The sequence below is a fragment of the Wyeomyia smithii genome, chromosome 1, assembly GCF_029784165.1.
Source record: "Wyeomyia smithii strain HCP4-BCI-WySm-NY-G18 chromosome 1, ASM2978416v1, whole genome shotgun sequence".
NCBI lineage: Eukaryota > Metazoa > Arthropoda > Insecta > Diptera > Culicidae > Wyeomyia > Wyeomyia smithii.
In genome coordinates, this window is record NC_073694.1 from 7247839 (window position 1) to 7824554 (window position 576716).

General features: G+C 38.7%; 6 protein-coding genes and 1 pseudogene across 12 annotated transcripts; 4 read left to right on the top strand and 3 right to left on the bottom strand.

Moving 5' to 3' along the window:
- Positions 1–21043: 21043 nt before the first annotated feature.
- LOC129721124 (protein scarlet-like) lies at positions 21044–33658 on the top strand (annotated as a pseudogene).
- A 5-nt stretch (positions 33659–33663) lies between these two features.
- On the bottom strand, positions 33664–35764 carry LOC129717832 (pre-mRNA-splicing factor Slu7). Its single transcript, XM_055668015.1, has 2 exons — positions 34947–35764; positions 33664–34893 (listed from the first exon to the last, which is right to left on the bottom strand). The coding sequence occupies exons 1-2, from the start codon at positions 35634–35636 to the stop codon at positions 33745–33747; spliced, it is 1839 nt and encodes a 612-aa protein (XP_055523990.1). The 5' UTR covers positions 35637–35764; the 3' UTR covers positions 33664–33744.
- Positions 35765–46159: 10395 nt separating this feature from the next.
- LOC129718254 (uncharacterized) lies at positions 46160–451594 on the top strand. Of its 7 annotated transcripts, none has more exons than XM_055668840.1 (19): positions 46160–46907; positions 47016–47579; positions 228448–229267; positions 373238–373360; positions 373416–373673; positions 373730–374913; positions 374969–375060; positions 375121–375363; positions 375524–376060; positions 386262–386610; positions 386850–387245; positions 387955–388165; positions 434852–435226; positions 435775–436749; positions 447006–447132; positions 447198–447343; positions 447415–447799; positions 448431–448769; positions 448830–451594. In XM_055668840.1, exons 3-19 carry the CDS (start codon positions 228902–228904, stop codon positions 449846–449848), a joined length of 7125 nt encoding a protein of 2374 aa, XP_055524815.1. In that variant the 5' UTR covers positions 46160–46907; positions 47016–47579; positions 228448–228901; the 3' UTR covers positions 449849–451594. The 7 variants fall into 7 exon arrangements, with proteins under 7 accessions (XP_055524815.1, XP_055524817.1, XP_055524818.1 ...); XM_055668839.1 differs by having other exon boundaries at positions 46174–46243; positions 46415–47579; XM_055668842.1 differs by lacking the exon at positions 47016–47579.
- Positions 193279–193932, top strand: LOC129718255 (uncharacterized). Its single transcript, XM_055668847.1, has one exon. It carries the CDS (start codon positions 193304–193306, stop codon positions 193793–193795), a length of 492 nt encoding a protein of 163 aa, XP_055524822.1. The 5' UTR covers positions 193279–193303; the 3' UTR covers positions 193796–193932.
- A 3237-nt stretch (positions 451595–454831) lies between the features above and the next one.
- On the top strand, positions 454832–465281 carry LOC129721141 (myeloid differentiation primary response protein MyD88-like). The gene is made up of 5 exons (XM_055673340.1): positions 454832–454968; positions 463704–463975; positions 464030–464070; positions 464498–464976; positions 465032–465281. Exons 1-5 carry the CDS (start codon positions 454832–454834, stop codon positions 465279–465281), a joined length of 1179 nt encoding a protein of 392 aa, XP_055529315.1.
- Positions 465282–465398: 117 nt separating this feature from the next.
- LOC129717931 (uncharacterized) lies at positions 465399–492330 on the bottom strand. Its single transcript, XM_055668221.1, has 6 exons — positions 492005–492330; positions 490780–491946; positions 467568–467719; positions 467296–467512; positions 466774–467240; positions 465399–466713 (listed from the first exon to the last, which is right to left on the bottom strand). Exons 1-6 carry the CDS (start codon positions 492302–492304, stop codon positions 465522–465524), a joined length of 3495 nt encoding a protein of 1164 aa, XP_055524196.1. The 5' UTR covers positions 492305–492330; the 3' UTR covers positions 465399–465521.
- A 139-nt stretch (positions 492331–492469) lies between these two features.
- On the bottom strand, positions 492470–509015 carry LOC129718115 (nuclear transcription factor Y subunit gamma). Its single transcript, XM_055668539.1, has 4 exons — positions 508734–509015; positions 493136–493759; positions 492901–493080; positions 492470–492834 (listed from the first exon to the last, which is right to left on the bottom strand). The coding sequence occupies exons 2-4, from the start codon at positions 493757–493759 to the stop codon at positions 492532–492534; spliced, it is 1107 nt and encodes a 368-aa protein (XP_055524514.1). The 5' UTR covers positions 508734–509015; the 3' UTR covers positions 492470–492531.
- Positions 509016–576716: the final 67701 nt, after the last annotated feature.

Below are 576716 nucleotides of genomic sequence, written 5' to 3' on the forward strand. Positions count from 1 at the left end.
TGTGGGAGAGCTAGCCGACCGACATCGCTTAACCACAGAGCCACGGGGACCACAGAGCCATACAAGATATGCGTTGGTAAAAAAAAACGGAGAACGTGAATTCTGGGCGGTCTATCCAACCGCGAGCACTTCTTTCAAATACCACATCTACTACAGTGACGGTGACAGAGCAGAACTGGGCGTCGGTTTCGTGCTACTAGGAAACCAAATGAAGCGTGTCGTTAGATGGAGGCCTATTAATGACTGTCCATTGTATTGAGGCTCAAGGGCAGATTCTTCAATCACAGCCTTATCAACGTGTGCGCGCCGACAAACGATAAAACTAACCGTATTATACCTGTTTACCCTAACAGATCATAAAGCTTCTTTGTAGAACTTAGAATACGCGTCCATTAAACTTCGGCGATTCTTCTTCCACGTCGACGATTCATGTCCGTAGAGCACATTTCGTGTGGAGTCATAGCTGGCTACACAATCCGTAATGGGCCTTTTCTCTGCCGTAATCCCTCTAAACATCTCGCGGCTTACCTCGTTATCAGACGTTTCGAGTGTCCAAGATAAACAAATTTATCAACCTCTCCGAAAGCAACTCCATCTGCAGAATCAAAGCCGTAGGATTTGTAGGGTCGTGCCCCTTGGCTAACACCTGACCTGAATCGGGAGAAGAACTTCGAGTAAGAGAGAAAGGGCAATTCGAGTACGGACGTGACAATTCGGGTTATTCGCGTTGAAAGAGATTTTGAAGGCTGTTCGCACCTATGTGAACACTCATATGTAATTGTCAAAATGTGCGTGATGACAAAAACAAAAATATTTCCTTCCTTCTTTTTCGCATGCAAAAACCAAACAAATATCAGCAACACCGTCAATGCGAATAGCAAGTTATGGTAGCTGCGTGATTCGACGGAAAATATAGTCAGTTGTGATAAATAGATTTTGTATGTCATTGAAATATTAAAGAAGGCCAACCTTACAACCTGGCGACGAGGATTACAAGGTACGTTTTAAATTTTTGGCGTTTTTTTTTTTTTATAACTCTAATATTTATTTAGGCCCAACCGCGAAGCATAACGGGGCCGAATGTCTTTTGGAGTAGGGAAAAGCCAGCTTGAGTAGAGCCTGTATCCCGACTGCTCCTCCTCAAACAGGCATAAAAACCCTCTCATCTTTTCTTTTTTATAAATACAATTTAAAAATACATGTCATTTAAACCTACGACTAACAATAACATTGAATTTCTTCTCTATGTTAAATATCAATTCTTAATACTATTCATTGAGGTGTGATGGTTCCTTATCTCTTCGAAATCTAAACTTATACCTAAGTTTGGTGGATCATGTCTCTCAGAAAGAAGCAATGATTCATGTTTCTCTAAAAAGAATAACACAAGAAAGAAGAAAAAAGGAACAGAATTAGTGTGAAACTTTTTGAGGGTAGTTGTGTTGGGAAAAATAAGCAGAAACAGCAAGGAGATAATCAAATTTGATATTTGATATCTTTTAAAAAGTCATAAATAGGTATTACAAGCGCGGGGTTGCGGCTAGCAAGCGCATCCCGTACCTGAATCGTAGACGTCACTTTCTGTTTTTTGAGAGAATCTTTAAGCTTGGTCCTTGCTCTATGATACTTTGGGCATACGAAAACTATGTGGTCGATGTCTTCGTATCCTCCACATTCGCACAGATTACTATCGACCAAGTTTATTCGATAGAGGTGTGCGTTTGCAACATAGTGATTGGACATTAGGCGCGAAATAACTCGAATGAAATCCCGAGTTAAATCTAACCCTTTGAACCAAGCTTTTGTAGACACTTTAGGCGAGATCGAGTGCATCCATCGCCCAAGGTCGTTTTTATCCCACCTTTCCTGCCAGTTTGCCAGGGCCATTTGTCGAGGCAGGTGAAGATACTCGGTATAGGATATCGGTCTATCATATAAATCTCCTTCTATGGCACCCCTTTTCGCTAATAGATCAGCTTCTTCATTGCCTGGGATTGAGCAATGAGAGGGGACCCACACAAAGCAGATAATGAAAGACCGATCAACCAGCACTTCTAATATCCGTCTAATTTCCGGAAGGAAATAGGACGGGTGCTTGACCGGTTTAATCGATCGGAGAGCTTCGATAGAACTGAGGCTGTCCGAAAAGATGAAATAATTACCTGGTGTCTTGAGCTCGATAATTCGCAGCGAATTGTGTATGGCAGCTAATTCAGCTACGTATATGGAGCAAGGCTGTGCCAGTTTGCGGGATATGTGATGATCTGTGTTAAAAATGCCATATCCGGATTGTCCATCCATCACAGATCCGTCCGTGAAAAAGGAGTTCTGTTCTGGGAGATGGCCGAATTTTGCCGAAAATATTGATGGCACAACTGTTGGTCTGAGCTGTTCGGGGATTCCATGGATTTCATGTTTCATCGTCAAATCAAATACAACAGAAGAATTGTTAAGCGATGGTGAAATCTCACGGTATGGAGCAACAGCCGAAGGGTTTATCTCCATAGACATGAACCGCTGGTATACTGACATACAGGGTTTTTGAACAATTTCCAAACATTTCTCATAGTTCTCGATTAGCATTGGGTTTGCTATCTCCGATCTGATGAGAAAACGGAGAGTCAGCTTGAAAAGCCTCTCTTTAAGTGGTAGTACTCCCGCAATGACCTCTAGAGACATGGTATGTGTCGATTGCATGCAACCTAGAGCGATACGCAAACAACGGTATTGTATCCTCTCTAGCTTCAGCATGTGTGAAGCTGCGACACCTCTGAAGCATATGCTGCCGTATTCTATTACTGGCAAAATCGTGGTTTGGTAGAGTCGTATCAAGTCCTCTGGATGAGCTCCCCATGTGGTTCCTGTTACCATCCTAAGAAAATTAATTCTCGGTTGGCATCTTTGTTTCAGGTAATTGATATGTTTTTCCCATGTGCACTTAGAGTCATACCATACTCCTAGATACTTGAAGCTAGGTGACTGAGTGATGGGTCTTCCGGACAGAAGTAGCTCGAAACGAGGCGGTGGTCGCTTCTTTGAAAAGACTACCATCTCCGTTTTTTCAAGCGAGAACTCGATTCCAAGACAAATGGCCCATCCGGTCAGATTATCTAGCGTATTTTGCAGGCTGTTTTTCATGTCTTCAGTTAGATTCGCCATGACTGATACAACGCAGTCGTCAGCTAACTGGCGCATTGTGCAGCCGTCCGTCAAGCATGTGTCGATGTCACTGATGTAGAAGCTGTACAACAGCGGACTCAGACAAGAGCCTTGGGGGAGACCCATGTAGCTTGTTCGTGTTATTGTTGAAGAACCGTGGTTGAAAAGTAAATGCTTTTCAGACAGCAGGTTGATCAAAAAGTTTGTCAATATAGGGGAGAATCATCTTTGATGCAGTTTCTCGGAAAGAATTTCGATTGAAACTGAATCAAATGCGCCTGTGATATCCAAGAAAACCGAAGTCATTTGTTGTTTGCTGCCAAGAGCCATTTCCGCTTCTGTGGCTAGCAATGCCAGGCAATCGTTAGGGCCCTTGCCCCTACGAAAGCCGAACTGGGTCTTTGACAGTTGGTTAGTTGATTCTGCCCAGTTGTCGAGCCTACGCAGGATAATTTTTTCCAGCAGTTTGCGTATGCATGAAAGCATTGCAATCGGCCTGTACGAGCGATGATCTGCAGCAGGTTTGTCTGGCTTTTTGATAGCGATAATCTTAACCTGTCTCCAACCTTTCGGGACCATATTGTTCCTGATAAGTGTATTGAACAGTTTAAGAAATCGTATCTTGGCCGAATCCGGCAGGTTTTTCATCAAATTAAATTTGATCCTGTCCGGTCCTGGAGCCTTGTTCCTGCAAGACGCGAGGGCAATTGAAAATTCCAGCATTGAAAATTCTGGTTCTTCAATCGCTGTTGTGTCTCTGAATTTCTGCTGTGATGGGACAGCATCTGGGCATACCTTTTTCGCGAAATCATATATCCAACGTTCAGAGTATTCATTAGCCTCATTGTTGTCGGACCTAATGCGCATTTTCCGAGCCGTATTCCAGAGGTAGCTCATAGAAGCATCTCTGGGTAACGTGCTTATGAAATTTTGCCAGTACGATCTTTTTTTCAGCTTGTGTAGTTCAGACTGTTCAAGTTGCAGCTCTCTAAACTGATCAAAAAGTTGAATGGAATGATCTTTCCTGAATGCTATGTATGCTGCTTTTAGAGTTTTTTTCATCTCGGTGCATTCTTTGTCCCACCATTGTTTGTTAGGACGAATTTTCAACTTGTTCTCAGGGGCGGGCCTCGTCTGAGATTGCAACGCGCTATCTAAAACTAATGTTGCAAGGAAGTTGTATTCGTCGGATGGAGAAAGCTCTTCGTTTGTTTCGAGCCCCTGGGATATTATGTTCGAGAATTTTTCCCAATCAATATTCCGGGTGAGATCATACTCTACTTCGACTGTGGTAGCAGACTGGAGCCTGCTCATAATCGAAATACTTATTGGCAAATGGTCGCTACCATGGGGATCTTGAATAATCTCCCATTTACAATCCAAAGCTATTGAGGAGGAACACATAGACAAGTCTAAAGTGCTCTCTCGTACTGGAGGCCTTGCTATTCTTGTAGCTAGCCCAGGTATATTCAATAGGGTCATATCGAACTCGTCTAGTAAGCTTTCAATATGAATAGCCCGGCTATCATCTCCAGGTGCTCCCCACGCCATACCGTGAGAATTGAAGTCTCCCAAAAGAAGGCGTGGTGTCGGAAGCAGTACCGTTATTTGTGTTAGCTGCAGCCGATTAATATTAGCTCTGGGTGGAATGTAGATTGATGCGACAGTGAGGCTCTCACCAGCAATTGTTATATGGCAAGCAACAATTTCTATACCATCAATTGCTGGAAGAGGAATTCGGAAGAATGGGTAGCATTTTTTGATACCAAGGAGCACTCCGCCATAAGAGTTTCCGCGGTCTAAACGGACGATATTGAAGTTTTGAACTGTTAGTGTTGTATCAGTTGATAACCAAGTTTCCGATAGCGCGAAAATATCGCATTTGCTATCGTGAAGCAGGAGTTTAAATTTATCTAGTTTGGGAACCAAGCTTCGACAGTTCCATTGAATGATCCTTGTTGTCGATTCGTCACTTCTGTTGTCTGGTTTAGACATCGAAGGATACGAACGCGAGGAGGGGCCATTTGGTGCTTAGTTGCTTACCCAACATGCAAATTGTTGGAAGCCAAGCCGAAATCATACTTTTAAGGGCATCGGATAGACCAAAAGTGGTGAATATCCATTCAACAATCATTTTGAATGAAATACGTCCATCAGAAGACGGTATTTCTGGTTCCGATGACAACTAAGCTGTGGGAGCAGCTCGTTTCCCTGGGAGTTTGGGAAATTTTTTTTCGCAATCAACCTTAAAACCTGGTGGTGGCGCTTTAGCATTTTGCTCAAGGGCGGGACCACGTGGGGTATCATTATGCGTCTTCTTCTGCTCCTTTCTAGGGAGTTTAGGAGAAGTTGCACTTGGCCGTTTTCGCACAGCTCCGGTTGACGGCAGAGGTTGATAGTCCTCTTCATCATCATTGGAATCAACGTTCTCCAAACTGGAGTAACGATTTTCCTCCTGCTGTAACGCAGTCTTCAGCATCTGTGCGAAGGACTGCTTACTGCGTAGTTTGGTCGATTTTTTTAGTGCGTCAGAGCGTTGTTTGTATTTTGCACAAGTTTCAATTTTGTGTGGGTCGCCACCACATAGAGAGCATTTTGCCTCCTGTTCGCTACAAGCGTGGTTACTTTCTTTAGTTTCCCCACACTTGCAGCATTTAGTTTTGTTGCTGCAGTAGGTTTTTGTGTGCCCTAGCTGCAGACAATTTGTACACGACATGACTTTTGGGATAAAAAGTCGTACCGGTAATCGAAGCTTGTACAGCTCGAAGAAATCGGGGAGCACTTTCCCTTCGAAAGTTACTCTAAAAGAGTCATTCGGGGAGTAGTTGCCCATGTTGTTCTTAGAGTACATTCTCCTGCACTCTAGAATTTTGATTTCCGGAAGATTTGGATTTTTAAAATACCCAAATCCTTTCATAACTTCTTCCTCTGTGAGATCGGGTTCTGTTATTACGCCCTCGATCTCGATTGCGCGTGCCGGATTATATACCCGGTATTCAATTGTAAAGTTTTGATCTTCGAAGACCGCATTTGCATGTCCGAGATCAGAAAAAGTCGCTTTTAATTTATCAGCTTTGACTTTATAAACCTCAATCAAGCTGCTGTATTTTGTGCGCAGAGCTTTACAGATCTGCACAACCTTGAGGGGTTTGTTTTTTGGCCGGAAAAATACTACCCAGCGGAGCCCGGGTTGACTCTCCTGGTACTTTTTAACTCGCGTTGGCGCATCAGTGGGTGTAGTAACCAAAGCTGTTTTGCGAGGTCTTTTGCGCTTTTTCACAACGCCAAAGAACTCACCATTGTTATTTTCGGGTATTTCCGAAAAGTCCATCCCGGACTCATCCACTTCAGAGGAAGATGAAAGGTCCGAAGTGATAGACAGTCCACCTACCGCCATTTACGGTCGGGAACTGTCTGTTCTCAAATGTTATCAAATGCACAGTTTTAATATGAATGTAAAGGTAATCACTTTATATAAAGAAAGAAATACAATGAGGGATCGGAATTTATATATATGTAAATATAAAATACTGCAGAATGTGTGAATGAATGTATATAAAGGAATAAGAGAGAGAATGAAAGCACTTATCTTGTATGTAGATGTAATTCGCTTGCACCGGTCGCGTTGCCGCTGCACTGAATGAACGCTGAGCGGCAGCGCCCCTTACTTTCCTTTGTTGGGGTTCCACCCCAGTTGAGTCGACTTTCACCGCTGCGGGACGGGCAATTTGAAGTCGAACCAGCGCGACACCTTTCAGCATTCGCGCCAAAAACAACCACGACGCCACTACCACTACTGCGCAGGCGAGCACTAAAACAAAACGGTATATGTATGAGCGTTAGCTGTAGAGCGACTAAGCAATGTAATTTTTGGCGTTGTAATGCTGAGAATAAAATGGGTAGATCACGAATAGCTAAAATGGCGGTCGAAAATAATTTAATTTCGCTTGCAGAGAGCGCACATGAGAGAATCTTGCGGCTGGAGTGTCTGCTCTCACAGTTATTTTCTTTTATTCTTTGTTTCCAAGTTGATTCAAGGGAAATGTATCGAGGTGTGAGTATTTGTTTATTAGTTGGTGTTATATAATGATTCCCGCGTACTAGTGTGCTCTCCCAAAATGCTCGCTGGCGTTTTTTTTTTATCTTTTCGTACTTTATATATTGCTATCGGTCTGTTCGCGGACCAGTGTTTGATAGTAACCTTGAACTTGGTTCTACCTTCGGATGCATGAGCTGACCCTGCGTCAAAGAAGAGCAACTTGTATTTGCATAAATTTGTATGTATATTTGGTATTATTGGCGTTCAATATGATTTGTTTTGTGAGTTAATCAGTATCGTGTTATAATCGCAGTAGTCACAGAAGAGGATATTGAAATAATATCCTAACAACTGGCAATGAAACACTGTGGAGCAGCGTACGAATTGATGCCAGTAGCGCATACAGAAGAAAAAATAAGTACCAGTAGCGTACTAAGGATGACAGAAACATGTATCAGTAGCGTACAATAGCTATATGTATGTTGATTTCAGAGAGTCATTAGTCACATGAAGAACGTACTAGTAGCGTACTAGCGATGTTGGAAACATGTACCAGTAGCGTACAATAGTTTTTTTTTTTTTTAACTCTAATATTTATTTAGGCCCAACCGCAAAGCATAACGGGGCCGAATATCTTTTGGAGTAGGGAAAAGCCAGCTTGAGTAGAGCCTGTATCCCGACTGCTCCTCCTCAAACAGGCATAAAAACCCTCTCATCTTTTCTCTTTTATAAATACAATTTAAAAATACATATCATTTAGACCTACGGCTAACAATAACAATAATAAATAAAGTTCTTCTCTGTATGAGTAAATATCAATTCTTAATACTATTCGTTAAGGTGTGATGGTTCCTTATATCTTTAGAAATCAAAACTTATATCTATGTTTGGTGGATCATGTCTCTCAGAAAGAAGCGATGATTCATGTGTCTCTAAAAAGATCAATAAAAGAAAAAAAAAAAGGAACAGAATTAGTGTGAAACTTTTTGATGGAGGTTGTGTTGGAAAAATAAGAAGAAGAAGCAAGGAGATAATCAAATTCGATACTTGATATCTCTTAAAAAGTCATAAATAGGTATTACAAGCGCTGGGTTGCGGCTAGCAAGCGCATCCCGTACTTGCATTGTAAATGTCACTTTCTGTTTTCGGAGAGAATCAATAAGCTTGGTCCTTGCTCTGTGGTACTTAGGGCATACGAAGACTATATGATCTATATCTTCGTACCCTCCACATTCGCACAGATTACTATCGACTAAGTTTATTCGATAAAGGTGTGCGTTTGCAACATAGTGATTGGACATTAGGCGCGAAATAACTCGAATGAAATCTCGAGTTAAATCTAACCCTTTGAACCAAGCTTTTGTAGACACTTTGGGCGAAATCGAGTGCATCCATCGCCCAAGATCGTCTTTATCCCATTTTTCCTGCCAGTTTGCCAGGGCCAGTTGTCGAGGCAGGTGAAAATACTCGGTATAGATGATCGGTCTATCAAATATATCTCCTTCTATGGCACCCCTTTTCGCTAATAAATCAGCTTCTTCATTGCCTGGGATTGAGCAATGAGAGGGGACCCACACAAAGCAGATAATGAAAGACCGATCAACCAGCACTTCTAATATCCGTCTAATTTCCGGAAGGAAATAGGACGGGTGCTTGACCGGTTTAATCGATCGGAGAGCTTCGATAGAACTGAGGCTGTCCGAGAAGATGAAATAATTGCCTGGTGTCTTGAGCTCGATAATTCGCAGTGAATTGTGTATGGCAGCTAATTCAGCTACATATATGGAGCAAGGCTGTGCCAGTTTGCGGGATATGTGATGATCTGTGTTAAAAACGCCATATCCGGATTGTCCATCCATCACAGATCCGTCCGTGAAACAGGAGTTCTGTACTGGGAGGTGGCCGAATTTTGCCGAAAATATTGATGGCACAACTGTTGGTTTAAGGTGTTCGGGAATTCCATGGATTTCTTGTTTCATCGTCAAATCAAATACAACAGAAGAATTGTTGAGCGATGTTGAAATCTCACGGGATGGAGCAACAACCGAAGGGTTTATCTCCATGGTCATGAACCGCTGGTATACTGACATACAGGGTTTCTGAACAACTTCCAAACACCTCTCATAGTTCTCGATTATCATTGGGTTTGCTATCTCCAATCTGATGAGGAAACGAAGAGCCAACTCGAATAGCCTCTCTTTGAGTGGTAGTACTCCCGCAATGACCTCTAGGGACATAGTATGTGTCGATTGCATGCAGCCTAGAGCGATACGCAAACAACGGTATTGTATCCTCTCTAGCTTCAGCATGTGTGAGGCTGCGACTCCTCTGAAGCATATGCTGCCGTATTCTATTACGGGGAGAATAGTGGTTTGGTAGAGTCGTATTAAATCCTCTGGATGCGCTCCCCATGATGTTCCTGTTACCATCCGAAGAAAATTAATTCTCGGTTGGCATCTTTGCTTCAGGTAATTGGCATGTTTTTCCCATGTGCACTTAGAGTCATACCATACTCCTAGATACTTGAAGCTAGGTGACTGAGTGATGGGTATTCCGGACAGAACTAGCTCGAAGCGAGGTGGTGGTCGCTTTTTTGAAAAGACTACCATCTCCGTTTTTTCAAGCGAGAATTCGATTCCAAGACAACTGGCCCAACCGGTCAGATTATCTAGCGTATTTTGCAGGCTGTTTTTCATGTCTACAGCTAGAGTCGCCGTGACTGATACAACGCAGTCGTCAGCTAACTGGCGCATTATACAGCCGTCCGTCAAGCATGTGTCGATGTCACTGATGTAGAAGTTGTACAACAGCGGACTCAGACAAGAGCCTTGGGGGAGACCCATGTAGCTTGTTCGTGTTATTGTTGAAGAACCGTGGTTGAAAAGTAAATGCTTTTCAGACAGCAGGTTGATCAAAAAGTTTGTTAATATAGGGGAGAATCCTCTCTGATGCAGTTTCTCGGAAAGAATTTCGATTGAAACTGAATCAAATGCGCCTGTGATATCCAGGAAAACCGAGGTCATTTGTTGTTTGCTGCCAAGAGCCATTTCCGCTTCTGTGGCTAGCAATGCCAGGCAATCGTTAGGGCCCTTGCCCCTACGGAAGCCGAACTGGGTCTCTGATAGTTGGTTAGTTGTTTCTGCCCAGTTGTCAAGTCTACGCAGGATCATTTTTTCAAGCAATTTGCGTATGCATGAGAGCATCGCAATCGGCCTGTACGAGCGGTGATCTGCGGCAGGTTTGTCTGGCTTTTTGATTGCGATAATCTTAACCTGTCTCCAAGCTTCCGGAATCATATTGTTCCTGATAAGCTTATTAAACAGTTTAAGAAATCGTAGCTTGGCCGAGTCCGGCAGGTTTTTCATCAAATTAAATTTGATCCTGTCCGGTCCTGGAGCCTTGTTCTTGCAAGACGCGAGGGCAATTGAAAACTCCAACATGGTAAATTCTGATTCTTCAATAGCTGTTGTATCGCTAAATTTTTGCTGTGATGGGACAGCGTCTGGGCATACCTTTTTCGCGAAATCATAGATCCAACGTTCAGAGTATTCATTAGCCTCATTACTGTCCGACCTATTGCGCATTTTTCGAGCCGTATTCCAGAGATAGCTCATAGAAGCATCTCTGGGTAACGAGCTTATGAAATTTTGCCAGTATGATCTTTTTTTCAGTTTGTGTAGCTTAGACTGTTTTATTTCCAGCTCCCTAAACTGATCATAAAGCTCAATTGAACCACCATCCCTGAATGCTATGTATGATGCTTTTAGAGCTTTTTTTATCTCGGTGCATTCTTTGTCCCACCATTGCTTGTTGGGACGAATTTTCAACTTGTTCTCAGGGGCAGGTCTCTTCTGAGATTGCAACGCGCTATCTAGCACTAATGTTGCAAGGAAGTTGTATTCGTCGGATGAAGAAAGCTCATCCGTTGTTTCGAGACCCTGGGATATTGTGTTCGAGAATTTTTCCCAATCAATATTCCGGGTAAGATCATACTCTACTTCGACTGTGGTAGCAGAATGGAGCCTGCTCATAATCGAAATACTGATTGGCAAATGGTCGCTACCGTGGGGATCTTGAATAATCTCCCATTTGCAGTCCAAAGCCATTGAGGAGGAACACATCGACAAGTCTAATGTGCTCTCTCGTATTGGAGGCCTTGCAATTCTCGTAGCTAACCCAGGTATGTTCAATAAGGTCATATCGAAGTCATCGAGAAAGCTTTCAATAAGAACAGCGCGGCTATCATCCCTGGGTGCGCCCCACGCCGTACCGTGAGAATTGAAATCTCCCAGGATGAGGCGTGGAGACGGAAGCAGTTCCGTTATTTGTGACAGCTGCAACCGGTTAATAACCGCTCTAGGCGGAATGTAGACTGATGCGACAGTGAGGCCCTCCCCAGCAATTGTTATATGGCAAGCAACAATTTCTATTGCATCAATTGCTGGGAGAGGAATTCGGAAGAATGGGTAGCATTTTCTGATACCAAGGAGCACTCCGCCATAAGAGTTTCCTCGGTCTAAACGGATGACATTGAAGTCTTGAACGGCAAGTGTCGTATCAGTTGACAACCATGTTTCAGATAGCGCGAAAATATCGCATTTGCTATCGTGAAGCAGGAGTTTAAATTTATCTAATTTGGGGATCAAGCTTCTACAGTTCCATTGTATGATCCTTGTTGTCGATTCGTCACTTCGGCTGTCTGATTTAGACATCGAAGGATACGAACGCGAGGAGGGGCCATTTGGTGCTTAATTGCTTACCCAACATGCAAATTGTTGGAAGCCAAGCCGAAATCATACTCTTGAGGGAATCAGATAGACCAAAAGTGGTAAATATCCATTCAACGATCATTTTGAATGAGATACGTCCATCAGTGGTCGGTATTTCAGATTCCGATGTCTGTTTTTTGGCGGAAGCAGATTGTTTTCCTGGTAGTTTGGGAAACTCTTTATCGAAATTGTTACCCTCAGGATTAAGCTTGAATCCTGGAGGTGCCGGCTTAGCAATATTTTGCTTGGAAGGTGGACCACTTGGGGTATCTATATGTGTTTTCTTCTGCTCCTTTCTAGGAAGCTTGGGGGAAGATACGCTTGGTCGTTTACGCACGGCTCCACTTGACGAAAGAGGTTGATATACCTCTTCATCATCATTGGGATCGTCATGTTCCAAGCTGGAATATGGGTTTTCCTGTTGCTGTAAGGCAGTCTTAAGCATCTGTGCAAATGACTGCTTACAGCGTTGTTTTGTCGATTTTTTTAACGCTTCTGAGCGTTGTTTATATTTTGGACACGCCTCGACTTCATGTGGTTCACCACCACAAAGACAGCATTTTGTCTCTTGATCGCCGCAAGCGTGGTTAATCTCGGAGATTTCACCACACTTGGAGCATTTAGGTTTCTTGTTGCAGTAGGTCTTCGTGTGCCCTAACTGCAAACAATTCGTACACGTCATGACTTTTGGAAAGAAAAGTCTCACGGGTAGTCGAAGCTTGTGGAGCTCGACAAAATCCGGGAGTACTTTTCCCTCAAAAGTCACTCTAAACGAGTCATTTGGGGAATAATTGCCCGTATTATCCTTCGAATACATTCTCCTGCATTCGAGGATTTTTATTTCAGGAAGGGATGGATTTTTAAAGCATCCAATACCTTTCACAACATCCTCTTCGGTGAGGTCAGCCTCGGTTATAACACCCTCTATTTCAACTACGCGTGCCGGTATATAAACGCGGTACTCGATATTGAAATTTGGATCCTGGACGACAGCATTTACTTGTCGGGGATCCGAGAATGTTGCCTTGAGTCTATCCGCTTTGACCTTGTAGACCTCGGTCAAGCTCGAATACTTTTCCTTTAGAGTTTTGCATATCTGTAAAACTCTGAGAGGCTTGTTTTTGGGTCGGAAATACACGACCCAACGTAGACCAGGTTGGTTAACCTGATACATTTTAACCCGAGTTGACTCATCTTTACTGGATGGGATAACCGGGGCAGTTTTACGGGGTCTTTTACGCTTTTTAACGACATCGAAAAAAGCGTTATTTTCATTATTCGGGATGTCAGAAAAATCCATCCCGGGCTCGTCACCTTCTGAGCAAGATGAGATGTCCGGTGGAATAGGCAATCCACCTACCGCCATAGCGGTTGTGAACTATATGCCGCTACTAATTAATATATGGAATATATTGAAATACTTATATATTTAAAGCTAAAGAGTATGACTATATATAAATAGGAGAGGAAATACGAAATCGAAATATATCTGTATGTATATATGGAAATAAAAAGTTTAAAAAAAAAAATATATAAAGGTTGTGTCACTTATCTTTATATGTATGTGAATCAGCAGCACTGCTTGCGCTGTCTCTTCAACTGCAGAGCGGCGACGCCGTACGCTTTCCTCCCGTCAGGGTTCCACAGCACACGCGCCAACTAACCACTACCACAGCTCCGTACTCCTCTGCTGCGGGAATCGACCTACGCTGATGCTGGACCAGCACGACACCTTTCAGCACTCGCGCCAAAACAAGCACGACTCACCACCTTCACACGCGCACGCAGCAATCGCGCCGCTTAGCACCACTACCACTGGCGCTGTTCGGCAGTCGGGGCTCCCCCACCAATAACGACGCGTATTCGCACGCCACACAACACCAACGCTAGAAAGAAGCGAGATATTAATTTCGGTAATTCACAGAGCACTCAAGAAAAACGACTTTCCTGCTCGGCTGCCGAAAAGACTATCAGCGTACAATAGTTATACGGATGTTGAGTTTGAAGAGATACGACAGTCATATGAAGAATGTACCAGTAGCGTACCAAGGATGTCGCAAACATATACTAATAATATACAATAGTTAAAAGTTATAGTATATAAGAAACGCACTAGTACTATATGAATGAAGTATGCAAGATTATGTCGGAATATTTATTTTTATTTGAGGTATAAAGAGCGCCAAAGAACTCAATTATAAGCATTTTCGCTTCTTTGTTATGAAGAGTCGATTTGTAATTGGTTCATTCGTCTTTTGTTCAAAAAAAAAAATCACAAGAAGGTTGTATGCAAAGCCACGACCGCAAGGTTGAAGTAGAATACTTTTACAAGAAAGATAACCTGGCTGCTTGCGTGTCAGTCATTTTTTCTAGTACATAAATGTTGACCGTTCATTGGCAGTATTGTAATTTCTTTTTGTCTGATATATTGAATGAAGTTCATTGGATATTTTTAAATTTTGTGCAAATGAGAAGTTGAAGTGCTGCCGAATTGTAATATGCACATTTAATACGACATCATTAAATGGGAACGGAACAAAGGCTACGGTTATGCAGAACGCGAATGCCGGCGCGATGCGATTCGCCTTACCGTGGTGCAATGTACAGCTCTTTTCAAGGCGAAGTAGAGCTATACATTTCAACAGATTTCGTCTTGCCGAATCGCATCGCTCCGTTATTTGCGTTCTGCATGACCGTAGCCAATCACTAAGCGACGCAAACACGTCATAATAGTCAGAGTATGCATGTAGATGAAGATAATTAACTTTGGATTATAGCGCAAAACGAGAAAATATTAACTCTTCAAATAATCATTTGTGTTCTTCAAATTTCAGTTGTCCAATTTAATATCCGATGAAATGTTTGTTTATTATCTGATGAAGCTATTATATAGGCCAATTGATGCATTCCCAATTTACTAGGTCCATAACTCTGCCGATCGTGCTTGGGAAAGCGTGGTATAACGACCAATCAGAGGTCGAATTTTGTGTTTTGACAAGGCTTAAGAGTTTTCAATAGTACAATAGTTCGAATGATAAAATTGCAAATAAGTGTGTTATTTGTTCTCAAAAGAACAATTGTTCAACTCAAAATCGGATTTACGCAATCGCATCTCTGTAATATTACCGACAATAATATTCTTCTGAACAAACTGATACAACTTTCCCATTAGGCCTCTGCCATAATAGACGCAAAAAGCGACGCGAACCGATTCGCTCAGCTGTAGGTTAATGTACAGCCATCAGTAGAGCTGTGCATTAACCTACGGTCGAGCGAATCGGTTCGCGCCGCTTTTCGCGTCTACTATGGCAGAGGCCTTAGAGAAAGTTGCTGACTGATGTATTCACTTCATGCAAGCCTGCTGCTGATGCTTCCCGCTACCACACTGGAACAGCATTTTAGTGAAGGGAGTGTCGTTGCATTAGCTGACCCTGCTACTATCGATGCTGATATACCCACTGCAACAGCTACGCTATGCATAGCCATGCCACAGTTGTGGCCGCTATACGCTGGCCCAACTGCTGAGCACCTGCAACGTTATCCGTAGCCATGCCACAGTTGTGGCCGCCATTAGTATCCGCTGTACCTGCATCTGCTGGCCCTGCTGCTATCGATGGTGAGATCCGCTGAAACTGCTACGCTTATTCGCAGCCATGCCACAGTTGTGGCCGCTATCCGCTATCGATGGTACCCACTGCTCACTCCCGCTGCTGCTAAGAGAGGACTGCTGTCGTCGCTGTTCAGAACTACTATGAGTGGCTTCGACTAAAACAGGCTCTTATATAGGGATGAAAATAGGAATGAATTATTTTACGTATGTGGTGGAATGATATAACTTGAAAAATATGTGTGACCAAGGTTGCCACATTTATATCTGTATTTTTCTTTGAAAACATCTGTATATCTGTATCTCGGGCCAAAAAATCTGTATTAAAAATCTGTATCGAGCAAACTCAGAATGTTGGATGTAAAAATTTTTACTTGCAGAACATATTTAAACAAATTAATACTTCTCTACGTGATGTTTATACAGGTTTTCGTTAAATTTATTTTTTAAAGTTTTCGTTAACTTAATATTAGTATCACCTCCTTGGTCTGCAACGTAGCTTTCAGCTTTTATAGTTGAGATCATTAGCTTAGGGGCCATGCAATTTCTGGTTCAACTGTATATTAAAAGTATGCGTTTTAAACAAGCAGAAGAGTGTGGATTTATTTAAAAAATTCTCACGAATGATCTGTAATGGAAACTTGAAATTACCATCCCGCCTAATGGTGTTCAACAGCTCAGACCAAGTAAAGTCATTTGTTTCAATGAATCTTCCGGACAAAAAGTTTTTTTCAAGCGTGCGAAATTCGTTAGACAGCCCTTGTCAGTCAGTTACTGTTAGGAATTTGGGTAATTGTCGCATCAAATCGTTAAAATTTTCCAATTTCACGAACGATTTAAGATTACTTAAAGCTGTCATTTTTACAACGGGATCGGTGAAATCGCACCACTTTGCAATTTGTTCTACGAACTTTGAATAGAAATCCTTACAAATATTTCGAAACGTTCATTTTCGCGCTGCGTTCAAGTCACATTCCACTTCTTATTCATCGATACCTACATAATCCTCATGTTGTTTTTTTTACAAAACTTTGAAAATTGTATAATCGAATCGTACCTTTGAAATTGATTTCAGTTCGTCGGTATAACAAAAAAATCTGTAAAATCTGTTTTTTTTGCAATATTCTGTAATTCTGTAATACAGATTCTGTATTGCTTTTTCAGCTCAAAAATCTGTAAAACACAGAGAAATCTGTATATGTGGCATCCCTGTGTGTGACTTCATTCTGGTTCAGAGCGATCATTTGATAAGCTCCACCTCTTTTTTCAGTTTCTAAAGTTTTTCCTCAGTTTCGTAGCTCGGATGCACAAAAATGATTTCTTGTGAACATTCTGTCGAGCCGGACCGATAGCACTCTCATTGAAGCAACAAAATAACATGTTTTGTGTCGTGTTGTGCAGCTTGGATGAAGAAAATATTCCCGTCCCCATGTCGCATGTAAGCAGATTATTGCGATCAGTAGATAGTAGATAGTGTATCCAGCGAATAAACACCGATGGTGCTCTCACACACGCAACGGCTTTAACCCGTATCTTATTGCGGTTTGTAACATCAAGCGATTTCGTTTGCTCGCTGTTGCGTGTTGCATCATGTTGCAACTTGGCAGCTGGGAGACGACGAAATTCTGTTTATGCTGATTGATTGAATCGACTTCATATTAGCTCTGCATAGTCGAACTAACTGCTTTTGTGAATGCGTACTAACAGGGCAGTTTATTATTCAATGTCGGTTATGCTGATCGCAGCCTTTGCGCTGCCCCTACAGTGGGGAGTTTACTAAATAAAGTAAAAATTAGACAACTACAACAGAATTTGGTTGCATCCCGCACAGAATGTCTGCTTGTGTTGATGCCAGAAAATTATTAACCTTCAATTATTTGTTTATTTGCCTTCAAAAAAGCATTTTGCTGTTCAAAATCGGTTGCTAATTACAACCTTTGAGCTGCCCTAACATTGGGGGAATTAAGATACACGGACAACATGCACTGTGGAAGCTATTTCATATTCAGTAAATTAGACGGGTGCGACAAATTTAAATTGCTAGGATGCAACACAGAATGCTTGCTTGCGTTGACAAAAATGATTAACTTTCAATGACTTGTTTATTTGCCTTCAAAAAGGCATTTTGATTTCCAAAATTGGATTTCCTGATGGCAATCTTCATGCTGCCCCAACACGGGGGGAATAATGGCTGTCTGGCGACACACGCTGAGAAAACCGCGCTGCTCCTGAGACGTGGTGACCAATCACAGGGCTAGTGCTGCTATTAAGGAAGGACGTCTGCTGTTGTCGCTGTACACCCGCTGAGAAAAACCGCGCTGCTCCTGAGACGTGGTGACCAACCACAGAGCTAGTGCTGCTGCTAAGGAAGGACGACTGCTGTTGTCGCTGTCTAGAACTGTTATGAGCGGCTCCGGCTGAAACAGGCTCTTATATAGGCCAAATAGCATGTTTTCAATTGCAAGGTATATGATCCTGTCGACCGTGCTTGGGAAGCAAGCATATAACGACCAATCAGAGGTCGAATTTTTCGTTTTGACAAGGCTTGACTATTTTCAATAGTACAATAGTGTGAATAATAAAATTACAATTATCTTATTTTGGGAAGAATCTTAGAAGATTTTCCAATCTATTGCTGCAAGAACGAAGGAAATCCATCGAATACTAACCGATTTATTAGCATTTGAAATTGGACATATTTTTCACTTTTTTCGGTTTTAGATTTTCATTTCACATCCCTATGTAGCCGAACTTCCTGAGAGAAGTATTCTACTTCAAAAAAACAAAAAATTAAGATTTGTATTGAAGCGATTAGAAGCCTACGTTTTGTGTGTTGACTCGAATTTTTTAGTTCTGAAATTTAATACCTAAATCCAAGCTTATGTTTTTATTAAAATAATACAAATAACTATAAATGTCTGTTGACTTGACTGTTTTATTCACAGATGGAAGAAGCACGTCAAATACCATGTTTCAGATGGGAGTCCATTGAGAACCAGAAGTTGTCTCAGGAATGGGAGATTTGGAAATGCTCATTGGAGTGTTATTTCGAAGCATATGCTATTAATGACCAGAGAATGATGAAGGCAAAACTGTTGCATCTCGGTGGAGTTGAGCTTCAGCGAGTATTTCGAAGTTTGCCTGGTCATGACAAGGTGCCATTGGTTGCTGTTAATCCACGAGTGTATGATTTGGCAATAGAACTTTTAGATGGATATTTTCAGGCAGGCCGGCAATACGTGATCGAAAGAAGAAAATTACGACAGATCAAGCAACTAGAGTGTGAAAAGTTTTCACATTTTGTTATGAGACTACGACAGCAAGCTAAAAGCTGTGGATTCAAAAAACATAGTAGAGAAGTTAGTGAAATTTTACAGGAAATGAAACAGAAACAAATCTTCTTCGACTTTCCACACTGCATAAATTTACTGTAACCACTTTGCTGGTCACCGAATATTTCCCTCGCTTTCTTGCTGCTCCTCGCGACTTCTTGGCACTAGAACAATACCCCTCTCGGTGTCCCATTTGACCACAATCGGAACACTTATGGCTTCTGAAGGTACAATCTCGATCATAATGTAACGAACCACAAAACCAACACGGCGATTTTGGCTTGTTTTTGTTTTCACTTGCATCGGTTTTGGCTGCCACATATCCTGATTTCCTAAAACGTCGCCCATTGAATTGCTTCACTGCATTCACATGACCGAAATTAGAAGTACACTCAATCATTGCATTATCATGTCGCAAGTTGACCAATCTTTGACTTTCCTCCGATAACTGCTCGAGAGTAACGTTGTCTCGTTCTTCGATTTTGGAAAAAAGTCTGGTTCGTATTTCGGCATCACTTTCAGATTTAAGCCCACACACATATATCTGGCACTTAAACTCTTCTTCGGTGAGCTTTCCTAGTTCGAATTGGACACAGGATTTATTCACCCGGCAAGCGAAGGCAATGTGGTCCTCCGTTGGGTTTTTGGAAACTTGGAGACATCTATACCGTCGGCTGATAACAGATTCTTTGGCGCCAAAAAGTCCCTTTAGTTTTTCTACCGTTTGGCCGAAACTAAAATCTTTTGGTAGCTTCGGAAGTATGAAGCTGACATACCTCTCGTGTTCCATGGCACCCATTTTCCGTAAAAGTAGACGTACCTTGGCCTCGTCATCTAAACGAGAAGCATCCTTTTCAAATAGGTCGTCATACCGCGAATACCAACCTGCGAATGTTAAATTACTTTCTGCCTCATAGTGGAACTCTTTAATAATTCCCGCAAGAGAATCCAAAATTTGTTCGGGATTAGGTGGAACTTGCACGTTGATTGATGACGCTATATTATGGAATAATGCTTGTTGTCGTTCTTCGCTCTGAAGGAATCGTTCTTCTGACCGCTGTTAATTCTGCTGTTGTCGGAGAAAAAGCTGATTCAACTGCTGCTGGTACTGCAACTGTTGCTGCTGCATCATGTGCATCATCTGTGCGAGGAGGTTATCCGACGAAAGTGGTGCTTGCTGTTGATGGAAAGCCGACTGATTAAAATGTCCCGCAGGACCGCTCTGCTGCTGCTGGGTTCGTTGGTGGTCCGCATCGCGGTAATGCGGTTGGTCGTCTTCCATACTCTTCACTCTCCGTCTTTTACGCGTGGGTGACGGAATTGTTGGTTATCTTTCAAGAAACCAAGTTATCTCGCGAAAACCGTTAACAAAACCGACACGATCGTCGCCACTTTGGAGTCCTCCGTTGGGGCCTTCAAAATACGGTATGTCAAACGCGGATTTAACAAATTAAAATCAACATTTATTACTAAAATATCGTGACTCGACGACTGCTTAAAACGGAAGCCAACAACTAACAATGACCATTGTTCTTCTCCTCATATACGCGCCTACCAGCATCGTCGTAGTGACAGAAACTGTCTTTCAAGAGCTCAGCGTCGTGGGGAGTGCACTCACAAATGGGGGGCACTCCGACAGCTACAGTCGTCTCCAACACGAACAAAATCGAACAAAAATAAGCAAACTCCCGTGAACTAAAAACTCAATTTCAAGCTTACTTTTAGAAAGCCACGTTTCTAATATTTGATAAGAAAAATAATTTAAAGAAAAAAACAACTAAGATAATTACAATACCCCTTACACTTTACATTCACAAAATGGTATGAGATAACGACATATGTTCATCATCACGATTGTCAGGCCGTTTACATGCATGCACACTTGATATTTATGAGATAACGACAATTACGTTCATCAACACGATCATCGCAGCTAGTGATTATCCAAGGGGGATCTATCTGTCAAATATCGCGTAACCAACATTTTTGGCAACATGGCGTCTGATTGTTTTGGTTTTTGTCGTTTGCGATTTTGACCAAAACAATCAGACGCCATGTTGCCAAAAATGTTGGTTACACGATATTTGACAGATAGATCCCCCTTGACTCCATTAAAGTTACCACCCATTAAACGGTGATGACGCTCATCTCGTACCGTAAGTGTAGACAGACACCCAGGCTGTGGTGGGTTTCAGTCCCACTCCGATCATCAACCTTTCAGGATGTCGTCCTTTCCACTCCGTCGTCCTCGCTGCGAAGTTACACCGAGTGGTCTCCGACGAGGCAAGGTGCCACGCTGGTTTGGCGTGATTAATAATGTTAGCGGAGCGGTCACCCCCGGAACGTTAACTGCCCTGATGGGCGCGAGTGGAGCGGGCAAAAGTACGCTCATGTCAATGGCACTGGCTTACCGGACGCGGCGTAAAAATTTGATTCAAATTTTCCGTGGGTTTTTTCAATGTGATTTTGTATTTTAGCGGGAACCGTCGTACAGGGTGATGTGCTTGTGAATGGCCGCCCGATCGGTCCGTACATGTACCGGTTGAGTGGATTCGTGCACCAGGATGACCTTTTCGTAGGTACGCTCACCGTTGGTGAGCATCTGTACTTTATGGCGAAGCTGAAACTCGAACGAAGCGCCAACCGGATGCTGCTGAAAAGAACGGAGCTGACTAAGTGCGTCGACACGAGGATCGAGATGCTGTCCGGTGGGGAGAAAAAACGTCTGGCATTCGCTACGGAGTTGCTCACCAAGCCGGCGATTTTGTTTTGCGGTGAACCAACGACGGGGCTGGATTCGTTCAGTGCACAAAACCTCGTGTCGACGCTGCAACTGTTGGCGAAACAGGGCACTGCCATTATCTGTACGATCCACCAGCCCTCGAGTCAGCTGTTTTCGATGTTCGATCAGGTGATGCTTCTGGCCGATGGTCGTGTTGCCTACGCGGGGCATCCGAATGATGCGTTGGCGTTCTTTGAACAACACGGCTACAGTTGTCCTTCCAACTATAACCCGGCTGTGTTTCTGATTGGAGTACTGGCTACGGCACCGGGTTATGAGAAGGCATCACAGCGATCCGCCCAACGACTGTGCAACATGTTTGCGGTAAGTGAAGCGGCCCATCAGCGCGACGTTCTCATCAATCTAGAAATACATATCGCAGAAAGTTCCGATTTCAAGGTAAAGGATACGAAAAGTCTCCTCCGGAAACCGCTGTGGGTTTCGACTGTGTTCTGGTTGACCTATCGAGCTTTTTTGACGGTGGTTCGAGATCCCACGGTGCAGTATCTGAGGCTCCTGCAGAAAATTGTAAGTGGCGATCACAAAATTGAGTTCGTAGAAGATTCTCCGTTCGTTTTTAGGCAATCGCTCTCTAGAGATGGTCGGGTTTGATGTTTTTCAAACCCGTACCCGACCCGAACCCGAATTTTTTTTTCGGTCGAAACCCGAACCCGACCCGAACCCGAAAATTTTATTTCTTTGAAACCCGAACCCGACCCGAACCCGAAATTGTGAAACCCGAAACCAACCCGAACCCGAGATTTCATAGATTTTATAGTCGGGTTTCGGGTTTTCATACCCAAACCCGACCTGAACCCGACATTTTCAAACCCGAACCCGACCCGAACCCGAAAATATTTTTTGCACAAAACCCGAACCCGACCCGTACCCGACACTTTTAAAAATTTTCAAACCCGTCGGGTACGGGTCGGGCTCGGGTTTGAAAACCCTAAACCCGACCATCTCTATCGCTCTCATGGCAGGGCTCTGCTTCACCGGTGCCATCAAGCTAGACCAGCTCGGAGTTCAAGCCGTCCAAGGAATTCTGTTCATCTTCGTGTCGGAGAACACTTTCTCCCCGATGTACTCCGTACTGTCAGTGTTTCCGGAAACTTTCCCACTATTCATGCGTGAAACTAAATCCGGACTGTATCGAACCTTCCAGTCCATTACGTGGCCAACATGTTGGCGATGCTTCCGGGGTTGGTGCTGGAGCCGTTGATTTTCATCGTCATTGTTTACTGGCTGGCGGCACTGCGTCCCTCTTTAATGGCCTTCCTGGTGACGGTGATCGCATCCATTCTGGTTATAAATGTTTCCACCGCTTGCGGGTGCTTCTTCTCGACGGCCTTCAACTCTCTCCCGCTGGCTATGGCTTATCTGGTGCCCTTCGATTACATACTGATGATCACTCCCGGAGAGTTTATTCAACTGGGTTCGATGCCGGTTGCGATCTCCTGGATGCCGTACATATCCTGGATGATGTATGCCAACGAAGCGATGTCGATCGCTCAGTGGCAAGGAGTCACCAACATAAGTGAGTTCTATGATTAATTCTTAGTAGTTCAGCTTGAAAATGGGCAACAAATGGTGAGTTGACAACCTGGAAGGAGCGTCAAACATAGCTTCGGCCCTCACAAGTTCCTATCTCACACCTCCGCGAGTCATATGATTACACTAGACTACCGGTTGAAACATGGATACAACTGGTTGGTGTTGCCTGGGCAATGTTGTCATCCGACAATAGCTAAGTGAGAAGGTGCGACGCGATCATTGGCGCGTAAACCATATTCCGGCGGTAGAGGAAATGCTTCGCCAACCTGAGCGTCTGTTCACCAAGATGGTGCGGCTCAAAACAGCGTCTGATCTCCATGTTAGGAGCGGCTGATCAACGTCCTGGTGGCAGCGTGGGACTCTAAACAGAGCTGACACGATGGTCCCCCGGCGAGACAGGGGGTTGGGGAAGGTCCAACAAGCCGCCCCGGAAAACAACATGTTACAAACAACGTAAGAGATAATACGGATCGGAACAATCGGCATAGACCTAGGCAACGAAATAAGGACTACGATTGGAAACTTGGGACATGGAACTGCAAATCGCTCTGCTTTCCAGGATGCGACAGGATAAGCTTTGACGAGCTACATCCACGCAACTTCGAAGTCGTAGCGCTGCAGGAACTTTGTTGGACAGGACAGAAGGTATGGAGAAGCGGGCATCGGGCGGCTACTTTTTACCAGAGCTGTGGCACAACCAGCGAGCTGAGAACCGGCTTCATAGTACTGGGTAAGATGCGCCAACGCGTGATAAAGGGCTGGTTCTTCAATTACAGCATCATCAACATGCACTGCCCACATGAAGGAAGACCCGACGACGAGAAGGAAGCGTTCTACGCGCAGCTGGAGCAGGTCTACGATAGCTGCCCGCGACGGGACGTGAAAATCGTTATTGGGGACATGAATGCTAAGGTAGGCCGGGAGGCAATGTACAGACCGGTAATCGGACCAGATAGCCTGCATGCCGTGTCTAATGATAACGGCCATCGGTGCGTAAACTTTGCGGTCTCCCGTGGTATGGTAGTCCAAAATACCTTCTTCCCCCGCAAAGATATCCACAAATCCACCTGGAGATCACCCGACCAACAGACAGAGAACCAAATCGACCACGTTCTAATCGACGGCAGGTTCTTCTCCGACATCATCAACGTTCGCACCTACCGCAGTGCGAATATAGATTCGGACCACTACCTAGTAGCTGTGTGCATGCGCTCAAAACTATAGACGGTGTATAACACCCGCCGAAGTCGAACGCCGCGACCAAATATTGAACAACTGCGGGACGCCGAGGCTGCACAGGAATACGCGCAGCAGCTGGAGGCAGTGCTACCCACGGAAGAGCAGCTTGGCGCAGCTACCCTTGAAGATGGCTGGATGAGCATCCGATCCGCCATAGGTAGCACTGCTGTAGCGCTACTAGGTACAAGGGCCCCGAATCATAGAAATGACTGGTTTGACGGCGAATGCAAACGGTTAGTCGAGAAGAAGAATGCAGCACGGGCGAGAATGCTGCAACACCGCACGAGAGTGAACGTGGAACGATACCGACAGGCACGGAACAGCCAAAACTCAGTCCTCCGAAGGAAGAAGCGCCAGCAAGAGGACCGAGATCGCGTAGCGATGGAAGAGCTGTACCAAGCTAACGACACTCGGAAGTTCTACGAGAAGCTGAACAGCTCCCGTAAAGGCTTCGTGCCGCAAGCCGATATGTGCAGGAGCTTGGACGGCAACCTCCTTACTGACGAGTGTTTTTTTTTTTTTTTTTTTTTTTAAAGGTGGCGGGGAAATCTGCAAACAGACACCTGAGAAGAGAACTCAGGGTGTGGGGATGAGACTAGGGGAGAGATGCTGGGGTAGTTACACTCCCCCAGACACCTACTCATCCCTGTCCCGACCCACTAAAACCCCTCCAGTCTCCAGCCCTGGTCTTCCCGGAACGACGGTTAAGTATTACGTCGGGAAGTGGCTTTTGTGCGTGATGCACCCTCTTTACTCTTATAACCTCCTAGCTAACTACCTGGAGACTGGTAATTAGCTACCACTGGCGTGTTGGTGGTTGACCCGCCACACACGTTGCAGCTCCAGAACAATCTGAGAGGCGGCCGCACAGACCGCGTTCCAGATGTCCGGGTCGTCGCACATCCTCCGGACTAGATTGTCCGGAGTAGTGCCAGGCCCGCTCACAGCCATCATGTTGCTCCTCGCTTTTACGAAACGGGGGCATACGAAGAAGACGTGCTCAGCAGTCTCCTCCTCCTCCACGCACTCGGGACACATGGGGGACACCGCGTGTCCGAACCTGTGCAGATATTGCCTGAAACAACCATGGCCTGACAGGATTTGTGTCAGGTGGAAGTTCACTTCGCCATGTCGTCTCCCGACCCAGCCGGATATCTCCGGTATGAGTCGGTGCGTCCATCTGCCCTTTGTGGAATTAGACCATTCCCTCTGCCAACGGAGCATCGAGAATGACCTTCTGGTACCTCGTATGCCCCTTGTGTCACGTTGGTCGAAACACTCTCTGTCCTCCTTGATGGCGATGCTGATAGGCATCATGCCGGACAAGACACATATTGCATCGTATGACACCGTACGATACGCACTCGCAACTCTCAGGCACATGAGCCTGTAGGTACTTTCCAGTTTGCCACGGTAACTGTTAGTACCTAGCGCTCTGGACCACACTGGCCCACCATACCTAAGTATGGACGAAACCACGCTGGCAAGAAGTCTTCGCTTGCTGCCATAAACCGCTGAGCTATTGGACATCATACGAGATAGTGCTGCAATAGCCGATGAGGCCCTCTTACAGGCATAGTCGACGTGACTCCCGAACGTGAGCTTGTCGTCCACCATAACCCCCAAGAGCTTCAGGGATCGCTTCGAGGTGATGGTGCAGTCTCCGACTCTGACCACCGCCTGTTGCTCCGATTTACGGTTGTTCACAACCATGAGCTCCGTCTTATGATGCGCGAGCTCCAGTTTCCTGGAGCGCATCCAGTCCTCGACCTTGCGTATACAGTGCGCGGCCGTCAACTCGACCTCCTCGATAGACTCGCCGTAAACCTCCAGTGTTATGTCGTCTGCAAAGCCGACGATCACAACCCCTACAGGGAACTTGAGTTTTAACACTCCGTCATACATGACATTCCACAACACCGGGCCCAGGATAGAACCTTGCGGAACTCCTGCGGTAATTGGGACGCACTTCTGACCCTCCTCTGTGTCGTAAACAAGTACTCGATTCTGGAAATAATTTTCCAGAATCTTGTACAGCGACACCGGTACATGGATGCTCCTGAGCGCGAGCGCTATGGAGTCCCAACTGGCACTATTGAACGCATTCTTCACGTCGAGCGTGACGATTGCGCAGTAGCGTATTCCCCTTCTCTTGCGCTGGATTGCTACCTCCGCCGTCTTGATGACGGAAGAGATTGCGTCCAGCGTGGACCTGCCCTTCCGGAAGCCGAACTGGTTACTTGCCAGACCGTGTACACCCTCCGTGTACCTCACCAGTCTGTTGAGGATGATCCTCTCAAGCACCTTGCCCGCGGTGTCCAGCAGGCAGATAGGCCTATATGCCGATGGGTCCCCTGGCGGTTTCCCAGCCTTCGGCAATAAGACCAGTCTCTGCCGCTTCCACCTGTCCGGAAAGAGACAGTCATCCAGGCACCTCTGCATGACTGCCCTGAACAGCCCGGGGGCCGTTTTTATCGCCAGCCTGATCGCCAGGTTAGGGATACCATCCGGTCCCGGTGCCTTGCTCACCTTTAGGGATTTGGCGATCACGATGAGTTCCTCATTCGTAACCCTTGCCTCCTCCCCTGCCTCGACACGGCTGTCGTCGCTCACGGATTGGATGCTCGGCAGGTTGGCCGACCATCTCTGGTCTATGTCTGAGATACTGGAACGTCGGACGTGAGACTCGACCGCCGGAGGCCAAGGACTTGGCTCGTGGCGTGGAAAGAGTCCCTCGATGATACGCTCCAGCATCGCTGGTGATCGCTCTGCAGGCGCCAGCGGGCCTTTAGTCTTGGCCATTACGATCCTGTAGGCGTCACCCCACGGATTTGTATTGGCACTCGCACATAGCCTATCGAAGCAGGCCCTCTTGCTGGCCTTTATCGCACTCTTTAGCATCGATCTTGCCGAACTGAATGCTGCGCGGCGCTCTGTCCTCTCTTCTTCGTTTCGCGCACGCTGCATCCTCCGTCTTGCACGGAGGCACGCACTGCGAAGGTCGGCTATCGCGTCCGTCCACCAGTAAACCGGTGGCTTTCCATTCCTAGGTTGGCGAGTCCTAGGCATGGTGGCGTCGCACGCCCGCGATAGCATAGCAACTAGTTGGTCAGCAGTCGGGCGAAGCCAACTGCCCCCCTCGCGCTCCCTTCTCATTGCCTCTTCGAATACCTCGGCATCAAAGTGCGATGTCTTCCACCCGCGAACGGTCGGAGTGTTGGCTCTACCCGTTACTGACGAGTGTGAGGTGATGGAAAGGTGGAGGCAGCACTTCGACGAGCATCTAAACGTCGATGCAGTAGAGCGCGAGGACGGTATGGCAACTGATCTTGGTGCACGAGCAGAAGACATCAGAATTCCAGCCCCCGATCTTCTGTTGAACGCCGCCTACAAGGTACCCTCCCAAATACTTTGCCGTCGACTATCGCCATTTGCGAAGCGCCACCACGGATCAGATATTCGCGGTTCGGCAGGTTATGCAGAAATGCCGCGAATATAACGTGCCCACACATCATTTGTTCATCGATTTCAAATCGGCGTACGACACAATCGATCGGGACAAGCTATGGCAAATTATGCACGACTACGGATTTCCGGACAAACTGACGCGGTTGGTCAAAGCAACGATGGATCGAGTGATGTGTGTAGTTCGTGTTTCGGGGGCACTCTCGAGCCCCTTCGGAACCCGAAGAGGGCTGAGGCAAGGTGATGGTCTCTCGTGCCTACTGTTCAACATTGCCCTGGAAGGTGTCATTAGAAGAGCGGGGATTAACACGAGTGGCACGATTTTCCAAAAGTCGGTTCAACTGTTTGGTTTCGCCGACGATATTGACATTGTGGCTCGGACCTTTGTGAAGATGGCGGATACGTGCATCGGACTAAAGGCTGAAGCCAAACGGATTGGACTGGTCATCAATGCATCGAAGACGAAGTACATGAAAGGAAGGGGTTCACGTGAAGACAGTAACAGTATCAGTAACTGTTGAAGCTGAAGCAAGCCTTGAGTTTTAGCAATTATTATTACATGACAGAAATACAGTTATTCATATTCTAACCACTACCAAAGACAGACGTCTTAACTAACCCTCCAATAGGTTATGGGCTTAGTCAATGCTAGAAAATGACTACGAGTTCAAATAGCACTTCAAGTTCCAACGGAGTTTCCGGATCATCCAACATTCCAGCCATTGAACGTTTGAGAGGACGTGAAAACTGGTCGTCATGGAAGTTTGCTGCGAAAACTTTTCTTCAGCTGGAAGGCCTCTGGGATGCCATCAAGCCGAAGATAAAAGAAAACGGAACCATTGAAGCGGTAGATGAGCGAAAGGATTTACAAGCCCGATTGAAGCTAATCTTGCTCCTTGACCCTACAATCTATGTCCATATCGAAGACGCGGAGTCAGCGCGTACGGCGTGGGACAAATTGGAAACGGCGTTCGAGGACAAAGGACTCTCCCGGCAGATCGGATTACTCCATAAGCTCATCAAGACGAATTTGGATTTGTGCGACTCGATGGACGAATATGTAAATCAGGTGATTTCGACAGCGCATCAGCTGAATGGCATCGGGTTCAAATTGTCGGATCTCTGGGTTGGTATGATTCTGTTGGCTGGCCTTCCAGATGAATACCGTCCCATGATCATGGCCTTGGAAAATTCCGGGGTCGCCATAACGGGTGACTTCGTGAAAACCAAACTTCTTCAGGAGCAACCATTGCTTAGCAGCAAGAAAAACAGTCAGGCCTTCGCAACCAACAAACGAAATGAAAAATTTTCAAAGCAAGTGAAACGACCAACTTCTTCCAAGGGCCCGAAGTGCAGGAAATGTGCTCGATTTGGTCACATCGCCAGGGACTGCAAGGACGGAAGGAAAGGTGAAACATTTCACACGGTGCTTTCTACGATTTGTAAGGAGGACAAGAACGACTGGGTTTTCGATTCTGCGGCGTATGCACACATGACAAGCAATAGAGAGCTCCTAACAAATCTCGAACAAGCGCATGGCAAAGTTGTCGCGGCTAATGGTGGCACGATGGATATCGTTGCCTGCGGAATGGCAAATCTTAAACCATTGTGCAGGAATCTTCAGGACGGCGTTGTGGTGAGTGACGTGCAGCTTATTCCTGGGTTGACTGCGAATCTTCTGTCAATTAGCAAAATTGTGCAGAAGGGATATTCCGTGATGTTCAATAACAATGGCTGCAAGGTTTTCAATCTCAACGACGAGCTGGTGGCAACAGGAAGCCACTCCAACAATCAATTCAAGCTAGACCAAGCGGTGGATAGCAAACAGGTTTTGTCGTGCACCGTTGCTGGAAGTCTTGATCTCTGGCACAAACGGATGGGCCATCTTGGTATCAGAAATTTAAAGAAACTTGTTGGTGGCTTGGTGACTGGAATTTCATTGAATGATGAAACTGATGCTACGGACTGTCGTGTTTGTTCGATGGGTAAGCAATCGAAGCTGCCGTTCCCAAAAGGTGGATTTCGTGTGTCCGAGGTACTACAGCTGGTTCATTCAGATATTAGTGGACCGATGGAAATGAACTCGATCGGTGGTAACCGTTTTTACATCACATTTATCGATGATAAGACCAGACGCATCTTCGTGTACTTCCTAAAAACCAAATCAGAAGCGGAAGTGTTAGCAGTATTCAAAAACTTCCACGCCATGGCGGAGCGCCAAAGCGGAAAGAAGCTCAAAGTGATTCGGACTGACAACGGTAAGGAATACCTAAACAAAGGTTTCCAAGGTTACTTACAGAAGGAAGGTATCCGACACGAGAAGACCAACGATTACACACCCGAGCAAAACGGCTTGGCAGAGCGCGCTAATCGAACAATCGTAGAAAAAGCGAGGTGTCTCTTGTTCGAAAGCGGACTATCGAAATTTTGGGCAGAGGCTGTGTCCACAGCCGTTTATTTAATTAACCGATCGCCTACGTGTGGTCACGACCGAACCCCCGAGGAAGCATGGAATGGAAGGAAGCCCAACCTTTCACATGTTAGAGTTTTTGGGACTAAAGCTATGGTCCAGGTCCCAAAGCAAAAGCGGCGTAAGTGGGACCCCAAATCCCACGAGTGTATACTGATGGGATTCGATGAAGAAACCAAAGGCTATCGTCTGTACGATCTAAAAAGGAAGACTACAATCAAGAGCCGTGAAGTCGTTTTTCTGAACGAAGGCGTTCCATCCGAAGCAGCGTGCCCCGAAGCGCGGCGTGTCAAGCCATCATATGTTAGACTGGACATCGAAGATCCGGTTGAAACCGTGCTTGAGCCGACACTTTTGACTGCAACACCCTGCGAATCGGAATCAGAAGACGAACATGATGAAGGTGATTTAGAAGACGATAGCGAAACCAGTTCAAGTACCTTGACTGATCTTGTGCTCCCTTCGCGACAATTTTCACAACCACCTAGGTCAAAGGTGTCGAAGCGCAGCGAACGGGAGCACGTTCTTGCAGGCAAGTACAATAACATTTATGTTGATAGCACTGGCCTCCCTGGTACCTCACTTCCACAGTCAACCCCTGATAAAGACTCGAGCTCGGACTCAAGCGACTTCGCTGGTTTTTCCGATGATGAAGGCATCAACGATGGTTTCGTAGCAGTGATATCGGGCATGAATGGCGAATTCGGTAACGATCCAGTCTCACATCAGGAAGCGCTAGCCTGCGACGATAGTGATGCTTGGAAGCGTGCTATGCAGGAAGAATTTGACGCCTTGGTGGACAACAAAACTTGGACTATCACTTCGCTACCGAAAGGAAGGAAGGCAATCAAGTGCAAATGGGTCTACAAGACGAAGCGAAACGCTGAAGGCAATGTTCAACGGCACAAGGCACGTTTAGTCATCAAAGGTTACTCCCAGCGAAAGGGGGTAGACTACGATGAGACGTACGCTCCCGTCGTTCGGTATAGTTCGCTGCGGTACCTTTTCGCCCTGGCAATCAAACACGACCTTATGATTGACCAGATGGATGCAGTGACGGCTTTTCTACAAGGCGATCTCGATGAAGAGATTTACATGGAGCAGCCTCCATGTTTCACGGACAATAATCAAAAAAACGATGGTGTGCAAACTGAACAAGGCATTGTACGGCTTGAAGCAGTCAAGCCGAGTTTGGAACCAAAAACTCGATGCGGCTCTTCGACGTTTTGGCCTGAAACCAACACAGTACGATCCATGTGTATATATTGGTAACAAAGGAGGCAAAATGATGATTGTTGCAATATACGTCGACGATCTGATGATCTTCTGCAACGATCCAGCATGGAAGTACAAACTTAAGCAACATCTCTCTAGCTGCTTCCGGATGAAGGATCTTGGACAAGCGCAACACTGCCTTGGAATCCGAATCAGAAGAGCCAATGATTCCATCAGCTTGGATCAGGAAGCCTACACAGAGTCGATTCTGAAACGGTTCAACATGGAACGATGCAAACCAGTAAAGGTGCCGATGAACAGCAGTCAGAAGCTTACAAAAGAAGCGAGCCCGAAAGATAACAATGAATCCACTGCTATGAAGGACGTTCCCTATCAGGAAGCAGTCGGGTGTCTCATGTATTTGGCGCAGAGCACTCGACCGGATATTCTATTTGCAGTGAACACTCTTAGCCGGTTCAACAACAATCCCGGGGTCAAACATTGGAACGCAGTGAAGCATGTTTTGCGTTACCTACGTGGAACTTCCGGTATGAAGCTGATCTATAGAAAGGATGCAGATTCTAGCGTGGTCGGTTATTGCGATGCTGACTGGGGAGCGGATCCAGATGAAGGGAGTCCACAAGTGGCAACATCTTCATGGCACAGGGCGGTGCAATCTCGTGGATGTGCAAGAAGCAATCAACAGTGGCGCTCTCAACGTGTGAAGCCGAATACATGTCCGTTTCGACTGCCGTGCAGGAGGCATCTTGGTGGCGTGGTCTGTCAGAACTTTTCAATAAAAACAACGATGAACCGATTGAGACCCGATGCGACAACCAAAGCTGCATTGCGATCGCGAAAAATGGTGGTTATAACCCGCGCACGAAGCACATTGACATACGCCACCATTTCATAAAAGACGCTCTTCGCCGTGGTGTGGTAAACCTGACGTACATTAGCACAGAGGAGCAAATTGCGGATGGTCTCACCAAACCACTGCAACGAATAAAGTTTGAAGAAAGTTGCAAGTTGATGGGACTCTCTGCGGCTTGAGGAGGAGTGTTGAAGCTGAAGCAAGCCTTGAGTTTTAGCAATTATTATTACATGACAGAAATACAGTTATTCATATTCTAACCACTACCAAAGACAGACGTCTTAACTAACCCTCCAATAGTAACCTCCCACCTCGAGTTCAAATTGGTGGTGATGAAATCGAGGTGGTCGATGAGTTCGTGTACCTGGGCTCACTGGTAACTGCCGACAACGATACCAGCAGAGAAATTCAACGGCGCATTATGGCAGGAAATCGTGCATACTTTGGTCTCCGGAGGACGCTTCGATCGAGTAGAATTCGCCGCCGCACCAAGTTAACCACCTACAAGACGCTGATCAGACCGGTAGTCCTCTACGGGCATGAGACATGGACTATGCTTATGGAGGACCAACGCGCCCTTGCGGTGTTCGAGCGGAAGGTACTGCGTACCATTTTCGGTGGACTGAAGGCGAATGAACCACGAACTGCAGGAGCTGCTTGGGGAGCCATCTATCGTCCACACCGCTAAGATAGGCAGGCTGCGGTGGGCTGGGCATGTTGTAAGGATGTCAGACGACAGCCCGGTAAAGATGGTTCTTGAAACCAACCCGTCAGGGACGAGACGGAGAGGTGCACAGCGGCAAGGTGGATCGATCAGGTGGAAGACGACCTGCGGACCCTACGCAGACTGCAGAGCTGGCGAACTGCAGCCATGGACCGAGTGGAATGGAGACGACTCTTACGTACAGCAAAGGCCACACCACGGCTTGGGACTGTTTGGTAAGGTAAGTTCAGCTTGAACAAGTTTTGAATTTTTGCAGCATGTTACGACGAAGATCCCAACCTGCCGTGTCTGCGAACTGGCGACCAAGTTTTGGCACACTACAGCTTCGAAGAGGCGCACCTCTGGCGAAATATCTGGGCAATGGTGGTTATCTATTTCGGCTTCCACGTGCTCGGATGCTTGTTTTTGTTGCGCAGAACGAAACATTAGCGAAATTGATTACAATTAAAGTTTATTATTATCATAATTTTTAACCAACTTAATTTACAGATATGTATTCCTCCGACACTATTTTTCTACTCTCTGGAAAACTTTGCCATCGGATCCTCATCACGGCGACGCTTCATCTGATAGGCTTCCATCTCTTCCTCGGTTGGAGCTCGCACCTCAAACATACTGTTATAGGGTCGCTTCCGTTCGTCCATCCTCAGCAGCTCTTCGGCACGCCGCTGCTGCCGTTCCTCCGCCAGCAGTGCCAACTGCAGCTTGTCCTTGATCTTTTCCTTATCCTCCAATTTTTTTTCGTTCAGTTTCTGCTTGCGCTTTTCCTTGCGAACTTTTTTCTTCGACTGTCTAGATTTTTTATCCTCCTCGGAACCTGACTCGGACGAGGACGAATCACTACTACTGCTGTCACTGCTACTGCTACTGCTTCCGCTACTACTGTCACTGCTACTATCGCTGCTACTACCGCTACTACTGTCGCTACTCTCTTCCTTAACAGCAGCCGCTTTGCGCTGCTGCTTAGCGGAACGCTCCGCAGCAACAGTACGCGAAGGACCAGCTTCTGGAACCGGATCCAACAATTTAATCGCACCGGTGGTAGCCTTCCCATTTTCACCCACACAGTACGAATTTTTGATGTTCGATTCGCAGCACTTGTAGCCCCACTCGCCGTCCTTCCAGAAGGACCCCCAAACCGTGGTGTGATTATTCATCAAAACGTCCTCCTCATATCGGGATCGTATAATCGGCTTATCTTCGCCTTTGATAATCTTTCCAAACCGACTGTACTCAACGTAGTGTTCGGTTTGAGCCAACAGCAGCGCCTTGGGCGGTGCCTGCAGGTGCTCTTCTCCCCCGTACTTCTCCAGCACCGTATTCTTACTTTCGTCCTTGAACTGATCTTTCTTTTTCTCATACTCCTTCTGTAGTAGCTCCAACTTCGTTGGCTCAGCCAGCACGTGTACATCGACACCCTTTCCGTGCGCCTCCCAAGCAAACAGCTGAGCTTGGGCGTGCTTCTGAATGTCACCGGAATAACGTACGAAATTTTCCCCAGCAAAGTCTGTCTCCTCCGGATTCAACTGCGGGTTTGGATTATCACGCATGGAACGAGTCTTCGGATCGTAGTACGCCGAATTGGGATCTAGATTGCGCAGATATTTAGCAGTGTCTTCTCGAATGCGAAGATTACGCACTGTAATACGTTGTTTGGAATCAACCTGAAATAACAATTTCACCTTAATATAACATAGAAAAATAGAAAAAAAATTACCTTCGTTCCCGGCATGTCAACCTCATCCACGTACTTGTCCTCATCATCCTCCACATCATCCTCATTCGCCAAATCCGGATTCTCCTTCAGCTTCTGAGCGCGAAGCTCGCGCTTCGCCTGTTCAATTTTCTGATATTCCTCCACAATCTCGCGATGATTGGCCGGATCATATCCGGCCCACCGATCCCGCTTCCCATCATAATCCGAGTTAATCTTCGGCTGAACAAATTCATCGTGGGCAATTTTGGCCCCATTATATCTGGCCCCAATCTTGCGGGGCCTTTCCATGCAGTCCTTCTTTTTGTGCGTAACGGCGCCACAATTTTCACACGCCCCTTTGCGAAACTTCGTCACAACCCGACTCGTGTCCACACCCCGCTTGTACCACTCATCCACCCCCGAGAATTCTTTCTTGCGATCCTCCTGTGGACGCTGATGTTTCAGCGTGGGTCCAGCCGTGTTGTAGTACCACGGGGCAGAACTGATGTACTGCGGGATGTGCGGATTGATGTCCTTACCTTCCTCGTCGACGGCGGCCGGAGCGGTACCCGCTTTACGGGCCTCCTCCAGCTCTTTCGCTTTACGCCAGTCTTCACGGGATTTTTTCTTCGGTTCTTCATCGTCCTCTGCGTTGGCCGATTTGTCCTGCAGCAGCATGGAGATGGGAACGCGCGACGAACTGGCGGCCATCGTTGGAGCCGATTAAATTAGGCGTTTAGCACACAAATCAAAGTTAATTTTAGTTAATTATTGATTTTCTTCTGCTCGATACTGCGTAAATCAAAAACAAAACGATATTTACGTTTGGCGTTGAGTTTCGCTCTGCTTGACGTTTTTGAATTGACGACAGTGACATCTGGCTGTGGGAAAACTGCTCGATCGTTTGACTGGGGGTCGCGTTCATAAAGCATTAGATTTTCAACGCCACTCGAAGTAAGTTTAAGGTGGAGTGCCACCTTTACAGTTTTGTTAACTAAAAATTGTTTATTTCTTAAACTACCCTTTAAAGGGACTTAAATAGTTTACTACATTCATAGGTCCTCTTTTCACTCAATTATGGACTTCAAAAAATCGATTTGCGGTTTTCTTTAAATAACATTCAAACGCCCGTGCAGGATCACTCTTTTGACACAATTTTTTTTGTTACAGCCTAGGTTACAGCTTTGTTGTTGCATTTAAAAATTGCTTCATATATTTTTTTTCATCGTTTTATACGAGTTAACTTTTTTAATGTATTGCAAATTTCCGCTGAACCGCGAATTGCAGACAACTTGCAAGCAAAATGCAAACAACTTGTACGTCAGATTTATCGTATACCAGAATACGAGAGTGAACGCGATAGACTGTATAGATACGATTAACGAAGGCATTCTGTCACGTTCGCTCTAGTTGACTGGTATACGATCAATCTGGCGTGCACGTTATCTGCATTTTGCTTGTAAGTTGTCTGTAGTTCGCGTTTCAGATGCAATCAGCTATACATTTTATAGCTAATTTTGTATTATGGTTTGTAATATAAACCCTAGGGGCTAGACACCTTTATTTTCACGAAAAAGATTTCGATAATATTACTCGATATTGGTTGATATATTTTGATATTTATCGTTTATCTGTCAATTGACAACTCTCCAACGATAAATTAACGTCAATGAGCTAAGATATAAAGAGAAGGGTGCCCAAAAAAGCAACGATGAAAAGCAAATCAAAGCCTTGGTGCTACATTCCGATTCGGAACTTGACCTTCTGTTTATTATACACGGACTTCGCAGCCAACTGTTAGGTGTACAGGACAATTGCGGGGCTAGCGCTACGATCCTACTGACATTAACAGTCTCTCTCGAGCCGAGAATGGAACCTACGATGACTGGCTTGTTAGGCCAGTATCGTACCTCGAGACCAGCTGGGAGGGTCTGAAAAAAAAGCAACGAAAAATACTTTGTAATATTGAATATTGGGAATATTTCACAATATATCAATAGTGTCTTGCCCCAAGTATATACCTAAAAGCTAGAAAAATGCATTTTGTGTTTTGCTCTTTTTTATCTTTGTTTTTAATATCGAAAAAAATCCTTCTCTTACAAGTAGCATTTTAAGCCTGTCATTCTTCTTTAATTTGACACAGCGAGAAAAGCAAACAAACGCTTTTAAAATCCAAGAAAGAATATGATCAAAATTGAGCTCAAAATGGCCAAAAATGGTTTTCAGGCCTAACCTAGGGGCTAGACACCTTTATTTTTGTGAAAAATAGTTCGATAATATTACACGATGTTGGTTGATATTTTTTGATATTTATCGTTCATCTGTCAGTTGACATCCTCCAACAATAATGTAACGCTTGATGTAACGTCAATGAGCTATGTTATAAATAGAGGGGTGCCCGAAAATGGAACGGTAAATTCTTTTAATATTGAATATTTGAAATATTTCGCAATATATCAATAGTGTCTTACCCCTAGGGCCCATCCTCAAACATAGAAACTGAGCTTAGAATAGCGAGAAAACGATTCAAAGACCAGAATAAAAATAATTAAACTCAGCATAAGCAAAATGGAGAAACTATAAAGAAAGTTTCAGAAAAAAGGAAACAATTTCTATTTAAGCACAGAAGTGTGAACAGAAATATTTCCTTCCTCCTTTTTCGCATGCAAAAACCAAACAAATCTCGACTACTTTGTGTTAAGGTCGTATGTCTTAACGTCAACAAAACGAGTGAGTGTTATATTCCTTGTACTTCACAAGCACAAATCATCCCTCACTCGTTTTGTTTACGTTTAGACATACGACCTTATCACAAAGTATTCGAGAAATGTCAGCAACACCGTCAACGCGAATAGCTTCGCTCCATTGCTGCTGCTGCTGAATTGACATCAAGAGCGTCCCAAGTTTTTTGTTTTTTTTTTTTGTTGCTGCATCCTGGTTGTCCGTTTTTTTCCTGGCAAAGAAGTAGATTTCTACTTCTTTGCTTTCTCACCGCTTCCCATTGAAATAAAGCATTCTCCGCTTGCGACATTACCGGAATCACAATGGTCGAATAATTTCCCCTCTGCCGGAATTCCCCTCAAACGAATGACAGTCCTATTAGAATATGATATTTCACTCTGGCTATCAATGAGAACGGAAAGAGGAATTCTTTTCAAGGAAGTAAATGTGAACGTGCTAATTTCCCTGATTTATTTTCATTACCTACTCCTGTTATCTTGTCTCCCACACCTAATTTAGCTGAGAATAGTCAAAAGGAGGTTTTCAAATGACAGATCCCAAATTTAAGATTAAGCTAATCAAAAAACGCCTCTGAAGAAAAAAAAGATAAAATAGTAAAGTGAACCTAGATTTAACTCAGATTAGCAAGAAAAAAATTCAAAGACCAAAAATGATTCTAAATAAAAGACAAAATGACAAACGAAAAAACAAAAACAAACTGAGCTCAGAATGGAGAGAACGCTCCTAAAGGCCATATAATTAAATGATCGTAAATTTAACTCAGAATAGTTAAATCAAATGATTCCAAATTGACGAAGTAATTTTAATGGCCAACAAAGACAATCATGTTTGAATATAGCTTCGAATGAAGGAAAAAATACTTCTAAAGACTGAAATGATAAATGAAGGCACTCCAACAAACCAGAAAGGGCCAAATAAGAAAACGATCCCAAATTGAGCTGAAAATGGCGAAAATCTCTTACAAATGACCCACAAGTTGTGACCACAACTGACAATGATTCCGAGTTTAGTTGAGAATGACAATCACCTTCAAAAACTTTTGTAAATAATAAAAAACGAAAAACTCACAAAGGCTAGAAAATAGTTCTTAACACTCCCCCTTCAGAAAAAGGCTAACGCGAAAATAAGTGAGTTCAGAATAGCGCGAAAATGGACCAGAAAACTTAAACCAGTGGTAAAACGTTATTAGAATTTTTATGACTCATTACTGGTGATGATCCCAAGCTCAGTTTAGAATGGTGCTTTCAAGAACAGAAAAATATAAATGAGGCCAAAAAGGCCAAAAAAAATAATTCAAATTAAGCAGAAGAAATTGGGAAAAGCAAAAAAAATGTTTGAAGCCCAATAAATGAACCTAATTTAAGATCAGATTACCTAAAAAGGTTTCAAAAAGCAAGAAACAAGTCAAATCGAATGCAAGCCAGGCTCATAATAGCAAACCTAGCAAACAAACACTTTCCAGAAAAAAAACTAACAAGAAAATAAATGAGCTGAATATCGTAAATTAAGGAACGTTTGAAAATGGCAGAGTAGTTCCCAGAAACCCTTTAAAAGATTTTATTCATAAATGATTAAGCCACATCATTCATAATGCCGAATAAAACTTATTAAGACCACCAATTTGATCCCAAATGGTACAAAATGAAAATAAAGATATAGAAGAATAATTTGAGTGTTTGAAATAGACAGAAACATGAATCTAGCCAAATTATATAAAACCAAACCAACCATATTTAGTAAAAAACTGATAACAAATTGATCTCAAAAATGACGGAAAAGCGAAGAAGTTTTAAAAAAATATAAAGAAACTATCTGAGCTTCCAAAACCAAAAAAGGATACTAAAAAAATTAAACTTCAATCACAGACCAACAGACGAAACACTGAAACCTGGCTCTATCGACTCAAAATACGATCATTATTCCAATTTTGACAGTGTCGCCACTCTATATATTTACAGGCACTCTAGGCAGCATATGGTGCTAGTGTTACTATCATTAAGCATTGTCGCTGCAGCACTACTCTGAAATTCGCTGGTGAATCCAGCGACACGAAGATTTTTAGCGATGTCATTTTGTATGATTATTTATCGCACAGTACAATGCAGTTTGAATGTTTTTTCATTAAATTGACATAGTTTTGCGACTAGAGAACAATTGAACCTATTAGAAAATATTACAGTCGCATATTTCGGGACATTTTATGTTGAATCAAAGACTACATCATATTAAAATACTACGAAATTCGCTAGAAAATCCTTGTCAGACGAGCGACTCTTCGCTTCCGATTTTTCTCTGCATGCACAATACTGGTATCATCCAAACGATGATTTTATTGAAAATTTGTTCAAAGTGTTATATCTGTTAGTCTGTGCTTTAATCTTATAAAATAATCGTGTTTTAATCAAATATTCAAATCAAAATAGTACCAAACATTTACTGAATGCCAGGAGTGGCTACAAAAAATTACTCAGAACAGTAAGATATATTTCTGAAGGCCAGAAAAAGGCTTAGCAGAACTTACCACAACTAAGCAGAAAAAAATTTACATAGCAAAAAAAATGTTTAAAATACCGATAAAAAATTGTTATCAAATAAGATCAAAATAGCAGTAAAACGCGTCTTAAAGTCTGAAAAGACTGAAACAGAAAACGATTTCAAATTAGTCCTGAATAGTGAAAATGAAAGCTTCGAAGATGTGAATAATTCCAAATCAAGCTCAAAATTCACGGATTTCTGATTTTTATATATCAGCTGAAAGAGTGTAAATTTCTGAGTAAAAACGTGAATTTTATATCATTGTTTTTCGATTTTTATACGAAAAACAAAAATCGCGAACTGTCATTGTGGCGATTTCGAGAAAAATTCGAGCAATTTTAATTAGTGATTTAAAAACCGAAGGACGACGATAGAAATTTTTTGAAAATCAGGATTTGCTTAGAAAATGCAGATCTTTCAGATGATATAATAAGCTGATATAGCTAAACAACCCAATTGCAAAAAACGCTATTCAAGGGGTCATATACCTGTTTAGTTTTTAAAAAATCGAAAAAAAAAATTGTATTATCTTCGAGTAAAACTTCTTGAGAACATTATTTCAAGTTTTCATAAAGATTTGAGCAATAGAAAGAAAGTTAGAGCGATCTGAAGCGTGCCTCGTCGCGACCGCATAAGCTAAACTTGAAACTTTACACATGTTGATCTCGGAATGGTGTTTCTGAAAAAACGACTCCGTGATTGCGGTAAAACTACTGAACCGATTTTCTTCATCATTTTTATAATGTTCGTTATTAAATTCCCCGGTCGTTGAACGATCGTTTTTTGATACCCGAAGTTTAGCTTTGCAGAAAATTCTTTTTAAAGCAGTTTGCAGCACTCGAAACATGTATTTTTCGGGAAAAACCTTCCCGTTTGCAATGAAAACAAAATACTTATGAAAATGATCGTTCAGATACCCGCCATACTTGTAGACTAATTAAAAATTTTTTTATTCCAGGTAATCTGCTGGGTCTCTATCGTAAACTCCACAAACCTCTGCAATAAAAAACAGCATTTCGGGGGAAATGGCCATTACTTCACAAGTAATTGGTATTTCGTAAGAACAAATGTATTTTTCGTGGTTGATTAACAGAACTATTAAATTAAGCAGAAAGCTTTATCTGAACATCGAAAATGGCGAAAAAAAACGATTCTAGAGGCTAAAAAAGACCAGAGTGGATAATGATTCTAAATTGAGCCTAAAATTGGGTCTTAAGGTTTTACACGTTATTTTCTAATTTTTATATATCAGCTGAGAGAAGCAATTTGTTTGGGCTAACGCGATTTAAAAAAATGTTTTTCTGTACTCGCAAAAAGAATCACATTCATAAGTCCCATACATACATACGAGCTCACATCTGCAACACCGCTGCTTACTGTGGCGAGTCGTATTCTCCTTACACAACGCGCTCCTCTTATTTGTGGTATGTGTAAGATAAATATGACTTCTAGAACTACTTGGGGCCGCTGGATGCGGCGCGGCGTGAACTGCGCCTTTTCTCACGGTCAGAAATAATGACTATGAAAATGACTCTCAGCAGCAGTACCGTTGCGAACCACTTTTGTTACTCTTCAAAACCGCTCTTTAAAATTTTCTTTCATTTTCTATTATCCACGACACTCACACAAATTAGCAATCAAACATTTTTGACGGCAAAATGACGACTCTGGCTTCCTTCGATCAACCTTATGGTGGGAATGCCTAGAACTCGCACTTTGTTGTCGGTTTCTCTCAACACTCACTGTTGTGCGAGGATGGTCGACAAACAAGGTTAATAGTTTTACCAAATTCCGCGATTCGAAGAGAAAAATAAATTGAAGGTCGCCCACCAGCTTGAATTGGACACATTATAACATGTCATTTCTATCGAATTCGGTTCAATCAAATCATTCAGATAAAAATAGTTAAAAACGCTCCTGAAGGCCATCAATTGATCTTGAATTAAACCAGAACACCGAGAACACACACACCTTTGAATGCTTGAATTATTTAGTCTATATCTATGACGGCTGTGTTAGCAGAATGACTTTTCAGTGTAAGGAAAACTGAACGAATCGAGCAATGAACGCTGTGCAAACATCCGTTTGCAATAATACGTGAAACTGATGAAAATTCCACAGAACGAAGCGATACCGATGTGGAAATTTTGGCCGAATGTGATGATAAAAGTTGAAATTGAGTAAGGAAAAATGTGAATGATTTGAAATCTTCTTACAAAAAAGATTACAAGCTAAGCATAGGATGTTGAAAAAACTTTTCTAGGAGAAGAAGTACACAAAAAAGAAAATGACCACAAATTGTGCTCATCAAAAACAAAATGGCTAGAGAAGAAGGAATAAGTTTTAGAAAAAAAAGTAAAAATTATGCTTCAAGCCAGAGCCAGAAAAAAGCGAATAAAAAATTGAGCTCTGAAACTACATAAAAAATCCATAGTATGTAATACAGGCTTTTGAAAACGCAGTATTCTTAACAATTGGGCAGAAAAATTAGTGGATAGTGAACATTCAGTTTAAAGGCCTGGTATGAGAAAAGAATACAAAACTAAGCTCAAAATAGCGAAAAATTAGATAAAGACACTGAAGGAGAAGATCACAATTTAACCTGAGAAAAAGCAAAGTTAGTAAAAAATAAACATTCTGGAGATAAGAAAAGTAGAAAATAATAAAAATTAAGCCCAGAAAAGCGCAAAAAACTTTTAAAGGCATAAAAATGTTAATTATTTTGAAAATTTATTTTCAAATAGATCCCAAATTGACCTCAAAACAATTAAAAATCGCTTCCCATAACAGAAATGGACAAAAAAGAAAATGACAGCAAAATCAGCCCATGAAAAAGACCGAAAAAGTTTTATGAATTGCGAAAAAACATGTAAACTTGGAAAAGCAAAAAAATGTCAGAAAGGCAAAATAGAAAAATAGTTCAAATTCAACTCCAAATGACAGAAAATTGTTACCAAACGTCAAAAATGGTCAAAAAATATTCAGAGATCGAATAAGAAAATGATCCTAAATTGAGCTCAGAATGGTAAAAAAGGCTTTTAAGATGATTGCTTCTTGTGATCGACAGTTGTCGGCGGATCACGAGAAGCAAACAAGCAGATGCGGCGATTACCACGATAAAACGCTTTTAATGTGAGCTCAATTTTGGGTCATTTTTTACTTTGACCGAAAATGTGCAGTATTTTATGAGCTCAATTATAATTTTTATTTTTATTTTTAGCAAGAGTTTTCGCCATGCTAAATTCAAATTTGAGGCGTTATTAATTTTAATTTTTTCTGTCTTTCAGAAATTATGATTCATTATAAGTTATGAATCTCTTGAAATAATGTTCAATGTAATCTAATACCCCGTTCACACTACACCGCATATCACCTGATATCAGGCGATTCGTGCTATCGAGGCCATATCACCATCCATATTACCTGATATCCCATACAATCGAGCTGTCAACGGATATCACCTCGGCTACATGCTATCGCGGATATCATGTTCGAAAACCAATAATAACCACCATTCAAGCAGTTGGCAACACGGCCAAAAGACTTTTGACGCAACCCTACAAATTTCGAACTTCTCGTTGCATGCGAGAAAAAAGGAAGGAAATATTTTTGCTATTTTCATCCCGCACATGTTGACAATTGCATATGAGAGTTCGCGTTGGTGCGAGCCAACTCGCTGACATCTCTATCACAGAACGGAAGGTCAATTTCAGGTATATGATCGAACAGAAAGTGCACACAAAAAGGACTGAAAAATGACAATTGAATTTTCTGTGCTCTCGCGCAATATATATTTGTCGTGTACGTTTATGCCGCTTTGCCAGTGGTATAATGTGGCATAATTTATTCGATGTTTTGAATTGACGGTTATTTCAACAGTTTAACCCGTTTAATACAATCTATTAAGTTCGATGCAAAAACGTTTTGGGAAAAATTCGCAATTATTCACATTTGTGGAGTTTGTCATATTACAATAGTGTAACGAAGGTATTGTAATCGACAAGTGTTGATTTGAAACACGAGCAACAATCAATGTTATTGAAAAATCGTGCGTTTTAAACCGTTAATGTTGCAATTCTTCCATTTACAATTGTACCATGTGTTATAGATGGTTATTTTCGAAAATTGTTAAAATATAAAACGCAGCTCGTGAGTTTTTTTTCAACTCGAGAAAGTACTTTGAGTTTTTAAAAATCATGGCACAGATGGATTTTTGAACGCAAATTTTCCGAATATTTATAATAAATGAATCACATCTTTATTCGGAAATAAAATTTATGAACTAGTTTCATCCTCTTATTAGATTATATTAAATATTTTGCCGATTGACTCTAGTCCATTCTGGAGAATATAGATTTTCTACGCATTGATGCGACATGCGACATGCCATTTAAATAAAAATAAGCAGAATAAGGTTAAGTAAAATCAGGTTAGCTTCTAGGGCAACGAATAATGCGATTGTAAGAGGTACTGGTTTCATTGTGCAGTATTTTTTTTTGAAATCTGATAAAAATCTAATCGTGATTCGAAAAAATGCGCTCGAGCAGGCAGAAGTCTGTAAAAATCTGCACACATTTTGAGAAAGTCATAGAGAAAAAAATGTAGTTAATCATCCCGCATAATCAATAACCATAAAACGTGCCTAACAACTAGTTCGGGATATAGTTTCGACTGTATGGGGTATCGTTAAACCATATGGATTATCATCCGTTTATGGTTATTGATTATGCGGGATGGAGATTGAAAAAAAATCGCACATACCTGCGAATCAAAACAAATAAAAAATAAACAAATAATAAAAAATAGAAACATAGTAAAACGGTATGCCAAAAGTACTACCGGCTATATTGCAAAAAAAAAATGCCAAAGACTAAAGTTGTTTATTAAAACAACCGATGACCAAAATTCATCGCATCTTATAATATACTGTTTCGATGCATTCAAATTATAAACCCGGTAAAGCTACATTCCTTGCTACTGATATTCATTCATTTTAGAAGCAATTCACAACTTGAAACACATGAATTTGCGATTTTCATTTGCTTAGTTAGTAAGAATCTATTAACAAGTAGAAAAAAGTTATTTGCTGTCGTTTGGTGATGCTTCGTCTCCAACCGTACAAAAAAAAACGCTTCCCCGCTCGTGCCTACTTGTTGATCAAACCGTTTCAACATGTCGCTATGGTTGGGAAGTTAATGTAAATAAATAAATAAATTAATGATCGATATTAATAAATATATTAACCAATATCGTGTAATATTACCGAAATATTTTTCATGAAATAAAGTTGTCAAGCCCCTAGAAATAATGTGTTTTCCTTCTCACAGATGCTTAGCAGGGTTAACCTGTAGTGTTTTCGCCGACAGATTTATACCAGTGTGTTTGATTGATTTCGATAAAAGTAGTATAAATTCTGTTTATTTTCCGTGTAAAAAGCGTTCTTTCCACCCCTAGGGAGCGCTGCAAAATTCACTGAGCACTTACAGGTTTCCTATCACAGATGACCTTCCGTTCTGTGTCTCTATCCTAATCCCATTGCTCTTGTTGTCTTGTTTTAGCTTTGACCTGTTTTTCTTTTCTTCTCTTTTCAATTTCCAAAGCAAATGTCAAATCATATCAGCTCACTCCAATGTGAACGCTCGAGGTGATATCGGATATCATCTGGCGATATCAGGTGATATCCGGCGTAGTCTGAACAAGGCATAAAAAGTACGACCACATTAAATCATCACAGTGATGCCAGCTGGTTTAGAGTACGTTCATAGCTTTCACAGACTGCTCGAATCGCAACATACAACCAACACAAACGCGCAAACCAAACTGACGGCCAGCAAGCGACAAGCAAAAAGCATCCATCGTTGCATTCGTTTGCTACCTTACTGCTGTGTTGGTGTTTCGTTCAGTTTCTCCATCTGCTGCTGCTCTACGCTGCACTTCAAGCAGTCGTTTCAGCCCTTTCAGCCAGTTGCAGACAGTCGATCGACGTTGGTAGAAGTGTTGCGCGTGTGGTGAGAGGCACACTCGCGTTCGGCTTTCCTCTGGTGCGCTTCTTTTGTGTGTGCATTTTTTACTCGCGAGTGCGTTTTTTTTTTCTGTTCAACGAAGCAAAGCGAACCTCTGAATAGGAAACGGTGTGAACAGCAGCAGACAAAAAAAAAACGGACGGATGCACGGTTTTCTAAATAATGTTTTGTGATAACCATTTTTCCTAGCTATCGTCGTTTTTGGGGAAACAATTTTCCTCCTCGGCGGGGGCAGTGTTTGTGTGAGTGATTGCGAGTAGTGCGGGCGAACGAAACGAAATTCTCGCAGGTTAAAGCAAAAATACAGTTCCACGGGTTTTTCGGGAACTTGAATCAAAGGGGCAACAAGCAAGTGGTCGGTCTGAGGCGGCGTCGTGAAAAAAATTCGGTGTTTCTAGCAGTTGTTGTTTTTTTACGGTGTGTGGAAGAGAAATTGTTTTTTTGGTGGCTATCTTGGAAGCAAAGGCTGCTTGGTTGAGTGCGCGATCAACAAGAAGACCGACAACCAGCAGGAGGAACCTGACGAAAGTTCAACGAGACAAAAGTCTTCTGCCGAGAAAGGCGAAGACCCGAGCAAAAGAGGAAAAGATTTCACGGGTCCAGCGAGAAGCTGGAAAATTGTGAATCCAATTTTGCTCGCTTCAGGAATGGTGCAATCAAAGTGCTGAATTTTGTTTTGCCGGTAAGAAGCTGGAATAACGTGTGGTTTTGATTTGTTCGACTATTTTTGTGCTGTTTTCGCTGAAATTTCTGCGTGTTTCCGGGCGAAAAATTTATATACATTCTTCAGCTGTTGTTCGTAGAGTTCAGTGGCTGAAGGAGTTGAAAATAATAGGAAAAAAAACGTTGGATGCCTCCAATGAGGAACCAGCGGCTGCTGCTGATCGTGCAGAGTGTGAAGAATAGGCAGACGGAGGCAAAATAGCAACAAAAACAAAGAAGAAAACGGCTTCCGACGATTACGTTTTATACACACACACACAAACACGTTTCCGAGTGCTGTTGTGTTTGTTGGCCGGCCAAGTTCCAGCCCGGTACATACCGATGCAAGAAGTTGGCTAACGCAAGACGGTGGAAAACGGACGGAAATTAAATACTATTACCGACCGACCGGCCGACTGACGGACGGTGAGAAGAGGTGGCACAGAAGAGTTATTCTCCCCACAGGAAATAACAATTTTATTGTTCTCAACTTGAACGTGGATCGGATTAATACGCAACCGAAAGTAGCACTAGCAGCAGCAGCCCCAGTGTGGAGCAGAAGGCGCATCAAATCGATTCCCTCCTGCTTGTCCAGCTGGTGGATCGAACAGAGAAATTCGGCTGGTAGGCGGTTTCCAAGCGGATTATCAAGGTATGAATGGATTCCCTGACACCTGGAGTCAGTCTCACTGTGACTGGTTAAAAGCGCCCATTAAATCGTGTACTTGATAAGATTTAACATTGTCTGTAATGATATTGGAAATATATGAATATTCAATGAAAAATTGAGCCTTGTCCCAACAGGTCAACTAATGCTTGCTTCCTTGACCCCACTAGACTAATTAAAAAAAAAAATCTGATGTCTTTAAGAAAAATGTGCTTTTGAAAGTTATAACTTTATGTATTTGTTTTTTTTTTTCCGTTCCCATTTCTGGAGTTAGTTTATGCAACTGTGAAAACGAGAACAATTACAATTGCATTAGAATTTTACTACAAACCCTTTTTAAATTTAGCTTCGGTATGGTAAAGAGATACTCATTGGATTGAGGATAGAATTCTAAAAGTCTTGGATGGGATTCGAACTGAAATTGGATAATAAATAATCAGATACTAAGATCTCAAATTATCTAAATCCCAATGTCTTAGAAATTAAAAATAAAAGATTCTCAAATTCTGGGCTCCTGATCACCTGAACTCCTAAAGTCTTGAAACCACAAATATTTTGAAATCCCAAATCCCTGAAATTATGTAACCGCACAATCTTGAAACCACAAATTCCTAAAACTAAAAAATCCAAGAGCCATGAAGTCTCAAATTCGTGAAACATTGAAACCTCATGTTCTTACATTTCTGAAATTCTTCGTTCCTTAAATCTTGAGTCCTAATCCTAAACTTCAATATTTCAAAATTCTGAGATCCCGAACTCTCCAAATCTTGCAATCATGAAATTCTGAACCCTCAAATTCTGAATCAAAAAAAAATCCCATCTTCTAAAAACCTGGAATCCTGATACATGAAATCTTAAACTCTGGAAACTTTACAGTGCTGAAACGCTGACCGGATTTCGCTGGTTTTATTTGGTTAGGATGTTGAATTGCATCGGAGTTAACATCAACTTTAGGTTGCATTGCGCTTAAAAGAGACTCGATTTTTATTCCAAATGAATAATTAGATTCGATTTAGATATTTTATAGAATATGGATTTAGATTTAATTTGATTCGAATCGAAACTGGGTTGTATTGGATTAAAGTTGAAATGGGTAGAATTTGGTATGAACATGAATTGGACTGTTGAATTGATTTTTGCTGAAGTTTTAACGGCTTTGAATAAAGTTTTGGATACTGGAATACCTTGGGCCCTTGGGTTTTAATGGAGCTTGAATTTGCTTAGTTTTATAATGAATCTGAATTGGGATTAAATCACGTTGCAACTTGATTGATCGCTGCCAATATTGCCTCTCTTAATTAGAACCGTCCTAGTCGCCATCTACTAGTAAAATGATTGGTTTGAGAAAGGACTGGTTCTTATGTTGAACAAAGAGTGCACTCCCGGTTAACTAGGTATATAATTCTTTTGGCCATGCTAGGGAAAGCGACCAATCAGAGATCGAAATGTGCGTTTCAGCTAGGCCCGACAAATTTCAACACAAAACAGTTAAAACTGCAGCCCCCCATAAAAGCTAGAAAACTAAGGAGCAATACAATCAATAATGCACCCTGAAGTAACTGGAAGCGCTTCAAAAGCTTACGAGAGCAAAAAAAAAAATATATCAAATTAAATTTAGAATGCATGAAAACTCGCAGATGTAGCTTCAAACATCTCTGAACACGTCCCTGAAGGCTAGAAAAAGTCAATAATGGAAATAAAATTTGATCAAAACTTGGACAAAAAAAAACAAATAAAAAATTTCTAAAACTTAAGGAAAAAATTTTCGAAAAAATGGTTGAAGCAAACTAGGTATTTCGAACTAAATGAAAATGTCTGAGAACGCTCCCTAAAGCCAGAAGAAGCAAGGAGAATTATCTTAAATTTGGTTCAAACTAATAAAAGGGTAGTTCAGACCAAAAAAGGAGCCCAGAAGAAAAATGGTTCAAAGTTATTGCCAATTCATCTAAAAGCGGTTCCATACACGTATGAGACTGATGCTACATTTAGCTCACAGTTTAGTTAAGAGTAGCTCAAATAGTTTCAACAAAATTCATGATAAATGGTTTTAAATCATCCTAAAAAAAGTTAACGGAACAAAAAAAGAAATATAATCTATTCGACCTGAAATTTTCAGGAGATTCTCAACCTCCATTCTAAGAAAACGAAGAGGTGATGAAGAAAATTATTTCAAATTTATATAAAATATAGCTGACATTGACGCTAAATCAGAATATCTGTTGAATTTTATTATAATAATGAATTTATTAGACAGATATTCTTTTTTCTTGACGTAGGACTACGTCTTTGTTTTCTATACTAGATTACATTTTGTGAAATTGAAAGTGAAACTGGATAATGTTGCGTCAGATTTCAAACGATTATAGCAAGTGAACGGCTTAATGCATCTTAGTCATTTATATGTCGGTGGATAACTAAAATGTGTGACAATTGTTTGATACAATGTTTAACATTGTTGCTTTACTGCTTAATGGTGAAAAAAGGAGAAAAGTTCCAAGGTCAAGCTTTCCCATACATTTTCCTTGCTTCCCGAGCACGGATAACAATACCATGGACGGAATAAATTCCACTGCCTACATATTTTGACTCAACAAAGTGTTTTGTTCCGTTTCTCTTTCTCGAAACTGCGTTGCCACGCCCTCATGGCAAAAATCTACGCTAAGCTCGATACAAAAGACTGCGTGTAGAAAATTCAGTCTAGTTCGTCACACAATAGCAAGTGGAGTATAGTTGATAGAGGTACGCGAAATTGATAAACGAGAGCTGCATACTAGTCAACTTCCAGGCACTGCGGAACATGTTACTTTTATTTTGCATACGGCAGCAACAGTTACCATCGTACGCTACAGGATATTTTGCTCGCAAAGCTACTGGAGGGCACAGCGGAGAGCAAATTTATTACGTGCGGTCAAGCAAAATATTCAATGCTACCGATGGTGCGATCATCAGCGTTCTGTAGCACACATTTCGAGCTGAAGAATATGGAATCGGTTCTTTCCAGAACTATAAATGCTTGAAGATAAGAGTTATGAGAATTTCGCAACTACCTACTACTAGTGTGAAATTTTCATGTATTCATGCATTGTTATTTTTACAATAACGACCATCAAATATAAACGGTAGTGTTGCCTATAAACAGTTTATCGCAACATATATATTTAGTCCTACGTCACCATTTCATACAACCCGTAGGGCTGTATACCTTGTAGTATTTAAGGAAAAATATCGTGTCCACGTGGACATTACAATTACTGATACTGAATTTTTTTAATACAAGAAACTTCGTATTTTGAAATGTTGAACCTTAGGACTACCCAGACTAAAAACTCTTCTATAAACCTTAGAAAATTTCATTCACCCATAGCTGGTTATATGTACTTTCCAATAACTTGCCTAAGGTGATGATAAAGTCGATAAAGAAGGTTGAGCCTGGTGGAATACAAGCACTATGGGTGCTTGAAATTTCCAAAAGCTCGAACCCATGACCACTCGCTTGTGAAAGCGGACTCTGTAGTCTTTTCAAGCCTGGCCACCGTTTTTATCCGTGTGTAATTTTTTTGTCCGCAGGTAAAAAATTACGAAAAGCTGGATATTTATTTATTTGTAAAGTCATTTGACACAGGTATGGTCTTAATGATAAAGTAAATCTAAGTTACAAACACAATTACACTAAACATCTTAAAATTGTTGTCGTCTACAAGAGAGTCGTCGTTTGAAGGTACCAACCGAAATCGCAAACAGCATCGAATTGTGCGGCCATAAATCGAATTGGATTAAACAGCCCATAGTTCACTCTACTTGGCTCGAGGTACAGGAAGTCTCTCTCAGGTGCGTAAAGGTTCATCTGTTGTAGTATTGCAGGGCAGTCAATTTGTCCGGAAAGGATTTTAACAACAAAAACGCCTTGAGCAGTAGCTCGTTGCTGCTCGAGCGTCTCTAGTCCCGGTAGCTTACATCGAGCTTCATACGAGGGTAAGTCTAACGGGTTATTCCAGGGTAGCATGCGAAGTGCGTATCGAGGAAATTTTTTCTGGACAGACTCGATTCTAGCGATCCAGTTAGCTTGTGATGGGCACCAGACTAGCGAACAGTAGAGCGATCGAAAGCAGTAAGGATCCAGAAACTCATTAGCTATCATGAAAATAAATCCCAGCTGACGATTAGCCTTCGAGATCATTTCATCGAAGTGTGGACGAAATGTGAGCGCACAATCATGTTTTACACCGAGATCACGATAGTGAGCTACCCGTTGCAATGTATGATTAAGTACGTTGTAATCAAATAAGACTGGATTCAACTTGCGGTGGAATGTTATTACGTTGCACTTCTGAACGCTTAGTGTTAACAGATTCTTCGTACACCATGCCTCGAATTAGTTGATCCAACGTTGTAGTTCCAGGCAGTCGGATAAGGCTTTGATTATCGCGAATGTTTTTACATCATCTGCGTAAAATAGGCGACACCCAGGTGGCAGTAAAGAGGAGACTTCGTTGATGAAAATAGTGAAAAGCGAGGACCTAAATTGCTTCCTTGTGGGACGCCGGAAAGATTCGTGAAACATTCTGACTCTTCCGAACCAATTTTCACGCAGAGATCTCGGTCCGTCAGGTATGATTTCATCCATTTGATGAGATCAGCAGGAACCCCAAGTTTCTCGATCCTACTCAGTAGTATTCCGTGGTCGATCGAAAGCAGCCTTCTGGTCTGTGTAAACAGTGTCTACTTGTTCCCCGTCACCCAGACGGCTCAAACAAAAAGAGACAAATTGAGTCAAATTCGTTGCTACAGATCTTTTGGGATAGAAGCTATGCTGATCCACGGAAATGTCTTGGGAGCTACAAGACGCTTCATGGACGATGATTTCAAACACCTTCGAATAAGCAAAAAGTGACGTGATTCCGCGATAGTTTTCGATGTTTCGTTTGTCTCCTTATTCGTGTACTGGAAACATTATCGATTTCTTTCACATAGTTGGAAATGTTTTCTGCTGAAGGGAAAGATGCAGTATAGTAACTAGAGGTCGAATAAGCGCAGCCATGCATTTTTTGAGAACGCAAGAGGGAATCCCGTCAGGTCCAGCAGAACACGAATATTTCAGTTTTTTATAGCTTTTTCAACTAGATGATCGGTCACGTGGAAGATATTCAACTGAAGGAGATCACGTGGAGTGTTTTCGTTAGCAGCGTTTATCTGTGCGTCTGAAGCAATGACCGAATTAAACGTATTTTTTTAAATGCGCAGCAAAAAGTTCGCATTTTTCGCGCGATGTGTTGGTCTCTTCGTCTTTTAAGAACATGCATACTGGTAAACCTTCCTTTTTTTTTCTTAGAAGTCACAAACGACCAGAACAGTTTCAGGTTTTTACGAAGGCTTGCTTGCTTGTGCAATGTATATCGTCGGTACAAGAAACGATTGTAGAAGCGGTATTTACTACTGGCCAAGCTGAACTTCCGTTTAGAGAGTGGGCAGCGTAGTCTACTGTAAGCACGTAAAGCAGAAGATCTGAGACATTTCAAACGTCGCAAATGTGCATAGCACCAAGGTGGCTTTCGAGGAAGTTGGGGGACAGGTACCGAGTCTGATATCAGTTGTTTCAAAATATGTGTGGAGTGATTGCTCAGCAGCTTCCCGAACGCAGCAAACCGGGAACGTACATTCATTGACCAAGACTGAGTCAAGTAGGCGAGAATTTCTGTTTGTAACATGATTGATCTGCACGAAGCCCTGCTCACTAAAACCATCCAGGAGCGATGCACAAGCAACAGATATACGAGACTTCAAGCTGTCAACTGTTGGTGGCGCATTCAACGGAAAGCTCCAAACTAAACCAGATCACATAGACTAAGGTTAGAGGTAGTTGCTTCTACTGAAAGTATGTGGTCACTGATGCAAATTTGGTCACCTCTGCGGTTGGGAGGCAGATTAATGACGCCAACACTCAGTGATTGGTGCGGTAGCTCCACTCTGATCCTAATCTGCTCGAACGTGTTACAGATCTTCTATGTCTAGAAGAGCAGCTCCAGTTTGAATCATATATAAGTTACTCTGCGTAACTAATGACTACCGTGCTGGATCGAAATCCGTACACCTAAGCACATGATAATCTTCGACGGTCAATATAAAATCAAGAAATCACATATTGCTATAAACTGACATGATTACTTATAGGTCTACTTATATTTTATCACTATTTTCAAGCAAAATGATTAACATCACTGAATAACATCACTCCGAAACTCGAAAAAATCATGTTTAAATATAAAATGTTTTGAATCGAAATCCGTACACAGTTTTTGTCTGAATCAAAACCCGTACACGGTCCTTACAAAAAAAAATTTATATGGGCATTTGTCCACGCGGGAGGGGGGGGGTTAATATTCGTTAAAAATCTGTCCACGTGGTATGTGGATGGCCCCTTAATTGGTTTAACTTTAAAAACACATGTCGCAAGTAATTGAAGATGGGCTGGTGGCGCACAGGCTTCTTCCGTTCTCTTGATTTTTGCCCAAATTTCCTTTTCTACCTGCCAAACCCTTGGAGAACTAGACTTTCTCTCACACAGAGTGAGTAATTATCCACATTTAGGCTTATTTCAGTCGCAGAGTTACTTTTCACTCTTTATCATCACGTGTTAGGGATAAACATTTGCTCTCTCAGTTTAAGAGGGAGTAGTTGTCTTTAGCTTCTCTTTTACTAAAAGAGAAGCTGGCCAAATATTAAAACATTTAAGTTCACATTGAAGCCACATCCCAACCGTTTTCGAATTTAATATTATAGGAAGATTCACAACTCACCATGGGTGCGTATTCTGCAGAAAGTTCGATTTTATACTGTTTTTGCCGCACCCCAGAGCGATGAGAACGGTAACGCAATGCTCAGTTGAGTGCCGAGCAATTTATTTCATTTCTCTTGCGTGCGCGGATGCTCTGTCAAATTAGGAGCGTTTTTTCGTCAGAGAAACTAATACTCTGCGCTCTCTCTACAGCAGATGGTGTGATGCACATTGAATGTAAGCTCGCAGTTGTTAAGAGGGAAGAAAACTCTTTCTCTTTAAGATGAAGATGAGCAAAACAAAGCCTGGTGGCGCACTCATACTCTCCGGCAGTGCTGATAAAAGTCATTTTCCCCAGCAAAATTTTTCGAAAATTACAGCCAATCATTTTCAATTTTCACTTCCAATGATCGCAGCACTCTTTCAGATACACTAGATTTTCGTCCTAGTAACGTGCTGTTATACTCAGATGAAATAGATCGCGCGCATCGTTCACGGTTACGGAATAAAATTTGACGACAAATCCAACCAAATGATCTTCACTCCAAAGCGATAAAGAAAAACAAACAGTCCACTCTACCAAAATGAACCTCACCGAAACACCTTTTCACTGACACTGACCGATGCCTTGACAATCTTCGTTAACTGATAAACTGATTTTGTTGTCTTGCTTTCATCGCATCATTATATTTCAATGAGGTGTTTTGACAGTTCACTTCCATGCAAAAAGCGGGAAGGGAGAACTATGAAAGGATTGTAAAAAAATAACGTTTATGGATGCATTTTTTCACTTTCACTCAAGAGTGTCAACAAATATCAACCCTGCTCCGGTAGCGGACATGGCCATCATGGCTGTAGTATTTATTCCTCGCTCTGCAGAAACTGCTCCTGCTACTTGCCGTGCACTTTTCGTTGGAACTAATGAAAATGAAATAAGTTTTAACACTACCTGCCACACAAATTCTAAATAATTAACTAGATACTCACGGTACTGAAACCAGTCTCATCCGGGTTCCATCTTTGATTCGGGTGAACTGAACACTTCCATAAATCTTCTGGCGGAGATGAAAAAAGCGATCAACACTGGATCGATTGAATCCCTTCAAGCGAGCAAGAGATGTTGGCTCTGGGGATCTATCTATCTCGGGAATTTTCCGGATTTCTCTTCAGAAACCCCACCAGCCAATCACGCCATGCGAGTTTTTTCTTCCGACAAAAGGGATGAATTATTTTATTTTATTTTTCCGCTAGTTGAAATGCTAAGCTTCGCAGTTCCTCTCGTGTAATCACAACTAATTCGTCTCAGTGCGCCTTGAACTGTCCTACAGATCAGACGTTTTTTCGGTTTCTTGTGGACTGGTCTTCGACTGCCTATAGGTTCAAAGTTTGTGTTTTGTCAGTGTGTCTTTTAAAGACTACCTGAAAGTTATTTCCCATCAGTCTTTCTCAAGACTACCTACTTTTGAATTTAACATTTGTTTTTACTTTTTTCGTATCACCTGAAATGGCTGGACGGAAAAAGAAGCCTCGCATCGCGGGGAGGAAAAGAGAGGCATCTCTTTCTGACACTTCGAGTGTCTGTAGTGACAATCCTTTTGATATTTTGCCTGAGCAAGAAGCTGGTGAAATGGAAGTTATTAATACTGAAACTATACAAAATATAAAATCTTTAAAAAAGGAGAAAGTTCCACCTATTGTGGTAACTATTTCTTCTGAATTTAATATATTCAAAAAGGAACTTTCAACGTTTGTTTCTGACGTTAAAGTTACCTATCAAATTGGCCGTAGAGGTGAATGCCGCTTATTAGCCGACTCAGTAAAGGGTCGTGATCGTCTTGTTCAGTATTTAACTGACGAGATGTACAAATTTTTTACATATGACACCAAGAACGCCAAGCCGTTCAAGGTTGTCTTGAAAGGTCTCACCAACGATCAAACCGTTGATGAGATCAAACTTACTTTAACAGAATTACTTGGCATAGCCCCTACCCAAGTAATTCTAATGAAACAAAAATCACGAGGCGAAAACAGTCAGAGAACTGGAATTTCCCTCGTTAATTATTTAATTCATTTTAACCGCAATGAGGTTAACAACTTAAAATTTTTTGAAAAAGCACATGCTTTGTATAATGTGCGTGTAAAGTGGGAAATTTATAGGAAGTATGGCGGAGGTGAAAAGCATATCACCCAATGCCGTACTTGCCAACGTTATGGCCATGGTTCCAAATTCTGTAACATGGACCAAAAATGTCTTAATTGTGGAGACTCCTCTCACAAAAAGGACACATGTCCTGTGAAAGAGAGTAAAAATTTTCGCTGTGCGAATTGTAACGGCAACCATATGTCAAATTTTTATCAATGCCCAGTCCGTTTAGCAATTGTTAAGGCAAGGCAAGGTAAACAAAATTCAATTTCTCAATTAAAACCAACTTCAAAACAAAATTCTCCAAGCGTACCAGTGACGCATAGTTTACCTACTCCTTTGCATACCCGTTTAACTTATGCACAGGTTACAGGTGGTTCGAACATTATACCGCCTAGTGTTGGTAGTTCGAAAATGACCGTTAATATGGGTAAGCAAAACACGCTAGAAAATAATTGTACACCTATTACTCCAGCTAATATTGCTGCCGAAAATATGTTTTCTAATGTCAACTGCCTGGGGCCTATTACGGCAGGTAAACCTCCTTTTTTGCAACAGGCAATGTTCGATCTTATGAACGCCATGTTGCAGGCAAAATCAATGTTTGAAGCCATTCAAATAGGCACAAATTTTACTATTAAAATTGTTTCTAATTTAAAATTTAGCAATGATTTTAAATAAAACAATTAAATTGGAATGCTTGCTCATTGAAGGCCAATGAGAATGAGCTTTTTAATTTTTTAACTGTAAATAATGTGCATATTGCAATTATTACTGAAACATTTTTGAAACCTAACATAAAATTAAAATATGATCCCAATTACGTGGTTCATAGATATGATAGGATTCAGGGTTCCGGCGGTGGAGTTGCAATTGTTATTCATCGCCGAATCGAACTGAACTTGGGATTTTATTTATTGCCGCAGCATATTTACCATTTCAATGCACACGCGAGCTCAAAAATTATTTTAAAGGTGATTTACAGAAACTCACCAGAAATCGTTCGAAATTTTTCATAATCGGCGATTTTAACGCTAAACATTGTTCATGGAATAATTCTCAAAGTAATTCCAATGGCAAAATTTTATTCAATGATTGTTCTTCAGGATACTATTCTATTTTGTCTCCGAATAGTCCTACATGCTTTTCTTCTGTAAGAAACCCTTCAACAATTGATTTGGTGCTAACAGATCAAAGTCATGTATGTAGTGATTTGATCACACATGCTGACTTTGATTCTGACCATCTTCCAATAACTTTTTCTTTATCACATGAATCAGTTTTAAACCCTATGAGCTCTGTTTTTAATTATAACAAGGCTAATTGGGAAAGATACAAAACTCATATTGAGAGAAATTTCAATAATGAGCTTGATTTGCAAAACGAAGTGAATATTGATTCAGCTTTGGAAGCATTAAAATGTGCAATTGTTGATGCCAGGAATTATTCTGTTCCAAAGGCTCAAGTGAAATTTGATTCATCAGTAATTGACGAAAATCTTCAACTTCTAATTCGTTTGAAAAATGTCCGCAGACGTCAATATCAACGTTCTCGTGACCCTGTTTTTAAAACTATTTATAAAGATTTACAGAAAAAGATTAAACATAGATTTACTCTTCTGAGAAATCAAAATTTTAAGACTAAAGTTGAAAAATTGAAACCAAGCTGTCGAAGATTCTTAAGAAACCTTCAAAGCCTATTCCAGTTCTAAAAGATGGTGAACGTTTTCTTGTATCCAATGAACAAAAGGCTCAAAGACTTGCTCAGCAGTTTGAGAGTGTTCATAACTCAAATTTGAATTTTGTGAGTCCAATTGAAAATGAAGTCACACGTCAATTTGATTTAATTTCTTCCCAGAATTTTTTACCTGCAGAAATAATTGAAACTAACTTGAATGAGATTAAATCAATTATTAAAAATTTCAAAAATATGAAAGCACCTGGTGACGATGGAATCTTTAATATACTAATCAGACATCTCCCTGAGAGCACAATGGAATTTTTAGTGAAAATTTTCAATTGCTGCTTCAAAATTGCATATTTTCCCAAATTATGGAAAAATGCAAAAATTACTCCCATTTTAAAACCGGATAAGAACCCAGCTGAAGTTTCAAGTTATCGACCAATCAGTTTGCTTTCTTCAATGAGTAAACTGTTTGAGAGAGTTATTCTTAACAGAATGATGTCACACATCAACGAAAATTCAATTTTTGCAAATGAACAGTTTGGATTTCGCCATGGGCATTCCACAACTCATCAATTGCTCAGAGTTACTAATATGATACGAGCTAACAAATCTGAAGGTTATTCCACTGGAGCTGCTCTTTTAGACATAGAAAAAGCATTCGACAGTGTTTGGCATAAAGGTTTGATTGCGAAATTGCAAACTTTTAATTTTCCAATTTTCCTAATCAAAATTTTAAAAAATTATCTTACTGATCGAACTCTGCAGGTTGTCTATCAGAATTCAAAATCTGATAGAATTCCTGTCAGAGCAGGTGTACCTCAAGGTTCAGTCTTGGGTCCAGTCCTGTACAACATATTCACTTCAGATCTTCCTGATTTGCCTCCAGGATGCACAAAGTCATTGTTCTGCGATGACACAAGCATTTCCGTAAAAGGAAAAAGTCTTCGTGTCATATGCAGTCGATTGCAGAAGAGTTTAGATATTTTTTCTTCCTACTTGCAAAAGTGGAAAATCTCTCCCAATGCTTCTAAAACTCAAATGATAATTTTTCCGCATAAGCCTAGGGCTTCTTTCCTCAAGCCAAACAATAATCACATTGTCAAGATGAATGGGGTTATTTTAAGTTGGTCCGACAAGGTTAAGTACTTGGGACTAATTTATGATGAAAAACTTATTTTCAAAGAGCACATTGAGAGTATACAAGCCAAGTGCATCAAATATACGAGATGTTTATATCCTCTCATTAACAGGAATTCTAAACATTGTTTAAAGAACAAACTTTTGATTTACAAACAAATTTTTAGACCAGCAATGCTTTATGCTGTACCGATCTGGTCAAGTTGCTGTTCAACAAGGAAGAAAACGCTCCAAAGGATTCAGAATAAAATTCTGAAAATGATTTTGAAGCGTCCTCCTTGGTTTGGTACACTCGAATTACATAGACTTACTGGTGTTGAACCATTAGAAGCTATGTCAAATAAAATTATTAACAATTTTCGACAAAAATCGTTGCAATCCTCAATTGCTACGATAAGCTCTCTTTATAGCCAATAAGTTAGCAATTAAGTTAGTTGTAAGTTTACTTCCCCTTTTCTGACAAGAAGGTTTAAATCCCTACGAATGATAAGTCCTAATTGCGAAAGCAAACAAATCCTAACAATTAAAATTACAAATTTCTTACAGTGTTGAGAAGTCACCATTTGTGATTGGACACACATACTCATTATTTACTAAAATTTATCATAAATACTTAAGCTACTAACAAATCCCCCCCTAAAAAAAAAAAAAAAAAAAAAAACAACTAATTCGTCTTCCTGAACAGTAATAAACACAGGAGAAATACTTCCGAGTGGTAAGAAAGTGATGATGTTCATTTTCAGAGCAGCACGTGGCATTTAAGCTGGTTTTTCTGAAGCAAAACACAACTAAACTAACACTGCGTATTGAACTGCGAACGTTTTGACAATTGTGATGCGCGTGTAACCTATGCAAGAATGTATTGCTGCACCCAAGGCTACTAGATCGGCAATTGTTTTTATCAGTATAAACGTTTTGTTTAGTAAAATGGTGCTTCTTATGGCGCATTTTGACCCGCCTCGAGTAGTTTGATATAAGTCGCTTAAATAATTCGAATATTAAATAGATCAGGTAATTTTGCGTTGGCTACTGAATACCAAGACTTTTTTTCATAAGATGAGTAATTTACAGGTACGTAAAAATGTTAACTGGTAACGCAATGTCTTACGTAAAGAATTGTAAAAAAAAATAAAAAAAATAGGCCGCAGAATAAAATTTCCAATTTTCGTAGGATTTATATACCATAGAATGTTTATATGATCCACACGTGTTAAAAATGAGAAATATAAGCGATTGGTACCTGAATTACTGTTAAAATATGCATTTTTTTCTCATTATTGCAGTAGGGCGTTTTGCCCCGACATTTATCCACAGTTCCCCTACATGTAACTATCATATGAATTTTCATTTTTATAATGCTTAAAACTGAAGAAAAACATCAAGGTGTACGGATTTCGATCCAGCACGGTAGTGTTAGGGTTGGATTTAGATTATATTAAGCATAAATCTAGATTGAATTTTAATTGGATTCAGTTCAGTGGAAAGGCATATTTCAATTCAGTATAGTTTTGGATTGAAATTCGACTCTAAATTTTGAATGAAAATTTGAATATGCACGGCATCACAATAAGGAATGTAAAACTACAAATTGCAAGTAAAAAATTCTTCCGTTGCTTTCTACAACAGAAAACCAGTTTCAGGAATTTAGTAACAGAAAATAAAATCTCGGATCATGATTCAAAGGACAATTGCGCAAAATTTCAATACAAGAAAAAGTAAGAGTACATATCTTCAGCTCACGACGAAGACGATGTCCCTCGCCCTGTCACTTATCGTCACCACGGATGGTTGTGGCCCCGATGGTACACTCGAGGCTGGCGCTGCTGCACACTTCCCCGAATCCGCGACAAGGACGAACAAGATCGGTCCCCGTCCTTCTGCTTGCTGCACACAATCCTAAAAACCGTCGAAACCTTTTTTGTCGTTCCATATTTAGCCACGTTTTGTGCACAACACAGTTGTCGTCCTCTCCTCCGTTCGCCTCCATCCATTTCGGTAGCAGTAGCGCGGTGCAGCATATGATAATTTTTATCTCCGCACTCAGGCGAGAAGCTGGCAGGCAGACAGGGCATTGTTTCTGCTTGTTTTTTTTTTCAGGCGGACAGCAAAAAGCAGCTACTGCTGTTTTGCTGTGAATCGCGAGTCTCTGACTCGCGCGCGGTGGACAGTTTCAGACCAACTTTGGGGTTAGTGCGTGCATCAAGATAAGCAATCGATTTTTTTTTCGCTCGCTTGCTCACTCCGTTCTTGGTGTTTTGGAAATCGTGGCTGACACAAAAAGTCGGCCAGATTCGGAAGTCCACCAACCGGTAGCAATGGCAACACACGGAATGTTGTGTAAGCTATCTCTGAAAAAACTGGGGGACACACCTCATGATCTAAGTGGAATCACGGTGCAAGACGACGAATTTGTAATTAATACCCAACCCTAAAGTTATTACAAAACATTCGCTTTTATCTCAAAGCGGCCCAGAAAACATCGTCAATAAAAATTTGTTAGAATGGCTGCCTGTTCTATCTAGAATCATTTACGAGTTTTATAGTTTTGACCCCCAATCGATTTGATATGTTATAATTACAGCCCAACTAGGTTTGGGGCCGAGAACCAACCGGCCAGGTAAGAGCAGCGCCGACAGTTTAAAGTCGACCGCGCGTAGCATGAGCCATGAAAAAAAAAACACTAACATAGATTTTATTTCTAACGGCTTACGACGTAAACAAAGGCCACTCGAAGCCGCCTTAGCGACGAAGCAAAGAAAGCGACCCAAAGAAGATCCCAAGAAATGACGCTAAAAACTTCTTTGTACCCTCACCTCCTGCGGGAGTGGAGAAGAGGGGACGAAACCTGATACTATTACGACGGCGAGGACCAGTTCCCTCGGTGTCGGCCCCGAAGGTTTACATTTTATTTTAGAAGCCCCGTTGGCTCCGCGGATCGGTGAAGCGTGTTCGCTCGCACAACGGCAGGCTGGGAAATTGAATATTCTACCAGTCAGTCTGCTGGCTTGAGTTCTGGTTCGTCAACAGGAGCGAACCCGTACGAGGAAGAAAGAGAGGATAGAGTTGTCAAAGTCGTAAAATGAAGGTAATACGTCAAAAGCTGGCAAAACGGCTCAGATTCGCTGCCAAGCGGCGGTTGGACGGTCACCGAAAAAAGTAGGTTATGACCAGCCGGGCGAAAGGCGGCTACTTTAGGGTTGAAAACCACAAATCAAAAATTGTCACCCCTGTCCTGGAAGCAAACCCTGCACAGGAAAGGTATAACTTTACGACAATCGAAATCACGCTGCTGTTGATGGCCAACCAATCAACCGGATTATTTGCCGGGGAAGGAGCGTAAAAGTGAAACGACCCTTCGGGTCGGCAGAATGGTACCTAATTTAAAAGTCTGATGATCGATTGTGAATGCCCTCCACGGATCGGTGCCTGCACTGGTCAGGATTCTTCCATGAGCTGTTTCATGGCTGTTTCGTCTTCAGGCGACCTCCTTTTTTGGTTCGCCCGACCGACAGGGAGCGCAAGGCGAAGAAAAAAAAAAGATATCAGAACTGAAACCCCTTATCGATCACATCTGCCTGAGCTGAGCAGTCAGTGTCTTGCTGCCAAGTTCAAAACTTCACACACTGAACGGCTACTGAATTCTACTTTAAATCGAAGTAGTAAAAGATCGATCCGATAGAAAAGGGCCTTTTGCGAAGCAAAAGCAAAGCGGTGACACAAATAAAAGCGAACTATTCATTCCATTTAAAGAAAATCCTAATTGAAAAGCGAATGCCATATACCGACGACGCACAACACACAACGAACGCTGTGGTCCCAAAAAAGGGAACATCACAGATGATGACGGGGGACCGGCCGGCCGGTCGGTAGCTCAGTCGCAAGATTTCGGTCAAACCCTCCCGGAATGGCAGCTCGTCGATGCGCGGACTACTTACCGAAGGAGAATGTGGCGGAGATTTTGTCGCACGTTCCGACAAGGTCCGACCGATCGACCGACAAAAGCTTCTTCTCTTGACTGCACCCGCTTCCCTGGTCTGAAGCCCGGTTTTTTTACTACAGCAGGCTAATTGGAGTTTGCGATGGGTTGAAAAAAAAAGGAAGCCGTAACTACGACGTGATGTCCGTTGGAATGGGAGTCGGTTGAAAGTATAATTGGAAGTTTGTTGGATGATGATCTTTTTGATGGAGTCTTTTCTCTGTTTTATAATTTTGACTGTGTCAAATAACATGCTTAGCTTGGTAGTAATCATTTATTACAAAAGTTCACATCAATGGACAACGTAATTCGAATTCCCTAACAAAAAAAAATCCTAATGAAAAGCAAGTGAATTGATATCCAAAATCCACACTAGATCTACTTCACATCTATTGGCAAATTAACCTCAAATCTAGTCCGAAATTCAATTTGAACTCAGTTTCGTACTGAATTACTTAGTTAATATTAAATGTAATTCAGATCCAGTCTAAATCGAATTGTAGAAAATATAAACCAACTTAAAACCGATAAAATCCATCGAAATCCAACTCGATTCGAGGCTTACTGGAATCTCCTTCAAATGTCACTCAACTCTGAACCAAATCCGAGCCAAATCCTCTTCAAACCGAATTTCAAATCGAATGTGTTTTAACAAAGCTTTCTCAGCTATGATTATAGTATCCAATCCGATTCTTTTGCAAATCTAATACAAATCCAAATCGAAGACAATTCATCGTATGGAAGTAAAATTTAAATCCAACCATTTCCATAAAATTTGGTAATTGCTCGCCGGGCTCATCGCTTCAATTTAAGTATCACAGGAAAATGTTGGTTGCTTGGGTCAACAAAATTCACATATGCACTGTTAAAACGCTATTATGTTTCACATTTTTCCAATTCGAGCTCTAGGGCAAATGCACAGTAGGGTGTCCCAAAAAAATCGATGTTGAAAAAGTCAAGGTGCTCAGCCCTAAAATGAAAGATAATTTTATTTATAGCATTTTTGTAGAACATTTCGACTTTTTAAAAAATTGTTTTCAGGTTGCCCAAACGTGATTTATGAAAAAATGACTTTTTTCAGCTACAAACCCACTCTTTCGCACTTTTTTCAATTCTGTTCGATTCCTAAATTTTTCCATATATTTCTTTTATTTTTGTGGGGTTGTTTTTGAGTTTTTTGCATGGTTCAGTTCAGCATTGCATTCAGTTTTTCGACTCCCAGAGCCCATTCAACATCACAAAAAAAATAATTTTTCTAATAATTTTTAGATAAAACCCTACAAAACACAAACAAACAAAAAAAAAATTTTGATCAAGAACTGAAATTTTCATTGCAAAGCGGGATTTACCACGAAAGTTTACATGCAAAAAGATCCTTGATATCTTGTCAGGGATCTGAGTGTCGGCATTTTTATATGTTATGGAAAACTATGCATTTTAACAAATATGTTAAAAAAATGTTTTATTTTGGGAGATAAAAAATTACAATGTTCAGAAAACAAATGCATTTTTAGATGGCTGATAACTTAGTAGAAGATTTAAAAATTCGGAAAAATTTGCGAAAAAAGTTAAAACGGAAATTGTGATTTTTAGTGCCTTCTATTTGAAAACTAGAGATAGAAAGATGATGTCTTCGGTTTGTTGAACAAATAAAAATCTTTTCTTCATTCGGTACAAAGTTATAAAGTATATTATATGGAACTTACCTAAAATTAAATTTTTTGTACTTAACTTTTGTTAGTGCCATGTTACACGAAAATATTGTAAGGGCATACAAAACACACATTTTTGCCAAAGACCATACATCTCCAGGACTTTTCCTTACAAAATTATATCATATTGTAGCTTATTTTTTCGACAACTTCAAGAGTCTATAGGTTGAACAGAGGCAAATACTTATTCTTGAAGTTGAGCTGAAGTACTATAAACTCTTGTAGGTTCCATTTGTCTCAATCCACCCATATTAGAGTACGAGTAACATATGTTACAGTAGGTTTTCATATATTAAAAATACTAACTTTTTTGTGTTAAGAGAAAGAAGGATGGTTTATTCGGCAAAGTTTTAAAACGTTCAAAAATATGAAACTTTGCTGAACAAACGAAACTCCTATCATCATTTAGTACAGAGTTACAGAGTATTGTATATAAAAGTTACTTGAAAGTTAGTTTCTTGTACTTAACTTTTGTTAGTCACATTTTACAAGAAAACGTTGTATTTGGGCATACAAAACACACATTTTTGTCGAAGACCACATATCTCCAGGAGTTTTACTTACAAAGTTATATCATATTTGATCCCAAATTGAGCTCAGAAAGCCAAAAACGCCTTCTAAAGGCATAAAAAGAAAATGATCCCAAATTGAGCTCAGAATCGCCTAAAAGTGCTTCTAAAGGCCAAAAATGAAAATGATCCCAAATTGAGCTCAGAATCGCCAAAAACGCCTTCTTAAGGCCAGAAAAGAAAATAATCCCAAATTGAGCCCAGAATCGCCAAAAACGCCTTCTAAAGGCCAGAAAAGGCCAAAAAAGAAAATGATCCCAAATTGAGCTCACAATCGCCAGAAAAGTAATTGATCCCAAATCAAGCTCAGAATCGCCGAAAACGCCTTTTAAAGGCCAGAAAAGGCCAAAAAAGAAAATGATCCTAAATTGAGCTCAGAATCGCCAAAAACGTCTTCTAAAGGCCAGAAAAGAAAATAATCCCAAATTGAGCCCAGAATCGCCAAAAACGCCTTATAAAGGCCAAAAAAGAAAATGATCCCAAATTGAGCTCACAATCGCCAAAAAAGTAATTGATCCCAAATTAAGCTCAGAATCGCCGAAAACGCCTTCTAAACGCCAGAAAAGGTCAAAACAGAAAATGATCCTAAATTGCGCTCAGAAAGCCAAAAACGCCTTCTAAAGGCAAAAAAAGAAAATGATCCCAAATTGAGCTCAGAATCGCCTAAAAGTGCTTCTGAAGGCCAGAAAAGAAAATGATCCCAAATTTAGCTCAGAATCGTCAAAAACGCCTTCTAAAGGCCAGAAAAGGCCAAAAAAGAAAATGATCCCAAATTGAGCTAAGAATTGTCAAAAGCGCCTTCTAAAGGCCAGAAAAGGCCAAAAAGAAAATGATCCCAAATTGAGTTAAGAATCGCCTAAAAGTGCTTCTAAAGGCCAGAAAAGAAAATGATCCCAAATTGAGCTCAGAATCGTCAAAAACGCCTTCTAAAGGCAAAAAAAGAAAATGATCCCAAATTGAGCTCAGAATCGCCTAAAAGTGCTTCTAAAGGCCAGAAAAGAAAATGATTCCAAATTGAGCTCAGAATCGTCAAAAACGAAGAAAATGATCCCAAATTGAGCTCAGAATCGTCAAAAACGCCTTTCAAAGGCCAAAAAAGAAAATGATCCTAAATTGATCTCAGAATCGCCAAAAACGCCTTCTAAAGGCCAGAAAAGGCCAAAAAAGAAAATGATCCCAAATTGAGCTCACAATCGCCAAAAAAGTAATTGATCCCAAATTAAGCTCAGAATCGTCGAAAACGCCTTCTAAACGCCAGAAAAGGCCAAAACAGAAAATGATCCCAAATTAAGCTCAGAATCGCCAAAAACGCCTTCTAAAGGCCAGAAAAGAAAATAATCCCGAATTGAGCCCAGAATCGCCAAAAACGCCTTCTCAAGGCCAGAAAAGGCCGAAAAAGAAAATGATCCCAAATTCAGCTCACAATCGCCAAAAAAGTAATTGATCCCAAATCAAGCTCAAAATCGCCGAAAACGCCTTCTTAACGCCAGAAAAGGCCTGCACAGAAAATGATCCTAAATTGAGCCCAGAATCGCCGAAAACGCCTTCTAAACGCCAGAAAATGCCAAAAAGGAAAATGATCCCAAATTGAGCTCAGAATCGTCAAAAACGCCTTCTAAAGGCCAAAAAAGAAAATGATCCTAAATTGAGCTCAGAATCGCCAAAACCGCCTTCTAAAGGCCAAAAAAGAAAATGATCCCAAATTGAGCTCAGAATCGTCAAAAACGCCTTATATAGGCCAGAAAAGGCCAAAAAAGAAAATGATCCCAATTGAGCTCAGAATTGTCAAAAACGCCTTCTAAAGGCCAGAAAAGGCCAAAAAGAAAATGATCCCAAATTGAGTTAAGAATCGCCTAAAAGTGCTTCTAAAGGCCAGAAAAGAAAATGATCCCAAATTGAGCTCAGAATCGCCAAAAACGCCTTCTAAAGGCAAAAAAAGAAAATGATCCCAAATTGAGCTCAGAATCGCCTAAAAGTGCTTCTAAAGGCCAGAAAATGATTCCAAATTGAGCTCAGAATCGTCAAAAACGAAGAAAATGATCCCAAATTGAGCTCAGAATCGTCAAAAACGCCTTTTAAAGGCCAAAAAAGAAAATGATCCCAAATTGATCTCAGAATCGCCAAAAACGCCTTTTAAAGGCCAGAAAAGGCCAAAAAAGAAAATGATCCTAAATTGAGCTCAGAATCGCCAAAAACGCCTTCTAAAGGCCAGAAAAGAAAATGATCCCAAATTGAGCCCAGAATCGCCAAAAACGCCTTATAAAGGCCAGAAAAGGCCAAAAAAGAAAATGATCCCAAATTGAGCTCACAATCGCCAAAAAAGTAATTGATCCCAAATTAAGCTCAGAATCGTCGAAAACGCCTTCTAAACGCCAGAAAAGGCCAAAACAGAAAATGATCCCAAATTAAGCTCAGAATCGCCAAAAACGCCTTCTAAAGGCCAGAAAAGAAAATAATCCCGAATTGAGCCCAGAATCGCCAAAACGCCTTCTAAAGGCCAGAAAAGGCCGAAAAAGATCCCAAATTGAGCTCACAATCGCCAAAAAAGTAATTGATCCCAAATCAAGCTCAAAATCGCCGAAAACGCCTTCTTAACGCCAGAAAAGGCCTACACAGAAAATGATCCTAAATTGAGCCCAGAATCGCCGAAAACGCCTTCTAAACGCCAGAAAAGGCCAAAAAGGAAAATGATCCCAAATTGAGCTCAGAATCGTCAAAAACGCCTTCTAAAGGCCAAAAAAGAAAATGATCCCAAATTGAGCTCAGAATCGCCTAAAAGGGCTTCTAAAGGCCAGAAAAGGCCAAAAAAGAAAATGATCCTAAATTGAGCCCAGAATCGCCAAAAACGCCTTCTAAAGGCAAAAAAAGAAAATGATCCCAAATTGAGCTCAGAATCGTCAAAAACGCCTTCTATAGGCCAGAAAAGGCCAAAAAAGAAAATGATCCCCAATTGAGCTCAGAATTGTCAAAAACGCCTTCTAAAGGCCAAAAAGAAAATGATCCCAAATTGAGTTAAGAATCGCCTAAAAGTGCTTCTAAAGGCCAGAAAAGAAAATGATCCCAAATTGAGCTCAGAATCGTCAAAAACGCCTTTTAAAGGCCAAAAAAGAAAATGATCCCAAATTGAGCTCAGAATCGCCAAAAACGCCTTCTAAAGGCCAAAAAAGAAAATGATCCCAAATTGAGCTCAGAATCGTCAAAAACGCCTTCTAAAGGCCAGAAAAGGCCAAAAAGAAAATGATCCAAAATTTAGTTAAGAATCGCCTAAAAGTGCTTCTAAAGGCCAGAAAAGGCCAAAAAAGAAAATGATCCTAAATTGAGCTCAGAATCGCCAAAATCGCCTTCTAAAGGCCAGAAAAGGCTAAAAAAGAAAATGCTCCTAAATTGAGCTCAGAATCGCCAAAAACGCCTTTTAAAGGCAAAAAAAGAAAATGATCCCAAATTGAGCTCAGAATCGTCAAAAACGCCTTTTAAAGGCCAGAAAAGGCTAAAAAAGAAAATGATCCCATATTGAGCTCAGAATCGCCAAAAACGCCTTCTAAAGGCCAGAAAAGGCCAAAGAAGAAAATGATCCCAAATTGAGCTCACAATCGCCAAAAAAGTAATTGATCCCAAATTAAGGTCAGAATCGCCGAAAACGCCTTCTAAACGCCAGAAAAGGCCAAAAAGGAAAATGATCCCAAATTGAGCTCAGAATCGTCAAAAACGCCTTTTAAAGGCCAAAAAAGAAAATGATCCCAAATTGAGCTCAGAATCGCCTAAAAGTGCTTCTAAAGGCCAAAAAAGAAAATGATCCCAAATTGAGCTCAGAATCGCCAAAAACGCCTTCTACAGGCCAAAAAAGAAAATGATCCCAAATTGAGCTCAGAATTGTCAAAAACGCCTTCTAAAGGCCAGAAAAGGCCAAAAAGAAAATGATCCTAAATTGAGTTAAGAATCGCCTAAAAGTGTTTCTAAAGGCCAGAAAAGGCCAAAAAAGAAAATGATCCTTAATTGAGCTCAGAATCGCCAAAAACGCCTTCTAAAGGCCAAAAAAGAAAATGATCCCAAATTGAGCTCAGAATTGTCAAAAAGGCCAAAAAAGAAAATGATCCTAAATTGAGCTCAGAATCGCCAAAAACGCCTTCTAAAGGCCAGAAAAGAAAATAATCCCAAATTGAGCCCAAAATCGCCAAAAACGCCTTCTAAAGGCCAAAAAAGAAAATGATCCCAAATTGAGCTCACAATCGCCAAAAAAGTAATTGATCCCAAATTAAGGTCAGAATCGCCGAAAACGCCTTCTAAACGCCAGAAAAGGCCAAAAAGGAAAATGATCCCAAATTGAGCTCAGAATCGTCAAAAACGCCTTTTAAAGGCCAAAAAAGAAAATGATCCCAAATTGAGCTCAGAATCGCCTAAAAGTGCTTCTAAAGGCCAAAAAAGAAAATGGTCCCAAATTGAGCTCAGAATCGCCAAAAACGCCTTCTACAGGCCAAAAAAGAAAATGATCCCAAATTGAGCTCAGAATTGTCAAAAACGCCTTCTAAAGGCCAAAAAGAAAATGATCCTAAATTGAGTTAAGAATCGCCTAAAAGTGTTTCTAAAGGCCAGAAAAGGCCAAAAAAGAAAATGATCCTTAATTGAGCTCAGAATCGCCAAAAATGCCTTCTAAAGGCCAAAAAAGAAAATGATCCCAAATTGAGCTCAGAATAGTCAAAAAGGCCAGAAAAGGCCAAAAAAGAAAATGATCCCAAATAGAGCTCAGAATTGTCAAAAACGCCTTCTAAAGGCGAAAATGAAAATGATCCCAAATTGAGTTAAGAATCGCCTAAAAGTGCTTCTAAAGGCCAGAAAAGGCCAAAAAAGAAAATGCTCCTAAATTGAGCTCAGAATCGCCAAAAACGCCTTCTAAAGGCAAAAAAAGAAAATGATCCCAAATTGAGCTCAGAATCGTCAAAAACGCCTTTTAAAGGCCAAAAAAGAAAATGATCCCAAACTGAGCTCAGAATCGCCAAAATCGCCTTCTAAAGGCCAGAAAAGGCTAAAAAAGAAAATGATCCTAAATTGAGCTCAGAATCGCCAAAAAATTATCACGTGGAGTTAATTTTCAAAGTGTGATTTTTGCTCATAGTATCTTCGGGGAAGCCTCCAAGATAAATTTAAGCGATATCATTTCTCATCACGTGGTTTAATTTGCAACAGCAGCATACTGCAGCAGTATTGCTAGTAAAATTCAATGGTGAGCCGTTCGTCAGCTATTCAATCAGTCTGGGGTGAATATCTTTTTTCACAAGCAAGGTAGCGCCTTGCGGTCTTCAGAAGAGTTTTTCCCAGGAAAATCTCCTATAAATATCATGTATTGATATATTTTTAGGAGCCAACTGGACATCTCTATAGGAAAAGGTTTGAAAAAGTGGTTTTTCCCATATAAAATCGTATGGAAACTTTAAAAATCGGGCGTTTCACCGATCGATCTGAAAAGTTACACAGTTGTTATGGGACCCATAAGGAACACGAAAAGTGCATGGGAGCTAAAATTTATTTTTTGTCTCACCCTAATGAGTAATTCGAAGAGACCAAAAACATGAATGACAATCATTAGAAAACAGGGTGGAGCAAGGTCAGCTACAAGAGAATTACTCTAGAATCATTTGAGGATAATTTTGGAATCATTTCTCAACATTTTGAAGAATTTAAATCGATGCTATTGAACTCACAAAGTGTCACTTTAATCTGAGAGTTGTGATTGATATTTTGGAAAATCTCAAAAATGTCAAAAGAGAAAGTGAAAGGTATCACGTAGGTGTCCAGAATGAAGGTTAAAGTGAGAATATATTAAAAAGAGTAACCTATGTTCTTGATGTAAATCAGGTAATAAATATCAAAAAAGGAAAACATGTTTAAAAAAATTAAAATTGATAGATTATCTAAATTTTTTCAGTGTTTAAAAAGTTTTTTTTTTAAAGCGATTTCCAAACTCGAAGTTTTACTGAAATCAGTAATGTTACTTTCAACGGCCAGATAAATCGGCTCGAAATCCCCCCTTCTGCTTTCTTTCCACTTTTCACTATACATTGTTGCGCTAGCAACTTGCAAATTCATTGTTAATTTCACGCTGCACGACTGGACTAATCATTCGCTTCGATTATCGTCTCGGCCACGGACGGTGTGGCCGGCAAATGGACTTTGGTCGATTTGCTGCCAACATCCGAAGCAGCAGCACCAGCACCAACCAATGTAAACAGCCTTCCGCCTTCTTCCTGGTTCCACCGATCGACTGGAGCACGATATATCACTATTAGCCAGGGCCCCGCGCGCGTCCAATCTAATAACGAACTCAATTTCAAATCAATCGTGACTGCGGAGCAGACTTTCCTACCCCAACCCCTCCTTAGAGAATCCCGTCGACCGTATTGACTAGTGAGTGACTAAACCATAACTACCAGACGATTAGTGGTAGCACTTTTCCACGTCTCACATTTCACTCACATTGGCTGGTTGAACTAATCAACAACAATGTGCGCGCGTCCACCGGCTTCCACTACTCAACAACACTGTGCGCAATTTCACTAACAATCTAGCTAGAGACGTTGATAGGGGAGTACGGGGGAATGAGGTTGACAAGAAATTACGACCCGCAAGAGTCGCCCTCCCTCGGGTTGGGTTGCTGTTGGACGATTTCGTCCCAGCAGCAATCGCCCACTTTCTTTCTCTCTCGCTAGCGAGAAAACTGATCGCAAAGTGATTAGACTTACTGATTTCGATTTGACGGAAGCTGACTGACTGAGTAACCGACTGTTGGCCAGCCTAGTAGTGTATTGATCACCATGATGATGTTGATGATGATTTGGTTTCGCGCAGACTTCGATTAGATCCCCCCCCCCTTCCTTTTTCACTCAACAACAGATTGATTGCGATCCACTGCCGACAGCCGCTTGTTCGAGAAATTGATATACACATTTTTACATCGCAGCTATTTGTTGTTGGTCATTGAGTTTGTGCAACTCTTTCACTACTCACTGTTGTGGACGCTCTCCTTCTCCTCCTCCTTCTCATCCTCTGTCATGGATGGCTTCGGTGGAATGAATCGAAAGCGAAATGTGTAATAACAATAATTATCCGTCAATTATGAAATTGAATCGCAGCCGATACGTGGTGTAGTGGCGAAATTGAATATGGTAAATACAAGAGAAGTAGAAGAAAAAAATCACAGGAGGGTTGTGTGCAAAGCCACTACCGCAAGGATGAAGTAGAATACTTTTACAAGAAAACCCGGCTGCTTGCGTGTCAGCCATTTTTTAATTTCTTATTCAATTCATTATCGGATAAGATACCGATGACATCTTGGCGTTATCACTCACAGGGTGAATAAAGTATTCCTTATGATAAAATAAACAGTGAAAAGCTGATTTAACACTCAAAACTAGACGGCTCATGTGTTGTCAAAATGAGTCAACTTTTCATTGAATGCATTTACTAGTGCACGCTATCGCACAGAGACTGCATTTCACTAAATTGCCTCACTGCATCAGCTGCTATCGATGCTAAACCCGCTGCAACTGCTACGCTATCCGTAGCCATGTTAATGTTTTGGCCGCTATACGCTGCTATTGGTATCCGCTGTCCCTGCATCTATCTAGCTGGCCCAGCTGCTATCGATGCTGAGATCCGCTGCAACTAGTGCACTATCCATTGCCATGCCACAGCTGTGGCCGCTATCCGCCTGGTATTCACTACACTGCTACTGCTGCTGCTAAGGGAAGACTGCTGTTGTCGCAGTCTAGAATTATAATTAGCGGCTTCAGGTGGAACAGGCTCTTATATAGGGATGAAAACCCTATCGATAGTTATCGATAGTAATAAAAAATATCGATAAGTATCGATAGCATGAAGAAATTATCGATAACTATCGATAGCCATTTCAGTCGATATTTCCCATCCTTATTCTTAAAGACTGGAACGCCTTATTCGTCGCCAAACGCCAGCTAGATTTATTCTGTTGCTCGTTTTCGATGGATTTATTAATTTTTTTAATATTTCGTGTGACCAAGTCTCAATACTGTTCGAAAGGGCGGAAATCTGGGCTGTTAGTAGGGTTGTGGTCGTAGGGAACCACAACCACGTTGTTTGAATCGTACCGCTCGATCGCCTTGTTCCCACAGTGGCAGCTTGCCAAGTCCGACCAGGACAGCACAGGCGTGTTATGTTGCTCTAGGAATGGTAGCAGCTGATTTTCCAGGCTTTCCTGGACGTAAATCTTTTAATTGAAGGTTTCGTAGTGATGGAAATGACGCTTTTAGACCACATGTGCATATGGCCTGCCAGACGAGGTATTTTTTCGGAAATCTCGATAATTTGATGGTTTTGAAAATTTAGGCCACCGATAAGGTTCCCTGATACGTTATAAAATTCCTGTCCCGGAAGCTGCTCGAAATCAACCTTCACATAAGTTTCGTCACCCACGGTCGAACTTTGTTAGCAGATTACAGTTTTCCGGACCACCGCTTTGCCGAGGTGTTTTGATCGTAATCTGGGTTCGCCACATTCACCGCCTTAAACGTCGGCAACCCGGCTCGTTTCTTGGCCCGCTGCACATTAATATGGGAGACAATGACCTTGCCAGTGACGTACCTGATGGAGAGGTTAGGATCCCGCCTATAATTCGCTTCCACCTTCTTCATCGTCGCTGCCACGTCCGAATTACGATTGCCGCCGCTTCTAGGCTTCCTGGCGGTCGAGAGATGCGCCCTGAATACTTTTGAAATATTTGTTATGGTCGATTTGGCCACATCCAGTAATTTTGCCAATTTGGCGTGCGAGAACGTCGGATTCTCTTGCTGCGCGAGCAAAATTTGGACACGCTGTTCCTCTTGCTTGGACGCCATTTTGAAAACTGGATAGCAACCGGTGAAAACTCATTTTGGCAACCATTTTATATACAATGAACTTCCAAATGCAACCTTTCCTAAGTTTTTCAATGCATTTTCAACAGAAATACACCAATTTGAAGTCGACCAATTTTTGCGCGTTCCAGTCTTTATACAGACAAATAGCAAATTTAAAATGGCAAGGTCTATGATTCTGTCGATCGTGATTGGGAAGCAATCATATTAACGACTAATCAGATCAGTCGAATTTTGCGCTTCAACAAGGATTGGCCATTCTCAATAATATAGTTGCTTGTCATGATTTGGATTTGATAATTTTTTAATTTTGATTATGCGAAAAAAATAATTTTTATGCTGATAATGAAAGCTTTCCGGATGTTGTGCTCATGAAAAGATAATTCAGTACGTTCTGAGATACGGAGATGAGGCCAAATGTATATCTGTTCCGAATTTCTTGAAAGTGTGAATTGATTTAAGAGAAAATATTAACTCTTCAATAAGGTTTTTATTTCATCCTGAAAAGGACAATTTGTTGTTTAATTCAATGTCTGATAAGATGCCGATCACATTTTTGCGTTATCACTGGCAGTGCAAATAAAGTATTCCCTGGGGGGGAAAATAAACACTGAAAAGCTTTTCAGAACGTTCTTTCATTGTATGCATTTGCTAGTGTGCCTACTATCGCTCAGAGACATTTCACTAAAATGCCACACTGCATCAGCTGGCCCCGCTTATTAAGATGCTGAGACCAACGTCAACCGCTGCGCTATCCCCGTTGCCACAGTAGTGGACGCTTCCGTTGTCATTGGTATCCGCTGCCCTGCATCACCTGGTCCTGCTATCGATGCTGAGACGCGCTCCGTTATCCGTTGCCATACCACAGCTGTGGCCGTTATCCTCTGCACTGCTACTGCTGCTGTAGCCACTGCTGCTAAGGGAGAACTGCTGTTGTTGCAGTCTAGAATTATAATGAGGGGTTTCGGGTGAAACAGGCTCTTATATAGGCCAAATAGCACATTTCAAATGGCAAGGTCTATGATTCTGTCGACCGTGCTTGGGAAGCAATCATATAACGACCAATCAGTGGCCGAAGTTTTCGTTTCGACAAGGCTTCACTATTTTCAATAGTACAATAGTTTGAAAAATAAAATTACAATTATCTGCATTTGGGAAGAATCTTAGAAGATTTTCCAATCTATTGCTGCAAGAACGAAGGAAATCCATCGAATACTAACCGATATATTACCATTTGAAATTGGACATATTTTTCACTTTCTTCGGTTTTAGATTTTCATTTCACATCCCTATATAGCCGAACTTCCTGAGAGAAGTATTCTACTTCAAAAAATCGACTTCGACCTCATGTCTGGACGACGACGTGCAGGACGATCCGAAAGCATCTGGCGTGGCGTACAGTAACAGCAGCAAGCATGACTTCGTTTATCTCCAATTACTTCGTGAATGTGTGGTGGTGGCGGCGACGGCAACGGCTGTAGTCTTCTGTCCATCGTCGGTCGTCCGATCGTTTCCAACCCCTGGAGCCGGAGGACGTCGCGCGTGTGTGTAGCTCGGTAGCGCCCCGGATGTAATGAGATCGTGATTGTATCATTTCGATCGATACACGATGGGCGAGGTTTTTGTTTTCGGGGTGAAATTGAAAAAAGTGTTGGTTATCGCTAAGAGTTCCCAATCCTGGTGTGATTATTAGTTTTGAATTAGGTTTTCATTAAATACTCATAACACACGGACACTAGGGCTTAACAGTTGTTTTTAGATAGAAAGTTGCAGTAGTTAAGCGTCATCAGCATTTAAAGAAAAGTGGACCTGAAATAAATCCTTGAGGTACTACCATCTAAAAAGCCCATTTTTAACCATTGGTAACAACCTTTTTATCTACCTTTTTTCTTCGAAAATGTAAACTGTTTTTTTTATTTTGAATTTTGTTCGAGACATTTTTGCCACCTTTTCATGATATTTTCGTGCTATGTTACGCTTCGTCCATTTTTCTTTCAATAGCAATAGGGGCCGTTCAATAATTATGTAAGCATAATTTTCAATTTTTCTTATTTATGTTTCTAGGCACTTATTTTGATGCTTGTTTTTTTTTTTGCATTAATGATCTTATTCGACATGTTTTAATCTGTTTGACAATTTTGACGTTTTCGAACCGGCTTGATTTATTTTGAAAATTTCAACTTGTTTGTATCTGCTATGATTTTATATTTTTATTTGTCATTTATTTCATTTATCTCATTTTCTACCGTTATTGGTGTTGTTGCCCTTTTTTATAACAAAGTTTCTTGACAATGTCTTACTAAATTGCATAGACTCCTTCCAATAATGCTCTTTCTTAAACATCAATGAAATGAATCCAACAAAGGGAAACACTTTTCCGTCACTAAGCTTTAAATCCCCAGCAACTATCAGACTGTTATCATCATCATTCGCGACGAATGTGGCTAAATCCGAAATGCAAACCCGAGCAAACAACACACCGTCACACTTCGAATGAAAAAAGGGGGCAGCAAACAGCCAAGTACCCGGACTTAGCCCAAGCCGAACAATATTTAATTAAACAAATCTCTCACCCTTATCGGAAAGCGCCAGCGCCCTGTACAGTTACCACGAAAGGCCTGGCCATGAATCAAAAGAGATTTACTGACACAGTGTGTGCTGTCGTGTCGCGCTATATAATCTCTAAAATGGCGTGAAAATTCGCAGTTTGTGTCGTCGTAAAAACAAAGCCCAGGAAAAAACGAACCAACGTCGGGGCAAGGGGCTGGAATCAGCCCTGCAGCAGCCAGACAACGACGACGGGAAGGGAGACGGGACGGCCCATTGTAAACAACTCTCAAGTCTGAGTACCTACGCGAGATGCTCAAGTTTACTGGCTGCCACTGACGAAGAATACGTTGATAAGGACGAAATTATTGTATTTTACGCCATCATAATTGATGCTTGTTTCCATCGCGGCTCGTCAGCACGCTCGCTTTTTTCCTTCTTGTTTTTGGGGTGCTCGCTCTCTCGTTGTGAAGTGTACGAAAACCAGGCAAGAGGTTGCTTCTGTCCTAATCTAGTTGCTTACCAGGGAATGAAGTTGAAGGAACTCTTGTGCCCAAAAATGAAACACAGTGAGATGTGATGACATCACTTGGGCTCGTTTTTCGGCTGATTCACCACGTTCGAGTTTGCCTGGAAACGTAGAATTTGTAAAAGATTGGAATAGATAGACTGAGAAACAGACTCGTCAAGAGCTCTTGTGAAAGCATACATTTTCTAAGAGGAAAAAACCGTTCGGATGAGGCTAAAATTACTAGTTTGTGCTGCAGCAATGCGATGAAAACAATGATTATACTCCATAAAAAAATATTGCATGCATCATCAGGGCTCATGGTTGTGCCCATTCAGTATACTCAGATTTCGCAGCTGATTTCAAATGTACGGTTATAAAAGTTAGGTGTTATTATTGTTCAAGAAGAAATGGCTCGTAAAGTTATTCTAGAGGGGTAGCTTTCAAAAATGATTTCCAGACACAGTCCAATAAGACTAGTATAACATGTTTTTTGAATGATTAAATAGCAAAGGGAAAAATTTGTATAACGTAGATTACAGCGGTTCTACAAGAGATCCTTGTGGAGCTCGATGGACCCGATTTTTTAATATTATTTTAAAAATATTGTTTCGCAAGTTTTAAAATAAGAAAGTTAACAGAATAATCGTCAAAAACAGCAATTCCAACCACTGAATTGTTGTACAGTGGTCAACATAATTTAATTCTCACTGAAAATTGTTGAAAAATAAAAACTGATTCATTCGAGCATAAATTTAAAAAATTAACCCTTTTTTAGTGTTTTTTTTTTGTCATTCTGATCTTCTGGCCTTTAAAATTGTTTTGCAGCCACTCTCAGCTGAACTCATGATTATTACCATTTTTTGCCTCCAGAATTTTTTTTTATAATTTTGACCTGTTATCTTTTTTAACATTTGTTTCTCTTTTCTGATTTTTTTTTTGTCGATTTTAGTTTATGTGTACATAAATGAATTTTTTTATTTTGAACTGATTTTTTCTGGCTCTAAAAAGTGTATTTTTCGTCTTTTTGAGCTCAATTTGGGATCGTTTCTCTCATTCAAAGTTTTCTGGCATTTAAAAAAAATCAATTATTTGTGCTCAATTTGGCATTATTTTCGAATCTGGTATTTAAAACGTTATTTTTCGTTCTATGGTGATTTTTTGGATTTTTTAGATTTTTCTCAAATTTTGATTCGAAAAGCGTAATTTATATCGCAATATCAGTTTTTTTCTTTTATTCTAACTGTTTCGGATTTCTTTGGCCTTATTTTCCTACAGAAACATTCAGCTAACTTATTATTTTGGCTTTCCCAGGCCAAGCGGTCCGATCATGTGAAATTCGTTAGAATGCGAAACACGTAATTTGTGTACGACGCCTTAGTAGGAATCCTAATTTTAATGTACACCTAAAATCGAATATCGGACTAAATTTTACTTAATTATAGCTGGGAATATCAATTTCTCAAAATAATCGAAAGTACGAAGCATAAGATCTGTCTCAAATGTCGCCAGAATCACACAAGTTGAACACAATTTAGACACAAGAGTGATTATTTTCTATCTAATACCTCCTAAAAATCCTAAGAAACAGTATCTGAAAAATGAAGAAAAAGCAGGAAGCAGATAACTTGAATTCAATGGTTTCGCAAAATAATAACCAGAATTACAAAAAATCCAGCATCTGGAATCCAAAATTAGAGAACAGCCCTTAAACTAGGACTCTAGAATCACGGAATTTGGAACTCTGGAAGCAGAGTACGGAAGGACAGAGTTCCAAAATCCGTAAATTTCAAATTGCACGTCGTGAACCCGAAGTGGAAAACATTAAATCCCATATCTTATAACAAGATCCGAGATCTGGCGAGTCCCGAGTTCAAAACCTAAACCAAGTTCGAAAGCCACGATTCGAAATCCGAATATCAGGAATGTAAAAATTCGTGAAAATTTAAAATATGCAAAATATGAAACTAGATATCCACCAGATATATACAATTCGGTTCAAACAAGACCTATCCATAAATTACGTAACGCAAAAAAAAAACAATTTTTGGACCCTCACCCCCCACTTGTAACAAAACGTAACGCCAACACCTACCCCCTCCCCCATAAATATTACGTAACGCTGTAGAAGTATTTGCTCGATAAAAATGCTCATTTTTGTGGAGCCTCACCACAGGGCCGAATGGCATATATCACTCGACTCATCTCGACGAGCTGAGCATTTTCTGTGTGTGTGTGTGTGTGTGTATGTGCAAATTTTTATTCTCACTCACTTTTCTCAGAGATGGCTGGACCGATTATCATGAAATTAATTGCAAATGAAAGGTCTTGGTGCCCCATAAGACCCTAATCAATTTCATTGTGATCGGATTTTTAGTTTAGAGGTTATGTATCAAAATGTAAAAATCATGAAACATCATTATCTCTAAAACTACACTACCGATTTGAACAAAATTGAACGGGCTACCTGAAAAACCCTTAACTTTTGAATTTTATGAAGATTGAACTCGTGGTTCAAAAGTTATGCGAAGAAACGTGTTTTAAAGACTGTTTAATCTCACTCATGTTTCTCAGAGATGGCTGGATCGTTTCTCACAAAATCAGTGTCAAATGGAAGGTCTAATTGCCCCATAAGACCCTATTGATTTGTTCTGCAATCGGACTATTACTTTGCCTGTTATGTTTAAAAATGTGAAATCCAGCCATGAAAAGTAAAATATTCACAAGACTACTTAAACTCATTCACTTTTCTCAAAGATGATTAATATTATTATCAGATGAGCGGACTAGTTAAGGGTTAACTAATGAATTATGATTTAACACGTGGTTTCAAAGTTTGGCTGCCCTATACGTTCCCATTTCATTTAATTATAATCGAACTATAACAATTCGATATGTGGTTCAAAAGTTATGTAAAGAAAAGCAATTCAAAGGCTATTTAAAACTATACCTGCTTTGATCAATATATGTGGCCACAATATAATTTAAATGTGGTATCTTACCATTTGAATGTTCCCGGTATCGCTCGTGATTGAATTGTTCGAAATTAAGAGTCATTTCTTTTATTTCGCTATTTCTTGAGCATTTACATTACGTCAAGTTTCATATTTTATACTTCTATTACAACATCATTATTTTAGAACCCAAAAAGAGAATACACATTTTTTGGATTGAAGCGTTCATGTAAATCTATTTTTACAAATAATAAGTTTGAATGAGAAAGGCTGGGTCTGACCGCTAGGTGGATTAATTTAGGTTTTTTGCTTGGCACCCCGGTGTGCAATGTACAGGTTGAACTTATGGACGAGTCGCCCCTGCCTAATACTAAATTACATTCCATCTAGTTGGAGATAAATTAGGGTTATTTTCATACCAAAAGCCGGAAAACGGGATAGGACAATCCGGAAAGCGTTTAGGCCAATTAGTTTAACTTCCGTATTTTTGAAAATTATGAAAACTAATCGATCATCATATTAAAACAGTATATAAGAAATCCAATCCGTTAAGTAAATTTCAATTTACTTACAAAAACAACGTATCAATCACTGACGCGCTACATATGTTAGTGGGAAAAATCGAACAATCCATCCATGCCAAGGAAATTTCCCTGGCAGCCTTTCTTGATATTGAGGGAGCATTTGATAATGCGTCTCACAACTCAATGAAAACAGCGATGGAAAAGCATAGCATAGACAAAAACACAATAAAGTGGATTCATGCCATGCTAATAAGTCGCGAAATAACTGCTAAACTCGGTGGCACGTCCCTAACAAGAAAAACCACAAAAGTATGCCCTCACTCGAAAAAGGAAATACATTATTCCTAAACTGCGATTGGAAGGCACCGATATAAAGCTTTCCACTGAAGTCAAATATTTAGAAATCATACTTGACCAGAAACTAAGCGGGAACACTCAAATCGAACAAACAATAACCAAGGCCACAAACACCTTATGGGTATGCAGCAGAGCCATCGGAAAAAGCTGTGGTCTCAAACCCAGCATTGGATATATAAGAACGACAAAGTTGGCAACAAGGTGGACCCACAATTCGGAACGGCTCACTTTGCTTCTACACAGACGGTTCTAAAATGAATGGTTCCGCGGGTGCGGGATTTACAGGACCAGGAACAGTATTCCAGGCGGAAGTATGCGCGAGAATAGAGTGCACAAATTCGTGCCTGAAAAGAAATTATCGACCCGCAAATATTTGCATTTTCTGTGATAGTCAGGCAGCACTTAAAGCCCTGAATTCTCTTTTCTGCCACTCTAAACTAGTGTGGGAATGCATCCTGTCGCTCCGACAGTTTTCTATAAAAAAACAGGTTAACTTATACTGGGTTCCTGGTCATTGTGGAATCGAAGGAAACGTGAAGCCAGACAAGGGTCATCCACTAACTTTGTTGGCCCAGAACCATTCTGTGGAGTCGCCCCGAGCGCCCTAAAAGCTGAACTCGTTGAATGGTAGAAAGCGACCATCAAAGCAAACTGGGATGCCATAGGCGGATTATGACAATCGAAAAGATTCATGGAGCCAAATCGCGAGAAAAGCCTCATGCTGCTTAGGTTAAGTAGGAAAGACCTAAGGACATTCACAGGTCTTATAGGCAAATAAGGCAATAGATAGGAAAACTTGATGATGATAAATGTCGCCTGTGTGGCATAGAAGGCGAAACTTCAGAGTATTAATACAACGCAGATTGCGTGACTTCGGTAAGGGACACATAGAACCTACCAAAATTTGGAGGAAAAGCCCCGGTAATAAACTTCATACGAAGCTCGTTGCCCAACTGGGATAAATGTGCAATGTAGCAAGGACATCAACTCGCCAAATAGTGATGTACCTGTAGGGGTGTGCGAAACTGGCTTTTCTGGTGTCGAAACGAAACGAAACGAAATTAACCCTTAATTTCGGTTTCGCCAAATTAGTCGAAACGAAATCAAGGTGGATTTCGAGTTCTCGAGACGAAACGAAATTGGTCTCTAAATTTCGCGAAATTTCGCGAAATTTCGAAAAATAAAATAAATGTTTCTGAAACATAGCATTACAATATTCAGATATCGATAAACCCAAGTAACAATTCTATAGCTACTTGGTTTTCTAACGGTTATATCACAGCAATGAATATTTCCAACGGTTTTATGGCGATTAAACCCGTTGCCAAAAATAGCAAGTCGTAATGAACACTGATAGCTGTCAATAAAACTCTAATAAAACTTCCAATAAAACCGGCAAGAGTCAATGCGATTTTGCTTTATTATTGGTTTTATTATTACTATCTATTGCCCCATAAAACCACTCCAGCTTGCTGTCATATAACATAGAAACCAGTTTTATTGCGGTCATTCAAATGCCCAGTTTTAACCTGTCGTACTTGCAAACAAATATATGCAGGCAATGATATACATACAGGTGAGACAAAAGCGGCTGAGTTGGTTTAGTGTGATGCAGAATTCTGTCGCAGTCTCCGTAAGATGTGTGTAAAATGCTTTAGAGCATCTTGCAGCGCATTTGTGAACATTGATGACGTAGAACTCCAAAAATCTAATAAAGTAACACAGCAAACTTAGTACTTTTCGGTAGTTTTTTTTAAATTTTATCGCCAGTTTGTTTTGTTTTGGTTGAAAATAATTTCCTATGTCGTTAAATTATGCGTCCTTAAAAATAAGGTAGGGGCAAGACACTATTGATATGTTTCGAAATATATTCAATATTCAATTAAACTAAGTATGTATCGTTGCATTTTTCGTGCACCTCTCTATTTATATCAAAGTTTGTTGATTCCTCATTATCGTCGGTGTGATGTCAGATTTTTTATAAAAATAAAGTTGTCTAGGCCTCAGGGATTTACCATATTTTTCTCTAATAATGCAGGCATCCAACCTTTGCCGCACCTTACAACATATATATCATTGAACTAGGCTTATTGCGGCTACGATTAATGCCAACTAACTACCAACCGCGCCATATTGATATTTTTGAAACTTTTTATAATCTTGAAACGAAAATCAAATCGTCGTCTGACTAACAAATAAATTGAATATCCAAAGTTGATTTTGATCTATCTCTGTATTGAAGAACACGGCTAGATTTTTTTCTGAAAAACTGAGCTGAAACAATCCAATTCATTTTTGCTAACAATGAGATCATTTTTGTAAGCCCGTACTATTTTGATGGCGCATAAATTTTAAGCGCCTATGATCTCAAAATGCACGACAAAATTTCATGCGCATATCGTCCCCTTAATGCTAGAACTAGATAACTCGAAAGTTGACGTTTCGAGAAAAACGAGTTTGAAAATTTGACCGATTCTGGTGATGACGTATCAACTGCAATTATTAAAGGTTCAGATTTTATGAAACGCATCCATATCGTTTCAGGCCCGTTATAGCAACTGAAAAATCAACAAAAAACCGAGTTATTTAGTTTTATTACAAAATACGCTTGTTTTTCGTTAAGATATCTAGTTTTTTAATTGATGAATAACTTTTTTTCTTGTAATCGTTTTTCAACGAGTTTTAGATATGTTATAAAGCTCGACGCGATAAATATGATGGCATACTTAACTCAAAATCGACAAATTTCGAGTTATCTAGTTCTAGCATTAAGGGGACGATATGCTTGAGAGCTACAAAACCTACCAAAAACCCCTCCTTATTCCTTATCTTTCTACAATATCACCATCAAATAAAAACGATTGCACGTTGATAACCAACACAGGTGAAACATTTCTCCCGCGACGAGAGATTTCCTTGTTGAAAAAAGTGGCGTGATGTTCTGGTGTGTGTGCAGGAACGGTACAACAAATCAACTTATTACGGTTGCTGTCAAGCAATGAAAAGTTGATTTGGACTTATTGTGGCAAGTAGCAGAGCGCAATAATGCAACCAAACTTATTGCGCTCTTAAAGAGGTAATGCCAGCTGCTTATAGTATGCGGTACTCTTTACATGTGGTTTTAAAGCAGTTTTATTGCCATTCTTATAATTGATTCAATAAGCTTGGCAAGGGTGGGCCACCTGGCTGTAAAGCAAACTTATAGCGGTTATCAGGAGGTTCTGATAGTTAACAGCAATTTTACGAAATTGGTCATGAAAACCGCTAAAAGAATGCAATACGACTTAAATTGTTACTTGGGAACCGACAATGACGAGAAAATCAAAATTGTTAAAAACTAAAATCCTTATGCATTCATTTTTACAGATTATATTGCAGGTAATAGTAGCGTGATAGATACAAATGATATAAAGGTCAAACTCGAAATGTTTTTGTAAATAATAATTTAATAAATTTCTGAACTGATTCTTTTGGTTTGAATGCAACTATGTTTAAAATAGTAATCCTTCTTTCATAGCACTTTCATCATTCAAAATCCAAGTTTTGTCCTAGAGGTCGAACTGGAAAACATGAGAGATGGTAGGTAGGTTTTCAACCATTCCTGTGAGTTTTGGTGTCCCTAGCAAAAATAATTTTTCCAAAGAGTTTTTCCCTATGCAAACGTAAAAGCGACGAATCCGATAAGCAATTCCTCGGCGGCCTTCTGATGCATTTCTGCGTTCTCTAAAAGCAGCAAAATTCACAGGAATGGTTAAAAAGCTGTAAAACCTTTGGAGGGCAACCATTTTGAGCTTTAGGGCAACTTTTTTTCGCTTTTGCCGACCAGTGTTATTGATTTTTTTTAACACCGTTTAGTCAGACTAGACTAAGTGACATCTTCATCAATTCGAGGAAAACAAAATTTAAGTTAACTATTCTGTAAACTTTAAAGTTTTCAATATGTTTGCACATTTTTCAATATAACTTAAAATTGCTTTTTTACTGAGCAGTTCCACAAAAAAGGTCCCAGTTTCAATATTTTTTGTCATTTTAGATTTAGCTTAAACTTTGCATAAACGATTCTATAGGCTGAGAAGCTATTTAAAATACTATTTTGCAGTGGCGTCTCGTGGATTTGGATATTGACTGTGCACTCAAGGTTGTCCCATACAAACACCTACCCCCTTCCCTCCTCCTTCCCCAGTGGCCATCGCCAGAAATGTACATAATAAAACACATGCATTGCATTTATCTGATTTAGTATTCATATTTTCTGAAAATCTATCATTAGCTGTCATAAAAAGAATCAAATTTATTTATAAAAATATCGTCTTCAAACACCAGATTTATTCTTAGAAATTCTCAATTAAGCATTCATTTGTACAGCAGCGGAATTCTACGATCCGCTCTACGGGCGAATCTATCAATTATTTCATCACTGAAACCACTCTGATGTTGTAATTTGTGTAGCAAAGAACTTTCAACAGCCATCAGCATAAGCCATTTTAGCCTATTGTCTCCCATCGTTGATCGTAGATATGATTTGAGTCTTCTCAGGATTGAGAAGCTTCTTTCGACTGATGCTGTTGTGGAAGGGAGCGTCAAGACCAATCGGACAAGGCGTGAAATCTCCGAGAAGATGTCTTCAAGGTTTTTTTCCATTAGGATCTGCATGATTTCCGGTACTTTTTTTCCCGAAAATTCCTCTTTTGAGTAGAAAACTTTAAGTTCATTTCCCAGTTTCACTTTGTCAAAACCAGTGTACCGAGAACAGATAGCATCAACCTAATCCTTAGGGAACTGCTCGCAATATCCGCTAAACTTAGAACAGTCCAGCAAACTCAAATAGCTCCGCTTGTTTAAGTCAGCAAAACGTTGGTCAAATTCAGAAATTATACGTGTGATCACTGCGTTATATTTCTTGAAGTATTGGTCGTATCGATTTCCGTCGTATGTTTCACCAGTAATTTCCAAGCATTCCTGCCAGATCGCTTTGTACTTCTTGTCCGTCTGTAAATTACTAATGTTTTCACGAGTATTTCTCATGCTTTTGCCGCATTCAATGTAGTCAAGTTCCTTCGTTTGAAGAGTTTGATACAAAATATCAGTGAACGAAAATACTGCCGAAAATACTTTCAAATAAAAGATGGTGTCAAATTCAAGCATGAAACTGTGTAACCCCCTTGCTAGGGAACAAGTTTCGCCGTCCCATTTAACGTTTCCGAGATACATTTCGCCCAAACACGTGGTTAGTTCAGAATAGTGAGCTTCTACAATATTAACCATTCTGGATGTATATGCCCACTTCACTTTACAAACGTTTGGAATTTTACGCTGGATGTAGTTTTTCAATTCTGAATCTCTTTTAGGACTTTGAGTAAAGAACGAAGCCAGTGTAGACAGTGTAGTGAGAAACTTTCTTGTATCTTGGTAGTTGCAAGCGTGCAGCAAAACAAGATTTAAAACATGGGCCTTACAATGTATGTAGTCGGCATCACGGTATAATTTTTTGACGATCGCTTGCGTTCCGCCAGCAACACCCGACATAACATGAGCTCCATCGTATGTCTGTGCTACCAATTTTTCAGGGGTCACGCTGAATTTTTCCAACAACGAAACTACTTCTCTGGCAAGGGCTACAGCGGTTTTGTCGTTGCTTACATCACACAAATCCACGAATCTTTCAACGGGCGTACCTACAGACGGGTTTCACAAAGATAACAATGCATTTCAACTCAATCCTTTTCATTACACAAAAAATACTATTAATTTTACTTACCATCTTTCAAACAATATCGAAAAGTCGTAGCCAACTGAGATTTTCTCGCAACATCAGTGGTTTCATCGACCATCACAGAAATAAATTCAGCATTTTGCACTTCCCGGAAGATTTCTTCAATCATAAAAGATCCAATGACTTCTATAAGCTCGTTCTGAATGGAAGCGGATGTTCCCGAAAACACTGAATTGTTGTTGACGAAATCAGCGAAGGCCACGTCTCTGGATGCTATGAATTCACAGAGATCCTTATAGTTGCCTTTATTGACGGAATCGTGTTGTTCGTTATGACCTCGAAAGCTTAGACCATGCGAGCCAAGGAAACATGTTAAATCAATCAATGTTGTCATTCCTTCCCTATTTCTTTTCACTTGAGCGTTATGGTTTTTCCTTGCAATTTCGTGTGCATGATCCAGCGCCTCATCAATCCTCGTTCTTCCAAACGTGCGGTGTGCCATAGCGTTGTTAATATGCTCTTTAGTCGCTGCATGCCCCTTCATGGCCGAGGAAAGATGGTTCAAATCTCCATATCCATCCTTTATCCACACGCATTTATCACTAGGATTTTGAAACAAGAGACACGGCCAGCAAAATAGTTTACCACGTGTCTGTGAGCCGCACAGCCACGTTGCATCATAAGCGTTCACGTTAAATTTTCGTGTAATTGTCTTTCCACCTCTGACAAACGTTGACTTGAGATTTTCTAGCTTTGGTCGAGGAACTTGCATTTTTGTGATCAAGAGCTTTTCTTCAACAGATCGCCTTACGAATGGCTTGACTAGAAGGTCTTCAATAAGATCTAGCTCCATATTTATTTTAACGTACTGCACTTGCCTCTTAAAAAGTACTGAATGAAAATCATTTCATTCTACCACCCAGGCAATACAACATCGCGTGTGTGTTACATATATACAATGCCACCGAGCGTATTTTCAGTAGCCAATACTAACACCGGCCTTAGGCCCTTGTCATGCAGAATGCGGCGAGACGCGAATAGCGTCGAAACAGTTCGGGATTTTCATTGTTAATATTATTCCTCACCGTGAGAAAAGACACTTGTCGCGTATTGCCGCATACTGCATGGCGAGGGCCTCCCTCAGGCCTCTGTCATGCCGAGTGCGGCGCGGCGCGAGCTGCGTCTCTTCTCACGGTGAGGAATAATATCAGCAATGAAGACTCACGCGCGTCAGAGCAGATCCCGAACTGTTTTGCCGTAGTTCGCGCCGCGCCGCACTCGGCATGACAGAGGCCTCAGTTTCCCACCTATCCCTTCTCTGATGAAGCAGCATTCAATACTTGCGGAGAGTGTACAACGTTGTCAAATTTCAACGCTCTCCGTGTTTGCTCTCATCTCTTCAAGTTCACTGACGGGAGTGCACGGAATCAACACTAACACACCGGTCTTGAAACCAAAACCACTTGCCACACGCGTAAACGCTCGGTATGTAGATACATAACAATATTGTGTACATTGAAAAGTGCACTGCGCAGAGAGGTTTTGGGTCTGTTTTATGTCTCACGTTCTCATCACTCATTGATTTCCAGAGTTAACTTAAGGTAGAGTGGGTAAAGCATGGTCACATGTATTTTTTCATTTTGTGCACTAGAAATGGTACACAGCGAGCAATACTAGTTGATCATTGATACTGTTTGATGGATTTTTTTAGCTTTTGACTTTTGTTTGATATTCTTGAAATCGGCCCCCACCCACAACACCTGGTGTAGTGCACGTAGTGCACAATAGGACGAGACGCCACTGCTATTTTGGGAGGATTATTGTGATTATAAATATTTTCAGAGCCAAAAGTTTTTGATTAGTGTGACGTCTCTGGAAAATTTTTAGATAGTAATTTTATCTTTCCGATAAAAAAAACTCAAAAAATTCATTTTTTAATGTAAAAGAAACATTAAAATTAATATAAAAAAGCTTATTTTCAAAAATCTTTTTTTTTGTATAAAAATTACAAAAAAAAATACCGAAGCGATGAAGAAATCAAAAAAAGTTATATTGAAAAAAAAATTACAACATGGAAGGACAATATTTTTATCTACAACTTTGCCAAAGGCACTATGCCAATCAAACCAACTGTTTCGATTATAAAAATATTTTAATTACCCACAGAGTGCCCAATTGGAGATTAAATTATTTTTTCAGCTAAATCGGTTTGTTTGACTGGCATAACTAGTGTCTCTGGTAAGGTTGTAGAAAATAATTTTGTCCTAAAAAAATATGCCCTGTGAGTTTCTGCGACACCAAAAATAATAAAATGCATTTGGGACCATTCCTAAGCTACGTGGTCATATTTTGATCCCTTTCATACCCTCCTACTTCCCCCGTGGTCTTTCGTGGTCTTTCGTGGTCTTTTGTATTGTGATCTTATTCTGCAAATATATGTACAATAAAGTATGAAAAATTTATAAAAAAATGAAGGTTTAAGAAAACTGATTATTAGTTTTTGCGCAAATTGTAAATAGAATTTTCAGTAATATCATTTTCTCAAAACCAAAATAACAAATAGATAATGGTTGTTTAATTTTTAATAATATTTCATTGTCTTTAACAAATATAATAATTTTCTTACCTAAAAGTAATTTAAAATACTCTATTCTGTTGAGTATATTCAAAATGATTTTTAATTTGTTGTTGAGTATCAAAATAAATAAAATTTGTTTAGGCAGTTTGATCATCTACGATAAATTTTTCGCTTATAGTTATGGTAAATTGTATACTCATCTATAAATCATCAATATTTAGTTGATAATAAGTGAAACCTTACTTTTAGTGATTTTCAGGTATCGGATTTGTAACTTAGTTTTTTTTAATAAATTACAAAGTTTTGAATGTCGAACAAAATATAAACATCTTTCTTTCTTCCTACAGTTCACGAACATCCAGGTCTTATATATTGTTTTTAAGACCAAAACGTTGATTTTTTTACCGGTCGTTGAGTATTGAAATATACTTCCAGGAAAAATGTCATAAATTCCGACGCATTGCAAAATAGAACTATTCTGAAGAAGTAAATGCCATATAAGGCAAAGCCTGTTTAAAAAAAAATTCTTCGTTCGGATAAATTTGAAATACGTTTCACAAATTTGATTACAAATAATTGCTGACAACTCTCAATCTTTCCGTGACACTTATTAATTATCAAGTCGTGTCAAATAAATTTATTAATTAAAAAATTGCGAAAGCTTCGTCTTGACTTAGTGGCAATAATAAATTATAAGTCAGAAAAAAGACTACGTGGTCTATTCATTAACCCCCACACCCCCCGCGTGATTTTTTGTGGTTTTTTGATACAAAAATTACCGGCTGAGAGTTTATTCTTGTATGTCTGACTTAGTATACCAGATAACTGTTGATATATATTCAATTTAATTTATAGTCGCAATGAGCACAAACCAAAATAATGTAAGAATGTGCATCGGAAATTTGGTCCGAAATTTCACGAAATTTCGTAATCGTCGAAATTGGAAGTTTAATTTCGCGAAAGTTTAGGCGGAATTTAGCGAAATTCAACGAAATTTTTCGGCAATTTCGCGAAACCGAAATTTCGCGAAATTTCGGGAAAATTCGAGTTTTGCGAAATTATACGAAATCATTCGAAATTTCGCACAGCCTTATGTACCTGCTCGTACGCTCTTAGAGTATGTTGAAGCATACCACAACGGATCAAAGAATTATCGCAGTGGTTCAGTCTTCTACAAGGGAGAAAAGCTCTCTATTCTTAATCCTTAATTAAATTAAAGTTTATTGACAGGAGTGAGTTTAATATTTTCAATATCCTTAAACTCAAATATGACATCAAAAATCCAAAGTCTGAACTCAAAATCCGGAAGCACATCTGCTATAAAATCCGAAATGAGAAACTTCATTGAAATCCCAAACGATCCGGACCATCGAAAATTAAGAATGTTTCATCTGTAATTTTAATCAAAAAATCACAGCCAGATTTAAAATTGTAGTAAAAATTGATCCAAAATCCACTACTATCTGAAGATCATTGAAGTTCTCCAAGGGAGTCGTCAAGATTTTTCTGCAAAGTGAAACTGAGTTCAATTACGAAAAATACCACTTCAATTTTTTTTGTGTTGAACACTGCAGTTCAAAAACCTCCTACAAGCGTAGATTTTGTTATTTTTTCCTAAGCTCCTAAGCATACCGAATCTGCGATTTTGAAATCCGACATTCAGAACCTGAGATCCGAAAATTTCAAATCCGAAGGTGGGTTTTTGTCTAAATAAAATTCAGTTCTGAGTTTTTGACCATCGAAATTCAAAGCACAATCTGAAAACATTCTATTTTTCTTTGGCCTTTTCCAACATTTTGCACTGGAATTTGGATTATTTTCTCATTTTCACAACCTGATTTTTTGGTTTTTCGAAACGTTTTCTCGTTATTCCAAGGCAGCGTCGCCAGAACTATTTCGATAAAATCCGTAGATTCTACGGATTTCTACGGATTTCCCATATAAATGTTTTTCCGTAGAAGTGAAAAAATCCGTAGATCTGGCAAGCCTGTTCCCAGGACAGTCTATGATCATGCTTTTTATTCACCTTTAAAACTGTTCTACGCATTCTCAGCTAAATTTGGGATCATTTCAATGCTGGGCTTTTGGAATTTAAAATTCGAAAGCGAATTTGCTGCAAAATCCGAAATGTCGAAGAAGATTATTGGAGTTCCCCAAGGGAGTCATTTGGAATTATGAAACTTAGAGCAATTTACCCTAGAAAAAAATTGTTCCTCTTTTTTCAATTTAGAATCAGTCATGTGAAATCATTTTCCTCGTGTTTGTTCTTTTTTATGGAGAATGGATAAAATGAGCATAATTACGCAAAATACTTTTCCAATTTCTTTGGTCCAACACTCCAGTTCGAAAACCTCCTACAAGCGCATATTTTCTTTGACGTAACCAATTTGTTCAACTACTCATGGCGCTTTTATTGACTCAATCAAATACGAAAACGATCCCCCTTCTCTCTGAGTGGGGCGGCGGCTTCGTTAGTCAAATCAGCAACAAACGTGTTTCTTCAGCAAACACTGAACGCACGTTCAGGTCCGAAACAATCCGTCCGAACTCGGTCAAGTGCTGAACTCGTTCGACAATTAGGCGATTTCTGCGCGGCTTGTTTACACAAAGCTCTCGGTGAGTTTTTTTTTGCTCTATGAGCCTCTGCGAAAACTATCATCATATAATATTTTTTTCACACTTCACACGGTAAGCAATTCCGACTTATCCGTGTTGAGTACTACGCTAAATGTTTGCGGATGCCATTCCGATGGCTGTTAGAGCTTGCAAGCTAATTGCTAGCCGGTTTTTTTTTTGGTCGCCCCGGTTCGGAAGGTCAGCGCCTCTAGACTGTTGTAGCTTTATGCAGTGCGCCTTCGGCCTTTCCGTTTGAATTTTTTGTTGCTGCGAGTGGTTAAGAAATCTAGCACTTCCCATCGTTTCAACTATTTGGAAACGCACGAAACCATGCGGGTAATTACTTACCCTTTCACTGAGCGGACCCCGGTTTTCTTTGTTCTGCCCACATTTCCGCGCGCGGCAAGCAAGCAACAGGAGGAAAAAACGCGGCCCCAATTACCGAAATTTTGCTGGAACTGGGTCACTCCGGCGCATGAGACTCTCCACACGAATGTGTATCATCATCAGTTTTTGTCTGCTGTTCAACGTTTACGATTGGAATCGTTTTATGGCTTACGGTTGGGGCCACACAAAAAATCTCCCGAATCTAGTTCATAAGTGGTACCCCGGGTGTGGTTTTCATTGTTGATCACTTCTAGAAAAACAAGCCACGTGCTCCCCAATCAAATTGGAGCTAAGAGTAGGTTTTATTATGGTCGAAATTTTTCCACGATGTGGAAAGGACGGAAGTGAAGTCAAACCCTCACATTTCGGCTTCGGCAGCTTTCGAATTCGAACAATTATCGATGCAACGGCTCTACGATCCGTGGATTGTTGCGAAGCCCATGACCCCCAACAACAAACGCCGCGTGACCCCTTCGGATGGATGAAAAACAACAGAAAAAAGATGAAACACGCGAGGAAGCCCACCGTGTCAAGATCGTGCCGCTTCGCCGCAGCGATTTGTTCCGCCCCGCTAACCCCAACCCTGACGACGATGAACCCCGAGCTCCATTCCCATAACTTCGCGCTGAGGATGGGTGTGAAAATACAACAAGAAAAAAAATACACAACAGCACTAAAATGCCAGCAAATTATTAATATATGCAGTGGGAGATTTCACTTTCTTCCTGCTAGTGAGTGACCTTCAGCAACAGCAGCAGCGACGGCGAGAAGTGTAGAGACCATAAAACAAAAACAAAAAATATGCAAGCGACCATCATCATCATGGGAGAGTGCTGGAAATCGTGTAGATTACAGGGTCGAGGAGGTCGTTTTCCTCCTCCCCAGCTTCGTTCGGGTTCAAAGGTAAATATTTACGATCTTATGCATGCCCGTGTACGGCGTGTGAAAAAAAATGCGACTTTTAGCTCATCTTTGTACCCAATAATGTTGCGATAGGGAAAAATTTCGAAACGCCGCTCGCCCGATCTAAGTCACAATCTGTCACTCTAGAGGTATTCAGTTTAATTTTTGCTTCTGCTTCGCAATCGCAATCCCAAAAGCCTGGCTGGGCTGTGCAACGCCGCAGGGTTGGGTCGGAATTCGTCCCTTAAAATGAGGTCGAAACAGTCGAGTGAAATGGTGCAATCCACATCGAAAAGCGTGTTTCACCGCACCAACTTTGTTACTCTAGAGGCTGGACGATGAAAAACGAATGTAAAAACAAGACAGTTCTCGGGAATACAGGTCAGAATTGCACAATGAACGCCATATTAGGATTCAAAATTACGAAAATAAGCCTTTCTGGTCAAATTTCGAGAGAAAAATCCCAAGTTGAATTGAAAGAAAAAGATCTAAATTTAGCTCAGAACGGCAACGCGTTTTTCTGCGCTGAAAATATGATCCAAAAATGCCGAAAACGAAATAACATGATTTGTAGACGATGTCAAAATTTTGAAAGCAAGAAAGTTTCTAGAGATAAATAGATGAGCAATAAATGGATTCAGGAGAAAACTATCAAAATTTGAGCTCAAAATGTAAAATGGCATTTTACATTACATTACGATTCGGACCTCGACCTTCTGTTTTGTTTATGCACCGACTTCGCAGCCAACTGAATAGTGTACAGGACAATTACGGGGCTAGCGCTACGATCCTACTGACACTAACAGTCTCTCCCGAGCGGAGACTCTGACCTACGACGAGGAGGAGCTGCTTAGCCGCAAGGTTACAGAGTCCGCTTTGTGAAGCGAATGGTCGTAGGTTCGAATCTCAGTAGAATCGGGTCATTCGATGTCGAAACTGGACTTTTAGGTATGGGTCAATTCTCAGGCTCCCCACCACTTACCCCTTCTTTACGCTAAAATCTATAACACCTTTGCGTGACTTCCTCTTAACAAAAACATAAGTCCCTCTTATTATTAAAACTGGCCACAAGGACGCACGACGAAACTTCTCCAGGGAATTATAATTGGTGATATTTGGCAAGAGGAACAAGCATCGGTATAGTAGAACAGCTTGTAAAAGAAAGAGTATCACATTACACACAAGCACTGATAAACAATAATAATAAGCATACAGCAGACACCCGGGCATATCTCACAATGGATCTACGATTCTGGTCACAGTGAGGAAGTCCATACAGGAAAATGAAAAAATACGACAACTGGCTTGTTAGGTCAGCATCGTACCTCGAGACCATCTGGGAGATAATGTCGAAAAAGGTAATGATCCCAAATTGAGTTCCAAAAGAAAAAAAAACACGGTCTTTAGAACAACCGTTAAAAAAGTAATACTAAATACTATCGTAGAATGTTGAAAAAGCCTAATCAGAAAATGTTTCCAAATCTAACAAGGAATAGTAAAAAAACTCTTCTGAAGACTAGAAAAAAGCAGAAAATAATACCAAACAAACACGCTTTCAAAGCCTATAATCACAAAGTGTACAAATTGAAAACCATCATTTTTGCTTTTCACATTCTTATTCGTGAAAATATTGTCCATTGCTCAGTCATAAGTTTTCCCCATCTTATGTCACTATTCATGAGCTTTATCAGATAGGTTTTGACGACGTTAGCAATATGTGGCGGAGCGTTGTCGTGCTGGAGAACCCCTTTTTGTGTCTTTTGTTTTATTGTGGCTACTTTTTATCGCTTAGCTCAAACGCATCCTTCATTGTCAATAGAAGGCTTCTGTGAAGGTTTCATCTTCAGTTGTGATTATTCACAGTTGTTGTCACTGATATAAACGGTGGCTTCAAATTTGTGCACCCGATACTAGAAAAGACCAAAAATTGGGCTCAAAATGACGAGAAATCGTTTTCGAAGGTCAGAAAAAGGCCAAAACTGTCGAGAAAAAAAAACTCCTTAAGACCAAGGCAAAAAAAAATAGGAAAACGATTTCGAATTTAGCTCAGATTTAGAAAAAAATGATCGAAAGAGGAGCACAGAATGGCAAAAATGCCTTCTAAAGCCTAGAACAGATAAAAAAAAAGAAAATAATTCCAAATTTAGTCAAAACCGAAAAACGGCCAAAAATAAAAAAAAAGTTAGGAAGTTAGACAAAAAAAAAACAAATCGAGCTCAGAATAACGAAATAACACAAAACAACGTTAGTGCATGTCGGACTCGATTATCCGGAATTTTATTTTTTTGGTGTCCGGTTCCAATTTTTATTCCGACATTTTGCCTTTACCATCTTCTCTGGCATATTTGTTACCATTTAAGTCACTTCCGGCATGTTTGGGACATTTTCGAATTAAGTGAAAATAATCAATGTCCAATTTATTTTTTTTGCTTCTCAAGATTTTTCCCCCTTTCAAATAACTTCTGGTTACGCCACTGCATCATACAAGTTAAATAAAGAAAAGAAATATTTATTTTATGATCGTTAAACGCAAAATGTTAGTATTTTTTGTGTGATTCGATTATCCGGAATGAAAATTTTTTGGATGTTCCGGATAATCGAGTCCGACCTGTTAATAAAAAATACTTATTTTATCTGATGGCCAAAATAACGTCCATTCGAGTGTCATTAAAAACTCATCTAACTAATTGAAACCACAAGCAAAAAGAAGTGAATTAAATCCATTCAACTTATCTTAAAATGTAGAGAAAAGATGGCATGCTTAGAAAAGTAAACAGAAAAGACACAAAAAAATGAAAACTGAGCTCCGAATGACGAAAAATACCATAAAAGACCGACAAAGAAAATTATTCCAAATCGAGAATAGCAAAATTCTCAATGTTTGCTCAAAATGGTGAAAAAACGTTCTTGAAGAACTATTGGAAAGGAATAAAATGAACAAAAATCGAGATCAGAAAAGTAAAAAGATGCTTCTAATGGTCAAAAAGGACCAAAAAAGACGTCCAAAGTCAGTTTGGAAGATAGAAAAAATCCATATAAATCGTCAAAAAAAAACAAGCTGCGTTAATTGAAAAAAAAAAAAACGCGTTAGTTAAAAAATATCAGCGTGAAAAATAGACCACCATGAAAGTATTTAGAGAAAACCTGAGACGCTATATGACCATAATTTGAAAATGTCCTCTTTTACGCTCATTTCGGATCCTTCAGAGGGTGAGGTTTCTGGTTTCCATCCCGCGTTAATTAAAAAATCTGCGTAAAGAATTGCGAAAAAAGCGTAAAAACCTGACTGTATTTGCGCAAGAAAATTATGGTTTTAAAATAATTACATGAAAGTAAAACAAAAGGAAAAAAATAGTAAATAGAAAAAAAATGATAATAGAATGTTTCTAATGTATAGAAAAGGCTAAAAAAAGATCCAAAAAATATTCCATATTGAGTTCCAAACGACAAAAGAACGCTTTTCTAGACAATTCAATTCTGAGCGCCAGACAAGACTTAAACATGAATAAACGATAACAAATTGAGCTCAGAATGAAGAAAATACACACTTTTTTATGGTTCCAAATTGGGTTCAAAATATAGAATAACACTTTTGTATACCAAATTAAACCAACAAAGCAAATTATCCTGAATCGAGCACAGCATAACGAAAAAAGCTCCTAAAAGCCAGAAATATGCAAAAAAAAAACAACGTGATCCCAAGCTGAGGTTTAAATTATGAGAACAAGTTTTTAGAGGCAAACGATGAACATGATCATGAACTGATCTCAAAATGATGGGAAAACAATTTTAAAGCCCAAACCTTGGGGGACTCCCTAGCCACATGTTTACAGATGCCATTCTCAGTAGTTCAGGCCATTTCGATGTCAACGGACTTAAGCATGGTCTTATGCTCCCAACTAGCCCTTTCTTCATGTTGAACTCTACAAAACCTGGACAAATACTTCTCGTTAAGATTCTCACAATAAAACTGGCCAGAGGGACATTCAATTGACACCTTTCCAGGGAGTTGAAATTGGCGATAATATTGGCTTGAGGTAGCGAGGCTCGTAGTACTAAGCGTAAAAGGAGGGATGAAAAAGTAAACACATAAGCACGAATTAAAATAATCATGTCACTTACTCTCAATAGTAAAAACAATATCGCACGCTAGCCTGGGGGGCTTATGCGGTCTCGATCAACTAGATTAGTTGAGAGAATTCGTTATCGATATTGTTTTCGGCACATTTTGCATGTTGTAGGATAAGTACAACGATACACCGTGCCCCAGTGCTGAGTCGAGAAAATTTCCAGCTCGAAAAGATCCTCGACCTGATCGGGAATCGAACCCGATATCACAACCGTGTGGGAGAGCTAGCCGACCGACATCGCTAACCACAGAACCACGCAGACCACTCTCAATAGTGATAATGCTAATAATAGTGCGGAACACAGAAAATACCCAAGCGATATCACAAAATATTAATGTTTCTGGTCGCAGTTGTGAGTCCATACAGGAAAAAAAGATCAGAAGATCAGAAAGGCAGAAAAACGCATAAAAAGTCAGAAAAGGCTAGAAAAGAAAATGATCCAAATTTGAGTTCAATGCTTACAAACGTGCACCACTATATGATCCCAAACTCAGCTCCCCAAAATGACAAAATAGTGCTTCAATAGTCTTTCCAGCTGGTCTTGAGGTACGATGCTGGCCTAACAAGCCAGTTGTCGTAGTTTTAAATCCCGGCTCGGGGGAGACTGTTAGTGTCAGTAGGATCGTAGCGCTAGCCCCGCAATTGTCCTGTACACTAAACAGTTGGCTGCGAAGTCTGTGTATAGCAAACAGAGGCTTTGCTTTTAGTGCTTCAAAAATCTAATCAGAAAATGATCCCATATTAAACGCAGAATAGCAAAACTTTTCTGAAAATTAAGAGGAAAAAACGTACGTAAGCAAAATAAAAACAAACATAAATCACAGAAAAACCTACTCCAACAAGAATCGCTTTCAACGTTAAAAAATTATAAAAGGTATCCAAACTAAGCTCAGAATTGCGAGAAACCGTTCCTAAATGTAATAAAATCATGATCATAAATTTAACTCAAAAGCAAGCAAGAAAATGTTTTCAAATGCTAGACAAAGCCCAAGAGGAAGGTGGTTAGGACCTGTTCTTAGAAAAGGGATGAACGCTTCAAAGGTCAGAAAAAAATCTACAACCAATATGATCTAAAATTAAGTTCTAAAGGGTGTAAGAACGTCCAAAAAGATCGGAGGAGGCCCCACCAGGAAACTCTTCCAGACAGACGATCTTAAGTTGAGTTCCAAATGACAAAAAAAAACATCACCATTAAAGAAAAAAATCCGCACAGAATGAGCTTGAGTTTGACGACCACACATTTACAATGTCGCTTTGTATGGATCGATAATGGCGCCGGCCACGTCCTCACGATCTTTAGGGTAAGGAAGGATGTGTTAGAAGGAGCTAAATTGACGCTCCAAACATCCTTTTTGAAATCAACGTAAATGTGCCCTATAGAAATTTAAGAATGCAAAACTTTCTGCGTCTCTTATTTCATCGTACAGAATATAGGCATGTTAATACTCGATCGGAAGATGGTGGGGTTTTAACGCGCATTTGGGTGTTTCGCAGGGATTTTCTCAAATGGGTTTTTCCCTACCCTCCCTAAATTTATTTAAGACCAAAAAGGTCAGATGATATAACTCAATAAACATAAATACAAATAGAAACAGTCGTTGTTGTCGGAGACCGAATTCACTTCTGCATCTCCACGACTGCGACGGAAATGAAGGGTTGTATCACCGAGGTAAATGACTGAGTCGAATAACACTTCAGAGAATTATCCCAAATCGCGAGAAAAAAAAACAACTTAATACCCAAAAAAAACGATTTGAAACTTAGAAACTTAGAAATATGAAGCATTCATTTATTCAGCTCAAAATTATGACGTAAAGTCCAAAAATGTCCAGAAATTGAGATCAAAGTGACGAAAGGAGGAAATTGGAATGTACTCCCGCAAGAAAATAATGATTTTCAAAACAAAAGGCTGAAATACAAAACTGATAACAGATACTATGAGGTAATATAGCAAAAAAATCCAAAAATTGATAAAAGAGTTTCAATAGGGACAAAATGTTAAAAAAAAAACAACAATGATTACGTAGAGAAGGAATAAAAATCACATGATATAGGAACGAAAAAAACACAAACCGGTAACGAAAGAGGACATATTATACAGTCGTACCTCGATATAAGGCTACTTTATTTATATTTTCGTTACGTTATAGAATAGAATATAGATTCGATAGAAGCGAAAAAAAATTTTTATTTTAAATTTATGCAAGAATGTTAATGGTAATTTAAAGATGCGCGAAAACTTATTTTCCATAACCTATCAGTATTTTTAAACCTTTCTTTTGCCCCCATTTTCAGAAGCAAAAAAAAAATTTTTTTTTTTCAACTGATACAAGTTGATCAAAGATGCGTGAAAACCTATTTCCTATCACCTATCAGTAATTTTAAACCATTTTTATGCCCATTTAGGACAATTTTCAACAAGCAAAAAAAAATTTTTTTAATGATCCAAGACTGTTATGGTTACCCAAAAATGCGCGGAAACCTATTTCCCATCACCTATCAGCATTTTTAAATCTTTCTTATGCCGATTTAGAGGAAATTTCAACAAGCAAAAAAATTTTTTTTCTTTCAAATGATGCAAGACTGTGAATTGTTGCTGAAGGATGCATGAAAACCTATTTCCCATTACCTATTTATATTTTTAAACCTTTCTTATGCTCATTTAGGACAATTTTCGCAATGGTTTCATTGGTTTCAATGCTTACTACAAACAATTTTTTAAAGCAAACCCCAAAAACAGTTGCTGTATCAATTGTTTTCAGTTCCCATACATCTTAAAAAGTTGCGTTATATCAAGGTAAAAGTTACGTTATATCGAGGTTGCCTTATATCGAGGTATGACTGTATTATAAAGATTGTTTCAACTCATGCCTCATGAATTTGGCTTGTGGTTTTAAATTTGACTTTTTGGATTTGGAATTCAACTTGAAGGTTTGAAATTTGTTTCCAATTTTGAGATGCACCAGTTTACATTTCGGGCTTTTTATTTTATTCGCTCAGATTTGAAAAATTTTGAATGTTTTGAATTATGAATTTAAATTTAGAAAGCTTGGATTCTTGAACTTCAGATACCGGAACATAGATTTCAGATGCAGGATTGTTTACGTTTCAGTTATAGCCAGAGAGACTTTTAATTTTGAACCACAGACTCCACATTTTTCAGGAGGAGTTTTCTAGTGTAATTTTAACAGTCATGACCGAGTGTGTGTATTGAGATTCAAATGTTAGATCTCGTATTCTTGTTTTCGTTCTTCTATTTCTTGGATTTTCGGATTCAATAATTTTGAAAGTAAATTTTCAAATCCCTTTCGTGTCCAAAAAAGAGGATTTCTAGTTTTAGATTCCAGGTATTATATTCCAATTTTGATTTCGGATCGTTCAGAGGTTTCTATGAATTTGATAATGGACTCCGGTAATGGATGTAGTTTCATAAACCTTAATTCACTTAAGTCGCTTTTTACACGGGGGATACGTGCCGCGTCTGGTGTTCCCCGTGGTTCTGTGGTTAGCGATGTCGGTCGGCTAGCTCTCCCACACGGTTGTGATATCGGGTTCGATTCCCGATCAGGTCGAGGATCTTTTCGAGCTTGAAATTTTCTCGACTCAGCACTGGGGCACGGTGTATCGTTGTACTTATCCTACATATGCAAAATGTGCCAAAAACAATATCGATAACGAATTCTCTCAACTAATATGCGATATTGTTTACGTGTCGCGTTAAAAAAACGCGTAAATCCCGGAATACGTGTAAAAAAACGCGTAAATCCGGAATTCGCGTAGAAAAACCGCGTAAATTCTGAAATCCGTGTAAAACAAAAAACCTGCGTGAATTCTGCAATCCGAGTGAAGATAAACCGAAATCCGCGTAAAAAAGGAACCGCGTAAATTCCGGAATCCGCGTAAAAAATCGCGTAAAAAGCGTAGTGAATTGATCTTGAGACTTGGAATTAATTTTTAGACGGGAATGTTCCGATTCTTTCGAATTACGTGAACACTTTGAAAAAAAAAAATCATTAAAAAAGTAAACAACATTTAGCAAAGTTATTCAACGTTTCGGCTATTTGTGATGGTCTTTTTCGGAGAAAAAAATGTTTTTTGCGTGATGGCTACCATCATCCATTCGAGGCGTTTTTATTGCTACAATAAAAACACCTTGAACTTTACAACAGTTTTTTTTCTCTATATTATTACTTCATTTCACTAAAGCCTCTTGAACAATCGCAAATGGTCATAACCTTTTTAGTTTGACCACCACTTTCAAACTAAATTACCCCCACTCCAAATTGTTTGTTCCCATCGAAAAGTGGAATGGGCGCCAAATAGCGTGAACCCGAAATTAGTTTCCACAAAAAACACCCCGAAATTAGTTCTGTCAAGCCGTTCTCGGTAACGCCCGAGGAAGAAGAACCGGGCCGCAAGAATTCAGCCGACGCCGCCATCGCCTCACTAAACAGCTTGGAACGTGACGAAACATTTTCACCTTCATATCTCCAAAATAAAATTATCTTCATTTATGCTTTCCACACGATATCAAGCCCCACTAACTTCGCTTTCCTCGTCTTTCGACTATCTCAATTTCTTTCCTCACTCCGTCGTCGTCTCACGAATCGAGTGGTCCATCTTCCGTTGGAATGTGTGAATCGGCCGTCATCATCTCCTCTGTATGTGCATTATGACTGTTTCCGAAGCGCGTCCGCGCGCCAAGATCATGGCCTATCGCCCATCATCATCAACAACAGCGCGCCCAATCGTCGTTGTTTTGTTAATTGATTTCGTCGCCGTTTGTTTTTTTTTGTTTTGTTTGCTTCGTGGCGACGTTTCGAGCGTCTCGTTGAAGTTAACGAAAACCTTTTCGTTGTTTGTTGTGTACACGAAGGGGATGCTGCCGTGTGACAACGAGCGGCGGGCGCTTGTCCGATTGCAAGTCGTGCAAAGATGATATATTATTTTGACCAAAAATGGCAAAAGGTCATCCATATATTCAGCACTAAACTCTCGCGCTCGCGCGATCGTTCGTATGCAGCAGCGCGACTTTTTCGAACGGACGATTCCAAATAAAACTCAATGATGAAGGTGTCCGAATTGGGGGAGAGTTAAGGGACCCAGGGGGGGGAGGCTGTATGTCGTGTATAGGAATTGAAAGTCAAGGTATCTTGACTTGTACTGGCGGTTTTCAGCGAAACTAATATTTGCCTTCTTTTTTTTCTCTGTTTCTCTTCCAGGTATCTATCGCGGGGTCCAATTATCCCTGGAGCAAATTTTATGTAAATTTCGATCATTAGGGGAGGGTAGACCAAGACGACAACGACGGTAGTGCAGCAACGGATTGATGGTTGCCTGTCAGGAGCCCACTTATGGGCAGAGATTTCACTTTTTATTTCGTCAGCGACAGGCTCTCTTAATTAATGGTAAATAGTTCGATTGACATTTTGTGTGCTGCACGATGCGCTCACCAATGGGGACATGCATCAGGAGAAGGGTAGAAAGGGGTTGGTAGAAACCGATCATCGATTCCTCTAATAGGTCCAATCGATGCAGGGTTAATTGTGGAAATTAGTATAAAGTCGTGGTTGCTGCTGCCTTCGGCAGCGTGAGGCCGTAAAATTTTACGCTTATTAATATTGTCAGATTGCCGGTGCCTTTCTTGCCTTTCTTCTAGAAAGGTATAGCGATCACTGGGAAAGTCGAAAAAAAGTTCCCAAAAGAGCCGATTGTTACGTCTTGATGCGATTTTTTTTCTAACTCTACTTCATATTTTTCAGTTCGATTATTTTACTTATACTCTCCGATTCAATAAACTCGAAGTCCTTATAAAAATAGAAATTAGTTCATGAAGTGTTATAAATTCAGATTTTTTTTTAATGTGCCTGTCCAAAAGCAATCAAATTGATGAAAAAATCCAAAGAATGTTAGAAATTTCAATAATTGAGGTGTATGTGCTAATCTATTTAACAAACATTAAAATTCGTATGAGAAAAATCACAGGAGGGTTGTGTGCAAAGCCACTACCGCAAGGATGAAGTAGAATACTTTTACAAGAAAACCCGGCTGCTTGCGTGTCAGCCATTTTTTAATTTCTTATTCAATTCATTATCGGATAAGATACCGATGACATCTTGGCGTTATCACTCACAGGGTGAATAAAGTATTCCTTATGATAAAATAAACAGTGAAAAGCTGATTTAACACTCAAAACTAGACGGCTCATGTGTTGTCAAAATGAGTCAACTTTTCATTGAATGCATTTACTAGTGCACGCTATCGCACAGAGACTGCATTTCACTAAATTGCCTCACTGCATCAGCTGCTATCGATGCTAAACCCGCTGCAACTGCTACGCTATCCGTAGCCATGTTAATGTTTTGGCCGCTATACGCTGCTATTGGTATCCGCTGTCCCTGCATCTATCTAGCTGGCCCAGCTGCTATCGATGCTGAGATCCGCTGCAACTAGTGCACTATCCATTGCCATGCCACAGCTGTGGCCGCTATCCGCCTGGTATTCACTACACTGCTACTGCTGCTGCTAAGGGAAGACTGCTGTTGTCGCAGTCTAGAATTATAATTAGCGGCTTCAGGTGAAACAGGCTCTTATATAGGGATGAAAACCCTATCGATAGTTATCGATAGTAATAAAAAATATCGATAAGTATCGATAGCATGAAGAAATTATCGATAACTATCGATAGCCATTTCAGTCGATATTTCCCATCCTTATTCTTAAAGACTGGAACGCGCAAAAATTGGTCGACAAAAATCGTTTCTTTCAGTCAAAATTCATAATACAAAAAACTTCCTATGTTTATTTTGGTAGTTCAACTCACATATTAAAAGGAAAAAATGTACGTTTATTATTTTGGTTTGCCAAATCCAAACTGCCGTGCCTTCCGCTTCACCCCTTTCAATAAATTTTGTACAGTGATCTTATCGACCTTATTCGTCGCCAAACGCCAGCTAGATTTATTCTGTTGCTCGTTTTCGATGGATTTATTAATTTTTTTAATATTTCGTGTGACCAAGTCTCAATACTGTTCGAAAGGGCGGAAATCTGGGCTGTTAGTAGAGTTGTGGTCGTAGGGAACCACAACTACGTTGTTTGAATCGTACCGCTCGATCGCCTTGTTCCCACAGTGGCAGCTTGCCAAGTCCGACCAGGACAGCACTAGCGTGTTATGTTGCTCTAGGAATGGTAGCAGCTGGTTTTCCAGGCTTTCCTGGACGTAAATCTTTTAATTGAAGGTTTCGTAGTGATGGAAATGACGCTTTTAGACCACATGTGCTTATGGCCTGCCAGACGAGGTATTTTTTCGGAAATCTCGATAATTTGATGGTTTTGAAAATTTAGGCCACCGAGAAGGTTCCCTGATACGTTATAAAATTCCTGTCCCGGAAGCTGCTCGAAATCAACCTTCACATAAGTTTCGTCACCCACGGTCGAACTTTGTTAGCAGATTACAGTTTTCCGGACCACCGCTTTGCCGAGGTGTTTTGATCGTAATCTGGGTTCGCCACATTCACCGCCTTAAACGTCGGCAACCCGGCTCGTTTCTTGGCCCGCTGCACATTAATATGGGAGACAATGACCTTGCCAGTGACGTACCTGATGGAGAGGTTAGGATCCCGCCTATAATTCGCTTCCACCTTCTTCATCGTCGCTGCCACGTCCGAATTACGATTGCCGCCGCTTCTAGGCTTCCTGGCGGTCGAGAGATGCGCCCTGAATACTTTTGAAATATTTGTTATGGTCGATTTGGCCACATCCAGTAATTTTGCCAATTTGGCGTGCGAGAACGTCGGATTCTCTTGCTGCGCGAGCAAAATTTGGACACGCTGTTCCTCTTGCTTGGACGCCATTTTGAAAACTGGATAGCAACCGGTGAAAACTCATTTTGGCAACCATTTTATATACAATGAACTTCCAAATGCAACCTTTCCTAAGTTTTTCAATGCATTTTCAACAGAAATACACCAATTTGAAGTCGACCAATTTTTGCGCGTTCCAGTCTTTATACAGACAAATAGCAAATTTAAAATGGCAAGGTCTATGATTCTGTCGATCGTGATTGGGAAGCAATCATATTAACGACTAATCAGATCAGTCGAATTTTGCGCTTCAACAAGGATTGGCCATTCTCAATAATATAGTTGCTTGTCATGATTTGGATTTGATAATTTTTGAATTTTGATTATGCGAAAAAAATAATTTTTATGCTGATAATGAAAGCTTTCCGGATGTTGTGCTCATGAAAAGATAATTCAGTACGTTCTGAGATACGGAGATGAGGCCAAATGTATATCTGTTCCGAATTTCTTGAAAGTGTGAATTGATTTAAGAGAAAATATTAACTCTTCAATTAGGTTTTTATTTCATCCTGAAAAGGACAATTTGTTGTTTAATTCAATGTCTGATAAGATGCCGATCACATTTTTGCGTTATCACTGGCAGTGCAAATAAAGTATTCCCTGGGGGGGGAAAATAAACACTGAAAAGCTTTTCAGAACGTTCTTTCATTGTATGCATTTGCTAGTGTGCCTACTATCGCTCAGAGACGGCATTTCACTAAAATGCCACACTGCATCAGCTGGCCCCGCTTATTAAGATGCTGAGACCAACGTCAACCGCTGCGCTATCCCCGTTGCCACAGTAGTGGACGCTTCCGTTGTCATTGGTATCCGCTGCCCTGCATCACCTGGTCCTGCTATCGATGCTGAGACGCGCTCCGTTATCCGTTGCCATACCACAGCTGTGGCCGTTATCCTCTGCACTGCTACTGCTGCTGTAGCCACTGCTGCTAAGGGAGAACTGCTGTTGTTGCAGTCTAGAATTATAATGAGGGGTTTCGGGTGAAACAGGCTCTTATATAGGCCAAACAGCACATTTCAAATGGCAAGGTCTATGATTCTGTCGACCGTGCTTGGGAAGCAATCATATAACGACCAATCAGTGGCCGAAGTTTTCGTTTCGACAAGGCTTCGCTATTTTCAATAGTACAATAGTTTGAAAAATAAAATTACAATTATCTGCATTTGGGAAGAATCTTAGAAGATTTTCCAATCTATTGCTGCAAGAACGAAGGAAATCCATCGAATACTAACCGATATATTACCATTTGAAATTGGACATATTTTTCACTTTTTTCGGTTTTAGATTTTCATTTCACATCCCTATATAGCCGAACTTCCTGAGAGAAGTATTCTACTTCAAAAATATCACACACCGCTTGGTGGATTAATCAGGGCGCATGTGGGCTTGGGCGTCGTTCCCAGCGCCCGGGGTTTTAAAAGTTGGTTGCACAAACCGCAAACAGAAAGGGTCACTATCAAAGAGCCGTAAATTTTTACGTTTAGGGCTTTCCAGTAAACCCTGAGAACATATCTCAGCTTTTTACCGTTTGTGAAGGTTTCAGTTTTTTTTCTGTTGGTGGTTACGCGACGTTGCGAGCAAAGTTCACTCGCTCCCAAAGGGGCTAAAGGCTGCCTGGCTGTCTGTCTGTCCCTGTCCCTGTGTGTCAGTCGAATGTCGAATCTCGGTTGAGGTTTTTTTTTGTTTTAATCATTAAGTAGGTCGTTTCCTACATGGTAGGTACGATTAAACTTTGGTTGTTGGTTGCCTTTCGCTTTTCTCTTCGCTTCCTCTACAGATAAAACCGTCAAGCTTAACATGCAATTTATGAGGCCCTTTGAACCGTTTTTTTCTCTCCCCCTAAATCGGCATTAATCTCCCTCTGCTACAGCAGAGAAGTTTTTTTATAATTTGTCTGAAATTTTAGTACAATCAATCCAAATTCCACCCCGAAACCAATTTGTACCTCATTTCCGTTAGAAAATTCCATTATTTTCAATTACTGTCAGTTGGAGGTGAATCACCTCCACTCTCCTGCAGGCAGGATTCACACCGGCTTCGACCACGTTGACCCATTTTTCTTTCGAGTCCAGGCCATTATTTCGATTAAAACTCCCCACAACAAGTAAAAACGGAAGCCAAACCGACACGTGTTCTCTGTCCCTTCCGCGGGAAAGCTGGAAAAATGATTGTCGAGTTCAAAGGTGCGTTGGCTGTGTGTGCTACTTACAGTTTCCCTTCCTTCCAGGCCTCCGGCCCGAGAACCCTAATTCCTCCGTCAGAGTGCGCGTAATTGTTTTTCAGCGGAGCGCCCGCGCTCGGGACATGTAAAACTTTTGTCGAACAAGCAGACAGACAATAATATATGTGGCAGGGGTGAAAGGGAAGCCTCGTTTTTTTTCTCTCTCTCTGAAAAGGATCCCTTCTAACCACACTTCCTTTCTTCCCTCGTTCTTCATGCCAGGCTTTGTTCCGGACCGTTTGACTGTTGGATTCGTTCCGCGGGAGGAACGGATGACTTTCTCTTTTATTCACAATTCATATGTGCGATATTTCTGCTGCCCGCGCACCCGTCGTACTCGTTTGAGAAAAAATTAAAAGGGAAGGGGACTGAGGCGCGGGTCAATCCTCGCGAGGGTCATTAATCAATTGTGGTAGGATTTGCTTGCCAGAAGAAGGGTAGGGTCGCCTTCTGTTGCTGCTGCAGTTCTCTCCGTCAGATCTGATCGCATCAAGTATTTATGGTACAACCGTCGATTATTCGATTCTCGTAGACAGATAGTCTCGACGGATTGTGATTCCCAGCGAGGAGGGAAAGGAGGGAGCGCGTGCTCTGGAAGAGGGTTCCCTGTTCTTTTTTTTTTTGTCAATGCAGAAATTCGATCTCGGCGGAGGAAAAATTGAGCAATTATTATGTTTGAGATGACTTTATTCGGATAGTTTGGACATATGTCATGTTTTGTTAGTTGATCGGCCAGAACATGTCGTTACAGTGTGATTGACGGGCGGAAGGAAAGTAAAACATTCTTTTTTCAGGCACGAATTATGTAGGTACTACAGCTGACACTTTTTTGAATATTTTTTATTATGGAAGAAATTGTTTATTGACGGTTTACATTTTGGTTATAGAAGAACAGCTGTAACTCGGGACTTACAGGACGTTTTTCACGAGTGATGTTTTTTGCCCTGATTTGAAAAATAACGTTGTTTTCACGCGGATATAAGAATATAGGTGTTTGTTCGTAAATGGCATCGAAAGCAACTCCAGGGTGAATTCTATTCAGTTCTAATCTAATTTGAAACAAGTTCTATAAAAACTCAATCTTCATTCAGTTTTAAGTCAATTCAACTTAAATTGCATTACAATTTAACCGAATTCCATTTAAATCTAAAACAATTGAAATCCAACTCCAAAGCGAATTCCAACCTTAATCTATTCTAAAAGCAACTTAATCCAAAACTAATCTAATTTCGATTTATTTCAATACTTTCAATGCAATGCAAGCTTAATTTGGGATCATTTTCTATTTTGACATTTTCTGGCCTTCGGAAGGGGTTTTTGGCCATTCTGAGCTTAATTTGGGATCATTTTCTATTTTGGCCTTTTCTGGCCCTCGGAGGGGGTTTTTGGCCATTCTGAGCTTAATTTGGGATCATTTTCTATTTTGGCCTTTTCTGACCTTTAAAAGGGGTTTTCGGCCATTCCGAGATTAATTTGGGATCATTTTCTATTTTGGCCTTTTCTGGTCTTCAGAAAGGGTTTTTGGCAATTCTGAGCTTAGTTTGGGGTCATTTTCTATTTTGCCCTTTTCTGGCCTTTAAAAGGGGTTTTCGTCATCCTGAGCCTATTATGGGATCATTTTCTATTTTGGCCTTTTCTGGCCTTTAGAAGGGGTTTTTGGCCATTCTGAGCTAAATTTGGGATCATTTTCTATTTTGCCCTTTTCTGGCCTTTAGAAGGGGGTTTCGGCCATTCTGAGCTAAATTTGGGATCATTTTCTATTTTGGCCTTTTCTAGCCTTAAAAAGCGCTTTTCGGCCATTCTGAGCTTAATTTGGGATCATTTTCTATTTGGGCCTTTTCTGGCCTTTAGAAGGGGTTTTTGGCCATTCTGAGCTAAATTTGGGATCATTTTCTATTTTGCCCTTTTCTGGCCTTTAGAAGGGGGTTTCGGCCATTCTGAGCTAAATTTGGGATCATTTTCTATTTTGGCCTTTTCTAGCCTTTAAAAGCGCTTTTCGGCCATTCTGAGCTTAATTTGGGATCATTTTCTATTTGGGCCTTTTCTGGCCTTTAAAAGAGGTTTTCGGCCATTCTGAGCTTATTTTGGGATCATTTTCTATTTTGGCCTTTTCTGGCCTTTAGAAGTCGTTTTCGGCCATTCTGAGCTTATTTTTGGATCATTTTCTATTCTGGCCTTTTCTGGCCTTTAGAAAGGGTTTTTGGTCATTCTGAGCTAAATTTGGGGTCATTTTCTATTTTGGCCTTTTCTGGCCTTTAGAAGGGGTTTTCGGCAAATAGAAAATGATCCCAAATTAAGCTGCTTAATTTGGGATCATTTTCTATTTTGGCCTTTACTGGCCTTCGGAAGGGGTTTTTAGCCATTCTAAGCTTAATTCAGGATCATTTTCTATTTTGGCCTTCATAAAGGGTATTTGGCCATTCTGAGCATAATTTGGGATCATTTTTTGTTTTGCCCGTTTCTGGACTTTAAAAGGGATTTTTGGCCATTCTAAGCTTAATTTGGGATCATTTTCGATTTTGGCATTTACTAGCCTTTAGAAGGGGTTTTTAGCCATTCTGAGCTTAATTCAGGATCATTTTCTATTTTGGCCTTTTCTGGCCTTTATAAAGGGTTTTTGGCCATTCTGAGCATAATTTGGGATCATTTTCTATTTTGGCCTTTTCTGGCCTTCAGAAAGGGTTTTTGGCAATTCTGAGGTTAGTTTGGGATCATTTTCTATTTTGCCCTTTTCTGGCCTTTAAAAGGGGGTTTTGGCTATTTGAACTTAATTTGGGATCATTTTCTGTTTTAGTCTTTCCTGGCCTTCAGAAGGGGTTTTGACCATTCTGAGCTTATTTTGGGATCATTTTCTATTTTGGACTTTTCTCGCCTTTAGAAAGGACTTTTGGCCATTCTGAGCCTAATTTGGGATCATTTTCTATTTTGGCCTTTTCTGGCCTTTGAAGGGGTTTTTTGGCCATTCTGAGCTTAATTTGGGATCATTTTCAATTTTTGCCTTTTCTGGCCTTCAGAAAGGGTTTTTGGCAATTCTGAGCTTAGTTTGGGGTCATTTTCTATTTTTTCCTTTTCTAGCCTTTAAAAGGGGTTTTCGGCCATTCTAAGCTTATTTTGGGATCATTTTCTTCTTTGGCCTTTTCTGGCCTCCAGAAGGGGTTTTGACCATTCTGAGCTTATTTTGGGTTCATTTTTTGTTTTGCCCGTTTCTGGACTTTAAAAGGGATTTTTGGCCATTCTAAGCTTAATTTGGGATCTCTTTCTATTTTGTCCTCTTCTGGCCTTTAGAAAAGGTTTCTGGACTTAAGAAAAGGTTTCTGGCGATTCTGAGCTTAAATTGAGATCATTTTCTATTTAGCCTTTTCTGGCCTTTAGAAGGGGTTTTTGGCCATTCTGAGCTAAATTTGGGATCATTTTCTAATTTGACCTTTAAAAGGGGTTTTCGGCCATTCTGAGCTTAATTTGGGATCATTTTCTATTTTGGCCTTTAGAAGGGCTTTTTGGCGATTCTGAGCTTGATTTGGGATCATTTTCTATTTTGGCCTTTTCTGGCCTTTAGAAGGGGTTTTTGGCCATTCTGAGCCTTATTTGGGATCATTTTCTATTTTGGCCTTTTCTGGCCTAAGAAGGGGTTTTTGGCCATTCTTAGCTCAATTTGGGATCATTTTCTATTTTGGCCTTTTTTGGCCTTCAGAAAGGGTTTTTGGTCATTCTGAGCTAAATTTTGGATCATTTTCTGTTTTGGCCTTTTCTGGTTTTCGGAAGGGGTTTTCCATTCTGAGCTTAATTTGTAATCATTTTCTATTTTGGCCTTTTCTGGCCTGTAGAAGGAGTTTTCGGCGAATCTGAGCTAAATTTGGAATCATTTTTTGGCCTTTTCTGGCTTCAGAAAGGGTTTTTGGCTTTCAGAAAGGGTTTTTGGCTTTCAGAAAGGGTTTTTGGCTTTCAGAAAGGGTTTTTGGCCATTCTGAGCTTTATTTGGGATCATTTTCTATTTTGGCCTTTAAAGCGGTTTTCGGCGATACTGAGCTTAATTCGGGATCATTTAACACATTTTAATTTAATTTTCATTACAGTGAAGTCGAATTACATACAAGTTAAAGCTAAATCGAATAGGGATTTAAATCCAACTCGTATTCACCCCTGAGGCGTTTTACTTTTGCAATTTTGAGTTCAATTTTAAATCTTTTTTGGCCTTTAGAAACAATTTTGCGCTTTCCTGATTTCTCTTTTTCTCTTTTTACTAGGAATTTTTTTTTTTGGTTTTCCTGGTCGCCTTTGAAGGCTTTGTTTCATTTCGCTTCTATGAGCTAACTCTGGAATCATTTCAGTTCGATTTTTCAGCTTTCATAGGCGTTTTATTGCCTTTCTGAACTTGAGTTGGGAAGTCTTTCTTTTCTGCTTTTTTGACATTCAAAAACGTTTTATTGTTGTTTTGACCCAGACTGAACCTTTAGAAGCATTATTTCGCTATTATAAGTTCAATAGAGAATTATTTTTGTTTTTAGCCGGTTATTGAAATCTTAAACACTGAGACTCCAGACGTTTGCATTTTTGAGGTAGAACTATGTTTTTTTTCACCCTACCACATAAGGGTGCAAATTATAAATCTATTAACGGAAGGGGGACGAAATTTGTCCCTTTTTAAATGCTTATAAATCGACCAAATGCAGAAAAATGTTGTTTGATTATGCGAACAATTGTACTATTGATACTTGTCAAGCCTCGTTGAAACAACATATACGTCCTCTGATGGGTCGCTTGTCGGCTCTCTCTAAAAACTGCGGCAGCCTAGGATATCTAGTGATCCGTAGCGTTGCGGATCGCGACCAGTATCAGCTGGCTTTCCGAATTTGCTTTCGGCTTAAACAAATCACCTGCCGGTTGTAAATTCAGAAGTTGTTTAAAAACATTGGGCCTTTTCTGGGCTTCAAAAGTATGAACACAATTTTGTGTGATTTTTTCTGAATTTTTCAGGCTTTTGAAACATTTTCACACTTTTCTGAGGGCTCAACTTTTGCGGTTGTTTCGAATTTTATGACTTCTAGAAGCATTTTATTTGTCTCAGTGCGAGTTTAGCTTGGGAATTGATGGTCTTGGAAGGCGTGTTTTTGGCATTCTTAACTCAATCAATAAATCGTTTTCTATTTTAGATATGTTCTATGTTTGTGGAGGATTTTTTTCGCTGTTTTTTTTTTAGGCTTGCTCATAAATCGTTTTCTGGCTATTTCGAACTCAATTTGGAATCTTTGTTGTTTTTTTTCTGGTCTCCAGATGTAATTTTTTCTATTTTAAGCTTGATTTGGAATAATTTTTTTTTGTATTTACTGGTCTTCGAAAGTGTTTTTTGTTCGTTAAAAACCTGTCCTCGTGAAAAGTGGGTAGCCCTTTATATGAATTTATTTGTGATGATTTTAGTTTTGTTTGGCTTCTGCTAACATTGCTAAGTCTTTTTTCACCATTCCGAGCTAAATTTGGGTTTCTCTTTTAACGGTTCCCGGCCCTCAAAAGTGTATTTTGGTTATAATTTAGGATAGGCTCAATGTAGGAATTTATTTCCTTGTTAGTTTTTCTGGCTTTCAAATCCGTTGTTCAGTGGCATTGCTTCTCGATTCGGAGCTCAACTTGCGATCTATTTTCATATTTTCTTGTCTTTTGAATGTGGTTTATTCGCAATTTCGAGCTCAATCAAAAATAAGTTACTGGTTTAATCTTTTCTTGCCTTTAGCCTTCGGAGCATTTCTGAATCCAATTTTACATCATTTTATCAGGAGCGTTTTGAGCCAATCCTGTGATCAATTTGGTACTATTTTACTATTCAATTCAAATCCAAATCAAATTCAATCGAAATCCAGGTTAAGCTGAATTCAATTTTACTGTATATTCGATCAGTTTCCATTCAATCCTTGTCCAATAAAAAAATCTCAATACTACTCAAATCCATCAATCTAAATCCTATCTACATTAAAATCGAAATCTATTCTAAATCCAATCGAAATTGAATAGGCGTTTTTTAAAATTTTTCAATACTTGAGGTAACATGAAAATGTTGGGTTGACTAGAGATTTACTGTTCAAAACATTGGTGAAAAAACATCGCAGTTCCAATTTTCATATTCTCCATTCGCATGTTCTGTCTTATAGAAGCAGGGTTTTACAAAATTTCACACAGGCTTGTCACACTTCTATCTTCTGCTTTATGCTGTGCTTCTGCCGCTCGCATAAAAATTATATCATTTGCTGCTTACACAGACAAGTTGAGATTTCTCATGGAAGAATGTGATGCGGAATTGTGCCTGGATTTTTTTTTAGTTTCGAGATGCTAATCAAATTATACGACAAACGCAATCAACTTTTCTACCCAGATGCTCCTCTCATTTAATATATGCTCAAACTGTAAAAGTCTTGCAGTAAATTATTTTTAACTATTTCGTCAATTTAAATCCGTTTAATTCAAATATAATTCAATATGAATCTTATCGAAATTCAAATTTTATATAAATGCACATAGTTGTCAGAAATTGGACAAAAAATGATAATGCCTCGGTCATAAAGGGTTGAAATAGTTTTGGGAAAAGTTGAAATGTTAGTAATTCTTGATGTTTAATTTCGGTTATGGAAGCTAGTGCAATTGAAAAAATACGAAAATAGATTGCTTAACGGAACCTTTCTCAGGACCGCTAGTACAAAGTTGACCATTTTTCGCCGCTACAGGTAATAACATTGAGCGTTTTGCTTCACAAAAAGTTCAAAACCGAATAGGACGTGCTTTGCCAGGGTCAATCCGCTAAACTCGTGCGTGCTGCTGTTGTTCAATTTTATTTATTTTTTTTTTCTTAGCTTCATATGACTCCAACATGGTTGTTTTTCAACAAACCGTAACTGTACACATTCGAGCTTCTTCCGAGAACGTTACAAAACCTCGGTTGCGGTTACAAGTTTTCTCAAGTGTGACACTTCTAACGGGGGCTGCTTCCACAACCAGATCTGCCAATTTCGATTAGCGCTGCCCCGCAAAGAGCTGTCATTTCCTTTATGTGCAGCACCTCACAAATCAACAATGTTGTCACGGGGAAACACCGAGAGAGCGAAGAGGAAAAAAAAAAACGATCGCGATATGGTCCTATACTACAGCTGTAGCTAAGCCAAGCCTCGGAAGAGTGAATTGAAAGCGGATGCCTGTGACCTGATTTCAGCCTAAAACACCACTTCGATCAGGGGGGAACTTTCGCAACTTTGTTAGCCGGCGGCGCCCAAGGGTCTCTAACGCGCGCGCGCGCTCGGTTTCAAGCTACTGATCTCAGATCAGCCAGACAACATTGCAACATTGTTCCGAAAGGGAAGGTGTGAAGAAATGACGCCCAGTAAATCAAGCACCAGAATTCAAGCTTGAGACAGCCGAAGAAATTGAGGAAATGTTCCACAACCACCAACCAGATAAGGTCTTAGTTCTGCGAGAAATAGCTTGTAATAATAGTTATTGACACTTTCGGTCTCTCTCTATCCGTTGGCATAGGGTAAAACTGTTACGAAATTAGGAACTGTAACATGAGCCAACCAAACATAAAAAATATGCTTGGGTAGTGAGTGGATAGAACGGTGTTGCCAAAGGTGTTAATGATAAATAAGTTGTCGTTCGTTTGGAAATTCGTGAGCTTGCCTTGCATCCCTTTCCCGTTCGATTTCTGGTTGCATAAGTTATTGGTGTTGCATTTCTTCGCCTTCGGTCGAAGTTGGCACAGTGACACGGGAGATTTTACCCGGTCGATTCGAAAATAATTGTTCCACAACAACAATGCGGTTTTTTTTCTCTCTCTTCTAACTTATGCAACTCTAATGGCCCTTAGCGGGTGTTATTGGTAGGTTTTTTTTGTAGGTCCGAGGTTGTGGGACACCTTTTTCGCCACGTGGAAAGAGATTGCCTTTGCGGTTCGGTCCATCCGACCCAAACTAGAACAAACAAACATCAAACTGAAATACCTGAAATTCACAATCCCCTGTCCGAGTCCGAGTCCGACAGAGCTCAACCGGCCAAGATTGATGGTCGTGTGGAAAAGCTGTTATTTTTAGCCTGGTCTTCGCTGGTCAAGTTTCCACCATCCAACCACCGACCAGCGGACGAACGAACGAACGAACGAACGGACAAACAGTCGTTATTTTATTGTTGCCAATATTCGTTTGAACGGTTTTTCTTGTCTCTTGCTTTGAATCGTATCAAACGGCCGTCAAACGTTGTGCACGGTTCGTGTTTCGCTCCAAACGAATTACAGAGTACAGGGCGGCAAACATCGTGACAGAAACGGTCAGTTTTTCCGTTGGTTACGAGTGCACGCCCCACGGCAGGAAAAGACCTTGCCAACGGGGGTCATGTGTGACGTAAATCCGAATCCGACGACGACGCGACATCCTCCCGCAGTTGCTCGGATGATGATAATCTGTGCAGTTAGTTCTCACCCGCGAAGCGGGGGGTAGTTATGGGGGTGAACTTGATGTCGCTACGTTTGCTCTGCTGCCGCCGCTGCGGGAAGCCAAGGAAGACGAACACCGCCCCCGTGATGAGAGAGCACACACACGGTTCTCGGTGTGTGCGCGAAATCAGTGTGGGTGGGAGATTTCCCAGCCAGAAAAAAAAAGATGAAAAGCGAAACAAAAATGCTTGAGTGATGAAATTTTTTTTATGAATCACTTGTTAGTTGGTTCACCGTTTTCGATTTTTTTTTCTCCTACTTTTTCTTTCAAGCGTAATTTTTTGCTTGCGCTCAACTAACATTCGCTGCTATTGTGGTGTCGGTGAGTGTGAATAAGGTATTTTTGAGGCAATGAGTTGCACTTGAGTAATACGAGACCATTGATCATCGGGAGACAGATTTAGTGTCCGCGATGCGGCGACTCACATCTGATTGTACTGTTATTATGACTACTTTCAACCACAAATGAGCAATTATATGACTGAGATGGCTGCCAATTTATATACTTTTACTCTACCATCGAATTTGTCCTTTGCAACTCTTGATTTGTTATCCCAATTTATCATCTCGTTTTTCAGATGTGTATTTGTAAGAAGAATCAAAATCACTTTGAAGCCGTTAAAATCTAATGGTAATGAAAAGAAATCATGTATTTCATCAAATCATTTTATTCTACCACATCATACAACAACAATATCGCACGCTAGCCTGAAGGGCTGATAGCGGGCTCGATCAACTAGATTAGTTGAGAGAATTCAGAGTTGCTACTTTTTATGTGATCTAATTGGTTCCCCGTGAAGGAACTCTTTTTTCAAGTCCACCTCTACTACTGTAAGATGAAACAAACAAAAACTGGAGAGTGTAGAAGTTGAAATAGACCTTTTCCAGAATTTTTTTTTTAAAAAAACAGCTTTCTTGATTTTTCGTTCATGATTGCCGAAAACCTAATCGATTTTCTTGACCTTATTTTACATGGTTCAAAGACAGGAACACAGCTTGATTTCCTCGAGAGTGCCTATTTTGAGTTGTACGAAAAAGTTCTACGTCAACCATGGCTTTGCATACAACCTCTTTGTTATTTTAAACAAGTCATAGTACTCAGACAAACCTGTTTTGAACTGGAAGCATTTTTAAGCGAATGAACGTTGATCGTTTGACATTTTGAATGAAGTGTATTGAATATTTCTAAATTTTTAGGCGTTTTTATGAGTTGACGAAAGTTCTCCCTGTTCCGTTATAGCTTTTTAAATTCTGGGTTTGTCCCTGTTACCTATAGAAGAAAGTAAAACTTTGATGCTACTCTTTTTTTTGTGAATTGCCCACTTATTTAGCCGTCATGCAGCGTGTTCTTTTCCACAGGAAACAAGGTGTCAAGTATCAGTACTTTAGGACAGCGAAGAAATGTCGGGGAAATATACTGTTTCAAACTATGCAACGATAGGTTGCATCGAATGTCCATCTGCCTGTCTGTGTGAAGGGAATTTTGTGATTAAACCTAAATCTGAGAAAGAGGCTGCTGCACTAGGGTGTCCCAAAAAAATCGATGTTGAAAAAGTCAAGGTGCTCAGCCCTAAATTGAAAAATCATGTTATTTATAGCATTTTTGTAGAAAATTTCGACTTTCTAAAAAATTGTTTTCAGGTTGCCCAAACGTGAGCTACAAACCCACACTTTTGCATTTTTTCAATTCTGTTCGATTCTCAAATTTTTCCATTTTTTTTTGTTTTTTTGTGGTTGTTTTTGATGGTTTAGTTCAGCATTGCATTCAGTTTTTTGACTCCCAGAACCCATTAAACATCACAAAAAAATTGATTTTTCTAATAGTTTTTAGATAAAACCCTTCAAAACACAAATAAAAAAAAATTGATAAAGAACTGAAATTTTTATTGCAAAGCAGGATCAACGACGAGAATTTACATGAAAATCGGGGAGCTGAGATATTGGCATTTTTCTATGTGATGGAAAACTAAGCATTTTAACAAATTTGATAAATAACTGTTTTATTTTGGGAGATGAAAAATAACAATGTTCAGAGAACAAATGCATTTTTGGATGGCTGATAACTTAGTAAAGGTTTAAAAATTTGAAAAAATCTGCGAAAAAAGTTAGAACGCAAATTGTGATTTTTAGTGCCTTCTAATAGAAAACTCTATGTTGCTCGTAGTATGTAAGAGATAGAAACATGATGTCTTCAGTAAAGTTTTTTGTTTTAAGCCAATATAAAACTTTGTCGAAGACACCTTATTCTGATTAAAAAATATTTTTTTATCTCACTCATTGGTGGATTGATCACCCATCTTTCTACATTAAAAGATGCATTTTTGGATATCCTGAAACTTCTCCGAACATATTTTATGGCTATAGTCAACATTTGAATCACTAATTAGGAAAATATACGCACAAACGGCAAAAATAAAACACTGGGCAATGGAGATATTGAGTTTTAGTGGCATTTTTGACAAAATGCATAGTTTTCCATCACATGTAAAAATCCCCGATAAGATATCAAGGATCTTTTTGCATGTAAATTTTCGTCTTGAATCCTGCTTTACAGTAAAAATTTCAGTTCTTGATAAAAAAAAAATATGTTTAGAGGGGTTTTATCTGAAAATTACGAGAAAAATTCACTTATTTGTGATGTTCAATGGGCTCTGTGAGTTAAAAAATTGAATGCGATGCTGAACCAAACCATGCAAAATATTCAAAACAACCCCACAAAAATAAAAAAATCACAGGAAGGTTGTGTGCAAAGCCACGACCGCAAGGATGAAGTAGAATACTTTTACAAGAAAACCCAGCTGCTTGCGTGTCAGTCATTTTTTAATTTGTTGCTCAATTCAATATCGGATAAGATACCGATCACATCTTGGCTTTATCACTGACAGTGCGAATAGAGTACTTCTTGTGATAAAACAAACAGTGAAAAGCTGATTTAACACTTAAACTTGACGGCTCATGTGTTGTAAAGAAGAGTCAACTTTTTATTGAATGCATTTACTAGTGCCCGCTATCGCACAGAGACTGCATTTCACTAAAGTGCCTTACTGCATCAGCTGCTATCGATGCTTAACCCGCTGTAACTGCTACGCTATCCGTAGCCATGCTAATATATAACCTATCGATAGTTACCGATAGTAGTAGAAAATCATCGATAACTATCGATAGCCATTTCAGTTTATATTTCCCATCCTTACTCTTATACAGACAAATAGCAAATTTAAAATGGCAAAGTCTATGATTCTGTTGACCGTGCTTGGGAAGCAATCATATTAACGACTAATCAGATCAGTCAAATTTCGCGCTTCAACAAGGATTGACCATTCTCAATAATATAGTTGCTTGTCATGATTTGGACTTGATAATTTTTGAATTTTGATTATGCGAAAAATTATTTTTTATGCAGATAATAAAAGCTTTTCGGATGTTGTGCTCATGACTGAAGGAAAAGATAATTCAGTACGTTATGAGATACGGAGATGAAACCAAATATATATCTGTTCCGAATTACTTAAAAGTGAAAATTGATTTAAGAGAAAATATTAAATCTTCAATTAGGTTTTTATTTCATCCTGAAAAGGACAATTCGTTTTTTAATTCAATGTTTGATAAGATGCCGATCACATCTTTGCGTTATCACTGGCAGTGCGAATAAAGTATTCCTTGGGGGAGAATAAACACTGAAAAGCTTTCCAGAACATTCTTTTCATTGGGTGCATTTGCTAGTGTGCCTGCTATCGCTCAGAGACAGCATTTCACTAAAATGCCACACTGCATCAGCTGGCCCTGCTTATATAGATGCTGAGACCAACGTTAACCGCTGCGCTATCCCCGTTGCCACAGTAGTGGACGCTTCCGTTGCCATTGGTATCCGCTGCCCTGCATCACGTGGTCCTGCTATCGATGCTGAGACGCGCGTTGATATCCGTTGCCATACCACAGCTGTGGTCGTTATCCGCTGCACTGTTACTGCTGTTGTATCCACTGCTGCTGCTAAGGGAGGACTGCTGCTGTTGCAGTCTAGAATTATAATGAGCGGCTTCGGCTGAAACAGGCTCTTATATAGGCCAAATAGCATATTTTAAATTGCAAGGTATATGATTCTGTCGACCGTGCTTGGGAAGTAATCATACAACGACCAATCAGAGGTCGAATTTTTCATTCGACAAGGCTTGACTATTTTCAATAGTACAATAGTTTGAATAATAAATTTACAATTATCTTCATTTGGGAAGAATCTTAGAAAATTTTCCAATCTATTGCTGCAAGAACGAAGGAAATCCATCGAATACCAACCGATTTATTAGCATTTGAAATTGGACATATTTTTCACTTTTTTCGGTTTTAGATTTTCATTTCACATCCCTATGTAGCCGAACTTCCTGAGAGAAGTATTCTACTTCAAAAAAATATATGGAAAAATTTAGGAATCGAACAGATTTGAAAAAAGTGCAGAAGTGTGGTTTTATAGCTTGGAAAAGTCATTTTTTCATGTTTCACGTTTGGGCAACCTGAAGCATTTTTTTAGAAAGTCGAAATGCTCTACAAAATGCTATAAATATTATCTTTCGATTTAGGGCTGAGCTGTTTAAGTCAAACGAAAAACATTTAGAACGTTGTTGTCGAATCAACCATTGACTGAACTACGCGATTTATTTAAATAAAACGTGCGTTGCACGGTAATCGGTATCGCTGATGATAGCAGGAAAACACTCTAGCTTTTACATTGCTTGCATTTCATTTCATCCTCAAACTACAACGCAACTCGTACTAAAAGTGAGTTTTTGAGCGCGCCAAACCATTTCTTACTATCCCGTCTATAGAAGAGTTTGGATTATTTAGATACATTACTTGGAATTATTTTGTGAAACAATTTCCCTTTTGAAATTTCGCCAATTTTAGGTTAAATTTGAGCGTTTTTGACGTTTTAAAAATATCAACAGTTTCTTTCCTATTTTGAAATAATTCTATATTTTTCTTATCACTTTTTGAGATTCCAAGTCTCATTTGGAAACATTTTGCTATAGAATATTTACTTGGTTTCAAAATTATGTTGGAATATTTTTTTTTTATTCGGCCATCTTGGATCGCATAACTTTAGTGGATGTGGGTTTTGTTCACGCTTGGCACTTTGCTGTCACTAAAAATTAAAATTAAATTTTTTGGACTGATTTGGAAACTTTTTGTCACGTAGGACTCCGTCTCTCAGGAAGTTTGGCTACATAGCACAGTATCGCTGGTCATCGACCCAAAAATGAAAATGCGATTTTTCTTTTAATAATATTTTTCTTATAGTTGAATACTATTGAAGTGTCAGAATTCAAATTTTTAGAGTATTACCTTTAGGAGGCGATTTTGGCCATTCTGAGCTTAATTTGGGATCATTTTCTATTTTGGCCTTTTCTGGCCTTTAGAAGGCGATTTTGGCCATTCTGAGCTTAATTTGGGATCATTTTCTTTTTTCGCCTTTTCTGGCCTTTAGAAGGCGATTTTGGCCATTCTGAGCTCAATTTGGGATCATTTTCTATTTTGGCCTTTAGAAGGCGATTTTGGCCATTCTGAGCTTAATTTGGGATCATTTTCTATTTTGGCCTTTTCTGGCCTTTAGAAGGCGATTTTGGCCATTCTGAGCTTAATTTGGGATCATTTTCTATTTTGGCCTTTTCTGGCCTTTAGAAGGCGATTTTGGCCATTCTGAGCTTAATTTGGGATCATTTTCTATTTTGGCCTTTTCTGGCCTTTAGAAGGCGTTTTCGGCGATTCTGAGCTCAATTTGGGATCATTTTCTTTTTTCGCCTTTTCTGGCCTTTAGAAGGCGATTTTGGCCATTCTGAGCTTAATTTGGGATCATTTTCTTTTTTCGCCTTTTCTGGCCTTTAGAAGGCGATTTTGGCCATTCTGAGCTTAATTTGGGATCATTTTCTATTTTGGCCTTTTCTGGCCTTTAGAAGGCGATTTTGGCCATTCTGAGCTTAATTTGGGATCATTTTCTATTTTGGCCTTTTCTGGCCTTTAGAAGGCGATTTTGGCCATTCTGAGCTTAATTTGGGATCATTTTCTATTTTGGCCGTTTCTGGCCTTTAGAAGGCGATTTTGGCCATTCTGAGCTTAATTTGGGATCATTTTCTATTTTGGCCTTTTCTGGCCTTTAGAAGGCGATTTTGGCCATTCTGAGCTCAATTTGGGATCATTTTCTATTTTGGCCTTTTCTGGCCTTTAGAAGGCGATTTTGGCCATTCTGAGCTTAATTTGGGATCATTTTCTATTTTGGCCTTTTCTGGCCTTTAGAAGGCGATTTTGGCCAATCTGAGCTTAATTTGGGATCATTTTCTTTTTTCGCCTTTAGAAGGCGATTTTGGCCATTCTGAGCTTAATTTGGGATCATTTTCTTTTTTCGCCTTTTCTGGCCTTTAGAAGGCGATTTTGGCCATTCTGAGCTTAATTTGGGATCATTTTCTATTTTGGCCTTTTCTGGCCTTTAGAAGGCGATTTTGGCCATTCTGAGATTAATTTGGGATCATTTTCTATTTTGGCCTTTTCTGGCCTTTAGAAGGCGATTTTGGCCATTCTGAGCTTAATTTGGGATCATTTTCTATGTTGGCCTTTTCTGGCCTTTAGAAGGCGTTTTCGGCGATTCTGAGCTAACTGAAGCATATGAAAAATTAGTTAAAAAGATCAACGATAGTGCTAAAAAAGTATTAAAAACAAAAGGGAACCCAATAACACCTAAAAGAAAAGCAGCAAAAGAATCACTAATGAAAGCAAAAGCTAAAATTAGACGAGCAATAGAAAAAGGAATAGATACCCAGTTGTTTAGAAAAGAAATGGAAATTAAAAAACAAGAACTTAAAAAGAGAATAAACGATCATAACGAAACCGAAATCATAAAGTTTTTCAACGGATTGAACGATTTCGAAATAGGAGAACGAATAAAAAGAACATATCAATATTTGAAAAAATTTAAACAGACGAGAAAATCAAAAAACCCTATAATACCAATGTCAAAATGGATGAACGTGATGGAAAAATCAACAGGAAATCCGATGATAATACCAGCAGATAAAGAAAAACTAACTTCACATCCAACGAAAAATGAAATACTAAATATAATAAGAAATTTGGCTAATGGAAAAGCGGCAGGAAAAGATGGACTAAGAAATGAATATTTAAAATATGCTAATGAACAAACAATAGATGAAATGTGGCAAATAATGAAGAGGGTATGGGAAACGAATGTAATACCAGAACTTTGGAGAGAAACTTTACAGATACCGATACCGAAAAAGAAAAAGACAGAAAAAACATCTGACTTCAGGAGAATAACACTATGTAACCTTGGTTACAAAATATATGCAACATGGCTAGTAGGAAGACTTAGAGAGTACGCAGGAAACCCTGGATACCACCAAGCAGCATTCGTTAATAATAGGTCTACGGACGATCAGATGTACTATGCTAGAAGATATTTAGAAGCTTATTGGAATAGTGGTCAAACATTAATAGTAGGCTCATTAGACATAAACAAAGCATTCGATAATGTCAAATTAGAATCTATAGAACATATATTACAAGAATTGAAGGTACCGCAACATATTATCAATAGAGTTAGACAAGCGATAAATTTTGAGCGTACAAGTATTTTATGGGAAGGCATAGAAAGCAATCAAACAATAAAATCTAGAGGAATAAAACAAGGCTGTCCAATGTCCCCGTATATATTCACTTTGATTATTCAAAAAGTATTAAAACAGATTAAAGAAAAGATAGGAACATTAAATATCTTAGAATTGCATGACAAAGGTCTCCCAATTATCCTAGCCTATGCAGATGATTTATTACTGATAACTAAAAAATGTAGATGAACTTGAAAAAATAATTATATTATTAAAAGCAGAATTAAGTAAAGTAGGATTAGAATTAAATACAGTTAAAAGTAAAATATTAATAAGGGAGCCTAATTCAGACAGAAATATTCCTGACATTATTGAAATAGATAACGATAAATATGAAGTCATACAAACATTAAGATACCTTGGAACATATTTTACGGAGACATTGGATAGACCAAATACAACAAGAATTAGATGTAGACAAGCTCTCAACACCACAAGAGTAGTTTTAGAGTTTATGAAAAAATTTAAACCAAGCTGGTATATAGCAAAATTAATATACAAGACTGTTATATCACCGGCAATTACCTACGGCCTCAAATCAGCGGCATGGGTTAAAAAGAATAGAACATCGGTTGCTAGATACGAATTGCAAATTATTAGGGAATTATTAAAATTAGCTAGGGATAGGCCAAAAGGTAGAATAAGGGTTTCAAAATTATTAAATGGTAGAACAGCAGTGAATAGAGCAAGAGTAATGAGGCTGAAATACTGGGCACACATACAAAGAAGAGAACAAGGACACCCATTAAAATCAGCTGAAAGATTGGAATTTACGGGAAAAAAGAGAGGACGACCCGCGAAAACATGGAATGACACGATTAGGGAAGACATATCACCGGCAATAACCTACGGCCTCAAATCAGCGGCATGGGTTAAAAAGAATAGAACATCGGTTGCTAGATACGAATTGCAAATTATTAGGGAATTATTAAAATTAGCTAGGGATAGGCCAAAAGGTAGAATAAGGGTTTCAAAATTATTAAATGGTAGAACAGCAGTGAATAGAGCAAGAGTAATGAGGCTGAAATACTGGGCACACATACAAAGAAGAGAACAAGGACACCCATTAAAATCAGCTGAAAGATTGGAATTTACGGGAAAAAAGAGAGGACGACCCGCGAAAACATGGAATGACACGATTAGGGAAGACAAAAACAAACTAATGGAAATATCAGAAACAGAATGGCACGAACTAGCGAAAAATAAAACAGAATTTAAGAAAAAAGTGGAAGAAATTTACAATACTATAGGAAGTGAAGAAGAATCCAGCTCAGAAATCGAATAATAAACATGACATGAGATTTATACCAAGATGGCCGAATAAAAAAAATTAAAATAAAACAGATTAAATATACAGACAAAAATTAATGTGTATATAGATATAAAAAGAAATTGGAATAAATATAAATTTATGCAAGTGTGTATGTATACAATCTTAATACCTTAATCGAAGGACGTAAAACGCCCGTCGTTATTTATTCATCTAATTAAATTTCTATTTACTCAAAGATATTTTTACACTTTTCACTTCCATTTCAAAAAAGAAAACATATATATATATATATATATATATATATATATATATATATATATATATATATATATATATATATATATATATATATATATATATATATATATATATATATATATATATATATATATATATATATATATATATATATATATATATATATATATATATGTTTTCTTTTTTGAAATGGAAGTGAAAAGTGTAAAAATATCTTTGAGTAAATAGAAATTTAATTAGATGAATAAATAACGACGGGCGTTTTACGTCCTTCGATTAAGGTATTAAGATTGTATACATACACACTTGCATAAATTTATATTTATTCCAATTTCTTTTTATATCTATATACACATTAATTTTTGTCTGTATATTTAATCTGTTTTATTTTAATTTTTTTTATTCGGCCATCTTGGTATAAATCTCATGTCATGTTTATTATTCGATTTCTGAGCTGGATTCTTCTTCACTTCCTATAGTATTGTAAATTTCTTCCACTTTTTTCTTAAATTCTGTTTTATTTTTCGCTAGTTCGTGCCATTCTGTTTCTGATATTTCCATTAGTTTGTTTTTGTCTTCCCTAATCGTGTCATTCCATGTTTTCGCGGGTCGTCCTCTCTTTTTTCCCGTAAATTCCAATCTTTCAGCTGATTTTAATGGGTGTCCTTGTTCTCTTCTTTGTATGTGTGCCCAGTATTTCAGCCTCATTACTCTTGCTCTATTCACTGCTGTTCTACCATTTAATAATTTTGAAACCCTTATTCTACCTTTTGGCCTATCCCTAGCTAATTTTAATAATTCCCTAATAATTTGCAATTCGTATCTAGCAACCGATGTTCTATTCTTTTTAACCCATGCCGCTGATTTGAGGCCGTAGGTTATTGCCGGTGATATGTCTTCCCTAATCGTGTCATTCCATGTTTTCGCGGGTCGTCCTCTCTTTTTTCCCGTAAATTCCAATCTTTCAGCTGATTTTAATGGGTGTCCTTGTTCTCTTCTTTGTATGTGTGCCCAGTATTTCAGCCTCATTACTCTTGCTCTATTCACTGCTGTTCTACCATTTAATAATTTTGAAACCCTTATTCTACCTTTTGGCCTATCCCTAGCTAATTTTAATAATTCCCTAATAATTTGCAATTCGTATCTAGCAACCGATGTTCTATTCTTTTTAACCCATGCCGCTGATTTGAGGCCGTAGGTAATTGCCGGTGATATAACAGTCTTGTATATTAATTTTGCTATATACCAGCTTGGTTTAAATTTTTTCATAAACTCTAAAACTACTCTTGTGGTGTTGAGAGCTTGTCTACATCTAATTCTTGTTGTATTTGGTCTATCCAATGTCTCCGTAAAATATGTTCCAAGGTATCTTAATGTTTGTATGACTTCATATTTATCGTTATCTATTTCAATAATGTCAGGAATATTTCTGTCTGAATTAGGCTCCCTTATTAATATTTTACTTTTAACTGTATTTAATTCTAATCCTACTTTACTTAATTCTGCTTTTAATAATATAATTATTTTTTCAAGTTCATCTACATTTTTTAGTTATCAGTAATAAATCATCTGCATAGGCTAGGATAATTGGGAGACCTTTGTCATGCAATTCTAAGATATTTAATGTTCCTATCTTTTCTTTAATCTGTTTTAATACTTTTTGAATAATCAAAGTGAATATATACGGGGACATTGGACAGCCTTGTTTTATTCCTCTAGATTTTATTGTTTGATTGCTTTCTATGCCTTCCCATAAAATACTTGTACGCTCAAAATTTATCGCTTGTCTAACTCTATTGATAATATGTTGCGGTACCTTCAATTCTTGTAATATATGTTCTATAGATTCTAATTTGACATTATCGAATGCTTTGTTTATGTCTAATGAGCCTACTATTAATGTTTGACCACTATTCCAATAAGCTTCTAAATATCTTCTAGCATAGTACATCTGATCGTCCGTAGACCTATTATTAACGAATGCTGCTTGGTGGTATCCAGGGTTTCCTGCGTACTCTCTAAGTCTTCCTACTAGCCATGTTGCATATATTTTGTAACCAAGGTTACATAGTGTTATTCTCCTGAAGTCAGATGTTTTTTCTGTCTTTTTCTTTTTCGGTATCGGTATCTGTAAAGTTTCTCTCCAAAGTTCTGGTATTACATTCGTTTCCCATACCCTCTTCATTATTTGCCACATTTCATCTATTGTTTGTTCATTAGCATATTTTAAATATTCATTTCTTAGTCCATCTTTTCCTGCCGCTTTTCCATTAGCCAAATTTCTTATTATATTTAGTATTTCATTTTTCGTTGGATGTGAAGTTAGTTTTTCTTTATCTGCTGGTATTATCATCGGATTTCCTGTTGATTTTTCCATCACGTTCATCCATTTGGACATTGGTATTATAGGGTTTTTTGATTTTCTCGTCTGTTTAAATTTTTTCAAATATTGATATGTTCTTTTTATTCGTTCTCCTATTTCGAAATCGTTCAATCCGTTGAAAAACTTTATGATTTCGGTTTCGTTATGATCGTTTATTCTCTTTTTAAGTTCTTGTTTTTTAATTTCCATTTCTTTTCTAAACAACTGGGTATCTATTCCTTTTTCTATTGCTCGTCTAATTTTAGCTTTTGCTTTCATTAGTGATTCTTTTGCTGCTTTTCTTTTAGGTGTTATTGGGTTCCCTTTTGTTTTTAATACTTTTTTAGCACTATCGTTGATCTTTTTAACTAATTTTTCATATGCTTCAGTTAGCTCAGAATCGCCGAAAACGCCTTCTAAAGGCCAGAAAAGGCCAAAATAGAAAATGATCCCAAATTAAGCTCAGAATGGCCAAAATCGCCTTCTAAAGGCCAGAAAAGGCCAAAATAGAAAATGATCCCAAATTAATCTCAGAATGGCCAAAATCGCCTTCTAAAGGCCAGAAAAGGCCAAAATAGAAAATGATCCCAAATTAAGCTCAGAATGGCCAAAATCGCCTTCTAAAGGCCAGAAAAGGCGAAAAAAGAAAATGATCCCAAATTAAGCTCAGAATGGCCAAAATCGCCTTCTAAAGGCGAAAAAAGAAAATGATCCCAAATTAAGCTCAGATTGGCCAAAATCGCCTTCTAAAGGCCAGAAAAGGCCAAAATAGAAAATGATCCCAAATTAAGCTCAGAATGGCCAAAATCGCCTTCTAAAGGCCAGAAAAGGCCAAAATAGAAAATGATCCCAAATTGAGCTCAGAATGGCCAAAATCGCCTTCTAAAGGCCAGAAAAGGCCAAAATAGAAAATGATCCCAAATTAAGCTCAGAATGGCCAAAATCGGGAAAAAAGAGAGGACGACCCGCGAAAACATGGAATGACACGATTAGGGAAGACATATCACCGGCAATAACCTACGGCCTCAAATCAGCGGCATGGGTTAAAAAGAATAGAACATCGGTTGCTAGATACGAATTGCAAATTATTAGGGAATTATTAAAATTAGCTAGGGATAGGCCAAAAGGTAGAATAAGGGTTTCAAAATTATTAAATGGTAGAACAGCAGTGAATAGAGCAAGAGTAATGAGGCTGAAATACTGGGCACACATACAAAGAAGAGAACAAGGACACCCATTAAAATCAGCTGAAAGATTGGAATTTACGGGAAAAAAGAGAGGACGACCCGCGAAAACATGGAATGACACGATTAGGGAAGACAAAAACAAACTAATGGAAATATCAGAAACAGAATGGCACGAACTAGCGAAAAATAAAACAGAATTTAAGAAAAAAGTGGAAGAAATTTACAATACTATAGGAAGTGAAGAAGAATCCAGCTCAGAAATCGAATAATAAACATGACATGAGATTTATACCAAGATGGCCGAATAAAAAAAATTAAAATAAAACAGATTAAATATACAGACAAAAATTAATGTGTATATAGATATAAAAAGAAATTGGAATAAATATAAATTTATGCAAGTGTGTATGTATACAATCTTAATACCTTAATCGAAGGACGTAAAACGCCCGTCGTTATTTATTCATCTAATTAAATTTCTATTTACTCAAAGATATTTTTACACTTTTCACTTCCATTTCAAAAAAGAAAACATATATATATATATATATATATATATATATATATATATATATATATATATATATATATATATATATATATATATATATATATATATATATATATATATATATATATATATATATATATATATATATATATATATATATATATATATATATATATATATATATTTTTTTTTTTTTTTTTTTTTTTTTATTTTTTTATTTTTTTTTTTTTTTATTTTTTTTTTTTTTTTTTTGTTTCAGGTGAAGGGGAAATTTGCATCCAAACCCCTGAGGTGACCAACCTCAGGGAGTGTGGGGTTGGTTTGAATCAGTGACCGGACCCACTAAAACCCCTTCAGTCTCCAGCCCATAATACTCCCCGGGACCACCGCTAGGTATTGCTTCGGGGAGCGGCTTTTGTGCTCTGTGCACCCTCTTGGTTCTTTAGGTCTTTTTGCTAACTTAGCTAACTAACCTGGAGACTGGCCGTTAGCTAACACTGGCGTGTCGGTGGTCAACCTGTCGCCTGTTTTGCAATTCTAAAACTATTTGAGAGGCGGCTGTACAAACCGCCCTCCAAATGTTTGGGTCTTTACACATCCTCCGAACTAGGTTGTCCGGAGTGGTGTCTGGCCCGCTCACTACCATCATGTCGCTCCGCGCATGCACAAAACGAGGGCACACGAAGAAGACATGCTCAGCAGTCTCTTCCGCATCCGCGCACTCGGGACACATGGGGGACCCCGCATGCCCGAATCTGTGTAGATACTGCCTAAAGCAACCATGGCCTGACAGAATCTGTGTCAGATGGAAGTTCACTTCTCCATGGCGCCTCCCGACCCATCCGGATACATCCGGAATAAGTCGATGCGTCCATCTACCCTTCGCGGAATTGGACCACTCCTGCTGCCATCTGATCATCGAGAATGATCTTCTGGTACCTCGTATGCCCCTTGTGTCACGTTGATCGAAGCATTCTACGTCCTCCTTAATGGCTATGCTGATAGGCAACATGCCGGACAGGACGCAGATTGCGTCGTATGACACAGTTCGATACGCGCTCGCAACCCTCAGGCACATGAGCCTGTAGGTACTTTCCAACTTACTCCGATGTTTACTAGTACCTAATGCTTTGGACCACACTGGCCCGCCATATCTCAGTATGGACGAAGTCACGCTAGCTAGAAGTTTCCGCTTGCTGCCGTACACTGCTGAGCTATTGGACATCATGCGAGATAATGCTGCAATAGCCATTGAAGCCTTCTTGCAGGCATATTCGACATGGCTCCCGAAGGCGAGCTTGTCATCGATCATCACCCCCAGCAGCTTCAGGGAGCGCTTAGAGGCGATGGTGCAATTCCCGACACTGATCAACGCCTGTTGCTTCGACTTGCGGTTATTGACAACTGAAATCTCCGTCTTATGATGCGCCAGCTCCAGTTTTTTGGAGCGCATCCAGTCCTCGACGACGCTTATAGAGTGCGAAGCCGTCAACTCAACCTCCTCGATCGACTCGCCGTAGACCTCAAGTGTGATGTCGTCCGCAAATCCAACGATCACAACCCCTTGGGGGAGCTTTAGTTTCAGCACTTCATCGTACATGATATTCCACAGTACCGGGCCCAGGATGGAACCTTGTGGAACCCCTGCGGTAATTGGGACACATTTTTGACCCTCGTCTGTGCTGTAAACTAGCACACGATTCTGGAAATAATTTTCCAGAATCCTGTACAAAGACACCGGAATGTCTAGTTTCCGAAGCGAGTGGGCTATGGAATCCCAGCTAACACTATTGAACGCATTTTTCACGTCCAACGTGACGATTGCGCAATAGCGAATGCCCCATCTTTTACGCTGGAGTGCTACCTCTGCTGTTTTGGTGACGGACAGAATAGCATCCACCGTAGACTTGCCTTTTCGGAAGCCGAACTGGTTACTCGACAGACCGTTTGCACATTCGGTGTACCTAACCAGTCTATTGAGAATAACCTTCTCGAGCACCTTACCCGCCGTATCGAGCAGACATATCGGTCTGTATGCCGACGGGTCACCAGGTGGTTTCCCTGTCTTCGGCAATAAGACCAGCTTCTGTCGCTTCCATCTGTCTGGGAATGTACAGTCATCCAGGCACTTCTGCATGACTTCCCGAAATAGTCTGGGGGCCTCTTTGATGGCCTTCTTCACAGCCAGATTCGGAATCCCATCCAATCCCGGTGCCTTGCTCACCTTCAGGGAGTTGGCGATCGCGATGAGTTCCTCATTCGTAACCGTTTCCGCCTCCTCTGCCTCGGCACGGCTAACGCCGTCACTCATATATTGGGTGTTCGGCAGGTTGGCCGACCACCTCTGGTCTGAGTTTGAGATACTGGAACGTCGGTGAAGTGACTCGCCAGCCGGAGGCCAAGGATTTGGCTCGTGGCGTGGAAAGAGTCCCTCTATGATCCGCTCAAGCATCGCTGGTGATTTTTCTGCGGACGCCATCGCACCCTTAGTCTTGGCCATCACCATCCTATAGGCGTTACCCCACGGGTTAGTGTTGGCACTAGCGCACAGTCTTTCGAAGCACGCACGTTTACTAGCTTTTATTGCTCTCTTAAGCGCCGCTCTTGCGGAACTGAATTCCCCTCGACGATCTTCCCTTTCTTCGTCGGTTCGCGCACGTTGAATCCTTCTTCTCGCTTGAAGACACGCTCTGCGGAGGTCCGCTATCGCGTCGGTCCACCAGTAGACTGGTGGCCTTCCATGCCTAGGCTGGCGGTTCCTAGGCATAGTGGCGTCGCACGCCCGCGAAAGTATGGCAACAAGTTGATCAGCGCTCGGGTTACGAATTCTGCTTGCCTCGTGTTCTAGTCTAATTGCTTCCGCAAATACCTCTTCGTTGAAGTGTGGTATCCTCCACCCGCGAGGAGCTGGAGTGTTAATTCTACTCGCCACATGCGGTCTCGTTTTACAGTCTACGCTATAACAGACCGCCAGATGGTCGCTATGAGTGTAGCCATCGTCTACCCTCCAGTTCGTGATCAATCCTGGACTACAGAATGTCACATCGATGATCGACTCCGCGCCGTTTCTACTGAAGGTGCTCTTCAAGCCGACGTTGGCCAGATCTATGTTGAGCTTCGCCAAAGCCTCCAACAAGATCCGGCCTCTCTGGTTTGTGCGTCGACTTCCCCACTCAGTTGCCCATGCGTTGAAGTCGCCCGCCACTACCAACGGTGATAGACCGATCAGCTCCCCGGTGGCTCGGTCGATCATCCTTGCGAACTGCTCGGTAGACCAACGAGGCGGAGCATAGCAGCTGCAGTAGTACACTCCGTTCACCTTGGCAACCGCGTATCCTTCGTTTGAAGTTGACACTATCTCTTGAACCGGGAACCTGCTCGTCGTCCATATTGCCGCCATACCGGACCCGTCCGAAATCCAGTTACCGTTTCCGGAAGGAATTCGGTAGGGGTCCGAGATTATGGCGATGTCCGACAACGACTCAGTGACTGCTTGGTATAGCAGTTGCTGAGCCGCGAAGCAGTGGTTCAAATTTAGCTGTGTCACTCTCACGCCCGTGGCTTGCGCTATATGTGGCTATATATATATATATATATATATACAGGGTAATTTACCAATTCTCGTCAGTCATGTCATGTTTTAAACTGTCATCTTTCTCTAGTAAGCTGCCTAATTTCATCTATTAATTTTCTGGCATACTTTCCTACTTTGTGTCTTGTTGAGAGGATTGAGAAGGGACACAAGTGGTTCAGCAGAGCTTCTGAATTTAATTGTGAAAGGGCCACTCTTGCAGTTCCTTTTTGGTCAACCCATTTGCGAGGCGAGGATCTGCCATTGTAAGGTTGGGGATCTTCCACGAGGATGTATCAATGGGGACAGTTGGTGGGTTGACCGTAGGCCGTTGAGTGTGAGGGGCTCAGGCGCGGCGGTGTGCGTTTGGGATCGAGACCGTATGGTGGCAGTCGGTTGGCGCTTGATCTGCTTCGTGGCTTCACCGATGCCGGCTGCTGCAATATCTACTTTCGTGCGATGGATGTTCGGTACGTTTGCGGGCTTCTTGGTCATGAAGTTGCGCATGGATGCGGAGTCGAGCGGCGCTCGAGCGGAGTGCGTTCTGCCGTTCTGGTCTTCAACTGGCATAGGGGCAGTTTCCGGTAGGACTGTGCCTTGGCACGATTGCACCGATAGACGCGCTTGGGGGTTGGCATTCACTGATCCTAGTTTCATGGTGGTGGACGTGGATGGAGTTGCTTTTTGGTTTGGTTGGTTCAGCATAGTTAGTGGTTGCGTGGTGGTCTTCGTGGATGCCGATTCATGCAGCAGGGAGTGGTGTTTTTCATGGCATGTACGACAGTTGTATTTCGACGTGCAGTTCCTGGCTTAGTGTGCAGTACGGAGGCAGTTCCGGCGGAGGAAGCCAGCTCTCGTCGTTGGCGTACAGACATGTTGGAGGGCGTGGTGCGTTGAAGGAGGAAATGTTTGTCCGGACATGCAATGCATTGAAGGATTCGGAGGATTTTCTTCCGTATACGGAGACACGGCCCAGAAAGGCTTCAGACTGGTCTTTCACACCAGCGGTTCAAGCGCCACGGAATAGTATGGCCCTCTTCCCGCCAGGTTCAGATTGGCGATGGCAAGTGGAAGGAAACGCACAGGTCTTATAGAGTGCAGGGGTTTGATCCGTCTTCTTTTGGGATTTGTTCGGTGCTTACAGTTTATCAGTTGTAATCTGTCACCTATCCATCGATCGATCTTCGTGTGACGGCGCGGTCGTGTATCGGGGGGTTTGACTAATTCTCACTCTCACTCTCTTGTCACTGGATGAATTTTGGGTCCCAGACAGAGTGGAGAGTTCTGCTCATATGGATGTTTTCGAGGTGTGGTGTAATGTACCACACGCACCTGTGCGTGGCTCTAATAACACTCTATCGTTTGTTTCTGCTTTGAATCGGTTTCAAATCGGGAAATCGCTTTCCAGGAGCGGACGAACAGTTTACAAGAGGCGTCGTTGGTCGACCTGTTGGGCTCAAAGCCAGATGTCCGGGTCACCGAATATCTAGAGACTTCGCGTCGATACATTTCATGAGGTCGTATTTTCTATAGATTGGTTATAGCCGTGTTATGGTTTTTCGGTATAAAGAGGGTCACTTCACGAAGAGGTGATGGGAGCAGCGAGGCGTTGACGTAGGCTTAACTCTCGTAGCTTTCGTAACATTGTGTGGTCGACTGAGATGGGTCAGCGAGAGATGCGTTTCTGTAGTTGCATAGTGACTTCATGGACGGATGTTCGAGTGTTTGAATCTGTCTTGATTGAGTCATAGGTCCGGTATCCTCGCGTGCGCTTTATTTCTGCGGTGTTATGTCATCAACCGGAATGAGTTCGGATCGCGTTGTGATTTCCGTAAAAGATGTAATGAACTCGTACGCGCGATGTTTGTTGTTATGAGCCCGGTACTAGAAATCAGCGCATCGTTTACCAAAACGAGACCTGCTGTAAACCTTACCCTTCTCTCCAACAGTCCAATGAATTCTCGTGGCTGTGCAGAGGTGTTCTCGGCTTCCAATAAAGCGAGTGTCATGTCAACGTGTTCCTGTACACACTCCTCTTTGACCTGCATTCGGATGCGGCCGGCGTTGGTGTTGCCTAATATAAAGATTAAGATCACCAGTTTTTACACATTGAGGATGAATGTTGGTCCCAAGCACCATCCATTGGTTCTCGGTGTAATTGCAGCTGATCTGGCAATGGCGGAGTGGCGGCCGCGGGCGGTCAGTCATGCTCATGCTCATTGCTGTGTGAGTGTGTTGCACTCATCGCAAGAAGTCGCAACACAAAGCCATATGCGATGAAACACTTGGTTGCTCATACAGCTGGACGATAGTGAGGTGCCATAGAACTTAATATGAGGTAATCCGCGCAATCTTTTGCGACTTCTGGTTGTCTGGGATGTGTTTCGTTATAATCGTATCGTATCTTTAGGGTGATTCATTTAATTAATTTTAGTTATACTGTAGTGTAAGTAATTATGATAAATTTAAGAGATTAGGTTTAGGTTTAGATTAGGGTTTAGTTTAACTAAATCTAGATTTAATATTTAGCTTTAAGAGGTCGAAGCAAGCCATGACCGAAATCGGACGCAAAAATTTTTCGCTCGCATGTTATATCGGAAGCAAAATTGTTTAATTTAGTTGTGCATGTTCGTTATAGATGTAATCGCGGAGTGAGTTTATTTTCTAAATTTAAAATTGTTTTTTCTTGGAAAAGTTCGCGGACGGTTGTGCGAGGCCGTGATCAAGATTGGCCAGCTGGTTCCTGCTTTGAAATCATCACATTGTTTGGTGATTTTCGGTTATTTTACACCTAAAGAATTGTTAAACACATATACAGGTGTTCTATTGAAATGTGCTGAGTGCGAAAAGTGTGAAGTTCCACAAAAAAAAGTGAATTTAATTGTGAAAATTGAATATTATTGCGTTGCTTTTTAGATTCACCAAAGTGTTTATTTTTTCTTGTTCTTTTTTTCTATCGCTGTCTTGGCGACGGTTTGAAAGTGTGGAGTGTGTGGTGTTATTACATACAATAAGGAGAGTGTTTTTCGAGCAGCTGCTCCACATAGTTTTATAGTGATTGGATGCTCATTAGGGATTTATTCATTGGCATAGTGCAAATTATATTTGGCTTGTATCTAGTTAAACTTGAAGTGAAAATTTGCCAATAAGATCAAAACCATGCATCGACGTTTACAGTGTTTATGTGCTATCTCTTTTCAACGAATGAAATGTTATAAGGATTAAACGAGTGTGTGAAGACATACATGCATGTTGCCAATGTACTTCTATTTAAAGAAAAGTCCAAAAACGATGAAAACAACTGGAAAATGCAGAGATGAAAGCTAAGTATACGTTTTGTCTTGTCTGTATTGTAAAGTGATATGTTGATGCTTGTTACTAGTTTTACTTTATGTGAGAAAACAGATACAGAGAGATTTTGATCTCATCGTTGAAATTGTGTGCGCGGTATTTTTTTTCCGCAGAGTTTCAGTAACAAGTTTTAGTTTTGTCCACAAAGTGTTAGTGTGGTTTGTGGAGTTTGGAGTATGTGTTTCTCAGGAATCATATGCTTAGATTTTTTGATTGTTCTAGCTTTTGAACAGTTGTTTTACATAATTTGTTATATTTATGACTAGTTCGGCACTTTTACACATTGAGGATGCATGTTGGTCCCAAACATGATCTGTTGGTTCTTGTGTAATTACAGCTGATTTGGCAATAAAGGAGTAGCAACCGCGGGCAGTCAATCATGCTCATGCTCATGCTCATCTAGATTTAATATTTAGCTTTAAGCAAATAATATTTTAGATGCATTTTGAATGATTATGATACAGATTTTAGTTAGAATTTTTGGTTTATTTATGGTTAGAATTTTTGGTTTATTCTAGGTTCCGAAAACAAGACAGATGCAGAAACAAGAATCAACAGCATTGTCTTTTTAACCCTATCACTGCCAGACAGTGGAATCTAGAAGGTCATACATACACATACATTTATGGTTCAACAATAAATTTCAAAACCCTCTTTTGTATAATTTTGGTCACTATTTGGTCGTTATCCGGTCTCTAATTGGTCAATATTTAATGAAAAAAGTCACTAAAGTCACTATTATTTTGCTACTAGCCCTGATATTTCACGAGAAAATCGTAACCAAATATCGCTAGCGGCAAAGATGTGTTTCGTGGAAGTTTTCTTCGACCGGGAAAAATATCTAGATGTGTGAAAGTGGCAGTTTAAATTTTGTCAAAAAAACAATAAAAATGTTTGAGTTTTTTAATGGAGTGATTCATTCATGCGAACAGAAAAACTTCAACGTCAAAGGTAAGTTAATACACATTGAGTTTCTGAGTGGAATAAAAGCAGTAGAGCTTGGCAAACTGAATCCTGCCCACAATACATATCACATGATGAAGCCGTCAGTTACCCTATATATATATATATATATATATATATATATATATATATATATATATATATATATATATATATATATATATATATATATATATATATATATATATATATATATATATATATATATATATATATATATATATATATATATATATATATATATATATATATATATATATATATATATATATATATTAAATACGGGTCAATTCTTTTGATATTGATATGTCAAATGAATTGAAAGTCTGAGAATAATAATAGAATCTATTAGATTCTAATATTATTTTGAGGCGGGGCTTACCGAATGGAAATTGACTTCGGAATGCGCTGCAAGTACTCAGTCATTCTGCAAAGGGTCTTTGGAAGGTCGGTAGAGCTAACACCTTCTAGGTTCCGAAAACAAGACAGACGCAGAAACAAGAATCAACAGCATTGTCTTTTTTCACCCTATCACTGCCAGACAGTGGAATCTAGAAGGTCATACATACATACATACATACATTACGAAAAAATTAAAATTTTCTATGATTTTTCAAAGTGTATTGAATCAGCATTTTCTAGGGTTTAATTAAAAAAATTAAAAAAATGAAATGTTGCGAAATTCGCTGGAGCCTCAAGAGTAACCTGAATTTTGGTGACGTCTAAGAAAAAGTTGTCTGTTAAACAGTGGAGAACAAACCCTTATCATTGAATAAAGTATAATCAGATCGTAATACTCAAAAAAATGAGGTGGAATAAAAAAATTTCTTATTTTTTACATAAAACAGCGTTTAAAGTTTAGGCGGAAAAGTTTGGCACTATTGACACCAGTTTTAAAAGATAGCTTGTAAAAAATGCCAGCCCGGTCGACAGAATTATAAGAGCATGTTCCTGTTCGAACCAATTAATTATTTAGATGGCTACAAGGATGGTCCTTACTAAGTAGCAGCCGGCAGCTGTATGTACCGGCAGCGGATAGCAGCAACGGTAGTGGCAGCGTCAGCTGGAGTGGTAGCAACCTCAGCGGTAGGTGCAGCGGCACTTCCTTTATTAAGCCCTTTGTGCGGTAGCGGCAGCGTCGGTAGTAGATACATCGGCCAGCACTTCCTCCAATGGAAAGCTGGGATACTGGCAGATAAAATCCGTTGGCCTTTCAGAAGAATGCCTCATTCCCACTGTTGGGGATAGCACAGAGGTGCGATCAGCTTAGGGCAGAATTTTGAACTGTTAGATTTACTGGATAGCTTTAGAGGATTTTTTTACGATGTTATGTCTAATGTTTTTGACGTAGAACTACGTCTTTCAGGAAGCTCAGTTTCATAGGGGTGTAATATGAAAATCTAAAAAAACGAAAAACGAAAAAGAGGACGATTTTTTTTCAATGATTTCTGACCTGATTTTGGGTCGTTACTAAATTGTGAAACATCAACAAGAATTTCATACCATCAGGACATTATTTCACGTTGGAAAAATTGTCCAAACATCAGTCATCGGGTGCGTACTCACAGCTAGCAGGCAGCACTTCCAGACACCTTCATCCGTTAATGCGCTTATGAGGGTGCATTAGAAGCACACCAAGTGCGCGATACGGAGTGAAAAACAAATACGCGACGCAAAAAAATCCAAATAAACCACTGTAAGACCCTTAAAACCCGCATGGTAGCATAGCCACCGAGAATCGCGTGTTTTATTCCACTTTTGTTTACCCCGTAGTGTCGTGCAATTACTGGAATCACTTTTGTTTCGATGTCGCTCATTAGTTTGCTCGTACTGCTCGGCCACACATCATAAGCTGTTATGTTCAAGTGTTGAATTCTTACAGCAATCCCACCCCCTTCCTCCGCGGTCCTCCGTCGTCTTTCGGTCCGGTAATTGACTCGATTACCGCCAATCATTGCTACTCCGAGGAGCGGCTTTTTATTTGCGGCTGTTTTTCCTACCGTAATAGATGAAGTGATCGCAACTGTATTTTCCCGAATCAATTGTGTTACACAACAACTGGCAGGCAATAATAAGCGGAGTAACGAAGCGAAAAAAAAACGTTAACAAACAGTTTGTTGTTGGGTGCACAAAACCGGTCCTTTTCTTATGAGACGACTTGGTACCATCAAAAGTAAGTAAGCGTTCGGCAAGAATCTTCCATCCAGAAAGGCACGAAAACGGGGCCACCACTCATTAATTGCTCTTGCGATAAACTGTTTCATTTGCATTTCACGCTGCAAATTAAGAACTGCAGCAATTATAATTTAACCGTGTTTCCCATCGGGTCGATTCTTCTGAGTTGCAACGGCGACGTCAGTAACCGGCATGCCGGCAGAAAAACCACAACACGATCAGCGACGCCGCCGCCGCTCGGATCGGATCGAATCGAATTTCTCATCCCAGCAGGGCACGATTTAGATTGCCCGGTTTGAACAAAGGCATAATTAATCCCAGAAATATGCACGATTTTAAGCTTATAATTATACTCCGTGCCCATCACCGCGTGTTCGTTGTTGGTTTTCCCTCTTGGTGGAAACTGTTATTTATTTTTTTTGTACAAGTTAATGATGATAATGAAATGGCGCACCTACGCCACGATCGGGGCCGTCCCCAAACATCCACCGGGCACGAAAATCGTGTCTTCTTCAAAACTACCGTTTCATACGTTATTATGTTTGCTAGGCTTGGCACGATCGACCGCTCTGCGATGATGAAAGCATCCAGTGCCCAACATCGAAGGATGAAAGTAAAAGCTCTTCTTTTCAACCCGAATTGAGGGCCAAACCTGCCACGCCAATGTGGTTATTGCTCTGCTGCACCGCAAACATAAGAGACCAACAACCAGCAGATTGATTAAAGTCCCTGATTCCCCAGCTTATAGACTAACAGTCGCCAGTCAACAGGTTCTTCGGTTTATTTTTTTCGATTGTGGAAGGTAGAAATCAATCCAACGGAAAAAAAGAGGAAAAACGGTTCAATCAAGGCTCGCAATCACCGGCCAACAACTACAATAAACGTGAGTGAGGAAGGAAACGTCAATAAAAGTCAAGTGCTAGAACCTAACTAACATCGAACGAAAGGCGACTGTATGTATGTGTTTGTGTACTTTTCTCCCACAGCAGACGTAAATGTAGAAAAAGGAAATTGGACTGCCCCCTTCACAGGATATGCCGCGGCAACCCGTGAGGTTGGAACGTACAAAGATCTACGCCATGATTAGATGTACGAAGATCGATAAACGATAAATCAGTCGGAGGTAATTGAGTTTTATTTTCCCATTTTCCCGGGCACTCAACGGCGAAGTTTATTTAATTTAAAGTTTTTAATGTGAACGCTCCCGACGCTGCACTTTGCAGCTCGGGTTATTAACCTCGTCGCATGAAAAGAATATTTACGCAGGGGATTGAGGGGAGTCTGTCGTATTATTCCTGTTTACCATAATAAATTTCATACTAAATTAAGTGAAAATTGGAAGAGAGGCTGCATCATGACCACGACGATCACTAAAGAAGAGGTATACCAAAAACGATAAAAATAATGGTCGCAATGATTTAAATCTTACAGAAAAAGTGTACCACATCCCGTTATAATTTAGTATGAGATAATTATTACAAATTTGATTCGTAGGCAGGAATATTATTATAACCTTCACTATTTCATATCGAAGTATTTATAAAATCCGAATTCACTTTTCGCTGTGGTAAAAGAAAGAGGCAAAAGCACAAACCCGTTAATCTCGTGCCGGGTTTCAATTCTCGGTAAACCGAATTTATCGTCTACAGTGTGATTGTAAAAAACTAATTTTTACTACTTCAATTGAAAATCTGTGGTGGTCCTTAAAAGGACGGTTGGTTCTAGTTTTCACAAAGCTAGGGACATGCCTGTATGAGGGTGCTTCTCACACAGTCGGGAGATCCAAAAGTTAGCGCTGTGGAAGGTGATCCATTTCCAGAGCTCGGTCCACTTGTGCCCTCTATTGGTCCGTAGTAATTGGTCGTTTATTTTGTTTTAGACTAAGACTAATAGTTTCGTCTAATGTTTACAATAGTACAACAGTTCGTATGGCAAAATTTTCGTCATTTACGTGGACGCATAGCCAATTTTTCAATCGATTGCTGTAAGCATGAAGGAAATCCGTTTGAAACCGACTGAGTTCCAAGAAGGACAATTTTTATGACGCTCTAGACGTTTGCGGTTTTTCAATTTGCACCCCTAATCTGGCGTGAGACCTAATTCTACGTCAAAAAAAAAATTAAAATATTTCTCACGAAATGAGTTTAGACAAAAATATCGCAAATCGCTTTCGGATACCAACAAAGTTCAAATGAGGAACTAAAACCTGAAAATAGTGTCTTTAGCAAATTTGTAGATAATAATTTTGTTTTTCTTTTTTACTGTTTGTGCTGTTTTAATTTTTTTTGAGAAATTATAGTTTTTTTTTCCTGATTTTTCAATGATCGGACAGTCCTCAATGTTTAGGTAATCTTTTGTAGCTTTCAAAAGAAGAAATAGTTTTTTGAAAACTGAGCTTTAAAATTATTTTTTAATTTTTATTAAAACTTTTTTTCAAAAACAAAAAAAAAATGAAAGCCAATTGGAAAGTTGTTCAAACTTTATAAAAATCAAAAATGTCCAAAATATCAAACCAATAATAATCCAAAATATAAAAAATGTATATGAATACAAAAAAGCGAAAATGTCAAAAAAATTGAACTGTAAAAAGGATGAAAAATTATTTAAAAAAACTGGCAAAAAAATTCAAAATTCGAAACAGTCCAGAAACTAAAATACTATACACTTAGAGAGTTGTGCTTTTCAGCAAAGTTGTTCAGGTGCGAATTGATTGATTTGGAATTTAGCAGCTACGTGACACTAGTGTGTATACAGTTTTGAGTATTTTACATTTGCTATATTTTGCATTTATTTGCATTAAATATACTTGTATCGAAAATAAAAAAAATACTTGATGCTGAGAAAATTTTACCATGCACTTTTCTAGATATAGAAAGCGCTTCTGATAGTGCATCCCACAGTTCTATGTCGGCTCTGGTATATGTATCGTTACGTGGGTGAGTGAAATACTTTTGAAGGGTGAAATTTCAGCTGAGCTTAGTAGCGCATGTACAGTAGGGTGACAAGGACTGTATGAAAGAAAAAATCACCATCCAATTTCAAAAACCGACCATGTACCTACATTTGAAATGTCGAGATCTGGTACTGTTTCGGAATAAAAATTAAAATACAAAAAATCATATTTTTGTCGCTTGAAATTAGTATTATTACAAGATTCCTGGACGAATTTCTCAAAAACTTAACTAAAAAAAAGAGATAGAGAGAGATAGAGAGATACAGAGAGAGAGAGATAGAGAGAGACAGGGAGAGAGAAAGAGAGACAGAGAGATAGAGAGAGACAGAGAGAGACAGATAGAGATAGAGAGAGAGATAGAGAGAGAGAGAGAGAGAGATAGAGAGAGAGATATAAAGAGAGGTATAGAGAGAGATAGAGAGAGAAAGATAGAGAGAAAGATAGAGAGAGATTTATAGAGAGAGATAAAGAGAGATAGAGAGAGAGATAGAAATAGAAAGAGATAAAGAGAGATAGAAATAGAGAGAGATAAAGAAAGATAGATATAGAGAGAGATATATAGAGAGATAGAGAGATAGATAGGGAGATAGATAGAGAGAGAGATAGAGAGAGATAGAAAGAGAGCTGGAGAGAAAGATTGAGAGAGAGATAGAGAGTAAGATAGAGAGAGATAGAGAGAAAGATAAATAGAGAGATAGAGAGAGATACAGAGGGATAGAGAGAAAGATGAAGAGAGAGAAAGATGAAGAGAGAGATAGAGAGAAAGATGAAGAGAGAGATAGAGAGAAAGATAAAGAGAGAGATAGAGAGAAAGATAAAGAGAGAGATAAAGAGAGATAGAGAGAAAGATAAAGAGAGAGATAACGAGAGATAGAGAGGGATAAAGAGAGAGATGGAGAGAGATAGAGAGAGAGATAAAGAGAGATAGAGAGAGATAAAGAGAGATAGAGAGAGATAAAGAGAGATAGAGAGAGATAAAGAGAGATAGAGAGAGAGATAAAGAGAGAGATAGAGAGAGAGAGATAAAGAGAGAGATATAGGGAGAGAAATAGAGAGATAGAGAGAGAGACAGAGGCGCGCTCACGTTACTCACTCTTATTACAGGCTGCGTTGTAGTGCAGATATGAATGAGGGAGAGGGTTGTATAGAGGGGCTGAGAGAGAGCATCGTAAAAGATAAAGTGCTTTTTTGCTATCATGAGTGATACCGCTTACCGTGCAACGCACGTGCCTATTTGAATAAACCGTTGTGTAGTTCAGTCAATGGTCAATTCAAGAACAGCATTCTAATTGTTGTTTTTCGTATGAATTAAACAGTAGGGTGCCAATGGAAATCGATTCTTCCAATTCCGTTTAGCGATAGCAGTACTCGAAAAAACTTCCCATGCAAAATTGCAGCCCAATGATGCAGCAGCCTCTTTCTAAGAATCAAGTTAAGTCACAAAATTACCTTCCCACAGACATTCGATGCAACCTTCCGTCGCATTGTCTGAAATAGTCTATTTTCCCGAGATTTCTTTGAATTGAATGCTGATACTAGACACCTTGTTTCCCGTGAGCAAAACCACGGTGGCTGCATGATAGCGAAATAAGTAGGCCATTTGAAAGAAAGCAGCGTCAAAGTTTTCTTTTCTTGGTAACTATATCTGACAGGGACAAACCCGAGATTTAAAATGCAAGGAAAGAACAGGGAGAAAACTCGGTTTCCCTCCGAGGTTTCAATAGGTTAGGTTTTAGTAAATCTTTTTATTCTTCGTACATATGGGGATTTATAAATTACAGATCCTTGGCAGAGGTGCAAAAAATTAACTTAACCTCTGTAATCGGACTTTCGGAAGTCATACCTCAAAGCGGACTGACGAGCAACAGGATGTTTTCAAAACACCCGATTTTGAAACGATTCAACCCGGCATGTTACACTAATTGTTTAGGAACACACGCAATCAGCCGAGATGATGGCACATGATTAGGAAGTTGTCCAACTTAGCGTCGCTCTTCAACTTTTCTCACTTTCCACACGCCACAAATGTGCTGATTGGTTCCGAGCGGAAAGAAAACAATAAACTTGTCCATCGTCATCGTCGTCCGTCTACGACTGACGTTCACTTTCGCGGTAGGGCGGAAATTTGCCCGTATCGGTGGAAAATCGGTGAGTCACCACAACAGCAACAAGTTTGGGGATGAGTAGGTCTAGCTCAGCTAGCGACTACTTCTGATTGACAGCACCATAGTGTCGAGTGTTGACAATCACACAACCAGGTTGCTTACCTGTCCAAAAGCATCGGATGTGTGCTGCTGGATGAGAATGGTAGTGACTTCGTTTCCCAGGACGGAGAAATGGGGTCATCTCGGTGTCGACCGATCGACGACCGGCAGACGGCAGAAATCAAGATAACAAACTCCGGCAAATCAATCAGCCGCCGGAAAGGTTCGCAATGGACGGGGAGACTGACGACGCGGTTGTTATGTTGGGATTGGAACGATGCAATTTTTCGTGCTCTGTTTTGGAGCCCTGTTTCGGTCGTGGCTGTTCCAATTTTGCACCGGCTGTTGATCCAGATAGTCTGCTGCCTGAGGGAGAACAACTGAGAGGCTCGCGGCAAGACGATTTGCGTTCAATTACAACCGCTTTGGAGTTGATACTAGGGTCAACCCGGAGCAACCCTGCGCCGCCGCGTTGATTGGGCGCGCGATCGAATGGCTGATGCATTCCATCCATCAAGCTTTCAAATTGCGATGAATTTTAATTGCTTTCATAATGGGCCTCTCGTCGTGTGCTTGCTTGTGCCGCTGTCTATTTCCATGTGACGGCAGCAGAATATCAAATGGCATCACCATCATCGCTGTTGGTTCATGAAATAGTACGCATGATGTGCTTCATACGGAGCAGTGGACTTACGTACATACGAACGTACGTACGGTTCTCGGCGACGTCGACCTACATTTTATAAGCGACGCGGGTGAGGGTGGCAGGAACGCGAGGTGGCCATGTCACCAGGGTTATTGCTATAGTGTGCCCCGCGTTTGGTGGGAGGTGTCGGACGGTACAATGATATCGGTACCTATGGATAACGCAACACACGTGCTCAAAGGCATGAATTCGAGCCGTGAAGTGGCAGCAATTGCAGTGAGGCTACTTCCGGTGCGGGCGAATTTGCCAGGCATGCAATCGCGGATGATGGCGACGATGACGTAAGTCAGTCCCCACACTCCAGTGTGACATCAATTTGTACAGAGAGGGTCGCGTGGAGACATTTAAGTACAATTGAAGAAAGTACTTCAAGGGTTATTGGCGAGTCGGGGTATTATTAATACACTCGATACACGATGGAATGAAAGAAAAATATTACATAAATGCTACGATAAAACGTTACGAGCGCAGCAAAGGGGAGAGAAACAACATACGAAAGTGTGTTGTTGTTGTTGTTTTGCTGTTAGCAATTCTGGACCACACATTGTCAGCAGCATCTCGAGACAGTCAGTGCGACATATTCACAACAGTTGACGAACCTGACACTGTTATTTTTTTCTCCTGCTTATTTTTGTGTGCTGATTTGAGAAATATTCCAAGAATTTGTGACACACGAAACAAACGGCGGACATGCGAAATTGTGTTTTGAATTATTTGCGTGTGGCTTCTTTTTTTGACGTTCATATTAAAAGAATAGAATGTATACAGTATATTCTACTGCTTTTCAAAAAAATTATTTCTCTATCAGTTATAAACAATGATAGTAAAGAATCTTTAGTTATTGAGTTAACGTAAACCACTCTAGAGTTATTCGATGTTTCATCATATGAAACCTGAGCTACTTTTAATAACAGCGTTCAATTATCCGTCTACTATCGTTCCTGATTGTGAATTTGATGAGAAATTAAATAGGCACAAAATTCAAGCAAAAACAAACAATAACATCAACATAAAACCAGTGCGCGGGCGAAGAAAGCGAAAAGAAGTGACACATTTCGCCATTAAGTACAAGCATGTGTCTGTGTCTGTGTGTGGTATTGTGACTGAGTGATGGGCGATTACCGGTTTTAAATTATTTTCATCTCTTGTTGACTGGTTGGCGACAGAAGTAGAAACATGAAGGAGAAGTAAGAAATATCATACGTGCCATCAAGAGTTGATGCGCTTGCAAAAAAAAAAAAAATCGCGTAGTAAAGCTGCTCGACATGGCAACAGCAATCATGCTTTCGATAAATGTTACCACGCCTCATCCGTCTTTCCTATGCCACTAACAAGCTGCTCCACCAGCATTCAACATCCGAGACCGCAGAGGTCGAGAAGAGGAGGTTGCTTCTTCCTGGATTAACTTCGTGTTCGATTTCTATATCAAGGCGAAAGTGTGTTCAATTCATTATATGGAAGGAAAGTGATCAAGATCTGCGACGCGCAGTTGACGATCGGGGACAACTTCATCTTCTAGTCATCGTCAATTAGCTCCAACCTGGCAAAAGCTGTTGAAACTTTCTATTTGCTTGGTTTGAGTACGGATTTATGCATTAGAATGTTTGATTGATGACGTTGGCAAAACGGCTTGGAAATTGTAAATGTTGTGTATCGTATCGTATTAATACGATACATATGAAGTAACGGTGATTATACCAACAAATTGTAAATGTTCATAATTGAATTCTTATCAACTGCACTGTAGAAGACATCACCGACCATGGATGGTCCTAGGAGACTACCTTGTGGTACCTTTTTAGGTTACGAGATAGTCAAGCATGGACAATTGGACACTAGTTAGATCAAAATACATAATACGCAAATAATGATTCAATATTTTGGACAAATTTTTGACAGTTTGTTGAAGCTTCCTGAAAATTTTGAATTATATGATTTGTTAATTCTGGAAGAATTTTGGTTTTTGTCATTTTTTATGTTGATGGCTCTGAGTACTGGTCACGCAAAGTGCATTGTGCTCAAATTTGCAGGGATAGATTTTCGTCAGAAATAGGGTGACCATAAAAAACGACTATTTTATGTATATTATATTCGAAAATTCATAACTATTGAACCAGTTGATCGATTTTTGAATACACTAAGGTTTTTACGCATTTTTTTACGCAGTTTTTTTACGCGGATTCCGGAATTTACGCGGTTTTTTTACGCGGATTCCGGAATTTACGCGGTTTTTTTACGCGGCATGTATCTCCCGCGTAAAAAGCGACTTTAGTGTATATTGAACTATTTTTAGCTTTCTCATGTTTTCAAGTTGAAATTACTCGAATACACCATAGAAAACTTATTTTTAAAAAAATTCTGCATATATAGGATCAAATGTGCTCTTCAAATAAAAGGACCACGAACAAATGAAAAAGACATATTTTTCTAGCAAAAACATTAATAACTTTGAGTAGAATATTCAAGTTGTCGCCATTGATTCTCTTAAGGAGCTCTAAAAGTCGTTCAAAGACAGTTTAATGGTGAAAATTTGAATAAAAAAGTTAGAGCGGAAAATGTATTTTTTCAATATAAATCGGTTATTTCAAAGACAGAGTTGCCTAAAATTGCGGGGCTATAATATTTTAAAACTACTTTTTTTCTATCTACAGAGAAAAAAAATTTGCTATTTGATTTCATCGAAAATTTGGTTCACTCTAATTGTCGATAATTTTTCAATAAGCGCTTTATCATATGTGACAACTTTGTAGAAGAAAGTTTTCTCTAAAATACTGCTGTAGAGTTCCAGAACCAAATTTCCCTCTGAATTCGGTTTCTGAACCATTGTGCAATGTTCAATGCATGCAATTTTAACTAGCAATCAAAATATTTCAAAAACAAAAGCGCAGAAAGTGCGCTTGTGCACTAAAGAGATAAAAAATGCATGTGAAAACAAAAGATTCGCAAAATAAATGGCAAAAATTTCAAAATGCCTAGAATTTTACCGTCTAAAAAGGTTTAAATTACATAATTTCTAATGACAAAATGATAACATTTCATTTCTGTTATTTTCAAAAATTTGTTTTTATTTGTTCTGGCTGTTTTGTCAAACAAATGACAAATGCCTGTACGTTAACGGGAAGAAATTGGGTTGCCGTTACATCTGCCCCCACTTCAATACACGCTGTAAGTTTTCTTGAAGAGAAAGACCTATTTCGATCTGTTATACTGGCCTCTTGATATGAATTATGTTCTAAAAGCTCTCTATACAAATTTTACAGTTTTTTTGTGTCTCCATCTTCAGCAAAGTAGTAGATAACACTGTCACAAAAAACTTTGCTGAAGGCTTTTCTCTTCTAGCTCCTCTTGTTTTGGAAATAGTCCGTTTCGTATTAAGCTGGTCCTTAGAATTCGATTTTTTTCAATATCTAATAATCTTTCGCATTTAGAAGGTAACAATTTTCAGCATATATTTGCATATCATTGGAACACACAACTTTGTAGAAGACGTAAAAAGATAGCTACTACAAAGACCGAGTTATTGCCAAAAAAGGTAATGAATGATACACAAATATATGCTGACTTCTTAATATTACAGTTTTTCGAATATTTGAAAAAAAATTCTAACTTTAAGGCTTAGTCTTTTACAAAATGGTGTATCTCCAAAACAAGAGGATTGGGAAGGGAAAAGTCTTCAGCAAAGTTTTTTGTGACAATATTATCTACCACTTTTTCGAAGATTCCATTTCTCTAAAGTGTAAGTCTAAAAATCGAGATTTTGCAGCGCCACTAGCGGTGATAACAGTCAGTAAGCTTGTCACCCTTATCCGACTATTTCCATTTACATGGTTTCCAATTACTTGTATTTATGAGCGTATACATTTCACTCATTCCGCGTTTAGTTTTCTCTTCGAAACTCATAGTTCAGTCCTAGTATCCTTATATATTTCCGGCGCCTGTTACTTCGGTCGTATTATTTGTCGCTTCGTATTTGAACTATTGCGGAATTTGTGTCTGGCTTTCTTGTAGTCGTCTTTATTGCCATCAAAGTTTTACGTTACTCTAGTGCTGCTCCCGAACTCTTTCGACCGTCGACACCCGACCGTCCAATCACCCCCAACCGACTTCTGCTTTTTAGTGATATACCTGAGTTCTATCGTGTAACCCTGTCAGCCACCTTCTTGGTGGTTCTATTTAAATTGCTAACGCTCCTAAGCAAGCGGAGCATTCAAAAATTTAGTCAAAGCTTAAACGTTTGGGAAGGTTTTTTATGTTATTTTTGACGTAGAACTACGTCTCTCAGGAAGTTCGGCTGCATACTCAGCCACAAAGGGATGTAAAATAAAAATCTAAATCCAGAAAAAGTGAAAAATATGTCCAATTTCAAATGCTAAAAAACGGTTAGTTTTCGATGGATTTCTTTGTTCTTGCAGCAATAGATTGTAAAATCTTCTAATAAATCTTCTATTATTCGAACTATTGTACTATTTAAAATTGTCAAGCCTTGTCAAAACGCAAAATTCGACCTTTGATTAGTCGTTATATGATTGCTTTTCCAAGCACGGTCGACAGAATTATAGACATAGTCATTCGGAATGTACAATTCGGCCTATATAAGAGCCTGTTTCAGCCGAAACTGCTCATATTAGTTCTAGTCAGCAACGATAGTAGTAGAGCCAGCTTATGCAGCGGCACTTCCTTTTGTAAAATTCTCCTTTTGTGCGGTACTGGGCAGCATCAGTAGTAAATACATCAACCGGCCACTACTTCCAATGAAAAGTTGCCTCATTTTGACAAAACACCTACGTTTTAGAAAGCTGGCGTTCCAATACGTCTATAGAATTATAGACCTAGTAATTCCCCTCTGTTGGGGTAGCACACAGATGCGATCAACATTATATCCGATATGAAATTGAACAACAATTGTCCTTATTAGGACAACAAACAAATTATTGAAGATTTAACATTTTCTTGTTTTGCGATAAAATTAAAACAATATTTTAATCTACCTGCACACACTTTCGAAACTTGTTTGCGTTGTATATTGTTGTATTCCATTTCTATCCAATGATATACAGTTATACCTCGATATAAGGCAACCTCGATATAAAGCAACCTCGATATAATGTAACTCGATATAACGTAACTTTTACCTCGATATAACGTAACTGTTTAAAATGTATTGAAATCGAAAATAAATGATACAGTAACTGTTTTTGGGCTATAAATTGCTTCAAAAAAATTTAAACCAATGCGATTCCATTTAAACCAATGCGAGAATTGTCAAAAATGGGCATAAGGGAGGTTTAAAAATACTAATAGGTGATGGAAAATAGGTTTTCAAGCATCCTCCAGTAACAGTTCACAGTCTTGCATCAATCAAAAAAAAAATTTTTTTTTTGCTTGTTGAAATTTTCTCTAAATGGGCATAAGAAAGGTTTAAAAATACTGATAGGTAATGGGAAACAAGTTTTCGTGCATCTGTGAGTAACCACCAACAGTCTTGCATCAATTAAAAAAAATTTTTTGCTTGTTGAAAATTGTCCTAAATGGGCATAAAAATGGTTTAAAAATACTGATAGGTGATGGGAAATAGGTTTTTACGCAGCTTCGAGTAACCTCTTGTATCAATTGAAAAAAAAAAAAATTTTTTTGCTTCTAAAAAAATATTTCTAAATGGGTATAAGAAAGGTTAAAAAAAATACTGATAGGCTATGGAAAATAGGTTTTCGCGCAGCTTTGAGTAACCATTATCACTCTTGCATATAACGTAACTCGATATAACGTAACGAAAATAAGATGAAAGTTGCCTTATATCGAGGTATGACTGTACACTAAGGTCGCTTTTTACGCGGCTTTTTTACGCGGTTTCCGGAATTTACGCGTTTTTTTATCCTACGCGTAAAAAATAAAAAGTCGTAAAAAGCGACTTTAGTGTATGTGCAAACTGAAGTCCGGTAGCACTTCATCTTCTCTTTTGCACAAAATTTTAAACATATTCAATACAAGTAATTTAACAAACAACCTTATGTAGTTCTACGTCTACATTGCGGTCGTGGCTTTGCATACAACCCTTGTTTTTTTTTCAACTTAATTTATTCTATTTTTTACGCGGCTCAATACAAATTTGGAGCGCATCTCTCGCGTAAAATTAACCCAACTTTACCAAAAATAGTATATTCATACCAGAAAAAAAAGGGGGAGCTCCGTAGCCGCAAGGTTGCAGAGTCCGCTTTGGTAAGCGGGTGGTCGTGGGTTCGAATCTTAGTAGAATCAGACCATTTGGTTGTCAAAGGACTTTAGGCAAGGGTTTATTCTCAGGCTCCCCACCACGTACCCTTCCCTCAATCTGGATTCTACAGTACCCCTGTTGACTCTCCCCCTAACAAAAATAAGTCTCTATTATAATAAAACTGGTGTGAGTAACATATGAAAGTTCTCTCCAGGGAATTGTAAATAGGCGATATTGTTAGGATGGACAGAGGCTCGGTATAGTAGAGCAGTAAGGTTGAAACGGAAAGGTAATTACACACACAAGCACTGATATGAATGATAAGCGTATCATATACTGCTAATAATATGAAGTGCGGAGTACAGAAAACACCTGGACAATATCACAATAGATCTATGCTCTGGTCGCAGTGATGAGTCCACACAGAAAAAAAAATACCAGAAAAAAAAAACAAACAAAAAATTAATAATACTGAGATGAGATAACAAAAATGAAAATAAATCTGAAAAAATAATATTAAATATACAAAAAAAAAAAAAGAAAATAACATTAAAAACGTCAGAAATGTAAACAAACGCCAGAAATAATAAAAATGTGAAAAATCTAAAAAATGTTAAAAAAGCTCAAAATAATAAAAAAAATAGCCAAAACAGTAAAAAAGATGTCTTATATCAAAACAAATAATATTGCCCAAAACTATAAAAAAGCCAGGTTTGTGATTTCCCCCCAGAAAATCACTAGCGTGTAGAAGAGAATATCTCTGTTCTCTGCTCTCACACCGGTGGGCATAGCGACGCACTTGCTTGAAAAAAGCAGCGAATCGTGTGTATCTGAGTAGCTTGCAAAAAACATCGCGGTGGAATCTTTCTCACACGAAAGGACATTACTCGCAATAACTTTTACTGTGAGTCTCTTAGGCGTATATCAAATTAGGGGAGCATCTAGATAGGAATGGAGATTGCGCTGTTTGCTTTGTATCTCGAAACTGGAAAAAAAAATAATTAAGCCGCTCGTCCCGCACGTTTGCTCTTCGAAAGCCATCGAATTTAACTCAGCAGTTCACACCGCGCCGTACTTCTGTGTGTTTTCATTAGTGTGATTCATCACTCTAAAAACAAGCGCACTGGTATCACTGTGAGCTGTGGTGTCAGCAGCAAGTGTATAATTTTTCTGCGAGCGGCCGAAACATAGCACAAAGCAGAATGAAGAAGTTTTGTGCAGAAAAAATGCTATACGCAGCGCTAATGCTGCGTAAGAACTGAGCGGAGAATATTCGCTCTGCTCTTTCACATATTGAGAAGAATAAAAAGCCTCGTGGTGGCCCTACAAAGGGCTGTTTTTACTAATTAGAAAAGCATCTCCTGACAAAATGACAGCCATACCGGGAACATCGGAGGTTGCGGGTTTGAAGCCCGTTTAGATGAGGATGGTATTTTATAAGTCTAAGTCACACCTTCTGTTGTTCATTTTTGAGATTTTCGTAAAATAACATACATTGCTCGCTCTACAAAAAAAAATTAAAATGTAATGATAGGACAAAAAATTAAATTAGTACCTAAAAAATTTATTTTCGTTCTATAATTAGAATACTACCCAATGTTCTGCAAGGCAGTGCTTTGGGACCAATCGTTTTCAATAATAAATTTTGATTCAGTACTGTTTTTCCAGTAGCTGCAAATTTACTAGCTAAACGTCTACATTTTTGGATTATAGCTACTGTAACGGGGCCTTTTCTCAATCAGACGAGAAATACTCAAAAAAATATGCAGTCCGAGTAAACATCACAGTCGCGCTGGTCACGTGGGAAGATACAAGAAAAATCACGCAATTATTGTGCACACAACACTTTCGCCCAAAGGTGCGATGGGTTTAAGTACCGAGGGCTTAAGCTGATTTTATGCACAATTCAGAAACCTTCATTAAACGAAATGATGCCTCCAGTTGAGCGTAAATCTTTCTTTAAGCGAAGCGAAAAATAAAACGCACGACTTTCGTCAGTGATTTCTATGATTCCTTTTTTTTTTACTTTTTGCTCAACATCCTCTGGGTATTTAAAACTCGACGGTGAAAGGCATCCGGAATGGAACGGAAACGGAGACCTGCATTTCATCTTCGTGCGCTACCATTCTGACAAAAGTCGGCGGGCTAATGCTGCCAATAAAAATCTAAACTGCCAAGCGCCCAATTAAGGTTTCGAAAAGAGGCGGATCGTCGACACATCGATGCATTATTATACGGTTTGCCTCGGGGAACCAAAACTCACTCATCGCCTCATCGTCATCAATAGCAGCAGCAGCAGCGGCGGCATTGTGTAACTGGAGCGTGACAGCCGGTGGTTGTACGTCGCTGGTGCTCCAGAACCGACCGGGGCCAATAAGGAACTCAACTGGAATTCAAACCACAAGACGACCGGCTACGCTGATGCATCCCGGTGGTGCAGTGCGCGAAACTGGTTTCGCTTGCCTACCTTCCCCCGCGCGCAAATCAAGTGGCAGGAATCTTTAATTTCATCGCGGCGCGCGAAGCGCAAAAAAAAGTGCTTCATTAGCGACTTCATTACCGCGCGCGCACTTGCGGCCATATCTCAGTAACGACGACGAAGGCGAAAACTTTTATTCGTATACATAAAATATCCCCATACAAGCACGCACATCGGAGCCCGGGCAAGGAGCGGCCAATTCTCCATTCGCGCGCCAAGAGTGCGTTATGCAATGTTTCGAGTGAAGTAGGAAAAAAAAATGCCCGTGCGCTTGTTTTTAAATGCACTCGACACTGTTTGCAGTCGTTATTATTTTCAGCAGTACTGTAACACGGTGGGGTGAAATGGAATGGCCACAATGTTTTGGCCCACCGCCAACATTCCATACCGAGCGAGCGAACACAGAGATTATCGCCGGAACAATCATCTTCCTTTGAGTCATCGTCAAGCCAAAAAGTCAAAACCTTGGATAGAACACAAAGATTCCACTGCGGTTCTGTGCTGCAGCTGTTTGCCGTCAAAGAGTTTGGCGTAAATTGCCCGGCCCGAGACGGCGTTGCTTTGGTCATCCATCATATTGGCTAACCAAACAAGCGAGCGTGCGTATTTGTGACTGTCCCTTTTGGATGTGATTCATAAAAATTTACCTTCCCAGAGAAAGTGTCCGGAAAAAGTTAAAAGATTTAAATATTGACTTCGCATCCGCAGGCAGCGAAGGTAATGTCAGCGGACCCTCCGTTAGGGTCTACTATGGGACAGTTTGATCGATTTTTATAGCAATCACTGCGGCCTTCTAGCGCGACTGCAGATTACATGACCACCACCGGTCGAGGGCCCCTGAGGGAACCAAAATCAATAACAACCCGCCGCGGCCCAAGCTATGCTTGTTCCTCACCACAGTTGAGGGACTTAATTTCTATGATAATGACCATCATTAGCATAGTACAAGTTTATTTAAACGATGATTTATGCTATTGCTGGTGCTGCTGACTGAACCCACCACCGGATGCGGTGGTGCTGTGCGAAAAAAAAACTGCCGTCGTAACCTGCACCGATTGCCCTATGGGCAGAAGCAGCGGAAAACAGCGGTTATACGATAAACTGATTAGCTTTTCCCGTTTCCACACCCCCACAAACGCGCGATCGCGATGCGGTTGGATGCTGGTGGTGCCTGTGCCTCTCAGCAGCTCAGCGTGTGGACAATGATGACGAGATCGCGAAGCTGGTGGGTGGACTGCTTGAGTACACACACAAACCCGCGCCGACATTCATTATTGATGTAGGTGTCCGCAGTGGTAAATTAATGGTTTTTGTGACCGTAATGGATTGCAGGAGCGAACGGTGTGATCGTCATCGCAACGATTATCAGCGCGAGTTTATGGAAATGAATGTTTGTGAAGTACCCTTAATAGATACCTGTCGCAATGGCGTGGCCTGTCTTCTTATCGGATTCGAACATCGGCATTGATCTTTGCCGTGACGTGGACGCTCAGGGCTGACAGCAGGGAAGTTAAGCGAATTAATGTGCCAGTATATGTTTAATGATAAAAGCACGATAAAGTGATCCGGAACTGCACGCAACCCAAAGGGCAGCTGTCAAGAGAATTAGCTTCTAATGAAAATTATGTCTATTTGCATGCAATGTAAGATCGATTGCTTCACCAGGTTTACTCTCCTAACAAATTTTTCCGCGTGTTTTGTCATACGCAGACATTCAACTCGTTGCATGTATAGATTGAGTGCTCGCAATGATGATGCGTTGTATTCTACAAATGAACCGTCTTTTTCAAGTCGATTAAATTCTGAGTTAAGTTGAGTAATTTTCAAGGAAATTACAAGGTATACAAACAAACAACGAACTATAATTAAAAAAAAAATGGAAATAAAACTATCAATCAACCAATAGTGAATTGAAAAATATGTCCTAGAGGTTGTTGAAAATGGTGACGTAGGGCTAAACAGTGTAATTAGATTGCGTTTGAGTTACAAACTTACAGTGTCGACTTTGACAGAATCAGGCCATTTATCCAGTGACTTTTATTTACACTTGTCGATATTGTGCTTGTCGTGTATAAAACACATTGATGGCAAATTTGGCTAAATACTGTTTAGTTATATCCCACGAAGACCCATTTTAAAATTTTCAAACAAATTCTACAGTTATAAGTATCGTATCGACTTCGAGTTGTGCCAATCTTGAAATCAACTGACAATATAGTCTGCTGCATACACTACAACACGATGTAAAAAACAGCAAACGAACATCAGAATACAAGAAGACTTGAAAAGAAAGGAAACAAGTTATGTCTCAGAGCCGCTCTACGCTCCATGCAACTGTAGAAAAGAGCCCAGATAGAGTTATTTGCTGTGTGGTGCTGTTTTTCATTCGTTGCGTGCCGATCCAAAGACGAGCATCAAGCACTGAGTATATGCTAGTCATTTTTTCTATCAAAAAATCAAATCATGTTTCTTTGTCAAGTTCAATTTGTTCAGAATAGAGGAAAAATATTCACTCAAGCTTCCTTTTAAGCCAGTGCGAATTTGCGGGCCTTTCTCTTGACTCCTTCCGCCAAGTTTTGTATAACCTTCTTGGTTACTTTGTGAGCCGCAGAACGCCAGTTAGCCTTAAACTTCATCTCGTTGACTACTGTCTTTCGGGCGGAGCTCTGGTGTGTTGGGAGGGCTCATCTCCTTTTGCACCACCTGGTTGTTGTTCGCGGCATACCACTCCATAATCCGTAATTGCAAGATGTCAAATCCGGTCAAAACAGAACGGAACAATTGTGCCGTTTAAGGAGAGGCAACAGACCTTTTTTCAGGCACTCCGGCATATAAATTTACTGGTTGACGGAAGCTTTCGCGACGAAAATGTTGCTCTTCAAACCACAGGAACAGATGGCTTGCCACACCAGATATTTCTTTGCAAACTTCATGTGTTTGAACATCTCTGCCACCTTTCCTCCTGCAGTTGCCGCGCATAATAAGCAAATACAAAGGAAAATAAACACAGAAACTGTAAGTGAGTTTAGGAAACCATGTTTGTAAAACGTAAAAAAAAAAATTAATAATAGATTTAATCACCAGTGTTATAGTTATCAAATATGCGCAAAATTCGAAGAAACAGGCGAAATTATACACTATAATCACGATGAATAGAAGTCATTGATTTTCGATAGAATTAGCAAAAACCTGAAAATAAGAAGGGGTAAGTATAGTTACCCAAATTTAAATTAAAAAAAAATTTAGGTGAAAAACTAAAAGTTAAGTTACTTTGTGTTCAAAAAACAGGCAGAAACAATAAATGATGAAAAATAAGAGAATTGCAGAACAATACAATTAAAACAAATTCAAGATTAATAATTGTATAACTGAGTGAATACATTGAAGATGCGGTTTCGAAACTTAGGTAGGACTTCCAATTCGAGCATTTCTATGTGATACTTTGGCAGTATGATGTCGAGTGTTGTCATGCAGTAGGATCACTTTTCTTGTCTATGCTCGTATTGAGGCCGTTTTTCGCGCAGTGTTCGGTTTAATCGTATCAATTGATCTTGGCACTTATTTTTTCGCTTTTTTCCGACGCCCGGAAAGGCGACTCCACCCAGGATGCTGACTCAAGACCCGTTGATTGACGCATCGGCGCCAGCGGCTCTACTTTCTTCTACGATTTGTTGCTTCGTTTAGAGCAACATTTTCGTAAACTTTTTTAACTCTTGATGCGCTTCAGCCGCTGAATTCTTTGAATTTACTTTCCACAAATGACGATTACACTGGTACATTTTTTTCAGTTTGAGCTCTAGGGCCAAACCTTTTTGTCCAGTATTATTTGGCACAAAAGCAGACATCAAAAAACTGATCCAAAAATGTAGACATTCAGCTGGCAAAACTGCAATTACAATTAAACTAAACTGGTGTTGAAATAAAAATTCATTTCAAAAACATTCGGCCTCAAATAACTACCTTGTGGGTACTTGTGCTTAAAGAATATTCGTCGTCGAGTGTCAATAATTTTTTCACTTTTTTGACAAGAAAGTTCTCCTCTTTTTATTTTTGGCATTGGTTTTTGACATTTTTTGAACTTTAGATGTTTTAACAGCTTTTTTTATCCTCGCTTATTTTCCATCGGTCTGGTTCTGCCACTGGTTGTTGTACTAATAATCAACTTCCAGGACTTTCACTTACGACCCGTTGATTAACGGGCCGGCGCCAAGGCTCTGCTTCCTCATACGATTAGTAGTTTGACTTATTTAAGTTCTCGATGCTCTTTAGCCAACGTTTTCTTCGAATCAAATGAGAAAAGTAATACACTAAGGTCGCTTTTTACGAGGATTCCGGAATTTACGCGGTTTTTTTTACGCGGCACGTATCCCCCGCGTAAAAAGCGACTTTAGTGTATAACCCTTTCCGACCGAGCCCACACAATTGTGTAGGTAAAAAATGACGGATAACAAAACCTAAATCGGAGCAATTCCTATATAAAAACACTTGCTTGCTCTATTTTTTTAATTTTTCGTAGCAGCTGCGATGTTGACAATAGCGCTATGAGAAATAAAACAATGAATAGGACGTTCAGAAAGCGAGAGAGAAGATTTTGTTTGAGTCACCTTTTTCCTACGCAATCATCTCTACCACCCTACAAAATGCAGGTTCTCCTATATAATAATGATATCATACATGAAATCTCTTCAATATGAGTTACTATTAAGGGAAAAAAACTCAGATAGATAAGTATATCTTACCATGCCACGATTGAGCATAACGTTTCACACAGATAAAAACTCAATTTTTGCTAACTTCAAACATTTGAAAAAGTAATTTACCAGCGAGTACCATCTCTATATTCTTTTTGAATTCAAAGATTTCAGTCTCAGCTATTAAAAAACCAACTTTAGCTGCCGCTTTCTGCCGCTTCAAATGTTATTTGATTTTTGGTACAGCTTGTTTTACGTTAATCCATGCGTTTCGCAGCAGTGTTCTTTGACGACATCACATTTTCCAAAAATTCGTGATGCACACAGCCAAAAGTCCAGCAGAATGGAAACCATGCAAGATGTTTTAAATGGTATGTTGGTTACATCTGATCCCTTTTTGTCCAGTTTAGTAACAAACTTCGATTCAACTGTGTTTGAGCAAAAATATCGAATAGTATAGGAATTGTGAACATCTCTATTTAATCCAGAAGATAACAAATCTCCCATGTTGTGATAAATTGAGAGCCAACTGTGATTCATCCGTTAAGAGCAATTATTTGTAGAGAATTAGTAGGTAATCAGTTCGAAATACACTGGCATGCAGTACGCATGTCGATTCCTAACCGCATAAGCTCACATTTTATTTTGTAATTTTACCAAGGTGTTGAACTAAAGCAATAAAGCGCGCAAACAAACTGATACGCAAACAATGAAACAAGATGTCAGCAAAAGTTCTAAGCGTTGCAAGAATCCGCATTTTGAAGCACACTCCGAAAATCCAGATTTTTCTCGGTGTCCGTTGGTCCCGTCGAATTCCTTAGTGATTTTTGGAAACGAGAATAGTTTTCCAGTGAAATGAAACCGGTTTCATCAAAATTGATTCATTTTCCGTGCAGTTCTGGCTATTTAAAAATTGACAAAATTTTGCCTGTCTCAATCATTTTGTCTACCCCCTGTACATGTTGTACATGAATGTACAAGGAATCCTGCCAAAAAAAAATCCTGAGAATGCCAAACCTCCTTGTTTTCAATTTAAGAAGATAGGAATTATATTCCATTAAAATAAAGATTTCTAGATAAAAAAGTCCTCTAGATCAAAACATGATGTGCAAAATGGTAAATCGTATACAGTTGATCAACTTCGCGTGACATTTGAGACCAGAGATGCCAGATGTTTTTGAAAAATGTCTGCAACTGCTCGAAAAACCGGATAAATGTGCTCGAAATCTGAAAAAAATCTATCCGTGATCCGAAAAAATTTCGCTCGCGCAGGCAAAAGTCTGTAAAAATCTGCACACATTTTAAGAAAATCTGCGCAAATATAAGGAGACTCTTACAAAAATTTGCAGAAACCGAGGTAAAACTGCAAATCGATAAATATCTGCACACGTACTCCAAAAATCTGCGTTTTGCAGACAAATCTGCACATTTGGTATCACTGCTTGAGACCCCTATAACATGAGCTTAAAAAGTTGTTGGGCTTTTTTTTAAACAAAGTGATCTAGACAAGTTTAAACTGATTTAGATCAAACAATAAAGATAGTTCACAATCATTCGAACAACTTTGCCGAAGACACCAATATTCTATGACTTGAAGTCCTCAAGAGCTATCGGGTTTTGTTTTGTGAATAATGAAACTAGAAGCCATTGGTGAATGATGAACATGGTAGCTTGTGTACCACTAGTGCCAACATTAAAACGCTTTTTTGTGTGTGAAATCAAGTGCTTTAGGTGATCTAGTGCTAGTGATCCGACGGCCAAATTGGAAACCTAAACGGATAAGTAGAAGTGTATGTGCATGCTTTCGATTTATTCGTTTTTTATTGATTTAATTTGTGTCAGCGCCGATCAGCGCATCTATATCACATAGACGCTACGGCTGCTGGTTGAAACATTCATTGCTATATTTTTGCATTGTTCGTTGCCTTTAGCCTTTGCCGTTGCTGCTGGACGAGTCCGGCCGGCGGTTGTTTGTTTGTTTATTATGGACTGTGCAAAGTGTGGTAATGTAGTTCGTGTTAGCGACGATCCCGTAGTTTGTGTGGGCAAGTGCAATTCTCGATTTCATCGAGTTTGTACACCGCTCACTAAAATAGCGGCGAAAGTCGTTAACGATAATGAAAATATTGTTTTCAAATGTGCTTCATGTTTATCGGCCCAAGAAGACGGCGGGAAAGATGATGCTATGAGTAGTGAGCTGACGGAGATCAAGAGTGTATTGTCATCTTTGTCTCAGTCGCTTACAGATACTCAAAGCGGAATCGAAACCCAGATAAACAGCGCGATTGCTAACGGTATCGATAGTATTTTAAAATCGATCAGCAACTCTCTTCGTGAGAGTATGGCAAGCATTGAAGCCAATGTTGCCAGAAAGCTGGATGATTTTAAAATAAATGTTATTGGTAAAAATGATCGGAATAAACATGCTGCAATGAGTAGAAAGAGGTCTAGAACTGAGAGAACGATTCACTCTGAGTCGGACTCTATTCCCAACAAGAAAAAAATAATTTCGAATAAGCGGGACGAACCAATTGATGACTTAGCTAAGCAAAATAGCGAGGTTTTTGTTTCTGAAAATGCTTTGACATACGCGAACGTTTTAGCGGGGTCAAGTGGGAATGCAAATAAATTGAAGCGAGTGGAAAACCGTAAGACTCGGCCGGTCATTGTGATTAAACCAGTCGAGTCTTCTCAATCTAGTGAAGATACTAGAATTTTTTTGAAAAATAATTTGGATCCTAAAATACACAAAATTAGAAACTTTAGAAACGGGAAAGCAGGTTCGATAATTGCTGAGTGTGCAACAGGGGATAACATTGAAGTCGTGAAAAAGGACATTGAAAGCAATTTAGGTGAAAAATATAATGCTGTAATTCCTACAACCGCTAAGCCTAAGTTGAAAATTGTGGGAATGAGTGATCAATATTCCCCCGAAGTCTTTATTGACTTGTTAAAAAGTCAAAATGAAGACCTTGGTATCAATGAAGTCGAAGTTATTGCTCAATTTGTAAATTCAAGCTTCAAATATAATAAGTATAACACTATTATTGAAGTTGATAAGGACACTTTTAACCACTTGATGACTGCTGGTGAAGTAAACATTGGGTGGGATAGGTGTTCGATTCAAGAGGCCGTCAATGTTTAACGTTGCTTTAAATGTGGAGAATTTGGTCATAAAAGCACAGTGTGTGTTAATCCTGAAACATGCTCCAAGTGTAGCGGACTACATAAGACATCGGAATGCTCATCGACTGATTTTAACTGCGTAAATTATTTAAAATCTAAGAAAGAATTTCATTTGAACTTGGACGTAAAACATCCAGCATTTAGCACGCAGTGTCCGGTATATCGGAGACTGTTTGAAAAAAGAAAAAGCAACATGTTGTTAAGTAAATAGCAGCTGAAGCAAATGCAATGTGAGAGGAAGCGAGAGATAGTTCATCTAAATATTGCTGGTTTATCTACAAATTATGCCGCATTGCGGCATTTTGTGGAAACAACACGTCCGATGTTACTATTGCTGGCTGAAACTCATATAGTAGAAGCTGATGCATTCGATCAATATAACATACCGGGTTACAAAGTTGCTTTTTGCCTTTCACACTCCAGACATACTGGAGGGGTTGCTATTTACGCCAAGGAATCTGTTAAATTCAACACTCGGTTAAACGAATGTGTTGAAAACAATTGGTTCCTGGGTATATCAGTTGAAAGAGGCATGACGATGGGAAATTTCGGAATTGTATACCATTCCCCCAGTTCAAGTGACCAGCGTTTTTTGGAAATTTTAGATAACTGGTGGGAGAGTTTTGTAGATTTAAAAAAATAAACGTTATCGCTGGTAACTTTAATATTAATTGGCTTAATGAACCAAATTCGAATCAATTGAAGCAATTAGCAGATTTTTTCAATTTGCGACAAACTGTTTGTCAATATACAAGAATTTCCAGACAATCTCGTACATTAATAGATCACGTGTTTTCAAATTTTGATAATGTTCATTCCTTTACAGAGGCCGATTACAAAATTACAGATCATGAGACAATTTTTGTTTTTATTGAGAATGACCAAAACCGTGATGATAAAGTAAAGATAAAGTGCTGGAACAGATATTCGAAACAAGCAGTGTCTCAACTTGTTTCGAGAAGCTTGGATTTTCAACCAGTAACTGGTGATTTGGACAATAAAGCAGCTGTTCTTACCAACACGCTGTACCAATGTACCAATAGTTTAGTTTTAGAAAAACATGTAAACTTGCATAATGCAAACAGCTGGTACACTTTAGATCTTCTGCGTTTAAAACGAAAAAGAGATAAAAGGTACAAGCAGTTTTACAGAAGTAACAGTAACGATGATTGGTATAGGTACACCGCGGCGCGTAACATGTATTCACGTGCCTTGAAAAAGGCTCGGTGTGAATATATACAGCGGAAGATTGATCAACATCAAAATAACAGCAAACAGTTATGGAAAATTTTGAAGAAACTAATGAAAAGTAAAGATTGTAGCCCGCAATCCATAACTTTTAATGGCTTAGAAGAACAATCGGCGCCAGTAATAGTAAATAAATTTAACAATTATTTCGTTAACAGTGTTCAATCGATAAATCAAAGCATTGATTTGGTCAATGAGCCGGACGAGATAATACAGCCGATCAATAATAACTGTAGCTTTAATGGTTTTCATCCTATCACTTTTGCAGAGTTGAAAGATATTTGTTTTTCTTTGGAGAGATCGGCTGGTATCGACAATGTCAACGCAAAAGTAATACAAGATTGCTTTCATGTCATTGGACACGATCTGCTGGACCTTATTAATGAATCACTGCAAACAGGGCACGAATCACTTGTGGTTCCTATCCCCACGATTACTGGGACGGATAAAGCCGAAGAGTTCCGTCCCATTAACATGTTGCACACATTAGAGAAAATATTAGAACTTGTTGTAAAAGGCCAGCTGATGGATTATTTAAATCGTAATGATTTGCTAATTCCAGAGCAATCAGGTTATCGAGAGGGGCACTCTTGTGAGTCTGCATTGAATCTGGTGTTAGCAAAATGGAAAGAAAAAATCGAGACTAAAGAAACTATTCTTGCTGTATTTTTGGATCTAAAACGCGCTCTTGAAACAATTTCTAGGCCCTTATTGTTGCAAACATTGGAGCGCTTTGGTATCGTAGGGACAGCATATAAATGGTTTGAAAGCTATTTGTGTGCTAGAACTCAGAAGACTCGTTTTAATGATTTTGAATCGGGTTCCATTGCTAATACACTTGGTGTACCGCAAGGAAGTGTTTTGGGGCCCATTTTGTTCATAATTTATATTAATGACATGAAGCGAGTTTTACGGTTTTGCGATATAAATTTATTTGCCGATGACACTGTTCTGTTCATTGCAGCGAAAAATCCAAACGATATTGTTGCACTTTTGAATCAAGATTTACATTATCTGGCGAATTGGTTAAAGTTTAAACAGCTTAAATTGAATATTAGTAAAACACAGTACTTGATTATTTCTTCTTCCAACTCCAGACCAGACGTAAACATTGTAATTGATGGTGAGACGATTGATCGCGTAAATGAATTAAAGTATCTTGGAGTTATTATTGATGACAAATTAACTTTCAAGTCTCACATAGATAATGTCATCAAGAAAATGGCGAAAAAATACGGTATTTTGTGCCGTTTGAAAAATGAATTGACTGTTAGTAGTAAAATTAGTCTTTATAAGTCAATCATTTCACCACATATAGATTTTTGTTCATCCACAATATTTCTTGCAAACAATACCCAAATGTTGAGACTGCAGCGCTTACAAAATAAAATAATGCGATTAATATTAAGATGTAATAGATACACTTCCTCGAGTTTTATGCTGGACGCATTGCAATGGCTTTCTGTGAAGCAAAGAGTATATTTTTTGACAATGGTGTTTCTATATAAGATTTTGAATAATATGCTGCCTCGCTATTTGTGTGATCGAATTGATAGAGGAAGTGATTTTCATAGGTACAACACTAGAAACGCGGATGATGCTAGAACACCACATTTTTTATTCGGAAGATCACAGAACTCTCTGTTGTACAAAGGAATAAACTTTTTCAATTCGATGCCAAGACAAGTAAAACGTTCAGCAACAATGGCGGAGTTTGAAAGGCTTTGTATTTCACACATAAAGTCTGTCTTGTAGACGGATTATATAGAATTTTTTGTAAATTAATGACGAAGATTGTAAAATTTAAACTTTTTTTCTAATTTATTGGGTACATTAAGTTATTATGTTCATTGATGATGATGGATTTTTGTTTGAATATAGTTATATAATAATTAATATTAGAGTTAAAAAAAATGAGTGGGCTACACATGTTTGAGCCACGCGCGTAGACTGACATAGACAATCTGGATATTGAGTACATCAGGTTTAAACCCCTGAAATTGAAACAAAAAGCATAACGGGTTGATAAGTTGCTTTTTGGGTTGCTGTCACCTTTATTTTCTTAATTTATTTGCTTTTACGATTTAAAAAAAGGGTTCGGAGAAAAAAACTGAAAAGGCTTGGGTTTGCCAGTCCAGAGCTCGTTATCGGGAATTATAGTGTCATAGGATCTCTCTCGTAGTTCTGGATCGTTATCCAGAACCAATTCTGATTAGTTAACGCTCCTAAATGTTAGGTTCAATTCCTAACCAAGTCCAGATAATTTTCGGGTTGGAAACGTTCTGGATGAGCCTTGGATCAATGTTATTGAAAAATCGTTTATTTTTTATTTATTTTCAAATTATTGGTATTCTTTTGAAGGGTTACTATGTCTGTATTAATAACCAGTCCGTTATTTGTTTGTCAACTGGTTACATTTTATGACTCTATATAATATCTTACTTAGATAAATCGACCAGCTCAAACCGATGTAGGGGTATGAGGTGGGACCATCATCATCATCATCATCATTATATTTCGTTACCGGTCAATCCAACAATTTGATTGTTTTCGACAACTTTATGTCAATTGATGATATGAACAAGTTGTCCGAAGAAACAAAATGGCTAGCACCATTTATTCAGAAGATAGATGTAACCGCCATCTGTGGGAAGAAAATTAAGATACCTCAATACATTTTTATGAAGATATTTTTATGCTTAACAGCATTGCCAAAGACATGAATACTGTAGAAACAACCATTAAGGAGTTATGAGGTTTTGTCGCACCAACAGACCAATTTGCCCCACTGTGCCCCGTGGCCCAATGTCACCGCGTTAGCTGATACCCAATGTACCTTCTGAACCGTAGGTTGAGTGTCATTCCAGATTTTAAACCCCCACACCTTATGTAAAGATAAGTAACGTTCAATTTGAATGTTTCAACTACCCCACCACCCCTATATGCAACAATAAGTAACGCAAACTCAACCCCTTCCAACCCCCTTCATGCGTAAAGTAATTTGTGTACGACACCATACATTCATGTTTTAATTTCTTGGGCACCATTGATGTCACTCTCAAATTACAGTACTGGACGCACCCATTATCCTAATGTTGAACTCATTCGGATAAGTTGTAGTATTTCTAATATACCAACGGTTGGTATAATAGATTTGTCAAAGAATTGCATATTCAATTCATACTAAAGCATGATGGTAATCAAACTCTATTTTCGCTTGGACAAAATAAAGTACGCTATCATTATCAGATCACTATTTCTCAGGTCAGATAATTTTTTTTATTGTGTCCTACACCTCGCAAATCCAATAAGATGCCTATTGCTGCGAAGAACCGTCGGAAAAATGTGTTTGATTATTTGTTTATCATTATTAGTGCGCGGAAAAATCGGATAAGATGGGGAAAAAGCAAATTTCCATAGACAACTGTAAACTTATAGGTAAAAACCGTCAGGAAGGTCTTTCTTATAGAGAATTAGCTTGGAAATACGATTTAAGTGAAGCAAGATCTCGAAAAATATGCAAAAAGCATGTAGAACTAGGAAGCGTAGCATATTGACGGCAGACTATTACATCAGCATTTTGAAGAAGAATCTTAAAGAGTCGACGCGAAAAGTTGGCTTAGAGAAGAAGTTCACTTTTCAACAAGACAATGATCCTAAGCGTACCGCCCACAAAACCACTTCGCATCTCCGTGCTCCACGTATCAAGCTACTGGAATGGCCATCACAAAGCCCGGACTTAAATCCGATAGAAAATTTGTGGTCTATTTTGGATCAAAATCAATCGCGACAAACTGTCTGAAGCTTTGGAAAAAGCTTGGACAAATATCTACTCCCAACATATTAGGAACCTCGTTGAAAGTATGCCTCGACGCCTGCAATCCGTGATTAAAGCTAAAGGCGGCCAAACTTAATACTAAAATGAAGAAAAATCAGTTCGAACGTTAAATCACTGTAATGCGTACTTAATTTTGTCCACCATAAAAATAACAATTTCCGAATATAAGCTCATTTTGAGTTTATATATCGTTTTCATGTCACTTTAGCTAACATTTTCCGAAAGTACACCTCCAGTACTGTCTTTTGTTAGAACACCTGCCTTAGATTCTACCAAAAACAAGAAAGTTTGAAAATATCACAGGTGCGTACTTTTTTTTCCAGTAATGTATATTCAAGTAGATTTTCTGTACTCTGTTTGAAGTTTATGGGTTCAAAGATGGCAATTTCAACAACGGGTTTCTTTAAAACATTTTTTACTATGTCAAAGCCGACATTTCGAGGATACACGGTGACAGAAAAGTCCGGCCACACTTTTTTGGGGTCGCCTGTAGCCTACACGTTGCATCTCTCTGGTGTCATCTATATGTCAAATGAAAGGGTTAACTTTGCTGCCCAAAGTGGCAGAGTTTCGTTTCTGTGCAGTTTGTTTACATTGAGTTGTGAGCCATGGCAGAGTTAAGAGCAGCTGTTATCGCTGAATATGTGAAAGGGTACAAACCCGGACACATATTCAAACACCTAAAACCGCTCGGAATCAACCGGAAATTCATGTACCAGACCATAAATCGGTACTTAGAGACCGGAGACACCGAGGACAAGGCACGATCTGGACGACCATGATCTGTGAGAGCTCCAAGGCTGAAAAAGATTATACGAGACCGGATTCGCCAGAATCTCGTTTCTCGTCAAAAATTGGTGTGTGTAGTAAACCAAAAACAATTTTACATCAATGCACCATGCCATCATTGAACCCATTGACTATTTATTGGTAAAACACCGCTAATCTGTTTGAAGTTACTGCGACTCTTCGTTGGCTATTTCTGCACCATTTTTCGTTTTATTTTTCGCTTTTTATATCTTTACTAGCCCGAAAAATGAATTTGGATGGCATTTATTCATTTTCAGTTGTTTTTCAGACACAGTAAGTCGCCATCTAGGAGTTCGAAATGTTGTCTGGGCGCGATTTTTTGCTTCTGTACATCATACCACTTTTGGCTGTTTTCTAGAAACAGAAATCGTCATCTTGGGATTCCAAAAATAGTGGTATTTGGTCATTCTGGCCTTTTTTCCAGAATCCAAAAGTCGCCATCTTACAATTCAAAAATGGTTTCTGGGGTCGATTTTTTGCTCCTGTGCATCATCAAAGTTCCGATAAAAGATCTATAGTTAATGATAATCAATCATATTGGGCTGTTTCCGGAACCCGAAAGTCGATTTCTTTGTATTCAAAATTGTATCTTGGGTCGACTTTTTGCTTCTGTCATTTTCCCGATTTCGTAAATACCTGCGTTGGATTTTTTTTAGTCATTTCCGGTAATTTGCTTATTTTAGGCTGTTTTCGAGACGTCGGATCTTGGATGTTAAAATGGCATCTAGTGACGATTTTTGGTTTCGGTGCATTTCATTTTGGGCTGTTTCACGGAAAAATTGGTTTAAATATTTGTTTTATTTTTATGGTGGCCCCTCTTTCCCCCACCAGAATAGGGAGGGGTGTCAAACCATCATAGAAACATTCCTTACCCTCAAAAACCTCTGCATGCCAAATTTGGAGCCTGATTGAATCTCGCAGGGTGGCCACCCAACCGGGAAAAGCGGGAAAACCGGGAAAAAAACTGGAATCGTCTGGAACCGGGAAAAACCGGGAAAAAACCGGGAATTTCACTAAACATTACAAGCCGGGGTGAGATTGTGCCAGTAAGGGTGGGATTGCGCCATACAAACCCTTTTTTCGTCAGCCATCTAATGGCGATCACAAGACCAAAATTTCTTAAGTAAGTTTCCTCGAATACTTAACCAAAAAAAGACTAGTCCTGTGACCCGGAAAAGATGGCTGACATGTCTTACAGTGCATAAAACAGTTTTTGTTTTTATTCATCTTCCTCTTGGAAGCTAACTTGACGAAGATGAGCTCCCCGGAAGTAGCATTCAAATGGCTCGAATTTTGCCTAGAGCAAATGTCGCCTATAGATGTCGCCAAGAATACTCACAACTATTGAGTATGCATTCGACGAAGACATTGCTGACTTCCTACCTTGATGCTTTTTGTAGAGATCTGATAGCTGCTTCAGGCAAGAAACTTCTTAACTTTACTGTGGTTATTAAAAAGATTCTAATTCTATCGCAGGGCAATGCCACGTTGGAGTGAGGTTTCTCCATGAACAAGGAGTACGTAGTCATGAATTTGGAAAAAGACAGACTTGTAGGGCAGCGCTTGGTGTACGATACAGTACAGGTCGCCGGAGGAGGACACGAAATTGATATTGATGAGGAGATGCGTGAGCTGCTGAAGTAACGTGTTTTAAGTGTTATGAAAATACTCTTTTATATATTACTCTTTTATATATTGAATCTTATCTGGTTAAGGTAAAAACGATTCCTTCAAAATGATTCCTCTATTCCTCGGAAATGAGTATTATATGCGTTGTTTATAAGATACTTGTAGACATCTCCTCTCGGAAAGGTGACATCCGTCGCATTTTTCGATTTTTTTGCGACTATATCTCTTGATTTTAATAAGGCTGAACACGTCAAGGAGTGACTTAGAGCATATTGAGATGTAAATCGAAAGTCACGCTTTTTAAGCCTTAACTGCATGGAAAACTACAAAATTCAAAAGTACAATTAACCAGGAAAAATACTTGAACGAACCGGGAAAAACCGGGAATTTAATTTCGGGTTTTGAGTGGCCACCCTGATCTCGATTTACACTGTTATTTGTGTTTTGTATGGGTGTCCCTTCTAGAGCAGGGAGAGATGTCAAACCACCATAAAAATATTTTTTGTTTCTTAAAACATCCAAACACCAAATTTGGTTTCATTTGGTTGATTATTTCTCAAGTTATGCAGAAATTTATGTTTCATTTGTATGGGAACTCTCCCTTCCAGAGGAGGAAGGGGTCTTAAACTATCATAAAAACCTTCCCCGGGCTCAAAAACCCCTATATACAAATTATCACGCCGATTTATTCAATCTTTTTGAAGTCTATATGGATCAGACAGACAGGCAGACAGATAGAACTCCATTTTTAAATATATAGATTTGGAAGATATAAGATGCATACAATGACAAAAAAATCATTTTAACGCTGTTTTTAACTTATATCAGTAACCCACTTCTTTATGCTCCCCAATTATGTTGATAGTTATGAAGTTATTAATGATCAACTTCGTATCAGTGCTAAAATGCTTTTTTTGATATTTTTGTCCCTTTTTTTCAATTTCGGTGATAGTTTATATTCCCAAATTGCAAAGATTATTTCACGGTTCCACAATTTGGTCTCATTGCTAACTAGAACAAACAGCAGTGGTCTCATACGAATGCCTTGCGGTACAATTTTTAACACTCTATGCCCATTTCAAGATGGCTTGACAAAGTATTTTTTTTTTAATTCTTTTAGCACTAATATTTAGTGGTTAATTTGTGGTTTCGAAATCCAATTTGTGGTAATTTGTGGTTGAGTAATTTCTGAGTAATTTTCAGGAAACTGAGTCAAGCCATCTCTGAAAATGATTTCGCTTCAAATGAATCGGACAACGATGACATATACATCAATCGAAAGCTCTTAATTTGTGGTTCACGAAAATGTAGTTTTTGTAGACATACTTCATATTAAAATAATTGAAAAACTATTATTCAAATTTTTGAACATTGTTTACCTCTTGTTGTCAACACCGACCGTACGCGGCGTTGGATGATCGTAGTACTGGCACCTGCCGATGTTAGTGCTAGTGGGTTATCTAGAACATATCGACAGTCGTTCATATATACGACATACAGTTGTCGCTGCCGTTGAAAGCTTTTTTGTTTTATTATTCAGGGGGTAGTTGTAGTAGCATTGTTGCCTTTGCAACGTAAAGAAAGCGAGTTCCGAAATTTTACAACTGGTTTATCATCCAAGTTAAAGTTTCCTGCAAATTATCAGGGTATAGTATAGGATATAATATAAGGTTTTAATTAAGCTTACGCTTTGTAACTTTCTGGCTCGCTTTACTCGGAATACAATAATTTTATTTAATAACTAATTTTTCCTACAAACAAATTTCCAGTTTATTCAAATTTAGATCAAGTTTTAGTTTAGCTTACTCTACGATTTCAAGGTTTACAAATGAACAATTAACACGTTTGGCTTAATTATGAGTCGTACAGATATATAATTTTACGCGTGCGCACTCCTCGGCGATCTCCAAGCAAAAAGAAGTTTTTATCGTTAGGTTCGATCTGCTTCCCTCAATTCAGCAACCAACGACAGATCTGTCGTTATCAGTCGGCATGTAGGTTTCAAGGTGCGCTCACTGACGAGGGGCGTTCACAACAAGCATATTCCTGAGACGAGAAAATATCGAATTTTAATTCTAGTCAGGACTCACACCTTTGGGCATTTACCATGCGTTTCAACCGTTCCCTACAGTTCTAAGGCCCATTCCCGACCTTCAGGCATCATTCCGGTGTCTGAAATCCCAACAGTCGAATACAGTTGGGTAGTTGGTTACCAAAATATTATTATATTTATTGAAACAAAAAATTGTTCTTTATTATTATCAGGCTGTAATTTTTTCCAAGAGTTAAAACGTATGTGCTAATAGATTTTAACATATAATAGATTTTGTATGAGAAAGACCAGATCACACCCCTAGGTGTATTAATTTAGGTTTTTTTTTGCAAACAATCGGTAAACGGCACAACTACATTTCCGGAAATGATTCGACCGAAGATCGAGAAAACTACGCTCGCATGTCTACGTAAAACTACACTTATTTTGAGGAAATTTACGTAAAACACACGAAGGCTTGTCAACTACAAATATCTGCTAATTGATCAACATTTGCATTTCGCAGCAAATCTGCACATATAGTATCCCTGCTGTTTACATACTGTTTCGCCTAGAAATACTCAGAGAAAGAGATTCGCGGTGAAAAAAATCGCCAATTCGGCAACTGGGTTTCATATGTCAGAGGTGCCAGATCTCTTCTCAAAGCGCAATGTTGACTAACATTCGACTTGTATAATTGGTGGTGATGGTTAAAGTCCTTAAGAATAGTGAAGTGCTTCGCAAAATCTGTTAAGGTGATATATTTTATGTTTATGTTTAATTTTATACACCTTCACTTATTTTGTTACCTATACACAAGGTTTGTTGAACTCCGGGTAAAAATCACTCACAGCATTCTTAATTCATTCATTGGCAATAGAACAAAAATCGTATAGAAATAAACACGTTCTTTTTTGTACCTGATTGCAATACCTCTCAATGTGGTGTTACCTTTCTTGTTCGTTTGGCTCCAATTTTGACGGTTCGTTTGGCTCACCGCATATCTCTCCCTCTGAGTATCTCTAGTTTCACCACACTCAACGCTACACGAAAGCTTTCTGAGAAAAAATCATCTGTTTTACGTTACTCCAACAATACGCACTACACGAAAATGACGAATTGGAAAACGTTACGTGCAGATGGCGCAGGTAGATGATAGAATTCAAACAAAGCATTACAATAGCTTATTGAGAATAGGTTATGTTTCCATTTAATTCTACTACAAAATACTACAAGGTATACAGCCCTAGGGGTTGTATGAAATGGTGACGTAGGACCAAATATTTAATATATGCTAAACTAATTATTATTATATGCTGCGCTTAACTGTTCGTAGATAACACTACCGTTTATTTTTGATAGTCGTTATTTTAAAACTAACGATGCATGAATACATGAAAATTTTACACTAGTAGTAGTTGCGAAAATTCTCTTAACTCTTATCTTCAAGCATCTATAGTTCTGAAAAGAACCGATTCCATAATATTCAGTTAAAAATTCGTGCTACAGAACGCTGATAATCGCACCATGAATATTTTGAGTTGACTCGTATGCAGCTCTCGTTTCTCAATGTCGCGTACCTTTAACAACTGCACTGCTCTCGCTTATGTGTAACAAACTGAACTGAATCTGAATTTTCTACACGCAGTTTTTTGTATCGAGTTCAGAGCAGATTTTTGCAATTAAGGCGTGGCTACGTAGCTTCGAGAAAGAGGAACAAACCAAAACACCTTCGATACTACTGAGTGATTTTCATAAGCATCAAAAGAAAGGTTTTGTTTTCCCGATGCGCAAATCACTCTGGTTTTTAGATTAACTAATTTTCCTTTCTAACATTTGACTGATAACGGTGTTCGAGTGAACACAAACAAACAATTAAACCGGAAAATCACTCAATTTAGCAGTGCAAATTCTTGAAATGAGGGTTATATCGTGTTGTGATAAACTATCCATAAGTAACACTACCGTTTATATTTGGTGCGTCCTGGTCGTTATTGTAAAAATGATTATTTAGAAATAGATAAAAATTTCACACTAGTATTAGTTGTGAAAATTCTCATAACTCTTATCTTCATCATCTTATAGTTCTGAAAAGAACCGATTTCATAGTCTTCAGCTCGAAATGTAGCTACAGAATGCTGATGATCACACCACCACCGGTAGCATCGATTATTTTGTTGGCCGCGTATAAAATTTGCTCTCCGCTGTGCCCTCCAGCAGCTGTGCCAGCAAAATATCCTGCAGCGTACGATGGTTATTGTTGCTGCCGTGTGCAGAATACAGGTAACATGCTCCGCGGTGCCTGGAAGTTGACTCGTATGCAGCTCTCGTTTTTCAATGTCGCAAAGCTTTAACAGCTGCAAAACAAAGACGTAGTCCTACGTCAAAAATCGATTACCCTCTAATCGAATACCGTCCGCAGATACGTATTTCGGCTGCTACATGCAACCATCATCAGTGCTTATGTGGACTGTCCAAAAAAGAAATTTATTTGATTACAATAGCTAATTGTATTTCGGACGTCTCCGTAGTCGAAACTCTTTTATTTTTAGGTTGGAGTTTGCTCGAAACTATAAATTTATAATTTATTGATTTTAAAGGGGGAAAAAGGTATGATTGCATATGACTTACAATTTTAGTCCACTTTAGTTTTGTAATAGATCCGAATATGTAAATAATTTTATAAATGTTCAAGTAATTTTAGAAATTATTAAAGACTCAATTAACCCACGCGCTGCTCGCTGCCTAGTTTTAATTCGTCGTCTTACTTGTGGTCGTCTTCATCTTTAACAGGATAGCGCGATATGGATTGTCAAATGATAAGGCAGTTTCGGACAGGGACAGTTCGATTTTGTCACTTTTGCCACTATGGGAACATAAAGCTTTACCGGTTTTCGATATGCTCTAGATCTCTTAGCTCTTGATGGTCTACCAGCGCCGCGTACGGTCGGTGTTGACAACAAGAGGTAAACAATGTTCGAAAATTTAAATAATATTTTTTTAGTTATTTTATTATGAAGTATGCCTACAAAAACTGCATTTTCGTGAACCACAAATTAAGAGCTTTCGATTGATGTATATATCATCGTTTTCCGATTCATTTGAAGCGAAATCTTTTTCTGAGATGGCTTGACTCAGTTTTCTGAAAATTTCTCAGAAATTACTCAACCACAAATTGGATTTCGAAACCACAAATTAACCACTAAATATTGGTGCTATAAGAATTAAAAAAAAATACTTTGTCAAGCCATCTTAAAATGAGCACACTCTATTATCATATTTTCTAGCATTTCCTTTCAATTTAGTTTGAGTAAGTGGGTGTACATTTTTGATTCAATTATACTGCTGAATCTGGGTATATATTTTTTACTTCATTGATAAACAGAACAATTAGTAATGGTCCAATACGGCTATCTTGCGGCACAACACTTGTTACTCAGTTATTCGAGGGAGGTAATTAACAAAGCATTTTCAATACTCTAACGGGTCCTCGGAGAGGCCTAATCTAACCGTAACAAACATATTTGTAATCACGATACAGTAAGGTACAAGGCCTAGCAGCGCGTCATCCACCGTGAAACCGATAGAGCAAAGTAATATTGAACGATTTTGTTGCTTTCACACATATTTCAGTCAACACCACCGGTGCGCACTCATTGGAAGGAAGGCCATTCCCCTTTTGCCCACTTCGGATGGACATCAACCGCCCAGAAATAGTTGCAGAAACAGTAGCAGTAGCAGCGGTTAGGTCTTTCGAAGTTCATTGAAACTGAACCTCCGCCCAACAACATTGCGTAACGGCACGTGCTGCTAGTCACTCTATCTATCCATAGTCCATATCTATTTTCCCTTCGAACGATCGAACCAAACAAAAACGGTAGGAAAGGTGTTCGTGCTTAAAGCGCATACATTTTTCATTGCCGTGTCCAGTTTTCTTGTGTACACAGAGTAGTACGAGTAGCAGTCGCCGCGCACTGCACTGAAAGAAACCATAACACCCATTCCCCGCTTGGTGGGTAATTCAAATATTTACTTAAACTTTTATCAAGTTGAACATTTTGTCTTTAGAGCTTCTCAGCTTCTTCTGCAGTTGCTTGGCTGGGAAGATGCATTTCTGGTTGGGAGGTTGATTGACTTCGCCTACCCGACTGCCGGGTAGTGTAGTGCTGCTTGCTTGATGATTGATGTAGTGTGGGGAGGAAGTGCATTTACTCGGTGCAACAACCCGTGCGCCGACCGGCGTCGCCGCCCCCTCAGTGGGTGAATGATGATATAAACTGGTTAAGCAAACAAACAGACAGAAGCTCGGGCTCAGTTTTTGGTTTGGCCTGCGTGGTTGCGCGGCGGCGGCTACCTGTGCGACGACCGATCCAGATCACCGGGCCGGGCCGTTCGCCTTTGTTGGGGTGTTGGAATCTTATCTAGGTTTTTTTTTCACATTGTTATCAATCATCACCGCTGCCAGGATGTTTGAATAGTGATAACATGAAGTTCCACGTGTTACTGTTTTTTTTTGTATTCTTTGTCTTGTCAAAATCTAAAATGTACTAGGGCTTTGCAGAATGTATTTAAAATCGATAGGAAAAATCAAAGCTCGCCAGCCTTGAACAAGAGACGAAAGCGGCGTTACTCACTTGCTGTGCAGCAGCTCCTGCTGCTCCATTAGAGTTGTAAGATGTTTTTTTTTTGTGTTGCGAAAGTAAAATACGATAAGTGTCATCGTAAGATGCAAAGTTTTACTACTTCACCTGTTTTGTTTCCGGTCGTTTTTTTTTTGCTCGAGGAGCTCTCCAGGCGTCATGCGGAACGAGACCAGATGGTGGCGTCCGGTGAAAGTATAGCAATTCGTTCGGTTTCGCTAAAAGCCCCGGTTTTTTGTTTTTTTTTTTTAATAAACCTGCTTAATTAACCTGAACACATAGTCTGCCACGATAAAAGGTTTGTTGTTTCACGGTGATGTCATCGGGTGCGCGGATGCGCCACCATAAAGCGTTGTAAAACATTACATCCTTGATTCGGATTTTTTCTCTGCTATCTCGAAGGTGAAATAAAAAGCATCCAAGCATCGGATAAAATTTAATTAATCCAGTTTGACGACGGTCGCCTAGTGGTCGCCCCGTTCGGTTCATATAAACATCATAAAATCTCGACAAACTGAGTCGAGGCAGAGGCAGGCAAATGGTTTGAAAATTGAATCTTTCTCCACCCAACCAGTGGAAAATGGGAAAATGCTGAACTCTCGGGCGGTTCATTAGTCCGTACGTCAGAGCAGAGTGCGACGAAATTGGTGACTTCGAAAGCTGAGAGACGACGATGGGGTTACTAATTTTGGATCCATCCTGTTGCACACTGTGCACAGCGTATTGTAATGTTATTTGCGCCCCCACCATGGAAGGGTAGGCGAGTGGGGTCAGGATTTTTCCGTAAGCGATTGTTGTTTATTGAGTTTGATCGTTGGATCTTTGGCATAGTGTTTTTTTTTGTTCTCTCTTCTTGATACTATGTTAGATTCTAAAATTAATCACCCGCTCTCCGGAGTCAAGCAGATGTTGATTTTTTTCCGCTATCCCGTTCTTTACACTATAAAACCTAGCTCAAAGACCGTTTCGTTTAGATTTATGTGTTTTTGTTTTGTTTATTTTTATTCGCAGGTAAGCCATAGCGCAAGGTTAGAGGAGATACCGATCGTCGTTTGGTCAGCTTCGTTCGTAAACTTGCCCTGCTCCGGTTTACGGCTTAGCGAGGTGTGTGCACATCACTGGCCCTACAAGAAGACCGGCGGTGCCCGCCGTGTTTACAGTTCTCGGTACAAGTGAGTTGTTTATATATATGTTTGAGGTTTTGTCGAGTCATTGCAGCCATTGGTTGGTACTGGCATGGCAGAGCGTCTGTGCTCTTGTTGTTGCAGTGGAAAAATGGGGCCTTTGCATACTTACACACATGGCAATGGCGATAGAGAGATTATCAATTACCGGAATAGGGAACTGTACAGAAAGGGGAATCCTGCCTGCAGGGCTGTAGAGGAAAATTTCTTGTCTTGGGATTGCAAATTTTCAGAACTCATTAGTCAAAAGTTGTTTGATGTTTATTAGAAGTTAGTCTCTTCGTATGTCGTAGGATTTTCATGGAGTCCCACGGTGATTTTTAATTTGCAATACAGTCAAAATTGCAACAGCGATTCCAATGTTAGAAAGTCTAGACGACTTGAAGTCTAACAATTCAAGACTCAAGAGGATAGGTCCAGATGTCACGTATTTGGAAATTTTGGAGTTCAAAAGTCCAGGAGAGAGTCTAAAGTTCTTTAGTAGTTTAAAAAATTGGAAAAAATGATACCAGAAGTTTGAGAGACCAAGAGCCTCTAAAGTGAGCTTAAAACGTGTTTAAGGGTTCAAAAGTCGAAGCATTCATAAGCTCCAATGTTCAAGTTCTACGGGTTCGGGAGTTCCAAATCTAAAAATCTCGAGAATTCTATGTTTATTATCTCAGAAAACCAAGTTTCTAGGTATCCAAGAGCTTAAAAGTCCTTTAACCATATTCTAATGGACATTTATAGGCTCGGGAGCACTAGAATCTCACCTACCAAAACCAAAAGAACATCACGATTTTGTGGTTCTCAGGTGAAGAAACTAAATGTCTCGGATTCCAGAAGTGTAAGAGTGTAATTAGAAAAAAAAGCGCCTGAAAAAATTCAGCAGTCCAAGAGTTCAGAATCTAGTCTATTCAGAAGTGCACAACGTCGCTTCGACAGTTTAAGTAGCCCGGATTTGAGGCATCCACTACCTTTAAATCTGGAAATTTCAAGAATCCTCCAGTTGAACAAATTAAAATTTCAAGTATTTAACAGTGTACAGCTGGAAGTTTCAGAGACTGGGAGTAAAAAGCTTCAGGAGTCGAGAGAGAAAAACAAGTAAATGATGAGTTGAAAAACGAGCTGAAGACGAGCTGGAAACTCATAAATTTGTACAATTTCCGTAAAATCAAAAATTGTAGGAACATGTAACTTATTTTAATAATATAACTTCCCTGAGGAAGGTATCAACCAGTGTCGAAACGTTGGACAAATCCCGATATCAACAATACGATCGATTTCCATTTCACATTCAATATTCCTGTAGTTCAACAGGATCAGAAGATTTGTTTTCTATTTGCTAAGCCTCCAATGACAAGCGTCCAAGAATCCAAAATTTCAGGAAATCATTCGTCCAAAGTTATGTAATGCAAAAGTTATGAAATCCATCAACTTTTGGATATTCAAGAGTCTCAGAGTTTTGACATATAAAGGTCCAACATGTCAAGAATAAAAAAAAAATTAGGAGTTTAAATGAAGAGTTTGGGCAACCAAAAGTTCTGGAATCCATGAGTTCAGAGATAGAAATTGTTTCCTTCAAACTACTAATGTAACAATAGTTTAAAAATGACAGTATTCGGCTAAATGAAGAATATAAGAGATTTTCAGGATTATAAAAGCCAGAAATCTCTGTGACCGAGAAATTCCAGATGCTTAAAGGCTCCAAATTTTAGTATTTCGAGCTGTAGACTTACAAACAGTTCAAGAAGTTGAAAGTTTTAGATCCTAGGATCCGATTCAAAATAATATATAATCTTGTTATAAAATTGAGAGTAAAAAAAACGACAGTAAAGGATTAAAAAAAAATCCAGCATTTCAGTGATTCAACATGAGTCAAGAGCCCAAGACAATGTTCAAGAATCCAAAAGTGCAGAGAACAGCCATTGATGACCAAATATCATCTGATGTGGGTATTTTTCGAACCAGATAACTGATAACTAGAAGCCGAAAAGACACTCTAAACCCTCGTTTCAAAATTTCGTTTACTCGAAAAACAGTCTGAAATGGCCAAATCTGTCAAATATGAAGACTTCTGGAAGCGGAAGCCGAAATCGGAAAATAAACCGCAAATGTTATTTTCAAATCCAAAATAGCGATGGTTTCCGAAAAACAGCCCAAAAAGGCCACATACCCCACAATATGACTATTTCCTGAATAGGGATAGGGCCACCCAGAGGCCTTATATCATTTTTATATTTTATTTATTATTTATTTCAATTTTTATTTGTCTAATCTAATTTCGGAAATAAATCGATCATCGAAAATAGTACTTGAACATTACGAAAAATTTATTCGTTATGAGGTTTAATTTAAAAAAAAAGTAAAATAAAACGAAAAATTAAAAAAAAGAAGTATTAGGCAATGAAAAGTTCAAAAATTTTGAAACATACCAGTTAAATTTAGTATTACAGTCCAAAATATTCAAAATATTTATATAAGCTAGCACAAGTCAAAGCACTGTTAACATGTATTCAAATCAAGAGGTCCATCGAAAAATGTTTAGAATTTCCGTGTCATGTCTTGTAGACTAATTCGTGCTGTTACATTATTCTTCCCACAGGGGGGAATGTGTGGCATAATTATTTTATGCGACACTGTAAATGTCGTCGAAGGTACAGCGTTGTGTGCACATTTACTCAAGTACTAGGGCGTGTCAGCAAGATACATGAACGTTAGGGTGGCCAAGGAAATGGTCTTGAAAAAAAAGTCCACATACAAAACTTCTGCTCAATCGGACGTCGAACAATTTCGAAAAAATCGACTTACTGGGACTCAGAAGTTTTTTAGATGAGGGAGTTTCCCACCACAGAAACGTATTAACCGTTTCGTTAATTCCTGTTCTTCTGTGTAGTTTCCTTAATATGTTGTTTCGCCTCCCATAATTATTCAGATTCTGATATGATTATTGGTAGGGTTACCACTTGGTCGGAGAGGCATTCCATGGAAAATAAATAAAAATAAATATTTTTTTCAGGATGTCCTTTCCGATTTTGCTGAAACTTTGCACAGTTGTTCCCAGTTGATAAAGAGGTCATTCTACACTATCAGTTCTTTATGTAGACTCACGAGTGCTGTTTAATAAGGGCCTTCCAAAAATGTGACTGACGAATAAAATATTTTGTATCAGAAAAACGACTTGTTTGATTGAAATGGTGTCTTCAGCAAGGTTGTATTGTAAAAAAAATATATACACCGTAAATTTTTTTTTGTGAACCAAACATTCCAAATAGTCACAAAATCTAAAGTATCTTAAAAAAGTAGCTTTTTTAAAAATCTAATTTTTTACGCATTGAAGACGACAATATGTACTACTATCTGTCAAAATTTGGTGATGGTAAAATGAAAAAAGAAAAAGTTATGAACGTTTGATTATTTTATCATTTTCACTCAGATTTTATTTGGGGTGTTTCTTCTGTTATTATAATAAATTATCGCTAAGAGCATGATACAAATCCAACACACCAAACTTTTTTCAATATAGAGCATTGAAATATTGTCACTATAAAAAAAACATTTAAATATAAAATACTTTGCCGAACAAAATGGATTGTTATATGGGCCATTCCATACGAAGTGACCACGAAAAAGCACAAACTTGGACACGACCATCGAAAAATCCCAAATTTGGTGTCGATTGGAATACCCCCCGCTCTGTGGGACCACCCTGTTTATTGCAGTCACGCATTTTTTGTTCAAAATCTCTTTTTTTTTCTCGCAATTCATAGACGTAAGATGTCCGAAAATTACTGATAGATGATTTTTGAAGAAAATAAAGCAAGGGATCCAGAAAAAATATAACTTTCGACTGGAAGTGTTGCCAGATAAATTATTTATGTATTTGAAAACAAAATTTACATTTTTCTGTAAATTCAGCTAGCTTTATTTTAAATTTGATGATTTTATTGTATTTCTCGGAAAATTTTACGTTAGAAACACTTATCACCCCGTGGTAATATGAGCCAATCTCGAGATATAGCATTTTTACGAAAATAGTTTTGAATTTCGTCATTAATTTTTCGACGGTTTCAGTGTTATCTTCAGAATATCAAGGTCCGTTAAAGGATTCTGAGTCTGAAAATTAGAAATAAGAGAGTTTTGAACTTCAAAACAGGCGTTTCAAACGTTCCGTGCTATAAGAAGCCCAATCTGAATATTCTAGAGTTTTAGATTCCAAAAACTCAATGAGCAACACTGCAATAATCTAAAAGTTCGAAGGTTAAGCGATTCAAGAACCCTTCAGTGAAAAGTTTCAAACACTAGAATTCAAGTGACCAAAATTCAAAAATCCAAACTTGTGAGAGTTTAAGGACCCAAAGGCCAAAAGTCTCTCGCTTTTTGTTTCAAATTGTCGATTTTCAAAACCCATCAGCCTTGATAATTTCTCGTACAAGCCACAACTCGGGGTCCTCAGGCTTCTCTACCCAAGACGTTATAATATTGTTATGCCGATCCCTACCACACATCTTTGCCCGCACGACAGCGTTGGTTCGAGAAAGTGTGCTCGTCAGTCAGCCATCGGGTGCGTTCGCATATTCGTACTCGCACATGGTGCTCTATTCGCGAGTGCTCACGAGCACGGCATAGTAAAACACTACTCGCGAGTACTCGCCATGCAAAATGCATCTAATGTCATGCTGCCAGAGGAAGCGTAAAGACGGCCGGCGATTTTTTCTGGAAATAGAATCAGTTTTAACATGAAGCACGAAGCTCTTGCGGTACCATCCAGATACTCGCAAATATTCGCGAATAGAAGCGTTCATAAATCCGATACGCACAAGCGAGAATGTGTGCGAACTCGCATGTGGCGCAAGCAGCAGCTACTCGTGACATATTTCTTCCCTTCGAGAGCTGTTCATAGCGTTCGGAAGCGTTCAACAAATTAACAATTTAAAAAGAAAAGTTCTCAAGACCTCAGAGGTTAAAGAGACCGAACTCTTTAGTAACGTATGCGTGAAAAAATGGACTTTTTTCGGATGGTGATTAAAAAAATAACTAAGACAGACAGTTGAGTTTGACAAATTTCTCATGAAAGGGCGGACGAAAACATGCGTGTAGGCATGTTTTTTAAATTCTTTCGTCATTTTGTTTATCAATTCCTTCTCAGTTTTCGCGACAAAATTGTTGGAGTGGTCTTACGCTTCAGGCTTGGCCTGAAATCCTCGATGGGACGCAACTTGGGGACGTTGGGCGGTTTCGTCAACTTGGGTAGACTTCGAGTAGTGGGCCGACGCCAGATCTGGCCAAAATACCGCGTCTTCGGCCTTTTGGTATTTCTTGATGAACGACGCAACTTCCAGCAGACATAAATTTCCCCGTTCACAGCTAGTCGAAAGCGAAAAAAGAGCAACTTTGAAATCCCTTCCTCGCTGATTGTCAGCCACAGCAGCACCTTCTTGGGGAACTTGGTGTGTGAAATAAACTTCACCTCGGTGCTCACTTCCTTCGTAGGGGAATCAAAATACGCAGTGCCCTGCCAGTCGTTGCCATCCAGGGTGAGACAGGTCTTGTCGTCCTTCACCACCGCCAGGTCGTGATTCGCCTGGCACTTTTTCACTGTTTGGCCGGTTGCACCGACCTCCCGGCCAAGCGAACGCAGCGATTTAGCCTCTTTTCTCTCGGTTCTCCTGTTCAGCATATTTTGGCGCTTCTTGTCGCTCAGGGTCGTCGGCCGTCCGGAACCGAGCTTTCTAGCTGATTGTTGTCCAATAGTGCCAAGATGTTGTAGATGCCGGAACGAGCGTATCCGGTGTCCGAGAACTGCCGCACAATGTTTTTTTTTCGACGCAACGGGGTACCGTTCTTTGAACGCGCACAGTACGTGCAAAGGTAAACCAATGATAAATCGTCCAATTTTGTCCACTTTTTTTAACGCAAAAGTTAGTTAAAAAAATCTCAAATAAATTTGTGATTGCAAAATTGCAAGCATATGAAATGCAATTAAAAATGCAATACTTAAGAGTTCAATAACCCAAGAAATCGTTAGCTAAAACGTTGAGGAATTAAACAATTTGGAATTCCAACAACTCAAGTGTCTTTTCCTGTTTAGGATTCTGAAATCATCGACGGATCTTTTTGTGGCGTACTTTAAAAGTGTGTTTACCGTGAATACCGGTGGAAGTAACGAACCGATGTTTAATGACGGAGTAACACATCAGTTGTCACACATTAGCGTAGAGAATGGTATTCGAGAACTAGATACGAAAAAATCCACTGGCCCAGATCAATTATCCAACCAACTTTTAAAACAGTTTCAGCAGGAATTTGTGAGACCTCTTGCATGGTTATTCAACTCCTCGCTCGCTTCTGGTCATTTTCCGTCAATTTGGAAAATTTCGTAAATTACACAAGAATGGTTTATGCTGTGATGAAGAAAATTATCGTGAGATTGCAATACAATCAGCTGTCCCGAAGCTCTTTGAATCACTAGTGTATAAAAAGCTTTATGAAACAATCGCTCATCAGATTTCTCAGGTGCAGCATGGATTTTTGAAAACAGAAATTCGTCGTTATAAACCTATGTGTATTTACCACTTTGGTTACGGACTACATCTCCAAAGGGTTTCAAGTAGATTGCATATATACAGACATGAGCAAAGCCTTCGACGCTGTTAGCATTGATAGCATATTAAGGGCAGTAGCAGACGCAGGGATTCGTGGCTCGCTCTACAATTGGCTTAAGTCGTATCTTGAACATAGAGTGCAGTGTGTGAAGATCCGGAGGTGTAGATCGAACTCGTTTATTGTTCAGTCAGGAGTACCACAAGGCAGTCATCAAGGCCCATTGCTGTTCGTGCTTTTGGTGAATAAACTGCCTGATGTGATCTGCCATGCAATCCTTTTGATTAACGCAGATGATGTGAAATTGTTTCTCCCTATCAAACATAATGACGACTGCCAAAGATTGTAGAGTGATTTAGAAATCTTCGGAAGATTCTGTGCTAGTTGCGGACTACATGTGAATGCGAACAAATGCTCAGTACTGACAATTAATAGGAAGGCTCACCCCGTATTGTACAATTATGCTTATACAGATAATGTTGTACCAAGTGCTTTATATAAGAGTGAATACGCTGTGCTGAATAAGAGATGAGGAAGGATCACAAAGATCTAAAAGTTCAAGTGTTCAACCGTCAAGAACTAAAGAGTCAACAATTTGTGATAATCTGGAATTCAGGCGGCCAAAGTTCAAAAAACGGAAAGTTTGAGCTTCAATATTTTCTTGTACGAGCCGCATCATGGTTGAAGTTTTTCTACCCGAGACGTGATAATTTGGAGCCATCTTGAGCTCCCTTTTGTGTTCTATTCGGAACATGTTGTTTCAACAGTCCGAGAATTCAGTAAGAGTCCGTTAAAATAGTAAGATTCTGGTTGATTTTCACAAATTTTGGTTGATTTTCTAAGGTTCCCGTGTTTGCCATTTTCGATTTTTTTCATTTTCAAGACTTCTTACTTTAAAATTTAAATTCATCAACTGTTGGATTGAATTTTGGGATTCAAACGACTGCATTTGTTAAACCCAATAATACAATTGTGTTTGTGGTTGACGAATTGATTTTAAAGATAAATTTTTGAGGAATTCTTGATTTCATATTTTCTTAACAATCTTTGGTTGTTATGAACTTCAAACTTTTGAAAAATTCAAGTTTTATTCGCTTGTTGTCTATTTTTGATTTCAGAATTTTTTAGAGTTAGAATTAGATATGAAAATTTTTGGAATTGTCACAAACTATTCTTCGTTGTACTGGATTTTGAATTTTTAGTTCTTTGTTCATATAATCCTTAGTTATTTTTTCGGAAATTCCAGGTGATTCCGAAGATCTGGGAAACCGAGAAGAGAGATCCGTAAACCAAGGGCTCAACTGCTGAAGTATTTAAAAATATAGAAGCACAGCATAGGAGTCCAAGAATATCAGATCCAGGCAGGACTTTAAGATTAGCATTCAATGGAATCTGTGAGTTCATTATGCTCTCAAGGTTCAAGATTTCACAAGATATACTCACACACTCGAACTGTCACTTTTTTCATAATGTATAACCAGACAATGCGATGTTCTGTCAGTTTTCACAGATTTGTCTGTCATGTCGACCAACCCTAATAACAGCCTGTACAACCCGTGCTGACCCAGATCCACTATTCCACATGGGAGAATCCAACGGCATTATTTTTTACTCTCCATTGCTCACTCCAAATCCAATCTGTGTATCGTAAAATATCGGCCCTCTACACTTTTGCAGCGAAAGGGATTCTTACTGGATGGCCAGTGAATCTCGAACCGGTCACCTTGGCATATATTAAGTGGTGCCAGTCAACTGCTGACGCGGGACACAAACAAAACAATACCCCGTAATCCGTTTTAAATGTCGACCTTCGTGCATGCATGAATACGCAATTAAATAAAAGCTTTGCTGATTGTGACAACGTCAAACTCTGAGAGTTGAGAGCCTCACACATCAATCACAGAAGCAGCGGCGGCGGCGATGACGGCGGGGGATCCTTGATTATCTATCGACAACACGACAACCGACATCACTCGGAATTGATTAGATATTTCACCGGAAACAGCTTAATCTGCACACGCCCGGTGCGTTTGGCCAAGCTGTCAATCACCGATCCTGCTGACCGCGACATTCCTGCGACAGTCTCAGTAGCTAAGCTTAGAACAACAGTTGGGTTGACTCGCCTTATTTGGGCTTAAGCTCGGTGACCGATATAATTACGGCAAATTGTTTGTCGCCGCGGCGGTCGTTGGCAGTCCGTGCAGACTTCAAGCTACTGCACTGTATTTTTTGTTGCTGTTGCTGTTGTCGTAGGTACCTAGTTGCAAAATCAAAACCAATTACATGCTGCTGACCATAGAATTAAAAGCTCATGTAGTTATGCGCTAACGAACAGTTTTACACGTCCGTGTTTGCGGGGCTGGACACACGACCAGCTATCTTTTAAGTACATGCCACTCTCGGGCTGTAATTGTAGCCTCTGTCGTCGCCTGTTAGCTCGAACCAAGGGTACGCCACGATACGGTAATTTATGGGCTCGTATAACGGGAGCTCTGAAAAACTATGCAAACGGAGTGAAAGTAGCTCATTTAGGCAAGGCGTGAAAATTCTACAGAATGCTGCTGCTAATCCCGGAACACAAAGATATCGAATAACCCATGCTCCGATCGACTGGAATTACTCTCCGGTCAAGGTCACTGAATGCCCTCCGGGGATGGCTAATCATCTTGCGAAGCTGGTATAATCGCAAACAGCTCATCAGCAAATTGCATCCGCGTAAGCTGCGAACTGAGCTGAGCACGAAGAAGGCTGCGAGCGAGAAAAAAATAATTACCCAAAGTAGAGCAATTATTTTTGTTTTCCACTCTCGGAAGCTCGGAAGCTGCGCCCGAGAGAAGAACATGTAGTAGGAAGCCTCCGTTTGCTTTCCTTTTTTATCCACATCCGCATGAAATCGTGTTTCGTGTTTAATGGATTTAAATGAAATTTGTTAAAAGTAGTTTATTGCGCAACGTGTCGGCCGCGATAAAATTTGTATGATAAGTTGAACGTTATTGACAGCATCATTGCATTGGTCGGTCGGTCGATCCGCTCGGTGGTAACGTGGTTGGGTAACCTTTAAACTGCATTGCAATCGCCGTTGTTACATTTTCTCCCTGAAGCTGAAGTATTGCAATTTATGGCCGACGTTTCGATTTTTTTACTAGCAGATTCATCTTTGAGACTATTCGAGAGTAGTAGTCAAATCAAATGTTGCCTAAAATCTCAAACTGGGAAAAAATTGAAGATAAAGCTTTTTAAGTTTTCCTGTAAATTTTGGTACCCCTGGCCAACATTTTTTTAAGGGACCTAAATGAGCGAGCAATTACCATACGACACTTTGACGTAAGTTGTATTTAACTTCTAAATAAAAATGCTTTTTTTGAATTGAAGTTTGGGTTTAACGGCAAAAAAAAGTCAACTGGCAACAGATTTCTAGAGATAAAAAAAATGTAAACCCATAAATAATTAATATATCGATCCCTGAATTTTTAAACCAAAATAGAAACTCAATACAGATTCAGAACAACGAACTCAAAAGCTTAAATCTGTCAGAATTAGTACAGAGAATTTTGAAGATTCGAAATCAAATCAAAACGTGTAACTCAAAAATGCCAAACACGGTTGTTTCTCTCTCTCTGACAATTCTAGAGTTTGCAGTGAAAATCTATTCGAAATTCTGCCTGTGCAAGAGACCGGAGATATTGGGATTTGAATGACAAAAAGGAACCGGATTGTGGTTGCTATTATTTTGCATATTGAATTCTAATTTTTTTAACTGGGGTATTCATGAACTTTTACTGCTTTTAGACACACTGGTATTCTTCATATTCTTCATAAATTAAGCCTTGTTACTTCGATACTACTGCGCTTTTTGACGTAGGATTACGTCTTACTTCAGACGGGTGGCATTATATGGAAAGTGTAACGAGAATGCATATAGGGGAAGTTTTTTCTTACCTTTCAGTTTAATGATTAGTCTGTTTTTCAATTGAGAACTAGTAAAAAAATTAATTTCGCGAATTTTATTGTGAAGCCATGTTGTAAGAGACTACGCCTTTTTTCAAGTTTTGTCATTCCCTCAGTTTCGTGAAATACGAATATACGAAACATGAATCTCATTTCGTGTTGACCAACCGTGGATTCGGATCAACAGAGTTGTTAGCCACGCGACTACAGTAAGGTGTGTTTTTTACGGTACAACGAATGTTTGACCATCGGTTGGAGGAAAAAGTAGGAGAGTGGTATCGATGAAACCATATTTGTATTGGCATCTCCACTTCGCAGATATTCGAATTTGAAAAGCATTTGCTTGTAGCTTGTAATGACAAGACAAACATTTGAATTAGCGAATTCGGTAGATTCGCCCTTTCTCAGTAAACAGCAAATATCTACGAACCAATTCGATATTTGAGACCAGAACGATTCATTGCACCGGCTGCTGTCGAAAAATGAACACCAAGAAAAATATGTTTATTTTCAAAGCTTTTCCCGCTATCAGCAACGTTTTGTAAAAGAGAAAATTCAACAAGCCACTTCAATTACAAAACTTTGTGAGGCACCAAAAGGTGCCAGTTGCAGATGATTCTTGTTCTCTGGTTATTCCGGGCAGAATTCCAGCCATTCTAGTACTTTTGCAGTAGCCATGTACTACCAACAGCCGCCAGCATTACGATTAAAACCGGCACGAGATGACCGGTACTATTTTGTCTTTCCTCCTTTCAACGGCTAGCACTTAGCGTCCGTACGTCACTAGTACGGTTTTAGAATGAAAATGATGGGGTGAAATGTTCGAATGTACCTTTTATATCAAGGTTTCGTCAGTTAGTTGGAAAGAGGGAGGAGTTAAGAAGAGGAGAAAATGGCAGCGAAAGTAAAAAAGCAACGGAAAAAGAAAGTGACAACAACAACAACAACAAATCGTTTACAAAGTCAGATCGGTTGTATCCGTTAGTGTCGGCTGTGCTTGGGAAGAGAGGTACTGATTGGTTGCTCGGTATGATTTAGACAATCGATGTTATTTACCAATTTTTCAAAAGTGTATCTCAAACAATAGGTTGTTTTTGTTACATAAATTTAACCGTAAAAGAATTTCGGATCGATTGACGCCAGAACGTCGATAACCTGATTATAAATGACTAAAATATAAGAGCTCAAAACTTGACCACTTTTCCCTGGTTTTCGCTGGTTGAATGACTAGATTTAAAAATTAAGTATCTCGCTTCCAGATAGACGTAGTCCTACGTCAAAAAAGTGGCCAAAATGGAGTGTAAAGAATCACAAGCGCGTAATTCAAGCTTTCAAATGACATCCAAACAGTTCTGTTAGTTATGTGGTCAAAGTTTGCCAAAAAATGCATGGTTTGGCTAACAATTTCCCGCTGTGAAAAGCGATGCATCCTTTTCATGACTGCCGGTACGGTCAATGGGCAGGTGTACCTAATGCCTCCAATGCCTCATTTCTGAAGTCACATTAGGGTCTTACGCTCTTCTGGACCGGTTTACTCTCGCATCATGTCGCGAAAGATGTTTTATAGTGGTGCCAATACGTCTCAATTCTCCGAAAACACCGACACTTCAGTCAATTGAGAGGTACTGGGTCATAATGAAGCAGACACTTCGAAGAAATGAAAAATATTTGGTAAAAGTTGAATAATATTTGTCACTTTTGTACCCTAAAAATTGAAGAATGGGTTGAATGGGCGAATTTGCCAAACACTTTCTCGTAATGGTATTTGATTCCAGACGCTACTCATGCCAACCATTTTTATTTTGATAAAAATTATTCACTACCGTCTTCCGAATATGTGTAACCTTGCAAAAAAACGGTGATTGTAATTGCAAAAGTTATTAAATTATCGCATAAATACGTCGTGATCAGACCGCACTGACATAATGTCATTCTTTGTCTAGTCTTACTTTTGTTCTAGAGGGATTTCAATCCTAATATTATGTTGTAAGTGGACCCACCTTTTTTCAAATTACGTCATTTCCCCAGTTTCATAAGACACAAAAAGGTTTTATTCCGTCTGCTATACGGAACTAAAAAAATCGTATCAAAAACTCTGTAGTCCAACGTTAATCATGCGACCGTTTTTCGGATATACTCACATTTCACATTTTAACAACCCTCAAAACAACCCATGCGTGAAAAACACTCTATTTACTTAGCTAAGCACGTGTAAATTTTCTCATATTAAAAAATAGCTATCCGAGCAAAAAGAGTAAGCTCAGCATTTCTAATACATTTGGGACCAAACATTTTATGAACTAATATACTATATATGCTTTGAAGCACGTTTTCCCGAAGTTCAAATGAGCTGACATTTTGTATGAGGCCATTTTTCGAGAAGACGAAACTTTTGATTAGATATTCAAATTTTTACTCTTTTTTTTTTTAAAGATTTTTTGAAATAACATCAGATCTCGACGCTTCATGCATTTCTAGGACATCTGGCATCAAAAAATTTGTTTCGATATAGAAAATTTCATTTAAAATACTATTTGCGCTTTTCTTCATCAGTCGAAAAAATGAAACATTGACTATTCGTAGGCACGTGTTCCCGAAGTCCCATTGAACTGATGTTTTCCGTGAGGTCTTTTTTTTTAATAAGACGAAGCTTCTTCTTCTGCACAAAATTTGAACAGTCGATTTCCATCGCCACCTTAACGACACGTCTTGCTGTCGCGAATATTGCTGCAACCTAATAACAGAGCAAATGTGCACACAACGCTGCAACGTTTGGCGAAATTCACAGTGTCACAAAAAATAGTTATGCCACACCTTCCCCCTTTGGGAAGAATAATGTAGCAGCACGAATTACATAAATTCTCGTTTCTCGATAAACTTCTTGATTTGAATACATGATAACAATGCTTTTACCTATGCTAGCTCGTACAAAACGCGTGCATGGGTTATATTCGAAACTGTAATATTAAATTTAATTGAAATTTCTCATAAACATTGAATTTTTCGTGATGTTCAAATACTATCTTCGATTTTGATTTGTTTCCAAAATTAGATTAGACAAAAATAAAACGAATACAGAAAGAAACGAAAACAATCACCAGTAAATCAAAATTAAAGTAAAAAAAAACCTCAAATGTTATAGTTTAAACCGTGAGAAAGGCAGTAATTTTAAATAAGAATCTAGAAAAAATAAAGAGAGAGAGATAAAAATTCACACCAAAAATCGGTTTCAAAAGGCATCAAAATTAAAAATCGTATTTTTTTATAATTTTTTATTTTTTTATAATCACTGCTTTTTTGGGTTTGAAAATGGCGTCTGGAGTTGATTTCTGGCCTTGGGAAACTATCACTGTTCCAGAATTACCTTACATTGGATGTTATTTGACCACATAAGTCTGCTTGTGGAAAACGAAAATCGCTATTTTCGTTTTTAAAATAGCGCCTGGGGTTGATTTAAGGCTTCTGGGTAGTCCCGCGATTTAGGAAATATGGTGTGTGGCTTTTTTCGCCGGTTTGCGGCTCCAAAAGCATTCATAATGGGCGTTTTTTTGCCATTTTAGGTTTTCCAAAAATCATATATTGCCATCTTGGATTTTAGAACGGCATTTTGGGTCGAATTTCGGTTACGGCTTCCGATTCCAGAAGTATTCATATTTGACGGTATTTGGCCTTTTTTCTGAGGAAACGGAAGTCGCCCTTTTGGATTCATAAGAGGCGTTTTTAGTGGCTTCTCGATCTCTAGTCATCATCCTGGTTCCGAAAATATCCATATTACATCAAATATGGCCATTATTAAATTACTAAATTTTAAAATGACGTTTAGAGTTGATATTCCATATCTGGGTATCATTTAATTTTGAGATACCTTCATGGCGCGAAAGTTGAAATCACATCAGCAGCACTATTACCGGTCGTACGGTTGTCTATGCCCGAAGGAATCAATGCTGACCCGTACAGTTGTATGCGGAATTCGCAGCAAAATTTTCCCATTTAGCCAAAATAATTCCTCTATCTTCTGAAGTCCTACATGCTCGGAGACACAAATTCTTCTAATGTTTTTCTTAAGATTTTGGTCTTACATTTTTGGGTTTACTAATCAAGAATATGTAGGGTTTTTGATTCTGATTATTGTTCCTGTATTTTTAGATTGACTTTTTGGAATTTCAAAATATTATGTGATTATCAATTAAATTTTAATTTTGTTTCACCGACGTTACTAAGTTTCCTCAATTTTGCATTTAAAAAAATGTTGCTCAGTTATTTAACTCCTGGATACCTTATGTCATAATTTTTTTTCTTTTTTTCTGATTCTACAATAGGGTGGCAACGAAAAGTGTCATGTCAAATTTCTAAAACCGACCATGTACATTTTGTTCATTGGTCCAAAAAAAAATGATCTGTGCAAAATTTCAGCTCAATCGGACATGATTTAGGGATGCCTCAAAATGCTCAAAGTTGTGATTTTTCGACCTTCGAAAAGCTACCAAGGAAGGAGTTTAGGAAATTGGGAAAATCGAAATTATTTTTTCGATACCAAATGTCAACTTTTTTTTTTAAATTACACCAGATCCCGACGTTTTATGCATTTCTAAGACATTTGGAATCGAAAAGCTTCGAGCGCTTCGAGGCACCCCTAAATTATGTCCGATTGAGCTGAAATTTTGCATAGATCATTTCTTTTGGCCGATAAATAAAATGTACGTTGTCGGATTTTGAAATTTGAAGATGAAATTTTTTTCCTACGAGCATTGCCACCCTATTCTACATCTTCTATTAGTTCTGACTAAAATCCGATAAAAAGTATAAAGTGCTGCCACATTAAACTTTGTATCGAAGAGTCACCTCCCCATAAAAAAAATGTTATTAATTACCGTGCCGTCTTGGGTGGGCGGTAGCATGTATTGACAGCTTTACTCGCGCACCAAGCTCCCGCAAAGGTTGATCTAATTACGAGTGTATCAGACCTCCTGAACGGACACCCGGAGTGAGCTTTGAAAATTGTTACATGTTCGCGAGTTTTTTTTCCGGTTCGGTGCGGGAGCCATGCGCTGCTTAGTCAAGGATTGTAAATTTATCTACCCATTAACTACAAGCCCGAAGAAAGGCGCTGGCACAAATGGTCAGCGCACGAGATACGCGACCTTTCTCCTGGTCCCCATATGGATCTCGCGGTAATAATAATCGGTTCACGCTGGTAATGTCTAGCTTTCTAGCCCACACGAGTTAAAACCCAATCGCAGCAGGGCAAAAGGCGCGTGCCATAAATTTGGTCGTTGCAACAACAACAAAAAAACGCCGGCCGGCCGGTCTTTCTTTGAACCCAACAACAGTAGTAGGCGGTGGCGCGATCGGTGCCTTCGCTCAGTCCTTTCCAGTCAGCGAAAACTGTCACTAAGCTACCAACAATGAGTAACGAAAGCTGCTCGAGTTCGATAGTTAGCGAACCCGAACAAGCAGAGGTCAATCACTTCATCCCGGATGCGGAAAGCCAACTGCTGCGAACCTTTCGTAAATCGCTGGAAAATAGCGCCTACCTGCGGAAGGCTCGCTGTGAGATGCGCAAGAAAGTTCTAGAAACCATTCAGGCATCGGAAGAAAGCAATCTGTTCACGATTGGCCGCGGACAGCCACCCCGAGCGGTTCAGCTGATCAACCAACTGATCCTGGAGTACTTCGACTGGTACAATCTGCAGTACAGTGGAGAAATGTTCTCGGTGGAATCGGAAACTCCCCGGATGGCTGCCGCGGTTCGCCGGCAAACCCTGGTGGCCTCGCTGTGTCCTCGCCTCGATGAACCCCTTCAGTTCCAGTCCGATCTGCCCGTGCTGGCCGAGTTGGTTATGAAGATGGCCGTCGAGGAGAAAAACCACTCGCCAGCAGTGGAGTCGTCGCCGTGATGCTCGTTGGCAGTGTTTACAAACACACGTCACACACAGTCAATAGGACCGAGTCCCGGATCGTTGCAGTCTAGGTCTAGTCGTCGAAAAGGCCATCAAACAGCAGCAGCCAGCGGAGGAGGGGAAAGTAAACATAGTTTGTAACGATCAATAAAATTAATGAAGCGATGCTCCACTAAAATTGCGCTGTTGCGGCAATGCAGTCTGGAAGGAATGGGTAGATTGGGAACAAGAGGGTGGGGAGGAGATGCATGCAGTCGCGTGGTGCCAGTTTAGAAAACATTTTATCCGTATGCTATGTGTGGAACCATGGTAGAGAGGGTTTTTGCTTGTTACGTTAGTTCGCCTTTTTACATTGTTGGCGGCCTAATGGATTTAGGGCCGTTGCTTGCTGGCGGGGAATAAAATTAGCTTCTTCCAGGCCAGCTGCTGCGACGTCAGTTCTTTTTCCTCTCGCGCGGCTTAGGACAGACTTCCTGGTTTGTGTTTTATTCGATTGTGACATACACACGGATTGAGTGCGACTTTGTTGTATTTCGCATGGCGATGCTTATTAATAGCTTTCTGCAAGCGCACAAATATCGGTATAAGTATGAGCTACGGTTACGGTTGAGGGAAGAAACACGCTTGCGCTTCCGCTTAGGTAATCCCCGTTACGGTTCAGCAACGTGTAATAATCCTCCCTGTGTGTCACCTACGAACTCTTGAGACTAAAATATGGATCCGTTTTATTTAGTTTTTTTCGCGATCACAAGTTTTTTGATCACACAGCAGCCGGTCGCGTTCGCGCGTATTTTGCTGTTTACTCGAGCGTTCAACCAAAAAAAAAAAAACGAAACCATTTCGATGAAATATGGTTTTTTAAATTTTCCTAACGATGTTTTCCGGCGAATGGTGGTGGAAAAAATCGCCTTCGGCGCTGAGTAATTTGGACTGATTTATTTGCACACCTTTTAGCGGGAAAGCGCTGAAGGGAGCGGCGGTGAGTTCGGTGTTGGTCTAGTGCAAGCAGTTCAAGCCGTTTGCGAATTCGATATTTTAAGCTGCTCTTTTTGCCATCCAAATTCCTCATTCACCGGGAGAACATTTTTATTTACACTTGCTTTTTTCCAAAGAAATGCGCACGTATAAATTTCGATGGAGATCGCAATAGAGGGAGGAAGGTTGTCCTGGCTGGCACTTACAGTATTTACAAAAAAATATCAATATTAAAGCAAAGGTATAAATTAAGAGGTTTTAGACAAAAAATGACAATTGGGAATACTTAACCACAACAAGTAATTGAAAAAATAGAATGAATATACATTTTAGAAACCCTTGTGAGGTATCCAACTAGGTTCGAAACGTTGTAAAATACTAAAGGATCATAATTTAAATTTTCTGCAATTTTTAACTCATTCCAAGGTGTTTTTTCAATGACTTGAGATTATCATATAATATCACATTATCTTGGTCCTTTATTTTTTTTATGGTTTATTTAGACTTTGATAATTCTTGCCTTTTTTATTTTCAATTATTATTTTACCAATGATCATGTTTGATGTTCTGTCAAATTCGCATTTCTATATTACTTCTATTTGAATTTGAAATATTGGGCTTTTCAGTTTGATGCTCTTACTTGAAGTATGTTTATTGTTTTGTTAAATTCCTGCTTTACTTACTTTACTTTACTTTTTTGGCTAACGGACCGTTCACCGGTCTAGGGTCGAACGAATTAGAGATGTCCAGCTTCTTCTGTCTTGGGCAGCCGTTCTCCAGTCTCCCCGTACACCAGCAGATCGTTCATCTTCTTCCACCGCGCACATCCTGCTTTATTTTCATTTATTTCTTTTGCAACATTATATTTGATGTTTGAATTTTTTTGCTTAGTATTACTGTTTTTTCTAACCTTCAACTTTTTGAAATTTTTTTCTTTATAATGATTTTCATTTAGATATCTTTGTTTTGGGCGCAATTGAGCGCGTTTCTTGGACCTGTCTAAACTTATCTTCTATTTTTGCAACCTTCCTGCGTTATTTTTGACTTTATATAGATAATTCAAATGAGGTTCAATTGCCTCATGTTTTGCTATTCGCTATTCGCTTCTCCGCATTTGCTGTTCGGTTGTCCTTTAACTTGTTTCCAGTTTTTATACTTTCTGAATATTTATTGTTTGTGCATTTTATATCGTCGAATTTATGTGGTTTTAAATGATTTCTGATATTTTTTTCTTAATTTTTTATTTTAAAGGTGCTTTAGTTTTCGACTGTGGTGCGCCTTTGCCTTAAAAACTTTTTTTTTATTTTCTTAATTTAGCAATGTTTCGACTTATTTATGTTACGTTTCATACTTTGATCTGTTTAAAATTTCTAGTCATAATAATTCTTTCGTAATCCTTCACTCTTTCTCGTTTTCTCTTTCTCTCTCGCTCTCCCATCCTCTATTTTTTCATATTCTTTCTCTACTATCTCTCTATTTTCTCTACTCCTTCTCTGTTCTTACTTTACTCTCTCTATTCCTTTTCTATTCTTTCTCAAATCTTTATCTACTCGCTCACTCTCTATTCTCTTTTTCCTCTCTCTATATTCTGCCTTTCTCTACTCTATGCCTCTCTCTCTCTCTTGCTTTCTCTATTCTCTCTTGCTTTCTCTATTCTCTCTACTCTTTTTCTCTTTTTACTTTTCCAACATCTTTTTTTTTTCTAATCTCTCTACTCCACTCTTTCTCTACTCCTCTGTCTCTATAACTCTCCTCCTCTCCTCCTAAAGAACTCCACTCTCTCTCTCTACTCTAATCTTTTTCTTTCTTTCTATATTTTTTCTTTTCATATTCGCTGTCTCTTCTTTCTCTCTTTCTTTGTCTATACTTGCTTTCTCTCTAACTCTCTTTACCACTCTCTCTCGTTTTCCTTATCTAATTATACATTTATATAATTCAATTTTACTTTTTTCATTCCATTGTTTTGCAAATTTTCACGTGTCTTTTGAATTGATTTTGACTTGTTTTTGATTTTTTTTTATAAAATCTTTTGACCTAAGCACCACTTCTTTATTTAAATCATCTTTTAAACTAATTTCCTTCCATCACAAAAATCATTTTTCATTTAATTTTTTTTTTCATTTTTTAATCAATCCATTTTGTTTGTATCATTTAGGAATATTCTATTTTTTTGTCTATTGTTATTTGTATCTTTTTCTCCTTTCTCTCCATTTTACAGTTCCACTTTCTTCATTTTTTTACAATTTTACTACATTTTCGTATATTTTTGTGCTTCCGTCTGTTTTTTAGTTTTCACATATTTAACATCTTTGACACTTTCGAAATTTCAATTGTTTTAACGTTTTTTCGATTTCTGACCGATTGTGATAGTTTTGTTTATAGATTTTTTGCATTATAAACATTATGTTTTTTGAAAGCTTTTGAAATGTTAGATGTTTTTTGGATATTTTGCTTTCCCTTTGTATGTTGCGTTTCAGCAATTGTATTTTATCAATGTTGTTGATTTTTTGGAACTTTAGATATTTTTTGCCCTATTTAATATAAACGCTCTCAACAATTTTTGACTTAACATTCATTTTTTACTTTGAAAGTTTTCTCTACTATCTCTATACTCGCTCTATACTTTCTCTCTACTTTTTATAATTTCTCTCTCTACTCTCTATACTTTCTACTCTTTCTATACACTTTCTCTTTTTCTTACTATCGCTATACTCTCTCTCTCTTTGTGTCTCTTCTTACTATCTCTATACACTCTCTCTCTCTCTACTTTTTCTATACTCTCTCCACTCTCTTCGTACTCTCTCTTTATTCTCTCTCTCTGTCCTCTCTGTATATATTTTTTCTGCTCTGTATCGACTTTCTGTATTCTCTTTCTTTCCCTCTCTCTTTCTATCTCTCGCTATCTATTTCTTCATTCTCTTCATAATCTCTTTCTTTACTCACTTTCTTTTTCTCTCTAAATTTCTCTGTGTCACTCATTCTTTCTATCTATCCTTATCCAATTATCCATTTGTTTTATTCTTTTCTTGCAATTGTTTTGCTAAATATGACAAGTCTTCTTGAATCATTTTGTCTTGTTTTTGATTTGTATATATTCATTGTTCTTGGTTTCAGCCTAGCATCTCGGTTCTCAGTTTTGATGCTATTTTTATTTAAATTACACTGATCGTGAAAAAGTGAAAAAAATACTGCCCTTGAGCTTAAAATAGTTGCCCTTACTTTTAATCATTCTTGTGAATTTTGTTGCCTCTAGCTACTGTCAAAAAGCGTCTAAATACGTCAAAGTGTCGTATAGCAATTGCTAGCCGGGTTCGTCGCTTCAGCGTTATGTTTACGAGATAACTCATTTCTAAAAAATGTTGGTGGCTAGGGTCACAACAATTCCCAGGAATGGTTTAAAAACTATAATCTATTTTTTTTAGAATACTGCGACATTCAACTACAAGTTTTCATCTCTTTTTTGTTTCCTTTTTTCTCTATAACAATCTATTCATCTCTCTTCTCATCTAGTTCTCTAGTTATTTTTCTCTTCATTTGTTCTATTATTTCGCTCCCTCCTCGCTCTCTCTTTCTGTTTTTGTTTTTGTTTGTTATTGTACTGGTCTTTCTTTTTATTTTTCACATATGAGCTATTCCACAGAAAAACGGGCAAAAAAATTTTTTTTTCAATTCGAGGGACATTTTTTTTTTTTTGAAGGACAAAATTATTATCTGCAACTTTGCCGACTACACTATGCCAATCGAACAAACCGTTTTGGCTGTAGAAATATTTTAAATGTTTTTAATTTCCAATAAAGCGGGGATAGGGGAATCAAAAATATTTTTACAGTCAAAACGGTTCAGCAAAGTTGTAGATAATAATTTTGTCCTTCCATAAAAAATGTGTTATGTGAAGAAAACATTAACAATATTTTCAAAATATCATAATGTATTTTTCCCTGATTTCTCCATGATCGGACCGGTTCCATTGTTTAGGTAATCTCTTGTAGTTTTTATAAAAAAATAGATTTTTCACAAATGAGCCTTTCTAGATTACTCATTTTCAAGTTTTCTTAAAAAAAAATTTTAACAAAAAATATATTTTTATTGTGTTTATTTTTCTTTGGAAACAAAAAATTACTATCTACAACTCTGCCGAAGACGTCACAAACCGTTTTGGCTCTGAAAACATTTGTAATCATCAATACCTTCTCAGAATAGCATTTGCAATAGCTTCCTAAAAATGAGTCGTGTTTCAAAAAATTTAACTAATAGCACAAAATGGCATCTTTTGCCCATAGAAATGTCTATGCAAATATGTTCTCCTTTTTTGTTTTTTTTTTATGAGGAATATTCTGTTTTGCACTTTAATTTTTATCTCTTTTTTGCTTTCCTTTTCTCTCTAACTGTCTATGAATCTCTTTTGCTAGTTTTCTAGTAATTTTTCTCCATTATTTTGTTATTTCTATCTCTCTCCATTTCTCTCTCCAATTTTCGACATCAAATATACTTTGTTGGACCTGTATGTACCTGTCTTTTGTTTGATTTTTTACAAATCTAACATCTTTGACAAATTGTTAAGACATTTTTCAATTTCTGACTGTTTGCGAGTGCTGTTTTTTGTTCGTTTCATTTGTGGTTTCTATTATTTATTTGATGTTTTTAGATATATGGGACATTTCGGACGCTAATGTTTTTCGTTGTTTCATATTTTTGATTTATTTATGTTTCAGATGTTTTTTTATCATTTTTACTTACGACCCTTTTGTCAGTTTTGACATATTCGCATTCTTTTGTATTTGGCATTTGCGGACATTTGCAGTGTCGCATACCACAACTTCCCCCTTTGAGAGGAATAATGTAACAGCAAAATTTATACCACAATACACACAAGAATCTCTTGATTTGTTTTTTTTTTCATTCGATGTGCATGATTTTTGTATTCATAATCGAATCATTAATTATGCTATACAAATAATTTTCTTATATTCATGTATATGTTTAAGGATATGTTTTAGCTCATTTCAAGATGGCTTGACAAAGTATTTTTTTCTAATTCTTTTAGCACCAATATTTAGTGGTTACTTTGTGGTTTCGAAATCCAATTTGTGGTAATTTGTGGTTGAGTAATTTCTGAGAAATTTTCAGAAAACTGAGTCAAGCCATCTCTGAAAAAGATTTCGCTTCAAATGAATCGGACAACGATGATATATACATCAATCGAAAGCTCTTAATTTGTGGTTCACGAAAATGTAGTTTTTGTAGGCATACTTCATATTAAAATAATTAAAAAACTATTATTTAAATTTTTTAACATTGTTTACCTCTTATTGTCAACACCGACCGTACGGGTTCGCCACAGAAGGCAGAATCACGAAAGGCAGAAGCACGAAAGGCAGAATCATGAAAGGCAGAACTCTATGACCGTACACACAAGGCAGAATATTTCAATAGGCAGAATTTCAAAGGGCACGAAAGGCAGAATCACTGATAGCAGAACCTGACTCACGATAGCCAAGTGCGTGATGGCTAATTGGTGCGAATCTTGGTCACGGTACCAAAGCTGCTACTCTACATTTATTATTTGATATTATTTGGTAACCAGACATAATAACTGGTCACACAGCAATGATCAGTGTTGATGGAAGGTGCAATTCAAGCCTAATTATAGAATCCGAAACGCGCAAACTGCTTTGGCTCAGGTCCTCAAGACTCTCATGACATCGCGGAGAGTAATCTTTCGATGTTAGGCAACTTACACTAGTCTCAACGGCTTGTTGGTTATAATTAACATAAATCAATTCATGCGGTGAAGACGCATAATCGAGGGCAAGGAACCGAGGCGGCACAAAGCCGCCGTGGTTTCCGCGGTCCGAGCCGGCCGCCGACCCGCCGTCGGAAGCGGCGGCCTCTCGCATACAAACAACTGATCTATTGGTTTTCTAGGATTATTCAAACAGGTTTTCTTTCCCTTAGTTAAGTCCGAACGAGCGGTAGCGAGTAAGGACAGCATACACTTGGACAATAGAGTCGGCCAAAGGCCGCGAGTGTGTGTTGTTTAAAAGAAAATAGACCATCTTTTGATTCTGCCATTCGTGCTCTTCATGATTCTGCCATTCGTTATTTCGCCTTATGAAATATTCTGCCTTTCGTAATTCTGCTTTTCGTGTTTCTGCCTTTCGTGATTCTGCCTTTCGATTTTCTGCCTTTCGTAGGAGACCCGACCGTACGCGGCGTTGGATGAGCATAGTACTGGCACCTGCCGATGGTAGTGGGTTATCTAGAACATTTCGACAGTCGTTCATCTATACGACATACAGTTGTCGCTGCCGTTGAAAGCTTTTTTGTTTTATTATCCAGGGGGTAGTTGTAGTAGCATATTCCTGAGACGAGAAAATATCGAATTTTAATTCTAGTCAGGACTCACACCTTTGGGCATTTACCATGCGTTTCAACCGTTCCCTACCCATTCCCGACTTTCAGGCATCATTCCGGTTTCTAAAATACCCAACAGTCGAATACAGTTGCGTAGTTGGTTACCAAAATATTATATTTATCGAAACAAAAAATTGTTCTTTTTTATAATCAGGCTGTAATTTATTCCAAGAGTTAAAACGTATGTGCTAATAGACTTTAACATATAATAGATTTTGTATGCGAAAGACCAGATCACACCCCTAGATGTATTAATTTAGGTTTTTTTTTCAAACAATCGGTAAACGGCAAAACTACATTTCCGGAAATGATTCGACCGAAGATCGAGAAAATTACGCTCGATGTCTGCGTAAAACTTCACTTCTTTTGAGGAAATTTACGTAAAACACACGGAGGCTTGTCAACTACAAATATCTGCTAATTGATCAACATTTGCATTTCGCAGCAAATCTGCACATGTAGTATCCCTGCTGTTTACATACTGTTTCACCTAGAAATACTCAGAGGAAGAGATTCGCGGTGAAAAAATCGGCAATTCGGCAACTGGGTTTCATATGTCAGAGGTGCCAGATCTCTTCTCAAAGCGCAATGTTGACTAACATTCGACTTGTATAATCGGTGGTGACGGTGAAAGTCCTTAAGAATAGTGAAGTGCTTCGCAAAAACAATGTAAACAATGTTCAAAAATTTAAATAATTGATTTATAATTATTTTATTATGAAGTATGCCTACAAAAACTACATTTTCGTGAACCACAAATTAAGAGCTTTCGATTGATGTATATATCATCGTTGTCCGATTCATTTGAAGCGAAATCTTTTTCAGAGATGGCTTGACTCAGTTTTCTGAAAATTTCTCAGAAATTACTCAACCACAAATTACCACAAATTGGATTTCGAAACCACAAATTAACCACTAAATATTGGTGCTAAAAGAATTAAAAAAAATACTTTGTCAAGCCATCTTGAAATGAGCTATGTTTTAAGGCATATTTTCTGGTGATCGTTCATTATAATTTTTTCTCTTATTTTGAATGGTTTGTGAAACCATTTTTTCAGATGAATCTAATATTATTATTGTTTAAGTTGAAATTTAACTAAAAGGTTGTAGTTAAATGATAACAATATATTTACCAATTTTATTTGTGTTAGAAAATTTATTAAAAAATTTCATATTTTTATCACATTATACTCTAGGTATTGTTGGAATCAATATTATCAAGGTTTATGTTTCTTAAAATTTATTAGTTAATAGTTAAAGATTATGAAAAAAATTGTTATTTTCTTTGAATTAATTCAAGTTTAAAAAGTATATGAAACAACTGATGAAAATTGTGAAAAAACATAATTTATTCTGTTTTCAACAGAATCTGTTACTGTTTAAAATCTTTTGCTTGTTTATGTAATTTGTTGTTTCTCAATTTTCTTTTTCTTTTAAAAAAAATAAAGCTCAAGTGCTATGCATTGTGCCCCAATAAAATATCTTCCGTTATTATCTTGCGTTTCTAATCTGGCACAATTCCTATAAATCAGCGACTATAAACAAATCGGATTCATCGAATTTCTTTCTAAAGGGAAGCTAGAATAACAAAACCAATCCAGCAGCTGTACTTTTACCCATTCTAAATATAAATCGTACCGCTGACCTGCGGTACGTACTTTGCCACCAGTCACCCACATCCGACTCGTTGAATACAGGCGCAGGTGAGGTGAGATGTGTGTTATATAATACAAAAAATAACTCTATTTTTAGCCACGTGCCACATGGTCGAGGGGGCGAGACCCGTTCAGCATCATTGCTTGCGGAATGTCTCTATTAAACCGCTGGTAAACGGCACAATCGATTCGTTTGGCTTGACACCGTTTTGCATCATAATCAAAATGGTGACCCTTCGGTTCAATCAACTCAGTCCACCTCTTAGCTCGATATCCGTTTTGGTGGAAGTATTCTATTTTTAGCGCTTATTGATTGCCGCTTATCGTCGTACCTGGGGGCGGCGAACCAACGGACCGCGCATGATGTCACTCAGCTTCTCGGAACTTTTAGAGGCAGATAATAAATATAATAATCGACTGCACGGAGCGTGTTTGGATGTTGTCCATCACGGTCGCCATGTATGTGACCGTTATAAAGTGGTGCCGAAGGTGCCAAACCAATCGATCAACTTCAGCGCCAGCAGCACGGAGGGGGCACTAAAGGTAAAACCGTGAAATATCTTTTTCAGTTTTTCTTCTTACCGATGGCAATCACATATGCTACAGCATGTGTTATATAAACTTGGGTTCAACATTTTAAGTCTGACGTATGAGCGAGCATTCCCGTGCATGTTGTTGGACCCGAGAGTGCTCTTGATTTGTCTGTCCGCTTGACTTGCTGGCTGTCGGCTGGATAGTCAGTCAGTCATTCATTGCCAAATTAGGACACATCAAAAACATATTCATTCGCACCACCAAACCGACCATTTAGCAGGCCCCTCCATGGCACTTAACCATCGACTGTCGCGCCGCTGGCAATCGCAAACCGGACCGGAAATTGAGGCTTTTTAGCGCTGTCGCCGTTTCATTACGCAGCAAAACGAAACTTGCAAATCTGCTCAGTCCCAAACAAATGCACTCGCACATATTAGAGTGTAATCCCATTACTCTCTTTCTCGATCTCAGTTATGTGTGTTTATCGACTAAATTACAAAACGGAAGTCGGCAATTTAGCCTGCAGTGCAACCCATGCGTGCCGGTCATCCGAGACCCCAGATTGCAGTTCGACCGGAAAGCGTTGCTCCACGCGATTCACTTGAAGATAATCAGGCTTATTGAAGTTTCAATTGCGTGATAATAAACGATGACTTAAAGTCATCCAAAAAAAAAAATCCCCCTCACACAGAGGCACATTTTCTCTAAGATTAAAGTACCTAATAACCGTTGATGGGACGACGAGAGGCAACACAAAAAAAGAAGTTAAAGCTCCACAAATAATCCGCTTGCCGTGTGCTGATGACACCGTCGTCGATGGCTACCTGGCTGCTTCGTCCGGCAACCGCGCACTAAACCTAATCAACTTGACTAGTTTATGTTCACGACCGCGGGATCATGTGAAAATAGAAGTTAGGGAAAAAACACCAGGAAACGATATCTTGTCCGCAATCCGGTGGAGAGCTGTATATAGACACAATCATCGGTTACGACGGAAATCGAAAGTGTCGTCCCCGTAGTCCAACTCCGGAGAACCGAAGTCACGTTGCAATGTTAGCCAAGATAAGAAAGTGCATTCGGATTTTGCTTGTTTTGTGATAACGGCGACAAACGGCGGCGCGCCGATAGTGGTGAAAAGTGGAGCAAAAGTGGCTGCATTCGAGTCCATTTTCTAATCGCGCCAACAGGTCCATGGAGAGCATCGGGACATCGATTTCTCCCCGCTTCTTGGCAGTTGTCGTTTCGTCGGCACTGGCGGTATGATTGAAAGTTGTTTACACAGAGTTGACATTAGAAGTGAAGAGAAGAGAGAAAAAAAACTAGCAGCTTTGACCACTTGGAGTAAGCGGACGCAGGGGAGCGGAAGCGTTGGGAACTAAGCCAAACAGCATTAAATAGGGTATTACTAATTTGACGACAAGCTTCCACGAGAAACCTGAGGTTGGGTACAATGTTTTTCTTTTAATTGCTACTTATTTAATACAAATCGTCGTCGGAAAAACACTTGTTTAATCAAATTGTGAATCTGATCTTTATATTGGCTTAATGATAAAGCAAAAATTGAAACAGAAAAACTTGCCTGATAATTGCTTGCTATGCAAAAACAAGTTTATAAGTAGAGTCATATAGTACTAAATAAAGTAAAATACTGATATAAACTGGTCCAGACAGAGTCAAAGAAGGTGCCGGAATACAAACAAGTTTCCAAAAGGAATCAATCAAAAATGCAAATTTGGCAGAGCATGAAACATATTTATGGTTTTGTCAATAAATATAAAAAAATAACATGGAGTGACTTTTTGGTTTGTCGAAAAAAACAACAACTTCCATCGAGATACGGTAAGAAATTTCGCAGGAAATGGCAAGTATCAATGAAATGGTTTTCCCGGTGAGGTGAGTGGGGAATTCGGATGACTGAATAAGAGGCTTGAAGTATCAAAATCGCAAATAGCTTGGTCTGTTTGCGCTAGACCAACATCGACTTCGTCACTCCCTTCCACCTTTCTCACATGAACGTGTTTAGTTCATACAGCACAAAATTGGAGTTTATAAGTATAAACATAAGTATAAACTGAAAAAAATGAAAAGAAATGTAACTGCGAACAATTAAAAAACTGACAAAAAAAGAAAGAATAAAAGAACTCCAAAATTAATTCACCCACAACTCTCATATCCACAATTTGACAGATAGCTTTTATCTACCAGAAAAAACTTTTAATTAAAAGTTTTTAGAACATTGACTGCTTTGAACTTGATAAAAATATACGAATATTCAAAGATAACAAACAAAATATCGAGAAAAATGTTAAAGATGTTGAATGGAAAATGGTTTGGTTAAATTCGAAAGATCTAGACAAAATTTTGTAATCTGAACATTCTCGAATCAAAAGGTTTACTATGTTCAAATTATGAAAAATACAAAAAAAAATTTCGAAGTGATTATTCCTATATGGACCACTCGCTGCTACCAGAAACATTGATCCTCTGAGATACTGCCCGGATGTATGCTGTATTCCGCACTTCTTTTAATAGCGATGTGATTATTGAGAGTAAGTGCCACGCCTATAATATTATCAGTGCTTGTGTAATGTGTACACATATTTACACCCTGCTCTTGTGCTTTTAAAGCGGACTCTACAACCTTGCGACTACGAAGCGCTTCTCTTAAAATGAATGATAAATTTGATAAAGCAATAATAAATGTAAAAAGATTTAAAAAAAACCTTAATAATCACTCTTTCATGACGACAGATCGTCTCTGTCTCTGCTGAATATTATCTATGTTGGTTGCTCCTCCATCATACGTGCTACGTGGCGGATATGTATGCTGTAAGATCTGAGCTGACTTTGCAATGCGTAATAAACCCTGTACGCTGTCACAATTCTCCTGTCTCCTGTTACACAAACTTAGGCCGTTGCAAAAAGCCTTTGTGGGTGAATAGCAGTGCTGTTTTCGAGCGGGACGTCATCCGTTTAAAGACTTCAAGGCGACGTACGATTCAGTGAAACGCAACGAGTTGTGACAGACTATGCTTGAACATGGTTTCCCAACAACTGTTTGAGCTAATACATGCGACTTTCGATGGTGCGTAAGCTAGCGAATTTTTGGGCGCGATTATGACGTTGAATGGTCTGAAGCGGGGGAATGGGCTCTCGAACTTGCTGTCGAACATAGCTTTTCTCACATGTTTTCAGGCTCACAGGATGACATCGACATCACCGGTGTTAATCGTGAAGCTGTGATCTTTTCACTGTCAACATTATGTACAAGAAAACCTTAATACAGATGTCCGAAAACACAAGTAACTCAGAAGTAAAGAATCCTTAAATCCCATAAATTAAAATCTAGATTTTTCTACGTGAAAATTTACGTTACGTTAAATGAATTCGAGTAACCGTGGATTTTAATTCGTGGATTTGAGATTGTTGGAGTTTTAAACTCCTTCTTTTTTTTGACGTAGGACTACGTTTTACTTTAGCATTCCACACAGGGATGCAAACTGAAAAACTGGGACGAAATTTGTCCCTTTTCAAATGCTTATAGGTCGGTTGGTTTTCAACCGATTTTCATCATTCTTGCAGCAATTGATTGGAAAATTATACACGCATCTGCCCAAATGCAGAAAAATGTTGTTCCAATCTACGAACTATTGCACTATTGAAAATTGTCAAGCCTTGTTGAAATAAAAATAACGTCCTCTGATTGGTCGCTTGCTTGCTGTGTGTGTATGATATGGTATGATGTGTGTGTGTGTGTCTATGATATGAAATTATGTGTATGCGTCTGTATGATATGGTATGATGTGTGTGTCTATGATATGGTATGATTTGTGTGTGTGTAACGGCAACAATATCGCACGCTTAGCCTGGGGGCTAATAGCGGTCTCGATCAACTCGATTTTAGTTGAGAGAATTCATTATCAATATTGTTTTTGGCACATTTTGTATGTGTAGGATAAGTACAGCGATACACCGTGCCCCAGTGCTGAGTCGAGAAAATTTCCAGCTCGAAAAGATCCTCGACTCGATTGGGAATCGAACCCGATATCACAACCGTGTAGGAGAGCTAGCCGACCGACATCGCTAACCACAGAGCCACTGGGACCACACTGTGTGTGCTGTGTATGGTTTTTAACTCGGCACGTTCTGCTAACTGCTGAATCCGGTTCACGAAATTCAGAACCATTAGTAGACATTATAACTCATTACCCAAGTAAAAATATATATCAACGTTTTATAGCGCTCATTACAGTCAAAAAAGCTACAATTTTTCAATGTTCTATTAAAATGTTTGTTATAATAAAATAAACAATTTCTTACAAGGAAATGTATTTTTATCTCACATATTTTTTTAGTTATTGACGATTTCTACTTAAATAATGCACTAGTTCACACTAATTACTTTTTACTCAGGAAAAATTATTTTGGAGCCATAGTGTCTTCAGCAAAGTTGTTTTGTTAATTATTCTGCATTCTATGAAAGTTAGAATTTTGTGATTATTCTACCCAAAAGAGAGAAACGAATTTTGTTTTTTTTATTTCTGCATATAAAAATCCACTTTGCTAAGTGAAGTTTTAGCACATTTTATAGGAAACAACTTCGTCGAAGACATCATCTTTCTATCTGCCAATTTAAACGAACTATTGTAATGTTTTCTCTAGAATGCCCCTAAAATCATTTTTTTATATAACTTTTTATAGTGATTTTCTGAAATTTTTCAATGTCCCACATTTTTTTTGTATAATAAAACACATGAGTTCACCGAAGGAAGTTAATTTTTATTTCTTATAATTATTTAGTTATTGATGATTTCTGTTGAAATAATGCAGCAATTTACTGACAGAATTTTAGAGATTTTAGAGAATAATTATTGGAACAACTTTACTGAAGACACTGTGCCTTTAAAATAGATTTTTTTGTGTCGATCACGTTTTTACAGCTTTGGAAACAGTGTGCAATGCTTGTTTCAGATTGAAAATTGGTAGCAGCGAACATAACCCAAGATAGCGCCAAATCCAAGACGGTGGCCAAAATTTTAATCACTTCAAAAAAAAAAATTTACAAACATCATTAAGATGTCCAAAAAAAAAACCCGATGTAAAAAAAGTCAAGGTGGTCAACCCTACATCAAAAAATAATGTTCACAGTATTTTTGTGAAACATTTCGACTTTCTAAAAAATTATTCACAGGGTGCCCAAACGTAATTTATAAAAATTACTTTTTCAAGCTAAAAATACACCTTTTTGCACTTTGTGCAATTCTGTTGTATTCCAGTAATTTTCCGCATGTTTTCTTTTCTGTAGGGTCATTCTTGAACATTTTGCATGATTTAGCTCACCATCGCACTCAGTTACATGACTCACAAAGCCAATCAAACTTCGTAAAAAATTGATTTTTCCATAATTTTTAGATAAAACCCTTGAAGGGTTTTAAAAAAGAATCAGGCAAGAATTAGATCTTCTACTGCAAAGGGGGTTTATGACGAAAATTCACATAAAAAAGATCCTTGATATCCTATCGAGGATCTTTTCGGGCGGGATCGTTTGAGCTTGACGACCGCATATTTCGTAGTTGCTCCTCCGTGATTGATCTGAGCTAGTGAAGTTGCACAAAGAACCACGTATATGGCAACTTGGGATTAGCTTACCATCTTCAAAGTACAACAATTAAATAGCTTTCGGTTTTTATAGATCGATAACGTCGCCGGTTACGTCCTTACGGTCGTTAGGGTGAGAAAGGAGATATAACAGTCGTTGTTGTCGGAGACCGAGTTTACCTCTGCATCTTCACGACTGCGGCGAAAAGAAAGGGTTGTGTCACCGTGGTAAGTGACGGAATCGAACAGTGTTAGGCGAAGGCGAAAGATGATTATCTTTCTTTCAAATACCGCGAATCTATGCGATCGGAGCGCGAAACCGTCGCTCCCTACGAAAACGAAATCACCATAAGGTTTATAAAAGGTTAGTTCTAGCAAAGAGGCTACGGCACAGTTGAGCTGGAATTTCGCATGGGGACTTTTTCGAAAAGAGGAGACATTTGAGACCTACCGCTAAAAGAAATTCCAATAGTCGATTTACGATACAACAATTAGAATGCTGTTCTCGAATTGACCATTGACTGAACTACCCGAAGGTGTTATTTAAACAGTACGCGCGTTGCACGGTAAGTGGTATCGCTAATGATAGCAAGAAAACACTTAATCTTTTACGTTGTTCTCTGCTATTTTCTCTCCTCAAAACTCTCCTCATATTTCTTTTTAGTTTCTGGCATTGAAGGAACCTTTTCTTTGCCCTTTGGAAGTGTCTTTTTTCCATCCGGAATCGATCGTTTTCTTCTTATTCAAACATGAATTTTCATTCTTTTTCTTGAATGTCTTCTAGAGAAATTTTTAAGAAAACTCAGTAATTCGGATTTCGAAAGAGCTCAAACAAGGTGGAAATATCATACAGAAAAAATGTTTAGAGACGTTTAGAGATTTGATACCCGAAGTGTTCTGGATTCAAGGAACCCAAAGAACAGAGGTTAAAAAAATTTGCAAAACCAGCCAAAAAATTAAAAACCACGATTTAAAAGACTCAAAAAAGTCTAGTAGAAGCTGAAAATTGAAACAAAAACGCTTCAAATAAAAAAAAAAACATACTAAAGTGTACTCTCAAAAATTCCTGATCAAAAAATCCTTATTTTAGAACACTTAGGTAATGTTCACGCGTTCTCAGATACAACTTTTGTGAAATTTACCTACCCTTGAATTGCTCGGTACATTTTAATCTATTTTCATAAAACTCATAACTACGTCGAAACATATTCAACCAAGTCTCAAAATTACTTGAAGCAAACCTAATTTAGGCAAAAGTGACTTAAATTTGGAGAGCTGAGAAAAGTTCAACAGAATGATTTATTAGGAAATTACAAAAATTTGAATTAGAATTATTGTCGAATTCGTTTATCTGTGGTATTTCCTTCCAAAAAGGTAAGGAAAGTTATTCTAGGTAAGAATCATTTCTACTTCAGTTCTTAGTAAGCACTCGGTATTCCATAATATCATAACATTCCTTTAAAAAATTGGAGCATACTCGGAGGCCATCGATTAACCTAAGTTCAAGTCAAACCCGTTTAACTGAATCTGTAAGACACCCGCATGCATTGTTGTTACTTGATTGCCGCTTCCAGGCAAAACAATTAACTCACTTAACAAATTAGACACGTGTGAGTGCGGGCCAGACGCGATACGCGCTCACCCGAAGGGCTGTGCAATTAAATTAATCGATACGTGACCGACAAATCAGGACAGTGCGTAACGTACCATAATAATCTAACAAAGAGCCTCGTGCACAATGCAAACCAATGATCGCGCAATTGTATTATTAGTATTATGTCTTTTGATTGCACTTCTGTCGGCTCGAGGATGGCCTCAATCAAAAAATTACTCTCTCACACACACACACACACGACGACTGTTCATTCGATGTGGCGGCGGTGGCCCGGTTGTTGTTGTGCTGTAACCGAAGCCATCGGCGCTGTCCGATGTAACACCGGCTACTTGCCGGTGACGGATTAGAGGATTAGGACATCCATTCCGAGATCCGAGCGAGGTACGGTGTAACGATTTGTCCTCCGACAATAACAGTCGGGGAGATGTGTTTTGATGTTGTATATCATATCTCGCGCTAGATGGGTGCACAGATAATCCTGAACCAAGGCGTGAGTGAGAGCTGTAAGGTGTCACTCTGCAAGCTAAATAAAAATGACTGACTGTTTTACTGTCATGATGTTTTTACTACTATATTTTTCAACGGTGATTTTACGCTCGCTTATGAACGCGGGTAGCACTCTGTGTAATTATTTTCCTTGATGATAGGGCTATTTGTTGTTGTGTGCAAACACACACGCGAAGTGTGATAGCTGGATTGCAAGCGGGGAATAACGTTTGGACAGTTGGCTTGGCATATCGCTGTGTTGTGAAATGACGTGATAACGTCATTCGTTTGCTGTCTTGTCCCTTTTTCAACACCGTCAGTCTGTCGTCTTTCTGACAACATGTTGCCCTATTTGCGTCGTGCATGCTTTCATTCGAAACTCTGGATTACTCAGATGCTGAGTAAATCAATGAAAAAACTCTCACTTTTAAGGCTAGACAGATCGTGATAATGATGATCCGAATCCTGCTACAGGTCGGAATCGATTATCCGGAGACTCGATTATCCGGAAACTCGATTATCCGGAATTCAATTATCCGGAATTTTAGACTCGTTTATCCGGAATTTTATGTTTTTGGTGACTGTTTTCAATTTTTATTCTGAAATTTTGCCTTTACCATCCCTTTTGGCATATTTGTTACCATTTAAGTCACTTCCGGCATGTTTGGGACATGTTCAAATTAAGTGGAAATAATCAATGTCCAATTTATTTTTTTTTTTTGCTTCTAAAGATTTTACCCCTTTTCGCCTCAGAAAAAATTTTTGGTTACACCACTGCGTCATACAAGTAAAATAAAGAAAAAAAAATTATTTTATGTTCGTTAATCGCAAAATTTCAGTATTTTCTGTGTGGTTCGATTATCCGGAATGAAAAATTTTTTGATGTTCCGGATAATCGAGTCCGACCTGTAAACATTTTTTAAACACTAGCAAGGCATTGCGCACTGACAAAAGATACCGCCTTTTCCCGTTAATCACCGCTAATAACAGAAGTTTGAAAATTTTCCGAAATGCGATCACGTGACGAACATATGAAAGTCTGTTCCTTGAAGAAAGCTAAGAAGAAACCGCTTTTAACGCTCAACACTTCGTCTGGTTCATTCCCAGCCTGATAGCTGATCACTGTTAAATTTTAATGTGATGTCTAAAAGAAAGTTAAGGTTTCAGTGTGTTGTGAATTTCAGAAAAAAATCATTGAATTGCCGTCTCATTAATTATAAACGAAAAAAAACATAATTATTTTCGACATGCTAGCGGTTAGTGTTCAATAGATATTTTGAGGTACTGTCTCAGCGAAAAAATATTGGCAGTCCTTTAAGATAACTCATTAAAAATGAATAGCATGCACTCCCTTATTTGAAAGTCTGCATTGAAGCAAATGTGAACAGGATAGCAAACAATCAATACCTAAGAAAATATTTCGAAGTGTTTTGCATGTATCTAAAAAGCGCTCTGCAAATAATTTTTAGCAAACTTTGCAGCGCTTAGTTTTCGTTCGGATATCACACAAATGTTAAAACTTTTAGAAGAGATTTCGACTCAATTCAATTGATAATGCACTTGGTGCACCACAAGGAAGTATTTTGTGATCTATTTTGTTTAGGAGTTCGTTTGCGATTGACACTATTTTCTTCAATGCAGTTAAAACCGTCCAAGAATTACAGTACCTATAGAAGAATAACTGAATTGCTATCGATTTAAAATTTTACCCAGATTGTACCCTTTGAAAAAAAAATAAAATCTTTGTAGTCTATTTTTTTTTAAATCGCTCATTGCATAATTTGCGTCAGAGTATAATTTTACTATGAATTATGATCAGTAAAACACTACTAGCCACAACTTCCTAAAACTATAACTTTCTTGCGCTTTTACAAATCAACAGGGGCGTCGCGATGCTGATTTTGTCTCTTTCCTTAAATAAAGTTCTCTTTCCTCAAATGAAAGAAGAAAATCAAGCCAGAGTGTACGATGCTTTAACCCTTAAACGCGCAATGTTGTTTTAAAACAACACTACTAAAATCGTTTTAAAATATACGTATTTTAGTATTTTTTAGAAATTCATTAGAACAACTCTCTAGACTCTATCGAAGAAAACTTAACAGCTGGAAGTACTGTATTTGATCGTTTTGTTTTTCTTTTTGGTGTCAAAATTTCGGAAACGAAAAAAAACATGTCGAGATTCCCGACTGGTGCTGACTGTCTTTTAAAATAAATTTTAAAATAAGGTTAGTGGTTAGTGAAAATTTTTGAATTATCAGTAATTATACTAACAAAAGGTCAATTTTAAAGTTACTATTAACAAAAGTAATTGTTTCGACTTTATTCTGCGATAAAGTCACAGTGTTATTTAAAAATAACATGGTAATATTTGCACATTTAAAAGTAAATCTTTCAATTTTTTTATGCATATTGGTTAGTTTTAGAGCAGTTGACCTGTTGAACAAAGATTTTATGTTCTTAGATAATTTTTCAACATCGTGCGCATTTAAGGGTTAAATTAAAGGGTTTCGCTAGTACGCTTACTTGTTTTTACAGGTTATCATGCTTAGAAAATTGCATATGCCCGGATATTAGGGAATAGAGCTCCTGTGCAATGCACATGTTGCACATGTGGACCCAACGCCACTGCAGATAAAAAGCAAATACAGAGAACTACAAAATGTATGTTCAAATAAAGTAAAAAAAGTCATGAGTGGAAATACACACCAAAAAGGAATAAAATGTAAAAAGCTGTTATTAACACAAAGAGTTAAAGGATGAAAAATGTCATTATAAAACCTTCCGATTCGAAACAAGACCTTCTGTTTATATACACGGACTTCGCAGCCAATGAAAAATGTTATTGTAAGAAGATCAAAGTTGCCAAAAAGCAAATTGCCAAACAAATAATAATAATCGCTGAAAACGCCTTCTGAAGGCCAAAATAGAAAATGATCCCAAATTAGGCTCAGAATCCCCTAAAATGCCTCCTACAGGCCAGAAAAGGTCGAAATAGAAAATGATCCCAAATTAAGCTCAGAATCCCCGAAAACGCCTTCTAAAAGCCAGAAAACGCCAAAATAGTAAATGATCTCAAATTCAGCTCAGAATTGCCAATAACGCTTTTTAAACGCCAAAAAAGCAAATGAACCCTAATTAAGCTCGAAAACACCATCTAAAGGCCAGATAACGCCAAAATAGAAAATGATCCCAAATGAAGCTCAGAATCGCCGAAAACGCATTTTAAAGGCCAGAAAACACCAATATAGAAAATGATCCCAAATTGAGCTCAAAACCGCCGAAAACGCCTTCTAAAGGCCAGAAAAGGCGAAAATCAAAAATGATCTCAAATTGAGCTCAGAATCACCGAAAAAGCCTTTTAAAGGCCAGAAAACGCCTAGATAGAAAATGATCCCAAATTAAGCTCAGAATCGCCTAAAACACCTTTTAAAAACCAGAAAAGGCCGAAATAGAAAATGATCCCAAATTGAGCTCAGAATCGTCGAAAACACCTTTTAAAGGCCAGAAAACGCCAAAATAGAAAATGATCCTAAATTGAGCTCAGAATCGCCGAAAACGCCTTTTAAACGCCAAAATAGAAAATGATCCCAAATTAAACTCAGAATCACCGAAAACGCTTTTTAAAGGCCAGAAAACGCCAAAATCGAAAATGATCCCATATTAAGCTTAGAATCGCCGAAAAAGCCTTTTAAAGGCCAGAAAACGCCAAAAAAGAAAATGATTCCAAATTAAGCTTTTTAAAGGCCAGAAAACGCCAAAATCGAAAATGATCCCAAATTATGCTCAGAATCGCCGAAAACGCCTTTAAAACGCCCAAATAGAAATTGATCCCAAATTAAGCTCAGAATCGTCGAAAACACCTTTTAAAGGCCAGAAAACGCCAAAATAGAAAATGATCCCAAATTGAGCTCAGAATCGCCGAAAAAGCCTTTTAAACGCCAAAACAGAAATTGATCCCAAATTAAGCTCAGAATCGTCGAAAAAGCCTTTAAAAGGCAAGAAAAGGCGAAAATAGAGAATAATCCCGATTCGCCGAAAAAGCCTTTTGAAGGCCAGAAAACGCCAAAAAATAAAATGATCCCAAAATGAGCTCAGAATCGCCGAAAAAGCCTTTTAAAGGCCAGAAAACGCCAAAAAATAAAATGTTCCCAAATAAAGCTCAGAATCGCCGAAAAAGCCTTTTAAAGGCCAAAAAACGCCAAAATCGAAAATGATCCCAAATTAAGCTTAGAATCGCCGAAAAAGCCTTTCAAAGGCCAGAAAACGCCAAAAAAGAAAATGATCCCAAATTAAGCTCAGAATCGCCGAAAACGCCTTATAAAGGCCAAAATAGAAAATGATCCCAAATTGAGCTCAGAATCGCCGAAAACGCCTCTTAAACGCCAAAATAGAAATTGATCCCAAATTAGGCTCAGAAACGTCGAAATAGCCTTTTAAAGGCCAGAAAAGGCGAAAATAGAAAATGATCCCGATTTAAGCTCAGAATCGCCGAAAAAGCCTTTTAAAGGCCAGAAAACGCCAAAAAAGAAAATGATCCCAAATTGAGCTCCGAATCGCCGAAAAAGCCTTTTAAAGGCCAGAAAACGTCAAAATCGATAATGATCCCGAATTAAGCTAAGAATCGCCGAAAAAGCCTTTTAAAGGCCAGAAAACGCCAAAGAAGAAAATGATCCCAAATTAAGCTTCTTAAAGGCCAGAAAACGCCAAAATCGAAAATGATCCCAAATTAAGCTCCGAATCGCCGAAAAAGCCTTTTAAAGGCCAGGAAATGCCAAAATCGAAAATGATCCCAAATTAAGCTTAGAATCGCCGAAAAAGCCTTTTAAAGGCCAGAAAACGCCAAAAAAAGAAAATGATCCCAAATTAAGCTCAGAATCGCCGAAAACGCCTTTTATAAGCCAGAAAACGCCAAAATAGAAAATGATCCCAAATTAAGCTCAGAATCGCCGAAAAAGCCTTTTACAGGCCAGAAAACGCCAAAATCGAAAATGATCCCAAATTAAGCTCCGAATCGTCGAAAACGCCTTTTAAAGGCCAGAAAAGGCGAAAATAAATGATCCCGAATTAAGCTCAGAATCGCCGAAAAAGCCTTTTAAAAACCAGAAAAGGCTGAAATAGAAAATGATCCCAAATTGAGCTCAGAATCGTCGAAAACACTTTTTAAAGGCCAGGAAAGGCCGAATTAGAAAATGATCCCAAATTAAGCTCAGAATCGCCGAAAAGTCCTTCTAAGGGCCGGAAAAGGCCAAAATAGAAAATGATCCCAAATTGAGCTCAGAATCGCTGAAAACACCTTTTGTAGGCCAGAAAACGCCAAAATAGAAAATGATCCCAAATTGAGCTCAGAATCGCCGAAAACACTTTTCAAAGGCCAGAAAAGGCCGAAATAGAAAATGATCCCAAATTGAGCTCAGAATCGTCGAAAAGGCCTTCTAAAGGCCGGAAAATGCCGAAATAGAAAATGATCCCAAATTAAGCTCAGAATCGCCGAAAACGCCTTTTGAAGGTCAGAAAACGCCAAAATAAAAAATGATCCCAAATTAAGCTCAGAATGGCCGAAAAAGCCTATTAAATGCCAGAATACGCCAAAATCGGAAATGATCTCAAATTAAGCTCAGAATGGCCGAAAAAGCCTTTTAAAGGCGAGAAAACGCCAAAATCGAAAATGATCTCAAATTAAGCTCAGAATCGTCGAAAAAGCCTTTTAAAGGCCAGAAAACGCTAAAAGAGAAAATGATCCCAAATTAAGCTCAGAATCGCCAAAAAGCCTTTTAAAGGCCAAAAAACGCCAAAATCGGAAATGATCCCAAATTGAGCTCAGAATCGCCGAAAACGCCTTTTAAAGGCCAGAAAACGCCTAAATAGAAAATGATCTCAAATTGAGCTCAAAATCGCTGAAAACGCCTCTTTAAGGCCAGAGAAGGCGAAAATAGAAAATGATCGCAAATTAAGCTCAGAATGTTCAAAGAGATGAAAAACATACAAAAAAATATCAAAAAGCTAAAATGTGGAATAAGGTAAACGTAAATGAGATAGAAACAACTGAGAAGCATAGGGGCCATTCACATACCACGTGGACAGCTCGGGGGAGGGGGGGGGGTTCGGGGAATGTCCATGGTCCCTACAAAAAAAAAAAAGAATTTATAAGAGCATTTGTCCACGTTGTTAATAATCGTTAAAAATCTGTCCACGTGGTATGTGGGTGGCCCCATACAGAAACAGGTTTTAAAAATGATCAGAAATGTAAAAATGAAGCAAAAATTTCGGAAGAGACAAAAATTTTCAAAAAAGAATAAGGAAAACTAAACATGGCATGAAACTTAAAAGAGTACAGCGAGGGTAAAAATGTAAAAGAAAGTCAGAAACGCTATACGCAAGAATAACAAATAGGATCAAAAATGCTGTGAATCTGCGTGAGCAGTACTTGTTAACATAATACAGGCTGTTGATTGTTTTCCTTTTCGTAGATGACTGAAAAATCTAATGAAAATTATTCCTTATTCGGGCCACGGAGAAAATGACCTCAATTTAGACGCATTATCCTACCGCTTCCAATCACTTGCAAGCCCTACACTGAATCGGAATAACAAGATAAGTCGCCTTTTGGCGGTTGTTATATTGTACGCAGCACCACAAGTTTGACTCTTTTTTGCATCAAAGCTGTCACACAACATCGTGAATTGGTTTCAAAACAATGGAAGTTTTTTGTTGATAAAAAAAAGCCTACCAGCGAATTATCAGCAATTTGGCATGAAAAACTCCTAACCAGTGAGCGAGAAAAAAATCAGTCAAATTAACCGTGAAGGCTTGTGGCTGTGCTTGCCGTCAAATGATCACGTTTTCGCCGGAAGCATGCTACCACAGTAGGTCACACAGCCAGTCAATCGCCGTTTGGAGGTCGTCGTCGATCGTGTTGATTGATGCAGAAAAATAATCTGCAAGAATCTAACTTCACCTAAAAACTAGACAAAAAAAATAGTAGTCATATCCGGGCTACCATTGGTACTGATCATATCAGGTCCAGTCCAGACCGGAGTAACAACAACCGCACAACAGATTTTGCTGCCGTTTCCCAGCGATAAATTTCACGAGAACCTGCAATTTTCGACTGAATAAACAGTCGGTAAGCGCTCGTGCCGAACCTTTTTTTTCTTCGCTCTCAGCTGCCTGCCTGCCCAGTCCCGGCGGCTAATCTTGTCTGCTTGACAGGGGGCCAATTTTCCAGAGTGCCCCGTTGGCAGTAATTATCGTAAACAACAGCAGCAGAAGCAGCACCGGCAGCCTCCCCATTTTCGATCCGTGTATCGGCCACCGATTGCCGCGGTAAGGACCAACCAAAGTGGCTATGTTTAAAGCCGGAGATTTGTTGATCTGTTGATGTAATTTGATGTGTCATACAACACGAACGGTCGAACGGTGGGTCGTTCGGCACGAACAGTAGGTCAAAATTTCGCAATCCACATCCCAGGAAAAGTTGCAAGCGCTTACTTCACCGAAGAAAATTGCATTTATTACTCGACGGGCAAAATGGTGACTTTCGATTTATTTCTAGCCCTCCGAGATCGTCGATCGTCGCAAAGTGATGTAGGCAATAAAACTAACGGCCAAACCCCGTTCCACTACTGCCAGGTGAGATCACTCCCCATCACAATAGATTACTTGGGTTGTGTCGGCTTCATACAGCTAATTTTTTTCTTTTTTTTTCGCTCGACTCGATTCGATCGAACGTTCGTCAAACGGTGAGAAAAATCTGCACCTTCTGCCCTCGCGATTTGAACTCCTCCCGCGGGCACCGGGGCAAAGCGCGGCAAAACCGCGACGATCGCGTCAGACAGAGTGGCTAGCACAGCTGCGATTGATAGTTGCAGATTCGAAACAATCACCAACGCCGACTGCAATTATCGTGTAATTTGCACAAATTATGGAATGTTGTGCAAGTTTAATAAGTTTCAGCTGCCGATCTGCATGTATCGCAGAGAGTCGAACGGTGTTAATTTTACGATCAGTTTACATCTATATGTGCAGCACTAACTAACAGCACCGGACAGGGCTTGGCACGAATCGTGCCCAGAGAAAAGGTCAACTGCTCCACACGCTAATGGAAAAACGACTGATTGAAATAGACGGGGGGGGGGGGGGAAATCGCGATAAACGTATGTAAATTAGATTAGAATTACCGCACACCGTGACTCCGATAAAATGCGAACGATATTCTAGTTTGTTTTTGGCTTCACCGATTCTCGTTCTTACCAGCGATCAATCGCGGTTGCATGCTCGATGGCAAAGGTCGGCCTTAATCATTTCGAGATCGATCTCCGCGTGTGTGTGTGCCACTTCTAACGTGCGTCCTCCAGGTTTGAAAAGGCCAAAGCGATCCGAAGTGCCAGATTATGGTCGGATTTAGCTGCTCAATAAACTCAACGCGAACCAGGCGACGGCAGGCAGCGTTATGAGAGGAGCTAAAACTAATCCCCCGGTGCTGAGTCTATTTGGTGCTTAATCGCTGGTCACGATCTTTTTTGCGATCCTACCTTCCGGTTTGGAACCTCCGTTTGTTGTCTATTCCACATGTATATGGGCGGTTCTCTCCGCGCGTCATTCAAGGGACCTTCAATCGACAATAAAAACATCAACAGGCGCGTTAAGCGACATAGATTTTTAGTTTGCTCGTGATGACATTCAAACTGTTAAGTTGGTTCTTTCGAGTGGTGAGATCCACCGATTTGATGATCCATCGAATCAGATTTAACTGGTTCAGTCGATTTGGTTTGTTTCATAGTTAGATTTAGATATATCCCAATTTGACCCTTTTTTTTTCTTCACAAATCAACTTGACCCTTTTGTTCCTTCTTATTTTTTTTGGTTTTGGCCTTGAATTCTCAGAACGGTTCTTCTATTTTTTACAGATCCTTCGATTATTTGATAGATTTTTTTTGCGTCTACGATGCTTTTTGGATTCGTGGATTTTCTTAATTCATCGGTTGTTTTATTCTACCAGCCAGGGAATGATCCCAAATAGAGTTTAGAGTTGGTGGAAAATGCTTCTAAGAGTCAAACAAATGATCGAAAGTTGATTTAGGACCTAACTCGTGAATAGCGAACAATAATGTGAAGGTCCTAATGTGAAGAGACGAAAAAGGCAAACTGAGCTAAGAATAGCAAAAAACGCTCCTAAGGCTAGAAAAAGACAAAAAAAATTCGTATTGAGTCCAGTAAACGCAAAATAGTGAAATAACGAAGAATTTGATGGCTTAGGCCCTGTTAAATGAAGCTGCAACCCTTTCCCTGCCCATTTTTCTCTATTTATATAGTTTTTAACATTTACGATTCCACTTGTTTTTTTTTTTCTTTTCTAAACATTTGCGTCTTTTCCGATATTTTTTAGTAAATGAATGAAACTGTTTTCAAATTTGATTGTTTCGCTTGTAGACTAAATAAAGATGACGTTTTTCTTTTGTCGATATTGTAGCGAATTTGTGACATTAAATTATAAGGCAGACCAAAAAAAAAATTGGGAGGCAGATTACATCTATCGGATTTTCGGATCATTGCTAGCATACTACAAAAAAGCATACTACAAAAAAAAAAATAAAAACAATTCAATAACGAGGGCTCCAGCTAGAGCTGCCTCGGCGGGACAGATGTTTCTCGCTCTCTGACAAAGCTTACACACTCGATCTACGGCCAACGAAACAATCTAGGTAGAGGATAATCGCGGCTTATCTAACCGTAAACATTAATCCACAAATAGCGATTGGAAAATGATGCTTCGAGAAGACCACGTTCAAAAAATTCGTCGTACATTGTGGGGTGGAGAGAGGACCTTTATGGCGAGCGCTATACTATTGCATACTACTGCATCTCAATTAGGGATATTTTTGACGTAGAACTACGTTTTTCTTTAGCCACCACATAAAAGTGTAAATTGAAAATCTATTAACGGAAAGGGAAGGAAATTTCTGTTTCCGGTTTGTTTTCCACCGATATCCTTTATTATTGCAGCAATCGATTGGAAAAGTATACATGCATCTTCCTAACTGCAGCGAATAGTTGTTTGATTATGCGAATTATTGTATCACTAGTAAATGTTAAGTCTTGTTGAAACAAAAATTACGTCCTTTGATTGATCGCTTCCTGGCTTTCCCTAAAAAGATCGACAAAATAGTATACCTGGTTAGCCGGGACTCTTTGGGCTATAAAAGTGTCTGCCTCTGGTCAAATCATTTATATTCTTCAGGTAAATGGTGAGACGGACGGACAGTCCTGTATAAGCAGTAGTGTAGCGGGTTGTGGCATTAGCAACATCGAGTTGCGCCAATATCAGCTGGCTTTCCGAATTTGTTTTCGGCTTAAACAAATCACTTGCCGATTGGTGAAATATCTCAGCAGCAGCGCGGTAGCAGCAAACGTTTCGATTTGCCGGTTGAGGGTTTCGGCCTTCTTCCTTGCGATGATGCTTTGCCTTATATTGGCAACTGCAGTATTTGAAGTACTGTATTATCCTCATACAGTAGACTCCCAGCGTTTATTTAATGATTTCTTGATTTTAGCAAGCAATAGTCGGATTTATGACTCATCAACAAAACACTCTCAATAATGCGTTTGTTAACGGTGTTCGTAGTTATACATTAGTTATGCGGTCGTGTCTTGGATACAACCTCTTACTTTTTTTTTAATTCAGCCTTTTCTGGTTTTAATAAGCATTTTCGACTATTCTGTGCCACATTTGTGATCATTTTTCTATTTGTTTTTGAGTTCATTTCGTCCTTATCCTCAATTTCATCTGCAGAACATAGAACCTTTGTTTTTTGGCCTCAAGAAAATTTTTTTTTTCCACTGAATTATTCGAAAAAATTAAGACTTTTTGATTTGATTGTAACTTAGGGAACATTCATGTATCACGTAACGCAGAATTCCGAAATTTTCAATACCAATGTAACGCAATTTTGCATGATGGCCTTACGCAGTGTAACACTTCGTGTGAATTTTGGGAATATTGAAAAAAAGCTATTAAGTAGCAAAACGGGATAAGAAAAAAATTGGTTTAGTGCGCTCACGTCACTCATTCTCAATACGAGTTGCGTTGTAGTAGGGATAAAAGGAGAACTTCAAGAAGAGAGAATAGCAGAGAACAACGTAAAAGATCAAGTGTTTTCCTGCTATCATTAGCGATACCACTTACCGTGCAACGCGCATACTGTTCAAATAAGCCTTTGTGTAGCTCAGTCAATGGTCAATTCAAATTATTGTTTATCGCACGACATAAACAGTAGAGTGCCAATGGAAAACGATTATTCGAGTTTCGTTCAGCGGACGGTCTCAAAAGTTTCGTCTCTTCGAAAAAAAAATCCCCAAGCGAACTAGGTATAGTCACAAAAACACATTTCCACAGACAGACAGCCATGTGATGTAACCTTCCGTTGCATAGTTAGAAATAGTATTTATTCTCAATATTCCTCCGTCGGAATAAAATGCTATTGCTAGACACCTTGTTTCCCTTGGTAGTAACAGTGACGGCTGCATGGTAGCGCAATTGGTAGGCAATCAAAAAGAGTAGCGGAGTAATTCTCGCTGATAACAGCCCCTAGATGCCCAAGGTCCTTCAAATAGTTGTTAGAGAGTGAAAAAATGATTATGCCATTTTTGTTTGATCAAGTTTGTTGATCCCTTGGTTCCCTTGAGTAACATATTTTTAGAAAAGTTGTAAAAAGTATTTCTTGATGTTTTGTTTAAACTTTGACTCTGAAATTCGTTCTGGAACAATGAGGCTTCATTTAAAATGGTCAAAATTTTGGTCGCTTTCAATGCGTTTTTGATCGTGTTCGAAACTATCGAATTTCAAGCAAGCATTGGAAAGCTGAGAAATGAAAAATTTGGGTTAAACTAGAGTAATTCATCAAAAACGGGCAACTAATTTTAATCGACTATTTTTGATTTGGTTGAAACTCTGCATAGGGACCAAAACTTGATATCCTGAATTTTGTGCTAACATAAATCAAACGTCTGGACTATTTCCTACGCCGTGTAATGATAAAAATATTTTTAGCATCTAAACGGTTTGTTTGATCGGTAGAGTGTCTTCGGTGAAGTTGTAGGTATTATTTTTGTCTCTGCAAAAAATTGTGTGATAGGTTTTTTTTTTTTGAAATCTCTGATGGGTTATATTTTTTCTGAAAGGACAAAGTTACTGTCACCAACTTTGCAGAAGACGTTATACTATTCAAGTCAAACGTTCTGGCTTGATTTTTTTTGTTTTTCTGATAAATTTTTCAAGCTGTTTAGCTAATCTTTAGCAGTTTTCATAAAAAATCAGATTAAAAAAACTGTTTTATATAAACTTTTTATTCGAATTCTTAATTATTTTTTTAACTCTATTTCTTGAAAAAAAAAGAAACAGTTTTAGAGTGTATATTTCTTCAGAAAGACAAAATTATTTTCTACAACTTAGTCACACTGATCAACCTAACCGTTTTGGCTCTAAAAATATTTGTAATTATCAATACCTTTTTGAATAGAGTTTTTACATAGCTCCTGAAAAAAGAGTCGTGATAGAAAAAATAACCAAGAGAACAAAATGGCCTTTTTTGCCATACAAACATCAAAGTCTCAGCCGAATAAAAAATGACAATTAAAAAAAAATATTAGAATTGGGACATTTTTCGCGGGATTGCGAATTAGGTTTAACAATTTAAATATGCAAAGAAATGACTGTTTATATGCTGTGAACGCGCTAGTAAAGCAAAAGTGAAAGTATTCGAGAAACGTTTTGAATTTTTGAGTACTGTATTGAGGAATAACTCATGTCGTTACATTATTCCCCTGAAGGGGGAGGTGTGGTATAGTTATTTTATGCAACACAGTAAATGTCGCCAAACGTTGCAACATTGTGTACACGTTTGCTCCAGTATCAGGTTACAGTAATATTCGTGTCAGCAAGATACGTGTACGTTCTTATTTTAATTAGAATCTTGTTGTAGATTTTTCTGAACGCTTGAAGAATATCTGACTTGAAATGAACTTACGGCGACCAAGTTTGTGTCTCTCATTTTTTTTTCGAATACAGTCTCTATTCTAAGCACGAGTAGATCATTCACTTTTATGGTTAAAAAAACATAAAAGTGGATGATCAATCTAGTTTTCAGGTGTTTTTAGATATTTTTTTGCCATTTTGAGCTAAATTTGGTATCATTTGCTTATCCGTTATTCTGAACTTTATTTTGGGATGCTGTTCAGCATTTGCTGTGTTTCGAAAGCGTTTTGTTTTTTTCTCTCTTATGAGCTCAATTTGGGACCTTCTCATTTAGCTTTTTATGACATTTAGTAGCGTTTTGATCGCTATTTTGAGTTCATTTTGGGATACTCGTTTATGTTTGCTGATTTTGAGAAGCGTTTTTTCGCTCTTTTGTGCTCGAGCTTCTTTTGTTCTGCATTTTTGACGCAAAACTACGTCTGTCAGGAACTTCCGCTACATAGGGGTGTACAATAAAAACCTAAACACGGAACAGGGGAAAATTATATCCAATTTCAAATAGTCGGTTAGTTTCAACGGATTTCCTACGTTCTTGCAGTAATCCGCCAAATGTAATGGCCGCCCAAATGCAAAAAAATTTAATTTGATTATTCGAACTATTGTACTACAGGTATGTTTCGTTTTGGCAACACGCTCCTCAATTTTCAGTTGCCAGAAATGGAACAGTGCCAAAAACGGAACATTTTTTTTGAGCATATTTTTGTTTTTGCATCATTTTGAATATTGGTAAACAACACTTAAATATTAGTTAGACAATACATTCACCCTAAAGTGTCTTTAATTTTGTCTCACGAGTGAAAATTCAACTGATCACTCAAGGCGGAACGAAGGATTAGTCCCATATATTCTTCTTTTTCTTGTCCTATTGCTGAAGAATCATTGGATATTATTGAGTGAAGTGCTCAATTACGGTTGAGAGAGGTAGCTTTGTGAAAAAACTTTTGTTATTATTCAATCTCTTCAAGTAATTTATAACCAAATGAATTAAACAGAATGTTCCACGGAAAAGTGTCCAAAATATGTAGAAAGATAACAACGGGGAAAAACAGTGCTGTTTGTTCTTGTAGCATTTTTATCTTCAAAAAATGAAAATCGCTCAAAAAGCCATCATTGATAATTTGTTATAAAATTTTGAGTAAAGCTAGTCGATTACCTTTATCTTAAGAAATATTATTCACCAAATAAAATGTGAAGAAACATTTTTGTATTTTCGTGATTCAATGTTCGCAATGTTTCGCATCAATGTTGTTTTTTTTCGAAATTGAGGAAATTTGGTTGTAACAAATATTTTATAGCTTGCTTTTTTAATGATTTTTTTTTCGAAAAACAGTTCTTTCTTTGTCTTGTTCTACATTTTGTCAAGTAATTTATGTTTCTGAAGTTGGAGACAAAACTTTCATTATTCATATAAACAAGAAAAAAACATGGGAATTATCTTTTATTTACAAAAAATTGCATGCGTTTTTTTAAACATTTTTCACACTCTTGAATTGTCTATCTAAAAAACTAGTGTCTATAAAAATTTGAGATGACCTTTTTTTTAAATCATTTTTCGGTTTTTCATTATTTAGATATATCGATAAATGGAAAAGAGGTTTGAACTTCAGACCTTTTCAAATGATAGTCTGGATGAATTTTCAATAAAAAAAAAGTACGCAAAGTTTTCTAGTGTAGTAAGGCCTACACACTCACAAATGTTCATTAAATTTTAAAAGAACATTGCCAGCCTCTGAGTCGATTTGTCAAAAATGTGTCATATATTGTATGTATTTACACTAGTAGAGAACTATGAGGATTAGTTTTGAGCCGCCAATCAGTAAAAGATTAGAAAGAAATAGAAAAAAAAAATTGTGTTGCCAAAAACGGAACCAAAAGTTGCCAAAATCGGAACGTGCCAAAAACGGAACTTACCTGTATTGAAAATTTTCAAGCCTTGTTTGAAACGCTGAATTTACCTTCTTATTGATAGCTTAATGCTTGCTTCCTCTAACACGGTCGACACAATTTTATATCTAGTCAACCGGAAAGGCACGTTTTGGTCTTTATAAGAGTCAGCCTCTGTTAAAACCAATTAATTTACTAGTGGATGGTGGGAAGGACGATCCCAACTTAGTAACATCTGGTAGCATCAGCGACTAGCAACAGCGGTTGCGGTAACGGTAGCGACAGCAGGTATTAGCAGAATTGCATTTCTGGCCTTTAGAAAGAGTTTTTGGCGATTCTGAGCTTAATTTGAGATCATTTTCTTATTAGGTCTTTTTATCTCTTTTGTAGTTCTTGAGTATTTGTGAAATGTTTGTTTTTTTTTTTTTCATTTCACATTCAAATTTCTTTTGGAAATTATACCAGCATTTACCATTTTTACATTTTCGTCGATTTTAAATGTTCATGAACTTTTTTACCTGTTTTTATTTTCTTCAGCCCTTTATTTTTTTTGGCGGTTCTTCATGTGTTAATTGTTCGCCTGTTTCCGAATGTTGTTGTGACATTTTATTCTTTTTGTACTTATTTTCTGCTCAAGATTTTTTTTCTTTTGTTTGAAAATTTTGATTAATTTTTGCAATTTTTGACTATTTCAGTACTCTTTGACTATTTGTAACATTTGTTTTTTTTTTTTCACATATTCAAATTCCTTCTGGAAGATTACGCCTTTCTTACATTTACATCTTACATTTTTGATGTTCTTGAACGTTTATATATTATTTTGAATTGAAATTAGATTTTAAATTCAGCTTTTCAAAATTCTTCGAATTTTCCCAGTTTTTTAACCCTAATCTAGATATTTTTTATTTTTTTTTTCTTTTTGTATCTCTTAAGCTTCAACATTTTTTAACCGTTTTTCATATATTGTGTGTATTTTTCTAATATTTTTTTACATTTTTTTCTCTTTTTGGCTTTCTTTCGCTTTCGTAATATTTTGGAATTTCTAATATATATTCCATCCTTTTTTGATGTTGATTTTTTTTAATATTTTGATAATTTTTAATACTTCTAGCGTTTTTATCGATAAACACTTTATACCTTTTTAACATTTACAGTATATTTTTTTTTTGGAACAATCCTTGATTTACTTCCACTCCTTTTTTGGCTTTTTTGAATATTTTTTTACAGTTATCACAATATTCAGATCAACAACTTTGTGTATGTGTAGCGTTTTGTTTGTGTAATTTATTCCGATCCACAATTTCGTGTATGGGCAAGTCAACTCGCCAGCTGTCAGCAATCCGTATTTAGCATTCTCGGGAACGATCATTACGTGACAACGAACGTCGAACGATTACTGCGGCCAGATAACACGAAAACAAGATCCGATTTATGTCCAATTAATTCCCACCGAAAACAAAAACATCTAAACAATCGTACACAGCAGATCATTACTGCAAATCAGCTCATTTTCAGGAGTCACTTTATGCGCGAGACAAGCCAATGTAGCACACAGACTGACAAGCAGCCGGAGGAAGAAAGGGGGGTTTTGCCTCTTATCAGTACGTTCTCATCATCGACGCAGCCCCAACCGCAACTTGGCAGTGTTCTCAGCTGCAACAGCAGAGGCACACAATCGATCGCATTTAGCAAACACACGTCACTACTCCCTTCATCCACATTTCCCCATTACAGGGAACTTCCAGGCACTTAATGTTGTGGTGATCTTGAAAGTGTATATACATAGTTTGTAGGGAAAACAGCCGTCACTTTAACGATTATTGGCTCCGCTGCTGTACCCCGTTTTCTTTTCTCCCTTCCTCCCCCTTCGGAGAGGTTCGAGTAAAAACTTGACGCGTCACTTTGTGTCGTTCAACGACGCTGGAGGTCATCGCGTTTTGGTTGGATGGGAATCAGTATTTATCAGAACGGACGCGCGCGCGCGGGGGTGCAAATCCCATAAATCATTACCGACCGATTGTTGTGAGAATTTTCATGTGCTTCACTACGAGTCCGATTTCATTCGGGTTTAATTTATTTTTTCTAGAAATCAGATAATATCGGAAATCATAATTCGTCTTTCATGTGTCAACCGGCATCTCGCTGGCCTTGTGCAGTGAGAGGTTGTGTTTTTTTTATTTTTTATTGAAATTGGTACATAAAATCCGTCCCATTTTTACGAGCTTTTAATTGCTTTATGATCCCATGGACGCGCACTTCGTGGTCGTGCGTCAAGTAATTATTTAATTTTTACTCGTTTTCACGTCCGAAGTCGCCGCTTGACTTGTGGATGTGTTCGGATGGTGGAAAGCGAACGCGGGCACTTATCGGGACACCAGTAATAACTCGTCGGTTTTTATTGGTTTAGCCTTTTGCCGCTGACACTAATTAAATATTTTGTGTTTTCTTCCTTTTTCAGGCATCTTTCTTACCGCCCCAGCGAGAAAGAGAGGTCCGTATTTGGCGGCAATGCATTAAGTCCGAAAGGAAGACGGTGATAAGATTGACTTTCATATTTATATGGCAAAACGTGCTTCGAAGGTTGCGAAACTGCATCACTCCCACAAGGATGCTGCGCCGGGAAATGGGCAGCCGTGAATCGGTCAAGCCATAAAACCGTAACCCCGGATTCCCTTCTTCTTCGCAAAGACATAAGAATCGAACAAAAAAACAGAAACCCGCATGACTCTGCTGTCCAGTGTAAAATGTAGCCGTCAACCATCGGGTCAGCCCGAGATAGACAAACGCAGACTGAGTGTCCGTTTTATTACGTAATTATCTGCACGTCGCCAAAGTACGCGTGCGAAGAGCAATCGTCGAACCAGTCGGACCGGAAGTCGATCGTTCGGGGATCGTTGGACAACAAGCACACTATGGCAGAAATGAGCCCGAGCGCAGGAGGAACAGGAGCAGGAGGGGTACCTCCGGCGATAGTAGCGCAACAGCAACAAGGTCCTCCGGTTCCTGCGGTGCGAACTTCATCGCTGCAGCAACCGGTTCCACCGCCGAGAACGACAACGTTGCAAACGACAACGCAGGCCGTAGTGCACCACTCGGCTCCTACAACACAGTATCCCTCCGCTCCCAGTTTCCATCAGCAGCAGCAGCAACAGCAAATGGTTCATCAACAGCAACAACCGCATCTTCAGCCTCAAGTGATCATAGCGGCAGCTGCAGCCGTATCTGCTTCCGGGGGGCCGTCATCTCACACATCGATTCCAGCACCGAACAATAATCAGGTATGTTGTGTGTAAAATCTTTAATTTGCTAGCAAAGCTAGCTAGTGGCGCAGTGTGACACACACTTCGCGTTTTTTATAGCTTTACAATTCAGGTTGGCACAGATTAGTATTGGTTTTTTTTCGAGCAGAGTTGAATTTCGAAGATTCAGTTGAGAAAATCGAGTATCACAATTTTTTCGAGCACGTAAAAAAAGTTCGTTTGGAATATCATATTGAAGTCCAAAATAGTTTCCAACATCGGAGAACCTCAAAGTTCGAAACATAACTTTTACTACAGGTCGGACTCGATTATCCGGAACATGAAAAAAAGTTCATTCCGGATAATCTAGTTTTCCGAATAATCGAAACATAGCAAAAATATTCTAATTTGCTATTAACGAACATAAAATTATTGCTTCCTTTTTTATTGTACTCGTATGATGCAGTGGCGTAAACAGAAATTATTTCCGAAGCAAAATGATTATTTTCACTCAATTAGAACATTTCCTAAACATGCCGGAAGTGACATAAATGGTACCAAATATGCCAGAAGGAATGGTAAAGGTAAAATTTCGGAATGAAAATTATTAACGAACACAAAAAAATAAAATTCCGGATTATCGAGTCTAAAATTATTTGGATTCTGGAAGTCATCTTGAATTCGAAAATATACATATTGCAGAGCATATATTCGTTTTTCATAAAACTCTAAAACCGTAAGTCGCCATATTGAATTTAAAAAATGTCATGGGATTTTTAGTTCTGCTTTCTAAAAGATCCGGGTTCCGGAAATACCAATGTTTGGAGGTTTGTAAACGTTTTCTACAGTTGTATACAGCTTCCCAGCAACCAAAAGTCGCCGAAAACATCGGGAACCATATTCCGGTCCCTAGACATCAACTTCTGGCCATGACCGACCGTGGCCATGGAAGTTATCGTACCTCTTCAAAAAGTTTCCATAGGGCACTAAAAGACCTGATTTCCGGTCTCTGGAAATCAGTTTCCGGTCTCCAGATATGACCAAAGGTCTAAAAACCATCGTATTCATTCAGAAAGTTCCCATAATGCATGAAAATAGATTTTTCGATCAATTAAGACCCTCTCCTCCTTTGGGGGTTGCACCTCCTTCTTCACACTATTTCTATGACCACTTTCTCTGTACAAAGAACACGTATGTCAAGTTTGGTTAAAATCGGTACAATCATTCGAGAGTTATGCTTGAACATACATACATACATACAAAACTTTTTTTTAAATAAATAGCTGGATTGTAGGAGCTCTTATCTTATTTGATCGATGCCCTTAACTAAATTTTTATTCGGTAATAGTTGAGCTTCAGCAACTTTTCCTAACATATTTTTCATCCAAAATGCTAAATTGGACTCTCCGTTATCAAATTATGCAAGAAATATGTCAAGAAATCGTTCCAAAAACGGATCAAAGCAGGTTGGGTGTTTTGAAACACTTCTCTAGAAACATTTGCACGAAAGCCGATTTTCGGCTGCAAACAGACGTCACTACGTTTCAAAAAAGGCCATTATTTGGAAATATATGATCGATTTTCGTATGACGACGTCATTCCGATTCTGAAAATCCTCTTATTGCCAGGCATATAATTCAATTATTAATATTCGCAGATTTCCAGAAACCGGAAGTCGGCAACCCAAGTTTCAAAGTATCGTCAGATAACGATAACCGGTCCTTAAGAGTCATTTTTGCTCCGAAAACTGCAACATTGGGGGGTTTGTGAGTGTTTTCCACAGCTTTAAATGGCTTCCCAGAAACCGGAAGTCGCCATCTTGGATTGAAAATGGCATCGACCATCATGTTTCGGTCTCTGGACATCAACTTCCGGCCTCCATATATGACCAAGAACCCAAAAATCATCAAATTTCAATGAAAGGTTTCCATTATGTATGAAAATTTATTACTTTTGACCCCCTCCTTCTTCAAGGGTGACCCCTTCCCCTATCCAATATTTCTATGACCACTTCCTTTACACAAAGAACACGTATGCCAAGTTTGGTTGAAATCGGTTCAGGCCTTCGAGAGTTATGCTGGAACATACATACATACATACATACAAAACTTCTCCTTTATATAAATAGAAGTAGAAGAAGATAAATAATTCACGCGTATTGCTCACGGTCATGAAATAAAATCTTCTAAAAATCCAATCAATCGATACTCACCGTTCCTTCGGTAAAGTGAAAATGACGTTATCAATGTGACGCTTGCTTTCGTTATCATATTGAAACGCTTAATTTTTTGACGTAGAACTACGTTTTTCTTTAGCCTACCACATAGGGATGTTAATAGGAAAACTATTAACGAAAAGGGGACGAAATATGTCCCTTTTTAAATGCTTATAAATCGGTTTGTTTACAACCGATTTCCTTCATTTTTGCAGCAATTGTTTGGAAAATTATACACGCATCCACCCAAATATATAAAATTGTTGATTGATTATGCAAACTATTGTACTATTGATAATTGTCAAGCCTTGTTTAAACAAAAATTTCGTCCTCTGATTGGTCGTTATATGATTGCTTCCCAAGCACGGTCGACAGAATCATATACCTTGCAGTTGAAAACATGCTATTTGGCCTATATAAGAGCCTGTTTCAGCCGAAGCCGCTCATAATAGTTCTGGACAGCGACAAGTTATCAACAGCAGTCGTCCTTCCTTAGCAGCAGCACTAGCCCTGTGGTTGGTTACCACGTTCTCAGGAGCAGCGCGGTTTTTCTCAGCGTGTGTCGCCAGACTGCCATTATTCCCCCGTGTTAGGGCAGCATGAAGATCGTCATCACCAAATCCAATTTTGAACAGCAAAATGCCTTTTTTCAAGGCAAATAAACAAGTCATTGAAAGTTAATAATTTTTGACAACGTAAGCAAGCATTCTGTGCGGGTTCTAGCAGTTACATCTGTCGCGGCCGTCTAATTTACAGAAGGTGAAATAGCTTCCACAGTGCATGTTGTCCGTGTATCTTAACTCCCCCACTGTTGGGACAGCACAAAGGTTGCGATCAGCAACCGATTTTGAACAGCAAAATGCCTTTTTTCAAGGCAAATAAACAAGTAATTGAAGGGTGAAAATTTCCTAGCATCAACACAAGCAAACATTCTTCGCGGGATCCTAGCAATCAAATTCTGCTGTAGTTTATTTAGTTAATACCCCTACTGTTGGGACAGCACAAAGGCTGCGATCAACATGACCGATTTTGAATAACAAACTGCCCTGTTAGAGCGCATTCACAAAAGCAGTTAATTCGAATATGCAGTGTTAATTTGAAGTCGATTCAATCAATCAGCATTAACAGAATTTCGTCGTCTCCCAGCTGCCAAGTTGCAACATGATGCAACACGCAACAACGAGCAAACGGAATCGCTTGATGTTACAAACCGCAATAAAATACTGGTTAAAACCGTTGCGTGTGTGAGAGCACCATCGGTGTTTATGCGCTGGAAACAAATATCGAATGCGAATTGTGGAATAATTCGTCTAAAGAATATTAGAGAATTAGACAACTGAACAGAAAGGCGTAGCCTATTACGTAGCACCCTTCGGCTATAAAAAAATGTTTCTGGGAAAACTAGCTACATTCATTAGTCGGAAGGTGAGCTGGATGGACCGTCCACAACTTTGACAGCAGTAGAAGCAGATACAGCACTCAGAAAAAACAGCGCGTTGCGCCTGTGGCTGCCTTCAAATTCAATAAATCACTTGCGCTGTGGTTGGTCACCATGTCTCAGTAGCAGCGCGGTTCTTCTCAGCGTGCCTCGCCAGACTGCCATTATTCCCCCACTGTTGGGGCAGCATAGTGATCGTCATCACCAAATCCAATTTTGAACAGCAAAATGGCTTTTGACGTAGAACTACGTTTTACATTAGCATACCACACAGGGATGCAAACTGAAAAACTGGGACGTAATTTGTCCCTTTTCAAATGCTTATAGGTCGGTTGGTTTTCAACCGATTTTCTTCATGCTTGCAGCAATCGATTGGAAAATTATACACGCATCTGCCCAAATGCAGAAAAATGTTGTTTGAATCTATGAACTATTGCACTATTGAAAATTGTCAAGCCTTGTTGAAATAAAAATAACGTCCTCTGATTGGTCGCTTGCTTGCTGTGTGTGTATGATATGGTATCATGTGTGTATAGTATAATGATATGGTATGATGTGTGTGTGTCTATGATATGGTATGATTTGTGTGTGTGTGTGCTGTGTATGGTTTTTAACTCGGCACGATCTGCTAACTGCTGAATCCGGTTCACGAAATTCACAACCCTTCATTAGTAGACATTATAACTCATTACTCAAGTAAAAATATTGGTTTTATCAAAGTTTTATAGCGCTCAATACAGTCAAAAAAGCGCTATAAAGCTTTGATAAAAACAGTTTTGTTACTAGGGTAATGAAACACTCAATGCATTTGTTAATAGTGTACGTAGTTCTACGTTATTTATGCGGTCGTGTCTTGGATACAACCTCCTACTTTTTTTCGTGAAAGCATTTTTCTCATTCATCACTAGTGGCCTAATGTACAGCACACAAACCAAGTTTACAACATTACAGTTCACACAATGAAACTCAGAGAAATAAATTTTCAGAAAATTTGAAACAGTGAGTATCAAACGTGGCATATCGGGTGGCGCTCCTATCCAAATGAAACAGATATTTCAATCAATCAATTTTTTCGGAAAACAGCCTAAAATGATCGGAATGATGCACAGCTGCCATAAATCGACTCCAGACGCCATTTTTAATTCCAAGATGGCGACTTTCGGTGTCTGGAAAACTGTCAAAAGTGACCTTATACAACCCAATATGGGTATTTCCGGAATCGTAATGATTCACAGAAGCCAAAAGTCGACCTAAGACATCATTTTGAATTCTAAGATGGCGACTTTCGGTGTCATGAAAACAGCCGGAAAAAACCAAGTACCATCCAATATGGTAATTTCCGGGATCCGATTGATGCTCAGAGGCCAGAAATTGACTCCTCTGCATGCCATTTTGAAATCCAAGATGGCGACTTCCGGTTTTTGGAAATTCCACCCAATATGAGTATTATCAGAATCAAGGTGATGTACAGAAGCCAAAAGTCGATGATGTTCTCATTCCAATAGAACCAATCATTTCAAACGATCGCTCTTTCGAGTCTGAACGTATCCAATATTCGATTCGTCATGCATTTGCAGGCTATAAACGAAGACGAAGTCTGCGGTGTCAGATAGTTTCAATTTATTATTCTTTGACCTTTTCGAAGTTCGTTTAACATTTCCTATTTTTGTGCCTATTTTATTTTTCGTTCTGTTATGACATTTTCTACTTTTTGACCATCTTTAACATTTGTATCCTCTTTTTTGACAGTTGTTTTTCCCTTGATATTTTTGATTTTTTTTTGAAAATTATATCCCCTGAGATTTATTTTATATAATTTCGATTTCTTCCACATTTTAAAATCTTTTCTGATATTTTTTACCCCTTTTCAAGTTTTAAACTTTGTCTTAAAAATATTTATTTTACCTTTTTTTCGTATATCTGACGTTTTCTACGTCTTTTGTTATTTATTGACATCTCTTTTGACATCTTTTTTGACTTTTTTAACATCTATAATCTCATTCATTCTTCGCATCAATTGTTGATAATTTTAACTATTAATACTCGCCTCTATTAACCTTTTTACCTCTCACATTTTTTAAGATATTGCACATTTGTTTGCGACTTTTTCACTACTTTTGATCTTTTGCTGCCATTTTCTACCGTTGTAGTTTTTTTTCACATTTTGGCTATTTCTTATATTTTTGATTTATTTTGATCTAAACAGGTAATCATCTTCCAGAACACGTTTTACACATTTTTGTTATAACTTTCCTGACATTTGTTACCTTTTGTATTTATTTGGACTTTTATTTTTATTATTTTTGTGCATTATTTTCATATTTCTTTTCCTACAATTTCGACTTTTCCGACATTTGTAACTTATTCTGGCATTTTTTCTTCTGATATTTTCGAATTTCTCAACATTTTTTATCGATGTTTTTGGCCTTTTTTAATATGGAGAATGTTTGTTTTTAATATATTTTTGATGCAGAACTTTGAATTTTTTTGGGATTTTTTTTATTCCTTGCAACAATTGTTTACCTTTTGCAATTGTTGGTTTTTGTTAACATATTAAACCTTGCCTTCTCTTCTGACTATTACCTTTTTTACAAAAAACTTCTACTAAGCTTCTTAAAAATGAGTCGTGATTTTTAAAAAAAATAGCAAGATCTAACGAGAAAGATTTGGAATTCCTGTGTAATGTTATTTGCACAAGAATCCGCGCCACTACATTATTCCCCCGAAGGGGAAAGGTGTGGCATAGTCATTTTCTACGACACTGTAAAAGACGCCAAACTTTGTGAAATCGTGTGCACGTTTGCTCCGGTATCAAGTCACAGCGATATTCGCGTCAGCAAGATGAAACCGTGGGCCTCCTGGTTGGGATCAGCCGGAACCCAATAACTGCAATCTTATTTTGGGATTTGTTTTATTCCTTGCAAACAAAAAGAGTAAACAATTTTGTTATTGTTGATTTCTGTTAACATGTTAAACCTTGCCATCTTCTCTTAATTTTTGCCTTCGTAATATTTTTGTGACATTTCTTCACCATTTTTTCATTGTTCGGGACATATTTCACCTTCTCTTGCCTTTTTTAAACGTTTGCAATCTTGTTTTGTATTTTTAAATCATTTCTGGAACTATTGACCTATTCTGTAATCAATAAAACTCCCTTTTTTTAATTTCACCTATTTGTTTTATATTTTTGAATAAGTTTTACCTCAACAAGTTTTTAGTACATTTTACTTGATAACGGCCTTATTTTTTCTGATTTCTGACAATTTTATCTTTTAATTTGTGTTTGACTATTAGATTATTTTTACTTTCTTATAATTCCCAACGTGTAACAGGTGTAAACTTTTTTTAATTATTTTTTATAGGTTATCTATCCTCTCTCAACTTTTTTATTTGTTTCATCTCTTTTGACCTTTTCACTGGTTGCAGTGTTTTTGCAGTTTTTGATCTTTTTCACAACTCATGACCTTTTGTGTAAATTTCTTCTAACTTTCGACCGCATTGGTCGACTAAAGCGAAAAATATGCCACACCAAAGCTCGAAATAGTTCCCCTAGCAAGATTACAGCTTTTTAGCCATTCCCGTGAATTTCGGGGCACCTAGCCATAACCAAAGCGTGTCATCTTACGTGAGAATTCGCATAGTAAATGCTCGCCGGGTTCGTTGCTTCAACGTTATGTTTACGAGAAAATTTATTGACGTCTCTGAAAATTTCTCCTAGTTTGAGCTTTAAGGCTACACCTGTGTTGACCAGTGCTATTTTTAACAGCCTTCTAGTACATTTCTAGATATTTTTCGTGCACCATGGATTGACTTTTCTGTCTATTTGTTGACATTTTTTAACTCCGGGGCCATCCGCATACCACGTGGACAAATTTTCAACGATTTTGACCCCCCTCCCCCTACGTGGACAACTGCCAATATAAATTCTAAAAAAATTGTATGGACCGTGGACACTAGCCAACCCCCCCCCCCCAAAGCTGTCCACGTGGTATGTGGATGGCCCCTCCTATATTTTTCCTAATTTTGTAACCTTTTTCATTTTTTTCGCGTTCTACGCGTTTGTGTCTTTTATGGCGTTTTCTGCTTGTTGATCTTTAGCTTTCACGTATTTTTAAATTTTTTTTTTATTTTTGAAAATTTTTCCAACTTATTTTTTGTTCTACTTTTTTTATCTTTTCTGACATTTTTGATTCTGTGGGTGGGAGCTTCATGCCAATTTAAGGAAAATATCAAACAAAATCCGTTTCGTTCTAATGGACATTATAAATTTTCTTTAGACATTACCATTTTGAAAAAAAAATGGTCTAGAACTGTATCAAACACTTTTTACTGTAGAATTTGATTGATTTTGTCAGATTACTCACAGTTAAACCATTTTATATACTCCATAATTAGGATAATACTCTTTTAAAACCACTATAAAACATTCGTGGAACTTTCAAAAGTTTTCGAAAATATATAAAAAATCACTAAGGTTTCTCAAAAATTTCAAAACTCGTGGCGTGAATAGTAAAAATTTTAAAAGCGTTGAAAACATGCTCCAAACCAAGCTTACAAAAATGTTCCAAAATTGTCAAATATTTCAAATACGTCACAATATTGTTCCGAAACAGAAAAAATATTTCAGAAACGTCATAAAGATATTTCCTATGTGTCATCAATACGTTTAAATAATGTCACGAACACATTTTTTTGTCACGAAAATGTTTTTAAAACTATAACGGATGGTTCAAAAATAATTAAGAATCGTCAAATGAATAATTCAAATAATATTCCAAATATGTATAATAAACGTCAAGAGCATGTTTCATAACTTACCAAATATGTTTCAAGAATGTCACAAGCGTTTTGAAAGGTTGCAAATATATTCCGAACATGTCACAAACAAGTTTCAATATCATCAGAATGTTTCAAAAACGTCCCAAACATGTGAATTGTATTGGATTTGATTTAAATTCGAGTTGATACGGGGTTGAATTGAAAATGGAATCGAATTGATTTCGATTTCGATTTGGATTGGATTGAAACACAAGAATTTTGATTAAAATTTAATTGAATTTAGATTGGATTTCGAACTGATTTTTTTTAACTCACAATACAAATTCGTTGATTAACAAAAAAAAAAATACAAACAAGTAGCAGAAGGTCAAAAAAATATTCAAATACACAAAACAAAATATGACATAAGAGAATTACATGAAAGTGTAGTGTCACTAACATAAAACACAATAACACTAACACTAACTGATTTTTCTTGAAAGTTTCCAGAATATCTTTATTGACTATTCCTCAAATATATCTCAACTCCTTTTTCAAAATGCTTTGGAAATGTTACAGAAGCAAAGAAAAGCAGAACCTGAGAAGCAAAAATTTGACCGGAGATTGGAACTATATTTTTCGTAGTTTCTACTATCATATTGCCAGTTAATTTAATTTTCTATCTTCATCACTGCATTTACTCATTGAACCAAAAATTAAAAATAGCATGACTTTGCTTAGAGTCGAAAAAAGAAAAGTAGAAGAGCAGAACCTTGGTGCTACATTCCGAATTGGAGCTCAATCTTCTGTTCATTATACACAGACATCGCAGCCAACTGTTAAGTGTACAGGACAATTGCGGGACTAGCGCTACGATTATGCTGACACCAACAGTCCTTCCTGAGCCGGGACTCTGACCTACGACGACTCGCTTGTTAGGCCAGCATCGTACCTCAAGACCAGCTGGAAGGACTGTTACAGAAGAGATATTTTGAAAGTAAAAAACTTCAGGAATGCATCGAAAAGGTTTCGAAAATATATAAAAAATCACTAAGGTTTTTCAAAAATTTCAAAACTCGTGGCGTGAATAGTAAAATTTTTAAAAGCGTTGAAAACATGCTTCAAACCAAGCTTACAAAAATGTTCCAAAATTGTCAAATATTTTAAATACGTCACAATATTGTTCCAAAACAGAAAAAATATTTCAGAAACGTCATAAAGATATTTCCTATGTGTCATCAATACGTTTAAATAATGTCACGAACACATTTTTTCTGTCACGAAAATGTTTTTAAAACTATAACGGATGATTCAAAAATAATTAAAAATCGTCAAATGAATAATTCAAATAATATTCCAAATATGTATAATAAACGTCAAGAGCATGTTTCATAACTTACCAAATATTTTTCAAGAATGTCACAAGCGTTTTGAAAGGTTGCAAACATATTCCGAACATGTCACAAACAAGTTTCAATATCATCAGAATGTTTCAAAAACGTCCCAAACATGTTTTAAAAACATCTTAAACGGGTTTCAAATTACGTTTTTAATCATGAACGTGTTTCAAAATCGTCATTAAAGTGTTTTAAAAACATTGTGAACAAGTTTAAAAGACGTCACTATCATATATGTTTTAATAACGTCACCGAAAAGGCTTCGAAAACGTCATAAACGTGTTTCGTAAACGTCAAAAAAATGTTTCGATGGTCAGCAAATATTTCAAACACGTCACAATCATGTTTCAAAAACGTCACATGTTGGTTTCATGAATAAATGTCAGAAACGTCACAAGCATGTTTCAAAAATGTCAAATATTTGTTTCAAGAACATCACAAACATGTTCCAAAATGTCACAAACAAGTGTCAAAAACGTTATGAACGTATTTTAAAAACCTCCCAAACATGTTTCATAAACGTCTCAAATCGGAGACTATACAAAATCGAGTCCGACCTGTATCTGCATAGGAGACAGCGAGAGACAAATACCTATATCTGGACTAAATGATGTTTTTCTTATACTTTAATATAGAAAAGGTTTAATCTGCAAATATTTGCAGATTTTTAAGATACCTGTTAGTAAATTAGTGCATTGTTTCAATAAAAATCGTCAATAACCGATGAAACATGAAAGATAAAAATAAACTTTCTTGGATGAAATTGTGTGTTTTGTGATAGTAAACACCAATGTAGAACATTGGAAAATTGTAGAAAATCACCACTAAATGTTATATTTTAAAAAAAACTGATTTTCGGTGGCCATCTGTAGAAACTTCCACAAAAGTCCATTAAAAAGGCAGATAGAAGTATGTTACCTTTGAGAATGTTATTTTTTATAAAATATGCAACAAATTAGCCGAAAAAAGTGAATGTTTATATGCAAAAATGCAAAAAAATTAAAATTCGCTTCTCACTGTTAAGTGGATTAATCACAAAATTGCAACTTCTATAACATGGAGAATAATTAATGGATTCAACTTTTGGGTCAAAATAATTTCGATCACGTTGCTACAGTTTTGGAAACAGTGTGCGGTGGCCCTTTACGGACGTGAAGCATGGACGCTGGGGAAAGCTGATCGACGACTGCTCGGAGTTTTTGAGCGTAAAGATCTGCGATCAATACTAAGCGTTAAATTAGAAGATGGAGTGTGGCGCAGGCGCATGAATTACGAGTTGTACCAGGTATACAAACCTGCTGATATAGTGAAGCTAATACAGCGGGGCAGGCTTCAGTGGGCTGGACATGTAGCCAGAATGCCTAACGAGAGAGCCGCCAAAACTATATTCAGTAGAGAACCAGGAAAAGGCAGTCGACTCCGTGATAGGCCTCGCACGCGGTGGATGTGCGCGGTGTAAGAAGATGCACGATCTGCTGGTGTACGAGGAGACTGTATCAAGTGTGCATTGAAGAGTCAACTGAACCGAAGAAGTATTAAAGTACATGATTTCAAGGAGTCATAAAATTAAAAAACAAAAAAATAACGTTCAAACATGTCGAGCAGAAATTAAAAAAACTGAAAAAGCATTAGAATCTTAAAAAATTAGGAACAAATTCTGAAATAAATATTTTTTCTTCAAGAATAACCGAAAATGTTTTGCGGTTAGACAATAACATGAAATGATTGAAAATATCACGAAAAATATAAGAACAAGAGGAATTCAATAGCGAGTGCAATAAAATAATTGAACCGATAACCGGTTGTTTATTTTCCGTAGATTTCCTATTAAAACTATTTAAATTTTTGATTTTTGTTTTGTTTTTCACTTATGTAAGAATTTTTTTCAAATTTTCGATTTAAAAAAAATATTGTAAGGTACCGTAAACTGAGCTGACTTTGATCACTTTTTTTTAATATATCTTATTTTTTTTAAGAATATACGGAATACAAAATTGTTTGATATTTTTAAAATGAGCACTGGCATGCATTGATCAAGATCCAGTCATTATTTTGAAAGGTTTTTAAGCAATAATTGTGCTGTGTTTAAATATGCTTCAAAAACTTTACATCAATCATCATTCCGGGGTAACTTTGATTACTCTATGTTTTGATGAATTTGGAGTAAAGTCACCCCGCTGATCAAAGTCACCCTAGTTTACGGTACTTTTTGAGAATCTGCGCCATTCCTATGCGGTGTTTCTTAACTAATTTTTCTTTGAATTAACAAATTTAGCACATTTGATTTGACTGAGGAGGCCATTGTGACCGTTTTATTGATTATCTTTTGTGGCTGCTTCTTATATTTATATCTTCAATATCTTTGGTGCTAGTGATATTTTTGATAAACACAAACAATTATACTAGAACAATAAATATAGCCATATAAATGTTAAATTTTTAAAACTGTTGATGTCTTTGTAGTAAATTGATTGAAGTCTTGAGGGAAAAGACATGTTTTTGAAAAAAATCTCTTTTTACTTTGTAAGATCAAAATAAACTAAGAGCAGAGTGAATTGAAGGCTCTGTTAGCATTGCAAGAAGGTCATTCAAAAAGCAGTCTGAAAATTTCAAAAAGCACATACATCGAAAGTGAAAAATATCGAACAAAAGTGAACGTCTTTGAGCAATTAGGTGGATATTTAAACATGGATACAATACCCATACAATCTGGTTGTGAGCTTTGGTTTCGATATTCTCAACCATATTCTCCCCGTTCTCAAGATTGCTTTGGTCAAGCATCTCGTGCGCGGGTCTGGCGAACGTGTACTAATCCATAACCGCCGAACGACTTTACACGACAGTTTTCCATTAATATTTCCAGCTTCTACCTTTCCCCGCATCATACTCTCTTCTGACTCTCCCCGACGCTAGGTTACTGGAACGACTATTCGCGCCATGACTGTCAGAACATATATTATTCGGTTATTCCCCAAATCGTGAGCCCCGATGGCCATACTGTGCAAAGTGTTAATCGACCTCTACGCTTGAGGCATCAACCTACCCTCCTTCTCAACAACATCACGTGCTGACGATACTTGCTGCACGCTGTGGTTGCACTTCTCCACTAATCTCAGCACCCAATGAGTTAGATTATTTATGACTGTCTTAAATAACTGAAAAGCATTGCACGCTTAGGAGTTTGGCCATCACTGCAAACGACGACATGGGAAGCAGGTCGTCGTTCACAGCGGGATACCGAACGGGGAGGGCAACCCCTCCTTAACCTAATACCTTACCAACCAACAATAACAAAACGCAACCAGCAACCAAGCACAAGGCAGCCAGAATCCGGACAGTGCACATCATTATCCACACACTTGTGGGGCACTTGTCTTGCGTCTGTGTCTCGGACGCCGCCGCACCTCGGTCGGTACTCCCATCGGTCATCGGACCAAACCATCAAACGATCGCATCCAGCCGAGTTGAGTTTCGAATACCCAGCAGAACCCAGCGAACAGCAGAGAATGAGTCTCGAAATTGTTTCCAGCAGTAGGCAACCGACGCCGTTCCAACCAATCATATTGTCATAACGAATAAAAGTTTATGGTTCCAAGCCGCGAAGTGCAGAGAGAGAGAGAGAGAAAATTTATGGGACGTTATGGTGCAATTTGGCTCTAAATTTGTGCATGCTTCCGCGCGTTTCGCGCCCAGCATCGCCACTCGAATAACAATTCACGTACCCTCCTTCTGCTGGGGACTCCTCGGGTGATTTGTCGCGCCTGCCCGGTCGTGGCCTGTTTGCGTTTACGCGCGCATAGACGATTTGAATATAAAATATGACCATTTATTGTTGTTATTTTTATTGCAATGATACCAAGTCGTTAGGAATCCATTATCAATTTTGTAATAAAATGAACGTTGTTTGAATTAAAGGTTTCCGAGTCCGGGTACGATTCGGTAGCATTAACTGCAACAACAGGTGGGCAGACGGACATCAACCAAATTCGGAACCGACATCATAAACCATCTCCCACCGACCGCGCGATGGACAGTAACGAAATAAAATATTCGACCTGAGCTGAGCTGAGCGCGAACTTTCCTTCGAAAAAAAAAAAATTCAATAAAAAAAATAAACGCGGTTGACGAGTTGCACACCGGATCCTGAAGCTGAAGCTGAAACGCGCGCACGGATGCGCAACACAGCTTCACACGGTGGCACCGGGGGGTTTGTGTGCAATATCCGTGAGACGAGCGACAGCGCGAATACGGCCATATGAGATCACGATTGAATTTAGTCGTACATTATTTTCGGGACCGCCCGCCATCGCCGGGGGAAACCGGTCATTAATCTGTTGGATTTAGAGAGCAGCGTTTTTATATTCGCTTGTTTCTCTCCGGCTTGTTATGTCGGATTTTTTTTTCTGCATTCCGCTGGACCACAGCAGCTGTTTTCCTCCCCTCCCACGGGCACGCCGTTGCCACGCACCTGCTAAAAAGGTGCTGGCGTGACAACGATCCAAACACATGTTCAAATTAGAACGAATTCCTGCGCGCTGCTGCCAGCGGTGGTGGTCATTCGTTCTCGGGAAAGGAAGTTAGCAAATTGCTAAATTGGTTTCTGCGGCCTGTCCGACATATTGGCTTGTTCGACTAAAAAAAGTTAGATGGGGAGCGCAGCACGGGTTGAAGAAACTTTCCGAATCGTGCAATTCGTTCTAGCAATCGATCGTGGGAAGTGATTATTTGGGAAAAAAGAGTGGAACGCCTTTTTCCCATCTGCTTTTCCATCGTGTCCCAATATTTCACACGGTAATTTAGCAGATTTTCTGGTTTCTATCGAATCAAACAGGAATAGTTTATAGCTTTTTTCTTTAGTTTTAAATGTCCAAACAAGGTACAGGGTGTCTACGAATGTCTGGACTAAGTTTCAAAGCGCTATAATTATTTTTATTCTTCTGACATACAATCGAATCGCTGTATAGCGACATCGTAAGGGACCGTCGTTATAGAGAAATGTCGCAATAAAACGAATATTTTTTCTGAATATGAAGCAGAGGGACCATTGAGAATGTCGCTATAGAGCGATTTGTCGCTATACAAGTTGTCGTAATAAAGGGCTCCAACTGTAATTAGGATTACTTTATAGCAAATGTTTTTTTGGGGGCTTGTAAAAAATGAAAGAACTATAAAAAACTGATGGTAAAACATTTGTTAAAATGTCCAAGAAGTAAAAAAAAGGAAAAGATGCCATTTGTGTGTTTGCACTCATTCTTATCAAGTCCGCTGACGGGAGTGCACGGAATCAAAAATAACACATCGGTCTTGCAAACCAAATCCGCTAACCACATTCGTGCACGTTCTGTGTGTAAAAACATGATTATATTATGTACATTGAAAAGTGCGCTGCACTGAGAGGCTTTTGGTGTGTTTTATGCCTCTCTCTCGCATCACTCATTGATATCGAGAGAATATGGTAGTTGCTTTTGAGTAGAGTGATTTATCATTTTGTGCACTAGAAATGGTACACGGAGTATAAAACTGATGTTATACTGAGAGCAAACGGTGCAATAGGTGTTTTTTTCTAACGTGAGGAATAATATCAACAATGAGAGACTATATCAGGCTTATACTAGTTGATCATTAATACTGTTTGATATTTTGATGTTTTTTGAAACTAGTTTGTGACATTTTTTGAACATTTTTCAGTGATGCATTCGAAACTTTTTTATAACATTTATAAAACATATTCGAGACACTTTTGAAACATGTTAGTGACATTTATGAAACTTGTTTGTGACGTTCTTGGAACATGCATGTGACGTTTTTGACACTCGTTTATGAACTTTTTGGTACAACGTGTTTGAAACATCATTGTGAGATATTTGAAACATTCTTGTGCCGTTTTTAAAATATATGTGGGGTTTTTGTGACACGTTTGTGATGTTTTAAAAATCTATGATATTGATATTTTTGAAGCATTATTGTGAAAGATTTCGAAATTTTGTTTGTGACGTTATTAATACAGGTATATATTAAATTTTTTTTTTTAAGAGCCCAGAAATAATTTCCGTAATCGGAAAATTGCAAATAAACATGTAATGGAACATACAATTATTACGTAACGTCCAAAGAGGGGGTTGGAAAGTTTGACATTCCATATAAAAAAATTTTAAGGTCCGAAAAATAGTTACATAGCGGGAAGGGGAGTCGAAGAAGATAATCATTTGCGTTACGTAATTGATAGACGTTCTCTAATGGGCCGTTTATGGCAAGGAACTCATTCAGAATATCTGAAAGGAATTAAATGAAACAATGAATATGGGTGCGTGTGTATATGTGTATGTGTGGGTATGTAGGCCACACATTTTTACCCATACTTTCATTGAAAAAAGTCCATTCATCTTGCTTGGAATTTGATTCATGAATTGACTAGGCCGAGTGCCTAATAATGATAAAAATATTTTCAGAGCCAACACACGGTTTGTTTTATCGATAAACCATCTTCAGAAAAATTGTAGATATTAATTTCGTCCTTCAAAAAAAAAAAAAAAAAAAAAAAACACTAAAAAAATTTAAAAAATTAAATTCAAAGGTTAGTTGAGTATGATTGTTTCACTAGCAAAATGGAGTTCTCGTGGAAAAAATCAGTTTTTAAAGAGTATATTTTTGAAGATATTTAATTTAAGTTATTATTAAATGCTTGTGTTGTTTTTTATTTGTTTTTTTTTGTGTATATTTTTTTGTTGTGATCTTATTATAAAAATTACTGTTGTAAATTTTGCCATATACCAGCCAAGAAACCGTTTTGGCTTCAAAATTGTTTACTCTTAATGGAAAATCTAAATTTTCAGTTTCTTACTTGTTTTTTATTTCTCCATGATCAGATAACCATAAATGTTCAGCTGGGCTTTGGTAGTTGTTATAAAAAAGTATATAATTGAGCTTTTTGATATAATTAATTTTGGTAATTTTTTGTTCACGGTGTGTATCGTTTTCGGAAATATAAAATTATTGTCTATAACTTTGCCAAAGACACTTTATCGACCGAATAAACCGTTCTGGCTTTAAAAATGTTTGTAATCATCAAATGATTTAACGATTTTCACTAACTAGTACAGGTCGGACTCGATTATCCGGAACATCAAAAATTTTTTCGTTCCGGATAATCGAGTTTTCCGGATAATCGAATCACACAAAAAATACTGAAATTTTACGATTAACGATCATAAAATAACTATTTCTTTTCTTTATTTTACTTGTATGGTGCAGTGGCGTAACCAGAAGTTATTTCTGAGGCGAAAATGGGAAAAATTTTGAGAAGCAGAAAAAAAATTATTGGAAATTGGTTATTTTCACTTAATTCGAACATGTCCCAAACATGCCGGAAGTGACTTAAATGGTAACAAATATGCCAGAAGGTATGGTAAAGGCAATATTTCGGAATAAAAATTGAAAACGGACACCAAAAACAGGAGGGTTGTGTGCAAAGCCACGACCGCAAGGTTGAAGTAGAATACTTTTACAAGCAAGATAACCCCGATGCTTGCGTGCCAAGCATTTTTTCTAGTAAAAAAACGTTGACTAATCAGATCAATCGAATTTTGCGCTTCAACAAGGATTGACCATTTTCAAAAAATAGTAAGCTGCTTGTCATGATTGGGGCTTAACAATTTTAAAATTTTAAAATGAATTTTTTTCGGATGTCGTGCTCATGACTGAAGGAAAAGATAATTCATTACGTTTTGCGATACGGAGATGAAGTCAAATTTATAACTTTTACAAATTTAAAAATGTGAATTAACTCATTAGAAAATATTATCTCTTCAATCAAGTTTTTATTTCATCCTGAAAAGGACAATTTGTTGTTCATTTTAGTATCGGATAAGATGCCGATCACATCTTTGCGTTATGACTGACAGTGCGAATAAAGTATTCCTTGTGATAAAATAAACAGTGAAAAGCTGATTTAACACTCAAAACTAGACGGCTCACGTGTTGTCAAAATGAGTCAACTTTTCATTGAATGCATTTACTAGTGCCCACTATCGCACAGACACTGCATTTCACTAAAGTGCCTCACTGCATCAGCCGCTATCGATGCTGAGATCCGCTGCAACTATTGCGCTATCCATAGCCATGCCACAGTTGTGGCCGCTATACGCTGCCATTGGTATCCGCTGTCCCTGCATCAGCTGGCTCAGCTGCTATCGATGCTGAGATCCGCTGCAACTAGTGCGCTATCCATTGCTTTGTCACAGCTGTAGCCGCTATCCGCTATCGCGGGTATCCACTGCACTGCTCCTGCTGCTGTTAAGGGAGGACAACTGCTGTTGTCGCTTTCTAGAACTATTATGAGCGGCTTCGGCTGAGACAGGCTCTTATATAGGCCAAATAGCATGTTTTCAATTCCAAGGTATATGATTCTGTCGACCGTGCTTGGAAAGTAAGCATATAACGACCAATCAGAGGTCGAATTTTTCGTTTTGACAAGGCTTGACTATTTTCAATAGTACAATAGTGTGAATAATAAAATTACAATTATCTTCTTTTGGGAAGAATCTTAGAAGATTTTCCAATCTATTGCTGCAAGAACGATGGAAATCCCTTGAATACTAACCGATTTATTAGCATTTGAAATTGGACATATTTTTCACTTTTTTCGGTTTTAGATTTTCATTTCGCATCCCTATGTAGCCGAACTTCCTGAGAGAAATATTCTACTTCAAAAAATAAAATTCCGGATAATCGAGTCTAAAATTCCGGATAATTGAATTCCGGATAATCGAGTTTCCGGATAATCGAGTCTCCGGATAATCGAGTCTCCGGATAATCGAGTCCGACCTGTATGTGAAAATGGTTGATTTATTCAATGATTACAATTATTTTTACAGTGATTCGAAACACTAGTAGCACAAAATGATACTTCAGCCAATTAGTAGGGATGGGCGATACTAGCATCAATACCGGCGGTATCGATACTAGGGGTCGCGGCATCGAGTATTTTGGCATCGATACTCACCGCGAGAAATGAGTACCGGTATTGATACTTTCTAAACGACGCTTCTTGAAAAAAAATTGTAGGTCTGATACCGATACTATCGAAGCATCGATAATCGATACTCCTTCAACCGATACTTCGATACCTGGTATCGAAGCTCATTGAAGTATCGCGATACCAAAGTATCGATACGTTTGTCAGTATCGCCCATCCCTACCAATTAAAACATCTTTGCAAAATATCAAAATTGGGACGTTTTATATTGAAATACTCTTAGTTATTGAACGACTCCAAATCAAACAAGTTTTCGTTATCCATATCCATTATCCATAAAAACTGACCACTCTCATATATAGTTAAAGTTCAAACGTTTCGGGACGGTTTTTTACGTTATATTTCCAACTCAATTTAGTCTTTTTTACGCGGTCCCACACACATTTGGAACGTATTCCCCGCGTAACAAAACTGACATATTTGTGGACATATTTTGGATGATTTCAGACCTCTGTGGATGAACTTTTTCGAAAATGGACCGTGGACATCTTCCTACCTCTCCCCTAAGTTTCCACATGATATATGGACAGCCTCTTATTTGTGAACGATACCTAATTTATATAATCCTGCAATATGCACAATTCAAACAAAAAACATTTGAGTTAAAAATGTGTTTGAAAATAGTGTGCTTCAAATCGAGGTAAAATGTACGTAAAATCGATGGTGCGTATAATCGAGGATGTGTATAATCGAGGTATGCCTGTGTACTGTTTATTAACACTAAATGAGACTCATGCTTCGAAGAGGAGGAAACCTATCTCAAGCAGCTCATGGAGCTTTCTGTTTGTTGCGACGAAATACTCGAAATGTGTAACTTGAAATCCGAACATTAGTATAGCAATTTGTTCTCTACCTTACTCTCTGTCAGCATTTGTTTTCAAATTGTAAAAGTGTTATAGCTAACTTCAACAGCAATCAATTAAAATTCTCAATTGAGTGGCACTATTTAAATCACCCCAAACCTAATTTAAACAGTTTTCATCTGTAGCGGCTGCAATTTTGGTTGTTGTTTTTTTCAGTTGATGTTTTTTCAAAAATATTTCTGTGCTGAACAGTGTTTTATATATTCGTAAGACAGCTCACAGTTTCCGTTTACGTTATTAAAACTGTCGATGTTGATCAAAAATCGTAAGTTTGAGGCCCATTTTTCTCGACTGAATAAAATAGACGCCACTGCCCCAATCGTTCCTTACCCTACATTCATATGAAACTTAATCTAGTTGTGTGTCGCGAAACTGAGAAAATGGCATAAATTGAAAAAAAGGTGGGGCCACTTACAACATGGGTCTAAAACAAACACCGCGAAAACAAAAAGCGTGTTCGTTAGCCATTGCATTTCAAACTGATTTTTAGTTCATTTTTGCACTGGTTTGCAATTGAAAAGATATTCCAATTTTTATTCCAAAAGTGTATTTAAATCTCCATCTATTGATTAAGATCTGTTCAGTAAAATTAACAATGCAAGCATTTTGCAAACGGCAGATGGCACTTACGATGCTACGTTCTACCATCCTGTTCTCAGCTGTATATGCGAGCAAGCTTAATGTTGCGAAACCAAACAAAAAAATATTGATTTTCAACTTAAATTTTCATTGGTTTCCTATCGAAAAGAAATTCCAATTATTATACTACAAGTTTGAGGGAATCTTGACCTTTCAATTTAGACATTTGCGTACGAAATCCGTTCTGCAGTAGTAACATAATATACATTTTAAGAGGACACAGTTTCGTTCCATTTTCATCAGCATGGCACAGTGTGGTCCAATAAGGCAAAAAGTGAATCTTAATTCCATAGCGCTTTTCACCTTCATTCTAGCTTAATAGTATCTTCGAAACAATTGATCGTATGAATGACCCGCATAATCGCTAATTGTCAAAAAATATGAAAAGTTTACTATACTAAAAATAAAAAAAATTGCATTTTTTTGGTGACAAGAGATAGAAGAACAGTTTTTTCAGAAAAGTTGTAGAAGATTCAAAAATATGAAACTTTGTTGAACAAATGAATATCCTATCTTTTTTCGGTACAAAGTTATGAAGTATATTACATGGAACTTACTTAAAAGTTAGTTTTTTGTACTTAACTTTTGTTAGTTGCATTTTACACGAAAGTGTTGTTCAGAAGAAATGTTAGGGCACACAAAACACATATTTTGGCCAAAGACCATATATCTTCAGGACATTTCCTTACAAAGTTATATCGTATTTTAGCTTGTTTTTTTCGATAACTTCAAGAACGTTTAGGTTAAAAAGGGGCAAGTGGAATCATGATGTCAATACTCCTTCCTCGAAGTTAAGCTAAAGTATTATAAACTCCTCTAGGTTCCATTTGTCCCAATCCACCCATATTAGAATACGGCGATCACATGTAACAGTAGGTTTTCTTATATCAAATATACTAACTCTTTTGTGTTGAGAGATAGAGGAATGGTCAATTCGGCAGTTTTCGAACGTGCAAAAATATAAAACTTTTCTGAACAAACAAAATTCCTATCTTCATTGAGTACAGAGTTACAGAGTATTTTCTATAGAAGTTATTTGAAAGTTAGTTTTTTGTACTTAACTTTTGTTAGTTACATTTTACAAGAAAACTTTGTTGTTAAGAAGCATTTGAGCCTACAGACGTTTTTGTAGAAGGCCACATATCTCCAGGACTTTTCCTTACAAAGTTAAAGCACATTTTAGCATATTTCGATTTTTCGATAACTTTAACACCGTATCAAATAAAGATTGGGTGGATTGGGATGGATGGAATTTATAACAGTTTTGAGCACTCGAGCTAAACTTCGAGAAAAAGTATTGACGTCATGATTCCACTTGCCGTTTTTTACTTTATACGTTCTTGAAGTTATCGAAAAAATAAGCTACAATATGCTATAACTTTGTAAGGAAAAGTCCTGGAGATGTGTGGCCTTCTACAAAAACCTCTGTTCTGTAGGCTCAAATGCTTCTTTAGAACAATGTTTTCTTGTTAGATGTAACTAACAAAAGTTAAGTACAAAAAACTAACTTTCAAGTAACTTTTATAGGAAATACTCTATAACTTTGTACCCAATGAAGATAGAAATTTTGGTTGTTGAGCAAAGATTCATATTTTTGCACATTCTAAAACTTTGCCGAATAAGCCATTCCTCTATCTCTTAACACAAAAAAGTTGGTATATTTGATATAAGAAAACCTACTGTTACATGTGATCGCCGTATTCTAATATGGGTGGATTGGGACAAATGGAACCTAAAGGAGTTTATAGTACTTCAGCTTGACTTCAAGGAAAAGTATTGACATCATGATTCCACTTGCCCCTTTTTAACCTATACGTTCTTGAAGTTATCAAGAAAAAACAAGCTAAAATACGATATAACTTTGTAAGGAAAAGTCCAGGAGATATATGGTCCTTGGCCAAAATGTGTGTTTTGTGTGCCCTAACAATTCCTCCGAACAATACTTTCGTGTGAAAAGCCACTAACAAAAGTTGCATTCATAAATCTAACTTTTAGGTAAGTTCCATGTAATATATTTTATAACTTTGTACCGAAAAAAGATAGGATATTCATTTGTTCAACAAAGTTTCATATTTTTGAATCTTCTACAACTTTTCTGAATAAACTGTTTTTCTATCTCTTGACACACAAAAGTTATTTTATTTTATTTTTAGTATAGTCAACTTTTCATATTTTTTGACAATTTACGATTGTGCGGGTCATTCATACAAACAATTGTTTCGGAGACACTATTAAGCTAGGATGAAGGTCTGAGGCGCTATGGAATTAGGTTCCACTTCGTGCCTTACCACTGTGTACCCTACTAAAGTAAGACGTAATCTTACGTCAAAAAGAAGTTCAAAGAGCAAATAAATATAAAAAGGAATAACGATGTTTTCATCTGTAAATAAAAAAATATAAACTGCAAACAAATATAAAAGATAATCTGAAAAGAGGCGAGATAAACGTAACAAAATTAAAGAATACTGTATAAGGAGGAAAAACAACACAAAGACTACGGACGGATCATTATTCACGGATCATCATTAAAAATAAATAGAAACGAGGAAATATCGTATAGGAATAATAAAGTCAAAGACCGAAAAATCAAAAAAAAATATTAAGGTTAAGTTGGCAAAGTAATTCGTAAATAAAATTAAAGCACAAAATAAATTTCAACATGTCGCGAATAAGAATTATATAAATGCATAAATGAATACTAGAAATATCACTGAATTAGGAACAAAAAAGGACGAAAAGTGTTAAACGCAGGAAACTATTAGAAATGTTTACAAAATAAATTTAAAACATGAAAATAGGTAGAACCAAGAAAACATTGGGAAAAGTAAAAAATCGAGGAAGAATTTCAAAATTACACATGTTACCAAAACAAGAAAAACCAATCTTGAAAAATTACACTTTGAAAAAATAGCAGTTAAGTTAAGCATTGAAAAAATAGCAAACAAGAATTTTGGAATACTTAAAACAATTTAAAAAATATATTGAATTAAGAGGTGAGAGTGGGTAACTAGGCAGAATGAATAATAAATAAGAGTGGTTAACTAGGCAGAATGAATAAGAAAAACAAAAAAAAAAACACAAAAAGAGTTAATAAAAACTAAATTAAAGAAGTTAACTGGAAATAAAAAGAAAAAGTATCAAATAATGAAATATAAAAAATGACAAAATAGAAAAACAAAAAAAAGTGAACCCCAGAAAACTAAAAGAATGAATCAAAAATAAAATTAAATAGAATCGAGAATATAACGAATAAGCAATAAAACCACACCAAAAAAAGAAAGAATGTTTAGAAATAAAAACCTAAATATGAAAAGTAAAGAGTGAAAAAAAAATGCTAAGAAGTGATTTTTGACTAGAAGTTAAAAAAATTATTCGGATACAAAAAATAAACAAACAGCACTGAATTAAAAGGAAAACTAAAACAAAAACAAGAAGTGTAAAAGACCGGAAAGCACCGAAATTAAACAAAAAAAACGAATCAAATAAAAAAAATAGTTAGAACCAAGCAAATCAAAATTGTAGAACCACAAAATATTTATGAGACAAGTAATTTAAAAATTCAATGAAGACATAAATCAAACGAGGTAATTTTTATCCAGAAATCAAATGAATCAATCGAAAAGAAAAATGAAAAGTCTCGAAAAAGTAGCGAACATAAATTGTATCAAAACACAAAAAACCACTAGAGTTGAACAAAAAAAAAAAAACGAAACACCGAGGAAGTAGCAAATCAAAATAGGAGAATCAAAAAAGTATTCGAAGAAACAGAAATTTGAAGGATCAATATAAACAAAAGTTAGAAAAGTTAATTCTCATCCAGAAATGACTGAATCCAAAATGAAAATGAATAGTATAGTAAAAGTAGCAAATAAGCAGTAAGGATTAGGTAAATGCATCACATATTGAAAATAAACACTGAAAGAATAGAACAAAAATGAAAACTGAAAAATACAGGAAACCTCAAAAGTGAACAAAAAAAAAAACCTAAATTAATCCACCTAGCGGTCAGACTCAGCCTTTCTCATTCAAACTTATTATTTGTAAAAATAGATTTACATGAATGCTTAAATCCAATAAATGTTTATCCACTCTTTGGGTTCTAAAATATTGATGTTGTAATTAAAGTATAAAATATGAAATTTGACGTAATGTTAGTACTTAAGAAATAGCGAAATAAATGCAATGACTCTTAATTTCGAACAATTTAATCACGAGCGATGCCGGGAACGTTCAAATAGTACGATACCACATTTAAATCATGTTGAGGCCATATATATTGATCGAAGCAGGTAAAGTGTTGAATAGTCTTTGAATTTCTGTTTTTTCTAAAACTTCTAAACAGCATATCAAATTGTTATGAAGTTTGTTATTTGTAAGTTTGAGGGATGACTCATTTGTATGACACTAGCTATGTTCAAATAAGTCGTGTAATACTTGAGATAATAGACTTTCGTTGTTTTACAAATTGAAACATAACGCTTGCTTAAGTTTGATTACAATCAAATAGAAAGGTAACGTATGGGGCAGCCAAACTTTGAAACCACGTGTTCAATCATAATTCATCAGTTAACCCTTAACTAGCCCGTTCATCTGATATCAATATTGTTCAAATCAGTTGTGTAGTTTCTAAGATAATGAAGTTTCGTGATTTTCACATTTCGATACATTACAGACGAAGTAGGGTGTAGGGTCATTAGGGTCTTATGGGGCAACAAGACCATTCATATGACACTAATTTTATAAAAATCCGGCCAGCCATCTCTGAGAAACATGAGTGAGATTAAATAGTCTCCAGAACACGTTTCTTTCCATAACTTCTGAACCACCACATGTTCAATCTTCATAAATTTTTAAGGTAGCCCGTTCATTTGAAACTAATTTTAATCAAATCAGATGTGTGGTTCTGAGATATTGATTTTTCGTGATTTTTACACTTTGATACATAACCTCTAAACCAGAAATCAGATTACAAAAAAATTCAATAGGGTCTTATAGGGCAACTAGACCTTTCATTTACAATTAATATCATTGAAATCTGTTCGGTCAGACCATCTCTGAGAATAGTGAGTGCGAAAAAAGGTGCACATACACACGTACACACCCACACACAAACATATACACCTATACATGCTTATATGCAGGAAATGCTCGATTCGTCTAACTGAGTCGAGTAGTATATGACATTCGGCCATTTGGATCACTTTTCTACCTTTTAACTAGCCAGTGATCGTTAGGAGGAAGTCAATATGTTTACTTTCATTATGTGATTTCACATTTTCATGAACAACGGACAAAGTTACAATCCGATTGCAATGAAATTCAATAGCAACCTATGAGGCAACTAGACCTTTCATTTGACACTTATTATGTGAAAATCGGTTCAGCCATCTTTGAGAAAAATGAGTGAGTTTAAACAACCTCAGGATAACTTTCCTTTACATAACTTTTGAACCATATGTTCAATCATTACGAAATTCAAAAGTTAATGGTTCTGGAGACAGCCCAATCATTTGAAACCAGTTTTATTGAAATCGGTTGTGTGGTTTCTGAGATATTGATGTTTCGTGATTTTTACATTTTGATACATAACCTCTAAACTAAAAATCCGATTACAATGAAATTCAATAGCAACCTATGGCGCAACTAGACCTTTTATTTGCAATTAATTTCATGAAAATCGGTCCAGCCATCTCTAAGAAAAGTGAGTGAGAAAAAAAAGTTGCACATACATACACACACACACACACACACACACATACACACATACATACATACATACAGAAAATTCGTCGAAAGGGGTCGAGTGGTATATGACATTCGGCCTTTGGGACCACTTTAATACCTTTGGTTTTTCCAGTGATTGCTATACCTTTCTAGGAGAAAGGCAAAAACAAGCCAAAAGTAAAAATCAATAGAACCAAGAAGAATCTACAGGTCGAAAAAGCACTAGACAAGAAAAGTAATAAGGCTACTCATAAAAAAATTGCGACCTCCATATTTTTCATATTTTTCCAGAAACATTTTTATATGGGGCTTGATGTTGTATGTTGATGTTGATTTTTTAATCTTCTATTTCGTGATTTTTGTATCGAGTATTTATTGCTTCTTTTACAAATGTATAGAAATTTGAATATTTTATGATACAAACCAAGCACACGAATTTACACAGTTGTGCGTAACCCCAGGAATATTCTCTGTTTGTTGGTAAAACTGGATGAAAATATTACTTTTGTATTTCTTTCAACTAAACCACACACATTTGTGCGTGGCCCCAGCAGTCGTTATCTGGTATGTTAGTTTAAATTGGAACCACACCCTGTAGTATAATATTTTGCATTTTATTGATGTATATTAGCCATTAGGTGCACCATTGAGTTCTCACTGTTTTTTTTTTTTTTTCAAATAAAAAAATCAACTTAAAAAAAATAGTTTCCGAATTCAAAGTTGTGCCCGTCGCATTTTGTACCATCTAATTAGCTCAAATATCGATGAAATGTTCGTCCTTTGAGGCTATCAACAAATAAAACCATTTTTCGATGTCCATATGAGCTGAACTGCTGATCAGACAGACCATGTGCCATTGTACGGAACAAGTAATAATTGGGTGGCGCAAATTTCGAGGAATATGACAAGTGAAGTAGGATTTACCATTCGAGCGTTCCTATGTAATTTTTAATGATTTTGGCAGTATGACGCCGAGCGTTGTCATGCAGTAAAATCACTTTTTCGTGCCTTTGTCCGTATTGTGACCATTTTTTGCAATGCCCATTTTTCAGTGACGCTCTCGATCGTTCCAGTAGCTAGTTTTTGAACATTTCCAGGATTTTGTTCACAATTTTTTATTTATTTTTCTATTTGTTACATGAAAAACTTTTCGAAATTTTGCTTCGAAATGTCAGATTGTTGAACGGAACAATAATTCGTCCACCTACAGTGAAAAAGAAGACCTCATTAGTACTTCCAGCTCTAGAAATCTACTTCCAGTCAAGCACATAATTCATTACTGAACAAGTTTCTTCTTGCGCCCGTCAAATAACGGTGTTCCGTTGTTTGTAAACTGTCCTCAGTCTCCAGAGCACTAAAGGTTTTACCGTTAAACCCCAAAGACACAGAACTAATCAGAACGATAGTTCATCACAATTATCTTTCGACTGAAAATTTCAAACCGGGAGACACACACACGCGAGCATGCCTCCGGCAGGCCCCTTTTAAATCCAAATTTACGACAATCGTCGCCAGTCAGTTCCTCCAAATCAACTGAGCCGAATCCGGGCTCCAAGTTCAAATTCTATTACGCGACCCAAGCTGCTGAGTGTGAGTCAGACAACGTTAATCACCTTCCCGCGCGGGCCTTGGATCACCGCAAGCGCAAAGAGATAAATTATCGGTTTGCCGCGATTAGAACCCCAAATTTATTGTGGCCCTTTGTTACGCAACATCTATTTAAGGTTTTTTTTCCTGTTGTGTTCCAGCTATCATCATCTAGAGACATGGGTTTGATTTTTCCCAGTAACGGTTGTTTTTGTTAGTTTTGTTTTAACTTTCTCGCCACAAAGTAGTACCACACATTTCAGAAAGCATCGGAAGGCATACCTACTTATGCAATCCAACCCCTTGGATCGGGGAGGATGAAATCCACTCCGGCAGCGGTCACTGTAGGTAAATCGCTTTGACCGCTCTCCCCGGCAGTATTCGATCGGGTGATGATCATCGTTTGCCATTTGATTTTGCATTCGGCTCTAAAACACCCAGGTAGGTAGAGCAGCAGGAGAAGGAAAGGGAGGTTTGGGTTGTTTCCTATTTTCGCCATCGATAAGTGGTGTGTATGCCATTTTTGGGATGCTGCGCTGCGCATCATCGCCAGTCGACGATTGCCTAATCGATCCGTTGACTAATGTTTCCGCTAAGTGATGACGACCCTGTCTGGGATGTGGATGGCCACATTGTTGTGCAATCAAAGCCCGGAGCGTTTACACGGGACAGGATTCGATTAGTTGTTGTTTGGGAAACAATTTCGTTTCCGTTTATACTTTTTTTGGTTTCTGGACAAATGTTTAGTTGTTGTGAAACATCGGACGACTGGAGGTGTGTTTCTTTTCTAATCCACCCGAAGATCGCGTGTGTCACGATCGGCGACTTTGACACCGGTAATTATTGCGCACATTACGAAAAGAATTACGGTGGGACAAAGCGCGCGCGATCGTAGCGCTAGAGTCGCAATCAAGAAGTCACCTTGATACGATTGTCGAGTCAATGAAACGTAGAATGGAAAACGAAATACACACAACAGTGTAGAGTAGTAACCCGAATGGAGAGTCGATGAAGTGAGGAAGTCGAGGAAGAAGAAGAATAGCAGAGGTGCTGCTGCATAAATAATTCCGCCTAGTCGAGGCGATGCTCGGAATTTTATCACACTATTTTTTCTTCTTATTCACTGTGCTGCTGGTGGATCAATGAAAGTCAAGTGGGAGTGGGAGGGAGCGTTGGTTGGGGGGGAAGAAACGCTGAAGAAGAGGATCGCGAGTGTTGTGTTGTGTGTGTGTGTGTTTGCGGTTCTATGCGGTGATGGATTTCGTTTTGATGTTGTTGCTGCTGCTTTGCAGTTGAGGTCTCATTCGTGTTGTGATCACGTGCCGGGTAAATTCGCCTAGATGTAGACATCGCGGACGTCTCTCTGAGTTGTGGACACTGGCGAAGATTGTGAGTGATTGTGGGGTTCACAGCTGCGCCTAAATCTCGAACTTATTCACGCTCTTTTCGGTGTTTAATAAATGAAGCCGGATTTTAGCCGAAATTACTGAAATGCAATTTAATCGCTCAAGTAAATTTTTTTTTTTGTTGCGAATTGATCATAGCTGAACAGTAACTGGATGAGAAGAAAAGTGTAAGTTCCAATCAATGTAATTCACGGATATTCGATAATCAGTCCGTTGAAAACGAAAAATAACGAAATACGTAGCGATGCAATGTTTTTGAGACTTCTTTGTGACATTTTGAAAACATGTTTGAGACAATTTTAAAACATAGATGAAGGTTTTCTAAAACGTTTGAAACATATTCTTCAATCATTCGTGAAGCTTTTCGCTCCTATATATATTTGAAACCTTTTTGAACTGTTATCGAGATATATTCAAAATAATTTTTGATAAATGTTTCAAATCGTTTTTCTGACATTTCTCAATAGTTTAGGTATCCTTTTTAAATATTTTTTGACTTGTTTTGAGATTGGTTTCCTGATACATATCTACATTTCAACATTCTTGATACTTTCATGTGCATTTTGGAAATATTTTGAGGTTTTCAAAGATCTTTTTGACATTTTTGAGCTTTTCAGAAGTGTTTTGAGGCTCCTTCAAAAATTTTTGATACACCTTATCTGCTCTTTTTTAAACACATATCTAAACATTTTTAAACTTTTCCACAACCTTTTTTTATTTCGTTCTAGATTATTCGATGTTCTAGATTTTTTAAATCTTATTGGAATCATTCTTTTAGTTCTTTTTCGATTTATTAGTGGAAAAAAAATTTTTTTTTCAATTAATTTATAGGAATTTTAACTGCAGCGACAGTCATTCATCCCTGACAGTGGAATATATTTGGAACATTATTGAGACATTCTTGAGGCAGTTTAGAGTTATTTTTGGGAAACAATTTTTTAACAGTATTGTTGTGACATGTTGGACATATCTTAAGGCCTTTTAAGTCCATTTTTGGTAAATTTTTTGAGTCAATTTGAAATTATTTTTAAAACACTTTTTCAACCCTTTTTTCTGGGTTGATTCTCGGAAACATTTGTCTACATTCCAGAAACATCAAGAACAGTTGTAAGACATGTTTTTTTCTAGCGTTTTCTGTGAATTTTCCAAAAACAACTTCTCTGAAACAGCATTAAGATTCTTTAAATACATTCGAATATTTTTTCAAATATTTTCGAAACATGCTTAATATTTTCTGTAGTGTTCTGTTAGGCTTCCTCGAGACTTTTTTGTAACATTTTCGAAACATTTGGATAACGTTTTTGAACCATGTTTGCGATTTTTTTGTAACATTTCTGTATGATATTATTAAAATAAGTGTTTGCAGCGTTTTTTTGCAACGTTGTGTGACCTTTTATAATACATTTAAATTGTTTTTGTGACTTTTCAACATGATTATAACGTTTTCAAAACACCTGAAATTTTTTTTTGAGCGTTTTGAAACATACTTGTGACGTTGTTGTAACATATACTAGTGACTTTTTTGTAACATTATTTTGAAACTTCATTGTGACGTTTTTAAAACATTTAAAAAATTTATGCGACGGTTTTGAAACATGATTGTAACCTTTTTGAAACATGTTCATTTTTTTCAACATGTTCATGGCCGTCTCCGAACATGTTTGTGAAGTTTTCAAAACACATTCGAAAAGGTTTTGCATCAATTTCGATTTTCGATTTTGAATCCTTTTTCAATAGTTTTGAAACGTTTTTGTTACATTTTTAAAACATTTTTGTGACAAAAACATGTTTGTGATATTCTAGAAACATGTATGCGACATATTTGAAATATGTTTGTGATGGTTTTGATATTTGTTTGTGATGGTTTTGAAAAATAGCTGTTACATTTTTGAAACATTATTGTAACATATTTGAAACATTTCTGCGTCGTTTTCGGAATTTGTTCGTAACATTTTTAAAACGTGTTCGAGACGATTTTGGAAAACGTTTGTTACATTGTTGAAACGTTTTGTGATGTTTCTGTAACATGGTTGTGACAATCTTCACCCAGTTTTTGACATTGTTAAAACATGTTTGACGTTTTTGAAATATTATTGTGACAATTTTAAACATTTTTGTAACAGTAATGTTTCAATATTTTGTCGTTTTTGAAACATTTTTGTGTCGCTCTTGGAATTTGTAACATTTTTAAAACATGTTTTCGACACCGTTGAAATATGTTTGATATTTTTGGAACACATTTGTGACAGTTTTGAAACATGTTTTTACCTGTTTTGAAATATTGTCGCGATTTCTTTTAAAACGTGTCTGTGATGTTTTCAGAAAACGACGCATTTTAACTAAGAGTGTGATATTTTTAAGCATTTGTTCGACATTTTTATGACGTTGTATTTATACCATTGTGATATTTTAAAACATCTCTGTGACGTTTTTGAAACGTGTATGTAACATTTTTAGAACATATTCGTGACTTTTTTGAAACATTGTGACCTCTTTGGATGCATTTCTGTGTCGTTTTGGAACTTGATTGTGATTTTCTTGTAACATTGCTGCGATGTTTTTGAAGCGCTTTCTCAACAAATTTGTGACGCTTTTCAACCAAGAGTGCGTTAGTTTTGAAACACTTGTGCGATATTTTCTGCAACATTTTTGCGCAGTTGTTTGTGATGTTGAAGCACGTGCGTAACATTTTTAAATCATTGGAACTTTTTTGGGTCATTTTTGAAACTTGTTTGTGACATTATCGAAACATGCTTGTGACGTTATTGTAAAATGTTTGATACATTGTTGAAACATTTTGGGATGTTTCTGTAACAAATTTGTGCCACCTTTTACTCAACTTGTGACATTTTTGAAACGTGTGTCGTTTTTAAAACATTTTTCTGTGGCGGTTTCGAAACACGTTTTTGAATTTATTGAAACATTGTTGTGATGTTTTCTAAACATGTTTGTGACGTTTTCGAACATGTGTGATTTTTGATATTTTTTTCAGATGTTTTTGAAAGGTTGCTGTTACTTTTTCGAAACATTATTGTAACATATTTGAAACATTTCTGCGTCGTTTTTGTAATATGTTTGTAACATTTTTAGAACATGTTCGCTACGATTGTGAAAAATGTCTGTTACATTGTTGAAACATTTTGTTTTGTTTCTGAATCATGCTTGTGACATTCTTTACACAGTTTTTGACATTGTTTAAACATGTTTGGCATTTTTAAAACATTATTATGACGTTTTTGAAACATTTTGTGTCGATTTTGGAATTTGTTATATTTTTAAAACATGTTTGTGACACTGTTGAAACATTTTTTATGTTTTTGAAACACATTTGTGACAGTTTTGAAACATGTTTTTACCTTTTTTGAAACATTGTCGCGATTTCTTTTAAAACGTGTCTGTGATGTTTTTAGAAAAAAATTGTGACACTTTTCAACCAAGTTTGTGACGCTTTTTAACTAAGAGTGTGATATTTTTAAGCATTTGTTCGACATTTTTGTGACGTTTTTCTTACACATTTGTAATATTTCAAAAACATGTTTTTTTACGTTTTTGGAACATGTACGTGACATTTTTAGATCATGTTCCTGACCCCTTTGGCAACATTTCTGTGTCGTTCTGGATCTTGTTTGCGACTTTCTTGTACAATTGCTGCAATGTTTTTAAAGCGTGGCTGTGACGATTCTAAAAAAAGTTTGTACCGCTTTCTAACAAAATTTGTAACGCGTTTCAACCATGAGTATGATAGTTTTGAAACATTTGTGCGACATTTTTTTGCAACATTTTTGTGAAGTTTTTCTGTGGCGTTGAAGCACGTGCGTGACATTTTTGAAACATGCTTGTGACGCTTTTAAAACATTATTGTGTCACCATTGTTTATGACGTTTTCGAAACAAACGTGTCTGACGTTTTTAAAAAAAATGAGAAATTTTTCTACCAAGTTTGTGACGCTTTTCAACTAAGAGTGTGAAGCTTTTTAACTTAGCGTGCGATATCTTTGAAGCATTTGTTCAACATTTCTGTGACGTATTTGTTACACATTTGTGATATTTTGAAAACATGTTTGTGACGTTTTTGAAACATGTATGTAATATTTTTAGAACATATTCGTGACTTTTTTGAAACATTGTGACCTCTTTGGAAACATTTCTGTGTCGTTTTGGAACTTGAATGTGACTTTATTGTAACATTGTTGCGATGTTTTTGAAGCGTGTCTGTGACGTTACTAAATTAATGTTTGTACCGCTTTCTCACCAAATTTGTGACGCTTTTCAACCAAGAGTGTATTAGTTTTGTGCGATATTTTCTGCAACATTTTTGCGAAGTTTTTTGTGATGTTGAAGCACGTGCGTAACATTTTTAAATCATTGTTGTGATGCCATTAGAACTTTTTTGGGTCATTTTTGAAACTTGTTTGTGACATTATCGAAACATGCGTGTGACGTTGTTGTAAAATGTTTGGTACATTGTTGAAACATTTTGGGATGTTACTGTAACAAATTTGTGCCACTCTTTACTCAGCTTGTGAGATTTTTGAAACGTGTGTCGTTTCTAAAACATTTTTTGTGACGGTTCCGAAACACGTTTTTGAATTTATTGAAACATTGTTGTGATGTTTTCTAAACATGTGAGATTTTTGATATTTTTTTTGAGATGTTTTTGAAAGGTTGGTGTTACTTTTTCGAAACATTATTGTAACATATTTGAAACATTTCTGCGTCGTTTTTGTAATATGTTTGTAACATTTTTAGAACATGTTCGCTACGATTGTGAAAAATGTCTGTTACATTGTTGAAACATTTTGTTTTGTTTCTGAAACATGCTTGTGACATTCTTTACACAGTTTTTGACATTGTTTAAACATGTTTGGCATTTTTGAAACATTATTATGACGATTTCGAAACATTTTGTGTCGATTTTGGAATTTGTTATATTTTTAAAACATGTTTGTGACACTGTTGAAACATTTTTTATGTTTTTGAAACACATTTGTGACAGTTTTGAAACATGTTTTTACCTCTTTTGAAACATTGTCGCGATTTCTTTTAAAACGTGTCTGTGATGTTTTAAAAAAAAAAATTTTTGACACTTTTCAACCAAGTTTGTGACGCTTTTTAACTAAGAGTGCGATTTTTAAGCATTTGTTCGACGTTTTTGTGACTTTGTTACACATTTGTAATATTCCAAAAACATGTTTTTTTACGTTTTTGAAACATGTACGTGACATTTTTAGATCATGTTCCTGACCCCTTTGGCATCATTTCTGTGTCGTTTTGGATCTTGTTTGCGACTTTCTTGTACAATTGCTGCAATGTTTTTAAAGCGTGGCTGTGACGATTCTAAAAAAAAAGTTTGTACCGCTTTCTAACAAAATTTGTAACGCTTTTCAACCATGAGTATGATAGTTTTGAAACATTTGTGCGACATTTTTTTGCAACATTTTTGTAAAGTTTTTCTGTGACGTTGAAGCACGTGCGTGACATTTTTGAAACATGCTTGTGACGCTTTTAAAACATTATTGTGTCACCATTGGAACATTTCGGAGTCGTTTTTGGAACTTGTTTGTTACATTATTGAAACATGTTTGTGACGTAGTTGTAAAATGTTTTTTACTTTGTGAAACATATTGTGCGATGTTTCTGAAACAAATTTTTGTAGTCTTGACATTTTTGAAACTTGTATCGTTTTTTGAACATTTTATGTGAGGGTTTTGAAACACGTTCTTGATTGTATTGAAATTTTATTGTGATGTTTTCTAAACATGTTTATGACGTTTTCGAAACAAATATGTCTGACGTTTTTAAAAAAAAATGAGAAATTTTTCTACCAAGTTTGTGACGCTTTCCAACTAAGAGTGTGAAGCTTTTTAACTTAGCGTGCGATATCTTTGAAGCATTTGTTCAACATTTCTGTGACGTATTTGTTACACATTTGTGATATTTTGAAAACATGTTTGTGACGTTTTTGAAACATGTATGTAACATTTTTAGAACATATTCGTGACTTTTTTGAAACATTGTGACCTCTTTGGAAACATTTCTGTGTCGTTTTGGAACTTGAATGTGACTTTATTGTAACATTGTTGCGATGTTTTTGAAGCGTGTCTGTGACGTTACTAAATTAATGTTTGTACCGCTTTCTCACCCAATTTGTGACGCTCTAACCAAGAGTGTATTAGTTTTGTGCGATATTTTCTGCAACATTTTTGCAAAGTTTTTTGTGATGTTGAAGCACGTGCGTAACATTTTTAAATCATTGTAAAATGTTTGATACATTGTTGAAATATTTTGGGATGTTACTGTAACAAATTTGTGCCACTCTTTACTCAGCTTGTGACATTTTTGAAACGTGTGTCGTTTCTAAAACATTTTTTGTGGCGGTTTCGAAACACGTTTTTGTATTTATTGAAACATTGTTGTGATGTTTTCTAAACATGTGAGATTTTTGAAATTTGTTTGGGATGTTTTTGAAAGGTTGCTGTTACTTTTTCGAAACATTATTGTAACATATTTGAAACATTTCTGCGTCGTTTTTGTAATATGTTTGTAACATTTTTAGAACACGTTCGCTTCGATTGTGAAAAATGTTCGTTACATTGTTGAAACATTTTGTTTTGTTTCTGAAACATGCTTGTGACATTCTTTACACAGTTTTTGACATTGTTTAAACATTGTTTGGCATTTTTGAAACATTATTATGACGTTTTTGAAACATTTTGTGTCGATTTTGGAATTTGTTATATTTTTAAAACATGTTCGTGACACTGTTGAAACATTTTTTATGTTTTTGAAACACATTTGTGACAGTTTCAAAACTGTTTTTAACTTTTTTGAAAAGTTAACCGCGATTTTTTTAAAACGCGTCTGTGACGTTTTTAGAAAAAAATTGTGAAACTTTTCAACCAAGTTTGTGACGCTTTTCAATTAAGGGTGTGATATCTCTGAAGCATTTTTTCGACATTTTTGTGACTTTGTTACACGGTTGTGATATTTTAAAAACATGTTTATGACATTTTTGAAACATGTATGTAACAGTTTTAGTTCGTGACTTTTTTGAAACAGTATGGAAACATTTTTGTGTCGTTTTGGAACTTGTTTGTGATTTTCTTTGAACATTGCTGCGATGTTTTTGAAGCGTGTCTGTGACGTTTCTAAAAAAAAATTGTACCAATTCAACCAAGAGTGTGATAGTTTTAAAGCACTTGTGCGACATTTTTGGCAACATTTTGCGAAGTTTTTTGTGATGTTGAAGCATGTGCGTGACATTTCAAAATATGCTTGTGATGGTTTTAAAACATTGTGAGGCCATTAGAACATTTCTGGGTCGTTTTTGTAACTTGTATGAGATAATATTGAAGCATGTTTCTGACGTTGTTGTAAACGTTTGTTACATCAAAACATTGTTGACTTTCTCGTAACGTCGTTTTGATGTTTTTGAAACGTGTCACATACACCTTTTGACAAATGTTTGGTACACTTTTTAACCAAGTTTTTGGGGTATTTTGTACCAAGAGTGATATTTTTGAAGCACTTGTTCGACATTTTTGCAACATGCTGGTGGATTTTTTTATACCTGTTTATGACGTTTTCTAAACATGCTCGTAGCTTTTCGAAACATGTATGCATAATTTTTAAAACATATTTGTAACGTTTTGAAATATTGTAATGTTTTTGAAACATTTTTGTGATGTTTCTGAATCATGGCTGTGATTTTATTGGAACAATTATCTGCCGCCTTTTAAACTTGTTTGTGACGTTTTTGACACATATTTGTGAGGTTGATGGAAAATGTTCGTTACATTTGAACATTTTGCGATGTTTCTGAAACATGTTTGTGACATCATTTTCCCAGTTTGTGATATTTTCAAGCATGTTTGACAGTTTTGAAACATGTTTGTGTCTTTCTTGAGACATTGTTGTGATGTTTTTGAAGCGTATCTGTACGTTTTAAAAAAAATATTCGACACTTTTTAACCAAGTTTGTGATGCTCTTTAAAGGCATGTTTGTGGCATTTTTGAAACATTTTTGGGACAAAAACACATTTGTGCCATTTTTGAAACATATCTATGATGTTTTTAATAGTTTTTGAGGGATCGTAACATTTTTGGAACATTAGTTTGACCTTTTTGAAAGATTGTTGCACTCTAGAAACATTATTGTGACAGTTTGAAACAATAAGGTGATATTTTCGAAACATTTTTGTAATGGTTTAAAGCAATAGTGTGACGTTTCCAAAACATGTTTATGACGTTGTTGAAAAATGTTTGTTACGTTGTTGAAACATTCCGTGATGTTTCTGAAACATGATTGTGATACCTTTTACCTAGTTTGTGACATTTTCAAAACATGTTTGTGACGTTTTCAAAACATATTTGTGACGCTTTTACACCGAATTTGTGATATTGTGAAAAGGTTTCAACTTTTCGCGACACATTTTGCAACGTTTTTGGGGCGTTTCTGCAACGCGTTTGTGACCTTTTTGGAACGTGTGTTTGAAATTTTTAAAACATATTTGTGGCAGACAGAAACATGTTTGTGCTGTTTTGGAACATTTATACTTTGTTTATTAATCATGTTTGTTACGTTTCTGGAACATTTTCGTGGCGTTTTTAGAGCATGCTTGTGACATTTTTTAAACATGTTGTTGAACGATAATTGTGGCATGTTTGTTACGTTTTTGAAACATTTTATATGCATTCATTCAAAACATTTTCGATGGATTTCTGAGGCTTTTGTTCATTTTCAAAATATTTCTGAAATATTTTTGCATCATTTTCATAGCATTCCGGAAATGTTATTAAAAGATTTTTGAGGTAAAGTCACTGAATTTTTTTTGGAAACATTTAAAAAAAAACATTTTTGTGACACTTTGAAACTTATCCGTTACATTTTTCACATTGTATATGTTGACTTGTGTTGTTCATACATTTTTTCCACATTTTGAATTTTATATTATTTCTGACACTGTTGATATGTTTGTCGATTTTTTTTGCATTTCCTACATATTTCCTATGTTTGATAATATTCATTCATTTTTATTGTGACTATTTTCTGATGTGAGAAATTTTGAATTGCTGCTTTTTATATTTATAACCTTTTCGTCATGTTTAGGACTTCTCGATATATTAAACGGTCGTTCTCAATTTGACATTTGATTTCTTTTTTTTTATTGCTCAATACTTATATTTGATACTTTTGACCTTTCAATATTTCAACATATTTTGTATAATTTTTCTTATATTGACAGTTTCTTTTTCGTCGTTTTTGTATATCCATCATTTTCTGCCATTGTCATTCGTGAAATTTTTTCTTACATTTTCAAGATGTTTGACAGTTTTACCAAGTTTTACTATCCTGGTTGAGATGTTTTTTATACTTTGGACAATTTCATAATTCCATTTGTTTTTAGTATTCAATCAGGTGTTCCTCAAGGAAGCAATATAGGGTATTTGCTTTTACTTGTACTTTTTCCTTATGTGGTACCGCAGTCTACCGCGGAATTTTAATGAAATCAGTCGGATGAAACCGTATTTAGAAAGCATTTGGAAAGCTCCATCCCCACGAGGCTCATTCGAGGATTTGCTTTGTATTACAGATAAAGTTTTTGGTTAAGATAGTCACAAATCTTCCAACTAACATGTTTACAGCGCGCCTCTAGCCTGACCTGCGTGTATTCAAACAATCGAGATCACTTCACCATAAATCAAATCCGATTATGAATATGCGAATAGCAGCCCCCCGTACTAATGTTAGCAACAGAGCCCGCACTTCTTCGTGACATTTCATTAATTTGGCAGATTCATTTTGCAACGCACAGCTCATTCGCCATAACGCGCGCCTTTTATTATGCGTGGGAGATTTATGCCGCCTCCGTACCGTACCGATGATGAGCCAGACCGCCATCCGAGTGACCGCGAGGAGGTCCCGGCCGGGAGTTTCGATTTGCTAAGCAGCCTAGCGCAGAATCTGGGTTTCATTAGCATAGGCAGCGAGTGAAGTCCAGTCCAGCTATGATTAAGCGATTAGTTTTCTAGCACATATATACTGCAGCGCAACGTACGGATAATTTATTTTGGTTAAAATTTTATGGTTTTTAGATTAGCCTCATTTTTTTTTCGAGGGAAGCGACTGGCGCTAGTTAGACTAAACTTAATGGGTCCCCGTTGTGTTGACTTTCCGGGCAAGGAAAACCCATTATGGTTGTGGGTTTATCTTAATGGCGGTGTGGAATTTTATTGCCACTCCGGGTGTTGATGAGCAAATGTTGGGCCGTACCCCGGGAGGAAATAAAGAAAATTGTTTTGATTGTAAAATCAATTCACACGATTAATCAACCCTTTTTTAATGTCGATCGGTGTGAGTGTGTATATTTTCGCCAGGCCGATCTGAGGGCAATAGTTCTAGGTCAAGCGTGTAATACGTTCATGGATTCCGGGAAGTCTTTCAGAGGAAATTACAATGAAAGTCCATCCGATAGTTCCCAGCACAGCTTCTTAAATGCGAATGCGGGATTTATTGGACCGTTAAACTGCCGGGACAGAGCGAAGTGCTGCGGTATGCGAACAACGGATCCGTTTGTTTAACCCTTTTTCCACCGTTCCCTGGCTTCCGATGAAACTTGCACGCTGCAGCAACTCCCCAAAGGGCCATTATGTTTTATGACCAAGTCAGGCCTGCATTTCAACAGCATAAATGTGCGTCTTAGCGCTTTTCGCACCAATCCCGCCTGGGCTTTCCCGCTTGAATGTGATTAAAAAATAAGATGCGCCCCATCTCTGAGCACGCTTTACGACCTTCGGGAGCTGTGTTTTACGATCGGAGCCAAATGCGCGCCGAGAATCGCTCTCCACCGGGGGAATTTGGAGCCGAAATGGCCCTGACCCAGTCGGACTAATCCCACACTTTGTTTGCGGTGACCTGCTTTGTGTGACATTAGAGGTATGCAGCAGGACAAATGTGTTCACAAGTTTTTTTTATGACACCAATAACACGTATAAGCACAAAGACAAAACAGTTCTTTACTTAACTAATAAAAAATCTAGTTTTTACCTAAGGCTAGTGAAATTCTAATTTTTTTTTTCAGACATGAACATTTAAAAAGGGTCTAGAACTGTGGCAAAAGTATCTCACTGTCGAATTTAATTGATTTTGTCAGATGGCCCACAGTGAAACCTTCATTAGAGTAACCTAATTAGGATAATACTCCTCTAAAACCACCAGAATGTACAAAACTCTCAAACTTCATGCGCGGAATATTCAATTTAACTGATTGTTTTGAGTTTGTCTCAAAAGTGACATAAGTAGTGTCAAAAATAACTATTTTTTCTTGAAAGTTTCCAAAATTTCTTCATTGATTTTACCTACTTTACCAAATATGTCTCAACCAGTTTTCCAAAATGCTTTGAAAATGTTATAGAAGATATTCCAACACGTCACAAACAAGTTTCAATACCATCGCAATGTTTCAAAAATATCACGAATGGGTTTCAAAAACTATATCAAATATTATGAGCCTGTTTTACAAACATCAAGATTATGTTTCAAAAAACGTTCCAAACATGTTTAATAAACAAACATTTTTCGAACGGCTCATACGTCACAAAAATGTTCCCGAAACATCACAAACATGTTTCAAATACATCACAATTCTCATTAAAAGCGTTAAAAGTGCTTCAAAATGTCACCAACATGTTTTGAAAAGTGACAAAAATCACAAAAATGTATTTAAAAATTTGAAGAGGTTGTTTATAAGACACGACCGCAGAGGTAACGTAGAAAACGACAGCCTATCTTATGCCAATGTATTTCTTGGAATAGGTTTGGGAATACACTGAATTGGGGTTAATTCTTCAGATAAACTTTGAGGTTAATTGTGTTTGTCAATGCCATTTATTGACAAGTGAATATTTTTTCAACATGGCAAGTTTTTTATTTAGTTTTGAATGATTCACAGTGATAATCAAATTCTACATGAGGTGATTTGTTAGCAATTACACTACCCGTCATAAGTTTGGAATCGCTTTACTGAGTATTGCAACACCCAGTTTGAATATTGCAACGCCTCCCGAAAAGTTTAGCATCACCTGGAATAGGCGGATATCTCGTGTTTTTGACAACCTAGAAAGTTGCGGTTTTCAGCAAACTTGTTCCGAAGGTCAAAGGCTACTGTATGGTGGCCAATTCAGTGTGAAATTTTACCGCTATTCTGGTGCTAGTGGGCACACAATGAGTCGTATTTTGAACTTAACTAATCTCACGATTCCGACCTGCCAGAAAGTTGCGGTGTTCAGCAAACTTGTTCGGAAGGCTAAAGGCTTCTACATGGTAGACAATTTAATACTGAATTACCCCGCTATGCGGCGCTAGGGTGCATGCAGTTTTTCATATTTAGACTTCAACTTATCGCTTGATCATTACTACCCACAAAGTTGCGGTGTTCGGCTTGTGCCACCAGTTCTGGTCAAGCATATTACAATTACAGTTACAGAAATTTGCCCATTTTGAGTGATGCTAAACTTTTCGGGGTGTTGCAATATTCAAACTGGGTGTTGCAATACTCAGTAAAGCGATTCCAAACTTATAACGGGTAGTGTATATATGAAAATTTCAACCGCTATACTGCTAGCCACGCACGCTATATAGCAAGCCACACGCGCTATAAACATGCATACACGCCATAAACATACACACACGCTTTAAAGCAAGCCACACACACACACCTTATATATTAGGGACACACGCTTTAAATATTCACACGTTATGTGCATACACCCTGCATATACATACGCTGTCTCTTTCAGTTTCGGGTTGTTCGCTGTTGCTTGCTGCTGATCCACGCTGCCTTCGCCTACTGCCATCGGTGTTGATGTCCGATGCTGCTGCCTGCTGCTAGTCAACTGATTTGCTTGAGGAGAAACAGTCTCTTTTATAGCCCAAAGAGTGCATTCCCGGCTAACTAGGTACTCCATTCTGTCGTCCTATTTAGGGAAAGGCAGCAAGCGACCAATCAAAAATCGACATTTACGTTTCGACAATGTTAAACAATTGTCAATATTACAATAGTTTGAACAATCAGATTACAATTTTCTGCATTTGGACGGGTGCTTAAATGATTTTCCAATCGATTGCTGCAAAAATGACAGAAATCGGTTGGAAACTGACTGGGTGTAAAACGTTTGAAATTGGACAATTTTTGTGACGCTCTCGATGTTTTCGGTTTTGAAATTGGATCCCTGTATTTAAATTGGGTCCCTGTAATTGTTGCCGTAAGACGTATTCTACGTCAAAAATTTCACAATCATGTTTCAAAAGCGTCGTCAATATCATATATTTCAAAAACATCACAAAAAATGTTTCGAAAACGTCACATTTGTTTTGAAAACGACACACAAATATTTCAAAGGCTTCCTAATGTTTCATTTCGCAGTTTGTCTCGAGGTACAATGCTGGTCTAACAAGCCAGTCGTCGTAGGTTCGAAGAGACTGCTAGTGTCAGTAGGATCGTAGCGCTAGCCCCGCAATTGTCCTGTACACTAAACAGTCGGCTGCGAAGTCTGTGCATGAATAAACAGAAGGTCGAGTTCCGAATCGGAATGTAGCACCACGTCTTTGCTCTGCTTTGCCATGTTTTAAAAACGTCACATTGAAAAAAAATATTGAGAAGGTCATAAAAAGGTGTCAAAAACGTCACAAAAAACTGTCAAATACATGTTTAAAAAGTTACGAACATGTATTAAAAACGTTTAAAAACTTTAGAATTTTTCTAAACTGTTACACTTCTTTTTTTTTGGAAACTTCTACTAAAATCGTCAAAATAATTTCTCTAAATCGTCACAAACATGTTCCAAAAACATCGCAATAATGTTTCAAAAAAGTAAAAACGTTTTTGAAAAAAAGTCACTAACATATTACGGAAACGCTACAAACATGTTTCAAAGGTAACAAAAATGTTTCCAAAACGTCGCATAATATTTCTAAAACGTACGACATCAGCAATGTAGTGAAAATGTTTAGGAAAAGTCGAAACGAAAAAGCCTTTGAAATATGTCACAATCATGTTTCAAAAGTGTCAAAATCATAAACAGGTCGGACTCGATTATCCGGAACATCAAAAAAATTTTCATTCCGGATAATCGAGTTTTCCGGATAATCTAATCACAGAAAAAAAATTCAAATTTGCGATCAACGAATATGATGCAGTGGCGTATCCAGAATTTATTCCTGAGGCGAAAAGAGGTAAAAACTTTAGAACCAAAAAAAAAAATATTGGGCATTGATTGTTTTTACATAATTCGAACATGTCTCAAACATGCAGGAAGTAACATAAATGGTAATAAATATACCAGAAGGGATAGTAAAGGTAAATTTTTTCAATGAAAATTAAAAATGAACACCAAGAAAATAAAATTCCGGATAATCGAGTTTTCGGATAATCGAGTCCGACCTGTATTTCAAAAACCTCACACAAGGTATATTTCAAAGACATCACAAAAAGTGTGCAATAATGCTTCGAAAACGTCACATGGAAAACAAGCATTTAAACGGCCATAAACATATGTTAGAAACATTATAAGCGTGTTTCAAAAAAGCTGAAAACACGTCCAAACGTATTGCTGAAATATCACCAACATGTTGCAAAAGCGTCACGTATCTGATTCACGAATGTCACAAAATTTTTTCCAAAAGCATAATTTAAAAATGTTTCATTGTCACAAACTTGTTTCAAAAAGGTAACAACCTAGTTTCAAAAACTTCACCCAAATGTTCAAGAAACGTCACGAAAATGTGTCAAACACATCACAAAAATGTTGCATGCTTGGCTCAAAGGCGTCCAAATAACATTTTTAAAAAATGTCACAACCATGTTTCAAAAACTCATATATTTTCAAAAAAATCGAAAACTTTTCAAACGTGTTTCAAAAATGTCACAAAACTGTTTCAGAATCGTCACGAATGTTTTGAAAAAGGCACAGAAATGTTTCCGAAATTTCACAATGTTCCAAAAACGTTACATTGAAGCGAATATAAAAAAAAGTCTTGAACAAGTGACAAAAACGTCACAAACATGTTTCGAAAATGTCACAAACATGTTTCAAGAAGGTTACATACAATATATCAAACAATATCGCATGCTAGCCTGGGGGGCTAATGCGGTCTCGATCAACTAGATTAGTTAAGAGAATTCGTTATACAGTCTTACCTCGATATAAAGCAACCTCGATATAATTAACTTTTACCTCGATGTTACGTAACTTTTTTAGATATCTTAAAATTAAAGTACAAAAATTACTTCTGAGGTGTTTTATGTTCCGAATAAATGTTTTAGTACGTTTTGAAACCAAGAAGTACCGTTAAATTGGGTGAGATTGATCTTTTTTTCTCTCACTGTTATGTGACTGATTATGTATGTCAACGAAAATTGTCTTAAAGAGGCATGAGAAAGGTTTATATATACTAACAGGTGATAGGAAATAAATTTTTGCGCTCTTTAAGGCAACGTTTAACAATTTTGTATCGATAAAAATTTTTTTTTCGTGCTTCGATATAGTGTAACGAAAAAAAAGTTGCCTTATATTGAGGTATGACTGTATTGTTTTCAGCACATTTTGCATGTTGGAGGATAAGTACAACGATACGCCGTGCCCCAGTGCTGAGTCGAGAAAATTTCCAGCTTGAAAAGATCCTCGACCTGATCGGGAATCGAACCCGATATCACCGTGGGAGAGCTAGCTGACCGACATCGCTAACCATAGAACCACGAGGAGGTTACATACATGTTTCTTAAATGTCACTAAAATGTTTCGAAAGCATCGCTTAAAAATGTTTTGAAAATGTCACAAACTTGTTTGAAAAAAGCCACAATAATGTTTTCAAAATGGTAAAATTACATTTTGCACCCTATTTTATTTTACTGTTTTAAACGTTACTGTCTTTTTAAAACGTTTGAAACAAACTTGTTTTATAAACGTCATCAAAGCAATTCAGAAACGGCAACACTTATTTGTTAGATGCATCACACAAATCTATAATTCGTCGCAAAACAGTTTCAAAAATGTTACAGAAAAGTATTGAACAAGCTTATAAAACATTCCAGTTTTAGTTAAACTAAAATTTGAATAAGTTTCAAGTATGTCTCAAAACTGATTTTAAAAGTATCGACCATGTTATAAAAAACGTCAAAAATTTGTTTCGAAGAAGTTTCCAAAATCATTTTAAAATATTCCCTATAATGCTTCAGGATGTTCTCAGAATGTTTGACAAGTTTCTGAAATATCTCAATAACAGCTCCAAGTTGCCTCAAGAATATCTCAATAATATTTCGAAAACATTTCGAAAAAGAAAAGCTTAAAAAATCCTCCGGATGTGTTCCGCAAATTCACATTATGTCAAAAAAATTAGAAAAAAATCTAAAACATGTCTCGAAAATATCGATAAATTGTTTCGAAGTGCATCGAAAATTTTTCAATGAGTCCATAGAATATTTTCAACATATTAAACATATAATTCGAAAAAAAAAAGCTTAAGAAAGTTTTAGGAATAAGTTGAAAGTATTTCAAAGCTATCTTGAAATGTTTTGAATATTACCTTTAATTTCTCGAAAATGTCACTGAAAGTATCCCTAGAGTGCTTGAGACAAGTCCATAAACTGTCTCAAAGTGCATCAAAAATATTTTGAAAGAGCTTCAAAATTGTTTGAAAATGTTAGGAATCATGTTTCGAAAACATCCTAACCATGTTCATCTTTCTTTTTTCTCAAAAAGTAATGCCGCTTTTTAATGATTTCCCCATCATTGGACAGTCATCAATGTTTAAGTAGTCTTTTGTAGTTTTCATTAAAAAAATATTTTAAAAAATTAGCTTATTAAATTTTTAATTTTTATTTTTCCTTTAATTAAAATAAAACTTAGAGTGTAAATTTTTTCGGAAAGACACACCGATAAAACAAACCATCAATACCTCCCCAAAATAGCATTTTTAAATAGCTTTTCAAAAATAAGCCATGTTCCAAAAAATTTAACCAATAAAACAAAATGTCATTTTTTGCCCATAGAAACATCTACGCAAAGTTTCAGCCAAATCAAAAATGGTCGGTTCAATTGGTTGCTTGTTTTTTTGTGGAATTGCACTGTTGGGGTTTAACTGTGTGTCCCTCTGGCTAGTTTCATTATTAGAGGGCTTTTTAGAATCCTCAAGAAACTACAAAACTGTAACTCTTTTCTGCACAAAAATAACACTCTTTTACACAGGCACGAATTAACTGAAATCTGATCAAACTGAAACGTTCATGCATTCTAAACTGCTACAAAACACAAAATTGAGCCTCTCCGAGGTCATAGCACCGGGCATCCATCATGATTTGCTTCGCTCAAAAGCCGGCAAAACGATGCGATCTATGGACTGTGATGGCCTATATTCGCGGCAAGTTTGTGTTCTGCCACCGCCGCCACCGGTACGAATCGCACTCGCCACCCGTAGCCGGCAATCAACGGCCGGCATTGACCACGAAAATGAACCACCACCAACTGACACAATCCATCCCGGTCGTTATGATGCGGCTGCTGATCTGATGGTGATCATTAACTGTAACCCCGCAACACTCATCGGCTCCTTCAACGGACAGAAAATTATACGCTTTTTGTAAATCACCACAAGCGAAAATAAAAAATAGTCGTAACACATCAACCACAACAACAACAACAGCAACACTCGACAGAGATGTTCATATTCGTCGTACCCTTTCCTCTCCCCTCGTCGTGTTCCGTTTTGGTTGGAAGTTTGTTTGGCAGAGTGATCAAATTTTTTTCGGGTCACAGACCAATCAAACCCAATTGCGCGCTTTGGAAAGAAAGACAGAACGAGTGAAAAAAAGCGTAGGTCAATGGCAGTTTCATGTGTCGAAACTACTTGAGCTCTTGAAATACTAATCTAAGCTCGGAGGGTGATTATGAGCACACAACGCGTGTACTCGAAGCAATTGAAAGGATCAACGACGACGACGACGACGAAATTAAGATCATACATCAGCTCAGCAGTTGATGAGGACGGCGGTGACAAGAACCTTTACAGCAAGCTCTCCGTCGAGTTAAAAACGCAATGCCACGTTGACGCGTTCCAAATCGTTTCGGAAGGTGATTGATTGAATCGAAATTGGATATGCCTCGGACACAGCTCGGAGGGAGGTCCAGCTTAAGGTACCGACCGACCATTCGAACGGAGAGAACATTGCCTTCGTTGCAACCCACTTATTATGACAACAAATCGAACTCCGGCGAGCATTCGTTAGAGGTGCAAAGTGCTCCAAGGTCAACAATCCACCACTGCTGGAGCCCCCCCCCCCCCTCCCGATTATGCAGTAATTTATCGCTGTCCAGTAAGACCTAGAACCGTGCGCACCCGGCCCCGGGCTGATTGAAGGTAGCGTAGCGCGCAGCACCAGCAGCGGATGGATGAATGAATGATAAATAGCAAGTCACTTGTGACACGGTAATTTCGGACTTGCCCCTGCGCCATCCGATGGAATTATCCGGGCTTTTGTTGTGTTCTCACGAAAACAATTAGCCGTGTGACGGATTCCTACTGCGGTTGTTCGGCTGTCTGTGGTCTCTCGACCGATTTAACCTTATCGGGGGGGATTTGTTTTTTTTTTTCGACTACAAAAACATTGCGGGTCACCGAAATTTTTCTTTTGTTTTGGTTTTTGCTTTGTAGTTTGACAAGCACTTTAAACGCCAAAAATGCAGCTTGCGGCGTGTTCGATAAGTTTCGTTACGCGATGCGATTACAAGGTAAAATAGTGACTAACATAAACGTTTTAAATCTTCTCATTGTTGCTTCACAAAGAAGTATTTAGTTTATGGCACTAGCAAATTCAATTGTTTCGATTCCGCGAACTGCGTACTCGGCCGCAAGCTTTGTGCAAATTTTTACGACTGTTTTTAGTATCGTGCTGAAACGCGCCTACCAGTGCAGTAAAAATTATGCAAAATAAGTTCGCAATAAAAAAACGGAATTTCGGTCGTTCATAGATAGTCGTGTTTTAGATTTGATTCTTGCTTTTCGACTGAAACCCAATTTAGAATTCATTTTTGCGGTCACTCGCGCTTTGATCAACTTTATATACTGCTATATAAATGTTCTCAAGTAATCGGTTTATTTTGGTGAGCTTAAACTGGTTTCATCCAACAAACATTGGAACTGAATAAACTAATCAAATCTTCCGTCTCAATGCCAGGAATAGCTCCAATGATGACATTTAGAATTTGAACAAAAATTAAATTAGAAATTTTTAAACGGCAACATTTTTTCATTCACTTCCATCATTTGCTATTTAATCAAATCTATAAACTTTAGGTCTCGTTATTGGAACAGTTTCGCATCGTTTTGAAAACATTTTTGAAACTATTTTTTAACATATATGGAGTCGGGTTTCTGATACAGTTTTTCAATCATTTTTGAGATTTTATGGAAACATTTGAAACAGTTTTAATACTATTTTTAAACTTTGATTCATCACAGTTATAAGTGCTAAAGTTTCTTTGAGACTTGTTTGAATTATTTTTGGAATGTTTCGCTTGATATTTTCGAAGCATTTCAACAGAAGTTGATACACTTTGTAGCATTTCAAAGAAATTTTCGAAACACATTCGAGAAATCTTCTTATATTTTTTTTGTGATTCTATTTAATTTCTGAAATTGATACATTGAAACCCTTTTGATGCATTCCAGAAGATTTCCTGCACTTCGGAAATATTTCTGAAACATTTTCAAAACACTTTGGTAACATTTTTGTGACGTTTTTGAAACATTATGGTCATGTTTTTGAAACAAAATTTTGACCTTTTTGAAACATGTTTGTAAACTTTTTATGTGATAATCCGGGAACATAATAGTGACGATTTGAAACATGATTTTGACGTTTTTTATTTTTTTGACATTTTTGAAACACGATTGTAACGTTTTGAAACATAATTATGATGTGTTCGGGGTATGTTTTAGATTTCTTGTAATTTTTCCAACATTTCCTAAAGTTTGCGGAATATATTCGACGCATTTTTAAGATTTCTCTTTTTCGGAATATTTTTAAAACGTTTTTGAAATATTATTGAGACATTCTTGGAACATTTTTGAGCCATTTTTTCAAGACCTTTTAGTACCTTTTGAAAACATTTTGTGAACATTTTTTTAATGTTTTTGAAACATCATTGTGACGTTTTTTCAAACATTTGTGTGACGTTTTTGAAACATTTTAATGGCGATAATTGTGTCGTTTTTGGAATTTTGGTTTGACGTTTGTAAAGTCTTTTATTGCCGTTTTTGAAATTATGTTTCGACGTTTTCTGAACATCAATATAGCGTTTTTGAAACACTTTGGTTGTGAAATTTTTGAAAAATCTTGATGAAATTTTCAAAGCATTATCATGACTTTTTTGAATTTATTTTCGCTTTTCAAACCATGTTTGTGACGTTCTGAAAACTTATTTGAAACATAATTGTGACGTTTTTTAAACATGTTTGAAGTTTTTGAAACATAATTCTGTCATATTTAAAACATTCTCGTGACGTTTTTGAACCATGTTTGCGATGCTTTTGAAACATGATTGTGACCTTTTTGAAACATTTTTGTGACGTCTTCGAAACACAGTTGTAACGGTTTTGGAACCTGATTTGACGTTTTTGAAGTCTTGTTTTGGTGTTTTTGAAACAATATTGTGGCGTTTTTGATAGTTATTATTGAGACATTCCTGAGCCATTATAAAGATTTTTTCAAGATCTTTTGGTGCCTTTTTAAAACATTTCGTGAACATTTTAAAGAATTTTGAAGAATATTTTTAAAACACTTAGAAAACATACTGATACATTTTAAACCAGTGTTCGATAAGTTTCGTTACGAGATGCGATAACAAGGTAAAATAGTGACTAACATAAACGTTTTAAATCTTCACATTGTTGCTTCACAAAGAAGTATTTAGTTTATGGCACTAGCAAACTCAATTGTTTCGATTCCGCGAACTGCGTACTCGGCCGCAAGCTTTGTGCAAATTTTTACGACCGTTTTTAGTGTCGTGTTGAAACGCGCCTAGCAGTGCAGTAAAAATTATGCAAAATATGTTCGCAATAAAAAAATTTCGGTCGTTTATTTTTTCTAAACGAATCTCATAGATAGCCGTGTTTTAGATTTGATTCTCGCTCTCTGACTGGAACCCAATTTAGAATTCATTTTTGCGGTGATTCGCGCTTTGATCAACTTTATATACTGTTATATAAATATTCTGGAGTAATCGGTTTATTTTGGTGAGCTTAAACTAATTTCACCCAACAAACATTGGAACTGAATAAACTAGTCAAATCTTCCGTCTCAATGCTAGGAATAGTTCCAATGATGACATTTAGAATTTGAACAAGAATTAAATTAGAGAAATAAAATCGTCAATTTTTCTTTCATTCACTTCCATCATTTGCTATTTAATTAAATCTAACTATAGAATTCAGGTTTCATAATTGAAACAGTTTCAAATCGGTTTGAAAACATTTTTGAAACTATTTTTCAACATATATGGAGTCGAGTTTCTGATACAGTTTTTCAATCATTTTTGAGATTTTATAGAAACATTCGAAACAGTTTTAATACTATTTTAGAACTTTGATTTATTACAGTTATAAGTTTTAAAGTTTCTTCGAGACTTGTTTAAACTATTTTTCAAATGAAAGATAGAAATTGATACACTTTGTGGCATTTTATAGAAATTATCGAGACACATTAGAGACATCTATTTTTAAAATTGAAACATTGAAACATCTTTGATGCATTCCAGAAGGTTTTCTGCACTTTGTAAATATTTTTGAAACCTTTTCAAGACACTTTAGTAACATTTTTGTGGCGTTTTTGAAACATCGCCGTGATGTTTTTGAAACATAATTTTGATCTTTTCAAAACATGTTTCAATGTTTGTAAAATTTTTATGTGATAATTCGGGAACATAATAGTGACTATTTGAAACATGATTTCGACGTTTTTGTAACATAGTTTTGCCATTTTTGAAATACGATTGTAACGTTTTGAAACATAATTATGATGTGTTCAGGGGTATGTTTTAGATTTCTTGTGATTTTTCTAACATATTTTCAAATTTGCGAAATATATTCGAAGCATTTTTAAGATTTTTCTTTTTTAGAATATTTCTGAAACGTTTTTGGAATATTATTGAGTCATCTCTGAGGCAATTTTGAGCCGTCATAAAGATTTTTTCAAGACCTTCTGGTACATTTTTGAAACATTTTGTGAACATTTTAGAGAATTTTAAAGAATATTTTTAAAACACTTAGAAAACATACTGATACATTTTAAACCAGTTTTGGAGACATGTTAGAAACTTACTCAAAATTCAGTTTAAATAATTTTGCAATATTTTTCAAGCATCTTGGAGCCTCTTGTGACACTTTCAAAACATTTTTGCGACGTTTTTTAACAGTTTTGTGGTGTTTTTTATAGGATGCTGAGACGCTTTTGAAAAATTTATTATGACGTTTCTAACTAACTTTGGTGACGTTTACAAAACATTTTAGTCAAATTTTGAAAAATTGTTGCAACGTTTTTGAAATTAGTTTCTGGCGCTTTTAATAATTTTCCAGTTATGCTTTCGAAACGTATTTGTGACGACATGTTAGTAACTTTTCTGAAACATATTTGTGACGTTTTCGAATGTTAGTGACGTTCTTGACATTTTTAAAACATACTTGTAACTTTTTCGGCACTTGTTTATGTCCTTTTTTATAATTGTTTTTCATGGATTTTCGAAACATTATTGTGAGATATTTTAAACTTTTTGAGACGGTTTGTGAAACATGTTCTGTGATATTTTTTAAGCGGAGGTACGATCAGCTTTAAGTACAAAATATATCTTCCTAACCTCTCCAGGGTAGCTGTAATTTTACTCCAATGTAGAAGGTGAAGAAGAATAAGAAGTATCATAGGTGTCTGGTAATCTGGACTGATGAAGACACCGATTCAGACCACATAGGAAAGAAATTTAAAAAAACATTATCGAGAATTATTCGAGATTTGAGATTTAAAACATATCAAACTTATTCATTTTATCAGTTGAAATAATTATAAGACAAATTTTAAAGGTTTTTTATTATTTCTTCAGATATTTCAATTAAATATTCTAATTTTTTTCTAAGACATATTTGTGATACTTCCAAGCCATCCTTAAAACTTTTTTTTATGTTTTGAATATTTTCGGAATATTTGTTTATATTTTTAAACATGTTATAGACTTTGCAATATTTTTGATGCCCTTCTAGACAACTTATAGAAATAGAGGCACTTCCGATACATATTTTGAATGTCTTGTTAATTTCTTACTATTTTCTAAACATTTTAATCATATTCAAAGCATTCCTTAAGTTCTCCCTTTTTGAAACATTTCTTAGACGTTTTTGAAACATTATTGAGACAATTTAGAGCCATAAGTAAGATTTTTGACACCTTTTCAACCACCTTCAACCAAATCGGAAACATTATTGTGACGTTTTTAAAACATTTTTGTGACGTTTTTGAAACATTTTAAAGGCGATAATTGTGTCGTTTGCGAAATTTTGATTTGACGTTCGTGAAGTCTTTTATTGACGTTTTCTGAACATCAATATAGCGTTTTTGAAACAGTTTAGTTGTGAAATTTTTGAAAATTTTTGAAAATTTTCAATGACGTTTCCAAAGCATTTTTGTGATGTTTTTAAACCATTTTCGCTTTTTTTCAAACCATGTTTGTGACGTTCTGGAAACTTATTTGAAACATGATTGTGTCGTTTTTAAACATATTTGAAGTTTTTGAAACATAATTCTGTCATATTTAAAACATTTTCGTGACGTTGTCGTGACGTTTTTGAACCATGTTTGCGATGCTTTTGAAACATGTTTGTGACCTTTTTGAAACATGTTTGTGACGTTTTCGAAACAAAGTTGTAATGGTTTTGGAACCTTGATTTGACGTTTTTTGAATTCTTGTTTTGGTGTTTTTGAAACAATATTTTGGCGTTTTTGAAACATTGTGATAGTTTTTGATCATTTGAATGTTTTCGAGCCATTTCTGCGGTGTTCATGAAACATGTTTGTTACGTTTTTGGAACATGTTCGTGATTTTTTTTTATCAAACATATCTGTAACTTTCTATAAACATGTTTGTGTCGTTTTTTAAACCTAGTTGTCACGGTTCTGGAACATTATTGGGGCAATTTAGAGCCATTAGAAAGATTTTCTTCAAGATCTCTTTGATACATTTTTAAAACATTGTGGAAAAGACATTTTCTAACATTTTAAATCATTTCCAGGTTATTTTCGGAACAATTACAAATAATTTTGAGAACATCTTCGCAACAAATGACAAATCCTGATACATATTCTTAATCATATTTAATGTAATCTGAACCATTTGAAACAACTTAAAAACATGGATATTCTCTAAATCTTTTCGACACGTTATTTAAAATTTGGCTGAAGTATTTAATAAACATTGTTGAGACGTTTTTGAAGCATTTTGTAGTTTTGGCTCGTTGATAATTTATTATGACTTGATATCAGTGACGTTTATAAAACTGTTTTGTTTGTTAGGCTTTTTAACCATTATTGTAACGTTTTTGAAACGATATTCTAAAATCGTTGGGACCTCTTTGTGACGTTTATGGAATAGTGTGATTTTTAAAACATGATTCGAACATTTTTATGTGACATTTCTGCAACATGTTTATGACGTCTTTGAAACATATTTGAAAGGTTTTTTAACACAATTGTTCCGTTTTTAGAATCTTTTCTTTTTGTTTTTGGAACATTATTATGACATTTTTGGAATATTTATTATTACGTTACTAAAACACTTATGACGTTTTTACATAATGTTTGCGAATTTTCTGTAATCAGTTTTGGTTACTATTGTGACATTTTCAAAACATTTTTGTTCTTTTTTTGAAGCGTTGTGAGGTTTGTGAAACATTTTAAGGACGATCTCAAATAATTTTCATGATGTTTTTGAACTATGTTTGCGATGTTTTTGTAACATGTTTGAGACGATTTGTTTATTTTAGAGCACGTCTGTGACTTTGATTTTCTTGAAACATATCCATAATTTTTATGAAACATGGTTTTGACGTTTCTGAAACGTGGTTGTGAAGTTTTTGAAAAATGCTTGTAACGTTCATGGAAACATTATTGAGACGTTTTTGAAAGATTTTTGTGACTTTTTTGACACATTGTGACGTTTCGTAAACATTATTGTGATGTTTTTGAAACATTTTTGTATCGTTTTCAACCACCTTTGGGAGGGTTTTGAAACATGTTTGTAACGTTTTTGGAACACGTTTGTGCCATATTTGAAACATTTTTGTAAATTTTTCGAAGGATTTTTGTGACGTTTTTGAAACATTACGTTATTTGAACGTAATGTTTCAAATTCAATACGCTAAGGTCTTTTTTACGCGGATTTCAAAATTTTGTTTTCAGCAGTTTTTCATTTTCAAATCGCTTTATTAGAGTGTTCCATGAATCTACTTAATCCAATTACTGAATATTCACTAATTCGATCTAGCCTTTTTATATTTTTCCTTGATATTCAGCTCGATTCGCAGATGAAAATAACACTGCTATTGATTTTTCATCGAAAGTTTTTGGCAGAATCCAATCCTTTATCAAATTAAGGTTTTTTATGCGGCTTTTCTACGCGAGTTTTTTACGCACCACGTATCCCCGCGTAAAAAAGAGTTTAGTGTATTTCCAATATTTTTAAAACGAAATTAAGACAATTTTCTTAAAGTCATCTCTGCCAACCTATCTCTATCTCTTGTCTTTATTCAGGTGTATCGATTTGTAAAAAAATACCCCAGCCCTTTTCAAATAGCCTAGAGCAATTGTTGAACCATGAAGTATTCAAAGTTTCTCAGTTTAGTATACACCTACAAAAATTTTGTTAAATTCTGAGAAAGTGCTGCTCAGTCGAGTTGGCGCGAAAACCTTCTTTTGCAAGATTTGTTGTGAAGACTCTCGTTTTTACCTATTTAAACAAAAAGTTAAGTGCCATCCAACCGCAAGTCATACGTCAAAAAACCTGCGTCATAGTTGCGTACTCTAATTTTGTTTTCGCGCACACACTTAGTTCACCAGCCAGTTGGGAATGGTCAGGGCCTGCTGTGACCTGATTTTCTCTTGAGCAAAGTCGCGCCTCCTTCTCTAAGCAACCGTTATCCGTTGCGTGCGTGCGTGCGTCATTCATTGCGCAGTTCTAGAGCAAGCAAGACAAACTTTTTTTCTAGGTTATGTAACCAGTCCGGACGGACACAATGCAAACTTTCACTTTCGTTTCGGATCACCCTTCAAGATGATGCCCCACCCCAAGGGGTGGCTGGGCACAAGGGGGAGAACTAAAAATAGTAAACAACATAGTTTATCCTTTGTTTTTTCAGTGAAACATTTTCTGCGATCACAAATAATAGGGACAGAGATGGAGAGCGGGAGAAGGAGACTATCATTTCAACCGTACCATTTTAATTGTTTTGTTTGCCGTTCGTAGTGGCGATCTCTTTTTTTTGCCTTCGGGTTTTTTTTTCATGTTGGTTACAAAACATTGTATGCTAATGAAGCGCACGGGTTGATTGTCTACCCCGGATCTTTGTTGGAAAACTGGAGCTGCACGCACTGTTAATTGTACAGTCTATAGGAGACTTCAACCTCTGCGGCATTGTTAATGTCGACCGTGTCATGCACTCATTAGATCGTACGCTGGTGGCTTCCTCAGTTTTTCGACGAAGATGTTTTATTAGCAGAGCTGGTAATTGTCATGTTCTGCGTTTTGTTTTTCTTACGCTGCAGAACATATGAATTGCGAGTTTTGCCGAACAGTTTTACTTTTACATTGTTCATCGCTAAACGTAAACGTAAAATGTGAATACTAAAATGTTTCCTCCTTTTTGTTTTCAGGTAAGTTCACCGGAACAAAACATCTTCGAGGGATCAGCAACAGCAGCAGGTCAACATGCAGGATGTCATGAACGTGGTCACTTTTTAGCATACAATTGCGAACGCGAGTCTGCATTTCTGATTTAGCCTTCAGCATGGAGGTACTTCCTTGCTTGCTACCGCATTGTCGCTGCTTCGCAGCATCACAAACTCTTCTTAAGGTCTATAATCATAGCAGGCGCGCACAATGACAGCGTTTCAAAATTACCATGGTTACGCGTTCCGAGTGTCATTCCGTTGTAACCTGATAAGTACCTGTCACCGTGAATGCGTGCGCGTCCATCCCGCTGGATTTTTTGGAATGTCTCTCCTGCGAACATTCGAGGGGCGATTTTCCGACAACCGATCGCATCGCATCCGGCGGCCGAGACACCAAGTCGTCTCGGATTGCGCACCGCTCTCGCAGCAGCACAGCAGCTATAGTCTTTTTCAGTGGGTTTGCTGGTACTCACCGTGAACTCAGTCAACCGAGGGCACGCTTTCGTCCGGAACGCACTCAGCGGCAGCAGTCTGCCAGCCAGCCATGTGTGACGATCTACCGAAGGCTGTGAAGAAAAGGGTTAAATTTCGTCTCTTTCCCTATCGCTCGCTGCTTTCATTCAGCATGCTTTGTTATTTTGTTGCTACTCGTGAGAACCGAAAGCAGTGCACTTTCTGTGCTCTTCTCCCCCAAAATAATTACTTCTATCTAAACCACACCGGAATTTGTTGTTTATGTTTACGGTGCGTCGTCAGGAACGCATATAAACGTGAGTTCCCTCTCTTTTACATTTTTTTTCTCCCCGTCCGTTGTTTTTCGGAATGCTCCGGCATTCAGCGCACGCAGTTTGTTCGTTGTGCAGTCGCGCAGCATAATAAAAAGCCCGGCATAGGGTAAAGTAGTGTACTTTGAACCAGTTGAAAATTGATATCTGTTATCTCCATGAGAAATTTGATTTTAGTTACTGATTTTGAAATTTAGATTTAGATTTTGTTTCTCGAATTTTCAATTTCGAGTTCTGGATTTTATAATTTTTGCTTTCGTGTTTGAAGGAACTTTTTCATGGCGCGACATAGGGAATTTTTAGGACTGCAGTTATTATGTTTCCGATATCAGTCGCTGAATTTTTAACTTCGGAGTTCCTTATTTTGCATCATTGGGCTCTGTGTCATAAATTCGTGATGTCAAATGAAAGCGAAAATACGGATTTCAAGATTCGAGATTGCACATTTTAAGTTTCCCATGATAAAATTTTAATCTCGGATTTCAAATCAACATTTTAAGATTTCGTGCTCGATATGCAAAATTAAAACACTAATTTCCTTCGACCGTGGATTTGAAATTTCTTTTGTTTAAATTTTGGAATTTAAACCATAAGTTTGAGATCCACAAATTTGATCTTTGGAGTTCAAATTTCAGGTTTTTGATTGAAAAGGATAATGAATTTCGGACTCCCTCTGATTCTGATAACAAATTTATAGTTTCCAACGTCAGGCTACAGATATTAGCTTTGGAAAATAAAGTTCTTCGTTTTTGCATTTCTAATTAGTAGTGCTTGGGAACCTTGAAAACAAATAAGAGAAGTATAGTCATAGTATTTCCAGATAGATTATATTGTAGATTTGAACAGCTCTACATCAAACAGAGCGCGTTTTCTTAGGTTTCAACGGGGATGATTAACTTTTAGAGTATGGAAACGATTCACCAATTTTATGTGACAGAAAGGATTATTTATAGTTGATATATTCTGAAAGTTATCAATCAAATAAAAAAAACCACTTTTGATTGATTTGGATCCCATGAAACGAGTAAGTCACCAATAAAGATCAAACCTTTGTTTGTGAATTGAAAGGTGTGCGAATTTCTTGTTTTTAGCAGAAATGTTCCCAAATCCATAGTTTACAAACTGTTAAAGATTGGTAGGTTGCCGAAGATAACTAGAAACTTCAATTCTCCTGTATGCCGATGCAGCGATCGTGGCGTGGTTCTATTTATATCGTCTCCTGGTGGCCGGTTGCCCAGAGACCGAGAAGTAACCATATCGTGCGCGAATTTGTGTAGGAAAGATCGCACCATCAACCTCGATGGATCCAGATCAATTCCTTTCCATTAACACTAATTCCTTCCTTTGATACTTGTGGATGATGCAGAGGATTCCTCGGTCTCTAGTAGCAACAAGTGTTAAACTAACATTCCCGATATCCCTTCCTCGATTGATCTGCATTGGGCGTGGCCAGCTACGTTATTGATCAGTGAAAAGAAAGATCACCAGGAATTGTACACTGAAAATGGCTTGCTACTCCTAAGCACCATTTTGACGGTTCTTTGTGCAATTTCAGCTGATTCTGGTCAATCGCGGGCAACACACGGGCGATCAAATATGCTATGCTATGCTATGCTATGCTATGCTATGAAATGTTCCCAAATCCATAGAGCTCATAAAAGTCTTGAGAGCCTTTAAAAGATCCAACGCTCAAACGCTCATTTTCAGTGTGCAACTCCTGGTAATCTAACTTTTGGTTACAACGCTCAAATTGGTGCTGAAAATCTCTGAAAAACCAAAAAAAAAAACTAATTCAAATGACTTTGAAACACACACATTTGACATTTTTACATGACACCGTATCGAAAATTACTGTTGCCTCTCTTGCAGACTGCGACAGCAGCGTTCAACTGTACGCTTCTCTATTTGAGACAATCGTGTGACTAGAAGCCAACACGGATGGTTAACGTTTCTTTCTTGTGCCGATCTCCGGCCGCTTCGATATCTCGACTATCGCATAGTGCGAATGACAATAATTAGCAATCATGCGACAGTTTAGTACAATAATAAGATGAAAAATAAATAATTTCTATATATGTACTGCCGAAAACCACCACCAGAATATTTAAATTCCAGCATCTAAACTTTTTCTTACGAAAATAGTTCGCTGTAGCGAAAGTCTCATCCAAATGTAGCATATTTAAGCAAAGGCAGGACAATAAAAGCATGAATCTTGCAAATTCAATTAACGTCCTCGGACCCAAATAAAAATCGATGGTAAGTAAATTGATTCCACTTCAATTCGTAATAAATGCAATAAATAGCACAGACAGCTACAGCCAACAACACACGAGTCAGAGATTGTCTATACAATGACAACAATATAAAGAGAAGTGAGCGAGAGAATTGTTGTTCATATTGAATTCGTGACAAAATGCAAGAGATGAAGCAGATCGTATGAAACTTCGGTAGCGGCTACTGTCGCGTAGTGTTTCATTCCACAGTGGTAATTACAAAAATCTTGCTACTGTCGTGTGAATACTGTAGCGTACCAGTACATTTCCCCACCCTGCTTTGAAATGCTTAAAAAAGAATGAAAGTTTGAAATCTCAAACGAATTCGAATTCGATCAGAGATCTCAAAAATGTTCAGAAAAGATTCAAAGCTCTGAGGTGCTGGAAAAAGTTCTAGAAATAGAAAGTCTCGAAGATTTTCAAAACTCTAAAAAATCTAGATCTTCGGGAAGCCATAAAGTTTGAAAAACCAAAAAGCTTGATAGTCAAAAAACTCGAAATTCCAAAAGCTTTAAATGGCTCTAAAGCTTCAAAAAAGAGCAAGTTCTAGAAGGCTCAAGGCATTTAAAAGTTTTGAAGGACTCAAAAAAGTTCCAATGGTCGAGCTAGCCCTGAAAACCCATGAATAGCCAAAAAGAAATAAGCCTAAGAAAGCACTATAATGAAATTATATTGAAGGCAAATCGGCAACTTGGATTCATCTACAAGATAGCATCGGAATTTCGTGATCCACTATGTCTTCGTTCGATATTTTACTCTCTGGTACGATCAGTTCTGGAAACTAATTGTGTAGTGTGGTGTCCTTACAATGCAAACTGGATGCCCAGTGCCGCCTTTAGACGGTCTTTAGTTGAACCTCTTAAGAGTTTCATTAAGAACTTAAACATGTTTATAAAGCTTCATAGTGATTTTTTCGATGTCCGTCTAAAAACTAATTTGGGCACTATCGGGTTAAAGAGAACTCAGAAACTCTCAAAAAAGGTTTTCAAGAGCTCGTCAAAGCTTAACAAAACTCGGGATGATTTTATAACCTATGACTAAAAAGCCGAAAAAAAAATTAAAAGCTTAAGAAAACTTTGAAGCTTGAAAAAGTCTGTAAGAACTCTAATAGGCTTTTGAAAAAAATCGAAAAAATTCGACCGAAGCTCAAAAGCTCAAACAGGTTCTAATGAAAAAAAGTAAAAAAGTTAAATAGCTATAAAAAGCTGCAAAGAAAATTTAGGAAAATTATCAGTAGGATGATGAAACATTCGAAAAAAACTATATCTTGAATTCTCGTAATTTTAGTCTCCTAGTGGGATGATTTTGAGGCTGTTTTTTTTTTGTTTTCGAGAAACGCTCAGAAAGTAGCTACAGATCATTAGACAAGGATCAGTCTAGACATTAAAACGAACGAATTTTCAAGTAATTAGTGACTCCAAATTGCCTTTTTTTGCCACTAGATATTTGTTTTACGTGGCCACACAGTCCATCACATGATCCTCTGTCGTGTGACGTTGGGAAAAAATATCTTCCTGCTCTGATACTAGAGACTGTTACTCAAAACTTTTTACTCGTAATTATTCACGCATTACTTCGCAATTCATCCTCATGTTAGGGGCGGCATACAATAGCGTCTGACCCGGAGCGGGCGGCTGAATTACGAAACGCGGTGCAATTACGGAACGCGCAGTACAATCCAGATATAAATACGGAACGGATGACGACTTATTCTGGATTCGGCATTGGATCGATAATCGGTCTGTCGCCGTGAAAGTGTAAAGTGTATCTTTGCAGTTTCAATTTACCGTAACAACTGTGTTATTTCATCCAAATTACAGACCATACTTCATATACTAGGTTTTATTCTATGATGGACAGTTTCAAACTCAATTTCTTTTTACAAATTTTGGAGTTCAACTTTGTGGATTTTTAATTATAAGTAGGAATTTCAATTTAGGATTTTCGATCTCTGATTCCTGAGTACGAATTTCTAGTAAAATTCTTCCTTTGATATTCTACAAAATATTGCCAGCGATTCAAGGAAAATATAATTTGAGGAACAGATCCACAAGCGTTTTCATGGTAAAAAAAATTCAAAAAATGTCGCCAAAAACTATGACAGCATGATGAAAAGTATTCTTAATCTATTTTCTCCTTTCGCATGTTATATTTCAGCGGTCCAATTTTCAGACTCTTTTTTTCGTTTTCACATAATGCTCATAATGTTCTCGGTTCCAGGAAACGAAACATCATACTGTTATACTCTTTGATATAATATCGCCCAACTTGTTTGGCTCTTTTCCAATTCAATCGTTTTTTGTCATCGCCTATTCGATCACATAGACCAGTATCATGTGACGTTGAAAAAAAAATTACCAGCTTGAATATTGGATTTTTCTTCAGAATACTCAAGTACTCAACAGGACAGTTCTACTCAAAAAAAAAATGGTACAAATTTGGTTTAAAATTAATTCTAAAAAATGCACTGAAATATAGTTCAAAGCTAGCTCCATTACCCTACTCCACTGCTGAACGGGCTCTCACTCTCGCTCACGTGTCTCACCACCACCCATCGGCGCGGGGCAGCAGCCAGTGCCCAGCTAAGCCCAGGCCCACTGCGATCGCGCGCGCACTCGAGGGGTTCTCCAGCAGAACCCGACTCAACGTTTGCTCAGTTGCGTCGTTGTTGCGGTCGGTGCTTCGTGTGTGCTTTTTACCTCGCGACTTGCTGCGGTTAGTGCGTACATATCTCTCTAATGTTAGTTCTTCTTGCCGGACTGTGTTTTCAATGTTGTTGATGGACAATTTTTCGGGAACGGGGTCGAGAAGGGATCGCACTTAACAAGCTGCGTTTACATCAGAAAGTGTCGCCATCAGAAAGGCGTCATTGTTTGGATTGTTGTTTTGAAGTGTTGATTTGATTGTGCGCTGCCTGGCCCTACGTCAAGAATCATGCAGAGAGAAAAAAAAAGTGTCAAGTGAATAAATTAAGCCAAGACGCGACAGTTTGTTTAGAGGCAATTTAGAGCTGTGGCTGGTGATGAAACGCCACCAAAAGTCCAGCCCGAGGTTTTGATTTATCGTACAAAGTTGGAAATGCTCTTTTCATGTCTGTCTTCCTGATGCCGTGTGTGGGGCAGTTTTTTCTGTCGAGTACTAATTGGATTAGACCCGGACGGGTTTGCCTCAGCTCTTCGTGTGTGCCCCACCGGGGTAGGAAGCAGCAAGTGTGACGTTGCGTTTGCGCGGTGTTGTGTGTGCGATAATTCGTGCTGGAGGTCAATTAGATTTGGTCGAATACGAGAGTTGATGTTGTGTAGAACCAAAAATTAAGTTGTGAACCGCGACCACCGTTTGAATAGTTTTGTTCCAACTCAAGGACGGAAGAACGCGTACGGAACGGGGCGGAGGCTACTGAATTGTGTGTGCATTCAGACCGGAATAACGTTCGCAAAGCCGGTGTCACCAGTTTCACTGTTTCACAATTGACAGGTGAGTTACGACCGGATCTGCACCCGAAACCAGTAATCCACGGCACGCAATGAACCCCGGAGACCGATCCCCTTCTGAGTGTCTGGGTCGGCTTCTAATTGAGACATAAACGGTTGTTGTGATCTTATCGATCGATTTGCAAAATTCAATGGTTTCCGTCAGGGTGGGTTTCTATTTGTAGAAGGAGAGTTAGTTAGACGCTTATAGGGTGGTGTCAGATTACGGGTGCTGTCGCTCTCCCCTGTGGGGAGGTGATTCATTCTCGGACTGCTTTCGTGCTGTTCGCATTTGCATATTTGCGTTTCGGCTTAACGGTTTATTTGAAGTGCTATTCCGTTTCCTTATTGTGCTTTTTTTCTTGCTTGCAGTTCTCGTGTCCAGTCAAAGTATAGTTTTTTTTATTGTATAACATGTTAATTATACATGTCATATAAATTTTCATCCGCAACCAAAAATAGGTATTGACTTTTAAAATGTGACCTGTTGATGCACGAAAGGTTAACATTCAAGCTGTTCAAAATTTACCGACGTTTCGGCTCTTTGTTGAGTAACATGTTCGGACCTGGTTCCGGTGGGAATAAAAAATTACAACTTTTGACGACTTCGAATCTGAGATTTTTTAATGATATTTTTACTAGTTTTGACACTTGACCATTTTGGCATTTTTTGTTATTTGTGACATTTATCTAGTCATTTTGGTCTTTCGTTAAAATTTTTTCCACTTTTTTCATAACATCATCAATATACCTTCAAACTTACAAAATTGTGGTACCGTTTTGGAGTAATCTTTTAATTAGTAGACAGTTTTTAAAGTTTCTGAGGAAGATTTTAGTTGGGGTTTTCCGGTGAAATTTGAGATTTCTTCTATGTGTAATTTTAACTTTTTAACATTTCCAGTTTTTTACAGTCACGAGAATACTCGCTCAATTTGAGATCATTTGCCTGGGCCAGTAGAAGCATGCTTTTGTCATCCTAAGCTCATTTTGGAATAATTTTTGCTTCCATTAATGACTTACGTAGCACTTTTTTGTCACAATTCCGGGCTCAAGTTTAATTTATAATTTGGGATTATTTTCTTCTTTGGTTTCTCGGGCCTCTAGAAACGTTTTTCCGTAATTTTGAGCCCAATTTGGAAGCTATTTTTATTTGGCCGTTTATGGCGTTCAAAAACCTTTTTGAGTTCAATTTTTAGTCTCTTATTGAAGTGTTTTTATTGGCATTCGGAGCCCGGTTTGAGATTATAAATTTTTCCTGTTCCCGGCCTTCGAAAGCGTTTTATTGCATTTATACCTTAAGTAATTCGCAAATTTGTTCCATCCGACGTTTCATCCCTAGGTACATCCTGAGGTATGTGCCGTGTCAAATAAATGTTGTGTGAACAAAAAAAAAAACATCCTGAGGAGATAATGCTTTCATATAAACATAGACAATATAATCCCATAACCCATATTCACAAGTCGGATTTTGGTTTTACATCTAATTGTTGCCTAAAAAGCGTTTCGATGTTTTGACATCTTCAACATAGCGGAAATATTTTTGAGTATCGCAAAATTTCTGTATTGCTTTAGAGACGCTGTGAAGATTTTCAAATGCCTTTATTTCACATTAGTTTTATGTGATATATTTGTGATATTTGAATTGTTTTTTTAGACAAAATTTTTCCTTTTAGCTTTGACTTACTTAATACCTAAAAACATTTCTTAACAAACTTACACGTTTTTGAGTAAAATGTTTTGCCTTCCTTTGATTGAATAAAAAAAATAAAACTATGGAACGCTGCTTACAGAATTTAAACAAATACCTTTCCTATTTTTTCATTTTCGGTTCATATTTTAGTTGTTAATTGAATCCTTATCATCTTTAGTAGACTAGTCGAATATCTTTCATTAAACCTTACGATAATTGTTCGATAACCTTTTTATAATATTTGTTTTCGAAATATGTTGATAATTTCGAGAGTTTTTTGGAGCGGTTTTTGAATAAACTAAATGAATAAATTTCACAGAAAAAAAACGAATACTTCTACATTTGATACGTCTCAACAATTATTTGAAGTCATTTTCGCCATTTTTCTCATCTTTTTAAAGCTTTTAGCTCTTCTACCAATCCTAACACTTTTGACATTTTTACAGGCATTTTGTCAATGTAATTTCTGTTCAATTCCTGAATTCATTGCATTCACGAATATTATTCATATATTCAACATTTCATCGTTAGTGGGCAGGATATCTACAGGAGCTCCAGTTTAGATGTTAATGCAGACAATTATTCATTATTGTATATTCAGGGCATTACAAATTTGAAACATCATTGTGGAGTTTTTAAAACATTTTAGTGACACTTTTTGAGACGTTTTTGACTCAATGTTTTTGTGACGTTTTTGAAACATATTTGTGACGCTTTTGAACCGTGCCAGTGATATTTTCGAAACATGATTGTACGTTTTTGAAACATAATTGTGACTTTGTTGAAACATGTTTATTTTGGAACAAGCTTGTAACGCCTTTGAAACATGAATGTGACCATTTTTATGCTTCTTGTGACATTTTGAAACATGTTTATGACGATTTTTTCAAACATTTTAGTGACCTTTGAAAACATTTTTAAAACATACTCCAAAGTCGCGTTCACGCCCGGATACGTGCCGCGTAAAAAAACCACGTAAATTCAAGAAAACCGCGTAAAAAGCGACCTTAGTGTATTTTCAATTTTTTCAAAACATATTTTTTTTTGTTGTTAATTTTTTTTGGAACATGATTGTGACGTTTTCAAAACATATTTGTGACATTCTTGAAATATATTGTGAAACTTTTGAACAATTTTTATTCCATATCCAAAACAGTTTTATGACGTTTTTTCAACATTTGTAACGTTATTCAAACACTATTGTCATGTGTCGTTGTTAAATCCTGTTTGTAATGGTTTGAAACAACCTTGTGACGTTTTTGATACGGGTTTGTGACCTTTATATACCTGTTTGTGACATTTTGAAACACGTTTTGGCGATTCTTGCCTGCACGTTATTTTAAAACATTTACGTGACCTTTTGGAAACATTTTTGAAACACATTTCTGACATTTTTGAAACATGTTTTGACATTTTTAAAACATTGATGTGACGTTGTTGAAACATTTTTTGTGACGTAAATGAAACATTATAGTGACGTTTTCGAAACATATTTGTGATGCTTTTGAACCATGCCAGTGATGTTTTCGAAACATGATTGTGACGTTTTTGAAACATGTTTATGATGCTTTTGGGACAAGCTTGTAACGCCTTTGGAACATGATTGTGACCATTTTTACACTTTTTTGTGACATTTTGAAAGATGTTTTGATGATTTTTCCAAACATTTTCGTGACATTTGGAGTCATTTTTGTAACATTTTTGAAACATCTCTGACATTTTCGAAACATTGTTTTCAAACATTTATGTAGCGTTGTTGAAATTTGTTTCTAAACATGATTGTGACGTTTTCAAAACATACTTGTGACATTTTGAAACATTTGAGATTTTTTTAAATTTATTTTATGTTGTTGGTACATTACTGTGAAGCTTTTGTAACATTTTTATTACATGTCTTAAACAGTTTTATGACGTTTTTGTAACATTTGCAACGTTATTCAAACACTATTGTGTCGTCTTTGAAACATGTATGTGACATATTTGCACATGCATGCATGTGGCGTTGTTGAAACCTGTTTGTAATGGTTTAGAACAGCCTTGTGACGGTTTTGATATTAGTTTGTGACACTTATATACATGTTTGTGACATTTTGAAACATGTTTTGGCGATTCTTGCCTGCACGTTATTTTAAAACATTTTCGTGACATTTTGGAAACATTTTTGAAACACATTTCTGACATTTTTGAAACATTTTTTGACGTTTTTAAAACGTTGTGACGTTGAAACATTTTCTGTGACGTATTTGAAACATTATAGTGACGTTTTCGAAACATATTTGTGATGCTTTTGAACCATGCCAGTGATGTTTTCGAAACATGATTGTGACGTTTTTGAAACATGATTGTGACGTTGTTGAAACATGTTCATGATGCTTTTGGAACAGGCTTGTAACGCTTTTGGAACATGATTGTGACCATTTTTATACTCTTTTGTGACATTTTGAAACATGTTTTGATGATTTTTTCAAACATTTTCGTGACCTTTGGAAACATTTTTGTGACATTTCTGAAACATGTTTCGGACATTTTCTTTAAACATTTATGTGGCGTTGTTGAAAAGTTTTTTTCAAACATAATTGTGACGTTTTCAAAACATTTATGACATTTTTTGGGATTTTTTATATTTTTTGACGTTTTAGGTACATTACTGTGAAACTTTTGAAACAATTTTATTACATTTCTAAAACAGTTTTATGAAGTTTTTGTAACATTTGTAACGTTATTCAAACACTATTGTGTCGTTTTTGAAACATGTTTGTGTCATATTTGCAACATGCATGTGACGTTGTTGAAACCTGTTTGCAATGGTTTGGAACAACCTTGTGACGGTTTTGATACTAGTTTGGGACACTTATATACATGTTTGTGACATTTTGAAACATGTTTTGGCGCTTTTTGCCTGCACGTTATTTAACAACGTTTTTATGACCTTTCTGAAACATTTTTGAAACACGTTACTGACATTTCTGAAACATTTTTTGACGTTTTTGAAACGTTGATGTGACGTTGTTGAAACATTTTTTTGTGACGTAATTGAAACATAGTGACGGTTTTGAAACATATTTGTGACGCTTTTGAACCATGCCAGTGACGTTTTTGAAACATGATTGTGACGTTGTTGAAACATGTTTATGATGCTTTTGGAACAGGCTTGTAACGTTTTTGGAACATGATTGTGACCATTTTTATAGTTTGTGAGATTTTGAAACATGTTTTGATGGTTTTTTAAAACATTTCCGTGACCTTTGGAAACATTTTTGTGACATTTCTGAAACATGTTTCGGACATTTTCTTTAAACATTTACGTGGCGTTGTTGAAAAGTTTTTTTCAAACATAATTGTGACGTTTTCAAAACATTTATGAAATTTTTTGGGATTTTTTATATTTTTTGACGTTTTAGGTACATTACTGTGAAACTTTGGAACATTTTTATTACATTTCTAAAACAGTTTTATGAAGTTTTTGTAACATTTGTAACGTTATTCAAACACTATTGTGTCGTTTTTGAAACATGTTTGTGTCATATTTGCAACATGCATGTGACGTTGTTGAAACCTGTTTGCAATGGTTTGGAACAACCTTGTGACGGTTTTGATACTAGTTTGTGACACTTATATACATGTTTGTGACATTTTGAAACATGTTTTGGCGATTTTTGCCTGCACGGTATTTTAAAACGTTTTTGTGACCTTTTTGAAACATTTTTGAAACACGTTACTGACATTTTTGAAACATTTTTTGACGTTTTTAAACGTTGATGTGACGTTGTTGAAACATTTTTTTGTGACGTAACTGAAACATAGTGACGGTTTTGAAACATATTTGTGACGCTTTTGAACCATGCCAGTGATGTTTTCGAAACATGATAGTGACGTTGTTGAAACATGTTTGTGATGCTTTTAAAACAAGCTTGTAACGCCTTTGGAACATAATTGTGACCATTTTACAATTGTTTGTGACATTTTGAAACATGTTTTGATGATTTTCTCAAACATTTTCGAGACATTTTGAGTCAGTTTTGTAACATTTTCGAAACACATTTCTGACATTTCCGAAACCTTTTTTTCAAATATTTATGTGGCGTTGTTGAAAAGTTTTTCCAAACATGATTGTGACGTTTTCAAAACATATTTGTGACATTTTGAAACATTTGAGATTTTTAAAATATTTTTTATGTTTTTGGTACATTATTGTGCTTTTGAAACATTTTTATTACATTTCTAAAATATGCATGTGTCGTTGTTGAATCCTGTTTGTAATGGTTTGTAACAACCTTGTGACGGTTTTGATACTGGTTTGTGACACTTATATACATGTTTGTGACATTTTGAAACATGATTTGGCGATTTTTGCCTACGCGTTCTTTTAAAACATTTTCGTGACCTTACGTAAACATTTTTGAAACACATTTCTGACATTTTCGAAACATTTTTTGACGTTTTTGAAACATTTTTTGTGACGTAATTGAAACATTATAGTGACGTTTTTGAAACATATTTGTGATGCTTTTGAACCATGCCAGTGATGTTTTCGAAACATGATTGTGACGTTTTTAAAACATGACTGACGTTGAAACATGTTTATGATGCTTTTAGAACAACCTGGTACGCCATGGAACATGATTGTGACCATTTTTACACTTTTTTGTGACATTTTGAAACATGTTTTGATGATTTTTCCAAACATTTTCATGACATTTGGAGTCATTTTTGTAACATTTTCGAAACATATCTTTCATCTTTTTTGACGTTTTAGGTACATTATTGTAAAGTTTCAACATTTTTGTGACGTTTTTAAAACAGCTGTGTGACATTTATAAAACACTTTTAACATTTTTGAAACATGCTTGAAACATTTTTTTGTGACGGTTTCGCCCCGATTATGTCTGCCTCCGATTTTATCTGCCCCCAATTTTATCACTTTTTTCACCCGATTCTATCATCATATGACATTTCATTTAAAAAAATCCCAAAATCCCAAATTTCGTTCTAACTTTTTCCCGCATTTTTCCGAGTTTTTAAACATTCTACAGAGTTATCAGCCATCCCAAAATGCATGTTTTTGCTAAAAATTGCTTAGTTTTATCTATTAAAATTAACAAGCTATTTGACATAATTCCTCTGCATACAAATTTTCACGCCGATCAGTACAGTAGTTTCCACGTCTATAAGGATCATCATTTTTATCACCTTTCCTATTTTATCACCCCAAACATAATCAAGGGGGTAATATAATCGGGTGATCGCTGTAGGTATATATATAATGTTTTTGAAATATGATTGTGACGTTTTTTAAACATGGTCGGAACGTTTTTGAAACATAATTGTTGTTTGTATCTTTTCCTAACATATTAAGAACATTATTATGAACTTTTCAAAACCTTTTTCATGACGTTTCTATAAAACAGTTTTGTAGATTTTTTTCATACTGTTTTAAGTTATTTTTATTTCGACAATTTTAAAAGTATAAATAAGTATTTTCATTGTTCACGATATTTGTGCTAATCTTAACTCTTCTGGTATTTAAATACTGATTAGATACTTCAAACATTTTGAACATTATATATTTTTAACAGTTTTTCGTTTTTGATATTTTCGACTATTTAGAAATTTTAATTTTGTAGGAGTTATTTTTATTAATTTCAGAATTATTCATATGTTCAACGTTTTGTGCCTAGTAAGAAGACATCTTCAGGAGATCAAGTTATGATGTAAATGTAGAAAATTCGGGGATTTTTTTCTCTAAGTGTGTTCCAAAATCATTCGTATTTTCGGCTCCACTTAGAATTCTTTTGACATCGTTTACATTTTTGACAAATTTTCAACATTTTTTATGTTTTGAAATTTAGGCAGTCTTTGAAATTTGATTTTTTTCCACTTCTAATCAGCTGTGGAAATAAATATTGCTCGAAAAAGTTGTTTGTTTTATGAAAAATCCTTTTCTTCCTTTTCATCCAAGCGCTGCTTGAAATAAATTGAACTTTTTTTTCCAATTTTCAGTTCACATTGTATTTTGGTTTAACATCGAGCTCTTATCATCTTTAGTGGACTTGTCGAATGTCTTTTTTTAAAGTCTCCGGCAATATTCTGATACCGCTTGGATTTTTTTTTATTTATTTCGACAATTTTAAAAGTATTAGAGGTATCTCTAAATTAATGTTTTTACGAAATTTTCCAATTTTAGATACGTTTAACACGGTTTTTGACATTTTCATTATTCATGATATATTTGCCTTGAGTTCTGGCATCTGTTTTTCATCACATACTTAGAACATTCCTCACATTTTGACCTTTCAAGCTGGATTTTTTAACATATTTTCGATTTTGGTATTATTGATTATTGAAACATTGCACCCTAATTTCGTATAGATCACTACACTGTGCTACAGCAATTTAGAACGGAGTTGAAAAATTGAGTGAAGAAGTCTAAAAATTTAGATTTAAACTCAAATAACTCAACATGTTTTGGTGATATTGGTACAAATCTGTAAATATTTAAAAAAATATGTTTATCCCTTTTCCAAAACTGCTAAAATATTGAAAATCGGTCCAGAAATGACTGAGTTAAAAAAAGTTGTATGCACTGAGGTCCAAAAAACCGTATTTTGACCATAACTTTAGATTGTGGGGGTGTTTGAAAAATTTTTAGTGTGAGCGAATGAAACACTCAACAAGTCCTACAACCTACACCAGGTCACTTCAGAAGTTCTTGCATTTTTTTTTAATTTTTGGATATCTAATTGGTATAACCGACATGATTCATGTGTTCAACGTTTCGTTCCTAGTAGGAGGACATCTTCAGGAGATAAAGTTTTGATATCTTTTCGCATGTTTTAAACATTTTTCATATTTTGAAAATGGTTAATTTTCATCATTTCAGAGTTTTGTGATTTATTTAGCTCTTTTACATTTTGTCAAATATCTACTATACAGGTCGGACTCGATTATATATAGTCTCAGATTTTTTTACTATATATAATCGAATTTTAAGTCAGAAAACACATTTCGTACAAAAAAACACATTTCTTGTAGTTATTCCTGATGTAATTGCAGTCAAATGTAAAGAAAAATCATTTAAAAAAATTATAAAAGTACTTGTTTGTATCTAATTTCTCAAATTTTTAAAAATTAAATTTATTTTAAATTTTTTTTTTTTCATTTTTTTTTATTTTTGAAATTATTTTTATTCAGGTAATTTTGTTTAAATGTTTATAGTGTTTTTTTATTTTGAAATGTTTTTGTACAATTTTCAAAATTTAATTTTTTTCAATTTTTTCACTTTTTATCAAGCGTCACGTATTTTGTAGATGTTCTCTTACGATATATTAGCTCTAGACAAGTCATATTAGAGATTCAAAAATTTTTTTTTTGCTTCTGTATATAATCGAGTCTAAAATTATATATAATCGAATCATATATAAACGATTCAATATACAATATTGACTATTGAAACATTGCATCCAGTTTTTGTATGGGTTTATTATGAGTTTTAAACTAATTTTCGAATTTTTAGATATCTAATATATGAACGAACATGATTCATGTGTTCAACGTTTCGTCCCTAGTAGAAGGACATCTTCAGGAGATAAAGTTTTTATATCTTTTCGTCTGTTTTGAACATTTTTCATATTTGTGATATATTAAAGTTTCAGCATTTTAGAGTTTTGTGATTTATTCATCTCTTTTACATTTTGCCAAATATCTACTATATATCTAACCAAATTTTGTACCGGCTTACCGTGTTGTATTTTTTTTATTAATTCATTAACTGTTTTCTCATAACACTAGATGTGTTAACTAAATTGTTATCATTTGTATGGGATTTAATAACTCATAAATGTTTGGAAACATCTCACACAGCCAGGAAAAGGATTTCTAAACACTGTGAATTTTATTTGTTTGTTTCAATTATCATGCATACGCAATGTAACGTAATTTTGTTTGTAAGAAAATCCCTAAACTTGGAACCCAAACTGAAGGATCGTTTTTCGCCATTTTTTATTCAATTTGGGATAATTCTCTCTGAAAGAACTTAAAGAACAAAGCAAATGGATTAAGCCAAAAACACGTAAAAAATGTATTAAAATAAACGTCAGAACGTTAGTTTAAACCAAACGCAAAGTAATAAAAATGTAGAAACAACCAGGAATGACAGAGGAAAATGTCAACATTTAACAAAATGAAAATCTTTTAGCAAAAAAAAACAAACAGTGAATAAAAAGTGAAGCTTCTCCATAACCCAGTGATAAAAAATAAACACAACATAACATAAAAACATATTTCACTACACTGCGTTTTTTAAGCTCATGAATCTTCCCCTCGCCAGTGGCAAACACAAACAGAAAGATGCCAGCTCGGGGTCAGAGAAGGGCCCCCAGAGGAGATGGCTTCATTCCCCCGGGGGCGAGCGAGAGAAAATGCAGCCGAAATTCTAATCCTCATTTCCATAAAAAAGCAAGCATGATCTTCATCATCATCCTGACAACTTTATGCTGATTCGGTAATCAAGATCGATAATTTTTTCCCCTCGTGGAGTTAACAGATTGCTGCACCGCGCTTTCAGTTTCTTCCGAAAGTGCGCACACGCAGCAGCAGAGGAAGGAGGGAGCAGGGAGGGGAGAGAGAAATGCAGATCATTTTACACGGCAGCAACACGGCAGCAGCCCCAGCAATAACAGCTCCAACTGTTATCCGATCGTAAGCCGTTTATCATATCTCTCCACCGCCTCGGACTCCCACTCCGAAAGGTTCAGGCCAAACATTTGGGTAGGTTTCATAAGTCCATTCACGCATACACAGCACAGCACAGAGCCAGCAGCACCAGGTGGGAACTACTCTCCTGCGTTCGCTCTTCAGGTGGTGGGCAGACGCCCGAGACGAGGACGACTGAAATCAACAGCATTTTTCAACAGCGGCTATCGGCTGTTAATTTAATTTATTGCAGCCGCCGTTGTATCGGGCTCTGCTTTCCATAGCCAAGCCCGCGAGAGTAACAGAGAGACACCCGACTGGGCCCTCTAAACAAGTAAGTCGGATTTTAACAGCATCCGACGACGACGACTACGACGACGATCCACATTAAACCGTGTGCTAATGTAATACTAATGTTTTCTCTCCCCAGGGAAGAGCTCCCGCTGGGATTTACTCTTCCATCTTGGGATGCAACCGCCCGAACGTTGGGCCGCCCTAGGGAAACGTGTTTCTGCAGCCCAACTTCGACACTAAAACTAAGTGGAATTGACTGCTGCTGCTGCTGCTGCTGCTGGAACCTGCTCACTGGTTTGCTGCACTAAGCCGGAAATTTGTGACCCAGCTAATAGCGACATTCTAGCCAGGGCAGTTGGTGACAGTTTGACGGTGTGATTCTAACTGTAAGCATCAGTTAGGGTCACTTTCGACGTGATTGTCGAAACATGTTATCTGCTCCCTTCGAATGAAAAAAAAAAAAAAACCGAATCCGATATCCACCACCGAGGAGGCCAATAAGAACTCGATCACGTTCGATGGCATGCTGAGCGCTCACAGCCCGCAGTTTAAAACAAAACACGAGAGGCGAAAAAAAAAACAAAACCGAAACCTCGTGTCAATTAATTTCAATTAAGCCAAAAACTAAACCGCACCACCGGCGGGACATATCGATCGTCAACCGGGGGCGACGAGATTTGACGGTGGTCCCCGTCCGGTTTCGAGGTCGGTCGGCCGGCGTCAGTAAGTAGACTGTCTTGTGCGCCCCAGTGCATGTCGATCATCACCAACAGAAGTAGAAGCAGCATAAGGATGGAGGGAACCCGCGGTGGTGATAAATGATCGATATGAAAGCATTGTTTCCGACCTCTAGGTTTTTTTTAATGACATCAAGGAGCTGTCAGTTTAATGAAGTCAATTTGAGTGTGGTGACGCGTCGGCCTCGTGAATTCCGCTCAGCTCGGGCTGTTGGAGTTTTGTCCCATTCTAAGGTCAAAAAGTATCTAGTTTTTTGACCCAATTTAAAACGACAGAATATTCAATTCGAGGTTGGTGACCATCGAAATAGAATATTTTTTGCTGTATTTTTTTTAACATTTTTTCGAAACAAAATAGTTTTTGGGATAACAACAGATCTCGGAGTTTGAAGATTTAAGATACATTTGGACAAAACTTCTAAATACCAGAAAAACAACGGTAACAAAAGGGCAAAAACCTGTCCCAAATTGAGAAAAATCATAGAGACCAGAAAATGCCAGAAAATGAAAATGATTACAAATGAAGCTCAGAATAATGAAAAACTTTTGATGGCAAAAAAACTGGCTAGAAAAAAGCAAATTAAAACGCTCCTCATATATCGCATAGGATTACTAATGGTAAAAAAAAGTTGATCCCAAAATTTGACTTGAAAAGGTGAAAAAAAGTGGAAATTAAGCTTAGCATTTCGAAAAAAGGAAAAGGAAAAAAATCCCAGTTAGGCTGAGTTCAATCATGGCGAAAATTCCAGAGAAGGACGGAACTTTAAACTGTCCTAAAATGGTTTTGGAAATGCTGAACGCAAGAAAAGCATCTGATTCCAAAATATCCTCAGAATGACGATAAAAAAACCCTCTAGAGGCTAGAAAAAGTCAAAGCCTAAAATGATTCTGGATTTAGTTTGAAGTTGCGGAGCGCTTAAAAAATGATCCCGAAATGACTTTTAAATTGTGAAATAACACGAAAAAAACTATCAAAGTGAGCTCGGAATTCCGAAAGAAGGCCTGAAAGGTCACGAAATAATCCGCAATAAGCCCAGTACGATAAAAAAACACTTCTAAAGTCCCGAAAAGGGAAAAACTGACAATGATGCCAAATGGCCAATTTGCCAAAATAGATAAGGAACCATCCACATACCACGTGGACTGATTTTAAACGATTTTGACCCCCCCCCCCTTCCTTCATGGACAACTGCTCATATAAATTCCAAAAGTTTTGTATGGCCCGTGGACAATTACACCCCCCCCCCCCCCTCCCCTCAAAGCTCTCCACGTGGTATGTGGATGGCCTTTAATGAAACAGGTTCATCACGTTTAGCTCCCAGAAAAAAAATCCCAGATTAAGCTCGGAATAGGTAAGAAAGCGCAAGACGCGATTTTGAAAAAAATAGGATCCCAAAATCTGTTCGGAATTGCGGAAATGCTAGGCTGAGCTGAGAATATCAGAAACAAAAAAAAAAGATTGCAAAAATAATTTCAGAATATTTCAGAATTGCGTAAAAGAGTTTTAAAAGGCCAGAGAAGGCAACATTATAATCGTGAATTAAGCTGAGAATTTCGAAAAAACTTCCTAAGGTCAGAAAAGGCCACAAAAGCTGGCCATTGAGCTCTGAATGGTGGAAGAAAAGCCTCCAAGAAAAGGATAAAGCATCCTTTATTTAACTCAGAATTAATATAGGGTAAAAAACATCCAAATTTGGCTCAGAATTACGAAAAAATCAGAGCTAATTATTCCAAATTGACCTCAGAATTGCTGAGAAAGACTTCTAAAGACCTTAAAAAGGCCATAAATGAACTGAGAATTTTGGAAAAATGCAAGGAGGGGGTAAAAGAGTACTTATTCTAAATTAAAAATTCTATAAAGCGACCTCAGATTGAGCTGAGATTAACGAGAATATGCTTCTAATGTGGAAAAAAGAAAAATTAAACTCAGAGTGATGAATAATCGCCCAAAAGATAAAGGAGTGGGAAAAGAGAAGAATTTCAAATTGAACCTAGAACTGTGAAAAAGATCTTCAAAAAACCAGAGAAAAACTAGTACAAAAGTAATCCCAAACAGTGCTTTTGAAAGCCAGAAAAGTTTATAAAGGATTCCAAATTCAGAATGGCTCATAATTCCATAAAAAAATCAAAAATGGGTAATATTGAAGACGATCTCAAAACGCCCACAGAAATAACGAAAAAACGTTTCAAAAGGCCAGAAAAGTTAAAAAAAAAGATTTTGAGTTGAGCTCCGAATTACGAAAAAAGGCCAAAAATAGTCTAATAATCTGATTTCAATCCAAAGTTCGCGTATTCTGCTGAAAATGCTGGATTCGTTTTAGAAAATTCATTACACTGCATTCCAAATATTGAATCACCTTAAAACAGGGTTAATTCGATTTCACAGCACCATTTTGATCACAGAACAGAATTTTATTACCTCCCAGCCACAGCCACAGGATGAAACACGAATGCTCCATAAATCCTGTTTTGTTGGTTGCTAACATGAAATATTCATTTTTCGTATCTTCTTAATAAGAGCGAACTGTCTTTGCGTCTTGCGAAAATGAGAGAATGACATAGCTTGAGAAAAGGCGGGGCTAGAAAAGTAAAAACACAAAATGTTTTCAAATTGAGGTTAGAATCGCTAGTGGTTAACATAAGAGAAAATTATCTCAATGAGATCTCAGGATAGCGAAAAATGTCAAAATAGTAAAAAGATTTCAAAGAGCTCGCAATGGAAAAGAAATCCTTCCGACCTTCCAGTAAGGGTAAGAAATAGATCCGTAATTGAGTTGAAAAATCACTACTAGGATGATTTCAAGTTGAGTTTAGAATTGCAAAAACGTTTCTAAACATCAAAAAATAGGACAACAAGAACATGATGAAAAGCCCTAAAAGATCAAACTTCGAAATGGTTTTGAGTTGAACTTAAAATTGCAATGGGAAACCCTTTGAAAGTAAGTCAGAACGGGCCCAACAAAATGAAAATCCCAGGTTGAGCTCCAAATATCGAGATGCAAACATTTTTAGAGGTCAGAAAAAAGAAGAAACTTACTCCAAGTTGAACTCAGAATTGAGAAATATCATAGATGACAAAAAGGTCAAAAACGGACTTGACTTCAAATTGAGATCAGGGCAGCCAAGTTTTTTAAGACCTGGAAAAGATGTAAAAAAATTGAAATAAGCTCAAAATTCTTAAAAGCCGAGAAAAAAACTGCTCCCGAATTGACTCAATTATAAAGAAAAAAAAGCTTCTCTCTTCGATGAAAAATTAAAAAAAAAGGGCAAAGAAACCCAGACAAAAAAAGTTATCTAAAATTAAGCTCAAGATGGCAAAGAAACATACTCAAAGGATATAAACGCTAAAAAACGGAAGCAATCCTAAATTGAGTTCAAAATTACGAAAAGTTGCCTTTAGAAGAATGAAAAAATGATGAATGCACACTTAATTTATCTCGGCAAACTTCCCAACAGCTGGTGGAGCCCGGCGAAATTTTTAACAAATGTCAGCAATATATTTCGACGAACATTCAGCAAATATATCAATCTATCGTAAACAAGCAGGTATTAAATTTCGTTTGCTGAAGTTCTTGAAAATTCTGCCGAAAACTTTAGAACATTCCGCTGAATTTATCAGCTGGTGAGTTCTCGGCAATAAAATCTAAGTGTGTGAGTACAGCTCCTGCTATCTGCTTCCATCCGACACGAGCAGAACTTAAATTGGCCTCATTTCAAGCCCGCAACACATTACAATGTTTTATTTTGTAGCATGGCTGAGAGCTTCATCGGTCTTGTTCCACTGGTTGCCAACACTGAATGAAATTTTCCATATATTACGTATTACATGCGGAATTGAATCTTCTCTCGTCCTGCGAAACTGAGGAAATGGCATAACTAGAAAAACAGGCGGGGTCACTTACAACATGGGTCTATAATAAACATCGCGAACAGAAAGCGAGTTCGTGATTAGTAAGCCGTTGCTTTTCCCACTGATTTTGAGTCCATATTTAAAGTGGTTTGCAAATGAAAAGATATGCTTATTATTAAACTAAAAGTTTGGGGAAAACTTTCACCTATTGATTAAGATATTGGTGTTCAAAATCTCTTTAGTGAAAGTAATAGAGCGTGCATACGAAACGGCACATGTCACATACGATTTTACACTATTACTTACTCACTTTACTTTTAAGGCGACAGACCGATTATCGATCCAGTGCCGAATCCAGAATACGTCGCCATGTCCCTCGGTCTTGGGCTGCTATCCTCCAATCGCCCCTAACACCTATTTCGCCTGCATCCTCGTCGACAGCACACATCCAACGAGTGCGGGGTCTACCTCGAAGTCGTCGACCTCTATCGGGATTCCTGCTAAATAAAGCCTTCGCTTGACGATCATCCGGCATTCTCGCTACATGCCCAGCCCACTGAAGCCTGCCGTGTTTTATCTGCTTGGCTATATCCGCCGATTTGTATGCCTGGTACACTTCATGGTTCATGCGTCTGCGCCAAACACCATTTTCTAGTTTGCCGCCAAGGATTGAACGCAAAATCCTACGCTCAAAAACACCAAGAGCTCGCCGATCAGCCTCTTTCAGCGTCCATGATTCATGGCCGTAGAGAGCCACCGGAAGAATCAGTGTTTTATAGAGTGCAAGTTTAGTACTGATTTGCAGACTGCGGGACCTTAGCTGGTTACGTAATCCGTAAAAGGCTCTGTTTGCGGCTGCTATCCGCCTCTTTATCTCACGGCTAACCTCGTTGTCACATGTCACTAATGTTCCCAGGTAAATAAATTCGTCGACTACTTCAAATGTTTTCCCATCTAGCACCACCGCAGCACCCACCTCCGACGGACTACCACGCACTCTACCAGCCACCATGTATTTCGTTTTGGCAGAGTTTATGACAAGCCCTAATCTCGCAGCTTCTCTCCTGAGAAGTCCGAAGGCCTCTTCCGCAGCTCTACGGTTGATACCAATGATGTCGATATCGTCCGCAAAACCGAGAAGCATGTGCGACTTCGTAATGATGGTGCCGCTTCTCTGCACACCAGCCCTCCGTATAGCACCTTCCAATGCGATGTTGAACAATAAGTTCGACAGTCCGTCACCCTGCTTCAAACCATCTAACGTCACGAACGAGTCCGATATCTCACCGGCTATCCTGACGCTTGATGTAGAACCTTCAAGGGTGGCACGTATCAGCCTAATCAGCTTTGTTGGGAAGCCATGTTTGATCATAATCTGCCATAACTCGTTTCTTTTAACTGAATCGTACGCTGCCCTGAAGTCTATGAACAGATGGTGCGTCCGCAAGTTGAATTCTCGAAATTTATCGAGGATTTGTCTCAAGGTAAACATTTGGTCCGTCGTGGAGCGTCCCCCTCGAAAACCGCATTGGTACTCGCCAACAAAGGTCCCCTGCAACGGCCTCAGACTGTGGAACAGGATGCGGGAGAGAATTTCGTACACGGTATTGAGAAGAGTTATGCCCCGATAATTGCGATTTTACACTATACCAAATGCTTTCAGCTACATAAATGAGCTCAGGATTAGTTGAATGCTGAGAAATTAAACATAATTAAATATTGGTTTTTAGCTTGCTCACTCACTGGTTGCCAACACAATATATTCATTTTTCGTACTTTCTCAATACGAGTTACATGTCTTTGCGTCTTGCGAAACTGAGAGAATGATATAGCATGAAAAAAGGCGGGGCTAAAAAAGTAAAAGCACAAAATGTTTTTAAACTTAGGTTAGAATCGCTAGTGGTAAAAATAAAAGAAAATGGATAGCGAAAAATGTCAAAATAGAGAAAGATTTCAAATTGGGCTCAGAATAGAAAAGAAATCTTTTTGAAGGTTAAAAGGCTTAAAAAGGCAGTTCGAAATAGCGATCAAACATTTCAATAACCCGTAAAGGGTAGAAAATAAATTCTAAATTGAGTCGAAAAAAACACTTCCAGGGAACAAAAAAAAATGAAATGGTTTCAAGTTGAGCTTAGAATAGCAAAAAACGTTTCTGAATACCAAAGAATAATAACCAAACATAGCGAAAATAAACTTCAAAGTGCCAAAATTGGGCAACAAAAAAATAATAATGAAAAACACTAAAAGAACATGGTCTTAGGTTGAACTTAGAATAGTAAAAGAAAAACCTAATTGATCAGGTATGGCCCAAAAAGAAGATAATCTCAAATATAGTTGCCAATATCGAGTTATAAACTTGTTTGGAGGTCAGAAAAAAAAGAATTTACTTCAAATCAAACTTAGAATTATGAAAAATCAAAGTTGACAAAAATTTCAAAAACGGGCATGACTCCAAATTGAGTTCAGGACGGCGGTTTTGAAGGCCAGAAAAGATGAAATAATTCTAAATTGGCGAGAAAATGCTTTTAAAAATCAGTAAAAGTTTAAACTGTATACGATATTATAATAAGCTCAAAATTGTTAAACACCGAAAAAGACTGACGAACTATTCTCGAATCGATTTAATGATCAAGGAAAACAGCTTCCAAAGGTCTAAAATAGGACTCAAATTGAGTTAAAAAATATGAAAAAAGACCAAAGAAGATCCCAAATTGAGCGCAGAATACTGGAAAAGCCCAGAAAAGAAGTAAAATTAATCTAAAAATAAACTCAGAATGGCGAAGACGCGATTTTAGAGACAGAAAATATCAATAACGAAAATTATTTCAAGTTGAGTTATGAATTGCGGGAAAGTTGCTCTTGGAGGCTAGAACACTGTTGTGTGGCTGAGAGTACTGCACTCCTGCCAGCTGCTTCCATCCGACAAGAGACAAGTTTAATTGTGCTTTTTTTAACTTAACACCGCAACACAATGCAACGTTTTATTTTATTGCGTGGCTGAGAGCTCCATCGGTCAGGTTCCACTGTTTGTTAACACGGAATGACATTTTTCATACATTACAATTATATACAAAATAAATCTTTGTTGTAAATTTAAAAAAAAAACCTCACTGCATTTTTTGCTACGAACCATGCACACGTGTGCCTGGCACCAACAGTATCTTCTGTTGTTGGTTTGGGAGAATCTAATGCACTTCTGATAATTACTAGACAATCTACACAAATTTGTGTGTAGTCCCAACAACAGATTTAGTGTTTGTCGGTTTAATACGGTCGAAAAAATTAACAAAAATTAAAATATGATATGACGCATTCTTCCCAAGTAAACACCACAAATTTGTGAGTGGTACGAACGGCCTTTTGGTTGTACGTCGGTATAAATCAGAATCACATCTTGTAGCATAACATTTAGCAGAGCACTGAAATATACCACTCACTGGGAGTGGCCCAAACAGCATTTGTACGCTGGTTGGAATCGGTCTAAAATCGGGAAGTTGAGCAGTCTTGTGTTCTAGTGAAGTAAACCACACACACTCGCGCGTGGTCCCTTACTGCATTACTAATGTCTGCTAGTTTAAACCGTTACCAAATATAAATAAACCAAATTTGCATTTCTAATCAGCCGACTGAACGGAGAATAAACCGGTAATATTCCAAGAGTGACGGGTAAATCTATGATCGCATCACTCATCAAGGTGAATCCTGATCCAACTTACCCTTCCCAACTAACGAAACCTCCTTCCCGTGACCTTTGTGGAGATGCAGGGGTAAACACGGTCTCCAAATAGCAAGGGTCACACTAACACTCCTACCCTATTCCTTCCTGATTGCAAGGCCGTGGCCGGTGTCGTTATTGATCCTTTAAAGTATTGAGTGACTAAAACTCGAATAATGAGAATAGTCAGTGACTCCCAGCCCTATTCAGTTGATTCACTGTGCAATTTTACTGACTCGGATCAATCACGGAGTTCAACCATTGATATGTGCAGTCAGGCAAGCTAAGCTAAGCTAATTACGATTATATACGAAATAAAATCTCTGCATCTTGCGAAACTGAGAAAATGACATAATTTAAGAAAAAGGCGGAGCCACTTATTACATAGGTTCAAAATAAATATCACACACAGAATGCGAACTCGTGATTGGTTAGCCACTGCTTTTCTCATTGATTTTTGAGTGGTCAAAGATTGCTTAGTGAAAGTAACGATGCATTCATTAAAAGCGGCACATAGTCGTAGGGTTCAACACTACCGCCCTATTCTCAACTTCTTTTTATTATCAGTTCTTAAAATTTACTTGTGTTTTTGTTTTCAGTTTTTTTTTTTAGTAATTTTGTTTTCTTTTTACCAAAAAACATACAAAATCTTATTATTATCAACTATTTACTACACTTATTTTGTTATTAATTTTTCATATTCAGGCTTCACAAAGTTTTTTTGTTAGAAAGCTTGGAAGGATATTTTATTTTTCATTATTTCACCTTTAGTTGCTAGTTTGTCGTTTGTCCCACTTCTTATTTGTTTTTTTTTTGTCATTTTACTCTCTTTTAAGTTCTTTTTATTTTCATCGAAATCATGTTGTTCCGTGTGACGTTGTGTTCTGTTTCTGTTCCGGCTTTCCACCTTCTTTGCTAGTTTCATTTTTGCGAACTTTTTGTTTGCTTTCATTTGTCTGTTTCCTGTTTTTTGTTATCCACATTTGTTCAAGTTGTTCTTTTTAATTCTTTTCTGAACTCTATCGTTGTATTTATTTTATTTTTTTAAAATCAATTTATTCAGTTCACACAATGCTTTCCATTTATTTCGGTTCGGATATCTTAACAATTCTTTTCGGGTTTCCAAGTAAATACATCAAAAAAATATTATTTTCTAAATCTAGAAAATCTATAACGAGCGTCTTAGCAGAGTGATTGAGATCAATCAAAGAAATAGTTATCGGTTTCCGTTATACTCTACTGAATTTTTTGGAAATAAATATTGAAATTCAGTCCGCAAATGTATATTTCGACTGTGACGTACAGTCTTCCTCAGTGCTTATGTGGACTGGTAAAGAGCAAAGCGTAAATCCTGTTTTTTTATTTGTAGTAGGTAAAAATGTTTGTTTTTATTATACTTTTTGTGTCAATTTCAACTTTTACTCTTCTCTATCTTTTTTGTACCCTCTCTTGTTTTTTCTCTAGTTTCACGTTTTTGTTCCTGAACTTTTTTTTGAATGCTTCATTAAACTCACATTGTCGTCTATTTCTATATCTTGAACCAGTTTTTTGCTATTGTCAACGCTTGCTTTCATTTCTGCTTGAAAGTTTGCTTTTACTGCTCGTTTAACTTTGTTTCTACGCTGTGAAAAGGAAGATCAGAGTAATCATCATAAAAGCATCAAAAAATCAGACCAAATGTCATAAAAAATAAAGCTTGTAAAGCAAACGATCACTCATTGATACGATTTCCTGAACCTCTACAGGTTTGTAATTTTTATTTCGTAGAAAAAATCGAGCGTGAAATTCCTCCGCCAACCAGCGAACAGAAACCAGTTCTGGCCGAGAGTTCGATCACCATCGCACAGGCCTAGGAATCGAAACCGCCAACGGCGCAGAACATGACGGCGCTATTTGGTAACGCATTTCCTTCATAGATAATTGATAAAGCGCGAAAACCTGCGCCCGAGGCGGACCCGTCCACAGTCGGACGCCAGTCGAAAACCTGTGAAGGGCAGCCCCGATGCTCTGATGCAGTTGGTCATTGAACTAGTTTTTGCGTAGGATTCTCGCTTTTAACCGTAGCAGAATCAATCTTTATTTAGTTCCGAGCCTAGTTTTACCTAACATTTTCTCACGCAATTTTCCGAAGAAAGTTTCCTTGTTGTTGACGCTCGAACACAAAAATAAATTGCATTCGACACAGCGAACAGTAAGGCGGCGGCAATCATTCAATTTAATCGCAAAAATTGTATGTCACCAGACCAGACTGTGAGGGGTTTCGACGTGCGGCGAGAGAGTCCATTGTTCCGCATTCCGCGGGTCGATGCGACGCGACATCGTGGTCCAGTCCACCAGGCCGGGCCGAGTTCCAATCTAGGTCGGTTCGCGATCGTCATAGATTCAGATCAAACAACAACTAGCGGTGAGGCGGCGCACGCATACAAACACACACAATAGGCCCATAAATAAACTCAATGAGTTTTGATTAATCGAAAGAAATGGACAACCGATCGGAGCAATTGTTTACCGACTAGAGTCTCTTCCCACAGACCGAAGCCGAAGCCGGAGGTCCGATGAATGACAAATGGGCTACCCTTCGTCGAGTTCAACGGACGCAGCGAGGCGAGGCGCAAAACGCATCGGAATTTTTTAGATTGTCATCAGCCACTTTGCAAAAAAAAACTTTAAAGTACGAAGCAGAATCGTGACTGATGAAATGCGGGTCAACGAATAGAAAATTGTACACTGAATGACTTTATTCTAAGCGGGTGGATGAGTTCTAGTTTAGTTTTTTCTTTCGAGACATCAAAGGGGAAACAAGGCGCGCGCGTCGTGCGTTTAGAATCAATTACTCGTGCCAGCGATTCTAGGCGGAGCAGCGGCCATCTGTCAATCTGTCAAACTGTCAATAAAATTACATAAGTGCCAAGGCGAGTGTCATATCATAGCGTTCGCGTTTCCCGGAGAAAGCAACCTTCCGCAAGCCTGTGCGGTACTCTCTACATATACGTTGCTGCTGCTGCTGCACACACATGACATATCGCAGCAATTAATTATGACGCAACCGACCTGAGTGCATGCATGCCGGCATGCATATATGCGCGCGACTCTAAGATATTTATTGGTTCAATCCGGCGCGTGATTGAGTACTCGATCTGTCCCACAGCCATACAAGCCATACCAGCCGCTCTCTCCTCCCTCGCAAGAAAAAGCTCAGACTCAGGCACAACATGTTGTATCAACATTCGAACGTCATTATCGTCAATTTGTGCTGATCAATCACGACCGATTACGGAGAGACCGGCCCTTCGGGAGATGGCAAGAAGAAACAACACAACAATGTGGGATGACTGCTAAAGGGCAGCCGGGCCATGATATATTGGGACGCGTAAAAGTTTACACGGTCGATGGTCTGCCGCCTTGCGGCCGGGAATTCTAAATATTAATCTCATAAATGGATCTCATTATGACATTTTTTTCCTCCGAGAAGGAAAAATTACTGCGCGCAGCGCATTGCAAAAGTTCACACTCTTTCGTAACCGCGACGCACGGCGCGAGGCTGGATGTCACCACCGAAATAGTTCTTCATCCAGCAGCCAGCCCCGCCGGTTAACTTTCACTCTTTTCCGCCGCGACCATAAATCCGATCGGGTGCGATTTACACAACACCAGCAGCCGAACCAAGCCAAGCCATAACATAACAAATCCCCTTCCACGCACAGCAAATAATTCCTTTGGCTAAGCATTCGATTCTTCTGGTATTAACGAATCGTCTTATTTTTTTATTGTCACCACACACAGCAAAAATTGAATCGGACTACCAATCCAGTCCAGCCCAGTCATAAACACTGGAAGGAAAAATGTTACTCAACGTTTGCTTTTGTGCTTGCGTTTCTTTTATAATCGATTGTCTACCTTTTTGAATGACTCTTTCCCAGTTTGGTTAACACTTACCAACGCTAGAAGGAAGTAATCGTAATGGAGACAAAATAAGTTAAACCAAATTTCAAAATAAACTTAAATAATATCATTAATAAACCTGTCCGAAGCCAAATGATAAATGGGTAGTGGTACCTGTTAATCAAAGATTTAAAGGCATTTTCCCGCTATTCCTAGTCGAATTTGGAATCATTTTCTACCATTCTTAGCTCAATTTGAGATAATTTTTTTTATGGAATTTTTTGCGTTTTCTAGCTTTTTTATCCATTCTGGGCTTAATTTTTTTTATATGAAAAAGGTTTCAAGAGGAAAAAGGCTTTTACGTTGTTTCCGCTCCTCTGAATTCAATTTTTATATATTATTTTTACGTTTTTCCCTGAGCGCGATTTGGATTAATCTTTTTTTTCATGTACTTGTGTGATTTTTGAAAAAATTTTTTTTTTATAATTTTAAGCTTTATTTGGGATCATTTTCATTTTTGGTTTTTTTTTTTACTGACATTTGAATGTTTTTTTGTCGTTTTATATTAGCTCATTTTAAGATACTTCCATCTTTTTCCCTCTCTGGTCATACGCCACTTTAAACTAAATTCGAAATAATTTTCTGTTTCGATATTCAGCAATTCAGGGCGTTTTTCGAAGATTGTTTTTCCGTTTCGTCGCTTTTTGCTCAGTTTGGGATCTTTTGGGATCTTAATCACAATTTCGCCTACTCTTTCGATTTTTTCTTGTCCTTTTCTCACTTCACGAAGTGTTTTTTAACTTACTCATGGATTTTTTTTTTTTCTTCACATAACATTTATTTGACACGGCATTACTCATGGATGAATTTTCTTACCTGTAAAAATGCTTTTTGAAATTTATTTTTTACATTTGTAGTTTTCGGATATTTAGAAGCACTTTCACCGCTTTTTTTTTTGTTCGGTTTGAAATATTTTCACCACTCTGGGTGTAATTCTGAATCTTTTTTATGACGAATTTGCATGTGCTCAATTTTGCATCATTTTCCTTTTTTTCGGCATTTTATATCTGGGATCGAACCGTTTTTGTCATTCTGAGCATAATTTGGAATCATTTACTTCTTCGGCCTTTGAAAAGCGCGTTTTCTCTTCACCTTTCTGAGGTCAATTCAAGATCTGTTTTAGTTTTTTTCTAGCTTTGCGGTATTCTGAGCTTAATTCTAAAATCACTTTCCTGACTATTCCTAGCTGCTGAAGTATTTTTCACACTTTCGTCTTTATTTTGAGTTTTGCTCGTTTGAGACTTTTAACTCATCTTGAGATCATTTCTTTCCGCTGTTTATGGTGATTCTGAGCTCAGTTTCAAATTATTTTGTTGGCCGTCTTTAATGATTAAAGCTTATACCATTACAGCAACAAAATAAATCTATAAATCAAATGCCATGATCCTATTTTTCATAATTTTTATTAAAAATGATTTTTCACGCATCGATAAATTTATCAAACAATTGATCAACATCGGCGAAGAGCGGAAAAAAGAAGAAGAAAAAAGAAGACAAGAAAAGAAGAAGAAAGAGTAGAAGAAAAATCAGAAGAAGATAAGAAGGAAAAAAAAGAAAAAGAAAAAGAGAAGAAGAATAAAAGAAGAAAGAAGAAGAGGGAAGAGAATAAAAAGAAGGAAGAGAAGAATAAAAAGAAAGAGAAGAATAAAAACGGAAGAAGAACGAAGAGAAGAAGAAGAAAAAGAAGAAGAAAGAGAAAGAGAAGAAGGAGAAAGAGAAGAAGTAGAAACAGAATAAGAAGAAAGAGAAGAAGAAGAGGGAAAGGAGAGGAGAAAAAAGAACAAGAAGAGGAAGACGAAGAAGAGGAGAGGAGAGGAGAAAAAGGAAGAAGAAGTAAAAGAAGAAGGGGAAGACGGATAAGAAAAATGAGAGGGAGAAGAAAGAGAAGACGAGAGAGAAGGAGACGAAGAAGTAGACGCAGAAGAATAAGGAGAAGAATTAGGAAAAAGAGGAAGGAGAAGAAGAAGGAGAAGGTGGAGAAAACGGAGGAGAAAAGGAGAAGAAGAAAAAAGAGAAAAGGACGATGAAGAAGATAAAAGAAGACGATGAAGAAGAAAGAGAAGAATACAAAAAAGAAAAAGGAGACGAAGAAAAAGAAGAACGAGACGAAAAAGACGAAGAAGAAAGAGACGAAAAAGAAGGCGAAGAACAAAGAGGCAAAAAAGAAGACGAAGAAGAAGACTAAAAAAAGCCGATGACGAAGAAGAAAAGGAAAAAAGTAGATTCTTTTAGAATTAGGAGAAGAAAAAGATGAAGGAGACTAAGACAAATAAGAAGTAGAAGTAGAATGAGGAGAAGAGGAAGAAGAAGTAAAAGGAAAAGTAGAAGAAGAAGAACAAGAAGGAGAAGTAAAAGACGGATAAGAAAAAGCAGAAAGAGAAGAAAAAAAAGAAAAAGGAGAGAAAGAAGGAGAGGGAGACGAATAAGAAGACGTAGAAGAAAGAGAAGAAGACGAAGAAAAAGAAGAAAAAAAGGAAACGAACAAGTAGATGAAGGAGACGAAAAAGGAGAAAGAGACGAAGAAGAAGGAAATGAAGAAGACGAAGAAGGAGAAAGAGACGAAGAAGAAGAAGATGAAGGAGACGAAGAAGGAGACGAAGAAGAAAAAAGTGACCAAAGGAGACGAAGAAGAAGAGACTTAAAAGGAGAAAAAGAAGCAGGAGAAGGAGACGAAGAAGAATAAGGAGCAAAAAATGAAAGAAAAAGGAGAGAAATAAGAGAAAGAGAAAAAGAAGCAGAAGGAGAGAGAAGACGGAGAGAAAATGAGAAGGAGAGAGATAGAAGAAGGAGAGAAGTAGAAGAGAGAAAGAAATAGGAAAGGGAGAAAAAGATGAAAAAAAAGAGAGAAGAAAAAAAGAGAGAGGAAAAAAAGAGAGAAGAAAAGAAGAATGAGAGAGAGAGAGAGAAAATAAAATGAAGAAGAAGAAAATCATTCTGGTTTGTTTGTTAGTATTTTTGAATAACGTCGTGGATCAAAAAAATAAAATATTAGCATTATTTTAGCTAGATTTTAGCTAATTTAGAATTGCTCTTTATTAAAACATTTTATTTCACAATCTTTTGACTTTTTACAACATTTTCAAAGTTTGTGTCAATTTTGGAATTTTTGAGGAGCACGAAACATAAAATATTCGAAATCATTGCTTTCGAAGTACATAATACATAGCGATCCAATAGAAGAAAATAAAAAAAAACAAAAACAACATCACAAATGTTTATAAAAGAAAAACGAAACAATATATTTTTAATGATTAGCAGCTTCTTTTGCTGATTTTTCACGGTTGATTTGTTGAAGATTTCTTACAAAGTTTTTATATGACGACTTCCAAACAAGTTTTTACTGATATTTTATCGAGATATTTAAAGAGTTTTTTCATTGATATTGGACGATTTTTAACAGTTTTTTACGACAGCGTTTTGATGACTAATCAAAAAATGTTTTTTTTTATTTCTCGCATTTTCTTAACGTTTCAGGTCATTCAGACTTTAAGTCACTTTTGGATTTTTCTAGACTCTCATGCTCAGTTTTTCCTTTTCTGGTTTTTAGGGGCTTTTTCTCATCCTTTTGGAATCTTTTTCGACGTGGAACTACGTCTTATTCTAGTAGGATAACATGCTACGTAAAGTGTAAAGAAAATGTGCCCTGTCAAAATTCATATCATCAGGTTAATTCAAAAATGGCACAACTTTTTGAGCTTTTAATGGCAAACTATCAATCAAACTATACTATCAAGTTTCTTCTCGCAAAGATCCGTTTCAAGCTTTAAAAATCATCCAGAGTTTAAGTAGATGTGCCTTCATATTACGCATTCGATAGGTTCAACAAGAAAACTAGCTTCAAAATAGAAACCAAGTCTCTCAAAAGAGACCTGCTCTTGTCCTTGTAGACCCAAGTTGTAAGTGACCCCTCCTTTTTTGTGAAGTTATTATTCTCCCAGTTTTATAAGACACAAAGACAGTTTATCTCGTATGCAATAAGATAAACCAAAAATGAATCGTCTTGACTCAAAAAAAAATCTAAAAACAAAATAAGCAATACACAGCCAAAAGAAAAACGCAAAAAAAAACAAGATCGTAGAAATACAAAATTTAGGAAATTATAGGAAACAAAATGAATTGAGGAAATCAAATAAAAAACAAAAAAGTACACAAAAAGAGTACAAACATAGAAAAAAAAACTAAACAAATCATCAACAGAAACGTTGCGATACGACAAATTAGAAAAAAGGAGAAATTATGTACAGTTCGGTGTGTTACGAAACCTACCTGCGCGGCTCAATAATTCAATTTGGAATTTGTTAATTTTTGTTTCACAGTGTCGTACGAAAGAGTTAGTATACGACAATAGAGAAACAAGGATATTGAAGAAAAACCAAAAGAGACAAAATCAAAAGAGCGAAAAAGGTGAGAAAAAAGGCGAACAGGGGAAAAAAAGAAGAACAAAGAGAAGAAGAAGAAAAACAAAGTGAAAAAGAAGAATAACAAAGATAAGAAGAAGAAGAAGAAAAAGAGGAAATAGAAGAAGAAGAGGAAAGAGAAGAAGAAAAAAAGAGGAGAAGAAGAAAAGGAGGAAAGAGAAGAAGAAGAAAGAGAAGAAGAACAAGTAGTAGAAGAAGAGGGGCAAGTAGTAGTAGTAGAAGAAAAACAAGTATAAGAAGAGGAAGAACAAGTAGTAGTAGAAGGAAAACAAGTATAAGAAGAAGGACAACAAATAGTGGTAGAAGAAAAACAAGTATAAGAAGAGGAAAAACAAGTATAAGAAGAAGAAGAAGAAGAAAAAAAAAACAAGTATAAGAAGAAGAAGAAGAAACAAGTAACAAGTAAGAAAAAAAAGAAAAACCAATATAAGAAAAAAACCAACATAAGAAGAAGAAAAACAAATAGAAGAAGAAAGAAGAACGAGTAGAAGAAGAAAAAAACGGAAAAGAAGAAGTGGAAGAAAAAGTTATAGTAAAAGAAGAAGAAGGAGAAGGAGAAAGGGAGTAGAAAAAGAAGAAAAAGAAGAAAAAAGAAGTAGTAGTACAAGAAGAAGAAAAAAGTAGAAAAAGAATAAGAAAAAAAGAAGAAAAACAAGTAAGAGAAGAAGAAAACGTGCAGAAAAAGAAGAACAAGAAGTAGAAGAAATATAACAAGTTGTAGAAAAAGAAAAACAAGTAGTACTAGAAAAAATAAAACAAGTAGTAAGAAGAACAAGTAGAAAAAAAGGAAGAAGAAAAAAGTAGAAGAAAAAGAAATAGAAGAAGTAGAAGAAGAAGAAAAACAAGTACAGGTCGGACTCGATTATCCGGAACATCAAAAAAAATTCGTTCCGGATAATCGAGTTTTCCGGATAATCGAATCACACAAAACATACCGATTTTATGTTCGTTAAAATAAATATTTCTTTTCTTTATTCACTTGTATGATGCAATGGCGTAATCAGTAGTTATTTTTGAGGCAAAAAAGGGATAAAATCTTGAGAAGCAAAAAAAAAATTGGACCTTGATTATTTTCACTTAATTCGAATATGTGTCAAACATGCCGGAAGTGACTTAAATGGTTACAACTATGCCAGAAGGGATGGTAGAGACAAAATTTTGAAATAAAAATTGAAAACGGACACCAAAAAAAATAAAATTCCGGATAATCGAGTCTGACCTGTAGTATAAAACGAAAAAAGGAAAAAGAAGCAGTTGTATAATAGGAAGAAGAAGTAAAAGAAGAAGTGAAAGAAGAATAAGAAGAAGAAGTGAAAATTAAAAAGTGGGAGAAGAAAAAGAGAAAGTAAGAGAGAAAATAGAAAAAAAACAGAAGTAGAAGAAGAAGTAAAAGAAGTGCAATTAGAAGAAGAAGAACAACAACAACAAGTAGAAGAAGAAGTATAACAAGTATAAAAAGAAGATGATGGTGAAGAGGAAAAAAAGAAATAGAAGTAAGCGATGAAAAAGAATAGAAAAAGGAGTAGAAGAAGAAGAAGAAGAAAGAGAAGCTATTCTTTTTTTACGAAAAGACAAAATTATTATCTATAACTTTGCCGAAGACGTCACACTAATCTAATAAACTATTTTGGTTCTAAAATATTTGTAATCATCAATACCTTTCTCAACATTGCATTTTTAGTTTGAATATCAAACTAATTAAAAATTCACGGATTGTTCAAAACTAGAATGAACAAATCATGGAATAGATCCAATATCACACTCTAACTAAAACACGCTCATAACGAATTCGCCTCCGTTCCAGGCATATTCTAACCATCAAATTGTAATTCTCCGTCCATCCACCACAGGATGAAATTAAGAACGTAGCACGCAGGTTCCCTTTCTCCTCCAAGTAAACCGTAGCGAATTTGCAGAAACCATTTCCATTTCGCGCTGGAATTCCGAACATTCAACCTTGCCGCGTTCCGTGCCTTGCCATTCCACCTATAACAAATGATAACACCAGCCACTCCAGCCAGTCTGACGCAGTGAAAATGTTGTTCTTCGGACGATTTTTCTCTATCGTTGCCTGGTTTGCTTCTCTTGTTCCGACTGGAAGCGAAGCGGAATTTCGCCGGCAAAGAAAGAAGACGACGAAGAGAAGAACAACCAAAATGGGATCTGCAAAATGAGCCATTATATGGTAATTATCGGAGAATCGGTATCCGTCGAAATGATCCGACGTAATTGAAAAATGCCAATCGGTGTCGGTGCTGGTAGTGAGATTTGTGAGAATCTTTCTGAGGTGGATGTAGGAGATTCTCGAGATCTCGAGGGTTCGTTGTTTGACCAATAGCTTACACTGGCAGACGATGATGATACGCACTGTTTGTTGCCTTTTTCTTGTAAATCAGGATCGATTGCTTCTTTGTTGTCGCGCAAAATGCACGCTAACTCGTACGGCTCGATTGATTCATAAATTTAACCTGCGTAGGAACGCTCCTCTCTGGCCAGGGCCACAATGACGATCCCTTCTGCCGCGCTCGGAGTTCATCGAATTCGGCCAGGGTCAGAGCCACAGCCTGGTTGCGGTGTGAGACTCTAAAACTGCTGTAAATCAGTGTGTTTTGACGTGTTCGCTCGATCCAAGTTCGGGCCGCGGCGATCGAAGTTGCGCATCATCTCCGCCTTGCTTGCAGCTAACACAAAAGCCTTTGTTTCGTGACGGGAGGCCACAAATATCCCGCCGCAGGCTTCTGCCCCGATGCCGAGATGTTCGGATGTCGGTGGTACCCACCCCGATATATGGGAGAGGAAGTGTCAGCCACATTTAATATCAAATGAGCGCGCAACAACCCCCTGAGCCGAACTGAGTAATTTGAATAACGTCAGGCGAAAGGAAAGCACAACAAGGGTATCGACAGCAGGAGAGTCAAATGAATTACCGTTGCGTGACTTGCAGTGCCTCACCCTCACCCGTTGCGAGAGACGGTCGTTAGTTTGCAATAAATTATCGAACCTCAAAACATGTTATGATTGGGACTGCTTTCGTGAGCAGCTCCCAGAAGTGGAGGAAAATCGAAAGTGACCTGACAGCTGACAGTTTGACAAATTGACAGGTTTCACAGCAGCGCCGCCTCTCAGCACTTTTCGAAATGTCACTCGTCTGAAACCTTGAAACCCATCGCCGTCCTGAGAACGATCTAATCTCATAATTGACGTCGTGTCCAGCCGAGAAGTCACAAGTCTTCGCATCCGCTAATCGCGCTCAAATCGCAGAAACCTTTTATCTCGAAGCCCCATTCTTGGTTCTGACATGACTATGAGCGTCTGATGTTCGTGCACTGGCAACCTTGAGGTGTCGATCGGTGATTAACAAAGCTAGATACGTCTACGACGCCGACGTTTGTTTGTTTGGATTTCTCCGTTCCCCTGGCTGGAGTGGAAAAGCTTACGCGTTTACTGCGTAGGGTGAAGCCTCCAGGGACGACAGACATATCACTATCAGAGCAGGAGGCTCTCTCTCTCTCTAGGGAGACACTTATTAAGTGTCAATCGTACCACGCACCGCGGAAACCGATCCAATCCGACGTGATCCCGCGGGTAAGGTGTTGCCCTGCCAGGGGTTGAGCCTGTGCGACCTTGCGAGGATTTGCAATTATTTCGCCGCCGCCGCCGTCGTCGTTGTCATGTGACTGCGTGGACGGACAGAGGCTGGTCCGTGGATGACTGTCCTTATGCTGTGCGGTAATGGGACGATAAATTTACTCCAGTTGCCACCAGCCAGCCGTAGATCGTCGTAGATGACAAATTTTTCGAGCTGGGCAGAGGCGTCCGCGCGAGGCCACTGGCTGTGAATTTGCGAATTGAAAAAAACCCGGTTTCGCTGTGGTCTGTTTGTGGCTAGAGGTCCAACTCGATTTGGAATCGTAAAAGAAACAGTTCCAAATATGGGCTGATCGACGTTTGTATGAATTTGTGTACAAAAACAATTACTGTATGGGATTTGGAATTGTTTTTACTTCGGACGTGAACTGGGGATGGGATTTTTTGTTGAATTATTTGAAACATAATATAAAATCAAATTCTTTTATTCACTATTCATGCTTTTTCATCAAATTACTTTCATGATTTTGTCTCTTAACTTTTCATGGTTTTTATATTCGCTTGCAATTGCTCAACACTCCTAGTTTGCAAAATTTATTAGAAAATCGGTGATCAACCGTCCGAAAAGTTATTGAAACGTTGTTAGGAAGTCCGCAGAAGAAGAAAAACTGACTTAAAAATCATTCCAAAGTCAATTTTTCTAAAACTCTGTCCAAAGTTATTGAAGAGTGGTAGAAAAGTCGTGGAAAGGTTAAAAGAAAGTACAAATCGTAAAACGCGTGAGGAAATCGTCAGTCCTAATACGTTCTTGAAACGTCGCCACTCGAAAGTCATTAAGAAGTTATTTAAATTAACCTAAATTATCATCGAGAGTAATCAAGAAATTCACAGCTCAAAAAGAGAGCAAAAAGGTCCAGAATATAGTAATCAAAAATGTTAAGAAAATACATAATAAATAAGTTGCTATAGAGTTAATCCTTAATGTGTTGGTTGGCTCTTTAGAAAAAAATATGAAAAAAATATTATCAAAAGTTCAGCAACAACTTGTAAAAAATGTCATTAAAATGTTGCTAGAAATTATCAGAATATAGTATAAAAGTAAAACTATCCTCAGGAAATTGCTCAATGGCTTTGAAGGTGGAATTGGAGACGAAGATAGAAAGCATTACGTTATTCTTCGTGTTTTATCTTCCATTCGTTCGGAGCGTGAGCAGCAGATTGTTTATGATTTGGTGCTTGCGTAGTAAAAAGTACCTAAAAATTGGTTGCAATCTTTTAAAAAAGTCACCGCTATGAATCGTGAAAGACATTAGAAAGTCTTCGTTTAGTAATCAACACATCGGTCAAAAATCGTGAAAAAGTTACCATAACTATTAACAATCCAGTAAAACATTCTCGTCTAACCTGATTAATTTATGTTTCTTTATTGTTGATCATTAAAAATTCGTGAACAAATTTTTCCAATGTCATCAAAACGTTGTCCAAATTACCCTACAATGTTAATAACCAAAAACCACCCCAAAGTCAACTCCCTCATCACAAAGTTATTTAAATGTGGAAGAAACGTCCTGAAAATGTGGACGAAAAGTCCCATGAAACGGTCAACAAACCTTAACAAATCGTGATTGGCGTTAGAAAGTCAAAGAGAAATATACAATAAAATCGTTGACAGATTCTAAAAAAAATAAATTCAAAAAAAAAAAAATGCCGTACGACTCCGAAGGTGAAGTTGAAGAGTACAGCGGAAAGTACTGCCTAAAAATCATTCTTCGCGCTTTGTACTCTTCTCGTCTTCGATTCATTTGGAACGTGAGGAGCAGTTTTGGCATAAAAGAAAAACGATCGAAATAAATCGTGAAAGGTGTTTGAATGGTTGTCAAAGGTCCATTGTCTTGAAACTCTCGGTTAAAAATTTGTTGAATTTTGTTTGAAAGTCGTCCCAAATTCACCAATTCAACAAACCGTTTTCAAAAAATGTAGCAATTCAGAAAACCCGCAAAAATTCAAAAATCAACGAAAAATCTGTTAAAGATGCTAGTCGTACAAAATCGTTAAAAAATGACAAAAAATTATCATGAACTTCACAAAATATCGCTCAAAAGATGTCAAAAACTTAGCAAAAAATGCTCAAGATCTTATGCAAAAATCGCCAAACTTGTACTAAGGTCGTTGTTTTTATAATTTTATAAAAATAATGCAACTAAACCGTGAAAAGTCGATTTTATAGACAAAAAACGAATAGCGCAAAAATTCTTCAAAAATCTCCACAAGTTCTCCAAAAAGCTGTAAAACATTCATCAAAAACGTTTGAAAACGGTAATAAAATACTGACAAAAACCCGCCAAATCAGTTATCAAAAAGTTAATCATGAAGTCCATAAATTCATCCAGGCGTCAAACAGTCACCAGAATCTTGTTAAAAAGTCGTAATTAAGTAATCATTTAAAACTGGTCAGAACATTGTGGAATTGTCCTCAAAAAATTGTTAAAAGCCATCAGAATATAACTAGAAGAAACGACAGAAAATCGCTAAACAGTTTTAAAGACGAAATCGTAGAAAAATCTGTTTTAAATTGTTATTCTTCGTGATTTGTACTCTTCATCTTCGATTATTCCGAGTGAGGTGTGTGTTGTTCCTCGCTCTTCTTTAAATGTTTCTATCTTCATGAAAATACTTTATAACTTAAAATTCAAACCCAAATGTTGTAGAAATAACGTTAAAAAGTTGTCATAAATCGTGAGCGGAGTTCGTTGTCAAAGACCCGTTGTCATAAGAGCATGGAAATATAAGTAGAAAATCTTTCAAAAGTGGATAAAAAGCCATCGAAAAAGTTGCTAATCGTCAAAACCCGTTATAAAAACGATTGAGAATTTTCATAAACTCCACCATAAAATTTCGCACAAAGGAGGTTGGAGAATCATAAAAAAGTTGCTAAAAAGTCATTCACAAGTCCCCACAACCCGTATTAAGGTCATATTTTTAAAATTTTAATGAATAATTGTAGGAAAATCGTAAGAAAGTCGGCAAAATCTACAATAAACTAGTAACATTTCCGACAGATTTACTACCGGAAAATCTAAAGAGTTATATTTTTTGCCGATGAAAAACTGAACGATGAATACTAAACAGCTTGAAAGTAAAGATTAAAGATGACGGTAGAAATATTCTTCCCATGGAATCATGTCGTCATCTTCAATTCATTTGGAACGCCAGCAGCAGACTCTGCATATTCATTTCGAGTGTTGTTTCTTGTTCTTCGTTCTTCTGGTAGTGTTTATCTTCATGGAAAATAATTAAAAAAAAAACAATTGCTATAGAAAAGTTGTAAAAATTCGTCAAACATTGACGTTCGTTGCCAAAGATCCAATGTCATAAAATCATCAAAGTTATCAGAACGTAAAAGAATAGTCTTAAACCGTTGAAAAGCGACTACAAATTGTCATAAACTCCTCGAAATGTCGCACTAAGGAAGACAAAAACTAACAAGTAGTTGTTAAAAAGTCGTTAACAAAAAGTCAAACTCGTATTAAGACTTGATTTTTTAAACTTAATCAATCGATAGAAAAGGCCTTTAATTTCCATTAAGTAATGTTACATCAGATTCGGAAATATTAGCAGAAGAAGTAAATTACTCAAAAAGTTATCGAAATGTTGTAGGAAAGTTAGTTTTTCTAAAAAATTGTCAAAGATCCATTGTCATAAAATCAACTAAAGATCTATGGAAATTTGTTTAATATTCTTACAATGTTAAAAAGTTATCGCTAAAAGTAAAAAAGGCCTGAAAAATACGGAACATCTACAAAAAGCTCAGACACCACTTAAAATGGTATAAACTCCCCAATGGTTGCAAAAAAGTTGTTAAAACATGTTCGAAAAAATGCAAAAAAAAAATACCTTAAACTCGTCGGAAACTTGTGAAGAATGTCATCAAAAAATTCAAATTTTTATTAAAAAATCGTAAGGAAATCGTAAGAAAAGTCGAAAGAAATCTACAATAAACTAAATTCGTAACAGATCATGAAAAACGTTTGAAAAAAATCTCCGATAAAAGAGGTTAAAAAATCTCCGATTAAAAAGGTTAAAAAAGTTAGAAAATTCCTAAGAAATGACTAATCTTTAAAGAATCTTAAGTTTGAATCGAAAGATTGGTAAGCATAAACTCGGTCTTTATTTCTTACGATATCCTTCAGCAACGATTCTCAAAATCTCACGATAGATCTACTGCTAGGAAATCTACAGAGAAATGTGTTATGCCGATAAAAGTTATTAAACAGCTCTAATGAGAAAACTAGAAGAGAACTATCTAAAAACGTTATTCTTCATGCTTTGTACTCTTCATATTCGATACGCTAGGAACGTGAGCAGAAAATTCCGCATATTAAATATTTAAGTTCGAAAACCTTATTCTTCGTTTTTGTGCTCTTCATATTCGATGCGTTCGGAGCGACTGAAGCGACTGAAAGTTCTCAGATACTACTCAAGTTATCGCACAAAGGAGGTTGAAAAATCATCAAATAGTAGTCATTTACAAGTCATTAACAAATTGTGAAAAATGTTCTAATAAATCTTCGATGAAAGAGGTTGAAAAGTTAGAAGATTTCTAAAAAATGTGCGAAGTCACTAAAAGTTATAAATTTAGATCGAAAGACTGAAGAGCATGAACTCGCCCAGCAAACAAATTTTTTCATATAACTCGCCTTCTGTTAAGTGAACCCTTTTTTGGTAAAAAATTGCCGCCTATGTGTACATAGTAAAAAATGGGTTACGATTTTGGATAACTCCGCAGGCTATCTTAAATGGCATTATATACAACTTAGAGGAATGACGCATTTTAAATTTTATACGATATAAACAAATTTAATGTTGCATCTTATGTAATTTCAACCTAATATGCACATTTGAGCGTCTTAAAATTAATATCCTTATACGACTTTTGGTTTGCTGGGCGGCCTTTATTTCTTACGAAATCTTTCACTATCGATTCTCAAAATCTCTCCACAGATCTACTGCCAGGAAATCTAAAGAATTGCGCCAAATCTGGCCAGAACACCGTGTCTTAACCCTTATGGTATTTCTTGATGAACGACGCAACTTCTGGCAGGCACTTCATACTATAAATTTCCCCGTTCACGGCCAGCCCGGAGCGAAAGAAGAGCAACTTTGACATCCCTTTCTCGCTGATTGCCAGCCACAGCCGCACCTTCTTGGGGAACTTGGTTTGTGAAATAAACTTCACCTCGGTGCTCACTTCCTTCGTGGGAGAAATGAAATACGAAGTACCCTGCCAGTCGTTGCCATCCAGGGTGAGATAGGTCTCGTCGTCCATCACCACTGCCAAGTCGCGATTCGCCGGGAAAATGACTTGACCATCTTATTCAACCGCTGTCGCTGCGTCATTGCCTGCAGCTGCGAGACCAGTGGACGAGACTGCCGCTTTCTGACATTAAAGGGTGTCCACGATGAAATTTCCACACACAAAAATGATTCGCAAAATTCGAGTTTTCATCCGATTGCCATCAAATTTTCAGGGATTGAAAAATAACTATTAAACTTCATTTTACTATTTTACTCGTATTTTATTTACAGTCCATACGCAAATGCCCGCACCTTGGCCTTAACCCCGGCCGTAAGATTGTGCACAACCTGTGAATCAACCGTTTTTTGCATGTAAACCCATACTTTCTTCAGTTCACACCTGTCCGTTCATCGTGTCCTGGGTCACGAAAGGTACACTCCGCTTCCCGCACGTGCTGATGGCTTGCCAAACCAGCAATTTCTTCGCAACTTTGGACATCTTCTGAGTGCGGACATGCTCCGGGACGCTGAACTTATCCTTGGCCGTGAAAAACAGGTTGCCGGGGATCTGTTTGAAGTCGGCCTTCACATATGTTTCGTCGTCCATGATGCAGCATTCAACTTTCGTCTGCATGTTGAGGTACAACTTCCTGGCACGGGTTTTGGCGGACTTGTTCTGCTTCTCGTCGCGATTAGGGGCCTTTTGTACCTTGAACGTTCGAATCCCTGCCTTAGTTTTGGCCTTCTAGACAACACTCCGGCTTAGGTGCAGCTTCTTAGCCACATCCCGAACGGAGGCGTTCGGGTTTCGGTTGAAGGCCCCCGGTTGTGATTTTTGGTGTTGTACGGAATACTTTTTCCTTCACTTCTGGGCTTCCGATCGGTGGTCAATCGTTCCTCGAACCGCTTCATCACTCGCGACACAGTGGAATTCGCGATTCCCAACGTTTCAGTGATGGATCGATGTGAGAGATCCTTGTTCTCGTGATGAATGCGCAAGATTTTATCACGCACGAGCTGTTCTTTCGACTCCATTTCCGCGAGTTTTGATCACAGGACTTTAAAACTTGCAGGATGTAAATAATGCACTATGAACTAAATCCACCCAAATTTTCATTAAATTCTACCCAACGGTTCAAAAGTTAGAGCAATTTCATGGTGTGGCAATTTCATCGTGGACACCCTTTATGTCCATGTTCTCCAGATACTTTTTTACTGATTTACCGCATGCACCAACCTCCCGGCCAAGTGCACGCAGTGAGTTAGCCAGTTTTCCCTCGGTCTTCTTCTTCAGCATCCTTTGAAGCTTCTTGTCGCTCAGGGTCGTTGGCCGTCCGAAACCGGGCTCTCTTTTGATACTCTGATCGTTGTCCAATAGTGTCAAGATGTTGTAGATGCCGGAACGGGCCTACCCGGCGTCAGCAAAGTGCCGCACGATGTCCGTTTTTAACGCGGCGGGGTACCGTTCTTTTTCGCCATCACAGTTAGAGTTTGACTGATAGAGCTGTCAGTTTTTTTTTGCTAACTCATGGGTTACTATGATTGATGATGCATGAGTAGTTTCGATTAAAGGTAACCCCATGAAAATCGGCAATTTTTGTCGATTTTTTACCACAAACGTCATGAAATCATCGAAAAGTCCGTTCAAAATAGTTATAAAGTTATCAAAACGTAATAGAAAACGTTAAATATTCGAAAAGTCCACAAAAAGCTGCTTATCATCAAAAGTAATTAAAAAAAGATTGAAATGTTGTAGGAAAGTCGAAAAATATGGAAAATCGCCAAAAGTCACTGATATAAATCGTAAGTGTTCGAATGTTGTCAAAAATCAACTGTTATAATAACCTCGGTATAATATCGGTGAACTACATATTATTTAAAAGTCATCAGAGCTTTGTAAAAAAATTTCAAAAAGTCACTGTAACTATTGACAGTTCCAAAAAAAAATAATCGAAAAATTCAAAAATCACTGAGAAGTCAGCAGAAATCTGATGATCCAATCGTCAGAAACGACTGATAATAATCATAAAATTCTCAAAATTTCGTTCAAAAGAAGTTTATTTGACGCGGCACCGTATATAAAATGTTTAACGACCTTATGTTTAAGTGAGCCAAATACAATTGTTATTAATGCTAGACTAGCAAATCGTCGAACCTCAATAATTTTATTCAAAATTTGTGGAGAAGTCGTTTAAAATTCGGTAAAATTATCAAACAGTTGAGAATCGTGAAAAACATTTGAGAAAAGTCGTCATCGTAATGCTACGTTACGTTATTTTTTCTGAATTGTAGAACATAACATGATGAAAAAGGTTAAAAATGTTAAAAGATTACTTGGAAAAAGTTTAAAAATCTCTAAAAAGTTATTCATTTGGCTCGATGGACTATAAACCGTGAATGAATTTGGCCTTTATTTTTAACGGAACTGAACTTTTTTTAAATTCCATAAAGATCCACTGCCGGAAAACTGGAAGAGTGAAGTTTAATACCGATGAAAAAACTAAACAGCTTTGAAGGTAAAATTGGAGACGGTGATGAGTATAATTTTTCCATCTAAAAGCGTTAATCTTTGTGCTCTGTACTCTTCATTTTCGATTCGTACGGAATGTGACGTAAACGGCATTGGACATTTGTCAAAGAGCCTTAGACTAAATGAGCTTCGTCAGTAGTATGTCATAATGTCATTAAAATATTAAAATTCGTTCGAAAGTGGTCACAAAGTCATCAAAACGATGTTGAAAACTTGTCAAAAAATCACCGCAATTGTTACAAATCTAGAAAAAAATGTAAAAAAATAGCAAGGAAATTAATAACATACCGTGAAGGATTTCTGAAAAAAGTTCAGTGGCATTGAATTTGATAATGAACCCTCAAAGCAATAACACTTCTATAATAGAATTTTTCAATTATTGATTTTTAAACTGTTGTCATTGAACCTTTTTCTTCATTGTCAACTATCATTTTTTTATTATTTTGAGAAAACTTTTTAAAAGTAAATCCAAGTTTCTACGTTCAATTTTAAGAGGTAGCCACCTTAGTTCCATTATTAACCTGTCAATTTTTTTCTCGTCAATATTTCTTTTTCTTCGCCAAACTCAAGGTTCCATAGCTTTCCTTCTTTTATTTTTTTTTGTGTTCCTTGTCACTGCAACTGCATACTTCTTCATGTTGTTTCTTGTTTTTTTTTTCCAGTTGGTCTTTTCATTTTTTTTCTTGTTTTTTGTCAATTTCCTATATTTTTGTCCTGTGTTGTCTTTCTTTTTTTGTCTCCTCTTCGTGTCTTTTTTTAATTAATAGTACTAAGTTTGATTATATTTAAGGACTTTATCTAGCGATGAAATGTTTCTGACGTCTATTTTTTACTTTTGTTTCAAAACTTTGGTTTCGTATTTTTAGTAGTAAAAAGTTACGATTGACGTAATCGTTTGCGTTTATTTTTGTTACACCATGACACTATCAGACCAGATTAATAGGAGGAAGTAGACTAGATTCTAAAAACAAATCAAACAAAATTAATCGGTTGTAATCTGAGATTCCCAGATTAAAATTCGCAAGTCCACTTTCAGCTGGCATCCTACCTACGCTTCAACTGTGCGTGTTTCTACCAAACCTGGTGAAAACGCCTTTGGTCGTCTTACTTTTCGCAACACCGTCAGTCAGCCAATCTCACTTTTTTTTCGCAAGATTTATTTAGAAACGGGAGAAATAAGTTACAACAACAACAGAAAAAGAAGTGTGGAGGCTTGACCTTCAGCCACCGTCGTTCGTTTGGTTTGGTTTCTTCTGTGCGACGGTGACCTCATTTCGGTTTGCCGGTTTTTTTTTTCTTAATTAAGATCGTACCGATTTAATTTGTACTTGTTGTTGCTGCTTTTACGAGGAGGGCTACCGAAGATCGGATCGCGGCCAAGGGGGCCTGGCGCGCACGCTCTTGTTGTTCCCACGCATAACAAAAAAGCGTTTTTTTTTGTGGTGGCACACGACAACGACACTCCGGATGGGGAAATCCATCGTTAAAGGCCGTGGATTTTAATTGCGGTGTATTTTTTTCGGTGTGCTGGCACCACCGAAAGTGAGCGGCTAATTTGTGGTTTCTCTTTGTCTTTGGGGGGTTATTGTTTTTTGCTACGACATTTCGTCACGTTGTTGGGTGGGTCAAGTTTTCTTTCCCCCCAAACGGCAAAGCTTGTTTGTAGATTGAATTGTTGGGTTGTTAACGATCACTAAACTTTTTCGCATCTCGTAAAAATTTTGAGTGCGTTTTGACTAAAACATTTTTTTCTTTCTCTTTTTTTGCAGGTAAATTATCACCTACAACCTAGAGGAATTATCATTGAAGGTGGCTAATTTGGATCACATTTTGTCTTAAAATGCAAGTTTAATTCTATTCCTGCTGCGTGGGGAAACTGTAAATAATCAAACCGGCCTCTCATCCGTCAATGAAGAGAAGCACTTGCCAGCAGCGCGTCCACTCGAGTACGGGCGGTAAAAACAAACATTTGAATTGTTTCGCCCCTGATGAGCGTGTATCCATCTATTCATCGGTCCATTACATCTCCCCGCTTATTATACACCCGAGATAGGAGAAGAAATACAGACTGCCACAGCAGATGTGTGTATCTTCTGCGAAAAAAAAACACACGAACTGCCCAGCTGCCAAACAACGTTTCCCGCCCGCGTCAGAACCGGTCTCATTCATCTCGTCTCTTTCCGCTAATGGGAGATCTATTTCCGCGATAGGCACACTGGAATGTGTGCAAATGCGCGCTCGCGTTCCCCATTCATGCCTCACGCAAGTCCTATACGGCCCCGAATGCAGCAGCCATTCATGGGTTGTGGTGGCCTCTGGCATCGTGTGCGTTTGCAAACTTCAAACGGTGTCACGTTCCGGTGTGTTCGGGTGAATGCAAATTTCGACCTCACGCAGTGCGAAATTGCGTGCGTTTGTTTGTTGCAAATCGTGAGGAGGCGATGACCGAAGAAAAGTCGTCAATCTAATTCCGGCAGATGAAGCACGGCTTCAATTTGCGTGTGTGTGATGCAGCTTGCAAGTTCAGAATTTCGTTTAAAAATAGGGGTTCGTTTCTGCAGACCACTCAAATCTCCAATAACCCGATACAGACTGATAAACTACAAATTGTTCCTCGCGTGTGGCGGATATCAGCTTCACTATCAACGAATCCCACAGCCAATCGTTCGTTCCGCTCAAGTGGAAACATTTTTAAGTTAAGTGCTTTTTCCTTTGCTTCAAAGCGCATGTTCTACGAGTAGCCTGAGATAGAAAAAAAAACATAGAGAGACAGAAAGATAGACAGCAAACCTAAACAGCAGCCAAAGCAACATGAAAGCAAACATTAATCATAGAATTTTTTTCTTCATACAGAAATCAAACTGCGTGGGCAATTAGCACCTAGTTTTTTTTTCATTCGTCCGCTTATATATTCTGTACACTCAGACATGGGGGATAGAAAGTGTCCATGACGCAGAGACACGAAGCCAATAAATGGTCTCCGACTGCTTGTCATCGTCGTCTATAAATCACACCTATTCGATAAATCAAAGTTCGCGATCAGCAACGCAGTTGCGCAGCAACACCAGAACCCGCGAGTGACATAAGCGTATTCTTTTCCTCCATTTTCCACCGAGAAAAACGGTAAAATTTCGCCATCGAACGCACTCAAACATGTGTTTGCTTTTGCTGCTGCATTGAGTGGCAGAAGTACGCAAGTTAAATTACGGAGTCACGATCCACAAAAATAATGACAACTCGAAACCGAATGTAGCCCTGGAGCCGGTGAAAGGATGTTTTTCGTTGTGGTTGTGGATTGTGCTAAGTGACTGATAGCTGAGCTCTGCGGGAACATGTTTTATGGTAATTTCTCTGTTATTGTTTTCCTTCAACTGGGTCTGCGCGTGGTGTTATATAAAGCCTAAACTAATTTACGAGGGCGAACGAAACGACGAACCGTCGCAATTTTTCGAAACAAAAGAAAAACCGCCAATTTGATCAATTGGTCGCATGCGCATGTCACATGTCCGTGTCCATCACGAATCATGTGGAAATTGGACGAGAAATTACGAGTGAACGCTTGATAACCTCATCGGATTGACCTTTTTCCGTTCAGGGGTAAAAGAGATTATCGCTATTATCCGAGTCAAAGCTTGGCTTTCTTTTGCGAGATTTTATCGTCGAAAATAAAAACATCCAGCATATTTTACGGAGCTGGATTGATTATTTGAGAGCTGACAGCATAATTGGAAAACAACTTAAATCTGCAAAAAGTACCAAAAAAAAACACTACAAACTACAACCAACGATCACCAAAATCAGAACACAATGAGAGGAACAAATAAACAAGTTATGATGAAAATAATCAGAATCATGGAAAACGGGTAGAAATTAAATAACGTGAAAAATTGAAATCTTGCGAAAAAAAAATAGAAAATAAGAAAATGGTATATTTAAACTCCGTTATTAGCAAACACATCTTGGAAATTTAAAGAAAGCATGTAGAAATTGAGTATAGAACACTCAAAAACAGTTTTTTTTTATTCTCGCTCATTTTCCGTCGGTCTATTTCCGCCACTGTTGTGGCCAATTACCGACGCCCAGGGAGGCGACTCCACACCCAGGTCCCTAACTCACGAGCCGTTTATTAACGGACCGGCGCCAACGGCTTTACTTCCTCATGCGATGGAAGGCGTGATCCCAGAGATTTTTCGCCTCAGAAAATCTCCCGGTGTCGGCTAGGATTGAATCTAGAACAGTTGGGTTGGTAATGAGTGGATCACGCCACCTCACAACCATCGACACCTATGTCGGCGGTGGGATTCGAACCCAGGCGTCGAGCGTGGTTGGCGATCAAAAACAGTTGGTAAAAATATTAAAAAATAATAATTCTAAACGGTGTCAATACTGTCAAACATATTTTGATTATTGAAACAAAAATTAACACTGTCAAAAGTAGAGTCAAGAAACTAATTCACAAAATAATTCATTACACAAAAAAAAAAAAAACAGTAACAGCAGGAGCAAAAACAGGACAGCATACGTAAACGTTGACAAAAAAAGGAAAACAATTGGAATTTAAACAATGATAGTAAAAGACAAACGAGAAAAAAATGTATTTTTATTGCGAATAAAAGAAGAAAAATAAATAACATATGCACAAAAAAAGAAATTGAAAAAGAAAACGGAACAAGTGGAAAAGGACGAAAAAATAGAAAAACTAAAAAGCATAATATAAAAGAGAGAAAGAGGAAGTAAACAAACGAAAACTAAAGAGAAAAGAGAGGAGTAAAAAAAAAACACTGGTTATGCAAATTTACTGATAAAAACTTTGAAAGAAATCAGAAAGAGAACTTTCAGAGAAGAAAAAACTAAAGGGAGCGTAACTTTGCAGTGGGAGACTGTTAAGAGAAGATTTTAAAATGATAGAAAAATGATAGAGAGAGAACATTCTTGGAGAGATGAAGTTTGAAGAGAGAAAGCTAAAGTAGAGAGAAAGTTAGAGAAGTGAAAAAAGAGAAACTTTCACTGAGGAAATAGAAAATAAAAAAAATGTAGAGTAAGAAAGTTGATAGAGCGAGACAATTTATAAAAAAACTTAAAAATTGAATTTGGAATTGAAATTGGAAAATTAAGATAATATTCGCCGGAGTAATTTGAGAGAGTGACCGAGAAAAGAGAGCCAAAGAAGAAAAAAAACAAAACGAGGGAGAATAAACAAAGAAAGAGAAAAAAATAAAAACAGATTGTGAGAATGCGAAAAAAGGGGGAGGAGTATAGAAGATAAAAATAAAGTGAAAATAGATGGAGAAAAAAAGTAATAGTAAATGTAGAGAGAATAGGAGGAAGCGAGATTGAGAGAGAGTAAAAATAGAGAGTAAAAAAAGAAAAAGAAAGAGTAAAAACAACGAAAGAGAGAGAGAGTGTGTGTAAAAACAGAAAGAGAGTGTTTAAAACAGAAAGAGAGAGAGAGAGTGTAAAAACAGAAAGAGAGAGGGTAAAAACCTACTGACACAAACAACATCTCCCGAGCCGAGACTCGAACCTACGACGACTGGCTTGTTAGGCCAGTATCGTACCTCGAGTCCATCTGGGAAAAAGAAAAATAGTAAAAACAACGTGAGAAAAAGAGAGAGAGAGTATAAAAATAACAAGAGAGAGAGTAAAAACAACGAGAGAGAGAGAGCAAAAACAACGAGAGAGAGAGAGAGATAGTAAAAGCAACGAAAGAGAAAGAGAGAGAGAGTAAAAACAACGAGAGAGAGAGAGAGAGAGAATAAAAACAACGAGAGAGAGATAAAAAAACAACGAGAGAGAGAGAGAGAGTAAAAACAACGAGAGAGAGAGAGAGTAAAAGCAACCAGAGAGAGAAAGAGATAGTAAAAACAACGAGAGAGAGAGAGAGATAGAGATAGAGAGATAGAGAGAGATAGAGAGATAGAGAGAGATAGAGAGAGAGAGAGTAAAAACAACGAGAGAGAGAGAGAAAGAGAGAGTAAAAACAACGAGAGAGAGTAAAAACAACGGGAGAGACTAAAAACAACGAAAGAGAGAGAGTGACAACAATGAGAGAGAGAAAAAACAACGAGAGAAAGAGAAAAAACAACGAAAGAGATATAGAGAGAAAGAGAGATAGAGAGAGTAAAAAGAAAAAGAGAGAGAGAAAAGAGAAAGAGAAGAGAGTGTAATACGAGAAAGAGAGAATATAAAGAAAGTGGAAGAATAAAATCAGAGACAAAGAAAAAAGAGACAGTGTGAAACAGAGAGTATAAGACAGAGGAAAAACAAGAAGGAGAGAGAGACTAAAAGTAGGAGAGAGCAAAAGTAAAACAGTGAGAGTAAAAGTAAGACAGAGAGAGAGAGAGAGTAAAAGTAAGACAAAGAGAGTAAAAGTAAGAGAGATAGAGAGGGAGTAAAAGTAAGAGAGGCAAAGTAAAAGTAAAAGAGATAGAGAGAGAGAGTAAAGTAAGAGAGATGGAGAGAGAGTAAAAGTAAGAGAGAGTAAAAGTAGAACAGATAGAGTGGAAAAGAGAGAGAAAGAGTGAGTAAAAAAGAGAGTAATAGAAATAAAAAGTGTGAAAGAGAGAGTAAAAGAGACAGTATAAAAGAGTGTAATAAGTATAAAAGAGAGTTTAAAAGAGAGAGATAGAGATAAACTAAAAGATAGAGAGAGTAAACAAGAGGAAGTTAAAAAGAGAAAAAAGTAAAAGAAAGAAAGAGTGAAAAGAATTAAAAAGAGAAAGAGCAAGTGATAAGATGAGAGTAGAGAGTGAGAGTGTGAGAGAGTGAAAAGAGAGAAAGAGTGAAAAGGTTAAAGAGAGAGTTAAGAAATAAAGTATAGGAAGAGAAAGTACAATGATGAAGGGTAGAGAGAGACTGAAAAGTTGAAGAGTAAAGACAAAGAGATTAGAAAGATGAAGAGTAAAGATAGAAAGAGGGGGTTAAAAGATAAAGACCAACGAGAGAGATAAAGAGTTGAAAGATAGAAAGTAAAAAGAGAGAGTTAAGTTATAAAAAGTAGCGAGAGCGAGAGAGAGAGTTATAAGATATAAAAGATATGCATAGTTATATTTACAAAGAGTAAAAAGATATAGAGTAAAAAAAGTAAACAGAATGAGAGAGTAAAAAGAGAAAGAAAGTGTTGAAAGATAACGTGTAAAAAAAGATAGCGAGTGAAGAGTAAGAATAGAGCGAGTAAAAAGAAAAAATATAGCTAGTAAATAGTGAAAGGATAGCGAGTAAAGAAAATAAAGACAGCTTGTAAAAAGTAGAAAGATAGCGAGTAAAGAACAAAAAGAAAGCGAGTGAAGAAAAAAAAGATAGCGAGTAAAGAGTAAAAAGATAGCGAGTAAAGTATAAAAAAACAGCAAGTAAAGAGTACAAAGATAGCGAGAAAAGTAAAAAGATATAGCAAGTAAAGAGAAAAACGATAGCGAGTAAAAAAAAAAGATATCGAGTAAAGAGTAAAAAAGTAGCGATAGAAGTATAAAAAAACAGCTAGTAAAGGGTAAAAAGACAGCAGATAAAAGTAAAAAGATAGCGAGTAAAGGTAAAAAAGATACCAAGTAAAGAGTAAAAAGATAGCGAGTGAACAGTGAAAAGATAGCAAGTACAGAGTAAAAAGATAACGAGTAAAGAGAAATTAGATAGCGAGTAAAGAGTAAAAAGATAGCGAATAAAATATAAAAAAGACAGCTCGTAAAGAGTAAAAAGAAAGCGGGTAAAGAATGAAAAGATAGCGAGTAAAGAAATGAAGAAAGAGACAAAAAGAGAGAAGGAGAGAGAGACAAAAAGGGAGAGAGAGAGACAGAGAGAGGGAGAGAAAGAGGAATAGAGAGAAGGAGAGAGAGAAAGAGAGTACGGAAATAGCGAGTGAAAAGAGAAAGAAATTAAAAAGATAGCAAGTGAAGAGAGAGAGAGAGAGAGAATAAAAAGATAGCTAGTAACAAGCGAGAAAGTACAAAAATATCGAGTAAAAAGAATGAGAAATAAAATAAAAAGGCTGCAAGTAGAGAGAGAGAGAAAATAAAAAGTTAGCAAGTAACAAAGAAATTGAGAGAGCGTATAAAGATAGTGAGTAAAAAGAGAAAGAAAGAATATTAAAAGAGATCGAGTAAGGAGACAGAGAGAAAGTACAAAGATAGCTAGTTAAAGAGAGAGAGGAAGTAAAAATATAAGGCGAGTGAAAAGATTAAAAGAGTGGGAGATAAAAAAGAAAACGGGAGTGGGAGACTCAAAAGAAGGAGAGATTGAGAGAGTTTAAAGATAGAGAGAGTGATGGAGAGAAAAAAATAAACAGATAAGGAGAAAAAAGTATAGAGAAAAAAAGATGAAAAAAATAGTTGAAGAGAAGAGAGATGGAGAGAAAAAAGAATGAGCGAAAAAAGATAAAGAGCTGAAGAGTAAATGAGATGAAGATAAAAAGAGGTGAAAAGAAAAAGAGGCGAATAGAAGAGAGATGGAAAGAAAAATTAAATAAAAAAAAGACGCATAGAAAAAAAATATGGAAAGAAAAGGAGACAAAGAGAAAAAGAGATAAAGGCAAAAAGAGGTGAAGAGAAAAAGAGATGAAGAAAAAAAGTGAATAGAAAATGATGAAAAGTAAATAGAAAAAGAAAGAGACGACAGAAACGAAAAGACTAAGAAACGAAACTAGAGAAACTTTGGGAATTGCATTCAAAAACATATGACACGTGAAATAATTTACAAAAAAGGGATTGAATATCGAAAGTTCTAAAAATTCCTGAATGTCTTACTACTTCCAAAAATATTAGGTATCAAACTTTCAAACAAAAAAACTGTCAAGAGCATGTTGAATAAATTCACAAAACTGAGCAAACAAATCAATGTAAATGTACAAATCTAAAATAATTCACAAAACTGGACTAAAAAATCAATGTAGATCAGGAGAAATAAAAATAAACCGTAGCCTAAACTAAAGTAACAACAATGTTGATTTAGAATGTCATCTATAAAAAATAGTACGCAAAAAATAGATATATTCGAAACTTATAAAACAAATAGAAGTATAAAAATAAACACAAAATGAAGAAATTAGGCTCGCGAAAATATGAAAAATAATATTAGGAAAATTGATCTAGTAAAACGATGAAAGTTCGATTGTAGATTCCAAATCATAAATTAGAAGCAAAAAAATTGAAATATTAAAACCTTACATTCACTATGAATCAACATTCGCATTTTAATTGGAAAATTGAATTGTCGACACTTGAAATTTGGAATTATAAAAGAAGATCTAGAAATAGTGCATTGAAATCTTGAAAATGAATTGTAATGAAAACAAGTGAAGAAAATTGTTCGAGATAAGGAAAAATATTTTAAAATTGGGCATTTACTGACATTAACTAAAAACTAAATTTAATTAAAAAAGAAAACATTTTTCGTACCCCTGGTGACGTTGTCTGCATTAAAGAAAAAAAATCTGGATGGAAATTACAAAAACAAAATTGAATTATATTCAACGGTTAACATGATCTTTCCTAATAACATTAGAACCAGAGCGGACTCCCGGTCATCATGAAACCGGTCGCCTTTCCTATTCAGCAAACGGCAACGGATATCCAGTTTACAGCTGCTTCTGACACCGCCGTTAGCCTGCTGAAAACCGCACTGGCACCGAAACGAAACCGAAGGCCACAAACAAGCGAGATAAAAGGGTGCCCGTAGCACAGCACTTTCAAGATGCTAGCTGTCATCGTTATGTCGGTTCTGTTGTCAGTAATGGGTTTTGTCATCATGTAGCTCTCCACTTACATAATTCCACCTTTATGCTTCACCCTACCTACGTTTGGGCGCAGTTGCATTTTCTCCCAATGACACTTTATCACTCAGTGACGAGAAGTGGTTCTGCGAGAAAAGGGCTTCATCATCAAGTGCAATAGACGTCATAAAATTGCCCCGTTTGAACACAATTGAATCTTCAGGGCTCAGGGATGGTAAGGAAGCGCGCAACCTGAGCCAAGATAATCACATCGGATGATGATGATCTCCCCTCTGGGGCAGCATCCATATAATCAGACCGAAATTATTATGATTTTAATGTAGCAACTATAGCGGCGGAGAGAATATGCAACAACGACGACGACTCCTCCTTTCTAGTGTTCACTTCCTGCTTAAGAAACTCTTGCCATTAGGTCCAACAACTTGATTGTAAGTAGGAGCTCTCACATCGCGCTGCTTCCTGATCAACGTTGATCATTGACCGTAATCCCATAAACATACTAGCCAATTAGACAGCTGCAGTAATTAGATTAGAGTCTAAACCGGTCCCGGTCGGTCGGTACCTGACCTACCAGAATTTAGCCAACTCTCACTTCGACCATCTGCACAGCTCGCTGGAATGATCGCAAATGTTCGCAGGCAGACAAACAACCACCGAACCATATCAGTCAGCACACAGTGCAGCGGAACTGCATACCCTGCGGCACACACGCATCAGCGAGCGCCCGCCACAGAGATGAGGACGATACGCGCAATGCCCCCGAGGGGACGGAACTCAAGCAGAATGTGCGCACATGCGAGAGTCCAAGGCCGCAGCAGCAAGACGTTAGAACCATTGGGAGAGATAATCAAGTTGCCAGACTAGACGGTTTCGGTCGGTTCGTCGAGTCAAAGGAGAAGAGGGGGAAAGATCGATGCATGCATGTCATTAAGTGGTTATAGAGGCACGTCGAGAATGCAATAGAACACACCAGATGGAAGATGGGGGAAGGCGGTTGTTTATTTATAGAATTGTTATAAATATTGAGAGTCGATTGTGTTTGGTTGCGCGGTCGATCGCGGGTCGGTCGCCGGGTCGATCGACTTGACTGAAACTGGACTGGTTATTCTTACCAGTAAGCACCGATCGCGCAGAGGGCCCGACGAGACATACCGCGCCGGTTTGTGTGTGGAGTTCATTTATTTTCATTTTCTGCTATTTGAAAGCATAAATCATCACAGATGTCGCCTCCAGGCGCAGGAGCGTGCGCTGCGGATTCCATCGCCTTGGTAACTGCGAACCGAGCCGAGGAAAAGGGCACACACCGACAGGGACTGAGAAACCCAGCAAGTGCTCGACTGGTAGAATAAATCGGTTGGCTTGGTGCTGACCCTCACCTCGCCAGACTAGACAACAATGTCCAGTCAAAAGATTTACTTTCAACAGACATTTTTAGCTTAGATATTTGAACACCTTCAAACGATTTCTTCACGGTTTTAGTGTGTCTGCTTTCATCATTCGAAGTTTGTTCACTAAAAATGATATAGTTTCCAATGTTTTGATCGAAAATTGTTGAAACAATATCCTGAAAGTCGTCTAGAGTTTTACAGGAAAAGAATTTTCTGTTTCTTGTTATTTCCAAGCTTTTTTACCTGCGAAACAGTTTCCATTCAAAAATCAAAATCGGCTCTAACAATGTCTGGCTCAGTAATATTAAAATGAGAATAGAATAAATCGCGACTCTAAAACAAGGATGGATTTTTAGGTGGCGTACGATTCAGTCAAGCGACATGAGCTATGACTAATGCCTGAAAAAAGAACGCGTTGTAGAAGTTTTTAAATCTTTTTTTTTTTTTTTGAATCTGCAATCTACAATCAGGAGCTCGATTATGGACTGTAACATTTAACGCGCAATTCAAATTGCATAAACTTGATGAGCTCCTAATCGCCATATATAAATTACCCGACTAAGCGAAAACCGTCGTGATTTATGGCAATCCGAGCTCACACCTCGAAAGCCAACCGCAGCTTTCCCGAGCGCAAAATCCGCAACTCACGACGACGGCTTCAGCCAAGAACTGATTAATCATTGTCCACCAGAAGAACACAACACTAACTTTCGCTACTGCAGAGAGCCACGCGTTAAGGCAGAAAAGCCAATCTAGCAGACGTTTATCCTGAAACGCTGATCACTGCAACATCGCCCCTCGGGCTTATGTAATAGATTCTTTTGTGTATCGACGGAGACTCCATTAGGCTCATCATTCATCCCTCGGAAAAGATTGGTCACCACGCTCAACAACAGCCCATGCTGATGATGGTAATGAAGAAACTATTCCGCAATAGGTGCGCCCGCCCCTTAAGACTTTCGAGCTAGATTGCCCCAGCTTACCCTCTGGCGGCTTTAGAGGTTTGTAATTATCATCGCCATTCGTCTCCAAGCACACAGTCTCACAAAGAATAATCAAACAATTTTCTCCCGCCGCTCCCAGCAAGATGCAGCAGCATTCGCGCGGTTTGCGCCGGTTAGTGGTGTCTAATGACTCAATCAAAACTGACGGAATCCGATTGCAAGCGCCGGTAAATGTTGGTGGCGGCGCGTTGTTGATTCCATTTTACCGAATTTAACTTTCTGATTGGATCATACCGCGCTTAGGATTGAAGATTTGGAACGTGTGCTCGCGGGTGTGTTATGCAAATCAGTACAGCCCGAGAGAAGAAAAAGAACCGTTCATTTGTTCGCACGTGCTTCGTCTGCGTTGCACACTCAGGGAAGCGGATTAAGCGCTGCGCGCACATTGTGCAATGCAGCCACCCTTTGAATTCAGATCTGGCAGCTCTCTATTTGGCTAATATTCGTTTTGAAATAAGTAATACACGCGCAGAAACTAAGGAAAATTGTATTAAACCAGAAAAATAGTCATGAAGGAAGAAATAATTACTAACAGTTACGTTTTTGGTTAAAGTAAGACATGGTTTAAATATTTTCTGTAAATCTAAAACAACATAAAAACCGACACCCAAAATAAATGGAGAAGATTTAGTTGTTTTCAAGCAACTTGTTCTCCGATTGGGTTGAAATTTCCAGCGTTTGTTCGTCTATTCAAGGAAGATTTGCAAAATTTCAATTGGGGGGTAAAACGGCCCTTGAAAATGATATGTCCAAAAACGTCAAAATACTAAAAAATTGCAATAACTTTTGCTAGACTTCATGGATTTTTCTAAAAATTTGTGGTATTATTCTACACTAAGAGTACTTCAAAGCGCATGATTACAATATATGGCAAAGAGGTAAATTGACGAAAAAAACGCATTTTTCTTTTAAAAATGGTCAATTTTCAGGGTCATCCTACTCTTTTTAACATCGCTAGAAAAAAAATCTGAATATGGCGTTTTGTAGAGCAACTCAAGAGCTTTAATGTCATGTATAAGCCAAGTGTGCCAAATGGGGTAAAACGGCCCTTGAAGGTTTTTGTTTTTTCGAAAAACTGTCAAAATCACTAAAATCACTATATTTCCTGCTAGACCTAATAAATATTGCTGAAAATTTGGATAATCACTCTATCTTACCAGAACTACCTATTTATACGCCATTTGGGGTAAAACGTTCCTTGAAAAAAAAAATTTCTCGAAAAATGCCATCAAAATCACTAAAAATGCAAGAACTCGGGTAAGACTTGATAGATTTACTGAAAATTTAAATCATCACTCTAGTTAAATACTTACTTAAAGGCAAGATGACAGAAGTGACAAATAGATTTATATGTAACCAAGTGAAAAAGTCAAGAAAACATAAGTCCTCTTTAGTCAGTTTCCAAATGATGCATCTGTATTTTATATCAAATAAAAGCTCTTTAGTGGACTGTTTTCTGTAGAGAAAACTCGAATATGGCCAAATATTTTCTAAGAAAAATATTTTTTTTCGTCATGTAAATCTATCTGCCACTTTAGTTCGTATTTAACTAGAGTGATGATTTAAATTTTTGGTAAATCTGTCAAGTTAAACCCGAGTTTTTGAAGTTTTGGTGCTATTGTCGGCATTTTTCGAAAAAAAAAAAATCTTCAAGGATCGTTATACCCCAAATGGCGTATCTTCTAGTAAAGTAGGTAGTTCTGGTAAGGTAGAGTGATTGTCCAAATTTTCAACAAAATCTATTAAGTCTAGCAGGAAATATAGTGATTTTAGTGTTTTTGACAGTTTTTTGAAAAAACCTTCTAGGGCCGTTTCACCCCATTTGGCACACTTGGCTTATACATAACATTAAAGCTCTTGAGTTACTCTACAAAACGTTATACTCAGACATTTTTTTAGCGATGTTGAGAAGAGTAGGATGACCCTGAAAATTGACAATTTTTTAAGAAAAATGCATTTTCCGTCATGCTCCCTCTTTGCCATATATTGTGACCATGCGTTTTGAAGTACTCTTAGTGTGGAATAACACTACAAATTTTTAGAAAAATCTATCAAGTCTAGCAGGAGTTATTGCACTTTTTAGTATTTTGACGTTTTTGAACATATCCATCTTCAAGGGCCGTTTTACCCCACTTAACCTTAATGAAAAAAATTGAAATTTTGCAAAACTTCCTACCTTGAATAAACGAACAAACGCTGCAAATTTCAGCTTAATCGAAGAACATCAAAACAACATGCAGCGGTTGCGCCTCTCGCGAACTGGCTCTTAAGTAACAAATTTGTTACGAAAGGGAGATTTTTTCGTATTGCTTTTTGAGTAACAAGTGACAATGTTGCGTGCATGAGAATCACAATTTTTATTTTGTTTTTTTTTCAAATGTTGTGTTTTATACACTTACTAGCTGCCCCGAAAAACTTCGTCCCACCCATTTGTTTTGTTTAATTGAATAATTTCAAACATTCGAAATAAATTATTCCTTGCGATTTGTTTATAGTCTGCAAATGCACGACGAATCGGCCATAGGATATGTTCGAGGTCAAAAGACAAATCGTTTGAAATGATTGGTTTTATCGGAATGACAACATCCTAGACTTTTGGCTTCTGTACATCACTTCTATTCTGAAAATATCCATAGCATTTTCGGCTGTTTCCCAGAAGTTGCCTTCTTACAATTCACAATGGAGGTACTCATATTGGGTAGTATTTGGTCACTTTGGGCTCTTTTCCAGAAACCAAAAGTCGTCATCTTGGACTTGAATGGCATGTGGAATCAATTTCTGACCTCTGGGCGTTATTCTGGTTTGATCATTTTCGGCTGTTTGCCAGACACCGGAAGTCGCCATCTTTGAATTCAAAATGGTGTCTGTGATCGATTTTTAGTTTCTGTGCATCATTCTGGTTCAGGAGATACTCATATTGGATGGAAATCAGTCATTTTTGGCTGTTTTCCAGCAACCGAAAGTTGCCATCTTACAATTCAAAATGTTTTCTGAGGTCGATTTGTGGCTTCAGTGCATCATTGCGATTCTGGAAATACCCATATTGGGTGCTATTTGGTCACTTTCCGCTGTTTTTTAGAACCCGAAATTCGCCACCTTGGATTTCAAAATGACATTTTGAGGACATTTTCTAGCCTATGGGCGTCCTTCTGCTTCCGAAAACACCCATATTAGAAACCTGAAGTTTCCACCTTAAATTTAAAAATGGCATCTGGAGTTGAGTTTTCGCTCCTGTCCATCGACCCGACCAGGGAAACCTGGTTGAAATATCTGTTGAATTTGTATGGGAGACCTCCCTTCCTTTCCAGAGTATCTAGGAGTAGGCTGACCAGACGTACCGTTTTGAACGGGAAAGTACCGTTTTTTCGACTGTTTTTAATCGTCCCGTATTTTTTGTCATTTTGTACCGTTTTCGGATACTCCTTAAAAAAATCTTAATCAGAGCTTTGCATTGAAATTTTTCTAAATGCAAAATAAGTTTTCAAGCAGCCAGGATTTTCTTAATATCATTGAGTACGTTTTGTGCCTTCCTGACAGTACCGCACCATTGGAAGTACCTATCGTGAACTGACGAAAAAGTTGCGTTTGAAAGTTGAGACCATGATGATTGCTAGTCAAAATCTCGATCATCATGTGACAAATTTCAAGAACTCATTGCAAAAAATCAACCTCTTCAGGATCGGGTTAGTTCATCGAAGTAGTGAATAAATTTTTGCATGCTTTGGTTGGTAAAATTTTCAAAAATCAATTTCATCATGTGTCCCGTTTTTTCAACCCATTTGTCCCGTTTTTATCCCGAGAAAATCTGGTCAGCCTACCTAGGAGCGTCAAACCACCATAGAAATTAATGTTTGATTTTTATAAGAGCTCTCCCATCCAGAGTTGGGAGGGGTGTCGAACCAGCATGGAAATATTTTTTGCTCCCAAAAACCTCCACATGCCAAATTTCGTTCCATTTACTTGATTAGTTCTTGAGTTATGGAGAAATTTTAGTAACATTTGTATGAGCCCTCTCTTCCAGAAGAGGGAGGGGTGTCGACCCACCTTGAAAATTTTTCTTGCTCTATAAACCCTCAACATGTCAAATTTGGTTCTATCTACTTGACTATTACTCGAGATGTGCAGAAATTTGTGTTTCATTTGTAGGAAACCCTTCCCTACCTGAAGCAGGGGGGGGGGTCAAACTTTTTTTTCTGTATGTCTGTCTGTCTGTCTGTTTGTCTGTATCTGTGTAAAAAATGTGCGAAAATTTATCAGTTATCACGATGACAAAGTACCTTCAGAGATGTAGATGTGGTCTCGATCTCTGGCAAGAACGATTGTAACACTTCGTCAGAACAGTGCTGATTGCATCGTGTAAAAATTATACTTACAATCTGTCGCAGTTCTTCTCGTTGTGTTCTCGCTCAACGGACACGGATTTCAAGGCTGCGTTCAATCGTATAAATCGTGACATCCTTTCGTAAATCCGGATAAACTAGGGTATGCTCGTGAGATGGTTTCGTTCGTACCTGACCAGTAGTGTTGTATGTGTCAGTCTTGGTTCGTCACATTCTGAGTCATTTACAACTTCTTCTGGAGTACCGCAAGGAAGCAATCTGGGCCCACTTTTGTTCTCACTGTTCATTAACGACGTTGCTACTATTTTACAGTGAGGTACATGGCTCCTTTTCGCAGACAGTGTAAACATCTTTTTGATTATATCCTGCCATGGACACTGTCTGGAACTATAAAAGTTTCGTGAGTTGCTTTTTAGTGCGAGGCGTCCTTCGCTGACATTATTTTATCATTTAGGACCTCCCTGCATCGCATTGATGTAGTCCTACCGATAAGGATGAGTAGGAGGATGAGCAATGTCAACCTTTAACGAGTTCTAGGGTGATGTATTTCAACGACTGTAAATGTTATCTATTTCATTAGTGTGGCAAGAGGGGGGCAGCACATTTGGCTGTATCTCAGGAACGTAATGAGAAGAGGAGTGAGTGATGCTTAAAACGTCCGACAGAAATTGAGCAAGGTAGGAGATGGTCGAAAAATTGGAAAATGAATGATAAAAATCGGCAGATTTGTCCGTTCAAAGTAAAAAACCTTTTCAATCTAGTTTTCAATTGGATACAATGCATTTAAAAATTAGGGCTACTAAAAATGAAAAAAAAATCCCGAGGACTAATTTCACTTTCAAACAGTAATGGCAATATACACCGACCCGAAGCAGCAGGACAAAAAGTAGTATATTAATTTTTAATCCCGAGCAGATTGAAGGAGATATTGCTTCACCTCGAACAACAACCTACAATAAACTGGCTAACTCCTTACCTTACCATGGCGTGCCCCAGGGTGGAACTCATTTCCTACCCTCCAACAGCAACAGTGGAAACTAATTTCGCCGCACTTCCTGTAGGCAATTCGTGCCTCATTTTCACGCCGGCACTTTGCACATGAACACATGAGCTCGCATGAAAGAAAGAAAGACAGAGGAGAAGGTGGCAAGAGCTTGGGTAAATATTGTTTTTATTTTCTGCATCGATCAACCCGTGTTTGGTGTCCGGCCGGCGCTGGTGGCGGCCTTCCTTTGCTTTAACAATCTTGCGAAAGGCCTTGGCAGGCGCATCCGCCTGGTGCGAATTCGTATAGGGGAGCGAGAGCAAAAAAAAAAGCATCTTTAAAATGAGCTGATAAATATTTATTGTTGATTATTACGATGTTTATTCGACCATTTATCATCGCTAATTGAGCGTAGTTAACCAAACGTGCAGAAGCATGGCTTTGCGGTAGAAATGCAAAAGCTTGCATGTTTCTTCGTGCCGTTGTGGTAAACCCGAGCCCGAGCATTGCGAGATGCTAGAAAACCTCCGCCGAACGATGGTACTCGCATGCCATCACACTTTCCCGCTCGGGGTGCAATCAGCCATTCGGCATCAATCTGCATCTGATTTAATGAGATGCTACCCGAAGCAAATCGACGCTCCAGACACTGTTCTCTCATTAATCCGGCCAACGAAAGGATAATGCTCCCCATTCCAGTGTCGTTCCCGGTCGTCGGTGTCTGCTGCTGTCAGGATCATGCGCTTTCCGTGTTTCGCTTTTTGCGCTTTCTGTGCCAGGATGCAATTTGTATGCATACGTAATGAGCTGCGACGACGGAATGCCGGTTGCACACGTGAATGTCAGCCAGTCAGAGGTCGTTGAACCCATTTTAACAGGGGGCTGGAGTCGGTCGGTTGCCTTAGTAACAGAAGGATGCCTTCGCTGTGAAGGGTGAAAAATAGGACTACTTTCTGCCGGTGACACAACGGAGACGCTGGGTCTCCCGTCGCAAGATTTATTAAACCGACCTGAGTGAGACTTGTTTTCGGATTGGTTTTCCATTTTTCATCGAACCGATTACCGAACACTCAATCATGCTCGAACCGGACCGCCGTCGGAGTTTGCTGACATAATGGGACTTGATTTAAGTGGAATTATTCAAATTAAAAAAAATCAACCCTTTCCCTATGCAAACAACACCCGCTCTCGCGGGAACTCGTTTGTTTTGCGGTCGTCGCGCGATTGATCGATTCATCAGAAAGTTCAGCGATTGGAAAACGGGGAGACGAGAAGGGAGGGTGCGTATCAGAAGCTATACATTATAGCGGCCGGCTTCTGGTCCCCCGCAACGAACGAGATTCATTCATAAGGGTACTTTTCCTCTCTCTTCGTAAGTAGTATGATGAAGTAAAGGGAAACACAGAGGACGAAAACAACGAACAAATAATAGATGATTGATTAGGTTAGAGAAAAAAAAACTAATCACGATCGACTAACCGACGTCGACGTCGTCGTCAACACGACGTCAACGGGTTTGATCAGTTCGATCAGGGAGGGATCACGCAACATCACGGGTGTTGTATCGTGGGTTTATTATATCAAAACCAAGTGAAATGAGTGGATTTCAATCTGCCTGCCTGTCACAGTGCAGGCGCGGGTGAAATAGTGGCTGCTGCTGTTGCTGCTCGTAAAACAGAAATTAATTCATTAGGCAATACGGACGGGGCTTGTATTGGCTAATTATGTGACTGCAACCGGTTCGGCCCACCCGGTTGCTCCAATTGATTAGGAAAATATTAGATCATCCAGTGAAAGAAATTTTCGATATTTGTTTTTCTTGTGGCTTGAAATTGAAACCTTATCTACAGCCTCTGAAGGTTGGGCAGGCAGCAATGTGTTTACATAAGTTAAACTGATTGCATCAGTCCATGATAAGCTGCTTTTCGCTCTTGGAGAAGAATTTTCGACAAAAGTTATTTGTTAATTTTTCGAAAAATATTTTCAAAATAATGGGAACATGAAATTATTGAAGTAAGAAGATATTTTAAAATTTCACGAAAACTTAAGTAAAAAAAACTTGCACTATAGAAAAAAATCTCTCAAAAATAGAACCATAAAGCAAAAAAATCCGAACGAATTATGACATAACGAGCAAATGTTATATAAAATGTGGAACAGATAAAAAAAGGTAAGCTGTTGCCAACGACTAAGTTTACATCTGCATCTCGACTGTGACGGAAAGGAAGATATTTTGTCATCATGATGAGTGACGAATTTTGCTGCCATGCTCTACTCTATTCCCAAGTAACACGGTTAGTCTTTAATAAGTTTAGGTAATTGATATATAACAAATCTCGTCACTATAACAATAACGTATAAACTTATATACAACTTGTTAACAACTCAAAAAGCGCAAGGGGCGGAGCCAATATTCACACGACTTATATAAAACAACTTTGTAACGACTATAACCACCACTCTCACATTTCCAGTACCAACAAATGGTGGCCTGTTATTAATAGGTCATAAACAAATTGCACAAATGAGTTGAAATTTCACTCGCTGATGATTGTTTCTAATACATACAAAACAGATGACCCACGAAAATAATCATGGCTATTCATTTTAGAAATTATCAAGACAATTCATTGATAGAATAGGGTGTTGGTATAGTGATTAAATACAATAAATCTACGTGCGATTTCAGATTTTTCGTGAATATTTGCCTTGTACTTCGTTAAAATTTACGCGCTTCGAAAATACCACGATATGATAGTAATCAATATCATATTTTTTTTAAATTTGAAATAAAGAAAAAAGTAACAGGTGAACTCTAGAGGAATGAGCCTCAGGTATATATTTTCGATAGGATTATATTATGAAACGTGCCTTTAGCACAGAAAAATGGTGTTGAATATTATTTTAGCACGCCGCTTGCGCTAACGAGGCAGCCATGTTGATTATTAGCATTCGATTGCCCAAAGATTTTGTCCGTTATATGACCACTATCTATAAAGTTTATTTCGGTAAAAATATCGCAAAATAATTGGAAAAAATGTACATTGAAACATCAAGGTGAACTAAGATGTCATGCACTTTGTACTAATTATTTGAACTTTCTTACTCTTTTAGCAAATAAAGCGAGGAGTAATTTCTGCCACAATTTGGAGATGGAATCGTGAAACCAATTAAGCAAGGCTATATAAAGCTACTACAATCTATAAAAAAATCGCCGTCACCATCTTGATTATTGTAGTAGAGAAAATAATAGAAAAATTCTCCTAACTAAACCACGCATTAAGTAATATATTTTGAAATTTAAGTAAAACAGAAATATTCAAACATTGATCTGAGGTTATTAACGATGATCAAAATAATAATAATGAAACCGAAGATCGTTGAGCAAGACAAAAAAGAGAATTGAAAAAAATCATGGCCGATCAAATCAAACGATTTTCTTGTTTCAAGTAAATTGAATGATAAATTTATTGATTATAATTTACTGACAAATTTAACATTTTTGTTTAATCCAACATAAATTCCCTGGGTGTTTGAATATTTTATATAGTTTTGAATATTATAACAGTATTTTTGATCTGCACTGTATTTGATGAAAAAGAAATAGTTCACACCATAAAATCACATTTACAACTGATTTAAAACTGAACTACAACTTTTGCGGCCATTTTTCAATTTTGTCTCCACTATACGTTTTGCTGTCAAACACATATTCACCACTGTTGTCTCTCTTGCATTCTCAAGAAAAAAACTAGTTATAAACATGTTATTAATCAGTTTTTACAGCAATTCGTAATGTATTTACAACTTCAACTTGTTATTTCGATTTAAAACATCATTCCGATTTAAAACATCAATGCGAGTGAATTAAAACCCAATGTTTTCCCTGTAACTTATTTATGACTTATTTATAACTTCTTCCTTTCATTTTTTTCGTAAAAGATGTTGCATGTGTTACTTGGGTTGTTTTTCTCTACCGATCCGCGTTGATAACTTCTGCCAAGCATCGGCTATCATAGTTTATTAACTGTGTATCGGATCTTACTTTTTCTCTAAAATTCAGTGTGAATGGCCAAAGTGGGGGATGGGGGCGGGTGAATCTGAGGATAAATCCGTGCCTAAAAGTTCTTCTGATAACGAACAATTTGATTTTACCAAGATTCGAACTCATGACGAATATAAAATGGGAGAAAGTTTAAAAAGTTGTGCATGAGACACGACCGTAAAGTTAACGTAAAATTGCACTCGATTGGAATTAAGCAATTTGATGGTATCGTCTATCAATATATTTATGTCGATAACTTTTGTCCAACACTAACACAATAACGCTCTAAAAATAATGTGGCGACCCTAAAAAGTTTTGAACTGGTTACTGTATTCCAGTTCTAAAAATATTCACGGTCAAGTCCCTCTATAACGACATTTTTTTATAGTAACAAATCTGGCAATACCGACATTCTAAATGATCCCTTCTGTTTTATATACATAAAAATTACTCCGTTTTATTGTGACCTTTAAGTTGTCGCTATGAAGAGATTCGACTTTGTATTAATTGATACTCGGTAATTTTAGGCTGTTTGCCAGAAACCGACAGTCATCATCTTGCACTTCGAAACGGCGTCTGGGATCGATTTCCTAGCGCCGGAAATCAAAAACGATCAATAATGAATCGTATTTGAGCTTGTTTTCAGTTCTGAATGGTCGAAACCGGCGTTAAAATCAAGGCTCTACGCCTAGCTAATTCTCCAATCGATTGCCGCAACGATGAAGAAAATCCGTTGGAAAAAGACTGAGATATTAGCATTTGAAATTCGACAATTTTCGTGCCCGCAAATTCGATGCCCGGAATGTAACTCTACGTCCAATAATTGAGATTGCGAACAAATTATCTGGATAAATGAAAATAATAATTGGAAAATTTGGTAGACATGCACGTATAAAACAAATGGAGTTTAAGTGGTAAAAAAAAAAATTAGGAAGAGATGGGAAAGAATATTTCAGAGATACGACAAGAAAATAATTAAATATGTAATTAGCAAATAAATACATGAACAATTACGAATGTACGCGAATGTGAGAGAGTAAGTGAACCATTTGTTCGCAAGTTAAGAAATAAATGAGGAGAATGCAAGAAAATTCAGAATGTCAATTGAAAAGCAATACAGCAAATTACGGCAAATAGAAAATATCGAGAAATTTGAATAATTTTTCCATTTGTTAATTTCGTACCATCGGAATAAAACCGATATTATTTATGAAACATCGCATAGAAGTGATTTGAAAGACGCGCAAAAACGGCATTGGTTAAAAGAGTAGCGAATAACAAAACGCATACATTATTTTCTTTCGGAGAAACTATCTCAGCCTGTGAATAATTGAATAAAATAGTTAGAACCTGAAACTTAATTATTTAAAACAAGTGAAACAGAGAACGACAAATAGTTAGATGATAAAAGGACCGAAATAAAATTGAGAAACTAAAAACTTTTAAAAATGCAAGGAAAAATACTTATTCCAATACTTAACCGAAAAACAAAATCAAAATTTCATAATCAGTAAAAAAAATTACGGGACAAATAATAACGAACACTGATTATAAAAAACGACTTGCAAAATAAGATAAATATATCCAAAATTTACATCTATCTTGTACGCTGATTGCCAACACAAAATTCATTTTTCGTACACTTTTGTTATATACAGAGTAAATCATCATAACGTCGCACTAAGAAACTAAGAAAATGAAGTAATTGAAAAAAAGGGGGAGATTTACATCGGCACAAAAAAGTAGGAGGTTGTACCCTTCATTAAATAAACGCTGGGAGTCTACTGAATGATAATAATACTTCAGGATAATACTGCACCACTTGGACTATGAGGCAATTTGCACGTTTCGTTCACGCAGATGTGAAAAATTCCATTTCTATCAACCTATTTAAACTGAGCAATATCCCAAATCGTCACGATGGCACCGATCCCCGTACTTTTTACATGCTATAGGAGTGCTTTCGGTTTTAAATTCACACATAAAAATACAATACCATTGACTGAACAGAATAAGATAGTAAATTACTTTTAAAATCTAGGTCTCAAACCTTTCGAAAAATGGTTAATCTTCAATTACTTGTTTAGTTGCCCAGAGAAGGGCAGTTTGCTGTTTAAAATAAGATATGCTGATCGCAACCTTTGTGCTGCCCCGGCAGCTGGGAAATAAAGGCACTCTGACAACACACACTGAGATAAGTGACCAACCGGGCAAGTGATTTGTTTAAGCCGAAAGTAAATACGGAAAGCCAGCTGATACTGGCGCAACCCTTTGCTGCTACTGTTAATATATAAGACCGTCCGTCCGTCTCACCTGCTGCCTTTTATAGCCCAAAGAGTGCATTATCGGCTGCCTTGGTATACTATTATGTCGACCTTTTTTAGGAAAGTCAGTAGGAGACCAATCAGAAGACGTAATTTTCGTTTCACTAAGACTTGACAATTTTCAATAGTAAATTAGTTCACATTATTAAACAACATGTTTCTGCATTTGGGCGGATGAGTGTATAATTTTCCAATCGATTGCTGCAAGAATGAAGAAAATCGGTTGAAAACAAACCGACTTCTAAGTACACAAATTTCGTCCTCTTTCCGGTATTACATTTTTAATTTATACCCGGTCGGTTGAATAAAAATGTAGTTCAATGACGAAAAATTAATTTGAGATCCCACACTGAAAAAAGTTTATTTCAAAAACTGAAAGTGAATAAAAATAAGGATCGTCTCAGATTTCTTCAAAATTAGTTTCTTAGATGAAAAAAAAAAACAAGAAATAATATAAATAGAAAAGAAACCCCTCCCTGGTCTCGAGGTACGATGCTGACCTAAAAAGCCAGTCGACGTAGGTTCGAGTCTCGGCTTGGGAGAGACCGTTAGTGTCAGTCGCTTCAGATTGACTCAAACTTTTCTAAACAGATTTGATTTGTTTGTAAGCACTCTCAAAGAAAAAGAATTTTCTAGAAAAACTGTTTCATTTCTATGGAACATTTTAAACAGTGTTGGAACCTGAAACTTAAGTATTTAGAAAAATGGACGGAAAAGTGACAAAAGTTGATATCGGACAACGAAAATTGTTAATCTGCAAACTCTCTAACAGCCAACAAGATTTTTTTTTGATTTCCAAGCCGCAATCGAGAATCCAACACATAACATCATAATATATTTCGTTGCCTGATTGAGAGTGCTACGCTCTGCTGGTTGTCAACACGGAATAAGTAATTAATTTTTCGCTTTTTCTTGTTATATACGAAATAAAATGTCATAACGCCAGAACACGAAAATAAGAGAATGATGTATTTTGAAAAGGGGCGGGGTATCCACAACACGGGTTTAAAATCCACACCACGAATGTTAATTTTCACTCATGAGAAATACCCGCCTTAAATAAGTATTGATAGCTAAAATCGGTTTTTGTTTTTCAAGGATAAAAATATATATTTAGAAGATGTTAATTAATATGATTTTGTCACAAGTTGAAACTAATTTCAGTCCACTACACACACGTTGCAGTGTGCGCTCATCAAAACCTGAAACTGTGCATAAAACCAGTGATACGAGTCGAACTCGATGCCATGCTTGTCGTTCTCCTCAGTATGTGAAAGGAGAGGAGAAAAAATTCACCGCGCACTTCCCTTCCAGTATGTGCCTGCGTGTAGCAAATGCTTTCATCACACTGCTTCTTTATCCACTCCAAAGTGTCTCAACCAGCTTACAGAAAGACAAGCACACTTCCAGCTCACCCCACATCTGATAGAAACAAGAGGGGTAAATTACTCTACAGAGAAAACGCAGATGAACACAACAGTGTCCACTGGCGAGTAGTCCGGAAGGTGAAAGAAACCTACCAGGCAAAAATGTAGTCCTCGTGTAGCTACACTGCTCTATTTTCTATATTTTTTGTCTCCCAATCTCTTTTCCTCTTCTGCCATGCTCAAGAAACCAACTGTGAAACGCACCGCAGATAGCTCTGCAGTGTAATTATTGTGCGCGATGTCCACACGTGTGAGAAAGTACACCATAGTTTATTCTCTCGCAAGAGAGAGATTTCAGATTTCACCGCAGTGCGTTCAGGAAACTCAGCAGATAAAAATCGTTTGTCGCTCTCTTCTAGCATGAGCGATGATTCGCTCTTTTTGCTGTATCTTCTATAAAAAATTTGATTTAGGAACTCGTAGCTCTAAAATTAAAATCTTTATGATTTCCTGCGAATTCATCAGTCTTTCTTTAATGGATGATCATTCCATCATTGTTGAAAATTACATTTTTTGAGCTTTTATCAAACTTTACTCACTACTCCAAATTTAACGTAATTAACCCTCAACTAAGATTACTTTAAGTAAATTCAATACTTGTTTTTATTATGTGAAAACTTGTTTGATCAAATTTGATTGAGTTTTGACTGAGTTAGAAGATTTTTTCTAAAATATGAAAAATTGCAACGGGCATGCAAGGGTTAACTTTGACAGGTATGTGAAAAAGTTGCGTTTGAGGACACGTTAACACGTTAATCATGCAAAAGTTGCGTTTAAGGACACGTTAACAAGTCTTGTTTTGAACGCTGATTTTTGACCAATCAGAAGAACAAGGTCAAAGGTCATCCAAAATGTTTTTTTTTGTAACATCATCAGAGGCAAGCACTCGACTCCTGACGCCATTTTGATATCCATGGTGGTAATTTCCAGTATTCGAAAAACGACCAAATTATAGCCAAAATGGGTATTTCCGTAATTAGGATGATGTTTGGAGGCTTTTTTTTGACGGCGAAGAGGTGCTCCATCAACAACTGTGTTTCAGCAACCTTCAACATTATTTCCAATTGATTTTAGTCCAATCATTCAAAAAAGAGAGAGTTGAAAGAGAATTGTTACAGAAATTTACCCCTTCAGACCATCAAATTGATTAACCCGAATCGGGTGTATTCCCTAGCCTATTGCAAAAAAAAAAAACATTGACACAAAACAGGCTGTCGTAATTCTACGTTAACCTTGAGGACGTGTCTCATACACAACCTCTTCAACTTCATTTTTAACTCTTTGGATATTTAAGACATTTCAGTTCTCCAATATTTTTTATATAGAAATAAATAAACAAACGAAATTGGACAGGGTCAAAAACTTAGAAATCAATTCACAATAAAAAAGGCAGATAGAAAAAGGTCTGAAAAAGACTGAAATAAAAATGAAAAGTTAAGGACAAAAACTCAGAAAAATAAAGCACAAGGCTTGAGAGAATTTTGATTTGTCTAAAATCAGCAAATAAATATTAAAAAACAAAGTTCCACGTGGTAGCAAATTAGGCACTTATTATTTTCTCCTCTATCACGTTGAATGTTCAATATTCAATCTTAAAAAATCCACCTGCTTTATCTTTGTTAATTCAAGTTTCAACTTATTTTACCTGAAGGCACCTGAAGGCGGTAATGGGTTTTTACTCGACACAACCCCAATGTAGACTCAGAGGCGTCGTTGTTTGATGATTGAAAGTAAAACAAGAAAATTTAGACCTTCTCGGTGAATGGAAGAAAAATTACGTGCCGAAAGTTGTAAATAAATACAATAAAATTAGAGCGATTATGAGGAGACGATTATTTTTATGATGACGACGACAACGTCAACACGCTCGGAGAGGTGAAAGTGAAACATCCACTGTGACGGCTCTGGTGATGACAGCAGGCGCTAGACAATGGAATCTTATTTCCGCAATTATGGTCAATTAAAGGGAAGGGTCGTAAGGTGCCAAAGCTGTTATTACTTGGTGTGAAAACGATTATTTTTTCCACCTTCTAAAACAACCGATTCAACGAAAAAAAAAAACTAATGTTGCTTTTATTGTTTCGTCAGAAGAAAAACTTATCGCCAGCTCCACTGACCTAAATCTCGACCGCACCAATCTAGGAACGAAAGTTCAACCGTCAATCAGAGCGCGCACGTGGAAAACAAGCTCAAATCGATCGTGAACCGTGTCGAAACCAAAATTTGCTCCGTCAGTCAGTCAGTCAGTCCGTCACTCATCCAATCCGTCTACCGTTGGGCAGCTTTAAATGAATTGTAAACACCTCGGCAGCAGCCCCTCACTCAGCTGGATAGATACCTGTCAGATTAGGGCACCCATTCTTGCTTAGTGTCCACTTCGGTGAAAGGGCGTAACGACGCGGCGAAAGCAATTAATCAGATAATCTTCAGTGCACGCGGTTTGGAGACGTGAAGGAAACGGAGAAAAAAAAACTTTCAATCTCACCTGGACAATTGAACGCAACTTGCATCACTGGGTTAAGGGTTTTTGATTTTTTTTTCCTGTGTGGTGGCCCGGTTTTGATCGACGACGAAATGAAAGAGGCGGCTGAAGGGCTGATATGTGTTGCCCATTCATACCGTCATTGTTGTTGAAACATTCGGTTAGCGAACAGGGCCTTAGAAAACCGAAAATGGACAGTAATTTCGCCCTAATAAGCATCGCCCTTTTTTTATTGTAATCGTAGATTGTCTGGTGAGAGTGGGTTATTATGTTGAATGCGTGTGCCTTCTAGTGGGTTTATGATTGAGGAGACACAGTTTTGAATGGTGAAAATCCCGCTGGAGTTGTCAAGTGTTTTGACTTTAATTGAAGTTGGTGGTGATAGAGATTTTTTTTTAAATAATTTTATTTACTACTTATTTCATTTAATCTAAAATTAATTTCATTGTGAATAAATAGAAAAGACTTCATTCGACTTCTCTGTGGAACATGTTTTCAAATATTCATTTGACGATTTCCATAGGCCATAACTCTATAACTTTCAACTACAATAAACTAAAAATACAGTAAAAAACCGAAGCGACACTACCAACTTTGACGACCACGCGCGGTCATTGTTTTTTTTTCGACCTCTTGATTTGTGACCGGCTGTTCTTAACCCGACAGCTGCCCCAAAACTTTCCCTTTTTTTCCGCGACGTGTGACGTAAGCTGTCACAATGTGTCGCACACATCTTTTTTCCTTCTCTCTCTAGAAAACGCTGGAAGCTGGAGAGTGTGGCGTGGCATTATGAAACCTTTGGAGCCGAGTCTTCTGCTGCTGCTACGGCTGCCGAGACTGCCCCCGCGCGCGAGGCATCCGCTTGTGCATTTTATTGTGGCTATTCTTACAGCACATAAATACGCCAACCGTTTTTCTTTATCTGACAACTGGTCACCTTCTTTTTCGGTCCGGTGATGCTGCAAGCGATAACGCAGTCGCGCGGTCGTCGTTCGCTGACGCACCACTAAATGGGTCACGGGCCACCGAAAATAAAAAGATACTTTCAGTTTCAGGGCATTATTATGCGAAGCTTTTAATTAACATTTCCCGAGCGGCTAGCCGTCGACAGGCGCTCAGTCCGTCCGTCAGTCAGTCGTCAGTCTTTGTTGCTGGGTTTGGAATTTTTTTTCTGTTTCGCTGATCGTGGCTTCCTTTTTCGTGAGCTATCAGTTACGGTAAATCGTTCAATTCCGAGATCACGTATGTGATTTGTCGACTTGTCATCAACGTTGTGAGCGCATTACGTGTAATTCAGGATTTTAAATTAAATGTTTCTGTTTGTTTCGATTCCAGTTGACCTTTCTGTTCGTGAGAAAAACAAAAAAAGAGCAACGAACTGGACGTCGTTTCACTTCGATTTAATTGCCTATAGGAAATATAGAAATTATAATAATCGTGTAAAAATTATCGTAAATATATACCCATTGGCGGTGGCACCGTTTTTCTCGCATTGACGCGCAAGATTGATCTCATTTGTTTTAATTGCATTGATCGTTTGCGCGAAGCTAAATCCATCCCCCGGGCTGACAGGGCACATGTTGTTGTCACTCCGGCGTAGTGGTCACTCCACTCTAGGGAGGAGGATGTGGCAAGCAAGGTATGATATCTTCACCGGACGATCGATCGACTGACGGGAAGGTGGGGAACAACAACATGTGGAATGCACTGCGATCGTCAACGGGAGATTTCGCACCCCTTTCCACAGGCTGGTGACCATTCTCAAGGTAGTCACGAATGGAAATACGATATTGCAGCCGGGGGAATGGTTTAAGACCGAACGACAGGTGTGTGGCGCAGAGAGCTGAGTGTGACTGGTGCACGCCTGTTCAATGTATCTTCGATGAGCTTAAGAAGCATCACGACTTCGCTTGGAGGCGTCATCCGTTCGTCCGTTGAAGAAGATGAGAAAAATAGAATACTGTCTCGGAGTGTGGAAATAACTTGCATTTTTATTTTAATAATGTGGTATTTTATGATTAGCAGAAACTAAATATTCAATGATTTTAGGATAACTTTTGCATCTTTTGCCAGTGGTGATGCCTTTGGGTTTGAAGTTTTTTTTTAAATATTCTTTGAATCACAACTGTTGGATTGAAACTTAACTAAACTGAACTTTCTTGTAATTTTTTCTTAACGTACATACTTACTTACTTGGCTAACGGTTCGTTCACCGGCCTATGGCCGAACGAATTAGAGATGTCCGGCTTCTGCTGTCTTAAGCAGCCGTTCTCCTGTCTCCTCGTACACAAGCAGATCGTGCATCTTCTTCCACAGCGTACATCCACCGCGTCGACGGCCTCTTCCTGGTTCCTGGATAATTTTGGCGACTCGCTTGTCAGGCAATCTGGCTACATGTCCAGCCCACTGAAGCCTGCCCCCACTGTATTACCTTCACTATATCAGCATGTTTGTATACCTAGTACAACTCGTGATTCATGCGACTGCGCCACACTCCATCTTTCAGTTTACCGCCAAGTATCGATCGCAGAACTCAAAAACTCCGAGCACTCGTCGATCAGCTTCCTTCAGCGGTCATGTTTCATGTCCGTAAAGGGCCACCGGGAGTATCAGTATCCTATACAGCGCTAGCTTTGTGCGAGTTTGCAAACTACGGGACTACCGTTTCTTTCTACGTTTGCTCTGCATCTTCAAGGGCGATGTTGAATACAAAGTTAGAGAGCGCATCCTTCTGTCTCGCCAGCTATCCGCACGAATGATTTCGATCCTTCCAGCGTCATACAACTCAGCTTAATTAGTATCGTCGGGAAACCGTGTTCCTGCATGATCTGCCACAGCTCGTTTCCTTTCACTGAGTCGTATGCCGCCTTGAAATCCACAAACAGATGGTGAGTCGGTAATCGAGGGTCCATCGCAGGGTGGAATATTTGAACCGTCGTCGTGGAACCAGTCTGGGGAAAATTCCCTCTCTCTTTCAACCTGTGCACTCGTCAGAGATTCGCTCAAGCTTGTCATAGAACCCATCTTTGACCTTATCGGATTTGTCGTTTGTCGGTGCGTACACGCATATATGGACCGTTCCGATAATTATAAATACATTTACGATCAACCGTCATTTCAAATAACGTGCAGGATTCAACCAAATGTTGGCTGCGTCCTGTTGTTTACATCCGAAAGAAACAGATGCTGTCATTTTTGCGTGGCCTTTCTCCCGAGCAAAGAAAGCGAATTGTGCACAAATGGGGCACCGTGAGTGGTCTTCCTATAAGAAAATTAGCCAGAGAAGAAGGTATAAGTGTCGGAGCAGTTCAAACCGCATTGCGGAAGTATTGTTAAGAGTGCACATTCACTGACGCCCCAAGACGTGGTAGAAAACCCGGGCCTGTTGATCCCACAATTGACAAAAAGGTTAAGGAATACTACAAGCGGCATCCTTCAGTATCAGTACGAGATGTGGCGAGGAAGCTTGGAACCTCGGCGAGTAACGTCATGCGTGCCAAGGGAAGAATGGGTCTGCAGACCCGTCGGAAGCAGAAGCAGCCAAAACGAAATCCAAAACAAGCTGTTTCTGTGAAACCGAGAGCTCGGAAGCTTTATGACAAACTTCTGACCAAAAAAAAGGGGTGTGTTATCATGGATGACGAAACCTACATAAAACTGAACTATAAGACTCTGCCAGGACAGCAATTTTATTCATCACCTAAGGGAAAAGGTGTCCCTGGGCCAGTGAATGTGGGAAAATATCTCGTCCATTCATTACGAATGACACAATGAATGGTAAAATTTACGTGAAAGAGTGTTTGCAGAAAAAGTTGTTACCCATGGTTAGGCAGCATAACAATCCTCCAATCTTTTGGCATGATCTTGCTTCCTGCCATTACTCTAAGGATGCACTAGGGTGGTATAAAACAAATAATGTCACATGTGTCCCAAAGGAAATCAATCCTCCAAACTGCCCTGAAATTCGCCCTATTGAAACTTTTTGGGCTTTGACCAAGGCAAAGCTGAGGAAATATGTCAAATCAGCGGACAATGTTGAAAAATTTAAAAAAGATTGGCTTAAAGTGGTAAAAATGGTCGGAGAACACACTGTGCAAAAGCTTATGAGTAGTGTTAAGAGAAAAGTTAGAGAACTCGCGTATCCTACGAAAAATAATCCCAACTTGAATTGAAACTGGAAAGAAAACACTTATTATCTATATTTCAGAATAAAATGACCCGAAAAATCCTGTATTTTTTGTTTTATTCAAGAAAGAAGATGTATTTATAATTTTCGGTACAGTCTATACGGTCATCTACAGGCCTTCACCGGATGACTTTCGTTTTATGATTTCCCAGCACTACGAAATCGACGCCGCCACTGTAGTAGATGTGGTACTTGAAAGCAGTGTATGCAACAGGGTCTACTACACGGAATTCCCTTTACTCCGAAATTTGGTCTCCGAACTCCGACTCCTGAATCGCTGCGATTTCGACTCCCTGCCGCTGTAGTTCTCGAGCAAGCAAGCCAGCTCGCGCCGGTTCATTGATAGGTCGGACGTTCTAAGTTCCTAATTTCCAATCGTTTACCTTAATCTTTTTCCGTTTTCGTAGAACAGGCCTTTGCCGATTGATCCGTTCCGTATTTCTAAATTCGTTGTTCGTGGTTGAAGAAAGACTTCGGTGTGCTACCTTATCACCCGGACGAACACATACGATTCGGATAGATTCTCTAGGATTTCTCACATTGGATTTGTGAGCGTCCTTGAAAAGGATTCTTGAAAAATGAACCCTCAGGAATGCCCTGTATATGGCTCTAGGATTCCCGAATAAGAGTCCTGAGTGGGAATCCGTGTTTGCGATTCCTTTCACGATTCCGTCACCGAGTTAAAGGTATCCTGGGGATTTTGACTCAGGATTCTCTGCGTGTTAGTAAGGGCAGGGTCGCGATATCTACATCCTGTTGATGAGGCTGCCATCTTAGGTGTAGCTGGCGGGATACAGCATTCCATAGTTCAGCCGCCCGCTCCGGATCAGACGCTGTTCTACGCCGCTCCTACTATGGGGACTAGAGTGACAATGAAAATCGATTTTTCGAATATCGTTTAGCGTGCCTCAAAGCGGTCAAAATTTCACGAAAAACATCGATGAAAAAAAAGCACAGGATTGGCGATATCAAAAAAATTTTTTTTTGATGCCATACGTCTTAGAAATGCATGAAACGTCGAGATATCTAGTGTTAACTCGAAAAAAAAATTTACAAAAAAAAGAGTTTCTAGGAGGGACTTGATGGAATCTCAAAAATTTCTAAGTAGGGGTAAACAGGGTAAGACCGCCCCCCGTAGTTTTACCACCAAGTTATATAATAATTGAAAAATTTCTTTAACGTGTCTATTACAGTATAATTACATAACATTTTGCACCTTTTTCTTTTTTGATAGTGCGCGAACAGTCACAGAAATAATCAAAAACAACCTTTCAGCTGGCAATCAGTCAATGCGCTATTGTTTTGCGGCAACGGGACTTAAGGTTTTTCTGTCTAAAAATTTATTGTTTTATTCGTGAAAATACGTTTAACCGCTTGCCTGAATCTGTCTTCTTTCGGAAATGTCGACGGCCGTGAGTGATCTTGTAATTTTGACTACTTTTTCGATGGAATATTAAAATGTTCCACTGGGGGTAACGTCGCCCACTATACATGGGGTGAAACCGCCACGTGTAGAACTGCTTGTTATTTTACTTCAAAACCCAAATGCCTCTACACTACAAAGGGAATATATGCAGGATCAGTAAAGCAATTTCAAGCCACATAAGACATCGATGTTAATCGACCACTTTCGATTTGGTTAAAGCTTTTCTAAAAATATTTTTTTAACGCGACTAATTTTAGAAAAAAGTAAACTTGTGTAAAAATGGTATTAATGAACATAAATAATTTTAGAGCCAGGACGGTTTGTTTGATCGATATGACGTCTCCAGCAGAGTTGAAAATAGCAGTTTTTTTACTTCCGAAAAAAGTATACACTGTAAAAAAATTCAAAGAAAAGATATAAAAATAGAACTAAATTTTTTTTTTTAAATTTATTTAAAAAAAAAATCATGTTTTTGCCTGCAAAATCTGCAAAAGGTAAACTAATATTTGATGGTTGTTATATCATGGAGTAATAGAAATATTAACAGCTCAAATTTTGCAAAGAATTTTTTTGGACGGTTTGTTTGATGTATAGAATCGTTGGTAATTTTGTTCCTCAAAAAAAAACATAAAAAATTTTAAAATATGAAAATATTTTTAAATTTATAATTATTAGTATTACTCCATACATAATAAGTCTTCAAAAAAAATCATACAGACAGGATTACTGAGTTTCTATTTTTAGCTTAAAGACAGGTTTATTATAAATTGAATATTTTGAAAAACCCCAATTCTGAAAAATCTATTTATTTTGAAAACTACAAAAAGTTACCTAAACATTGATTTGAACTTGATCAAATAAACAAAAAAAGTTTAAACTTAGAAAAAAAATTATTTTTTTCAGATTTTTCACAGTGTATATTTTATTAAAATAGAAAAAAAAATACCATCTACAACTTTGTCAAAGACATTATACCGAGAAAATCAACCGCTTTGGCCCTAAAAATACTTGTTATCCTCAAAAAATACCCGCTGGTGGGCGGGTTTACCCCGCATAAAAAGGATCTGCACATTTTTAATGAATTTTTAAAATTGAAAAAAAGGCTGGAAAATAAACAAAAATATTTCAGTTCTTATTTTTTTAATGCGGGTATTGAATAGAAGAACCTCTTAGCGAAGAAAAAATGAAATTGGAGCCGCAACTTTTTTTTCTATAAACAGAAATGCTTAAGGGGGCGGTCTTACCCCGCTTACCCCTACCAGAAACTCGATTTTTTTGTAATATTTTTTTTTGAGTTAACACTAGATCTCGACGTTTCATGCATTTCTTAGACATATGGCATCAAAAAAAATAATACTACAAGGTATACAGCCCTAGGGTTGTATGAAATGCTGACGTGGGACTAAACACTGTAACTACAGATAGAATAAAATATCTTATAACTTATAACCGTTGCAAAAATGTTCAATTCTTGTTGAGTAATCTATGGTTTTTATGATAACCATATTCATGAGATAAACTTTCAATCACCATTAGTAGCAGCATTGTGCAGCTTTGGTTGCACGCGAATAGAAGTCGTGCCCGCTGCAAAGATAGACGAAGAGAAACTAGCTGCGCCTAGCAATACTCAGAGGGAGAGATATGCGAGCCAAACGAACATGTCAAAATTCGAGCCAAACGAACAAGAAAGGTAACACATTGAAAGGTATTGCAATAAGGTTCAATAAGGAATATATTTATTTTTACACGTTTTTTATGTTCTATTGCTAAATCATGAATTGAGAATGCTCCAAAGTTGCTTCATCACAGTGATTTTAACTGGTGGTTCACAAATCTTTTGTATGGTCTATAGAATAATGATTAAGGTATATAAAATTAAACATAAACACAGCATTTAACACCTTCACGGTTTTTTTGATGCACTTTATTATTCCCCAGGACTTCCACCGTCACCATTAGTTATAAGAGCCGAATAAAAAAGTTAGTCAACATTGTGCTTTGAGAAGAGATCAGATATGTGAAACCTAGTTGCCAAATCAGCGTTTTTTTCATCGCTTATCTCTCTCTCTGAGGATCTCTAGCTGCACCCTGCTTCACATATACTCTACCTACGGTACTGTTGCTTTTACCAGCATCTTTTCTTTCAAGACATCAGTTTCTATCAAGCTCTAACAGCAGGTTTAGAAATTGTTTAAGGAAAAGGGTTGTTTCAAACCTTTATAAACCCTTTACTTTCGAGACATCAAATTAGTCTAAGTTCATGGAAGCAAACATAAATTGATCTATTGGGACGGGAAGACTCTGTCAATTTTTTTTTCGGATATTGATACAGAGAATATCACGAAATGGTTGGTGTCTATTCATGTCGTCTGTGCTAGGAATGCTCGCATGTGATTGGTTCATTGTTCGCGTAAATTTGTCCATGACACTTTTTATCGGTTTTTACCGCTCTGCAGTGAAAAAATTATGATAACTAGCGTATAACAAAATTGTTTAACATTTCATCTATCCAACAACATAATGTTATTGTCATCATGTGGTTATGCTGTTATTATCGTTTGAAATCTGACGCAACATTTGCCAGTTTCATTTCTAAATTTACGGAATGCATACCAGTATAGAAAAAAACTAAGTCGTAGTCCCACGTAAAAAAAAATTTGATATCGACAATCTCATGTGCTTTTTTTCATCGATATTTTTCGTGAAACTTTGACCGCTTTGAGGCACGTGTTCACGATGTCCGATCGAGCTGAAATGTTGCATGGAAACTTGTTTCGAGAAGACGAAAGCCCTACCGCTAAACGATATTCGAAGGTCAATATTTTTTTTTTTTCAAACATCTCATTGGCATTCTAATCGGGATACAGCCGCGTACGACCCCCTTCCCAGTCAGCATACAACCATAGTTTTCACCGGGGGTTGGTTACCCGATCTCCGCTAAGGTTACTCGTATCCCTGTCGGTACCTCGTGGAGGTTGGGATAGGAGTTGCTGAACAGAGGTGAATGACTACAATGCACAGTGGTCCAATAAGGCAAAAAGTGGAACTTTATTCCATAGCGCCTTTCACCTTCATCCTCGCTTAAAAGTGTCTTCGGAACAATTGTTTGTATAAATGACCCGCATAATCGCAAATTGTCAAAAAATATGAAAAATTTACTATACTAAAAATAAAAAAAAAAAATTTTTTGTGTTAAAAGATAGAAGAACATTTTATTGAGCAAAGTTGTAGAAAATTTAAAACTATGAAACTTTGTTGAACAAATAAAAATCCTATCTCTTTTCGGTACAAAGTTATAGAGTGTTTTACATTGGACTTACTTAAAATTTAGTTTTTTGTACTTAACCTTTGTTAGTTGCATTTAACACGAACGTGTTGTTCGGAGGAATCGTTAGGGCACACAAAACACACATTTTTGTCAAAGACCATATATCTCCAGGATTTTTCCTTATAAAGTTATATCATATTTTAGCTTCTTTTTTCGATAATCTCAAGAACGTATAGGTTAAAAAGGGGCAAGTGGAATCATGATGTCAATACTTTTCCTCAAAGTTAAGTTGAAGTATTATAAACTCCTCCTAGGTTCCATTTGTCCCAATTCACCCATATAAGAGTACTGAAGCATATGTTACAGTAGGTTTTCATACATTAAAAATAGTAACTTTTTTGTGTTAAGATATAGAGGAATGGTTTATTCGGCAAAGTTTTGGAACGTGAAAAAATATGAAACTTTGCTGAACAAACGAAATTCTTATCTTCATTGGGTACAGAGTTACAGAGTATATTCTATAAAAGTTACTTAAAAGTTAGTTTTTTGTACTTTACTTTTGTTATTTACATTTTACAAGAAGACGTTGTTTTAAAGAAGCATTTGGGCATACAAAACACACGTTTTTGTAGAAGGCCACACATCTCCAGAACTTACCCTTGAAAGTGAGCGAAAATATAAGCAAAAACATGCTATAACTTTGTAAGGAAAAGTCCTGGAGATGTGTGGCCTTCAACAAAAACGTGTGTTTTGTATGTCCAAATGCTTCTCTAGAATAACGTTTTCTTGTAAAATGTAACTAACAAAAGTTAAGTACAAAAAATTACCTTTTAAGTAACTTTTACAGAAAATACTCTGTTACTTTGTACCCAATGAAGATAGGATTTTCGTTTGTTCAGCAAAGTTTCATATTTTTTCACGTTCTTAAACTTTGCCGTTACTATTTTCGAAATATGAAAACCTACAGTAACATATGCTCGCCGTGGTCATTCATGTAAAAAATTGTTCCGAAGACACTTTCAAGCTAGGATAAAGCTGAAAGGCGCTATGGAATTGGGTTTCACTTTTTGCCTTATTGGACCACTGTGCAAGTCTCAAGTTACACGTGTCCAACCATTTGCCAACCTTTAACGTACATACATACTAGCGGCCATACACTAGTAAACAGATTGGTTCGAGCAGAAGCAGGTTCATATACTGCCGTTCCAAGCATAGTTGTCCCAGCGTGCATAAGGTTTGTGTAGAACATGGGACTACTATGATTGGAACGGCAGTATAGTCCAAATAGTTCTTGATTTACTAGGTATAATATTCTGTCGAACTTGTTAGGAAAGAAAGCAGTAAGCGACATTTGAGCGAGGTCATAGATGATTTTTCAGTCGATTGCTGTAAGAATGAAAGGAATCGATTCGAACTGACTGAGTTTTAAACATTTGAAAGTGGACAAGTTTCGTGACACTTTCGATGTTTTCGGGTTTCTATATATAAAGCCGTAAGTTACGTACTCCACCTTTTAAATAGACTTTAGTGTAGATTATTTTTTTTATCTTAATTTAGGCGATTTTATCTTAAATTTAATAGTTTTGTCGTGATGCTAGTAAAATTTCACCCAAGAAATAGGCAATATGAGTAATTGAGTAAATCTCGAGATATACGATTATTTGGTTATTAAAAAACCAAATAATATCTCTCATTTTTGCAATAGTATTGACAGATTTTTTCTTCGAACTAATTTCCAAAAATATTTTTGCTATTACCCCCTAGTGCCCAAGTTAATTTCCAGACGGGCTTCGGTAAAATCACTATGAATCATTATAAACACTTTTAAGGTATTTGTTGAAGCTTCTCAAAACATCGACTGAAGCCCGCAAAATGGCGGCATTGTGCACGAGAGGGTCAAGAGTTATTAGGTTTATTCTTTTTTTTTTTTCATAATTATTCTATTTATTTATCCACCTTTCACCTTTATTGTTTATAACATAACAAGGATTAATACTAATATACTAATTGAATTATTTTGGTTGGCCTGCACCCCCAGTGAGATTTAAATCTCTTTGAAGGGGATGCTCGTAAGTTTTCAGTTCTCAGATAACGTTCGTCTAACTTAAGAAATGTGGAAGCTTAAGCCTTACTAATCGTGACATGATATTTTTAAATTGTTTTAAGTTTGTCTCGCCTTTCAATGTTGCTGGAAGCGCGTTGTATAGTTTTTTTTTTCCATAGTACGAAAAAGCTCTTTTCCCGAATCCGCTATTTACTTTTGCCATTGTGAGATTTGACTGGTTTCTAGTGAAGTGTTTATGAGGTACTCGTTCAAACAGTTGATTATGATCCATAAAATTTTATGCATTTGAATCAGAGTTTGCTTTTCTCGAAGGGCTGCTACTGGCACGACAGATGCGGGTGCCTTTTCAAATAAACTAATTGTTGAGTACATACGAGGTTTTTCCGGTAAACTGCTTGTAGGCACCGGTTTCGAAGAGTTTGTAATGACCTTATTTTATACTGGCTTGCTGTCCCCCAGATTGAGATCATGTACTGTAATTTGGATTGTACGAAGGCATGATATAAATTAAGCATCTGTTTTGTCGGTAAATAGTTGGAAACTTTATACAGAAGTCCGCAAGTTTTACTGATTTCAGACTTCAGTTTACTTATGTGGCTGTACCATGTGAGATTTGTATCAAATATTAGGCCTAGATACTTGTAAGTCTCAACTTTCTCGATTGTTTCAAAGTTTACTATCGAAGCATCGCTTGTGGGTCGTCTGTAGCGGGTAAAATCGAAGATCAAATATTTAGTTTTTGATATGTTGAGGGATAGTAAGTTTTCAGCGAAGTATATCTGCAACTTTTCCATATCCTCCTTCATTTGTTGTTCAATTTGATTCGAGTCAGTAGATGCATAAGACAAGGACGTATCGTCAGTAAAAAGACGTGGTATTCCATGCAGTCCAAGTTTCGTTGACATAAATCAAAAAAAGGAGAGGCCCCAAGCTGCTGCCTTGAGGTACTCCAACGGTCGTACTTAGGTTATTACTAGGAGAGTCATTCACAACTACAAACTACCTTCTAGATGAAAGATAGCTTCTTTTCAAATCGTTTGCTGGACCCCGAATACCATAGTAGTCAAGCTTACATAACAGAATTTCGTGGTCAATCGTATCAAACGCCTTTTTTAAATCCAGGAAAAGTACGCCCAAAGCTTGTCGAGAGTCCAGCGCACTGTATATGTTGTCAACTAATTCACTGGCTGCGGTAAGTGTGCTAGATCCAGAGCGAAAACCATATTGATGACTGTATAAAACTTCATTACTATTGAAGAATTTATTTATTCGGACTACTAACAGTTTCTCGAGCTTAGAACAGATAAAATGGAAATTGGTCTAAAATTACTGATCTGCGCTGTATCGCCACTCTTGTGCAAGGGATGATGTAGCTTGAGAAAGTATGTTGGAATTTCATCGGGACCACAGCTTTTGTTGGTGTCAAGATCCCTTATTAAGACAATTACTTCTTGCTCAGAAGCAGGTCGCAAGAAAATGGAGTTAATTAATGGAGACAGACTGGCATCACGAGAACTAATAATTGTCGAGGCTAACTGGGGTGCAACCTTACAGAAATACTCATTAAAAGCATTTGCAACTGTTTCACCATGCGTGACGACATCTGTTCCAATCTTCAGTTTTATTGTTTCCTTGCTTTCTTTACTGAAGCCTAGTACCTTTTTCAGATTTCTCCACATTTCAGTTTGATTACCATTGGAAAAAAGTTTGGAAAAGTGGTTTATCTTCGCAAATTTCTTGCCTCGGGTGGTAGATGGTTTTTGCGTCATTCATCATTCGCTTCGCGCGCAACATCGCTTGATTCCGTTAATAACCACGGAGTCATGATAAAGACACCGCAGTCGTAGAGATTCAGAAATAAACTCGGTCTCAGTCTGACCATTAAGCCGAAGATTGCTCATCCGTTACTTTTATATAGGCGTGTTGCAAATCGGAGTAGGTTTCGTTCGTTCGATAAATATCGTGATTAATCTAACGACTACGCAATATAAACCTTCGTTCGTCTGCGTAGTAAGTTAACCTCGCGCGCAACTTTGTTCGATTCGTCACTTACCACAGTGACCAAATCCTTCCTTACCGTCGCAGTCGTGGAGATGCAGAGGTAAATTCGGTCTCCGACTCCAACAACTGTGACACCTACTGAATTGTTGTACATTGAAGATGGTAAACTAATCCTAAGTAGCCATATACGTGGTTCTCTATGCAACTTCGCTAGATCAGATTCATCACGGAGGAGCAACTACAAAATGTGCGGTCGTCAAGCTCAAGCTCAAGAAATGTTTCGGCCAGTCACGTTTCATTGAGCTATCAAATCATTGATTGAAAGATCTAATGCTGGATAGAAAGGTTTTTTTTATAACTCAGTCCTAAAAATTATTTCTTGGATTGTTTTTCGGGTGTGAAAGTTTATGGACATTTCTAAACAAAATATAATTGTTTGGTGAAAATTAAGAAGTTTGAAAATTCCAGGTAGTGTGTACACTTCGTATGGAATGACCCCTGTGTGTGATTCATCAACAGCAGGATCAGGTTAACTTCAGTTAAATGAACCAATTTCTCCGGATAGTTTAGCGCCGGATAATCGATTTTATATTTTAATATAGTCATCCCAGTAGTATGGGTCAGTCTATACTTTGTATTGGTTTCTAACATATTTCGATAACTTTTAATAGTCAAATTTAAGTTGAGTAAACGTGAACAATTTGAACTTAAATTTGACTATTACATATTATTGACATACGTTAGAAACCAGTACAAGGTCCATTGGCCATAATACTAAGATGACTGTATTTCTTACTAATTTTATAACAACAAAATATTTTTGGTCAGCTATGAGCCATTGACTGTTTCTCTAGTATACATTCCTTGTCCTGTCTTTTCAAGTTTTACACAACATCAACAAAAGCCTTCTACTTTCTGAACAAGTTTGCTGAAGACAGCAACTTTCTAGAAAGTCGGTATCCCGACATAAGCTAAGATCAAAATACTAAGAATCACCTGCACACTAGTTCCACATAACAGTGGATTTTCGTACTAAACTGTCTATCATTCAAAAGTCCTAGACCTTCAAAACAACTTCGATGAAGACAGCAACTTTCGACATATTTTCCTATTCTAGATGATGCTAAACTTTTTGGAAGGTGCTAGAACAGCGATTAAAATTTTTGGCGAGTAATGAATACAACAAAGCTGAAACTCGTAAAAATGTCAGTAATACCGAAAAAAAAGACAAAAGTGTTGAAAAACACAAATAAAGGGCTGAAATAAAATTAAAATAAATATTTTATTCCGTTCGTTTAGTGATCAATGCTCGTTATTTTTAGCTTGAGATTAGATCATTTCTTTTTTAATATTTTAAACCAATTTAATAAACCGTTTTGACTTTAAATTGTTTTCTTGTGTTTATAAATTTTTTCCTTTTTTTACGTTTCATCTCGATGCTGCAATTGTGCATGGATTTCGGCATTTACGCCCACGTTTTGCTCAAAGAGATGCAAATTTGTGTAAACCAACCCGGACGGTTACATCAAAGCCGTTTATCGAGTAGAATAAATCTCCATTCACTCCCGGGGTGGCTGCCCTGTTGTCCGATCGAATCGAAGGCGTGTCCTGCGTGATTAATCGTTGATTACAACTCGCGAAACTTGGCGGAAAAAAATCATGTTATGTCACAGTGAAAATGAACCAATTTCCCTCCGTCCACGAACGAACGTTCGTTCCCGTATGAAGAGATAAATTAAAATGTTAATGAATTCGATAAATCATCATCGATATTCGGAATCGCGCGCAACAGCGGCGGCGGCTCGGGACCACACTCAGTTTCACTTTTCAATTTTATTCCGTTGCGCCTTTACTCTACTCCTTGCTCCATCCAGGATCGAATTACCGATGCTTTTCGCTTTTCGGTCGATTTTTATGCGATAACCAATTAGGTATTAACATATGGGCCACTTAATAACTGGTCCTTGATTGCCGCTGATTGAGAAGCTTATATTAATGTTCAACCCTTTACATCTCATGTAATTGCAGATTTACCCCACCAGCACCGGGCTGCTCAGCGGACCACGGCTCGTAGTTCTGCACCGGCACAATGGTGACTTTGGCTTTACCCTGCGACATTTTATCGTCTATCCACCACCGGAGGCAACTTCAGTGAGTATTGAAGCGCTTTTTTCCGCGTGACTTGTTTTCATTGTCATTCTCTCAGGATCCCAACGTTGGCCGCCTAGCGGCTGCAGTAGGAATGCCGAACTTTGCCCAACCGATGGAGTCGGTGTTCGTGAAGAAAGTCCATCCAAACTCGCAGGCGTTTCTGGCCGGCCTGCAGGAAGGCGACCGGTTGCTCGCGGTGAACAGTATCTCGGTGGCCAGCCTGCCGTACGCCCAGGTCGTAGCCACGATCCAGCAAACGCCCAAAACACTAACCCTGCAGGTTGTGCCGAAAAACTACGATATTCTTCAGACGGTAAGTTTTTTTCTATAACCAATAAACAGTCAGTTAATTATTCTACTTTCGTTCAGTATTTTAGCGAAACGGCCTACAATCCGGAGACAAACCAGCGGCCGCAGCCGCAGCAGCTATTCATTCCGAAGGCGTCATCCACGCCCAATTCCCGGACCGGTCAGAGTGCCAAGCGAGGGCTGACCGATGTTCAAGAGAAACAAGAATCTCTGTACAGTACGCTGCAGGAAATCGTAGGGAATGCTGCCGCGACCAACAACGTTCCTCGAGCCGCGGCTGCCACAACGGCAAACAATGCCAGTAAGGCAATCTACGCGGAGGTGCCGAAGATTCGCTCGCCACCGGTAGCGTCCGAGGCACCAATTCTCCAACAGCAGCAGCAGCAGCGATCTAAACCGCTGGTCTTCGATTTCGATCCTATCAAGCAGCAGCAGTACCTAGCGCAGCAGCAAAAGTTGCTGCAGCACAGCAAGGACAACGACTCGATAAGTTCGTACGACTCGATAAAATCCGCTGCCACCCTTTCGGCAAACGACGTCCTAATGGGAGGCGGTGATAGTGCAATAATGTCCCGATTAAGGAAAAGCTTCGAGCAGAAGGAGGAATTCCTGCGGCGCCCAGCGCCTGTTCCTCTACACTCCGCCCCATTCGATGTTCAGCAGCGGGAGTTCTACGCAAGGCCGAATCGGTTGCAAAAATCTGTTTGGCCACCACCGGCCGGCATCAATTACCATCAACCTCAACACAACCACCACCAACAACAACAACATCAACTAATGCCTGTGATAACCACTACCAACGAGCAAGATTCCTTATCGAAACCAACGAAAATGTCTTTTGGTACGCAAACGACCTCCGTCGGGGTTCCGAGTGCGTCAAAAGCGAACCATTCAGCTGCCAGTAGAGAGCAGCACACAACCCACCTGTCCACGATTCGCGAGCAATTCTTCAGCGGAATCAATGGCATCCCTTCGTCCCAGCAGCAACAACAGCAGCAGCAACAGGAAGACCCGAGCCACTTCGGGCCGCCACCCAAATCGGCCCATCCCTCACTAACAGTAGTACAAAACGGACAGCAACCGCTGCAACAACAGAACCAGCTTAGCGGCTCACAGTCGGCCCTGCCACTGTCCCCGCACAGTATGCACGTGGTTTCCGAGAAAGCCAAACTGTTCGAGTCCGGCCGGCCGCTCTCGCCGGACGGAATCGATCGGGCGGAGCTGTACAAAAGCGAACTTAGCAGGTTGTTTCGACTTTAGTCTGTCTTAGACAGTTTTTTATAAGAATTATATTTTTAGGATAAACACTAAACAAGTAGTACCGAATGTCGCCGTTCGGCGGAAAGAATTTGAACTCAAAGCGGAGAGCACCGGATGGCGGAGGTCTACTGGTAAGTTGATCATCATTCAACCCACTGTAAATAAAAACTAATATCTTTATACTATTTTAGAAGAAAAACCCCGCTCCATCAGTTCCGATTCCGACTGCCGTCGGACACCGGTTCGGGTACGATCACTCTCGGTAGAATCCGGTTCGGCGAAGGATCCCACCATCCTCTACGCGGACCGTCACACGAGCAGTGACGATCAGCAGCTCCCAACCGGAGCGGCTGGCGGTGGTGTTGGATGCAGTTTACTGCGACAACGTCCGGTGCGGGAGAATTCCTACCGAAATGCGGTCCGCAACTCGACAGGTAGGTCCAAAAAATCCCTTAACCCATTCTTCCATTCTTCATGCAATCTCTCTGCACCACGCGGGTTATTCGTAATTTCCCTCACACACGTGCTGCACCAGGTTTATGTTGTTATCTTCGTACATAAATGTATCTATTCTATCCCTTCCTTCGGAAACAGCATTTTGGCTACAAGGACCGGCCACATCGGGAGCATTTGTACCGCCACCATCCGCACTAAGTCCACCACCTTCTTCCGTCTCTTCTCCTCCACCCACGTCCCTACCATTCGTCGTCAGCCAACCGTCGTCGTCCTCGTCTCCACCCGTGCCTCCCGCACGAACTTACGCTGCCGCCCACCGGTTGCAGCCCCTCTCGGAGGAACAGTTTCGCCTGCGGATGCTACACCGCAATCAAACGATCGTCGAAGTCCACAGTCAACCCCGGGCGGAACGTTCCGATGAGGGTGCTGACGAAGCCGACGACGACGACGATGAGTACGATGACGGAGATATCGATATGAAGTCATTTCCATCCTATTCTCCGTCCTGTGGCGGAAGCACTAGCACCACTGCATCTACTGGCATTATATTGGCCACTGCTACCCCTGCCTCGGCTGTAAACGCTAGTTCTGGTACAGCCAGCGCTACAACTGCTTCTACTTGCTCCGCGGCCGTGGCGGCGGCTGTCCGGCCGACGACGTTGAATTTGTGTTCAGGTTGTGTTGCGTTCTGTTTATTCGTTAAATTTTCATTCTAAAATGCGTTCCTTTTCCCGGGCTAACAGCTTTCTTCGAATGCTTGATTACTAACTGTTCACTCTTAACAAGCTAACGAAATGTAAATATGACTGTATCCTTTGGCGTAATGGAATTTTACTAAATTGTGTGATAGTGGTCAGTCTTCAAACAATATGAAATTGTTACGGTCCCCATATAATGTCGTGATCATAACTCAATATGAATTTGTGATCAGCAACCTATTCTCCTAAGTAAAAAAAAACTGTCAAAACGTATTACAACTAATTTTTGAACCGAAAAACGTACCAACATTATTGAAATTTCAAATGTTCAAGCTCCAAACCTAGTGAAATGTCAAACTTATTAGCTTATTGATTTCGAACTCCTGAAACTCTTAATGTGTTTGATCTCCCACTCTATTGGATCCAATGATTATGAACTTCTAAACTTGTGTAGTAGGTACGTTTTAAGGTCTTAAAGTGTTAGATTTTCAATTTTGTGGTTTATTAAGTTTCTACAATCATCAGCTTTTCTTCGCTTCGACATTCAATTTTTTAGATTGCTGCTTCCGAAATTTTAAAGTCCTATCTATGATCTTGGAATTATAAAATTTTTAATATCTTCAGCTGTTGGATTCTAACATAATTTTGTATTATTTTAGAATGCGTTGATTGCTTGTCGCTCATCACAGACGTTTTGGTTGTTTCATGCGACCATCCTCAGGGCATACGATATATAGAATATTTTACGTTAGAAGTAGTCTTACACTAAGACAAAACTAAAAAAAAAAACACTGGTTAGTTTTGGTAAAAAATTTCCTTGCACGAATTGCCCAATTTCGACCGAACACAAACATAGAAAAAATAGAAAAATATACTAAATACACGAGCCGAAGTTCTCTGAATAATGTTAAATCATCTGCTCCGTTGGTGTCGCTTCGAAGTCGGTATCCTAGATTGTGAAATTTTCAACTCTTGAATAACTCGGCAATCGCATTATATGCTGATCGAATCGGATTTAAATCGGAACTTTTTTGTCTCCTGGATTGTTGAAATCTTCATACTTTTGCAACAATCAGATCTTAGATTGTCACTTTTTGAAATTCGAGCCCTTGAACGCATTCCAGGTCCACCTTGGGTCTAAATTTATTGATCAATTTGATTCTTGCATTGCTGAACTACAATTTTAAAAATTTTAGCTCCTCGATTTCTTGGACAGAATTCTAAAATTGATATCTGACTTAGTAGATTCCTGGAATAATAAACTCTGAAACCCTGTTATTTATTTTTTTTTTTGGAAAATTGAACTTCGACTTCTGGTCTCAGGAGCTCTTGGTTCTTGGAATTATGATGTTTTAACTTTTACTTTTTTGGGTTATTAGTAGTATCGAACATTTGGACTCTTAGACTTTCAGATTTTTGATAACTTTGACTTTGACTACGATCTTACTGTTTTGAGTGTTTGGAAGTTTGCAAACTTCTGATTTTTTTTGAATGCTGAATCCTTCGGCTTTCGCATTCTTGGATTCTTGAAATCTTTCGTATTTAAGCCTCGCACTTTCGTGAACTCCATGTCTCCTGAACTTCTCCTTAAATAATAAATTTTTCAACTCCTAAATATCTGGATTTTTGGGGACATAAATTCTTGATTTCTTGGCAATCTGGAATTGTCAAACTGTTGAGATTCAGTATTTTCAAGATGCATTGTTGGTATATGAAGTTTTTGGGCTTTTAAAGAATTTTAGAAATTCTAGCTTATGGAACCGGCAGCTCTAGGAATTCTTGAAATTTGCATTTTTATATTCTAATGTTTAGTAAAAAAAGATGCTTCAGATCTTTGAGTTGAGGATCTTTTCAGATTATTCAGGGTGGTGAGACCTGAAAAAACAGTGGAAATCAGGATATATCGGAGAATTCATTTCTCGATCTGAAGAAGCATGGAACCTCAGGGAAACTGAAAAGTGGTCAGAAAATAAATTTCACCGAGATGCGATTCTTGCGTTCATCTACGTCGCACTTTTTTGTGCCGAATGCTGAAAATTTTGAGGGAACTCAATGTTATATTTCAGGGAAAATCAGGGAATTTCAATTTTAAAAACTTTTCTGCCGCTCTCTTATTGAACTGTTCAGGATTTTCAAGGGATTCAAAATTTTAGACAAAAAACAACTGTTTCTGACTTTTTGACCACGGAATTCTAAAATTTTTAAGCTCTTAAATTTTCCCAAGTCTGGATGGGCTAACTCTTGCCTTTTGGTCTTTGACCTTCGGATTCATGAGCTTTCGGTCTTCTGAATTCCTGAATTTGTGGACTCAATTTTTCAGACTCCTAAATTTCTGAGTTTTTTAGGTTGTTGAGCTTAGGATTTCTGCCTTCCATCCAGCTGAATTATAAAATTTTTGAGTACTTTTCAACTTCGGATTATATTAATATTTATAATTCACCGTCTCTTGCACTCCGCAATTATGGATCTCAGAGACACTCCAATTTTTAGTTTTAAGAAATTCTGAATTCACACTCTCAAGTTCATTAATTCTCGCATTTTTGTGATAATTTGGGTTTCCGATTTTTTCATCTATTTTTTGGATTCTAAAACTTTTGCGGTTTCCAGGACTAAACTCTAGAATTGCGAAAAATTTAGATTGAGATGGTCAAACTATTAGACTCAGCTACTTTAGGGGCATGGGCCGTTGCGAACTTCGGGATTCACAATCTAATGCTTAATGTTTAGTTCCATCCATTGGTACTATTACCTAGATACCCTTCAATACTGGAATCTCGATAAGTGCTTGGATTTTTCAACATTTTGAATTTTAAGCCTTTTAGAATTTTATCCACATCATTAAGCAGAATTCTAAAATTTTGAACTGTGGTGCACTCGAATCATTGGATTTTCAGATACTGCTCCCTTCAAGTAATAAACTTTGAAAATTATAGAATTCGTGAATGGCTGGGCTTCTCAACTTAGTCTCCCAATCAACGGAGTTCTAGGGTTGCATTCTTGGTCCCTGAGGCTCTTAGGTTTCGCTGACTTCTAGCTTTGCAGAGTGCTTGTTAAATTTTTCTTCCCAAAATTTCATAACTTTTGAAGTAGTTAATCAATTTTCGATCTTTTTGAATAGCTTCTAGTTGTGAAAAAAAATACCAGAAAATTTAATCTGCGTGCTTTTCTATGCGTAATATATAAAATTATTGAAATTTTTGTCATGTTTTTAAATTGAATATTTTATGCCCTTCAAAATGAGACCAAGAGATATTTTTCATATTTGCCCCAAAAAGAATGACAAACAAATGAAAAACGCATTTTTTTTATGAAAATCATTAATAACTTTGAAAGGAATTGAGATATTCACGATATCGGAATTGCAAATTGTTTTTCTTAAAAAGCTCTAAAAGTCGTTCAAAGACAGTTTTAAGGTGGAACTTGAAATAAAGAAGTTAGAGTGCAAAATGTGTTTTTTTTTTTCAATATAAATCGGTTGTTTTCAAAGATAGAGAAAAACTTTTTTTCACAAAGCTACTTAAAATTATTGGAGCTATAACATTGTAGAAGAAGTTTTTTTTCCATCTACAAAGATAAAAAAGTTAGATACTTGATTGCACCGAAAATTTTGGTCACCCTAATTTTTGATAATTTTTTAATAACATATGTAACAACTTTGTAGAAGAAAGTTTTTCTCTAAAACATTGCTATAGAGCTCTAGACCCAAATTTCCCCCTAAATTTGGTTTCTGGACCATTGTGCACTGGTGCATCTGGGGTTCTCAATTTTTTAGCCCTGCGGACTTCTGGATTCACAGAATGCTTATGGAACTATTCAATTCTGAATCTTTGATCTAGATGTCCTGCAATACTATAAACTTTATAGTTTGTATTTCACAGTTCTGTGATTTTAAAGTTCCTGGCCTTTCAACATTTCGAATTCTTAGACGCTGGCTATTGAATTTTTTGAGCAAGTGTCTTGAACAATTCCAAAATATTTAGCACTTGAATTATTGGATTTGGAATTCTGAATTTTGAAAGTTTGGAACTCTGGAGCTCATGAATGTCAAAAATGTCGAAAAGGGAAAAACTTGCAGGGTAAAAAAAATTAAAAGAAGGATGAAAGTCCAAGCAAGTAAAACAAATAAAACAAGATCAGAAATGCTATAGAAAGTCAATGTTGACCTTGAAAGTATAAAAAAGGTCAACACCGTGAAAACGTTGACGTAATAAAAAAGAGAAAAGTTTGAAAATACCAGAAAAAAAAAACAAAAAATCCCAAATAGATTAAAAAAGTTCAAAGTTTCGACTTTCATTAATATACTTAACCTTTTGTGATCCAATCCACTTCGAACGGACGAAAAGGATAAAAAATGTTACGAATGTCAAAAATCCAAAGAGGTAAAACATGTTGAAAACGGTAAAATCGTTTAAATAGATCAACGGTCAGAAGTATCACAAAAGGTTAAGGATATTAATAAAAGTGAAGTATTTAAAAAAGGTAAAACATGGCCCTTTTAGTATCTCAAAGATAAAAAAAGAAGATATAATAGGTAGAAAATGTAAAAAGTATTGAAACTTACGAAAAATGTTAAGCATGTTCAAAATTGTTGAAAAAGATAAAGAAAGTTAAAAAAATTGTAAATGTAAAGAAAGTTATAAACCGTCGAAAATGTCAAAAAATTTTGAAGTGGAACAAATGAGAGAAAGACCAAAGAAAAGACCAAAATATCAAGACAATTAAAAAAAATTAAAAAATCCTAATCGTTAAAAAGTCGAAATTGTTTTAAAAATAACGTTAGTCACAGTTACTGACCTGAAGCTCAAACTGAAAAAAGAGAGATTATGACTTTCAGATCATTCCTGAGAGTTTCGGTGCCTCTAGCTACCATCATTTTTTCAGAGACTCAAATGTCTGTATTTTTGTATTATGTCTGTATTTCACCTTACACACTACGGGTTTTGTGCCTCAATACATAGGAGGCTCCATGAACTGCTTAAAATATGTTCCCTACCCTACGATGCGACACTTCGACGTAAGTTAATGCATTTCTAAGCTGGCTAGAGGCACCATAATTCACATCTCTCTAGAGCAACTATTTTGAGCTTTTTTCCTGTATGGACTGCAACCAGATGCAACCAGATTCCGTGATGTATTGTGAGATATATCTGGGTGTCTGCTTTATCCCGCACTTCTATTATTAGTTATACCGCTATTGAGAAGTGGCATGCTTATTATTTATCCGTGCTTGCGTGTGGTGTTTTTTACCCTCTCTTCGAAGCCCTTAGTGCTCTACTATACCGAGCTTCATTTCTCCTGCCAAATCGCGCCGCTTATAACTACTTAGAGAAGTGTCGTTGGGCGGCCTTCTGGTCAGTTTTTTTGAGAGGGACTTGTTTTTGCCTTATACCTCTCGCCAAATATCGCCACCCATAAATTACCTGGATAGGTTTCGTTGTGCGTCCTTTTTCCAGTTTTATTTATAAGAGAGACTTTTTTTGTTAAGAGGAAGACGAGAGTGGTAATGGAGCCTAAAATTATCCTAGGCTTAAGTCCTTTTTGACATCGAAAGGCCTGACTCTACTAGGATTCAAACCCACGACCATTCGCTTGACAAAGTGGACTTTTTAAACCTTGCGGCTACCCGGATCCTATTTTGAGCTTTAGGGCACCATTATTTTCACTTTTATCGACCAGTGTAATTAACAAATTTTTATCGACCAGTGTATTTAACAATTGAATATTTTCCGTAAAAATGTTATCTCTTGAGATTGGCTTATTGTGTTACCTCGGGGTGGCAAGAGTTTCTAACGTAAAATTCTCCGTAAGTAAGTTAAAGTACGATAAAATTATCAAACTGAAAATGAAATTGGCTGCATTTGCCGAAAAATGCAAATTCATTTTTTAAATACAAAAATAATCTGTCTGGCAACACTTCCGGTCCAAAATATTATTTTTTTCCTTGCTTTATTTTCTTCAGAAAACAATTCTCGTTATTTTTCAGACTTTCTTCGTCTGTAAATTTTAGTTTTGACGATAAATACTTTATCTTGCAACAAAGAGCGGGGGGTGTTGCAATCGACACTAAAATTGGGATTGTTCCAAAGTTGATAGATGAATGATTCCCCCAACTTTCAGCAAATTTGTAAAGTGCTTCTTCAGGTCACATCGTATGGGATGACCCATATGGGTCTCCCATTCCTTTTTGAGCTCTTTGGAAATCTGGATTACTGAGTTTTCCAATTTGCGAAAAATTTCTCTAAAAGACATTACAGTAAAGTCTTTTTTCACACGAGGGATGCGTTCCAAATTTGTATGGGATCGCTTGAAAAAAGAATTTTTCTAAGTTGCAAATATAACGGTGAAAAACGGTTTTAAAATGTTTGAACCTTGTTTGAATATGATAGTGGTCAATCTAGAGACCAAAATTCAACATTTTAAATGTTCAGTATTTGAACGAAAAATTGTGTTTTTTTTTAAACGGATATCCCGCATTATCAATAACCATAAACGGATGATAATGCAGATCGTTTAACGATAACCCACACAGTTGTGACTATATCCCGAACTAGTTGTTAAGCAAGTTCTATGGTTATTGATTATGCGGGATATGATTACCTTTGGCCTAAAACGGAAAACGTGATTGAAATGAGGTTGATATCTTGTTTCGTTTATGAGTAATTAAGAAAATTAACCCGCGTAAAAAACCGTGTAAAAAAAGATCTTACTGTAATGGAAATGACTAAGAATTGAGGTTTAAATGACAAAAAGCGCTTTCAAGGCGAGAAAATGTGACAATAGAAAACGATCGATTTCAGGATAAAAAAAGAACGTTTCTAAAGGCCAGGTTTCTCGTCATTGCGAATTGCCACTTGCAGGATGATTATCGTTCTGTTATCTTCAGCAGCGTTGAATGATGATGGTGTGATGAAATAAACCCGTGCGATTGTCTTAAATACCTACGGAGAGGACTAACGTGATAAGTGGGCGGGGCTACGCATACGGTATTATGGAAGAAAGTTGTTTTTCAGGTGTGCTCAGTCAAATACATAAGAACTGATGATGTATATCAATCTTTACTTTAATGAAAACATATAACTCTTTTTTTCTGATTTCGTATATCATTCTACTAAGACGCTCAAGAAAATATTTTCGAATTATAAACATAATAACTACCTTAATTGAATAATTTTGATGCGTTGAAAACAAGGCGCCGTGAGCCTGTGTTGCAACAAAAAAAAAAACCATACAAACATAAAATTGTTGCCGGAAGATTGCATTTTCGTTGCAAAGTCTGAAATCGCTGGAATAAAGTGCTGATGCTAGAAACCTTGTTTCCCGTGGTAGTGACAGTGAAATTTAATATCAATGACTATAGTTGTAAGAGGTAGGGAAAAATGATTATGTCACTCCTGTTTGATCAAATTTGCTGACTTCTTGGTCACCAAGAGGTGAAATAGTTCTTAGAAAAGTTGAAATTTTAGCAATTCTTGGTTTTTTATTCGAACTTTAACTCTGAAATTCGTGGTGGAACCTACTTCTAATAGTCGTTTTTTAAAAGAAGAATGATGGGACTTTCATTCAAAGTTATCGAAATTTTGGCCGCCATCGTGGACTCGCCCGTTATCTTGGATTATATCAGAACAGTGCATTCAAACGTATTCGCAACTACCGGTTTTCAATCAAGCATCAAGTAGTGGAGAAAAGCGCTAAAAGATAGATTCCCAGGTCCAAAATTGCTAAGTTCCAGTAAGACGATTATTTTCGAAACTTTTTTCGAGATATCACCAGAACTCGACGTTTCATGCATATCTAAAATATTTGGCATGCAAAAAATTCGATATAGACAATTTCATGTACTATTCCTGTGCATTTATTTCATTGATCAAAAAAGTGAAACTTTGACCGTTTTGAGACACGTGTTCCCAAGGTCCAATTGAGCTGAAATTTTGCATGGATGTTTTTTTCGAGAAGACGAAATTTTTGAGCAATACTTCTATGCCAAATTCGAATAGGCAATTTTTATTGCCACCCTAATATACACTGATCTAAACTTTTCTATACGGACTGGATTTACATCAAAAACAACTACAAGATACAATTTTTTTTTTGTAAGAAATGCGTTTCTTGGCTCTGAAAGCGTTAGTCAAAATTAAAAATTTTCTCATTCATTCAAAAACAACCAAACATTTTGGAAAAAGTTTTTTTTTATTCTATTGTATATAGGAATCCACTACTATATTCATCTTAATACCTATGTTGATCTCATCGCTCTTATTTGTCCAATTTACCGTCAAATTACCTCTCGATACTGTCGAGAGCTTGACAGTTTAACTTTGGAAAAAATAGTAGTTTGACTGTAAATTGTACAAATAAAAAGGATGAGATGAATATAAAAGCGGTTCCTCTAGTGGAAAAAGAGTCATGCAATACCTAATCAAATCTGACCTATTATATAAATGGTTATCAATATTAAAAAAAAAAAATAATACAGATCAGACAATATCAAGAATGTTGAAAATGTAAAATAGAGTATAATATATCAAAAATACCAAATAAGATATAAAATGTTGTAAAATTAAAAAGGTCAAAACAGTGAGAAAAATCACATTTAGAATGTTTAAAGTGGGAAAATAGTCGAAGAGGTTGTTTATAAGACACGACCGAAAGGTTAATTTAGAACTACGACAACCTGTTTTATATAAATGTATTTTTCGCAATAGGTTGGGGAATACACTTGATTGGGGTTGATCAATTCAACGGTGTGAATCGGTTAATTTAATTCTTTCAATTTTTTTGATTGATAACCTCAAAGAAAAGCGTTATTTTTCTGTAAGATTTGGACCTCTGTGACCATTATTTCCTTCTTTTATTCTGAAGAGAATGGTTAATTAGTAACCTTTAAGAGAATCGTTGATTTTGACGTGCCTTTCACCGATGACATAGGAGATGACTGCAATAACTCTCTCTCTCTGAAAGCAAACTAGAGACATGTTAAGTAATGCTGTGCAGTTTGCTGGTTCGTCCGTCTACTGTGAAACGCTGCGATTGCATGGGTCGCCTGTTCAGCTTTGCTTCGCTAAAATCAGCTTCTGCTCTGTCGGTTGCGGGTCGAGTCATTTTCCAGTATGAGTCAACCGGTTTTTTGCTGCAGAAATCGTTAAGCCTATTACAAAAGTCAACAGCGTTGGACAACGTAATTGTATTCTTCTAACAAAAAAGGCATTAAAAGGGGGCAACCTTAGTGACGCACTCGATATTTTAGGTTTTCGAATTGGTACCCCTATATATGTTGTTGTAAGTCGCAATTCTACGCCAAACAACAGTAGTAAAAAAATTACAAAATGTCAAAAAAGTCAAAATACATTACGTCAAGTAAAAAGAAATATAAAGCGTCAAATATTAAAAATATCTGAATTTATTTAATGTGATAAACAAGGCCGGAAAAGGTTGAAGAAACTAAAAATTGTCAAAAAAATAAACAGTTAGAAGGTCCCCAATTCAATAATGTGATAAAAATATCCCGAAAAAATTGTTAAAAAAGCATGTTGAAATGTTAATAAAGGTAAAGTATATCAGAAAACTCGAAAATGTTAAAAACTTCGTTGTGGAAGTCTCAAAATTAGTACAAAATGTAAAAATGTTTAACAGAAAAGGTTAAAAAATATCAACAATGTCAGAAATGCTAAAAGGGACAAATCTGTCAAGAATGTTCTTAGACTGAAATCTGCACTGTCGACTGCTGCTTTGGTTTTTCTCCTCCATCGAAAGCCCAAAAATACTGGAAGTTTCAATTAAACAGAAAATGTTTGAAAACAGCCCGACTTTTTTCCACTTGTACAGCAAATTCTTGATTTGACTCGTTTTCGATCAATCGTTCGTGTTATTCTATTCCAACTAATTTTTCGTTGTCGCCTTTGTTTTACGCATTGTTTTTTTTACACCTCATCAGAATAAAACCATCATATTTAGCCGTTCGTGACCCATTTAACAACCATTTCATTGCTCGCATGAGAACTAAAATGCAACATGAACTAACAAACGCTCGGTTGTTTGGTTTCTTACTCACTCTTTATCACATATACAAACATACATACAAGATTTGATTTCCTTGCCATCGTGTTAAACTTAATTAATTGAATTTCGTTTTATTTCCCTTCGTTCTTCATGAAAAAAAAAAAAACTCAAATAACACACAGATTCCGGCCAAGTGGTGCTCCGTCAGAAGCAACAACATCCGAACCAAGCGCTCGCTATCGAAGAAGATGAGCGAAAAACCCGACGGATATCGTACCTGCGGGCGACGGCACACGACAACCTGTTCCAGCTGATGGAGAGCTCCGACCCATCGGACAGCAGTCCGATGTCTTTGCCGCCCGATACGCCGGACACCGAACCGGAAGCGATTGGCACCGATCAGCAATCGTCGTCACTATCACCCCCATCAGCGTCGTCGGTACCAGTCACGGACTCGACGGCGGCTCCGTCGGTTGTTGGTCAACCGACGCATCAACTTCAGCAGCAACAATTTCCACAGCAGCTGAAAAGGTAAGAAGCGGAACATTTCCTCATTCCGGCCTTTTTTTTTCTTGGGGTTTTCATCCAATGGGCGGGTTGATGAAACAAAAATTTACACGAACCGGATCCATTATTACGAACACCGAAGCGCCGTTCTGGTTCTAATTAGCAATATTTCTTGTTCGATTCTTCCTTCCTTTAACATGGCTTCACGCAAACGTTCGTTTGCGTTTCTCTACCTGCGATCGAATGCGAACGGAAACTATCAGCGCGTATCGTCCTTGGCGGCGTCCGCGTTTTACCAGCGACATTCAACCGTTGCGAAGGCTGTTCGATGAATCAGCGCCGATCGTCAATCTGCCGCCGATTCTAGAGCAGCAACCGTTAATCGTCAGCTCCGCATCAGTTAACGATCTGTCTAAGCTACCGGCGGTGCCGGCTGACAGTGATGACGGTGAGCCCTGCTCGGATAAGGAACCATCGCCGGGAGTCGGCACTCGAAGCCCCAGTCCGGTACCACGGGCAGTTTTCCAGAAGAGGTCGGCATCACTAACCACAACAACCCTAACCGATCAGATGCGGGGCTCCAGTTTGGGCAATCTGCACGTGATCACAACCACGTCCGCTTCCGGTGTCGTCACCAGGAGCTACTTTTTCGCCCAAAGGTTTGCCCACAACCGCTAGTGCCGCTGTCGTTGTTTGGCTTCTAATTATTATGAGCTAGAGTTTCGCTTCAACATTTAAAAAATCATTCCATCAGCTCACACAGTTATTGATGTTACTTGCCAAATTTCATCTTCACATGATCATGCTCATCATTATCATCATCAATTTTAATCACGGGTCCGCGTCCGTCCGGGTCCCCCCAAAACATAAGCAGTTTCATCTAGTGATGCAATCGCTTTCTCTTTCACTCGCTGCGCTCGCTCCCCTCTGCGCTTGTGTGTGCAGATGCATAATTTTACGCTCACATCTCCGCTGCGTTCGTGTGTAATGTTGTAATGATGCTGTTTATTGTTGTTTTCCTCTCTTTTGTTGACTTTTCCCCTTATGAATTATGACCGCGGTGCGTGGAAATCGCGCTGACTTTTGTGTGCACCGCGATGCGAAACGCGCGCGATGTCTTCGCACTGATTGCTGTTAACTGACCGTGTCTTGCTGCTCTCGCTGTCGAACCGCTAGACGAAAAATGCTAAATGTGTTACTCTTACCTGCCGTGTCCTGATTATGCAATTTGCGCACCTCTAACCTTACCGAAAGCCTTTGTAATCCTCTGTTATTTCTGTCAGTTGGAAAAAATGACCCCAAAGTGCATTCGATGTAATCGATGTTAATCGTTTTCGTTTTTTTTTCGTTGGTTTCCCCACGCAACAGCCACAGTGCCAAATCGAAAGCGCTGACCCATTTCCGGGACTCGCCGGCGGACCCCTCGGTGCCGGTCCTGCGCGAAGGCGAACTCAACATCAAGGTGACCCTGATCGACGGCAAGCGGTCCCAGGATCGCAGCTGGCGGACGGTTCATGCCGAACTACGCGGCACCCGGTTGCGGCTGACGCTAATTCGCGACGGGAAGAGCTCTAGTCAGGTGAGTTATGAGTGTTTTTTTTTTTTCGTTTTTTGATTGAACGTGCGGAACCTTGACCTTGGTTGGTGCCATTCTATCACGTACACATGGAAGGAGAAGAAAAAAATCCACTGTCAATTTGGCTTCTAAATTGAAACAAACGACTTCTATTAATACAAGCGACGAACCGTTTCCTGTGATGGCGATTGTGCGCGGGAAGCGTAGAACTCTCGTGTGCGAGTTGTGGTGCTGCTAATGAAGGGGTTTGCTGTAATCACTTTGGTTTTTTTAAAGACTTACGTTAACATTTGAAAAAAAAAAAAATAACAACAACGCATAAGTTACTGACCTTCTGTTTTGACGGTTTTTAGGTTGGCAATTTTAAGTGATGGAGACGAGAAAAATTTTCATTTGGTTCCGATTCTTTAGGTTTTACATCGACATTATTTTTATTTCACTGGCCTACAATAAGGTTTTATATTTATTGGCTCTTTAAAAAGTTTAAATTCATACAGCGATATTGTTTTAAAATTTCTGATTCCTAGAGTTACAAAATTTTCTCCTTAAAATAATACTTAATATTGATGCGAAATCAGTTGCTTTCATGTTTAGATTTCGACAAAACAGAGAATTTCAGTGGTTTCTCGAAAAATTAAAATACAAAATAATTCTGAAATAGTCTTTAAAATAAATTTGTTCATTTTCATAAGCTTTTAATTTTCTATATTCTTTCGAGCGATTATTTTTGAATCTCCTTGATTTCTGGTTTCTAGGCTTTCCGTGGATTTTCCGAAGCCATGAGGTTTTTCGAAGTAATTTACTTCTGAATTTACGGTTTTTGGAACTCTGGATTTTCGAATTTTGGTCTATGACTATCTATACCTTTGGAATTCTTGATGCCTTGGATTCTCATTTTGATTCTTGAGAGTGCTTATTGAACTTGTCGAACGTGTTTGTTTGATGTTTGAAATCATCGAAATCTTCATTTCTTTGATTTCTTGGTACTTTGAATATAAAAATCTTTGGACTTTTGAGCACTTTGGATTCTTTGTCGTCGACTATCGAAATTTTGCCCTCTTCAGCAAGTAGGGTGCTGATGTTTTGACCTGCGGGGCATATAAATTATTGGATTTTCAAACTTTCGTTCCCATAAGCGCATTAGGGGTTTTTAGCTCCTAAAGTTTGAGACTGGAACTCAAATATGATAGAAAAAATTAAAAAAAATAAAAACAATGTTGAAAAAGTAAAAAGGCCACTAAAAGACAAAGAAGATAAAAAAGCTACAAAAGGTCGGATGAGATAGAAAATATCATAGATGTTAAAAATCATAAAAAATCCAAAATCGGTCAAAAATAAAAAAAAAATTTAAACTGTTTGAAAATGTTGAAAAAAGGTAAAACCCGTTAGCAAAGCTCGACGGTAATGAAGAAGGCAAAATATTTTAAAAGGAACAAAATTTTTTAAAACGGGGAAAAAAGGTTAAAAATATATCGCAATTTAATAAAAATGTTGAAAGTGACAGATCAAAGTAGCTCAAAATGAAAATGACAAAAAAAATATAAACGATCAAGAATTTTCAAAAATAAAATTAAAAGTTGGAAAAAAATCAATATCTTAAAAAAAGAAAAAAGAAAAGAAGATAGAAAATGTGAACCAAAAATTCGAAAAAAGGTAAAAACAAATTGGAAAAAGGGCAAAAAAAGGGAAAAAGTTGAAAAAAGTGAAAATTGTTGAAAAGGTAGTAACCACAGCAGCAGTAATAAAAAATGTTTTTGGAAAAGGTGTCAAAAATGTTAAAATACATAGAAAATTTTGCAAGTGAAACAAGTCAAAATATGTTGAAATGTAGAAAAAAAGGATTGATAAAAAACTAAAAAATTATAAGCATAACGAAAATGGTCCAAGTCTCCAAAAGATATTTAAAAAATGCTCCCAAGTATTAAAAAAAAAATAAAATCGTCAAAGCAGTATTCTAAACTTGTAGAATATGTCAAAAAATCGAAATAGTCAAGTCCAGAGGGAAGAAAAGTGAAAAACAAAAAAAAAAGAAAAGTAGTAGAATATTTAATTTAAATTTAAATTGGTGATTGAATTTGAGATAAAAAATAGTGAAATTTAAATCCTATAAATTCATAACAAAAAAAAATAACAAAAAAAATAGAAAGCCGAAAAATCGTGCTTCAAGTGAACAAATATAGATAAGAAGTCAACAGAAAAAGTAGCAGTAAAATTGCAAATATGATGTTTAAAGTCAAATTTAGAAGTTAAGAGAACAAAACCAAAATAAAAATTTGAAAGTAAACTCAGAATAAGAGATAAGAAAATGAAAAAAAATTAGTATATCATATCAAGATAGGGTACCTGTTTTATTAATTGTTTTATTATTGTTTTTCTCAATTTTTCTATTTAACATACGCTTTTCTGTATCACCAACAAATACAAGAAATTATAAAAATAGAATAGAATAAAATAACAAGTAGTGCGTTTATTTTTGGCTTCCTGGAATTAGCTTCACTCATATCATACTATCGAATCGTTCTGCACGTTGATAATAGAAACTCTGTGACACACATTCTGTGGGCGAAGTAATTTCAAATGGCAAAGTAATTTTAAAAGGCAAAGTAATTTTTATTGCGTTTCCTAGCTCAATCAAACAGTGTTTTTGTTCTTATAATCGGATGTTCATGTCACGTAGCTGAACTAACTCTTGCTGTCATCCGATTCAATAGTCCACCAATTGCGTCACATAGACCTTTACCGTGTGATGTTGCAAAAGTATTTCTCTCTGCGTCAATGTCATATTTTGATTTGAGCTGGCAAAGACCATGAAGACCATGAATACTATTCTTTTTATGTGATTAGTCGGTTTCTACCATTCACTGAGTTCAGCTTTTAAATCTCTCGGTAAAACTCCACAAAAAGGTTCTGAATCAACAAAGTTAGTGGATGACCTCTGTCTGGCTAAGGAGTTAGCCTTTTTATTTCCTTCGATTTCACAGTGACCAGGTTCGCAGTATAAATTATCCTGGTTTTTTTTAGCCAGCTGTTGGCGCGCTAGGATGCATTCCTGAATCATTCATTTTGAAACCGTCTGTCTAGAGGTAAAGTGAGCCTGCCCATCTTTTTCCCAACTTTCGTTTATTAGATTATTCTTTTGGAAATCTTTTATTGGATTATTTCTTTCAGATTGTTCTCCTTCTTTTAGATTAACCTGCCGATTAAACCTCAAAGCGCTTTTTTAGCTTTTTGTTGAATCACCCGATGAAGTAAAAGAAAATGAAACTTTTGATGGAGTACTTCTCATAGCTCAGAAATCAATGCACAGGCCAATCTGTGGATTTTATCAAGCTCAGCCTGAGTGGATATTTCAGTCGCTTCCGGCCACCAAACTAATGAGGCGCAGGTTATTCTTGGTCTGATTATTGTTATATACATACATCCAATGTATCATGTTGGGTTCGTACCTATCTATGCCATGCCTATTTGCATTGAATTGTAAGATGCATTATCTAATGCTCCCTCAATATCCAGAAAAGCTGCCATGAAAATTTCCTTGACTTGGATGGAATTTTCAATATTTCCCACTAACATGTGTAACGCGTTAGTGGATGATATGTTATTGTTGCGAGCAAATTAAAATTTACTCAATGGATTTACATGGCTTTACATGATGATCTATTAGTTTTTCCATAATTTTTGAAAAGATGGATGTTAGGATAATTGTCCTATGCCGTCTTCCGACTTTTGGCATAAAAATAACTCTAGTTTGTCTTCATTATATGTAATTTTGTATTAGACTCACTTCAAACATCTTCGTTTTAATTAAAATAATGAGTTTCTTGCTCTTCTGGAGCATAACCGTTCGATTTACTGAATATGGAGCAGGAAAGTTCTTGGAATTCAATCCAAGACGGACTTGAGCTTAGCTGTTCTTCCGTTGCACCTGGGAAACCTAAACCGTTGGAAGGTGCTTCAGATAGGGTTTTTTACAACCTGGCTGCAGGAATGTTTTGGTTGAAAAAGTTATTTTTCTACGAATAATGGCGCGAGTTTAGAGTCTGTTGCTACCTAAAATGGCGGAAAAAGGAGTCCCATTTGGGCGTGGCCCCAACAGCCTACCTATGAGTTGATTTAAATCGAATCCACATTGTAAAATGAGACTTTAGTGTATGTTCAAAAAGTAAAAAGCGTAAACAGATCAAAACTTCCAAAAAATGGTGAAAAAATGCTAAGAACTGTTTTTAAAACAAACTGTCAGAACAGTAATAAGAAATGAAAATGTTAAAAAGTCGAAATGATGATTCTCAAGATGGAATAAGGCACAATGCAGCAAATGTGGGGAAAATAATACTGAGGAATTCTTTTTTCCCTCTTTCTCTCTGTCGTTTTTCTCTCTCTCTCTCTCTCTCTCTCTGTCGTTTTCTCCTCTCTCTCCGTCGTTTTCTCCTCACTCTCTCCCTCATTCTCTCTCTCACACGCTCTCTCACTCTCTGTCGTTTTTTCTCTTTCTCTGTCGTTTTTTCTCTCTCTCTCACTCTCCCTCTCCCTCTGTCGTTTTTTCTCTCTCTCTCGGTCGTTTTTCTCTCTCTCTCTGTCTTTTTTTTTCTCTCTCTCTATCGTTTTCTCTCTCTCTCTCTCGCTCTCTGTCGTTTTTCCTTTCTCTTTCTCTGTCGTTTTTTCTCTATCTCTTTGTCGTTTTCTCTCTCTCTGTCGTTTTTCTGTCTTTCTGTCGTTTTTTCTCTCGCTCTCTGTCGTTTTTTCTCTATCTCTGTCGTTATTTTTCTCTCCCTATTTCGTTTTTTCTCTCTATCTCTCTCTCTTTCTGTCGTTTTTTCTCTCTCTCTGTCGTTTTTTTTCTCTCTCTGTCGTTTTTTCTCTCTTCCTCTCTCTGTGCCTTTTTTATCTCTCTCTCTCTCTCTCTCTCTCTCTCTCTCTCTCTCTCTGTGTCGTTTTTTCTTCTCTCTCTCTGTCGTTTTTTCTCTCTCTCTCTGTCGTTTTTTTCTCTGTCTTTTTTCTCTCTTTCTGGCTTTTTTTGTCTCTATCTCTGTCTTTTCTTCTCTCTCACTGTCTTTTTCTCTCTCTCACTGTCTATTTCTCTCTCTGTCTTTTTTCTTTCTCTCTATCCTTTTCTCGCTCTGTCTTTTTTCTTACTCTTTCTCTCTCTCTCTCTGACTCTCTCAAACTGCCTCTCCTCTCAATCTTTTCAAAATTCACTCATTTTTATCAAAAACGAGAAAATGCTAAAAATACCAACAATATTAAACGAAATAAGAGGAAACGTCAAATACTGAATATGTCAGATATAATAAAAATGTTGAAAAGTTTTGCTCTAAAACAATGCCACAAATGTTTAAACTGTGTTAATGATGTAAGAAATGAAAAAGAAATTGATGAAAGTAAAAATTTAAACAACGTTAGAAGTGTAAAAATGCCTTATATGAGTGTCAAAAACGGACGAAATGTCTTGACGTTAAAGCACCACACATAGCAGATACGCAAAATTTAAAACAAAAGTTATAAAAATATAGAAATTTCGCAACTAAGACATCGGAAATAGTAAAAATATCAACACAGTAGAAATAGAAAAAAAAACAAAAACAACTTCAAAATGTCAAATCGAAGAAAAAATTCAAAATATTTGAAAATGGCCAAGAAAGCCAAAAATAACGAAAATTACGAATTTATCTAGGTGCCAAAAATGTGTTTTTTTTTCAAATCGAATAAATCTTTTTTGTTAAAATGTGAAAACATGTTAAAATCATAAACATGATGAAAAGACATAGGCACCAGTTTTATTGGTATAATAATAAACTTCTGAGATTTTCAAATTTATAAATTTCACGAAAACGCGCTGAAAGACGCAAGCTATCAATCATAAACTTGTATGGAAATTGTCAATTTTTTCTAGCGAAAGAGTTATTCTTTAATTTGCTACATCAAGTACAGATAAGGATAAAAAATTTTAGACTTCTCTAAAGGATGTTTTTCGGATTGAAAGATTTCCCAATCAGAAATAGACACACACACACTTTTGAACTTACTCTGTACATTTTATGAAAGGTTCGAAATTTATTCCATGGTACCAATCATATGTAGGTTATCATCTTGCTAGAATAATATTGCGTTAACATTGTTGCTCCCAGAATGCTCCCTTGGGGGACATTCAAGACCTTTGTAACCTACGCAGAAATTCGTGGATAAGAACATAAGGATAACATAGATGAAGAAAAGAATATAGGGCGTCTGCCCAAAATCAAAAATCAATAAAAAACAAAAATTATTTAAAAATGATTCAGAATTGATATTTAAGTGACGATAAATATCAGGATCCCCCAACTAGTCTCGAAGTACAATGGTGGTCCAAGAAGCCAATGATCGTACATTCGAATTATGGCTCGGGAGAGACAGTTGGTGTTCTAACCAAACTGGGGGCACTTAAACTCACATGAATTTATGGCAACTTGTTTGAGTATTGGGGCTTATTTTAAAATTTTTGGCGACCATGAATTTTTGTTACCCACATGAAATAACGAAAATATGCAGAAAACTCTTGTAGAATGTTCCATAGCAATTACACTCGAAGACTTTTAACTAAGAAGCCTGTGAATTATTAAGCTGGTTGACAGCACAATTTTCTCTATTGATATTTGTTCCAACCTCCAAAGAATATAGACGTTAAAGCTACAACTAGTCTTTTATTTGTTGGAGACTACAACAATTCTTGGCGACGAGGACAATTTTAAGCTGCTTCAAGACTCTTGCAAGATGTCCGACCAGGATTTGAAAAACGCGATTCTCCGACTAACCGAACTGGTAGTCAACCAACAAGAGCAGATTCAACTCCTCAAGCGAATCGGTCAAGCCAGCCAACCGGGAAGCGAGAAGATAATCGAATCGTTGGCCACGGGAATTGAAGATTTTTACTACGATCCTGACGGTGGAGTGTTCTTCGACGCGTGGTTTGCTCGCTACGAAGATGTCTTCAAGGTCGACGGCAAGAATCTAGACGATCCAGCGAAGGTGAGGCTACTCTTAAGAAAAATCGGCACCCAGTTCCACGAGCGATACGTAAATAGTATCCTGCCAAGACATCCCCGCGATTTTGGCCTGGACGAAACGGTGGAGAAACTTAAGAAACTTTTTGGTCATCAAACCTCGCTGTTCAACGATCGTTACCGTTGTCTTCAGTATACTAAGAACGAAGCAGACGATTTTTCAAGTTATGCTGCCTCTGTGAACAAGCATTGCGAAGCATTCCAACTCACCAAGCTCACCGATGACCAATTCAAGGCGCTACGTTTTATTTGCGGTCTACAATCTCCCCGCGATGCAGACATCCGAACTCGATTGATCGGCAAATTGGAAGCTGAAGAGCATGCTCCGCCAGCAGACGGCACAAAGCTAACCTTGGAAAATCTCGTCGAGGAGTGTCATCGGTTCAACAATCTAAAGCAGGACACCAAGTTGGTAGAGAAGCCCGTTCCGGAAAAATCCGTCGTCAACGCTGTTTCCACCAAGCCTGCTAAGAAAAAACAACCGAAATCTCCGTGCAGGTTTTGCGATGATTTACATTTCGTAAAGGAATGTTCCTATCAAGACCACAATTGCAACAAGTGCAAACGAAAAGGGCATAAAGAAGGTTACTGCTCATCCGCTGAATCAAAATCAAAGCCAGCAAAGAAGTTCGAAAAACAAAAGTACAAGGCATTTGTGAAGTCCAAAGGAATTTCAGTAAAACGCATCGATCTTCAAGGGAAGAGGAAATACGTTACTGTTGGAATCAATGGCAAAGAAGCTGTCCTTCAGTTAGATTGCGCTTCTGATATCACCATTATTTCTACGCAGACCTGGGAGGCGATAGGCAAACCAGCCATCAGAGAAACTGACATAACCGCCATCAGCGCTTCCGGAGACAAGATTAACATGGCTGGTGAGTTCCTTGCAGACATAACCATCCGAAGCGTGACAAAAGCTGGCATTGTCTATGTGTCATCAAGCCCGGATTTGAATGTCCTTGGAATTGAAACAATCGATCTATTCTATCTATGGTCGATTCCTTTCAACTCACTGGTCAATGCTGTGCATCAGAAGCCGGAAGAAATTGAGCAAAAGCTGCGTACGAAGTTCCCGGAAGTGTTCCAGAGCACACTTGGCCGGTGTACCAAGGCAAAAGTTAAACTCTACCTGAAGCCCAACGTCCGTCCCGTGTACTGTCCCAAGAGACCAGTTGCATATGCTGCTCTTCCCAAGGTGGATGCCGAACTTCAACGTCTTCAGGACAAGGGAATTATCTCACCAGTGAAGTTTTCCGACTGGGCAACTCCAATAGTAGTGGTCCGTAAGTCAGACAACGTTTCCGTCCGTATCTGTGGCGACTATTCTACAGGGTTAAACAATGCGCTAGAATCAGATGCCCATCCGCTACCACATCCAGATGATATTTTTGCTGATCTAGCTGGCTGCCGTTATTTCTCCCAACTCGATTTTTCTGATGCGTACCTGCAAGTCGAGATTGAAGAGGAATCACAAAAGTATCTGACGATAAACACTCATCGAGGACTGTTCAAATACAACCGTCTGCCGCCTGGAATCAAGTCCGCTCCTGGTGCCTTCCAAAGGATTATTGACAGTATGGTCGTTGGTATTCCTGGAGTAAAACCGTATCTAGACGATATCATGATTTCTGGTAAGACAAAAGAAGAACACAATCGAAGCCTTCATGAGGTCCTGGAGCGGATCAAAACGTACGGTTTTCATCTGAAGATCGAAAAATGTCGATTTGGTCTATCACAAATTAAGTTCCTAGGCCATATCATCGACAAAGATGGCTTACGACCTGATCCCGCGAAGACAACCGCAATTTCGCAAATGCCAGCTCCAACCAACGTATCACAGCTTCGATCGTATCTTGGAGCTATCAATTATTATGGGCGTTTTGTCAAGCAGATGAAAGAGCTAAGAGCACCCATGGATTATTTACTGAAACAAAACGTGAAATGGGAATGGACTGCGAACTGTCAGAAGTCGTTCGACAAGTTCAAAATGCTGCTCACTTCCGACTTGTTGCTTACACATTTTGACCCGAACAAAGAAATCATCGTCGCAGGTGATGCATCCAAAAATGGCTTGGGCGCTGTTATTATGCATCGTTTTCCGAATGGATCAGTGAAGGCTATTTCGCACATTTCAAGATCTCTAACTCCTGCGGAGCAAAATTACGGCCAGATAGAAAAAGAAGCTTTGGCACTGGTTTTTGCTGTAACACGGTTTCATAAGATGGTATTCGGCCGGAAGTTTACCTTGCAGACTGATCACCAACCACTTCTTAAGGTGTTCGGGAGCAAAAAAGGGATTCCGGTATACACGGCTAACCGGCTTCAACGCTGGGCGCTTACGTTAATGCTGTACGATTTTGACATCCAGTTTGTGCGCACTGAAGACTTTGGACACGCTGACCTCCTTTCACGACTAATGAAATGCCATCCAACAACTGACGAAGAGTATGTCATTGCTTCTGTCCGAATGGAAGCCGATGTCAACACCGTTCTCAGTGATTCTACTTCAAGTCTACCTGTGACGTCTGAAATGATCGCTACTGAAACATCGAAAGATCCTGTTCTCCAGTTGGTGGTGTTCCATATCAATGAAGGATGGCCCAATCATTCCAAAGCAATTAATGATCCAGTTGTCCAACAATTCTTTATCCGCCGAGACAGTCTGCTGATCGTCCAAGGTTGCATCATGTTCGGCGATAGAGTTGTTGTGCCAAACCGCTTTCGCAAACGCATTCTTCAGCAACTACATCGAGGCCATCCGGGGATGGAGTGAATGAAATCCCTAGCAATAAGTTTCGTGTACTGGCCTAACATCGATGATGCCGTCGAAAAATATGTTCGATGCTGCAGACCCTGTGCTGAAGCTGCTAAATCACCACGCAAGACGGACCTGGAGTCGTGGCCCATTCCATCGAAGCCGTGGGAACGAGTCCATATCGATTATGCTGGCCCGATTAATGGATACTACTACTTTCTGGTAATTGACGCATATTCAAAATGGCCAGAAATCTACCGCACTCGAAGCACAAACACAACGAAAACGTTGGAAATGCTAGACGAGATTTTTTCAAGACTCGGCAATCCAAAAATTCTGGTTTCGGATAATGGCCTGCAATTTGTTAGCGCCCGATTCAAGCAATTCTGTGATGAAGCTGGAATCACCCACTTAACAATTGCGCCCTACCATCCACAGTCTAATGGACAGGCTGAGCGCTTTGTGGACACTTTGAAAAGAGGACTCAAGAAGTTACGAGAGGGAGGAAATCCAGCAACTTTCCGACATCTTCAAACTTTCCTTTCCGTTTACCGGTCCACACCCAATCAAAGTGCTCGTGATCATAAGTCACCTGCAGAACTTTTTCTAGGTAGACCCCTCACTACTACACTGGATCTTCTTAAGCCCCGAAAATCAAGCACACCAGCTGTAAACAGTAAGCAGAATAACCAGTTCAATCAACACCATGGTACCGTCAAGAGAGAGTTCTCCGCTGATGATTTAGTGTACGCAGAGGTTCATCATCACAATCAAACCTCATGGGTTCCTGGCAAGGTGATTGAGAGAAAAGGCTCCGTCATGTATGCTGTACTTCTGGACACCGGTCGTCTCATCCGTTCTCATACGAATCAGCTACGACAGCGTCATCTAGAATCCATTAGTGAAGCTACTGAATCAAATTTACCATGGACCGTGCTGCTTGAGGAATTTGGAATGCAAAATCTGTGTACTCCATGTTCGGATGAAACTGCCGATCCTGATTCCAAAGAAACTCAACAACCGCCTGAAATGCTGCCAGAAGTGGCACACCCAATTCAACAATTGCCTGAAGTATTGCACCCTGCCGAACCAACATTGGACCAAGAAAAGGTTCTAGCACTAGAAGTCGTTGTTGAAGGCATCAATCCGCAGTGCTCCAATCAACCCGTTCGTAACCGAAGGCTTCCGGCATGGCTCGGATCCTACGATCTCTTTTAAGGGGGAGATGTTCCATAGCAATTACACTCGAAGACTTTTAACTAAGAAGCCTGTGAATTATTAAGCTGGTTGACAGCACAATTTTCTCTATTGATATTTGTTCCAACCTCCAAAGAATATAGACGTTAAAGCTACAACTAGTCTTTTATTTGTTGGAGACTACAACATAGAAAACTTAGAATACCAGTGATACCAAGATGTTGCTTGGAATTTCGGAAACTCAGCCTTCAATGGCGTCAAATCTATTTCAATGTTTTTCACTGCCAGCTTTTATTACTAAACCGAGTATAGATAATTTCGATAGTTACTTAATTGACGAAACGTACCGCAAGTATAATTACTCGAAATTTGTATCATGAAAACACCGCCGGAAAGTTCGGGTGGGAGAGTTTAGATAGAGGAACGATCGACTGAGAAGAGAAGACCGACCGAGGACCCACGTTCCGGCTTAGTCCGGAACCGAACCGATAGACACTAATAATAAAACTTCGGCGGACACCGGTGACAATTAAAGGGTTGTATTCTCGTTGGCCACAAATCATGATACCGCAAGTTGCTAGTTTGCAATTAGGATTTGAATTATGTGTATGTTTTGTTTTGCTTCTTTTCCTATTTTTCGGGAAGGCTTGCGGCGGGTCGTTGTGCGGTTATTGTTGCGTGAATTATGACCACGACTGGCCGCTGTTGCGGCAAGAGACGACGTCACGCGTTGCTCACGAACCGCGTACAGATAAAACAGAAACACTTTCGCTCCGTGCTCTGACCAGCGGAAAAGGAGATAAATTTTCCTTTTATAACTAGCTATTTGTTTGAAAATGAAAGCGCAGTTACAGTTTCGTATCTCATTTGAGGAGTCACGCCCTCTAGAGATGGAACAAGCAGAATTTTATGGTGATTTTTCGCAAGACACACCCAAAAGTTGAAGTTACTATTATTGCTTATGTCACCCCATCAAACCCGGTTGGGTTGACTGTAATCCGAAACAATCCAAAATAATTGGCTAATTTTTCATGACGAAAAGCACAACTAGGCGTATCGAATTGGAGCCGGTCACAGGTGCTGCGAAGCCAATGCCAAGGTTGCCGAGAAGAGACGTGTCACTCGCGACTTGACACTAGTGCTTCTCAATCAAATTTTAAAGCCACTCGGTGATTAGCCTAAGCGTGCGCCAATCAGTTTCACAGCTCGTACAAGGTGAGATAATAGAAGAAAAAAAAACTTAACGAACCTAAAATGAACACGCCATTTATTCAAACAGGCCCCCGCGTCGGGTGCGTGTCTGTGTGTATTGCGTTGTTTTCCTTCCCAATCGGATACGGGTGCGAATTCCATCGGTGTACTCAATCAAAATCATCGGCGACGATTAGCCGAAAATGGGATTCATTTGATACACTGGCAACGGAACACCAGACTAAACTGATTTACGCAATTCAGAATGGTTCAATGACGCGGACTTTATTTTCGGTTCGTGTTCTAAACTTGGACTGAACTCCAAATGTTTATGCTAATGAAAAATGAATCGCGGCTGCCTACTTTTCAAGCAAACGGACAGCGACAGCAAAAAAATCGACAGCAAAAAAAAAGCGCAAGCCAATGCACTTTCTACAAATTTCGTTGCAAATTGGAAACTCCCAACGCGAGAGCGGCTGTTTTTCCACGGATCGACGCGCGACGCGAGGAGGTTGAATAATTCACAACCTCAAAACTTCACCTTTCTCCGAAAGCTCGAGAGAGAGAGGGAGAGAGAGAAAGACAGAAACTGATCAACAGTCAGTCAATTTGCAGCACAGCTTTTCCTATTGCTTGCTATCCTTCCGTGGTGGCCTCGTAATGGTTCGCCTCTCTTTTTCTGATCCCCGCCAAGGAGACGAAAACGGCCGAAATTTAAATGGATTTCATTTTCTTTCGAATTTGCAATTTAGCAAAAAAAAAGTACCGGGAGAAGCTAGGTAAAAGTTAATTCGAAAAGTTTGAATAATTTAACGTGAAAAACGGTCAAAAAACAAAATACTAAAACCAATTTTTCGGCAAACAAACAATCACATCGTTAACGGAGGACAAACCGAATCAAACAATTAATCAATCAATCGACCGCGTGGAGGCTGCAGAGCTCAACTTGAAGGCTAATAAAAATGATTTCCATCGCCTGCCATCAAATGCAGAGCAAGGTGGCTTAATCAAGGTGACTGCCGCGCTGCACTGCGGTATGTCATGACACACACATACAGACGAGCGAGTTGGACAATTTCCAACATTCAATGAAAACAAAACACAATCCGCTGAGTTCAAAGTCGAGCAAATAATTATCGCCTAGCAATTTTCGTTCTTTTTTTTCGACATGCCATGATGGGATTAGCCTTAAAATGTCCAAGCTCGCGTGCCTTTCTTTCTACCCTTGAATCTCCCATTCCTGTTGACTTGAAAGGCAGAGCAAATAAAACGGCCCACTCCATTTTCCTAAGCGAATAATCAATAGGAAACTTACTTATGGAGATGCACAGTAGGCAGTGAAAATCACCGATCGTAGTTTGCCACGGTGAAAGAGCACCGAAGTGTCAGCTCGAAGTAAATATATGAAGAAAAAAAAAACAGCAATTGTTTTAATTTGCAATGTCGTAATGCATTTAACTTAACGTTTCTCCGATATTATTGCTGCCCATTGAAGGTGCAATTAAACCCGCAAATGTGCGCAATACCGCGGCCGCGCCGGTTTTTATTTGTTCGGCATCAGTGCAATCCCGATGCACTGACTGGTTGAGGCCACCACCGTCATTATTATTGTGGATTGCTGCATCGTAAAAGAGCACTCCGGAGCGGCGCAGAACGCCGCTTGCAACAGTCAGTGCAGTGGAAAACTTAACCAGTCCGAATGAGGTACCCGTACCCTAGGTTTAGGCTTTTCTAATAAACTTAGGTTTGCGTTCAGAAAGCGTAAAGTGAGTTCAAAAATTTTTCTTCTCTTGGGTTTATAATTTTTTAGAGAAAAAAAAACTCCTTTCGCCTTAACGCATTTGCAATTAGGAGTCGCTTCAGTGAGTCACTATCATGAATTCTGGTTGAATCAACAACAAATCACAAATGTCGCTTTCTATCCAATTTGTTGCAGTTTAATTTGGGGGCTAATAATCGACACCTATAATTGTAAGACAGTCGCTGTGTAAATTTAAAGGAAAGGAAATAAATTGAAAGTAATATGACCTTCACCACAATTGAAGATATCGTTATGATAACAAGACAATTTTTTTGAATACTTTTGAACGATTCTTGAATAAAGTTCTGAGCGACTTTTCGTTCACTTTCCGACAATTTTTCGAAAGCTGTCAAGCTTTTTTTAGCATTTCTCAACAATTTTTCGCCTTTTTTTGGATGAAATTTCTAAAATACAGACCTCTGCTCGTTACTCAAAATTGTATTTACAGTTTTACGAAGCAACTTTGAAGACAACTTTTCGATGATAGTTTGCCGAATATTTAGTAGATTTTTGAAAGCTAAAACTCAACCACTTCTGAATGAATTTTAAAAATTTTCAACAATATTTTTTTCAGAATATTTAATTGATTTCTTAGCTCTAGTAACTTTTTTGATTTGCATTTTTACATTCGTTACCTTTTTTGATTGAAGCTTTTTTATCTGTTATATTCTACAACACCAGAAAGAATTTCATAATCACCTGCCTGTCGTAATTTTTGACGTCGGACTACGTCTTACAAACATATTCTGTTACTACACCTGAAGGTTGCCCCAAAACAGTGGTATAATAATTGGCATATCTTTCCAATTGCAAACCAGTGAAAAAATTTACTAAACATCAATTGGAAAAGCAGCGACTATCCTATCACGAACTCGGTTTCTGTTCCTGAAGTTTATTTCAGAAGATATTCTAACTAGCTCCGCCTTTATTCCAAGTTGTCACAGTTTGTCCCAGTTACGCAATACGAAAAATGAATCTTATTTTGTATTGGCATTCAGCGCAGCCGAACCGATAGAGCTCTTAGAAACGCAACAATATAACACGTATCGTGTAGTGTTGCGCCAAGGATGACCATCAAATTGTTCTCGTGAAAGCAACGGTTTCGTGTTGCATATTGCCGATGTGCGACTGGGGGAAAATTCGGTTCGTGCTTACATAAACTGGTGGCAGATATCAGGTTGAAGTTCGAAATTCTACTGTGATGTCAAACTATAATTGTCTTTTTTCAAGACGTTACATAAATTTGAATGAAGCGTGTGAATTTTCTAAAACGGATTCAGCATTGTTAACAGAACATGCCGAACTTTTCTGTTTGAAATCGGATTAGTTTCGTATATACCGCTGGTTATGTACAAGGTTATCGAGTTGTGGTGAATATCACACTACTACGCATCTGTAGCGGCTTTTAAGAGCCCCACGTCTACCATGCGGTCGTGTCTTGGATACCACCTTCCTATTTTTTTAATCACACTTTTATTAGACAGCACACTGCATAAGCCTGTAGTGGTCTAATCCGCCAATACTCACAATAATAATTGTCTTTCTTGGATTTTTGAGACAAGAAAGATTTTCGGAACTTGTATTTGTGTTGTGTGTACAACACAAAAACATGTCAAGAGGCGTATGTAAAATAGAAAAATAACTTTTCTTTAATATCTCGATATAATACACAGTCCATTTACAATTATGGGTCAGTTAACGTGAAGCCTGAATGTCGGAAAATGTATATAAAATCGGAAAAATAACCGATATTTCAACATCAATTCCATAATTTTATTCACAGACTGAAGGACGCAATTGTGGATCCTTTTTGCCATTCAAGATGACGAAAGACTATTTAATTTATAAAATCGTCAAAAATCATCACATTAAATTTCTAAAGATGAGAAAATAAATTATTTTACTAAGTTGTATTTTCGTGCCAAAGTATAGAAAAAACAAAATGTTGAATGACCACAATTGTTCGTAATATCAACAACATTGTCACAAACAGGCTTGTAAACGGTCACCATTTTCATTTGATCTCGCTTCCTTAGCGTGCGTCACAGTCGGCTTTCGTTCGTAAATGTAAAACAACCAAACCATCGCCGCTCAGCTCACAGAAAGAAAACGATAGTCAAACGACACTCGCGCATCAAAGAGATGCACACTGTCAATCGTTTAGCGATGTTATTTCGGCCTATTTCTGTCTACTTCGTTCATTTATGTTGAGAAATATTAACACAAGATCAATGATATAAATAATTTCCAGAATACACGCACTCAACGTGCGTAATTCTCATTTCTAGAAAAAATGTCAAAATACGTTTGAGGAAAATAACGTCGTGATGGTGATACTCATTTGACATTTTTGTTTAAGAATGTATTCAGACAGCGAGCCTTGGTAGCGTCAGAGGAAGAAGAAGACGATTATCGCAGTGAAAAGTGGTTCTACCGTGACTATTTCGAAGTCTGGTCACAAATACGGTTCATTTCTCTCTATGCAATGATGATTATTAATTTTTACTTATTTGCGGTGACATTGGCAAATTAAAATCACTCCAGTAGCCTTAATAAGGGTTCTACTATGTTACGAAAAATGCAATTACTAATGAAAATTGTTAAATTTTCTTAATAAACGTATTTTGTGTAAAAATTACTCATAATTGTGCATGACACGATACTGTTTTTTTTTTCATTCGTTCATTTTTTGCTTACTTTTTTATTTTAGGTTCTCTTTACTTTTTAATTTTACTTCAATGTAAGCATTTCTATTTTACTACTACTGATTTGACAACTTCTTCACTATATTTTCGTTAAGTATTTTTTTCTGTTTGTTATGACTTGACGGTTTCCATTTCACCTTATTTTTTATCAGTTTTAAGTTTTATATGTTCAATATTTGCTTTCAACTATCTCAAATTCAATGTCCAATTTTCAATTTTTCAATTTCTTCTGTTTTTAACGGTTTTCACCTTTTTGATATTTTTGTTTTTCACACTTATCATTTTTTGAACATCTTGAAAATTATCATTTCGACTTTTTGACATTTTCATTATTTTATTACTGTTCTGACAGTTTTATTTTAAACAGTTCTCAGCATTTTTCACCATTTTTTGGAAGTTTTGATCTGTTTACGCTTTTTACTTTTTGAACATACACTAAAGTCTTATTTTACAATATGAATGCGATTTAAATCAACTCATAGGTAGGCTGTTGGGGCCCGCCCAAATGAGACTCCTGTCTCCGCCATTCCAGGTAGCAATAGACCCTAAACTCGCACCATTATTCGTAGAAAAATAACTTTTTCAACCGAAACATTCCTGCAGCCAGGTTGTAAAAAACCCTATCTGAAGCACCTTCCAACGGTTTAGGTTTCCCAGGTGCAACGGAAGAACAGCTAAGCTCAAGTCCGTCTTGGATTGAATTCCAAGAACTTGCCTGCTCCATATTCAGTAAATCAAACGGTTGAATGAGCAATAGACTCTTTCGAACCACAAAACTCTTCGGGAATACAGCCAGTTATGCTCCAGAAGAACAAGAAACTCATTATTTTAATCATTACGAAGAAGTGAGTCTAATACAAAATTACATATAATGAAGACAAACTAGAGTTATTTTTATGCCAAAAGTCGGAAGACGGAATAAGACTCTTCCGAAAGCCTTCACAGGCCAATTATCTTAACTTTTAATTTAATCTTTTAGAAAAATATGGAAAAACTTATTGATCATCATGTAAAGCCATGTAAATCCATTGAGTAAATTTTAATTTGCTCACAACAATAACATATCAACCACTGGCGCGTTACACATGTTAGTGGGAAATATTGAAACAAACATCCAAGCTATGAAAATTTTTATGGCAGCTTTTCTCGATATTGAGAGAGCATTAGATAATGCATCTTACAATTCAATGCAAATAGGCATGAAAAGGCATGGCCTAGATAGAAACAAACCCAACATGATACAGTAGAAGTATATAACAATAATCAGTCCAAGAATAACCTGCGCCTCATTAGTTTGGTGGCAGAGAGAGAGAAAGAAAAAGTGACAGAGAGAGACAGGAAAAACGACAGAGAGAGAGAGAAAAAACGACAGAGAGAGAGAAAAAACGACGGAGATATAGAGAGAGCAAAAAAAACGACAAAGAGAGAGAGAAAAAAACGACAGAGAGAGAGAGAGAAAAAACGACAGAGATAGAGAAAAAACGTGTGTGTGTGAGAGAGAGAGAGAGAGAGAGGAGAAACGACTGAGAGCGAGAGAGAGAGAAAGAGAAAAAAACGACAGAGAGCGAGAGAGAGAGAGAAAAAACGACAGAGAAAGAGAGAAAAAACGACAGCGAGAGAGAGAAAAAAACGACAGAGAGAGAGAGAGAAAAACGACAGAGAGAGAGTGAGTGAGAGAGATTGAGAGAGAGAGATTGAGAGAGAGAGAGATTGAGAGAGAGAGTGAGAGAGAGAGAGTGAGAGAGAGAGTGAGAGAGAGAGAGAGAGAGAGAGAGAGAGAGAGAAAACGACGGGAAAAGAGGAGAAAACGACAGAGAGAGAGAAAAAACGACAGAGAGAGAGAGAAAAAACGACAGAGGGACAGAAAAAACAACAGAGAGAGAGAAAAAACGACAGAGAGAGAGAGAAAAAACGACAGAGAGAGAGAAAAAAACGACAGAGAGAGAGAAAAAACGACAGAGAGAGAGAAAAAACGACAGAGAGAAAGAAAAAAGAAAAAGAGAAAAATAATTCCTCAGTATTGTTTTCCCCACATTTGCTGCATTGTGCCTTATTCCATCAGTAGGCGGATGTGTTACCTACCTTCTTGCAATGCACACTGGGCCAGGAATGGAATCTAGCAGAACGAAATAATTGGCGCTCTCAGAGTTTGACCAATCGGTTTGCAATCGTCTACAAAGTTTCTTGCTATAGTCAAAGCTTCTTTCCCTTACACGCTAGAGCTTTGCGGGTTTCGACAAAGTTGTAGATCTCTTGATTGTATAAAACTTCACAGAATATACAAAATTTCTAATTTTTCACGTTTCAGAGATCTACGAGTTTTTATAACATTTGTCTGAATTTCACGTTTTATTGTGATAATTTTATGAGTTCGCTCGAACTAATTTCTTACAAATTTTTCTCGATAGAAATAGGATAATTCCGTCATTTTCTGAGTACAGAAGTTTTTTAAGTACCTAAGTGAAAATATGACGCAAAATTTGAAATAAATACACAATTTTGTGAAGTAGATATCTCATCGGGTAGCAATAATTAGCAAACCAGGTTTTTTTTTATAAAAATAGTCTATCAAAAAATCTTTATTTTCTGAAATTTTGAATGATGTTTTTTTTTGTATTTTTGTGATATTTCAATTTTAGTATAACCATAGGTTTCATGTAAAATTACAATTGCTTTGCACCCAAGTAACAAAACTGGTTTTATCAAAGTTTTATAGCGCTGTTTTGGCTGTGTTAAGCGCTATAAAACATTGATAGAATCAATATTGTTACTAGGGGTATTTATTGCATGGAATACACAGTCCAGTGCTCTGATACTCTATCCAATCGATTTGCAGTCTTAAGCAAAGTTTCTCGGTGTTATAAGGGCTTCAATTTGACGTTAGTTCAGTTCGTGATTTGGCTGCAGGGATGGCGCTTCCACACCAACTTTCTATTCTTACACGCTAGAGCTTTGCAGTTGTTGACAAAATTTTCGTAGTAGAATCTATTCAATAAAATCTTCTTTTTCAAATGATGTATAAAAACTGGTATAACTTTTGGAATCGATTCTGGTGCCCCTAGCAAGCTCGGAAGTGCGTCAAAAGGCAGCAGAGTAATAGCTCGCGGGTTCGACGCTTCTACGTTTGCTTATGGCAAAACTTCATTCTTTGTCTTTGACTTTGCGCACTTCCGTCTTCGGTCAAATCTAACGAAAATGATTCGAATTCGTCAGACACGGATTGAGGGTTTTCTTACGCTCCACGGGGGACACTGGATGCAATTTCTTGCAGTCCAGTATTTTTACCTCAAAAAAGCTGCTGTTTTTAAAACAGCCAACAGCATTCTTCTGCGGACTGACTCGGAACGGTCACATTATGGTAGCTTAAAACAAGCCAGATCACTGGTCTGTTCCAGGTTATTGGCTACGATACGGAGCTTGTTTGGTTTGATTCTTAAAATTCTGGTTAGGGTGCTGTAATGTGGTGTCAAATCATTCGAAATTTGAACAATGCTCAGAGATTTCGACTATGATCCTGTTTTGGGCCGAAAGTACACAACCAGGGGCCTGTTGATTTGTCTGGGTAAAGTCAGCACGCGAGGAAACTAAAGAATTAATAGTCGGAACAATCACCAACTACAACCGATGGTGTCCAGTGTTCGGCACAGAATGTTGAATGTTGTTTTAGACTTTTTTCAGTGTTTTTTATTTTATTTTTGAATGTTTTTGACCTGTTATTTGTAAATTTGTAATATAAATTTGTCGAAAATTTTCACATTTTCGTTTTAATTTCACATTTTCAAAATTTTGAATGTTGAACTTGGTAAAGTGTTTGCTAGGAAAACTTTGTTCCCTTAAAAGTGCCCATTTTGAACATTCAACAATATACATACACACATACGTACACACGAACAGATATTGCTCAGTTCGTGATATGATCATGTAAATATGTGAGATGATTAAAAATGAATTTAAAAAATACGATTCTTTTTTTAAGACATTTAGAGAGTATTTCGATTGAAGGTCTTCCACGCCTGAAATTTTCAATTTTATTTCAATTTTATTTCATTTTATTTTATTTTATTTTATTTTATTTTATTTCAATTTTTTTTTTCAAAAAAATAAAATGAATAGTTCGAAAAACATATGAAAAATATCCATTATAATGTGTTCCCAAAATTTACATTTATGAGACTAATAAATGACATATAAATAGTTGTTGTTGGGCTCCTTTCTGCGGCTGAAAACACGAATTGAAATAAGCTCCAACAACAACATTGCAGAGCTTGCACTGACGTGTCGCCCCTTGCTACAAACATTCACCGCATAAAGTCATCCAAACAGATCATCCACTCCGAAAAATCGGAGTACCGAGTTACGACGATCCACAGGTCGACCAAAATAGAAACGACCTATGGACCATTTTACGAGACGTTTAAGAACTCAATTTATGAATGACTCATTTTATGAATAAATCAATTCATGGTATCGAACCAACATTGAACTTTTTTTTTTGCTTCCAAAATCACCACATGCCAAATTTGGTTTCAGTCACTTGAGTAGTTTTTGGGTTGTGAAGAAATTTGTGTTTTATTCGTATGGGCCCTCTCTTCCAAAAGAGGGAAGGATATCGAACCACCAAGGAAATCGTTTTCTTGCTCCCAAAATCCCTAAAGTTACTCCTAAGAACATCCACGTGCCAAATTTGGTTTTTTGGCTTGATTAACTCTCGTGTGCAATTTGAGTTCCATTTGTATGGTACCACTCCCTACCAGAAAGGTGAGGGGTTTCCAACAATCTTGGTCACCTTTCCCCATCGGTTCAGAAGTTTCCAAGCCTATATGGATCAGACAGACAGAGAGAGCTGTATTCAAATTCTCAGCTTTGACAAGAATAAACGCTGCTTTCGATAACTTGTGCGTTTTATCCCTGGTGCGGAACTTTTAGACTTGGGAAAATATACCGCAACTAGATGGTACTTAAACCCGCAATCTCCTTGTCTCCTACATGATGTTTTTATCCAACTATATACAATTGTCTGCTTCAATAAACTTGAAAGTTGGCGGGTAAAAAGTTGTTATAAAAATAGAAATTAGGACCGCTGTACAAATAGAAATTAGGTCATCATTTAGACTTAACGATTCATAAAACATCAGGTCTTGAAAATTTTATTCTAGATAAATTTTTGAAAAAAAAAGCATAGTTACTTAGTTCAGTAAGACCTGGCACGAAACCCGGCTATTACACTTGAAATTTTCGACATCTGCCGCAATAAAAGCTCACACTTTTTGATTTCATAAAATATTTCTCTCAACAATGTTTCGATTATTAATTTAGTAGATTGTTCATGAGAAAAATTGTCAGGCAAAAAAAAAAAAACTATTAACTGATCATCAAACTTCAGCAAGGCACAACCAGAGAGCGCCAACAAACGATCGAACCGAAAAGCCGGAAAAAGGCACTTTCCACCGTCCATGCGTCGCAATCGCACATTACTGCTGCTCTCTGCAGCACCCTAAACGAGTTTGGGGTGAAGAAAAACTAGCGAAGCAATTCCTCCTGCTTCCCACTGCTCTCTCTCTCTCTAAATCCCGCTCATCGCGAGCATTTGCTGGTGAGCTCTGAGAAGCCATCGTCTCTGTTTGTTTGGCACTACCGCTGTTGTTTATGTTTTCAGTCGTTTTTGATGGTGAACTATTGATTCGGTTCGGAGCTCACCTCCGCTCTGCTGCATGGCTTCGTTCGGCGGGTTTAAATCCATCACCGCACCAGTCGTCCAGTCGCCGTTGGTTCGCGTGTTCGATCGAAAGCACGTGCGCGTGCGCTTCTGTCTTTGCGAACGAACGAATCCTCGTCCAGGATGGCGGAAATCCCTCTGTGCAGAGTGATTTGACTTGTGTGTGAGAAACAGGTGACGAACCTGAAGAGTCGGTGTGATCTCATTGCGCAAAAATTTCGTATCCTTGTTCGGTGTTTGCGACGCAGGGTTGGTCCATAAAAGGGATTCGGTTGAACTGTTCGTTTGATTCCGTGATTGGTGCATGAGGGAGAGAGAAGATCATGCAATGGTATTCAGTGGTTTATCAGTATGCAAAACGTCAGCCGCTGGCCAAAAGTGTGTCTACTATCCTTACTAGGGGGAAGCTTCAACGGCAGTTAATTACTTTATTTCAAGTGTATTGCGATTTGAGGCGATCTACCGCTCGGCACGTTGGTGATGAATAATTTGAAGCAGGAAAAGAATGTTATTTTCGAACGGCAAACAGAAGAAAAAAAAAACGACAATCGATCGATCGATCGATCGCAACCAATCAATCGAAGGTGCAATTTTCTGTGTGTTTTGTGAGTGGATCGATTTCGAAAATTACAGTGGTTTCGAAAGTGAAAAGCGTCTTTTTTTTCGTGAGGTCATTTGTATCATAGAAACAAAAGGCGAAGCCTTGAAAAACAGTGCGCTTGTTGGGGTGAACGGTGTGTGTGGTTTCTTCACAATTCCGTTAATGCTGCTGCTGCTGCAGTCCGATCGATCGATGGCCGGCTGGTGAATCGTTGGATAAGCGTGAGGTCGCCATGAAGCTCAGAAAATCAACAAATCAAACAAAGAAGCGACGTAGCGCGCAGAAGGTTCAACCCCTGCGTCGGTGGAGGGCGTACGTGATGCGTGGAAAATCTAAGCCCCGCATTTAGTCGGTGTACTGAAGTGTTGCCAGGTTGTCGTACCTGAGCTAAGCAGCTAGTCGTCATCATGTGTGTACCGCTTCGTAAACACAGCAGAAACCAGAGCGCGAAACGCGCACGAAGGTTTCACTTTTATTTGTCCGACTGACGACTGACCGATTGTGGCAGGGTTTTCGGGCTCAATAGATGTGATGTTGTTTTTTGTTGTTGTTCACTCGTTCTACTCAACTGTAATGACCGATGTTCTGCTTTAAAAGGTTGTGTACCGAGAATTGAATATGAAATTAGAATCTTAGAAGTTACACCAGAGTAGAATACTGATCAGAAATGCTGGCGCTCGCTCGGGTCGGGTTGGAATTCCACTGGCGGCGTGATGCATTATTCATGTCTGGGAGAAGTTTGCGCCTTTCGGCATCTTTTCGGCGCGCCAAAACTTGCTGAGATTCTTAACAAAATAAACCATAAAAGTGACACTGTTTTACACTTGTCGTGTATACGCAAAATAACGTTAGGGAAACGATTTATCTCAAGACTCTTTGGTCTTAATGTTAACTGTTAACTAGACGTTCAATTTCCGTATGATATTTTTTGTTTATGTCCATTAACCTGCTGTTGTGATAAATTTATGCCTATTGTCTTTTGTGTACAACTCATAAATTTTTACTATTAATTTGGCAGAGAATATGAAGAATAGTTCAGAACTAAGAAATTTTTACTTATATTTATAGGACGCAGTAGGAGGTCATTGTTTTTTTTAACCGTTTCAAAACCATTTCTGGTTACGCTGTTAAACATCAGGTTATATCTTCAAGTTGATTTGAGAAACGCCTACCGGATAATAGTGTAAACTATTCCTCATAAGGTATATAATAATGAGTAGCAAAAAATGCTGTAATAAATATTTTATGAGTTTTTTTTTTAACTATCAGATGCGTCTCCAGTAAGCATTATAGTAACTTTTTTCAATGGAGACGCATGGTCAATATTTCAAAGTATGGATGATTTTTTATAAGAAATAGAAACAAAACGAGGTAATATGCATGAAATAACAGATAAATTATAAAATCATAATTTATGCAAAAATATATTTATATTACAAAAAGTTCTAACTGTCGTCATATTACTGCAGGCAACAATTGATACTGCATTAAAACCATTTGTGGATGGGACCATTTCTATGCTCACATTTGTGATTCTGTGATTCTCAGATAAGGAGTGAGTCCTGAATAGAAAATAGGGGTTGTATCTCACAGTTCCTTTGACAACTTTTTGTACTATTGTTAATGACTTTCTGCCGATTTTTAGCAACATTCGAATTTTCTAGTAACGATTTATTAACAACCTTTTCAACCAAGTATTTCGATGACTTCAGACATATTTTCCGACCATTTTTATTCTTCTTTGACTTTAAGATGTTAAACAGTTATTTAAAAAAGAAATATAGAACTTTATAATAAATTTTTGATAACATTCCTGCGACTTTTATACTGCTTCTCGGTAACTAAGTTAAAAAAAAATTTGTGACGGTTTTAGAAAGACCTTTTGACACTTTTCACTACAACTGTTGAACGATTTCATAGCAATTTTAAGTGTGACAATCTCTTTCTGCTTCTTTCTCTACGATTTGGGAATATTTTACGACTCGATTGTTGAAAATTATGATGGCTTTCTGACACTTTTTAAAAATGTTTTGAAAATTTTTTGGCCATTTTTTTTACAAATTTGTGTTAAATGTTTTGCAGATTTTGTAAAATTTTTCATGCTGCAGAATTTTCAGGACTACTTTTGAATGCTTTTTATTTCTTCAAACATGGTGGGTGAGATAGGATTTCTCCTTTGAGCGTTTCTATGTTCGTTTTAACAACTTTGGTAGTATGAGGCCAAGCGTTGTCTTGCGGTAAAATCACTTTTTGTGCCTCTGTACGTATCCGGGCTGTTTTCGGTGCAGTTCACGGCTATGCTATGCGATGAAGAAAATCCTTCCTTTTTTGACCCTCAACTTCCCTTGGCCCCAAATTATAAGGGACCCTAGTTCCTAGTATTTGAACCATTCCCAAACTATGGAATTGCTTTAAAAGGGCTTGGTGGGTAACATCCAATACTAAAGCAAGCTGTTCCTGTGTTTCGCATGGATCTTTATTGAGCAATTCCTCCAGTTTAGCGTCTTCGAAGCTTTTTGACTTTGCTTTACGCGGACAGTTGTAAACACCGACCGTCTTTAAAGCGACGGAACCAATCACGGCACGTTGTTTCACTTGAAGCACAATTTTCGTAAAGTTTACTACAACTCTCGACACTCTTCAGTCATTGTTTTCTCTGAATGCAATCTAATTATATAAAGCGAGAACTTACTTCTTTTTACTCTTAGTTTTTTAATAATTCCTATAGTTTTGGGATGACTTCTACTGATTTATTAATTAAGTCTTAACTGACAAATTTCAATTTTTTTTTGACATTTTTTAGCGACTCGTTAATTCTTTTCTCGGTTTGTCACGCCTTTTTCAAATTTCTTGAACACCATTTTGACTAAATTTAGCCATTTTATTGGTTCTTATTTTTATTTTAGATTATTTGATTGCAATTTTCCATTTGTTTGATTGTTTCTCGCCATTTTAAACATATTTTTATTACCTTTTTCTTCCAAACATTCTTGAAACATTGATACAAACATATCAAAATTTCATAAAAATGCAAATAAACGTAGAATAAATGTAAAATCGATGAAAAAACAAAAAGTATCCATTAAACCAAATGAAACATGAAATCAAGCATCTGGTAGACAAAACATAATATCAGATAACAGAAACAAAAACAAAAAAAAATAGAGAACAAACAGAAAGACTAAGAAGACAGATACTAAAATTAAAGAAAACAACAAATTTGTAACTAAATACCACAGAAGTGAAACAAAGTATCAACAATAGTTTGATAAAACTATAATAAAAATATTTCTCAATCAATCTAAAATACGATAGAACGATATAAGTACAACTAAAACACAAATTCTAATGAAAAAAGATTAAAAACACTAAAAAGAAGTACAAATTAAACAGATTTAAAAAAATATTGAGAAAAAAATTTAATTTGAAAAGACAATTAAGAAAAAAAAATAAAAATTCATAAAAAGACATAATAAAGTAAAAAATAAACTAAAAGTAAATAAAAATTTAAAATTTTAAAAGAAAATATAAAAGCAAATACCAAAAAAATTTAAAAAAAGTTGGTGTTTAGAGTTTAAAGTATACAGCTCAGTATACTAGGGTTTTTTTCTGACTGCATTTACATCAAAAATAAATACAAGTTACTATTGTTTTTTTTTTGTAAGAAATGTTTTTTAGCTTTAGGTGAATAATCAAAAAAAATCTTGTTTATAAAACAACTAAATATTTATGGGTCATTCCATACGAAGTGACCACGAAAAAGCACCAGCTTGGAGACGACCATCACAGATTTTGCTCAAAGTTGGGAGAATTATTCATCTACTGTCACTTTAGAAAAATCCCAAATTTGGTGTCGATTGGAATACCCCCCGCTCTGTGGGATCCCCCTGTTTATTGCAAAGTCACGCATTTTTTGTTCAAAATCTCTTTTTTTGCTTACAATCCATAGACGTAAGATGTCCAAAAAATACTGATAAATGATTTTTGAAGAAAATAAACCAAGGATAATTTCATCGTGTTCCTTGGAAAATATCACATAAGAAGCAACTATCATCCCGAGGTAATATGAGCCATTCTCGAGATATAACATTTTTACGAAAAAAGTTGTAAACTTCGTAATTAATTTATCTTATAACTTAAAGACGTAAGACACCCGAAAAATAGTGATATTGTTTTTGCCTGGAAGTGTTGCCAGATAGATTATTTTTGTATTTTAAAATTAAATTTGCATTTTTCGGCAAATGCAGCTAATTTTATTCTAAATTTAATAAATTTTATGGTTTCATGGTATTTCTTGGAAAATTTTACGTAAGAAACACTTATCACCCCGTGGTAATATGAGCCAATCTCGGGAGATATAGCATTTTTATGAAAAAAGTTTTGAATTTCGTAATTATTTGTTTTTCTTGCCATTATAAACATATGTATAATGACTTTCTTTCTCCTAAATTGAGTTGTTTTACTAACTTGAAGCTTACTCAATTGTCGATGATAAACTTGACTAATCTGTCGCCCTTGAATTCACATCACCAATGGCAAAATAAATAAAAACTTGATAAAAACATTTCTTAAGTTCACAAGAATGCGAATAAATTTATAATAAAAATTAAATCGAAAAAAAAACATTTAAAACAAATGGAACCTACGAAATCAAGGATCGAGTAGTAAAAATATGATATCATTTAACAACGAAAAAAAAAACACAATAGAAAACAAATGCAGAAAAAGTTCATACAAACATAAAGACTGAGAAAACAGATCAAAGAATCAAAGAATACAATTGGCTTCAAATCAAAAGGAACCCTAGTTTCTAAGATTTGAAGTCTTCCCAAACCATGTAATCGCTTCGATTAGGCTGGTAACTCCAAATACTGAAGCAAGCTGTTCTTGCGTTTGGCATGGATCCTTGTTTAGCCTTTGTTTTGACATTCTTCACACGAACAATCGTTAACATCGACGGAACTAATAACGGCATTGTTGCTTCACTTGAAGCACCATTTTCGTAAACTTTGTTTTAACTGTCGATGCGCTTCAGTCGTTATTTTCCTTGAATGAAACTTATTGATAATTAGTGCTTTTACTCGATTTTTATGACTTTGAGATGACTTTTACTGATTTAGAAATGAAGTCTTCATTGACCAATCTCATTGACTTCAAATCATGAGGAACTCTTGTTCCTAGGTTTGAGGCCTTTCCAAACCTTGCAATGTAAGCTAGATGTTCCTGCGTTTGGCATGGATCCTATTTGAGCAATTCCTCCAGTTAAGCGTCTTTCGAAGCTTTTTGGACAGTCGTCAACATCGAAAATACCGCATTTAAAGCGACGGAACTAATTACGACGCGTTGATTAAGTGCTTTAAGCACCATTTTCGTATTTTTTTTTTCTAACTCTCGATGCACTTTAGTCGCAGTTTTTATTTTTGAATAAAGTCTATTGGCAAACGGCGAGAACTTACTTCTTTTTACTCTTTTTTTGAATAATTTCTATGATTTTGGGATGACTTTCACTGATTTATTAACGAAGTATCATTGAAAATTTCAGAAAAACATTTTCAAAAAAACTTTTTTTTGTCGATTTTTAGCGACTTCAAACAACTTTTTGACTACACTTGGCCATTTTAATGTTTCTTATTTTTAATCTTTTTATATTTGATTGCAATTTTCTATTTAATTGATTGATTTGATTGCAGAAAAATTAAAGTTTCCCCAATTAGGCAAGATTAACTTGACTAGTCCTTGACTCTATGATTTACATCATCAATAACGAAATACAAGTCAGACTCGATGATCCGGGATTCAATTATCCGGAATTTTGAATTCGATTATCCGGAATTTTTTTTTAATTTTTTCTAATTTTTTTTTCTTACTTTCACTTTTTCTGTACCTTCCGCCATTGTTTGGGACACCTCCGAGTAAAATGAAATTTCTCCTCGTTTCTGCTTGAGAACGAGACATATGCTACGCTTCTCAAATCTTTTGCACACACGATTTCGCGATACTCTTTCTTCTTCATGCATTCCCCTGAGTAGCAGCAAGCACTCACCGATACGTAAAAACTCTTTTGTATTGCTACTCAGCGACTGTAAAAGATGATTGAGCTCCTGCTAGCAAATAAAAGTAGGTACTCGACTAAAATTGCTCGAGGAGGAGTGCTTGAAAAACTGTGCTCGAAAACAAAAATACTTTTTCATATACCCGGTTTTGCTTCGTGCACCGACAGCCGAACGTGGGGAATTTTTTGACGTAGAACTACGTTTTTCTTTAGCCTACCACATAGAGATGTAAATACGAAAACTATTAACGAAAAGGGGACGCAAAATGTCCCTTTTTTACTTCCATTTACTTCCAAATCGGTTTGTTTTCAACCTATTTCCTTAATTCTTGCAGCAATTGATTGGAAAATTATACACGCATCCACCCAAATGTAGAAAAGTGTTGATTGATCATACGAACTATTGAACTATTTAAAATTGTCAAGCCTTGCTGAAACGGAAATTTGTTGAGTTGAAAGTATTGAGGAAGTAGCAGCAGCGGGTTGCGCCAGTAAACAAATCACATCACGTTTCTAAGCAGTAGCGAGGTAGCACCAAACGTCTCTATATGCCAGTAAAGGGCTTTGGCCTTCTTCCCGCAATAAAGTTTTGCTTTATCTTGGCAACAACACATTATGTGCTGAATCCAAGAAAATACAATCTGTCGCGGCCGTCTTATTTGCTGAATGCGAAAACAGCTTTTACAGATTTTGAACATCAAAATGCCTTTCTCAAGGCAAATAAACAAGTAATTGAAGGTTAATAATTTTTTGGCAATAACACAAGCATCCTGTGCTAGGTCCTTGCAATCAAATTCTGTCGCGATAAAAAAAATTACTTCATTTATTTACCCAATACCCCCACTGTTGGGGCAGCACAAAGGCTGCGATCAGCATAACTGATTTTGAACTACAAACTGCCCTGTTCTGTTAGAATGATTTAACAGAGGTGATTAATTCGACTTTATAGGAATAAATTGAAGTCGATTCAATCAATCAGCATGAACAGAATTTCGTCGTTTTCCAGCTGCTCAGTTGCAACATGATGCAACACGCAACAGCGAGCCAACGAAATTGCTTGCTTGATTACAAGCCGTAATACGATACGGGTTAAAATCGTTGCGTGCATGACAGCAATATCGGTGTTTATTCGCTGGATACAAAAATCAAATGCGAATTGTGAATACTTCGTCTAAAGAACATTAGAGAATTGTAAAACTGAACAGAAAGGCGTGGCTTATTTCGTAGCAACCTTTGGCTATAAAAGAGTGTTTCTGGTAAAATCAGCTACATTCATTAGTCGGAAGGTGAGTTGGCTAGATCGTCCACGACGTTGACAGCAGTAGCAACAAATATCAGCACTCAGCAGTAACAGCGGATAACCGCTGGTTGCGCCTGTGGCTGCATTTAAATGAAACAAATCACTTGCCTTGTGGTTGGTCACCATGTCTCAGGAGTAGCGCGGTTCTTCTCACTTCTCATCGTGTGTCGTCAGGCAGCATAAAAATTGCATTGCATAAAAACAGCTTTACAGCTCGTGTTTTCAGTGTCTTTATTCCACCACTGTTGACGCAACACAAAGCAAGTATAAGTAGACTTTATGACTCATTAATGAAACACTTACAACAATGCATTTGTTAATAGTGTGCGTAGTTCTACGTCAGTTATGCGGTCGTGTCTTGGATACAACCTCCTACTTTTTTGTCATCCCGCTTTTTTTGTGCTCGCGAGAGGGGGACTATGATCTCGGAAGCGAATGCAAGCAAGGGAGACAGCGAGAAAGAACGAGAAATAACTTAGATGGAGAATACTCCAGTGTGTGATATCGGCAGCTACGAGAACCTTACTTGAGGTGTCGCATGCTGTTTATGAGTGAGACCAACAACACTGGTTTTAGGTTCGCTGATTACAAGTTTGAATGATTTTTTTGTGATTCTATTATCCGGAAACTTCGATTATCCGGGGTATTTTTTTTGTTTGTGACATTGCTGACTGAGTACGAAATCAGCACAAATTATAGAAGAAACATTGAACAACAAAAACAAAAAAAAGTCATAAAAAAAACAATACTCAAAGAAAAATTTGAAAAATGGTCCAGAAAAAAAATGTCGAGAAAAATAACAAAATCGAAAAAACGAAACCGTATAACGTAAACACACAAAACTACAAAACTTGGAAGCATAATAAAAATGCATGACTAAAGGGAAGAAAGTGGGAGCTCCGTAGCCGCAAGGTTACAGAGTCCGCTTTGGTCGTGGGTTCGAATCTTAGTAGAATCAGGCCATTTGGTTCGCAAAGGACTTTAAGCATGGGTTTATTCTCAGGCTCCCCACCACGTACCCTTCGTTCAATCTGGATTCTACAGTACCCCTGTTGACTCTCCTCCTAACAAAAATAAGTCCCTATTATAATAAAACTGGTGTGAGTAACATATGAAAATTCTCTCCAGAGAATTGTAATTAGGCGATATTGTTAGGATGGACAGAGGCTCGGTATAGTAGAGCAGTAAGCTTGAAACGGAAAGGTAAATTACACATAAGCACTGATATGAATAACAAGCGTATCACTCACTTCAATAGTGTTACTGCTAATAATATGAAGTGCGGAGTACAGAAAACACCTGGGCAATATCACAATAGATCTAAGCTCTGGTCGCAGTGATGAGTCCACACATAAAAAAAGGGAAGAAAAATCTGTATTTCAAAAGTAACAGAAACTTAAGAAAAGCAACGAAAATGAAACGAAAAAATATAACAAAAATAAGACGAAAATACAACACATTTAGAACAAAACAAACAAAATACTGCAAAACACAGCAAAATTGGAACAAAATACCACGAGAGTGAAACAAAGGTTCTACAATAGTGTAATAAACCACAATAAAAATATTTCCAAATCAGTCTAAAATACAATAAAACGATAAACATTCAATGAAAACACAATACTTTGCCAAATTAGATAAATCAACAATAAAAATACAACGAAATTTCAATGTAAGTTGAACAAGAATACGAAAAATAGTACAGGGTGGCGGAAACCCGGAAAAACCTGGAAAATCAGGGAATGTCAAGAATGTCATTTTTTGATCAGGGAAATCAGGAAATATCAGGGAAACAATTCTAACTGAGACGCGATCCTGTTTTAAACGACTCTTGAGTGCTAGAGAGGATTTTTTTTTTCAACATAAAAGGCTTGTGCGGAATCTCTACAATTTGGTTTGACATCCGATCCAATACCTTTTTAACAGAGATTTCAGAGTTGCATTCATGTACGTTGCAATTTTTGGTACTGAGTACTGAAGAATGTCAGGGAAAATAATGTTATCAGAAAAAGCAGAGAAAAACAAGGAATTTAATTTTAAATTTTTTTTCGACACCCTGTAGTAATTTAGAACGAAATACAGTTCGGACTCGATTATATGTAGTAGATTTTTTTTTTTTCTTAGTTCAAGTATCACTTATCTAAAGCTTAAATGTCGTGAGGGGTCGTTCATAATATACATAACGCTTTAGGAGGTAGGGAGGCTATGACGAAGCCAATGCGGAAAAAAGAGATAAGAAAAGAAGAGGGTGTTGTATATAGTTATTTTCGCGCAGCGTAGTTATTGGACTTTGTTCAATTAATTCAAAAAAATAAAAGTAAAAAAAAACTAAAAGAGAAAATTTAATAATTATTTAAAAAAAACAATTGAAAAAAAAATAAGAAAAAAGTTTCACAAAAAAAACACTGGAAACAAAATCAGATGGAAAGTTGAGACAAAAAAGATAAGCCTCAGATCGTAAAATAAACGAACTAGGATTGTATAGACGGAATCGACAACAATATTAGAAAACGAGTAAAGGTAACAGGACAGACATTAACGAATATAGAATTTAGAACAAACGAAATAGAATTTAGAAAAAGGAGAAAAAAAATCATAAAAAAGTAAAAAAAACAACACGACAAATTAAATTTAAAAAAAAATACGACAACACCAATTAGAAAAAAGTAGAGGGTTATATCTGTCACACATTCGCATGATTGACGTAGTGCAACGAGGAGCTATCATTCATTAAGACACAACACAGTGAGCGAGAGGGTAGAAAACTAAAATTACCACGTCCTTAATTGTTACTTCCCGATGTTATTGGTTTTAATGTCGTCACCTCTGCTTTATAAGAACGACATTTTCGTCACATAACTTCCCCCTTCCCCCCACGACGAACGGAAATGTTGGCATCGTTCATGTCAAGTTAAAATCAACTCTTCTATTTTTTCCTGTAGAGGATTTTTGTCCTGTAGAGGACAGTGTGCCTGTCTTCGAGCTCGTGTCAATTTGGTCTATATAGATGCTGCTTATGAAGTACCTATATGAAGTTCCGTCATTCTCACTTCTGCGTTTACGAAGCTGGTCGTTTTCATTGCATTAGAGAAAAAAGGCGATCAGCTTCGCAAATCAGCAAAAGCGAGAATGACGAAACTTCAAAAAGTACAGTTGTATGTGCTTCATATGCATCATTTCTCGGAAGATATTTGAGGACTGCTGCTGATGCTTCTTTTTCATAAGCCTGATTGGAAATCAACTCGAGCCGCATGTTTGTACTGCTTTTCCGCATGAGAAAGAGACCATCTTTTTCACGTCGATGAATTGATGAAACGACCAATCACGTGGTAGCGATGAAGATGCGAGTTATAAAGGCAATTTTCGATATAGAATCTAGTCTGACCTGTAAAGAAACTCTAAAAGCAAAATAAAAAACAACAAACTTGAAGAGTAGCAACAAGATGAAAAGTTAAAACAGTGAAAGATCCATCTAGGATTGAAAAACAATCAAACTGAAAATATCGTATGGACGGATGCAACAAAAATATAAGAAAATAAGCAAAGGTAACAAGACAAGAAAACATAAAAAAGGAGTAAAAGTCAACATCAAACAAAATTAAAAAAATACGACAACACAAATCAGGAAAAATTGGAAAAAGTAAAAAAGACTATTAGCCTGAAATAGCAAATAGTCAGGTGAAAAGCAAATAGTTGAAGATAAAATGAAAATGAAAAAGATGGCAGGTCGCAAAAAAGTACAAAGTCAAAAGCAATTGAAAATGTGGATTAAACAAATATGAGACAAAAATAACATAAAATACGACAGACAAAATCAAAAAAGGTTATTCTGGAGAAAAGTTTGATAGAAAGTATTCACAAAACACAAAAAAATAGATAAAAATAAAAACAAAACACACAAATGCAAAAATACAAATACAAAAAAAACACGAATAAAGCTGCATTAAAACACACTAAAATACTGCATAAATACAACAAATTCATAACAAACACTCAGAAAAAATATCATCAATAAATAATGAAACTGAATTCGAAAACAAAAACAAAAAAATGTTACAATACAATAATTTCAAATTGCAAAAGTGTAACGTGACGAATTTAATAAAATCAAAACCAAAGTACGAACTTTTGAGTAACAAAATATAAATTATCTTGAATGATAGAAAAAACGAGTAAAGATTCAAAAGACAAGAAAGACTTCAGATACAAAATCTTGAAAATAGTAACACAAAATGATAAAACTCACAAACAAAAACAATAGAGTCTTAACAGTATCCACAGGTTAGTCATTCGTGACTGCTTACCTCCTTTCATTTTTATCATAATTACTGTTGACTTGGTTATAGTTGTCTTATTCAGACATCCATTTGTACAACTTAAGGATAACTCCTGGTTCAAAATTTTTGAGACAAAAGAATCACTCTGTGATCGAAAAAACACGAAGTGAATTCTCAATGGTAACAAGACAAATATGATTCTGACATGAAATGAAAACAGAAAACCAAAAAGAAAAAATCAACGACAAATCAAAATTATGACAACAAAGAAAAAAGGACACAGTATGAAATATTAATAAAACAATATAAGACTCAAAAAAAAACAAGCGAAAACTAGATTAGAATAACAGAAGTACGACAAAAATATGAGATAAAATGTTTCACAAAAAAAATCCGAAAAACAATGTTCATGAAGTATAAAAATAAGAAAAAAACTAAAGAAATACAAAACAATTAGAATACAACGAAGTATAATAGAAATATAATCGAAATTCATCGAAACACTTTGAAAATACGCTAAAAATACAGTCAATTTACAACGATAATAAACAAGACAAAAAATAAAAACAAAGATGGGAAAAAAACACTAGAAAATGTCAACAGCGTTCAACTTCTATGAAATACAAAACAAAACAAAAAGGACGAATAGATAAAATTCTAAGAATTCACGAATACAAAATTAAGAAATTTTAGGTATCAAAATGATCATCAAAGTGTCATCAAGTAAAATAATAATACCAAGTGAAAATACGACTAGGAAAAGTGTAAAGGCAATGTTGGTAAAATACTACCATCAAACTCACAATATCAAGACAAAGTTTTAACGAACACTTCTAATTGAAATTTTGTCTCAAAAATATCTCGAGAAAGTCTTGAAGGTGTTCTTAAAATGTTCAAGGTAGTCCTTTAGGGGCCGCTTTTCTTCGCGTTTCTTACAAAATAAAATTTGAAAAATTTGAAGGCAGTTTCAATTTGAACAGCGTTCATGCTTACGCTTCAATGTGGAACTTGACGGTGGTTTTTTCCATACAATTTTGAGGTTTGAGCGTAAAAATCTCTGCTTCCACCTGATAAAAAGTGTTCGAATCGAATTGCTACTCTATGCATGCGTCAGCAGTGATCGATGATAGCTTCACAGACGTCATTTTAAGAATTTTCGAGAATAGGAGTCTTATAATCTAGCGATTTCATAAAATGAATTCTGATTAAACATCTTTCGATAAATGATGGAAAGACCTATGTTCAAAGCTTTTCTGAAACAAGATGATCATTATTGAAACATGGGTTATAGCGTTTCTGCTCAGCTACTCAATGATAAATTTGAGTTATGCATTGAAATCATTGTAAAAATAAAGAAGGTTAAAAACTTGATTTGAAGAAGAAGCTTATGAGTTATTTGCTATGAGTTACTTTGGAGAACCGGTTCGCGTGCGTATCAAAAACTGTGCTTGATCAATATTTTGGCTGGTTAGAAGCAGACACGAATGTCGGCAATCGGAACTGACGGTAAGCCGCCCGTGCCACGGTTCACGTAACAATACACGATGACAACCGCGAGTGTTGTGATGCTCACATTCCATTCGCCATATTCACCGATCTGATATGAATAAACACACTCGAATCCATTTGAAGACTGTCTCGACAGGCTTGTCGTTCGGAGTATGATTTTATTATTGACAGACACAAACTGGACGCGCAAAAGCTGTTGTTGCTGTCGTCGTCGTTGTAGGACCGTATTTGATTAAGGGTGTTATTTTCATTATTTTAAGTCGCATTGAATATTAATTATTGGTACGGTGTGTGTGTTGTAAAGGTGCGACGTAATACAAAAAAAAATAAAACAGACGCAACCAGGTGTGCCTTACAAGTGAAGAATTTCGTAACGAAATTCCACTGATACGAGTTAAGGGCAAAAATTGCATCAATTCGCGCTAGCGAATCGCACTTTGATCGACAGTTTCCTTTCTACTAGAGAAGTCTACTGCCTAGATTAGAAAGTGTTTCTTCGGGTGCCCACAACCACCCAGCGACCTGGTGGCTCACTTGGCTAAGACCCAACTTCCGATTCACCTACTTCTTCCGTACCGGCCGCTTGACTTGCAGCAACACTAAGTAGGTAAGGTTTCGAACAAAAGTTTCGAAAACCACGATGATCGACAGCCGAACCCGCGGCCCGGCTCGGCCGCGGTAATAGTTTTCTGATCGATGTAAGTGGGTACATAATTTTGCGAAACCCGCCCATCGATGAAATTCACCGACTGACTCCGAGCCGCGCGCTAAGAGAGCTTTTACGAATGCATTAAATATTGGGGTTCACTGCCACCCAAGCGCCCTCGTTGAAATCACCTGAAAGAAGCGCTAGAGCTTCTGCTGCTAGCTGGCGGCAGAGCCTACTGCTGCAGCACAGGATTGCGTGATCAAACTTTTCTGCTCTCTTTCCTCGCACAGTCGGCGGCGGCAGAGATTGCTGTTATCTAAGGACGATTCATATAACCATCAATCCGCGTTTCCTAGCCGCGCGTATCGTGTTTACTGATATTTCTTGCAATTTTATTTCACTTAGCATCGACCACCGTTCGTGCGACTTATCTGCTGGTCTTGTTATTTTTCTCCTCCACCTCTCCTTGCCTTCTTGTTCACTCTCACTGTCGGGGTCAGTTTTGATGACCGCGAGAGCGGCTAAAAGCCGCAGACGCGGTATTGATGATCAATTTGTTCAATTGAATGTTCGGGCTGTGTTAATGGGAGAGAAAACCGTAATCAGGCGCGCGCAAGTGCTTCTGATGCCATTTGAATGTTTCGAATGCTGCGGCGATTCAGTAGCAGCAGCAGCAGTAGGTAGCGGGGAGGCCAGCATTATGAAAATAATAACAATTCAAAACAAAATCAATTCATCAAATAGGGGGGGGGGGGGGGGGGGGGGCACGGAATGTGATTTGCGTGTGTTGTTTTAAAAACATTTCCGATGGTTTCGTGGAAGGTTCCCCGTCGTGTTGCGTGTTTCCGAAATGCTCAGCTAAGTAACCAATGGGCAGTGAAATATGCGGTATTTCTACCTTTATATTTGCATTTCAGGGGCTATTTACTCTAAGCATTTGAATGGATAAAATTATGACATAACTTCAGTTCTGGCGATTTTGTCAGTATGATTAGACAAAATAAGTTCAACTCAGTCCTGAACACTTTAAATCTCTACCCAGCAGAACTTGATTTCCCGATGATTAGACGCATATGGCGAGAAATATTCAACTTATTGTTGAGTAACTGAGCAAGAAATCAACCTTAATTCCTGATCCTGTTTTAGCAAAACTGTTAGCAGAAATACTTTTAACGTTAACTCATTGGTGCTGGATGTCCCCACATTTTCAATTTTTGTGGTTCCGAAATAGCATTTTTAATTGTGAGTTGTTTGATTGGAATTCATTTTATGGAATTAGACATTAATGATTCCTTTGGATTAGAAAAACCGCTGTCAAGTTGTTATCAATCATATTTTCAACCTATATCTAGTTAATATTTAAATACAGCCTAATACTCAAAATTTATTCATCATTCAATTCAATAAAAATTATAAATACTACAAAAATACTTAAAAACCAATTCAAAGTAAATTACTGTAGAAGTATAACAAAAGTACGACAATCCAAAAATGTTAAACAAAAAAATATAACCGAAACACTGCCCAAAAATATTTAAATACAGCAGACCAAAATGCATTTAGAATACCACAAAAGTTAAAAGAAAATACTGTATTAAAACACAAAAAATAAAAAATAAAAACTTCAAAAAAATAAGTATTCTGCAACAAAAAGACTACGAAAATAACTGATTCAGAACCGAATACTTCAAAACTGCCTTATTGTTGTAGTAAAAAGACAATAAAAATATTCCAAAATTCGTTAAAAATGTAATACAATAAATTAGGTTTTTCGAAAAAAATACAGCCGAAGTGTACAGTAAAGCCCAAGAAATATACAATGACAATAAAACTAATTTGTATTATAATCATACGAAAAAAATCACAGGAGGGTTGTGTGCAAAGCCACGACCGCAAGGTTGAAGTAGAATACTTTTAGACAGCTCTACTTACGGCTGTACATTAACCTACGGCCGGGCGAATCGGTTCGCGCCACTTTTCGCGTTTAGCCTGGCAGAGGCCTAATGCGCACGGCCAACACAATAGAAAGGTGTTTTCACATTGAAAATTAGACACGGATTTACTGGAGTAAGTGTTAGCAAATGCATCTACCGCTAATACCGCCGCTATCGTACGAAAGCGCGTCGTTTCATGTGGGGAATAATATCAACAACGAAAAATAACGCGCATATAAGCACACCCGAACTGTTTCGCCGTGCCGCTTCCATTCACTTCCTTATAACATCGGCCTCAGGAAAGTACCGGCTGCACCTACCGCTGAGGCTGTTACAATACTGCTACTGGTACCCAAAGCTATTAACTTTTCAAATTAAGTGTTTTATTTGTCCTCAAAAGAACAATTGCTCAATTCCATATCGGATATAATGCAATCGCATCTCTGTAATTTAACCGACAGTAATATTCTTCTGAACAAAATGATCCAACTTTTCCATTAGAGGAAGTGCCGGCTGATGTACGGCAAAAATCTGACCCGATCGCTCGCGTTGGCGTTCAGCCTGGCAGAGACCTGAGACGTGGTGAACAACCACAGGGCAAGTGATTTGTTTAATTTGAAGGCAGCCACAGGCGCAACCCGCTGCTACCCTCTGTTACTGGTGAGTGCTGATATCTGCTGCTACTGCTGTCGACGTTGTGGACGGTCCATCCAGCTCACCTTCCGACTAATGAATGTAGCTAGTTTTCCCAGAAACACTCTTTTATAGCCGAAGGGTGCTACGAAATAGGCCACGCCTTTATGTTCAGTTTTACCATTTTCTAATATTCTTTAGACGAATTATTCCACAATTCGCATTTGATTTTCGTATCCAGCTAGTAAACACCGATAGTGCTCTCACACACGCAACGATTTTACCCCTAACCGTATTGCGGTTTGTAACATCAAGCGATTTCGTTTGCTCGCTGTTGCGTGTTGCATCATGTTGCAACTTGGCAGCTGGAAGACGACGAAATTATGTTCATGCTGATTGATTGAGTCGACTTCATATTAGCTCTGCATAGTCGAACTAACTACTTCGGTTATGCTGATCGCAGCCTTTGCGCTGCCCCTACAGTGGGGGTTTACTAAATAAAGTGGAAATTAGACAACTACAACAGAATTTGATTGCATCCCGCACAGAATGTCTGCTTGTGTTGATGCCAGAGAATTATTAACCTTCAATTATTTGTTTATTTGCCTTGAAAAAGGCATTTTGCGGTTCAAAATCGGTTGCTGATCACAATCTTTGAGCTGCCCTAACAGTGAGGGAATTAAGATACACGGGCAACATGCACTGGGGAAGCTATTTCACATTCAGTTAATTAGACGGGTGCGACAGATTTAAATTGCTAGGATGCAACACAGAATGCTTGCTTGCGTTGTCAAAAATTATTAACTTTCAATGACTTGTTTATTTGACTTGAAAAAGGCATTTTGATTTCCGAAATTGGATTTCCTGATGGCAATCTTCATGCTGCCCCAACACGGGGGAAATATTGGCTGTCTGGCGACACACGCTGAGAAAAACCGCGCTGCTCCTGAGACGTGGTGACCAACCACAGAACTAGTGCTGCTGCTAAGGAAGGACGACTGCTGTTGTCGCTGTCTAGAACTATTATGAGCGGCTCCGGCTGAAACAGGCTCTTATATAGGCCAAATAGCATGTTTTCAATTGCAAGGTATATGATCCTGTCGACCGTGCTTGGGAAGCAAGCATATAACGACCAATCAGAGGTCGATTTTTTCGTTTTGACAAGGCTTGACTATTTTCAATAGTACAATAGTGTGAATAATAAAATTACAATTATCTTATTTTGGGAAGAATCTTAGAAGATTTTCCAATCTATTGCTGCAAGAACGAAGGAAATCCATCGAATACTAACCGATTTATTAGCATTTGAAATTGGACATATTTTTCACTTTTTTCGGTTTTAGATTTTCATTTAACATCCCTATGTAGCCGAACTTCCTGAGAGAAGTATTCTACTTCAAAGAATGAGCAGAATAGGTGCTACATGAACAAAACACTGCATAAGGGTAACAAAAATACAATCAAATAATTACTATTTTTTTTTTAAATCAACAATATAAGATCATAAAAAAATACCAAAAGTTCAAAAAAATACAATAATACATGATGAAAATGTAACGAAACTGCATTATAAAGACCGCCAAACAAACAAAAAATAATACATAAGTGCAATAGAAGTACGCTAACCTAAAAATAGAAATCACGAAAAACAGCAACAAAAATGCACCGAAAAAGCAACAAAAATACTTCAGAGATAAAATACAGTAAAAATACAACAGAAACACTGTATACGTTGTATTTATACCAACAATATACAAAGAACAACAAAAACAAACAAAAAAATTAAAAAATATACAACAAAACGTATTGCAAAAATATAACAAATTCTGAACACAAAACTAAAAAGATGCAATAAAACTTGTGGTTCATTTGTATAACAAATAATACAATGAAATTTCTCCGAAATTCGTCGGAAAATCAACTAAATAAAATGCAACAAAAGTATAAAAAAAATTACAAAAATTAACAATCAAAACACAACATAAATTGACCAAGAATTTGAAAAAAAACTATCAAGAACAAAGTAGTACATAAATGCAACAAAAGTGCGATAGTCCTGAATGGCAAAACAAGAAAAATATAACAAGAAGAGAATATAGGAAAATACAATGAACGTACTACAGGTCGGACTCGATTATCCGGAGTTTTATTTCTTAATGTTCGTTTTTGATTTTCATTCTGAAATTTCACCTTTCAACCTTCTGGCCTATTTGTCACCATTTATGTCACTTCTTACATGTTTGGGACATGTTCGAATCAAGTGAAAGTATGCGAAGTCCAATTTCTTTCTTTTACTTCTCAAGATTTTACCCATTTTTGCCTCGGAAATAATTCTGGTTACGCCACTGCATCACACAAGTAAAATAAAAAAAAAGGAAATATTTATTTTATGTTCGTTAATAGCAAATTTGAATATTTTTTCTGTGATTCGATTTTCCGGAAAACTCGATTATCCGGACTGAAATTTTTATTTTTGATGTTCCGGATAGTCGAGTCTGACCTGTATTGAAAAATCCGCCAAAAAACAATAAATACACATCAAATTACAGCGAAAATTCTAACAAATTAAAACAAAAATACTTCAAAATTACTGCAAAAAATGCAATTTATTTTGAACAAGAAAGATACCAAATTTCCGCAAAAGTAACATAAAAGTAATAGAAAAAAAAAAACAATTTAGAATTAAATACTTTAAAAGTATTTAAAAGTGCAACAAAAGTACAACAAGGATAAAGTACAGTTGAAATACAACGAGAACGCAAAAAAAAAACATAGCCAAATTTTCTATAAATATGCTATAAAAACTGAAAAACTATTGTAAAAATACAATAAAGTCTTCGTACATGTTTTTTTTTTTCACGCCATTTACTTATCAATACTCAAAAACGGTACAACATATCGACCTCATTTCAATAACGTTTTCCGTTTCAGACCAAAAGTAATCAGTTTAAAAAAATCAAAACTTTTTGGTTTTGGGATTTTAAAATTTAAAATATTGCATTTTGGTCTCTAGATTGATCATTTTATTCAATCGAGGTTCAAACATTTTAGGATAGCTTATTTCGTCATATTTTCAACTTAAAAAAAATTTTTTTTGTACGCGGGCCCATACAAATTTGGAACGCATTCCCAAAAAATGCCTTAGTGTGTTTAACTGATAAAACTCAAAAGCATAAAAAACAACAAAAATCTGATGAAAAAATAAATGAACAAAAATGCAGTCAATAAACACTAAAAATTAGCAAAACCAATAAGCTAGTTGAAGGTATGAATAAAAGCCAAAAATAAAAATAAAAAAAAAACACAAACAAAACTAAGAGGAAACAAACAATGCAAAAAAATTAGAACAGAGAGAAAGAGAAAAAAGGAACGAAAATTGAATTAAAAACATTACACAAAAAAATAAAGAAAGCTGCCAAAGTAAAATAGACAATTAGTTTGCAATAGTAAAAAGTCAAGCAGAAAACAAACAGTTGCAGACAAAATGAAAATGTTAATACTAATAAAGTAAAAACGATGTTCTAAAAAGAAGTATTTTACTGATGAAACTCAAAAGCATAATGAGTAAATAATGAAAACCAAATGGCAATAAAAGAGTGAAATGGTAGAAACGAAATCTGACTAAGAGAAAAATCTGATGAGAAGATAAAACAGAAATAAGCAAAATTAACGAATTAGCTGAGAGCATAAATAAAAAACCGAAATAGCAATAACAACCAAACTTAAGAAGAAAAATAATTGAAAAACAAAAAGCAAGTATGTAAAACAAAAATACAGTCATACCTCGATATAGGGCAACTTTATTTTTATTTTCGTTACGTTATATCGAGTTACGTTATATCGAAGCACAAAAAAAAAAAATTTTTAAATTTATGCAAGAATGTTAATGGTTACTCAAATATGCGTGAAAACCCATTTTCCATCACCTATCAGTATTTTTAAACCTTTTTTATGCCCATTTAGAAATATTTTCAGAAGCAAAAAAAAAATTTTTTCAATTGATACACAGATTACTCGAAGATGCGTGAAAACCTATTTCCCATCACCTATCAGTAATTTTAAACCATTCTTATACCCATTTAGTACAATTTTCAACAAGCAAAAAAATTTTTTTTATTGATGCAAGACTGTTGATGGTTACTCAAAGATGCGCGAAAACCAATTTCCCATCACCTATCAGTATTTTTTAACCTTTTTTATGCGCATTTAGAAAAAATTTCAACAAGCAAAAAAAAATTTTTTTTCTAATTGTTGCAAGACTGTGAATTGTTACTGAAGGATGCGTGAAAACCTATTTCCCAACACCTATTAGTATTTTTAGATCTTTCTTATGCCCATTTAGGACAATTTTCGCATTAGTTTAATTAATTTTATAACTTACTAGAAACATTTTTTTGAAGCAATTTATACCCCGAAAACAGTTGCTGTATCATTTATTTTCAATTTCAATACATTTTCAAAGTTACGTTATATCTAAGTAAAAGTTACGTTATATCGAGTTACGTTATATCGAGGTATGACTGTATTGCTTACTTTACTGAACCATGAAAGCTTGAAATAGGTCATAGTCAAGCAGAAAACAATCAGTTAAAGAAACATTAAAATGAAAATGAACAAGTAAGAAAAACTGCAAAACTAAAATGAAAAACATGAAAACATATAAGAAAAAACTAAGGATTATGGAAATGAAAGAAAGGTAAACATATTAAAAACTGAAAATTCAAAAAAAAATTTGAAGTAATGACAACGAAATGACAAAATAAACAAGAAAATTACAAAGCTGAAAGTCTATCAAATAATATAAATATGAGAAACGTGAATAAAAACTAAATTACATGAGATAAAAAAATAAACGAACAAATATACTATAAAAAAAAAACAGTAGCATGACAAAAATAGAATAGATAGCAATCTTAAAAGAAAGAGTCGAGAAAACAAATAAACAAAATGACAAAGCAACTTAAAAAAAACATAAACCTGAGAGGGTTTAAAAAACAGAACTTCATATAGGAGGTTGTAAAACTGGACTAAAAACTAATGTGAATGAGATAAAAAAATAAGAACAAAAGACAAATAAACAATCTTGGATAAAATCAACAACGAAAAAAAGGGAAATTCTTACAACAACAGAAAAACAGTAAGAATAAACAAAAGCTTAAATAGACAGTACAAAATACAGAGTACTACAACACAAACATGCAAAAAATACCGAAATGCATATAAAACAGAACACAGTAAAAATTCGAAAAAAAAAAACCAGTAGCAAATAAAAAACCGCCTAAGTTAAAACAGCTGCGTAGCCGCAAGGTTACAGAGTCCGCTTCGTCAAGCGGATGGTCGTGGGTTCGAATCTTAGTAGAATCAGGCCATCCGATGTCAAAAAGGACTTAACAAACAATATCGGTGATATTTGGCAAGAGGAACGAATATCGGTATAGTAGAACAGTAAGCGTGTAAAGATAGAGTAGCACATTACACACAAGAACTGATGAACAATAATAATAAGCATGCCACTTCTCAATAGAGGTATTGCTGTTAACAGAAGTGCGGGATACAGCAGACACCCGGTCATATCTCGCAATAGATCTACGATTCTGGTCGCAGTGAGGAAGCTCATACAGGAAAAAAAAGTTAAAACATATGACAGTACAAAAATTTGAAATGACAAATTTACTGGAAACGCGAAGCTTAAGAAACACGAAATCGAAAAATAACTAAATAAAAATTATCTGGAGCGATAGGCAAAATAATGAATGAAGAGAATATCTAGAATGATAAAGAAAAAATAGGTGGATTGTATGTAAAACCACGACCGCAAGGTTGACGTAGAACTACATAAGGTTGTTTGTTACATTGTTTGTTTTGAATATTGTTAAAATTTATTGCAAAAAAGTAGTTAAAGTGAAGGACAACACTGAACAGAAACACTGTGCGATGCTAACAAGTTTGACTTTTAATTCCAGCGCATAACGAAAAAAATATTAAATCTGCAATTGACTTGTTTGGTTGTCCTTAAAAGGACAGTTTGTTGCTCAATTCAAAATCAGATACGAAGCTGATTGCAGTGCTACCCCGACGACAGCGGGAATTATGGTGCATTTGCGTATGACAAAGGCATCGAAACATCTGTTTAATGAAACATTTGATTCAAATAATATTAATAAATCTCAATAACGAAGTGCAAGTCTGTTTTCACACTGAGAACTAGATACAGCCGGCAAGTTATGATTACCAGCATCCCAACAACGTTCGTGTGTTGTCGAAACAGTGTGAAGAGGGTGCCACTCCACCTCTATCGCTGACGCTGCTAGCAGCAGCTACCCGAGAATATTTAGTCTGAAGTATTTGGGTTGCTTTCAAAAGTACAATAAGTCACGTTGAAACGGCAGCTTTCCATTGGGGGAACCAATGTACCTACTGCTGATGCTACCGCTATCGCACAAAGGTAGCATTTTAATAGAGGAAGTACAGCTATTGCTGCTAGTACCCGCTGATACCCGCTGCTACTTTCTTAAGACCGTCCTCTTCGCCATCTGCTAGTAAAATGATCGGTTTGAGCAGAAACAGGCTCTTGTATAGCCCATCATAGAGTGCATATCCAGTTTACTAGGTATATAATTCTGTCGATCAACCAGATTGATTCATATTGAAATTTTCAATGCCTCTGAACCATATTTTCTGCCCGAGAGTAACTTAGAACTGTTTTATAAAATTCCAAACTTGTGACTCTTGTGGTGCCAACCTTCAACGAGTTCGAGTTTTAAAGTCTAGTAAACTTTGTTGTCTTTCGAGTGTTCACGTGTTTTCACGTTAGTTTCCATCAAGAATATTAGGTCTTTCTATTTATATATTTTTGAATGATGTTATTTTGATTTTCGGTACTACAATCATCAATTACTTTCAAATAGACGCAGAAAAAATGTGATAAACGAAAATGAACAGGTTTAGATACTCTCAACCCTCGATGAAACTCTCCAATTCGAGAGGAAAAGTGACTTTCACAAAGTGAAACATTAACCTACCAAGGAGTTATCGAGTTACCAAAAAATAGTGTGATTTTCTTAGAGAAAAAAAAAAAAACGAAATGAACCACCACCAAAGCCTAGAGCGAAAGCTCTCCTACTATAACGATCCGGAATATGCAGCCGTACGGCACGCCCAAAGCGGCCGCCTATTCAACTGGGTCAAGGTCTCGCACGGGTTCAAAAAGTTCCGCCTGCGCCGCTGGAACTCCACCGGATCTTGGGTTAATATCGTTCTAAGAATCGATTGTCAAAGCTCTCTTTCATACCAAATTTTAAACATCTGTATTTTAATTTATTTTCACAACAGAGCCCGGAACCGGCAGGAATAATCGATCTCACCAACTTCCACGTGGCCGAAGGCAACTACACCAAGCGGAAGAATGTCTTCAAGCTGACAACGGTGTCGCCTTACCACCAGCAGTCCTACCATCAGCAGCAGCAGCAGCCGATGAGTGCCCAGTCCCACCAACATCTGGCGCTGCATCACACCCAGTCGGCTGCCGGCGGACTTGTGGGCTTGGCACACACCGGACCCTCGTCGGCATCCTCCTCGGGAGCCACCTCACTGTACAAGGGCTACGAACGAGAGCTGCTGCTGCAGGCCGACTCCCACAACGATATGCGACTGTGGATGGACTCGCTGAGGACCGTCTGCCGAAGCAGTCAGTACTTGAACAGCAGTGTAAGTATCGGGCGCGCAGTTTTTATCTGATAACAGAGGGCCAATCTCGCACTAAAAATAATAGGAGAAAAAAAAAAACAAAACAATCAAGTCAGCGGATGGATGTTTACTGATAGCAATCCCCATTCTTATCTGACTTCGAGACGACGTCAATGAACATCGTTTTGCGCCTTTCGGAGGGGCAAAGTTTTGTGTAAAATTCGTCAATAACATTTATTAGGATTTCTGTTGAAAAGTCGGTTCCAGTCTGACGCTGCTGTAAGTCGCAGTAGAACGTGTCAAGTGGCCATCTGCTCTCTTAGCTTGCAAAAAACTATTTCGCGTGTGTTTCGTTCAATGGATATGATTCTGACGGCTCCCATAATAGTAGTCTACTATCAACCGCAGGGTGATGGCACTTACAACCTAATCCGCATAAGCCACGAGCAGGAAAACATCCAGCGCGAGATTGGTCAAATTGTTACCCGTTCCGTGCGGCGAACGATTGTTTGTCTTGTAGCACTGTTTATCTACGACCTTCGCACACTAACTTTCCACTTCTCTTGCAGGATTACGTCAACAGCTTGGGTGGTCAACAGGCCGAACCGCAGCGGGTGGCTGCCCAGACGAGTGTGCAATCAACGGCCAGTACCGACGAGTTCTCACCGGTGCTGCCGGCAAAATCCCACCGCAAGTACGCCCTCGGGTCCCGATCTCCGTCCGGTCAGTCACCGGTCAACAAAAGCCGTAAAACACCGCAGCAAAATTCGGCCGCGGTGCTAACGCCTGCGGCGATAGCCAACGCCAACAACAATCATTCCCACCACAGCGGTAAGGACAGTTCCGACAAGGAAACCGGTTCTCCAAAGTCTAAAACCTGGAAAGGAATCGTCGCCCGGCAGTTTCGCAAGATGCAAGGCCAGCCGGGCTCCCCAGGAGCCCAACATGCGGAAATGCTGCTCCCGGATGGAGCATCCATTAACGTTCCCCTCCCACTGTGTCCACCGTCGGACGAAAATCCCTACGTTCCACTGCTGCTAGCCAAGTGCACGGGAATCGTCGAAACGAGAGGTCTCGGGGTGACCGGAATCTACCGGATACCGGGTAACACAGCAGCAATATCTCAGCTAACCGAACAGGTTAACCGTGGGATGGATGAAGTCACTCTGAAAGACCCCAAATGGGAGGATGTCAACGTCGTATCCTCGCTGCTAAAATCCTTCATCCGTAACCTGCCGGAACCGCTGCTACCGAACGAACTGTACCATAGCTTTATCTGTGCCGACAAACTGTCCGGCCAGGCACGACTGATCGAACTGAAGCAGCTACTGAAGCGCATTCCGACGTACAACTACGAAACGCTGAAACATCTGATGCGGCATTTGCATGCCGTTAGTACTAATGCTCTGGTGAATTTGATGGATCCCCGTAATTTGGCTATCGTGTTTGGGCCGTCCGTTGTAAGGTCGGCTAACGAATCGCTGGAGACGGCCGTTAAGGATATGAAGCACCAGTGTCAGATTGTGGAGGTGCTGATCAATCACGTGAGTACCGCTTTTTTGAGTTTAACATAGAATTAATACATCTCAACAACAAAGAATCCAAATAATTTAGAATGCTTGGAATAGAGAATCTCCATCATTCAGAAATTTTCACGAGAAGAAGAAGTTTTTTTAAAATAACTGCAAATACAGGAATTCAAAAATGTTCCTAATCTCACAACTAGGAATATCTTGAACTTTTAAATCTGAAAGTTGTATACTATCTGTATAGAATCTGACATTCTTAAAACCAAAGAAGTTCGAAATCTGAAGAATCAAACGATTTAATCATTACAACCATACAATTCTGAAAGCCATTGCTAAATATGTGCACTTCTAAAATACTTGAAGAAGCCAATCAGTCGAAAATATGAATCATTTCATACTACAAACTTTTCAATAACTCAATTCAAAAATTTTAAATGATGCATTTTCTATAAACAACAAATTCAATAATGAATTTCAAATGTTACAAATTAAAATTATTAAGATGTCTGAAAACATCAAAATTTCGAAAAAGTGACGGAGAAGTCGTAAAATTCAGAAATATTTTAATGCCAAATGTTAAAAATATATTACGATATGTTAAAAACTAAAAGAATTATTATTAAATTTTAAAAAAATTGAAAAAATATAAAATGTAGAATATTCAAAAATTCAACAATTATCCAAATTTTGGAAAAATGTCTTGATGAATAAGACGAAAGACGAAAGTTTTGAAAACATTTCAAAAGTATTAAAATGTGGAAAATTGTCCGAAAGTGGACAATGTAGGAATGTTGGGGAACTGGTTTAGTAATTTAAATAGAAAGACGCAAAAGTTTCACACAACGCAAACATTATATACCGTCGACTGATGTGAAATTAACTTTCTTGCTATGAGAACTTTTCCAATTAACTATTCATTACGAAGAAGAACAGCAATCAAAACACTACTCTAATGCGATACCTACTTACTGGCTGACATTGCTATCCAATGACCGAACCGAATCGCGTGGAATCAATTCGTCTATCTTTTTGATGTCTGTGTTAGGGAAATGAGCCAATTGTATGGAAAATATATGTGGACTTTTCCCTTATTTTCACCATGTAATACAAAAATGGTGATGATTATCATTTTATAAAAATCTTTTATATATTTATTAGCTTACAACATATTAATCATTGAATTTGGGAAAATCGTATAAAAGCTATTAGCTTTTAAAACCTTCCATTCAGTCAACCCAAAATAAAAAACCTTCAAATTACTAAAAATTGCTAAAAATGCCAAAAATACAAAAATCTCTAAAATCATGTTTAAAAAATAGTGGAATAATTGGAATTAATAAAAAAAAAAGTTGTAAGGAAATATTAAAAATTAGAGAGAAGTCGAAAATATCAGAAAAATAAAAAGTGCAAATAGTAGGAGGGTGGTATCAAAGGCTCGACCACATTATAGGCGTAGTCCTACCATTCTGTAAAACACCATTTTTCAGACTCCTCTTCAGTTATATAATTATATCAGTGGGGATATCGTACGCGATCTGATTATGACGTATTAATGCGCAAACTGAATGAAATTTGCAATTCCCGGTCCAAATACATGAATATTTGGAAGAGTTTAGTTAATTATTTTTATTAAACTGAAACTGTGATCAGACTCGCTGAATCATGTTGACCACTACTCGATGATACTGTGCATAACCAACTATGTACACAAAAATAATCCGATTCCATACAAAAACCTTCGGCACGTTTTGCCAACAGTAGTGAATCTGGTTACCACCAATAAAAGTCAGCACGAACAGAATTTTCATCCAGTCGCACATCGGCAATATGCAACACGTAACAGTTGCACTGTTAGTATCTGCTCCCATCCGACACGAGAACAAATTGATTTTCTTTCTCCCAAGCCGCAACACAACACAATACGTGTTATATTATTGATTTTTTCACACATTCGTATTGGGAAACTGGAATGAACTGAAAGAACTTGCAAAAAAAGTGGAGCCTTTCACAACATAGCTCTAGAATAATCACCAGGAATAGAAAGCGAGCTCGTGATTGAACAGCCTTTTCTAATTGATTTTCAGTTATTTTTTTCTGTGCTTTGCAATTGGGAAGGTATGCTTATTATTATACCAAAAGTTCTGTTTAGTACTATTACCACATTGCATGCATTGAACGACACACGGCAAGTACAATTCTACACTATAAAAATCATTAGAAAATACTAAGTAAAACCAGCTTTTTTAGAAAAATTTGCGTAATTGATCACATAAACTCCAAAATCCGAATTAAAAAGCGGGTGAAAAATCGCTTGAAAATTGACTTTGGTGTACGTATTTGAAATGGAAAATTATTGTCTACAAACTCGAGAAACAAAAATTAAACAAAATTGTTACAAACTATGGAAATAAGCCGAAAAAGATACATGATAAAACTTAAATCCGATGATTTAGATTGAAAAATATATATCTCTGAGAAACAAATCCGCCAAGTTCAAATTGATACCCGGCATAACTGGGACACAAATGCAATGTCCTCTCGTAATACAAATTCTGAACGCTTTTGTTTTGGTTGTACTGATAATAATTCCCAAGGAAAGTGTGTAATGGCCTTAATCAATTTGGAGATAGTTAGACTATCAGCAAAGTTCTGAATACAAACAAGAAAACCCCGACAAAATAGGATTGCGTCGTTGCTACATGGCCGATAGTGGAGTGCCCCGGAAGACTGCATAACAAGACACCGATGCTTCCGTAACACTTTTTCCTTTAGCTAGAAGTGTGTTGATTGCCGCCTTTCCACAATTTTACCAAATCGGCGTCAAGAATATGTTCCGAAAACGTTACAATCATGTTTCAAAATCGCCACCAGCATGTTTTAATAACATTACAAAAATGTTTCAAAAATGTCACAAAATAACGTCACAAACAAGTTTAAGAAATATCAAAAGCATGTTTTAAAAACATCACTGCAACATACGTTTCAAAATCGTCACAATAACATTTCACAAACGTCATAAACATATTTAAATAACGTCACAGAATAAATGGTTGAGAAACGTCACAAACATGGTTCGAAAGCGTCACGTAAATGTTACAATAGCGCCACGGAGATGTTTCGAAAATGTCTCAAAAAAATTTCTTAAGTGTCACAAAAAATCCGCAACCATGTTCCAGAATAATTACAAACATGTATCAAAAAAGATAGACGTTACAAAAAAGTCAGTAACATGTTCCATAAGCAGCACATATATGATTTGAAGACGTCAGAAAGGAACTTCGAAAATGTTACAAGCGTGCTTGAAAAACATCACAAACATATTTAGAATTGTCAGAAACATGTTTCAAAAACGTCATAGGCATGCTTCAAATTTGTCACAAACATTTCAAAACGTTCCAAAAATATTTCTAGAACGTCAAAAAATGTTGTAAAAACTTGTTTCAGAAATTTAACAAAATATACTACAAACACGTTTTAAAATCCCTTACAATAGCAATTCAAAAACGTTAAAACATTGTTCCAAAAAATTACAAATAGGTTTCAAAAAAGTTAGATGTTACAAAAAAGTTATGAGTTTTCCAAAAACAGACGTGTATGTTTCAAAAACGTCACAAGGATGTTTCAAAAACGTTGGAAGCATATTTAAAAAATGTTAAAAACATGTTTCAAAAAGGTCAAAGGCATTTCTATTTTTATTTTATTTTATCTATTCACCAACAGGCAAACAGGTGCCCCAATGCACAATGGTCCAGAAACCAAATTTAGGGGGAAATTTGGGTCTAGAGCTCTATAGCAATGTTTTAGAGAAAAACTTTCTTCTACAAAGTTGTTACATATGATAATGCGCTTATTGAAAAATTATCAAAAATTAGGGTGACCAAAATTTTCGAAGCAATCAACTATCTAACTCTTTTATCTTTGAAGATAGAAGAAAAAATTGTTCTACAATGTTATAGCTTCAATAATTTGAAGTAACTTTGTAAAACAAAGTTTTTTTCTATCCTTGAAAACAACCGATTTATATTGAAAAAAACATATTTTGCGCTCTAACTTCTTCATTTCAAGTTTCACCCTTAAACTGCCTTTGAACGACTTTTAAAGCTTTTTAAGAGAAGCAATTTGCAATTCTGTTATCGTAAATATCTCTATTCTACTCAAAGTTGTTGGTGTTTTTCATCAAAAAACATGCGTTTTTCATTTGTATGTCATTCATTTTGGGGCAAACATAAAAAATATCTCTTGGTCTCATTTTGAAGGGCATGCTTGACTCTATAAATGGAGGAACTTCTAGAGATATGTTATTTTTTAAATTTGAGTAAATTCAATTAAAAAACAAGACGAAAATTTCAATAATTTTATACATTATGCATATAAAAGCACCAAGATTTATGTTTTGGTATTTTTTATTATAACTAGACGTAATTACCTTTAATTTGACCCAAAAAGATCGAACATCGATCAACTGGTTTTAAAAGTTATGAATGTTTTTAAATAAAATACATCAAATATAGCCGTTTTTATGGTCACCCTATTTCGGAGCTGGTCCCCTTAACAACCCAACGAAACAATACGGGTTTGATTATTTTCAACATAGATGCATCCCTGCGATTTTGAGCACAACTGAAGCACTTTGCGTGACCAACTTCGAAATAGGGTGACCATAAAAAAGACTGTGTTCGATGTATTTAATTTTAAAAAAATTCATTACTTTTGAACCAGTTGATCGATTTTCGATCTTTTTGGGTCAAAGTAAAGGTAATTACGTCAAGTTATAAGAAAAAATACCAAAACATAAATCTGGGTGCTTGTGCAATAGTGTAACTTAGAGCTGACAATAGAAATACTTGAACTAGTCAGATCTTAAACAAAATAAACGATACCGCCTACGATTCATTAAAGTCTAATAGAGTAGATACTGTGTTGGATAATTTTTTGAGACCAACTATTGCGCCAAAAATGGTGTAGTTAGTTTGTCGAGCAGGCAATCGTAGCATCGAATGGTTTCGCAGGGCGCGAAGTTGCACGTTAATATTCACCTGCTCTAAGAGAACGAGGCGGCCTTGCAGAAGCTCTGTGGTAAACAATGCCCTAGCCGTGTCTCCACGGACAGACAGAGGCTCCAAACGTATTATTAAGCAGCGACTTCCATGGCTTGGTAGACGGAAGTGATCCGTCCATGGCAGTTTACGAAAAGCAAATCTCTAGAAGCGCCGTTGAACTGGTTCTATTCTTTCCACGCCATTGCTGTAATTGAGGGGTCCAAACAACCCAGCAGTATTAGCAACGGTTAGACGGCGACCGGTAAGGTACGATTGAAACCATAATAGTATTCAAAGATTGTCAATCCCTGCGACGGCTATGCGATGGTTTAGTTTATCGAAGACAGCTGTCAAGTCAGTGACATCCGTCTGAGCAAAAGCATATTTCAAATTCGTCACAAACGTTCCAAAAATATTCCGAAGCCGTTTTGGAACATGGCTTGAAAACATGTTACAGAAACGTTGCACAAACTACTGGAAATATGTTTCAAAATCGTCACAATAACGTTTTACAAACGTCATAAACATACAAAGCATCAACATCTAAATCATCAAAATATCACAAACATTTTTAAAATTCACAACCAAAATCAAAAATAACTACAAACATGTTTCAAAAAAGATAAGCGTTACAAATAAGTCAGAAATATGTTCTAAAACAAGTACAGTTATGTTTCAAAAACGTCACAAAGATGTTTAAAAAAATATCACAAACATGTTTCTAAAATATCACAAACGTATTGTTAAAAAATGTTTCAAATTTGTCACAAACGTTAAAAAACGCCTCAAAAATATACCACGTCAAAAATGTTTCAAAAGCATGTTCCAGAAACATCACATAAAATTTTTAACTCATTTCAAAACCGTCACAAAAACGGGCATGTTTGAAATTCGTCACAAACGTTCCAAAAACATTCTAAAACCGTTGAAACATGGTATAAAAACATATTCCAAAAAGGTCGCAAAAATACTAAAAATATGTTCCAAAATCGTCACAATAACGTTTTACAAACGTCATAAACATATAAAAGCGTCATGAAAATGTTTGAAAAAGTGTCACGAGATTGTGTCACAAACATGTTTCAAAATCGCCCCAACATTGTTTAAAGAATACCACAAAAAAGTTTCAAAACGACTTCCAAAAACTTCACAGAATTATATGGGCAAAGCCTAAAATGAGTCTCGAAAATGTCTGAAAAATGTTTTGAAAATATCAGCGCCTTGCTTAAAAGCTGTTTCAAATGTTTTGATGTTGTTCAAGAAATTATTTTAGCTGGCTCCGTAAAACATTGATTTGTGTTGTACCGCTTGCAGATAAATTTTATGTAAACAAAAAATAATATTGGAAAAATGTATGAGAAAATCAACCCTAAAGTATTATATAAATTATTGAAAAAAAAAACATTTTTCAAAAACAGCACATAAGCAAAGCAAAGCCTGTTCCATAAGCGTCACAAAAAATACTACTGTTTAGAATTCGTCACAATAATGTTTCACAAGCATCACAAACATATTTTAGTAACATCACAGAATGAATGTTTTGAAAACGTCACAAATATGGTTCAAAATCGTCAAGAAAATGTTCCAAAGACGCCTCAAGTATTTTTCTGAAAAGTCCCAAACATGTTCACAATTCTCAACCGTGTTCTAAAATAATTACAAACAAGTATCAGAGAAGATAGACGTTACAATACAGTCTGAAATATGTTCCAAAAATACACCTATATGTTTCAAAAACGTCACAAAGATTTTTCAGAAACGTCACGAACATGTTTCGAAAACATTACACACAGTTTTAAAAAAACGTTGAGAACATGTTTCAAAAATGTCAAAAGCGTGTTTCAAACCCGTCACAAACGTTGCAAAAATATTCCAAAAACCGTAAAAACATAGTTTGAAAACATGTTCCAGAAACGTCGCAAATATGTTTCAAAATCGTCACAATTACGTTTGTAAATCATAACCTGATAAAAGCGTCACGAAAATAATTCAAACAGTGTTTCAAAAATGCTACAAAAACATCTCAAAAATGATTCACAAATGTAACAAACGTGTTTAAAAATCGCCACAAAAATGTTTTAAAAATTTCACAAAAAAGTCTCGAAACGGCTTCATTTACGTTACAAAATAAATGTTATAAAACGTCACGAAAATCTTTCGAAAGCGTCACGAAATCAATATCTTTTTCAAAATTCAAATAAAAAATAACACAAACATGTTTAAAGTTCACAACCATGTTCCAAAATAATGACAGAGATGTATCAAAAGAGATAGGCGTTACAAAAAAGTCAGAAACATGTTCTAAACCAAGTACATATATATCACAAAGATGTTTAAAAATATCACAAACATGTTCCAAAAACGTTATAAATATGTTTCAAGAATATCACAAACTTATGTCAGAATTATCAAAATCATTCAAACACAAACGTTCAAAAACGTTCCAGAAATATACCAAAAAACGTTAAAGAGTGTTTCAAAAGCATGTTTCAGAAATATCACAAAAATAGCTCAAACTCATTTTCAAGTCGTTACAAAAACGTTTAAAAGATGTTCCACAAATGTCACAAATATGTTTCAAATTCAAAAACGCCACAAAAAAGTCTCGATAAGGCTTCTAAAAATTTCACAGAATTATAACAACAAACCCTAACAGCAGTCTTGTTTTTGAACTGTTTCGAATGTTTTTATGTTGTTTCATATGGGATCAAAAAATTAAAACTTGTTTCGTTATGTGAAAAAAAAAAAACATTGGAAAAGTGTATCAGTAAATCCAACGCAGGAAATGCTTTGGAATTAGACGACAATATAAAATAGTATAAAAATGCATCGAAATATCCCTAAAAATCTCAAAATTAACCCGAGTTTACCTTAAAATGCTTTATGATGTTTAAAAAAAATTACAGAAAAAGCTCAAATAATTTACAAAAGATTCTATAAGAATATTTCTGCAAAGGTCTAAATCAGTCTCGAAATTGTCTCAAAAAGATTTGCCAAAGTGTCTCAAAAATGATTCAACCATCAGAAAGTCAATGTTTCAAAAGTTACCTTTATAATGAATACAAAAAGGCTTCGATAATTTTGTTTAGGAGTGACTAAATTTAATATGAACCGTTTTGAAAATCTGTTGAAAACTTTCGAGTTCAACAACACAACCACACATAATATTGGTTGAGTTAAATTGCTAAAATTTATAATTTAAATCACCAACAACTTTTTTTTATGACTTTTCCCTTTTTGTCGATTCTTCAACGTAGATTTACGTCTTACGGCAACATTATAGGGGAGTAAATTGAAAAACCGAAAAACATTGAGAGCGTCATGAAAACTGTCCATTTTTTATTGCTTAAAACTCATTCAATTTCTAAAGGATTTTCTGCAGTTTTACAGCAATCCATTGAAAAATTAGCTGTGCGTCCGCCAAAATGTGGATTTTGGACTGTGATTTTGTGATACTAATTATTGTACTACTGAAAAATGTAGAGCCTTGTCAAATGCATATTCGACCTGTGAGAGTTTAAAACGAGACCAAATATCAGGAGCTGTTGCAAGAGGATGATTTACTGAAAAATGCAACGACCAGTAGCATGCATTGCTGCGACAAGTCATACTACGTCTGTATGGTTTTTGCCGCAACTCCCGCTGATTCGATTACCGCCTTCCATAGCGGACGGATCAGCGAAGAAAACTGACCGATCGCACTGGTGTTTGGGGATCACCTTCCACAGCGCTAAATTGCTACAAAGTTGGTGGTGTCCCTACTCTAACTCACCAATGACACTTTTTAGCGCCTCAAAATTATTCAATTGAAGTAGTTATTATTTTTCTGCCAAAACGTTGCCAATAGTGATAAAAAGAGCTGTTTTTGATACAATTTTCTTTTTCGAAGCAGAATGCAGTTCCACTCACGCTGTTTTACAACTTTTGATAAAATCTCACTAGGTTGGGTGAGCAGTTTCATGATAAAGATAGCAGTTTTGTCATCGTCACTCAGATTGCAATCGAATTCGCAAGTTACACTATCTGGTCGTGGAAAAGGAGAACAAGTCAAGAGAAAGGCAAAGTCTCATTTATCTCGTGCTGGGCTTCGTTTTGCGGTAGGTCTAATTCGTCGTCTGCTGCGTAATGGAAATTACGCACGTTGGTGCTGGAGCACCTATCGGCTGATATGGAGTATCTTGCTGCAGAAATGTTGGAATTGGTGGGGAACACTGCTAGCATTTGGCAATCCGCAATGACGAGGAATTGAACAAGCTTTCCTCCGGTGTCACTAGTGCTCAGTGAAGTGTTCTGCCGAACATTTAAGCTTTTCTGCTCCCGGAAAAATCGGGAAAGAAGGCATACTTTGTAATGTTAATAACAAAAAAAAGTTTCTACATCGAATTGAAATTTCAAATTGTACATAATATTTTCATCGAGCGTCACTCAGTTCCACAAACGCTATTTTGTTTTGACGGTGAAGTGACACTCAACCACCAAACTGTGTAGTAGCAACCTTCATTATTATTTTCGAACGATTTTAAGTCATTTATGCAATGCTTCTCTATAGGGTTACCAATCATTCAATAAATAGAGAGTTGAAAGAGAATTTTAACAGAAATTCCACACCATCAAATTGATTAACCCCAATCGAGTGTATTCTCAAACCTATTACAGCTAATACATTAGTATAAGACAGGCTGTCGTAGTTTTATAAACTACCTCCTCAAATATTTTTTTTTTTTGAATAATTGTTACTGAAGAGCTTATTACCTCGATCATACTGTGCATGATTATCCTTGGTCATGGAAACAAGCGATCCCGGAGGAAACCCTTGAGGAACCTCAACGGTTGCGATTTTGTTTTTCCTCATTCAATTGAAGCATTGCGATCAAACGCGTTGATCTATAGTGACATTGCTCGGGTGTTTGCTGTATTCCGCACTTCTACTATCAGCAATACTCACCACTGTCCTAAATTTAGCCATGATTTTACTCTCCCTTTTTATGCTTACTGCTCTAGTATACCGACACTCGCTCCTTCTGCCAAGCATCGCTAATTATAGTTCCCTGGTTTTAACAGGCAGAGGTTTCAGCAGCCCCCAGGCTTGGTTGAACTCATAATCAAAGATCAAATTGGGAAGATTTTGAGATGATTTAGAAGAATTGAACAAAATTTAACAAAAATGAAAACATAATTTGTTGAAATTAAAATGAAATCAAATCTTTGCTAAACTATTTATTCTCTTTTTAGTATCAATACTTCTTCGAAGACGATCTATTGCCGATTGTGGTGGAGAAACAGTCAGCTTCTGTGGTTGATTCTGGCTTGGAAGTACCGTCAACGTCGCTGTTGCTGGATAATGTTTCTAAACTTGAACGTAAGTTTCGCTTTAGCTGAGTCCTGAAAAATGCATTTCTTATTAATCAACACTCTCCGTTGCAGCCTTCAAAGAATCATCAAAGGAAAGTAGCTCCCACTTTGTGGCGCAGATCGTGCAGGCGGCCAATAGAAAGATTCGAAGAACGGCCCAGCGGAAAAGTACCATGTCCTCGACCACACCGGACACTCTGTCATTGGACAGTACGACCGTAAGTTTCCATCCTTTAGCTGTTTCAATTCTGACCAACTTGATGACTGTTTTTTCTTTCTCTCCACGTAGTCAGCGGAATCGAAAGAGCGAAGCTCGCAACAGCCGCATCATCGCTATCTCCATCCGAACAGTGCAAGCGCCGTAGGCGCCAGTAACCGAAATGGTAATCACGATGGAAGCCAATCGGATCCGGCACCCGTTTCAACAGGCGTAGTGCATCACTCCTCGGACGAAGGCCACAAGGAGCAGCAAGTTCTTCAGCATCACCATCACCATCATCATTACTACCACCGGCACGGGAATGCAACAGGAGGCAGCGGTAGCGCCGGTGCGGGAAGTGAAAGTGGAAGCGGTGCCAGCCGGCACCACAGCAGCCAGAGTCAGGATGATAATTCGTCAGTATTAAATCGGTCCTCGGAGGAGGACTCGAACGATAGTGCATTTGCCGATAATGGTGAGTTGAGTTCCGGGTGGGGAGGGGAGGGGTTTTGTCAGATCGAGGAATGATTTCGGTTTTATTTCAGTATTTCGAAGATATTACCCGTGGTATTATTCGTGAGGTATTTTGCTCCCGAATCCCGATCTGCGTGTAGTTTTTCTCAGTTTTCTTTCTGCGAAAGAAAATTCTGATGAAAGATTTGTTTCGACATTTTCCTTATTATAAAAAAAGCACTGATACAAGAATAGAAAGAGAGAGATAGAGAGAGGGGGTGGTCCATCGACTTCAACCCCAAAGGTACATTGAGATTACGTGTGCAGCGGTTGAAGTTTGAAGCTTTCGCTGTGCTTCTTCGCTCGATAAAATCTACCGTGTAATCCTCCTGCTCAGCTGAGTTTGTTGTTTCTAGCGTTTTGCGAACCTCTTTTTTCTTACCCTAATCCTAACTAATACTAATCGAGTGTTTGATTTGTTTAGGAACACACAAGCAAACCTCAAGAGCTGTGAAGTGTACTTTAATTTTCCCCCGATGATTTTGGGACATGTTTGTAACCCTCAATCTGTGATCTCTAACAGCCTGACGAGTTGAACTTTTCCTTCATAAAAAATCATTGATTTTAACATGAGTGCCTTTCGGCTTTTCTAGGTTCGATGTCCCTCAAAACGATCACGATCACACTGGACAACAAACTGCGCTCGCTGCGTACCTCTTCGATCGATTCCGATCGGGACGTGGCTGACACGACCGCACTGGAAAGCGACGGGGATAATAGCAGCAGCTGCTACAGCACGGCTGCTACCCCTGGCAGCACCGTCGGTGGAGGCGTCACAGGATCCACGAACCAGACGCCAACGCGCCGCTCGGTGCATTCGCATTCGCGACCTTTAACGCTCGGTGAAAACATTCCATACGCGGACGAGTCCCCGGAACGGCCGCTAATCCAGCCGCGGGCGAAACCACTCCGACAGCACAGTAACAGTAATGGTAAAATTAGCTTTGCTTTTTTCGAAGTTTTTGATCCTATTTCGGTACCCTTTTTTGAAGGTAACTTTCCACGATGTACGGAAGTTAGTAACAGCAACGGGAATCTGGTGAATAATAATATAAACAACAATAACAACAACCACAATGGTAATCTTCAAGACGAATCGGTGAAACTGTCGCAAAAATCTCTGGATAGTGGTGGTGGGACTGCCAACGGCAGTGCCAACGACAGCTGCGTCACGCTGGTTAACGAATCGCACGCCCCACCGGAGGACGTGTTGCTGTACGGTGAAGACGAGGAGGACAAGGTGAACAACATTTCCATCAGTTCCGATGATACGGACACTTCAACGACGAGCAATCCACGGGAGAAGCTTACGGCCGCCGCCTACCGGATAGATACGGAAGTCCTGAAAAAGATGAACCGCATTCTAACGAATCTGGAGCGAAAGGCAAACAATCTCGAGCGGAAGTTCAACCTGAATCGGTCCCTCTCGCTAAACTACAAAAACCACAAAAATCTCGAGTGTTGCTGTGGCCACGCAGTGGCAACCATTCCCGGAACGACCGCCGGAACGCCGGGAGCGACCATTCCCGTGCATCAGTGCTGCAACAACAATATGCACAGTTTGCATTCGAACAATAACAACAACAACAATGCGGTCAGCGTCAACAACGGTCTGAACGTCCGGTCAAGACTATCACTTACGAAGGATGAAAAAACGGACAAAAATATCAACCGCCGGCGGCAGATCCACGATGTCAGCCAAACGGTGATGAGTCCGGTTGGTATTGACGGTTGCTGTGGTCAGCAGCAAACAGGGTCCCTGACGGGACCGCAGATCATTCTCACTCCGCAGCAGCCACAGCAGCAGCAGCCAACCGCTGGTCGCCATCGACGGCAGCTTGGTAATCGTTCCATTCGACGGCGGCACACCGTGGGAGGCACGCACGATTACTACTCCAGCAAGACCCCGTGCCCACAGCAGCAGCAACAGCAGCAGCAGCAAACAGGGGCAATAGTACCGCAACAGGCAATCTGCGGTGGTGACGATAAGGGCTGTAAGGATTTGGATTAGACGCGGTGATGCTTACGCAGTAAAAATGTGATTCTTTTCTCCCCCCTCACACCCCCTCTATTTCGGATTACGATCGGTTTGTTTTCGTATACGAAGAGAGGCGGTGTGTTATTCTAATCGAGCGATTAACGATTGCAACTTGACCGTCCCATTCGATGTTCTCTATGATTACTTTCTTTTATGTTTAAAATTGCCGTCAGATTCCGGCTATTTTTTTGGACGTTTATTTTGTAGTGTCGATGTATAACAGAGCAGAACATTCCAATTGATAATAAATAAATTGTAATGGGAAAAGACGATGGTTTCTGGTAACCTTCTGCAAGCATTGATTTGAAGTTTTTTTTACAATTTTACCCTTGAAACAAATTAGAGAACCTTTGTTGATCGTTTAATTCGTCGCCGTCTTTGCCCACTAATCCAAATCCAACAGACCAACTAAAATTAAGAGGAATAAAAAAGAAACCAAAAATCGGCTAGAAACATACTTTCCACACAGGATGGCAAATTGCAACAAAACGAGTGAGACCTTTTTCAAGTAACTTTATACAAGAAAACAAACAAACAAACAAGTATACAGTATTTATACTCATTCAGCACTTATTATAATGCGAAAAAAAAACAGCAAATACGAGCTTGAATCATAACCGACTTGAAATCCCGAATTTCGTAGAATTTGCACCAGATTATAGAGAGTCAGGATTAGAGATACACACCTTTATACACATTAGCAACCACTAGAGAATATCCACTCTGTCACTCAATATATCCACTTTTATAGGCATAAACTCGAAGAAGCAAAACCCGACGAAAAGACAGATGTGATTTCGACAGCAGCAGCAGCAGCAGCAACAGCTTTGTTTCAACCTATCTTTCCTCTCCTTCCTCGCTCTATAGTATAAACCAAGTACCTTTATCTTTGTTTTATGTTTAAGCTGAAAAAAAATCCGAATCGTTAATCGCGTCTAAGTTATTAAATTTTGTTTAGTTTTTAGGTTTCCTATCCCGCCTTTTTCTACCTTTCCTAACTTTGTTTGTTTTATTGTTTTTCCTCTCCTCCCCTTCCTGTTGGCTCGCCGCTTGGCGTTTGTTAGATAAAAAAAAAGAAATGGAAAGCGTTTTCATCAAATGGAAAAGCTGCGGCAAGTGTTTCGTAGTAGTAGTAGTAGTAAAAGTAGTGGTAGTCGTAATCCTAGTAATAAAGTAGTATCAGTAGTAGTAAGTTTAGTCGTAAAGTAAAAAAACAGTAACACTCGGAGTGCGCTTGTGTGCGTGTGTAAAAAAAAATATTTGCAACAAAAATCATTGATTTCATCCCAGCTTTCCCAAATCCCCAATCAACGAATGTTTGCGGTAACGTGTGACGAAAAAGCAAACTCTAGTTTAGGCCGACAATTCCCGCTTGATTCGTTTTGGTTTATCTGTGTTGTAAATACTTGGAAATATATTATGATTATGATTATGACTTCTGATAGAAAGAGACGCCTCGTATCTAATTTGTGTAGACAGTTAACGCGTGTGTTTGTGTAAATCCAGTACGAGACGCGATACGAGCACGGAACGTGGAAACACGCGACCGCTACCGAGTTCTTAGTTCTAGGAGCAAAAGATTCGTACCCGAAATCAAATGTTTTTTTTTTTTTGATAATAGGCGCCCTCTCTAGAGTGCAGTGCAGAAAGGGAAGAATTTTGTAAAGCCAACAAAACAACAATATAGAGAGTAGAAGGAAGATTACTTCTAAAAAATAACTGTTTCTATGTTTTATGTTTGTGAAGTAGAATTTCGAGGAAAGAAAAAAACCTGTTTGTAGATTAGTTTTGTCCTCTTTAACTTTCTTCTGGTGTAGGAAAGAACTGTTTATTTCGAACTTACTGGTAAAACTTTTCAATCTTCTGTGCATTCTTTCTTTTTGATCTATTGTGTCTCACTTTCCTTGTTTCTAGCATTTCAGTCACACTTTCTTTGTCTTTTAAAAAATGTTGGCTTCCGGTTCTTCTGATTCTCAGTTGAAGAATTTTGTTCTTTCGATAACCGAATTTCAGTATTTCGTTTTCAGTTAGGTCAATGTTTTGGGAGATATCATTGTTTCCCGGTATAGTAAGGACGCAGCTCGTACGCCTTAACACGACTTCTGAATCACGTGGTCAGTCAGACCATTTAGTAAGTCAAAGTTCAAGCAATCAGTTCTAAAAATGCAGGCAAAGTAATGATTCAGCAGCTTGAAAAAAAATTCCAGATATAACTCGCGTGTTGTCGGTACTTTCAAAATCGTGAACTATTCAGAAAATTCTAAGTAAGTTTCTAATTACGATTTAAGTGATATCTAACCTTTCTGATTTACAGGAGAGTTTGAGTGCACAAGCGCATAGTACTCACCTAACCTCTAAAGATCATCGTCTTTCTAAAGATGTTGTGCCTTCGTGCAGAATGTAAAGGCTTTCTACCGTGAAGCGGATGTGAGTGAGGAACTACCAGGAGAGAAATAATGCAAAAGTATCCGAGAAGGAACTTCTCATGTCTTGGAGTCAAAACTTACGGTTCATTATCCGAAATGAATTCCAAACTAGTTAATAATAATAATATTCGCAGATTCTTCAATCTGTTTACTGGAATCAACATTGGGTTTTCAAAGGTTGCGAGACCATCTGAATGTGCACTGGTAGTAGCTGCTGGAACATCAATCTGAATGTTTCTCTCTTTCTCTCTCTCACACACTTTCTCTCTCCCTCTCACTTTCTCTCTCCCTCTCACTTTCTCTCTCTCTCCTCTTTATGACAGTATTTTTTGTTTTGTTTAAGCATGCCCAGCTCTGTTCAAAATGGCGTCGAAACCAGGAACATTCTGCAAGCGAATTTTATAGTTCGCTATGAATTGCACAACAATTTTGGCAAAAAGTTCTCGGTAAACCTACGCAACCCAACCAATTTCAATCAAAGATTTATTTGGGGTTTAGAGTTCCTTTGGTGCAAAGAATACTGGAGATCAACGAACTGCAAACAGTTGCTTGATTAGAACCAAAAGATGCATTCGTAAAGTCGACATGAAGGCCGTACAACGCTCTTGTTTCGGCATCATAAGAAAGCTTCGTCGGAAGGCCGGTAACGGACCTTTCTCAAATGTTTAACTTTTTTTTTTTTCAAAATGAATGCATCTTCATAAGGAATAAATCAGTTTTTCTTTAAGTTCATCCACCTATTTTTGACAGCAGTAGAAAAAAATTCAAACTTTTAGTTGTCACCTGTTTATATGAACGTGTACGCGCCCACAAGCGATAAAATCCGACGACCTCCAAAATTACTATTAGGGTTTGAAAATCGCGGGAAATACGTTTTTTTAAGAATTACCGCATTCAAAATAATTTCCTTTAAAAGATTGTATATCAAGAGAGACGTTCCTGAACAACAAGAGTCTTTCGTCCGAACCAGAAGTACCTGCCAGATCTAACAGTGAAAGGATCAGCCGATGTTCTATGCTTACTCTTGAGCAAGAGCTAGAGTCGGCGATTCAAGGGTATAAGGTCCAAAACCTGCGGCCGAATCAGCTCAACAGATATAAAAGTCAGCAAATTTGAAATGACTATATGACGATTTAAAAACCCTGAAACCTTCCCTTTTCTTCTTTTCTGCAAATATTTTCAACAAAAATCAATTGCAAATTTTTGATGTGAACATCAACATATTATAATATTTAAAATCCTGCTTTGGGATGCAGCAAACCCCTTTCGGATATGATCCAAAATTCAGCTAAAAATGGCGCAAAAAACAGCTGATTCCAAACAAAATTCCATATGACAAAAGAATGCTTTTCAGGTCAAAATCAACATGAAAAAAATGACCCTAAATTCGGCAGTGGCGGAATAACAACATTAATTCAGAAAAGGGAAAAAAATACCAGGAAGCATCATGTTTTTGAATCGAGATCAAAATGTTGAAAAGAAAAATCTTCTAACAATGACCAAACATTAAACTCAAAACTGCGGGAAAAGACTCTGAATTGCCGGAAAAGACCCAAGAAAGCAAGAAATTTAAACCAGAATGACAAAAAGATGCTACGAAAGGCCTGAAAAGACCAAAAAATGATCCAAATAAAGGTAAAAAACGGTCCGACGTATTTGAATCGAGACCAAACCTATGCTAACACGTTAGTAGTAGCAAAGCGTTAGATGCGGGAATCTAGAGCTGTCGAAATGAGGCTTCACTAGGCATACCACGAGGAGCTTATTTAAAGCGATTAACGGAATCAGGAACCGGACAGTTCCTGCCAAGAAGAGGAACCTGATTACTAATAAGTAGAAGGTGGCCAGGCGTTGGAAAGAACACATCGAAGGTAGGAGAGTCGAACAGGGGAACAGAAGAGAAATTGAAAAGGATGGACAAGCGGTGGATCCGCCAAATTTGTACGAGGTGAAGAAAGCGTATAGTGAGTTGATGAACCAGAAAGCCGTTGGAAAGGACTACTTAGCGGGTAAATTTTCCAAAGTCGAAAGCGAGGAGCTGTGTTTTCGTCGAAACAATTGAGCTCTCAAAATTCAAATAAATGAAAATATTCGTGTCGCTTCGGTATACACTTTAAATCATCAGCATACACGAACTTCCGGTGAATAGAATAAAATAAACAGAATTGGGCCGAGATTGCTGCCTCTAGGTATACCGGAGTAGTTAGTGAACTCTTGGGCCAATTTTGACTTGAAATGCTCTCTGTTTCAGGTAAGACTCCAGTCAGTCACAGAGGCGAGTAGAAAATCATAGTTGTTTGGTCTTACTAGGCTGAAGACATGGTACCTGATCATGCTGTAAATCAATAACGGTAGACCACAAACTGTTTTGGCACATTCGCGTAGTCGGTGCAAAACGTGTACTCGCGTCGAACACTCATGGGAACTTTAGCGAATGACGTTGTTAAATAATTTGCGTATGACTTTCAAAGAGAAAAACACGTCTGCTTTCTTTAAAAGTTGAGCGGTAACTCAAAAGTTTGTACATCAAATGCATGAAAAGGATACTATTTTAGAATATGCCACGGAAGGTTGCCTCGAGTATCTAAAATGTCTATGGGAATGGAATGTGAACTGTCTTTCGCTAATTCTAGGAATCAGGCCTGCTCATCGCCTCTCACTCACGAGGTAAGTCATCACTTACGCCGGTTAGCTGCTGGCTTAGGTGTGTATAACACACACGTTAAGTCACTAACAAAAAATTATTTTTGTTTCGTTTGTTTAGTTCTGTTCTTTCGTGGTAATAATTATATCCTCGAATTCCATCTTCATGAAGGGGCTACTGGGTCTCTATCCGTCGCTTCGGAGCGAACTTCATTCAAAGTTAAAATGTCAGGTATTGCTAATGTGTGAGGAAAAAAATCCGAACAACTTTTAAATTGACCTACGATTTCGAAGTGCTGCACAAATTGAAAAATTCTTTTCCACAAAATGAAGATCCACTTTTATATAACTGGTAACACGACCAGTCGATTCTGTCAAGTGACGATTTGTTGAGAAAAAGGAGTTGTCGGAAGAAGACCGTCGTAAATTGATTTGTAATTTTTGTGAGCGAAACAAAGAAAATTCTAAAAGTGAAGTGTTCCACAACTACACTATTCCCAATGTGCACTGCCCTCAAGAAGGAAGACCTGATGCAGAAAAAGAACATTCTACGCACAGCTGGAGAAACTTTACGATAGGTGCTCGCGTAGAGACATCAAGATCGTCATTGGGGACATGAACGGAAGGAAAGACTTATATAAGCCGGTGATCGGCCCGCATAGCCTGTACACCGTGACGAACGACAACGGCCAGCTATGCACCAACTTCGCAGCTTCCCACGGGCTGGCAGTCCAAAGTCCCTTCTCTCCTCGACCAACGTAGAGCAAAACAATTGACCACGTTCTCATCGACGGCCGGTTCTTCACAGACATTACATACGTACGCACCAATCACAGTGCTGATCGGACATGACTACTTCAATACAAAAAACTACAAAACCCTGATATAACCGGTAGTCCTCTACGGAAGTCCTCTTGGTGCTTTCGAACAGAAGGTGCTGTGGACTATCTACGGTGGAGTACAAACGGACGACGGATAACGGCGACAGCGCATCAACCATTAGCTACAAGCGCTGCTTGGAGAGAACCCCATTGTGCACCTGGCGAAAGACAATAGGTTGCGGTGGACCGGTCACGTCGTAAGGATGCCGGACGACAACCCCTACCGGCACCAGAAAGTAAGGGGCGCAGGAACAGGTGAAACACAGCCCAAAACCGAGTAAAATGGCGACAACTTCTTGATACAGCACGAGTTACTACAGCTCTTGTCTGACTGGTAAGATGAGTAAGAGAGCTAGGCTTGAGCTAGGAGGCGAAATCATATTGTGAGGTGGGCAATAAATATCAGATTGATCCAAAAACGGCGAATAAGTACGTGCATGAAATGGGTTCAAAACTTAGAATAATAGTAGCATTAAAATGACAAAGTAATGTTTTGGCCAGACCTTGCATTGCCACACTATGCCAATGCAACTTTAGCGGATTGTGCCGTGTCAAATAAATGTTGTGTGAACAAAAAAACTTTAGCGGATTTGCGGCAAGGCAATATCGGGTTTTTTTCCGAAAGAATATAATCCTCAAAATGTGCCACAGCTGCAGTCTAATGAAACTTTCTGAGCAAATTTGAAGCGAGTGGTCTACCATAAAGGTTATAGAGCAAAAAACGTCGATTGTTTGATAGAAAAATCAAGAAGGAGCTCAAAATAATTGAAACATCCGAAACTCAGGAAGCCATAGAGCAAGTACCCCAGAGGATCAGGAAATCAGCGCGATGTGGAGCTGAGTTTTTCCTATGAGGTTTGTTAATGAGTTACATTACTTGAATAAACAAACAAGTATAGACAAATAAGTTGCGCAAGATTTTAATTTGGAATTGAAAGTTTGTTCGGATTTTTTTCCTCATACGTTATCACCCGCCGGGAATGGGTTAGGTTTATATCACGAGCATTTTTAAAGAAGTAGGCACTGCTAAGCAACCCTTGAGAAGCTGATAAGTGCTCATGAAAAATACGTAAAGTTGAAGGTGCATCTGTGCTGAAAGAACTTGCTTCGGCGGCAGACGATGTTCTTACGCAGTTGAATCAAACCGACAGAAAGGCCAAGTCAATTCTTTTTGAATTCACAACGGATGAAATCTTTCAATTTTTTCGGCAAAAGTAAACGGCAGCTGAAATGTGAAAGGCTCTGAAAAAATCCGTTGGCACCATTACGAAAGAAAGAAGAAATCTCCATGCGAACTCATTTTGTTACATTTGATGATCTTTTCTGGCAATTCAAGACCGCAAAAATGAAAACGGAACGGAAGAAGGTGACTTGATAGCTCAACCATTTTTAAACTTAGACGACAGCTATGATCCCCGGGATCCGGTACTTGATAATTTAGAGGAGAATGGTCAAACAGGCTGTTAACCGTAGAGAGGAAAAGGGCAGACCGCCTGGATTACTTGAGTGGTGTGGGACTCGTCGGAGGTAGAAAAAAGCAGCAACCGGTAGGCAATTTCCATCGTTCTGACAAGGTAGAGTAGAAATAATCAGAAAGAAATGCTATATATGGCAGTCGGCAAGGAGGCAGTTGCGTTTATGGTAAATGATGACCGAAAAAAAGCTAAAACCAAGAAGATCTAGTTCTGCCTAGACGTAGGATGCAGTGATCATCTCGTGAAGGAAGCAAATCTTCTACGGTCTGTGTGGAAAATGGGAGATGTTTTTATCATCGATGTGGCCAAGAACGCCGTGACACTGGTCGGAAAATATGATGGAGTAATTCAAGGTATGTCTAACGATGTAGTATCTTCGGGAAAACTAGCTCTAAGTCAAGAAGCTCTCGCAACCCAAGATAGTATCTATATACTATTCAGATTCACTGCTCGTGATTAGGCTTATAAACGGTCAACACTTTCATTTGATTTCGCCTCGTTAGTGTGCGTCACAGAACGGTTACGCTCGTGAATATAGAACAACCATCGCCTCTCATAGAAAATAAAGATGGTCAATTGACACTCGCGCATCGAAAAGATGCACACTGTTATTCGTTTGGCGATGTTATTTTGGCTTATTTCTATTCTATGCATGTTGAGAAATATTATTATAAGATCAATCAGTAATATAAATAATTTCCAAAATCTCCGCACAAAACGTACGTAATTCTTATTTCTAGAAAAAATATCAGAATACGTTTGGAGAAAAAACGTCGTAGTGGCTGGTACTCGTTTGACGTGTTCGTTTTTTTTTTTTTTTTTTTTTAAGGGGGGATTTGTTAGTAGCTTAAGTATTTATGATAAATATTAGTAAATAATGGGTATGTGTGTCCAATCACAAATGGTGACTTCTCAACACTGTTAGAAATTGAGGATTGCAACGATTTTTGTCGAAAATTGTTAATAATTTTATTTGACATAGCTTCTAATGGTTCAACACCAGTAAGTCTATGTTATTCGAGTGTACCAAACCAAGGAGGACGCTTCAAAATCATTTTCAGAATTTTATTCTGAATCCTTTGGAGCGTTTTCTTCCTTGTTGAACAGCAACTTGACCAGATCGGTACAGCATAAAGCATTGCTGGTCTAAAAATTTGTTTGTAAATCAAAAGTTTGTTCTTTAAACAAAGTTTAGAATTCCTGTTAATGAGAGGATATAAACATCTCGTATATTTGATGCACTTGGCTTGTATACTCTCAATGTGCTCTTTGAAAATAAGTTTTTTATCATAAATTAGTCCCAAGTACTTAACCTTGTCGGACCAACTTAAAATAACCCCATTCATCTTGACAACGTGATTATTGTTTGGCTTGAGGAAAGAAGCCCTAGGCTTATGCGGAAAAATTATCATTTGAGTTTTAGAAGCATTGGGAGAGATTTTCCACTTTTGCAAGTAGGAAGAAAAAATATCTAAACTTTTCTGCAATCGACTGCATATGACACGAAGACTTTTTCCTTTTACGGAAATGCTTGTGTCATCGCAGAACAATGACTTTGTGCATCCTGGAGGCAAATCAGGAAGATCTGAAGTGAATATGTTGTACAGGACTGGACCCAAGACTGAACCTTGAGGTACACCTGCTCTGACAGGAAATCTATCAGATTTGGAATTCTGATAGACAACCTGCAGAGTTCGATCAGTAAGATAATTTTTTAAAATTTTGATTAGGAAAATTGGAAAATTAAAAGTTTGCAATTTCGCAATCAATCCTTTATGCCAAACACTGTCGAATGCTTTTTCTATGTCTAAAAGAGCAGCTCCAGTGGAATAACCTTCAGATTTGTTAGCTCGTATCATATTAGTAACTCTGAGCAATTGATGAGTTGTGGAATGCCCATGGCGAAATCCAAACTGTTCATTTGCAAAAATTGAATTTTCGTTGATGTGTGACATCATTCTGTTAAGAATAATTCTCTCAAACAGTTTACTTATTGAAGAAAGCAAACTGATTGGTCGATAACTTGAAACTTCATCTGGGTTCTTATCCGGTTTTAAAATGGGAGTAATTTTTGCATTTTTCCATAATTTGGGAAAATATGCAATTTTGAAGCAGCAATTGAAAATTTTCACTAAAAATTCCATTGTGCTCTCAGGGAGATGTTTGATTAGTATATTAAAGATTCCATCGTCACCAGGTGCTTTCATATTTTTGAAATTTTAAATAATTGATATAATCTCATTCAAGTTAGTTTCAATTATTTCTGCAGGTAAAAAATTCTGGGAAGAAATTAAATCAAATTGACGTGTGACTTCATTTTCAATTGGACTCACAAAATTCAAATTTGAGTTATGAACACTCTCAAACTGCTGAGCAAGTCTTTGAGCCTTTTGTTCATTGGATACAAGAAAATGTTCACCATCTTTAAAAACTGGAATGGGCTTTGAAGGTTTGTTAAGAATCTTCGACAGCTTCCAAAAAGGTTTTGAATATGGTTTCAATTTTTCAACTACAGTCTCAAAATTTTGATTTCTCAGAAGAGTAAATCTATGTTTAATCTCTTTCTGTAAATCTTTATAAATAGTTTTAAAAACAGGGTCACGAGAACGTTGATATTGACGTCTGCGGACATTTTTCAAACGAATTAGAAGTTGAAGATTTTCGTCAATTATTGGTGAATCAAATTTCACTTGAGCCTTTGGAACAGAATAATTCCTGGCATCAACAATTGCACATTTTAATGCTTCCAAAGCGGAATCAATATTCACTTCGTTTTGCAAATCAAGCTAATTATTGAAATTTCTCTCAATATGAGTTTTGTATCTTTCCCAATTAGCCTTGTTATAATTAAAAACAGAGCTCATAGGGTTTAAAACTGATTCATGTGATAAAGAAAAAGTTATTGGAAGATGGTCAGAATCAAAGTCAGCATGTGTGATCAAATCACTACATACATGACTTTGATCTGTCAGCACCAAATCAATTGTTGAAGGGTTTCTTACAGAAGAAAAGCATGTAGGACTATTCGGAGACAAAATAGAATAGTATCCTGAAGAACAATCATTGAATAAAATTTTGCCATTGGAATTACTTTGAGAATTATTCCATGAACGATGTTTAGCGTTAAAATCGCCGATTATGAAAAATTTCGAGCGATTTCTGGTGAGTTTTTGTAAATCACCTTTAAAATAACTTTTGAGCTCGCGTGTGCATTGAAATGGTAAATATGCTGCGGCAATAAATAAAATCCCAAGTTCAGTTTGAACTTCAATTCCCAAAGTTTCAATAACTTTCGTCTCAAGATGGGGAAGAGCACGATGTTTGATTCGGCGATGAATAACAATTGCAACTCCACCGCCGGAACCCTGAATCCTATCATATCTATGAACCACGTAATTGGGATCATATTTTAATTTTATGTTAGGTTTCAAAAATGTTTCAGTAATAATGGCAATATGCACATTATTTACTGTTAAAAAATTAAAAAGCTCATTCTCATTGGCCTTCAATGAGCGAGCATTCCAATTTAATATTTTAATTGTTTTATTTAAAATAATTGCTAAATTTTAAATTAGAAACAATTTTAATAGTAAAATTTGTGACTATTTGAATGGCTTCAAACATTGATTTTGCCTGCAACATGGCGTTCATAAGATCGAACATTGCCTGTTGCAAAAAAGAAAGTTTACCTACCGTAATAGGCCCCAGGCAGTTGACATTAGAAAAAATATTTTCGGAAGCAATATTAGCTGGAGTAATAGGTGTACAATTATTTTCTAGCGTGTTTTGCTTACCCATATTAACGGTAATTTTCGAACTACCAACACTAGGCGGTATAATGTTCGAACTACCTGTAACCTGTGCATAAGTTAAACGGGTATGCAAAGGAGTAGGTAAACTATGCGTCACTGGTACGCTTGGAGAATTTTGTTTTGAAGTTGGTTTTAATTGAGAAATTGAATTTTGTTTACCTTGCCTTGCCTTAACAATTGCTAAACGGACTGGGCATTGATAAAAATTTGACATATGGTTGCCGTTACAATTCGCACAGCGAAAATTTTTACTCTCTTTCACAGGACATGTGTCCTTTTTGTGAGAGGAGTCTCCACAATTAAGACATTTTTGGTCCATGTTACAGAATTTGGAACCATGGCCATAACGTTGGCAAGTACGGCATTGGGTGATATGCTTTTCACCTCCGCCATACTTCCTATAAATTACCCACTTTACACGCACATTATACAAAGCATGTGCTTTTTCAAAAAATTTTAAGTTGTTAACCTCATTGCGGTTAAAATGAATTAAATAATTAACAAGGGAAATTCCAGTTCTCTGACTGTTTTCGCCTCGTGATTTTTGTTTCATTAGAATTACTTGGGTAGGGGCCATGCCAAGTAATTCTGTTAAAGTAAGTTTGATCTCATCAACGGTTTGATCGTTGATGAGACCTTTCAAGACAACCTTGAACGGCTTGGTGTTCTTGGTGTCGTATGTAAAAAATTTGTACATCTTGTCAGTTAAATACTGAACAAGACGATCACGACCCTTTACTGAGTCGGCTAATAAGCGGCATTCACCTCTACGGCCAATTTGATAGGTAACTTTAACGTCAGAAACAAACGTTGAAAGTTCCTTTTTGAATATATTAAATTCAGAAGAAATAGTTACCACAATAGGTGGAACTTTCTCCTTTTTTAAAGATTTTATATTTTGTATAGTTTCATTATTAATAACTTCCATTTCACCAGCTTCTTGCTCAGGCAAAATATCAAAAGGATTGTCACTACAGACACTCGATGTGTCAGAAAGAGATGCCTCTCTTTTCCTCCCCGCAGCGATGCGAGGTTTCTTTTTCCGTCCAGCCATTTCAGGTGATACGAAAAAAGTTAAAACAAATGTTAAGTTCAAAAGTAGGTAGTCTTGAGAAAGACTGATGGGAAATAACTTTCAGGTAGTCTTTAAAAGACACACTGACAAAACACAAACTTTGAAGCTATAGGCAGTCGAAGACCAGTCCACAAGCAACCGAAAAAACGTCTGATCTGTAAGACAGTTCAAGACGCACTGATGACGTGTTCGTTCAAAAATGTATTTACACAGCAGGCCTTGCCTGCATGAGGAGAGAAAAAGACTATTATCGCAGTGAAAGTTGCTCTGCCGTGACCATTTACAAATCAGTGTGCTGTACCTACGAGGCAATATGTAGGTGCTAACGTTGGATGTCGTTTCTTTTGGGCAAGCCAATATCATCATAACCGAGATAAGTAAGTTGTGACATAGTCGTATGGGTCATGCAAGTCAGCAAGCTTTGCACAACCTTGTGAAACACAAGATGACGCTTGGTTCTGTAAATAAGCTGGATTCGTTTGGATTCTGCGACTCATATGCTTTTGCCAATTACCGTGCTGGATCGAAAGCCGTACACCTAAGCACATGATAATCTTAGACGGTCGATATAAAATCAAGAAATCACATATTGCTTTAAACTGACATGTTTACTTATAGGTCTACTTATATTTTATCACTATTTTCAAGCAAAATGATTAAAATTACTCTGAAACTCGAAAAAATCATGTTTAAATAGAACATGTTTTGAATCGAAATCCGTACACTGTTTTTTGTCTGAATCAAAACCCGTACACTTTTGAATCGAAATCCGCAAAGTCCATACAGCAATGAATTAAAATCCGTATAGATATAAAAGTACAAAAATAAACATCTCTTATTTATAATTTATCTTTAAATTCATGAATGAATATATTTTGAGGATCAATTGGTTCCTAAAGTTTCACACGGTTTTCTAATTTCTTATATCAGCTGAAATGGGGAAATTTTCGTAGCGTTTCGTTGCGGCACCCCTTGTCGTAGTAACCGGAACGCCGGAACCTCTCGAAGCTTCCTTTCCCTTGCGCACCTCAATCACAGCTCCTTCGAAATTGTTTGCCGTGTATTTATACTTGTACACTTAACCAAGGATACACTTAAACAAGGATCAAAATCCGTACGGCACAGTTTTTGTTGAATAAATACGATTTACACTATTTACCAGACGATATACAGCTCGAAAATGACAAAGACTTACCTTTTCTATCAATTTCAAAAAGATTCACAGAGTAAAACACTTATATCCCACTTGAAAAACGTTTTTATCAGAAGAACGTTTCCTTAGTAAATTCTCTAACGATACAACGAAATGACAACTGAAACCGATACACGATTGATTTTTTATTTTTAATATTTTTATTTCATGGCCTACTGGCGCATAGTTTAATTTAACAGAAGGCCAACAGCTCAACGGACATGTACATGTAACTATCATATGAATTTTCATTTTTATAATGCTTAAAACTGAAGAAAAACATCAAGGTGTACGGATTTCGATACTGTACGGGTTTCGATCCAGCACGGTATTGTCAGCGCTTCTGAATCGCAAAAAGATGTTCAAAACAGAGGACGGGCATTGGCGTGACTGGAGAGGTATATTTCAGCCTATCGGACTGGAAATTCATCACCTAACTGAACTGCAGAATAACGCAAATCCTACGAAACGGGTGCTTCAGCTGTGGCAACAGATGTCGGACAGCACTAGACTTTTGGCTAACTTGAAAGAACTGCAAAATGTACTTGGTGCCATCGATCGCTGGGATGTATTGGATAGCAGCAACAAATATCTTGGTAAGTAATATTCTTATTTAATTCAAGGAATCGACTAACTTCTATGTTTTTTAGTCGATGATGCCATTTTATTTTTGACTGAGCGGCAGAAAACGGTAGAGGAGTCAAATAAAATACAGTAACTATTCGCTAACTGGGCACGCTTTAACTGGGCTTCTTTTTAACTGGGCGCTCGCTAACTGGGAGCATTCCCAGTTAAAAAGACAACAAACGTCAAATATCTAAACGAACGGGGGGCATGTGGATTGGGAACGAAAACTGAAAAATTAAAGTTTTTTCTAATCGAGCATATTTGAAATACAAAAACAATAATATAGCTGATAAATGTACTCGCTATATAAAACTAAAGTTAAAAGCTTTATTTGAGAGATAAGTTTGTGGTTGTGGCATCACTATTTGGTGATCAACTTGAGAACGCAAGCCTTTTATGAAGTTGTCCATTGAACTTCCCCTCGGCGTTGAGATGATATCCCAGTTAGCGAGCTGATTTCAATAACTGGGAAGTGCTCGTCGCCCAGTTAGCGAACAGTTGCTGTAGAGGATTGTTTAGGATTGGATGAAGACATTCTTACAATCGATGACACACGCAGTAAGAAACAAATCTATGATGCATTTGTGCTGTTCGCTGATGCCGATGTGGAATTTGCCACAACGATGATTGAACGACTGGAAGAGCGACATTTGAAAGTTTGTGCGAATGATCGAGATCTCTTAGCCGGTATAAGTTTCGAGCATGAAGCAATTATTCGGCTTATATCGGAACGATGTCGCCGGTTGGTGATTATTATATCTGAAGAATTTCTTAGCAGTTCGTTCAATGAGTTTTTTGTTACATTTGCACAAGCGTTGCAAACCGAGCAGAAAAAACGCATGGTTATTCCATGCGTCTACAAACGTCTGCTGCTGCCATCGAATCTGCAGCTTTATTCCACCCGAGATTACGAACGGCTTAATAAATTGTTCAACTTTTGGGATAAGTTAGAAGATGCTATAAAGATTAGGTAAATTTAGTGTTTTCTATATTAAGATGTGCGACTAATTATTATGTCCTTCTAGGAAAGATTCGAAATCAGCAGATCAGTCCATAACAAGTGCTCACGAATCATTATTTGAGAAAGATGTAATTTTACGACAACCAGTTGAAAGCATATCTGAAACTGCGCTCCCGAACAAACACAAGAAACGGAAATGGTTTGGACTGCCGTCACCCGAAAGTCGTAATACGGACAAAAAGATGGTTGATAATCAGAAGAAAAACAAGACGAAGTGGTACAAATCTAACAAAAAAATTGCAACAGCTCTGTGATGTTGTGGTACTGGATATTGGTGAGTGCTTTATTATTTACAAAAACTTAGACATCGACAGTTAAAAGCGAATATTATTAAATTTTAATAGATGAATGAGTATAATAGTGTTGTTGAATCTTCGATATAAAAATACTATTTTTTTTTTCAAGTAACGTGCTTTATTGGGTGCTTTTCCACTCAATTAAGTGATAGTAGTTGAAATTTTAAATTTAAACTGTTTTTAATGTGAACTGCCCACTCACTCCTCCTGAGTGTCTGTATCCAATAATTTATTAATATTAACGATATCCCTGGTACTCCAGGGTTCCAACGGATCAGGTGGTGAAGCTTCTCCCGGCTCCTGTTCCAACAATTGCCTACGTCGAGAGCCATTCGTCCCTCCATTGTTACCACCTCCGGTGGTTGTAGGAGCCGACTTCATCCGTTTATCTTTCTTACTAGAAACACTCTCGTTCGAAGTATCCGGAGAAATTTTATTGTTCCTCCCGCGACCCATTCCATGGCGCTTCTTCGGAGCCGCCCTTCTACTCGAAGTTTCCGTCGAATTACTATCCCGCTCCGGAGATCCGCGCACCCTCTGGTGAAACTGCTCCATCCTACGATGAACCTCCTCCACCGTAACACCCTCATCCTCATTTTCCTCCTTCGCCTCCTCATCAACGTCTTGCTTAAGATCCTCCGCCGAGTACTCGTAGGCCGTATTCAGAGCGCCGAAATCCTCCTGGGCAGCACGAGCCAGATTCTTATCGTCCCAAGCAATCATAAACAGCGGATGTTGGTCAGTTTTCTTCTTCCGGGAAGTGGTCCGCGAAACGGCCGACTTCGCTCGTCTAATCAGAGAAATCTTACCGAGCACCGGTTTCTCGGCCGCTTCACTATCGGTGTCCTCCAGTGCTTCCAGCGTTTTAAGAAACTCACGCTCCTTAACCGGATCTACAACGTCCTTCGCATCCAGGAAGGGATTTAACTGACCCAAAGTCTGCGGCTGTTGTTGCTGCTGCTGCTGCTTCTGTTCCTCCAGCCGGATCTGGCTCTGCCGGGTCAAATCGATCTCGTGAATGTGATCCAGGGTGGACGCGTCGAAAGCTAGCATTTTAATGTTCTGAGCGTACTGATCGTCTGCCGGAGCCGTCTCCGAGATTATGACCAACTCACGCAGGGGATCTTTGTAGTCCTTCATCGGCGGATAGTCGTCGTAGGCCGGAGGAGCGCTGACCACTGATTGACGCTTCACCAGCGCTGGTTGGGGTGGAATCTCCGGAATTGGTTGCGCTGGTGGAATGGTTCCCGGCTTGACGGTGGCCGGTTTCGTTGGATCAATCATCACCGGAGCCGTCGGATCGGTGCCAACCATAACAATGTCCTGTGTGAAGGACATCACATCGATGGCAGCCGTTATCGCGAATGGATCCTCTTCGTAGCCCTTCTTCCTGTGAATTAAACAGAAATTTATCCTAGGATTTTTTAATTAATAAGAGAAAAAACTTCACTTCTTCGAAACTTTAGCCGGCGACGTGATCGAAGATCGTCCCCACATAATCCTACGCAGTTCCTCCCCGGTCATGCTACGTTTCTTCAGCTCATTCAGCGTAACCCTCAGCACGCTCTTCCAATTGCTAACCGCCCCTTTTCGCTGCCTGGCTCGGGTTTTACTCTTACTCTTGATAACCATGACGCCGCGAATCTCGTACCGAGGATCATCCGATGGTCCCAACCCGATCGAGTATTCCTCCAGGTATTTTTTTGCATCCTCTTGCTTCACGGCTCGCTCGAGATTGACCACAATCTTTGCCCACTGCTTCATACCCTCCTTTTCGGCCTGCTCAATAACGTACGCGTAGGTATTACCCATCATGGCGATCAACATGTTGAGCAGCAGAATCGGCACGAAGATCATAAAAATCACGAAGACAGTTTTCGCTAAACTTGGATACGTGGTCAGATTCAGATCAGCGTACTAGCAAAAGTTACCAATAATTATTATAAAACAACTCTTACTAGAATTAACTCACATCATAATCGCCCAGTGTCGTCTGAAACAAAGCCATCCAAGTGCCGAAGTAACTCCCGAAGGGAGTTTCTTCCGCGTCCGGGTGACCTTTGTAGAGAAAATAGAACGCCTGGGAAAACCCAAACAATATAATCATATAGATAATCCCGAAGGTGAACATATCGCCCGTGATCATGGAGAAGATCATCGTTACGAAGGGTCCCGTCAATCCGATGGCACTGTGGAGTAAATCCAATTTTAACAGAAAACTTTTATTAAAAATTTCTTCCATACCCAGCGAAAAACATCAACAGAAACCAGCTACCGGGGACGGCAAATAGCAGGATCGCTTCCTCCGCTTCCGTGTTGCCAAGGATGCGCAGTGGAATGCACGCCAGGATCATCAGATTGGACACCAGGAAGATGGCTTTGGCTGGGGCGTTGCCCTGCAATGGAAGAAAATGTTAGCAAGTAGACGTTCTGTGTAAAAAAACGGCCAAATTTTAAATCAAGAGAGCGTATAACAGTTTTGTTTTTTCGACTTTTCAAATTTATTGGAATTTCAACATCATTTAAATGTTTGTCATTATTAACATGTTCAACTAAAATGCGTTAATTGTAGTTTTGATAATTTATTCCATGCAAACAGACTTGGAACATTTTTATCTTTTTAATATCGGTATTATTACTAAAACTTTCGTTCGCGTGTCGTAGTGATTCTCAAATCTGCAATGTTAGTTCCAATACGCACAGCCTAGCTGCAAGGAACCGGACGGGTCACAGGTTGTGGGAGGTTAAGTGCTAATATAATGAATAAGTACCCCCGAACAAGCAGCCCCGTCGAGACGAGACAAACCATCGCCACCCTAGTAAGGTGACATGGCAAAAAACATTTATCTACGAACATTCAAGAAGAAGAACGAAACAATTGGCAACGACCTAGGCGACGAATAAAGGACACCGATTGGATGCTCGGAACATGGAATTGTGGCCGCAGGGCCCAGTACTACCAGAGCGATGGCACAACAAATGAGCGGGGTACCGGCTCTATTGTGTTGGGCAGGATGCAAAGTCGTGTGATCAAGTGGCAGGCGATCAGCGACAGGCCGGTTCTACAATTACTTAATCATCAATGTGCACTACCCGTATAAAGGAAGACTCGATGTTGAAAAGAAAGTCTACTACCCACAGCTGGAGGACGTCTACGACAGCTGCTCGCAGCAGAACATCAAGATCGTCATCGGAGATATGAACGCTCGGAAGGGATGACCTGTATAAACCGGTGACCGGACACGGAAGTCTGCAACAACAAGGGCCAAAGATACGTATACTTCGCAGTTTCTCGTGGATCCCGCGGCTCAACATCAAGCAGCTACGAAACCCGTAAGCTGCCGAAATCTACACGCAACAGCTTGAAGCGGCACTACCCACTGGTATGATGGGTTATGCGAGGCAGCGGTGACAGGGAAAAGCCGGACCTGCATAAATTTCTTTAGGGTAAGGACAAGAGAGAACCTGTTCAAGTACAGATGGCAAGGAAGTACATGACTACGATCCTGAGACGTAAAAAGCGCCAGCAGGAGAATCGTGACCTTGAAGAGCTAGAAGAGCTATTCCCTGTAATAACATACGAAAGTTTTTTTTTGTAGATCGGGCATATGAGACCCTCTAACCAGTCCGAGGGCAATTCTTCATCAGACCACACTCTCAGCATGATCCAATGGATGGCACGATACAGCTGTTCGCTCCGGACTTTGAAGAGTTCGGCGGGAATGCCGTCCTTCCCAGCTGCCTGGCAGTTTCTCAGCTCTTTCACTGCTTTCTTCACCTCGTCCATGGATGGTGGATCCACAGCTTGACCATCATTCTCAATAGTCATCCTGCTCCTTTCGACTCCACTGTTTCCCTCACCGTTCAACAGCACACTGAAGTGTTCCTTCCAACGCCTGGCCACCTCTGTTTTATCGGTTATCAGGTTCCCCTCCCTATCGTTGCACATGACAGGGGCTGACACGTTTCGATTCCTGATTCCGTTGACCTTCTTGTAGAAGCTCCTCGCATCGTGCCTGGAGAAGCAACCTTCCGCCTCCGCAAGAATACGCTCCCAATGCTGTCGTTTCTTCCGGCGGTGGAGTCTCTTTTCAGCGGCTCTTGCATCTCGATATCTACCCATGCTCTGACGAGTCACAGCCGTGGCCAACATGTGACCCCTGGCGCGGTTCTTCTCTTCCGTCACTCGCTGGCACTCAGCGTCAAACCACTCATTGGGCGCAGCTGCCGCAGTTGTACCCAACACTTCCCGATCTACAAATAAGGCCATCGCCTGGACTGTAGCAATTATCGGGGCATAACACTTCTCAATACCGTGTACAAAATTCTCTCCCGCCGGTGAGATATCGGACTCGTTCGTGACGTTAGATGGTTTGAAGCAGGGTGACGGGCTGTCGAACTTATTGTTCAACATCGCATTGGAAGGTGCTATACGGAGGGCTGGTGTGCAGAGAAGCGGCACCATCATTACGAAGTCGCACATGCTTCTCGGTTTTGCGGACGATATCGACATCATTGGTATCAACCGTAGAGCTGTGGAAGAGGCCTTCGGACCTCTCAGGAGAGAAACTGCGAGATTAGGGCTTGTCATAAACTCTGCCAAAACGAAATACATGGTGGCTGGTAGAGTGCGTGGTAGTCCGTCGGAGGTGGGTGCTGCAGTGGTGCTAGATGGGGAAACATTTGAAGTAGTCGACGAATTTATTTACCTGGGAACATTAGTGACATGTGACAACGAGGTTAGCCGTGAGATAAAGAGGCGGATAGCAGCCGCAAACAGGGCCTTTTACGGATTACGTAACCAGCTAAGGTCCCGCAGTCTGCAAATCCGAACTAAACTCGCACTCTATAAAACACTGATTCTTCCGGTGGCTCTCTACGGCCATGAATCAGGGACGCTGAAAGAGGTTGATCGGCGAGCTCTTGGTGTTTTTGAGCGTAGGATTTTGCGTTCAATCCTTGGCGGCAAACTAGAAAATGGTGTTTGGCGCAGACGCATGAACCATAAAGTGTACCAGGCATACAAATCGGTGGATATAGTCAAGCAGATGAAACACGGCAGGCTTCAGTGGGCGCCTACAGGATCGTAATGGCCAAGACTAAAGGCGCGCTGGCGCCTGCAGAGCGATCACCAGCGATGCTGGAGCGTATCATCGAGGGACTCTTTCCACGCCACGAGCCAAGTCCTTGGCCTCCGGCAGTCGAGTCTCACGTCCGACGTTCCAGTATCTCAGACATAGACCAGAGATGGTCGGCCAACCTGCCGAGCATCCAATCCGTGAGCGACGACAGCCGTGTCGAGGCAGGGGAGGAGGCAAGGGTTACGAATGAGGAACTCATCGTGATCGCCAAATCCCTAAAGGTGAGCAAGGCACCGGGATCGGATGGTATCCCTAACCTGGCGATCAGGCTGGCGATAAAAACGGCCCCCGGGCTGTTCAGGGCAGTCATGCAGAGGTGCCTGGATGACTGTCTCTTTCCGGACAGGTGGAAGCGGCAGAGACTGGTCTTATTGCCGAAGGCTGGGAAACCGCCAGGGGACCCATCGGCATATAGGCCTATCTGCCTGCTGGACACCGCGGGCAAGGTGCTTGAGAGGATCATCCTCAACAGACTGGTGAGGTACACGGAGGGTGTACACGGTCTGGCAAGTAACCAGTTCGGCTTCCGGAAGGGCAGGTCCACGCTGGACGCAATCTCTTCCGTCATCAAGACGGCGGAGGTAGCAATCCAGCGCAAGAGAAGGGGGTAAATCGGAGCAACAGGCGGTGGTCAGAGTCGGAGACTGCACCATCACCTCGAAGCGATCCCTGAAGCTCTTGGGGGTTATGGTGGACGACAAGCTCACGTTCGGGAGTCACGTCGACTATGCCTGTAAGAGGGCCTCATCGGCTATTGCAGCACTATCTCGTATGATGTCCAATAGCTCAGCGGTTTATGGCAGCAAGCGAAGACTTCTTGCCAGCGTGGTTTCGTCCATACTTAGGTATGGTGGGCCAGTGTGGTCCAGAGCGCTAGGTACTAACAGTTACCGTGGTAAACTGGAAAGTACCTACAGGCTCATGTGCCTGAGAGTTGCGAGTGCGTATCGTACGGTGTCATACGATGCAATCTGTGTCTTGTCCGGCATGATGCCTATCAGCATCGCCATCAAGGAGGACAGAGAGTGTTTCGACCAACGTGACACAAGGGGCATACGAGGTACCAGAAGGTCATTCTCGATGCTCCGCTGACAGCGGGAATGGTCCAACTCCACAAAGGGCAGATGGACGCACCGACTCATACCGGAGATATCCGGCTGGGTCGGGAGACGACATGGTGAAGTGAACTTCCACCTGACACAAATCCTGTCAGGCCATGGTTGTTTCAGGCAATATCTGCACAGGTTCGGACACGCGGTGTCCCCCATGTGTCCCGAGTGCGTGGAGGAGGAGGAGACTGCTGAGCATGTCTTCTTCGTATGCCCCCGTTTCGCAAGAGCGAGGAGCAACATGATGGCTGTGAGCGGGCCTGGCACTACTCCGGACAATCTAGTCCGGAGGATGTGCGACGACCCGGACATCTGGAACGCGGTCTGTGCGGCCGCCTCTCAGATTGTTCTGGAGCTGCAACGTGTGTGGCGGGTCAACCACCAACACGCCAGTGGTAGCTAATTACCAGTCTCCAGGTAGTTAGCTAGGAGGTTATAAGAGTAAAGAGGGTGCATCACGCACAAAAGCCACTCCCCGACGTAATACTTAACCGCCGTTCCGGGAAGACCAGGGCTGGAGACTGGAGGGGTTTTAGTGGGTCGGGACAGGGATCAGTAGGTGTCTGGGCGAGTGTAACTACCCCAGCATCTCTCCCCTAGTCCCCTATTCTCATCCCCACACCCTGAGTTCTCTTCTCAGGTGTCTGTTTGCAGATTTCCCCGCCACCTTTAAAAAAAAAAAAAAAAAAAAAGGCTTCAGTGGGCTGGGCATGTAGCGAGAATGCCGGATGATCGTCAAGCGAAGGCTTTATTTAGCAGGAATCCCGATAGAGGTCGACGACTTCGAGGTAGACCCCGCACTCGTTGGATGTGTGCTGTCGACGAGGATGCACGCGAAATAGGTGTTAGGGGCGATTGGAGGATAGCAGCCCAAGACCGAGGGACATGGCGACGTATTCTGGATTCGGCATTGGATCGATAATCGGTCTGTTGCCTTTAAAGTAAAGTAAAGTAAAGTAAGTAACATACGAAAGTTCTACGAAAAGATTATATGCCGTAAGCCGACTTCTGTAAGATTGTGGTAGGTGATCTCATCATGAACGATAGTAAGGTAGTAGACAGGTGGGAGCAGCACTTCGATGAACATCTGAATGGCGATGCAACAAACAGAAGCGATACTGGAATGGGGATCTGGTAGTGGCAGCTCTACAAACATGGTAAAAAATACTTGCTAGAGCACCGCTCTGTGTCATTTCTAAGAACTGGGAAGAGGAAAAACTACCGGAAGGGTAGGTTGAGGGAGTCGTCTGCCAAAGCTACCATGAATCGTGTGATGTGTTACGTGGGTGTTTTGAGGATACTCTCGAATCCCTTCGAGTTATGCCGAGGATTGAGACAAGGTGATGGACTTTATTGTTTGCCCTGCGCCCTCGAAGGTATTATACGAAGAGCGGTCATCGACTGACATCAACACCAGCTAAAAGATCCTGAGACGCTTTCTAGCGGGAAATCGTGCCTACTTTGCACTTCGTAAGATGCTGAGATCTAAACGAGTGCGCCGCCGAACGAAGCTGAAGCTGTACAAAACACTAGTTAGACCGGTAATCCTCTATGGGCTAGATACGACAACACTGCTCTCAGAGGATATTAGCGCCCTTGGAGTTTTCGAACGCTGCGAACCATTTACGGCGGAGTACAGACTGAAGACGGAGGATGGCGTAGACGCATGAACCATGAGCTGTACGTGCTGCTAGGAGAGACCCCCATTGCACATCTGGTTCGGTTAACAGATTGCGATGGGCCGGACACGTCGCAAGGATGCTGGACGATAACTTGGTTAGAACAATTCTTCTCAGTAACCCCTCCGGCACCAGAAATAAAGGAGCACAGCGTGCACGATGTCTTGATCAGATTGAGAGTGACCTACGCCTACGAGTGATAAGACATCTGGGAGCATGGCGCCTTACAGCCCAGAACCAAGTGGAATGGAGAAGACTTCTTGATACAGCACAAGCCACCCCGGATTTTCGATTTTCGGTGTAGATCTGGATCTATTCGTCAAGCACTTGTTCGACGTAATTCAATTCTCAAACGAGTTAGTGAAAAGAATAGTTACATTCGGGAGTTGATTCCTATTAAAACGATACGGCGTCTGTTGTGGTGGTAGCGGCGGCCGGTTGCTAGGAGCTGGCGTTGCCAAGTTTGGTTCCAGCAGCGAACTGTGTGGTACTGTCGGTTTAAAAGCATTCTGGTCTCGTCTTGGCTAGTACAGACCGCCACCTTCTTTTGCAGTGTTCGTGGTCTCGCGGCTGTCAGGATCGCTGCGTAATCGGCGTTCATATTTTTCTTCTCGATGAAGCACATATCTTCTTCAGAAATAGCAGGTTCCACAAATCGAAAAAGGTGCCTTAAATTTCTAAACCTGGCCTCTAGAAGCAGAATATGGGAATATTCGTTTGGCAAGAACTCCTTCCTTATCTCTCGCTTGAAGGCGTCCCATGTTCTCAGCAACCGCTGCGAGGTATCCCGCGCGTACCAATCCAACGCATCCTCTTGCAATAGATGTTTGATCGACAGTAGCAATGTGTCGTCGTTCATACCTTCAGACCTTGTAAAGGTTTCCATCCGATCAAGAAAACGACAGAAGTTCTGGCTGCCAAGGTAGTGGAGATGTATCCTCTTGATGACTGCTATGCTCCAGCTCTACTTGACTGTTGCTTCCACTCACCGCTTCTTCCTCACTATTTACTGATCTTCGCCCCACCCAATTGGGTTGCTTTGATGGTTCTCTTGATTGCACACCATTGACAGAAAAATTGAGCTTACCCACAACCTTGTTAAACATAATGTTCATTTGCATCAGCACCTGTGTGTGTGCTTGTTGCAGATTATTCGGGGGATTGATCAAATTAGCTCTCTAGTGCCCAATACCGTCTTTCGGTGGGCTTCAGTCAAACCTCTAAAAAGCTTCAATAAGTATTAAAAAAGTGTTTATAATGAATCATAGTGATTTTACCGAAGCCCGTCTAGAAATTAACTTGGGCACTAGAGGGTTAAGCCGATTTCTATAATGACTAAGACGCGATTGAAGGCACGATAAATCGTTAGCGTTGTCCCTGTTGCAGGCTTCTTCTACTGACATGTGAAGTGCCTCAAGCTGTGCTTGATGTTCATGGACCATGCCCAATTGAGCTGAAGTTTGCACAGGTCACTAATAAATAGCTAATTGCTGAGAAAAAAACCTAAATTAATCCACCTAGCGGTCAGACCCAGCCTTTCTCATTCAAACTTTTATTTGTAAAAATAGATTTACATGAACGTTTCAATCCAATAAATGTATAGTCACTCGTTAGGTTCTAAAATATTGATGTTGTAATCTATACATATAAAAATGCAGTCCGGTCTGTCTGTCTGATCCATATAGGCTCGAAATCTACCGAACCGATCGACATAAAAATTTGTATGTAGGGGTTTTTGGTGCCGATAAAGGTTCCTATGATAGTTTATATAAATGGAACATAAATTTCTGCACAACTTAAGAACAAACCAAGCAAATGAAACCGAATTTGGTATGTAGATGTTTTGAGGGGTAACAAATATGTCCATAATAGTTGAACGCCCCTCTCTTTTTCAGAAGGGAGGGGTTCCATACAAATGAAACACAAATTTCTGTACATCTCGAGAACTAATCAACTAAATGGAACCAAATTTGGCAGGTATATGTTTTAGTGGTATAAAATATGTCCATAATGCTATGACACCCCTCCCTCTTTTGGAAGGGAGGGGTACCATACAAATGAAACACAAATTTCTGTACATCTCGAGAACTAACCGAGTAAATGGAACCAAATTTAGCATGTGAATGTTTTAAGGGGTATCAAATACGCCTATAATTGTTCGACGTCCCTCCTTCTCGCGAACTAATCAACTAAATGGAACCATATTTGGCAGGTGAATGTTGTTAGTGGTGACAAGTATGTTCCATAATCGACCTCAGGCAACATTTTGGATTGTAACATGGCAACGTCCGGTTATTGGAAAACAGCCAAAAATGGCCTATTTCCACCCAAGATAATAATATCCGAATCTAGAATGATACACAGAAGCTAAAATCGACCCTAGATACCATTTTGAATTCTAAGATGGTGACTTCCGGTGTCTGGCAAACAGCCGAAAATGACCAAATACCATTCAATATGAATGTTTTCGTAACCAGAATTACGCCCAGATGACAGAAAGTGACCAAATTCCACTCAATATGAGTATTTCCGGAGCCATAATGTTGCAAGAAGCTAAAAATTGACCTCAGACACCATTATGTATTGTAGGATGGCAACTTCAGGTTTCTGGAAAACAACCAAAAATGGCCGATTTCCGTCCAACATGAGTATCTCCGGATCTAAAATGATACACAGCACCTGAAATCGATCACAGACATCATCTCGGATTCTCGGATCTCGGAACTTCCGCTGGAAGTTGCCGTCTTACAATCCAAAATGTTGCCTGAGGTCGATTATGGAACACATTTGTTACCACTAACAACATTTAACTGTCAAATTTGGTTCCATTTAGTTGATTCTCGAGATGTGCAAAAATTTGTGTTTCATTTGTATGGGACCCCTTTCTTTCAAGAGAGGGAGGGGTCTCAAACTATCATAGGAACCTTTATCGGCATCAAAAACCCCTACATACAAATTTTCACGTCGATCGGTTCGGTAGTTTTCGAGCCTATTTGGATCAGACTGACAGACAGACCGGACTGCATTTTTATATGTATAGATTACAACATCAATATTTTAGAACCTAAAGAGTGAATATACATTTATTGGGATGAAGCATTCATGTAAATCTATTTAAACAAATAAAAGTTTGAATGAGAAAGGCTGGGTCTGACCGCTAGGTGGATTAATTTAGGTTTCATAGCTGGATTTCACATTTTCAAACATAACAGGGAAAGTAATGGTCCTATTGCAAAACAAATCAATAGGGTCTTATGGGGTAACTAGACCTTCCATTTGACACTGATTTTATGAAAATCGGTTCAGCCATCTCTGAGAAACATGAGTGAGATTAAACAGCCTTCAGAACACGTTTCTTTTCATAACTTTTGAACCACTTGTTCAATCTTTATTAAATTCAAAAGTTAAGAGTTTTCAAGGTAGCCCGTTCATTTGAAACCAATTTTGTTCAAATCGGTTGTGTAGTTTTTGAGATAATGATGTTTCATGATTTTTACATTTTTATACATAACCTCTAAACTAAAAATCCGATTACAATAAAATTGAATAGGGTCTCATGGGACAACAAGACCTTTCATTTGCAATTAATTTCATGAAAATCGGCTCAGCCATCTCTGAGAAAAGTGAGTGAGAATAAAATTCTGCACATACACACACACACACACACACACACACACACACACACATACACACACACATACAGAAAATGCTCAGCTCGTCGAGCTGAGCCGAGTGATATATGCCATTCGGCCCTTTGGAGCACTTTTATACTTTCGGTTTTGCAAGTGATTGCTATACCTTTCTAGGCGAAAGGCAAAAAGTACACTTGGTTTCGCGCTTGTGAGCCCATGCAGGACTCCTCGGCGGTCTTTTCAACGGTACCGCTTGAATGATGCAGTTTTGAATAGAATGAATGAAAAAGGGCTAACGGTACAATCGACGTCAGGACTTTGAAACACCTCAGAACCATCAATCTCGTTTGGTCGCTGGAGAAGATAAGGTCCTGTGCGTCTTGCCTTATCGATGGTGTTGCCACGAAAGAGACAGAACCAATCTAGTGATTCCGCAGCATGCTATGATTCGTCCAGTTTCATTTTTTGAATTGCTGTCAACATAGAATGCGCTAGGTTATGTGTTATGTTCGTGGATATTATATACCTGCTGCACAGGTCCACTACACAATCCAGTTTGTTCCGAATTAAATTATTCAGTCCTAATCTTAGGAACGCCATGTTGTGAAGAATGAATCGACTGGTCAAAGAAAACTGTGGCGGTAGAGGATCAACAAAGGTATATCCGCTAAAAGAAATCTTCCAAACTGACTGAATAAAATTAGCCATCAAGACAAAATTACCTACATCGCTAAACATTTTTCTTATTTCAGAGACAGAAACAATGTGGATTGCCATAATGCCAGTAAACGCACTCGATTGGGGCTAATCAACTCGATGTTTAGAAGCGGTAAATGTCAGTTGCAATTTTTTATCATTGCTCTCTTATTTCAATAATTAGTTTCGGTTTAGAGTGACAGTCAGCCATTTCAGGATGCTTTCCGGAACAAAAATCACGATCTGGGATTTGAAAATGATATCTGGGCATAATCATGATAACGGAAATATCCATGTTTTGTGGTATTTAGTTATTCTAAGCTGTTTTCCGGCAATTGCAAGTCACCACCTTGAACTGGAACTTGAAATGACGTCTGGAGTTAGTTTTCGGTCTCTGGACATCATCTTGATTCCAAAAAAAAACCTACAGTGGACGTTACCAATCGGTTGAAATCCGCATTAAAAATAAGGCTCTACATTGCTCAGTAGTACAAGAGTTAACATCATAAAATCACAATTTCCCGTATTTCGGTAGCTAATTTTCCAACCGATTGCTGTAAGTATAAATGAAATTCATAATGAAAAATTGAATAATTTTCATGACGCTCTCAATATCTAGATTCTGTCTGCAATCTGTCAGTTTGTTACCGTAAGAAGTGATTCTTTTTTTTTTTTTTTGGTAGAAGGCTTTCAAAGTTGATTTCGGAAGACATAGTTTTGGCTCATTACTGTAGAATTAATCCACCTGCAGAGTCCGTGGGATCACACGAAAAAGGAAAACTGTGATGAAAAACTAATAAAGCACGCGGTTTGCTGAGCGAATAAAAGAAACGTGTATTTCATATAGCAATGGTAACGAAAGAATGAAGAAAAATCAAATCAATGTAACGTATGTTCGAAGGTTAACGCCGCCGTTGAGAAATACCCAGCCTCTAACGGAGCCTGTGGAGTACCAGGGCACCCTTCACAGTAATTAGCCCTTACTGCATCACGCGGGTCACTGATGCAGCGGACTCTTCTTTACCCAGCGACTCGTGGGAATTTTATGAACGACAAAACTTCACAAAATTCGGCCACCGGCAGCCTTTCTTTGCCGGAACCCATGGACTCATCGGAGCGTAGTCCAATAAAAACAAACGCACCGGGCAGAACGGAGGAGATGGAGCATGAGGATGATTTCAACCTCGACAGCGAATCGCTGGACGGAGAACTCTCTGCTTCATCCTTAATCCTACTTTCTCCACAAGGGAATGACGAAAGTCAAATGGACTTAGTTCCCGGTCCACAGACAAGGCCCGATGACGAAGGGAAACCCGAATCATCGGCACCCCTTGTCAAGCGACTTTCAAATGCGCAAAGGCGGCGACTGAGCAAAAATCTTCGCTCCGGTCTCTCGTACGAAGAAGCCAGGAAGCTGGCCCTCCTTCCAACAGAGCAGCCTGCTCAATCGAACCAAGTTGCCGTCAAGCGACAGCGGTCGGACGACTTGGTGTCCCCAAACACCAGTACTAAGTGTCCACAGCCTAAAAAACTGCGGAACGGCACTGGTTTGAGGTCATCGGGTTCGAAGCCGCTCCCGAAGGCCACATATAGGGACATGGTGGGAGCTATAAGCCTTGCGGTTACTTCTGCTACCCACCCCAGCTCCCTACTCACAACGGACCAGCTTCAGGCTGTCCGGACCTCCATCCTCGATCACATTGCGGACCAGGAAAATCCAACCACCAAGCCCGAGTTTAACGGCTGCCATCTAAAAAATGGCTTCCTGCAACTTGCCTGTGCCGACAACGACACAGTGCAATGGTTGGAAAAGGAGGTACCTTCTCTCGTACCATGGGAGGGAGCACAACTTCGTGTATACCACATGAAGGATCTGCCGAAGGCCAGACGGTTTGTCGGTTACTTCGCGGACAGTGCGAACTCTCCGGACGAGAAGATTCTTCGTTCACTCCAGAATCAGAACGACCATCTCTCTACCAAAATGTGGCGAGTCTGTAACCGCAAATTGGTAAAGACCTTGGTCGAACTAGTTCTGGATATTGACGAAGAATCGGCCAAACTCGTTGAGAGTAGAAATAATGAACTGCACTACGGTTTCGGCAAAGCACGCATCCGAAAGGTAAGCGGAAGGCCGAACGTCACAGGTAGGAAAGACTCCGTCGCAATGTCAGGGAAGGTACGTGCGGGTAACTCCTCCGGGAGTACTCTGCCACCACCCAGGCAAAGCGATCCTGCGAATGGGCTAAAGGTTCGCGTGGGAAACTCCTCCGGGAGTGCCCCACAACCACCCAAACGCAACCCTGCGATTGGGAAGGTACGCGCAGGATGCTCCCCCGTGAGTGCCCTGTCACCACCCAAACAACGCAACCCCGCGGCTGCTCGGACGGTTCCGCCGAAGACTCGCAAGAGTGTGAAGCATCAACCACCAAAAAGTCGCACCCCCCGGAGTCAAAAACCGCCACAGTGTGCGCGACGACCTTCTGTTGCCAATCGACTGCTGCAACCGAAGCCGAACAGTGAGGAAGAGCAACTTCCATCAACCAGCCAAACCGCTGTTGGCAGCCGTCAGCCAATACCAGGATCATCTTCCGATCCGGACAAAGACGGCAACTTCACTGCAAAGTGAGAGCCGTGGATCAACGAATCCAAAGTTCTTGGACTTAACGCTCCTAACGGTAGGTTAATCTACTGTGACACGCAGTCAAAACCAAGGACTGCAATTCTGCTAAATAGAGAACTAAATTTTTTACCTATTACAGAATTTATCCAAGGCGACGTCGTTGCCGTCACGGTTGAAGTACCGACAACCAGAGAAAGGCAGGAAATGGTTGTCGCGTCGGCCTACTTCCCGGGCGACCAAGGTGATATACCGCCACCCGAAGTTACTGCGCTCGTGCGGTACTGCAAGGCCATCAACAAGCCGTTTCTGATCGGCTGCGATGCCAACGCTCACCACACGATCTGGGGCAGCTCGGACACCAACACCAGGGGTGAGGACCTACTTGAATACCTTACTTCTAACGATGTCAATGTATGTAATGTAGGGAATAACCCCACGTTTATCAACGCTATCAGACAGGAGGTCCTTGATCTCACTCTGTGTAGCGCCTCTATTTCTGAAAGGATTAAAAATTGGCATGTCTCCGATGAAACCAGTTTGTCGGACCACAGACACATCGTTTTTAATATAGAGGCTAACCCTCTGAAAAGAGAGCTGTTCAGAAATCCTAAGAATACAGATTGGGAATCCTGTAAGGGGCACCTGATCGATTCACGAACTTTCAGTTACAGCAACATTCGAAATTCAGTTGACCTGAATTCGGCAGCAAATGATCTACAAAACAGAATCATGGATACTTTCGACGCTATCTGTCCACTAACACAGCGGTCAGTATGCCGTGACGTACCCTGGTGGAATGATCAACTTAGTGACCTTCGTCGGGAAACTAGGCGGTTGTTCAACAGGGCGAAAGTCACGTCTAACTGGGACGACTACAGGGCGTCCCTCACTAAGTACAACGCCGAGCTACGCAAGGCTAAACGGAAATCCAGAGTTAGTTTCTGTGAAAGAATCCAAACTCTGCCGGAAGCTACGCGGCTCCAAAAGGCGATGTCCAAAGACCATACTAACGGTTTAAGACAGGTGAGGAAAGAGGATGGATGCCTCACTGTCACTACCAAGGAAACGCTGGAGGTTCTTATAAACACCCACTTTCCTGGATCGACAGAGACCGAAGAACTGAATAGTGATGGGTCGCGGCAGGACAATTCGAGACATATGGCGTCTCGGGAGTCCATCCTGCTGGCCCGTCGACTGTTCACGGAAGCTTCAATAGGCTGGGCTCTAAGCTCATTCGACCCTATGAAGTCTCTTGGTCCAGACGGCATACTACCCATCTTTCTACAAAAATCGGCCGCAGTTATCATGTCCGAACTCATCAACCTCTTTAGAGCCAGCTTCATCCTGGGCCATATTCCGGATAACTGGCTGAAGGTGAAGGTAGTGTTTATCCCCAAAGTTGGAAGAAAGGACAAAACCCTACCTAAAACTTTCAGACCCATAAGTCTGACTTCATCGCTTCTCAAGTTGATGGAGAAAATAATGGATAAATATATCCGTGATGAGTTTCTTAAAGACTCCCCGCTGAACAGGAACCAACATGCCTATCAAAGCGGCAAGTCAACAGAAACTGCTCTTCACAGCTTAGTGACGTTGATTGAAAAGTCCCTAAAATATCAGGAGACGGCGCTATGTGCCTTTCTTGATATTGAAGGGGCCTTCGATAACACGTCCTTTGCATCAATCGATACGGCTCTTTCTAATAAGGGAATCCACCACACTTCAAGGAGCTGGATACACGCAATGCTCTCTAGCAGAGTGATCACAGCAACCTTGGGAGATTCGTCTGTAACAATGTCAGTGGTCAAAGGGTGCCCGCAAGGAAGAGTTCTCTCGCCCTTGTTATGGTCACTAGTTGTCGACGCACTTCTCAACAAGCTTTCACAGCTTGGTTACGAGGTCATTGGATACGCCGATGACATCGTCCTCATCGTCAGAGGTAAAGATGACGCAACTCTGTCGAGCCGAATGCAAACGGCTCTGAATACCACCATGTCATGGTGTTTACAGGAGGGTCTAAACATAAACCCCTTAAAAACAGTCCTAATTCCATTCGGCAGACGAAGGACGATCTCCATCACTCCTCCAATACTGAATGGAGTTAGACTGGGCTTCAGCAATGAAGTCAAATATCTCGGAATTATTCTGGACAAGAAACTGAACTGGTCTGCACAACTGGATCATGCCGCTAAGAAAGCGATCTCAGCGATCTGGGCCTGCAGAACTCTGTTCGGTAAGACCTGGGGACTGAAACCAGACTTGGCACTCTGGTCTTACAAGACCATTGCCCGACCAAGAATCACCTATGCTGCCCTAGTGTGGTGGCCTAAGGTGAACGAAGTGACTGCGCAAGCCAAACTCAAAAAAGTTCAAAGACTTGCATGTCTTTCGGTTACCAGCGCCATGCGAACAACTCCAACTGCAGCCATGGAAGCTATGCTTTGCCTACTACCTCTACATCTTCATGTGAAAAAGGAAGCAGAGCTTGGCGCTCTAAGGTTGCAAAGGAGGAAAACCATACTTGAAGGGGACCAAATCGGCCACCTTCGCATACTTAGGGAGTTCAAACTAACTCCGCTATTAACCACAGTCTCCGACTGGATGGACGTTAGGACCAACATGAATATTCCATATAGAGTGATTGAAACAAACCGCTCTATGTGGAACAATGGAGGGCCTAATCTTCCACCTGGCATCGTCAGTTTTTATACGGACGGCTCGAAAATGGGATCCCTAACGGGATCTGGTATATACGGACCCGGTATCAGGGAAACGTTTTCCCTGGGAAAATGGCCCACCGTTTTTCAAGCAGAGGTATATGCCATATATATCTGCGCAAAAATGTGTCTGCAACGCAACTCCAGACATGCGAAAATCGGTATATTCTCGGACAGTCAAGCAGCACTACTAGCACTTAAGTCCGTCAAATGCGCTTCCAAACTTGTTTGGGAATGCATTGAAACTCTACGGGAACTTTTCCGACAGAATTCAGTTTTTCTGTTTTGGGTGCCCGGACACTGCGGAGTCGAGGGTAATGAACACGCTGACTACCTAGCAAGACAGGGATCAGCTCAGCGGTTTATTGGCCTCGAGCCGTTTCTGGGTACGTCCATTTCCGCTACCAAAGCGAAATACTAACTTGGGAAGGGCTAGAAAAAGTATCCCAATGGCAACAGGCACAGGGTTGTAGACAAGGCAAACAGTTTATCTATCCGAACCCTGGAACCGCCAGAAAGCTACTTAGTCTAAATCGGATAATCACGGGACTCCTCACCGGACACTGTCCCGCTTTTTATCATTTAAAGAAAATCGGCGTAGTGTTGAACGACACCTACCGATTCTGCAAATCTGAACCAGAGTGTTCAGAGCATTTGCTTTGCTCTTGCGAAGCTCTTGCTTCCTCTAGGTACAACTTCTTAGGAAGTTACCTTTTAACTCCATACCAAGCATGGAGCTCCAATCCCAAGCAGGTCATTAGTTACATCAACTATGTTGTACCTAATTGGGGTACAGGTTTACAACAAAACAGTTCTACTCCATCAATGAGTACGAACAATCCGTAACCTGTGCACAGCAATCGGGGCCCGCCACAAAAGACAATCAGCAAGAATGTCGCAGTGGCATCTCAGTACCCAGTACCACAGAACGGAAGGTCAACTTCAGGTATATGATCGAACAGAAAGTGCACACAAAAAGGACTGAAAAATGACAATTGAATTTCCTGTGCTCTCGGGAAATATTTGTCGTATATTTGTCGTGTACGTTTATGCCGCTTTGCCAGTGGTATAATGTGGCATAATTTATTCGATGTTTTGAATTGACGGTTATTTCAACAGTTTAACCCGTTTAATACAATCTATTACGTTCGATGCAAAAACGTTTTGGGTAAAAATTCGCAATTATTCACATTTGTGGAGTTTGTCATATTACAATAGTGTAACGAAGGTATTGTAATCGACAAATGTTGATTTGAAACACGAACAACAATCAATGGTATTGAAAAATCGTGCGTTTTAAAACGTTAATGTTGCAATTCTTCCATTTACAATTGTACCATGTGTCATAGACGGCTATTTTTGAAAATTGTTAAAATTTAAAATGCAGCTCGTGAGTATTTTTTTTTTTTCAACTAAAGAAAGTACTTTGAGTTTTTAAAAATCATGGCACAGATGGATTTTTCAACGCAAATTTTCAGAATATTTATAATAAATGAATCACATTTTTATTCGAAAATGAAATTTATAAACTATTTTTATCCTCTTATAAGATTATATTAAATGTTTTGTCGATTGACTCTAGTCCATTCTGGAGAATATAGATTTTCTTCTCATTGAAGTGACATGCGACATGCCATTTAAACAAAAATAAGCTGAATAAGGTTAATTAAAATCAGGTTAGCTTCTAGAGCAACGAATAATGCGATTGTAAGAGGTACCGGTTTCATTGTGCAGTCTTTTTTTTTAAATCTGATAAAAATCTAATCGTGATTCGAAAAAATGCGCTCGAGCAGGCAGAAATCTGTAAAAACTGCACACATTTTGAGAAAGTCATAGGAAAAAAAATGTAGTTAACCTTCCCGCATAATCAATAACCATAAAACGTGCCTTACAACTAGTTCGGGATACAGTTTCGACTGTATGGGGTATCGTTAAACCATATGGATTATCATCCGTTTATGGTTATTGATTATGCGGGATGGAGATTGAAAAAAACCGCACATACCTGCGAATCAAAACAAATCATCGTTTTGCTGACAAATCTGGTATCTTTGCTGACAACCGAAAGTGACAACCTTACAGAATACTAAAAAAGGATCCCAAGAGGTTCGTTTCAAGGGGTTTCGAAATGCGTCGTAACCTGAGAATACTCCGAAGTGATCAATGTCATTTTTTTCGAGTAATCAAAGGTAACCACCAACAATCAATGACAAATAAACTCAAGTACGAGTAGTAAAAATTTATTTTATTTCTTATTCACTTTTCGGGTTTCTTGCATGCATTTGAATGTCGTTCCATTTTGACATAAGAGCGCTTTTTAGATGGATCAGGGCCAAACTAACAAACCCCCGACTAAGGAGCAACCGGTAAGCGAATCACCATTGTATATCAATAGTGCCTTACCTCTAGCGTTCGTTCATATATGGAAACATTTGTATAATACATAACGCGGTCAGGGGAGAGGTGGAGGAAAGGTATCCAGCGAAGTGTTACACTGCATAAGACCACCATGCAAATTTGCGTTACTTAGTTGATGGGGGTTTTGAAAATTGCCAAATTTCACGTTACGTAACATACGAATATTCTTTAAGAGGACTCTAAACGAGATGGTAATTCGAGACTTGAAACAAAAGATGCGACGCTCACTTTATGTAACTCGTGTTAATAATCTGATTATTTTCACAGTTAAAAGGAGTAGATTACTGAAAAACAAAGGAACAGTTCAACAATTATCTATGCCGCTATCTGAGTCAGCTGTTTTGAAGAATGCTAGGGGCAAGACACTGCGTAACCCAATAGGTGATTAGTAGTCCTAACAAAAAGAAACAACCGGTGTCATCTTGCAACCTGGATAGCTCAACCCAACGCGTGAAAGTCCTTCACTAGTTGGGCTACGAATTTAGTGCAACGAGCAAAATTTGATTGTATTCATTGTTTCTAAGTGTTTTTTTCGTTGCATTTTCAGACACTCCTCTAGTTACATCAAAACTCTTTGAAGTCATATTATCGTTGTTATGATGTTGGTGTATAGAAACATAGTAAAACGGTATGTCAAAAGTACAACCGGCTATATTGCAAAAAAAAAATGCCAAAGACTAAAGTTGTTCATTAAAACAACCGATGACCAAAATTCATCGCATCTTATAATGTACTATTTCGATGCATTCAAATTATAAATCCGGTAAAGCTACATACCTTGCTACTGATATTCATTCATTTTAGAAGCAGTTCACAACTTGAAACACATGAATTTGCGATTTTCATTTGCTTAGTTAGTAAGAATCTATTAACAAGTAGAAAAAGTTATTTGCTGTCGCTTGGTGATGCCTCGTCTTCAACCGTACAAAATAGAAAAACGCTTCCCCGCTCGTGCCTACTTGTTGATCAAACCGTTTCAACATGTCGCTATGGTTGGGAAGTTAATGTAAATAAATAAATAAATTAATGATAGATATTAATAAATATATTAACCAATATCGTGTAATATTACCGAAATATTTTTCATGAAATAAAGTTGTCAAGCCCCTAGAAATAATGTGTTTTCCTTCTCACAGATGCTTAGCAGGGTTAACCTGTAGTGTTTTCGCCGACAGATTTATACCAGTGTGTTTGATTGATTTCGATAAAAGTAGTATAAATTTTGTTTGTTTTCCGTGTAAAAAGCGTTCTTTCCAACCCTGGGGAGCGCTGCAAAATTCACTGAGCACTTAGCAGTTTTCGTATCACAGATGACCTTCCGTTCTGTGCCAGTACCCTTCAGGCATACAGTGATAAAAAAAATATCATCTTGTTCAAGCATCGTTTGCATTCGGTACTTCCAAGATACATGATTGCTGTTGTTGAGTTTGGCAAACGTAATTTTCACGCTTTCCGCCATCTTATTATCTGCTCCTTTTCTACGCACACAGTCCTCGGATAATAATGATTATTCCGGTACACAGCTTTTCACGTTTATTCACCAGATTTAACTTAATCGATACTGGGACCGATAACCTGTAGAATTAATCCCCCTGCAGAGTCCGTGGGATCACACGAAAAAGGAAAACTGTGATGAAAAAATCACAGGAGGGTTGTGTGCAAAGCCACGACCGCAAGGTTGAAGTAGAATACTTTTAGACAGCCCTACTTACGGCTGTACATTACCATACGGCCGGGCGAATCGGTTCGCGCCGCTTTTCGCGTTTAGCCTGGCAGAGGCCTAATGCGCACGGCCAACACAATAGAAAGGTGTTTTCACATTGAAAATTAGACACGGATTTACTGGAGTAAGTGTTAGCAAATGCATCTACCGCTAATACCGCCGCTATCGTACGAAAGCGCGTCGTTTCATGTGGGGAATAATATCAACAACGAAAAATAACGCGCATCTAAGCACACCCGAACTGTTTCGCCGTGCCGCTTCCATTTACTTCCTTATAACATCGGCCTCAGGGAAGTAACGGCTGCACCTACCGCTGAGGCTGTTACAATACTGCTACTGGTTACCAAAGCTATTAACTTTTCAAATTAAGTGTTTTATTTGTCCTCAAAAGAACAATTGCTCAATTCCATATCGAATATAATGCAATCGCATCTCTGTAATTTAACCGACAGTAATATTCTTCTGAACAAAATGATCCAACTTTTCCATTAGAGAAAGTGCCGGCTGATGTACGGCAAAAATCTGACCCGATCGCTCGCGTTGGCGTTCAGCCTGGCAGAGACCTGAGACGTGGTGACCAACCACAGGGCAAGTGATTTGTTTAATTTGAAGGCAGCCACAGGCGCAACCCGCTGCTATCCTCTGTTACTAGTGAGTGCTGCTACTGCTGTCAACGTTGTGGACGGTCCATCCAGCTCACCTTCCGACTAATGAATGTAGCTAGTTTTCCCAGAAACACTCTTTTATAGCCGAAGGGTGCTACGAAATAGGCCACGCCTTTATGTTCAGTTTTACCTTTTTCTAATATTCTTTAGACGAATTATTCCACAATTCGCATTTGATTTTCGTATCCAGCTAGTAAACACCGATAGTGCTCTCACAAACGCAACGATTTTACTCCTAACCGTATTGCGGTTTGTAACATCAAGCGATTTCGTTTGCTCGCTGTTGCGTGTTGCATCATGTTGCAACTTGGCAGCTGGAAGACGACGAAATTATGTTCATGCTGATTGATTGAGTCGACTTCATATTAGCTCTGCATAGTTGAACTAACTACTTCGGTTATGCTGATCGCAGCCTTTGCGCTGCCCCTACAGTGGGGGGTTTACTAAATAAAGTGAAAATTAGACAACTACAACAGAATTTGATTGCATCCCGCACAGAATGTCTGCTTGTGTTGATGCCAGAAAATTATTAACCTTCAATTATTTGTTTATTTGTCTTGAAAAAGGCATTTTGCGGTTCAAAATCGGTTGCTGATCACAACCTTTGAGCTGCCCTAACAGTGGGGGAATTAAGATACACGGGCAACATGCACTGTGGAAGCTATTTCACATTCAGTAAATTAGACGGGTGCGACAGATTTAAATTGCTAGGATGCAACACAGAATGCTTGCTTGCGTTGTCAAAAATTATTAACTTTCAATGACTTGTTTATTTGACTTGAAAAAGGCATTTTGATGTTCAAAATTGGATTTCCTGATGGCAATCTTCATGCTACCCCAACACGGGGGGAATAAGGCAGTCTGGCGACACACGCTGAGAAGAACCGCGTTGCTCCCGAGACGTGGTGACCAACCACAGGGCTAGTGCTGCTGCTAAGGAAGGACGACTGCTGTTGTAGCTGTCTAGAATTATTATGAGCGGCTTCAGCTGAAACAGGCTCTTATATAGGTCAAATAGCATGTTTTCATTGCAAGGTATATGATTCTGTCGACCGTGCTTGGGAAGCAATCATATAACGACCAATCAGAGGTCGAATTTTTCGTTTTGACAAGGCTTGACTATTTTCAATAGTACAATAGTGTGAATAATAAAACTACAATTATCTTCTTTTGGGAAGAATCTTAGAAGATTTTCCAATCTATTGCTGCAAGAACGAAGGAAATCCATCGAATACTAACCGATTTATTTGCATTTGAAATTGGACATATTTTTCACTTCTTTTGGTTTTAGATTTTCATTTCACATCCCTATGTAGCCGAACTTCCTGAGAGAAGTATTCTACTTCAAAACTAAAAAGCACGCGGTTTGCTGAGCGAATAAAAGAAACGTGTATTTCATATAGCAAGGGTAACGAAAGAATGAAGAAAAATCAAATCAATGTAACGTATGTTCGAAGGTAACGATCATCTTGTATAAACAAGGTGTGTATCTTAAGGTAGTCATTTCTGTCCAACAATTACGACTGAGAGCTCTCCAATACTCTAGTGTGACGACTGTGACGCATCTAATATCGAATTTTTTATATACAAGCAAGCCATGAAAATTCACCATTCTGTGAAGAAAAGCAATAAACATCAATCCTTATTTGAGCGTTGGTTAGAGCAGTTATAAATATTCCAGGTGCCTAGCCACGGAAATCAACAGTTGCATAATAATTCATTGCACCTTTTACTAATCCGGAAGATTTTTTGGAAGTTCATCAACCGAAAGAGAACAGCAGAGCGAGCAGAAACGCAACGCAAACCACACCCGGAAACGCAACTGAGCTTGGAGCCTGGATTTCGGAGACCAGCGAACACTTGTTACGATTGTGCTCTTGATGGAGAGCAACCAGTATGACTTCTTTGAGCAGACGAAGGCTGTTTGTGAATTTATAAAAAAAATCGAGGACCACTGACAAAAGCCAACGCTGACTTCCAAGGTATGTTTGCTACAAAACCCGATTGCCAAGCGGTACAGTGAAGTGAAAGCCGTCAAGATGGAGGAAATCATCGAGCGTCTCTGCCAAACGGACCTGAAACTCTAGGACAATCCTCTTCGCGTTTGTTTCGATAGTGTTCAAGAAGTATGAATCAGTAAGTTCAATTGTAATCTGTATGACCGACATTTTGAACTGATGCCAGACCGCATTACTTTGACCAGTCTGTTCAGCTCTAAGGTTGCATCGGAAACAGTGTCCGGACATTTGCAGCGAGATTTTTCATATTTATGTTTTTGAAAAACTTCCTGATCTTCCTGATATTCTTGTCAACATATGTCAACATTACTGATTTTTTTTTTAATCAAAAATTTTCTGCATCTTTGAGTTATTTTTGAGTTTTTCTTTTAAAGTTGCATTTTTGAGATATTTAATTGTTCAAATGTTTTGTTATTATAGCTTTGTTGTCATGTATAAGGTTTAACCCTTTTTGACGATATATTTTTTATTGGATTATATAAATTTATGATTATTGTGAATCAATTCGAAATTATCACGAGTATCAAAAAAAAAACAAAAATCATTCCGGATAATCGAATCACAGGAAAAATATTCAAATTCGCGATTAACGAACATAAATTAGGTATTTCCTTCTTCATTTGACTTGTATGATGCAGTGGCGTAACCGGAAATTATTTTTGAGGTGAAAAGGGGTAAAATCCTGAGAAGCAAAATAATAAATTGAAATTGACACAAATGATAACGAATATGCCAGAAGGGATGGCAAAGGTAAGCTTTCGGAATAAAAATTAAAAACGAACACCAAAAAAATAAAATTCCGGATAATCTAATGCCGGATAATCAAGTTTCCGGATAATCGAGTCCGACCTGTAGCACTAAAATTTGTTTGTAGTTCGTGTTAATCGGTTTTAGAAAATTTACAAAACTTGGAAATTTTTGTATTACATCTCCGATTTTTTTCTCATTTCAGATCAAAGAGTTTTGAAGGTCTAAAGCTTCATAGTTAATGGAAAAAAATGCAAAAAAATATTAAAAGAGATTCACAGTATTACTCACCAGTGACTTGATAAACGAGATCAGCCCTTGATTCTTAATCTCATCGCCTTGCTGCAGCACCACATAACTGAGCACCCCCATGACGGTGGCAATCTCGAACCCATACCGGAACCAGCTCGTCAAATCGATGCCCTCATCCTCGCTGGCATCCGGAGCGACCGTCGCACCATCACCGCCGGTTCCATCGGTGCTTTCCTCTGCGAAAACTCGTGCCGGCCGGAGATACACCGAACACGACAGGCAGAACAGATGCAGAGCGAGAATCAGCAGTCGCTTCAGGAACTGATTCCGGGCGAACGTTTTCCACTTTTCATCCAGCAAACGTTCCACGATGCCACCGTCCAACATGTTCAGGTGCTCCTCCTTCGTTCCGTTCAGGATGATGAACAGCGCCGAGTTCCAGTTGGTTGTTCCGTCCGGCATAAGTGTGTCCAAAGCATTCAACGGATAGCCGGAGCAGGTGATGTTACTGTAGCGCCAAAATTCCCGCGCCGAAAGTTCCAACATCTCACGAAAAACTTCATCGCGACCCAGTCGACAGGCGAGCGTAAGAGGAGTTAAACCGGCTTCATTTACAATTCCATTCTTGCATGGTAGTTTAGGATGACGCAGTGCGTAACCGAACATGTCCAATTTATCACCCACAACCACCATGTGCAGAATCATGTTTCCGAAGCTGTCCTGCGCATTGGGATCCGCACCGCACTCCAACAGTAGATTATACACGGATTCGTTTGCACAACAGGCAGCCCATGCCAGCGGGTACTCCCCGAGATAGGCCAACCCTTCGTAGTCGGTCGTCTTAACCGGCCGCAAACCCTGCTGATCCCGGGGAAGGAAGAATCGTCCGATGGCCCGCTGGGACACATCCGCCCCAGCATCGATCAGATCGCTCACCAACTCGTTGTTGCTGTAGGCGATCGCCAGGTGGAGTGCACTAGCGCCCAGGTACTCTTCGCCTTCCATCACGTCGATCGATTGTTCCGGGAAGACGCGCAGCAGAATGCGAGCCAGCTTCGTGTGGATCTTTGTGTCGCAAATAATCAGCACGTGCAGAAGACTTTCCCCTAGGAGACCGCGGTACTGCATCTGCCAACAGGCTTTATGGTCGACCCACTTACCCAGCGGATCGTGTGGTGATAGGGAAGCCTCTATCGGAATGACAACCTTAAAGTGAGGGTAGGAAAAAATCAATAATCATTTTGATTATGTAACTTAAACTAACCTCGTGATTATCCATGTACTTCCAGCGGAGATATTCGGCCCGATTGATGATCTGACCGCGGCCACTGTTATACATGAACACTCCGAACTGGTCCCGTATCAGCTGCTCGACCGCTTTCTGACCACCGACTTGGAAGGCATCGATCAGATCACCCCCGCGCTTGTAGTTGGCCATCTTGTACAGCAGGCACTGGTTCGAGGCGTTCGCCGACTGCGAGATCACCTGATCGAGGATGGCACCGCCTTGCGGAATTTTGCGCTTTTTGCGGCACAGCCGCCGCCAGTCCAAGAGTTGAACCATCGTCGTCCGTTCGGGTTGGTGAGTAGTTGAGAAGTGAAAAATCGAAATGGAATCAACTGAGAGCTCTAAGGGCGGTTGGCATGGAAGTCTGACGGATGCGCAGTTAAGTGGAGGCTCAACAAGTGGCGGGATTTCGGATTGGAAAAAAAGGTTTTTTTTTTCACAGTCGGTTGTGTTATTATTCCTTAACATCTAATTCTATTTACAGTTGGGGTGTAAAAATAACTCTACTCGTATTGTTGGTGTTGCTGAGATTGTTGCTGCTGCTGTGATTGCTGTTGGATGATGTGGTGTTGTTGCTGTTGATTATGTTGTTGTTGCTGTTGTTGTAACTGTTGAAGCTGTGCCGCATTCAGAAAAACGCCGGCGGGTGCAGTCTGGATGATGGTGGGTGTCGCTTGCAGTTGGGGTGCCTGAATGATGATTGGTTGTCCGGTGGCGGTAGTCGCCGTTTGTCCCGTGCTTGTTGTTGGACCTCCCAGCTGTATCTGTGAGCGGATGAAATTCAGCTGGCTTTGTGTCAAAGGGATCTACGGCAGTAAGAGAGAATTTGGGATTTAGATTGTGCAGTGGAATGTTAAAACGAAATGACGTACGGGAATGTGAGTTATTTCCCCGGTCGGTGTCAGCACTTGCTGCACAAGCTGAAGCGGTTGCCCTTGGGCAAGTTGAGCGGGATTTATGGTAGCAGTTGGGGCTGTAGTTTGTATGGTGGCTTGACCCGTCGCTGGATTCGTCAGGATTATATTCGGACTGGGAGCTGCGATAGTGGTAATCTAAATAGACAAAAGTTAGTAATAAATTAAAATCTCTATTCATATTTTAGTTAACCTGCTGCTGCTGCATCGTTTGGATTTGCGGTTGTTGAATTTTGACCTGCGCGACGGATGGTGCCGTTTGCACTTGAACCACATTTCCACTGGCAGCTGGACTCGCACCGCTGCTTGTAGCAGCACTGCTGCTACTACTACCCTGTAAGGCCTGTTGATGTTGCTGTGCTAGCTGCAGATAGTACTGCACATCATCCGTCGAAACGACCTGCCTGTTGTCCCCAAGATCTCGCCGGGCCGGTTTGATTTCCTCCCGTGGCACAATATCAATCAGAAAGTCAAACTGATCATACTTGGCAATAGCCATAGCAATATCGCTGCGCTGCAGCGTCCGGCGCTTATTATCCTCGGTGTGCAGCCAAGCTCGCAGTGTCAGCTCTTGAATAAACATTTCCGCTGCTTTGGCGAATAGAAGCGGTGCTTCGGCGGAGATCATTTTGACGTCCTCGTCCAGTTTCATGATCTTTTTGATCCGTGCTAACGGTAGCACCTGATTGCCCGGTTCGACATGTTTGATGCGTTGAATTTCCGACATCTGCTCCGGCCAGAACTCGTCGATGCTGCGCTGGGCTTCGCTCGGTTTGGACCCGGTTGGGGTTTGTCCCGAGGCGGTACAGTCTGCCATCTGGAAGTAGGAATGTGAGTTTTCTATTAATTTCTAAAATAATTATCACACTAAACAACTTTGTTTGTGTTTTAGTTTAATCGTGGATGCAAAGGCAAAATGTGTGAGCTGAACTACAGATTCTCATCAGGAGATAGCGTTCTAAACTGTTAAAGGAACCGGAATTAAAACGTAATTGTCTTCGTGCTCCTGGTAAGTCATTTTACATTCCTTTTGTGTTTCTATTTTTCGTTGCTAGCATGATTAGGCTTTGTTCGGATAGTTTGTTTCGGTACACAGATTTTTGCAGCGAACACTTTTTACTGTGTAGCTCAAAGCTAAAATTAAATTGTATTGATTTTAAGAAAATAAGCATTACATGGTATTCCACTTACATTTAATCCTTTCCCGTTCTTATCTAAACTTTCCGAACTAGTAATTTCAGTTGACGCAAATACATTCGAGCGTGCGCAAATCTAGCAAATTGATTATTTCACATTTGAGGTTTCAAAATGGCGAAATCTACTATATAAAAATGGAATTCCGTAACGCTTGATCTTATTGATATTATTCCCTCAGTCTCTGTGGTGCACAGTAATCATCATCATTTTGAATCGTTCTAAATCAAAAACAATAAGCGGTGACATGTAGGTTTTTTAACATGAAAATGTTCGCTGATGTTCAGGAAAGACATAAGTTATAAAAAAATAGTTATCTAATTACTAAAACTTGAGATATTATTCACAAAACTACGTAAAACATGCAAAGTTATGACTTTCTGTGCCTCTAAATCAAAATTCAAAGCGATGACATGTGATTCTTTCTTCATTAAAATGTTAGTTGATGTTTAAGAAAGATATTTGAGAAAAAATAATAGGTATCTAATTACTAAAACTTGAGATATTATTCACGAAACTGCGTAAAACACGCAAAACTATGACTTTCTGTGCTAAATTTGCCTCTAAATCAAAATTCAAAGCGTTGACATATGATTTTTTACACTAAAGTGTTTGTTAATGTTCAGGAAAGACATGTGAGGAAAATAACTAGTATCTGATTACTAAAACTTGAGATTTTTTTCACAAAACTACGTAAAACAAGCAAAAATATGCTGAATTTGCCTCTAAATCGAAATTTCAAGCGATGACATGTGATTTTTTTTACATTAAAATGTTTGTAAACGTTTAGGAAAGACAGTTGAAGGAAAGTAACAAGTATCTGTTTACTAAAACTTGAGATTTTATTCACAAAACTACGTAAAACTTGCAAAATTATGACTTTTTATGCTGAATTTGCCTCTAAAACAAAATTTAAAGCCATAACATGTGGTTCTTTTTTCATTGAAACGTTTGTTAATGTTCAGGAAAGACATTTGAGGAAAAATAAATAGTTTATGATTACTAAAACTTGAGATATTATTCACAAAACTACGTAAAACTTGCAAAATTATGACTTTTTATGCTGAATTTGCCTCTAAATCAAAATTTAAAGCGATGACATGTGATTTTTTTTACATTAAAATGTTTGTTAAGATTCAGGAAAGACATTTGAAGAAATGTAACAAGTATCTGTTTACTAAAACTTGAGATTTTATTCACAAAACTACGTAAAACAAGCAAAATTATGACTTTTTATGCTGAATCCGCCTCTAAATCTAATTCCAAAGCGATGACATGTGATTCTTTTTTCATTTAAATGTTTGTCAACGTTCAGGAAAGATGTGTAAGGAAAAATAATTAGTATCTGATTACTAAAACTTGAGATGTTATTCACGAAACTACCGAAAACACGCAAAATTATGGCTTTCTGTGCTAAATTTGCCTCTAAATCAAAATTCAAAGCGTTGTCATATGATTTTTTTTCACTAAAATGTTTGTTAACGTTCAGGAAAGACATGTGAGGAAAAATATTGAGTATCTGATTACTAAACCTTAGATTTTATTCACAAAACTACGTAAAACTCGCAAAATTATGACTTTCTATGCTGAATTTGCCTCTAAATCTAATTTAAAAGCGATGACATGTGATTCTTTTTTCATTAAAATGTTTGTTTATGTTAAAATATAAAATGTATGTTTGAAGATGATTTTCTGTATACAGCACAACAATATTGCAGCCTTCTAATAGCGCTCTCGATCAACCAGATTAGTTGAGAAAATTCGTTTTCGATATTGTTTTAGCACATTTTGCATGTTGTAGGATAAGAACAACGATACACCGTGCCCCAGAGCTGAGTCGAGAAAAATTGCAGATCGAAAAGATTCTCGACCTGATCGGGGATCGAACCCGATATCACAACCGTGTGGGAGCCAATCGACATCGCTAAACACAGAGCCAAGAGGACCACATACAGCATACAGTATACAGAAAATCACCGAAAAATATTTTTTTTAATTTATACGTTTTTATACGATTACATGCGAAACTTTGACTTTTTATGCGCAATTCGCCTCTGAATCAAAATTCAATGATTTGTTTTTTTTTGCAATAAAATGTTCGTTGTTCTTTCATCTACAATTTTTTTTTGCAGAATAACCCATGTCTCGAGTATGAACATTTTACATTTCTGATGTTTTCGTAGTTTTGTGAATAGTTACATTTTACGGCAATCGATTTACTTTTGTACTTTTGAATTTGAATTTGATTTTTATTAGAGAGCTTTTAACCAGAAGATCATTCAGCTCTTAATCTTACTGTTTTACTTTTTTCCGTTAATCCAAACTAGAACTCACATTTAGCTGCAGGAAAGGTTACGATTCATTTGTTTGAATATCGATTAAGAGGCAGCTTAAGCATTAAAAATCTTTTATGTTCTTATTCTCTACAAAGTTTTGTGGATTAAAAAAAGGCAACTTCCGGTTTCAGGAAAATAACCTAAAGTGATATATAGCCAACAATTTCAATACTTCCGAAAGTGGACCTCCATACGTCATTTTATAGCGATGACACATTTTTTTTTTTTTTCATTAAAATGTTTGTTAACGTTCAGAAAAGATATTTGAAGAAAAATAACAAGTATCTGATTACTAAATTTGATATATTATTCCCAAAACTACATGAAACATGCAAATTTATGACTTCTAAAGTGATATTTGGCCAACAATTTCAATACTTTCGAAAATGGAACTCCATACGTCATTTTGAAACCCAAAATGGTGACTTCCAGTTTCTGTAAATCAGCCCAAATTCACAAAAAAAAAAAAAAAAAAAAACAACATGCACATGGATTATGAGAGTTTGAAATGTAAGTTTTGCTACTAACCAGAATCGATGCTAACTATTTTTCGATTTTTCTAGCTTTTGAATAGTCGTTTTGAATATTATTTTATAATTATGGCTAGTTTGGCGTTTTGTTCGCAAATTTGAGACTACGTTTTGGCAAATATGTGTACCTGCATTTTTCAAATTATTAGGGCTTTGGATGCATGGAATTTCGCCAATTTTTGTATTTGAAAGGCGACTCTTGCGTAGGCAAACAAAAGAAAATCGACGTGAAACGCCGCGTCCATACGCGTCCACATCGGTAGAAAGGAATAGAGCGGTCGTGCATGATGCTTCGGTTCTGCCTTAAAGTCAGGAAATCGCTTTTTAAGAACAGACGAATGTCGTTAGTCGACCTGTTAAGCAGAAAGCCATATCTCCGGGTGACCAAATATCTACCGTTATAATTTTCGGTGTAAAGAGGGTCCTTCACGAAGAAACGATAGAAGTGGCGAGACGTTAACGTGGACTCAACTCCAGTAGTTTTCGTAAAATCGTGTAGTCAGCTGAGATAAATCAATGGGAGATACGTTTCGGTAGTTGTATAAGGACTTCATAAACAGATGTCCGAATGTCACGTCGATACCTTCCATGAGTTCGTGTTTTCTACAGATAGATTATCAACGCGATGTAGTTTTCGGTATAACCTCTTGGAGGAAACAATAGAAGTGTCCAAACGTTAACGTGGATAGAACTTTCGTAGCTCTCGTAACATTGTGTAGTCGGCTGAGATACACCAATGGGAGACTCTCTTCGGTAGTTGCATGATGATTTGTTGAGGGAATGTTCGAATATTTTAGTCTGTATTAATTTAATCGCAGTTCCGGTATTCTCGCGTGCCCTTTTTTCGGTGGTATATCAAACAGAACGAGTTCGAATCGCGTAATAATTTTCGCGGAGGTTAATATGAACTTGTAGGCGCGATATTTGCTATGAACCCGGTACTCGAATTCAGCGCATCGTTTACCAAAACGAAATCTGCTGCAAACCCTACCCTTTTCTCCAACATCCCAGTGATTTCTCGTGGAAGTGCAGAGGTGTTCTCGGCTCCCAATAAAGCGAGTATCACGTCAACATGGGAACACTCCTTCTTTGACCTGCATTCGGATGCGGCCGGCGCTGGTATTGCCTAACATAAAGATAAGATCACCAGTTTTTACACATTGAGGATGAATGTTAGTCCCAAACATCACCCATTGGTTCTCTGTGTAATTACAGCTGATCTGGCAATAACGGAGTAGCAACCGCGGGCGGTCAATCATGCTCATGCTCATCAGCCCAAATTCACAAAAAAACAATCCAATATGGGTATTCCCGTTCTGCACGTTCTCAGAATATTGAAGTAGGGTATCGAACGTCTTCGTCAGTGGTTTTCTTCGGTAGTTTTACTGGCGCAATCTTATGCAAAAAAGGTCCGAAAAAAAACCACTGACGAAGACGTTCGACACCCTACTTAAAGAGATGATGGAAGTATAAGATGTTAATTAAATTTTTGAAGTGAGTTGAGCTAATGCAGCAATGAAATATAAAAAAAATCTATCTTTGAAACCTTTGATCCCGAGCATCGCCGGGAATGTTCAACTAGTTTGTAATAAAATTATACCTTTTTTAATTTTTAACAAGTGGAAGCGTTAAACGGCATCCAATGCACTTGCCAATCGAAAAACAGCAAGTTAAATAATTTCCAAGGAACTTAATTTAACTCAATAATCTAATTTTCACTGACTTCTCTTGAACTATTAACTTTCAATCTTTTGAACTTTAACTATGACTCTTCTATTTACTGCTACTTCTTTCGCGCTAAAATTATACTTTTTCCTCCTATCTCTCCTGTTTATTTCTCGAATTGATTATGACGACGGCTTATAGTCCGCCGCAGGGGTGGACCTATCCGCCTGTGCCTGGCGGGATCAGTCAGTGTCGCCAGAACATCCTCCGCCCCGTGGATCCTGGTGGAGTGGTTCCGTAGTGTTACAGGATCCACTATCCACTTCCATTACTGCCAGTTTTACAACTGGTCGCTTAAGTTCTTTGCCCCCAGCTGTTCGAACTACCGCCTGACGAATTCTACCATCCGAGCCGGCCATCACTTCTACCACTCGTCCACGCGTCCAGGTTCTCCGTTCGCCTTCAGCTATGTAAACCAAGTCTCCGACTTTTATCGGCTTACTCTCCGCGAACCATCTGGACCGTCTATTCATAGTCGGGAAATACTCCTTCAACCAACGGTTCCAAACTATATCAGAGAGTTACTGTGACATCCTGTAACTATCTTTCAGTGCCGTAGCCAAATCTACGGATGTTCTCACAGGCTGATGAGCTCCGGAAGAATTTCCCAGGAGGAAATGATTAGGTGTAAGTGCCTCATAATCAGCAGATGATTGGGGCATGTACGTTAGTGGGCGGGAATTTATAAGCCCTTCTGCTTCTGCCAGCACGGTCAGCAGCACCTCGTCGTTAAGTTTTCGCCCGTTGTCTAGTGCCTTCATCGTTTCCTTCACACTTCTCACCATTCGCTCCCATATGCAACCCATATGGGGTGCCGACGGGGGGTTGAATGACCACTTAGTGCGTGCATCAGTAAAAGTCTCTGCGCAGTCGTTGTGAATGTTCAGAATTTGTTCAGCCAGCTCGTTGCTTGCGCCTACAAAATTGGTGCCGTTGTCTGAAAATATTTCCACCGGCGATCCTCGTCTGCGAACAAATCTTCTGATAGCCATTATGCAGGAATCGGAGGATAGATTGTGTGTAACCTCCAGATGAACATCACGAACTAAACACGTGAAGACGGCCACGTATCGTTTTTCCTTGCGACGACCAACTGTTACCTCCACTGGGCCGAGATAATCGATGCCAACGAATGGTTTGACGAATGGCATCAAACGTGCTTTCGGTAGTGGTGCCATCCGGGGGTTCACCTTACAACGCTGACAGTTTCTCATAACTTTGTCGATTGACGATCGCAAATTGAATATATGGAAACGTTGACGTACTTCATTGACGACTGTCTCGCGATTTGCGTGTCCGTACCGGCAATGATAGGCGTTTAGTAGTAATTTAGTGATCAGATGATCCTTCGGTAGTATTATGGGGAACCGGGCATCAAACGTGGCAAAGCTAGCGTTCGCTGTCCTTCCTTCCACTCTAATCACCCCGAACTCATCAGCGAATGGCGACATCCTGTACAAAGGGCTCGATTTTTCGATACTGATCCATTTGTTCGATTGCGACACGTTTTGGTTGCTTAGTAGAGTTCTAGTTTCATCGAAACAGATACCGTTCTGCTTGTTGATACTCTTGCTGGCGCAGGGGGGCTGTTCTTGCTGGTAGGGAACGTAGTATAAGCTTTCGCTGTGCCTTGTTGGCTTTGATCGTTTCGATCGGGAGTCCTGCGTTCTTACGGCGACAGTTAGATACAAAGCGACTCACGAAAGCTATGACTCGCAGTAGCACAGTCCACTTTGAGATGCGTCCGATGTCTATCAGAGGTCCGGGGACCGTAATGTGATGCAGTAGGATATGGTCTCTCAGCTCTTCAGAATTGTCTATTATTTTCTTTTGCTTTGGCCAGCATTCTTCAGGATGATGAAGAAATTTTGGTCCTCCGAGCCACCTTTCGTTGGAGCTAGCTCCATCCGTGGTCTCGATTGGTACTTCAAGGGAGCTACTTTGCTTTTCGCCATCACCAACGCGCATTGTACTTCCCCGTTCATTACAATCCGAAAGTAGGAGGCGCAACCGTAACCTAGCTCGCTAGCATCGGTGAATACGTGTAACTGCAATGACGGGTACGCCCCAGCGTGCGTGTTATCGAAGTAGCAACGAGGAATCTCCAAGCAATCGATGCCTGAAAGTAGATTGATCCACCGCCGCCACTTTTCAAACTCTTTATCACTTACTTCATCGTCCCAGTTATGTCCGGCACGCCAGAGATCTTGAATCAACATGCGGCCATGAATTAGATATGGGGCGAGAAATCCCATTGGGTCAAAAAGACTCATGACAATCCGCAGTATAATTCGTTTGGTTGGTCGCAAATCGTTTATTATATACGGAGCCAACTCCGCCTGCCAACTTGTAGAAAATATGAAAATATCTTTCTCTGAGTCCCATACAATTCCGAGAACTCGATGTCGTTTTTCTTCCGGGCTACAATCAATGCTTAGCAACCGTTGCTCGTGCGTTTCCCCCAAACGCTGTCGCACTTCGTTACTGTTACTGACCCAATTTCGCATATTAAATCCAGCTCGCGAGTGTATCAGTTTTACTTGCAGTGCTCGTTCTACAGCTTGTTCCGTGGTATCAGCGCTGTCAAAATAGTCATCCATATACGTTTTTCCCTTGATCGCTGCTGCTGCTTCCGGGAATTCCGCTGCATTATCATTCGCATTTTTATTTAGTATATACTGTGCGGAGCATGGCGAACAGGTAGCTCTAAATGTGGCAACATCCATCACATACACATCCGGTTGCAGTTTCTCGTCGAAACGAAACAAGAATCGCTGTGCATGCTTGTCCTCTGGTTTTATACGAATTTGATGGAACATCTTCTCTATATCCCCTCCAAAGGCGATCTTTCTCTCGCGGAATTTACTGAGAATTAAGTGACACGCCACTTATTTGTGCGGCTGCATCCCACACAAGGCGCGTTTTGTTTGGTTCTCTAGGGTGTGTCACCACACTCATAGGTAGATACCAAACACGACGGGGATCTGCTAGCTTCAGTTCCGCTTCCGTCGCTATATGTGCGTAGTTGTTTTCCACGTAGTCGTTGATTTGCTGATGAACATTGCTACGCAAGTCAGGATCTTTTGCAAGTTTTGATTCGAGACTTTTCAGTCGTTTCTTCGCCATCGGTAGACTATCGGGAAAGCAAATTTGGTCATTTTTCCACAACAGCCCAGTAGTAAATCTCCCATTTTCGCGTTTTGTAGTGCGCTCCAAAATTTGTTTAGCCCTAACTACTTCCGCTGACTCGGGCACCAGAGTAGGCTCGATACCGTTATTGTCCATGACATATTGCTGACGTATCAGTTCGTTCAGCTCACGCTCGACGATAGATTTGCAACCGTGGAGACCCAACAACTGGTAGGAATTCCGATTTTTCACGCAAGGGCCGTAAAGGGTCCAGCCTAGGGCACACTTCACTGCAATCGGCTCCCCTGCTTGACCTACACGACTGTCAAGTGGAGCGAATAGATCTAGGTGCTGTAAGCAAATAAGCAATTTCGGCTCTGCATCCCAGAATGACGAAATTGGAATATTTTCTAAATGTTTGTATTCTTTTGCCACCTCTTCAAATCGCAAACTTTGCTTCGGCAAGTTCAGCACGCCGACAGTGTGCACCGCAGATAAATTAAATCGCTCTTGCGCTCCTCTGCCTGAAATCATCAAGTTAACCCGTTGCGAAGCATTTTTTTTGCGTACTACATTTGACGTCCATGTGAGCTCCAATGGCTCCGGTACGCCATCAACTCCAAGACTGCGCGCCACATTCGATTCTATCAACGTAAGAGATGAACCTTCATCAAGAAAAGCGAATGTGTCGAAACTATTACTACCGTTGTAGAGTGTGATCGGTACTATCCGGAATAGCACGGACTTAATCGCGGCGCGGTGTGATTGGCAACCTGCTTGCATTACGGTGGCTACTTGCTCTCTATGCAGCAGGCGCACTCGACATTCTCCTACATTGCAAAAATATCTCCCGAACGTGAGCTTGTCGTCGATCATAACCCCCCGAAGCTTCAGGGAGCGTTTTGAGGCGATAGTGCATGCACCAGCACTAATCGATGCCTCCTGCTCTGACTTTCTGTTATTTACAACAATAACTTCAGTCTTATGGTGCGCTAGCTCCAGTTTCCTGGAGTGCATCCAGTCTTACACTACGCGTATGGATAGCGCGGCCTTTAACTCCACCTCTCTAATTGACTCGCCATAGACCTCAAGAGTTAAATCGTCGGTGAAGCCCACAATCACCACGCCTGGAGGGAGTGTTAGTTTTAACACGCCGTCATACATGGCATTTCACAGTACCGGACCCAGGATGGAACCTTGCGGTACACCTGCGGTAACTGGGACGCTTTTCTGACCCTCGTTTGAGGCGTTGTACTTAGTGAGGGACGCTCTGTAGTCGTCCCAGTGATGTGACTTTTGCCCTGTTGAACAACCGTCTAGTGTCCTGACGAAGGTCACTGAATTGATCATTCCACCAGAGTACGTCACGGCATACTGACCGCTGTGTTAGTGAAGCGGGTCATCCATACAAACAATTGTTCTGATGACACTACTAGGCTAGGAAGGAGAGGAAGGAGAAAGGCGCTACAGAATTAAGTTCCACTTTTTGCCTTATTGGACCACTAGACCGAAGGATGTCTGTTAGAATTCAAATTAAACGAAGAGTTTTATGTGAACTATGCAGTAGAGTGCCAATGAAATGTATGAAAAAAATTGATCTTCGAATATAGTTTAGCGGTAGGGCCTAAAAGTTTCGTCTTCTCGAAAAAAGTTCCTGTTGCTGCTGGGCACTCTGCCTCAGATCAGCGTAACGCAAGGCCAACCCTGAAAGGCCCAACGGAATGAGTGTCACCGAACGTCAAACTACTATCGAACACTAATCTAAGTAGAACGGAAGCAAAGTAGATGGTCGAGAACATCCAGTTGAGGAGTTAGATTGAACCACTCGTGGTGTGAACATCTTATAAATACTTATAATTAAAACTTAGATCTATCTTAACCTTAGGGCTTTTCAACTACATTATTACTTATAAACTAAATTGGAATTATGGACTTAAACCTAAAGAGGCGGTCACAGAGAGCTAGGTTAGATCATTGCATCAAATGTGCAGTCTGAGATAACGTTAACCTACAAGTAATTATTATAAACTTATATCTAAACTACATGCAATATCAATATGTACAATTACAGCTAGATTAAAAATATAAAGTAGGTCAGGTTGACCGTGAGCAATAATCCGGTGAGAACACCGAAAGTGTGAGTAAAAGAAACTATATCTATTGTAACAAAACCAATTAATACATTTGCAGTTTAAAGCCGCACTGAACCGTAATTTGGTTGTTTGTGCTGCTAAGAACCCGGTTTTCGAAATTTTCCACGAAATTACTCCCCGCTAACACAACGCTAGTTTGACGTTCAGCGACACTAATTCCGTTGGGCCTTTCAGGGTTGGCCTTGCGTTACCCTGATCTGAGGCAGAGTGCCCAGCAGCAACAGTTCCCATGCAAAATTTTAGCTCGATCGGAAACGTGCCTCAAAGCGGTCAAAGTTCCAATTTTTGACCGATGAAAATAATGCACAGGTTCAAGAAATTGTCGATATCGAAAATTTTTTTTCAAGCCAAATTTCTTAAAAATGCATGAAACGTCGAGATCTGGTGTTAGCTCAAAAAAAAAAAAGGCTGGGAGACTTACAACTTTGACTGCTTTGAAGGACGTGTTCCCGATGTTCGATCGAGCTGAAATTTGGCATGGGGACTCTATTCGAGAAGACGAAACTTTTGAGCCCTACCGCTAAACGATATTCGAAAAATCGATTTTTATTGGCACTCTAATCTTCATGTTGTCTTCGCAAACTAAAATATCTTCGCAACCGGTTAAAAGTCTTCAAAATAAAGATATGTCTTCCAATCTGGCATCGTCGAGCGGAGGCCTAGTGTGGTTGGTAACGTCTCCGCTAACCACGCTCGACGCCTGGGTTCGAATCCCACCGCCGACATAGGTGTCGATGGTTGTGAGGTGGCGTGATCCACTCACAACCAACCCAACTGGTCTAGATTCAATCCTAGCCGACACCGGGAGATTTTCTGAGGCGAAAAATCTCTGGGATCACGCCTTCCATCGCATGAGGAAGTAAAGCCGTTGGCGCCGGTCCGTTAATAAACGGGTCGTGAGTTAGGGTCCTGGGTGTGGAGTCGCCTCCCTGGGCGTCGGTGATTGGCCACAACAGTGGCGGAGCTAGACCGACGGAAAATACGCGAGAATAAAAAAAAAATCTGGCATCGTTGGCAAACCAAGCAGACATTCGTCAGAATTAAAGATACTCAGAGAGAGAGAGAGAGAGAGAGAGAAAGAGAGAGAGAGAGAGAGAGAGAGAGAAAGAGAGAGAGAGAGAGAGAGAGAGAGAAAGAGAGAGAGAGGGTGGGGGAAGGGGGAGAGAAAGATATCTTTCACCACAATTGAACTTCCGGTTCAAAATCACTGTGATAATGTTCAAACATAAATTATTTTAATCTAACACACAACAGCTAATAATATTTTTCAAATAGGGGAACTGCCCCATTATTCATCTCAGCCCATATATTCATCTCATACAACATGAAAACACAATTGAAAACAGGAAAAGACGCATATTTTCTAGTTAAACCAATCTGCTGACCCATGGAATGGATTCTTCTTAGTTCACTTTAGATTCCTCATAAAGTATAATCCTCAAAAGTTCACTTGAAGGCACTAAATTTGATATTATAGTCGGGCATCTGCACTCGAAAACTCATTTGATTCAATCATCTGCCTCAGAAAACAAAATCCGCGCATCTTTTTATACGGCTACAACGGGACTCGTTCAGCAGCCAGCCAAAGTTTTTTTCATCACTAGCGGACCACTTTTTATTTTATTCACTAAACAAAATAACTCACCACACTAAGAATACTTTAATCTTCTTTCATCTCAAATTTCCCAAAACTAGCTTGAATTAGCAGAAATATATGAGATGAATTTCTACAATTCCTAAATTACAACTGTATGTATTTTCATCTGTTTTCACTGCGTTGAAGAAAATCAAAACTCGCCAAATCAGTTTCTGTTAATCGAAAAAATCATACTGAAAATGTTGAATTATTCCGACATAATTGACATAAATCTACAGCACTGTAGTGGTTACCTAGATTACCAATTTTGCATGTAAATAACTGCAGCGGATATCTAGGTAACCTACTACGACGGGCTGCGGCTACGTCCATTCATGATAATGTGATTCATTCATGATTAACAGTGGTGTGATGAATATGGGGGCGTCGTAAGATGAATAATTGAGCAGTGATTCAAGTTTTGAGATGGATATAGAAGCGTTGTGAAAAATGGTTTGTTTTACAAAATTCAGGATAAATCTAGCTAATTTTACTAATTATACAATGCTAAACGATTCCATAGAAGCACGTAAGCATATTTAGTTTATTTGTTCAATGATTTCGTGAAAATTTGGTGTTTAATCTGTGCTTTCTTCGTGAATATCGGCTTAATGAGATGAATAATGGAGCAGTTCCCCTACAATTTCAGTTATGTTCTTAAGATTTGTTTGCCGTTTTTTATTTTGCTATCCAGAACATCAGATTGTGATAGAAATTTGTGTGTCTGATTCGCTGTCTCTTATTTACTCTCTGTATCAATGTTGAAATAGTTGAAAATATTTTGATAATATTTAGCACACCGCGGTCTCAATACTTACATCAAATTTGAACTTTCTAGAACGTCATGTTCGATTAGCTCCGATGCCGGAGTCCGCCAGACTGTTAATATAGGGACTGTAGTCAGAATAGCTAATTAGCGATCCCTCATTGAGTGGAAATGAGCGATTTTTTTTTCGATCTTTCCACTTATCGACGCTGAGAAAGCACCCAGGGTTGAAATGTCAACAACATAATGCACGAAAATCTAATTTCCCCTACCCGACCCGAACTCGTAAATTATTTTCGAGCCGTTGGGTACGGGTCGGGTATGGGATTCGGGTAAAAATACCCGTCCATGACCATCTCTAGTGTGAAACAATTGGACAGATAGTGGCCCTTCATAATCAATTTTTCTAGAGATTTCCGAAACCCTCACATTCATGGTTTGAACCACCTTACGGTCCACCTTTTGGGACATTCGATGATACGAGATTAGAGCTGTAGTGTAGAGATGGTCGGGTTTCGGGGTTTCAAACCCGAAACCCGAGCCCGACCCGTACCCGACGGGTTCGGGTCGGGTTCGGATTTGAAAATTTTTGAAAGTGTCGGGTACGGGTCGGGTTCGGGTTTTGTGGGAAAAATATTTTCGGGTTCGGGTCGGATTCGGGTTTGAAAACCCGAAACCCGACTATAAAATCTATGAAATCTCGGGTTCGGGTTTCAAAGAAATAAAATTTTCGGGTTCGGGTTTGAACGAAAAAAAAAAGTTTCGGGTTCGGGTCGGGCTCGGGTTTCGACCGAAAAAAAAATTCGGGTTCGGGTCGGGTACGGGTTTGAAAAACATCAAACCCGACCATCTCTACTGTAGTGCCTTCCCGATAATTTTCGTACACCAACTGGGAAGTAAGTAATACGACTCGATTAATCACGCCTGAAATAAATTTGAAGGATTTCATTCCCTACGCAGTCTTCACTTATTCTCTTTTGCACGTTCGGCGCAGCTAAAGTACCGATTTTCCCGGGATTTCCTGCAGCTGCTTCTCCGAGTACTTCACACCCTCCGTCTTTAGGATTCTGACCACCGTGCTCAATGCTGTTTTTATAACCTCTTACTTTGGCAAGACATTTTGACTTGTTCAAGTTTCTCGCTATTTTTTACTTTCACAGTTTTATATTTTCGACACCTTTGACATTTTTCGATTTTTGTAATTTGAATTTCATAATTTCATGAACTCCTAAGTCAAAAAACCCTAATGTTTACACTTAAGTCACTTTCCATGCGATATTATACACGGGTTTTGGAATAGGTTTTTCTCTCACGCGGAGCTCCCAGCAGTCGATTTTTACACAGTAAATTGTAACGATTTTTCTTTTCAAAACGTTTAATCAGATTGTCGGTTATATTTCCGAAATCAAATTCCCGAATATTCAAAGATATTATGTTTCAAAAATTTTCTAAATGATTTTGTTATGAGAATAAATTGTTTTTAAGGCTTTGCGAAAGTGTAATATTTTTTACGAGTTTTGCTTTTCACGCAATTTCCAGAATCCACTCCAATGAAAAACGAAAATTTCAAAACTTGGAATACAAAAATCTATAAATACTTTTAAATTAAAAGTTATATAATGTTCAGTAAAGAAATAAATTTACAGTGCAGTACGGAAGAATAGGAAGAATAATTTCCACTCAAGAGCCAAAACTCCCACCAGCTTCGTGAATAAACAAGAACATTCACATCCCATCCACAGTATAGGATGAAACACAAACTGTATAAAAATAAAATTCTGACCGACCAGCAAACGGACGAGAGAGAGAAAGATCTCTCCCCCCGCACCATCAACCTTTCCAGTCAACCAACCAGTCAGTTGGCGCTAATGCTAGTAACAAATTCGCCACACCAATCGTGAATAGTAGTCAGCCTGCAGCTTCGCTATTGGCCGCCTTGCTTGGGCGATCCAACCAAATCGAAGCAGTCCGGTGTCTCTCGCTCGACAAATGAAAATCGTGCGAAGATTGGCTGGTAAGGCAAAGCAGGCGGTGGCGAGGGTAGACTGACAGCCAGGCAGAGAGTCACACACAGGTCGGCTGCAAGCGATACCAGAGCCCGCAGTAGGCGGAAAGCGGGATTCGCTTCGTCACTCAGTCACCCCTGGTGGTGACCCTGGCAGCGCAATCACCAATGGGTGATGAATAATTTTCGAAAAAAAGCACCCAATCCCCCGGCATTGGCACCTGCGATTGGCCAATCGGGCAGCCACCCGCAGCCTATAGGCTGCTATCTGACTGGACACGTGGCGATAAGTCAACGATAGGGATTGTAACACTCACTTTTTTGCAGTTTGTTGATTTCCCGCTGGCTGCTGGCTCTTCAACACAAGAGTTCCACTGATTTGCGACGCACAGTCGAATGAAATTAGACACTTTTTCACTTTAGTTTTGTTCTTCACTAAAAATAGCACGCAACCCGTTGTTGATATCCGACACGTATCACGACACACGGCTCCAAACGGTGGCGGCTGGCGGTTTCCGATGCGCTCTGTCTTCTGATTGACCAGAAGTTTTTACCAATCGAAGCAGCGGGGGCCATTTGATTGGCTCAAGCCTAGCGTTTGACAGCGACCAGTGGCGTGTTGACACTCACACACACTCAGCGGCGGCGGGCCTGCCAACTGCCTGCCGAGAGGACTATGGTTGTTTCGTTGAGAAACCGTGTTGGCTTGGGTATTTGGCGAGAGTGAATGAGTGACGGTTTTAAATGACAGTTGGAAGGTAGAACCGGTATGCTGTTATTCGTGAAAACATGATGATTTGAATGGTGGATAATTTGTTGTGTAATTCGTAATAAAAGATTACTCCTACAAATTTTAACGTTGTTAGAATCATATTTTGATTCTCATTGAAAAACTATGAACAGTCTCACACTAGAAAAGCTTCGTGAAAGTGCGACAGCTTTTCACCAGAGTGTGTGTGCGAGTTTAACTTTGTCCCATTGGTTACACAAGCTTTTGGATAAGCGCTGCTTTGAAGCTTTATCGCCTACTCAACTGAGAATCAAACCCGTGAGTTATGGGAGAGAAAATGAAAAAAAAAATTAAAAATAAATGCTTGCCCTCTCGATATGAAAAATTTATTTTCATTTGGTGTTTCAAGTGCAGGTGTCGCTGCTTGTAGCGTTCTTGATACTGGATGCAGAAATGCTTATCTTTTATTCACATTTTTAAATACATTAAAATATACATACATATAAAATAGAATGATAACAAAAAAGTAGCAAAATACACAGGAAAAAAGAAAATGAAAAAAACTAAAAAACAAGACAAAATTTGTAAAAACAGTTGCAAGGACCGAAAGTTGGAAATACTACTGTTTAAAACATGATAACCGGGAAGAGTGTAAATCGAAAGGAGCTTCTGTAAGAGTGTATTAAGAGTGAGAAGAGTGTATTATTTAATTATCAATGTTCACAATTCAAAGATAGAGAGGCAACCCGGGAATTCAGAAAGGCTAAAAAGCAATAGTTAGGAAGATCAAAATTCGAATAAAACCGAAAGATGAAAAATACAAAATCCGTAAAATTAATTAGAAGTTAATGAAGTTTAGAAGATAATGAAAATAGTGAAGGACAAAGGTTAACGTCTGAAAGTTTGGATGAATCGTAATCCGGGAAATCCGGAAAACGAAAAGGTAAAAAATCATGAAAAAGATCATAAAATCATGAAAAACGAAGCAAATGATAATCAAAAAACAAATATAGTCGAGAACTGAGAAATGCGAATTTCAATCAAATCAATGCCGAACACTGAAGTCGATAAATAAAAAATAAAGGAAAAAAGAAAAACAATAGCAAAATGTTCCTAATGAGTTCAAAGATTGCACTGAAATTGAACTTCTTAAAGGAAGGGAAAAATAAAGATCCGAATGATCAACAGTTGAAATCCCGAGTTTCCCGAGTATAATATTTCGGTAATATTATACGATATCGGCTGATAAATTTTGATATTTATCGTTTATCCGACACATTGACATCACACTGACGCTCAATAGTGCAACAATAAATACTTTGTAATAGCTAATATTGGAAATATTCCACCATATATCAAAAGTGTCTTGCCCCTAGAGATTGATATTTTTCACGTTCATAATAAGATGTGTCCTTAAAGTAAAATAATAATCTTTGAATGTTTTTCTACGATTCTTCAGTGACGAAAATGGTTATAGGAATATACAAAGACGTAAACAATAAGATATGAGTATTTGGCTTACATTAAAATGAAACAAAGTTAGTTATTTTCTGATGCAAAAGATTTTTTTCCATGGTTTCGTCAACGTTTCAAGATAAGGCGGGGAGCACTCAAACCTATTTTAAGTACAATATTTCCCTCCAAACTGCACTAGTACAATTCCTGCTCCGTTAAAGTTAGCCCCTACTTTGAATCTACTCGCTAGTGCACCCTACCAAATTAATGTTTTTTCCGCTCCACAAATGTTTAGTGAAATTATTTATGTTTTAGTCAACAAACTTAGGTACAAACGAATGTCTTCAACCTATCGACCATTTTTTATCACTTTCGAGCTAAAAAATGCTCGATCAAACCATTACATAATGCCAGTTTTGCTCGAAGATCAACTGCAATAATACGCCATCTACTCGTTCCGAGCTCGAATCGAAATCGGCAATGTCAAATGTGGTCGAAACGAACAAAAATCAGTCGAAAGGAAATGCGCAATGCCACCCCAGTTCACGACATGTCAGTACTGGTTGCTGTGCTGCTCTCTGCGACTGAAAACAACAATTGAAATACAGTCAGGTTTTTTTTTACGCGTACATCGTAAAAAAACGCGTTAATTCAAAAATCCGCGTAAAAAACACTTTAATTAAAAAATCCACGTTGAGTAAACCAGTAAGAAGGGCTTTAGAAAAAACCCGAGACCTAGAACCTTGAAGTATTTGAAATTGTCCTCTTTGACGGTCATTCCGGATCTTCCGGAGGGCGGAGAGAATTCTTGGACTAAGTCGTTTATTAGATAAATACTTTATCAAAGTTTCATAGCGCTTTTTTGGCTGTATTGAGCGCTATAAAACTTTGATAAAACCAATATTTTTACTTGGGTAATGAGTTATAATGTCTACTAATGAAGGGTTGTGAATTTCGTGGACCGGTTTCAGCAGTTAGCAGATCGTGCCGAGTTAAAAACCATACACAGCACACACACACACAAATCATACCATATCATAGACACACACACACACATCATACCATATCATACAGACACATACACTGCCGTTCCAATCATAGTAGTCCCATGTTCTACACAAACCTCATGCACGCTGGGACAACTATGCTTGGAAGGGCAGTACACATCATACCATATCATACAGACACACACACACACACACACACGCACACACACACACATCATATCATGTATACACACACACACATCATACCATATCATACACACACAGCAAGCAAGCGACCAATCAGAGGACGTTATTTTTATTTCAACAAGGCTTGACAATTTTCAACAGTGCAATAGTTCGTAGATTCAAACAACATTTTTCTGCATTTGGGCAGATGCGTGTATAATTTTCCAATCGATTGCTGCAAGAATGAAGAAAATCGGTTGAAAACCAACCAATCTATAAGCATTTGAAAAGGGACAAATTTCGTCCCAGTTTTTCAGTTTGCATCCCTGTGTGGTATGCTAAAGTAAAACGTAGTTCAACGTCAAAAACCTCGTAGAAAATCCGCGTATGGAAAAACCGCGTAAAAAAACCTGACTGTATATCAAACAGTTGTCCGCGTAGTCCGTGTAAAATGAATCAGAGGTCTTCCTGTTTTTTTTTTGTACTGCGGCGCAACAAAACAAATCTGAGGATGGAGTTCGAATTCCTGAGAATGTCGAATCAACCGTCTCTGATAGTGTGTTTCAACACTTTGAATGAAGTGTAATGAATATTTTAAAAATTTAGTGCAAACGAAGAGTTAGACAGTGGTAATAGCGCACTCTGACGACACAGTGGAAAGCCGCTTCTACACTGAAAATTTGACGACCGGCAGTTTTTGATTTGTTTGAGCCAAAAGTCTGCCACTGGCACTGCCGCTGCTGCCGAATTATTTCCGACGACTGCATCATCCGATAGTAAAATGATTCGTTTGAGCAGAAACAGGCCTATACAACATTCTGTATAATATTCTGTCGACCGTGTTAGGGAAAGCAAGTATTCAGTGACTAATCATCATGCTCGTCATTCCCCTCAGTATGTGAAAGGAGAGGAGAAAAAATTCACCGCGCACTTCCCTTCCAGTATGTGCCTGCGTGTAGCAAATGCTTTTACCACACTGCTTCTTTCTCCACTCCAAAGTGTCTCAACCAGCTTACAGAGAGACAAACACGCTTCCAGCTCACCCCACATCTGATAGAAACAAGAGGGGTGAATCACTCTACAGAGAAAACGCCGAAAAACACCTGCCACGAAGCCGCCGACCTCTACCTACTTTTCGCTCGAAAACTCCGGAAACTTTCCGGTCCACCTCCTTCCATGTCCGCGCTTCGTGTCCGTAGAGGGCCACCGGAAGGATCAGCGTTTTATACAAAGCGAATTTCGTCGACGTTTGCAAGTTGCAAGTTTCATATTCTGCTACAGGACAGAACTTCCTGAGAGACGTAGTTCTACGCAGTGCTGCAAACCTTCACTGTCATGAAAGGATTTTCAGTTGAAATTGAAATCTTTGAATTTCAACTTTCAACGAACGAGTTGAATTTCAACTTTCAACGAACAATCAGTTGACAGTGATAGGAGCATTTCTGTGCTTATGCACACGCTGTGTTGCTTCAGCGATGTTCATGCGGTTGAGTATGTAGATGCTTATATAGTTCAACGACTTCATGCAATGAATTGGCTCAAATCAATTAATTTCGATATTAAATCAGACATCTCATTTCTTTCAGTGATCGGACTTTCATTGAAAATTGACGCCGCTGACGCTGAAGGTCGTTTCAACTTGAGACAGTGAAAATGCGGTTTTTGTCACTTTCGTTTGCGGTGTCGACGCAAATACGAACCACGTCAAACAGCAAAAACCTCCGAACAGGAATAAACTAAAATTCAAAGAAACGGATAGCTCGAAGGCTCGGAGGTCGAAGGTTCCAGAATATCTGAAAATCTGAAACACCGAAAGCCAGTAAAAGTAGAAGAGCTTTAAATTCATATAATTTAGAAAAAAAAAACTAGTCTAATGTAAGAGCGAAGGTTGGACTACAAGTTATAAAAAAAGACTGAAATATATTAGGTCAAAGGAAAATTGACTTAAATTTAGGTCGAAAATTAAAATTACCAAAAGCCAGAAGGCTGACATTCGAAAATCACTCAACCAAATGTTCTGCAACACCAAAAAATTAGAAATGATTGCAAGGTAGAGAAGGCTGAAAAAAACATCACAGCCAACATCGAGTAGTTACCGATCTCCCAACCACTATCGGCACCAATCATAGCAGGCCCTAAAACTCCCACCCGTTTGGCTCGCAGACAGACAGGCATGCTGCGATCACGCGCATGCTAGGTTTGCAGCAGAATGCAGTGGAATAATCCCCACACCCAACCTACAGCATCCAATTAGAAGTCCGAGAACGAAGTGAAGATATTCACCACAGCTTCCCACCCATACGCGCGCAATCCGTGCGCGTACCGTGAGATGCGAGAGGATCTCTTCTCTCTCGATTCTAAAGTCTGATGCTGTGAGAGATAAACAGAGAGATTGTGAAAAGGGGAAGAACAGGGCGTGCCCAATGATCTGTGGCTGCCGGCTGGTCCATCAACACGTGCTCGATGACTTGCACATACAACTATAAGAGGAGAGGGAGAGTGCTAAGCCTACTTTCATCGAGGAGGTGACCAACCGAGCAGACGCGTGCGCGGACGTAAATGCAAAAAAAAAAAAACACAGTGATCGAAGTGACGATGCTGACGATTGATCGATCGATTGATGATAGTGTGTGGATAGTTGATTTATGCATTGGTGTCACAAAACATTTACGGCGTGACTACATTAATTTTTCGTCTTCTCTATTTTGCATGCATATTTCTCATTGTTTTGTACACCGCTTGTCCGTCGTTTTGGTTGTTGTTGTCTTAGCCCTGGTTTGTTACAAAATCATTGGCTTGGCACAGCGACAAGCAATTGATTGTCAGACTGCGAAGGGATATCAGAGGAAGCAAAATTTACAATACAATTTGTACGTATGTGCATGCGATTGTAACATGTCATGCCATGGTTTATTAGCAGTGGCACGTATTTTTTCGGAGTGGTTTTGCGACAGTTTCGAAATTTATTTATTTTTTTAAAATGATATCCGTGTCCTTTTTCTCTTTAGTAGGAGCTTAATCTGTTTTTTTTTCTCTTTTTTTCAGACTTGTTTGACCAAAGCTGGTGAGTAACCATATACCCATTAGAGTGTACGGAATTTTCTTTCCTTTTATTGAGACAGAGTTTACCTCAACATAAACATTAATCCTGTTTAGCGTGTACATAAAAAACCAATCATTCGAAAAACCGATCAATGATGATGTGGGCGGATGTGCAAAAACGACTACCGTCTGTACAACGGAGGAGTTCCACGATATCATGAATGATGAATTAATAATGAACCATCAAAAAAATAAACAAAGCAAGAAAAAGTTTTCACCTTTCTTGCGCACAAGAGAAACTTCAATATCACTCTTTGTTTGGGCCCCAATCGCATGTGATGTGCCTTCGGATGAAGGTTGGCGTTGATTTCGGAATCGTGACTGTGTCCGTCCGTCCGTCCTTCCGTAATTCGCCAAAGGTTCCAAAAAAAACGAGTTCCAACAAAAAAAAAAAACCCGATCCGATTAAGACAAGAGACCAGACAAGACACCACCGTCACCAGCAGGACAGCAAAGCATTAGTTTATGTCAAATAATGCTAATTGCAACGCATCGCAGCAGGCTGCGAGCTGCAGTGCAGCTTGCACTGCACACGACGAAGGTCCGAGCGCAATTAGTGTTGCCGTCTTGTTAGATAGTGGCACTTCATCGGCCTGACATGCCATATTATCATCATCGAACGCCTCTGTCCCCCCAAGGGACCTGTAGTCGCGTGCGCATACAGCCTCAGTTAAAACTGATCCACAATCGCTAATGAGCGCGCGCAACCGGCGCGCAGCCAACAGTAACTCGAATGATGAAAAATGAAGAGGAAAAACGTTAGAGAAGATGGTCCGTCGTCTTTATTCGAAAGAACGAGCGAACGAACAACCGACGGACGGAACAAACAGGTGTTTATTGAATTAAACAAACCGACTAACCGAGAGGAGAAGAAAGAGCAAAACAATATAAATGACGGTGGCGGTGGCGCAGAAGTCAACCACCGCCGGAGCATCTTTCTTCTGGGAATCTGCTCCGGTTCGAACTTATACAATGTATTATTAATGTTCTTATTAAAGTAACACAGACGGCTCGGATAGCCGCCGCAGCAGTGGCAGAACTCGACTAAAAGCAGAATCTAATAATGCTTTTAGTCTCTGGTGCCTACCTGGATGTCTACTTTCGACGTATTTTCACTTTGAACATTTTTATGCAAGCGCTCACATCCAGGTAGGCGTTCTCGAAGCAAGAATTTCTACCTTTTGCGTGTGTGCCCAATTTCAAACGATGCAATGCATCGCATCGAGATGAAGCCGGGCACGAGCCACAGCCGCCAGACAGACCGTTCGTTGCACAAGAATCGACCACGGCAGGCAGGTGTTTTCCTCTTTCTCTCTGTCTCCACCGCTGTTGTTTGGCTCGTGCGTACCTCGCGGTCAGCAACGTCTACTACAGCCAGCAGAAGTTGTCAGAAATTATGCATGATCCATTTAGCCAAGGTAGGGAACGACGGATCGATCCTGTATTCCGTGTTCTGCTCTCGTGGAGGTCAGTTACACCGAGTGATGTCTGATTTGATGGATAAAAATTCTTCGGAAAAATCAAACCCAGCACGGACACAATGATGAGTCACCTTGCGCTTGCCTGGAAACCATCTCCAATGTAAACAAACAAACGGACGCCCACCGAACGAAGCTATGCCGGGAATCTGAACAGCAAATAAGTAAATCACCTTTTTTTTCATTTGAGGTTATAAAAGTCCCCTCGAAAGTGCATATCCGGATAGCAGAGCGGAAGCGAACCCGGCGAGAGATAAGAAGCTGAAAGGCGAAATTTGAAAACCAATATACCTTATGTATGTAGAACAACAGCGAGCAAATTGGTGACGAAGACAACGGAAACGACGATCTTCTCTCGTTGACATTTTATTTTCTGCCCCGTGGTGAAAGATGACAGCGGGAAGATAAACAAACAGCAAGCGAGCGGTGAAGGAGAAAATCAATACAACTCGGGTGTGTGCTTTTTCTGCTACGGTCCATTTCGAATTGAGACGCAAGTGGAGAGATAACATTCTGATGAATTGAAGAGACTTTTAGGTTTAGGTTAGAGGTATTTCAAGGTTTTACAGATTAGCAATTACAACTATCGTGTTCTTCCGTTTCTTAAAAGACGTTATAAACAAAACACAGAGAACATTACGATAAGTCATCATTTCCGCCTACTCAGTCAGCAACCAATTATTTGTGAAAAATGTTTCACCCCATTTTGTGCTGCGAAAAATTACTACCTTCCGGAAAGATTGCTCCGAGCTATTGAACAAAAAAAAAAAAAAGAAAAGAAAAAACAACATAAGGGGTCATTCCTAAACGACGTGGCAGTGAAATTCGTCATTTTTAGGTAATTTTGTAGAATTATTTCATTTCTGCCTTCACTAGCATCTTGATATTATTTTCGTCGCCTCTTATTATCTTTTAATTCGTGCTTTGACTCGATTCAGTATTTTATTATTCGCAATCCGGTAATGTTATGACGAATTTCCGTCTCTTGTGGCCTTCTAAAGAGTATTTAGCCAATCTAAAAAAATGAGAGTTCAGGATCATTTTTTTTTTAATTTTTTTTTTGCAGCCTTTGAATGAGTTTCCGGCACTTTCATACAAAATTTCAAACTATTTATTTTGTCTGGTTTTTAAAATCATTTCCAAATCGTACGCAATAAATTTTAACAGAATTTAATTTCTCTCACTCTACGATTTGCAGTTACTTTGCGAAATTTCGCAAAAAATTTCAAATTGTTGCTGTTTGTTGTCTTAGTTGACGAATGCGTTTTCTCGGTTTTTTCATGGTCCTAAAATGAGTTTTTCATCTAATTTGGGATGAATTTTTTCTTCTTCGTTATTTTTCGGCAATTTTAAAACAATGTTCGTCTTGTCTGAGTTTTTTCAGGACAATTTCAGTAACGTTTCTGATAAAGCAAAATTGCATTTTGCGACCACAATAACAATAAACTAAATAGACCATGAAACAATGCAAAACAAAAAGAAAAAAAAATTAAGGAAGAATTTTACCCTTCCGTTTCAAGCTTACTATTGCTCTACTATATCGAGCCTCTTTTCATCCTACCAATATCGCCAAATTACAATTCCTTGGGGAGAACTATTATACGTCAGATCAGCTTAATTATAAGAGGCACTTAATTTTGTTAGGAAGAAAGTCAACAGAGGTACTGTAGAATCCGGTTTGAAGGAAGGGTATGAGTCTGAGAATAAACCCATGTTAAAGTCCTCTGATAACCGCTTGTCAAAGCCTTCTTGGTGCGAGCTTTCCTTCAATGAAGTCGAATCAGGTTCTGTTTCGATGGCAGCCACATATTGTACATCACGCTGCCGATGGGTTCCATAATCGTTTCAGGCTCCAGATCTGCACTAACCCGCCTATTGGGACTGATATCAGTAAGGTCCCAATTATGGTAACTGGTAGTGTAGTAAAGCTTCCTTAGTAAAGTCGTGTGAAAACGGCTTGAATTGACGAAGTGGTACCCGGTGCAGGGGTCTCCGCTCCATAAAACCTGACAGGCCTTTAAGTACGTTCCGAGTCCATTGTCAGTTGGGAACAAGGCAAGGGTAGGATCAGGTTGGTGTTCCTGACTTGCGCCGGTCGTGGGAATCATAGTTGCTCATAAGGCACTATGGCTGTTTACCCTAGTCATGACCTCTCTGCTTCGGCATAGACCACCATGGGACCATATAGGCGACTACTTCACCATAGACAAGGATAGCGACCGGAAGGAGGACCCTATTAACTAAGATGAATTCAAATGAAAAATCAGTGACGAGGGGTCAAGAACTACCAAAAACCTTCTCGTGAGGTGGCATCCAGCGATCTCCGCAGAAGGAAGAAAAACGGCGAATACGTCTATGTCCACACCGGACATATCGGTAGACCATCCCTTGCCGGTATATTTATATCGGTAGGCTGTTGAAAAGTGTATGGACACGCGGCCGTGAGTGGCGGCGCTGTCCGAAAAACTCGATGCCATAGAGTTCTTGACGAATAGACGGAATATTGCTGGTGACTTGAAGTAGAGCCTCCTGCTGCTCTAGAGTACCATCGATGAAGCCAGGAAAGAACACGAGAAACTCGTAGCTCGATTTGAGGCGGCCGAGAAAACGGCCAGGACCCGGAGGGCGACTGCATCCAAAGAGACAGACGCCCCCTCGTTTGCGGCGGATAGCACACCAACCGGTTCAATGTCCGCCGGAAAACCGGCTGAGATGGGGCCGTGGGCAACCCTTGGATAAGCGTAGAGGATAGGAAGCGTCAGGAAGGCAAAGCACGCCGAGAAAAAGGAAGCTAACTACAAGACGGTAGCCGAGAAGGTCCTGGGGAAGGATGTACAATTTCGGGCACTCTTCAGCTTAAAAGCCTGGACGAATTCACCAAGGGGTGGAGGTGGCTTCTGAGTCAATCCGCTTCCGAAAAGGTCCGGCGGGGACCCAGGTAGCTACCTTCCGACTAGCGTCGGCGGATGCTAACCTGGCACTGAAGGAAGGAAAACTAAAGGTTGGCCCAATAGACGCAAGTTATGCAGGCGATGTGCTGGTGTGGGCCATAAAGCGGAGGACTGCGGGGAGTCTCCCAAGTGAATGGTATGTTCCTGAAAACGGGACGTCAACCACTCTATGGGAGGCCCCAGGTGCCCACTGAACTTGAACCATTGCTTCGCGGCCCAGCAGCTGCTACATCAAGCAGCCACTGAGTCGTTGTCGGACATCGCCATCATATTGGACCCCTATCGCATCTCTCCCGGAAACGGTAACTAGATTGCGGATAAGTCGAGTACGGCGGCCATATGGACGACGAGCAAGTTCCCTGTTCAGGAGGTTGTCTCAACCTCAGAAGAAGGGTATGTAGTTGCCAAGGTGAACGGAGTGTTCTACTGTAGTTGCTATGCTCCGCCATGTTGGTCTAGCGGAAGGTTCATCCAGATGGTCGGCCTGTTATCCATGGAGTTAACAAGCGACCACCAGCCGGTATGCTATAGTGTAGACAACAACGAGAGGCGGCAAGCGACGGGTAGAGCCAACACTCCGACCATCCGTAGATGGAAGACATCGCACTTCGCTTCCGAGGTATTCAAAGAGGCAACGCGAAGTGAGCGCGAGGGGGGCAGTTGGCTCCTCCCGACTGCTGACCAACTAGTTGCGATGCTATCGCGGGCGCGTGACGCTACAATGTCTAGGACTCGCCAACCCATCCCCATCGGCATTTAGGCTCATCTGCCTGCTGGACACTGCGGGCAAGGTGCTTGCGAGGATTATCCTCAACAGACTGGTGAGGTACACGTAGGGTGTAAATGGTCTGGCAAGTAACCAGTTCGGTTTCCGGAAGGGCAGGTCCAAGCTGGATGCTATACTCTCTGTCACCAGCGCAAGAGAAGGTGTATGCGCTATTGTGCAATCGTCACGCTTGACGTTAAGAATGCGTTCAATAGCGCCAGTTGAGACTCCATAGCGCTTGCGCTCAGGAGAATCCATGTACCGGTGTCGCTGTACAAGATTCTGGGACACTACTTCCAGAACCGTGTACCAGTCTACAACACGGAGAAAAGTCAGAAGTTCATCCAAATCACCGCAGGTGTACCACAAAATTTCCATCCTGATCCTGGTGTTGTGGAATGTCATGTACGACGGATTGTTGAAGCTGAAGTTCCCTGCAGAGGTTGTGATCGTCTGCTTTGTAGACGACATGCTGCTGGAAATCTATGGCGAGTCGATCGTAGAGCCGAGTTGCCGGCCACGCATGACATACGCAAGGTCGATGCACTTAAAGAAACTGTAGTTAGCGCACCATAAAACGGGGTTCACTGTTGTGGATAACCGTAAATCAGAGCAACAGGCGATGGTTAGAGTCGGATAATGCACCCACCATTACCTCAAAGCGATTTTTGAAACTTTTGAGTGTAATGGTTGACGACAAGCTTGCGTTCAGCTTGCCACGTCAACAATGTCTGTAACAGGCCTTCAACGGCTATTGTAGCACTATCTCGAATGATGTTGAATAGCTCAGCGATGTACTGTAGCAAGCGGAAACTTCTTGCCAGCGTGGTTTCGTCTATACCAGCGGTTCTCAACCTTTTTTTTATCTGTGTACCCCTTGGCGATATTACAAATCAGTTGTACCCCATGGCTTAGAATGTTCTTGCAGAGTGGGAGAGAGTGGTGGTAGATCATGTTGTGGTAGCCTAGTTTAGGCTTCAAATTGAACTGATTGATTGCTACAGTCATGTTTTAAGTGCAAGGTTGAACAACAAATGAAGTATTATTTAAAAAAATGCTTTGTCCGCCATTACTGATTTTTCTTCTGCGTACCCCTTGAAGGCTTTAGCGTACCCCTAGGGGTACGCGTACCCCAGGTTGAGAATCACTGGTCTATACTTAGGTATTGTAGGCCATAGTGATCCAATGCTTTACTGCCGTTCTAAGCATAATTGTCCCAGAGTGCATAAGGTTTCTGTGAACATGGGACAACTATGCTTGAAACGGCAGTTTAGGTACTAATAGTTATCGTAATAAATTGGAAAGTAGCTGCAGACACAGGTACTTGAGGGCTGCGAGTGCGTTTCGTACAGTGTCATACGACACAATCTGCGTCCTGTCCGGCATGATGGCCTCAGCATATAGTTTAAGGAGGACGTAAAATGCTTCTACTAATTTTACACACGGGGCATACGAGGTACCAGAGAGTCATTCTTGATGTTCAAATGACAGCAGGAATGCTCTTATTCCACGAAGAGGTATCCGGATGGGTCGCAATGGAGAAATGAACTGACAGGTCCTGGTCATAACTGCTCCAGGTAGTTTCTACACAGGACTAGGCACGCGGGGACCCCAGTGTCCCAAGTGCGTGGATGTGGAGGAGGCCGCTGAGCATGTCTTCTTCGTATACTCTCGCTTTGGTGGAAGTGATCAGGCCAGATACTATTCCGGACAACTTAGTTCGGAAAATGTGCGGTTTGTGCAGTCGCCTCTCAGATAGTCCTGGAGCTACAACGTGTGTGGCGGGTCAACTACCAACACGCCAGTGGTAGCTAACTGCCAGTCTCCTGGTGGTTAGCTATGAGGTAAGAGGGTAAAGAGAGTGCATGAAGCACAGAAGCAACTTCCCGACGAAATAATTAATCGTTGTTCCGGGAAGATAAGTAAACTGGAGGAGTTTTAGTGGATTCGGTAAAATTCAATCCCACTCCCCGAGGTATCTTCTTAGGTGTCTGCTAGCAGATTTCCCCGCCTCTTGTGAACAATTTTAGGGAGCACATGGCTGATGGCTTCAACAGACACGTCAGCGGCGATTAGAAAAGCTCCTGGAATTAGCAAACGAAATCTGTCAATTAGGCGACCACTTGAACTAGCGGTTTTGAGTAACGAACTGTAGGTTGGGAAGGTGTCGGAAAGATCGATGTGGTTGAAATACTGACAGTCTGCAATCTTCGCGAACATGTGCTTGAGATAATAAGAGGGTAGCAGTTTGGTTCTAGCATGGTATTCAAGCCTGTCGACGAGGGCCCCCGTTCGAAAAGTCAACCTTCTTCAAGATTCCAAGGCTTTCCCACCGATGCAGTTCTCCCTCTGCAACGGTCTCCATGCTAAAGGCAACCGGTCATTTGGGGCGCAAACCGGCTGTGAGTTAGATCCTTGTTTTGCAAGCTCGTCTGCCCTTCCATTCCCACCAATGACACAATGTCCTGGAAACCCAGTGCCATTGTCACTGAAGTATAAATTCCAGGGCCGAAGATTCCTGCACCATTTTTTGTACCTGTTTTTGACTCATCTGTGAAAAATATCGTTGAGCCTGGGCGAACGCCTGGAAACCGACTTTCAAGTTTGTACGCGACGTTTCGCATACGGGAATGTCATAGTTGTCTTGAGGTGCCATGCAGTCTCAATTCATACTTATCACTGGCCCTCTTTTAAAAAAGTTTAGTATAGTCGGGTGACCACAAGATCACCTGACAAGATAGTTTTTGTTTTTTTGAGCCCCAGAGCATTCTTCTCTGTTTCTAGTTACACGTATTCGTACAACGGCAGCAGAGGAATTGTATCAAGAGCTTTTGATGGATTATCTACACGCAAAAGTATGGAGCGGGGGCCTAGTGTGGTTGGTAACGTCTCCGCCAACCACGCTCGACGCCTGGGTTCGAATCCCACCGCCGACATAGGTGTCGATGGTTGTGAGGTGGCGTGATCCACTCACAACCAACCCAACTTCAATCCTAGCCGACACCGGGAGATTTTCTGAGGCGAAAAATCTCTGGGATCACGCCTTCCATCGCATGAGGAAGTAAAGCCGTTGGCGCCGGTCCGTTAATAAACGGGTCGTGAGTTAGGGTCCTGGGTGTGGAGTCGCCTCCCTGGGCGTCGGTGATTGACCACAACGATGGCGGAACTAGACCGACGGAAAATAAGCGAGAATAAAAAAAAAATACACGCAAAAGTTCAAGCCTTAATCATCCAATATGTCCTTTCAATTCGCACAGAATTTGCTCTGACTTCGCACAACCAATGCGTGATACGCATAACGCAAAAGTTGTACAAGGAATACATTGACAGAGATCAAAATCAGAATATGTATCATATACACAAAAATCGTAATGTCACGGTAAACTTCGGCTTCGGGCGAACGATCAGTTTCGAGGCGCTCAAAAAACCGTTCTTTATCTTCGCGAGCCGGTGCGTATCAACGGCTCGTGCAACCCTAAAAATCGTCAGCAACCGAAACAGCCAATGGCGAGCCTTGTTGCCGCAGAAGTTATTGACGCTGGTGCCAGTAACGCAGAACCGAATGCATGTGAATGAAACCAGAGTCATAATTGAATGCAAAATGTTTTGGACTAATCTCATGTTTTTGTTTATTGTTAATGATTGAATGATGTTTTCAAATGACCTGATTCATGAAAGTGAATCGATCAGACAATAATTTCTTCAGTACCCAACTTATCAGTGTTGATTGCTGGTTGCACTGTTTTAACGATGCCAACCTTCTGAACATCGGCTGATGCTTCATAAGTGTAGTGGTTTGGAGCCGCGCAATATATTCGAAATACGCTAGAGCATCAAATGCGTTATGCCCAATGCACATGCGTTGTACTGGTTCCATTTTTAATCAGTAAATGCGCTAATTTCGCTCATAAATGATCTGGTTACGCACACTCCAACTTTTGCGTGTAGCTCCGTTCACAGCGCTCATGCATCGACTTCTTCTTCACTTCTAACCTCTTGTTATTTTAAAAATTGCCAACTGTTCTAAATAACAAATATTCTCTTGGATTAACAATTGCTCATCTGAGCCTTCGTGAGAGCTCTTGGCCACCCTATTCTAGCTTATGTGCCCTTATACCTTTCCCACGGCTAATCTTATTGGGTATGTTCTTCGACCTCCCGCAAACCTGCGCAGTTGAGACATGATCTTGCCTTGTAACATGCGTGCAGTTGAGTGGGCATTTTCTTGCAGGCCTCAGCACGCGGCCGTGTGCCTCTTCGAAGTGTGTACATCGCCTACGCTACGAATTCCCTGCAAATTACCCTGCGGTGACCGTCCGGGACCTTGAATGCAGGTTGGTAGGTAGAACCCTACGACGTCGGAGGTTCTAGTTCTTCATTGCCATTACACTCCCCCTTTGTGGAGGTCGATTCCGTTTTTGTGACTTCTTGTGAGCTGAGAATTATGGGTTCACGATTATTGACGGTGACCGCAGTTTTCTTCTGTGTTCCGAGCGATAGTTGATAGTTGCCTACTTTCCTAGGTTTGTCTTTCTGTGATAATATAATGTTGTTTTATTTATTAATTTTTTTACAGCTGCAGTTTTCAATCAAAACGGCTTTTAGTTTCGGCTTTTTGTACGCTAGACTCTCTTCTCACAATGCCTTTTGTTTAGCTAACTACTCTTTCTGCTGCTTTTCCTAGGACTCGAGACGTTCTATCTCTTTCTTCTAATCGTTCTTAGAGTACTGAGGAGCGAGTGCTAGACAACGTTGTGACTGAAGAGGAATTTCCCCAGTCTTTTTCAATTTCTTGGGTGATGATTTACTGATTATTAGTTTATTGGATGGTTTTATTTTGTTTGCACAGACCATAAACTCTTTGCTTTGCACGTTTGCGAAACCAAAACAGGAGCAAACTAGTCTAAACTAAGTTCAAAATCGGTAATCCACGCTTGAGAGACCAGTACAGATCTTCCAAATACTAAATTAGTCCCAGAAACTCCACAATGTACCGGCATTTCAGTTCTTATCAAATCTTATTCAACTTAAACTGTCCGTAAAAATAGACAAATTACAAAAATGTGTAATTCTAGTGATAGTTTTAAATGAAAAAATTTACAGCGATAAACGCAGGAAGTGGAGTGATTTAGAACCAGCCCCCTAAAAGCCACCCTTTTTTCAACAGTGTGTTTATATTTTCTATCTCGCGTGTACAGAACGCTACCAAAGCTAGCCTTGGATTTTGTTTTTGTATATATCCTACCAGGTTGGTTACCACGGCAACACCCCCATCGCCACCACCGTCGCCAGCCGTGTGGCGCGACAGGCACAGGAGTACACCTTGCTGTTCTGCTCTGTCCGCACCCCACACTCTAGCGGCTTAACAGTCAGTAACAGGGACTGATAACGCAACGAAAAAAATAAAAATGGGAAATAAAGAGGGATAAAAACGGCAAGGTAAAAATCCTCGCCGTTCCGTTCCGTGTTCGTGTATCTCGTAGAGAGAAATTTCTCCCCATCATCGTCGTCAACTCTATGTGCAGAAATATGGGAGGAATTTATGTACAAAGGTAACAAGGGAAAGGGGGGTTAAGTATCGTGACGATGATAATAATGAGGAACTAAAGCACGCCATCATCGTCATCGTTCGTTCTGGAAGAGAAACGGAATTCCAAAAACTCAGGAGGAGATTTTGAATCATCCCGGTGACGACGACGTCGTCGTCGTCGTCGTAAAAAAGGAAAACAAAGACAAGTCGCAGTTGGCGGCGCAGTTTATCGACTCGCGAACTGTCAATTCATCAATCTGCATAATGTCAGTCGTTTAGGAAATTGAGTAGAACCACCAGCCTAATTAGTTTTACACCGCACCTTCATCATCATCACTACCAGCAGCAGCAGCGTGATGACATTCCAAAGTCACACACAAAAAAGATCTTCGGTCACAAAGAAGTTCGATCGAATAACGCGTACAGGTGCGACCAGGCGGTTAGACTTTTTTTACCCCTCTTCCGCTCGTGATAATAGCTAATCATTAGTTATGTGTTGTAAGAAAATGTATTCATCTTAAATTCTGCGGCGTAGCCTTCGTGTCCATTCTCACTCTTTCTCGCTCCTAAGATAAATTGAACAGCAGCCAGCTGCAGCTGAAAGCAAGCGAAGATCGTTCAACGATCGTTCTGTGGTTCAAGGATATGCTGGTTGAGCTCCAAACTGTCGGGACGCAGACAGGCTTCAAGGATTTCCTCCTGTTGCATAAAACCAGCACGCGTTCGAATGTTACGCGATCGAAACTGGGCTCGTGCCTCCGGCATGTTTCAATGCAGCGATGCTGCATCTCCGTTTCCGATCATCACCTGACGACGCACACACACTGTTAGGTGACTTCAAACGGACCCCCTTGAAAAGCACCTGCTCTATCTCTGCTGTGCTCGCCTTTGCTGCTTCGGTTCAGTGGAAGTTCATTTCACTTTTTTTTTCTCTGCCGATCTTCTACTGGCCCCTCTGCGACGCAGTCGCAGTTATTTCGACTTTTCATCTTCATCCTTACGGCCCCTCGCCCAGACGCAACGGCTACTTTGATCGCATCAGCTGATCGACAAATTCTTCCCCGTACGGAGCAGCAGCAGGGCACGTGCTGCCACTGACAACATTCGGTTAAAATGTTTTTTTTTGTCTGTCTGTCTGTTTTTTTTCTCCCTTTGTTCAGAGGAGGATTTGGTCTGATCTTAAATTTATTGGCTTTGGGCAGCCGAGTCGAGCCACTGACGGCTGATCTTTTAACGATCGATCTGTGTGTGGAGTCATCAGCAGAAAGGCATGTGTTTTTTTTTTTCTTTCAGCCGGGTGGAAGAACCTCATTATGGTAGTATTTCGAGTTTTTTTTTTTGCCTTCGAGCGCCACGTTGGAAGGTGTGTAATAAAAGTGTTGTAAATGTATATTAGGATTTAATTTACAATCTTCAAAGAGCACTCTACTTTGTATTATTATTAAGAAAGTAGTCATTTATTCGGACAACTTGATCTAAATTAAAATTAAAAAAAAAAAAAAATGAAGCAAAAATACTAAATAGTTGGAAATCCGCAACAATTAAAACTAGAATAGAAACTTATATTAGAAAAAAAAATGGAAATTTGAAAATAGAAATTTAAGGAAATTAAATAAAAAAATTGAACTCAAAATTAAAAATTGTCAATTTGAAATCCAAATTTTAAATTGCAAATGAACATTAAAAACCTGTATGTATTCGAAATTGTTGGCTTTGAATTAAAAATATTGCAACATTTGCAATTGACAATTCGAAACTTAAGGTGCAAAATTGAAGAGGTATCAAACTTGGAAATTAGACATAAAAAATTGGAAATATGTACTAAACTCTAAATTTTGAACCTAGAAACGCAAAGCGAAGATGGAAACTTGAAATTCGATTTTGCCACTAAAATTGTTTTTTAAATCACCTTAATTCAAACCACCGCCAAGCGACGGTTTACCACAGAAGCATACTTCTCCCTTTACATCGGGGTGCGATACAGACTCTGCGTGACTTTTTAATCCAAACAATCGGTGAAGAGATGAAACTCTACCGAAAAAAAAAACAATCAGCTGACGCCTACTGCGTCTCAGCGAAGCATGCTAAGAGCGAAAGAGGGTGCAAAGTACCGAATGAAATTGTAACATTTAGCAGTGGATATCCGTTTAGAACATCATCATCATAATCATAATCATAGTGAGCGGCTGCTGGTGATTCATACATTTTTAAGAGGGTGTATCTGTTGAGAAGCTTAATTCGACTTTTTACCTTTAGTATTTTCCCCCTACTGATTGGTAATTTATCTAGTCAAATCCAACCTAGAAGTAAATTAATCCGAATAATCACGCGTCTCGTGTTTCAGTTTGTAAAAAAACATATGGTCTTGAAGTGAAAACAAACACTAGCCGCGTTTAATCAAGGTAATGTGATCAATCTGTCAAAAATCCATTCAAATTCCAACCCGTGTGCCCCAGAAAGGCCCCAGCGAGCGGCAGAAAGTTGAGTCGAAGAAGAAAAAGCCAAAACAATAACGCGCGCGCGCGTACAGCCACTGAATGAAAACATTTGCACTAATCACATTCATAAAACGCGCAGACGTGATCCTCATTCCAGTAGCCGTCCGAGACCGTTTTTTTTGTACTTCATTTCTTCGGTAAAGTTGCCCTTTGACAATCTCAGCAGCAGATGAGATGCATAAAGTTGCACAACAACAATTGGAACTGTCAAAATAAGATCAAACTGCGTTTGCAGCGACGACGACCGAATCAGAAAAGCGTCGCGCGTAACGTTCACCGGTTGCTGAGATTGGGGGAGGCGAGAAACTCACAAGATTACCGAGTCAGCTGACAGTTATTATGGTTATTGCGCATATACGCTCTCTTCGGAGTTCGGAGCAGTACATTTTTATTTTTTTTCTGGTACAGGAGTGGCCGTCTGTTTGCACGACTTTCAGCAGCCACTCAGCCGCTGTTTATGGTTGTGGCTTAGACGGGAGGAGTGAATGTGCAAACGCCAATCGCATGCTAATCAGTCGCCGCCGCATGTTTTGTAACGGCTGACGGCCAAAGCAGATTAATGACTGAAACTGCCCGTCCGGTCCGATTTGACGATCGCGCGCAGGCTGACAGATCGATGATGCAATTTTTTGTCCTGCTGGGGTTGAAAATCGATCACCACAACACTGACGTCGTTGTGAGCTTCGACGAAGGGACGTGATCGTGGCGCCACCGCAACACCTTCGGAGCATCTTCCGCCGGCAACCGGCTAGTTATGGCCAATGCTAGCGAGGGGAAATAAAGATAGATGACTAGCAGCAGCAGCAGCAGCAGCAGCAATTACAAGGATGCTCCAAGTTTCGTACCGGTTGAAGCTATCGTGACGGGAATCGCTAATCAAAAAGTTGGCCATGCTGCTGCTAGTGAGTAAATCTCGCGCGTCTGCACTCATGGCCAACTGATTTCGTTGGAATAATCTGATTTGGAAACCGCGTCGTCGTCGTCATCGTCATGGACGTTGAGCAACCGCTGGCTAACCGATCGCGACGACAACGGACAGGCATTTTCGAGACCATTTCGGAGATCGCACTGCGGTCTTGCATAATGTGGGTCGATCAGACGACAGTCACTCCGCCCGGCGAACACGTAGGACGTGTCCGTGATTGTCCCTGTTTGGGTTCGTGACCGATCTCGATCGAATCGCAACCGGGTGTCCAACGCAGCGCAGCGCAAAAACTTTCTTCCGAGGGCCATCTTTGGCCCATCAATGGAGGACCCCAAAAAAGGGGCTTGCAGCGGCGTGATGTGTCGATGTGGAATAATAAATTAATCCATTAAATTTGTTTCATTGATCCGTGCGTCCCGCGGCTGCACCAGCAATCCGTGAATTGGATGCACCACGAACAACCGTCAGGCAAACCGGCCCACGATCGATAAGGAAATGGATGGATGCAAATTTCTCCATTCTTTCTTCGTTCAGTGCATTTCAGTTTCAGGCGGACCGAAACCGGGCAACAAGAGAGCACGTTTATGTGCACGATCGAATTAGTCCCGGTCGGCTGATTCGGTGAATTGATTAAGCCAGCTGCATGCCACAACCCTCCCGGCTCTGAAGGATTGTTTTGAATGGGTGGCTGACAGGTGGTCATTGATCAGCTCAGCACAACGGAAAAAGTGCGTTCGGATGGGTTTGAACGGAAAGGTATCTTAATTATTGTGGAGGAGCTTGCTATTGAACTGTTGCACGATTAACCGACACTGTTTTTTTGGGTAACACCGCTGTTAAATCTCCAAGGAACTTTAATAAAAAGTATTTCTTCATTATCACACTCTATTATATTTCGTAACGCTACTAACCAATTGATATTGGCAAGTATTTTCAATATTTCAAAATTTTATCTTGTGCTAAGAGGAAATTTAAATGGTTATATTTAAATTAATTTCATTAATTTTTTCGACAAAAAATTAGGTTTGTTGAAGCAGAGAGCAGTGAAGTCTATGTATAGGCGTGTAGAGAGTGCCACGATACCACGGTGGTAAGGTAAAGTACTCTTCCTTTCTGTAACAGTCGTTAGAGATGCAGTGATAAACTCTGGCAACAACTATTGTAACGCTTCTTTCATTTCATTCCCTAACCGACCATAAGGACGTAACCAGTGCCGTTAAAGATCTATACAAAACGTGAACGTGAATCACGTGAATAGCCTTTTCGACTATCTTTCTCATCGTTTTCTTATCATTTGCAAACATTTGACAACCGAGTGTTTTCGATTTTTCCCTCAATTTATTTTCACTGTAAATTTATATGATGTTTTTCGCGATAAGGCTGCCAATTTTTCATGACGAATCCTAATATAAACTTCAATTGTACGAGGAACAAATAGCTAAACTTCATTAGGGGAACCTAATTGTATTGCATGTTATTAGGGCTTATGGGCCCATAACCTTTACCCGCTGAACAGTTTCCGTAACAGTAATAAAACAGATGCTCAGGGGCCATCCACATTCCACGTGGACAGATTTTTGACGATTTTGACCCCCGCCCCTTCCCCGTCCGGGGAAAACTGCCCATATAAATTCTAAAAATTGTGTATGGACCGTGTACTTTCTACAGACCCCCCTCCCCAACAACAGGCGATGGTCAGAGTCGGAGACTGCACCATCACCTCGAAGCGATCCCTGAAGCTCTTGGGGGTTATGGTGGACGACAAGCTCACATTCGGGAGTCACGTCGACTATGCCTGTAAGAGGGCCTCATCGGCTATTGCAGCACTATCTCGTATGATGTCCAATAGCTCAGCGGTTTATGGCAGCAAGCGAAGACTTCTTGCCAGCGTGGTTTCGTCCATACTTAGGTATGGTGGGCCAGTGTGGTCCAGAGCGCTAGGTACTAACAGTTACCGTGGTAAACTGGAAAGCACCTACAGGCTCATGTGCCTGAGAGTTGCGAGTGCGTATCGTACGGTGTCATACGATGCAATCTGTGTCTTGTCCAGCATGATGCCTATCAGCATCGCCATCAAGGAGGACAGAGAGTGTTTCGACCAACGTGACACAAGGGGCATACGAGGTACCAGAAGGTCATTCTCGATGCTCCGCTGGCAGCGGGAATGGTCCAACTCCACAAAGGGCAGATGGACGCACCGACTCATACCGGAGATATCCGGCTGGGTCGGGAGACGACATGGTGAAGTGAACTTCCACCTGACACAAATCCTGTCAGGCCATGGTTGTTTCAGGCAACATCTGCACAGGTTCGGACACGCGGTGTCCCCCATGTGTCCCGAGTGCGTGGAGGAGGAGGAGACTGCTGAGCATGTCTTCTTCGTATGCCCCCGTTTCGTAAGAGCGAGGAGCAACATGATGGCTGTGAGCGGGCCTGGCACTACTCCGGACAATCTAGTCCGGAGGATGTGCGACGACCCGGACATCTGGAACGCGGTCTGTGCGGCCGCCTCTCAGATTGTTCTGGAGCTGCAACGTGTGTGGCGGGTCAACCACCAACACGCCAGTGGTAGCTAATTACCAGTCTCCAGGTAGTTAGCTAGGAGGTTATAAGAGTAAAGAGGGTGCATCACGCACAAAAGCCACTTCCCGACGTAATACTTAACCGTCGTTCCGGGAAGACCAGGGCTGGAGACTGGAGGGGTTTTAGTGGGTCGGGACAGGGATAAGTAGGTGTCTGGGGGAGTGTAACTACCCCAGCATCTCTCCCCTAGTCTCATCCCCACACCCTGAGTTCTCTTCTCAGGTGTCTGTTTGCAGATTTCCCCGCCACCTTTAAAAAAAAAAAAAAAAAAAAAAAAGACCCCCCTCCCCAAAGCTGTCCACGTGGAATGTGGATGGCCTCTAAGATTGTAAGTTGCTTATTAACCCTCTAGTGCCCAATGCCGCCTTATGGCAAGCTTCAGTCAAACCTCTCAAAAACTTCAGTAAATACTTAAAAAGTGTTTATCATGGTTAGTAGTGATTTTACCGAAACCCGTCTAGTAATTAACTTGGGCACTAGAGGGTTAAGGTTGTAACACATTGCTTTCTGACAGATTTTTTTTTATACTCCAATGTCCTGGCTTTTTTTTTAATTTAGAACTGTTAACCCGATTTAATTTGAGTCTGCAAGTTTCTCTCTGGGCTCGTCTAAAAAAACTTAAATTCTTCACCTTTTTTTTCACAGTCTAGACGCCCGGTTCAGAGGTTATCATGTCACGAGCAATAAAAATGCAAATTCCCCTTTCCCTTTTACAACTATAAACGAAAACAATATGCAAAATCATAGAAAAAACGCTGCTGCTTGCTTCTACTTGTTTATAAACTAGAAGTTATGACGAATTTTTCACCTAATTTAAGGTGTAAAAACTCACAGAAGTCGTTTCACAAATGTAAACTGCGGAGTGATGAGAATTGTGTCAATGCCTTTTTCTTTCTATTTCAATGTGCATTTTCGAAACAATCGTATCTAGAGGAACCGAATGAATATTCTGTCTTGATAAAATTTGAATTGAATTTTTCATAATTTTAGACACTGATTTTGTTCTGGGTTTGAGGTTTGGGCTTTGGGGAGACCATTCAATTGGTTTGATGCGGAAGAATGACTTGGTGAGCTTAGCTGTGTGCTTGGGATCGTTATCCTGCTTAAACACGTTGCGGTCTTTGAGGCCTCGATCATTGTCAATGTCTCGTGCGCGACTCTAGATCCGGATATTTTTATATTGGGTGGAAATCGGCCATTTTCGGCTGTTTTCCAGAAACCGGAAGTTGCCATCTTACAATCCAAAATGTTGTCTGAGGTCGATTATGGAACATATTTGTTACCACTAAAAACATTCACCTGCCAATATGGTTCCATTTAGTTGATTAGTTCGCGAGATGTGCAGAAATTTGTGAAGAAACTTGTACTTCCAGAAGAGAGAGGGGCGTCAAACCATTATGGACATATTTGTTACATCTAAAAACATTCACATACCAAATTTGGTTGCATTTTCTTGATTGGTTCTTGAGCTGTGCGAAATTTGTGTTTCATTTTCATGGGATCCCTCCCTAATAGAAGAGGGAGTCGGGTTTCAAACCATTATGTACATATTTGTTACCACTAAAAACTTTTACCTGCCAAGTTTTGTTCCATTTGGTTGATTAGTTCTCGAGATGTGCACAAATTTGTGTTTCATCCAACTATTATGGACATATTAGTTACCCCTTAAAACATCCACATGCCAAATTCGGTTTCATTTGCTTGGTTTGATCTTGAGTTGTGCAGAAATTTATGTTTCATTTGTATGGGACCCCTCCCTTCCAGAAGAGGGAGGGGTCTCAAACTATCATAGGAACCTTTATCGGCACCAAAAACCCCTACATACAAATTTTCACGTCGATCGGTTCGGTAGTTTTCGGGCCTATATGGATCAGACAGACAGACAGACTTGACTGCATTTTGGTATGTAAAGATTACAACGACAAAATTTTAGAACCTAAAGTGTGAATATACATTTATTGGATTGAAGCGTTCATGTAAATCTATTTTTACAAATAAAAGTTTGAATGAGAAAGGCTGGGTCTGACCGCTAGGTGGATTAATTTAGGTTTTTTTTAATTTGTCCTTGGTTCTCCAGCAAAAACCATACGTTCATTGGAATGCCTCATCAAAAATAAACAATTCATTCTTCGACAACAACACGATTGGCCGACGGGTCTCAAGAAAAGAGTTAAATGTTCTAAGTGATATAAATATATATAAGAATCAAATATTTATTTTCGAGTTTTATTATCTTAGGAACATATTTTTTTATGACATAGATACTTTACAGAACTAGTTTAACCTTATATTTTATATACATCATAAGTTTGTTCGAATGTTTTATAAAATAATATGTTTGTCGTGCAACACTACCTACTTGTTTACTAATAATAACTGTTTGTGAAGTACGCAACCAATAACTACTGGGTCACCTATAATATCTGTTTTCGTATATAAATACGATTGCACTATTCCAGATGTGTTAGTAACAGTTTGCATTTTGTGAAGATGAATAAAGTGAAAATGGAATCAAGCTTACGCAAATTAAACGAAAACGTTATTGCGAAATTAAAAATATTGAACAGTCAAGCTCATTTTAATACGTCTTTATCAATTTGTGATTCGTGTAGTTATTGGAATGATAGTCAAGTCACCATTCATCCCTTCGTTGTTTACTATTCAGAATCTGGAACACTTAAGAATATCAGCTTCATCATAATATCGGAAGTACTCCATCATGATACTGTTGCGGTTCAGGTGTTCATTGCCAAATTAATGAGTTTTTTGTAAACAACAAAAGAGTTGAAAAAAGCGATATTAATGTCTGATGGAGCTGCCAATAATAAATATAAAAATAGAAAAATCTTTGCAACAAAATATAACGTCGATGCAGAGTGGCGTTTTTTGCGACTTCTCATGGTAAAGGCCCATGCGATGCAATTGGTGGCATATTAAAACGAATGGCAGGAAATGCAAGTTTAGCTAAAGAACAAGAACATCCCATTACAAGCACAAAAGAATTGTATGATTGTAATAAAAATTCATCAAAAACGTCATTTAGTTGGGTATCATATGAAGAATATGAACAAGGAGTAACAGAATGGAGCAATATTTTCAAAAAATCTATAGTAATAGCTGCCACACAAAAGTATTACTCTTTTGTTCCGATTTCAGAAAATAAGATACAAACGAAGCTGTTTTCAAAAGATGATTTACTTATGATGTATATAAAATATAAGGTGAAACTAGTTCTGTAAAGTATCTATGTCATAAAAAAATATGTTCCTAAGATAATAAAACTCGAAAATAAATATTTGGTTCTTATATATATTTATATCACTTAGAACATTTAACTCTTTTCTTGAGAACCGTTCGCCCAATCGTTTTGTTGTCAAAGAATGAATTGTTTATTTTTGATGAAGCATTCCAATGAACGTATGGTTTTTGCTGGAGAACCAAGGACAAATTAAGAGAAACGCGTATTTTCCTAAATAATTATAGTTTTTCGAGCTTAAATTAGAAATAACTCGAAAACCAATGCCTTTAGAATGTTTACTACCAAGAGCTTTTTGGTTCAAAATGACTCTCTGCATCTTTTAAAATCATCAGAATACAAATATTTTGAAAAATGTTTAAATTAGAATTTTTATAAAAAAATTAATCTACCATAAAAAAAATATTTTTCATTTTTCCATCCTGGACTTTTTTTTTAGAAGTTGCGTATCAACGTCAAGTTTCTTTAAAAAAAAAAAAAAATAAAAAAAAAATTCAACTCTTTTTTTTTTTAAATTGAAATTTGATGTTTTTTTTTAATTTTTTTCGGTCAAAAAAAATTTTTTTTGTACAGTGTATATTTTTTTATGGTGCATTTTCAATTCCCTACAACTCATTCTCAGACAGTTTTTCTATACAATCAACGGTTTCTGGGCTACAATGCTTCGAATAAAACCTATGCCAAAAGGCATACGCCCTTTTAGAATGTAACTCATGGGTGTAAAAAATCTCTCCACCTGTGAAAAATGCTCAGTTTGCTAAGCCAAATACGTGTGCAAAGTTTCATTCAAATCAAAAATGGTCGATTAAATTTTCGCGTATTTCCAGGCGATTTGAAATGATTTTGCTCAAATTATACTGAAAATCATTTTAAAGTGCTTTGTGGTAGTTGCTACATTATGGTGTACAGATGTTCTGAAGGTAACTTATAAGATATTTAACTGTCTTGAATTTTATTTATTTATAAATTCTCGTTAAGTTTGTCCTTCAAGCATATGCCGGTTCACGATTATTCAACAAACCACGTCATAAGAACCAGTAATGATTCCAACCAAAACGGAATCAGAAGCATGGGCATCAGTGGACAGCGCAACTCACCATTTCCAGTTCGGTTTTGCTGGACGTCACTGCCGATATCTGCTTGAAAAAAGGGATATTTTGCCATGAGGACATGCAGACTAATATTTTGTGTTACTAGACAGTCTACAACGTGTCGTTGATACATGCTTATGGGTAGCTCTATTAGGCTATTATCCAAAAGTTATCGAAACTTTCTGTAATGGTTAGATTATCGCAGGGTTACCTTCGACACCAAAATTTCACATCCCGAAAGTTCATGTGCCGCAAACGATCAAATAAAGGCCTTGCGAATTATTCAGAACAAACTATTGAAGCTTTTCACAAGGAAATTTATGAAATGCAATAAAAACCATTTAAACTACACACCTAATGTATGTGCTGCTTTTTCAGCATACAACAGTAGTCACATTTTAAAGTTCATTTTTTTGCTGTCTCAGATATTTCAGCTTCTATCATTTTATGTTTGAAATATTACTAATTAATGCTTTTAAATGTATTGAAGGATTTACCAAATTATGAATAACCAATTTTAAATGTACTAATACAAATACATGCCTACTTTGATGATGAAAAATATTCAAATAGTGTTATTACCAAGACAACTGCTAAGCACAGTAAACAACGTTTATGTGTATCGGATGACTTGATTTTCAATATTGAGCCGAAAAAGATGGAGAATAAACACAACTAAATGAAGTGTTTTTGGTCTCACTTTAAGCTGGATTAACGTAGAATAGATGTTTTCATACGAAAATATCAGTAATTTTAAGCGGAAAAAAATGTTATTTTCAGATTTCGGATACCTTGTTCCTAGATTTTTTTTTTCTTCATTTAAATGTTCCTAGATTTTTGGTAATTTTGGTAAATATAAAATGAAAAATCGAGGAAAAAACAAACTTTCAACGATGAAATGTTTTTGGGAAACTAGAGGGCTAAAACTATGATCCTACGGAAAAACATTTTAGGTACATTCACTTTGTATAAAAACCTTCTTTAAACATAGCGTGAGTTGCCCTCCTAGTCCTCACCCCTTTTTCGGAGGCTGCAACCCGATCCACAAATTCGGCGTACTCCTTTTGAGCTTCGTCGATGGTAGCCCGCAGCAGGAGGCGGCCCTGCTTCAGATCCCTGGACATATTGCTCATATTCGCCGCGAACTCGAGCTGTGCAGAAAACGCTGCCACCCTAGGCCACTTGTTCCTGCTTTTTCGATGGCCTTGACTAGCAAGGGACCATCGGCCGTGATATCTGAAAACTGGCATATTAACCTTTCCGCTACCGGGTTTTGCTGCATCCGTCTCCGCCTTTTTCTGCGGAGATCACTGGATGCCACCTCGCGCGAAGTGATTTGGTAGTCCCTCCACACCAGTCACTTGTTTTTTAATTGAATTTATTCTGGTTAATTGGGTCCTCCTCCCAGCCGCTATCCTTGTTCATAATGGAGTAGTCGGCTATGTGGGCGCATGGTGGTCTATGCCGATGCTGTGAGGTCATGGCTAGGGTAGGTCGCCCATAGCGCCTTATGAGCAACAATATCGCCCCTGACCGGTGTAAGTCAGGAAAGAGAATCTGGCCCTAAAACCAATTCCCACCATCTGATCCTTCTTTTGCCTGATTCCACCCCGGCAATGGACGCGGAACGTACTGAAATGCCTGCTAGGTTTTACAGAACGGAGACCCCTGCACCAGTTGTTATCTCGCTGTTTCAAGCCGTTGTCACACGACCTTACTAAGGGAGCTCGGCGCTGGTGCCAGCCCAGAATTGTGGTACGAAAACGGAATCCGATTCGAATCATAAAAAATTGCGACCAGTTGCCGTAATTGAGAACTTACTAGAATCGGTGTAGTGTCCGACCCTCACCAACCCTAGTCGATCTGTCCGTGCTCACGCACATATTGCATGACCTCGGCGATCGCCACGCGCCGACCCGTGGTGGCACACAGCTCTGCCAAACGGCAGGTGAGGTAGAATTACGCATTTGAGCGTTCCTCTGTAAATTTCCACGACTTCGGCAGTATGAGGTCGAGCGTTGTCATGAAGTAGAACTGTTTTTTCGTACCTCTGAGAGTATTGAGACGGTTGGTGACTCAATCGCATCAATTGATTTCGATACAGATCCCCAAGGATGATTTCGCTCGGTTTCAACAGCTCATAATAAATAACACCGACCTAGTCTTACCAAATACACAGTATAACCTCCGCTGCGTATATATCCGGTCGTCGAGCTGACGATGTAGGAGCATGACTAGGTACCCATGACTTTCTTTAAAAACATTTTTCAACACCCATGATGAAACCCTGGTGTAATTGTACTTCAAATTCCCTTTTCGGCAAACCATAAAATATCAAACTTCCTGGTTTTTAAATCATTCGCAAAGCATGCAATTGCTCGTAAATGGCTTAATAGTTACCGTATAGCTTAAGTATCTACCCACTAATACAAAGGTAAGCTGTTCATTGCGCGATTGTTCCAATACAGCGTCTTCGAAGGTTTTTAGCCGTCTTTTACGCGGTCGGAATTACTGTCTTTGAAGTAACGAAAACAAACTTTTTTTCAACTCTCGATGCGCTTCAACCGCAGTTGACTTCGAACGAACACGAGAAAACTTCCGGCAAATGACTTGAGCTTGAGCTTGAGCTTGATTGATCACCACCGGTTGCCACTTCGTTACTGACCAGGATCGATTGGAGTTGTAAATCGAATTTAGTGATTACTGCTTGGGATTTAGCTTTTCGATGTGCATCTCCAATAAGCCCTGCATGCTGATCAGTACCGACGCCTGCCGGTACAGAACGTAGATCAAAGGAAGGAAGGAAAGGGGTGTTAGTTCGATACTTGTTGTTACTAAAGGCCGGATATACTCCTGCACACTCCACAAGCACCACGGGTATAGGAATTTTGTGTTAGTTGTTTGTCGCGTTTCTTCTCTATATACGATAAAACTCTTGGCGGTATTTATGGGCCCTCGTCCACTAAGATATTTTTCGCGAACCTATCTTCTATGTATCTAAGACGTTTTGTTTCATTGATTTTAGGAGTACGACGGGAATAACGAGCTTTGTACTAATAGAGAAACTGACCGACCCTTCCAATTTTGAACCCGACGTGCACGCACTTTCCCGAGGTTAGTGGTGCGATCTTCGATATATGAAGTCACGAAAGCGCGCCAGGTGCCAACATGTTTGAAACCTCATCATATTTGCAGTGACGGGATACAAGCGAATCGTGGAGGTTAAGTAATTTCGGTTACCTTACGTATCGTACGACTCTGCGCGTTTCTGCTCATGAACACCTTAATTTACCCATTCACGAATCAATGAGTAGCTTTATTTCGTAAAACGTTAAACTTTATTCGGAAACTGTAAGCCGACCGCAATTTTAGAGGATATAATATCTACAACGCGTTTTTTCTCTTGTAATATAATTTTTCGAGACTTGGTGCTAGATAGAAAACAACTCGGACGGAATCTCTAAGACCTCCCGAACATCTCAACAACACAACAGCCGTGCGATCATTGAAAGGTAAAGCCGTCGTACTCGAAGAGCAATACTGTGCACAACCACGAGAGTGCGCGCGAAATCCCCGACAGACCGCCTATTGCGAAAACAAGCTTGACGCGTTCGCTACTGTAATGAACAAGCTATGTCCCTCATCTAATCTGTAAAATGGCAAAGTTGCATGAATTCGAAGCCTGTGAAACTTGTACAAATGGAACATATGCTAGTTCCAAATTTTATCACAAAACGCCTAACTAATCACGATAAAGATAATGTCGTTGAGGTCGTCACTTCGCCATACATGATTTCAGCGCAACTGAATTACGTTTTTGTATAGCAATATTTGTCAAAAGCTAGGGGATTTGTTAGAAAAAAATTGAAATAAATAAATTAACGGCATGCCAAATATTACCGATGCCGGAAGTTTTGGTGATGTCATTTTTAAGTATCACATATCATACGCAGAGAAATGGCAAGTCAGTTTGAGCTAACTTTGTGACACGGTAAGTTTCATTTGCCTTCTGTTTTTAAATCGAGCGATCGAATTCGTATGATCTCTGTTTCTACACCAATATTAAAAGATGTGAAAACATTTTAAAATTAACAAACCGATGTAATTTGTCAATGGGCTTCTTTCGTATAATGCCCGAGTATCCGCCAGTAGACGGCTCTCCAAGCGTCCGTTTCTTTGGCGCTTTTAGCTTTGATTCTTTGATCTTTATGTTAGGTGCGTGCCACATGCTAACAATAAAAAACTCGATATTTTTCCTTAACCACTAAGTATGAGCATGAGCAAAACCACATTATTTAAAAAAACGACGTGAAAAAAATAAAGAAAAAAAAACCGCGGTATTTGAAAACCCGTTGTAAAAACCGTGTGAAAAAAGATCTTACTGTACAAACAAAGTTTATTTAAAAAAAGCCAAACCATTCAAAATCCGAATATATAGTAGAACTCGTGTCAAGTCCACTTATGAATTTCAACATGATCAAATGAAAAAATGTGAATATTTAACAGTTGTTCAAAAGCTAGAGAAATCATGAATTGTAATAATATAGGAAGCGAATATATATATATATATATATATATATATATATATATATATATATATATATATATATATATATATATATATATATATATATATATATATATATATATATATATATATATATATATATATATTTCTTTAACTCACGCTAATAAATGTTTGACTATATACTCAAACTTTCTCTATACAAGCGAAACGGCGTATTCTACTAACAGATTTCATTTTGTTCGTATGCATCTCCCCATCTATTTCATGGGCAGCTTTTTTGGTTAGTTTGTCTACCCGCCAGTGACTGGCGGTGGCGCTGCGAGCGTGAAAATTAAACTTCACGGTTGGTGTTTTTTATGTCTGGTTCAGCTGATCTCAAAACTAACAAATAGCTTTAAAAAAGTAACGGTACTGATCCTGCTAAAAGCGATCGGATGATCTTCTTCTCCAGAGTTCATTCAGAGTTAACAGGAGAAACCAAACTTTGCCATTTCACCAATTACACTATTTTATTTCATGGGAGAAAGCAGTACGCGCACAGCACTAAGTTTGCTTTGTTATCAGCTCCACCAACCCTATATGATTTCCATTGCAGTGGTGAAAGCAAGTCATATATGAAGCAAACAGTTGGCGTTTAGTGTGCGTGACTGGCATCGTCACTTTCGAAAATACATCACACAAACACCACATGATGCAAAAGAATGAGTTGGTGTTGTCTCTTTCACGTTACTTTTTTTTCTCTCGTTTGACTGCGTTGTCCGTGTCAAACCAAAAGAAAGCGTTCTTCGCGAGCTTTTTCGATTAACGATAACTTGTGTCATCCTGCTCACACTTTAGACACATTTTACACGACCGAAGATTTTCAATGTTCATTTTAACGATTTTTCACTAAACGATGCACTCAAACCTAATTATTTTTTCACTTCCGTACAAACCGCGCACCAGTTTAACGTTTCTAAGAACTTATGCTGTTTAAACTTATAAAAAACACTAATAATTTGAAGATTAACATAGAGCAAGCAGAACTGCGTGTTGATTGTTGGCCGTGCTGCCAGTTCTCCTCGAGAAAACTTCCGGCAAATGACGAGCACAAAGTAAGAAAATGTACATAACGCCAGAATCAAATCACTAATGAATCAGTGCAGCTTTGGATATGTCAAAATCGACCAGTAACTTAGTTGCACTCCTAAGAAAACACTCTTTAAATTGTGTTGATCTTATTCATAATTATTTTAAAAATAAGAGGAAGCGCGCAGCATTTGACATTTACTTCGATCCCTTCTGTTTTAATGCAAGCATAGCAAGCCGAACAACCAGACGTCAGCCGCCAAAGGTGAAAGTCCTTTCCATCCTCAAACAAGGCGCTTGGAAAAGAAAAACAAACCCACAACAGCACATGGTTACTTTGTTTTGCGCCAGAACAGAAGAAAACTGAAAAAGTCGTTATTTCGTACGGTTCTTTCGCGTCATTCGTGCCGTTTAAAACTTCTTCACAGTTCGCTGAGCATCCTTCGGTATCCTTCGGAAGACAGCCGCCGCCACCATATGCTGGCGCGCGCGCGTGCTCCTTCCTGCACTCAATAAAAAAGAATTAAAAACCTTAAGTTTTCTGTTTCTTGGTTTTATTCTCCTTTAAAAGTGCGCCACATTTCTTCGCATCCTTGCGCCGGCCAACACGACAGATGATCATGTCGTCATCATCGTTTCTTCCCGGGCGAAATAAAATTGTAATTATTGTGTAGCAAGTTTTTCAAGTTCCCTGTCAGCCAACCGTTAGGACAGTCCTCTATCGCACTTCAACGGTCACTTTGATCCAATTTATTACCAGCCGTCTCATTCCCCTTCGATTCTGATTAATTAGATCAGCGAAGAAACATTTTCCCTTCCATAATATATGCAAGCAGGGCAGAATTTCTCCTTTCCACAGTTCCGGTTCGTCTTCTTCGCACGGTGCTAATCTTGTATTCATGGATGTCTTCCCTGCGTGTATGTCAAAAGAGTCGAACGGTGCTGACCATTGGTCAAGCGGTCGAAGTCCTTGTCAGATCTGCATTCCTGCCTTTTGCTACCCCTCGTGTTGTCACTTACTGAAAGCCGATTGGCTGGTCGACGTAAAAATCTCGTTTCCTTCGGATCCTGTTTCCGATGTTGTCTTTATGTACTTGGGTGAAGATTGAATTCGAATCCGAACCGAAAAAAAAAATACAAGCGAACAAAGTAAATGAGTTTTTATCGATTAGACCATCGTCAGACCGGAAACATGACCGATAAAAATCCAAAGCATCCTTTGCTGCTCGCATGAATCACAGGAGTGGAGTTTCCCATCGATGCAGAGCCTACTGAGTTTGTATGGCTTCCCCCGAGGTGAGGTAGATACACACAGAGACAGGTATTGACGGGTAGGATCACGTGCCATTCCGCAAAGGGCGTAGGCGGCTGCAGCGCGAACAGACACAAGGGGGTGGGGGAGAAGTTTACCACCCCATTTCCGCCTAGCGAGAGAGCATATGTTCCGTTCGATTCGACGCCGCTGCTTCTCTTGTTTCTTTTTTCCGGATTTCATGATGATAGCTGCTTGTTGGTGTGGAATTTGCGTGTAATTTCCTCTATCAGGCAACGAAACGGATACTTCCACCCGAAAAAAAAAAGAAGCATAATCACACGAACCGTATAGTAGGTAGTCAGTCGGGGGAGTCATTGTCCGGTATTATGTTCGCTGTTTTTGGCTGCTTGGCCCCGAGAGGACAAAAAGAGAAAAAAAAGTACCAACAAGAGGATACGCAACGCAGATCGTAGTAGGCTTGAGACTCGATGCGAGGGACGACGATGAAAGGCAGAAAAAACTCTGATATGAGCACATGTTCCGTTTTTTGAACCCCTATTCTGTTGTTTCCCCCTGTCGGAGGCTAAAAAGAATGCCGAGACCTGAGAGACAGGTAACCTGCCCGTGGTCTCCGTCATCAGAATCGGATACAAATGCGAGACCGAAGAGGAGATCATGCTCGATTTATCGATCCCCGGCAATAATGGAACAAACAGACGAAATGAAATAAAACAGGAGGCAAACGGAACGTTCGCGTACGCGCTTTCAAACGCGGTGATGGTTCGGACGGCCGAGGGGCGAGGCAGCGAATGTTTTACACATAAATTACACCTGTCTATCGTAATTTCCGGTTCGATGTTTTCATCCACACAGAGAGTGTGGAGGTCCGTTGTTCTGTACCAGCAGAAAAAAAAACGAAAGGCACTTTAAATGTAAACTGTCAAGTGGCCATTCGAAACAGCTGACATTTTACAACCCTACTAATTACGGTAATGATATTCATCTCATTTTCATCTTATTAATCACAATAACAACAGCTAACAGGGGTTTACATCTCCCGCAGGGGTGTTGTTGATTTAACCCAAATAAACTTCATCCGGAATGGAATAAAGTTCTAGTTTTCCCCGAGTCTTGTATGACCTTTCACGCTTTTTACAACATCACCCGCACCGCACCCATTCCGGCGGTAGCGACTGGCAAACAAATGGGATGAGAGATGAATGCTCTTTTAAAAAGTCATCCTCGCTGGCGCACCTCAAAAAGCGTCCGTCGTCGTCGTCATCATCAGAGCAGGCAAGTAAAAGCCCCTGCAGCGGGAGGGATTTCACCTTTTAGCAGCCCCTGCTGCTGTCATCAGAGACTCAATTTGGGAGGACGGCGAGGGGCAATCCGCAACAGAATGTGCATCATCCTAGAAGGCCGTTCCCTTTTTGTTACTCTCCGCGTTTTCGTTTACCGTTACGTGGCGTGAAAACTCTAGGGATGCCAAGTTCTGTTCGTCATGGTTGATTGAAAAAAAAAAATCATTTTCCCATTCATTCTAGACTATCAATTAATCGAAACTAATTCCAATAGACAACTTTTAGCCTGTTCTCAAATGATTGCAAAAACTTTTAGCCTGTTCTCAAATCATTGCAATCTTTTTTGAATTTTTTGTTCAAACTTTTTTTTAGCGATTTCCTTCCAGTTTGAGCTTTAGGCCAATTTTTAAGCTTTCTTACCATATATCTACATTTTAGGCCGTTCCTAACAGCTTTTCTAACATATCCATATTTTTCTGTCATGTTTATGACTCTCGACATATTTGTCCTTTTTTTGATTATTTGTGAAATGTTTTACTTTTACTACCATGCTTAATAATTTAATTCCTATTTGACGTTTTCAAACTTTCCGACGTTTCATTTTTAGTTTTTTTTGTCCTCTCTTCCATTTTGTTCTGATATTTATTTTTTTTATTATTATTTCTCTGAGACTTTTATTCCTTTTGAATCATTCAACTTTTTTAATTTTTTTTTGTCATTTTATTATCTTTGTAACAATTTCGACCCTTTCTGACTAATTTCCTTTTTATTTTTTTTGTCCCTTTGTTTCATTCTTTTTTTATTATTTTGCATTCCAAAAAAAACTAAAAAGTATTTCTTTCTTTTACTTTTGACAATTTTTTCATAAATTTCAACGATTGTTACCTTATTTACACTCCAGATTTTTTTGAGCCATTTTGACTTTTCATGTTAAGTTTGATTTTTTTTACCTTTTTAGTTCTTTTGAGATAAAAGCTTGAGCTTATGATTGAGGCTCACCAGTTTCAGTAAGTGGACAGTTCCATTTAGAATTCTGATGATTGAATAACGGAATAATGGAATGAAAATAGAATTCTGATAAAGATGGAATGAAAATAGAATTTTCATACCAAGGTTTTTACAAAATCAAGAACTCCTTAAGTTTACGAGTATTTAAAGTAGAATTTTTATGTGCCGTTAGTCAAGTCGAAATTTAGCTGGTTTAGGAAATATCAAATAAGTACTACGGAGACTGCTCAATAGGGTGTCCCGAAAAAATCGATAATGAAAAAGTCAAGGTGCCCAGCCCTAAATTGAAAGATAATGTTATTTATAGCAATTTTGTAGAACATTTCGACTTTCTAAAAAATCGTTTTCAGGTTGCCCAAACGTGATTTATGAGAAAATGACTTTTTCAAGCTATAAAACCACTCTTTTGCACTTTTTTTCCAATCTGTTCGATTTCTACATTTTTTCATATATTTTTTTTATTTTTATTGGGTCGTTTTTGAATATTTTAGATGGTTCAGTTCAGCATCGCATTTAATTATTTTACTCACAGAGTCCATTGAACATCACAAAAAAGTGAATTTTTCTTATAATTTTTAGATAAAACCACATATAATTTTTTTTTTGATCAAGAACTGAAATTTTTCTGCAAAGCGGGATTCAAGACGAAAATTTACATGAAAAAAGATACTTGATATCTTATCGGAGAGCTGAGATATTGGCATTTTTATATGTGAAGGAAAACTATGCATTTTGTCAAAAATGCCACTAAAGCCCAATATCTCCATTGCACAGTGTTTTATTTTGCCGTTTGTGCGTATAAATTCTAAAATGCATCTTTTAATGTAGAAAGATGGGTGAACAATCCACCAATGAGTTAGATAAAAAATTACTTTCTAATCAGAATAAGATAGACGCAAGGTGTCTTCGACAAAGTTTTGGATTATATTAGAACAAGAAACATTACCGAAGACATCATGTTTCTATCTCTTACATATTACGTGCAACATTGAGTTTTCTATTAGAAGGCACTAAAAATCACAATTTTTCGTTCTAACTTTTTTCGTAGATTTTTCCGAATTTTTAATCCTTCAACTAAGTTATCAGCCATTTAAAAATACATTTGGTTTCTGAACATTATTTTTTATGTCCTAAAATAAAACAGTTATTAAACATATTTGTTAAAATGCATAGTTTTCCATCACATAAAGAAAAATGCCAATATCTCAGCTCTCCGATAAGATATCAAGTGTCTTTTTTTTATGTAAATTTTTGTCGTGAATCCCGCTTTGCAATGAAAATCTCAGTTCTTGATAAAAAAAAATTGGTTATTTGTGTTTTAAAGGGTTTTATCTAAAAATTATTAGAAAAATTAGTTTTTCTTTAATGTTTAATAGGCTCTGGGAGTCAAAAAACTAAATGCAATGCTGAACTAAACCATGCAAAATATCTAAAAACAACTCCACAAAAATAAAAAAATATATGTAAAAATGTATGAATCGAAGAGAACTAAAAAAAAACAAAAGAGTGGGTTTGTAACTTAAAAAAGTCATTTTTTCATAAATCACGTTTGGGCAACCTGAAAACGATTTTTCAGAAAGTCGGGGTTTAGGGCTGAGCACCTTGTCTTTTTCAATATCGATTTTTTTTGATACACCCTACTCCTCAATGGTATTTGTGGTGACCCTGAAAAGGACCGTTTTATTTATTTATGTAAACGAGATTTATGACATTATATACAAAGTAAAAATTCAGTCCTGACCTAGAAGGGCTATATTTTTTCTGGTATTCAAAATTCATACGAGAAAAATCATAAAAAATCATTCGAAAAATTTTATGGTCTTGAAAAAGTCGATTTATTTGCAGCCTCCGAAGCGCATTATTGCGAGCCCTGCGCTTTGACTATCTGGATCAGCAGACTGCCAAAAGGCAGAGGCGGATTGAGGTGCTGGAGGGGCCGGGGCAGATATTTTCGTGGGGCCCTCTTTTCTTTAAACATTTAGAGGTAAGAAAATTTTAAATTGTGGAATGCCTTAACGGTTCGCTGGAAGGTGACAACCATAGAACAAAAGTCTTCACTCTGGCTTCCCATCTGTCATGTCTGGCCCAGTACTATAGGGACCCCTCGAGAGCCACCGTTGCCCCCTCCCCTCCCCCCCCTTAAATTCGGCAAGCCGAATAGGGAAGAATTAAGAAACTGCAAGTTCGTGATCGGTTGAGTTTTTCTTGACTTGTTGAAGTTCAACTCAATTTCTCGTTAATCCATCTCTCTTCTTTTCAACATATAAAAATGCAGCTCTGTCTGTCTGTCCGATCCATATAGATTTGGAAACTACTAAACCGATCGGCGTTACATTTTGTGTATAGTGGCTTTAGGGGCTACTATTTTGGAGGGGGGGGGTCCCATACAAATGAAATTCAAATTTCAGCACAACCAATCAAGCAGATAGAACCAACTTTGGCATGTGGATGTTTTCAGGGGCAAAAAGTATGTCCATGGTGTTTCAACACCCCTTCTGTAGGGCAGGGATTGCTTATAGTATACAAATGAAACATAAATTTCTGCACATCATGGGAACTAATTAAGCAAATGAAACCAAATTTCGCGGTTTTTGGGACCAAAAAATTTCCAGGGTAATTCGAGACCCCCGCCTCTTCTTATAGAGAGGGTTCGTATACAAAAGAAACAAATTTCTTCACAACTCAAGGGAATACATATTGGTTGTGTACTCATAGATGTTTACAAAGTAAAGCCGCGATAGAAACCAGCAGATATTAATCACTTAGCAGTTAGATTAGACCATACAGGCCGTGAATTTTTGCCTTCATCATAAACAACCCTCCCAAACTGATTCTATCAAGTTGGCTTGGATCGGACGTCAAAATTTTCGCTCGCGTGATATTGTGTTTTGAATGAATATTTGATTGTTTGCATGTAGATTAAATGTTATCGTAAATAGAGTGTTTTTAGTAAAGTAAATAAAAGCGTTCTTCATATTCAATGGCAATAAATTATAGTTTGTTAGCGTTTGCAGTGAGGATCTGTCGGTAGTAGGCAAACGTGTCGAGTTATGGATTTTGATTGTAAAGTGAATTGAAGTAATATGGCCCAGAACGTCACCAAATTGCGATCAGTTCGAAGTCGCAGCTTCCGAATATGAAAGTTTGTTTAAAGTGAAGTGATATACTAGGGATTACGACAGGATTGCAATTGGAAGATTCCGCATCTTTTTTGTTGCCTGGAGGTTTTGCTGCACATACACTGCCACACCGTAGCAACGTTCTTACTCATTGATGTGTGCTGTGTTTGTGTTTCTAGTCGGATGAGAGAAAAGGCCAAATAATATCGTGATGTGATTGGAAAAAAACATGTATTAATCGCTTTCAACCAAGGATAGGAAATTTACGCTAAGTATTCTGTCAAGCAAAGTATTTTGTTTATTCAATGCTAGTTGGAGTTGGTTACCATTTTACGCAAAGGTTCTTGCGAGCCGGTTCTAATTGGAAATTTTGGTACTGCGAAACCTGAACCGTTTGGCCATTTTTTGTAGGGATGCGAGGCGATAATTCAACGATCGATGTTTTTCAACTATAGTTCATGTATTGATATTTTTTGACTAGTTGAGTGAAGTGAATTGGATACAAGGAACATTTCAGGGGGTCCTGTCTGCTTTCATCCATGTTTTGGTCGAGCACTTTCATTCTATCACCACAACTTATTAATCACCTTTCATGACACGTTATTCGCACGAGTTGACAGCGGATGGATCACTCTAGCCTTCTGAACGAGGATCACGCTTGGGAGAGTTGCTAAAGCTGAACCATTGCCAAAGTGAAGGAATGCTCCGTAAGAGCAGTGAAGGCAGATAGGACCTTTTGAGGTGTTTATCTAGTATTATTTCTTTGATTTTTTGTATATTTTGTTCTAGCTTTTGAGTAACATTATATAGACAGTTTTCGATAATTTCAATAAGGTTTCAAGTCGAAGTAGCATGAAACCGCAATAATTGTGTTCTAATTATGATTACGGCGCTTTGATAACAAATTTGAGACTGTGTGTCGGTTCATATGTGCGTTTGCACTTTTTTGGTTCTTGTGGCTTTGGATGCATGGAGCTTTGCCGGTTTCTACAATTAATAGGTAGGCTTTGGTCGACAATACGAGTGCTCAAACAGTTAAACACATCAGCAGGCTTGACAACACTTGCGTTTTAAAATATTTCTTCAAACGCGATTCTAGATAATTAACAACCGAGTAGCGCGTAGTTTTCAGTTCAAATGACGACATCGAGCTCTTTTGTGATTGTTCGCAGTATGATAACGTAATTGTGAGGAATACGCGAAAGACATATACGAATTCATACTCTTTTCCCTAATGAGGCCGGTGTTTTATCCTTAAACTTTTTTAATGTCGCGGGTTGATAATTACGTATGTGATTAAGCTTGAAACCATCAATCGAATATTCCGTTTTACTTGTATATCTTATATGTACTACACTTCTGATTTGCCATAAATGTCATCAGATCATTAGAGGTGTCTGAATATTTCAATATGTATGTATGTATAAATCGAGCCATAGGTCCAGTATCCTCGCGTGAGCTTTTTTTTGCAGTGTTACATTATCAAATAGAATGAGTTCGGATCGCGTTATGATTTCCGTGAAAGACAATATGAACTCGTTCGCACGATACTTGTTATTATGAACCGGTGCTCGAATTCAGCGCATCGTTTACCAAAACGAACCCTGCTGCGAACCCTACCCCTTTTTCCAACATCCCAGTGATTTCTCGTGGAAGTGCAGAGGTGTTCTCGGCTTCCAATAAAGCGAGTATCACGTCAACATATTCCTATACAAACTCCTCCTTTGACCTGCATTCGGATGCGGCCGGCGCTGGTATTGCCTGATATAAAGATTAAGGTCATCAGTTGTTACACATTGAGGATGAATGTCAGTCCCAAGCATCATCCGTTGGTTCTCTGTGTAATTACAGCTGATCTGGCAATAACGGAGTAGCAACCGCGGGCGGTCAATCATGCTCATGCTCATGCTCAAAAGAAACAAATTTCTTCACAACTCAAGAACTAATCAAGTAACAGGAACCAAATGTGAAATGTGGTGCTTTTTGAGATCAAGAAATATTCTCATGGTGGTTTGACACCCCCCTCCCTTTTCTGGAAAGGAGGGTTCTTATGCAAAACAAACAAAGCAAATGAAATCATTTTTGGCATGTGGAGGTTTTTCGGGGTGAGAAATGTTTCTATCATGGTTTGACACTCCTCCATACTCTGGAAGAAGGAGGAGGGGATCTCCCATAGAAAAAAAAGGAAAATATACTCAATTGCCGAAAACCCCTTCTTAAGGCCAGAAAAAGCCAAAATAGAAAATTATCCCAAATTGAGCTCAGAATCGCCAAAAACCCTCTCTAAAGGCCAGAAAAGGCCAAATTGGAAATTATCCCAAATTAAGGTCAGAATGGCCGAAAACCTCTTTTAAAGGCCAAAATAGAAAATGATCCCAAATTAAGCTCAGAACCGCTGGAAACCCCTTCTTAACTAAGAATGGCCAAAAAACTCTTTGGAAGGCTGGTACAGGCTAAAACTTAATCTCTGTATACACTAGAAAAAGCCAAAAGAGGAAATAAACCTAAATTTGGTTTAGAATAAAAAAATAACGTTTCAAAGTTGAGAAAGGCAAAAAATCGATTCCAAATCGAACTCAGAATAGTGAAAAAACGCTAGAAAAGTAAAAGAGAAAACTTAGAGTGGCAAGGAAACACGCTTAAAAAGGGCAAACAATAGATTACAAAACGAACTCAGAAGGAAAAAAGCACTTATAAAAGTCAAAACATGCAAAACAAGCAAGTATGCATGCACTTAGAATGGCAAAAACTGTTCAAACAATGATCTAGAATAGTCAAAAACACTTCTAAGGCTTCTAAGTCATTCCAAAATGCACTCAGAATAAAAAAATTGCTTTTAAAGACCAGAAAGGGGTAACAGAGAAAAAAAACTAAAATTCGGCATAAAACACCTAAAAAATGCGAAAAGGCAAAAAATCGTTTCCAAATCGAGCACAGAATAGCGAAAAACGCTTTTGAAGGCCAGAAAAAGCGTTAAAATTGATATAAAATAATTCTAAGGAGGCCAGACAAATATAATTATTTTCAATGATTAATCTGAAAGAGATAAGTAGAATTGTAAAAAAAAACGCATCTAAAAGCTCAAAAATAGACCCCAAACCGAACATACGAGAGCGGTCCGATAAGTACTTAGCCTCAAAAGCGCCACTATTACAGGAGATATTTGTTCAGACGGCTACTGTCAAAATTTCAACCGAATAGGCGTTCGCGGATTTTTAAAACCAGTAAAAGTCAGAACCAAATGATCTCAAACTGAGTTTAGAACAGAAAAAAAAATCACAAGAAGGTTGTATGCAAAGCCACAACCGCAAGGTTGAAGTAGAATACTTTTACAAGAAAGATAACCTGGCTGCTTGCGTGTCAGTCGTTTTTTTTCCAGTAAATAAACGTTGACCGTTCATTGGCAGTATTGTAATTTCTCTTTGTTTGATATTTTGAATGAAGTTCATTGGATATTTTTAAATTTTGTGCAAATGAGAAGTTGAAGTGCTGCCGAATTGTAATATGCACATTTAATACGACATCATTAAACGGGAACGGAACAAAGGCTACGGTTATGCAGAACGCGAATGCCGGCGCGATGCGATTCGCCTTACCGTGGTGAAATGTACAGCTCTTTTTAAGGCGAAGTACGACTATACATTTCAACAGATTTCGTCTTGCCGAATCGCATCGCGCCGTTATTTGCGTTCTGCATGACCGTAGCCAAACACTAAGCGACGCACGTAACACGTAATAATAGTCAGAGCATGCATGTAGATGAAGATAATTAACTTTGGATTATAGCGCAAAACGAGAAAATATTAACTCTTCAAATAATCATTTGTGTTCTTCAAATTTCAGTTGTTCAATTTAATATCCGATGAAATGTTTGTTTATTATCTGATGAAGCTCTTATATAGACCAAATGATGCATTCCCAATTTACTAGGTTCATAACTCTGCCGACCGTGCTTGGGAAAGCGCGGTATAACGACCAATCAGAGGTCGAATTTTGTGTTTTGACAAGGCTTAAGAGTTTTCAATAGTACAATAGTTTGAATGATAAAATTGCAATTTCATGCATTTGGTAGGAATCTTAGAAGATTTTCTAATCGATTGCTGCAAAAACGAAGGAAATCCATCGAAAACTAACCGATTTATTACCATTTGAAATTTTTCTCACTTTTTTCAGTTTTAGATTTTCATTTTACATCCCTATGTAGCCGAACTTCCTGAGAGAAGTATTCTAATTCAAAATTAAATCTTCATTAATTCATTTGTTGTCCTTATAAGGACAATTGTTCAATTTATCATTGATAGTGAGGACTAAGGCGCACGGTCAACACAATGAGAAAGGTGTTTTCACATTGAAAACTGGACACGGCTTTACTGGAGGAAGTGTTGGCAAATGCATCTACCGCTAATACCACCGCTATCATACGAAAGCGCGTCTAAGCATAACCCGAACTGTTTCGCCGTGCTGCTCCCATTTACCTTTACATCGGCCTCAGGGAAGTACCGGCTGCATCTGCATCTACCGCTGAGGCTGTCACTATACTGCTATTGGTACCAAAAGCTATTAACTCTTCAAATAAGTGTTTTATTTGTTCTCAAAAGAACAATTGTTCAATTCAAAATCGGATTTACGCAATCGCATCTCTGTAATATTACCGACAATAATATTCTTCTGAACAAAATGATACAACTTTCCCATTAGGCCTCTGCCATAATAGACGCGAAAAGCGACGCGAACCGATTCGCTCGGCTGTAGGTTAATGTTCAGCCATCAGTAGAGCTGTACACTAACCTACGGCCGAGCGAATCGGTTCGCGCCGCTTTTCGCGTCTACTATGGCAGAGGCCTTAGAGAAAGTTGCTGGCTGATGTATTCACTTCATGCAAGTCTGCTGCTGATGCTTCCCGCTACCACACTGAAACAGCATTTTAGTGAAGGGAGTGTCGTTGCATCAGCTGACCCTGCTACTATCGATGCTGATATACCCGCTGCAACAGCTACGCTATTAATAGCCATGCCACATCTGCTTCTGCTGGCCCTGCTGCTATCGATGGTGAGATCCGCTGAAACTGTTACGCTTATTCGCAGCCATGCCACAGTTGTGGCCGCTATCCGCTATCAATGTTACCCACTGCTCGCTCCCGCTGCTGCTAAGGGAGGACTGCTGTCGTCGCTGTTCAGAACTACTATGAGCGGCTTCGACTAAAACAGGCTCTTATATAGGGATGTAAATAGGAATGAATTATTTTACGTACGTGGTGGAATGATATAACTTGTGACTTCATTCTGGTTCAGAGCGATCATTTGATAAGCTCCACCTCTTTTTTCAGTTTCTAAAGTTTTTCCTCAGATTCGTAGCACGGATGCACAAAAATGATTTCTTGTCGAACCGGACCGATAGCACTCTCATTGAAGCAACAAAATAACATGTTTTGTGTCGTGTTGCGCAGCTTCGTTGAAGAAAATGTTCCCGTCCCCGTGTCGCATGTAAGCAGATTATTGCGTTCAGTAGACAGTAGATAGTGTATCCAGCGAATAAACACCGATGGTGCTCTCACACACGCAACGGTTTTAACCCGTATCTTATTGCGGTTTGTAACATCAAGCGATTTCGTTTGCTCGCTGTTGCGTGTTGCATCATGTTGCAACTTGGCAGCTGGGAGACGACGAAATTCTGTTTATGCTGATTGATTGAATCGACTTCATATTAGCTCTGCGTAGTCGAACTAACTGCTTTTGTGAATGCGTACTAACAGGGCAGTTTATTATTCAATGTCGGTTATGCTGATCGCAGCCTTTGCGCTGCCCCTACAGTGGGGGGTTTACTAAATAAAGTTAAAATTAGACAACTACAACAGAATTTGATTGCATCCCGCACAGAATGTCTGCTTGTGTTGATGCCAGAAAATTATTAACCTTCAATTATTTTTTTATTTGCCTTGAAAAAAGCATGTTGCGGTTCAAAATCGGTTGCTAATTATAACCTTTGAGCTGCCCAAACATTGGGGGAACTAAGATACACGGACAACATGCACTGTGGAAGCTATTTCACATTCAGTAAATTAGACGGGTGCGACAAATTTAAATTGTTAGGATGCGACACAGAATGCTTGCTTGCGTTAACAAAAAATATTAACTTTCAATGGCTTGTTTATTTGCCTTCGAAAAGGCATTTTGATTTCCAAAATTGGATTTCCTGATGGCAATCTTCATGCTGCTCCAACACGGGGGGAATAATGGCTGTCTGGCGACACACGCTGAGAAAAACCGCGCTACTCCCGAGACGTGGTGAGCAACCACAGGGCTAGTGCTGCTGCTAAGGAAGGACGGCTGCTGTTGTCGCTGTCTAGAACTATTATGAGCGGCTCCGGCTGAAACAGGCTCTTATATAGGCCAAATAGCATGTTTTCAATAGCAAGGTATATGATCCTGTCGACCGTGCTTGGGAAGCAAGCATATAACGACCAATCAGAGGACGAATTTTTCGTTTTGACAAGGCTTGACTATTTTCAATAGTACAATAGTGTGAATAATAAAATTACAATTATCTTATTTTGGGAAGAATCTTAGAAGATTTTCCAATCTATTGCTGCAAGAACGAAGGAAATCCATCAAATACTAACCGATTTATTAGCATTTGAAATTGGACATATTTTTCACTTTTTTCGGTTTTAGATTTTCATTTCACATCCCTATGTAGCCGAACTTCCTGAGAGAAGTATTCTACTTCAAAATAAGATCCCAAACCAAGCTCAGCATAAAATAGAAAAAGGAAGCTCATAAATCCCAAAAAATGTTTCTAAACTAAGCTTAGAATGACGAAAACGAGCAAATTTGTCATGAATCATGATTTTTATAAATTATGAATATTATTTGACAATATTCGTCAAACAATGGTTAGATAGATCAGCTTGATTCAGAACGTAACGGCATCCCAGCAAAACCCAGCCTACTTCAATCGGTATGCAGAGTCGAGCTCTCCTGAAGGATAAAATCAGGGCAATCAGACAAAAATCAGTAGTTTATTCACATCAGAGCATGTAATTCTTCGCTTTGCTACCCAGTCAGCTATCGAGTGAAACAAGAGCAAATATTTCATTTTTCGCTAGCAACAAACTAACAAACAAACAAACGATGGTCATTAGGAGTCAGTAGCTCTTCTCCTCGTTTCGGAATGATGATATGATGTGCGGGTTAATTTATTCACCACCTTTTGTTTCATCTTTTTTGTTTTTTTATTCTTCTTCTGTCGCGCAACGGAATGCGCCTGCCTGCTGTGGACTGCGCGCGACTGCCAGAGAGATCTCCGGTTGCACCTTGTGTCTAGCAGGATTTTGTAATAGTAGACAATCCGCCGAAGAGTAAAATATATGGCCACGATTAGCATAATTTTACCATCCGTGTTTCCCTTCTCATGCAGTTGATCCACGAATGCAAATGAAAACGCTCGCTCGCAGGCCCTCATCCCGGAGAAGACCGATGGTGTGGCGGTTGGCGAGCGCTAGATGAGGGTAAACAGTGCGGCCTGTCTTCCCCTGGAAGATGCTGGACATTCGATAAGGGTACCCCCTTCACCGCGCTACCTTGCGAGAAGGTATTCTTGCGTAACGATCTAGTAGGCCTTGAGGAAGCGCCTACTGTGATAAAAAGGACGCTATCCTTGTACGAACGGTGACGGATTCCGTGAATGTGCAGTCGAGTGTGCGAAATCGAATGCGAACCGTGTTTTCTTCTTGCTCCGTTTCTGTTTTTTTTTCGCTGACAACTTCCGTCTTCCTAACCTAACCGCTCGCTCTATCTCTCTTCGCTTCTTCACCTTCGTCGCAACAGCAACCGACCGCAACGCGCAGTCCAAGCAATTTTGCTCGAGTATCATTTTTACTGCTTTTTTATTACTTTATGGTCACAGCGCAAACACCAAACCGACCTTCGCCAGCTCCGGCCGAACGGCGGCAGATGGGACGGAGCCTCATCATCTCAGCTTATTTTTACTGTGTAAACATTATCACGAGTTCGAACCCCCGGCCGAAAGATGATCCGTACGAAGAACTGGACCAGCCCAAACAGAAAGTTCCTCTTGTCCTCTCCTACAACCTAGGAATGGGAGCGTCAACGGACGAACGTCGGAACGACGGAAAAAGTGCCAATTCAAACAAAAAACCCCATAATAATCATTGAGCAAACAGACGCGTTTGATGCGGAAAAGGTGAGTCTGCTAGCCAACGACGGCGGCTGGTTTGCTGATATTCGAGCTCATCGACCTTCGGTCCGTGTGATGCATCTTCCCGAATGTCTGTGGCCGCGACTGGGTGAAGCTCTTTTCCTGTGCGTTTTACTTCACTTATCAGTTTCGAAGATTCTCGTTGAATCATTTCCGAATCAAAGTAGTCGACTTTCTCACGCATTCGTCCGCAGGACGAACGTGACCTTCAGCCAATTCGACCCTTTCTTCAAGCGACGATGTAAATTATCTACAGAGCAGAAAAAAAACGCTTTCATCTCGAGGTCCAACAAACCCAAACAAAGGGCCATCAGCTGTCCCGTCTTTTTTCGGGAAGCCTAATATCTGTCTGCGTGTGTAAGCGGACACCATCATTAAACCCGGAAAGCGCCGGCTGGACCCTTGCATCCGGACGAAGACCCCGGTCCCGGTAATTGATGTCGTGTTTACCCCTTTTGCGAGAAACATCAGCAGTGTCAGCATCCCTTTCACTATCATTAGAGTGATTAGATTTATGACTCGCGTTTTTTTCCTTTGCCGTTCTTGGTTGCCAGTACACCTGGTGTCTATCTTAGCGCACACCTCGGAGCCAGACGGTTATCTACAGGTCGATCGATTGCGCGCAGACATTAATTATCGAACCCCGCTCGGAGGTGGGGGCATCTTACTGAAGTGTAAAAAGTCTTGTTCTTTCTCTCTCGCTCTCGATCGATTGATCACGTTCACCATCTGTCTTTCAACTCGTGACTCGGGAGTCAACTGTCGATTCGATTCGGGTTGTTTATTAGCGCACAGAGTATCTTCTACACAGAAGTTAGAACACGAAAAAAAAAACAAACAATAACATAATTCGACTCAATGAGAATGAGCAGGGAGAAAGAAATTGTTCTTCGATGACAGTACAGTTACTGAAATCGGACGCAGTCTTTGTCCCGTCTGTAACGACGAGAATGTGTTTTATAAACAACTACACAAATACCATAGCAACACAGTTTGATTCGTATCAAATTCACACGATTTTTTTGTTGTGTTCGTTGTTGACAATTAACTTGTTTAGTGTTTAACGGTACTTCATATGAAACTGATATTTCTGAAATATCATGTCTAATTGAAATTTCTTTTCCCCTATAGAATATTTTCTATCAGCTGTGTGGAGTAATGCAATTATTGCATGTATCTTATCTGAAGCTTGCTGGTTTGATTACTTCCAGCATCTCCAAACGTTTCACAGGCCTAATTTGGAGACACGTTTTTATAGTTGAAATAAATACTGAGTAAAAACTAGATACAGTGATCACCTGATTTTATTACCTCCCTGATACTGTTTGGGGTGATAAAATAGGGAAAGTGATAAAATTGGAAACTTTTTTTATTATTTCTATTTCGTTATTGAAAATTTTAAACCGATAACTTAACGTTTTTTTTTGTATGGACCCCACTGCGACCAGTAGTTGTTTGATCTATTGTGGCATTGTCCGGACATTTTTGCTGTTTGCACTTTTTGTGTTTTTTTTACCATTTTGCAGTGCTACTTATTGAGAAGTAACCTGCTCCGTGTTATAGTGCTTTTTGTCTTCTCCTTCAGACTTAGTAACCTACTTCCTTCCTTATCGACCTTATCATATCCTCCTGCAGGCTATCACTCTAAAAGCATATAACGTGCTATAGTCTATGATATTATCGAAGCTTTAGATGAGAGGTTATTGAATCTGGAGAGAACATTTTGTGTGGAAGAGCCTGAGAATAAACCCATACTTAAAGTCCTTTTTGCGAACGAATGGTTTGGTTCTACTAAGATTCGAACCTATCACCATTCGCTGGTCAAAGCGGACTCTGTAACCTTGCGGCTACGAAGCTCGACAACTCAACTTGATACGTTAAATTAGATGGGCAACTCTGCCTTTAAAAGTGCAGAGTCAATCCTGCATCGGCTCGAAGAAAAAACTCACGACGATTTTGCTCCGATTCCCCTACAATACAAAAATAGGCTTATCTGCTGACATTTTACGTAGATCAGACACCTACCATTCGATTTCTGAGACTTTTTTACTCCAAATAAGATATAATTTGACTACCACTTTAAGATATTAGCGAATTACCATTAATGCTCAAAAATAATCGATATTATTTTGCTTTGTGAAAAATATACTGAAACTATGCCAAACCCGGTTTCGTAGAATCACCGTTTTTAGCTCAGTTTTTGTCCGATTTAAGATCTGTTTTTTTTTTTCAAAAGATGGGTAAACTCTTAGAATTTTGATATTTGGCCTCAAAACAAAATGGTGTCGAAAAAAACCACAAAAATTACCGGTTTCTCAAAAATTCAAAATGGCGCCATTGTTGCCCCTTAAGTTGAAATATGTTCAAACTCAGGGAAATTTATTCTCGCATCAAACTTCATCAAAAAATCATACATAGGAGCCAAGGAAAAAAAATTGTTGCACTGTGTTATCGGGTGACAACTAAAAATTTGGAATTTTTTTCCACAGTTGTCGAAAAAAGAGGGAAGAACTTAAAGAAAAACTGATTTATTTCTCATGAAGATATATGCATTGTGAACTAACAAAAAAATATTAAGAAATGTCCGTTACCGGCCTCCCGACGAAGTTTTCTTTCGATGCCGAAATAAGAGCGTTGTACGGTGCAATGCATCATTTGATTCTACCGATCAACTGTTCACAATTCGTTGATCTTCAATCAACTCAAAATCCCAAAGCAATCTTCGATTGGACGACACTGCGATGAATTCGTTGGGTAGCGTATTTGGGGTACAAATGGAGTCGAGTGGTTGTTAAGAAACGCTTGTGTTTTTTTGACGTGGGACTACGTCTTTGTTTACTATACTGGGATGCATTCTGTAAAATTGGAAATGAAACTGGCAAATGTTGCGTCAGATTTCAAACGTTAATAACAGCATAACCACATAATAAATAACAATAACCAATATGTTGTTGGATAGATAAAATGTATAACAATTTTTTAATATGTAGTTATCACTCTAATTTCATTGCTTAGCGGTAAAATTGATAAAAAGTTTCAATAACAAGTTTACGCGAATAATGAACCAATCACATGCGAGCATTCCTAGTACAGACGACGTGAATGGACACCATCCGTTCCCTGGGATATTCTCTGTATCAATATCAAAATAAAAATTGACAGAGTCTCCCCGTCCCAATAGCTCAATTTGTTTTTGCTTCCATGAGCTTAGACTAATATGATGTCTCGAAGGTAAAAGTTTTCAAAAAGGTTTGAAACAATAAAATTCTTGAACAATTTTTAAACTTGCTTTCAGAACCTAACAAAAACTGATGTCTTGAAAGAAAACATGCCGATAAAAACAACAGTACCAGTGGAGTAAAGAATCACAGGTCTCTCATCGTCTATGATTGCAGCGGTACACTTCTATTCGTACTGCAGCCGTACTATTCGTTTTGCAGTGGTACACTTTTGTTCGTACATTTCTATTCGTGTGCAATCGAGGGAAAACAGCAATGCTGCTGTTGATGGTGATTGAAAGTTTATCTCATAAATATGATTACCATAAATTACTCAACAAGAATTGTAAATTTTTGCAACGTATATATGTTTAATTTAATCTTCGATATTCACTTAATAATCGTGACCGGATAGTATCGGAAGAGTAAATTCCTAAATATTTACATTTATAGAAGAGTAATAGCCGGCGAATGCTTGTGAATTTTGGTTTATTTACCAAGATTCATTCTAAATCTCTTTTTACATTTCAAAATTGTTAGATGATATATTAGTATTCTAAGCATTACCATAATAAACGTATATTAGCTGTCTTCGTTATACAGCAAATGTAGTTGTAGGCAAATGAAAAAAATTGTCAAGCAAAAAACAAAAATGGAAATGTTGATTGCTACGATTTTTTGCTGGAACTTGTTAAAAATTTTATGTCAAATATTTTCTTATGTTTGGCAATTAAGAAACCTTTGTAAGGGCTTCCATATTATTTTGAAAGTAAGAGCCATATTATAGATTTGATTAAATCAAAGTTGAATAAGACAAAACCATTCATTATGATAACGTAAGTATTATGGGATTTGGTTTTTGAGGATATAGAGTTAATTCTGACTTTGATGCATTACGAGAAATTTTTGGTGCTTCTTCTACAAGCACGATATGCTTGTGCCTTGTCAAATACATGTTGTTTGCATAAAAAATACTAAAGACATTATATCGTCAGATATAAACGATATTCTTTCGAGTGTAGTTGAATATATTTCAAAAATTGTTTTCCAGAGGAGGCTGAAAATAAAAACACGTACAGTCGCTGAGCAATAACATTGATTCTGTCTGCAGACTCCGTATATTTTGTAACAAAAAATCCTCTTATTACAGTGTTCAGTCCCACGTCACCATTTCATACAACCCTAGGGCTGTATACCTTGTAATATTTTTTTTGACGTACTGCGATTTTATTTTGTTTGGCCAAAACACATACTTTTCATCTGTATGGTGTTTTGAAAGAAATGGGATCATTATGTTGTTCAAACATTAGTTTTGGTATATATTATAATTGATAGCCAAACCACTTCCGGTATTCTGAACTCGATTTGCTGGCTTATAGAAAATAGTTTTCGTAGTTCCGAGCTCAACTCAGGATCATTTTTTTGGTCTTTTCCAACCTAGACAGCGTTTTTCTTGATATCTCAAGCTAAATTTGGGGTCCTTTTTTTCTTCTATTCGAATTCCACATAGTTTATCGAAACATGAAATACTTCGAACCTTTTAATAAAAGGGTAATTTTACAAAAATAACATAAACGATAAAAAAAGTTTAAAATTATGTTGATTTCGAAATATGTTAATGCCTATGTGTATTGCAATAATTTTTTTTTTCGATCTTTTGTCTTGCTTTTTGCTTTTATTTTCGCCTCATTTTCGCTACATTTGGTTCTAATGTTTGTCTCGCTTTTGTCACACACATTATTGTTCTATTGTCTCTTTTTTAGAGTATTTCGTTATAGTTTCGGTATAATTTTTGTCTTATAATTTTTTGAAGTAGAATACTTCTCTCAGGAAGTTCGGCTACATAGGGATGTGAAATGAAAATCTAAAACCGAAAAAAGTGAAAAATATGTCCAATTTCAAATGCTAATAAATCGGTTAGTATTCGATGGATTTCCTTCGTTCTTGCAGCAATAGATTGGAAAATCTTCTAAGATTCTTCCCAAAAGAAGATAATTGTAGTTTTATTATTCACACCATTGTACTATTGAAAATAGTCAAGCCTTGTCAAAACGAAAAAATCGACCCCCGATTGGTCGTTATATGATTGCTTCCCAAGCACGGTCGACAGAATCATATACCTTGCAAATGAAAACATGCTATTTGACCTATATAAGAGCCTGTTTCAGCTGAAGCCGCTCATCAAAATCATTCATTCATTCTCTGCTAGCGTGTTGAGCAGTACAGTTGTTTATTTTCGCTCCGTTCACTTTGTACGTTCGTTCGTAAGTTTTTATTTTCGCGTTGGAAACCGACGCTACGGTGAACCCTGACATGGGTAAATCGAAAACCGGTTCTAGTACGGGTAAACGGCCTCGACCTGGAAATGCCCCCGATTCGGCGGCTAAGAAGCTTTTGGTCAACAACAGATTTGCTGTCTTGGAAAACTCCACGGACCCCGAAATAGTGAAAAAAGAGAAAATTCCACCCTTCTATGTGAAAGGATTTCCAGAAGGTCTTCGTGAAGCAATTGTCTTTTACATCGAGAAAGAACTGAAATGCACTATCCGTATGTGCACTGACGGCTACAAACTGATGGTTCCGGCATTGAATCACTACAAGGCGGTGCAAGTAATACTGCAGCAGCGTAAGGTGGAATATTTCTCCCATGACATTGAAGCAGAAAAACCGCTCAAGGTTGTTCTCCGTGGTCTTCCAGACATGGAAATTGACACTCTGTTAGAGGAACTGAAGGGAAATGGACTCAAGCCAATACAGATCCATAAGATGTCACGCCACAACAAGACTCGGAAGTACCGCGACCAATTGTACCTTATCAACCTGGAGAAAAATTCAACATGTTTGGCGGATTTGCAGTCCATTCGTGCCCTTTTCCACATCATTGTGGCCTGGGAGCGCTACAAACCAGTTCATCGAGATGTGACCCAATGTTCCAATTGCCTGTTGTTTGGACATGGGACTAAAAACTGCCATATGGCCTCCCGCTGCATCAAATGCGGACAAACGCACGCACCCGACGCCTGCCAATTGATGGAAACTGCCGATCCTGTCTGCGCAAATTGTGGAGCTGATCATAAGGCCACCAGTCGTACCTGCCCAAAGCGGGCGGAATTCATTGAGATCCGCAAAAGAGCCTCAACCAACAACCAACCCGGTCGGAGAAAAGTCCCAGTGCCAGTGAATAAAGAACAAAATTTTCCAGTCATCACATCGCGACGTGCAATCCCAGTGCTTCCACCTCTCCCACTGAATAATCGGCTTACAACCTCGTTTGCCGATGTCGCAGCACCGAGCCGTTCCTTGCCTCCCCCGGGGCTCCCAGGGCTTACAACTCCTGCCACTGGAATGAAGTTTACCCGCACAGACGCCGAAGAAAACAACGCGGATTCCCTTCTCACTACAGAAGAGTTCGTGCATCTCCTGGCCGAAGCATTCGTAGCCCTTCGCACCTGTAAAACCAGAGCTGAACAGCTGCAAGCAGCAGTTTCCATCCTCACCAAATATGGCCCGTGAATGCATCAACATCGCTAACTGGAACGCTTGCTCGTTAAAGAGCAAAGCCATCGAATTCGCTGATTTCCTCAACGAGCGGACTATCGACGTAGCTATCATCACCGAGACACATCTAAAACCTGGCGTCAACACTCAGCGGGTGGAGGCGTAGCCATCGCGTTGAGGAAGAACATCTGCTGTAAGCTGCTTCCCAGTTTCAACTTAAAAGTCATCGAAGCGGTTGGGGTCGAGGTTTCTACCCCTGTCGGCCCTATTATTATCATAGCCGCCTACTGTCCGTCGCAAGTCAGCTCAAGGAACGATTCATCCTCTAATCCGAAACAAGATCTCGTCAAGCTTACCAGACATCGGCAAAACTTCATCTTGGCTGGTGACCTCAATGCCAAACATCAAGCCTGGGGCAACACTCGAAGCAATCCAAATGGCAAAGTCGTCCACAATGAACTACAAACATCTTCGTACATCATCCTGAGCCCAGACTCCCCCACCCGGTTGAGTCGCTCTGGTGTCCACTCGACTATCGATTTTTTCATCACCAACATGGCAAACCTTTCGAATCCGATCGTCTACCAGGAACTGAGCTCCGACCACTTTCCAGTGGTGGCCGAAGTGGGCTACTCCGCCAAACGATTTCGTGCTCGTCGTCGCAACTACCATCGTGCTGACTGGCCACGGTTCCAGCAGTTCATCGACGCCAACATCCACTACAACGATCAGTGCTTGCAGATCATCGACGAGGCTCTATCCTTAGCCCGTGACCAACACATCCCTGCTTCTGACCTGGTGAGTAACACTCTGAATCTAGACAGCCTAACTAAATCTTATATAAGACTTCGTAACACAACTAGGCGCCATTATCAACGTACTGGCCTGCCTCACTTAAAGTCTTACTGCAATCGTCTTAATAAAATCATTAAGGCCCGGTTGGTGGATCTCAGAAACAAAAGCTTTGAAAGTCATATTCGCTCTCTCCCAGATTGTGCAAACCCCTTCTGGAAATAAACTTAACTTCTGAAAAACAAGCCGAGACCTGTCCCTCCTCTCTCCCAATCTGATCAACAAGCTGGCCAATTCAGCTAACAACACCAGCTGAAAAAGCTAATGCACTTGGCCAGCATTTCGTAAATTCTCACAATTTTGGTCGTTCCCTGGTGAGCCCCTTTGAGCCTGATGTGGCAGCTACAATGTCCAGAATCGCTGTGACCCCTCTAGTTGTCCCAGAGGAATCTATAATATCTGCAGACGAGGTAATGGCAGCCATCAAATCATGTAAAAATATGAAGGCCGCGGGTGTCGATGGGGTGGTCAATCTCGAATTGAAAAATTTGAGCGTTGACTTCTTTCATCACCTCGCAAAGATCTTCAATAAGTGCTTCTTGGCCACTTCCCGTCCCGTTGGAAGGTCGCCAAAGTTATCCCCATCCATAAACCTGGGAAGGATCTCACTGACGCTAAAAGCTACCGGCCCATTAGCCTCCTTTCATCTATTTCGAAATTGTTCGAAAAACTGATTCTGAGACGTATACTAGTGTTTGCTGATCAGAACAACATCTTCCTTAGAGAGCAATTTGGGTTCAGGAAGGGGCACTCCACTGTGCACCAGCTCACCCGGGTAACGAACATTATCAGGCGGAACAAGTCTGTTTCCAAAACAACTGCCATGGCGTTGTTGGACGTTGAGAAAGCGTTTGACAACGTCTGGCACGATGGTCTTGTTTATAAGCTGCATCGGTGCAACTTCCCGATCTTCCTTGTGAAAATCATCAAAAATTATCTGTCGGGTAGATCATTTAGGGTCTGCTTGAACAACTCCCAGTCTGATACATTTAATGTTGATGCTGGGGTCCCCCAGGGTAGCCTCTCGGGTCCTATCCTCTTTAACATCTTTACGTCAGACGTTCCTCCCCTTCCGGATGGTGGTGTACTGTCCATGTTCGCGGACGACACTGCCATCATGTACAAAGGGCGAGTGATCCGTTCGCTGACTAGAAAACTTCAAGCAGGCCTGGATGTTCTATCCGGCTACTTCAACAACTGGAAGATTTGCATCAATGCGGCTAAAACACAGGCCATCTTATTTCCCCACTCAAACTCACGTCGACTTGTTCCGCCTGACGACGTCAGGCTAAAAATTAATAATTCACCCATCGAATGGTCGAGAGAGGTGGGATACCTCGGTCTTGTTCTGGACAGCAAGCTTATATTCAGATCACATGTGGAAAAAACATCAATCAAAGGCAACATCCTAATTAAATCTCTATACCCACTGATAAACAGAAAATCCAAACTGTCCCTGAAGAACAAGCTTGCTGTCCATAAAATGATTATCCTGCCAGTATTAGAATACGGTTTGCCAATCTGGGAGAGTTGTGCCAAGTATCACCATAAAAAATTACAGGTTATCCAAAATAAGATCCTAAGGATGATCCTTAACAGTCCTCCAAGAACGCGTAGTTCTGAGATCCACCAACTAGCCGGTCTAGATACACTTTTGGTGCGCAAACAGGCAATTCTGTCTAGATTCAGGGATGCTTGCCAGAGGTCAATTCACGAGGCAATTCGATCTTTGTCAATTTAGTTTTTAAGTTAGTATTAGTTAGGTAGGTTATTCAATTTTATTTAAATTCATAAACTTACCGTGCCATTAAGGCAAAGATGTAAAATTAATCTTCAAGATAATTTAAAAAACCAATCTAAATGCACTACTACGAACAAAGATGACGAGCCTTTAGGGCTGACCAATTATCCTGTCATAAATTATACCTCTGTAGACAATTTCAAAAACAAAAGACAATTCAGCAGTGAAGCCGCTCATAATAATTCTAGACAGCTACAACAGCAGTCGTCCTTCCTTAGCAGCAGCACTAGCCCTGTGGTTGGTCACCACGTCTCGGGAGCAACGCGGTTCTTCTCAGCGTGTGTCGCCAGACTGCCTTATTCCCCCCGTGTTGGGGTAGCATGAAGATTGCCATCAGGAAATCCAATTTTGAACATCAAAATGCCTTTTTCAAGTCAAATAAACAAGTCATTGCAAGTTAATAATTTTTGACAACGCAAGCAAGCATTCTGTGTTGCATCCTAGCAATTTAAATCTGTCGCACCCGTCTAATTTACTGAATGTGAAATAGCTTTCACAGTGCATGTTGCCCGTGTATCTTAATTCCCCCACTGTTAGGGCAGCTCAAAGGTTGTGATCAGCAACCGATTTTGAACCGCAAAATGCCTTTTTCAAGGCAAATAAACAAATAATTGAAGGTTAATAATTTTCTGGCATCAACACAGGCAGACATTCTGTGCGGGATGCAATCAAATTCTGTTGTAGTTGTCTAATTTTCACTTTATTTAGTAAACCCCCCACTGTAGGGGCAGCGCAAAGGCTGCGATCAGCATAACCGAAGTAGTTAGTTCGACTATGCAGAGCTAATATGAAGTCGACTCAATCAATCAGCATGAACATAATTTCGTCGTCTTCCAGCTGCCAAGTTGCAACATGATGCAACACGCAACAACGAGCAAACGGAGTCGCTTGATGTTACAAACCGCAATAAAATACTGGTTTAAACCGTTGCGTGTGTGAGAGCACTATTGGTGTTTACTAGCTGGATACGAAAATCAAATGCGAATTGTGGAATAATTCGTCTAAAGAATATTAGAAAAAGGTAAAACTGAACATAAAGGCGTGGCCTATTTCGTAGCACCCTTCGGCTATAAAAGAGTGTTTCTGGGAAAACTAGCTACATTCATTAGTCGGAAGGTGAGCTGGATGGACCGTCCACAACGTTGACAGCAGTAGCAGCAGATATCAGCACTCACCAGTAACAGAGGATAGCAGCGGGTTGCGCCTGTGGCTGCCTTCAAATTAAACAAATCACTTGCCCTGTGGTTGGTCACCACGTCTCAGGTCTCTGCCAGGCTGAACGCCAACGCGAGCGATCGGGTCAGATTTTTGCCGTACATCAGCCGGCACTTCCTCTAATGGAAAAGTTGGATCATTTTGTTCAGAAGAATATTACTGTCGGTTAAATTACAGAGATGCGATTGTATTATATTCGATATGGAATTGAGCAATTGTTCTTTTGAGGACAAATAAAACACTTAATTTGAAAAGTTAATAGCTTTGGGTACCAGTAGCTAATAGCTTTGGGTACCGGTCATACTGGAGCGGCAAAGACGCGTCGGTAGAGGCGGCGAAACAGAACGAGTAGTGTTTTGACGCGCGTATACGTACGCGGTACTACCATATTCAGACTAAATTTTTCATCGCCAGGTGCTTTATATTTGCTTTGTTTTGGTTTGGTAATTGAAAAAAAGCAAATAAAATACATTTTCGTTTAGAAAATGTCAAAATGTTTAGAAAATGTTAGTGTAGTAATACGATGTTCAGACTAAACCTGATATCGCCAGGTGCTTTATATTTGCTTTATTTTGGTATTAAATCTTAAAAAAGAAAAAAAGTTGGATAGAAAATACTATCGGGAAAAGTTTTCAGGCCGTCGGAAAAACAACACTGGTATTTTTGATTGATGTTGAGTATTGATTCGAATGGTCAGGAATCTAGCATGCTGAACTTCTTTGGTCGCGAAAATGCAAGCCGCTGAGTAACTAGCTGTGCTCACATGGGTTTTTTAAATCCTAATAGATATTGTAAACTAGTTGAATGTTGCTCGGGGTCAACGGGTTTAAAATTCAGAATATCTTATATTTTTGAAGTAGAATACTTCTCTCAGGAAGTTCGGCTACATAGGGATGTGAAATGAAAATCTAAAACCGAAAAAAGTGAAAAATATGTCCAATTTCAAATGCTAATAAATCGGTTAGTATTCGATGGATTTCCTTAGTTCTTGCAGCAATAGATTGGAAAATCTTCTAAGATTCTTCTAAAATGAAGATACTTGTATTTTTATTATTCAAACTATTGTACTATTGAAAATAATTGGGCCTTGTCAAAACGGAAAATTAGACTTCTGATTGGTTGTATAAGATTGCTTCCCAAGCACGGTCGACATAATTATATACCTTGCAGTTTAAAATATGCTATTTGGCCTATATAAGAGCCTGTTTCAGCCGAAGCCGCTCATAAAAGTTCTAGAAAGCGGCAACAGTAGTCGTCCTCTCTTAGCAGCAGCACTAGCAGTGCAGTGGATACCAGCAAGATACCATAGCAATGGATAGCGCACCAGTTGCAGCGGATCTCAGCATCGATAGCAGCTAGGCCAGCTGATGCAGGGGCAGCGGATACCAATGGTAGCGTATAGCGGCCACAACTGTGGCATGGCTATGGATAGCGTAGTAGTTGCAGCGGGTATATCTGACCATGAAGCATTTATGCAATAGTTGAATGAAAGTTGCAATTGCAGCAATCGCCCTTTTTCAAGGCTACTAAATGTATTTGGAAGAGCATAATGAATGGTTATTATTAAACTGCAACTGAGGTTTGATGCTGCTGCAAATGCACAGCAGTATGATGTTTATTACGATTTGTTGATACTGTGCTTAACAATCGGTATATACGAAACAAATCCGATTTAGAAATGACTGACACGCAAGCAGCCGGGTTATCTTTCTTGTAAAAGTATTCTACTTCAACCTTGCGGTCGTGGCTTTGCACACAACCCTCCTGTGATTTTTCTCTTCTAATTTTTATCTAAGAGCCTTGTTGTTCAAAAGCTCCGAAATATGACATTGCAAACACATCTAGAATCTTGATCCAAAAACTAACCAATATGTATAATATTTTAATTCAGTGTTAAAAGAGTTGCCGTTTAAGCAAAAAAAAAGTTAAGAGTTGTAAGCTTGCAATCGTAGATTTCATGAAGCATATTTTTGACGTTCGATTTTACCAGGAACTCGATTGAGAGATAAAATAAATACTATTAAAATTTCTGTTTGACGACGGCGAAGCGCAAGCAAACTTGAACAAGAAAATGCTCTGTTTGATGATGATGATCACGATGGATGCACTGAGGCTCATATATTTTGTTGCTCTCTTATTTCCTCCTCCTCCTTCGTGGCTCAATCTGTCACGCTTCCGCGGTCATGATCACCACGACGACGACCCAAAGATCCGTGCGCTATCGGTCGCCTCAGTAGGCCTGGGGGTGGGTAAACCTTGAACTGAACTCCGCACCGAGAAATGCGTTCGACTGTAACTGGCGCAGCCAGTGTCTACTATGATAGCCAGACCCCGTTCGGCCTAGATTCTAACCTCTAACCATCACCATCACCATCACCAATTCCCAGCAGTCTCAAATGTCCCCCGGTCCGTATCGATCGGGGTCAAATTCGAGGCATTTCGCAAATTAAATGCGCGCGCCCGTAAATCCTGCGCAATAAAAATAAATAATGTTTGCCAAACATTGCCACTATTGAAAAGTGCTCATTTGACAAGACGACGTACCGACACCAGGCGGCAATCGGAAACATACGACAGCACTTTTAACTACCTTCGAAGAATCCATTACTCATACTAAAAACCATCATCATCATTACTTTCTTCGTCGTCGTCGTCGTAGAACGCTAAAAGCACTTTCAGAATGGTTTAGCATTTTTCGGCTTCGATTACCTGTTTCGAGTGTCACCCAAATAATGCCGAAGAACCAAGCCACATCATCGTCATCATAGTTGGCCTAGATTTTGCCGCGACGCGGCGCTCAGCCGATAGCGCTTTCGCAGTAGGCGGGGATTGCAGACTAGCTGTCATTGATTAGACTCTTGGTTGGTTGTTGTTGTCCCTGTTGTTGGTTGCGCAGCAATCAGTTTGAAGTATATTCAACAATAGAACAACAACTCGATTGACTTGATTTTTCACCATAACCTCATTCCATAGCTAATTACTTGCTAGCCTAGCTCTAGGAAGGAAAAAAGAGTGCAATTTTAGACAGCTGCAGCTGCGCGTTTGTCCTTTAAATTGTGCTTGAAAGAAGATGGTCTTTAAAAAACCGTTGAGATTTTTTTCTTCTATCTTATATTAAATAACTAGACCGATCTACATATTCTAACGGTCGAAACCTTCCTACCCCTGAAGGTCCGACACTGCAAATTAACTTCAGCTCTAGATTAAATTTGACCAGTAACTGTCATCGGAACAAAAGTGACCAACGGTCACTTTACCCCTGCCTTCCAAGGCCAACTTGGACACCCGAATCAAATCTAGTCCAATATTCGGCGCAAACGTAAACTCAAACCAACATAAAAAAGACGCGACATCATTCGACTGTCCGATCTACTTATGTATGTAAGACTGTCTTATGTACTCACTCGACGTTCGAGGAATCCTTTTGTGGCCTTCGTCGCCGCCGAAAATTGCGTCTTAATTTCGGCGCCTCGAAAATTGGCCTCCGCTGGTCATCACTGCGCAGGTAGAAGACCGACCGATTCGAAATCGGGACGCCTCCGGAATCATTTTCCCATTACATGAGCTGATTTATTGCTGGCTGACTGACTGGCTCCGTTTTCCCAGGAAGCGATTTTCCCGCGGTCGGCTCAGGTAGCGGAAGATGACCGCTGTCCGGTCGGAAGACGCTGCGCAAATGAAACGAAAAAGAAATGGTCAGTTCGTACGTCATTTACATAGGATGGAACAACAACGGTTTCGGTTTCTTTTTCGGGTCCAGGTATCAGAACCATTTTTTTACTTTGGGTTTGAGCTATTTGCATAAAATATCCTGCGCTCAGGTAGAAGCACGAAATCAAGCATCACTTTTAATCTTAATAAAAATTTGTTTTACGCGGCCCGAAGCGGAACGAAGACTGAGACGGCGGCAGCGCGGTGCGTTTCTCACACGCAACACAGCAGTCCATGAAATACTTTTCCGGAAGGGGTTTGGCGAGGAGTTTTCTTTTTTCGCTACCTGAGCCTGGGCTGCTGTTGCATCGCGGTACCCGAAAGTGCAGGTAACCAGGCAACCGCTGTCAGGCCGTTATTATTTGGCTACTTTGTTTGTTGGAAATTGTAAGGCGATGGCGATGAATCATTGAACAAGTACACACATTTCGGACACGGTGCAGCACAAGGTGCTTTGGTTGTTGGACCATCAAACTTTCGTATTTTATGAAACAATATTTATGTTTTGTTTTTGTTTTCAAAAGACGCTCATATATGATTTTTAATTATTTTAGTTGATGTACGTAGAACTGACTGTTTTGGATGTCAATCGTCAAAACACTAGATTAGGGAAATTTCGCATGCCTTGGGGCTATTTCGAAAGGCTAAAATCTCCTAACGAAGCACCCTGTAGCTCACCCATCATCCAATCAAAATTCTAATTAATTGGTGACTGACCAGCAGTCACCCCTTACCGGATCCCTTCTTCCTGACCGTGTCGAAGCAACTTCCCATAAAACTCCACACGCATACACACCCTATTTGAACCCCGGGCCGAGAGTTTTCGAGTCCTCTTCGACTGACCGGGGTTCTGAGTGTGCCCTAAATTCCGTGCCACAGGCGATACGATGACCATCCCTTCGACCTCCGATGATGACCTCCGCGCGGGCAAGCAAGGGGACGCCGGTCACTTGTACGGTCCAGCTAGGGGAAAGGGGTCAGAACTCTATGCTAATCCCTCTGTTTAGGGGATTATTTATGCGAGTGACCATCTCTCATGGTACTTTGCTTTCATTGCCTATTCACGGGTGTTTTTTTTTTTTCTAGATGTACATAACAAAGTAATTGTTTATTACACACTCCCTGCTAGACTGGACTGGACTGGACTGGACTGCGGACCTGTGCGACCCGAATCCATGGCCATGGCAAGGGGGTAAGTGTAATTTAAATTAGGTCCCTACTTGATTAGCATTTTTTTTCTGCTTTGTATGTGTGTGTTTGAAAGAGTATATAAAATGACGCAAGCTAAGCAATTTCGGCAGAAATCCCCGATCGATTGCAGATGACAATTCATCATAACAGTTAAGGTTTCGCTGGAACTCATAAAGAAGAAGAGAAAAACACTATCCTCCATTTGGTCATCGATCGATGGGTTAGGCGAGAAGTAGTAGGCGCTAATTTCGCTATGGAGTAAAGCGAGGGGATTACTAATATGAGAGGTTACGACGACGATGAGCAGTTATGATGATGATGTAGAAGGAAGAAGAAGAAACGAGCAAATCACAGTAGCCACAGTAGCTGAATCGATGGATGATTTGATCATTCTTGCTCTCTCACTCTTCTTCGGTCCGTAGATGTTTATGATTGATGTTTACCATCGTCGCATCAAAAGTGGCAGAAAGAAGCTAGCAGAGCTAGAGGCCCAGTCAGCCACTCGAGTATGGGCCTCGGCGTAATTCAACTGTAAATGCTTATGCGGAAAGCGCAGAGCACTTCTTCAGCCCATGAGCAAGCAGGAAGAGGTGGAAAACGTGTAATTTTGAATTCCATCACATAGTAGGCCAACTGCCTGAGGCCCTCCTTCTGCGTCGTAATGTGTGGACAGTCGTTTCGAGAGAAATCCGAATTAATTATGGTTGATCGGACGTCCATTTTTTTTGGGGTGCAAGGGGTAGGACAGATTATAATGAAATAGTGACGGCACCCCGAAAAAAACTGTCTTGTTGTGAACAAAATATACCATTCTTAGGGTGTCCTGGGGACAAAATAATTCCAAGTCAAATTTAAATTTCCGAGTACGTCTCTGCAGATATGAAAAGTGGGCTTAATATTACCGAGAAACTAGGGTAGCCAATAGAGAAAACATTCAGAAATCACCGAAAACTTATCTAAACATTTCTCAAAGTCTGCAAACTGAACTTAGAATCGTGAACCCGAAAGTTTCCAATATTTTTGTGCAGCTAGTAATTGACCTTTTTCCGTATTGAAACGATAGTTTGCAAATTTCGCGGTATTTTTTAAAAGATTTCTGAGGGATTTCCAGTTTTTCAGTTAATGGCGATCTGTTGCCTGTGGTCGCAGAAGTTTAAAACCAATTCACCATAATCGGTATATATTGAAACAATAGCTTTCAAATCTTAGAATATTTTATGAAATGATTCCAAGTGATTTTTGTTTTGGTTTCATTCGGTTCTGCTGCATTTCAACGTAGGTTTCTGTGGATTCGTGCTGCGACCATTTTTTTAAAGGAGAGGACACTTTCGGTACGTACTTTTTTACGGTATGTTTTTGCAAAAATTCTAAGAAGTTTTCATATTGATTTTGGTTGATTTCTGGGAATTTCTGCCATATGTGAAGAAAGCACTCCCACTAACTTCTAACGAAGGTGTCGCTAAAGTAAAGTGACCAGAAGTCCAGATGTCCTTGCAATGCTGTAGGCGTATCAAGAAGTTCAAAAACTACGAAGAGAAGTGGATCGGTTGAAAAAAAGGCTAACGCGGGATGTTGCAAACATCCACATTTGCTTCCAGATGATGTCGTTTGTTGCAACTAATTTTGTTAGCGGGAATTTCATGCTGACGTTTAGAGCAAAGCATTTTCAAGCCCCTTTTTTGTTTTTCTGTATGGACTGCCTCACTGCGACCAGAATCGTAGATCTATTTTGAGATTTGCCAGGGTGTCCGCTGTATCCCGCACTTCTATCATTGGCAATATCGTTATTGAGAAGTGGCATGTTTATTATTATCTTATCAGTGCTTGTGTGTAAGAGAGACTCATTTTTTTTTTGTTAAGAGGAAGTCTTGCAAAATCTGGCTCTACTAAGATTCGAACCCACGACCATCCGCTTGACAAAGCGGGCTCTGTAACCTTACAGCTCCCCCTTCAAGCCTCAAAGTCTCCTTTCTCTTCGTAAACTATGGAAACTAAATTACCCAAGGAAACAAACATTTACACGTTTAGAGCTTCATTTATTACACGTTCTCATCAGATCATGGTAATCAAGCTTTGAAGACGATTCACCTGAAGGATATCCAAGAGGTACACAACATCAGAAACCTTTTCTAAAGCGGATTTCAGTAGCAGCTCTTTGAAACCCCTCCTTTGAAGCCTTTGAATATGGAATGGCAAACTCTGAAAACATTCGCAATAAATTAAACAATGTTACCTGGTAATTTATTCATTGAAATAGAGGAAATGTCGACGTTTGTGTATTCTTTCTATGAAAATTTTGAAGTTTTATGAAAAGGAGACGCAAATTTAGCAATCTATTTGGATATATTCGATCAACTAAATCTTGCCATCAGTAATGCATTTCATGAATATAATGCAAAAACTGAACTTGAAATAAAATCCTGTCACAAGAATTCCCTCTGAAATGCATCTTGACGAAAATGTCTGGGATAAAAGCTCGGAAAGGATTTGCAATCTCCTTCCAAAATTCTTCCAAGCAATCTGTACCACATTTTCTTGAGAGGAGATATTGGCGTAAACCAACTCCATATGCAGCGTTAAATAACTTAAATGCCTAAAAAAGGTCCTGTCACTCCAGTATTTATGAAAAATCTTGCAACGGAACTTACTGCTCCATTCTTCTGGCTTTTCAATATATCACTGGATTATGGATGCTTGCAAAAAGAATGGAAAAGCTCATTTCTAGTACCTATTTCCCAATCTGGCCGGAAATCCGACGTACGTGATTATCGTGGTTAGTCATAATTTCTTACATTCCTCAACTATTCGAATCTATTGTAAACGGAAAACTATTTCCCCAAATTAAAACTCGTATTACTGAGCAGTAACATGGCTTATTCAAGGGTCGTTTAACATCGACCAATTTACTGGAATTTATAAATTACTCATTGAATGCAATGGATAATGGGAACCACGTAGAAGCTCTTTACACAGGCTTTAGCAAGACAGTTGATTGCATAGACATACCAATGTTACCTATCAAATTGCAAAAAAAATGGGCTTGAACCAGAGCTCCTGAATCATATTTAACTAATCGCCAACAAATGGGTCAATTTGCGGACAAAATTCAAAACCGATTCTAGTCACTTCTGGTGTTCCCCTAGACTCTCACTTAGAACCTCTTCTTTCATCTTGTATGTTAACGACATTTGCTTTATTCTCAAAAAAAACTGACAGTGGTAATTTATGCTGACGACATGACAACTTTTTTTGGAAATAAGAAATGAAGAAGATATCAATGCATTCCAAAAAATGCAAAAGTTCAACACCAAACATTACAATATCACTGGGAAATTAAACTGTAGAAATTTGTGAAAGAGCTAGGGACTTGAAAATTGTCTTAGACTCCAAACTAACCTCCATTGACCATTACGACACCTTTTCGGGTTTGGAATTCCATACCTGATATGGGGTTAGCAGGCCACTTCCGAAGAAGTAATAGATAGCAAACGCAAGGGCTCCACACTGACAAAGCAGGGGAGGTGACGTTTCAACTGCAAAGTTGCAGAACCAAGCTAGGTTTTTTTATGACATAGATACTTTACAGAACTAGTTTCACCTTATATTTTATATACATCATAAGTAAATCATCTTTTGAAAACAGCTTCGTTTGTATCTTATTTTCTGAAATCGGAACAAAAGAGTAATACTTTTGTGTGGCAGCTATTACTAGAGATTTTTTGAAAATATTGCTCCATTCTGTTACTCCTTGTTCATATTCTTCATATGATACCCAACTAAATGACATTTTTCATTCTGTGCCGAACACGCATCAGTATCGGACGTGTGATCGGTGATCGCTCCGATAGAATATAAAACAAAAGACGTGTGAACAAGTGTTGGCATTGTTTGCCTGGTCGAGTGAAATAAATCTGGGTTCAAGGTCGCGCCTTTGTGCAACTGTTTCGCATCGTGACTACCAGCTGGTGCGTAAGCCGATTTGGCTGCTGGCTGAGTTGTGCTACAGCAGTGGACGAGACACAAAAGAGGAAAAAGAAGAAGCCATCAGTTGACAGTTGAGTTGTATCGCTGTGTGGAGTGATCTCACACCGGGCTCGCTGCTGGTGGCTGTTTGGTGCTGCTGTATTGGTGCTGCTAGCTGTAACGGCTGCAACTTCGAACGATCGGACAACCAACCTTACTGGAAGGGAGAAGTAAAAAGGTACGTGCTCTTGTCGGCGCTAGTGCGCTAGACTTAGCGGGATGAATGTAAATCCCTCGCCTCCCGCGCCACCATCCCCGAACCCCTCTGACCCTGACCCTTATGTTACCCCCTCCCCTGTTCATTCTTCAATCCCCCCTCGCCCCAGGCTTTACCCAGACGGAGCCCAGGGCAGCTATGCTGTCTATTTCCGGCCAAAGGCGGGACCGAAATCGAAACAGTTGAACCTCTTGCAGATTTTTAAAGACCTGACGAAGGAGTACAAGGGCGTGACCGAAATTTCCAAGGTCCGGCCTAACAAGCTCCGTGTCGTGGTCAGTAACCTGAAAGAGGCCAACGATATAGCTTGCTTTGAGCTCTTCACACGCGAGTATCGCGTTTACATACCCGCACGAGACGTGGAGATCGACGGTGCCATAACCGATTCGAGTCTGTCCGTCGAGTGTATACTGGCAAGTGCCAAAGGGTGCTTTAAAAACAAAACCTGTCCCGATGCAAAGGTGCTCGACTGCAAGCAATTGCGGTCAGCATCGATCATCGGTGGCAAAACAGTATACACCCCGTCAGACTCGTTTCGAGT

Excerpts from the sequence above, each read along its gene's own strand:
- LOC129717832 (XM_055668015.1), bottom strand. The coding sequence starts at position 35,636 with ATGGCCGCCAGTTCGTCGCGCGTTCCCATCTCCATGCTGCTGCAGGAC. Across the intron at positions 34,894-34,946 it reads TTGACATGCCGGGAACGAAG|GTTGATTCCAAACAACGTAT; the intron begins GTAATTTTTTTT and ends TTGTTATTTCAG.
- LOC129718255 (XM_055668847.1), top strand. The coding sequence starts at position 193,304 with ATGAGTAACGAAAGCTGCTCGAGTTCGATAGTTAGCGAACCCGAACAA.
- LOC129718254 (XM_055668840.1), top strand. The coding sequence starts at position 228,902 with ATGGCAGAAATGAGCCCGAGCGCAGGAGGAACAGGAGCAGGAGGGGTA. Across the intron at positions 373,361-373,415 it reads CACCACCGGAGGCAACTTCA|GATCCCAACGTTGGCCGCCT; the intron begins GTGAGTATTGAA and ends TCATTCTCTCAG. Across the intron at positions 386,611-386,849 it reads TTTCCACAGCAGCTGAAAAG|CGCGTATCGTCCTTGGCGGC; the intron begins GTAAGAAGCGGA and ends GGAAACTATCAG.
- LOC129721141 (XM_055673340.1), top strand. The coding sequence starts at position 454,832 with ATGCATGAAAAGGATACTATTTTAGAATATGCCACGGAAGGTTGCCTC. Across the intron at positions 463,976-464,029 it reads TAGCAGCAACAAATATCTTG|TCGATGATGCCATTTTATTT; the intron begins GTAAGTAATATT and ends TATGTTTTTTAG. Across the intron at positions 464,977-465,031 it reads GAAGATGCTATAAAGATTAG|GAAAGATTCGAAATCAGCAG; the intron begins GTAAATTTAGTG and ends ATGTCCTTCTAG.
- LOC129717931 (XM_055668221.1), bottom strand. The coding sequence starts at position 492,304 with ATGGTTCAACTCTTGGACTGGCGGCGGCTGTGCCGCAAAAAGCGCAAA. Across the intron at positions 467,720-490,779 it reads TCTCGTTTATCAAGTCACTG|GGCAACGCCCCAGCCAAAGC; the intron begins GTGAGTAATACT and ends CTTCCATTGCAG. Across the intron at positions 467,513-467,567 it reads CTGTTGATGTTTTTCGCTGG|TGCCATCGGATTGACGGGAC; the intron begins GTATGGAAGAAA and ends TTTACTCCACAG.
- LOC129718115 (XM_055668539.1), bottom strand. The coding sequence starts at position 493,759 with ATGGCAGACTGTACCGCCTCGGGACAAACCCCAACCGGGTCCAAACCG. Across the intron at positions 493,081-493,135 it reads AAACGATGCAGCAGCAGCAG|ATTACCACTATCGCAGCTCC; the intron begins GTTAACTAAAAT and ends TTGTCTATTTAG. Across the intron at positions 492,835-492,900 it reads GGGAAATAACTCACATTCCC|ATCCCTTTGACACAAAGCCA; the intron begins GTACGTCATTTC and ends TTACTGCCGTAG.